Below are 534,786 nucleotides of genomic sequence, written 5' to 3' on the forward strand. Positions count from 1 at the left end.
AAAACGTGCTCAGAAGAAAACCAAATCAAAAGGAAAGCAAAAAATGAAGAGGTTAAGTGATTTATTAAAATCCTCTATATAATCTTATTGGCTCACTCAATTTCCTTGAGCTACTTGGAGCAGTATTTTGCTCAAGGATTTTTAGTATCGCCTTATTGTACTCTTCATAAAAGAAAACCAATCCCAACCATTACTTTAATATAATCATTATGTTTATTTAAGTGATTCTGCAATATCAACATCTTGGGCTAATGCATGCACACTGACACATCCTTCTTCTGCCAATGATAATTCCTTGTAACCCACAATTAGACTAACAAACCAAATAAAAGCTTCAATAGACCATTAAAAAGAAAGAGAGTGTTGTAGGAGGAACAATCTCTAATTTAGGGTGGACTTGGCACTAGTTAACCGCCATCAGCGATCCTTGAAAAATAAAAGCCACGTTAAAAGTTTTAAATAAATGTGCACCATGTACAACCTAGTCTTTGGTGGAAAGCTAACCTTGTATAAGTCCTTTAATAATATAATTAAGAATTCAACATTGCCACTGTATGTAATTCACAGTTCCAAAATGTCTACAACTCTGATTTTGACCTTTCAAAACCCCATTAAGCTATGTAAATACAGAGCAAAGGAATGTGTACTGTGCATAAACAGTTTGCTAATGTCAACTAGACAGGACACACTGCCTCCTTCTTATCCCTGGGGTTTAGGAGAGCAGTGCTTGGGCATTAACGCGGCTTTTTTATTGATTTGCCTATGACAGATCTACCATGAAACTCATGTTGTGGTCTTTTTGGTTCAGTGTGAAGATGGAGCATGAACCTTTCGTGTGGTTTTCCGAAATCTGAGGCAAGGGTTCTAAAATAGGAGGGAAACAGAGCAAAAGAGAGATCAACATTTTAAAAGATGAGAAAGAAGAAAAAGGTCAAAACCCCACAAAAAGAACTCCATGCTTTTTGATACAGACTACATCCTATTTACTTTTTTTAAATATTATTTCCCTCCAAATCCAACAAGCATTTATTAAGTATATACAACATGTAAAGCACCAAATTGGGCATTCAAAAATGGCTCCTGTTTTCCAAGAGTTTACATTCTACTAGTAAATTCAATACTTAAACATGGTTGCCTGAAGTTTTAAAGTGCTTCCTTTTCTACACTAGCATTTTATTTTCAAAACAACCCTGTGAGGAAGTCAGATTAAGTAGTGATCTACACATTTTATAGGTTTTGGGTTGTTTTTTTGTTTGTTTTTGTTTTGTTTTGTTTTTTGCAATTTTTTTGAAGCCTAAAGGCAAACATATTAACTCTGATATTATTTTGTCATTTTAGTTCTCTTCAAGCTCAAAGGATAAAGAACAACAGTGTGGTGCAACTTGTACTAAAAGTAAGATCTTTTGTTTTCCAGTACTACCTGATCTTTCCAAATTCACAATTGTTTGTAGTCCTGTGAGATAATATATTTCAAGCACTTTGTAAATTTTTGAATGACAACCATCATTACTATTAGAGAAATTATGAGATGCAATAAATAGACTGCCAGGCCCAGAGTCAAGAAAATCTGAGTTAAAATCTGGCCTAAAACACTTACCAACATGGGCAAGTCATTTAACCCCATTTACTTCAACTTTTTCACCTATAAAATGAACTGGAAGAGAAATGACAATTATTCCAATGTCTTTACCCTGAAACCCCCATATGGAGTCATTTATTACTAAACAAGTCATTATTGTTAGTTCATATCACGTATCTATAGTATTATTTTAAATTGTATATGAATATGATCAAAAATATAATATTTGTAAATTGCTTAAACTGGTGCCTAGAATATAGTAGTTATTATATAAATGCTTATTCCTTTCACAACCCCAACTATCCTCATTGTCAATAGTATCTACCCAGGGTAGTCTACTTAACTGTCCCCTGGAAATAACCCTTCTGTGTACATCATCTTAAATACACAATTAGTAGATATGGATCAGCTTAAGTTGTTCATGGTGTTTGAAAATAACATTCTTGCTCAAGTGTGGCCTTCACTAGCTCAGTTTTGTTTTGCTCCAAAGCTGTTAGGATATGATAAATGGTTATTAATTAGAACTTCCTAAACCTATTTGGACTATATGCCTGGATAGTACCACAGTCTCTGTGATTTTACAAATTTGACTTTGTATGTATAATAATCTGATTTGCAATACCTGCTTACATCCATCATGGGCCTTTCCATTTTAGGAAATTTCTTTCTTTGGATTGCTTTTAAAAGGCAATCATCACATGCCACAATTCAGGAATTAATTTATTATACTGTTGAATGGCAGTTTTCAGAAAATGATGGGGAGAGCTAGAGCATCAGTCTTGGAGTCAGACTGAATTAAAATCCAGTCTCAGACACTTGAAACTTACTAGCTGTATGAATCTGGCAAGTCACTTAACCCCTCACCACCAAATAAAAATAGAAAAATGTTAATAATACAAATTAACTATAAGTGTATCCTGTACATAAATAGATATATACACATCTATCTATCTATCTATATTACATATATATTGATATATTTATTTTTCTACATATATGGACATGTGTGTATCTATATCTATATATCTATTTATATCTGTATTTATAGATAGATACATATATGGGGGGGGTGCTTCATAGAATTGGTTGAGTTAAACATTTACCAGAACACACTTATATTTAGATGATCCTTAACTTTAATTCTTCAGGGACTGTGACCAATCACTCAGTGAGCATTTATTAAGTATTTATTATTTAAAATACACTGTCCTAAGAGTTGGAGATACAAAGAAAGACAAAAGATAGCCCCTTCTTTCAAGTTTATTATTTAATGGAGAAAGATAATACATAAAAAGGATTATAAGGAAATAAGCATTTATATAGCTCATAATACCTGTTAAATGCTGAACCATATACCTTACAAATATAATCTTCTTTGATGTTTACAAAACCCTCTATGAGGTAGGTGCTTTTATTACCCTCATTTTTCAGTTGAGAAAAATAAGACAAACAGTGATTAAGCGACATGTCCATACTCACACAACTAGTAAATATCTGAGGCTAGATTTGAATTCTGGTCTTCATTTACTACAGGATTCCAAGGTGCTCCAAGCAGGAACTGGAAGGGAAAAGATATCCAGTGCAGTATCCAGTGATAGAGGCCATTGGTAGTGTGAATTAATGCCAAGAATAATCAGTTGTTAAGGGAGAAAATTTGTCAAAACCGTACTTACAACTCTTATCACCTCCTCTTCCTTCTCCTTTCATCTCTTTTCTGCCCTCCATCCTTACCTTTACTTTTGTCTTCTAATATTTCTCTCCCTCCCTCCACTTGAAAAATTATATACAAAGCTTAAATGATCAATTCATAAAATGTAGGTACCAAGTGGGAACCAAGTTTTTGATTTTTTGGACTTTTTTTTCAGCCTGGTACCTGTAATGGCATATATCCTTCCCATGATTTCAATGAGTCATTTCAATTCTCTTTGAAATAGACCATAAAATCACGGATTTTTTTTCCCTTTCTTAGATAAGTATCAAAAAATACTTACTATGCAACATATAGTATGTAATAGTATATAACAATTATATAATGTTATTTTTGTGTTATATGTAGTACATTTTGTGATTAATATATAATATAATTAGAGCATACAGGTAATAATTATGACAGTGTATAATCATATATAATCATTTCAGGGACTTTGATGTCAAAAATTTACATTTTTACAGATAATTTACCAAAAGTTTGAAAATTTGCTTTTTTTTTAATCATGTCTTTATGACTTGAAATAACACTATAGAGATCATCTAGCCCAGTTCTCATTTTATAGCTGAATAACTTGCCAAGGTCATGCTATTAAGTAATTATAAAGCCACAGCAAATTTTATTTATACTTTGAAGATAAACACACACACACACACACACACACACGAAGAGAGATACATACAAACACAAGAATATCATAACATTTGAATCCCCTTATGAATGTAACCTTCAAAGCAGATTATTTATTGTAATTCCAGCTCAAAAAATCATGAATGTCAATAATTCGAGGAGACCAGATTTTAACAGATAAGATCATAGGTATATTTGAATATTTTTGAGCTCAAAAACAAACAGGGAAATGAATTTTCCACTGTTCAATAGGACAAAAACTTTTTTTATTTTTAGGGACTCAATTAAATTCCAATTTATCTCTAACCACAAGTGTGCAATTGTTATTTAGTTTACATTCAAATGCAAGTCCAAAATATAATTTGGCTTCATTTACAATACTTACAAAACTACAAATTGTTTGTATGAGAGTAGAGAATATGGAACTTCAGAGCATATTATTTTTAGGTGACTTTGAAAAGATGAGAAAAATGCAGAGAAGATTGTTGTTATCAGGTAAGAAGACAACAAAGGCCTTTCTCATCTCATCTTAAGGCTGCAAGAGCTAAAGGTGTGGTCAGAGTGATGATGTTTAAGGCCATCTAAGAAACAGTAATGCATTAATTGAAGGGACTATTCAATCAGGTAACTATTCATTGTGGTCTGGTGGTTAAAACACTCCATTGATAATTCTCAGCAGGAAAGTGATGGTACTGAGACACACTTTAATGACAATAGGAGAATGAGACTTGATACTGTAAAGAATACTCCTCCAAAATGCTGTTGCGTGGGGGAAATTAGGATGGATCATTTTAGGGTTGAGTCAATAGTAACAGTGAACAGCCTGAAATAGACACAGATTTTTTTTAACTATCTTGGCAAAATAAAAATAAAAAGAATTCAGACTAAAATCAACTTTAAAAGAAGTTCTGGACAGGAAAAGGAGTCACAGCATTTTAACATTAATCTGAAGGATGTGTGATGGGAGATGTGACAGTTCCAACCTGTTTTGTCTCAGAGATATGCTCTGTGCCAGTGAGGAGCTGCTACAAATTAGTCATCTGAATGTGTCTGTATGAGCCTTTGAAAGATTTTAGCTCTAGGTAGCAAAGCTCTCTCCCTTCTTCTTCACTCAATGCCCAAATTCAAGTATCTCAAGATTTCTGGATTTTCAATACCCAATAACATGATTTGATTTAGAGATATTACTAATAACTAGAGAGTAAATTACATTATTTCTAAGGTTGAATAACTCAACATGCTCTGGAGCTCAAGTTTTTTAAGGTAAAATAATTAAATTTGCACAAGATTAGCAAAACATTTTCCTAAATAAATTCAATAAAATTTCTAAATCACCTACTAACTATATAACAATGGAAAGAGTCCCAGCTTTAGAAGGGAGAGGATCTGAATTCATATCCTATATCTTACATTAGCTATTAACTTTAGGCAGGTCATGTTCTCCCAGAATCACAGAATTTTCACTTATAAAATGAAGAAAGCATCTGAAATTGTTAGGATCTTATGTGAATATACTTGATCAAAAGAAAGGAAATTATTATTATATCTCTGATTATTATATCTTTACTAGAAAAGTAATATGACAGAGTAGTGGGATGAGACACTGAGCTTGGAATTAGGTAGACCTGGATTCAAATTCCTCCTCAAATATTTACTGCCAGTGTGATCTTTACATTCATCACTTTATTGATCCTCAGGTGATAAGTGGGATAATAATAGCACCTATCTCCCAGAATTATGATTTGACCAATGAGATAATATAGGGAAAGAATTTTGCAAATCTAAAGGTTCAAAATGAATGTTAATTGGGACTTATTCCTTTTTACTTAAAAATCTTAACATTCTTTTCTTTTTAAATATATATATATATATATTTTAAATATTTACCAATTATATGTAATTTTATACCAATCATTTTTTAAATTCGGAATTCTTAACTTTCTTTCTTCCTCCTGCACTTCCCCCATCTTTTTGAAGACAGGGAATTTAATGGTGATTATTCATATAAAATGATTCTATATTAGCCATGTTTTGGGAGAAAATAGGCAAAAATAAAGAAAAAGGAAGAAAGAAATTTTAAATTATTCTTAAATGTGTATTCAGAGTTCATTAGTTCTCTCTCTAGAGATGAATAATATTTTTTCATTATGGGTCCTTTAGAATTGTCTTGGATCATTGTCCTGATAAGACTAGCTAAGTCTTCATAGTTAATGATCCTTATAACATTGCTGCTATTGTGTATAGTATTCTCCTGTTAAAAAAAAATTTCCCAAATTTTCTGCTTTCCTTCTAATTTTGGCTGCATTAGGTTATTTTGTGCAAAAGCTTCTTAATTTCATGCAATCAACATTATCTACTTTACTTTCTCATAATCTTTATCATTTTTTTTGGCCATAAACTCTGCCTTCCAGCAAGCCATCAATCTATTTTTTTTTAGCCAGAATCAAACTGTTTTTACACTTAACATTTTGTAATGGAGTTTTAAATCTAGAATAGCTAAACCATCTTCCTTCATATTTTGTTGCATTAATTTCCTTGAAATAGGATAAGAAAAGAATCAGGTCAAAGTTATCCTGCATATTAACAATAGGTAGGCCTATAAGTGTTTACCATGCTTCCAGCTTAGATGAGACTTTTATTTTAAAGAAATAAAATAAGCCATATGGAGAGCCTTGAATTCATGAATGATAAACTTACATTCTAACAAATAAATAATATGAAGTAGTTATATCCCTCCCCTCAAAAGTACCTTCCATTTGCTCTATATATTAATATATGTAATATAGTAATGTCTTCCCCTTTAGAATGTAAACTCTTGATAAGATTGCTTCTGCATTTTTATTTATTGTTGGTGCTTAACACATGGCAGAACATAGTAAACACATTTAATAACTAGGTACTGATAAATACAAAGCCATTCTAGATTCTTGAAGAAAGAAGTCAAACAAAAATGCTAAATACCTTCTGTTCATTAATTAATTAATCAAGGTAGTTCTATCAGCTGGACAAACTAAAGCTAAAATTGGAATCAAGGAGAAGTGTTTAAGTGTCTGGATAGCAAATGAGGACATGGGTTAGGGGGTAAATGAAAAAGGGAAATTTAAGAGATAACTTGAAACATCTATATGTTTTATTGGTTAATGGGATATGAAAGGAACTGATAGAGAAAGAAATTAAAATAAACTCAGTGACATTGCTGATAAGATGGAAAGTTTGAAAAGATACCATTTTTAGTTGAAAACTAAGTAAACTTAGTCAGAAACATAGCAAGATGTCTTTGTCAAGGCCTCCAGACAGATTACCTCCAATTAGGACTAAATTTTGCTTTGAAGAGAGAACGAACAAGAAGAGAGAAATTGAAAGCTTTTTTCTGATTCATTCCCTGTTGGGAATTAGAGGTAGTCATCTTCTGATATGAAAAGGAAGAAATAAATTGAATCATTCATTTCTGATACAAGTGAAGGGTAAAACTCCTTCAGATTCTGGCTTGCTAATAGTAGCATAAATATTTAAAATTAGCATTTCTGAGAGTCGTCAATGGCCTAAATAATTATTATAATTAACCATGCATCTGTCTATTTTTGCATGTCTATTGTATATATTTTAGTCCATTTGGTTTTCATCATAGAACTATTTTCCGCAAGTAAAGGATCTTGTGAATATGTTGATTTTTGCACTCAATTTATTAAATGAAGTAATTTTAAAAGTCTTAGTAACATATTTAACCCTATTCACCTTCCCTGGTCCACTCAGAACTCTGGCTTTGTCTATTAGATTGTGAGTATTTTGAGGATAAGGGTTACCTTTTGCCTTTCTTTGTAAGCCTTTACACAAAATCTGGCACATAGAAGGTGGTTGCTTAATTTACTGTGGATTGAGTGTAAAAAAAGTAGTTTCCTAGAGACTACTTCCCAAACATTCAATATCTATCACAATTTATAGAAAATTAGCCTTTTGTGATGACACCTCACCATAATGATCTTGTATTACTTGAAAAAAATTATTGTTTTAGGTAATATTAATCATCTTACTCGACAGTAATCTTAGAATAAAATGTAATAATTTTGCCAGATTACATTGCCTCAGGAGGACTCTCCTGCCTCAGAGCTAGTGGCTCTTGTCCATTATAAGAATAATAGGAAAGTTATTCCCTATTTGTCCAAAAGCATAAAGAATATGAACAATGCTGTGAAAGTACATTGCTCATGAAAGTATTCGTTGTTATCTATATTAATAAACACGAAAATATATGATTCTCTTTTGCTACCAGAAAATGTCAAGAACAGCAACAGCAATTTCTGAATGATCTACTAAATTTTTTTCTCCTCTATTAGATTTTGATATTCTTGAAGGTAGGACTGTCTTTTATAGATTTCTTTTTAAATATCCCTAGCATTTATCATAGTGTCTTGCACATAGTAGGTACTTTATAAGTGTTTACTGAATGATAACCATCACCTAAAGAAGGGTAGTTCAACTTGTACAAGGAACAAAAAAATCAATTAAAAAATAATTGTCATATCTCCATAAGTTTTTTAAAAGTCATTAGAACATCAAAATGTTTAAAGGGCTAAACTATAAATTGACAAATTTTCTTTTATTTTTTTCTGAGAAAACTTTTAATTTTGAGTTAGAATGCAAACAAAAAACATTGAAAAGTCTATGGCATAATGCTAATAATAGAGCACTTACCATTATCATAAATAATAAAATCATTTAGAAATGAGGCAATTGAGGAAGTTGGTGCTATTTCTACCTTCTTGATTTAAGTTACTGAAAATGGGATTTACCTAAAAAATATGACCAACCAGGCTATGTTGAGGCCCTTTGGTCAGTCAGAAGGTGTCGAATTTCATCACTGATGAAGAAACTTGGTTTCTAACAACACTGACTCATCAGCCTTCCTAAAATTGAAATTTGCAGTTTATTTCATATGCAAAAAGCTCATTTAAAACACATTTCAGCTAGTACCATTTAATAATAATAGGGCTGAGTTTTAAATCATCTTTTAAGGAGTGGATTTTGGTGGTATTCTATTTAAGTCTTTTCCAAAGTAGAAGAAATAGTAACACAAAATCGAAGAAACTCAGAATAAGAAGGGAGCAAAGGCACTATTTAGTCCAGTCCTTCCCTGAACAATAGTCTCCTCTACCACATAGCCATCAGTTAGTCATCTGGAAGAGGGATTCTTAAACTTTTTCCACTTGTAACCTTTGCAACTGAGTAACTTTTTACATGATTCCGGGTATGTGAAATGGATATACAAATCAAACAGTAATAATAAATCATAATTTCACAATTCCCACATCAAATTATAAAACCCCATATAATGGCCCACACTTTAAGAAGGCAGGATACAGACCATATATGATGATCTCTAGTAAATGAAACTGAATACCTCTTCCCAAAAAGTTTCCATTTTTGTATAACCCTAGGTTATTTATTTATTTATTTATTTTTAATTTGAAAAGCATATGCATGGGTAATTTTTCCAACAATGACCTTTGCAAAATCTTTTGTTCCAAATTTCCCCCTCCTTCCTCCAACTCATCCCCAGCTGGCATGTAGTCCAATACATATAACCCTATATTTTTATCCAAAAATTTTCCTGATATCAAGCCTAGATGTCTTCCTTTGCTGGGAACTTTTGAGTCTGAACAAATCTGATCCTTTCTTCATTTGATAAACGATCAAATACTTGAAGATTGCAATCATGCTATCATTAAATCTCCTCTTATTATTTGCTGCTCTGTAGTTATGCATAGGTTTTGTTCCCTTCCCAACAGGGCCAGATCAGCCTATTAACTCTGTCAGAAAAGGGGAAAAATGAACCTAATATGTCCTATTGCTAATGAAACCCTTCTAGTTCTTGGTTATCATTGTTTCCTTTGAGAGATGTTTCCTGACCTTTAAAGAATATAATATGGAATTTTGCCAAAAAACAGTGAAACTTATTGGCCTAAAATCTTCAAAATCTATTCTCTTCTCTGCTTTTTTTCATTTTTGGAAAATCAGAACATCTGCACTTTTCCAATTCAGTTCATTAGCTTTCAAAGATCATTTACAATGCCCCAAAGAATTGGCAGGGGTGATTATTAAGTACCTGAGGATTTAATTCATTTGGGAGGGGTGACAAACTCATCAAGGACAGCTAGGTGCTGCCTTATCTTTTTGATTATCTCCCTATTAGCCATTTTTTGCTCTGTCCTTTTCAATCCAAAGATCATTATCCTGGGTAGATAAAAGCAAAACAAAATAACAGTTAAAGACCCTGTTTCTCTCTCCTCTCTGCTAGTACTACACATCCACTTCAACTAGTGGTTTTGTCTCATCTTTGATGCTCTTTTCCCCATATGGTTAAATTAAACATTTAAATGAATTTTTAAATGTCTTTTTAAATCATCCTTAGCACTTTTAGTCAGTCTTAGTTATTTCTTAGCTTTATTACAAGATCTTAAAATATTTTCTATTCATCTTCTACTGTTGATTTCTGCTTTCTTCTTCTGATAACATTCTTTTCTAATCCCATTCATCCTTCAACCAGCTCCTCAACTACCTCTTCTTCAACAAGCTTTAGATCCAGAACACGGAGACAAGAATTTTAACCACCTACTGTACTATATGTCTGGTTTGGGGCATATAAAGACAAAACTCTCTCTATATATATATACATATACATATATATACACATATGCTGTGTGTACATACATACAAAATGAATACAATATAATTGAGAATTGGGTTGGGTTTGGGGGGATTCATTGTGAACTAACAAGTAGAAGGATCAGCTTTGCTGTTATACCCTAAAAATATGTGCTTTTCCCTGTGACTTGTAGATGAAATTTTTTGAATGTGCTCACTCCAGCCCCCCACTGTAGAATGTAATCTATTGAGTAAAGTCTGTATTTCTATTCTATTTGTAATCACAAAACTTAACACAGTACTTAGAACATAGTAAGCACTTAATAAATATTTTATTTATCTATTTATTCATCCATTCATTCACTAATTCATTCAGTCATTCATTTAGATGTGCTATGTTACAGTTGGAATTTGAACTGTACTTTCTATAGGACTTTGGATTTTAAAATGTGGAGGTAAGGATAGAAAGTATTCTAGATATTGGGGATAGTATGATCAAAGGTATAGACTGAGAGATTAAATTATGTAAAGGCCATAGGAAATAGTTGAGGTATAGTACAGAATGCATGTCAGAAAGTCTTGTGAAATCAGTCTGGAAAGATAAATTGGGGAAAGATTATGAATTTTGATGACAAACCCACAAGAACTGGTAACTGATTAAGTAGAAAAGAAGTGGAAAAGGGAAGAGTTAAGAATTATTCTGGGATTATGAATCTGTAATTGGACAAAATGCAGAGGTTTGGAACAATTTAAGCAGGAAGATAAATGAGTTGCATTTTGGACACACTTAGATTTGAAAGATAAAATTATCACTAACTAGAAATAACTGGTTATTCTTCTGGTAGAGAAACCAGGAAGGAAGGAAAGAAGGAAGGGAGGAAGAAAGAGAGGGAAGGAGGAAGGAAAGGAAGTAGGGAAGGATGTGGGAAAAAAGAGAGGGAGGGAGAAAAGAAAGAAGGGAGGAAGGGACAAAGGGAGGGAAGAGGGAAGGGAGAGAGGAAAGAAAGAAGAGAGAGAGCAAGGAAGGGAGGGAAGAAACCTTTATTAAGTGTTTACCATATGTCACACCCTGTGCTAAGCATAGCAACATAAATATAAACAAAAAGAAAGTCTATCAAGGAACTTATATACTAATGGAGGGAAGAAAATATGCATTTTTATGGCATGGAACTGTATGTGCCAATAGTACATAATCATAAAATTGCAAACAGATTTTATCACTCATAAGCAATAGTATTTAGTATGTTTAGCTCTAAGTGATATAACAAGTATTACCAACTAGTGAAGGACAATTGTGAGCATTATCTTCATCTCTAAGTCTAGATTAGAAGAAGTACAAGAATAAAATAAGAGATCAAAACTGAAGAACCTAAAACCACTGAGAAATTTCACTTAATACAAATCCAAAAGTCATAATTAATAATAAAACAGATGACAAGAATACAACCAATCTTTCCCCAAAAAATGAGAGAAAGATGAATAGGAGATGGACACACTTGGATTGGAATTCTGAAAAGTCCTTTATGTAAATTTGTTGGTATTAATTTAACCCCAATTATATCAAAAGACATATCTGCTGTAACCATTTTGCATTAATTCATTATTTTCCAGATTTTAACAGGAAACGTACATTAAATAAATAAATCTGAAGATAAGCACATAACACTATATGCATACATTATTGCCTAGTTAAGAAGCAAAAGAAGAAAGGGAGTGCTAAAATTATAGATATCAAAGACTCTTCATGGTAGATATAACACGAATGTAAGATTTTACTACAGAGACTTGAGAAGGAAAGAAATCAGAAGAAAGCAAAAGAATGTGGGAAATGTCTGTTATTTTATGGTTCAAGAAATCCTAAACAATTACAATGTAAACTGGCTCAAATGAGAACAGATATTATTTTTCCCATATTTCAAACGTACTATATCGTATCTACTTTGATGGATAGATGCCCAGTTTTTTCCATCCTATTTCCATTTAAGTTCAAACTCCTTTTGATTAGATTTGTAGGCCTCTAGGAAAATGAAAACCCTAACCAGTGCTTCTTAGGTACTCCCTTGGCAGCAGTCTGTCATGCCTGTATTTTTCAGTTGTGGCCTAGAAATGCAAAACCCAGTCTCAGACCCGATGGACTGAGCCAATTATTATCTTTCCAAATCTGCCTTTATTTTCTAAACCCTTTGCCCTTAATATACAGCTACAATAAAAACACCACTTGAATCTTTCCAATTTTTTGCCCATGAGTTCATAATCTCAAACATACGTGTTTGTTATTGTTGTTGCTGTTTTTACATGTCTTCTGGTAATCTATTCATGATCCCATGAATCACTAGAAGTAGTTAACAAATGCCCAATTTGGTAAGTTTTGGGAACTTCTTTCTGTGATATCTTAGATACATGCTCCCAAAAGTTGTCAAATTTCCACATTAGTATCAGGTGGAAAAAGCATGGAGGCGGTGTTTCTCAGCACAGAGTTACCATCTATCTCTATTTTTCTATTCTTCCTCTTATACTGACTATTTCTCAGCTGATATCACCTGTGGACCAACAACATGATTCCCTAGAAGACAAGTAGTTGCTTCCTCTTCTGTGTCCAGCTCTACTGTCTTTGGAAAGAGCCTCAAATCTATTTTTCTACTCCAATTAACCATTGCTACATCTATCCTCCCATGCTTGTACATCCTAACACAAATCAATATATTCCCTTCTAATACTTAAAATCTTTTTGTTCGGTTTTCAAAATGAAACCCTTCTTCTATTTTTAGTTTTGGTTTTAGGTATCTCATCATTCTCTCTGAAGAGCAGAAGAGAATTCCTTTGGTCTTTATATCTTTTATTTGAGGGGGAGAATGCACTTTTCACAGTGCCTGGTACATACTTCAATAAATATTTGTTGATTGACTGCACTCTCAATATTGATAGCAGTTATTTAGCCAGAGCAAAAGCAGCAGCATTGTACATTCAATAAAAGTCATATTAAAATCCACCCTCCTCTCCAAATTCATTGGCCATGGGAACTTTTTTTTTCCTTTCTTGCTAGTAACTCTCATGCAGAATTACTTTGAAAATTCATCTGAGAGATACAGGTTGGCATGTCACTTCCAGAGTCAAGTTGTAAGTAAAATGAAAGCTTTCATGTTTTGGGGTTTAACTCATTTCAATATGACAAAAATTTATTTAACCTCTACTATATTAAAGATACTGTTTGAGGCACTAAAGATATAAAGAGGAGGGAAATGAAAAAGGAAGTTATAGAGATATTCTATTGAAAACTATGGAATAGATGCTTAATAAATGTTTATTGAATAAAATACAATTGTGGGTCAGAAAAAGTCTCACAAGATGCCATAATTAGATAAAGATTCCTATTTTGCTTTTCAGTGGGATCATCGGATCATAGATCCAGAGCTCAAAGGAATGTTAGAGGTCACCTAATTTGAATCATCATTACAAATCTGAAAATTTATTTTTGTAAATGAATGTCCTTGGCATAATAATCAATCACAGCAGTAGTTGCAGGATGTCCCCAATCCCTCATTCCCCATTCATAAGGGCATCATGACATCATATAGACAGGTTATTGGAAGTCGTCAAACATGAAAGATCTTAAAATTCTAAGGAAAAACTGCCAGCCCATTTGTACGGGTGAGCAGTTCCAGGTGAAAGTGATAAATTGTGCTTGGGTTAACTCTCCCCATATTCCCATGTCTAATGTTTAATACCCTTTTGTTGTTCTAAGAACAAATTTGATATGCTAAGTATCCCTAGTGAGGAGGCTAGTCAGCAATTGTACAAATAAACCATTAGACTGAGAACAGCAGTGTCAACCAGACATAGTCTACTAATTTTCTGATCATTGATGGACATTAACCATTTCTAGAAGCAGTTCTAACATGAGTCTCATCGTGTCTTTAAAAGCCCAATTTTGTGTTGTGGTTTTTTTCAGGATTACTATGGTCATAAACACTCTAGTAATGAAGTAGTCAGAAACTTCACCTTCAGATCGGATTACTTTGCTATACTCTGTGAATGGGACACTTTGGGAAAAAGCTGCTTTTCCCTAATTTAAGGTAAAGATCCCCCCACACACATATTTGGCAGCCACCACTAAACCTAAGATCATCATTGCGGGCTAATGTGGGGCGCCTCCCTGCTGATACAATCTTGGATTGTAACAATATCCTGGCCTTGGGTTGAATTCAATTGCTTATAAATTAAAACATATGGTACTTGAGAACCTGGCTCAAACACACAATATGTGTTCAGACATCTTACAGATCATGGAGGAAAAAGTATCAGGTAAGGAAGAACTGTCTTTCTGGACATTTCTTAGACTAACACCAAGAGAATGAAATAAAAGCAAGCCCTGGACTTATTTACTTTTAATCCTTTCCTCTGATTTATTATGTAGGACACCAGACACTCCCCAGAAAGCCAGGCTTCTGGACTATAGAGTATTCAACACTTCCCTTTATTCATTTAAACTTATGGTTCTGAACTTCCCATTTCTGAGATTACAACAAAGTTCTCACAATCTCAGAGAGTTCACTACATGAATATTCCACTGTATGGTACTTCTGCTGCAGAGAACCCCGCTTTCCATGGAGAAATGTCAGTAACAACTTAATTTCCTTCTGTTTTGAAAGCATCTTTTATCAACAAAGTGTTCACAGTAATCACATCTTTTCTGCTGAAGGCTACCTTGGCTCCTTGAGGGCTGAGAGGATGAACATAAACTAAGTGATCACAAAAGCAAAAGGTATTGAAAAAAATAAAGAATAGTGTGATAAAGAGAGCTCTTTAACTACCAGCTGAGTATGAAAATGAAAAATGTGCAGATTAACAGTTCTGATACCATTTCTATTAGCTTCATTTATTAAAGTTATAGCAAACTGTTTACCCTGCTGGTTAGTTCAAGCAAAATTGACTCTGATCTCATGATTTTCGGCAGTTGCACTCCAGGTTTACTCAGCTTTCAGCACAGATACCTTTCTTGTCTATCCTTTCAAAACCAAAGCAAAGAAAGATAGAAAAGGAAAAACATCCAGTGGGAGATTACAACATCCCTGGCAGGGGATCGCTCCAGAGCTCTGGTGAATGCAAGGAAAGACTCAAAACGGACTCAGTATGCCATCAACCATTCTGAATAGGCCTGGAGCATTCTGTTCAAGGTGAGCCAAAGGTCTATTTGATGTCAAGAGGCAATAAAATGACCCATACTTAGAATCTCCAGCAAAAGCCTCATTAATTCTTTCCTTGGTACAGGAAAGTCTATTCCTAAGAACTTATCCAGTGTCCAAAAATTCACCAAAATATCAGATAACTGCTCAGACAGATGACATTTTGTTACTTTTAAAATAACAGTTAACAACAATAATAAATATATTTATATAGTACTATAATGATTCATTCTTCCAACACCTCTGTGAAGGAAAAATCATAAGTTAATAAAACTATCTTATTCCCATTTTTTGCAGACAAGAATATTAATTTTCATAAATATTAATTAACTTGCCAATGGTCATGCAACTTGAAAATGTCAAAGACTGTATTCAGATCTAAGTCTGTGCTGATTCCTAAACTTAAAACTAAAGGTAGAGTCTTGCCCCAACAAGAAAGATATAGACCTAATCTAGTGTACTTTGGAGGTTAAGGTAATTCTTGATTTGCCTAAAAGGTTTAAAGAGTCTAATTCAATTCCTTTTAGAATTTGTACACTCTAAGTCCACTTAGATAAGGCCTGATCCCCTATTCCCTATATCCACTCTCAATTACCTTTTATTTCCCAGGAACTACTTGGAAATGTGATGATATAAAGTTTAGCTAGACTCCTGAGGCTGCCTCAGATGAGAATATATCCCCAAGTCCATCCTAGACCTTCTTCTATTAAAGGAGGTCAGATTAAGATCAGCTGAGGGAATTGTAGAGAGGAGAAAAAGAATTCAGGAACATGCTTCTTTGGTCATTTGCCTAGTCACTGGTTTCTCTGAGGGAATTCTAAATTATCTAATCATTATTAATTCTAAAATATCAGATTCCTTGCTAAAGTTTATTTCATTATATTTAAGTGGCTAGTAGGTATATACACCTGGGAGAGAGAACGAGTGAGTGTGTGTAAACCAGTGAGAAAGTGAGAGGGATTGGGGCAGGGAAAGAGTAAGAAGGACAGAACCAGAACAAGAGGGACAGAGCATGAGAACGAAATCGAGAGAAAGAAAGAGACACAGAGAGACAGAGACAGACAGAGATAGAGTTAATCAATTGTTTGCATAGATGCCTAAAAATTAAAATATTTTGGCCTACCCTAACATGATGGTCACATTTGTTCTATAATTTGAAAATGTAAACATGGATAACTAAAAAAATCTGGTAACATGAATTTAATTATGAAGCCTCTTTCCCTTTCCTCCTGATTTAACAAGTCAATCAAAATCTGGATATGGTTTAAAAAAAGACTGCAAATGAAAGGGTAATGCTCACTGCTACTTTGGCAGCTTTGTGTTTATTTAGAAACAGCTTTGTTGTAGAAGGGGAGGTGACAATTTCATTTTTATCTCTCTCTCTCTCTCTCTCTCTCTCTCTCTCTATATATATATATATATATACACACACACACACACACACATACACATATATATGCTACAAAATGCCACTTATTTTTAGACTTTTTATACGTAATATGGGAGTTTTTTTTTTAATGTACTTGTTCACCTAGCTATTAGATTGTACCACTGGAAAATTTAGAATTTGGTTCTTTAGCTTATTTTTTCTATCCATATTGAGTTTGTCAGTCCTGGACAGATTCCCCAGAAAATGGGTCATTTCAAAAGTACTGCACTTGTACATGACTGTGTCTTGCATAGAGATGAATATCAAAAATTTAAAGAGTCTATGCCTCAAAGAGAATTTGGATAACCTTCGATTGAATTAAATAAGCAAATTTTAAGCACCTATTTATTGTGTGTCAGTCACTGTTCTAGGTATTAGGTATACAAAGAAAAATATAATATTCTTGTCTTCAGTGATCTTATATTCTCTTCAGGAGTGATAGAGGAACAAGGTATATAGATGATTGATAAAAATCTAGAGTATGATAATATTCTTTTCTGATTAGACTGAGTTGGTTTATTCCAAGAACAAGACCTTGGAGAAGCAAATCAATCAAGCAAGAGAATGGGGAACCAAAAATATCCTCCCAAAATTATATTTATTCTATGTATTGTGTATACATGTATGTGTCTCTATTGTTCCCTAGTCCCTAGTTATGAATTTCTGGAGGGCAGGAGTTCTTTTATTTTTGACCACCTAGCACAATGCATGAAACATAATGAGCATTTAATAAATGTTTATTTATTTGTTTGAATTGAATTGAAGACTAGTTCTGGAGGCAATATAGAATAATGGGATGAGCAATGTACCTGGATTAAAGGAAGCACTGGAATTGAATTCTGCTTCTGGTGCCTAGATCCATATGATTATACAGACAAGTCAATTAAGCCAATTATGGCCTCAGTCTCCTAGGCTGTAAAATGGGGATAGTAAAGCACCTACCATAAATAATTAGCATGAGACTCAGTTCAACTAATGTATGCAAACCCTAATTCTGGACGATATGAAAAAAAAAAAAAAAAAAAAAAAAAAGACCTGTCAAAGTGAAAGGAAGTTTCAAAGGCTGAGCCCAATATCCTAGTGGGAATGAAATAGGGGTGAAGACCAGCCTGGAGATGAATTGTCTGGAAATGATTTAAAAGTGAGGTAAAGGCCTACATTAGGGCAATATAGGACCATGTGAAAAAAGTGAGGCAGACAAAATAATATTTGGCTAATTCTTCAGAGCAAATCTATACAGATAATGGAAGTAATTCAGTAGTTTGTTTTTTTTTTCCCTTGTCATTTGACATCCAGATATTTAAAGTAAATAAAGATTCTGTCCAAATTATCTGAATTAAGGACTTGTGCTACCTCAGTTGTAAAAACATAGAAGAGATAATGTCATGTTTCAAAATAAAATTAAGTCTGTAATGATTATTATTGATTGTGAGTGTGGGTATCTAGCTTTTTCTGAATCATGTGATACTGTAAAAGAATAAATACATGTTTAAAAATCCTCACTGGCCCAATACATGTTGTAGAATTGCATATAACATCATCAGTTTAGGCAAACCTGTTATTATATTTGTGTTTTTCCACATGAAAATAAGTATGTTTAATATTTCTTCTCTTTCCCTTCAGAAATGAGAGTTAAATGTTGAACTGATTTTTTTAATGTACAATAGAATGCAAAGTTTATAAAAAATGAATGTGATAAATTCATGAAATCCTTAAAAATCATAAAAGTGATAAATTCTAGGAAAAATATTTTTTAATTACATATTTTACAGGTACTTCCTGGAATCCCCTGTTTCAACTAGCAATTAAAAAACAAGATAGTTAATAGTAGCAAAATTATTTTCCATTTCATTTCATAATTTGAAATTATATAATTCAATAATAATTCAACAAATTTGACAAATCAAAATGTCCTTGCTTTCACTCTTATATTGACCATATTTCCATGTTTACTTTTTTTAGCCAGTTTCTCAAGTTTCCTTAGGATTTTCAAAATAACAATATAATTTTCTTAATTTAAGGACATTTTCCTTTTTTTTTTCAAAATTAAATAAAACTAAATAAAAATAAGAAAAAAGTACATTAGAAAAAGAAAGCTAGAAAAGGAAAATTGAAAAACAAAAAACAAAAAAAATTATCAAGTGTTCAGTAGAACATCAAGAAGGATTCAAAATATGCAATAATAAATTTTCATTTCAAGAAAACATATATAATAAGAGATAGTATATTCATGATTATCCATCTTTTTCTTTGCTTCTTTGTAGGTTATTCCTTTGTTTCCTGCTGTGCATACTTTTTATTTTATTCTCTTTTCTTCCTTTCATTCTACCTCCCTTCTTCCAAAAAGGCTACAGTAATATATGTATATATATTTATTCATATGTATGTATAGATATATATGTTTATATACACATGTATTTATAGATATAATTTATATATATAGATATATGTATGTGTGTGTGTATATATATATATATGTCCTTTTGTGTAAGTGTGTATGTTTACATGTATGTATAATTTTTCTTCAATCTCTCTCATTTGATTTTTTGAAGGCTTTTTTTGACTTCTATAAATTCTTTTTGGGCAGGGAGTCATTTTATGTTACTCTTTGGGTAAAAGAGGATAGATATATAGATATATAGATATAGATATATTGCTTCATTATCCTTCTCTGAGGATGAACCTCTGTCTTCCCTATTTCCCTTCCCCATTCCTATTTCTATGTTTGGATTCTTTTTTTTTTTTTTTTTTTGGTTCATTTTGTTTGTTTTTTTTAAAGAAATATTAATGTAAACAACAACAAGATTATACAATGATCAATTCTGATGAACATGGCTCTTTCCAACAATGAGATGATTCAGGCAGTTCCAATTGTCTTGTGATAGAGAGAGCCATCTGCACCCAGAGAGAGGACTGTGGGGGGTTTTGAGTGTGGATCACAATATAATAGTTTCACCTTGCTGTTGTTTGCTTGCTTTTACTTTTATTTCTCTTTTTTTTTTCTTTTTTGATCTGGTTTTTCTTGTGCAGCATAATGATTATGGAACTGTGCATGGAAGAATTACACATGTTTAACCTACATCAGATTACTTGCTATTTAGAGGAGAGGCTGAGGGGAAAGAAGGGGGAGAAAATTTGAACTACAGGGGTTGGCGGTGGTGGATACTGAAAACTAGCTTTGCAGTGTTTTGAAAACAAAAAGCTTTTTTTTTTTTTTTTTAAACAAGACATATTTGTGTAAATATTTCTAGTCATGGGGTGGATGGGGTGATACCTCTAACTTCACTTCAGTTCTCCTCTCTAACCTGGAATCCCAAACCAAAAGCCCCACTACCTCTGCACTCCTGGTGTGCTGGTTCCTTCTTGCTCAGGGACACAGCTCAACAGCACAGCTGGGCCTGGTGTTCCTAATCAACTGAGGTTCCTTCAGTCTGCCTAGACTCAGACACCTCACATAAACACACTTGAAGAGGTAAAAGTTTCTATGGTTAGGTTCTTTCTTCTTTGCCTATCTATTATAAATATTATCCTTTTAAAATAAGAACTATTAGTGTAAGCACCTCTAATCCTGTTGGGAAGAATTGATGATATCCCTAGCTTCACTTCAGCTCACCCCTTTTACCTGGAACCCCTAAACAAGAGCTTCCCTAAGTGTGGGCAGTCAGCAGTGACCCTGCCCCCCAACTCCTGCTCTCCCAGAGTGCTGATTCCTTCTCATGCAGCAGCAGCTGAATTTCCCTCTGCCTTCCGAGCTCAAACCCAGACTCTGAACCCTCTCTGGAGGTGAAAGTTCCTATGGTTCCTGCTGGGGCTCCAGCCACACTCAGCACACACTTATTCCCTACTTGGTCTTTGTTCTGAGCTAGTTGAGGGATGTTTCCACTTCATACTGGCTAATCCTTGGCCTGGGGGGGTTTATTCTGGTTTTCTCAGGTTTGGAGTTGTTCCAGGAGAACCCCTATTCTGCCCCAAGTCTTCTTTGTTTTCACCCAGTCCATATTGATACTGAGGTATACAATTTTATTCTGTTTGTGGGGAAAATCTGGAGAACGTTGAATTTTCTGGCCTACTCTGCCCTATTCCCAAAATCCTCCCATTTAAGGAAATTTTCAAAGGATAAATGTACATGTTTAAAATAATTATACCTAATGGATATTGATTAAGTGAAATATGGAATAATAATAATAAAACAGATACAAAAATATATTAGACCAAAGTCTCACGTCTTATGGAAGTAGATCTAATAGGGGGAGCAGTCAAATGAATCTATTTAAATTTCTGCTTAGAAAGAACTCTAAATATTGATTACAAGCTATTTATGGTAAATAGATTGATCTTATCAGTCAGAATCATTGAATTTGAGATTTGGAAGGGATCACCAGGCCATTTCGTTCAACAGACACATACATATTCATATATATGTGTGTGTGTGTAGAAGTATGTATATTATATATGTGCACATTATATATATTACATTCAATTCATTATGTATGTATGTGATACATATGTGTGAATTCCATTATAATATATAAAGAGGTTCTTGTTCAGCTTTTGCTGGTAGATCAAGAGAAAAGTTACCAACCCATTAACTTTGGGACATCTCTAATGGGAAGTTTTATTTTGTTTTATTTTCCTGACATTCAGCCTTTCTTCCATATCTCCCGTGCTCCTGGTTGTATCTTCTGTGAATCAGACTGTGAATCAGTTAACAAATATATATTAAAGGCTTAAAATAAAAAAAAAAAAAAAACTATTTTTTCCTGCATGTGAAAGCCCTTAAATAGTTGAATACCATTATCTTTTCTATCCCCACTCCTTCCCTAGTCTCTTCTTCTGGTTAAATGTTCCTGATTTATTCAATTATTTCTCATTGTCATAAATTCACAACTCTTAACCATACTGATTTTCCTCCTCTGGAAACTTTTCAAGTTACATAGAAACTTATTAATCACTACATAATCTATGAAACTATTCTTTTTAATGTACTCAGTTTCACTATTACAGCTTTTTTCTTGAATATTTACTTTTTCAAACAAATACAACCAATATAGACATTAGTGGTGGATAATGAAGTAAGAGACATTGGATGGTTACATCAGTGGAAAAGATTATATTATAAGCACATACATCAAAGAGTAAGTAAATGTGGAAGGGTATTCAAAATGCAAATATGAACAGGATAGACTTTGAAATCAAAATCAGAATGTTCCTCTCCTGTTAGTAATGAAATGGGAGAATATAACTTAGAATATGAAATACAAAGATGCCCATCCTTGAACTAAAAATATAACCAAGAGCAAGAACATTCCATCCTGTAAATAGTTTCTTGTTGTAAAGAACAGATATCTCTTCTTGAAAAAGAAAACTCCTATTTTTTATGTTGTGTCTGCAAAAGGATATATAAGGTTCAAAATAAAAGTATTAATGGAATTTGAAATGCAAAATATTCAAAGCAAAACATTTAAGAATGAATTGTTTAAAATACAACAAGAAAGTGTCACACCACATTAATCACATCACCAAAATTACAAAAATCACATTACAAATAGTAATGCTAAATACAAAAGATGAGAACTCTGCTTAAGAGTTACAAGATAAGAGGAAACACATAGAATCTTTTTCAGTCCCTTACTGAGTGAAGCACAAGTGTGTATACAGATCCAGATTTTTAAAAGCCTGAAGAAATTAATCTTCTGAGTTTCTTTGGTAATTAGGTAGGAGAAATAATAGGCAAACTGAAATAAAACCAAGAAAGATAGGAGAGGCCATGATGTGGCACATTTCTGAGAACAATTAAGAAAATTAACAAGAATAAGGGAGACCGAGGTAGTCAACTAGTCAATAAACATTTCTTAGAAGCCTATTATGTAGCACACACTAATGGAAGATGCTGGAATTCCAAAAATCCAAAGAAACTTTTCCAGTGACATCAGCTTCTGCTTTTCAGAATGGGGCACTTTTAAAACCTATTTATGTCTGATGAATAAAACACTATCAATGTCATGGAATATAGCTTAGTAATATGAAAGAATGAATGTACTTTCAAAATTTTCTTGACTTTCTCTTCAATGTAAACAGAAGTATTAAAATTAAACCAATTATTAAACTTTACAGAACTATTTTTAAAAGAACTATTTAACAATAACCCTTGATATTGAGAAGCTACTCATCCTATCTCATTTAGGGTTTGTATCTTTAAAGTCCAAACAAAAATCAATTGGAAGTTTAGTCCTTAAGCTAAATCTCATATGACAATAATGTATCTCAAACCCACCAAACCAGACATTTGAATTGCGGTATGACAAAAGTTTTGGGGTTATCCACTCCAAGTGTAATAATCTCATTTGAGCAATGGTCTTATAAGGCTGCCTAGGAAGGTATTAACCAGCTTTAGTAGAAAAAATATTTCCTCTATTGTTGGCCAAGAGTGGGTTTAATACAAGTAATCTATGCACTTTCAGTGTGAGTAGGAAAAAAAGTAAGCTGAGGAAGAAAAGGAGGAATATATGGCTCAAAAGCATTTTTTTATAATATAACCCTGTGGTATCCCATAGTACAGGAAGCTGAAGCATTTCCTCTCAAATAAAAAAATAACAAATAATGAAAATAAATTAGATTATCCTCTCCTATAATTCTACACTTCCTAAAAAACAACTATTCTAAATATTTTAAATTCTAAGTATTTTAAATGTGATGAAAATTGTCTTTTAAACAGAATTGTACATTATCAAAAGATATTCCTTTCAGGAAGTTTGTAATGAATTTCTGGGGATAGAGACAAGATGGTGGAGCAAAGCCAGGAAGTTGCTCTAGCTCTCCTAGTTTCCCCTAAAACTACATGAGTCCAAGCTTCTGAACAGAATCTGATGGAATGAAATCACTGTATAGCTTAAGATAGATTGGAAAAACTTCAAGAAAGGTCAGTCTCACTGGATTGAAAGAGATGTTCAACCCAATTCAGGTAGAATATAGGAAAGGCAGTGGGAACGTGTTAATCACAGCAGATCAGCAACTGAGACTCCATGTCTTGGCTTAGTGTCATAGCAAACTAGTAGGACTGTCTCCAGTCCCAACTCAGAAAGCAAATTCTGGGAAACCTGACTGTTTCCTAGAAAGAACAGATAAAGATACCCACTGGAAAACAAGGGCCCCCTGTGCTCAAGGCTCAGACCTGCACAAGAACTTTGGGATAGTGCTCCCTTGACCCCAGAAGCAGAGTTTGATCTTAAAAAGTAAAAGGAAAAAAGAGGAAATACAAAAATAAATGGAAAGAAAATGAGCAAGAAACAGAAAGGAACTATGGTGACAGAGAAGACCAAAACACCAACTCAGTCAAGGACAAAATGTCCACAGAGGAAATCTCAAAGAGTGATTGTGAATTAGTCTCAACCCCAATAAGGCTTATTGGAAGTGCTTATAAAAGATTTTAAAAGGCAAATAAGAGAGGTAGAAGAAAAAAAGTGAGAAAAGAAATGAGACATATGCAAAAGAGAGTCAGCAGCTTGGAAAAGGAAGACAATTCCTTAAAAAATTCAATTGGTCAAATGCAAAAAGAAAAAAAATCCACTGAAGAAATTAAAACTTTAAAAAGTTGAAGTTCAAAAGTTCCTAACCAAATGGTAAAAGAGATACAAAAGCTAACTGAAGGCAATCACACATTCAAAATTAAAATGGGAAAATGGAAGTGAATGACTATAAGAGACATCAATATTCAGTCAAACAAAATAAAAAGAATAAAAGAATGGAAGAAAAATACCTCACTGGAAAAACAGCTTACCTGCAAAATATATCCAGGAGAGAGAATTTTAAAATTACTGATCCACTTAAAGGCATGACCAAAAGAAAGAACCTGAATAGCATTCTTCAAGCACTCATCAAGGAAAATTTCCCAAATATTCTTGAAAACAGAGGGTGAAATACTTATTGAAAGAATCCATTGATCACCTTTGGAAAGAGATCCCACAAGGAAAATCTCAAAACTCCAGAACTACAATCTCAAGGAAAAAATACTACAAATTGCCAGACAAAAACCACTCAAATATCAAGAAGCAACAGTCAGTATTCGTTAGGATCCGACAGCTTCTACAATAAAGGATAGAAGAGCCTGGAATACCATATTCCAAAAGGTAAAGGAGCAAACATTAACTAGCCAGTGAGAATGAGTATCATCTTTTAGGGGAGAAGATGGATCTTCAATGAAGTAAGAGACTTCAATCATTTCTATTGAAAAAAGAAGAACTAAAAAGAAAATTTAATCTTCAAACACAGGACTCTAATGTAATATTCTCTTTAAAATGCAATGTTCTCTGTTGAGGTTTTCTTGGAGTCTCTGGAGGCAGCCTTCATTTCGGTTCAGTAATCACCACACGAATAGCCAGGGGTTAAAGTCCAAATCCTTTAGACTCTTTCAAAGTCTTGTCTCTTTTTCTGGGGTTTCTGCCAGCTTTCTTGGAGGCCTTCTGTAGTCTTGGTTCCTAGAGCCCAAGCTTCTGCCTCCTTCTCTGGCCTCTGAATCTCTCCAAATTCCAAGGGTTTGTGCTTCAGCCTCCAGCCACAACAAAGGTGAAAGATGGAATGAATCTGCCTCAGTCTCCGAGAGCTTCTAGTGCACTTGTATCTTCTGGACCTGAGAGCTTCTTGTTTATATTCAAGAATCATTGAGTACAAACCAATCATTATATCACTAGGAAACCATTATTTGTTGTAGGATTAATTGCTAAACTAACCATTGTCTCCTCAATTCCACTTAGTACTTTGTTTCAAGTCACAACTTAACATCTCCTTGTAGGATTAAACCAATCATACTGAACCATGGTAAATTAGATAACTATTGTCTCTATCAATTACACTGACTTAGTACCTTGTAAGAATCCTTTGTTTCAAATTCAGAGTTCTGGCCCATAACACTCAAGAGTAATATAGAAAGCTAAAAATGGGGGAAATATATATTATTTAAAGGTTACATCCCTAGATGGGAAAATGATATCTGTAACTCTTGAGAACTGTATCTGTTCCTGGAGCAGACAGAAGGAAGGATCACTTGGATGGAGGGTGTTGGTTGGTTATGAATGGACACTGATGTGATGTATTAAAGAAAAAAGACAATAAGGAGTACAAAAAAGACTGTACTTGGAGAAGGAGAGAAGAAAAGAGGAATAATGTCACAAAATAGATCACATGAAAAGGCACATAGACTTATTTCAATGGAGGAAAAGAAGGGAGGGAAATGAGCATTGTCTGAGCTTGATTTCATCAGTTTTAGCTCTAAGGGGGAATAACTTAATCATTCAGTTGGGTATAAAAATGTATCTAACCCTATAAAGAAGTAGGAGGATTAAGAGGAAAGAAAATGGAGGGACTGGAATGAAGGGAGGGCAGAAACACTAGGAAAAAGAGGTAAGAGAATGGGAAGGAGTGGTAGAAGATAAGGTAGTGGGTGGGGTGGATTAAAACAAAGGAAACACTATTAGGGACAGGATGGAGAGAACAAAAGTATATATAGAGGAGAAAATAGAATGTAGAGAAATTCAAAGTTGATAATTATAACTATGAATGTGAATGGGAGGAACTCTCCCATAAAACATAAGTCAATGAAAAGATATTAAAACAAAATTAGGAGTTATTGTGTCCAACTGTATTGGTAGCTAATTTGACATCCAACCTAAATGGATAAATATTTACAAAAACATAACTTACACAGATTAACAGAAGAGGAAATAAATTACTTAAATAGTTTCTTTTTGGAAAAAATAGTAATAGAACAAGTCCCTAAGAAAAAATCTCCAGGGACAGATGGCTTTCCAAATGAATTCTTCCAAATATTTAAAGAACAACTAATTCCAATATTGTGTAAATTATTTGGAAAAATAGGTCAAAAAGGAGTCCTGCCAAATTCCTTCTATGAAAGAAATATGATTCTGATATCTAAACAAGGAAGAGCCAAAACAGAGAAAGAAAATTACAGACCAATCTTTTTAGAGAATATTGAAGCAAAATTTTTAGATAAAATATTAGCAAAAAAAGTATAGCAATTTTTCAGAAAGATAATACACTAGGCTCAAGTGGGATATATACCAGGAATGAAAAGCTGATTCAATATCAGGAAAGTTATTACCATAACCAGCCATATCAATAACAAAACCAAATGAAATCATGATAATCTCAATAGATGCAGAAAAAGCTTTTGGCAAAATACAGCGCCCATTCCTATTAAAACCACTAGAGAATAGGAATAAAGAGAACTTTTCTTAAAAGTTAAAAAAAATAGTAAGCAATATTTGTAATGGAAAGAAGCTGGATGCCTTCCCAATAACATCAAGGGTGAAATAAGGATGCTCATTTTCACTATTATTTTTTAACATTGTACTAGAAATGTTGCCTTTAGCAATAAAAAAGAAAAAAGAATTAGCATAGGCAATGAAGAAATAAAATTATCATTCTTTGCAGATGATATGAAGATATACTTAGGGAATCCTAGAAAACCATCCAAAAACATACTGGAAACAATTAGTAGCTTTAGCAAAGTTGCAGGATGTAAAATAAACTGACACAACTGATCATCATTTCTATATATTACTGGCAAAGCCCAGCAGCAATAGATAGGAAGATAAATTATATTAAAAAGTATTATAAACAAAATAAAATATTTGAATATTTACCTGTCAAGACAAACTCAGGAACTATATGAACACAATTAGAAAACACTTCTCACACAAATAAAGTCAAATTAAAACAATTGGGAAATATCAATTACTTGTGGGTACACCAAGCTAATATAATAAAAATGACAATTCTGTCTACATTGGCCTACTTGTTCAATGCCATACCAATCAAACATCAAAAATTACTTTATAGATCTAGAAAAATAATAGCAAAATTCATCTGGAAGAATAAAAGGTCAATAATATCAAGGGAATAATTGAAAAAAATACAAAGGATGCTGGCTTGGTAGTACTAGACCTAAAACTCTATTATAAAATGGCAGTCATAAAAACCATTTGGTACTGGCTTAGAAATAGAGTGGTGGATCAGTGGAATGGATTGAATACCCACAACAAAATAATCAATGCCTATAGTAATCTAGTATTTTATAAACCACCAAACTCCAACTTCTGGAAGAAGAACCCACTATTTGACAAAAATGAATGGGAAAACTGGAAAATAGCAGGTCAGAAACTTGGCATAGAACTACATCTCACACCCCATACCAAAATAAGATCAAAATGGGTACATGACTTGGGCATAAAGGATGATATCATAAGCAAATCAGAAGAACAGGGGATAATTTATCTATTAGAGCTTTGGAGAAGGGAAGAATGTATTACCAAATAAGAACTAGAAAACATTATAAAAGGCAAAATGGACAACTTTTATTACATTTAATTAAAAAGGGGTTTGGGTTTTTTTTTGTTTGTTTGTTTGTTTTTGCACAAACAATACCAACAGAAATAAGATCAAAAGGCAAGCACAAAGCTGGAGGAAAAAAAGTTTATAACCAGAGTTTCTGATAAAGGTCTCATTCAAACATATATAAAGACCAATGTCAAATTATAAAAATAAAAGTCATTACCCAATTGATAAATGCTGAAAGGATATGAACAATTTTCAGATAATGAAATTAACACTCTAGTCATATGAAAAAAAATGTGCTAAATCACTATTGGTAAGAGAAATTACCAATTTATGCAAATTAAATGAAAATGCAAATTAAAATAATTCTCAGGTACCATCTTACATCTCTCAGATTGGCTAAGATGACAGGAAAAGATAATGATAAATGTTGGAGGAATTTTGTGGGGGAAAGGGGGCATTAATGCATCATTGGTGGAGTTGAGAAATGATCCAATCATTCTAGAGAACAATTTGGAACTATAACCAAAGGGCTATAAAACTGTGTATACCCTTTGACACAGCAGTGACATCACAGGGTCTATACCAAGCAAATCATAAAAAAAGGAAAAGCACCCATATATGCAAAAGAAAATTATAGCACGTCTTTTTGTGGTAGCAAAGAATTGGAAAATGAGTGGATGTCCATCAACTGGAGCATGAGTTGAACAGCACCCATTTCTATTAAAAACAATAGAGCACGAAGATAATGGAATATTATTGTTTTATGAAAAATAATGATTTTGGAAAGGCCTGGAAGGATTTACAACAACAGATGCTAAGTGAAAGAAGCAGAATTAGGAATACATTGCACTCAATAACAAGAATGTGTGATGATCAACTATGAAAGACTTGGTTCTTCTCAGTGGTTCAGTGATCCAAAGCAATCACAGTAGACTTTGGAATAAAAATTTCATCTGCATCCAGAAAAAGAATCATGGAAGTTGAGTGTAAATCAATACAAATTATTTCACTTCTTTTTTTTGTCCCATGGTTTTCATCTTTTGTTCTGATTTTTCTCTCCCAGCATGATTTATAAAGCAATGTATATTAAAAATAAATAAATAATGGACAGACGAAACAAAACAAAAAGAAGTTTGTAATAAACTCAACAAAAGCATATATTTAAAGTAATATACTTTGGGCAGGATTAAGCATCATTGCAATTGGTATTGTCAATAAATAAATGCATGTATTCCCAAATGACAAAAGTCACAGCAGAACAGCTGAGCAATGTGCAAAATGTTAAGAAACATGAGTACCTATCATAGTTAAAAGGGCCCTTGGCAAATATTGCTATACATCTACCCTGTTGTAATTCTTAACTTATTCAGTCCCTTTAGGCTTCTATAAAAGCACAGTTAACATGTTTGTGGACCAATTACTGACAGCGGATGGGAATTCAAGCTCTTTATGATACTTCAACTTGAAAATCTTTCTTTTTCAATTTTACTTTTAAAATCTTGTCATATAAACTTGTAACATTTTCTTATACTGATAGTGTTTTTCTTCTGGAAAATGAACAAAATATGTGTGTATGATTTCATCATTACATTTAATGGTAATATTCAACCTTTGTGAGACTTAGAAGCTAAGTAGTGTCATAAAGTGTGTGAGTGTGTGTATAGGGGTGTCTTACAAGGATTAAATGATCTAAAGTTAGTAAGACTATATGGAATGATTTATTCACTTGGGAAGAACAGTCTCTGAGAAATTACACTTGTGTAAAGCTGGCTTCCAATTTTATAAGAAAGAAGTCCTCACAATGGAAATATTTTAAAAATATTGTTGTTTTGTTGGTTTTGGTTTCTCTATGGTTTAATTATTATGGTACACCCTTAGGGAGAAAATTCCATTTCCAATTCAGATTAGTAGCCAGCCTATATACTTCAGTCTTATTGAGTTACTCATAATCACAAAAGTATTCTGCTTCACGGGTGGGACTTGACCCTTTGTCTTCCTAACTCTGAGTTCAGCTTTTTATATACCTTGCTGTACTGTAAAGAATTCTTTTGCAGGGAAAATGAAAGTAACTGTCTACCTTTCTCTGTTTAATAAAAAAGAGCAGAAATTGAATCCATTGGAAACAGTTCATTGCACAAAATGATAATGACTCATCCTTTCCCACATTTATCAGTCTGATCATAGAAAACACTTAAACCCAACCTAAAGAAGTATACTAGAGATAATATTTGCAGAATGTTTAAATTCTTCTATAACTTCGTTTTAAGCATAGACTAATCCACTTCTGGCTTTAATTTGCTGGATTAAATTTTTGTTATCATGGTTGTATGAACTTTCTTTTAATCACAAGATTTAGAGAAAAATCTGTATATAATTTAATTTTGTATCTGGTCTCATCAAAGTAAGCTTGTGGAATCACAAAATCACAGATTTGAGACTTGCAAGATTTTATAGAGATCTAAATGCATTAGTTTTAGAGATTTTTTTTTTAAATTAAAGTCCCAAATGATCAAGTGATTTTTGCCTGTCAAGCAGATAGGAAACAGCAGAGCTGACATTAAAACTTAAGTTACCTGAATCCAAATAAAATATGCTTTGGACTATCACTATCTGATATGCCGGGTTTTCCAAAAGATCCTAGTAGAATTTTAAGCTATTAAACCTTAAGGCATTCCTAGATATGTGTATGTATTTGTGAAATTTCAGTTTTTATGTGGAGAATAACAATACAATAACCACTTATTAAATACCTAATATGTCAAATTAGCACATATGTTAGATACTGGCAAATAATAAGGTCTTAATAGTTTTTTCCTCTCTTCTCTCTCTTTCAAACCTATTACAGTGATATCATAAGATTGCAAAATATTGAAAAAAGCTGTGAGTTATCCAAAGAGCAATTAAGAGACACATGGTGAACATGAATAGTCTGCAGTGTACAATGACATATATGCAGTTACTGACTTAAAGTATAGTATTCAAGAAGTATATGTTTGGAAATTATGTCTTCTGATAATGTAGTAGGGAGAAAGAATGACAGAGATGTTGAGTGCTGCGCAAGTGTTGTTCAGTCTTTAGTCATGTCTGATTCTTCATGGCCCCATCTATGATTTTCTTGGCAAAAAAATCACCAGAGTAATGTTTCCATTTCCTTCTTCAGCTCATTTTATGGATTAGGAAACTGAGGCAAAAATTTAAATGATTTGTGCAGGGTCACACAGTTATTAAGTATCTGAGGCCAAATTTGAACTGAGATAAGACTTTCTCAGTCCAAACTTGGCATTTTATCCACTGTGCCATATTATATATATATATATATATACATATATATATATATATATATATATGTATATATATATATATATATATATATGAATGTATATATATATATGTATATATGTATATCCATCCACTGTGCCATATATATATATATATATATATATATATATATATATAATACATACACACACACACACACATCCATAAAATGCTGATTTATTGGGGATGCCCAATTTTTTGGGAATAATAAGAGTTTTGGGTATATGAATACAATGCAATAATGTTATACCACAATAAATGATAAAAGGGATTCTTTAGGGGCAACATGAGAAATACTATATGAACTTATACAGAATAAAGCAAGTAGAATCAGGAGAACAATTTTTATCTTAACAATAACAATATTGAAAGATTTAAAAACTTTAATCAACACAATAATCAACTATGATTCCAAATAACCAGTAATGAAAAATGTTATCTACCTACTGACAGAAAGGAGATGTATTCAGTGTGAAGAAGAAGAATACACTGATTTTTGGATTTGGCCAATGTGGTAATTTGTTTTGCCTGACGAATCATATTTACAAGGTATTTTTGTTTGTTTTGTTTTTGTAATTGGTTAAAAAAAAAGAGAGAGGGGGAAATGCTTATTAATTGAAAAAAATCAACTACATCAATTTTTAAAACAGTTATTTATTCAGGCAAATTAAATAGGAAGTCTGTAGTATCTTCATTTATCAGATAAAATAACTAAGAATTAGAAATGTATGTTGACTAAGGTTACTTAGTCATAACTTTGTGTTGTCATCTGATGCCTCTGACTCTCTCTTCCTTCATCTCTACCTCCCCCTCCTTCTTTCTTTTATTCTCCCTTCTTAATCTACACATACAAATAATGTCATTATAGATAGTTTATGGATGTGTATATATACATATATATGTATTTATACCTTTTATAGTCTTATCACATATATCATATTTATTTTTATAAACTCTTGACTTTCAAATGTGGCTCTTTTCCCTCCCCTCCCTAGATAGGTTTATAGTAAAGAAAAGGATTAGGGACAGCAGTTCCACAAAATCGTCCCAACACATTAACTAGTCTACCTGACTGCATGTGTACTCTCAATATTTTGAGCTCTCACCAGTATAAAGAAGTAAGGGAGATATATTTTTTCCTCTCTTCTTTAGGCTCAGTTTTGATACCTGGAATTATATACTTTGGGTAACTGCAAAATTCAAGGATTCCCTTAATGAATCAATCAACAAGTATTTACAAAGCACCTTCTTTGCTCTAGTCACTATTACAATCACTGGGGAAACAATACAAAGAATGAAACATCATATTGGTAGTGAGTTGCATTCTTTTTTATTTTATATGTTAGTTAATTTATTCTTAAGAAATAAAACAAGTATTTATATAACTTAATAAAATGGGTGGGAAGATAGTTGCACATGAAACTGGATACTTATAACATACAACTTGCTATTTATTTCAACTCTATTATGAAATTATCGCAACTTTCATTCTTTCCCTTTTTTTTCTATTCTCCCCTCATTGAATTCTAATAGGGGAGATAGTATTTTTAAAAATATAAACAGCACAAATATAAAGTTATCAATGCAAAAATAAAGTGGATCAATTCATACTTGCTGGGGGAGAGACCTCCGCAACAATTGGAGGAATCAGAAAAAGCTGTAGAAGATGGTGCTTAAGCCGCCTTAAAGAAAGGGACTTTATAAAACAAACAACAAAGAGGATATGTGTGTGTTTACACATAAATATATACATATATAATTAATTCATTATGTTATATGTAATATTATATATACCTATGTATTATTCCAGTAATGTGGGCTATCTAATCCAAAACCATGGAAACATGAGATGAAGCATCATGTGGGATGGATAATGTACAATGGAACTGAAAACATTGGTAGAAGCTAGGTTATAAGTAGCTTTAAAATCCAAACAGTTAAAATATTTTCTTTGATTTCAGATGCAATATTTATGCCCCAGAAGGGAATAGAAATAGACAAGGTAGTGTACCCAGGATCCCTGAGTCTATGATTAAGTATGTCTATAGCAATCTCTGGCAAATGATTCCTCTTTCACTTGTATTCATTATTTCCCATCACAAAACCATTAGCTAAATTGGTACAGCAAACCCAACTTTAGCCAATAAAAAAATGAAGGTACAACAGAGCGCTCTACTCTCCCAAGTTCACAAAGCAGGTCAATGACAGAACTGGCATTGAAATTCACAGAGCTCAAATCTCCCACCTGCTCTCACTGAATTCTCTGTACAACTAGCTCCAATCAGTACTTAATATTTCTGGTATTATGCTGATATATAACCACAAGTTGAATCTGAGTGCTTGAGCTATGTGGTTTTAAGTTCTCAAATACCAGGCAGGATCAAAAACTTCCCTTTTTTATTCTTCTGATCTGCTAGCCCCACTTAAAGAAAGCAACTCAGACTGTTCTTGTTTCTAGTCATCACATATAGTAGTACAGCTTGTTCTGTGCCTGAATCCTGGGTCTATGATGTTAAATGAATTATTATTTATAAAAAAGTGAAAATCCTTCTCTAATAGGGGTCAAACTCAAATGAGGGGAAAAGTTTGTAAACCTGACAAGCCAATGAAACAAACATAATTACTATCTTAGGCACTGAGTCTTCTATAATGTGAAAGTTTTTTTTTTTTCAGTTTGAATAGGCCCTTATTTATACTACAGGGGGAAATAATGACTCCCTCTCAGCTTCCAAGATCCATGAAGCTGTTACCAAATATTGTTTAGAGATCTCTGCTGATTATGAAATTATTTCCATGGAAGAAGCTAAATGTATACTGCACCAAAGACTAAGAGAGCATAAAACATGTAATATTGCAGTTACAAGGCACATAAAATCTTATTGGATCAGTGATAAATATTTGCACTTCAGCAATTTTAATATTTTACAGACTAACTTCCTCATGGGATGTTTACACAATACACAGACACCTTATTTATTGGGCTTAGAACAGAGAGATTCTCAAATCTGATGCTACTGCAATGCCTCTGTTTTGAAAAGTTCTTAGTTAATGGCACAATTTGCTATTCAAAAATCATTTCCCCTTTAAAAGAGTATCATTTATGAGATCCATAAAGAGAAGTAGCCTATAATCTTACCCAAATAAAGTTGCATTTGTTAAAAATACTTTGCTTGTGTTATTAATTGCATTTTAATTACTTAAATGGATATTTTAAATATTAGGCATCAAAATTTTATTGTTTATTAAGTCAGTTAAATCTCTGTCCTTTGAGATAAAGAAAGTAGATTGCCTCTACTTCATTTCTAGTCCAGGTCATTTTCTGTTTCTGAAACTCTTGGGAGAAATGGAGCTATTTATGTTTTTCAAACTTTCTTAAGTTATGGGAAGCAGAGAGATGAGAGGAAGGATCTACATCTGTGGGTTTTCTTGTATAAGGAATTCAGCCCCCTGAAATGGAATAAAACTAAGGAATTGCCTAGGGCACAAAGAAGTTCAATAACTCATGGGTGATAGCATAACCAAGAGGTTTAAGAGACAGAACTATAGCCCAAACAACTTCAAGAGCATCTTTCTTTTCACTAGATCGTCCATCATAGAACTCCCTGTTAAATAGTTCATTGAAAACATTTGTATCTGATACCTGTTTTGAAATTGATTCTGTAGAAGAAAAGAGTGGTCCCAAATATAAGCAAATATTAATTGGGGGGAAGTCAGATATAAGAAGTAATCTGGACATAAATATGTTATCTCTATTGCCCTAAGAGAACATACTAGTAATGAAAACACTATCCAGTTAGCTGGACTTCAAAGAATTGGATATAAGTCATCTATGCATCGTAAGTATCTCCCCCAGAAACCACAAGCATATTGTGGCCACTCACAAATCTTGCTTTTCTCAAACCTTGGAATTGTTACCAAGATCCCTTTTTTTGATCAGAATTACCTGGATATGCAATCTATCAACTGTCCCTTTGTGATCAAGCTCTAAACAATCACACTTGAAAGGTGCATTCTAATTCCCAAACTTACATTTCGTAATCAAATGAACTTCAAATATGGGTAAATATAAAAGTTTTCTCCTATAATCTCTTCCTTATTGCTAAAATAGATGGAAAGATACCTGGGAATTTCCTATGATCAGGCTCTGCTCGCCTGAATCAATTTCTCAAATAGGAGAATCTTAAAACTACAAAAGACTTTAGAGATGATTTAGTCTAATAGTCTTATTTATCTAGCACAGTGGCATGTTTGGCATCATTGAGCCTCCCGAAGCTTCCATGGGATTGCCTTTAATGCAAGAAAAAGCCTAAAATTTCCCCAAAGTCGGGGCTTTAAAGGCATAGTACCACATTTATATTTGAGGAAGCTTAAACCTGGAGGGGTTAAATAATATGAAAGATCACAGACAGAATTGGTTCCAGAACTGATATTTGAACTTAATCTCCTGACACCCGGTCTATCCATTTTCTAACCATTTCTTTGTGCTCCCTGTTAACCTAGAATTTTAAACATTGTTTCTGGAAGCTTTTAGGGCAAACTCTGAAACAGAGTCAATTTGATGATCAATTCCTGTTCCATTTCAAATGAGTTCTGAAATGCTATGTACTTTGGAAGTACAGAGAAAAGGCCATTTTTCATCACTTCTTTACATGTTGCACATACTTGATTGTGACAATGGTTATGATTTATTATCTTCACATAGGCATGACTAAAATGAACAACATTTGACCAACAGCCTGAGTCTCTCTACTGACCTATAATGCCCAATTACTACCTGCCTTTTAGACATTTGTTCTGTATATATCTATGATGTTCACTTTTAAAATATTTTTATGAAACTTTTATTCTTGGAGTGGTGGTGGTAGTAGTAGTGGTAGTAGGAGTAGCAGCAGCAGCAGCAGCAACAGTAGTATTCATATTAGTAATGATAGGGATGGTGGTGATATTGGTAAGTAGTAGTAGTGGTGATGGTAGTAATGATGATGATGATGATGATGATGATATGGGAATAATAGGGTAAAGCGCTTTAAGATTTGCAAAACAATTTATATTTATTTCTTCATTTGATTCTCACAATGACCCTATGAGCTAAACAATAGTATCCCCATTTTATAGCTGAAGAACTGAGGCTATAAGATGTAGATAGTCCCAAATTTCTGATATAGCATTCAGACTCAAGTCTTTCTTAATCCATCATTATCTCTGACATGTGATCAGTTTCCTTTACCCTAATTTAGTTCACATCACAGCATATTTGAGGCCCCTGACAGTAGCTAGTTAGCTTTACTAGAATTACAAACTAACCTGTAGTTCTGGAACATTAGGACATACAATATTTTACCCTCAAAAAAACCTGCTACCCTTTACAAATAAACCAGCCTAGAACTAAATTGATTTAAGGTACCTTTGGTTATGGTAATAGTGGGTAAAATTTATCAAGATTTGTATAGGGCTTTATAAAATTTTTAAGTGCCATAAAGTTTTATATATATATATATATATATATATATATATATATATATATATATATATATATATATATGTATATATGTGAGAGTTACACTGGCTATTTTTGCTCATGTAATCCTCTGTTCCCCCAGATTGTCTCAACATGTGAAGTTAGTTTAGTTTATAATTTTATTGACCATTTGTAGAATCCATCACTGTTAATGGGTTTCCTCATTCTGCGGAATGTAAAATGCCTCTGCTCAAAAAAGTTAACCCATTCTCTGATCTACAAAAGTTAAATTGGTGCTATTATCTTAGTAGGTCACAGCTATAATGCATTGTTTGAAGTTGTATTTCACAAGGCACAGATTAATGAAGAGAATGCTAAACTTAGATTCAGGGGAGTCCACAGTTAAAATTGTTTCTTTCAATTAATTGGGTCAGAATACACATATCTCTTGACTTCTCTGAGCCACACAACAGTCTCACCTACAAAAAGGGAATAGTTCCTACAATGATCTGGCTGAAACACAGATCTGACCATGTGACATCCCTCCTTCCCATTCAATAAACTCAAGTGGTTTCCAATTACCTCCAGGAGCCAATATCAATTCCTCCCTTTAGCATTCAAGAACTTACATACACTGTTCCTGGAGGGGCCAATAAAGAGACATCAGATTGGAAGCCCCCTTTCCTTTCCAATGACACAGCTAGTGCTGGGACAAGGAAGAATGGCTGTAAACAGGCCCAAAAGAACAAAGGGACCACTCATGCATTTCTGAATCATACCAGGCACTGAGCCACCACATAGCTAGAAGCAGCCAGGAAGTCCATCAGACCCAGAGGGCCCAAGCGCAGTGTCATTGTGTAGTTGGGGTCCCCTGAAGCTTCCAGGGACCACTTTAGGATTCTCTACACAATTCTATGTTGATTAAATGTTGCCTTCCCCTTAACCCCTCACCCCCTCAAAAAAAAAAAATTGTTTTCTTCCTGTAGTTTTAAATGTTTACCATCAATATAACAATGAACAGCCTGTTTCCCAACATTATTTAGTGGCCACTTTAAATTTTGTATAGGCAAAATGTATTTTATCTTCTGTAAGACATACATATTTTTCAAAAACACCTTAAGATTTCCCAAAAACTGGATACAACTAAAATAGTTGTATTTCATTCAAATATAGTTGAATGCTATTCATTCAATGAATGAATATTTAATTCATTGTGGTTGAAGTTATGTTATGTTAGGAAAACTGGGGTGGGGGGAAACAATCTTTATCCTACATATTCTCATTACATGGGTAGCTATGTTCATCCATCATATTTGAATTCCATTTCTGTTGAAAGTGAATTGCTATTATATTTACGGTATGGATGAAAAAGAATTACCGAATAGTTGAGCTTCAGGAATCATGGAGCTGAACATATTAGTTTTACAAATGAGGAAAGGGGGTCCTCCAAAGGTTGTTAAAATCCCGAGGTCACAAAGGTAGTTAGTGGAAGATGAAGCTTACAGATCGATTTCATAGCTCTCAGGCCAATGCTGCCAAGAACATACAAGTCTCCTTTCAGTGTTCACAGGTCTACGGAACAACAGTAAGAGACAGTGTTAACCAATGGAAAGAGAACTATTCCTGTAATCAGAAGATCTGGATACAAGCTTTGTTCTGTTACTTACTAGCTGTGATCTCTTAGGTAAGTAAGTATGTAACAGATTCATTTTGTTCTTTCATTCCCTATACTTAACAAAGTATCTGGCAAGCTACGGGCACCTGGATGGCACAGTGAAACAGGTGCCGTGTCTAAAGTCAAGAAGACTCTTCCTCCTGGGGTCAAATCTGCCCTTATATCCTAGCTGTGTCATCCTAGGCAAGTCCCTTAATCCTGTTTATAACCTTCAGTTTATTTATCTTTAAAATGAGCTGGAGAAGGAAATGAAAAAAAAAAAAAAAGTACTCCCGTATCTTTGCCCAAGAAAAGATCAAATGTGGTCACAAAGAGAGGGACATGGCTGAAATGACTAAATGACAATAGTAATAAAGTCACTGGGACACATAGTGGGAACTTAATAAATACCTATTGATGAATTGACTTACTGTTGAATTTTCCTTTCTGATGTATAACAATGAGATGGTAATACTTGGATTGTTGAGATTACCAAATACAATAATGCAATTTCCTTCACAGTAGAGTCTATTCCTATTTTTAGCTTTGCCCATTTGATCGCACAAATCCTGGCACATATGAGTTACATAATGAAAATTCTATTGATAAGTTAAACAAAGCACATTATAACTAGAAAGTGTAAGCTTTCCAAATGTCTCCTACTAAATAATTACTTTCTTATTCCATAGTTAACATTTATAAAAAGAGCGCATTGACTGTGACCCCAATAGATTGCACATGTGTACATGTACCCACATGTGTGTGTTTAATGGGCTCTCTAATGCCAACAACAGTGAGACATGTTTAAATTCAAATACAGTAGTAGATCTTTCTATTCCTGTCTGTCTAGACATGGACTCATTTGTAAGGATGAAATGGAGAAGAACATGTGCCAAGGGAACACGTTACTTTTTCAGATTTCAGAGGGTGATATGTCTCCTGACAACTAAGAGTTAGTTGTTAGAAGTGGTTCTCCCTGAGCCCATAACCTCTAACTATTTTCTAGAATCCAAGGTGGCTTTTAAAATTATAAAAGCATCTGCATCCTCATATCTGCTTACCTATCAGTGGGAGAGAAGGGAAAAAAAACAGAAGGGAGCGTGCCCCGCTTTCCATGATTGTTGCAGAATGGGTGGGTGTTTGCGTGTATGTTCGTGCTTTCATTTTCTTCGTGATCATGCAGTGTAGTGATCCTGCTGGCCTGTGGAGGTGTGGGTGTTATGCCATGTGGCATTATTAGTATGTTTGTGGGAAGAGAAACCGTGGGAGGCCAGTGTTACGTATGCAGAACATGCATCTGTGTGTGAGTATATTATGAGTCAAGTGTGTAGCTAACAAACTCTAGCATTTTTACATGCTTCCAAATGGTGTAAAATTCATTCTGACTGTGCTTTCTAGCAGATCAAAGGGGGAAAAATCAAAGGAATCAGTTCCAATTGTGTCCTTACAATTAGATGTGGGCAAAGGGCAACCACATTATTACCAAGGAAGTCAACTTTCAAAGCTGCTTTTCAATCTCTTTTCTACAGATTTGGAGGGAGAAAGAGACAAGGCAAGAGATTAGGGGAATAAAGTTCCAGTGTATTTCAAATTTCCAATTTGGGACACTATGTAGCTTAAATGTGAACCCCCCCACCAAAGTAATCATTTCTTAAAAAGATGAAAGAGCCAAATGTAAGTAGTAATGAATGGAAAAGTCTGATTTTCCTATAGAACCAGGAGAAGGAAAAGTTGTTTGTAGAAGTTCTCCTCTAGGAAAGAATCTACAATTTGTGGGTTGAAAAAAATTGAAAAAAAATATTAATCACTCATCGGTGACAAAACTGTTTTTATACCACTACATGTTTCTTTTAAGAACATTTCACTCTGAGTCAAAGTAGTAGGACAGTATAGCCCACCCAGAGAGACAGCATGAAGCAGGGGGAAAAAAATCACTTGAGTTGAAGCCAAAAGAACAGGGTGCCTAGTAGCGATTCTACCACTTGCTATGTGATCCTCAACAAGTGACGTGGTCTCTGTCTTTTTATTTATAAAATAGAATAGCATTGAAAATATGATTTCAATGTCATAGGATATCCCCAAAGACAAAACTTCCTATACTAAAGTAAGTCACACCTTCCCTTTAATTTTTAGTCTAGAAAGATATCCAGAGCACTAAGAAGTTAAGAAGTTAAGCCCAGGAGTCATGCATCTATTATATGTCAGAAACAGGATATCCTTCTGATTTACAAAACTACCTTTTTAAATATTTCTCTCTAAGATATTAAATCTAAATTCAGGAGGCAGTTTTTTTAAATTTTACTCTTTTTTCTGAAATATAAAAATGAAGTAAGCATTTACATAACATAATAGAATAGAAAAAAGATAATTGTATACAAAACTGCAAATCTATTATGTCCAACTTACTATTCCTTTTTAAATTTTTTTATTTTATTTTTAAAATTTCTTTTAGTTTATACATGTACATTTATATTTTAAATATTTCCATATGATTCAATTCAAAATTAGAACATAAGGGGAAAACCATGAGAAAGAAAAAATTGTTTTTAAAGGTAAAAATAACATGCTTCATCCACATTGTCTCCATAGATCTCTTCCCGGATAAGGATGATGTTTTCCCAACCAAAGTTTATTTGGATTGCCTTGGATCACTTAAATGCTGAGAAGAACCAAGTCTATTACAGGTGTTCATCACACAGTCTTGCTGTGTACAATGTTTGCCTGGTTTCTCTTGCTTCACTCAATAGATTTTTTTTTAAATATTCAATTGGATTAAGTGGCTTGCCAGAATTCACACAGCTAGTAAGTGTTAAATATCAGAGGTCACATTTGAACTCAATTTCTCCTGACCTCAGGGCCACTACTCTGTCTACTGCACCATCTACCTGCCCTTTGCTATTTATTCCTTTTGAAAATAGAATATAGCTTTTTTCTTCTTTTTTGTCCCCTCGCCCTGAGATAGCTACCACTAGACACACAGTGTGTGTGTGTGTGTGTGTGTGTGTGTGTGTGTGTAAAACTATTCTTTATATACTTCTATTTATTAGTTCTTTCTCTGCATATAGATGGTGTCTTTCTTCATAGGTCCTTTGGTTCTGCTCATTTCACTTTTCATATTATTTCTTTTCATTTTTTCTAAAATCATTGAGATCATTATTTCTTATAACATGTTAGGATTTCATCACCATTATATATCATTCTATAAAACGAAGCACTTTTAAAAGTTTGGCATAGTGGATACAAAATAGGACTCAAAGACAAGAAGACGTGAATTTGAATCCTGCCTCAAATGCTGGGTAAGTATTGGGTTCTTGGAAAATCATTAACCTTTCTCAATCTCAATTTCATCAACTGTAAATGAGGATAATGAGAGCCTCTATTTAGTGGAGCTGTTCAGAGAATTAAAAGAGAGAATAAAAGTAAAACACTTTGCAAATATTAAAGGGATATATTTCAACTATCTTAAATGTGAATCATAATAACAGCACTTGGTGTTTATTGTGAAAATAAAATGGAATAATTTAGGGGGATGACCAGTGAGACTAGTCTAAATGAATATGTGCAAAACTGAGTGATGTAATCCTCATTTGAGCTTTGGAGAATACACAAAGTTTTCATCTCTTGTTCTGGTCAGCTCCACAAGTGATGAAGAACTTCTCTGACTGGCTGCATAGCCAGGGATGTGATACATTCAGAATCAAGGAATCTTCCCTTCTCTTAGTCTGACCTCTTTCTTTCTGACCGTATTCAAGTGAAAAAAATAGGCACTATATTATAAAGGAAAGAGGTTTTGGACCCTATCCATCTGAGGTCAACATGTGACTCTTAAATATGAATATTGGTTCTTTGCTTTTACACTTGTTCTTTTCATTTGGATGAAGGGAATTGGAAATAGTTTTGTGGCCAATCCAGCATCAGTGTCCCAGAAAGCAAAGATCTGTCTTTGGGACACCACCAATTTACCTAGCAGTGGTGTCTGATATGAATTTTAATGTGAGCAATGCTATGGAAACAGTACCTTAAGTCTGAGCCCACTCTCCCCAGAAATCTATGTGATATAATGAAGAATGTTTCCTCTCAGTACTTTAGTGGGAAATATTTGTGCTTCTGCTCTTATTATATGTTTGAAGTAAATATCTATTTAATTTGATATTAATTTGCTAAATGGAACTGGGAAATTAGTCACTATGACTAAAAAATTCACTGGAATATGGGCTTAAGGCATTAGAATAAAAGAAAAAATATGATATCATGACCTCTTAGGGCTATTCCTAAATCTCTGAAAGAGAAATGTAAGCCAGCCTTTTTCTAGGACAAAAAACCCAGAAAAGATTGCTATACATGTTCATTGTATAAGTCAGAATTACTCACATTTTTACAGATAATAAATAACTTTTGAGTCTTTCCAGAAACATTATAATATTGTCACTTAATAATTCTATTTCCTACTTTTGTTAACAGCAAGCAAACATCCAAAAATAGATGAAATCATAGATTTACTGTTGAAATGGACATTAAACAGCAGAGCTTGGATCAAACTCTGACTTAAAATTTTCCTCTAAACTGGTACCTGCTGACACTACTAGGAGAGGGTGTTCCTGGGAGGTGACTGATGCTGTTTAAAGATGGTCATTTTTTATATATCAATACTGCTAGCAGTGGAGAGATTTGTCCAATTTATTAGGGGCTGGAAGGAAATCTGACCTCAAGTGGCTGGGCATAACAACATGCCCATACCTGCAGAAAACAGATCATGATAAATTCTCTTCTCTCTTTGTGGAATTTTTCTTCCAGTATTCTATCTTTCAGTCTGACTCACAAGGACTAGATGACTCCTAATTTCCCCTTTTGCATTCAAACTATGAACTAATGATCTCTAGCTTGTCTTGACTCTCTGTTAGGATGCCAAGGCTAATTCTTATTTCCTTCTGCCTCTCCTCACTTTTTTCTGCCTCCCTCTACCTTATCGTTGTTTAGTTCGTCATTTTCTTTCTCCTATTCTGCATGACTGAGATATGTTTTCTGGCTTCTCCTTAAGAGGGAATGTTCTGACCACAGGTTTTTCTCATGCCTCAGCCACTGAAGACTTCAGATCCAACACAGGGCAAATCCTAGGGGGAACTGGCAAATCAAAAAAGAAAAAAAAAAAGGCAGGGACTACTTTTTGTAATGTCAGTGAAAGATATATCCATGGCCACTTCCATAACCAGCAAAAGCAGCAGCAGCAGCAGTATTATTTGCAGGAATGGAAAAGGTGCTTTAAATTATCAGTGTAGGGGTTTTCTAAGAACAATGTAGTCTATTTGATGACTTTTTACTGTTGCAATGAGAGAAATCACTAACTGGAGAAAGATGATCACTAGGTCTCAGAAGAAATGCAAAAAAAAAAAAATTTGAGAATACTATTAATATAGAGAACTTTAGAAACTATTGAACTAAAACCGAATTTGAGAAACAGACAGGTAAAGTGAATTACCCTAGAACAAACATAGACAGGACTAATTCCTGTTCGGGAATAGTATGCATAATAACAAATTAATTTCTGTGACTAATTCAAAGTTACTGCTTTGGGGGGAATACATATGTATATTTATGAATGTGTATGTTTTAAGCAATTGAAATGTCATAGAAAACTGTTGTGATTTTTCTTAAAGGAAAAGTTTTGGACTTACAGCGTGTTCCAGAAGAGACTCACTTCACAATGGATAGAGAGAACTGGTCTTATCTCTAAAATAATTCAAAACATTAAATGGAGAATACTTGACAAGAATAATCAGAAATTTAAAATTTGCATTTAACAGTTGAAATCAGGCTATCAAAGCTTTGTTAAGTAGGACTTCTTAAGTAATTTCTTTTAAATAACAGTTGTAAGTTATTTATAATCAGGATATCCATTGTTTGTAAGCAATGGTTGTTCTAAAGTAAGTGCACTTTGAAAGATTTTTGTCTCTTGAATAATTAAGCATTAATCATAAAACTTTTCATTAAATTTATTAATTCTCAGCAATTGGAGGCATCCATACTTTGATTATACAAGTGAAAATTTAAATAACATCAGTATGTTTATTTAGCATTTTTCTCACCAGTTGTATAGAAGAAAATTCTCAATATTAAGGTTGTATATCCTATGGAAGATATGTGACAGGTAACCCATAAAGCTGGAATACTTTATACAGACATGAATAGGTTAAGATTAATGCTAGTGGAAGGATAGAACTTGAAATTGCATTTGAGCATTTAGGTAATGCTTTAAGATATCACCAAGCAGTTTTCATCACAGTAATCTTGGGAGAGGCATAGCACAAGTATTATTATCCTATTTTCTAGCAAGAAAACTGAAGTTTAGAGAGGAAGAAGGATTTGACCAGAATGATAGAGGCAGTGTCTGTGCTAAAACCCAAGTCTTCTGACTGCAAAATAAGGTTACTTTATGCTCTATCATGTGGCTCCTCATTATCATACAACCCGCCCTGAAGAAAAATACATATTTATAATACATATTTTAGAGCAAAGGGTATTTATATGACAAGAGTTAGTATATAGAAATAGAAAATTGATTCAATCAATACAACAGTTGATTTTAATTTTCTAACATGGAGTGAAACATCTAACATCTTACTAGTATAAGATGGTTACCAATATTGGGATGAATTATTCCCTGTTCTATATATCCAGTGCTAATCTCTCTTCTGAGCTACAGTCCTATGTCACTAATTGCCTGTCAGGCATTTCAAATTGAATTCTTAAAGGCATTTCAAGATCAATATTTTCAAAGCAGAAACCATTATCATTCTTCCCAAATATCCCCACCCCCTCCAACTTTTCAATTACTGTTGAGGGTGCGACCATCACTCATGACCCTGATGTCATCCTAAATTCTTCATTCAAGCAACCATATAAATTCAATCCATTGTTAAATATTGCTTCTGCCTTCACAACATTTCTTGTCTATTTTTATTTCTCTTTATTGATATAGTCATCACCCCAACACAGGAAATGAGGATCTTACAATCGGCTTCTAAAATTGCTCTTTCTATCTCCCTCAAGCAGTCTACTAAAACCCCTAGATTTCTAGTTCTTTGGTTTCTAAAATTGCTCTCTCTTTCTCCCTCAAGGAGTCTACTAAAACCCCTAGATTTCTAGTCCTCTGTGCAAAGCATTACTGTGGTGCTGAGGAAACAAAGACAAAATGAAAAATAACTTCTGTCATCAGAGAAACTTGTCTTCCACTATGAAATATATTTCATTCAACACATACTTACATCCACCCAGATGAATACATACAAAATAAGTTGAGGATCGGAAAGAATATTAATAACTCCAAGGATAAGAAAGGGCTTTTCATAGAAGACGTCACCTGAACTGAGCATTGAAGGAAATGAAAACTTGTAAGAAGAAGAGGTAAGATGCTACTCCTGATATGAAATGCAAAGGTACAGGTGTAGCAGATAGAATGCTGGTTGGAATATAAAGAGTATATTCAATATGAAGTCATTATGAAAAAAAAAGATAAGTAGCAAATAATAGACAGCTTGAAATGGTGAATTAAGGAATTAAATAGAGGAGGGTATGGGGAGCCACAGAAGATTCTAGGGTGATTCTGTAACATGTTCATATGTGCTTTCAGGATATTATTTTGGCAGTTTTATAGAGAATAGACTATATGGAGGGCCTATGGACATAGCCTCCTTAATTTGTAGTCACATTATCAAAGAAGATAAAATGGGTTTTAGACTCTCAAATCAAGATGGTTGGTTTCTTCTCAGTAACAGGCAGAGATATGAAACAGAGCCAGGATCATTTTCACTGAATACAGATGTCTAGAAAGCAGCAATTTTATCCTGTAAAGTTGCCAAGGCAATGCCAACTGCCTATGACAGCATGTGGGGGTAGAGGAGAACTCAAAAACAGGCTCAGTGATTTCATAAGCCTTCTTTATGAGACCAAACTAAAAATAAAAGTTTTCATCAAGATTATATTTTATTGCATAAAAATAGCCTGCTCTGCCAGGCTGTGGGCAGTAGTTGCAGAACCATTTCTGGCAGTATAAAATGGCAATGTGCATTTAATAGAAGATCCAATTTCTTTTTGCCTAATACCACGGATGAAAATACCACACTTGTACCTTTAGGTGACTAAACAGAAATCAACAGAAAGAAGGAGGAATGAAGTAAGAATGTTTTATCATCCTCTTAGTGATTTCTTCCTCCTAAATTTGATTTATATTTATGTGTGTTACCTACCTCCTATCCCCTCACCAAGTAGAATATAAGTTCCTTGAGGCTACAGTCTTTCATTTTTAACTGTATATCCCTACTACTTAGCACAATACCTGCCACATAATAGATATTATGTTTATCAAATTAAATTGAACTGGCCCCCTTGGTAATAGCTCAGATCAACAATAAAAAATCAAAATCAAAGACCTTACTTTAGTCAATTAAATTCAAATATATGTATATATATATATATATATATATATGTGTGTGTGTGTGTGTGTGTGTGTGTATATGTATGCACATGTGTATATTCATATATGTATATATATATACATATATATATGTGTGTATATATATATATATATATATACACACTAGCGTTTTCTGGTAATAAATAGGCTCTAATGACCACAAGACATTTATATGTTACCTCCTAAAATCAATAAAAGAACTAAAGTAACTGAATAATTTGTTTTTTTTCTTTTTCATTTTGTGCTTTGCTCTTTATCTTCCTTTTGGCAAAAAGCTCTCTCTTATACCTTCATGACACAACTCAGGTATTTGAGAATGTCGTAGAAACAGAATTATCCATTAGGCTAACCAAGAGACTGACAAGAACTTATTCAGAAGTTATTGGTGTCAAAGCAAATTGGGGGTTAAGGCAATTAAGGTCAGTCTAAGTCACTAGTGGAAATTTCCTATTAATGACTCTATACTGACTTTACTCCCTCATATTTCTCTCACTTTCTTGTCTTCAATATTACTACTGCTTTAATCACAGCCCGACACACTTCCTATTTAAAATTCAAGACCATACATGCTGAAAAACTCAACTATACAGATCAAGGTAAAAATGAGCTCTTACATAGAAATAACAAAAATATATCCAACATGTGAAGGAAGGTATTGGATTTTTAGAGGAAAAATTATCAGTTTTACTAATGAACTTTTAGCTGATCTTTCATATTCAAAAGCAGAGATAATACACTCATCAAGAGAATTTAATCTGGTGGTGAGAAGTGTGGACCTATAACCTTAGATTTTAATTGTATTCTGCTCTGGGTTTATAACTTTTGAGGTAATTCAATCTTGTCAATTCAAAATATTATATAGATTTGAATAATAGGATTACTTTTCTGGAATCATTTAGTTAATTGGAGAATGTTCATCCACTAAAGTTTTACTTCAGTGTTTCATTCCAATATGAAGGTGATCATAGGATTCCAAAGACTATGTGAGCAGAATATAAACTTTGAAAGGTCAGACCATAATTCAAAGGTTTCAAGCTTAGTCCCAGCAATGGGACTAGTTAGCTGTTGTCCAAGGAGCAGGAGAACTAAAATTTTATGGCAGTTCATAAGCTACAGCAACTTATAGATATTATTTATTAAGGCACAGAGGAAATATCCAAACTGATGAAATCATAAATACTCAAAGCATTTAAGCAAACAATGGCATCTTACTTTTTTATTCTATGAATCATGTGAAGTTAGTTCATTTTATATATCATTTCAATATACATCAATACAGGTAAAAGAGGGGACTTTTGTAATGAGCTCGGGTGAACTAGTCATTGAAAATATGAACATATTTCATAAGAAACAATCACAGGTGATGAAATTTTGAGGTGTTAACAAGGTTTTAACACATTATTATCCCCAGAATATAATGGATCAGAAGGAATTACTTTGAATGAGTCAAAAGGAGTAATTCCACTGGCCTAAATTGAAATTTGCTACAGTCCTGAGTGACTTTAAATAAACAGTCATAATGTAAAAAAAAAAATACAGTTTGAATGTGTGAAGTCCAGGCTCTGAGGAGTTGTTGAGTATGACCTCTGTGATGTCCTGATCAACCAAAAGTCATTAAAATGAGGAGATTTTCTTTCTTTCTTGTGCTTTTCTCCTATTGATAATGCAGTGTTTTGAAATAGAGTTATTTAAACAATAGGACACATCCCAGTCAGCAGCTGAAAACTCAGTTATACAGAAAATGAGACCTATTCTCTATATTCTGTTTTTTTTCTGTTTGTTTTTCTGAGTGTTTGTGTCTCTCTCTTTCTCTGTCTGTCTCTGTGTTTCTCTATGTGTGTCTCTCTCTGCCTTTCACTTGCTCTCTCAGATTTGCAATTTTTAAAATATAATATAATTAAATTCACGCATTTTTATCATATGTTGTCCTCTTTATCATTTGTTTAGTCACGAACTCTGGCTCTCTCCAATTTTGTCTTTTCCTAAAACCATACAAACAAAACAGTGAATCTCAATATTTTAACCTCTCTTTGTAACATGTAAAAAAAAACAAGATTCTAAGAAAGCATTTATTTCTTATCATCTGTTAACTTGCAAAGAATTTATTCCTACATATTTGTTTTCAATTGAACCAATATATGTATCTTTCTATGTTTCTTTCAGTTCATGTTTTTTCATTGGGAATGCTCAGGACAGAGCCAAGATGGCAGAAAGTAGACAAGACATTGCCCGAGTTCTCTTCAGCTTCCCTCAAAATTAACACTAGCCTCTGAAAAGATTTTGGAGTGACAGAATCCATAAAGATTCCGAGTACAATAATTCTCTAGCCTAAGATATCTTGGAAGGACTCAGGAAAAGTTTATCTCCATTGGGCAGGAGGGAATATAATCCAGCGCAGGCAGTGCACCAGAGTCCAGGTGCAGAGAGCCCAGCACAAGGAGGCTTTTAGCCAAAATACAGCATTTGAGCTATTTTGTCCCAGTTCAGAAGATCAGTGGATTAGCAGAACAGCTGTGAGATCGTCAACGCAGCTACAGAAGGCAAATTGTGAGCCCCTGAACCCCAGCATGAAATAAAGTAATGAGGACTGGAATAAAGGATTAGAGAGTATACTTTCTAAAGTCAGAAAGACCTGTGTGTCAAGTATTACCATCCACTTCCTATCTGAATGATTTTGGACAAGTCAAATCACATCCCCAATATTTGATTTCCACATCTGTAAAATGGAGGTAAAAATCCCCATTCTTCCTCTGTCACAGGGTTGTTGTCAGGACACTCAAATGAGAACCCCAGACAAATGTAAAGGATGATTTAAATGAGTACTCTGGACCAACAACAGATCATCATCAAGTGTGCCATTAATATGGGGAAGGCATAATCCTTTTCCTATTAAGCAAAGTTACTGGTTGCTGAAAAAGGGCATCTCAGGGCAGGGATTTGGCTGAGAAATAGAAGTGGATGAGTACTAATAAAGCTGTCAGTCCTGCCTTCTCTCTCTGACAGCAATTTCCTCAATGAAGTTTCTCTGTTAAAAAATCTCCAGGTTTCCTGGACATAGTGTTATCTTTGTAGAAACTATAAACTTGTTTACTTTGTAGGAGATTAAGTTAGGGGGGAGAAACTATTAAACAAATTGCTCCATTATTTTTTAAAACATATAATGAGATCTATATCAAGCACATTGTAGATGTTTCCATGATTGTTGATTTATTTCTTTATCAAATAAATATTTGTAAACATAGACACTAAGTGAACAATAATGCATCTGCTGTGGGGCTCTATCATTCAGATTTCTCAATGCTGTTGTCCAAATGCCTAAATTCAGGGTCAGGAATAAAGGTCACAGAGGGAATTGGTGCATTGATAAAGAATCCAGGTAGGGACAAAATACTAAAATAATGGTACTTCATTTCCAACCTGGTTCAGTGCAGCCTTATCTCAGATCAGAAGGTGCAAGATGTCTAGCCATATGAAAAGATTCTCCAAGTCATTATTAATCAGAGAAATGCAAATTAAGACAACACTGAGATACCACTACACACCTGTCAGATTGGCTAGAATGACAGGGAAAGATAATGTGGAATATTGGAGGGGATGTGGGAAACCAGGGACACTAAATACACTGTTGATAGAATTGTGAATACATCCAGCCATTCTGGAGAGTAATTTGGAACTATGCTCAAAAAATTATCAAACTGTGCATATCCTTTGATCCAGCAGTGTTACTACTGGGCTTATATCCCAAAGAGATCATAAAGAAGGGAAAGGGACCTGTATGTGCCAAAATGTTTGTGGCAACCCTGTTTGTAGTGGCTAGAAACTGGAAAATGAATGGATGCCCTTCAATTGGAGAATGGTTGGGTAAATTGTGGTATATGAATGTTATGGAATATTATTGTTCTGTAAGAAATGACCAGCAGGATGAATACAGAGAGGCTTGGAGAGACTTTCATGAACTGATGCTGAGTGAAATGAGCAGAACCAGGAGATCATTACAAACTTCAACAAAGATACTGTATGAGGATGTATTCTGATAGAAGTGGATTTCTTCGACAAAAGAGATCTAACTCGGTTTCAATTGATCAATGAACAGAAGCAGCTACACCCAAAAAAAGAACACTGGGGAAATGAATGTAAACTGTTTGCATTTTTGTTTTTCTTCCCAGGTTATTTTTACCTTCTGAATCCAATTCTTCCTGAGCAACAAGAGAACTGTTCGGTTCTGCACACATATATTATATCTAGGATATACTGTGACATATTTAACATGTATAGGACTGCTTGCCATCTGGGGAGGGGGTGGAGGGAGGGAGGGGAAAAATTGGAACAGAAGTGAGTGCAAGGGATCATGTTGTAAAAAAATTACCCAGGCATGGGTTCTGTCAATAAAAAGTTATAATTATGAAAAAAAGATGCAGGATTTTCATAATGTTAAATAAGAATACCAATAGTTCATCCACACTCAGATAAAATTTTAGGAGGAAAAAGGAAAGATCAAGAATATCAAGGGAATTAATGAAAAAAATTAATAAAAAATGAAGGTGATTAAGCAATATCAGATTTCAAATTATATTACAAAGAGTAATTATCAGAATAATCTGGTTATGGCTAAATAATAGTGTCATAAGATCAGTGACATAGATTATATATATATATATAACATAATAGTAAATGGTCATCTAGCGTTTAATAAGGGGCAAGCTTTAGGCTTTTCAATTTGGCTTTGCCCTTTAGGGGCAAGATTTGACTTTCTGACAAAAATTCCTGGAAAACTGAAAAAATTGACAGAAACTAGACAGATCAATATCTTACTTCATACATTATGATAAGGTCAAAATAGGTGATATCATAAGCAAATTAGCAAAATGTGGAAAACTTTACCTGTCAGATATATGGATAAGATAAGAGTTTATGACCAAACAAGTGATAGATAGGATTACAGGATAAATAATTTTGGTTATAAGAAATTAAAAATTTCTGCAAAAACAAAGCCAATGCAGCCCAAACTAGAAAGAATGCAGAAAAATGAGAGGAAATTTCAGAGTAACTTTCTCTTATGACAGTCCTATTTCTCAAATATATAGGGAATTGGGTCAATTCCTTTTTATTTAAAAAAATAAAAGTCATGCAATTGATATATGGTTAAAAGAATATAAACATATAATTTTCAGAAGAAGAAATTGCAGCTATCAATAGTCACATAAAAAATGTTCTAAATCTCTACTAATTAGTAAAACACAAACAAGTCTGAGGTTCCACTTCAGATTTGTCAGATTTGCTAATGTGACAGAAAATTAAAAGAGCAAATGTTAAAAGGGATGTGAAAAAATAGGGAAACTAATGCACTGTTAATGGATTTATAATTTTATCCAATCATTCTGGAGAATAATTTGGAACTTTGACCAAAGAACTATGAAATTGTCCATACTCTTTGATTTAGCAATTCCACTAGTAAGTCTTTATCCTAAAGAAATCAAACAAAAATTAAAAGAACCTATACTTATAAAAATATTAGTAGAAATTCTTTTTTGTAGAATTAGAAATCGAGAAGATGCTCATCAACTAGGGAGTGATTGAACCCATTGTTGTATACAGTTGTAATGGAAAACTGTTTTGTTATAAGAAATGATGAGGGGGGAAATCTAGGAAAGTCTAAATGAACTGATGCAAAGCATGGGGAAAAAGCAGAACCAAAATGTCATTGCCCACAATAATAGCAATGTTGTAATGATCAGCTATGAAATATTTAGGTACTCTTATAATGCAATGATCTAAGACAATTCCAATGCACTCTTAATAAAAAATGGCATCAACATCCAGAGAGAGAAAGCATGAATTCTGAGTGTAATTTTTTGCCTTTTTTTGTGCAATATAGATATGTGATTTTTTTAGGATTTCACATTTTTAGGTGAAATATTGCTGAGTGGGAGATGGACTTAAGTAAGGACTGTACACACACACACACATACACAGCCACAGAAACACACACACATACACAGCCACAGAAACACACACATATATACATATATAATATAATATATATTTTTACTTGTGTACATATTGTTTTGCTTGATAAAATACAAACATCACAGTAATGAACTAATTTGTTTTGCTTTTTAAAATCTTTTTATCTTATCCTACAAAGCTCTTGATACATAGGAGATACTTAATAAATCTTAATTGATCAACTGATCTTTGATATAGAGTTTTTAGAGAGTTATTATTTGATTATAGAGAGTTTACCAAGATTTCATGCTTGCTCCCACAGAGGACAGATTTCCTGAGCTTTTAAAGAAACACCAAGGAAACTAGTCTTTCCCATTTTTCTGTTCAATGTCGTGCTAATAGATTGCATCAGGATCCAGTTTTACTAATTTAAAGTCCAGTATTCCTTTTTCTCTGGAATTATACCCTTCATATTACCCATTTTTTTTGTCAAATTGTTTGACAGTCACTGCTGATCAATGAAGAAGAAAGGAGACTCTTTGTTGTAGAAACCAGCAAGATGATAGACATGCAAGGATGTAATAATTATTACCTTTTTTTACATTAACAGAAAGAAAAGGGGAAAAAAGCCTAAGTACTTAGATTTGTTATTATTGTTTTTAATGATGTGGTTATAATGAGTGATTTTATAAAACTACTTTCTGACATATTCCTTTCTTCAAAATTAATGATTCTAAAGTAACAGGCTGCAATGTATTAAGATATTCAACCATCAAAAACCCATTGACATATGTATACTGTTTGTTTAAAAAAAAAGGCTGAAGAGGGTACTTTATTTGTATGACTCTTGTGCCTTATAAAAGAATTAGACTTTCATAGATGAAAATAAGGATTTGGTGGCAGTTGTAATGAATAAGAGGAAACATTAGTACAACCTAATAAATAGAAAGCTGGCCCTCAAGATAGCAAGTTCCAAGATATTTATTGGGAGTCATTGATTTTCCCTGGAATTTAACTCACTTATCTACAAAATAGGAATCATAATTAATATAGGTAATAATAATAATAATAGGTAGGTACTACCTTACTGGATTATTGTGAGGTACAAATGAGATAATATAACTAAATAAATGCCACTTGTTATTATCTGCAGTAGGAATATGCAAGTAAAAATTATCAGCCATAGAATAAACATATCTAGTTCTCTAATACTGAATAAAGTAGGGAGGGGGAAGCTTTAAAGAAAACTGCTATACAGATGAATGACAGATATTTTGTTTTTCGGCATAGATGTCTCTGGTGATGACTATCAACACACATTAAATATCTCCTAAAAAACTTTCCTGTTCAACTGACTAAAGAGCATTATCTATATTCCTTTAATTTAAATAGGACAAACCAAAGTAAGAGAAGAGATAAATAGATGGAGAAAGAAACTGTCAGATCCACCCATTTTTCAGAGAAGACCTTAGTTTGAAATCAACTGAAAGAAGAAGCTGCCTCAACCACTAAAGAGAAAAGGATAGGCCCTCCTTAATCAGGGTTGACATAAAATCAAGACATTTCAGGGCACTACCTGCAATAAAAGAGAAGTATTCTGACAATGTCAGTGTCTGCAAACATCTCCTAATGCCACCAGGTAAGAAATAATCACCATCAGCAATATCTGATGCTTACTGGGCTGTGCATGTACCCAGATGACCCTTTCTCAGAATTGTGCTGCAGGACTTGGTGAAGGAGGGGTAGATGGAGAGCAGTAGGGGATGGGAAAGAAATAGAATGAAGTGAAATAAAACATTGAAGCAAAAACCCATAATCAGATGTTAAGGAGTGAAGGTACTCAGTTAAGGAGCCACCTTGAGAATACTGGAAGAAAGGTAATTTGTAACACTGACTTTTGATTTTACAAGTTTATAGGTTTTGGAACTGGAAAGGGAGGTTCAGGGTAGTTTAGAAGTTTACTCCAAAGCACACAGTAAATATGAACTGTATCTAGTTAGTCCTCATTGCACTCACATTAGAAGTCTGTAAATAAATAAAATAAATAAATAAAAGAGGGAAATCAGGACCCACATGTGCAAAAATGTTTGCAGCAGCTCCTTTTGTGGAGCAAGGAATTGGAAAAGGAGCAGATGCCCATCAATTGGGGGAATGACTGAGCAAGGTGCGGTACATGAAGACAGTGGAATATTATTGTTCTGTAAAAAATGATGAATAAGCTGATTTGAGAAAGACCTGGAAAGATTTACGTGAACTGATGCTAAGCGAAACAAGCAGAACCAGGATTACATTGTGGTGATCAGCTATGAAAGGCTTGGTTCTTCTCAGTGGTTCAGTGATCTAAGGTAATCCCAATAAACTTTGCATAGAAAACACTATCTGCATCCAAAAAAAAAAAAAAAAAAGGAACTATGGAGACTGAATGTAAATCAACACAAAAAACATACTATGTTCATATTTTTAAAAAATATTTGTCTTCTATTTATTTTCTTCTCATGGTGTTTCCCTTTGTTCTGATTTTTTCTTCCAGTATGATTCATAAGGAAATATGTAAAAAAAAAATGAATGTCTATGTATAACTCCCCAAAATGTTTTTATATGTAACTGGGGAAAATAAAAATTAAAAAAACAAGTGGTGAAAATATTTTCACTGGAGAAGAGAAACTGAGATATAACAAATGATTTGTTTGAGGTTATGCTAATTTTTTTTTGCAAGGATAGTGAAGTCAGAATTGAAAAATAGGCCTCATAACAAGTTTGATGGAAGTAAAATTTATATCCCTTTAAAAAAGACAACCTTGACTTTTTGTTAAGCCTCTTTTCTCCTGAAATGACAGGTTCCAATTATATTTTTGTAAGTAGAAAACTAGACTTAAGCAAAAGAGAATACAGCTTAGTATACAGAAGTCCACAAATACCAACTTTGGTCCTGTTTTCTCATCTTGACCTTTATGAGAGCCTGTTTTTCTTTTTGTCTTGTTACGCTAATGGTCTGGCTTGCTGCCTGATACATAGTAGGCCTTAATAAATTTTTTGTTGGATTGTATTGGACATTAATATTGAACAATTATTTTCAAACATTAAGAGGCATTTTTAATGTTATTGCAAATAATTCATTAAACCTGTCAATAAATCATTGTATTCTAGCCTGAAATATCACACTTCATTATGCTGATATAGATTTGCATTACTATAGAGTCAAAGGAAAACAATTCAATCTCCTTTTTAAACTCCATATATGCATGATGAAGCATTCATTCCTAATAATTAAATTTATTATTCTTCCTATTTGATCAAATTAAATTTATTAAGGATATTATTTTCCTTATATATTTCCTCTGTCTGGAACTGAGATTCCATGATTATGGACACCATCTGGTATGGAAATTCTCTTCACTGGTATATAAAGGCAACTCCTCTGAAATTTATAGTCAGTGGGATTTGCCTGGGACATTGGGAGTTTAAGTAACTTTCCCATAGTCTCAAACCTAGTATGTTTCAAAAGAAAGGATTATAACTCATGACTTTCTACCTTCTTCCTCTTTTATTTCTAGCATAAAGGAGAGTATATTAATGGCTATATAGTTGGTAGTGCCAGAAGCAGAATCCAACCACTTCTCCATCTCCAGCCCCAATACAATCAATTGAAGGTCTTGATTGTGGGCAGGAAATGGTGTCCCTTTCTGTAGTGCCTTCAAGAACTGTGTGTGGTTTCATTCATTTTATTCTTGTCTTGTTCAGTTTCTTTTAAGCTATGTCTGACTCTTTGTGGTCCCTTTTAGGATTTTTTTTCTGGACAGAGATTCTGGAATGGTTTGTCATTTCCTTCTCCAGATAATTTAACAGATGAGAAACTCAAGGTAACAGTTAAATGATTGTTCAAAGTGACACAGCTAATAAATGTCCATCATCAGGTCTCCTTACTCTAAATTGTGTGCTCTATTTACTGTATCACCTAGCTGCCCTACTTTATTTACCCCTACCCCATTATTCTACTCTTGTTTCCATGACAACTGACCAGAAATCCACAGCATCCTCACTAGACTATATATCTATCTATGCAATGGGGAAGGAATAAGCATCTACTTCCATTACATTCCCTAAGCTTGGGATCTCCCTGTCTCCAAGAATGTTTTTGAGAATAGTCTTTTAGAAACATCAGAATTAAAAATAAATTAATTGTCCTTATTATTACATCATAAGCTGAGGGCAGAATCTATGACTTATGTCTTAGCATCTTTTCTATTTCCTTGAACAGTGGATATTCAGAGGCTAGCTTTTGTATTTTGTACAAGTATAGACCTCTCTTTCTGTTTCCTCAATTATAAAAATGGGGCATCCTAGGGTTATTGTAAGGTTCAGATAAAATATTTTAAAAGTACTTTCACAGAATATTATCCACATAGGTATTTGTTCCCTTCCCTTTCTTTGCCTCATCTTAGTAAACATTTGTGTTGCTTTTCATCTCAGACCCTTCCAGTAGAGCACACTGCTTAATATGAGGTCCTTCCCACTCTTTTTCTTTCTCGATCCCAAATAACTCTCCTCCTCCTTGAAATCATCCCTGTTCTTCCTTTTATATATTCATTAGAGGTGATATCAGATTTTTTCATCAGCACAAGTAGAAGTTATGTGTGGAAAGTACTACTTCTTTTGCTATTTCTGAGATGCTAAAATTCCATTTAGCAGTTAATGTTTTTACTTTATTGGCTACCAGAAGTTTACAATCTGCTCAGAAACCTTATGCCTATAATCAAGTATTATTTCTTAAGTATCTACTATGCACCACATTCCAAGCCAGTTCTTGCCTACAAGAACTTACGATGTATCACCGGAAAGCAATTTGCAAATTGCTATATACAACTCAAACTAGATATGGGATAAACAGGAAATAATTAAGAGAAGAAAAGTATTAGAATTAAGAATGGCTAGAAAACATTTTCTGTAGAAGATGGGATTTTAGTTGGAACTTAAAGGAAGCCAGGCAGGTCAGTAAGGAGAGGATGAGGAAGAGTATTGTGAGCTCAGAAGACAATTGGATTTAAGAGTTCTTGTCAACTAATACATTTTTGGTAGAGTTGTGAACTGATCCAACCATTCTGGAGAGCAATTTGGAACTATGCCCAAAGAGCTATCAAACTGTCCACAAAGTTTTCTTGGAAAATATACTGGAGTAGTGGGCCAATTCCTTCTCCAATGTATTAAACATTTAAACATAAGTTAAGTGACTTGCCCAGGGTCAATCTAGCAATGTTACTACTGGGATACATCCCAAAGAGACCTTAAAGGAGGGGGAAAGGATCCATATGTGCAAAAAATGTTTGTGGCAGCCCTCTTTGTAGTGGTTAAGAAACTGGAAACTGAGTGGATGCCCATCAGTTGGAGAATGGCTGAATGAGTTATGATATATGAATATTATGGAATATTATTGTTCTGTAAGAAATGACCAGCAGGATGATTTCAGAGAGGCTGGAGAGACTTACATGAACTGGATGCTAAGTGAAATGAGCAGAACCAAGAGATCATTATACAAGGCAATAACACTATATGATGATCAATTCTGATGGACATGGCTCTCTTCAACAATGAGATGATTCAGGCCACTTTTAATGTCCTTGTGATGAAGAGAGCCATCTACACCCAGAAAGAGGACTGTGGAAACTGAGTGTGGATCACAACATAGCATTTTCATGCTTTTTTGGGTTGTTTTTTGTTTGCATTTTATTTTATTTCTCTTTTTTCCCTTTTTGATTGGGTTTTTCTTGTGCAACAAGATAATTGGATAAATGTATATGCATACATTGGATTTCACATTTTTTTTACCATGTTCAACATATATTGAATTACATCGAGGGGAGAAAGGGGAGGGAATGGGGAGAAAAATTGGAACACAATGTTTTCAAGGGTTAATGTTGAAAAATTATTCATTCATATATTTTGAAAATAAAAGCTTTAATAATAATTTTAAAAAAGAGTTTGTGTCAGGAATTAACTATAAGAAGGTTGAAAAGGTAGGGTGGAACTAAGTTATGAAAGGCTTTTAATTTGTTCCTGGGTGCAATAAGAAGCCCCTGGAGCTCCTCTAGTAGGAGACAGGAAGGAAGGCAGTGTGACATGATTAGTTCTCAGTTTTAGGAAAATCACCTTAGTAGTTGAATAGAGAATGGATCTGCATTAGAGTAATGGCAGCCTCAGAAGAAAGAAGGATATACATGGGAGAAATGTTGAAAAGGTGAAATAAGCAGACTTTGGCAATAGCTTGAATATAGAAGGGGTAAGAGATAGTGAGGACTCTGCGATAATTCCTAGATCTTACCCTGAGGAACTGGGAGGATAGTGTTGCTCTCCTACCTTTTGGAAGGTAGAAAGGGGAAGGATTTAGTGAAAAAAAAAAGAGCATGGTTTAGATATATTGTGTTTAAGATGCCTATTGTACATTCAATCATTTTCTAGGTAGAGAGGCTAGGTACTACAGCAGATAAAATATACATATGGACTTGTAATCAGGAAGAGCTGGATTCAAATATTACTTTGGACAACTTACAAGCCTTGTGACTCTAGGCAAGTCATTAACTCTCTGTAGATAATCCTTGTCTCTTCTCAAACGTTCCATAGATTTTTCATAGTCTCTTGAAAACTTCTAGACCAGATAAAAAGAAATATACACTTAACACTCTGGACAAGCCTTCTGTAAGTTTTACATAGTTCCTTGCAAAATTCTAGACCAGATAAAGAAATATATAGTCATTTATTTTTGGTTTCCTTTATCTCTGTTCCTTCTAGGAGCATGTGGGAAAAAATGTTCTGAATTACGATTAAATAAATGCAAATTGAAATCAGTCTTTGCTATGTCACATTCATTAGAATGGCAAAGATGAAAAAAATAGAAATTTTGTTAGAAGAGCAGTGGGTAAAGAAGCGCATTAATGCGCTCTTGGGGAAATGGCAAATTAATAGTCATTCTGAAAAGGAATTTGAAACTAAGCCCTAAAAATGATTAGTCATAATTCAAACAGTTTGAAGTTGATGTATACCACTTGCATTTCAGCAGAAAAGTGGTAAATAATAAAAAGGCCATTATATTAATTGTCTTGATTCTACTTACTTGTTACAAGGTTGGATAGTACTTCAGGAGGAAAATTACTGGAAAGTGACTATATATATATATATATATATATATATATATACATACATAAACAAAACATTTTAAAAGAGGAAAAAAGAAATATATATGTGTATGTTTATAGATAGATGGATGAATGGATGGATAGATAGATAGATAGATAGATAGATAGAAAGAAAGAAATCATCCTGGATGAGATTTTGATAGATTGTGATTTGTATGGATGAGATTCTTACAGGCCCATAGAAGGGCTAAAAAAGAAACCACCTGAGTGATGAACATCTGAAGACACTTATCTGAAACATTTGGAACTTTTATCAACCATAGCTATTGAAAAAACTGACATTTCTCAACAAGTGACAGATAGGCAATTATTTTCTCTTTTGGCATTTTGTCAATATACTAGTCAGACATACTTGGTACCTGCTTTATCACTTAAGGACTATAGAGCACAACTGTATAGAGGAACTAATATATTTTTATTTAAGTGGTTTCCCCTGGTAAGTGCTAATTTGGAAATGCTGGCCCTTTAATTTCCTCCTGTTAAGTCTTCCCCAGTGTGATAGAATCTGATTTATCAGGAAATCTATCACTCCATATGTTATGAATCTCTACCACCAAACAAGGTGGAAAGATAGAAAAAAATGAGCCAGACCAATATGCTAGCAGATTCTCTAAGAATATTTCACTGTAATTTCTAAAATCATGAAGAGCTAATAAACATGATTGACCTAAAATTATTAATTTTGGAAGGAAAGAAAAAAAGAAAGAAGGGAAGGAAGGAAGGAAGGAAGGAAGGAAGGAAGGAAGGAAGGAAGGAAGGAAAGAAGGAAGGAAGGAAGGAAGGAAGGAAGGGAGGAAGAGAGGAAGGGAATGAGGGAGGGAGGAAGGAAGGGAGAGAGGAGGAAGGGAGAAAGGACAGAAGGGAGGGAAGAAGGAGGGAGGAAAGGAGGAAGGAGTAAGGGAAGGAGGAAGGAGGGAGGGAAGGAGGAAGGAGGGAGCAAGAGAGGAATGAAAAAAGTAGGGAGGGGGAGAAAGAGGGAGAGAGGAAGACAGAAAACAGAAGATACTCCTGTTCCCTAAAACAAGGAAGAGGGAAAAAATTGGTGTTGGTCTTCAGTAGATCTATGCTTTCATGAAGTATCATGAATGAAACCTTCCATTCATTCAGAAAATATTATTAAGCATCAATTTGGTGCCAGTTGGTATGACAAGGGCAAAAAAACCCAAAATGAAATAGCTTGTAATCTCGCAGAGTTTGTATTCTAAGGTAGAGAAACAATATATGTGCAGATAAGTAAATATATAGAAGGTAAAATATGTGACATTATAAAAAATGTAATAGGAATGGTGAGATTAGACAAAGTCCTTATGTAGGAAAAATAGTCTGAACTAAACTTTATAGACAATTGTAACCTGAGAGAGAATTCCAGGCATGGGCTCAAATTGTGCAAAACCACAAAGATGGGGAGATGGGATGTCATAGATAAAGGGCACACATATTTCAATATTTCTCTTTTATTTGTAATTATTTATTTGTCAATCCCTTCATGAATTATTTAAATATTTATTCTATTAACTTTTTATTTTTTCATTTATTTTAATTAGTATTTATTTCTATAATAAATATTTTGATCAAATTAATAAGTCTTTCTCATATTTATTTTTCTAGTACATAAGTGATGTATAACATTGAGCAATTTTTTACTTACAAAACTTCTTTACCATAGTGATATCCATATAGACATATATATGTATATGCTTAAATACTTTGATTTGTCTATAATCTCACCAAAGTCAGCATTCCCTCCATTAGTCCCAATTGTAAAAAGTACATACTAAACCATTATATGCAACAAATTTTTCACTCATAAATCCTCCCTAAGGAGTCTAGACAACATGTTGGGACCTTTCTCTAGATATCTTGATATGGCATATATATTGATGGAATAAATATCTTGTCTTTTTCCCCCCTCATCATTTATCTCTATGGTGACACATTTTGTTCATATCTCTTGTACAATTCTGATCCATTCCACATTGTAACCAGCTCACAATTCCCTCATGTGTCTCCATTGTCTTTAAGATTGCCTTTAACTTGAATTCTATCTGTTTGGTTTAATTAACCAAGCATTTATTTCCTCTACTTCCTGTGCTCTCCTTTCTACCTTCTCCAAAATTGATAAAAAAAAGAAAATCCTCAGGACAAATATGCATAGTTAAGCAAAGCAAATTTTCCCATTCACCATGTCCAAAAACAGCCACTAGGTATCTTGTCATTGCCATGCCTCTGACAGGAGATAGGTAGCATATCTTATATTGGGTCTTTTGACATCATGGATTATTGTTTGCATTAATCAAGATCCCCAAGTCTTTCAAACTTTAAATTTGAATGTGTGTGTCCCCAGCACAATGTGTGAATGAGTGTGATCCCAGCACAATAATTCATAGCCATACAGCTTTAATAAAATAGCACATGGACTACATGTACAATCAAAGCACCTGAAACCCAATTACATATATAAAATGACATATAAAATGAGTAATTTGTCATTACATAGTTATACATATAGTTAAAGAAGAAAACTTTTGAATCACTAGGCTAGAGCCTAATTTTTGTCTATCTTCTCAATAAGAAGGCCAAAAAAATCACTTTCTAATCAAACCATGCATGAATACTTTGCAATCCGATTGAATTCGGAACAAAATAGATTTCCCTTAGTAATCCTTAAATAATTTGAGTCTGATATCCCTGGATTTAATGCTGGATGAATTCATGACTGCTGGGATTAAAATTGAGGGAAAAAATCTGTTTAGAATGGGAAAGTAAATTGAGCAATTTTGATTTCAAGATTATTTAGCTTGACTTCAGAAGAGAGGGCAGTTCATAAGAAGCATCTAACATTAGTGCCTTATGTCCTTTTTCTCCAAGAAACACTAAAGAATCAGCCAACTATAATATGATTGCTTTTAAATACCACATTGTTTATTTTTGACAATATGACTATTGGTCATAAATTTTAGGTTTGAACAACATACTTTCAATAAAATACTTCACTGCTTTTTTTCAGCTAGTAATATCTTAAGGTTGAAAAAAGTTAGAGATATTATTTGGATTCATATATTTTTACAATAAAAACAATAATGAACTGACAAAGATAAATATCTATTGATCAAATAAAAAGGTATCTGCTTTTTAATCTAATAAACTGCTCTTTTAATAAGGATTATTAGAAGACTTGCAAAATGGTAGGATTTTATGTTTCTGTTCTAAGATTCATACACTGTATCTTCCTTAAATTTAAATTCATGGATTTTCTTTTTCTTTATTGAGCAGCATAGTTCAATGAAAACACCTACTGAGGAATTAAAGAGCTAAATCTCATCTCTGTGTTGATTTTGAATACCAACTCTCCTTTTAAGAATCTTTAGATACTCATTGTTTTACCCATTTATAAAATGTAGACTTTACTATTTAAGAAGATGATGGCACTGGCATTTTCCTAATTTGCCTTATGTGATCACTACACTTTTTAATAAATCACACTAAAATGTTAGAGAAAAATAGAATTTTTAAAGAAGTTAAAATTTTGGGTTATTTAGCCTGGAAAAGATTGTAAGCTGGAACATTGTCTTTAAATATGCAAAAGTCTTTTCCATAATGGAAATAATTCTAACATAATAGCAACCTCAACAATAATAATAATGCACATCTCTATAGGCTTTCATATCTATATAATAATTTTCTAATAAGAAACATGGAAGATAGGTAGAGGAAACGAGTCTCAAAATGTTCCAATTACTTGCCCAGAATCATACAGTGTCAAAGCTGAGTTATAAACATAGGATCGCTGACACAAGTTTAACTATTTTGCCATGCCATATGATTGTACCTATAATTCTAGAAATGGCAAAGCACTCACAAAAGAAAAATTAATCTGCTCCCTATTCCTTATATCAGTGGCCTATAAATCTTCAGGAAAAATTGTTTTGTTCTGTTGTTGTTTTGTAATTTTTGTAGTGTTTATTTATTCATTTATTTCAACTAAATACAAAATAGGAAGATAAAATATTGCCATCTACACAGCAGAACATGAGTGGATTCAAAATACAAAGCAATAAATTTCCATTTCAAGAAAGCCTATATAATAAGTACTACATATTTTGTTCAGAAGCTGTCCATCTTTTCTTTGCTTCTCTGTAAGTTTTCTTTTATTGTCTGCTGTTCTCTTCTTACTTAATTCTTTTTTCACCTCCCCCTCCAAGAACATTACAATTAAGTATATACACACACACATAGATACACACACATACACAAACATGCATGTTATTATATGTATACACATGCAAACATATGCATGTGTGTATACATGCATAAACATGAATACACATTCATATATATAGATATAATCATACATGGTTAATTATTTTATACTTGTGTGTATGTGTGTAATGATGTACTTTGCTTGTTCTCTATTTCTTTGAAGGTGGATAACATCATCCTTCATAAATTCAAGGATTTCCACTTTTTTAACTCTACCAACTAAACATTTCCTATACCATAGCAATATCCCAGTCTTATATTATCTAGTTATTTTAAATAGTCTAAATCAATATTGACTGATATGATTGACATATAGTATAATTTCCCTATTTCTCTCTTTTTATGAAATCTGTTTTGATTATATTGATGAGATAGTTTTAAGAAAGTGTCTTTAACATTATTCAACTTTCCCTCTTAACATGACTCTCACAAATTAGAATGTCCTCCCTTAGGTGCCTATTGCTCTTACACTACCAATGATCCGATTAGAGTCCAAATTATGTTGCCACAAGCAAATCTATTTACTCTGGATGATGCCTTGTGTTCTAGACCTCTGCCTTCATCCTTCTAGTAATTAAAACATTCCTGTGTTCTCTATCTTCTCATCTGTTGTTTGATAAGTTGATAATAAATATGGCATTATTGATTGTTTTATCCTAATGTGGAGAAAACTGAAACGCTCTTTGTATTTAGAAACTCATGCTGCATCCAGAGGTTGGACTGTGATCAAAATTTAAAAATAAGTAGAATGAGATTGAGTCAAGAAAGGAAGTAAAATTAGGTTTAGTCTGAAACTGACAAATTTAAAATAAAGAGGAAGGTGTAAAATAGGGATGCTTAATTGAATAGAGAAAAGGAATAAAAGCAGTTGAAAGAATATAGCAGCAGCCAGTTGTCATGGCAACACAGGTAAACTGATCCTGAGCAAAATGCCAGGGGATTGGACTCAGCTTACATAAACCGTAGAAAAAATATTCTTTATATCAATTTTCTTAATACTGTTTCTTCTGTTTTGAGAGAAATATATATATATATATATATATATATATATATATATATATATATATTATATGTATAGTATGCATGTATATATATCCTGTCCCCCCCCCACCATCCTACAAGAAGTTCCTTTGACACAGATGTGTAATGTGTGGAACTCCTGTTGGTAATCCTATGTGGTATTTCTGAATCTGAAAGACAATCCCAAAAGTAATAGCAGTCCTTCCTTTAGGAGCACATACAAGAAATGAATCTTCTGATCTCATGGAAGAATGTGTAAGCAGTGTACAAAGCACAAGGCTCAGAATAGAAACCATTTTCTTCATTATTTAAGGAAATCAGGTAAGGTTCATCAGACTCTATAAAAAATAATTAGACCTACCTGAGAGCAACTCTCCTCATACTAAGTCAAAATTATTCTCCCTATAACCCTCATCCTCTATTCTTTGGAATTCTGGAGCAACACAGACTAACCTAATTCTTCAATCAATCAATTAATAAACATTTATTAATTGTCTACTACATTCAGATATGGTGCTAGGTGCTCAGGATACAAATGTTATAGAGATGGAGAAAGAGAGAGAGAGAGAGAGAGAGAGAGAGAGAGAGAGAGAGAGAGAGAGAGAGAGGGAGGGAGAGGGGGGAAGACAACAGACTGACAAAGATTATTTATATAATCTGTCTTTCTTTATTTCTAATCTCTCTCTCTCTCTCTCTCTCTCTCTCTCTCTCTCTCTCTCTCTCTCTCTCTCTCTCATTTATACCTCTATTCCAGGTGTTTCTAATGGGGAGAAGATATGCATACATAAACATATGTGAAATAAATGAAGTCATTAAATACAAAGTAGTTAAGGATGTAGGACATTACAGTCAGTAGTATAAAACAAATTTATATAACTGAAAAATCCATCAAATGTTCAAAGATTGAATGACAAAATCTTATTATTGGAATGGACCTTAGACTTCTTCTATTTTAATCCATATGGGAAAAAGAAAACCTTCCCTGTCCCCAATAAATATTCAGTCAAACTTTTCTAGAGGATTATTGAAAAGGAAGGGTCCACTAAAACCTTTCATGAAATAGTCCATTCTGCTCTTATATAGTTCTAATTGTTGGAGAGTAGCTAGGTGGCACACTGGGTAAAGCACTAGGCTTGCAATAACAAAGACTCATCTTCATGAATTCAAACCAGGGCTTCTGATACAGCAACAGTGTGACCTTGGCCAAACCATTTAATCCAATTTGCCTTAGTTCCTCATCTATAACAAGACCTAGAGAAAGAAATGGCAAACCATTCAAGTATATTTATCAAGAAAACCCTAAATAGGAACTATGATTAAAATAACTCAACAATTGTTAGTAAGCTTCTCCTTACATCAGATTAAAGTCTATATCACTGCAACTTAGACCTAGTGATCCTAGTTCTCTGCTAAATATACCTTTTTGTAAATATATAAAAACTATATAAAATATTATACATTAAAATAAATCTAAAGTAAGAATTTGACTAAATGAGCTCTCAAATGTTGATGAACCTTCTCTGTTTTGATATTTTTACTCATATTTATAAGACCTAGTGAAGAAGACTCCAAATCATGTTGAGTTTTATTCCAGTTTTATCTAATCTTTGAATATATTTCCCTTCTTATTTTTTGTCACTTCTTTATTCATAAGATAACCACTTTTTATCATTTTTGATTTGATTGTACAACAGATGCAGATTAAAAACAGCAGCAGTGATTCAGAAGCTCCTGAAAACAAAATTCCAAGGTTGTAAAACACACTGCATGTGCTTCGTAAACATTTTCATTTTATAATTGTCTCAATAAAGAACTAAGATGCTTGAGTCACATTTGAGGTTCAGAGAATTCAGCGGGCTTTAAATTGCTTTTCTCTTTGCTTTTTAAATCTTAAACTTACCATCATCTTATCTTTTTTGTTTGTTTTTGGTAAAAACCTATAATGAAGATTAAAATAACATAATAAATACAGCAATACAGAAAATACCGTCCAAAACCCAGAGGCCAAATTCATTTTTAGGATAATCTGGGAATAAGTCTTTTCATAATTTGTTTTCATGGAGACAGATATTCCTCTTTCTGGTGAGGGAAAAGAGGCTTATTTCTCCTGTCTAATGTTGAGGTTCAAACATCATTACCTAGTATTCTGATGTTAAACACACACCATGGAAGCAGCAGTAATATTATACAATCTTGAATCACACCTCAGTTTTCAATACTTTATTTTAAAAGCCCAGACTATGTTTAATGGAAGAATGCCATGTGCACTGCTGGTGACAAACAGATGAGAGGAGACATACTGCTTTAGCATTTGATTGAAGTTAAGAAGATTGGGTTCTGCTTACAACTCATCTTAACGATTCATGTTTTCAAACAGGACCAAAGCATTTCCTTTATTAGCGCCAGAGTTCCTTTATATAAAAAGTGGGAGAAGAGTTATTGTGTCACCATCATAGGAACATCGCAAGGACTCGTTGCCTTGAAGCAATTTTGAATAATTTTGTGATCAATGAATATTAGAGAGTGCAATTATAGTGTACATGGCAGACCCAAGTGTTCTAGTCCCTAAATCTAATGTAGATTCTCTGAGTGATGACTTATGACAAACACACTCTGGGAGTGTATTTCAGGGAAAAAAAATCAAACAGTTATGAGGGAAGTGTTTTCACACTAGTTCCCCATCACCAATGAAATCATTCCTTTAGACCTTCTCTCTCCTCCTTTGAATGAATTCAAATTGTACCAGTGTGAACAAGTAATTGACCTATGGTATACAAAGTATTGTGCCATATTGTAAGAATGTAAAGCCAAAGTAAAAATTAGTCTCTTTCTTCAAGGAACTTGCATTGTGAGAATTATAAGATTTCTGTGGGAAAATTATAAAGAAAAGGAAAACATAGTCCCACTGCCTTCAAGCTTTTCATTCATTTGAGAATTTTAAAACAAATAAAAATCAAATTTAATACCCTTCAGGGCTATTCAGCTATCTTCAAAGTTTGGAAGACTAACACTAAATTCAAGGTACTCTTCTAAAACCACAGTAGTTCAAAAGCCCCTACAACATGAACAATTAGTTCAAGGGGTATTTACTAAGATGGAACTATATGATCAATAATAACAAAAAAATCTAAACAAACATAAAACATACTTTCCCACAAATAAACACATGGTATAAAATAGATAATCACATACTGAGGGAATTCAATGCTACCAGATATTGACATCTTTTCTCTTCTTACTTTTCTCTTTACTCTAGATATGGTATCACTTCTGAATAAGTCACTCACCAGACCTGTTTCTCTCTAACACATATTCTAATTCTAAAGGGCAAGCCAACTATTTCTTAAGTCACAAAGCTCTTCTGACTACGTGCCTTGAATGACTGGCCTGCAGCCCATTGAGTGTGGTATTATCTACTGGGTAAATAGTGATGGAAAACAAAACAAAAATAGACAAACAAACAAAAAAAACATCCCTGGTTAGGGAGTAAGAGAAATGATTATGAATAACCAGTTATATAGAGAAATTCACTTTGCTTTTTTTATTATATTCTCATTGTAAGACCTCAGTCTCAGAAGATTTTGTTAATCTTCTCTATCCAGATCTTATTCAAGTGGAGAAGCCATTGTGTACTACTTAGGTTTGGATGGGAATAAATTATTTTAAAATATTGTGGAACTATGCTCAAAAAGTTGTCAAACTGTGCATATTCTTTGATCCAGCAGTGTTACTACTGGGCTTATATCGCAAAGAGAACATAAAGAAGGGAAAGGGACCTGTATGTGCAAGAATGTTTGTGGCAGCCATGTTTGTAGTGGCCAGAAACTAGAAACTGAGTGGATGCCCATCAGTTGGAGAATGGCTGAATAAATTGTGGTGTATGGATATTATGGAATATTATTGTTCTGTAAGAAATGACCAGCAGGATGATTTTGGAAAGGTCTGGAGAGACTTACACAAACTGATGCTGAGTGAAATGAGCAGGGCCAGGAGATCATTATATACTTCAACAACAACACTATATGATGATCAATTGTGATGGACGTGGCCCTCTTCAACAATGAGATGAACCAAATCAGTTCCAAAAGAGCAGTAATTATTTGAACCAGCTATACCCAGTGAAAGAACTCTGGGAAATGAGTGTGACTTACTACATAGAATTCCCAATCCCTCTATTTTTGCCCACCTGCATTTTTGATTTTCTTCACCAGTTAATTGTATATTATTTCAAAGTCCGATTCTTCTTGTGCAACAAAATAACTGTATGGACATGTATACATATATTGTATTTAACATATACTTTAACATATTTAACATGTATTGTTTACCTGCCATCTGGGGAGGGAGTGAAGGAAAGAAGGGGAAAAAATGGAACAAAACGTTTTGCAATTATCAATGCTGAAAAATTACCCATACATATATCTTGTAAATAAAAAAACTATAATAAAAAAATTAAAAATAAAATATTGTGGGGTAAGCAAAGGGATAATAGAAGTAAATGGCATAAAGCTCATTTGAAAAGGTTCAAGTTCTCATTGTAATATTCATTCTCTCATTAATTGTTAACCAATCAGATTAACCAATACCTTTTGGAACACCCCTTTTCCTCTGAGCACATAAGTTATGAGTCTGCTACCATAATCATGTTTGATCTAAGAGAGAGAGGCCAAATGACTATCCTTTTAGTAAAATTCTGGCATTGTTAATAAAATGAATACATTACCCAGAAATTATGCTTCTCCATTCATTTTAAATGGCACATAACTGGGAAGAAACCAAAATCACTCCCCTATCAAAGAATAAACTGTTTCAGTATGTATCTTCTTCCATAGCTTTCCTTTCTACTTTCAGATGTATAATGAGATTCCTCATTGTTTTCTTGCCATTATTCATTTCTTTTCTAGTATGTATTGCTTTAAAATAACCACCAAAGATATGACTAATCTTTAGCCAGCCAATGGTTAGAAACCTAAAACCATCAAGATTGACTCCAGAACTTCCCCACACAAAGGGCAAATGTCTATATAATATAGACTTCTTTGTATTCCACTTAAGATGTCAATAACTTGTTATCTTGTTTATATGGCCCTTTAATAATTTTATCACCTGGGTCTTGGGGAAATCAACTGATCGATTTTCATCAATTCCTGCCTCACCCCTCAACACCACACAAACAGAAACAAATTCAGAAGCAGAAAAATGGACTTTCACGGGTCATTGGTTCCACCACAATAAAGCATTTGCATTTAGGGGCCGACATCAGAACTGCAGAAGCTGAAGCACTGCGAAGTTATAACTAGCCAGAGGCCAACAATGTGATGAAGAACTGAAAAGAATATACACACCTTTTCTTTCAATCAGACATCAAGAAAAGCTTCAAATACTACAAGGTTCTGTGATGTGTGATAGGGATATTTCTCATGAATCCTTAAATAATTTTAAAATAAGAAATAGTTGAATGTTAGAACTGCAAGGGACCTAAAAGATCATCTAGGCAAAATCTTTCATTTTATAGAGAATTAGTTAGAACACAGAACAGGATCAACTTCCCTAGAGGAATAGATGTGCTAGTGGCAAAGCCAAAACCAAAATCTTATTATATCACGTAGTTCAGTGCAATATTTTTTGTTTCGATCATAAAGAGCAAAATATCTATTCTTGAGGGTTTAGCTAAATTTTAATGAGAAAACTATCGCCATGTTGACTCTCACATTATTTTACTTGATACAATTTGAGTTGTGTATATAGATTAGAGAATTCTTTTTTGTCTTTTCTTCAACCTTCCCCCAACTCCATCCCACCAGCCCCACCAAGTATTTCACTTATGAGACTATTATCAACCAATCCCATAACTAAGGATTCCAAATTGGAAATTATTTTGATGGTTATTTTTTTTCTGTTATCCTCAACCCCAGGTCCAAGATGAAGTTAAAGACAGGTTTAGGAATTTATTTCTTTCCTTTATTTCCTTCCCAAAAGCTCTTAGAGCATATGACCTCTTCCTCATTTGTTGCTATAAAGTTGAAGTTTGAAAGTTGGCCCTGGGATCCCAAAATGAGCCAAGGAAATGCAGAGCCAATCTCTGCTTTTCTCTGCTTGTGGTCCCAGAGTGCCCTTTATCATTCTCTTTCAAACAAAAGAGCCTTGTCATTCATATGAAAGAGAATGAGTTTCCTCCCCATTTTCTAATTAATTGAAGGTATTGATGGAATGGTTGATTAGGTTCAAGCAAGCAATTATTTCCCACTCATTGGTTAAGGATATGGTGAAAGATAAACCCCTTAAATATTCACTGAAGGTTTTTTTTAACCTCCTGGTTTTTTATATGAAAATATTATCATGATTTTTATATTTCCACAGTCCTTAAAGTTGAAAATCTCATAATTAGAGGAAGTCTTTTGGACTACATTTCTCAAAAGGGTACTTATAACCTTCTTTGATTCCCTTACTTCTAGGTCACTAGAACCCAGACTATTGAAAGGACATAGAATTCATAAACATACTTCTTCCTATACATATACAGGCATGTATATGTATGTGTGTATGAGTGTTTATATATATATATATATATATATATATATATATATATATATACGTATATGAAAAACAATATTCAATTTCTGAAATAGTTAACTCACTTCATGTAAGGTTAAGTGAAGTCAATAAATGGAGATAGAAGCAAATCCCAGTTTCTAAATTTATCTTAAACCCTTATATATGATCCATCCAAAGATGAGGGAAAAAAGGAAAAGATTGAAGATTTTCCAAGCCAGTGATCTTTATCTGTTTTGTACCCTAGACTACTCCTCTAAATGCAAAATAAAATATATAGTATTATAAAAGAAACCAATTATAATGTAATTATCAAAATACAGGATGTTCCCATTCATCATGCACACGCACACCTGTGTATACATATATAGTATATACACATGTGTGTATATATGTAAATGTATGTTGTAAATTTAGGGTACATACCTTTATCAGACATACATGTATGTATATATCTTTGATTTAAATAAAAGTAATGTACTTTTTATTTTTAAAACCTGAATTAAAAACCTCTGGTTTAAATAAAAATAAGGTATTTTTTATCTTAGGAAATAGAAACTGGACCAGTAATATTTTTTAGTTCACAGAGTTTCAAAAAAAGAATTTTCTCTACCAATATAGGTAGATACCTTCTCTGAAATTTATAGTCTTACAGAGTTACATAATTTGTTCTGAGTCATACAGCCTTCATATGTCATGGGTGGAATTGGAATATAGTCTTCCTGGCTCTGACCTAGTGCTCTAGCAATTATACCATGATTTACTTTAATAAAAATTAATAAATAAATTTAAAAGATAAGTATTCACCACAAACATTTCCAAGGAATAATATCTTGTGTACATATACTGTATTCTGACTTTAAAGTTCTGCTTCTCCCTCACTCTGGCAATTCCCGTTATGCAGGAACAGTCTTTTCACATTAAAGAAAAGTTACATCAGATTCCATTTTTCAATTCTTTTCGTTATTATCGATATATTAAACATAATTGTTTTCTCTTAAATATATTTTGACCTGGAGTCATTTTAAAGAGAATAAGTTCTCTCTCACCCCACTAATTCAAATCGCCACTACTTCTTCCTAGCCATCCTGCTAATCTTTGACAAGCTACAGCAGAAAGAAGGAAAAGCAGTTTCAACCTCCTGTATCAGTTAGTTTCTACTATAAAAGGGTTGTAAAAGGTCTCCATTTAAATCCCAGTAATTAAAAAGGAAATAAGCACCATTTCACCATTATTATCCTCCATTGGTTTTCTTTTCCTTTATAATTTTAATTCAAGACTCTGCACGTTGGGAGTCATAGGAGAAGTTGAGGGGAGGGTATTCCTTCATTTTATTTTCTCTCTGTTTTATATCTAAGACCATCATCTTATTTATTTATAGGTACTTTTTAATCTTTAAAAATAAAAAAAAATACCAGAGAGTATAGAAATAAATGGATTTTTCTTTAAAATACTTAAGGAAATGTAGCATCTATTTAAAACCATCAGTAAGCATCATATGTAATAGTGATAAAATGGAACCATTCCCAATAAAATCAGGAGTGAAACAAGGTTACCCATTTTCACCATTACTATTCAATATTGTATTAGAAATGCTAGCTTCAGCAATAAGAGTTGAGAAAGAGATTAAAGGAATTAGAGTAGCTAATGAGGAAACCAAATTATCACTCTTTGTAGATGATATGATCTGGGGATATGATATGGACCCTGGGGTCCAAACCCCAGGGATTCTACTAAAAAGCTATTAGAAATAATCCACAACTTTAGCAAAGTTACAGGATACAAAATAAACCCACATAAATGATCAGGATTCTTATGTATCACTAACAAAATCCAACAGTTAGAGATACAAAGAGAAATTCTATTTAAAATAACTGTCGATAGTATAAATATATTTGGGAATCTATCTGCTAAGGGAAAGTCAGGCACTATAGGAGCAAAACTACAAAATACTTTCCACACAAATAAAGTCAGATCTAAACAACTGGAAAAAATATTAAGTGCTCTTGGATAGGCCAAGTGAATATAATAAACTAATCTATTTATTTAGTGCTATACTAATCAGACTCCCAAGAAACTATTTTAATGACCTAGAAAAAATAACAACAAAATTCATCTGGAAGAACAAAAAGGTCAAGAACTTCAAGGGACCTAATGAAAAAAAATATCAAATGAAAGCAGCCTAGCTGTACCTGATTTAAAACTATATTATAAAGCAGAGGTCACCAAAACCATTTGGTATTGGCTAAGACTTAGGGTAGCTGATCAGTGGAATAGGTTAAGTTCACAGGACAAAAGAGTCAATTAACTATAGCAATCTAGTGTTTGACAAACTCAAAGACCCCAACTTTTGGATAAGAATTCACCATTTGACAAAAACTTCTGGGGAAACTGGAAATCAATATGGCAGAAACTGGGTATAGACCCACACTCCACACCGTATACCAAGAAAAGGTCAAAATGGGTTCATTATTTAGGCATAAAGAATGATATTATAAATAAATTAGAAGAGCATAGGATAGTTTACCTCTCAGACCTATGGAGGAGGAAGGAATTTGTGACCAAAGAAGAACTAGAGCTCATTATTGATCACAAAAATAGAAAATTTTGATTATATCAAGTTCAAAAGCTTTTGTACAAACAAAACTAATGCAGACAAGATTAGAAGGGAAGCAATAAATTGGGAAAATATTTTTACAGTTAAAGGTTTTGATAAAAACCTCACTTCCAAAATATATAGAGAATTGACTCTAATTTATAAGAAATTAAGCCATTCTCCAATTGATAAATGGTCAAAGGATATGAACAATTTTAAGATGATGAAATTGAAACTATTTTTATTAATATGAAAAGATGTTCTAAATCATTATTGATCAGAGAAATGAAAATTAAGACAACTCTGAAAAACCACCACAAACCTGTCAGATTGGCTAGGATGACAGGAAAAGATAATGCTGAATGTTGGAGGGGATGTGGGAAAACTGGGACACTGATTCATTGTTGGTGGAATTGTAAACAGAATCATTCTGGAGAGCAATTTGGAACTATACTCAAAAAGTTATCAAACTGTGCTTAACCTTTGATTCAGAAGTGTTACTACTGGACTTATATCCCAAAGAGATCTTAAAGGAGGGAATGGACCCACATGTGCAAAAATGTTTGTGGCAGCTCTTTTTGCTGAAACTGAGTGGATGCCCATCAATTGGAGAATGGCTGAGTAAATTATGGTATATGAATGTTGTGGAATATTATTGTTCTGTAAGAAACAACCAGCAGGATAAATACCGAAAGGCTTGGAGAGACTTACATGAACTGATGCTAAGTGAAATGAGCAGAACCAGGAAATCATTATACACTTCAACAACAATAATATATGAGGATCAATTCTGATGGACGTGGCTTTCTTCAACAGTGAGAGGATTCACATCATTTCCAATTGATCAGTGATGAACAGAACCAGTTATACCCAGCAAAAGAACACTGGGAAATGAGTGTGGACCACAACATAGCATTTACACTTTTTCTGTTGTTGTTGGCTAGAATTTTTGTTTTTCTTCCCAGATTATTTTTGCCTTTCTAAATCCGATTTTTCTTGTGCAACAAGAGAACTGTATAACTATGTACACATATATTGTATTTAAGATATACTTTAACATGTTTTTAAAAATTAAAAAACTTCTGGCTTCAATAAAAATAAGGTATTTTTTATCTTGAAAAAAAACCAATATCATATAGTAAGATCCAAAAAAAAGTGTATCTGAATCCTAAAACTAAGTTTCTCAAATTTGACTAGCAACTTAGCTTTTATAGGTTCTTCACAAACAATTCCCAACATTTCTATTTCTGCATCCAGGAAGAAAGGATGGCAGCATCATGAGAGGAGCCACTGGGTTTCTAGGCTTCAAAAGTTGGATTTTTAAAATAATCTTGGCAGTAGAAGAGGTTGGGGGAGAAATAATCAATTGGATGTAGGAAGAAAAATGACATTTTTAAGTCTGCCTTTAGTAATTTATGCTATGCAGTAAAATATGTGTAATACAGAATTTTATGTTATATAAGAAAACTTATTTTCCCTATTCAGGAATAAAATTAGATGGAAGCTGGTTTGGAGTTGAAGTCATGGGAAAGGTAGAGCCCACCAGATATAGAAAGGTAGGAAAGTCTAGTTGATGTATATGAAGAAAACCTAAACCACATATGTGAGGTCCTACCAATAGAATTAGTGAAAGACTATAAAGTACCAGGAATTATATTTTGAAGCTGATGTCTCTAGAAAGCTCTATTAAGTGCAAATATATTAACTAGGATGCTCATTGCTCACTTCTTCCATCTTTTCCATTAGTCCATTTTTCTATAAATGTTTATTAAGGATCTTCTATGGTCAAGGCACTGTGTTGAGTTGTAGAACTAGAGAGACAGAAAATGATAGAAATTCTTTGCTCAAAGAATTTAGAAGCTACCACTGGATACTCAATATGTGCATAAATCAAAGGGATGAACAGAGACAGCTAGGCAAGTTGTGATATATGATTGTGATGGAATACTACTGTGCTATAAGAAATGGTGAGCTCAATGATTTTAGAAAAACATTGAAAGATTTGCACAAAATAATGAAAAGCAATATGTGCACAACTAAGAGAACATTGTATACAGTAAGAGAAATATTATTTTAAGAAACTTTAAGTGAATAAGTTATTTCGACTCTTATTAATACCCAAATTATTCATAAAAGATATATGAAAAAAGACAGGATATACATCTACAGAATAATTTTACTTATATATGAATTTGTGTCTAATGATAATTATCTATAAGGTGGGGAAAGAGAGAGGAAGAAAAAGTTATAAAATAATTTGGTTATATAAGTGAAACAAATACTAAATTGTACATAATAGATTTGTGATTTCCTCTGCAATCATCTTTTTATTGTACTATGTTATGGAAATGTTTCATTTACTCTATAAATTAAAAATATTTTTAATGCTTCTGAAGATACAAAGAAAAAAATGTTGGAAAAAGTATCCTTCATCTAGGGACATCAGGCAATACTTTATAAAGAAGTTGACTTCTAAGCAGAACTTTGACCAATTTCAATGGAAAAAGATACCAAATAGTTTCCCTAATTAGATTATTAAAACACTTTATAAATTGAATCAATCTACCTTTCCAAATTGTTTATGCATTATTCAATCCAAGACAAACTTTTCTTGTTGGTCCTCATACTATGTCTGATATGATCAACCGCCTTCATTCTACCAACTGTCCTCCCTGGTCTACTTTATGTTCCTTCTTTAAAATACCTCCTTTTTTTATTGGAAACCTTCTCCTTTCCTTCTTCATTCCAGTACCTTCCCTCTGTTAATTATTTCCTATTTCTCCTGTATATAGCTTTTTTGTTATATATTTGTTTGCTTGTTGCCTCCATTAAATTGTAAGATCCTTAAGGGCAAGAACTTGCTCTTGTTTTGTTATATCCCCAATGCTTAGCACAGTGCTTGAAACATAAAAGACACTTAAAATATGTGTTGGTATTTTATTTCCTCTGTATGTCTCTCTCTGTCTCTGTCTGTCTGTCTCTCTCTCTCTCTCTCTGTTTCTCTGTGTGTGTGTGAGTGTGTATGTGTGTATATACATATACATATATATAATTACCCTGCATGCCTGAGTGATTCCCAACCACACCTCTTAGAATCCCTCATTTCCATGAAAACTCTACTCAAATAATACATTCTACACTAAGCCTTTTCTGATCTACCACCCCCAAAACTAGAGTCCTCCTTTTTTAAAATACCTTGTTTTGTTCTGTATATATTTTGTCTATTTATGTGTTCTCTCCCTAGTCATATACTTTACATTCGTCTACTTCTTCTCATCTTTTCTATTTTGTCCAAATCAATGTCACAGATATTTTATCAACTTGTTGGAATTCTTCTTCTAGATTTTTGATACTGTATAGATTTCAGTGGAATATGAAAGTTTTCTATCAGTTATCCCTTGCTCTTATTCACAAGCAATCTACCTCCTTTCTAATCATACATCATTCTACCAGTGTTTCTTACAATACTTCTTCTATGCCATTTCTGGTAATATACCATGGATATAAGTGAAACAAAATATGACATAAAGAATCAAACCAAAAATACTTGAATTTAAAATCCTCACTCAATCCTTTGTTTTACCTAGAGCAGACTACCATTATGTCACAAAGGAATTTCTGGTTCCAATTTTTTTTCACCCAATCCCTCTGTATGATTGATTCTAACATGCTCCAATTCCAATACTTTGTCTCTTGTTTATTGGCCTCAAAATCCAATACTCATTCTAGACATTTTAAAGATATCATGACCTCAATATATTTGGAAATGTAATAAAAATGCAGTGCAAAGTCAAAGAGGCCCATGAGTACTTGTTTTATATTCCAATTGATAAAGTATCATAGCCAAAAAATATGAGCAAGACAGTTCCTAATTCAAAAGTTGAACCTTTCATGTCAACTGTCCAGTTCCACATTGGGCTAGAATTGCACCTTCAGGCATGTCATGATGCAAAGTCATGTATTTACGTATGAAATGGATGAGTCATGACATGATCAATCTGTTCATTTCGGTCATAGGAACAGTTGATAGAGAAAGTTCATTCAATTTGGTTGTGGCTGTCTATATCAATCATGAAGATGACAAAAATGAAGTGCCATATCATCAATGTTTGGGTATCATGGCCAAATATTACAGCTAAACCTAGTTTAATTGAGATATTGTTCAGTGCCACTATATAAACAGGCTAAACAGGAAAGCCAACTGCCAATCTGTTCTATTCAGCTTTCATATATGAACTTGCCAGGACTAGAAGGGAGAGAGAGCGTGAGAAGTGAAAAGCAACTGATACAGGACTTTGCCAGTATACACTAAGTCACACACATACACACTCACACACACACACACATTCTCTTCATATACACAAACACATGCATATATAGAACAAACTCTTTCTGCTAGAATTATGGTGACTAACTACTAAATGTGACTAGAAAAAATGTTGGAACCTTCAAGCAATCCTCTAAAAAATCTTGGAGAACATAGTAGGGTACAGAACATTTAATAGTATTACCAGCCCTATGATTTGTTTTAATCCTACACTTTTAAGATTCTTGATAAAAGATGATTTGGAACATAGGAGTGGACATGAAGTGGAATTACTGAAGAAATATTATATACATTATATATAAAATTCAGCCTCATCAGAAGAGATATTACTTGGAAGACTATTAAAAATCTCAATAAAGTTCTTTTGGAGCTTATTTCTAATATCTACTATTTAAATCAAATGCATGAGGATTTTTTAAAAATTGAAAAATTAAACTTAAAAATCAAAATTGAGTTCTAGTTTACTTTGCAGAGTAGATTTTTATTAAACACAAACAAGAAGAACTACTAAAATGCTAAGTCTGAAATGCTTATAACTAGAGAGTTTTTGTTGTTGTTGTTGTTGTTTTTGTTAATTCAAAACTTATATGAAACTTCCTTAAGATACTATTTTCATGACAATACACTTTTAAAGAGAGACAGAAGAGTCAATTCAGATACAAGGAGTCTCTAATTTAGTGGTGTTTTCAATGGCTCTTAGCCAGTAGAGGGCATGCATGGAGCACTGTCCTTTGTACTTAACCAGTGACACCCAAATAATGCACATTTTAAAGTATTTCAAAAGGCTCCACAATTTTTTCCACCTCCATTTGGCATCATCAACTTAGTATCTGTGTGACCTCTACAGGTTGAACTAGTTGTACAGAATAGTCCTTTATTTTTCCGTTAGCTTAGAGAGTTTCCATTTACATTAAAAAAATCAATTTGAAATGAATTATAAAAATTTTGTGTAAATTGAATGCATATTCACAGTTGGTGATTGAGAAATTGAACAGCAAAAGAAAAGAGAGCAAATAACTACTGTCTCATCTAATATTACCTTGAACAATTTATGCGAATATAATGAAAAGAGCTTTTAAGACGTGTTGGCTCAAAATATAATAATACCTTATTTTAACTAATATATCACTTTCTTTTTCTAAGGAACTTGAAAAGTACCACACAAATCCTATTTATCTTTAACATTACTACCCTTTTTACTGAAGGAAGGCAGATATCTGGAGATGAAATAGCTGTTTTTACATGAAATAGTAGTAGGTGCTATTCAATGGTCAAAGTGCCTGAAGCTGGCCTCAAGGTGGAGAACTAGTGGACTACCAGCCATTATTTCCCCCCACTGCTCTGATCTCCAGAGCAATCTTATTTTTAGAAGAAAGATTTTCTACAACTTTCCGTTTTCTACAACCCTCACTGGCCAAGTGCATACTTTGTAAATTTCCCATCATTTTTACAATGTAAAGAAATTGCCCAAGGTCCTTACAAAGCTCAAAGGAATGCTTTAAAAAGACTGGTTTTCTCAACTTCTGTTTAGTACCCAGCTACGCTGACACAAAAAGTCCCCATTTAAGAGAATGTCAAAGTTTCATATAGAAGATGAAATGGAGAGTGGAGAAAGACAACAATAATAACTGAGGTGGGGAATAGAAGAAAGGTGCCTGATCTGTAGACATGTATATGTTTATATAATTGTTATGGTTTTCTCTGTCCTATTGTACTTTGTCCTTCTCTTCCGGATCCAAGACTCCTAGGACAAGAAATGTCTAGCAAGTTCATCAGTATATTACAGAGTGGAAAAAATGTGGGTAAATATTACATATATCTAGAAATTTAAATATAGATGGTATAATAATATCTATACTCTATAAGATATAAAGTAGATAAAACAATATAATCATATAGAATGTATTACACATAATTTATAATGCTATATCACAACATTATAGTATTATGTCTTATATATGCAAAGAGACATACATAGACACAAGACAGATGGATAAAGAGGAGAGAAGAGTTAGAGATAGATGAAATCCCTGTGCCAACCAAATAAACCCAAGAAGCATTCAGTAACTCTGATTACGTACTAGAAATGTTGCAAATACAAAGAAGAGCAAAAATAGCCCCTTGCATCAAGACACTTACATTTTGATAAGGGAGATAATATATATTTAAATGTGTGCATAGATATAAAGTAGATACATTGACAATGTGGAAAATATGCCTTCAATGAAACTGAAGGAAAGTCAAGCTAGTAACCCCTTCCATTTTTTACAGATAAGGAAACTAAGAACAATATGGTAAAGTAACTCTTTCATCATCACAAAGGGAAAAAGTAGGTAGCAAAGGAAATAGAGCACTGGGCTTAGAACAGGATGACTCATCTTCCAGAGTTCAAATCCAAGGCTCACACATTTACTAGTAGTGTGACCCAAAGCATGTCACTTAACTCTGGTTTCCTGTTTCCACTTCTATAAAAAGAGCTAGAGAAGGAAATGGCAAACAATTCTAATATCTTTACCAGAAAACCCCCCAAATGAGTCATACACACAACTGAAGCAACTCAACTACAACAAAAGTAAAACTATAAATTGTGACAGTGGTATGTAATAGCATCAGTGCATGATTAATATGCAACTAATTATTCTATGTGATATTATATTTGTTGTGCTGGTGTGACCCTGGTTAGTCATGGTCATACCATTAATTGCAAAATGTATTTTTTGTATGTGTGTGTGTATGTTCATGTGTTCATTTGAGATAAAGTAGAAGGCATAACAAAATCTGTATAAATGTGGATATCTATAAATAAGAATGGGGATGTTTCTTAAAGGATCAGAGGGAGGCTCAAGATTAATCTCTGACCCTTTGTAGGTGGGTCATTGGCAAGTTACTGAATTTCTCTCAGCCTCGGGTTCCACATCTAAAAAGTAACGATAATAAAATTAAAAAACTATCTGCCTCACAGTATCTTTGTGAAGCAAGTGTTTTTGTAAAGCTTAAAATGCTATATTAATGTTATTTGCTATAATAAATATACTCTATCTCTGGATATATATGTTTTGGGAGATGGAGTCCACAGAGAAATTCTTCCAAAAAAACAGTGTCTTTTAGTCCAAAGCATTGAGACATGCAAGACACGATATGTTCCTTTATATTGCTATTATGACAGAAATCTGAGAGGAAGATATAATACTTTTGGGTATCAGAATCTACAAAGAATTTGGCAGAATAAAATGATGGCTCGAATTTAATAAGATAACATTTAACATAGATAAATGTAGAGTTTCACACATGGCTTCCAAAATTCAAATTTCAAGCACATATTGAGGGAAATTTTGATAGACAATAGCTTGTATAAAAACAAATAAAAAACTTGGGGATTTTAGTGTACCACCAACTCAATATAATTATCACTGTGATATGGAAATCATTCATTCATTCAAAAAGATTTATTATCTACCAGGTATCAAATACAATGTTAAGTGCTAGGAAGAGAAAGAGAAAAAAAAATAGTCCTTTACCTAAAAGGACTTACTTTCAATTGAGTAGAAGCAATATGAACACGGATTTATAAGTAGAAAATACAGGGAATTTCAAAAATATTAATGTTTTAAGCTTTAACAATTTGGGTGTGTGAGAGATAAAGAGACAGACAGAAACAGAAACAGAGACACAGGCAGATAGACGGACAGATTAAAAGAAAGAAGAAAGGGCAGGGACCCACTTGTTTGTAACTTCTTCACTTTTATCTCTCTCCCCTTTTCTCACCCTCCACTTCAATAACCACTTCCTGGATTCATAGGAAATGAGCAAGAAAGGTGACATTAATTGAAGAGGTACACTGATACATAAATTCTTCATAATGGCCTGGCTTACATATCATAGAAACTCAGGGACCTTGCTAAAAATGACTTTTTGAGTTTGTGGGACTCTGTCCTATCACTCTGAGGAGCCAAGGTATTTTTGGTTCAAATCTTAAATAAAACCCGAATGCAACCAGTATATTTGAAGGAAAGATCATACATACCTCAATAGGATATTGATGACTTCATGTGGTTCAATTGGAACAGCAAATCTATGGGGAAAGGGAGGTCAAATACCCAATTACAGACTGGCTTCTCTTCAGAAAGCATCCTCTGTACCAGTGAGAAGGGCATCTCTGCTGAGTGAAATGAGCAGGACCAGGAGATCATTATATACTTCAACAACAATACTATATGATGACCAGTTCTGATGGACCAGGCCATCCTCAGCAAGGAGATCAACCAAATCATTTCTAATGGAGCAGTAATGAACTGAATTAGCTATGCCCAGAAAAAGAACTCTGGGAGATGACTAAAAACCATTACATTGAATTCCCAATCCCTATATTTATGCCCACCTGCATTTTTGATTTCCTTCACAAGCTAATCGTACAATATTTCAGAGTCTGATTCTTTTTGTACAGCAAAATAACATTTTGGTCATGTATACTTATTGTGTATCTAATTTATATTTTAATATATTTAACATCTACTGGTCATCCTGCTATCTAGGGGAGGGGGTGGGGGGGTAAGAGGTGAAAAATTGGAACAAGAGGTTTGGCAATTGTTAATGCTGTAAAGTTACCCATGTATATATCCTGTAAATAAAAGGCTATTAAATAAAAATAAATTAATTAATTAATTAAAAAAAAAAAGAGAGAAGGCATCTCTGCCTTTGGGATGAGTTCAGATTCCAGCTCTGAGTCAGAGATAGAAAATTTTCAAAGCAAAAAGATATACTACATGGAGGTCAGCTGAACAAGGCAAGCCAACAACAAAAATTTGTCTCCCCCATCACTGTTTAGTATATAGCATATATCTCATTCTGGGTAGAGTGTTGGACCTAGAGCTCTAATTTAAACTCAGAGATTCCTACAAGTATAACCATGAACAAATCATTTAAATTCTCTTTGTCTCATTTTTCTCAACTATAAAATGGATATAACGGTAGCATCTACTTCACAGGTTTATTGTAAAGACCAAATAAAATAATGTTTATAAAGTACTTAGTATGAGTGTCTGTGTACAGAGTAGGCACTTTATAAATGTTTATTTCCTCCCTGCTTTTCTCTGACAGTTTATCACTAGAACCCTTTAAAGATTTAATAATTTAAATCTTCTCTGATACATTCGGAACACTTTGTATACATCAAATAATTTCCAGAGGACAGTATTCTAGTCTAGAGGAATCAGAATAAGTCTTGTATGGGAGATTGCATTTGAAGTGAGCCTTAAAGAAAGTTAAGGATTCATGGTACAAATGAAAAGGAAGCTCATTCCAGTCCGAGGGAAGTCTACACAAGGACATGGAGACCTGCGAATGGAATATTGGGTATAAAGAATAAACAGTAAACACCACTGGTCATTAAATAGGATCTTAGGTTGTCTTAACAAAAGAATACTGTTAAGAATAATGAAATAATCTTATTGCATTCTGCTCTGCTTAGGGCACATCTGGAACATTTTATTCATTTCTAAGCATTATATTTTAGAGTAGGGTAATTACAAATTGGAATGCAATCAAGGGATATCATCCAGGATGGTCAGTAGACTTGAAATATGCCATGTGAAGATTAGTAGAGAGGACACAGAAATATTTAATTAGGATAGGAAAAGGGGTACTGTGGAGATATGGGAGACATTTTAGTGGAAGAACACTGAATTTGTTGTCAGAGAACATGAGTTCTGTACCTATCACAATTTCCCTAATCTTTGGCAAATGATAACCTGCCTGAATATGTTTTCCCATGTATAAAATGAATAATTTAGATGAGATGATCCTCAAGGCAACTTCCAGATCTATTATCCTACTGCTGTCTTCAAATATTTGAAAAATATTCACAAGGAAGGGACATTACACTCATTCTGTATGGCCATAGAGAACTGACTGAGAAACAAATGGGGAACAAAACATAGCAGCTGAATATAAACAAAACTTCCTAACCTTTATAACTGTTAAAAATGGAATATTCTGCATTGGATTATGGAAGGTTCCTTGTCACTAGAAATCTTCACGCAGCAGCGAAATGACTATTAAGAAAGAGGACTAGGCTACTCAGGAAAAAATTAGACTAGATGGATCTTTTTAACTCAGATTCTATCCACACATTTAGATGGTTTATATATGGCAGAATTTTGTATTTATTTCCTACATAGGATATAACAAAGACATTCAGGATGACTGATATGAACAGTATAATTCTAGTTCATTGTTCTTTTTTCTTTTAGTTGGGTGATAGCTTTAAAATTTTTAATCAATATGAAAATATATGCATATATATTTATATAGTATATTTTCATATTAAAGTTAAAACCTAAATTATTTAAAATTTAAATATATGTATAAATATTATATATAATGTATGTGTATATAAATATATATTCACATACACACATTTATATATATGTATATATATATTAATCAGATAGGTTTGAAATGGTAAATCATACAGTTTTCTATTCTTGTTTTTCCTGGGCCCTCTTCTCCTCTCTCTCTATGCTGATGATTCTCAAATCTACCTATTCCTGCCCTAACCTCTCTGCTAACTTCTGAGCTCATATTTCCTATTTTCTTTCAGATATATCAAATTAGATGTTCAGAAGACATCTTAAGTTCAACGTGTTCTAAGATTGAACATATCATCTTTCCACCTAAACTCCCACCTCTCTAATGTTCCTATTACTATCAAAAACATCATCACCATTCTAGACTCCAGGTAGCCTAGTAAACTCAGGACCCAGATAAAATAGGTACCCTCAAGTCCCTCAATATCTCTCACTGCCTGTGTCCAGTCTGTTGCCAGAGCCTGTCAGTTTCAATTTCAGTACCCCATTCTAACACAGCTATGGTACAGACCCTCATCATTTCATATCTGAACTATAGCTGTTAGTGGGTCTGCCTGCCTCAAGTCTCTCTCCCCACTTCAATCTAGACATTCTCTGCTCAACTATTAAAATGATTTTCCTATAGCAGAAGTCCAACCAAATTCCTTCCTTCTCAATAAATTCTAGTGTCTCCTTATCACCTCAAAAATCACATGAAAAATATTCTGGAATCCAAAGGTCTCTATAGCCTATTCTCCCCTCCTTGCTCCCTATACATACAAACTCTTTTTTTTAGTCCATGTATATCTTACTTCTCATCAAATACTCTGTGACCCAATGACACTGGCCTCTTCTCTATTGCACAAAAAATAAACTCCATCTCTTGGTTCTAGGAACCCTTTCCCAGAACAAATTTTTTTTTATTTATAGCATTTTTCCTCTCTTTATTATTCGTTATTTATCCTATATCAAGCTTGTATGTACATATTTGTTTGGCTGGATCCACTAGCTTGTAAGCTTCTTGAGAACAAGGACTGTCTTTTGCTTTGCTTTGCTTTTTTTTTTTGTATCACCAGCACTTAACACTGTAATGGTACAAAATAGGCACTTAATAAATGATTATTGACTGACTATTTGAAACTGTTAATTGCAATTTACCATTTTAGAGGAAGTGGGATGGCACAGTATATAGAGCAGTAGTCCTGAAGGCTAAGTTCAAATTTGACTTCTCACACTTATGAGCTATGTGATACTGGATAAGTCACTTCAATTGCTTTTCACAATCCCTTCAATAACAACAACAACAACAAAAACTATGAATAGTATCATGTGAGGATAAGAAAATAGAATATTTATAAAGCACGTGGATGTGTCTAGCATATAGGCGGTACTTACAAATATTTATTTCTTTTCTTGTTTCCTTCTTAATAACAATCCTCTGAAATCTGTTTTAGAGGCAAGAACTTAAGTGATAAATAAATATAAATTTTAATTTTAAATCAATAATCTGGCCTAGTCTTTTATTAAACCTTTCTTTAAGAAATAACCTCTCTTTAAAAAAGAAGTTCCTGTCCTCCCTATTTCAATTTGGAGCAATGTCAGAAATATATTTTTCTTGAGAAGGGATTTTCACACTATTTTATTATCCTCTTCTACCTTCTATTTCATGTGTGTGTGTGTGTGTGTGTGTGTGTGTGTGTGTGTGTGTTGGGAGTAGGAGTATGATTGATTTTTATTCTTTTCCTTTTTTCTTCATCTACCACCTGCCTTACTTGCTTCTTATCATATCCTTTAACAAGCTATATTTACTTGTCCTTACTGTGTTTATTCCCAACTTCATTGTCTTTCTGTGATTTCATTTTTTTTAAATCCAGATGCCAATCTCACCTGCTTTAAAACCAGTCAAATATAATATTAGTCCCTTCCTGTCTCTGGTCCTTTAGTTCCTATAAGGAAATAGGTTTCACAGAAGTTGGCAGTTCAATATATTAAAAGTAAGGTTTATACTGACAGCATCTAAGGGGTAGTTTCTTTTTCCATCTTCAAAAAAAAAGCAGTTCCAGGGAAGACAACTAGGAAATTACAACAAGATGAGAAAGAAAAGGGTGAGAGAGAAAGAAAATGAAAGAGACAGAGACAGAGAAACAGAGAAAGACAGAGAGAGAGAAAGGGAGATCTATATACATCTTGCTAGAAAGGATCAGAAATTGTAAAATATAAAATGACAATGACTCAATAGAAAGAGGCTATTAAAAGAAAAAAAAAAAAGAACCTAACACTGATAATGATAACCAGGAGTGGCAAATGAAAATTGTTTCGGGAGAGCAATCAATTAGAAAAATAACATTATACTAATATATCATAATAGAATATATTGGTTTGTAACATGCAACAACCATGATAAGACAGCTATCATGGATTACAAAGTTATGCCATTTATGTTTTATTATAATTATTATTTTTATGATGATGATGATTGTGATTATAATTAACAAGAAGAAAGGTGAGTTCCTCAGTGTAACTCACCATTAACCAGGAAGAAGGAGCCATTAGGGGAAAGATGCTAGGTGGAATGTATCTTATAGTTAGTTTAGTCCTAAAAGGGATTCATCAAAGGTCTTAGTCATAGGCCCATCTTTCATAGGGAAATTATAATGGGGGAGTTTCAGGGGAGATGGGGAAGTGCTAGGAAAGAGTTGAAGAAATAAAGGATGGGTATTGATTTATTGAGACCTTCTTAAAGATATTCTGGAAAAATATGGTTCCCACTGAGGCTTAATAAAATAGTCTGGGAAGTTCCTATCATTGATATATTAAAAATGCCATTCAAGGCAGTCTGGGCATATTATGGTTACTTTAGCTATGGTAATAAGACCATCTGGGAAACTAAGTTCCCAGGATCAGCATTTTAACATTTTCTGACTAGAGGAGAGTTTCAGAATTCATATCAATACCACAATACCTAAGTAACAATACAAAGTAGTAGAACCAAAAGTTATTCAATATTCATCAACCCTTATAGATCTAGATTTCATACTAGTCTAGATCTATAGTATCTATACTATAGAGGATCTAATGAGATCTAAGGAAGATGAATAATAATTTTTGTCTTTAGCGTCTCCCATCTTCAATATCTGACATTTCTTCCCCCTGGGTAGTCCTCACTGACCCCTCAGTTGTCTTAAATTGCTCATTGAGGCACTTGATCCAAGCATTGTTTGCAATCCAAAATTATCCATGCCTATTCCTAAAACCTTAATGTTTCCATTTCCTCAAGGACGATAACTCAAATATCTGATGATCTACTTCAGCTTAGGTCTCTTTACAAAGAGAAGGATTTTAAGAGCAGATGATAATGAGTTAAAACCTGTCACACATTTCTTACACATGTGATCTAAGTTTAAGCCTACTTCTCCCACAGATGTTGTGTATACATGTGGGAAAGAGTGAACCACATTCTTGGGAGTAGGTGTTGAATCAACTGTCTTTACAATGTTATCTGAGAGTAGTTGTCACTGCCCTCTGGGGTCCCAATCTGCCAAATCAAATAGAAGTTGGGAAATCAGTATTAACCTTATCTTCTTCCTCCTAGATCTGTTATTATTTTTTCTTTTTGTTTTTCTAAAAACCTGGGATGATTTACTTTTGTTCTGTACAGTTTTAATTTTTGATTTCTTGAAATATAGCTCTGAAAAAGCAGGTTTTTAAAAAGCCCATTGTGTTTTAAGTGGAGCTACTTGACAACACCTAAATACAAGTCATTCTGGCTTCCTTTGAGTTGTCAAAAATGGTTCCAGCTCATGTCTCTGTGGCTCATTGTTTAAGTTGTGATGACTTTGAGTGTAAATAGCAATTGTTTTCTTTTCTGGGCAGAAACCCTGAGGGCCTCCGTATATATGTATATATATATATATATGTGTGTGTGTGTGTGTGTATATACATGTATATGTATATGTGTGTATATATATATATGTATACATATATATATATATATATATATATGTATGTATATATGAGACCTATGAGACCTATGAAACCTGGGGAAAACCTTAATTTAGGGAGCCCACTCATCCCATCCTGGATCATTCCAATCACCTAAATCTTTGTCTTGCCACCAAACTCTGATAATTTAGAAGTGGAGAAGGGGTTGCCAACTTTGTACAATCAGTTAAGCCTCACTAAAATCCAGTTCAGTGCAAGATATCTTTGGTCCTCTTTGAGAACAAAGGACAAACAACAATACTTCACTGTGGAAGGAAAAGTATTTCTATTTTAAAACTGAAAGCCTGAAAAGATGTGCCTTAACCTAAAGGCACACAAAGAGAGAGAGAGAGAGAGAGAGAGAGAGAGAGAGAGAGAGAGAGATGGAGTGATAATTACTTATCTTGCCCAACGCTTATGATGTCATATGAGGGGGAATCATTTTAAAATATTAATTAGTACATGTGTGTATGTATTTGTATATGTGTGTATACACATGTATGAATACATGTATAATAAATGTTTATGTGACAAAGTCCTGAGTAACTAGGTGGGACTGACAGAGAAACACTGAACTGATGATAAGATTACTCCCTGAAGCAAGCAGGTAAGGGCATTGATGGGGAGCAGTTCAACCTCCTAGTCCCATCCTCTGTGGATGTCATGGGTAGCCTCACCTTTCTGTTTCCAGTCAAATATCCAAGTTATGTCAGCTCCCCATCCAGGTTAAATTTTCTGCATAAATCTGTCTATGGCTTACACCACTGCTACTGAATCCCTTCTAACTAATTTTCATGAGTTTCATAGACAAAAACTCTGATTTATAGAGATCTTTAAAGTTTGCAAAACTATGGTTGATATATGTGAATATACATATATATATATGTAGGCATGCTATTATTGAAATATATTCCAAAATAATTATGTATGTATATATGTATGTATGCATGAGTATGTGTGGATATGTATGTGGATATATATATACATACGTATGTATGTATGTGTGTGTATGTGTATATATATATATATATGCCTGAGTATGTATATAGGTAGGTAGGTAGATAGGTAATTATATGTGTGTATTGTTTTAGGAAAATGTGAAGACAGGAAATGTGTGTGTGTACATGCGTGTGTTGAAGAACCAGTGACAGAAAGGGAATAGTATTACATTTCACTGGTTTTAAACTAAGTGAGATTGGCAGCTGAGTTAAAAAAAGAAATCACAGAAAGACAATGAAGTCAGGAATAAACACAGTAAGGAGAAGTAAATAGAACCTAGTAAAAATATAATAGGTAAGGCAGGTGGCAGGTGAAAAAGAAGGAAAATTTGAAATAACAGAGAGAGAGAAGAATTCCTAGGCAAATACAATGGACATACACGTACATGTACATGTACTGACACTAATTCACATATGTATGTATGTATCTTGCACATGCCTTTATTTGTGGGCACTTTTTATTATCTCTTTATTTTATCAGAGGAGTAATCTCCCATCATTTGGTTATGATGGACATAGCAATTCATCAAACATTAAGGGGCAAGGAAAACATGTGACTAATAAGGAAAACCAAAGCAAAGGTCCATTTAACCTTTTTACTAAAACACTGTATAAATACCAGTCCACCTATTTGCATAGCTGAAGACACACATTATGAAGCAATATTTCCCCTTTATAATTTTATGTTTCATTTTGAGTTACTATGTTATCCTCAGGATATCTTAACCTCCAAATTATTTCAAAAGTAATTTTTGTGGGAATCTTGGTATTGCAAAACCAAATACGTATATATATGCATATATATGATTTATATTGTCTATATTTTCCATATATATGCATATGCTATATATGCATGCATATACATATATATATAGAGAGAGAGACAAAGAGAGTACCATATATGGTTATAAATAGACATATACACATGTATGTGTATATATGTGTTATGTACATTATGCATTTTATTTATGTATGTATATGTAGTTAGATAGTGCTGTCAAAAGCCATATATACTGACTGCCTTTTTTCCAGATGAGAGAGAGAATAAACTTTTATAAAGTGCCTACTCCATTTGGGGGATGTTCAGGAGGGACTAGCACCTCTGGTGTGAGGGCTAAACCAGGTTGAGGGTAACTGACAGTCCCCCAGGGGGTAGCTGACAAGCCTCCAACCCATCAATGAGTTAGAGGGATGTCTCCCCCAAGCATGTGAAGACTTCCCCAGGTGTAATAGCAGGATGAGAACAAGTTGTCCCAAAGACCATGGAAGTGGCTAACACAGGCACTTACTGCCTCCTGGATTATCCCAGTCATATTAACTTTTGTCCTGCCACCAGGCTTCAGTGACTCAGGAAGAGAGAATGAGGCTGATGATTTTGCACTACCCTGCCTCACATGCAAATCAAGATGTCCCTATTAGTCCTCTTCAAAAAACAAACAAGAAGAACAACAACAACTATATGCTGGGCATTGACTTAATTTTCTCATTTGATTTTCATAGTAGCTCTGGGAGGTAGATGCTATTGTGATCCCATTTTTCAATTAAAGAAAATGAGACAAGCCAAGTTAAAAATCTTACCTGGGGTCACAAAACTTAATAAGTTTTTGAGGCTACATTTTAATGCAGATCTTCCTGACTCCAGAAACAGCACTGTATTAACTGTGTTCCCTAGTTTTTTCATGACAAGGAAATGGTAGTCAATGAAGATTATAAGCAACTTGTTTGGCCAAGGTCACACAGGCGGTAAATGGAAAAGCTGGGATTTGAACTTAGATCCTCTGATTAAAGAGCCAGTGTATTTTTTTCTCTTATAGCAGACTGTCCCTCTTTTTCATTTAATATAATGGACTACAAGTATTTTTGACATTCTTTTTCCCCTACACATAAAATACCGGGACTGATATAATTTCTTTATATTATGTGAACTAGTTCACATAAAAAAGTGAAAATAAAGTTATGAGCATTTCTTAAATTATCAAACACCCATGTACTATTCAAAGTACTGTCTGCAATGTGATCACCCCATGCTCACTGTACATCCCCAGGATAGCTCTTTAGAAGGCTGACTTTATGTCTCCTCGATGGCGTCTCGTGAGTGGATTCCATGCATTATGGTTCAGCACAGCACACTGAAGGGATTAAAACAATCACCATATTGGGCTGCTCTTACAGTCATGCTTGGCTTGACTCATGCTGTTTTCAGTGGAGGAGCTATACTGCTAAATTAAAAGGCTATATACTCACAGCAAGGGGCTTCTGATGACCTGAATGGTTGGAGCTCGAGTAATTTGCAATGCCATCTGAACTCTAAGGGTACACATAGCAGGGACTGTTCACGGGGCACAGCACGTGGTGAAAGATTACGTTTGTTTCTGGGAGATGTGCACAAACATAGACAACATTTCTATGCTGTGTGGTCAGTCATTTTAACTTAAAATAATTAATAGGAAAAAGATGTTGTTCTAAAGGTCACTAATGCCCTGTTCACTGATGTGACCACAAAAACCCTGCAATGTCTTTGGAACTTGAAAGCCTGTCAATTGTGGATTCAGAATGTGCAATGCCAGTTGGGAGAATGTACAATGTCAGGATTGCTCGAGCCAATCTGCTGCTTAGAGTTGTAGGTGTGAAAACGTCAATAGCTTATTTTCCTTTTGAAGAGATTGTTTGCTGTGATTTCAAAGCCAATCATTTATTTATGCTAGTGGGAAGTAGAAAAGAGACAGGGTGATGTGAGACACCAAAGTAGTGGGATTTTTACTACATGGGAACAATTGGAGGGCAGATTACAGACGATTGTAGGTCAGATCCTGCTCTTTGTAAGTCCAAACCTCACTGCCTGCTCTGGGAGTTGTACATGGACATCCCTCTGAAGGCTGGATCTGGCCCTGGCTGTGATGAGAACAACGCGTTCTTACACTTGTGACAACAGACACCTGTTATTTACCCAATTTGGAAATTCTACTAACGGGAAAAAACAAAACCCTCAGTGCTAGCACGTCACTATTCACAGCTGCTTCTAACCAATACTAATCACTGCAAAGCAGACACACATCTCCAAATGAGCTGGTGAATATAAATGCAAATGAAAGCCTTCAATGAGGCATTTCAATAGGATCCCAGACTACTGTAGATGGTAATGTTAGGCACGCAGGAAGTTTAAAAATATAGAACAAAACAAAGACAAATAAAGGCAAGGACCTATCAAGGGATAATCGTCCAATAGACTAAAAATTCCAGTTTTAATAGTTTCTGTAAATGTGCATAAAAATTAATTTAATTCTAGCAAGCATTTATTAAGTATCCATTCTGTTTCTGACTGGTACCATGTTAGATGCTGAAGAAACAAAAACAGAAATGAAGGAGTTACTGCTCTGAAGTAGCTTATATTTTATTGGGGGAGGAAGAAAAGAAATATGTCCATAAATCCATAAATAAATAAATGAATGAATAAAAATACATACAAATTAAATATAAAATAATTTCAGAAGAGAATGGTAAAAGCTGGGAAAATCAAGAAATAAATGTAAATGATAGTATTTCATCTCAGACTTAAAAGAAAGTTGAGGAATCCAAGAAGTGGAAGTGAGAAAGACATGGGCAAATGTATAGAGGTGGGAGATCAAATATCCTGTATAAAGAACAACAAGCGGTCTGATTTGGCTAAAACTATCATGTGTGAGAGAGGAAAATGAAAAAGTCTGGAAAGCAAGGCTGGAGCCAGATTTTGTAGTGGTTTAAATGCTAAATGGAGAAGTTTGCAATTAACCTAAGAGGAAATCAGGAGACCTTGTAGCTATTTAAGAAAGGAGAGAAGAACTCAGACCTCTGCTAAGAAGAATATCAATTTGGCAGCTGTGGATGATAAGTTGAAGAGGGAAATCACTCAGAGGCTATTATAGTAATCCACAAGTGGGTTAGGAGGGGTCATCAAATCTTAATGTGAAAATTATTAAATAAATTATTTAATTATTTGGAAGTAGATGCAGAAAGTATGCAGTCCATGGAGTTTGAAGTTTTTTGAGCAGAGGGGTAGCATGGTCAGAGGCTCAGACTTATACTTTAGAAATATCTCTGTCAACTATGTAGAAGATGAACATTTTATACATGTGCGTATGGATGGTTGTTTATGTATGTATGATTCTCCTTCATTTCCAAAGATGTTCCAAGTAATCTTTTGTGGAATAAAAGTATCTTACATAGAGCCAATATTGAAAATATCAGCTCTGGGGTTGTCACAATTTTGAAGGACTGTCAACAAGCCAAAATTATTGGGGAGAAAATCACAGATTTGATTATCATTTTAAAAAGCCAAATGAGAAGATTCATATGCTTGCTTTCTCTGCTTTACAAAACTTTTCTTTATGAATTATGAGAATGGTCTTCACCACCTCAGCAGTCATTTTGTCTACTTGAGGATGCCTCCATATCTAAAAGCAATTCTCTTGATTAGTAAATTTCTGTTGAGGATTATCATTTCATGAGAAGACCTACCATCCTCACTTCACAGAAAAATCAGTTTGCTCTCCTGGCTGCTTTATCTCTTCACTACCAACCTTGCCTGCCCTGGAATAGTTCTTCCCCTCTGCTTATCATTAAGAAAGAAAGCTCTCTCCAAGTAACTGAAGGACTGTCATGTAGAAGAGTAATTATTCTATTTATCACCAAAAGCAGAATTAGGAACAGTGAGGGAAAGTTTTCAAGGGGTGAATTTAGATGTGATTTTTAAAAATACTAACAAATATAGATCTCCAATGGAAGAAAGTGTGTGTGTAGGAGTGTAAGGTTAGAAATAGAATGAACATTTATAAAGCTCCTACGAGGTAGCTAGGTGGTGTGATGGGTAATGTGCTAGAGTTGCAGTCCAGTAAACTCATCTTCCCAAATTCAAATTCATTGAAGATTAATTTATTATCTGTCATCTGAACAAAGCACTTAATGGTTTGCCTTCATTTTCTCATGTATAAAATGAGCTGGAGAAGGAAATGGAAAACCATTTAATCCTCAAAAGGGTCCTAAAAAGTTAGACGCAACAAAAAATGACTAAGGAATAATAAAATAGCTCCTACTATGTGCCAGACAATTTGTTACGTCATTTGATTCTCATAACAACCCTTCAAGGTAGGTGCTGTTGTTGTCCCCATGTTACAGATGAGGAAACTGAGGCAAGCAGAGATTAACTGATTTGGACAGTATTTAAGGCAAGATTCGAACTATTCATTAGGCTCAGTGTTCCATTCAATGAGTAAGCCAACTTCTGGAATAGGCTACTTTCCCATAATTGGAGATCTTAAGCAGTTTGGATAATCACTTGTCAGATATGTTATAGTATGGCTTTTTTTACCAGTATGAATTGGACTGGAACCCCACTAAGATTCTTTCCAATTTTCAAATTCAATGATTCCATCAAGCTACAGCATCTCTTCAATGAAACATGTGATCGTTTGAAAGAAATTATCCTTACAATTTAACAAGAAAAACAATATGGTTTAAGGAATGCTTATTGTACAAACTGTATCCACAGTTGGATATACTCATCATCCCTTAAGCTAGGCCCACAATTAAAGTGAAGAGAGGTTTGTATTGCATTTGGGAGATGATGTACCATTTTCAATAATCGCAAGATGCTCTTAACATAAAAACTCATCTTTAAAACACCATTATCCTTCTGGAAATTCTACACACAACTGAATAGACACCTCACTCACTAAAGAAATAAACTTGCAGAGGATACAACAAGAACTGGAGGACTGGATGCTATATAACACATTACTTACTAGTGAAGATTTTCTCACATGAAGCAGCCAGAAAGATATTATCCAGGAAATGTATGATGAGAAAAGGAAGCTGTCATGGAATAAGGCTGAAAGATATAAAGAAGATAGCTTGATTGACACACTGTGACCTAATTTTCCAAAGGAATGCCTCTGCTATATTGGGAAGATCCTCCAAATTGCATTTATGGGAATATACAAACACAAATCACAAAGCTTGAGAAGATGGGAATGTTTTGCAATATGGCTTGATGGATAGAATACTCAAACCCATGATATCATGGTTCCATTAAAATAAAGCATTTAAGGTAAAGGTAGGGAATCCAGATAATAAGAATGTTTTGGAAGTAGTGGTTGTAAAATTAGGAAAGAGGCCAGAACTGGAAATAGAAGTCATCTAAATAAAAGTAATTGTTAAAATGATGAGAATTCATGAGATTGTCAAGGGAAAAAATAAAAAGAGGAAAATAGAGAAATTTTATTCCCAGGAAAACTCATCAAGTGAAAAGACAGAAGAATCAGCAAAGGAAGGAGAGAGAAGGATGTAGGGAAATAATCAGGAAGAGTGTGATGTCTGAAATCAAGGAGGACCATGTAATCAATAGTCTCAAACACTATAGAAAAATGAAGAATAAACACTGCCTAAGGCAATAAAGTGATTAATAATTAATTCCGGGACAAGTCTTAAAATAATAGTACTAGATTCCATTTTACAATGATTGAGGAGAGAGTGATCTGGGAAGTGAAGTTTTCAGCCATAAATTACTTTTTTTCAAAAAGCCTGACAATCATGAGGAGAAAAATAGATGATACTTCAATTAGATGGGGTGAAAGGGATGAAAGGAAGGTTTTTTTTTAAGAATTGGGGGTATCTAAGCATAACTGTAAACATTTAGGGAGTAAGTCAATAAGCAATTTTTAAATGGTTACCATGTGTCACACACTGTTATTTGCTGGGATTAAAAAAATACTCCAAAAAACTTTTAGCGCTCAGAGAATTTAACAGCCAAGTAAGAGAGACAGCATGCAAAGTACAGTGTGCAAACAAGATATATACACAATAATCTGAAAATGATCAGCAGAAGAAAGGCACTAACATTAAGCAAGATTAGCATCACCAGCTTGTAAGAATCTGGGATTTTCTCTGGGACTTGAAGGAAATTACACATGCCAGGAGAAAGGAAAGAGAAAATCATAAACATGAGAGACAGCTAGTGAAAATGCCCAGAGCTGATAGACAGAGTATGCTAAGAGATGGAAAGAGATGGAAATTTAGGAGGGAATAGGGTCATGAAGGGCTTTGAATGTGATACAGAAAATATTATATTTGATTCTGGAGGTGGGAGGGAGTCCTATATTGAATATGGAGGAATTTTATATGTAATTCTGGAAGTGAGAGGGAGTTTCACATTGAATGGTAAAGGGAGGTGACATGGTTATAGCCATGATTTAGAAAGAACAATTTGATAACTGAATGTAGTATAGGCTGGAGTGAAAGAATAGTCAGGAGAATAGCCAAAAAGCTCTTGAAATAATTCAGACAGGAAATGAAAGGTGTCTACCCCAGGATGGCCACAATATCAGAGGAGACAAGGGAACCTATATGCCAGATTCTTCAAAGAGAGAAGAAACAGGATTTTGCATGTGATTGTATGAGACATGAGAGAGGGTGAGAAGTCAAGAATGACATTTAAGTAGTGACCCTGAATGACTGATAGGATGATGATTCTCTCAAGAGTAACAGGAAAGTTAAGTAGAAAGAGAAGTGGGGCGTGAAATTTATGATCAACAAATAAACATTTGTTAAGGATTCATTATATACCAAGCATTATGCTAAGTATTGTGGATAAAAAGGCTAATGACCATCCTTCCTCTCAAGGAGTTTAAGTAGATGAGAGAGAGCTGGAAGCCTGTCTGTACTGAAGTCTGTAATTCAAAGTTCCCAAATCAATCAGATTACATATCCAATAAAATGTTAACTATAGGTGGGATGTTCAACTAAAAATTTCCAGTAGACTAGAGATAATGGGATCAAAGGACAAGTGAATGGCCACGGCAAATGGGAAGGAGTAAGTATTCTGCTTCTACATAGAAGGAAAAAAAAATATGTGAAGACATTGAAAAAGTGAAGTAGGGAACCGAGGGAGTTTAGGCCAGAGGGTTTCAGTTTTCTTGGCAATATAGCAGACAAAAGCATATTCTATAAATTGGGCAGAGGGAAAATAGAAATAGGAAAAGATCTGAAGCAATTATTTGCTATTGTAAGGAAGGATAAAATAACATTAGAGGTTAGTTCTTACAATTTCAGTTTCTGATATAATATAGGTAGAGTACAGGATTTGAAGCCAGAAGACTTAAGTTCAAATTCAACATAAGTTCTCTGCTACTACCTGAATGATGTTGGGCATATCACCTTACTTTATTAAGCCTCAGTTCCCTCATTTGTAAAATAAAGGCCATGGACTAGATGAGCTCTAAAGTGTTCTAACTCTCAGGCTTACAAGCATAGAAAGTCAGTGATACAAAACTTTACTATTTTTTTTCTTTGGATTTAAGTTTGTACTCTTTAGAGACACTCAAACACAAAATAGCTAAAGATTACCCCAGAAGGATGAAAAGACAAAACAAAAATTTGTTTTTACCCATTAATGAATCATATAGTAATCCCAGAATAGAGAAAGCAGGAAACATGAAATCAAAATGGAAGAAGTTTGGATATAAGGGAAGGGAAAAAATTTCATTTTTATATTTGCAATTCATATTGTTGTTTACACAACAACTTTATAGATTTTTAAAGTGTAAATATCAAATAAATAGGTATTTCTTTCCCCTTGCATTTTTACATGTAATCTTTAAATTTTGCTAATGCAATTGGATAGTTTGTTCTGTTCTTTAACTGAGGGCTGTTCAGGGAATATGTCATTATGTGTCCAGCAATATTTGTTATTCTCATAGTTTCATATTCAAGATGATAGAGGTAAAGTAAATGCTATTGAACTTTTTTTCTTTTTGGTTATTAAACAGTAAATAAATTTATTCTTGATGATTATCCTAGCTTATAATCCAGCAAGGGGAAATCAAACATGTATATAAATAATTACAGAATAAAACAAGAAGATAAAGTAAAGGAGGCAAGATGTCTTTTGTAGCTACAGTAATCCAGAAAAGCTTCAGAGAACAAATAGCATTTGAACTTTACCTTTAACAGATGACTAAAGTGAATTAATGAATGAATGAAAATGCATTAAGTACTTTTTATGTGCTAAGCAATAGTCCAGATGAGGAGTGAAAAGGCACTGAATTTAGATGGTGATGATGTGAATACAGATACACAACAGATGATGTGTAATGTAAATTGAGTAGATAATTGATGTTACAAGGTTGGCCATGTTAGGTGAGAAAGAGTGAAGACTCAACATGGAGAGAGAGAGAGAGAGAGAGAGAGAGAGAGAGAGAGAGAGAGAGAGAGAGAGAGAGAGAGAGAGAGAGAGAGAGAGAGAAGGGAAAGGAAAGAGGGATGATATTTGCAAGGGAAAAAATAGTTTATTTTGAAAATATTAAATTACACCTTCTAAATCTTCTTTGCTATATTATCCACAATGTCCTGTCCCTTATTTCTTGCTATTTGCTAACTCCAGATACCCAACCCTCATCTCTTTCCAGAACTTTAATCCACATCTTGAGCCTCCTAATAAACCATTTGGATGACCCATAGAAGCCTCAAAACCAAGATTCTCCATTCTCCCTTATCCTCCAAATACAATCCATATCAAAATCTTCCAAATCTTCTCACAGCTCTGTCTTCTGCCTATTTTCATAGCCACCACCCTACATGAAGGCCATATTACCTTTGGCAACTAGAGTACAAGAGAAGTCTCCTAGTTAACCTCCCTGTTTCCAGTCCCTCTACTCTGTAATTCAGCCTTGACAGAGCTCCCCAACTGATAGTTCTGGAGTTCAGATCTAACCCTCTAATCCTGTTCATACTCCTAAGCAGTTTCAAGCACTTCCTAATATCTCTAAAATTAAATACAGAAAGGCCTGGAAAGATTTGCATGAAGTGATGCTGAGCAAAACAAGAAGAACCAGGAATACATTTAATACAATAACAGCAATGGTTATCAGTGGATCGGTGAAACAAAACAATGTCATTGGACTTTGGACAGAAAATACCATCTGCATCCAGAAAAAGAACTAAGGAAACTGACTGTTAATCAACACATGCTATGCTCCTTCCTTTTTTTTTCTGTTTTTTTAATCACTCCCATGGTTTTTCCCTTTTACTCTGATTTTTCTCTCCTAACATGATTCATAAAGCCATGTGTATTAAAAATAAATAAATTTACTAAAAATAAATAAACATAAAATACAGCATCTTCTGATTGTCACTAAAGACTTTAAAAATCACTCCCACCCTATCTTTTCAATCTGGGTTACCCAACTGTCCTTGACATTCTCTGGTCATCTTAAGTTTTGAAATGTTAGTATGACAATAATTCTTACCATCCCTTTTATAATGTAAGTTCATTAGGGGTAGGAATCCCACCTTGATTTTTTTTTAAATCTCCTTCAGTATGTAGTAGTCCAGGCCTTTCACAAAGATGCTTAACCGATATTAATGTGTACCCGATTGATTATACTGAATAAAATTAGTTTATTAAGCCCCTACTACTATGTAAGATAGATTAGAAGAAAGGGGAAAATGGATGCATAAATACTAACACATCAAAGAAGCACTTGTAGCAATCTTGTGAGAATGGAGGGTGAAAAAAAAGAAGAATGAGGGTAATTTCAGAGTAAACGGCAGGCTAAGTAGCAGATAAGATATAGGAGAAAAAGAAAGCATCACAAATGATGGCAAGTTCCCTAGCCTGAAATATTGGAAAAATTGCAATCCCAGTAACTAATATTATAGTACAAACCACATTCAATGAATACTGGTTAAAAATTACTACCACTTCATTTTATACCAAAGGAAAATGAGTAACTGAACTTTAAGATGACAGAATTCTAAACCAAAGCCCTGACAAAATTCAGATAATTTCTAATGCAGTCCAGGGGTCCTGTCCCATAGAAACTAGGGTTCTTCATTATGAGTCTAAATTTCAGACCTGTGCAAATATTTGAGAAAGGGTCACCTTGCTCATTGTTGAATGCAAATTTTTAAAGATCTATGGCAGGGAAGGTTTCCACTGCAGTGCCAGACCTGGGTAGACTCTATTTAAATCTATATTTTTAATATAAACTAAAAGTAAATGGATCATCACACTCATAAACATTGGCATCATGTCTTAAAGGTTTGCAAAGAGCTTTCATCATAATTGTGTAAGGGTTTTTCTCTGAAAATTCTATTCTAAAGAAAAGACTACAGTAAGGGAAAGACTTTTACATTCAGAAATTCATTTGAATTTTCAGTTTTTAGACTTATAAGTAAAAGCATATTTCTCTTCTCTTTCTTTACCATTGCCCAACTTCCACATCCCAAGACCCTTTTCACTTAAGATGAAAAAATATTTTCCTTTTTTCTTGTCCAGGAACAATGGTTTAACTTTAAATTTAGGGATCAACATAGAAATCTGTGATACAGTTGTGTCAGGCATAATTAATTCCTCATTTTCTCCTCCCCTTCAACTAAGCTTCATAAAATGCCCTCTAACCATTATTTTAACAATGTGATGACAGCTTAATTAGATCAAGACTCCAGCAAAAAGAACCATGTTGGAATCAAAGACAGTTATGGATTAGAGAATCTCAGATTAGCTACCTTACTTTCCATAAATCTTTTTGCTATATGAAAGAACTACCTCAAAAAATGTCAATTCCTTATGATAAAGTTATGGAAAGAAGGAAGGAAGGAAGGAAGGAAGGAAGGAAGGAAGGAAGGAAGGAAGGAAGGAAGGAAGGAAGGAAGGAAGGAAGGAAGGATGGAAGGAAGGAAGGAAAGAAGGATGGAAGGAAGGAAGGGATAAGTTTGGTGTGAGGGTGGGCCCTAGGAATAGAATAGTTGTGATAGCGTTTATAGCAATGATATTTGCATACTCTGCTAGGAAAAATATAGCGAAAGGACCAGCAGCGTATTCTACATTAAAGCCAGATACTAGTTCCGATTCTCCTTTGGTTAGATCAAAAGGTGCTCGACTTGTTTCGAAGGAAGGAAGGAAGGAAGGAAAGAAGGAAGAAAGGAAGGAAGGAAAAGGGAAGGAAGGAAAAGGGAAGGAGCTAAAAGGAGGGAGGGAGAAAGGAAGAGAAATTTTTCATGGCCCCTATGAAATTAATATTCTTTATGATAACTATTTCAATCAGGAAAGTTATTTTTAAGGTTTCCTAAGAACTATTTATCCCCCTAACAAGAAGGTGAGTTTAATATCTTGCACAACATTCCAACTACTGTCTCTGAGTCTTTGCCTTGGTTATCCTTGTGCGCTTCTCATTTCTCCCTCTTAGAATCCTTAGTTTTCTTCATACCTGACATTAAGCATAATCTTTTGCACAAAGACTTTCCTGGTTCCTCTCCACTCCGAACCGCATATAAAAATGCTTTCCCTTTTTAAATTACTGTATTAATTTATGGGTTTTCTCTATATAGAATGTAAACTCCCTGAGGGCAGGGATTATTTATTTTTAGTCTTTGATCAACTGCTTTCAGGTCTGTGGATTACCCTCAATTTGGCTTGATTTGTAAATCTTGAGAGTTTTCCTCAGTTGTGATCACTGTTCATCCTTATTTCCTGGAGCCAAAGGTGAAGGTTGGGATATATGGAATATTCAGGAACTACTGGCTCCTGTGGCCAGAGAGCTTACCCAATCCTTTTCAGACCTGCTCATCCACCTTTGGTGTCCACCTTTCATCCCCTAATATGTCACCGTGCTTACTCCAACAACATCTTACCCATTCTGTACCCAACTCAACAACCAGTCCTATGGCATCTGCTCAGCATAGTACAGCCAGAGAGTCAAAGCAAGTACTCCCTATTGCAACATTTTTGCCACTTAATCATCTGATAACCGGCATTGTTCAACTGGTTCCTCTTTCTTAATAGGTACTATCACTCCTAGATACTCCTGCCATTACATTTATCATCACATATCCTTTCCTCCTAGCTCTTCCTGCTTTCTTCCAATCAGCTCTTGTGTCTTGGATGTACAGCATTATTGTATAGCTAATACAGTGAGCTGTTGGCTACATAGTCTAAATACCAAAAAGATAATATAAAACATAACATGGAAATTTTAATATTAGGATGTTTATAACAAAGCATGCTGCATTTTATTAAAACAAAATAATAATAATGTAACAATAATAGTAACAAAATAATAAATATTTATAACATTTATATGGATCTAAAAAGGACTTCCTCAAAACCATCCTATGAAGTAGTATAAGTATTACTATTTCCATTTTAGAGAAAAGGAAAAGGAAACCTTAATAATTTAAATTACTTTCCCAGGGCCATGCAGTATGTATTTGAAACAGGATTTAAAAACAGGTCTTTTGCCTCAATAGTCTGGTATTATTTTAGACATTTCTAAAGGCTGTACCTCAATTTTAAAGTCAAGAATTAAGAAGCCAGTAGGATTGTTCAGAACCTGTAGCTATTATGCTATTATTTTAATTTAGATAATTATCTTTTTTAAAGTTTATGGGCATGTATTTTCCCTTCCCTCATATGATGTAGAAGATACAGATATTATTCCTCAAAAATTATCATTTTATGATCTTTGCATAATATGTTCTTTTGGTAGGAGTCCCTAAACATTTATATTTCCCTTTACGAAAAGAGAAAATCATATTTTAATTGAGCTTTGAACTCAGTTACAGGCCTATAAGAGTTCATAGAAAAGGTGCCTGTCTGTTTTATTTTCTCCTTTTTTACCATTTTATAACCACTAATTTCCCATTTATTCCTACATTTTATGGTTAAACTAATTTGTTCCTAGAATCTCAAGGTATTCATAAAGATGTAGAAATTGAGCAACATGAAACAAATGTAGTATTTTCCTCTCTGATGAAACTTAAACTATAGCAATTGAATTAAATTTAATTGTAAATGACTGTTTTTAAAGCTTTCCTAGACTTGTTGAAGAACAGACAAACAAGAAACATCCTATTTCTTGTGGGTTTGCTATTAGGGCTTTTAAGACAATTAAAAAATAGTCAATTAAGGACTACATGTAATTTGTAATGGCAGTTGAATATTGCTGTCATGGAGGTCAGTCAAGATAGATTTTCATTCAATTACCTGCCCATCTTGCCTCCCCAAGGATTCTTGGAAGAGTCATCTATACCACAGTGTTCAATGACTTTGAACTTGGAAGTTCATTAGCTCAGTGGCAGATTAATGCACTGCACTTGTAAGAAACTCAAGTGTCATCTTACAAGTTACTTTTTAAAATCTACTAAAGCATCCTTACCCATTGGAGTTAAATTAAATCATTTAAGTCAATTTTTTACTTCTCTACAGAAATGTCTTTCCTTTCCCCACTGGGCTGCAAGCCTTCCAGAAGATGTGTTAATCATGCCATTTGTTACCATGAATATAAGGGTTTGTTTTTATTCAATCAGCTATCTTCTCCATCATCATTTTTTTCCCAAGCCAGAATTTCACACTGCATGAATTACTTAGTAAGAGTAAGTTATGTGCATTTGAAAGCATTTTAACAACCAATCTCTAAGTATTTTTTAGAGTGCATATCTTTTCTAAAAGTATGAAACAATTCTGTCCTCAAATAGCTTATAATCTTTCTGAGGAGGCAGGGTTAATATTAATGAAGGGGAATAGGGAGGAAAGAAAGAACAGATTTATGACTTTATTTTTATAGGGAACTCCAAGTGAGAAAACTTGTTCAACCAATTGTATCTTAGCACTATGAGAGTAGCTTTATTTGTAGAAACTTGACCCAGATACTGAGATGTTAAGTTACTTGTCCAAGGAAATATCAGAAAGAAAACTTGAAGCCTGGTCTTTTTGTCCATGAGACTAGTCTTTGCTCCAATCTATCACTCTACTTCTCAAAAAAAATGTATATACAAAACAAAGCTAAATACAAATTAATAACATTTAGTATTAATTTCTGAATTCCCACTTTAAAAACCACTGAATTATCCCCCCCCCAAAAAAAAAGAATGATCAAGCTCAAACTGGACCCTCCAAAGTTACAAAGGCCAAGAAACATTAATGGATATAGGATATGTTTAGTACACAAGAAAACCAAGCTGGACAGAGTGGAAGATTCATCTTGGATTGCAAAAGATAGAATTGAAAAGATTAGAAAGGAATAATATTGCTTACAGGTGAATGTAGATTGCACAGTGGGTAGAGCAATGGGCTTAGAATCAGGAGCACTCATCTTCCCAAGTTCAAATCCAGTCTAAGACACTTACTATATCTGTAACTCTGGGCAATCACTTAACCCTATTTGCCTCAGTTTCCTTAACTGTAAAAATGACTTGGAGAAAAAAATGACAAACCACTCCGGGATCTTTGTCAAGAAAACCCCATATGGAGTCATGAAAAACCCTACATCCCTGAAAAAAACATTGAATAAAAACAAACACTGGTTACATGACATGAACATTAGGTCATACTATAGGCAGATCAAATGTATATTGGAAATGCTATATCTCTTATTTCAAAGAATTTATATTTGTAAAATGTAGACACCTTTCTAGAAAGACATATCCTTATTTTTAAAGTTTTTTCCACTTAATAAAATAGATGAGCAAAATGAAAAAAGTATTGAATCTAGTCACAAGACATTTGATTTTGAACACACACTTGACACTAGCTAAGAAATGTGACTCTGGAAAGTTTTGAATTTATGTGAGTCTTGGTTTTCTTACTTATAACAGGAAGACATTACTAGGTTGTTGAGATTAAGTGAGATAATGTATGCAAAGCACTCTTAAAACATTAAAATGTCATATGTATGATATAATAATCCAAAGCAATGTGGTTAAGATTAAAAGCAGAAATAATCCATATTTATGATCTGTTTAGTCAATGAAATGAAAAAATTCACTCATCCAAAATATCTTCATTCACATATATATCAGTAATTAGTGTCTCTAACCTCATTGTCACAAATAATACACTCTGTAAAACTATCTAATTTTGAACTATTATTTGCCTGATTTTTATAAAAATATGTATGCTATATACATGTGTGTTTATGTGTATATGCATATGTATAATCATGATTGTGGCTTTTAGGTAGTTTAGTGATTCTTAAATTATCTCTTTTTGATTTTGTCTTCTAGGTTGTTTTATATATGAAATGCCTTACATTTTCTTCAATGCTTTACATTCATTTGACTTTGTTTACTATTTTTTTATGAAGTAATTAACTTGTTGTTTCCATTTTAATTTTCAGAAAATCTATTACTTATGCAACATTTTGTAACTCTTATAAGTTGTTAATTCTCTTTCCAAATGTTTTCACTAAAGTTCTACTTTTCTAATTATTGCCTTTATCCTTTTCATTTCATTTATTTATTTTTCATTATTTCTTCTAAGTAGTCTTAGAATAGAATCTTATGATCAAGCTGTGCTTTTCTTTAAGGTTTTGCTTATAGATATCTTAGGAATGATTCTGTTCTTCTAAGTTGGTATCTTTGTTATTCCTTTTTATGGCATGTGTAGCAGTTTTGTGTGTGTGTGGTGTGTGTGATTATTCATTTTTCCAGTTTTCTTAAATTGAAACTTAGTATCAGATCTCTGTGGGAATAGCCAGGATTTATTTCATCTTGATTCATATGCCCCGGAGTACCTAATGCTGATTTTTCAAGTTATTCCACATCATAATATTTCAAAAAGCTCAGTCTGGATACCTGCAATTTTTGAATATGCCTTAAATAGTCTGATCTAGCATAAATCTGATCACTGGCCTATTGGTATGAGCTTTATAAATTCCCAACCTATGTTTGATTTAAGTCATACAATTAGTGACTTGCCCTTTATTAGACCTCCCATGGAAAATTGCTGATCCCAGACCCTGTCAGTTAATGAGAAAGTTCTACAGGTTCAGAGAAACAGAATTGTATGTTACACCCTTGATCTCAGGTCCCTCCCTGAGGAGTTCAGCCTATGCCAACAGAATAAAGCCGAGGAAGGATCAGGGTGACAAAATTGATTTTACCTCTGTTCCTGACCATTTGACCAATGGAACTGTAGAGAAAGTGCTGAACCTGAAGTCAAGAAGACAGAAATTCATATATAGCCTAAGATGGCAATCTTTCTGTGTCTCATAGATGAAATGTGAATAGTAATTGTACCTACCTTTTAAAGTTGCTATCAAGATAAAATGAGATAATATTTGTAAAGTACTATAAAAATCATTATTAATTACTACTACTACTACTACTACTACTACTACTACTACTACTACTACTGCCACTACTACTCTAACTACTGCCACTACTACTGCTACTACTACTATTACTACTGCTGCTGCTGCTATAACTACTACTACTACTGCTATTGCTACTATTGCAACTACTACTACTACTATCACTATTTCTAATACTACTACTACTATCACAACTGCTACTACTAGTATCACTATTACTACTAGTAGTATCACTATTACTACTACTGCTGCTGCTGCTACTATTATCACTACTGCTACTGCTACTATTACTATTATTGCTACTACTATTATCACTACTATTGCTGCTGCTGCTGTTACTACTACTAATGCTGCTACTACTACTACTACTACTATGCTGCTGCTGCTATTACTACGACTACTACTACTATTATTACTACTACTATTACTATTACTACTACTACTACTATTGTGCTGCTGCTGCTGCTACTACTACGACTACTACTACTATTATTACTACTACTATTACTATTACTACTACTACTACTATTGTGCTGCTGCTACTACTACTACTACTACTACTACTACTACTACTACTGCTACTACTACTACTACTACTATTACTACCACCACTACGCTACTACTGATACCTCAGAACAGTTCTAAACCAACATATATATCCATAGACATAAAAGTTCAAGCTATAACTCTACTTTTGGCCCTACAATCCCTAACTTGGGTCCCCTCAACTTCAAGGTTAGAGAAACAGAGCAACCAGTTCCACACCTCTTCGCTCCTGGATCCACAATTACTCCTCACCTTAATATGTATGGATGAGATCTTACTGGCAAGACTTTCCCAGTTCTCACGGATTGTAAGCTATGCTGCTCTAGGCTGGGGGGAGCAGGGTATGACTCCTCAAAGTTTTTTCTTGAATTTCCCCATCACTGTTTGTTTTGTTGCTCTGTCTAGACCTTCCCTAGATTAGTTATCTAGTTAGGTTATACTTCCTTCTCCTATTCTGCAGTCTTCGCCAATGTCCCCCCAAACTATTGGTTTCCATTCATGCTAAATGCTAGAATAACAAGCTGTTATTTAGTTTTGTAGGATCTTCGAGCAATCACCAAATTAAAATTCAATTATTATCTTTCCTAAAGGGTTAGCTAGCATTGTATTAAGATCATGATCAACAGCTTACCTTAGAGTGGGTAGGTAACCTCAGAACAGCATTTTTGAAGGTCATAGAAAATATAGTGAACCTTGTACAAGAGGAAGCATAAACTGTAGCATGCTGAATAGGAAGGCAGTGCAGACACAAAGAATGATCCAGAAAAAGGCCCACTGTCAGGTTAAAAGTGGACTGAAAAGTCTGAGGTCAAAGGAATTGGACAATTCGGAAGAAGTAGAAAGATTACATAGAAAGAAAAAAATAGGCATGGGACCTTGAAAATGAATTGTGAAAAGCATTGCCTAACTGCTAGTGTATTCCATAATAAAATAACTTGTATTTATCTAGTTTGTACTTATTAAATATAACATGCATGTGTGAATCATAATAAATATGCATATATATGTATGTATGGTACATAGTATACCTACATAGAAAAATAATAAATACAAATATATATGCACACACATAAAATTAATAAATATCCCTGGGTATATTTACATATATATGTACATGTTACATACATATGTAAAAAGAAAATAAACACAAATATATACACATGCACACATAACGTTAATAAATATATGTGTGTATATGTACATGTATATATTAAAACACTGTATATATACATAGAATATGTATATATACATATATACATAGAAAAACAATGCAAATACATACACAAATATATATATGTACACATCTACAGTTAATAAAATGTATATATGTATATGTACATTACACATATGCATAAAAAATACATACATGTATATGTACATAAACATAAAGTTAATATATGTATGTACATTATATATACACATAGAAAACTAATAAATACAACATACACATACACATATAAAGTTGATAAATATACAAGCATAAATGTTCAAATATATATGAGTTCCTTATATATATACATTGAAAGATCATATATACAAAGCTATATACACACACACATATATATATGCATAATTGTGCATGCATTTGTATAATTTGTCTCTCCTCCATTCAAACGTAAGCTTTGTGAATGAGAACTGGTTCATTCTTTGTATCCTCAATTTATATCTTCAGTATTTTTTATACTGGATACTTCAGTGCCTGCACATAAAATATATTTATAGGAACCAAAATCAGGTAGATAGCATAATGGAAGGAGTATTTGTACTTATATTGAAGACCTGAGTTCAAATATGGCCTCTATTAGTAATCCTGGACAAGTCACATAAACTCTCAGGATCATTTTTCCACCTATAAAAAGGATTTTAGTATTTATTTCATAGGCTTATAAATCATTTTGCAAACCTTTACATACCATATAAATTTTAGGTATTTCTATTTAATAAATTATTTTTGATTGAAAAACTGATAGAGACTGAGATTTTTTTTAAAGATATGAAGCAAGAAATATTTTTTTTAAGTACAGAAGTCTGTGGTAGGGAGAAGAAGGCCTTTAAGAAATTGGTTTTGGAAATTCCGGCATGAAATCATTAGGACTTAGATGATTAAGTAGCTGAATTTTTCCAAAAACATCACTAAGTGTAAAAAGCCAAAGGATGATCTCCAGCTGGCAGGTAGGGGAAAAATTGTGTCTACCTCTTGCCCTAACACAGCTGCATTCTATTTAAAATGGCCATTCTGCACCACCCACTGAAAGGTGGTGGCCCATTTAGAGCATCAAAGAGATAGCTGCAGAGAGAGTTCTGCATATCAACTCAAAAGGTCACAGATGCTACCAGGTAGTGGGATACAACAAATCATGGAACACTCTTTGCCACTCTTCTTGGCTTCTTCTTTTCGCCTGCTGTGTTTCCTGTCGTGCTGATTTACTGCTTTTGCTCCCGTTTCTAATTTTCATCTCTTCTCCTGGGTATCATTGCTGCCCAGCTCTGTGACCCTCTTCACAAATCCGTTTCATCTTATGCAAACATAATATTTTGCCAATGGTCCTTCCATATTCTTCTGGCTAACCTTGTGCCAACCGTTTCACTATAGACAAACACTAGCTTCTATCTCATAACCTGCCATCAATTCGATGGCTCTGGGCATGAATATATCTCACCATATATCCCCCAAAAGACATTCCATGCATTCATTCCTAACCTTGGCTTATTAATTCAGTGTCCATTCTCGGCTTTACACCACATTAGAAAACATCAAGCACATATCTGTGCTTTTTATCTTGCATATCTGAAAGATAATCTATGTTTATATGCATGAAGATTTATTTAGGAAACATAGCATAAATAGACAAAATACATGACATAAATCCACAGGGAAAAATCAATATGAACTAGAACCACTAGACAAGGCCTTAGGGAAGAGATAGGACTTAAGATATTCACCTCCTTGTAATTTCACTCAACAGCAATACAAGCCACCCAGAGGTTTTTCTGGAATTAGTGAAAGGTTAGAGAAGGAATAGAGCAGAAGTATTAAAGACACAGCCTATGGGATGTATGCGATTCATAGTACTTCAAAATAAGGCCAAATAAAGTTAAATTATAATTGAGAAAATTTAACAAAATAAATAAAAATGTATAATAAAAATCAATTACATAATATATGATTTTCAAAGACAATATGTGTTTTACATAGATCCTTATATAGAATTTAAAGGGTAATGGTTTTGTTTGGTATCACTAGAATAATATACTACATCAGAAAACCATTAGAAATGTGTATAAGAGGAAATCAGTATCTGGGATTCCTTGAAGTGTGATTTGGTGACTAATATAGGAGATGTATCTTGTTAAGGAGAGAGACTCTGGATAAGTTGAGTTGTGAGAAAGCATATGGGTTTTAGAAGATAATTAAATGTTTGGAAGTAGATATGGAACTTATAGAAAACCTTATTCTAAGAGCCAAACGTTTTGAAAGTGTGGGATTTTAGGACAGATACAAATTACTAGCCAAAGTCTAAAAGGAATTGAGAGATAGGACTCCACTGATTATAAGAACCAATTGAAGTCAAATATAAAGGGTATACCTGGTCACAAAAAGAAAAGGATATTGTTCCATCAGCTATGGAAAAGTAAGTAGCTTGGCCTTGAAGAACAAGCAATGGAGAAAAAGTGGAAGGAATCACCAAAGTATAGAGTAAGGCAGAACCAAAAACCAAGATGTGAGTCAAGTTGAAATGGGAAAAATAAAGTCAAATCACAGGTTCAATAGATGACAGACTGGAGAGATAGAAGTCTATAGTCAGGAAAGCAAGAGAGAATGTGAGTATATCCGTTTCCTCTTGATTGAAAGTCTGAAGTATACTGCTTATTGCACTTTCTTTCCCTTATCCCTCCACAAACTCTTTGCATTTTAAGGAATTAATTCAATGAATCTGTATTTAGCACTATACTAAGTACAGAGAATACATGAGAAAGGGAAAGTTTCTTCCCTCAAAAGCCTTATATTTAAATTAGGGAAATAATATGTACATACACATATATGCTAAATACCTCTCTAGTACAATGACTAAGTCACTACTCAGAGAAGTCATAGGGGCAAGTGATCTTGACATTTACCTGTTCTAATGCTTTGAACTGCCTTTACTGCCTTAAGGTTGTCTTTATTTTCAATAGGTAAATTAGAGATCCCATTTTTAATATCCATTGCCTTTATACCCCAACTTTAACAACTCCAAGAAAAGATGCTTTAATGGAGTAACCATTATGGAAATAGCTGTAGGCTTGAAGACAAAAATTTTTCCATATCAACTGATGATTTTTTTAAATCAATGTACAATGTATACTTATATTGTATTTAATTTATACTTTAACATATTTAACATGTATTGGTCAACCTGCCATATGGGGGAGGGGATGGGGGGCAGGAGGGGAAAAATTGGAACAAAAGGTTTGGCAATTGTCAATGCTGTAAAATTACCCATGCATATAACTTGTAAATAAAAAGCTATAATAAAAAAATAAATCAATGTATACTTAAGAATCATGTGTGGAACAGGTGGTTTATTCTCAGGAAGAAAAGGAAATGTGAAACCCAGTTAGCTGAGTCCACACTCCATTTGGGGGTGGGATGGAGAAGAAACATGCCTTTTTGAATCTAATATCTGGAGCATCAGCTCGTCTTGTCAAAAAAAAAAAAAAAAAAAAAAACTGCCTCCAAAATTCTTTAGCCAAAGGCTGCCTTTTCTATTAGTTACTGCATCTTGATTCATTAGCTTTTTCCAGCTCAGCAACTGATCCAGGGAACTCAATCCAGCCATGAGTCATATATAGACAGAAACTAACAGTGAGTATCTGTCCAAGCTTAGGTTTCTATGTAGACCACCAGGGGTAGTCGGAAGGTATCTGCTAATGCTCCAAGGTAGAGAGAGGGCTTAAAGGCAGGAAGCGAGAGGGAGAAATCTGCTACATTTATAAAATAAACATAAGCTAGTTTAGAAGGAAGAGTGAGGAGGGAATAAATGACGACATGCAATTTTAATTTAAACAGGGCCTTTTAAAAATATTTAAAGAACTTTTCTTACTTTTTTATATGAAATAACAGTATTTCTGTATAGAGACTTTCAAAATGTTAATGGCCTGTGCAACCTTTACTCAAGAATGAACAAATGAATGCTTGGCACACTACTTCTGAGAAACTGCTGACTCCTAATGTAAACAGCCCAAGAGTCACTTCAGTAGAAAAGAAAAATGAAACCCATTGTTTGTCTAGACTAACTGGTCAATTCAGTCCAAACTGAATATCTGGATGCCCCACATTAAAAAAAAAATAGCCTTCAACTCTCTGTTGATAACAAAGCATGAATGTGATTAATCATTAGGTTTCTTCCACAAGACATGCACAGTTCCCTTCCCTTTGGCCAATACACTGGTGGGAACTGAGAGGAGAATATAGACTATTTCTTGTTCTCACTGGATGCTGCTTATTTCACAGTGTTCCCCATTCATGACCAATTTTATTGTTACACTTGGAAGTATCTACAGTATGTACACCTACATAAATGACACCTATAGAAAGCCAGAAATAAGAATTCCATTTTTTGTGAGGTCAAGGAAGAGCTAAAGGAGCGTCCAAGTGTCCTAGATTTTTGCTTCCTTTTTGTATTGTTGATAAGAGAGTAGTGCTATTTAAACCTCTAGGAAAAAGTAGATGTTTCATATTTTGCAGCAAAAGTAAAAAATGATGAAACAGTGACTTCAGTGGCTTGTATTGTATGTTAAATTCAATCCCCCATTTTACCCAAAGAAAAGGTTCCTATTTAGAGACTTAACCATAATCAGGTTATAGTAGAGTCTACCATATTCTTATTGAATTAATCAGATTGCTACCAACTGGTACTTTGTTGCCGTTTTAATTAATGGTGATAGCTATCAATAGAAATGTAATTTTAAGTCAGAAAAAATGGAAATATTTCTGCAAAGTCAGTCTAGAAATATTAGGCTCTTCTAGCTGGAAAAGAAACCAAGGTTAAACACAATGTTAAAAATACATAAAGAGGAAAACCCAAGCTGAATATGCTGGAGGAAAAAATGCCTTTTGAAATCTGAATTTGAACGCAAAGGTTGGCAATCACATACAAGATTGAAAAATCAAAGCTATCAACCAAGAAAAAAGCTTTCAGTTTAGAGATAATGCTTCTATGTGTAAGAGACTTTAAAAGAGCACTTTCAAGATTGTTAGGCCATTTTTGTAAGGCCATCTCAAGAGCTGTGATATTGCAAGACCTTTTTCCTAAAGAAATGCAGGTATTTCTTTCCCAATTTATTCTTACAGGTGCCAGAGTAGAAAAGTTCAGATTGTCCTGCAATTTTCCTCCAAACAAGCCATTTTTCAGCTTCAAAATAGAAAGATCTAAAATCTATGTATTATTTTATTTATTTATTTTAAAATTGTTAAACATTATTACTTAGTTTTGAAGTTTTTAAAGTATTTAAGTTCTACCCCCTTCTCTCTCCTTGGGAAGATAAGCAATCAAATATAGGTTACACATGTTGCAGTTATGTAAAACATTTCCATATCAGTCATTTTGTACAAAAAGAAAATTTTAAAATAATGGAAGAATATGAAAAATAGCATATTTCAGCCTATATTCAAATAATATCAGTATACCATTCCTTTGAATCCTAGCAGTAATTCTTCTCTTAATTAGCAGTATGACATTGGGTAAGTCACTTAACCTTATCTGTTATGTCCTCTGAGACTTAAGCCACTTCCTCACACTATCCCCTACCTTTACCCCAGAGTCCATTTACAGTAATTAAAACTCAGGATCTATTAAACACTCACTAAGATCTTTCCCAATTGTGACATGACATGTTAATGATACTATTCCACTACAGTGAATTCTTCATAAAGTATTTTTCAAGGTATCAGCTTCTGTACTTAAAATTTATTACCAGAGAAAACTTTCTCATACAGAAAATGGAAAAGGTTTGGATAGAACTTAGAAAGAGAAATCATATTGGAAAACTGTTAATATGCATTTCAAGGTTGGCTTGGTCATCTCTAGGCTCAAATTAAATTTGATATTTAGTGAATATGAATGTGAAATTATCATAGGCCTAAAACAAACACTTAAGTATTAGAATATTAGAATCAATCTAATGGATTCATTATAGAGGATGGAAATGGAACTTCCCTCTTTTAAGCTTGGGACTTGTATTTTTCATTGACCAGGAACTTTTATCAATTCATTTTACCAACCACTTTACAATTTATAGCCTCAGGCACTGAGAGATTAAATAATGAAATCTGGTTCCTAGAACAATCAATATGTATCAGAAGCAGAACTTCAATCTGTTTTTTCTTACTCCATCTTACATCTGTGTCTACTGTGCCCATGATGTTGCTCACTTACCACACTACTACTCCTATTAAAAAAATAGATAATATTAAGCTGGATGGTATTTTAAATAGATGCTTTAAAAAAACAAAGAAACATGAAGCAGAATATAATAACTATACTTTCCTTAAGAAAAAAAAAAGGAGGATTTGCTGTTCCTAAGACACGTTTAGATGTATCCCAAGAGTTTCATGAATTTAGGTATCTTTTTTCCTCTGGCTACAATGTGTGTCTTGGCAGATGGCATCCAATAACTAACACTCACATAAAGGCATTCTTTGAAAACAGGAGTGTGAATTTATTAAACATAGAGAATTATAGTATATATTGATTACATGGGAGAGAGAGATTGAGAGGCTCTCCACTGCAAAGCCACGTGCATGAAAAGAGAAAACAAAGCTGGGTCCCTCTAGCCTTTTTTCCAAGCTATACTTCAAGGGAGTGAGCCCTGTCCAAGCTCTGTGTCCAGCCATCCTTCAGGGACCAGAGCAAACACCTCAAGTCCTTTCTTAGTAAACCAGTTCCATTTTTCGCCATCAGTTTAAATTCCCCTCTAGATGCAACACAAAATTATATTACTGGCACTTTTTTCCCATCACAACCATGAATTCATTGTTCTTTGTCTCACTATTTTTTTTTCTGTTCCTATCCATTATTATGACCTTGCAAACAATCCTATATCTCTGTTCATTATAGACTCCCTTATTCAAAATCCCTTCAGACTGCATGTTTGATGACTTGTAAAGCTCCCACTTAGTTTGTTTTGTTTTTTTTTTTTTTTTCCCTCTCCATCTTGAGAAGCAAACCAGGGATGATTCAGGAGCAGAACTGTATGAGGAAGGTGGGAAGGAAGCCTCTTGTGGCTTCTGACAAATTCTATCCTAAAAACTAAAGTAGAGACAGTCTTGCTTAGATTTGCTACTTTGCATCTCTTTTCTTATTCTAGGTATATACAGAGAAATGTAAACTCTCTAATAAGTATTATGGCTTAATAGTTTACACTGTATTCTTTTTACTCCTAACTAAACTAACTAAAGAGTTGAACAATCAGAACTATGGTTTACCAGATAGAAGGACTTCTCAAGGAAAGTAAAACAGTAAGATTTTCAGAGAAACGATCATTTATTTGATCAGGTCACTTCTCCGATCCTTTCCAAAGTTCTTAGATAAAGACCTGAGTATTTCAATTGTCAGACAAATCCCATTTTAAAAATAATTTGAAGGTTTTCCATGATCACCTCTATCAGCAGCATACTACATGTGCAAGGAGACATTATTGTTCTGAATTTAATTCTGATACAACTTAGAAATGTAGAATTCCATAGAACGTAAATGCATTTTAAGAAAACTGCACTAAAAATGTTCAGGCTACTAGTGATAAGATAGAAAGACTGTCATGGTGATAGTTGGTATTTTAAATATGTAATTTCACAGAACCCAAGTGCTTATTGTAAGGCTTTGAAAATATCTGTTGATGCAAAATACAAATAACAGAGGTCAGTCATTTAGATAGCACATTGAATACATAGAAACCTGTGTATGTGAGAGAGAGAGAGAGAGAGAGAGAGAGAGAGAGAGAGAGAGAGAGAGAGAGAGAAACAGATGGACATAGTGGGAAAAAAAGCAAACATAGAAACAGACAGAGGAGAAAAACAAATTATATTAATCTGAAATTGCCTTTCTATTGTTCCAATAAACAATATGTTTCAAAATCTACACAAAAATATTGACCTTATATTTCTTTCATCCAAATTGTAAAGTGTTTCTGTATAGGATACATTCACCATTCACTCTTCTGTACTTCTTCACACATATATATAACTTTAGGTTTAAAGCACTGAATTTCCCTTTCCTATTCATTTCATTTTAAATAATATTTCATAATGTTTCACCCCCTAAAATATTCCATGTCTGAAAACTTTCTACCTCCCTTTTAAATCATTTCCTCTTTTTTTACTTATCATTTACATAAACACTTGCCTTAAGATACTGAACTTTCTCCAAAAATTACTCCATCCAAAAGAGTAAAGAGATCACTTAACTTTTTTGAGTGCTATCTATTTCTATTGTTCCATAGATGAACAACGAAATGCATGACTAGATAAAAATATAGGCCAATAAGATAATAAAAGAAGGGAGAAGTACTGGCAATTTCTCATGGTCAGATGGTATATGTGCAATACCATGATATCTGAAGAAATGTCATTTGGACTTTGGATAGGCTCCCTATCATGCATTTATAAGAAAATACAAACAAGAATTTCTCAGGATAGGGATAAGTACAATTAGGTTCAAATCTACATTACTGGAGGGAGCATTCATATCTATGAGATCACCAAATCAGTCAAATAATCTAGATTGTTCCTAGCACTTTGCCTAATATAATAAATATTTCTGAATGAATAATAAATGAATAAAATTTCTACGATACTCAGTACATAGAAGAACAAAGAGAAAATTTTGCATTTGTTCCACTTTACAAATAAATCATTACAAGTGTATAAGATCTTTCAGGTACTTGGGACCCACCCAAAAAGGCTGTGCTATTGACAAATATTTTACTATCCCAACATATTCTTACTCTTCAGTACTTTAAAGACCATGAATTTCTCTATAAACATAAATCATAATTCAATTCAATCCAAATTTATAAGCTCTCATTAAATACATACCCACTGCTTCAAGACCTATCAGCTTAACACTTGGTAAATGATTCTCAATTTCCTCATCAGTAAAAAGAGCTGCAGAAAAACATTCTGGTGTCTTTACCAAGAAAACCCCTAAAAGGGTGATGAAGAGTTGGATGTAATTTTAAAATAACTCACAAAAAAGCAAGATGGTCCATGTTATAAGCAACATTTTCATGATTTGTCTGTGGCTTATTTTGTGAGAAGTCTCTCAGACACGAGGGAAGCTGGATCTTGAGAACAGACACCCAGTTTATCATTGAACTCATGCTGAAAGTTCTTTGAGCTTGGTAGGATCTGCCAGAAACTGCATTTAGCAAAGAGAGCCTTTAAGAATCAAGAGTCACTTTATATCTAAGATTTTAATGAATGTTGGAGGAGGATTTTTAGTGGAGGTTTTCATATCTTATTATAAAAAGGACAAATCCTAAGGAGCCAAAAGATAACTACATTTATACCAAGTATTTAAATAGAATTTTCTTTTAAACCAGCAGTGCCTCTTGGCAAGGGCCTTTACTCTAATGAGCAAACAGATTCATAAGAGTTGATTATTCTATTGCATCAGCTGGTTTGTGACTTACCACAGAGGAGTCCAAAGTGCAAACTCTTGAAGATATTCTGTATTTTTAACACCACTGTAAGCTACTTCTGTGTTCCTAATTTGTTTGCTGAAGTGGGATGCTCCAGATTGGGGCTGCAAGCAAGTGTTTGTTTCGTACAGACATACTGACTTGCTGTGAGCAAGCTGAAGTTCCCATTACAAGGGTCCGCTGAAATGCACTGATTGGCACTCCACTGACTAACTGATCCTAAGCACAGCCAGCAGAAGCCTGATTATAATTATTCTCTTTCCTGTTCTTTCTATATGCATCAGGTGCAACAAAGCTCCCAGGGTTGCGGTGTTGAGTGGCAAGACCCAGAAGAGCTACAAGGCTCTCCTTGCCTATCCACCATTGAGACAAGAAATGACGTTAGCTACCGTTAAGTTTCTCCTTATCCACATCCCAGAGAACAGAGACACTAGCAGGTTTCATAATCACACAGAGGTGTCAATTATATCATTCATGGGTCTCCATTTGAGAAGCTATCTTCTCCCTAAAATGAGGATGACAGTTTTATTGAGTGTGAATGCCAGCAAGAAAACATGAAGGTAAGCGACTATCTAGAAACTTTCTTAATGGAATTTCAGTCTGAATTATCTTGATAATTGCTTAATCTACCAGCTTCTGGATGAGGATATTAGATGATGTCAGAGTGAAGGAGTTTGTATTAGAGTCACTGCAAAATGAGAGGGATTCTTTTAGGGTTTTCAGCCATAGATAGAGCAGCAAAGGAGAGTTCTCTGGCTCTGCTGGGTCTGGATGCTCACCCCCACAGGGTCGGGAGCTCTGCTGCACCTGATCCATACAGAAAGAGCAGGAAGGAGAATACTTTGCTGTCAGCATTGGGGCTTGCAACTTGCAGCACTTGTATGCCCAGCTGAACCACATTAAAATGTAACTGAGAAATGTTTAATAAAATCCAGTAGCTAATGTCATATCTTGTCTCAACGGTGAATGGGCAAAGAGAGCTCTGTGGCTCTGCTGGGTCTTGATACTCCACACACAACCCTGGGAGCTCTGTTATACCTGATGCATACAGAAAGAACAGGAAGGACAATAATTAGAATCATTAAAGAAAAATACAGTAGAATATAGACAATGTTAATATGTGGTTTTCTTGGTCAATATGCAGCCTGAAGGGATCCTTTCATAAGGTTTAATGGCCCAACTTCTACTTAAATTTGACATGATTGTTGTTTGTTCTCAAAGAAAACTGATGACATTGGAAGGCAACGCCATGGCAAACAAGTGGATTAGATTTAAGTGAGGGAGGGCTGTGCAAAGTCGCCAGCCTTATTTCCTCCTCCAGAGCCATCTGGGTCCAGTGGCCAAATATAGATCAGGATGACTGGAGATGGCTCTGGAAAGTAGTTTCTGTGGCCACAATAATCTAAAACTCCATCTAGTACTAGATCAGACAAAGTGGGGTAGAACAGAGCTTTTTCTACTCATGACCCTTTTTCACCTGAGAAATTTTTACATGACCCCAAGTATATAAGTATGTGAAATAGGTATAAAACTCAAACATTTACTGATAATAAATCATAATTTCATGAGCCCCATATTTAATTATAAGACCCTATATGGGATCACGAGTCACAGTTTAAGAAGCTGGGGGGGAGGGTAGAGGATAGATTCTAAAAGGTCATCTTATAGGATGTAGATTGTTAAATGAATTGATAGAACTCTTATGTCCTGAGGGCATAAAATAGGATACTTAATCATCTTGGTTATATCTGACTCTTCCTGACCCTATTTGGCATTTTCTTGGCAAAGATACTGACATAATTTGCCATTTCCTTCTCCAGTTCCTTTTACCAATGAAGAATAGAGAAAAATAGGGTTAAGTGACTTGGCCAGGTTCACTCAGCTAGTAACTGTTTGAAGACAGATTTGAACTCAGGAAGTCAAGTCTTTCTGGCTATAGGCCCTGCACTCTATGCATTATGATGCTACCTTTTGGCCCTGATATAGCTTAAACTGTAAATAGTTGGGGAAAGGAGACTCAAGTGAAATCATGGCAGAAATTGAAAAAAAATTAAGCCTAAGAGGGAAAATTGGGTTGTTTAGTATAATATGAAAAGAGAATCACAGAAACTAGTAAATAGCATTTATTTTAAAATTTTAAAATTCATATTTTAAACATTTTCCTAGGGCCTAGTCTAAGTACTGACAAGAGACACTCTGGGAATTTGAAGACCAAAATTCCCCTGATATTACTTTTTTTTTTTTTTTTTTTATGATGTCCACCCTAAGTAATGATATCCAGTGCAAATAGCACCACAGTTATTTACAACTCTAAAACCCAGAAGCACTCCCAAAGTCTCTATCATGCTACGCATCTCACCCTTTCTAAGCCTTCTTTCTTTTTTTTTAGATGTTAAATATATTAAAATATAAATTAGATACACAATAAGTATAGATGACCAAACCATTATTTTGCTGTACAAAAAGAATCGGACTCTGAAATATTGTACAATTAGCCTGTGAAGGAAATCCAAAATACAGGTGGGCAAAAATATAGGGATTGGGAATTCAATGTAATGGTTTTTAGTCATTTCCCAGAGTTCTTTCACTGGGCGTAGCTGGTTCAGTTCATTACTGCTCCATTGGAAATGATTTGGTTGATCGCATTGCTGAGGATGGCCAAGTCCATCAGAATTGGTCATCATATAGTATTGTTGTTGAAGTATATAATGATATCTTGGCCCTGCTCATGTAAGTCTCTCCAGGCCTTTCTAAAATCATCCTGTTGGTCATTTCTTACAACAATAATATTCCATAATATTCATATACCACAATTTATTCAGCCATTCTCCAATTGATGGGCATCCACTCAGTTTCCAGTTTCTAGCCACTACAAAGAGGGCTGCCACAAATATTTGTTAAGCCTTCTTTCACCTCCATTTCTTTTATATATACCAAAAATACCCCCAAAATAAATAAATGAACTTTTATTCTCAGTATCTTTATACTATCAAAAGTTATTGAGGATCTATGCAAAGAGTTTTTGTTTATATGAATTATATTTATAGATATTAGTCCTATTAGAAATAAAAACTAATTTTGAATTTGTAGACCCTCTAAAAGGGTTTCAAAGGCCCCTAAAATTGTCTGGACCACACTTTATAAACCACTGTTCTATACTGACATTCTATTCTACTGACTCAATTCAAATGTCTTTAAAGATCTGAAATGTAATTGCCGGACTTGACCCAAAACCATGAAAAGAGCTGTTTCCTCTAACAACTTCCTCCCTCTACTATTCAAAGCTAAATTGTCATTGACATTACTTCCTATCAGTTTGCAGGTAGCTGAAAAGATCAATGAATGACTCATTGTCCTTACTGAACTGATTATTTGATTTAAATCTAATGATCTATGAATTCCTCTAGATGGATCTCAGTTGCTTTCATGGGGGCAGGACCATTAAAGTTTTCCTACCCACCCTCCTGGCCAAGTTCTGATAAACTTTCCAATAAATCTTTTTAATTGCATAGTTACATATACCTTTCTATAAATGGAAGAGGTAAATTCTATGCAGTGTAAACAAAAAAAGAAACAAACACATAATGTGCGCTGAGCAATGTATTAAAAGCAAACTGCCCTTTATAGATAATGGATCTCTTCTCTCCTCCATGCATGAGTGCAATTCTCATTAACACTAATGGAAGTTACGCATGAACATCAAAGAAATATACCTGGTAAAGCGGATTTTCAAAATGGGTAATGGCATCAAATCTATTCCTGGCATTGTTGCATTTTATACTGCCCAACAAAAACTCTCTTAAAATTCCTGGGGGGAAAAAAGGCATTGAAGTACTGACTAGCTCTCACTATAGTCCCAGTACTCTTTCATTTCACTTTTGACACATGCAATTTCATATAATCAGGTCAACTCTTATCTCATGGCAACAAAATCATTTAAAATAAAATTTTATTAATATATTTTTTTTACATTTCCCAAATTTCTCCTATGATCTGTCCCCCTCACATGAGGAATTCCATATAATAAAGAATAGTTTTTAAAAAGAAAATATCAGCAAAATTTATCAATATATTGAAAAAGTATAAAAATATATGCAATATTTTTCACCAAGCCTTCCTTATCTGTTCAAGGAGTGAGGTAAAAGAATCTCATATTTCTTCTTTGGAGACACACTTGTTCTTAGTAATTTTTTTAACATTAATATGTTTGATGATAGTTATTTTATATTGTTTAACTTATTTTATATATTATTTCCTTGACTCTATTTCCTTCACTCTGCATTTTTTCTAAGTCTTTCCATACTTCTTCACATTTATCACATTCATCATTTTTATACCACAATAGTTTTTCATTACTTTCATGCACTGCAGTTTACATGATCATTCTCTAATCTAATCTGTGGAAACAAAATTAGTTTTTAATGAATTTAGAACAATGGGCCCCCTTAAAATTAAGGAAGACAGTCTAGAATCCAGAGGGACAAAGGAGCAATAGAGGAGGATGAGCAAGAAGAAATGTGTTAGGGTAGCAGAAAGAATATCTTTGTTTTTGAAACAAAATTTAGTCTTAAGTTACTACTGCCATTTACTAGCTGTGATATTAAGCAAGATAACAGTTAATCTCTGTGGACCTAAATTTCTTTACCTGTAAAATGAGATAGTTGGACCAGATGATGTCTAGGGTACCTTTGCTCTAAAACTCCTGTGAAATTAAGTTACTGGGGCTGGCTCATATTTAGGGAATTTGGAGTGTTTACAAAGAGCTTAAGCTACTCATTGTTATAGAAATCTATCTCTTTAACAACAATCATGTTATATTACTGTGATTCAGAGAATACCATGATGGGAAAAATCACAATTTCAGATGATCCAAAAACACAAGGGAAAGAATATAGCAAGTATAACGATACTGCAGCACAGTCATAATAATACTTTGTATGCAAGACTCGGACAAGATATTGTCAAGAACAAGTATGACTAAAAACAGGAGTAGACATGTGAACCAGTCATGTACAAAGAATGAGATGCTAAGCTTGTTTTCAAAGAAATTCAAAAAACTTTTTTTAATTGAAAGAAAAAGAGAAATTATTTTTTTAATTATTGGTAAAATTTTAATTTAATAACTTGTAAAGTACTTCTTAATTGAGACCAAAAATCAGTGCATACTCAGAATGGTTTTCAAGCAAATAGGAGATATATCTATCTATCCAAAGGTAAATATATAGATATAACCTTTAAATATTTTCTTGAAACATGTGCTTTGATCCTTATCGGAACTATAGAGGTAACCTAAAATAAAACTACTTCTCTTGTTTAGGAGCATTTTGTGACCATAAATTTCTATATGACAATCTGTCCCTGCTCCCAACTATCACTGTGGAATATCAATACTTGCCTTGAAATCAGCTGCTTCAAGAATTACTATTTCCCTTTTCATTTAGCTAATTAATTACCCAGGTTACCTAAATGATGTGTTCTCAATCATTTGGGATATTGATGCTATCGTCATCATCTCTGGCTCCTTGTAGCATCCTTTTCCAATCATACTAATAGCTCACATTTACATAGTGCTGTATGGTTTTTAGATGTCCTTTACATATATTATAGAAAAGCTCATAGCACTGGACACTCACAACAAATTTGTATAGACCATGAATATTATATACCTCTATGCTTCTTCACTTAGGGATGTCTATATCTTTCAATTACCCATAACCCATGTATTTTACTTCCATATTCAAGACTTTGGAATTCCTTAACTCTACCTTATTCATCCTAAAACTATACTTGATCCTTAACCCAACATTCACTCTCTTTTTTTAGGATGAATAAGTTTTAGGATGAATAAGGTAGAGGGAAAGATAGATTGAAGGAAGAATCTAATTAAGCCAAGGAATTGAGTTCTTTTCCAGGCTACATGTCTCTAGTTACATTCTCTTCCCTTCTCAATCTGACTTTAGTGAATATCAACTTTGCACTGGCCTGAACTCTAATCCTTCTTTCTTTGTTCTCTTTGAGTTCATTTCTTGCCAAAGACCAACCAGGGATTAATCTCAGCATCTGACTCCTCCAATCCCATTTAAGTGCTATTGAAGGGTACTGGATAAAGTCATGCAGTTGATTTATTCATTGATTTTGTAAAGGAGATACATCATTTATACCCATTTTTAAGCTGAGAAAAGTTATGATTTGTCCAAGTCATACATTTAATACATGTCCAAGATGTGATTTGAATTGAGTTCTTCCTGACTTCAAATCTTGTTTTCTATATACTAAACCAAGCTAATTTCATTCACTGAAGCAAGGCATTTTTTTAATGCTTCCTAACTGATTCTCTAGATTGATGGTTCTCAAAGTCTATTGCAGGGTATCCCTGAGGGTTCCAGAATAGGATCAAAACTATTTGCAATAGTGGGCCATTTAAATTTCTATATATAGAACTTACATAAACATATAACTTACATAAACAAAATTCTTGGGGGTTCTCAATAATGAAAGGATCCTAAGATGAAAAAGTTTGAGAACCACTGCTTCAGATCACTCATCACAACAATTCCAGATGTTCCCGTTTCTCCTCAGGACACTCAAAATGTCCTACCTCCCATCCTTAGTTAAGGACCTTAACTCATAATTTGCTAAGAAAAACTGAAGCTCTACCTCATGAATCCCCTTCTCTTGTTTTACATAACTTGGCATCAATCTTCACTCTATCCATTTTTAATCTAGCCATCATACTGGCAAAGGTTTCTTCCAGTGTCTCATCCCTACTTCTCTAATCTTTGCACTCGACCTACCAACTACCTCCTTCCCCACCCCCCACAACCTAAAATAATGCGCAACTCTGCATCACTTAAAACACATAACAAACAACAAAAATCTGTCATCGGATTCTACCATTCCTCCCCTACACATACACACACACACACACACACACACACGCACACACTTTTTCCTATATTTCTACTCCTTTTCTCAAATTCTTTGAGCAAATAATCTGCAATTGGGGTCTCCAGTTTCTGCCCTCTCTCTCTTAATCGGCATCCTCTGCAATCCAGTCTTCACAAAGCCATCAAAGTACTTTTCCTAAATTATCATCCTGAACTCATCCCATTACTACTGCACTAAACTCCAATGACTTCAAATTATAAAGTCTAAGTCTTCTGTTAGACATTTACATTTCTTTACAATCTGTTCCCTTGTTATTTTTCTAGATTTCTTTCACATTGCTCCCCTCCACCAACTCTGAGATCCAACCATACTAGCCTACTAGTTGTTCAGTACACACATTGTATCTTCTGTCTTCCTACCTTTGTACTGGATGTTCCCCATGCTTTGCATTTACTCTCCTCACCTCTTCACAATCTGTCCCCTTGTTATCTTTCTAAATTTCTTACACATTGCTCCCCTCCACCAACTCTGGGATCCAACCATACTAGCCTACTAGCTGTTCAGTACACACATTGTATCTTCTATCTTCCTACATGTCATTCCCACATGTCCCCCATGCTTTGCGTTCACTCTCTCCACACCTCCATATCTATTTTGCTTTTAGTTAGTTTAAGCAGTACTTATTCTACATAAAACTTTTCCTGATACCCAAGTCTTTGTGTGTTCCCTCCACAAAATATTTTGTATTATTGCCTTTATATATATTTTGCAAATACTTAGGAATCAGTAAATTGTCTCTCAATTAGAAAATAAATTCCTTGAGATAGAGAGTATTATCCCTTTGTCTTTATTTTACTAGAGATTATCACAGTATCTGGTCCAGGGCAGGTATTCACCAAGTTCTTAGTTATTGATTTTTATTCTCATTTTATCTAGGAGGAAACTGAGCTTAAAAATAGTTGTGATCGAGACAAAGTCACATAGCAAATTGTCAGGATTTCAGGCTCCTCTGATCCCAGAGCCAGCGTTCTGGCTATAATTTCAATTCAAATCAAAATCATTGAGTAAACATTGACTATACACAAGGCAACAGGAATATAAAGACTAAGGCAAAACAAATCCCTGCCCTGAAGAATTTAAATTATTCTGAGGGGAAACAAAAAAAGTACACAGATAAGACCATCCAAAATATACATGCAATTAATTTGGATGGGGAGCATTAACTACTGGGAAAGAGATGTGGATAAACGGAGACATTTCACAGGAGACAGCATCCCCACTGATCCTTGAAGAAAGCTAATGTTTCCAAGAGGAGAAGGGAAGAAAGGAGAGTATTTCTTGCATGAAAGACTTAGCAAAGGGTTAGAGATGGGAGATAAAGCATCCTATGCAAGGAGATATTGAGTAATTCAGTTTGAAAGAAATGTATATTTTTTGAGAAGGGGGATGATGTTCGATCAGCATCTAAAGATGGGCTGCAGCCATACTGTGAATGCATTAGTTTCCAACTGAAATAAACTCATAAATTCCCCAGAGGTGATTGTGTCCTCATCCCCTTTGATCAAGTGTATCTTTTACCCAATGAAAGGAAAATTGGGCAGAGATTGGGTACATTAACTAATTCACGGTTAACCTAAAATTCTGATTCTTCCATTGCTTCTTTCTGATCTTTTTTTCCTCCCACCCAACTTTGGACTCATATTAACAAATGATCATCTCTCCTTTCTTAGAAGATGATAAGCAGAGTATATTGCCAAGAAGTAGAACTGACTTCTTGTAGATTAAAAACCTCTTTACTTCTTTATTACTTATGGCATAATAACAAGTTTTCAGTATATAACAATAGCACTGCCCCCTTCCTTGTCAACTAGTATTTATTAAGTCCCTACTACATACTAGGTATCTACCATACTAAACCACTACAGTAAGCTGCATTTCTTTGCTAGTTTTGAATTCTGAAATGCTAATATAAATTATTATATAGACTCCACTGGCTATAATTATTCTATAGATATATACATATACATATATTTGTATATATGTATATGTATACAAGTATATACATTATTTGTATGCATTTATGTATTACCAGACAGGTATATGCATATATATATATATATATACACACACATATTTCTGTTATGCATGCACATATAAATATTGATTTACCATCTATTCAGAAGTGTTTGAACAGGTTGAAGTCTCAAACCTGTTGGTGAGAAGAGGGGGAGGTATCTGTTCCAAACATGTGAAGACTTTCCTTGGTAGAGTGGGAGGATGAGAACAATGTATTCTGATAGTCCTGAAGGTGGCTAAAACCCTGTGAAACACTTAGAGCTTGCTCAGACATCCAAGATACCAAGGTCATCCAGTTAATCCTGGGATATTGCTAGTCTCTTGACTTTTGCCTTCCATAGGACTTTATTCACTCAGGAAGAGAGATTGAGGCTGACCACTTTATGCAACTTTGCCTCACTTAAATCCAATTCACAAGCAAATCAAGAAATCAACTATGATGTCATTGATCTTCTGCAAAATGAAGCACTAACAACATTATATACAAATTTCCTATTCATTCTCTTTTCATTTCTGTTTAAGATATATATACATATATGTATATATACATGTTTATAAGTATATGTATATATACTATTATTTATGTATGTTTAATATTCCTTATTAGATTATTAATTATAAAGCTATCAAGTGCTGTATCTCATATATACATATACACACACTTCACATACACATAATATATATGTATATACATATATATTTTTGTGTTTATATATATGCATATACTGCTTATATGTATATATAAGTATAATGCATATGAATATAATATATATATATATATGCACATAGGTATATATATGTCATTTGTGTCTATATATATGTATATAATGTATACATACATACTACATATAGATAGATAGATAGCATATATACTGCTTTACAGCACAATTAGGGAGACAGTGAATAAAAATATTTGTATAGTCAAAAATATGTTTACATAAAGAACAGAACTATTTGTATTATGTATATTTCATAAAATATATACATATATATTCATAAGTATCATATAGAAACAAAACATATATACATACATTTAAATATGCTTAGATACATATCTGTCCATGTGTTCATATATATGTATACACATAAATATTTTTATATACAAATATATATATATACACATGCATATATAAAAATTGTGTGTATATGCACATATCAGATACTTCAATACTACAGGAATTTGTGATTTTGTTTTTATGGGAATTCTCTATATTAATATAGATGACATCATGTTATGTTTTCATGAATTGTTGTACTCAAAAATATTCTTCATTTTTCTTTACAATCTTAGTTTGTGCTTTTCTATCACCTTAATTTTGTCACCTCAATTTCTGCCTTTTATCAGAACATCCCCTATAGCAAAAGGGAAAAAAAGACAAAATAGTTCAGAAAAATTAATCAGTCTATCACTAGACTCAGTCAGAATACTCAGTGTCTGACATCGATCATCTCCCATCTCTTCAAATAGAGAAAAATACATTAAGAGCTCAACTAGGGAATTTATAACTACACAATACTCAATTTCTTCTTTTTTGTTAATTTTGTTCACAATATGATCACTGTGCATGTTGTTTTCTGGTTCTGCCAACTTCACCTAGCATAAGTTTACAAAACTTGTGAAAATTCTCTGAACTCTTTATAGGGCTTATAAGTTTCTTATGTTGTAGTAATAATATTTTTCTTTTGTTTTGTTTTGGGAAATTTTGTTTCAGGGTATCCCAATCAATGGACATCCATTTTACTTTAAAATGCTGTTATAAGTACTTTTGGTATAGATCAGATCTTCTGTGTTTGACTTCTCAGTATTGGGATCTCTGGGTTATGCATATTTTCATCACTTTCTTAGAATAACATCAAGCTACTTTTCAGACTGGTTATACTGGTTGACAATTCCACCAACAATCTTAATGCACTATTTTCCTATAATAATATTGATTATTCCCATGGTTTGTGATTGTTGTCAAACTATTGTGTATGGGGCAAAGCCTCGGGATTATTTAGGCTTCATTTATTTTTAAGGATTTAGAACAATCTTTAATAAGGCAGTTAAATTTTATATTTCTTTTGAAATAAGTTTTATATTCTTTCACTATTCTTTGGAGAATGGTTCTTGAAGGTCTTAAATATTTGTTTTACTTCCCGGTATCTTATGAATACTAGATTCCTATCATAGATATTGAATGCCAGAGGTTTTTGGCATTCACAAGCAATAGCTTCCTTTATTATCATTTGTGCATTGACTTTGCTCATGGCAGTCAATCTCTTAATGAGACAAAATATGTGATCTATGAGAAAGTCTACTCTTAATTCATTCCCAGGTGAATGGTTTCCATTTTGTGGGGGGGTTTTGTTGTTGTAGTTGTTGTTCAGCAGACTTTCTGTTCTTTTGCCAAGATCTTCTAGAATCTAGCTCACTTTCATTTCAAAATGAAATAGCAATCAGAATAAGGACTTAGTGGCTTCTGTTTTTTAATTGCAAAGTGAAGGTGTGATAAGAATAGACTTTTTTATCTTTAAGCACCATATTTGGTTTTAACCAACTAACTTTTAGAATTTTTGACAGATGTATTTAAACATAATTGGCTCAATCTTTAATTTTACATATTATATTTTATTCATTTAAAAATCTTCTACAACGGAGTCCATATTCTTCTTCTGACATCAAAATATACCCATAATATTTAAAAAAAGAGCTCTAGCTCTTTTGATACTGTGCTTTACACTTAAGTTCCTGAAGGGACAGGAATAGTTTTGTATATATACTGTGTTCTTAGTACTAAATGATACAACATTCAAGACACACAGATATATCAAATAAATGCTTTTTGAATGTTGAATTGAATTTCTGTTTCAAAAAAGAGTTTGGGTCAACTGCAATGTTGCTCACCATAAAATATACTAAAAATTATTATTAAAATGCATCCACCATTTAAAAATGAATAATCATACATTGTAGGATATACTATTTGGACAGAAAGTACTGATCTTAGAAAAAAAAATGTTAAGTGCAATGTTGCTTTAGTGTTTCTAGCTTGCCAGTTTGAGCCTTTCTCCCTTCTCTCTATATCAACATTTATTTTTAAGAAGGAATCTTTAACTCATTCACTCTAAAGTATAAATGACAGTTGAAAGCTGAAAGTAGTACTTCTGCCAGGGGATTTGCATTTTAACAGGTATTAAAGCCTTAAACTAAAGGAATGAAACTTGTATAGTGGTATTTAGGGCATCAGCAAACAGATGGCTTTTCCTTCCCCAAAATATCTTTGCATAGGGGTTGCTTTCTCAGTGGACCAGACTCTTCCATTTACAGATGGAAGATCCTTAGCTATACTTGCAGAGGAGTACAGGAAGAATCAATAAGCATCCTCCTAACCTGGGAGATTTTCTCCAGCACATTCATCCATATGAATGATTTCATGAGAATGGAGGATGTAGCAGTTCACACAATGCTAACCCTTTGGCTGAAGAATGTGGTTACACAAATAAAACCACACACTTACATAGAACACAATCAAATGTCATCCTTTGACAGGTGAGATTCCTCAGTGACCAGAGAGCTGGCCATAAAGTCAGGAAGACCAGGATTAAAGTTTTGCCTGTGGTGCAAACTGACTGTGTCATCCTGGGTAAGTAACTCACTTTCCCAGTGGCCTAGGATGGATAAGTCACACCGGTACATTGGTACAGGGATTTTTCTCATCTGAGAGTTTCCTATATCCAGGGATTTGCTGAAACCAGAGAGAGAGCCAATTATTAAATTTTCAGGATATATATTTGCACTTTAGAAATAGGCAAATGCTATAAATCACAGCATAATTGATTTATCTGTTGACTAATTAAACTTGGCTAAGTAAAGAAATTTGTTAATAGTAAAGATCAAATTTTTAAAATTTGTCTAACATGTTTTCCCCCACTCTAGAGACAGTTCTTAAATATTCCCCAGCATGCACTCTTATACAAATAAAATTACATGACCAGTCCCTTTATATATAGTTTTCACAATCTTACAGGTGATGAAACTGAGACTCATAAAGGCAAAATAACTACCCTGTTACATCTACAACTAGTAAATGTTAGAGCTATAATTTGCATTCAGATGTCTTATACCATTGCATATATAATTGTACTAGCTGTAATAATTGTTTTCTAACACAATTCTCTCTTAATCTGTATCAGGCCATTTTGTTGGGTATAGATACCCTAAATTATAAGGTCTTCCATTTCATCCAGTCCTCCTGATCTATATTAGATCACTGGACCCAGAAGGCTCTGGAAGGGAAAGTAAGGCAGGTGACCCTGCACAACCCTCCCATGCTTAAATCCAACTCACTTGCATGCCATGACATCCCCTTCCTGATGTCATGATCCTCTTCTAGAATGGACAAACAACAGACTCTGTTCCTATATAAGTAAGTTCATGTTTCTTTAAAATGTAGTGTTTGGAAAATTGTGGCAAGCCTTGAGGGTGATACAACAATAAGATACAGTCCTTGCCCCCTTAAAACTTCTTCTTGAGAGGGATGTAAAATAAACAATAAAATAAGAAAACAAAACATATGTGATAAGTGTATAATGGATGGGATAATATTATAGAGTAAGACAACTCTACTTTATGAGTATATTTATGTATCTTTAGAAAGATAAGGGAGCATAATAAAAGGAAGAGAGAGGATACAATATTAAAATTAACAAGAACACATACCAGAACTAAAACTTTAAAAAAGAGATTAAGTTTTAAAAAAGCATAAAGTCCTAGAGCATCAAAACAAAACAAAAAAAAAATAGAGTTATATTAAAATAAGTAAAATCTGTAAGTCAAATTTAAGTAAGTCTCCAAGAAATCGAATAAAATTAGAGCTTTCTGGCCATTAAGAATAGATAGCATTATTCAGCTAAGAATGCTTAAGTTGTTTTAATAAAGTAAAATAATGTTTAAAATATTAAAGGAGAAACACTATAAAAACTAAATATTGTTACTATAGCAACAAAAACCTTTCAACTAGTCCTAAACACTAGGAAAAGTGGAAATGACTTCTTGTTCCAGAGGAAAGAATATGAAAGAAGAATATGCACTAAAATAAAATATTTCTGTTTGGATAAATGTTCTCATAGTACGTCAAAGCATTTTTCTTTTAGACTTGTTATTTTTTCAGTATCTGGAGAAAATTCAACTTTGGGAAGGTGGTGAGTGACGGGACACGGGGCTGTTATAGTGAACACTCCCATGGGGCCATCAAATGAAGAAAAAGAGACATACAGAGAGCAAGAGGTCATTCTGCCCACTATGTAATTCCTGCAGGCAGACAGAACAATTAGAAAGGAAGACAATACATGTGATAGCTCTCTACAGCAGCCCAACACCTCTCCAGAGCAGCAACTAAAATTGGTCATTTGTGATTAAGCAAACAAAAAGTCAGGGAAAATATTATTTTTGGCAATTGTGGTAAGTAGATGTATCATTTCCGCTGTTATTCCACCCAGGAGCTAGAGGTCAATGTAGAAGAGAGGAGCTATAAGCTTCTTTATGGCATAGAATATCTTTTCCTTCAAGTCCTTTTCAGTTTTCCTCAAAAGAGTGGGATCTGCCTGCAGGTCTCCACATGTGTGTGTGTGTTTCTCTGTGTTTATCTACTATGTGCTGAGTGCTGGCATGCAGAGTTACTTTTATCAAAGAGCCTATATTCTAGCAAGGGAGATTTTATGTGTGTGTATATATATATATATATATATATATATATATATATATATATATATATTTATGGAGAGAGTATTGATAATGCATACGTGTGTGTGTGTGTGTACATATATAGGTGAATATATGTGTGTGTGTGTGTGTGTTTGTCAGGAGGAAGGGAGAGAGAGAGAGAGAGCTAGACAGATAGATGGATGAATGAATAGCAATTCATTTGACACTACTATGTTAAGCCTATGGACAAGTGACGGTGGTTTTTAAGGATTTAATTTACCTAAGAGGTGGCCACAAATAATGAATGATTTTATTCTTTCATCAAGAGTTTATAACATTCTTTAAAATTCTGAAGGTGATAGGGGATAAATGTTAATGGGTGATATTTAGTATGCATTACCTTTTTTAATTTAAGTAGAAACATTGAAAGGCCAATAAGAGTCCAAAAGCCTATCCATATCTTGTCTATCCATTTATTACAGCAAATCTCCTCATTTCAGCAAGGTATAAAAAGTATTATAAATATTTAATTGTTTATCCAAACTACTCAAGGAAGAGATTGGGTTTTATGGAAACATGTGCATTAGGTTGAAATATAGAAGCAGTGGCTTATTCAATTCAATTAGAACCAGAAAGCAGAAACTCCTTGCAATGGTTAAGTGATTAACATGTTTCAGTACCTGTATTCTTATTTTAAATCTGATGCATACCTTTGTCAACTTCTTTAACTTTAATGGAATGGAAGTTCTCTCTCACATAAGGTCAAAAAGAGAACTAATGAAAATATAATGGTACCAAATTATAAACTAGTCTTTTACTCTACAATTTTTATTCTCAGTACCAAATACAAGATAATTTCCCTTTAGTGGTATCAAAATACACCTTTAGAAAATGAAAGTTCTCAATCATAATCCTAAAAATAAAAACAATTATAAAGAAAAATGACAAAACCAGTGGAATCGATTATTTTACATTTAAGATTGTATATACAGGGTGTATCAAAAATCTTGGTGCATCTTTAAACTGTTAAAACTCAAAACTGCACTCAAAATTTTGAAATAAGGTGTATGTGCATGCATGTGTATATGTAGAAAATATAAAGTACTGTAACAAATTCCCAGCACACATATTAAAAAGAGAAATTCTTTAGTAATTACTTCATATTCCTACAGCCTCTCTGGAGAGATTCCCCACAATTCATATTCACAACCTAGATGCACCAAAACAATGACTACTTCCTCAAATTCTAAAGGTAATCTATGGATCTATACCTCCCCCAAATTGTCATTCATGATAACTCACTACTATGAGCTTACTTTTAAATTTTGAGTCAGTAGAAATATTTAGCTCAAACGAAACATGCTAACAAAGCATAGTTAAGAATGATAGCTACAAAATATCCTCCCTTATATACTTGCATCTAGCACTTCAGTTTATTTTTCTTCTCATGAAATTTTTGAATGTCCCTCACCCAGGTATAATGTCTTCGCTGGGCAAGTTGTTCAGGTAGCTCTCCTGAGCCTATTCCTCTCCACAGGTCAGTTTCAAAGTGTCAGATTTGAATCTCCCTTGAATATTCAGTTAGCTCTCTACTCTACAGTTAGGGACCAAAATCCTTATTGCTGCTTTCTATCTTGACTAATGCCTCCCTGTGTCTGTGTCTGCACTTGTCTGAAGAGTATGTGTTTCCATTTCTTTTACCAAATTCCTTAAATCTTTAAAGTGTTCTGTCCTGGGTACAGTATTGCTTATTGGTTGAATTGTGCTTCCAGATCCCATGGCCAATGGAGAGGGAGGGAAAAACAATCTTCTCCCTAAATTCCCTTATGTTGAAATAGCAAGGATTATAGTGCACAGAGTTGCTTCACACCTGGAATACCACAAACTCTTTAATTGTGTCCTGGATTTAATAGACTTCATTTTACAATGGCCTCCAAGGGAAAATCAAGATATCTTTCCAAATCAATCAGAAAACTCCTTCATATTTTAAACATTCCATAAACATCCTATATGTTTATCTCTGTTTTCTTCCCCTTTCTTCTCTAATTATAGCTAGCTAATGTGGAGAGGAGGAGGCAACACTTCCCATTATAGATTCTGGGAAACTGTAATCTTGTATATGTGGAAATTTCTTCCAATGAGGCACAAAACTCAAGCAGTAATGCCTATTGACCTTAATTCCCTTTATACGTATAAGTAGTCTATTTTGTATGCTTTTAAAATCATGAGAATATCAATAGCATTGCTTCATAATTTTGGGAAAATGAGTTTGATTTTGGTGCTATTATTTTTAAATGTCATTATTTAATTGAAAGTAACATGGTAGAATACATACATTGAGCTAGGAAGATTTCTGCTTTAATTTGGGCTCTTGCATATTTTCTCTGAAGTACCAACTCATTCCTATCAGATTGATCCAAGACAATTCCAAAATACTCTTGATAGAAAATGATAGAAAATGTTATTCACATCAAAGACAGAAACTTGGAGACTGAATGCAGATTAAAGAATGCTATTTTCAGGGTTTTTTTTGGTTTTCTGTTTTATTTGTCAGGGATTTTCCTTTTGTTCTGATTCTTTTTAACAACATGACATATGGAAATATGATTAACATGATTGCACATAGATAATCTATAGCAGATTACTTGTCGTAGGAAGGAAGAGGAAAAGAAGGGATAGAGAAAAATTTGAAATTCAAAATCTTATAAAAATGAATAATGAAAACTAGCTATACATTTAATTGAAAAATAAAATACTATTAAGTGGAGGGCAGGCAAAGACTGTGTATAAATATTTCTCTGTACCAGTGAAATCAGAGACCAGGTCCATTCTTTCTCCCATTCTTAAAATTGGAAACAAAGGACTACACAGCCAAACCTTTTGTACAAAACAAACATACAAATCTTTTGGAATAATTGCTATTCAGGGGTCCTCAAACTATGGCCCATGCCAGATGTGGCAGCTGAGGACGATTATCCCCCTCACCCAGGGTTATGAAGTTTCTTTATTTAAAGGCCCACAAAACAAAGTTTTTGTTTTTACTATAGTCCAGCCCTCCAACAATCTGAGGGACAGTGAACTGGCCCCCTATTTTAAAAGTTTGAGGACCCCTGAATCGAATTCTCAATCCATGTCAAGCCAACAAGCACTTTTAAAGTAATAGTTGAATTAGGCACTCAAGTACTGAAGATGCAAAGAAAGGAAAAAAAAAACAGTTTAATCATTCAAGGATTTCACATCCTAAATTGGGGCAACATTAATGAAATCTATATAGGGTACTTTAAAAGTAACATCAGAGGGACAGCATTAGAAGAGGCTAGAAGCATGGGAGTAGAGCGGTGGCAGGGACAGAGAACACAACTTGGAGAATCTGCCACAGAAGGTAGAATTTCAGCTGAGTCTTGAAGGAAGCCAAAGAAACCAGGAGATGGAAATGAGAAGAGAAAGCATTCCATGGATGAGCAAAAGCCATTGTAAAGATACAGAGCTGGGAGATAAAATATAGTGTGCATGGAATAATAAGGAATTCAGTGTCACTAAATTAGATCACATTACAAGAGAAGTTCAAGAAATCTAGAAATGCAAGAAGAGTTCCATTTATGAATGGCTTTAAAGTGCCAGGGGATTTTATATTTGATCCTAAATGTAATAGGAAACCACTGGAGTTTACTGAATGGAAGTGTGATGTGATCAGACCTGCCCCTAGAAAGAATTTATCCTTCACATGAATTATTAGTTCTGTGTCTCTTAAGGTCACATGGATGTGGTGGCCTTGAAGTTTGCCCTAATGTCTCTAAGAGAAAATGCAATCTCCGACATTTGTCTTTTAAAGACTTCAATCTACATTTTAAACTGCTCTCATGCTAATTCCTTTCACATTCTCAAAGTTCCAGTCAAAGTGGATCATTTGCTCTTTTTAATACACAACATTCATTCTAACATCCCTTTGAATCTTTGAACAAGCCGTTTCCCATAACTAGAACATACTCTTTTTTTCACCTGTCTCTTAGAATTACCATATTCTTTCAAAGTTCATTTTAAGTGCCTTTTCCTAGTAATATCATCCCTGGAGACCCCTTCCAGAGGCTAGCATTCCTCATTTGGAGTAGATGGGGTATTCATGAAGGATTAGTTCCTCTGGTGTGGGAGTTTATTGAGTCTTCTTCATCTGTTCATGTACCTTTTGTTAACCTTTCACACAACTTCCATTTTTGGATCCAAGAAACGTTAGCATATGGTACAGCTACAATCTGGTAAATACTCTCGCCAAAGGTTAGTCTCACAGACTAAACCAGATTGGTAACCATTAGGCTTCATATCCATCCAGAGTTAAGGAAATATCTACTCCAAACACGTGAAGACTTTCCCCCTTGGAATGGATGGATGAGAATAATTTATTCCAACTGCTGTGAAGGTGTTCCTGAAGCAGGTACTGTGGAATTCTGAGAACCTCGTCAGACATTGACAACACCAAGGTCTTCCATTGAATCAGGGATCGTGGCCAACTGTTTTGACTTTTGTCTTGCCTTTAGACTTGCAGGATACTGGAAGAAAAAGTGAAGTTGATTACTTTGTTCAACTTTATTTCACTTAAATCTAGATTTAGGTTAAATTAATAAAATTTTGTTTTAACATAATAAAATTATTAAATTAATAAACCAATGTTATTGGTCCTCTTCAAAAATGAAGGATTAGCACTACCTCAATTATCTTGTATTATATATTACTTTCATATGTACATTTCCCCTCTCTCAATAGAACATAATGTCCATGAAGGAAAGGACTGTTTCACATTTGTTGTGTCCTCCATGTCAAACAGAGCAACAGCCATACAGGAAACACATATTATTTATTTAATCAATAGATAAGTGAATAGATTTATAAATTAGAACAAAACTATTCTTTAACAATATGGAGAGCTATTGAAAGAGCATCTCTGCAACAATATTGGATGCAAGCAAATAGATAAAATGTTTTAGCATAAAGGTGCATTTTTTTATGTGAAATTTGCTTCCTGAATCATTTTCTTCAGCACTCTCCTATAATCCCGAGAAAGTCTTTTGAAGATGACAATGTCTGTTTCCCCCATTTATAAAAAGGAGGGGAAACTATTCTGAACGACCTTGCATCTCTATTTGTGGGAAAGGGCTTAGGCAGCTACAAAAAATAATGTATTCTAAAGTGCTATTTGTTCAAGTAGCAGAATGGTTTGCCAAAATGTTCAAAATGACAGTTCTATTGCAAGTTGTTCACAAATCCATTTTTCACTTAAAATAGCTAGTCAACAAAAAAGCATCATTTATACGGCCCATTAAATTGTAGATTTTATTAATGTAAGAGTGTATTTGTAAAACAAAGGAAGATAAGCTTTCTCCCAAGGACTACTGACTTGATTGATTACTGTATCTTGTTAATTGCTTTTTCCCTGTCCAGTTCTAGGACCTAAGTGAAGACTGAAGAAAGACAGGTGTGACAGTAAGATTTGGTCCATTTCTTCAAAATAGACTGCAGAAAGTAAGGCTAGGAATAGGCAAAAAGGAATAATCCTAGCTTAAATCTCTTTTTAGTAGGTAAAGCACAATTTTACGTCAACTATAGAGAGATCTTGGTTATAGAAATAATAATAATAACAACATAGAATTTAGGTGTGGCAGACACAGTGCTACGTACTATACAATTATGATCACATTTGATCTTCACAGGAACCCTGAGAGGTAGGTGATATTATTATTATTATTATTAATTATAACAATAATAATTAGAAGTGACTTGCATAGGATCATACTCCCAATAAATATATGAGGTTGGATTTGAACCAAAGTTTTCCTGACTGAAGTCCTGGTGCTCTATTCCACTGTACTAACTCACTCCCTACATACACTGATACGAACAACTTTTATTTCTATAGCTCTTAATGATTTACTAAGTCCTTTGCTCATAACAAGATGATAACTAATGGGTCAAATATTATCATCCACATTTTGTAAATGACATATTAGGAGTGGGACTAATAGGAGCATTCCTTTTTTCAGGGCTGAATATGGAATCCAACAGTCATTGAACAATTAACCAAAGGAAATTTACTTTGATCTAACATAACAAGGATTTGTATTAAGGATCCTGGGGCACTTAGCCTTTCTGAATGTGCCTCAACTGATTAGCAAGGAAGGATGAAGTAACACAAATGGTTTTCAGACAGCCACCAAATGAACGTCTACAAATTCATGCATATGGAGCTTTTTTATTCACTTAGGTTAGGTTAGTTGCATCAAAGGAAACAGACACCTATCAGCTCCCAAAGACACCTCTGGTTTTTAAGGGAATCTTTTTTGCAGAAGAACTGGTCTTATCATATGAGAAAACTGAGACTCAGAAAGTTTGAACACTGTGGAAACTTTTAAATAGTGAACAGTCTGCACTGAAACCAATGCTTCTGACCTCAAGTCTGCTACTCTTATTATAATGCCAATCTGTCTCTCCATTTATTAACCAACTACCATGAAATCAGTGCTAATTGATATGTATTGGTATGTACCAAATTTTAGAAGTATTATATCAATTACCTGGATTTTTGATCATTAAAATGTGATAAGGAAGTTATTCTTTTTCCTAGATGTTTTGTCTGAATTTCATTGCTTAAAATAAAAGATAAAGAAAAAGCTGCCTATATATTGGCTAATGAAGCTCTCCAAACTACATTACTAGAGAGATTTGAAAAATGACTAAAAAGAATACTTCCAGCAACTATGGTGGTCAGGAAAGGATTTGTAATGGGTTTCTGTTTCTGCCACAGCCAACTGACTACTCTTTGCAGTCAATGTGTAGGGTAGCCTCCTGTATAGCAAAGAGGCTAAAAATCTTTGAAGAACCCTTTGACACTCTCCTACTTCTTAGGAATGATGAAGTGTTGCTTAAAAATTAAAAATAAGTAAATAAAAATTTAAAAGGCTTTGATGTGAGAACAAAAAAGACAAGAAGATCTCAAGAGGCTAAATGGAAACCAGACATATCAGAAAGTTGGAGGATGGAAGAATTGACCAAGAGGAGAAAATGAAGCAAAAGGGCTGTGGAATACTGTAGGCTAAGTCATACATAAATTGCTCTTCTTGAAGAGGAAAGAGCTGAACCCATTGAAAAGGAAGGAGCTACTGATTCTTTAAGGAATTATGATATGGATCCATAGGACTGTCAAGTAAGACATAATTTAGTAAGAGAAAAAGGAGGAAGAGAAGTAATGATTATTAGTTACCCTTTACTGATGGATACTAAGGCAGCTATTGTTGATCTGATAACAGAAAGGTCTACTGTCTTATTAGGATACACATTCAAGAGTATATCTGAAGATTTTTTTACATCATATTATATTTACCCTTTTCTAGTAATTATAGAAAGCTTTCTTCTTGATCACTCCAATTAGGGAAACAATTGTTTCAATTATTGATTTTTTTTCATTGAAGCTGTCATGAAAAAAAAAAAAAGGTCAATTTGGAAAGTTAAAAAACTGTTTGGGATTTGAATTCTGGAGTATGACCTAAAATATAGGAATAGCAGCCTCATGGAGACAACTTACTAATATATGATAAGAAGGCATTTGCCTGGAAACTTACACACCAAATAAAAAAGGAAAAAATACTTATTTATATTTACCAAGAAAGATATCATAGCAAGATTATTCTAATATGGGAATAAAGACAGCAGTAAAGACCTCCAAAAATTCATCATTTAAAGAAAATGTTCTACAATAAAACCTATGGTATCAGAAGTTTAAATACAAAAAGCGAAAACATAAAAACTAGCAAGACAAACAATAGATTATAACCCAAGGAAGCAGATTTGGCCTCATGGGCATTTCTGAGACTTAGTGAAGTGAAACACATGATTATATCTGTTATATATGCATGCACACATATGACTATGGATGTGGATATGTGTAACAGATATATATGTATATATATATATATATATATATATATATATATATATATAATATGATATCTATTGAGAAGGAACAAGATAAAGGATGGAGTAAAAGTTAGAAGTGGAGAATAGTATTACATTAAGATATACTTATGAAAGTAAGTCCAGGAAACAGAGAAGGGAAGTATGATGGAGGTCATTCATATCAATATCAACACAGAAGAAAATAAAGCTATTTTTCTATAGGAAAATACTAAAGATTAACCTGGACAGGAGAGGAAATAAATAAGAAGTCTGGGAAATGAATCAGAAGCCTAGCATATGGGTCAGGATCTCATAGTACGAGAGAACTTCAATGACCCAAACATCTTCTAGAACTCTCTCTTTCCCTCAAGTAGGATCACTAATTTTTTCTTAGTTTTCCTTAACAATAATTTTAACCTTAGAAAAAAGAGTAACTTATGGGGTTAACATATCTTGTGATGCTGATTCTCACCAATAAGAAGCAATTCTTTGCTGAGGGTAATGTGAAACTTGGGATAAAGTGATTAGTGAATCTCAGAATTTATGATAAAGAAATTAAAATAGATTTATATATTCCCTATGTCTTTGAAAAACAAATTTCAAAGATGTTGAAGAGAAAGATAAGTTCTTATCCCAAGAACTAAAATTACATAGAAATTACCCTAGGAAGTTCTTAAAGTTAATATTCTAAAGACATAAATATAAATGATTATAATAAGAAGTAAAAGTAGAAATGTTTAAAGAGACTAATGTAGAGCATGAAGAGAACTCCCCAACCAACTTGGATTTCTTTTAAAAATATGTAGACAGAAGATGGTACAATGGCATTAAATGAAGCATGAATATAAAAGCACAGCACTGTCCAGTAAAAATAATGCCAGGAATGCCAGAGCTCACAATGGTTTGAGACTGGTGTGGATAGATGAAGACAATGAAAAAGAATGTTCTTTGTTTAGGTTTGGTTTTTAGCTAAATTAGAAAATGGTGAGGATCACAGAAGGAGCAGAACATTGTTCAGATGTGAGAGGACAAATATAATGAATGGTGGAGTGAAAGATGTCTACACTTATTTTGCTTATCTTTTCTCTTTCAAGCAAATTATTCTATAGATTGTACAAAAATGGCTAATGAATAGGGATGAAAGTATTACCTACATGTTTTTGATTAAATTCTGGTCACCAGGACTAAATGAGCTGCATTTGAGGTCACTAAAATCACTGGTGGAAATGAAAGCTGAGACACAGTTGTTGATCTTTGAAAAAGAGAAAACTTTCTATAGTAGTTAATACTGGAAACAAAATAGTCCATCTTTTGGAGAATAGCTTAACTAACTGTGATATACAAATGTAACGAAATATTATCATACAATAAAAATAATGTGTAGGAATAATACAGAGAAGGATGGAAAAACATTATTTCATGCAAAGTGAAGTAAACAACAAAAATAAGATATGTACAATGACTCCAACAATGTCCATGGAAAGAACAATTATAAAAGAAACTGAATGCTATGTAATTTAATGAAATGCTTGACCTTAAAGTAGAGATGATACAATGCACCTTCTCTTCTTCCCAGTATTGGAGACATAGGGAATGTGGGTTTGGTCAATTGTATGTAATCAGATTCTAATTTTGTTAGTCACTTTTCCAGGACAGTTTTCATTTTTCCTGTCTTTTATTATTCTTCCTAAAAAGAGATAGTTCACTAGATAGGAGAGGGAAATTAATGTATTTGGAAATTAAAATAATATAAAAAATAACAGATAAAATAATGTTTTTATAAAGAAGGATGGGGATTATAGGAGAGATCCTATAGGACTGAAGCAAAAAAAAAAATTACTATTTGGAGAGAAAAAGGAAAATAATGATATCTAAAAATGAGAGGCTTGTGAGACTGATTTTAACTCCAGGTAAAATTATCAAACTTTTTTTTAGATATAATGTAATATAAAGAGTGCTGAGCCTGGATTGGTGTCAAAGGCATGAGTTTAAATTCTAGTTCTATAAGTTCTTACCTTTGGGGAAAATAACATAGCTTCTCTAGGGCTCAGTTTCCTCATCTGTAAAATGAGAGGATGAACCAGATGACCCATATGAACTTTCCTGTTATAGGTCTGATTCTTTGAACAATTGTCATCAATCTAGAAAAAGAAAAGGTGATCACAAAAATGATTAAGCTTATTTATGCCCACCTCAGTTCGTCTTTTGACAAAGATAATAGACTGATAGGTCAGAAAACTATTGATAGAGTTTATCTTGATTTTGACACATCATTTAACAAGGATGCCTATACTGTTCTTGTGAATAACATAAAGAGATTTGGGATGACTGATGACACTCTAGTGGAATAGAAACTAATGAATGGCTCTACCCAAAGAGCCAAGATATACAAGATATAGTTGGTTAATAGCTCAGGGTGAATTCAGCAGTGTTCTTTATGTATTACAGTGTAGAACCAATATGTCTATTTTTTAAACATTTATATTGAGAAAAATCTATTGGCTTGGGCAACAATAAATATAGAATGTTTATCAAATTTGCAGGTGACTTAAAAGTTGGAAGGTCTGGCTAATATTTTGAATCAGTGAGTCAAAAATTTTTAAAAATCCCTTCTTTGACAGTTTGAAACATTGAGCCAACCTAAAAGAAGTTTAATAGGCATAAATGTAAATCCTTATCTTTGGTGTCCAAGAACCAGTATCAAAAATATAAGATGAAAGAGGCTTGGTTGAGGATGAATTTGTCTAATAAGACATTTGGAGTTTTAAGAGCATTGAAAACTCAACCATTTAATTGTGAAACAGGACTCAAAGGTAAGGCAAGCTATTTAATACTTTCATAGTATTCTGCCCTATTGAGACCACTGTAATCAGCATTTCTATATGCCACATTTTTAGAAACACATTGATAAAATGTAGAATATCTTTTGCTGTTGTTCAGCTCAGTCCTACCTTACTCTTGATAACCCCATTTAGGATTTTGTTAGCAGAAATACTGGAGTGATTTCCCATATCCTTCTCCAGCTCATTTTATAGATGAGGAAACAGAAACACGTTAAAGCAACTTGTGCAGACTCCTACAGCTAATAAGTGCCTAAGGCAGATATGAATTTGGGATATATATTCCTGACACCAGGCTTAGCCCTCTCTCCACTGCACCAAACTAGCTATAGTAGAGTACCTAATAGGTGGCAATCAGAAGCTCAAAATCATGCCATAGGAGGACAAGTTAGAAGAATTTAGGATATTTAATAGTATTTATTTAGATAATATTCAGGTACGACATAATAATTGTGTTCAAATATTTAGAAACTTCTGTGTTGAGATGTGGGACTAGAAGAACATAATCAAAGACTATAGAGGTTCTAGACTTGCTTTGCTTGTCTCTTGAATACAGAACTAATAATGGTTATGTTGTTCTAGACTTGCCACTTCCAATTTACAAATTTAGAATTGATAAATGGGGATGGGAATTCCTAATATTTAGAGCTATTCAAAAGTGGGAAGGGCCCTCTCAAGGGTTGATTTCCTCAGTAGAGATCTTGTAGAAAATATTAGGTGCTTATCTATTAAGTATATTATAGAAAACATCTTTGTTCAGTTTTGGTACAGATTAGTATTCTAATCTTCTTCCAATTTTGAGTTTCCATGATTCTTCATTTTATGGAGAAGCATGAGGCTTATCTGTTATAAATGTAAAAAAGGAAAAATGGAGTAAGAGAAATGAATTGAATATTTAATTCTGCGTGCTTATTGTCAGTTTCTCAAATCTAATGTTTAATATGGTAAATCCATCAAAATCCATCAGTACAATAAAAATTGTATTTTTCACTTTAGGAAAAAATGTGGGGACTCATTCTAATAGACTAGTAGTTGGCAAAAAGATTCACTGGGAAATTTGGTTTTTATAAATAAATTGTTAAAGTATTCAGTACTCTTGCTTTACAATGCTGTTCTATTCATCAAGTATGGATTATAAGAGCTATCACATCGAATTACCCAAGAAAAAGCTGTCCTATAATTTATATACTGAGAAAGGCATAGTCATTAGAGAACCAATCTTAGAATCAGGAGGATGTTGTTTTATGTCCTATGTGTGATACATATGATCTATATGACCTTCAGTATATCATTCAACTTTTTTAGTGCCCAAAGTAATTCTTCAAAAATATAAATGACAGATAAACTGCTTGCCAGCTTCAGTGAAAAGAATTTCCATTTTATCATTTTCTACACAAACAAAATCATCAACATTTCCACAAATTCTATTTCATATCTGGGAATCAGGATCAGTAAATATATAAAGTAGGAGATCAAATGACCTTCATTCACTCCTCTGGGTTTTATAACTGTCCCCGATATGAAACACCTGTGTTTAGCTCAGCTGGGTAGAAGGACTCTTCTATCTCCATAGGTGAAAGGTAGCAATGATACTGAGCACTGGGATAGGGCTCTAGAAATATGGCTGGTCAATCAGGCTGGCTTGAGAATCAGAAAGGCAAAAAAGTTGTCACATAATCTGCTTACTCTTAGGAAGGAGATGTTTTAAAGACTGCTTTAACAACTCTACCTGTACATCCCTTATATAACCAATGATCTATGCTTCCCTCCTTGAGTTTAGAGATTTTTCATTTTTTGTCTTTATTTCCCATAAGACTTACAGAGTGCCATAGCATAATAAGAGTTTAATAAATACTGAATTGAATTATTTCTTTTAAATCCTTTTTTCTTTAAAAGGGAATTGGAATTCATTCATAGAAAAGTGTAAATGGTTGATAACCAGCTTAAAATCATAAATCCTTGAAGGGAATATTTGCATTTTGACAAGTGTAAGACTTTTAACACTAGAAATACCAGACTTATCAATGCAAAATATTAAAAATTTAAATATATATATATACATATACAGCCATACTATATATTACATACTAAAGTATTTCTATACATGTATACATACATGTGCATATGCATACATATATATGCATGTGTATACACATATATAAATGTAATTTAAAGAAATATTTTTATCCTATCCCTATTTTTTAGGTCTTATAACAAAAGAAAAAAAATGAAAGAAAATACACTACATCAATTGACACAGCTTTTTTTTTAGATGTTTTCAATGCTCATTGTTGTTTAAGCACTAGTAAAAAAAAACTTCTGATATTATTCAAATAGGTATTATACATTAGGTTTAGGAGAGGTATCAAGACTAGTTCTTTAAGCACTAGTAAAACTTCTGGAATCATTCAAGTAGGTATTGTACATTCGGTGTGAGAGAGGTATCAAGGGTGCCTTCCAAATGATTGCAAATAGTTAATCATCTACCATTTCAACTTAAAAGATTAATGTTAGTGAGAAGATGCTATAAGTGTGAGCCAAAGTTCCTACACACACACACACACACACACACACACACATACACACACACACACACAATGTTTCCGAGTCCCTTTTCTGTCCTCTTTCTCAAAACCTTTTCTCTAACGAGATAGGGGAGTAGAACCAAAGACTAAAGCACTGAACAGCTTCTTAAACTGTGATCTCTTAACTGAATATGGGGATCATACAATTATAATTTATTATCAATAAATGTTTGATTTGCATATCTATTTTATTAACTCATATTTACCCAGCATCACATAAAAATTTCTTGGGCACAAAGGGACAGCAAGTGGAAAAAGTTTTAGAACTCCTTGTTTAGAATAGAGAGACATTTCAAAACTTCCAACCATCTATTTACTTATTGTGTCCACATGTGTCCTTCCTCTCTCTCTCCAATTCTTTTTCTACTTAATCACAATGTTGTGGAAGCTTTCTCAGCCTAAGTTCTTGAGGACTCCCCCACTGGCAGGTCCACAAGTCAGGAGTCAAATAATATGAGTTGCCAAATTGAAAAGAAAAGAAGTTTATTAGCGTGCTGAGGAATATTGTTTGGACAAACAGCAGCCTCTACTTCCTAGATCATAGATTAGATTTATAGAATTTTTTCAAACCTGCTTAGAATACAGAACAAATCAGCAATATTCTGTAGTATTTGAATGGACCGGTGGGGACAAGTCTGACTTTATAGTTGATGTAGAAAGTCCCTGAGTGCTAGGTGCAATATTCATAAGATTATCTGCTGCTAGAGTGCCAGATGTAGCAGTTTGGGATATTCAGCTTAAGAAGATAGAGGCAATTAAAGAAACAGCTCTGGGTTAGGAATAGAAGTACTATATAAATATTATTATGTGATATATAATAATGATGATGATGATTGTTGTACTTTTATTTAATAAGTATTCTTTTGTCAGGTAGGAGAAGAAATTCTGTCAAATATCATAATCGTATAACAGAATGGTTGTTTTTCCTCCATACCACAATACCTTCCATCTCTGTTAAAAAGTGAGACTTAGAAAAACAGAATCAAGAACTTTAGAAAGGAGCAGCAGTTTCAAGAAAAACATAAAGGATAAAATATGATTAGAGGTATACAAAGTAAGTCAAGAAAATGAGAAGTTAAAAGCTACTTAATCAACTTTCAAGTTAGGTGGGAAGGATTCTTCTCCAACCTGTAACACAGGAAAATAGGATTCTATCTGTCCACATGGATGAAAGGGAGGGGAACTTATGTACGTCACATCCTCCGTTATTCATCTAACAACATGGCCAAAAATAGATAAATGAACAACTATCAAGCAGATACAAAAGAGTCACAAAGCTCACTAAGGGGAAAATCTCACGTTTGTAATCAGCATAATTGCTTCTATGACCATACACACATGCTCCCTCTTAAGAACTCTCTAACTCCAACTACTGGCTCAGGGCCAAATTTGTCAGCTGAATTCCAGCTGCATAATTCTTACTTTTATAACTGCATGAGAGGGACAGGGAGCACAGCCTCATTTCCAAGACCTAAGTTGAGGTGACAGTGCTACCTGGGAAATAATAATATTTTAATATCTAAAACTAGGTAGAAATCAATGAAACAGAATAAATATGGAACCAGGTGATAGCATTTTTTCAGTCCCTGCTCAGACCCTAGCCACAGCTGGAAGAGGCTAACAGTGTTGCAGAAATAATCTTTCCTGCTGACAAACAGATAATACATTTAGCTGTCTAAAATAATCTTCCCGAGGCTGATATATATTAAACATTTACAAATTTTTGTAATATAAGTATAGTTTTTAAGGTCAAAATGCTTTTTTTTAGGTCAGGGATTAGAATTGAATGATTTAAATTTTCTCTTTACACCTGTGACTTAATATTACTCTTTTAAAAAATGAAAAATATACTACAAAATAGTAACCACAACTATATTTTCCCATGAGGCTGCCATGTGAGAATGGTAATTTGCTATCATTACATTTATAGGTGCAATCCTGGACTAAAAGATGAGACTTTTTTTCAAGTCATATAATAAGTAACTAAAAGTAAAAGAAAACAAATACAAAAACAATGCCCCACTTTTCTTTAATCAAATAATATAGTTGCTTGACATTTAGATGTGTAAAAGTAAAAAAAAAAAAGTCACTTTTAAACATATGTGTACATCAAGGATAACAATTCAAATACACAGAATACATTAAAGAACACAGAATCCAAATCTAGAACTGGAATAGAACTCAGAGATTATTTAATTCAACTCTCTCATTTTAGTCCACAAAATACTTTTTTCCACCAATTTATGTAGGGAAAGTATTATTCTCCCCATTCTCTACTTTTAATAGCAGAGAAACTTAGATTGTGAGAAGTTCAGTAATGAGTTCATGGTCACCCAGCAAAGCAAATGGCCAAAATGAGATTTAATCCATTTGGAATTTAATTCCATGTCCCAACATTCTTTCTATCATTATGCCATGCTGCTTTTCAATACCCTTGTCTGCTTAGTATTAGGTTTTGATCGAGAAAACAATCAAAAGTCATAAAGGCGCTTCCCATTCAGATACAAAATGGGAAAAGATGTTTATAATTTGTGCCATTGCATCACAGCTCAGTACATAAAAGTCTACCTAAATATATAAGGCAGTATTTATGATGAAGTTTTACCCCGTGTGCCCTTTATATTAATGTAAACTCTTGAACAGTGACCAAAAGTCATTACCGCTTAATGGCTGTTAGGAGGCCAGAGTGAAATGAATTGGTTTCCATCCAATGCCTCGTGGACAAGTGTCTAAATCACAAAAACACTACCACAATTAACATTACTTTAGTTAATAGTTTTAAGCACTTGAGGTCAAGGATAGAATGAATAATAAAAACCAAACTAACCTTACATCCAAAGTTGTACTTCCTTCCAAAAAGAGGTTGAATAAGTTATGGCAATCTCTTGCTAGCTAATGAATTCACAAGGAAGCGGTGGGTGTCAATGAGGCTGACTAGCCAAACAGTTATATATATTTTATGAGGTATAAAATAAAGATATTTGCACATTTATTTGAATGTCTTAGGTACTTTCCTTTAATCAAAGTCATATTTTTGATCACAAGGCTAAAAAATATTCATGAACATATAAATCTCTGCCAAAGTCTATAGGAGACTGTAATCAACTAAGATTTACTAAGTATAGGCTTGAAACTTGAGATGCTCAAGAATTATTTTCATTTTCAAGTCATCTTACAGATGGCTAGATCCTTTATGGAAGTAAAGGGAAACCTAAATGATCCCTGGAGTATCCCAGATAGCCAATGGAAATACCATATGTATCTCAACCCAGTACATAAAAACATATTAAAATAGAGCAACTGAAGACAACTACCATTTTAAGGAACTTGTAAAGATTTCAAAGCATTTTCAAAGTCCTTAGCACTATAAGTACTGGAATAAAAGTATATGTGTGTGTATGTATACAGATACATAGTATGCAAGTATGTATTATATGCATATACATATATAAAAGTGTATGTTACATATACAATATATTTCCATATACTATATACACAAACACATATACAAACATATATGTATGTATATATGCATATATTCATACATAGCCATATACTACACATATATTGCATATGCATACATATCTATACAATGTATGTATATGTGTATATGTATATATTGTATACATTTTAATAGATTTACATATACTATATATACCTGTAAGTATGTGTGTGTGTGTGTGTGTGTGTGTGTGTGTGTGTGTGTGTTATGTAATAGAAGGGTGTCAGTGTGACAAAATGGAAAGAATAATGGTTATGGAATCAGAGGATAAGAGTTCAAATTCAGCTTTAATGCATATTCCCTGTCTAATTTTGGATGATCACTTAACCACTTTTTTATTTGTTTATCTGTAATATGTTGGGGTCTAAATAGAAAAACACTGGACTTCCTCCAAAATCCATGATCTCAAAGGGAATTATATATTATTTATACTTCTATGTCTGTCATCCCAAAAGCAGCCAAACTAGATTCAAGAGCATTGTAAAAGGGGTGAACAAAAAGGCTATAAGTTCTGTTATCCATTAGTGTAAAGGAAGGCTGGTGACCTTACACACAGCCTCCCTCCCTCAAATCCAATTCACTTGCATGTCATGGCATCATCTCCCTGATGTCATGGTCCTCATCCAGACCAAGGACAAGCAGCAACAACAAAATTTATTCATCCAAATCAAATGAACCACTATCCAAAAAGTTTATGGTTTTGCTAATGGAAGTCATATTCAAAATGATACATTATCATTAGAATGTAAATTCATTGTTAGTAGGAATAATTTCATGCTTTTTCCTGGTGCTCCCAGCATTGCATAGTACCTGACACATAGTGGAAACTTAATAAATAGTTGTTGACTGGCACATTTGTTTTGTCATTGCTTGCTAAGGACCATAGGACCTTTCTATCAGACGTTCAGCTAAAACTTTCCTAAATATGTTTATTAGAAAGTGAGCTCCCTGAAAACAATCTACAATGCTTTTGCATCTATATATCCCTAGTGCTTTGTCCATTGTAAGGTCTACATGAATGATTTTTCATTCATTCTTAATTGCATTCAGTAAATATTCATTAAGTGACTACTATGTGTCTGTTTTAGTTGCAAGAGTTAGTGTAGTAATTTATTTTCTGATGCACCATCGATATGGGCACTCCCTCCAACAATGCAACTAGAAGACCACCCACACTTTCACATTTTCTGTGGCTCTTTTCAATGTCCTTCCATATATCTGCCACCCACAATTCTCTTAGTGAACTAAGAACTACATTCAGATCTGGACTCAGACACTGGCTATATGATTATGGATAAGTCATCTAATTTTGGTTTGCCTTAGTTGCCTCAAGTGTAAAAAATGGATAATAGCATTTATATCCCAGGATTGTTGTGAGGATCACATGAGGTAATATTTGCAAAGTGTTTTCCACAATGCTTGACACATAGTAGGTATTTTATGGTTGCTTATTCCTTTTCCTTTCCCCGGGTGTTAACTTCCACTGGATCCTTTGAAATTGCAAAGACACTTATAGAGAAGGCATCCTATCCATCAGTTCTCCTTCACTCTAGCTAGGTACCCTGTCATTTTTTCACCCGTAATTTCTTTGATGACATCCTTTATAATGTCCCATTAATAATGAGTCACAGCCTGCTCACTTTTACCATGTTTTTATCCAGTGACTTTTGGGTGATGTTCAATTTCAGTTCTTCAAGGATGTCATATTCCACACTTTCCAATCAAACAATATGGGAAAACATTAGGCTTTAAAAATGTCCTCGTCAAGTGGAGAATTGCTAAACAAATTGTGGTATATGATGTAATAAAATATTACTGAGTGATAAGCAAGAATGATTAGGCAGGACTCAGACAAGCATGGGAAGGACTGTTTCATCTGTTCTGTTCAGTTACAGTTCTGAAGTAATAAGAAAAAGAAAAATACATATACAAGGACTACAACAATGTAAATAGAAAGAGAAACAGCAACAAATAAGAAACTAAACACTGTATCATTTTAATAACCAATCTTGTCCTCAAAGGAAAAATTAAGCAAATGCACCTCTCTTCCTTCTTTACAGAAGTGGAAGACAAGTGGTACTTTACTTTGTATATTCAATCAAACTCAGTGATGTGTTGTTGGGGGAGTGTTAATTGCCTTTTAAGCTCCTTTTTTATTCTTTGGTTTAAGGCATTACTGTTTGGGGAGAGAAGGAAGAAGGGACATATTCAGAAATGGAGGTTATATGAAAATATGTCTAAAATTAGCAATAAAAAAGAAAAGTAAAATTTGGACTTTGAGGTTTTTTTTTTTAAATCCTGCATTTTCAAAGCTGTAATCCAGTGATCTCTCCTTAGTTAACTTGTTTAGTAAATAACTAACAAGCATTTATTAAGTGGTTAGTTTGTATCCGATATTGGCCTAATCTCTGGTTGTGCTAGGAAACATAAAAAGAAACCCTCCCTTTAAGGAGATCACATTCTAAGTGGAGGAGACTAGATTACTTTAATCTCTCTCTCTCTCTCTCTCTCTCTCTCTCTCTCTGTCTCTGTCTCTCTGTTATATGGATACTCTCATAGGACAAGACAATAGCAGCTAGTGGAGGGGTGTCTGGGAAAGACCTGGAGAAGGTGAATTTTAACTTTTCATACAGGAAGCCAAAGAATCTGAGAGCAGAAGATAAAATAGGAGAATTTCTTGGGATGAGAAATAATCAATGTAAAGGCAGGTGGGATGTGAGATGAAATGGCATATGTCAACCAATCAGTGTAATTGGATTAGAGTGCATGTGGGAGTAAAGAGGAGTAAAATTGAGACTGGAAATGTAAGAGGCCCTGTAGCAAATAATTTTAAATACTAAAAGAAAAGACTTTTTGTTTAATTCTGGAGGTAATAGGGAGCCACTAAAGTTAATTGAGTGATGACAAGAGAAGACCTTAATGTTTAGCAGTCTTAAATCTCTCAAAGTTGTTTTCTTTAATATTTTAACCACTGTTAAAAATGTTCTAGTTTTCCTCACTTCATGCTATATCAGTTCATACAGATCATCCTAGATTTCTCTGAATCTGTCTCATCACTTCTAAAGGAACAATACTATTTTCACTAAAATATATAACTATAATGTATTCCCATTTCCAACTGACAAGCATCCACTTGTTTTTTTTTTGTTGTTGTTGTTGCTGTTGTTGTTGTTTGTTTGTTTGTTGTTTTTTTGCTGAGGCAATTGGGGTTAAATGGCTTCCCCAGGATCACACAGCTAGGAAGTATTAAGTGTCTGAGGTCATATTTGAACTCAAATTCTACTGATTTCAGGGCTGCTGCTCTATCCATTGCACTAATCAGCTGCCTCTGGTTTCCACTTTTTTGTTACAACAGAGCACTAATAAAATATCTTTGTACAAATAGGTCTTTTCACTCTCTTTTTGATTTCTTTGAATATATGCCTATTTTTGATGTTACTAGACTGAAGAATCTGTGAAATTTACTTACGTTTTTGTAACTCCTTTCTTTTATAAATATGAAAAATAAGACCCAGTAAGTTAAAAGAATTTACACATAATTTATAGAAGCAGAGTTGCTATTTTAACACAAATCTGAGTCCAAATAAAATCATTTTTGTTTGTATTTTCCTTATGGATCTCCCTGCATGGCCTGCTGCTTGCTAGTCTCCCTGGGACACAGAGTTTTCTGATAGATGCTGCTCCACTGGATGACAATCTACTGGACAAATAGGTCCCACCCTATGCTCCCCAGCATAACTCCATTGGGCATATGACAGAGTTTCTCTCTGCTTCTGCTTCAATTATTACCTTCAGCTACAATGCTCTCTTTTCTTCTTGGGCTGTGCTATGTTATTTTAGTTCAAAGTCAGAAGCTTTTATTTATATTTTATTTATTTATTTCTTTTAAATAACAACTAAATAAATAAATAATAAAATAATAAAAGAGCCACCATTGCATTTCATCACATTTTTTTTATTACAATTAGTATCTCAGAAGCTATCTAGTCCAACCCATATTTAAACAAGACTCCCTTCTATAATATCCCAAAGAAATGATTATTCTGTCTTCACTGAACGATCTCTATCAATGGGAATCCCTTTTGTTAGGAACATTAAATTGTTAGGAAGTTTTTTTTCTTACAACAATGTGGGAAACTTGCCTTATATATATATATATATATCATTGCTTTTATTTCTAAGTTTAGGGGCCAAATATTGGCTACCATAAATTTTTTCAAATATTTTCAATCATTGTAGCACCCAGCACCTCAAACTTTCAGAATATATTCTTGTTTGTCCTTTGTCCCCAGAGAGGATCATGATAGTAGGGAGATGATGCCATGAAAAGTAGGTGAACTGAATTTAAGTGAGAGAGGGCTGGGCAAGGTCACCTGCCTGTCACTTTCCCCTCCAGAGCCATCTAGATGCCTGACCCAGAGCCAGATCTAGATGGCTTTGGATCAATGGGAGACTTTGACCTTTTTAAGTTAAGATCTTCTACAGGTTGTAGTTTGACTGAAGCCACATCTATTCATTGATTAAGGCTAGGCACCCAGAAGTATCGTCAGTTGGTAGTAGATGAATCCCCAGATGAAGTTATCCTAGTTTCGAAGCACTTTATGTTCTAGGTACAATAAAATCATTACAGTACACTGAACATGTGCCAATTATAGAACCATTACATCACCACAGCACACTTTGCAAGTGCTAGCTATAAGCACGCTGCTATTGATATATAAATGCCTCTATTTACTGTAAGTATCCCTTGCTTCAAGTAGAACACAGGTGTTTATGCCCTCCTTGACTTCTCAAGAAGGGAGGTGAGAACACCTAAGGGAGGTGGGCAGCCAAACCAGACATTGTCAGCAGATTCCCTCTGGGCTGAAAGGTCTTACACCTTACCCAGAGTTCCCCCACTATCTGCAGCCCTCTACAACTTTCCTCTGGATTCTTCAGCATACACCATTTTGCACACCTCTATTAGATCAGAAGGTACAAGAAGCAGAGCTACATTTTTTGATCTCCCCAATAAATAAAAGGTACATTTAAGACTCTGTTTCTGTCTTTCTGTCTCTTTGTGTCTATCTACATATATATATATATGCATATGTATGTATATGTATGTACATAAACACATATATGTATATATGTAGGTAGGTATATATATATATATATATATATACACATATACACACACATATAAACAATATGTTTATATTTTTTACTTTTATATTATTATATTTTATATACATATATGCATATATGTATACATATATACTATATAGTATATACACATTATATACTTATAGTTTAAATGTATGCATACTATATAAACTATATATTCATATTTTGTAAATGATATATATGTGCATAATATATACACATATGGACACATACATGTCTGTCTGTCTGTCTCCCTCCCCTCTTCTCTCTCTGTGTGTCTTTCTTTATACAAATATTATATATACATATATATTATATAAACTATATATGTAGTATATAAACTATATGTGTGCATGCTATATTAATTATATATCTATACTATGTGGATTATGTACTTATACATAATGTATACCCAGACACAGATATATTTGAATTGAATTTTTAGCATTTATTTTGTCAAGTGCCTATCTATAAAATCCCACGGAATCTTGATGCTCAAAATGTGTTGAATTTCATTGCAGCAAAATTTTTCAAAATAGAAGGCCTAAAGAATATTTCTATTTTTTTAATCTCTAAATTATAGCTTTGCTCCTAATATACATATTTTACAACAGAAGGAACCCATCAATGTTTACAAAATAGAAGTATCATTAATTAGAACTAACTCTGCAGTTTAACTCTAAAGCTTGGTCAGCTTTCTTGATATTCTTTAATGTAGCTGACTTTCTACAAACATTGAATAGGTTCCCTTGCCATTTGTCTATGTATTTAAGCAAATAGACTATTACAAGAACAAAGACCTTCTTGGTATTTCCAATTCAACAGAAGGATAAAAGAAGCCTTTTTAAGGCTTTATTTTATTTCGAATCTCATTTAACACAAGCATATATCCACTTCTACTTTGTGGGATCTGTGAATATGTTAACAGGCTCATTATGGGCTCCCACTTATAATGAGCAGTTAGACCTAGATTTTCTATCTCCTAAAAATGATCTCCAGCTTGTTTTACATCATTATTTTGATTCATAATCGTGTTCTCTTTCAACATTTTTTTTGGTTCCCTTCTGAACATGTTTTCTATTGTGGTGTGTTCATCTTGCTTTTGAACAACTCACACTGTGGGGGAGAGATTGAAGAGTGATGGGTTGGGGAGGGGGAGTTGATGTATGCCAGAGGGAAAGGAGGATGGCTGGAGTGTGAGGAAAAGAATCTGGGAAAAAGGAAGAGATGTTCTAATTTAAGATCCAAGAGAGTAAACAGAAAGCCAGGCAGAGGTCAAAACCAAGAGTTCACAAAAGCAACAAATCTAAATGCCTGGACAGAATTCATGAGCTGATCTGAGGGTAAATAGGTTTAAAACTGGGAGGACATATACATAAGACAGGGTCAAGGAAACACCATATGTGAGGGAGGGGTGTCAACAGCTGACAGTTTATCTAACACAAAGAATCATCTCAAGACAGTATACATTTATGTCAGCAGCATGCCAGTCTTATCCTCCTCCTTATTCAACTGTGGCCACACGGCCAGGGGCACAGACAATTATTTATAGGAGCCTCTATTATTTGTCTGCACTGCTAAGCCGTCCACTGACCTCCAGGCAGCTCCTTTCCTTTCCCTGCACCATTTTCTCGGAAGATAAATAAATATATTTCTATTTTCTATCAGGCAGACAAAAAGCTTAGACTTTGTTGCATTCCCATTCTTTCTCTCCTTCCCAAATAGCTGTAACATTGACTGATCTCAGAAAATTATATCCTATGGGTGAATCATTGCGAAAAGACTTTTGCTTTGACATCATGGAGAATTGAAGAAGTATCCTTCTATTGATGTCATTGCCTTTGACAGCTCTGCAATGCCCTACTGTCGCTACGATAAGAAAGGCTGGCAGCCTTCTACTCTGTCCAAGCCAGCCTATAGCCTCTGTCTTCTAGCTAGCTCTTGCTCACATTTGCTTTTCCTTTATGCCGAATGATCCCATTGCATGTATTGTCAAACTCCACTGACTTGTTATTGAGTTTTGTAGATCTGCTTTTCTCTTTCTTTTCCTGATCTTTTTTTTACTTGGAATAGCTAGACGTGTAAGGGACAGGAGAGCAAAACTTTTGAAAATTAAGATGATAATAAAATTAATGATAGCCATTTTGAAAAATAAGACTGATTTTCTATTTTTTTTTCTCCAATCACCACTGTCTTTGGATAAAGCTAAAATTATAATATAGAAATAGAAGACAATATATATCCATGTACTTAGATTCTAGGCTTCAGTAATTTCCTTACCATATCTTTTTTCTATATTATTGGTGTGCCAAATCTATACAAATTTATCTTCTGGGTATGATAAATGCCTCCCTGTAGCAATTCCTCCCTCTGCAAGCCCTATGATGGCCCCAATCAGAGAAAAGCAAATTATATTCCCATTTCTAGTTGGGAGGTTAAGAGATACTTCTTGCATGGTCAAGATTTGGCCTCCACTCAAGCCCGCTCTTGTTTCTTGGTCACTGTGAATACTTTTGTTTTCTATATCGCTTACCTATTCTTGATCCATTAACTCCATGTAGACTTATGGCTACTTCGCGATCCTACTTTTGCCTCAACTCCACTGGCTCCTGACCCATTTGCTTGGCTCAGAACAGCCATCTCACCCTGCTTTTCAGCATAGTTCCTGAATGTTGACTTATCTTGGACTTTCTCCTTGAATCTAATGAGAGACTTCATCTTTCTCTGAAGTCCCATTCCCTAAGTTTACTTTTAATTTGTAGCAAAACACATTGACCTTTGAAGTTCTGTTATCCAATCTTGTTGAAGGTCACATTTTGTAAGACATAGCAGAATGAACATGGTGTCATGAAGGCCTGAGTTTCGGTTCTGTTTCTGATTCTTAATAAGTAGTAATGTAAGATGGAGATACTTAATAGTTGTAAGTTATATCTCATTGATTGCCTACAGAACTAAATGTAAAATCAAGTAATGGCAAAAACAAATTTCAAAATTCAAATGCATGCAAAGTACTGCTCTGACTTTAAAATTATTGATATAACTTATTACTATTAATATACTACTGTTTCACATAAAGGCAAAGAACTATGCGTTATAATTTTCTTTAAATTTCAGCTATCAAAACTTAAACATTTTCCCACAATCCTTATTTAATTCACAATTTTGATTTCTCTTTCCCCTTTTTTGACATTTTATATTTTCAAAGCAAATTCAGGTTCTGGTCATTGTTTTATTAAAATTTAATATAATATATATGAATATATGACAATTATTTAAAATATATTTGCCATTGTCTTCATTACCATAATCAATATCCTCATCATCATCATCACCATTTAACTAACATATATATAACACCTGTTATAGGTTAGAAACCATCTTAAGTTCTTTATAAATATTATATTAGAGTTTTACAATAACACTGCAAGATATGTGCTACAATTATTTCATTTTTGCAGATGAGGAAACTGAGACAAACAGAAGTTTAGCAATTTTTCATGGTCACACAGTAATTTCTGAGGCCAGATTTGATATTACAAAGAGAAGTATTCTTGACTACAGGCCCAGAACTCTGTCTCCTGACCATTTATTGATCCTAATGATTTTATTATTAATAATATACTTATGTATCACTTTAGGACTTGCAAAATACTCTACATATATTAGCTCATTCAGTACTCACAATAAGACCATAAAATAGGTACTGTTATTATCCCCATTTTATAGATGCAGAAACTGGGATGTTGAGTTAAGTGAGTTATCCAGAGTCACACAGTTATAAAACATCTGAGCTAGGATGTCTCCCTGACTCTTAGCCCCATACTCTACCCACTGTGACAGAGAAAGAAATTTTTCTTTCTAAGCATCAGTAGTCTCCTAGTAGTTGTGGATGCTGAAAATAAAGCTTATATTCCTTTCATATTATGTCATGAAATCACTATGATATATATATAACATAATGCTCCCTGTTTGTACTCAATACATAATCAAGGAGTATGATATTTCCATGACATTTGAAGGAGCTCTGTATTCTAGCAACCAAAAGTGCTGGGGGTCTAAAAGGGAATGTCTTACAATTCTAGACAAGTTTTTAATTTGTTTTGCTTTGTTTTAGAAGCAATTGAGGTTAAATAACTTGCCACCATCTAGCAAAAAATTTAAACTCAGGTCCTCCTGAGTTCAGGGCTGCTGATCTATTTACTATCCCACTACCTGAACCAATCCTAAAAGTTTTCCGTGTACAATATATGGAGTAAATTAATGTTAAGTGAGGTAAATTATCAATTGACTTGAAAAGAGCTTTGCAATTAGTTCTAATAAGTGTAGGAACAGATAGAGAAAGAAAGAATACAGAAAGTAAGTCCAGACTAATTTCAAAACTCAAGACATAAATGTCAAATGGTCATCTACAAGGGATGATCATTTACTGTATCACCTCACCTTGGATTACCACTTCCTGGACTCCATTATGGAATCAGAGATTTTGAACTGGAAAGAACCTTAGAAATCTAGTCTAAATGGAAGTTATATGATATACCCACAATCACAATGGTAATAAGCATTAGAGAAATGGTTTGAATTTAGATCATTCAACAAAAGAATCAGAGTTCTTCCCCTAGTACCATTCTCTAGATTCTAAGAGACAATGGAGGATTGGGGAGGGCAGATGGAGGAACCCAGCGAATCCTAAAAAACAAAAAGAATTGATGGTAACAAAGATATTGTGAATAAGACAGCTATGCATAGGAGCAAGATCTTAGTCACAGGAGCAAGAAGAAATAGGAAAAGGTCAATGTATGAAGATGTCTCTGGGCAGCCACTTGGAAGTTTCAACTTGTTTTGGAAAGAAAATAAGACTTTCACAGATCATCCAACAATAAACAAAAGGAAATTTTATTTAGACACATGAGGAGAAGCATATTCAATAATGATAGTCACTGAGGACACTCCAAGTTGATTGACTTGATCAGACCTTTAATCCCCTGCACTAAACAGGTCTTGATGATGACCTCATTGTCTTTTAAGGGAAAAACAGCTTCACTTTCATGGGAACAAAGGTTAATATTTCTACCACAAAAGGATAGGGCATACATACAACTGCCATTGTTATATGTAGAGATAGAATTTTACATCTTCAGTTGTTTTCAACATAACATCTTTCTGAACAAAAATGAAGAAAATATTATTGGTTAATAAAAAAATTCTGAATTAAAAGACTAGTTTTCAAGGTCAGGTGAGTTGTAGTTTCCTATTACAGTGCAAATACTACAGTAGTTCAAGTACTACTTGAAACTAAAAAGTAAGCTGGAATTTTGAGGATATGATTTAGGAAGAACAAAATCTCAAAGTTTTAGGTATCTGACTTTTTAAAATTGTAGATAATTTCCCAATGTTTAGGAGTCTTCATCAGTTTATTCTTAATACTAGGATGGGAAAGGCAGAAAGTTGACCTTCAAGTTCACTAGTATAGACAGCTTTCCTATACCATCCATCAATGTATCTCATTGGCTGTTTTGCAGCTGAAGGTCTCTCTAAGTGATTTTCCCGGGCTCACTCAGTCATGTGTCAAAACTATTAAAATTTCAGACCATATATCACATTGTGACTCACTTTTTTATTTCACTTTATTAAATATTCTCCATTGATGTATTTTTTAACTCTTATAAAATTAAAAGTTTACCATATTTTTCCTGTAAATGTAAGTGGTTATCATTTTGGTAAATTTTCCATTAGTGTTCATATTGTGTCAGAAGTGGTTTAAACCTAAAATATGTCAAATAAAGTGCTCAAAGCATAATATTCCTTTACTGTTTGAAAGCTAATCATGACTAAAGCAGAAGAAGGTTCTTTTTCCCACCCTAAAACCATTATCACCTATGGAAACATAATACAATCAAAGACTGAGAGAAAAAACAGGGATAATTATTAGCAATATAAATAAAATTTTGGAGAATGTAAATATTGAAATTTCATCTTTTATTCTAATCATTAAATGTTACCATCATTTTTTTTAGCATTTTCTCACTTCTTAAATTAATTTATATCTACTTATATTCATAGATAAATATTTCCCAGCAGAATGTAGCCTTCTTGAGGATTGGAGTTTATAAAAAAAATCAAAAGGGGAAGATCATCAAGAGGTTTATTGTAAAGTTCAAGATACAGATGATAATGCTCTGAACTAGGCTAATATCTATGTGAGTGAAAATAAGATGACCTTTATGAGAGACGCTGTGCAGGTAGAAATAAACAAATTTGAAAAGCGATTGTCTAAGTGGAACCAAGGAGAGTGTGGAATTGAAGGTGACATAGAGGTTGTGATGGAAGGATATCATTGCCCTACTTAATAATGGGGAAGGTCTAAATGGTGTTTGGGGAGAAAAATAATGTAATTAGATCTGTGATGTAGATAATAACCAAACCACACCTGCTTATCATGTCTAATTCAAAACAAAAACAGGAAGGGGATACTACTTATTCACTGGTTACTCCACCAGAATCTACCTATTATAACATGAAGTAATGGAGTTGGGAAGGGCGGTTCCCAAAGATACCTAAGTAGCTCTTGTTTGGGTTCTCATTAGTGGTTAACTTGTAATGGCTCTGTGAAATCAAAGCCTGGTTCTAAAATGGGGAAGTCCATAGCTTGCATAATTGGGGAAGGGGAGAGAGTGAGGGAATACCAAGGAATAAGGGTAGGTATAATTGTGTTAGGGAGGAACTCAACAATGGGCTGATTATCACTGGCACAGTAAAATTCAATGCATCTTCCCATCTTCTGACTGGTTTGATTTATATACCTCTTGGGAGCAAGGAACAACACCTCAGGGGACCAAATTTGGCCCCCAGTTTAGGGACCATTGCTTTAGAAGACATGTGACAATTGTTATCATTGGAGATTAATTTTTAAATATATGATTTACATTAAAAATATTTTAATTGGTCTATATTCTCAATGATGTAGCTAACTCCTCTTACAATGAACATATTAGCTTCTCATCTTATGTGACTCTCTGCTGTGACCACCCATAAATCTTCTAAAGTGGGACCTTCTGAGGACCTCCCTTTGGACATCTTGACATTTTGGAGACATGAATGGAGCATATACCCTATCTCTCAATTGCCCTTGCTGTTAAAATAAGATCTTTTTACTTCTTTTCCAGTCATTTGTACTAGAACACTAGACCTAGAGTTGGGGAAACTTGCCTCTGACTTTTATTAGCTGAGACAAGTCACTTAACATCTGATTCTTTTTCTTTAACTGCAAAATAAAAATGATAATAGCACCTACCACCCAAGGTTGTTTTGAGAATAAAAATGAGATTATATTTTTAAAGCACTTAGCACAGTACCTACAACATAATAGGTGCTATAAACATGTTAGATACGTATTATTATTTCTATTATCCTTTTACTTAGGAGATAATTTATGTCATTTTTTCCCAAACTAAAAAATATAATATTTTTATGTAATTGGTTACAATAGTCATTTACAGAGAGCATTCAAAATGGACATCCTTTTTGTGTGTCGTGTCTAAATAACTATTGTCACTAGAGTTTTCTAATTTGGGCAAATAAAAAAGCACATATTCTCCACTATGCAAAGGATCAGCAAAATTTACGTGGTATTTTGATGTTGCATCAGCCAGGCAATAATTGCCTCCAATTAGACCTCCCAGAAGTGGTAACATTAGTGAATAGCTGAAATGTATTCAAAGATGTGAAAAAAAAATGTTTTCAAATTGGTAAACATTGTAAAAATGACTTTTAGTGTGATCCTATCTATTGAATAGTAAGGGTCAGTATAAGTGGGGAATAACTCTCAGTACCAATAAAACAATGGCTTTTGGGAAATACTAACTATTATGAAACAGAAGAATCATTGCTAATTTTTAGTAAAAAAAAAATACCCCTGTATTTATTTGCATATTTATCTAATGATATACACTCAAGTACATATATAATACAGAGTAGTGACAATTGCCTATTTCAGCTACCCATTATAAGGGGCATGTAACTAAATATTAAAAATCAACATGGTCTAAAATTAAAGACAAGGATGATACTGGACAAAACTATGGGGTAAAAAAAGATGGTCTTTAATTTTCTCTTTCACATAGAATTAGAATTTTGGACCTAGAAGATACATTAGAAGCTATTAAGTTTTTGGGTTTCAGAGATGACAAAACTGAGGGCCAGAGAAGAAAATCCAACTGAGAGAATGAGGCTAGATCACAGATCTCCTGGCTTCCCACTAAGGCTTACCATAGAGTTTCTTTTATCACACATTTACCTTTATACAGTAGCTGCCATTTTACCCAGGGTGTCCCAATGTAGTAATAATCTCTTCTAGAGAGTAGTCTATTCTCCAGATTATTGCTTCAAGTAACAAAAAATGGGGAAAAGAAGAGGACTAATATGAAGAAACTACTCTGGACAAACTATGCAGTGCATATGATATGTCATATCATCAGTGCATATTATATTGGTTTATAAGGGTAGAGAAACAGAGGGTTGTATTGTTTACTTTTTCCAAAATTCAATTCCAAAAGTACCTTCTACATGAGGTCTCACCACTTCCCCACTCTACCCTTTGCCCAAGTTGCCTTACATTTATTATTTACATATTTGCTTATATATTTATAGTTGTACACATTGTTAATCCCTAACGCATTTAAGATTTTTGATAGCAGGAACTGTTTTATTTTTGTCTTTGTATTTCCAGTCCAGTATATAGGTGTTTGGGATCACTAATACCTCTGATGAAAGGGATTTTGAGCCCTTTTTTGGACTGCTAATTTATCTTTGGTGACCACCTGATTCACCCAACTCTCACCTGTGCCTCCAAGATCCACCCAGTAAACCCTCTCAGCTAAATAGGGTTGAGGGTCACTGAAAAGCTTCAGAGCTATTGGTAGGTTAGGAGGAGCTCTATTTCAAATATGTGAAGACTACCCTTACAAAATGAGAAGATAAGAATAATTTGTTCCAGTGACCATAAAGGCAGCTAAAGCAGGCAATATGGAGCACTTAGAGATTGGTCAGACATCAAAGACACCAAATTCATCCCAATCACCCTCAGTTTTGTCTTACTATTGTACTTCAATAACCCTGGAATAGAGAGAAAGGTTCACTGCACAATTCTATCTCACTTAAATCCAATTCACTAGTAAGACAAGACACTAGGCAATCTTGTCACTGGTCCTTTTCAGAAACAAAGACAGACAAATATTGTGATCTCTACATCCCTCACTAAATAGTTTACTTGAGTAGGTGTGGTCAAAATAGTTCATATTTTATTAGTAAATCATCCAAGCTTAGTTAGATTGGTCCTCAGATAATAAACATATTGTCACTATGCTTAAGATTTTCTATCTTGGGAAGAACTATCAGAGATCTTATTTTATAAACATAAGACTTTTAGAATCATTAGGCACCTGCAGCTTTCTTTGATGAATTCTTATTCTGGAACTTTATTATGCCTATCTATAAGCTTTGGAAAAGTTTACTAGAGCAAGCTTCCTATGTTTTAATTTTACATAGTTCAATTTTTTTAAACTCTAGATATAGATAATAATAATATATAGAGAGAGAAATAATATAGAAATAAATAATAGATGATAACAGATATAACTAATAAAACAACAAAACTCTAGAGTACGTCATATAAAGAAAATTATATGTACAAGTCTCACCTGTACAAGTGTACCTTGTACAAGTCTAACATCCTTCCTTAATCCATAATCACATTCATTATGTCCCCATCTCTTTTCTCTGATCCAAATTATGTCACAGCACTCAACACTCCTGAATTTCCTGTTCCTCTGTCTCTCTCTGTCTCTCTCTGTCTCTCTCTCTCTCTCTCTCTCTCTCTCTCTCTCTATATATATATATATATATATATATATATATATATATATATATATTTGGTTAAGTAGTACATGAAAGTTGACAACTTTTCTCTGGTTGTCTACAGTGTGCCTACATTTTAAACAAGCTATATAGGACCTTAGAAGCTTTGTTTTTCTAAAAAGAATCTAACTCCCATATTTAGTCACTAACAACTACACAGATATAGATGCCTTTCTTATTAAGAAATACTGATAAATTCTCCCTTCTTTATTTACCTTCTTTTTCCTAGCCATCATTGTTTTTATTCATCTTCAAACCTTACCATATGACTAACATCAAATGATATATAATGAAACAAGTAGAATCAGGAAAACAAATAATACAATGACTGAAATAATTGAAAGGAAAACAGTAGTTTTTTTTTATTATTATTTAATAGCCTTTTATTTACAGGATATATGCATGGGTAACTTTACAGCATTAACAATTGCCAAACCTCTTGTTCCAATTTTTCACCTCTTACCCTCCCACCCCCTCCCCTAGATGGCAGGATGACCAGTAGATGTTAAATATATTAAAATATAAATTAGATACACAATAAGTATACCTGACCAAAACGTTATTTTGCTGTACAAAAAGAATCAGACTCTGAAATATTTTACAATTAGCTTGTGAAGGAAATCAAAAATGCAGGTGTGCATAAATATAGGGATTGGGAATCCAATGTAATGGTTTTTAGTCATCTCCCAGAGTTCTTTTTCTGGGCATAGCTGGTTCAGTTCATTACTGCTCCATTGGAAATGATTTGGTTGATCTCGTTGCTGAGGATGGCCTGGTCCATCAGAACTGGTTATCATATAGTATTGTTGTTGAAGTATATAATGATCTCCTGGTCCTGCTCATTTCACTCAGCATTAGTTCGTGTAAGTCTCTCCAGGCCTTTCTGAAATTATCCTGTTGGTCATTTCTTACAGAACAGTAATATTCCATAATATTCATATACCACAATTTATTCAGCCATTCTCCAACTGATGGACATCCATTCAGTTTCCAGTTTTTAGCCACTACAAAAAGGGCTGCCACAAACATTCGTGCACATACAGGTCCCTTTCCCTTCTTTATAATCTCTTTGGGATATAGTCCCAGTAGTAACACTGGTGGGTCAAAGGGTATGCACAGTTTGATAACTTTTTGAGCATAGTTCCAAACTACTCTCCAAAATGGTTGGATTCGTTCACAACTCCACCAACAATGCATCAATGTCCCAGTTTTCCCGCATCCCCTCCAACAATCATGATTATTTTTTCCTGTCATCTTAGCCAATCTGACAGGTGTGTAGTGATATCTTAGAGTTGTCTTAATTTGCATTTCTCTGATTAATAATGACTTGGAGCATCTTTTCATATGACTAGAAATAGTTTCAATTTCTTCATCTGAGAATTGTCTGTTCATATCGAAAGGAAAACAGTAGTAATCAAATGAAGTCAAACACTGAATAATCAAAATAGCGAAACTTGGACCTCAACAAGAGTTGATAAGATGTACTTCTTTCCCCTCCTTGTAAAAGCATATTTATGGAATATTATTGCATATAATATAGGACAGTTATTCTCAAAGAGCAATCCAAAAAATCCTGGGAGAGTCTCTGAAACAAATCAAAATTTAGTTTTTATTTCTAATATGGTAAATATCTATAAAACAAGACCTACATAAAAAATTATTTGGACAGATCTTCAGTAATTTTAGTAGTATAAAGGGATATTGAAAACAAAAATTTGAGAACCATGGCTGTATTGTTTGACTGATATGTTCTTAATTCTTTTGATTTTTTTTCTTTTTCATATTTTTTCTAAGGGAAGAATCAATGAATAAAGGAGAAGAAATGATATATTTGGCAATGAATTAATGTATAAATGTAAATAATAGCCAAAAAGCTATGTGCAAAGGTTAAATATTGTTATTTAAAGTTGATGTAATTGTTTATTTAAAAAACTCAGCAAAGAAAATGAGTTCATAAAAGTTCTAGAATACAAGAATGACTCACAAAAATTACTGGCATTCTTATTTACTATTTCTAAAAACCAAAGAAACACAATAAAAAGGCAATCCCTTTCATGTAACAATAGAAACAGCAACATATTTTGGAACTAGTCTAACCCAAAAATACATGTTTAGAAAAATATAGAGCAATTATAAAATAATGGTAGCCAAAGTAAAGACCTCTACAACTAGAGCAACATTTGATGTTCATGGAGGGATAAGATTAATGCAATAAAAATAATAAAAATCTCCAAACTAATTCATATGTTTCCTACAATACCAATCAAAATACTAAGAAGCTTTTGACAAAAATACCTTTAAATATGTAGAAAAAGACAAGTAGAAAAGAACATCAAGGGAAGAAATAAATGTCGATTAATGTAATCTTATATTCCCAAACTTTAAATTGCATTATAAGCCATTGTCATCAAAATTATATAGGAAAGGATTAGTTGTTGGGAGAGGTTTGGATAAAGAAATAGATTAAGCAGAACATATTTCCCAGATATTCAGTCAAAAGATTAGCTTATACTACATACAACATAAAAATTCAGATACTGATTTCACAGACTTGTTTTCAGTTCCTGAGGTAATTCTTGCCCCTTGTTCTCCTCAGTTGAGCTGTGTCTTTCACCTGCTTTCATTAAGGCCGTATTCTCATGATTCTGGTAACTTACTCTTCTTTGTAGTATTCTCTCACCCTTCTTGAAACTATTTTTCTTTTTCTACTTTGAACTGCCTTTTTCTTTCAAATATCTGTGACAACTTGTTGACCTATTCTCAAAGGCTGCTAAACTAACCAGCCTGCTGCATAGTTGTTTTTTTTTTTTTATCAAATGGGTATTCAAATCCCTTTATACTGTGGCTCTTGGGCACTTAATCTCCTTTCTCCAAGGACACATATCTACTCTATATATTAAGTACTTCAAAGTAGATTATCATTCCTCTTTCTCCCCAATATAAAACTTTGATCCCTACCATGAGATCATTACTAACTTTTAAACATTTCCTTACAAGAGAAATTTTAACAACTAACATCTCCCAAATTCTTCCCCCACAACACACACAACCAACTCCTAACAAGTGAGCAACTGACCAAGTTCCATCCTGAATACAATTTAAAGATGTTGCACGTCGATCCCTTTCTTCATGTTGACTAGCTGGATTCATGAAGTAATATAGCTTTACCTAGAATTATCTCAATACTTTATTGTCACACATAGCTATGGTTAAAGCAATGGGGAACAAAATTACTGACTTGGATAACTCAAGTTCCCTGTACTCTCCAGATATAATATCATATATTCAGAAGGCCTATTACAACTTCTGGTTTTTAATCTATAAAGCCTTAGTCCAAACACAGGAGGCTATGTTCATTAAATACAGAGAAGAGAATTATCTTTCTGATGCATATAGGTATCTCTAGCCTATCCTTCTGTGATTATTATATCCTTCAGTACAGATATACATCCTCTCCACATGGTCAGACATAATATTAGAACCAATATCATTTTCTCTATTTGGCTAAAAGACTTTCAGTTATTGTCCTTTGGCATATTCATAAATAATAGGCAGAATGATAATTATTTTTTCACTCAGTGAGATTTAGAAAGATCAAGTTACTCATTTATTCTAAGTCACACAGTTAGAAGACCTGAGGTTCAATCTTTGTTCTAATATTTACTAAGTCCAATTCTAATGTCTGTTTGTTTATTTTTCCTACTTAATACTTTTGTTGTTGTCTGATCATCCTTGAAAGAATGCTTCCAAAATTGGTAAACAGAGATAATGCACATGAGCTCATCAAACTGACAGAGAATGAAAAGAGAGATAGGCAGAGAGACAGAAAGAGACAGAGATAGTGAGACATAGAGAAAGAAACACACAGAGGAAGGGAGAGAGGAAATGAGGAAAGGAAAAAAAGGGAGGGAGACAGAGACAGAGAGTAAGCACAATGTCAATATATTTGTGCCCTCACTTATTCTTGCCATGTCTACCTGTCCTTTGTGGTTCTTGTCCATGTCTTCCCAAAAATTCACCCCAGAATATCAATACAACATGCTAAGTAGTTTCCCTGAATTCTCTTGACACCAATGGAACATGAAGTCTATCTGCTGGCTATCCTTTTAAGTACATGACCAACTCATCTTTTTTTTTTTTTTAATTCAATCAAACCTCTCTTTCATACTACTACTGCATGTTTCATGATTTTTAAAGTATTGCAGCCTGTTTGTGTTGTGTCCTTCAAAATAGACACAGATTATTGATCAATGATTCTTGGTCCCTTTCTTTGGAAAATTATCTGTCTTTGATTGTTATACCAAGTAGTCTGCATGTGCTAGTCTTTAATACTCTTTTCAACATCAGAAGCAATTCCAGGGCACCAGACATAATTTTTAGTCAATGATTTCATGTGAACAGTTCCCAGATGTAGTATATATGGTATGGCCAAGATAACATTATGAATACCTTATGGAGTAGCAAACTTATTTCTCCATTAAAAAAAAAAAACAACACATCCCTTAAGAACAGATAACTCAAGTTGACAGTTCATGAATAGCTTCAATTCATCTAAATCCCAATGCCAAAACAGGTGGAGAGAATCCATGGACAGGTGGATAGTATTGTTTCATCAGCACTTGTTTCTAAAGACTATGGGATGTTAGACATGCAAACCAGCAGGGCTAGCTTGATAGTTGGACTCTGTTTTTATACTCTAGCTTTACTGACATGTTGCACTCACTCTCTGCCTCTGTCTCTGTTTCTCTCTGTCTCTCTCTATTTCTTTCTCTTTTTTTCTCTCTGCCTTTCTCTTTCTCTTTCTTTCCCCTTCTTTCTCTTCATTTCTGTCTCTTTCTCTCTCCCTTACAATCACACCCAATCCTTCACTTTCCCTCCAGATAAATTATTGAGTCTTAGGAGTAGAGATTTAGAAATAGAAGAAAACTTAGAGTTTGTAAACTAACCTTGTTATTTTTCAAATATGAAACTAAAGTATGTATGTGTATATATATATATATATATACATATATATGTATGTATATATATATATATATATATATATATAATGTTCAAGATTACACACAAGGTAAATGTAAAAGTGAAGGCTTGAATTCAGGTCTTGCTGATCAAAAATGCACTGTCAGTGTTGTCTTTCCTCCTCACTTGACCAATAGAAATTCACCTCCCTTGACTCATTCTAAAGACTGTTACAATTAAAATTATCCAAAAATGGAATGGACTTATAGAAAACAGTTTCCCCTACTTAGAGGTCAAGTAGAAGGAAGTATATCGAGTAGGGGATATACTTCAAGGATAAGGTATGGGGTAACCTGCAGGATGGATTATAAAAGAGATTTTTTGCTTACTCAAGGTCTGAATTAGCCGGACTTAATATCACTTCCAACTCTAAGGTTGTGATTAACAGACCCTCTCTGAAAATTTGCCAAAATGCTATAATCATAACTGTACAAGTTTACAACATATTGAATAATCCCAAAAGAGATAAAGATATAGATAGGTACATAAACTTGCATATATATATATATATGCACATACATATACACATATAATATATATTACATCTTGAAAACCCTGGGATATGACTGGAATTGTTATCCTTGTATTACATGAGAAAACTAAGAAATAGAAACTAAGTGAACTGCCCAGGATCACACAAGTAATATCTGCAGCACAATTTTGAATCAGATCTTTTGTATCCTAATCCCTGCCCTCTATTCATCATATAATATAGCTACCTAGCGCAAAATAACCAACCCGTGATGGGAATATATTCCAAATGTCTCTGAAGTCATTCTCTTTCTTCCTGTATTGTCTAGCTGAGATCTGAAGCTTAGGGGTTCCTGTTAAGAAAATGTATAGTTGAGACTGGAGTTGGACATTTCCTACTTGCAATGTCCCAAGAAAGATCCACTGTAGGCTCTCCTGGAAGTTATCTTTCCAAGGAGATGATATCCAGGCCATGATTGCCAACAGACATCCTAGAATTTAAGAAGCAGGAAGCATCAGTAAACTATCACAACAATTTTCCCAGACAGTGAGTATTTCCCTTAGAATGAGGTAGATTTAATTCAAGAAAGATGGCTAGAGGGTAGATATTTGAATCAGGGTTGATCTTTGAATCAGGAAGAGCTAGATTCAGTTTTTTGTCTGACAAATTCTGTATATTCCCACGGTTAACACTTAATTAGTACTTGATTGTAATCCTTAGCAATTTTTCTTCATATCCCAGTTAACTCTATAAGACTATGAGAAGATGAGACATAGACCACAATAGAAAGAATTCTGGTTTTGGAGTTGGTGGTCTTGGGTTCAAATTTGCCTCTGTCACTTATTACCACATTACCTCTATTGATCCTAGTTGTGCATCTATAAAATGTGTATTGGACTAGACCAACTTTAAGATCCCTTCTGAGTCTGATTGTATGAGCTATGACAACAAATTGCAGAAAAACAGCAAGATTAATTTTTCTCATGTACAAACTATGCTATCACTTTTCTGCTCCTTTGTTTCTCTGCAACTTTTCTCCATGTTCTTGTGTTTTCCCTCAAGGCCATGTAGAAAAAAGTTTATTCCCTCTTCCATATGACACCCTCCAAAGAAAGGTGAAGACAACTCCTATCTTCCTTTTAAGTCTTATAGCTAAAGATCCCCATTTCCTTCAGTTCATGTAACTGGGGCAGGATCTCCATTTTCCCCTTCACATTTTATTTGATCTCCTGTAGATGTTTGTCAATGTCCTTCCTATAGGAATTTAACACAATACTGTAGATGTGATCTAACCAAAGCATAATATTTCTCTCATTTTTGACATCTCTCCTAATGCTGCCTCAGATTAAGCTGACTTTTTATAGCTCCTGGCTCTCACTGTCGATTTAAATTAAGTTTACAATCCACAAATGGAAGCCCTCTATTTTTTTAATCCTGCATGGTTACATAGCCACTCATTCTCCATTATATACTTAGGCAATTGAGTCCAAGTATAGAACTTTATGTTTATCACTATGAAAATTAATCTTATATTCAACCCACCACTATATCTGTCAATGCTTTTTGTATGTGATCATCTGTGCCATTTGCATATTGATTAAGCATGCTTTTGCTGCCTTCAATTCAGACACTGATAAAAATATTAGATAGAACAAGAGTCACAGAAAGTCAATTCCTAAGACCCTCAGCTAGGGACCTTGTTCTTAATGATATCATGCTTTGATTATGCTTTGAGTTTCATCATTCAGGGAGTTTCAAATTCACTAATTACACTGTGTTAATCTAGCCTATATCTCTCCATCTTGTCCCTAAGGATATCATAAAATCTTTGTCAATATTTCTACTGAAATACAAATTTGCTAAGTTTATTTCGACTCCTGGGTCTACTAGTCTAGTAACCCTTTCTAAAGAATAAATGAGAGCAATCTAATATAATCTGTTTTCTTTCAATATTTCCTCACCAACTGAAAAAATTTCCAACCAAGTTCCTGCCATTCTGATTAATGATTTACCTTTTCCAAATACGTATTTCAGGAAAATCTTTGCCATGCTTTAATTCACTCCATACTCTTTGACCATGTATTCACTAACTCATACCTATTTCTCTTCCCCCTTCCCAAACAAGGACCATGATTAAATTTGATTTATTCCACAATGTTCTCTATTCTCATATATCTGTAATCATAATCCTTGTAAATTCCTGGACCAAAGTTTTTTCTCTTTGGCCACCACACTGCTTTTTTAAAATGTGATTTACTCTGTTAGAATACATGTTCCTTGAGGGCAGCTAGATGGAGTAGTGGATAGAGCATCGACCCAGAACTCCAGCCTCAGACATATATATATATATATATACACATACATACATACACACACACACACACACACATATAACAGCAAGATCTCTGATCTCCTTGCTGCCTCCTTGCACTATGGCAGACAGACACAAATATTTTGCAACCAAGGATACACTTTATTCTCAAATGTACAAGAAATAATTCTAATTCCATTTAAATTTTAAAAGTTATAGTATACTACATTTCTACCTCATTAATAACCCCTACTTATTTCCATTAAGCAGTATGAAGGATACATAGTATATCTCAGAAGTTTTGTATTTTTTATTTGTATATTTTTATTTATTAATTTAGTTTATATTTTATATTTTATTATATTATATATTTTATATTATTTACTAACTTTATTATTTATTTATATATTTTAATTTAATTTAAAACTGCAGAAGGACATTTGGGATGTTTCATATTTCTTGAAAATGTGTATAGGATTTAGTTTGAAATAGACAGTGTACATATAAAAAAATTATGGGAACCAAATGATAAGAGTATCAGAAAAAAATACAATTGAGCTCCCCACCTCAAAAACGAACAAAACAACCAATCTTCCTCCAGACATATCTAGAAAATGTGACAGATTGCTTCTGTTGAAGGTCACAGTGTTCCAGTATGAGTCTGGGATTTCCACTTGCTCTGAATCATAGCTTCTTCCTGGAATAGAGTGCTCCCCAAGATATACTTTTTGTCAGATACCACTCCCAGTGTCCATATACCCCTCTCTCTCTCTCTCTCTCACACACACACACACACACATACACACACACACACACACTGTAATTTTGTCTTGAATTTCCTAACAAAGATTCGGTCTGATTCATTTTCTTGATCTTGTTTTAATGCTTCTTTTATAGAAAGTTACTTCTTTGGATATTATTTAATTATCCATAGCAATTATCCCTAGCTTTCTCTACATGGCCATCTTCTTTTTTCCAGGCATCCATATCATGTCAAGTCACCTTTTTCCCACTTCTTGCATAAAAATCACCACTGGTCACATTCTGCAGTCTATTTACACCCACTGTATGCTTCTTCTTTGAGTCACATGTAGCTTTGACAGCAAATTGTAGCCCTATAAAATGTCAGAAGAATTTCACTTTTGAATTGAAAAGATAGGTTACAGAATAGAAAATGCCATACAGTTTTTCAAATGCAATTCATTCCTTCTGAATTATGGATCCAGTTCATTGTCCATCTTTAGTGCCTGCCAAATACAGTATTTCGTTGATATTGTTGATAACCACTTGGATCAGGCTGCCTATCTAATTGCATGCAAAAATCTGAATAAATGTTCTTATCTGTCTGGTTTTTATCTATCTTAAAGGGCAGTGGATATCATCACAAATGCCCGAGAGTATTCCAGAGTTTATCAGCAACACACTATCTTCAGCAAACAAGAGAACCTGGAAAACGTCATTATAGGGAATCCCTCCCACATTTGAATTCTCCACACTAGATCCTCCTTGGCACTCTTGTGAACCACATGGCTACTTATTTTGTGCTGAAATTTATATGGCTACTTAAAGGATTATTAAAGACAATTGTCTAGTATCTTGTTGGTCTATCAAAAATCACTTATAAGCTAATAATAAGAGTTTTTAAGGTTCCACTTTACTTTAACAAATTTTGCCATCTTCTTTCCCTTTTTGATAATCAACTGCCAAAATCTGAAAGGTATGTCATCACTTCAAGTATTAGTGAGTCAAGTAAATGCAAAAGTGTATTGTTCTTTGAAAAATCACCTCCTAAGCTTGTTCCCCCTCCCTTCCACCATGTGTAGGGCTAAATATAATATAGAACTGGCCAGCCTGCATTTGTCTAAATGGTTTCTCGACCAACATAGCTCTGGCTATTAATGATATGATGCAAGCTCAGAGCTCATCACATAGCTAAATTCCCATAGATGTTTACATTCACTAATGCATATTCTTTCCATCTCATGAGTCTTTTAGATATCATTCATCCCTCATTATTCCCAAATTTCTGTCAAACAAAAATCTAGCCCAATCTATTAATGTGTTTTTTTTTCACCTTCATTATAAAAGGAGCATACTCATTCTGTACTCAGTCTAAGGTTTGGGAAGCAGGTTCATTTTTTTGCATAGTCTTTCTCTTCTTGACCCCAGATTCTCTTGACCAATTTCCAAAAGTGTGGCTTTCCTCTTGAAATTGATGTTGAGGACTTGGAAGGAAAGAATTTTTTTTTTTGACTTGACTCTTGCTACCTTCTACTATTTGTTATCTGCAACCTTCTTTGATATGCTACTGTTTCTTCCCCACAATGTATTCCTTCAAGATATCTTCTGAGTCCTGTCTAGATGTATTTCTATAAGTGATAAAGTTGGCAAATGGGTCAAGATTTGTTGATGTCTTCCCAGGTGTCTTTTTTTTTAGTTTGGAGATAAATGTACAGTCCTTAGGAATCTTCTCTTCCTTAAGAAATCTTGAGAGTTCCTCTGTACTCTTTGTTGTGTTGTCAATCTGTACTGTAGTCTATCTTTATATATGCTCCTTCATAATATTTTTGTAAATTAACTTCTCTAAAAAGGTACTTCTTTGGTTCATGTATTTTTCCACTTGACAATGCAATCAAGTATATATTGACTGAGGTAGTCTGGGGGCATTTTGGCTCTCTCATTTTGATGACTATTTTATCTCACTTAAGCCTCTTTCATAGTTGTCAACTTGTTTCTTGACTTCAATCTATTTTCCATTTTAAAGTCAATATCTTATATAAATAGGTAAGTTAGAGGTATTTTAATTGCATAAAGTTACTTTTCATCTTAAACCTTTCCTTAGATTTTATCTTTGCTCCTATTGGCTAAATTCTCTGTTAATATGACTTTATTTTCCATTGAACAAAATATTCATATTTAGATTATGTAAAGTTTAACTTATTATTTAGTGATGACCTAAAACCTGTGTGATTCTTAGCATTTTCATCCTCCCCTCTTTTATTGTCACTTCACTGTCTTCATTGTAGAAGGAAGAAAGGATTTCACAGGACTTAGTGCCAGCCTGAATTTTTGTTTGTTTCATGTGCTTCCAAAGCACAAAATTTCATCACAGTTTTTAATTAATTCATTATGTGTCCCTCTACATTAAACTAGGTTGGTTTTCAAATAGAAAATAGTCAATGGGTCCGTACTCTAAACCTTTCCAGCTAGGTAGTAGCTTGTATTCTCTAATTATAACCTTTGATATCCAAGGATCACTTCCCATTTCACACTGAGGCAATGGAGATGGACTTTTATGGAGGTAACATAACATAATTTGGGATTCACAGTGACATGAGACCCAAAGCATCAAATTCAACATAACTCTTCCAAGCTTATAAATCAGAGTGAAATCCTAAATACTTATCAAAAGGGCTAATGAAGCATAAGATATATGGTAATATATTAAAAGGCATAGTCTTATCTTTAGAAAAGTGCCCAATAAGAGGCTTTTCATGAAAGAAAAGTCTTAGAAAGATTGGTATGAAGCATCTTGACTACTACAATTACAACTAGGATTTCTTTGTCCATTTTTTGCATGACAGTTCTGTTCTGCAGAATATATTGTTCTCAAGCAATAAGCAATAAGTACCAGAGTACCATCTGGCAATCTGTAACTAAACACAGATCCAATACCATAAGGCAAAGCATCAGTGGTGAGAACCAGAGGTTTTTATGTGCATTGAGATCCACAAACACAAAACTCAGAAGTCAATAACCATTTGGCATTATGGAAAGCCCCACCTCCTGCTAGAAAGCCCAACATCATTGAAGACTCCCTTCCTCTCTCCCTCAGCAGATAATAGAATGGCTCACTTTTGTGGAAAAGAAATGTGATAGAAAATGAAAATCCACAGGAGGGCTTGAGCCTCATGCTTTGTTCTTGGGCAAGATGCATCATGGATTGCATAGCATGATGAGTTTACTGTGCTGATGTTTTAATTTTACCTTTCTCTTTGTAATCAGTGAGTTAAAATCATCTGTATGTCTGTAACTTTATTGTCTGTCACTCCCATGAGCAGGATACTATTAAAGTATTTTAATACCCTAGAAATCTGAGAAGATACAGTCTCTGTGATGCCTTAGAAATTCCTGTAGTAAATGAAATGATGAACTGAAAGTGCTGAAATCAGAATACCTCTTGATGAACAATTCATGTTTGGGTGAATGCAGTAGTGTCATTGAGGATCCGTTGCTGATCACTTTAGGAAAGGCTTGGTTTTAAAAAAAAATTCTTTCCTTTATTCTCCTAGATTGATGGAAGCAACTTATGAATTGAGAAGGTAATAAATGAATAAAAGGGATATACATCAGAGACTACCAAAAACCCTAAAACCATCACACTGTCACATTTGCCTGACAGACAAGGTCACAAAGGAATTTTTTGCATGATTGGTTATAGGAATGACTTAAGTCCCTTATGAACGCTCTAGGCAAGTCTTACATAAAGTTTCAGCTTCAAATTAGGCTTTAATAGCAATGCAATTTGTGTGCATGTGTGTATATGTATACATTTTCAGGAATGTTATTTGATTTTGAGTCTCAAAAGCACCTTCATTATTTGCTTGTTTTCCCGTAGAGTCAATGTTTCCAATGAGCTCTTCCTTTTAAATACCCAGTGTATCAGAAAAGATCTCGGGAAACTGGTTTATAACTTCCTTTAGTTGAACAATTCAGAGCTATAGGGATAATTTATACCATGACTCATAATGGTATAAATTTATTCCTTTCCTTTCTAAAGAGGCTTTTTTAATGTCTTCCCTTTTTTGATGATGAGTGGAACTTTTTCATAGGTGGTTGAGTTTTTATTCTAGTAAAGTATAATTTTTTTCCTTGATGGGAGAGAAAGATCAAGAGTGTGCAAGTAAATATTTATTTACTAGATGGGGGTTGGGGAAAATGTATTGAACTTCACACATTTAAGATTAATCTCCATTTTTAATATCTTCTATATCACTTCTTTAAGTGTAAACAATTAACAAAAATAAATCAAATCTTGGCTTGTACTTTGTTGATTTCTGAAATGCAAATGCTACAGTGAAAATTTAACTATGAGATTTTTCAAGAGCTAGTATCTGTTGAATCTACATGCCCTTAGGTGGGACTGTGACTTTTTAAAAGATCTTTTTATCCTTAATTCTTACTAAATTATATAACTCACAGCAGACACATTTTTATTTAATTAAATTAAATGAACTAGATTGCCCAGTCTTAGTAATTTCCAACAATATCAATATTCAATCAATTCAATCTTGAAATAAACATGGGCACCCAATGGTATCATAGAATTTATCTTTTTTTCAAATATTCCTATGTTAAAGCTGGAAATGGATTCTACCTTGTATTCATAACCATTTGTGAATCGTGGTGGATGTACTTTAGTATCCTCAAGCATCTTGATACTGATCCTATCTACAAAACCCTAGTAGTTTGCTATTCTATGGATGATCCAAATCTTTGGACGCCAACTGCTTTAATGATGATTCCAAATCCTTGTATCTGTAAGCAGAATTGCAGTGCAGTGTCACCCTCCATCCCTGATCTGTGGGTTTTCTGAAGTATTCATTCACTATATCTGGTAACAAGAACTTGCTGTAGTAGAGATCCCTATATTCCTATATTGGTTATGTCTCACTATTAGAATGTGAGTTTCTTCAGAGGAAGGATTGTTTTGGTTTTTTATTTTTATCTATAGTAAATACTAATACATATAGCTTTGCATGAGATAAGTGTTTATTTTTTTGTTCATTCATTTATTCATTTATTTTCTATCATCAGTCTGCTACAAGATTGAGTGCTGCATTTTGAGTCAGGAGAAGCTGAGTTGGAATCCTTCCTCAGACACTCACTCAGACACAGTGACTAGACCTGTAATGTTTCAGAGTTTCAGTTAATTGACCTGTAAAATGAGAGCATTGCTTGCAATGAGTTCTAATGTCCCTTCCAACTCCAAACCTATGATCCAGTGATCAATCATGTGGAGTGTATCAATATCATACATACTCAAGTCAAAATTGCTATTGAAGATTTTTTTGATGAAGTCCACCAATCAGATGACTTCACATTTCAACTAAGATAATTTAAAATGTACAGAAATAGATAGCAGTTCTGCAGTATAAACAAGAACTTTCTCTTTAGGTTGTTGATGTAATTTCTGAAATGTAAGTTTCTGAATAATGAATAATAGTGAGAGTGAGAATTAGACTTCCAATTATCCCATAAATTAATAAAAAATATGAGTATTAGGGAAAGCATAGGAAATGGAAGGTTTCAGTATGAGATATGTGGGGCCCTATAAACTATAAGGACAACAATTTGATTGCTTCAGTGAAGAAGTTTCCCAACATAAGAATCACAAAGCACCATGTAATATCAGTCTTTCCAATATTCCCCAAAGGTAGTTTTAAGCTCAGTGTCTCTTCAGATTTCAGGGTGTTAACTGTACAAGAAGGAATGAAAGGAACCTGACCTGTGGGAGTCTACATGACCTTAGAAGATCTGATGAAGGTGATAAAAGGGTAGACTGAATAGCTGTGAACACTACAGGGGGCTGTTATGTAGTTTGCTGCACCACAGGGGAACCCTATACATGTTACCATGGTGATGCTATCAGGACCTCTATATACTGATGTGTTGCTATTACACATGTCCATCTCTGTGACCTAATCTACATGTAAGGATGGAGGATATGGTTTGTATTTTATGGTCTCAAAAAGTAACCTTGTCTTAATAAATTCTAAGAGTAATAGCCCTGAAGAGTTCTAGACCATGTTATTCCATTCCTAAAGTCATCCACACCTCTTGTAGAGAAATGCTTACTTTTCAAAGGGGGTAAAAAGCAAACAGACAAGAACAACAACAAAATTTTTAAAAAGAGGATTCTATGAGTCAGAAAAAAGGAGGAAGTGAATTCCAGGCATGAGTAATATTTAATGCAAAGCCCTAGTGGGAGGAACTAAGAGAAAGCGAATTTAGCTAATTCTTATCATGGGAAGGGGACTGATGTGCGATTAGATTAAAAAGGGTTAGAACAAAATTCCAAACTTTTAAAAGCTAAACAGAGCAGTTTATTGTTAGTTAGATCTGGCTCTTAGTAACCCCATTTTGGAGTTTTCTTGGCAAAGATAATAAAATGGTTTGCCGTTTGCGTCTCCAAATTACTTTACAGATGAGGAAATTGAGGTAAACAAGGTGAAGTGACTGGCCTAGAGTCGCACAGCTAGGAAGTATTTGAGGACAGATTAGAACTTTCAAAAAATGAGTCTTCCGGATTCTCAGCCTAGTGCTCTGTCCATTGTACCACCTAAATTTCCAGAGTATTTTATAGGTGATTTTAAAGGCAAGAGGGAGCTACTGGATTTCAGTTTTTTGAGCAGAAACATGACATAGTCAGATCTGCAATTAAGGAAAATTATTTTGGAATCAATGCCAAGAATATACTGAAATTGGAGATACTTGAGATATGGAACTCAAATAGAAAACTATTTCAATAATACAAACAAAGACCTGAAATAAGGTGGAAGCACTATGAGATCATAGAAGAACCAGCAAGATTTGACAATTCATTGGATTTTATTCATTAGAATGAAAAAAGAATGAAAAGTCAAGAATAACACTAAGAAAAATAATGATACCTACTACAGACAGAGAGTTTGGGAAGAACAATGGACTTGGGGGAAAAAAAGATATTTTTTTAATATGTTAGATTTGTAGCATCTCCAGGAAATCTAATTTGAAATGCTCAATAGGCAAGTGAGTATTTGGGCTCCAAGAGGAAACTGAAGCTGAATATCTGACAATGAGACTCAATGGTATAAAGAAAATAATTAAATCGGTGGGTGCTGATAAGGTCACCATAAGAAAAAATGCAGAAAAGAAGTGGCCTAAGAGAACCTTTTACAACACCCACAATCGTGAGAGTATGATCTGCATGATGAATCAGCAGAATATAGTAAAAAGGGTGGGTAAGAGAAGAAGGAGAGGGAACAGTAATGAGGAGCAAAGGGTGGTCAGCAGGATCAAATGCAGCATATAGGACCAAAAAAAATGAGAAATACATAAATGACCATCTCTTTTAGCAATGGAAAGATCACTGATAATCTCAAAGCAAAGAGTGTTATTGAAATGATGAGATCAGAAGCAAGATTGCAAAGCACTAAGGAATAAATGAGAGGAGCAATGAATATAAACAGCACGTTCTGAGAGTTTGGTTTAAAAATGGAGAAGAGATAAACAATAGCTTGAGGAAATGTTAGGGTTTCATGAAATGGTTATAGTTTTTTTGTTTTTTGTTTTTTTTATTTTCAGGTTAGGGAACACATGGACATGTATAGTATATAGAGGAGAGGTTCAGAGAGAGATAGATAGAAAAGGAGAAAAAGAAAAGAGAAAGGAGATAAAGATGCAAGAGAATATTATGGAAAAGAAGGAGAGAGAGAGGGAGAGGAGAAGGAAAGAATATTTGAAGTTGCATGATTACACTTAGAATTGTATTGGGATTATAAAGGAGGGCCTTGTGGGATGATAGGTTGGTGGGTAATGTTAACAATTAAACATGTATGTGCATGACTATTTGTATATGAAAATAAATATGTAAATATATGTAATTAAAATATATTATAACAAAATATATTATGTTAAAATATATATTACATATATAGTATATATATGCTATATAATATAAATTATATATATATATATTTACATGTAAAATATACATATTTGTGTGCCTTATAGTATATTAAAAACAATATATACATATATATATAATAAATACTATATAAATATGTATGTAAAGTGCATAGTACATCTTTTAATTACCTCCTCAAGAAAGTCTTTATTTGGTGGTCATGGAAAAACAGACAGATACCAATTCTGATTACAGAAGTTGGAAGATGGAGTTGTTAACACCAAAGTAGCTAGGTGAGAAAAGTGCTAGAGATACAAATGCAAAAGTAAGGAAGTTCCTACTTTCTTTTTTTAATAGTAGTTTCTTTCCAATTATATAGAAAAGACATTTTTAGCATTCATTTTTACAAGATTTTGATTTCCAAATTTTTTCTTCCTTCCCTCTCTTCCTCTCTTTAAAAAGTGGTAGGCAATTTGATATGATTATATATGTGTAATCATGTAAAACACATTTCCATATTAGTCACAGTTGTGAAAGAAGAAACACACCAAAGGAAAAAAAGACTGTGAAAAAATATAAGTAAAAATAGTATACTTTGATCTACATTCAGAGTCCATCTGGATGTGGACAGCATTTTTCGTCACAAGTCTTTGGTCTTTGTCTTGGATCATCGTATTGCTGAGAAGAACTAAGCCATTCATAGTTGATCATCATACATTTTTATAGTTACTATGTACAATGTTTTCTTTGTTCTTCTCAGACAGTCCCTACTTTCAAGGAGTTTATATTTGAGGAAGAAAATATAAAAAATGGAGGTGGCCAGGTGGTGCAGTGGATAGAGCACTAGTCCTGAAGTCAGGAGGACCTGAGTTCAAATATGATCTCAGACACTTAATACTTCTTAGCTGTGTGACCCTGGGCAAATCATTTAACCCCAGTTGCCTCACCAAATAATTAATTAATATATATATATATATATATATATATATATATATATATATATATATATAATGTTAGAAAATGGTGGCCAAATCAAAGAATTTGGGTATTTGCAGTGCAAAGGATTATAAATAGAACCATTGGTTTATTCTTTCTAGGGCAATGATGGTGTTGATCTGATTATTGTTCACAGCAGGAGAATAAGAGGTAGGATGAGAAAGAATTATGCAAAAGACTGGTGACAAGGGCCTGTAGGCCCTGGTGTGCTGATGAGTGATTTAGATGGGAAATATAGCATATAAACAAGGCCTATGAGGAAGTATTTGGGTTCAACTCCTAATTCTAGCTGTGCAACTCCTTAAATGTGTTCAAGACATTTAACTCTTGTGACCTTATTTTTCTCTCAGGTACTTAAGTAGCAATAAAAATATTTTCAGTATCTACATCACAAGATTATTGATCCAAAAAGGTAATAAATATAAAATACTTTGCAAACCCTAAATTTCAGGGGATTTTTTGTTGTTGTTAGTTTGAGACAGTTTAGTAAATTTGGAAACTCCATGTTCGACTTTGGGTATATTTCTCTCATTCATTATTGATTATCTCTAACCACATGGTAACATATGAATTTATTTATGTATTTTCCCTTGAAAATCAAATGGAAGAAAGATTATTCTCTTGACTACAACCTATCTTTTCAAACTTTATTTACCCTAGATGGACTCTGTCTTTCAGCCAAATTGTACCATTCACCCATTTACTGTCAAGGTTTTCTACCTCTTTACTCTCCTTACCCTCTCTGCCCATGCATTTCTTATAAGATATTACAAGGTACGACAGCTCTTTTATACATGGTTTATCTCCTTCCTTACTTCCTATCCCATTCATTATATACACACACAAGTAGTGGGATTTAATTTTAATTTAAAGCTTAAATCCTGAGAACCTAAGAGCCAGGCCTGAGTTTTATTCCTTTTTACATCCTTAAAGGACCCAATACATTGTTTTATTTTATGTCAGTGAATAATTATTAAGCAATCATGATATCCTACCTGCTCAATAAACCCTTGATTTATAAACTTATGAATACTTTTATCATCAATAGAATATGCCATTATTATAGACCTATAGTATACTGAATTTTATAGTTTTATCATTTAAATTATGATCTTTCTTTTCTTTTCTTTTTTTTTTTTTTTGGTTTAAATTCTGGTATGTTTTTAGCAGATATTTCCCCACAAATCAAGTCTGAGATACTAATGCTTTTTGATACTTGAAGGCTTTGGTCTCAGATTTCATATAAGACATAGCTTTATCTCTAATTCTAGCACTTGTGGAGATGTCATATTCCACTGAAAAGAAGGATGAAATCACCCAAATGACTTCATTTTAAAGTTAGGTTTAAAAGCATGTGAATAACTAGTACTAAAAAACATTTGCTGTATCAGAAGAAACCTTTTTTCCAGACCTACACATTTTCCAAATTTGTCAGGATAAACTTCTGGAAATGAAGCAATGGTGATACATGGCAAAGATTGAACAGCTGTTCTTATAGCAGTTAGTAACACTACACAACAGTTTAGGAAATAAAAGAAGGCAGATTTAACTAAAATAATTCCATACAAATAAATATGAATTATGTAGCTGAAAAACAATATATTATAATGTCAAGATCACTGAACTCAACACTCAAAAGTCATATGTTGGCTATTAGTTCTTTGAATTTGCCTTAGTCAAAAATTCTCAGTTCCACTTTGGTAAAATGGACATAATAAATGTCCTATCTATATGACAAAATGGTCATTGAATTATTGAATGACATCTTGTCCATTAAGCACTTTAAAACCTTAAGACTTTGTAGAAATTATAGATGTTTAAATCTATTATACTGTAAGTTCCTTTTGAACGGGATCATATTGGGAGTTCAGCACCTAGCCCATTGTCTGAGATATAGTTGTCCCTTAACAAATTTTTGTTGATGAATTGATCACTATTAATTTCATCTGATATTCTTTCAGATCAAATGCAGTAATGAACAATAAGGCATGGCTTTCATATTAGGATTACCACAAGAGTGATAAGAAAGTTTAAGGAAATCTTAATAAGAGCAATAGGAGCCACTTATTTCTTCATCCTTTACAAACAAAATAGCTTTCAAAATCAATCTTCAATCAAGAACCAGTAATTAAAAGTTAGGTATAAAATAAAGTAAAGAAAATATACTGAATAGAAGGTAAATGGAAAAGGCTACAATTTTCTCATTGAAAAAAGAGAAAGTTGAATCAGAAGGCCAGTGAGATACCTTTAACTATTTATCTGAGACCATACCATAATGGCCTATAAGTATACTTCTGGTATTAATGAAGGTAAGTTTTATTAAAATTCTTTCTTTTCTCCATAATATGATTTCACTGGTGAAATAAACTGCTTTAAAATAATTATACTTTATTTATTTATTTTAACATTTTTATTTGATTCCAAATTCTGTCCCTTCCAACACCCACTGAGATGGTGAGCATTATGGTATCAATTATACACGTGATATAAATTATATTACTATCTTAGCCATGTTGCAAAAAAAGAAAATCGAAAAAAAAAAAGGAAAATTCCAAAGGACATGATTTAGATCATTGTACTGAGTAGAATAGTCATAAGGTATTCCCAGGTTGATCATCCTAACAATGCTGCTATTGCTATGTATGTTGTTCTCCTTGTTCTGCTCACTTTGCATCAGTTCATGTAACTCCAGTTTTTCCTGAAACTGCCCTATTCATAGCACAATAGTATTCCATCATAATCATGTACCACAATTTGTTCTGCCATTTTCCAATTGAAAGGCACTTCTCTTAAACTGAAATTTTGTGCAATCAAAAAGGAGTTGCAATAAGTATTTTTATATAAATAGGCCTTTTTATAATTCTCTTTGATCTCTTGGGATCAGAATTTAGTAGGGGCATTTTAGGGTTAAAAGGTCTACACAGTTTTATTGCCATTTGGTCTTAGCTCCAAATTGTTTAAGAAAATACTAGTGAAGAAACTATTCAGAGTAACTCACCTCTTTTTACAATTTGTCTACAGGAGTTGCCAGCTTTTAAAAGTTAGGGGACTGGTCCAAGGTGAAAAAGCCAGTTGTGTCAGAGGGAAGATTTAACTTAAACCTTGGTTTTTCAGCACTTAAACCATAATGCAATTAAAAAGAGGAGGAAAATTAAACAGAACAAACCTCTTAAAAACCAAACCAAATGCTTTTTTATGAGAAACAGAAACAGAAAGCTTCCTATAAGCAATCCTCTTCCAAAGGCCTACAAAAATTCCAGAAATTCACAGTGCAGAATATAGGATGGCAGAGTTCCTTGTAGGATCAGCTGGTATCAATCAGGAAACTTAGCTACTACCACAATTCCATTTTCCATTCACCTCTATTACAATCCTCTCTTGTAGGGACCAAAGAAAGCCCTAAATAGCTTTCTGTCTTTTAGCCCCTCGAGGCCAAAAACTCCTTAGTGAGGCAGACAAAGATGGAGTCTTTGGATGTGGGTGATAGAATAATAGCTCTGTAAGTACCTCACAGCTCTAGTGATAAAGTATTAGACTAAGGACTTTCTTTTTTCATAACTGTTCCCTCTTGTCATTTGTCTGACCTGCCTCTAGCTACGCAGTAAATTGTCTAGGTCTAGGAACCTTGATTTTCTACAGCAGAGTTATCAAACTCATAGCCCTGCAAAACTCCCAAGTGCCTGCTGAACCAGATTAAAATGTATTTGGGAAGTGTTTAATGAAATAAAAATTTTAAAATACAACACAACATAGATAATGTTAATTTGTAATTTTCTAAATCAATATGCAGCCCACAGGAATCCATTTCTCATTGAATCTAAGCTACTATTTTTACAACTTCAGCAGTATCCCATCATAACTTCTTGAGGTCCTTGCCTTATGTAATTCATGAGAACTGCCTCTCCATTCAAGGGAAGAGTCCTTAATTGCTTAGGATTTATCTAGCCACCCCCATTTCCTTCCTAACTAATTTTTAGGAACTTCTCATGGGTGGGAATTATTGGAATCTTTATTAGGCTATGAAGAATCTTTACCAGTGCCTTTTAAAGAAAGCATTTATAGCATTTTAAATTTCTATAGCAATTTTACATACGTTATCTTATTTGTTCATTACAACAATCCTATAAAGAAGGTAATACTGGTATAAATGTTAGCACCATTTTGTACCTGAAGAATCTGAGTTCCAGTTCAAGTAGTAAAGGAAGGGTGTTTCTAAACTAGGCAGCTGACAGTATTTGAAATTCTAGATTATGAAATTATGATTACATGACTGGGAATAACATACACAAAGTCTCAGAGTAACTTCTGAAACTTTCCTTTTATCTGACTGAAGGCTTCAGACAGATTAATTTGCTCAGACAAAACTTCCCATTTCTAGTCAAAGAAATTTCTATTCTGTGGCTTCTGCCCTTCAAAAATGACAGACTTGAGGGTTCCAGTTATTTGATTGCTGATTAACTGAAGTTTTACTTTATGTTCCACATTTTTATATTGATGGCTTGAACTTTCCTCAATGTGATCTCTACCCACAGATTGTCCAAATTACCATGTGCTTCAGCAGGCACTTAAATGTAAAGTTATGAGCTTTCTTAGCTTTGGGTAGCAACAGATCATATATATTGAAAATTTCAATAAAAAGGCAGATGTCAAAATGAAGGTGATCATTTGGATGGTTAGCATTTTGAGACTTTTTCCTTTTATTTCAGAAACTATATATTTGAGCTTTCCCATTTTGGAAGAAGAAAAGGGTAGTCGACTTCCAAAGTTCTAACTACACTATTTGTGTGTAGAAGTATATTAACAGAAAATCCAAGAGAACAGTTGCCTGAAATCTTCTAATTTGAAGGACTCCAGAGTTCTGTTTTTGCATTACAAATAACAATAACTAGCATTTACATAGAGATTAAGGTTTGCAAAGCATTTTACATATATTTTCTATATAAGTAATATATATGATTTTTTTTATGTTAGCTGACTTTGTTCAGTCCTTCCTTATTCCCCAACTATAACCTGTGTAAGGGAAGTGGGGGACTGAAAGGAGGAAAATTAAGTAAAACTTCACCCCCCTTTTGTGCTAGCTAGTCAGTCAATAAATAAGCATTTAAAGAACCCGCTATGTGCAAGAAAGGTATGGATATAGTAGTACCAGCTAGTAACAAACAGGACATTTAACTATTAACTCAAGCTCTTTCTCCAACCACCTGGGATAGATAGTTCCCTTTTTATGTATGAGTCCCTTGTGTAGCACTCTCTTATTCACATAATTGTCTTTTAATCTCTTGAAAGCCAAAAACTTCTTTGTGAAGCAAAAAAAAATTGTCTTTGAATTGATCTTCCTCTGCCTTCCATGAATTCAAAGTTGGTTGTAAAGGATAATCTCCAAATAATTACGTACAAACAAGATATATTCAGAATTAACTGGACATAATCTTAGATAGTAGGCAAGACTTTAAAAAGACAGGAAAATCAGAAGGTAGAAGTGATAAGATGGAGAAGTGAGGTTTGGGGGACAACCGGTAAAAATGCCTGCAGTTGGAGATATGCAAGAAATAGCAAAGAAGCACCAGTGTCACTGAAGTAAGGTTTAAAAAAGATCAGAAAGCCAGAAAGATGTCAACACAATTGTAAATTATATTCTAAATAATGACATCTTTATGGGTGTGGGGAGCTATATTGTTCCAGAGTTTCTCCTGTTCTGAATCACAAGTCAAGAGTTAATATTAATATTAAGGTCAGAGAATCTGAGATTTTTAATGCTAGAAAGGATCTTGGAGATTCAACCACTTTATTTTATATGTGAGGAAAATAAGACCAACCGAGATTAGACAAGAAAGTTGACTAAATCACATGGTGGGTAATTATTCTAGAACTTTGGTCTCCTGGTTCTCCAACCAGTTCTTGTTTCTCAACACTTTCTAATTGTTTAGATTGTTAAATTTCTTCTCACAATCCATCACATCAGAAGGTTGATTGTTTTTTTTTTTTTTTTTTTTTTGTCTGTATTTTTTTTTTTTTTTTGGAAGTTGACCAATGACAACCTTCTTGGCCATTGAAATAAATTGTTCTCATTTGCCCATTCCACTGAAGGAAATCTTCATATGCTTGGGGTAAAACCCCCCTCCAACTCACTGATGGGTTTGTGGATGAGTTATGACTGATAGGTTACTCTCAATCTCGCTTTACCTGTCTACCTAGAAGGTTTTACCAGATGTGACTGCTGTACATGCTATTGCTTCTTGGAGACACAGATGAGAGTTGAGTGCCAGGTGGACACCAAAGCCCTCACAGAAAAGGGGTTAGACCTTCTTGTAACTCATATACTCCAGGTTGGTTATACACTGGTTGTGATATGATATTGATTTTTTTTTTGCTTTTTTTTTCAATAGGTTTGGGGAAATTTCCAAAATAAGTTGATGCCAATAAGCAGAGGCTAAAAAAAAAGAAATTAAAGCCTCCCAGAAGAGATTTTTATTTTAAAATGCTACAAGATATGATATTTGTGGAAATATATATAGAATTGCACATGCTTAACATATATTGGATTACATGCCATCTCAGGGAGGGGCTTGGGAGGAAGGGAGGGAAAAAATCTGGAGCACAAGGTTTTTCAAGAGTGAATGTTGAAAATTATCCATCCATATGTAAAAAGCTTTAATTTAACAAATAAATAACTAATAAAAATTCTATAATATCTCAATAATTTTTCATTATAAAATTTCAAAAGTAGAAGCTTCTAATAGACATCATAAAGATCATGATTAAATTCAGAAAGTTAGTTTTCAAAAAAAAGAGGGAATATACACATACACATATGTATTAAGGATGTGTGTATGTGTAGATATACACACATATCGTCAGAATATGTACTGGAATAATAATACAAATTATTCTGAGAAACTGTCAATATAATAATTAATATAGACTTTTATGAAAAAACATTTAAAATGCTGCCAAATATTTAAAATGCCAAATACAGAATTCCTTTTTACTTTATTCAAAATTGGATTAATTAGCTTTCTTTTGGGAGGTTAGTATATTGATAGATTAAAGGGAAATAGTAGATATCTGTATTTTAGCAAAATTTTTTTACACATTTTTTCATGTTATCCCATGTACAAGATGAATCAATATAAGCAAGACATAATAATGACTAAGATGGATTTGGAAATATTTGAATGACCAGATGGAAAGAATATTAATTTCACATGGTATGCCCACCTGTACATATGACTATGCATATAGGTTTTGACAGAGGGTCTTACCTTCAGTTCTATTCCCTTAATTTTTTATCAATAAATTAGATGAAGACACAAATTAGATGAAGAGTTAGCAGATAAAGTCTGTCTTTCAGGATATAAAAAGGTGCCAAGAGGCTGAAATAATTGGCTAAATGTTTTTTAAAAAGTGAAGAAGTGTAAGAATAAATAAAAAACCTACTTTTAGTTTCAAAGTAGTCTGCTGAGATAGTGGTAAGGAGATGTGGAAGGGATGAGATTTAGAAGATTAAAATGATTCAGAAGGGTCAGATGACTATCAAAACAAATACACAAACCCTAAAGTAATCCTAGGCTACTAGAACTCACCATCCAAAACAAAGGATAATAGCTCCATTTTACTTTGTGGTAATCTGATGATTTGTAGTTTTGTATTCACTTAGTTTCCTACTTTTAAAAGGTTGATGATGAATTAGAGAACTTGCAGAGAAGGAAAACCAGCATTTGAGTGTCCTAGAAACCATACTATTTTTCCCTTTCCAGTAGAAATTACTATCAGAGGACTAAGCACAGCTAAAAGTAATAATAACAATAATAATAATATAAACATTTATATAGCACTTACTCTGCATCAGGAATTATGCTAAATGTTTTACAGTTATCTCAGATCCACAAAACATGCCTTGAAAGTAGGTACTATTACCTCCATTTTACAGATGAATTTACAGAGGCAAACCCGGTTAAGTGACTTTACTAGATGACACATCTATTAAGTATCTGAGGCCAGATTTTTAACTCAGATCTTCCTGACTCTATCCAGTGCTTTATCCACTATGCTATCTTGTGAAACCTTATGGGTCATAGCCATTATCTATCCCTGAGTCTTCATTGTTTTACAGGAGTCCTTATCTTCATTAAATTCAAGTAATCAGACATTCATTAAGCATTTATCATGGGAAGTATAGGTGCAGGATACAAGGATAAACAAGTTCAGAGTGGGGTGGGATGTAGATACACAAATAACTATGATAAGATAAACTGAAAGGAATGGTCCAGGCAATGGCTACATGAAGCTAGAGAAGGAAAAGCTCACTTTTACCTTGCAAGGGAAAAGGAACTTAAGGAAAAATTTCATGGACAAATATATGGCATTTGAATTGGGTCTTTAAAAGGGGAGACACTTCAACATCTGATAATAGAATAAGGGAGTATACAATATGAGGATGAGAAATCATTAAGAGACTCCATAGCATAGCAGAAAGGTTGAGGAATTAGGTGTTGGTTATATTGAATTTCCTGCATCAAACATTTTTGCCTACTAATCACTTAATCTCTGAGAGGCTCAATCCCTCATCTATAAAATACAGTTACACTATCTGCTTTGTGAATCGGGAGAAATCTGTCAGCAATGGCACAAAAAAGGAAGAAGGAAAATAGCTTTAGCTTACTTTAGGATCATAGATTTAGGGATAGTTTAATATTATCGATTTAAAGGGGATCTTGGACAGCTTCCTTAATTTTCTACATGAGGAACTGAGGCCCTCAAAAGATAAATGACTTATCTAAGATTGCACGTGTAGTAAGTGGAAGACAGCATATTTTAATCCAGATCTTCCTGAAATGGAGCCCAGTATATCATATGATAATATAATATCCTGGCCAGGATTAAATATATACATTGCTTTTGTTCATGCACTCTATGGTCCAGGTAATGTTTTGTCACCTATATCTATATCTTGGTATAATCTGCCCCCCCATTTTATATGAAATACATATTCTCCTCACCTCCACCTCCACCTCTTAGAATATCTAATTTCTTTTAAAACTCAGCTGAAATTCTACTTTCTATATGAGTCCTTACCTTATATATCAAGTTAATAATGCATACTCCAAAAGAAGACTTTCCATTTAACATGTATAATATATGTGTGTATAATATATATAATTATATATAAATATATGTACATATTATAGATTCATATATTTTATATGTGTACAATGATTTATGTGTACATATATGTATCTATATATATTTATAGATTTCTTATTTTTATTTATATATTCATATATTATCTTTAACTGAATTCTGTATGTAACAATTAGGATCCAGATCTTCTAACTTTAAATGATGATGATGATGATGATGATAGGGATGATGATAATAATAATGGCTAACATTTATTTAGAGTTTACTAATGTTCAAGCAAGTATGCTAAGCATTTTAAAACTATTATCTCATTTGATGTTCACAAGAATCCTGGGAGGGAGTTGCTATTAAATGCTATTATTATCCCCATTTTACATGTAATGAAACTGAGGTAAATAGAGGATTAAGTGATTTGTCCAAGAATATACTAGCTAGTAAGTATTTGAGGTTGAATCTGAACTCATATCTTCCTTACTCTGGACCCAGTACTCCATTCAGTGACAATTAAATATAGTGCTCTTTCTTTTATACCAAAAATTGAGAGTAGTTTATTTATGGTTAGAACATAGAACATTTGAAAGGACATTAGTATGAGATATAATTGAATTGATAGTTAAAAACTGATGATGGAAAATTTTAAATGATAACTGCAGAAATTTTAAATCTCATTCAATAGACAAAGGGGAAACCATTCCAGGTTTTTGAGAGAAGAAATAACATGATCATAATGATATGTTAAGATTATTTACTTGACCAGCAGGGTGGAAAATGGGTTGGAGAATGAGTAGATTAAAGTGAGAAAGACCATTTAAGGGATTATCTTGGAACTCTCAATAAAAGAAGAGGAGTTATTAACATAGGGCTGTTACAGAGGGAAGACATGAAGACTGAAATAACAGCATATGGTAACTGATTGGTTGTAATGGTTGAGAAGACAAGAATCCAAGAAAAATTAATTTAGCAAGTTTGGGAGACTTGGGTAGTACCATTAACAGAGATATAGAAGGGAAGAGGAAGGGGGATGATAGATTCTTAGACATGTTGAGTTTAAGAACTGTACATCTAAGTGGAGTTATCCAAAAGGCAGCTGGAAACCTGAGAAGCTGAGAGTTCAGGATTTCTCTGAACAAAAGCGATAATTAAAGTCATTGAAATGAATGAGATGGTCAAGAAAGGAAAAAGGAGCTTGACTCTGGAGGCTTCTTTTTTTTTTTTTACTAGGAAGAACTTTTAAGTCAAAGAACCTGGGTTCAAATTCTGCTTCTGACACTTACTCTTTATATGAGATTGAAAAAGTCACATAATCTCCCTGGACTTCATCTGTTAAATAAGAGTTTTTCAAGCTCCAGATCTAGGATTCTATGACTCCCCATTGAGATTCCCACAATTGCTATATCTTAACCTCTACTCTCTTCTCAAATCCTCAACCCTGCTGCCAATCTACTCTACTCATTTCTCAATAGATAATTTTGATTGTCATGTCACTTAAAAGGTGGGAATTATCATCATGAATTCCTGAATCTCCCACTCTTTTCATTTAAAAAACTCTCACCAATCATCTTTTTCCCCAGAAAAGGAAGTGGCTATTATTCTTTTTTTTTTTTTTTTTTTTTTTTACAGTAAATAAATCTTTATTTTTTTCTCTGTTCATCCTAGATTGACATTGCCAACAGTCACAGATCAGCATATGATACAGTTATGTATTAACTATTTACAATTTACAATATTTTTTCCTGGAAAATATAAGTACAAAAGCGAAATAAACAAATGAGGTACTGCCATTTGGATTCATCAGAAGCAAAAGCTTAAAGAACTAGTCTTTAGCAAAAAAAAAAAAAAAAAAAATCAACAAATCATATCTAGATAATAATATAGTTAAATCTCTCTAATTCATCAGGAAAAAAATTTTATCAAATTCCACCTCAAAATGTATTGCACGAGTCATTTAAACTAAAACAGAACCCCATTTCACCCCAGAAAAAAAATCACCCTAAAATAAATAAACCCAAGAGGCAAACCATCAAGTTCAAATCCTAAAACGAAGGAGAAAAAAGGGGCAAAAACCACCACTCCCGGGATCATCTCATTCATTCCAATCAGTACTCCAGCCCCTCCCAGTGCCGTTCCCTCCTCCCAGCCAAATATGGCGGCTTAGCCTTGGGGGACAGCTTCGGCTATCTGCGTGGATCCCCTCCGCACTGCCTCTCCAGGGACTGCTTCTCAGGGCTATTATTCTTGCCAAAACTCACCCTTCCCTTGACTTTTGTCTTTTATCCCATACACTCCCATCTTCTCTATGTTTCTGATCCATCTATAATTCTCCCTAATTTTCAATATTACCCTTTTTCTCCCTTTCCTACAAAAATACACAGTCTTTCTAATTAGAAACTCCTCTACTTTCACTGTTGTATCTATCATTTTATGCCTTAAATTCCAAAATCATATTTCCAATTGTCTTTTGGACATATCCAGTGGTATGCCACATTGACACCCCAAAATCAATATGGTCAAACCTGAATTTATCAACTTTTATAGATAGATAGATGAAACTTGTCTCTTTCTTTTATTTTCATTTATAATAAACTCTTGTTTATGGTACTCTCATACTCCCAATTTCCCAAATCCAAAACCTTATTCATCTTTTTATTCTACTTTTCTCAGACCTAAATCCAATCAGTTTCTGGAGTTTATTCATTCTTTCTTTTCAATGTTTCTTCTTTTCATTGTCTCTTCTTCATTCACTTCTCTACTTTATTCTCTACCTCTCTCATCTATTATATCAGCACCCTAAGGGCCTCTAATCTCTCTCCTTTCTGATACGTCCTTGAGAAACCTGACAAAACTATAATCCCAATGCAGTTTTGGCCATATTATCCCTCTCCTTAAAAACATTCAGTGGTTTTCTATTCCTTGTAGTATAAAATAAAAACTCCTCAATCCTGTCATTTAAGACCCACTGCAATCTGGCTCCAACCTACCATTTCAGCATTATTTCACACTACACCCCTTCACAAATTCTATGTTGCAGCCAAATTGGACCACTTGCTGTTTGAAGAATCACAAAAGAAATCAAATCATAGAATCTCAATACTGTCTAGTCCAACCTTTTACCAGAATAAGAATCCCTACTTTAACATCACTGACAAGTGGTCATCCAGCCTCCACTTGAAGACTTGTGCTGACAGAGAGGCAGCATGATATTGTAAATAGAACTCTGGTGGTAGAGTTAAAAAACAGGAGTTGAAATCCACCCTTTTAACACATACTGCGAATGTGGCCTTGGGTAAATAATTCAATTTTGATAGATCTTATTTTATTTTTCTATCATTAGTCTACATCTCTGGGATCTCTTTTAGTTCATAAGACCTGAACAAAATAGCCAATTTTTCTTTTGAAGTGCATGAATTAATTTTTAGGAAGTTTTTCCTTACATCAAACTTAAATCTGCCTGTGAAATATTTACTCCTTCCTCCTTCTTGTGCTTTCTTTTAGAAATCACTAGCATTGACTCAGCAATAACATCTGCTAATCCTTTCAGGATTTTAAAGTGTTGTCCTTGGGTCCTAGGGATTTGAATTGATCAAATGAAGTTATGTGTTCTCTTGCCACATTACCTCCATCATTATCTTGGCTATCAAAAATCATTTTTGTTCTATCATTCCTAATATAAATATGTTCTTCCTGGAAGAGAAAATGGAAAAAAAATATGGAGTGAACTTCATTTCTCTTCATCCCTAATCACCATTTCTCCACTTACCCAAACAGTGATACTAAAAACACACAAAACCTTCTTTTCCCCTTTGGCTTTCCTTGCTAGCTTTACTTCATTTTGAAGTTCCTAAAACCATTTTACAAGATTACATCATTGTTTTGTATTTGTCTTCTGTTATCTTTCCTTGTTTTCTCCTTCTCTTTTAAAAATCTAATTTGTTTTCAAGCTTCTTGTACATTCACATTGGTTTCTTTGGACACTTCCCACTAGTTTTCATTGGAACTATTTCTCTTTAAGCTTCCATAATTTCATCTTTAGAATTGTCTTTCTTTACTAGGTTGACTTCCCCTATAGAATTTTGATACATAGGATAAAAAAGTCATTCTAAAAGTAAGACATAGATTCAAGTCTTGCCTTTAAGATGGCATCCTTGAGTGACTCTGGACAAATCACTTAATGGCTAATTGACTCCAGGCAAATATAAAACTCTCTAAATTGCAGTCAAGGTGCAGATCTGAATTGGCAAATGGAAGGATTCATCACTGGGATATCTTGATGCTCATGAAAGCAGCTGTTGGGTGTCCCTTCCCCAAAAGAGAGCCAAAAAGTATGAGACAATAGAGAGAAAAGGGAAATTCTAAAGTATATCTTATTGTTGCCTATATGTATTAGACATAGAGTAGACTGAGTTGGTGTTTTTTGGGGGGAGGGAACATATTATTTTTATAGTACTTAATTTTCCCCCTATTACATGTTAAAACTTATTTTTTTACTATTTGTATCCTTTTTAACTTTTGAGTCCAAAATTCTATCCCTTTCTTCTTCGTTCCCTCCCTGAGATAGTACACATGTGGAATAATGTAAAACATTTCCTTATTAGTAATTTTGTACAAGAAGACTCAATTTTTTTAAAAAAAGAATGAAAGTGAAAAATAGCGGCTTCAAACTGTATAATATATATTGTACATAATTTTATCTATTAATATGTATATGTATACAAAGGCATACATATACACACAAATATATGATCTGTATTATAACATATATAATCTGTGTAATATAAGTTCTTTCCCTGCAGTTCAATAGTATGCTTCATCCTTTGGGATTTTCTTAGATAATTTTATGACTGAGAATAGCTAAAACACAACTTCATCGTACAGTATAACTGTTACCATGTACAAAATTCTGGTTCTTCTCATTTTACTTTGCATCAGTTCATATAAGTCTTTCCAGGTTTTTCTGAAATCATCCTGCTTGTCATTTCTTATAGAACAATAATATTCTATCATTATCATACACTACAGCTTATTTAGCCATTCCCCAATTAAGAGAAATCTCTTCTATTTCCAATTTTAGCCACCACAAAAAAGATCTGCTATAAATTTTTTTGTACAAATACGTCCTGTCCCTTTTTTTCTTCTGATATCATTGAGATATCGATCCAGCAGGGGTACTGGCTGGATGAAAAAGTATGCAAATAATATTTTACAGCCCTTTGGGCACCGTTTCAAATTGCTCTCTAGAATGTTTTTGTCAGGCCACAAGAGTTGGTATCTTTTTTGTATCTGAAAATATTTAAGAACCTCTTAAAATTTATTTAAGATTTGATTGTGTTTCAGTGTATACAAGGTCTTCAAAAGTCAAGAGTTCCTACAAAATGTAAATGGAAATGAGAACTGGCAAAATTTGCTGTCAGCTCCTGTGACTGACAGCTTTTTTGCATCACTTAGGGTGATGAGCTTCAATGCTCTTGAGTAGGATAGTCATGTTTGATTGATAATGTGTAGTCAAAGGACATGTCTGAAAAAACAACTGCTTTGTTCACAATACTGTTAATATGCCAGTAATGTGTTTGCTTGATAGTTAATGTTGAGTGTTGACAGTATGCTCCATGCAGTATAATGCTCCAAGGACCATAGAATCCCTGCTTTACTCGATTATGATGTAAATAAGAAAAACAACACATCATAAGCATAAAAATTCTGGATAAAAAAAGGATTCTGGTTTCCATTGCTGTAGAGAAGAGATTTTTTAAATTACATCAGTCATTTTCTTTTTCTGAATTGCCATCTACTGTCTTTTCTTCTTACTTAGAGAATTTTAATAAGAAATAGGTTATTTTTTTGGTATTCTTAATGTAAGAATTTATTTCTGAAGAGGAATTTTTAAAGTGAAGCTTATTGAAGTTCTTAGCATAGGAAAAAAATTTCCAAATATTGGGCAACCATAAATAGGGAAACAGTTAACAAAGAATAAGATCAGAAGTGTGAAAAGAAAAAATGCATATTATAAGCTAACTGTGATCCGCCTTATGCCAAAAAAAACATCCTTGGAAATGACAAATCAAATTTTGAATCATAACAAAACAGAATCATAGTTTAAATCTATTGGGAGGACTTTTTCAAAGAACTTTACAATGAATGCTTTATTTATTATTTTATTTTAAAGTTAAATACCAAATAAAATGAGTATTCTTACATACAAAGTATAACAAAAAGAGCATTATACATGATACTATTATGCCCAGATAGCTTTCCCTTTTAAATATATGGTAAATTCAAAATGCAACTTTCAGAGCTCTCCTCTATGTCTGATTTCCTTCTCATCTGACCTCTGTTTTCTCCTGTGCATTAAAAAAATTCTTCAATGAACATTTTTCTTTTTTTTCTTTTTAGCAATTATCACTAATTCTCATTTTTTCCCATTTTCTCCCTTTCCTTCTACTAAAGATAAAAGAAAAGCAAAACCCTGGTGACAAATATGAATTTATAAAAATATGAACATGTCAAAACATACATGTATATATACGTATGTTTGTGTGTGTGCACATGTATATGTGCAATATATGTATGTAATGTATGTTTCCTTATGTGCTGTTAATCCATTAACTCTATGTTAAGACAGGAATAAATAAGCACACTTCATCACCAATTCTCTAGAATTACCATGGGTAATTGTATTGGATTAAAGTTTTTTAGCCTTTCAAAACTGTTCTTTATAATGACATCATTGTACAATTTATCCCCTAATTCTGTTCAGTTCATTCTGCAATGGTCTCATAAATCTTTCTACATTTCTCTGAAACTATCCTCTTCCTTATTTCATATAGGATAATAATGTTCCAGTATATACCATGATTTGTTTAGCCTTCCCAAGTGAAGAATAGCCCCTTAGTTTCTAGCTCTTTGCCACCATTAAAGAAACACAAAACTGTTTCTGTACACAGGAGTGCTTTTCCTTGTTCTTTAATCTTTGGAGAGTATAAACCTAATAATAGAATGGCTAAGTCAAAGTGCAAATGAACAGTTTAGTGACTTTCTGGGTATAAGTGCTTTCCAGAGTGGCTAAACCAAATTCACAGCTCCATCAACCAGTATATTCATCCTTGGGCCCATTTTCCTGTGGTCTCTCCAACAATTATTAATTTTATTTTTAAAATCATATTTGCCATAACCTGGTAGGTATGTCAAAGTTGTTTTAATTTACATTTTTAAGCACAAATCTAATTATTTGGAACATTTTTCATATGGCTATTGATAGCTGATAAGAACAGCTTCTCTATATTCATTGACCATCTATCTGTTGAAGAATGATTCCTAATCCAAAAAAAATAATAATAATAAAGGAAAATTATTAAATTATCCATTATTATCCAGGATCCCAGATTATGAATTTTAAAGAAATAAGATTCTATTGAAGTTAGAATCAGGAGATGGGAAAAAAAATCCCAAAATAGCTAAAGGGAATATACATATTGTTCTGAATGTAGTTTAGGGAGATTTTTCCTTTTTTTTCTTCATATTCTCTCTACGCTTTAGTACAGTTTCTAGAACATAGTAATAATACTTAATAAATGCTTGTTGATCGATTGTTTGAGATTAAAGTTAAAATAGTACCAAATAATTTAGGGAAATAATAGATATAAATGTAGACATAGACATAGTATATATAATAAAGAATTGTAAGCCAAATTTGCTTGAAAATTTAGAAAAAAAGGGAGGCTTTTGTAAAATGAGAATTATAGAAGTAGAGAGGAAGAATTGATACTAAATGTGAAATAGAGAAAAGAATAAAATATGACAAGAAATAAAAACTACAATTGTATAGGTAGAGGAAAATTATCCTGGCTAAGCCTTCAAGGAAGGTACATTAAAAATAAAAAGAGAAAGCAGCTAATCAGGCATTCAGCTAGATTCCAAGATGTGAAGAAAGAAGTCATGGAATGTTATTTGAAAGAATAGCCTTAGACATTAAAATATGATGTTAGCATATCCTATATTTATTTCCTATTACACTGGTCAGGCCATAGGCATTGGGGGGCAGAAAGAAAACTATTTTTAGTGCTGTTTAGTGACAAAATTTGATTAATTTGAACTTTCTAAAAGTCAAATTGCATTTTTGAAGCACTGTAAAGATACTGTCATCTAAAAATGCTATCTCTAAAATGAGAAAATCCAAACACTACATAATATATGGCATATCTTGTGGACAGGTTTAACCTGTAACAATTTTTAATATCCTATGACATTTCTCGTCAATGCACATGGTTGGAAAATCATAACAATAATTTTCCAATTGATAATGAAATAAATCAAATACAACAAATATTTGTTGTCAATAGTGTGCAAAGCAGTATGCTATATAGTTGTGGGGTGGGGGAAGAATTAGAAAGTTAAACTAATGTACTGTACCTATCCCAAGGAACTACACTCTAATAAAGGGATAAGGCACCAGCCTAAATAGCTATAATGAAAACTCTTATATGAGAAGCATTTAATATAATTGACAAATAAAATACTAGGTAAAGTCTGAGGTGAAAGATTTTTGCCAAATTGGAGGAATAAGTGAAGGCTTCCTAGGGAAGGTGACATTTGAAATGGGCTTTCAGCAATATTCCAGTTACAAGAGTCTATTTTTTTAACTTAGTAAAATTCATATTAATCCAAGGCTTCTTTTTTCCATTCAATTTAGCCTGATTCTCTACCATTAAGTTAATAGGCCTTACATAGCATATTTTTGTAACATTAAACTAAGGACCAATTATGGAAATATCGATCAAAAATTTTCTGTCCTCTGTTTTCAGAAGATCAATTCTCTACTTATAATAATAATTAAAAAAACTAAATGAAGAGCAAACTTTTAATGAATCCCCCCAAATCCAGTTAAGTCAATCATACCTCAAGTCACCTGTTCTGTCTGTCCTTTGAGGATCATATTCCTCCCTTATGAAGGGGGACTTAATCATCCTAATTTGTCTTTTTTTTTTAAACTCTATGTGAAATGACACATAAGATTGAAAAAATAAATTCTGCTTTTGGCCTCTAATCTGGCAAGGGCATGCATTAAAACATTGCTTTCATTCAAACTCTGAGCTCTGAGCACTGTACACTGAAAATTCGGATATACTCACGTACTCATATTATGATGGGCATATCTCAAAAACCAAAGAAATAAGTAAGAAAAGAAAGGATATTGACTTTTAAAATGCTTACACCATTCTTTCATTAGAGGAAAGTACTGGCTTTATCTCTTAAAGTTATATGAAAGCATATTTCTGTGTCCATCATCCTTCATTATGATATTGATTCCCATCTGCTTGAGATTTTCTCCCATTGGATATCTAAATTTATATTTAGCCTATTATTATAATTCACACTTTAAATTTCTCTTGGAAGATGTATATGTTTAATGCAAAGTTTCCCACATTGAGGAATCTCATTAAATGTTTACTTTTTGCAAATAAATAAATTAAAAACCTACAGCCATCTGTGAAATATAGGCTTCTATGCTCAAACATTCCAATTTCCCTAGTTAAGTCAAAGCCCAATTAAATAATGTTTTTATATATACGTGATAATATAACGAATACATCCTTGCTTTGGATATATGATTTAGCTAATTGTAATTTGTTGGTTATTGTAGCATTAATTGAGGAAAAAGACAAGTCCCAGAACAAACTAAGGATGTAGAAAGCAGTTCTCATTTCCTAGTTCTTAGAGAACTTTATAGCTTTGATATAATATTGATATTTCTTCTTGAACACCTACATGAAGGTAACTATTCAAGCTACTACCATCAATGTCCTAGAACAAAGCCAGCACTCTGAAACAGGCCTTATCATGGCAGAGAGATGAGGTTTGAATTGTGGCCTTTGAGAAAAAGCTCAGAAGCACAGAGGTAGAGGTAAGGTTCCAGCAGTGATAGGATCTGGGACAATCCGTTCAGGAGAATTTCAAATATTTTAGCAGAAAAAGAACTGTTCTAATTTACATTGACTTTCCTGAGAAAGCCACTGCCCACCTAAGCATTAAAATTCTATTAAATAAAAAATAACAATCAAAAAAAAATTTCAGGGATCTAAAAATGATTTTGGGAAAAATTACTATTAATATTAGTATCTCTCATTTTTATCACATTTATTTTTGAGAAAATCAGATACAATTTATACATTGAAGATTAGAAAAAGTTAAATGCCAGATTAATGGAAAATGAACTTATAAACAAAATTTGGCTACTTTATTAATACACAGGATATCAAAATAAGATTATTATGCTAGTTAAGAATCTGAGACAGATAATAATTAAGACAATTCTTTGCATTTATAATTACAAAAAGTGTTTACAAAGTGGTTGTTGCTGTTGTGGTTGTTATTCAATGACCCTATTTGGAGTTTTCCTAGACAAAAAAAAAAATCAATAACAGTAGTTTGCCATCTCCTTTTCTGCTGGGAAAAGTTACATAGAGTTTAAGTTATTTGTTCAGGGTCACATATCAGGTCTTCCTGATTCCAGACCTGGCCTCTGTACCACCTAGCTGCCTCACAACTAAGTCAGAAGTAGTCCCTATCATATAAGAATATAAGACAGGTGTGCGGATTGTTAAAGCGTAAAGCTCATGGTTTACAAGGACTAATATGGTATAAGGTCTAGCTCACCTTTGCGATGAATAAAAGGGTCCTACCTGTATTGCCAGCATGGGGGTGATGAACAGATGGAAGGGGAAAGCATTGCAGAAGAATTGGTCTAGAGTTAGATCTATCTCCCACCTCCACTACCAATTATTGTTGGTCTATACAAAAGATAATTTGAAAACCAGTCACTCCCTGATTCCTCTTAAGGGAGAAGATAGTATAAGCTTACTTTACACTAGTGAATATGATGGGTTCTGATCAGCCACAGTCAGACACACTTTCATTTTTGTCATCTTCCAAAATAAATCCACCATTTTAGACTAGATTGGCTAACTCCTCCCCACAAAGCACTAATCCCACAAAAGAGATCATCTAGCAATCCTTAAGTTAAACCCATCTGTCCCAGCAAAATACAAAAGAGAAATGTGATAAATTGTACAGATTAGAATATACCAGTGAATATTTAAGAATAAATAAGCTCTTCAGATGGAAGTGAAAAAGATCTGAATTTAAAACAAGAGACAGAGAATGAATTTACTTAAGGAAGTCTTCTCTTGCTGTAGAATGACAGAATCTAGAAGTCAAGGGGCAAGATGGGGCCAGTATTACCATATGTGACCATGATTCAAAAGATTTCAGTACACTATTCAAAGTCTTTCTCAATAGTCTTCCAGAAGTTATTTATTCTTTCATTCCCCAAAGAGTGTCTAAAAATCAATGGAAAAAGTCCATTACCTAGTAATATCCAGGTATACTCATCCTTCTTTCACACAATCAGGAGTTATGTCATAAATTCCCAGAGAGGAAGTTAAAGTTTGTAGAAATGGTTTTTTTCCATGATGTCACAGGGAGTAACCATCACCAGGACTCAAATACAGGAGTTAAGAAACTACAAATAAATCGACATTTAAAAAACAAAATCTAGCAAAAGAAATCATACGATTAGAATTAAGAGAGAGAAGCGAATTCTCTCCCTTCTTTCTCTCTCCCCTTCCTGAGATGATAGTTAGTCTGATGTAGATTATATATATGCAGTCATGTAAATATTTCATTTTGTGGAATAAAAGTCGTATCAAAAAGAAAGTGAAAAAATAAAGGAGCATATATTTAAAGAATAAAATCAATACACATTCAATTGTGTACTATGAAGCAAATACAAGTACATTTATGTAAATGAGTAGACGCCAATGTTAAAGAAAAACTTTGAACTATAAAGGACATCAAGGTAGTACAAGGAGTTCTGGTCCTGGAATCAGGAGTTCAAATCCAGCCTCAGACACTTACTGGCTGTGTGACCCTGGACAAGCCATTTAACCCTGCTTCCCTCAGTTCCTCATCTGTAAAATAAATTGGAGAAGGAAATGGCAAACCATTCTAGTATTTTTGCCAAAAAAAAAAATTCCAAATGGAGTCATGAAGAATTAGACATGACTAAAAATATGACTGAACAACAACATGGGTAAGAAGAGATACTATGCTATAATGGATAAAAATTCATCATGAAAATCAAGGATGAAGAAGGTCAAGTATTATCACTGATTCATATTGCTATCTGACCCTGGGCAAGGTAGATAACTTCCCAGCAAAGTCACTAAGATTGTAAGAAGATTCCATACTGTAATAATAGAAGGAATTCTTTAGAATACTGAAACCCCAGGTCAAATGAAGAAAAAAGAAAAGAAAAAGACACTTTTAAAAATAAAAAGAAATGGCCAAATCTATTGCATGTGGATGTTTGCTTTCATTATCTGTTGGCTGGTGATAAAATCTAGCAAATATTACAAGAAAAAATTTCATCACTGAACTTATAAGACCTTTTATTGAGCATCTCTCTTTTGCATTTAGCAGAGCCCATTTTTTTAATTATTATTAGCTCAATGGAGTCTGTTGATGTTGCTTTTTTGTTAAAAACTTACTTAAAATACTATCAATTTCCAGGAAAAAAACTTGACTTTTCAAATGTTTACTTGGTTCTTAAAAGTATTTTTATTTCTTCTTAAAATCATTTCCATTGCCTCATGGGTGGGCATCTTTTTTATAGTGCAAATAAATTGGATGTTTATAACTTTGTCCTTCCATAATTTTTCAGGATGATACTCATATCTCAATTGACAGCTAAATAAAATCAGATAATCATAAAAAAGGTAACAGCTAAAATAGATATTAAAGATTATCAAATTAAAGTTATGTGAGCCGTTGTCTTCCTTCCACAAAGGGACCATATTGGGAACACGAGTACTACACTTTGGAAATAATATAAATTGGAAACCAACCAGAAGAAATCAACCAGTAGGGTGAAGGGCCTCAAGATTATGTAACTGAAGGCACAAATGTAGAAGAATGGCGATGTTTCACCTAAAGAAAACTCAGAAGAACAGAATAGCTACTTTCAATTAATTAAAAGGCTATCATATTGAAGAGTAATTAAACTTCTGCTAGCCCAGAGGGGCCAGGAGTTGGATAAATGGATGAAAGTTACATAAAGTGGCAAACCTGAGTTTAATGGAAAAAAAATCTTTGTAACAATTATAAAGCTCCAAAAATGTATGGGACTTCCTCTGGAAATACGGGTTCCTACTCACTACAAGTTTGCAAGCAAAGTCAGGATAAAGATTTTCTGGTTATCTGATAGAGGAAAAGTCTGCTTTGGCTACAGATTGGACTTAAATTGAATCTCAACTCCCTTCTGCCCCTGGGATTGTATGACTTCATTAAAAACTGCAATTCTTAAAGACATTGAAACTTGAAATACAGAATAAGTAAAAAGTTAGTATACAGTGGAAAAACAACATAGCACTAAGTTCAGTTCATGTGTGAAGTTTAAAGAATTTGTTTTATGTTTCAGTTTCTTTTTATTTATAAAAGTAACTTTAAGGTGACTTTTGTCTCACCCTGAACAATATTCCCACTGAAAGCAGATTTGAAGGTCACACCCATCCAAAGAAAATCTATAAATACTATGATTCTACAGTACAAAATGAACAGTCTTTATACTAGTGTAACTTTAAAGATAACCACAGTTCTCTTGAATCAAATTGAAGTCTGATCTCTCCTTTTCTAATAAATACAAATCTAATTTAGTCATTCTCTTGTCTTTGCCCTGCCACCTGAGACCCACTAGTGTTCAAATAGTTCTTTTTTATCTTTTTTTTCAATTTAAAAAAATCACCCTGAAATATGGCAATCATACTAGTAGAGTTCTATACAATTCTTTTTTAAGTTTTTTCCCCCAAATTATTTTGTTATGAAGCAGATTTCTCCATTTAATATGCTGATACATTTTATAAAATGCATCAATAAAATAATTTTCCTTAGTTCACTTAAGAGATTTCAAGGTTGTTATGAGTATTAATTTATCACAAGCTACAGAAATTTCTAAGAGATAAACAATGAAGGTACAATGTTATTTATATATAGGTAACAACCGGTTAGGTTGGAACTTGGAATGTATTTTTTTCCATTGAAAGAATGATACCAATAGTAATTAGATTCCTAGGCCAGCTCCATAAAGCTTTTTTATGTTTGCTGTGCCAAAGAGGCAGACTTGGTTTCTTGTGTCTGAGTCCTTTCTCTATTTTTTTTCTCTGCTCTCCTTATAACCATCCTTACCTCAGTGGATGCAAAAGATCTTCCTCTTTCTCTTGCCTTCCCATGTCCTTATTCTTCACTCTCTTTTCTTTGCCAATAACATTTATACATATCTAATGCCTTATGATTCACATGTCTATTATAGTAAGATGTGCTAATCCAAAATCTATTAATTCAAAATATGCTATAATTGAAACATATGTTGAAATTTATTCAGGCTCTTTGGGGAGAAAAAGTAAAATAAATTTAAATTGCAGACAAGAAAAATACTGTTTCTACCATTTAATATATTTGTAACCTCTAAGGTCAACCACTTTCTCTCCCTGGGCCTCAGTTGCTTCATACTCAAAACAAAAGGATTTGGATAAATGACCTTTAAGATCACTTATAAGTATAAATCCATAATCTTATGATTACTTATTGGTAAAGGTCAAAAAACTATATTCAAATATTTATAAATTAGCATTAGCTAAATAATTTGTGAGTAGATAAAATATTAACTTCAAATTAATTTTTTCCATTTTAGGTCTTTTAAATACAATAATAACAATAACTATGGCTCCCAATTAGAAAAACTTCAGGGTTTCCTAAGTATTTTTCCCAATTCAGCCTTATTACTCCCAAGAAATCATTTTATACCCCCCCCAATTAATCATTGTCCTACTCACTACCGTGACTTTTCCAAACCTTTTAATTTTCATATTTCATGTACTTAATTTCCTACCCCTAACCCTCACAGTTAAGAACTTTGCCTCATAATTTACTAAAAGAAAATTGAGGACATTCAGAACTCCCTCTTTTCTCTTTGTCTTCATCTCACATCAATCAAATGTCTTCAACACTATCTCCTTTTTCACCCCTGTCTCATTGATGATGTTCCTCTTCTCTTTACCAAGATGAACCCCTCTACATTTACAAATGATTCCATTCCCTCCCACCTTCTCCAGCAGATTGTTCCACCTGTCATCTCACTTCCTCATTTATTTTCAATCTATCCCTCTATTTTGGCTTCTTTTGTACAGTCTATAGACACGACTGTTTTCCCATCCTCGATAAACCTTCATTTGATCTGTCTAGTTTTGCTAGCAATCACCTTATATTGCTCCTCCCTTTTGTAACTAATCTCCTACAGCAGATTAGCCAATTGGTTCTTCTGCTTCCTTTTCTCTTCTTTTATCTCTCTATGGATAGTTTTTCCTCATAAAGATGCTAAATCTTACTCTCTATAACTTTCACCCATTGTTCCTTGTTTTATTTTCTGAAGCAAAATAAAACACAAATAATCATCCTTCCTCTGCTTTATCCTTAAAATACTTAAAGGCTATTTCCCTTTTCTTGCCTAAACTCTTCCAGTTCCTTCAAATGATCATTCTAGGGACTGATTGGTATGAAATATGAGTCTTCTGCACTGATCCTCTTCTTCCTGAATTGTAGCTATTATTGTCTACATTGTCTGAGTGGTATAGATTAAAAGACACTTTTCTCTCTCCCAACTATTTCTAGTTTAAAGCCCTCTTGATCAGATTCCCAAGGCTCAAAATTTTTATTTTTATTTTATTTTATTTTTATTTGACAATCTACATTTTGACTAGTCATTGCAATGATTGAGGATTGCTGGTTGGAACATTGGTTAAAATACTAAGAGTTGGAGTCAGAAAAGCCAAACCCTGCTTCATGTAAGGCTAAACTCCTAAACTCTCAGCTGTAAAATGGATATAATAAAAGCATGGCTATAATAATATATAATATATAATATAAAAGCAAGGATATAATAAAACCCCATGGGTTTCTTATGAAGGTGATGTTATAATATATCTAAAATACTTTGCAAATCTTCAAAATTTATGTGAATGCTAAATATAATGATGATCGATTCATATATTTTAAGCAATGAGATGGCTTATGTGAATGCTAGATACGATGATGATAAATCTATCATTCGTATATTTTAAGTTATGGTACAAAAATCCAAACTTTATTTTCAGAAGGCATTTTCTTAGGAAGCTATTAACTTCCAAAATTTGCTTTTCTCTACTTCAACTGGCAGAAGCAAAGAAGGCACAACATTTGTTCCTAAGTATCTTTTCTGGGAATTCATCATTCTTAGGAATGATTTTTTGGATTCCTCCTGGCAGTATCAATTATCCCCAGATGAATTACCAAGAATGAGGTTTTCACAGGTGACAGTCTCAGAGGATATCTATCCTGTTAGGAATATAGACTTTGAGAAGAATGCAGACATCTTTATTATTCATGTCAGATTGACAAACAGCTACAGGGCAGTGGAGGTGAGCTGGGGGAGACTGGAAGGCAGGAGCTACTGCTAATGGTCATAAAGAAAGATTCAGTATTTCTCTGTACTGGAGCTACAGTCAATACATAACATCTAGAACAAGGGCTTCTTTGCTGGTGTTTATAAACTGACCTTTTCTACTCCTGTTTACAGTGAGTTGTGTTTGAAAGAGGAAGACGGAGAAAAAAGGTAAAGAAAGACAAAGGAAACTTCTCCATGGTGGTGCCCTACCTTTTATTTAGTTTTCTATGTACATATGCATTGATGGTCCCTTACATTAGATACAACCTTAAAGTTAGTTATACTGAATTATGCAAGGTTTACACTGACACGTTTACTAGTGGCTAGTATAAGGTTAGTAACAACTGTATCCTTAACTTCTTTTGAGTTATTTGTTCTTCTCACGGGAATATCTGTAACCAAAATTGTTGGACTTAGTCAAGTGACTCTAAGCTAATATCTAGATTTTTCAAAATCCTGACGTCTGAGTAACTTGAAGTCATTTAGAAATATTAATTTATCTTTTCACTTGTCTTTGGTCCCAGTTACATCTTTAATCACACTTACCTTTCTGAAAATCCTTCTCCTTGACACAAAATCATGATAATATTTCTTCTATTGGTCATCTGTTAATATTTCATCTGATTCAAGTAATGGGCCAATTTTTCTTTCCTTTTTATTGTTCCTAATTCAGAACAATAAACAGTTCAGTTATTTAAAACATAACTTTACAGCTATTGTATCAATGTTACCATAGTTGAACACATTTGGGGGAATTCCTCATCGTAACTATTTTCAGGACCAATTATGAGTCATGGGAAAAAAGTCAGTGTCATAAAAGTGCAATAATACTTATGTTTGAACTCTAAATTGTATTATTCAACTTGATTTTTCAAAATCTTATTTATAATGCTTATCTTAAAATGACCTTTGGCTATTTGTCACAAGAAGGGATATTCCAAAGAATGCATAGGAAGACCTTGAGGATAATTCCAATAGATTTCTAAAACTGTTTGAATAGCAGTATTATAACAAGTATATAGTTTTCTACTCTGTCCATTATGTTATAGTGAAATGGTCATGGCATTTTAAAAATAGAATTATCTTACTCTATAGCAGGGCTTCTTAAATTTTTTTCCCCTCATGATCTCTTTTCATCTGAGAAATTTTTATACAACCCCCAGGTATATAGGTATACAAATGAAATATTTACTGATAAAAAAATCATAATTTCATCACCCCACATTCAGTTACATGACCCCATATGACTCTCTCCTTCTCTCTCTCTCTCAATCTCTCTCTCTCTCTCTCTCTCTCTCTCTCTCTCTCTCTCTCTCTCTCTTTCTCTCTCTCAGAGCCCTTAATTGTTAAATCAGAGCCCTTAATTGTTGGGGAGGGAGTTGTCTCAAGTTTATATCTCTGGCCCTCTTCACTTCTCCCTCTATATTACTCTTCCTGATGCTGTCATCAACTCTCATGAGTTTACTTACCTGTTATATGCAAATGATTCTCGGATCTTTCTATATACAATCCTACTCTTTCTCATCTCAAGGTAACTAGATGATTAAGAGAATAAAATACCAGATCTAGAATCAGAAAGATTTCTCTTCTTGAGTTCCAATCCAGCCTCAGACACTTATTAGCTGTGTGATCCTGGGAAAATCACTTAACCCTGCTTGTCTCAGTTTCTCATCAACAAAATAAGTTGGAGAAGGAAATGGCAAACCATTATAGTATGTATCTCTGCCAAGAAATTTCAAAATGGGGTTATGAAGAGTCAAAGACTGACATGACCACTTTTGGTTTTCTAGTTGCCTTTTGAATATTCCAAACTGGCTATACCTCAAACAGCACATCCAAAACAGAACTTATCTTTTCTTTCAAAATTCTCCTCTCTTCTCAACTTTCCTATTACTACTTAGGGCCCCACTATTGTACCAAACAAGCTCACAAATTTGATGTCACTATTAACTTACTCACATTCACTCACCCCATACATCAAATTACTTGTCAAATCAATTTCTATCTTCAAAACTACCATTGTATATCTCTTGTTCTGTCCCCTTACTCAGCTACTACCCTAGTTTAGGTCATCATGTCCTTTCATTTAAACTATCATCATGGCCTTCTAAGTGATCTTCCTGCCTCAAGTCTTTCTCCATTCTATTTTATCTTCCAATTAGCTACCAGAGATTTTCCAAAAGCTTAGGTCATTCCACTATCCAAAAATATAAATAAATAAATAAAAATGAAAAAGGCTTCAGTTGCTCCTTATTACCTTAAAAGTCCAAGGTTAATTCCTATCTTTGGCCTTTAAAGTCTTTTATAACTTTGTTCTTTCTAACTTTTCAGTCTTCTTAAACTTCACTCCCTTTCAATAAATTCTGTGCTCTCTCTACACTAGCCCTTTGTTTTTTTTTTCCATATAACATGCCATCTTCCTATTCCATACCTTTACATTAACTATTCCTTATACCTAAAAGGACCTTCCTCCATACTTCCAACTCTTAGTTTGCCTCCTTTCCTTCAAGACTCAACTCAAATCTCAATCCAAAAGAAGTCTTTCTTTTCCTTGTTTCTCCTCTTTGACATTATTTTCCATTTATATTGTATACATCTTGTATATATATATATATATATATATAGTGATTTGCATGCCATAGCTCCTATTTGAATGTCAGTGAGCTCCTTGAGGAGAGGGACCTTGTTTTTGCTTTTCTTTAAATTTCTAGTCCTTAGCAAAGTGCCTGGCACATAATAATGACTTAATTTTGTTGACTAATTTAGCAGCTTATAATGCTGACTTGCATTCTCTATCTTTTTCTTTTTGTTTTTAAATTATATTTTGTAATATTTGTATATTTTGTAAGAACTTGGTGGGATATATTATTGAAGCAGATGCAAGGGATCTGAAAATTTGCTAGGTGAGAGTAATCTGGTTGTCATTTTTTAAAGAGGAATATAATATGTTCCATGAGTGCAGTATGTAATCTAAAGGGTAGCCTAATTCTCCCAGATGTCAGCATAACAATGTTGTATCCATAGAAATATTTCCCCATATTCATCTATCTTAGATCTTAGGCCATGGGCAGCAAGAGTTTGTCATCACTAATAGTACATTTTATGCTATTACCTATTTCCAAGGTTCTTACAATGACTCCAATGAAATCTAAGTTATATATGGTCAACATAAAAGTCTCAAGACAGTTTTGTGGATTTCTCAATCTGCAGGAAGTGAATCAGTTTCATTTAATGTACCTAGTTCTCCCAAAGTGATGTGTTAGAATATGCAACAGAAAAAAAATGGTGAACAGTATAAGGTCATAAGACTGACAGAGCCCCCATCTTCCCATAGAAAGGAAGAAAATATACCACAAGCAACTGTAGCTTCAAATGTGAATGGAATGAATTTACCCATAAAACAGAAACAGATGGCATATTAAAAATCTGAATTTGACATAAATTCACATTGAAAAGAGGCTACAAGGTGGAAAGAAAATGTACAACATTGCTCTGGATGTACAAGATTCAATAAACTCCACAAAATATACTAAGAAGTTACTAATTCATAGTCATGATTTGCAGGTTCTACAAGACATAATTCTCTTTCCTGCATTGAAAAAAGTGCTAGCGATAAAGACTAGGAAGCAAAATTTTTTGGAAGACAATGTGGTTGGAGGCTTTAGTTGTGGCTTAAAAGTAGAGAGAAAAGTTCTAGGTTGGGCCCTGGACAGAGCTCAGAAACTAATAATAAAAACCTGAGATTTGGAACATCATTTCCCATATCTTAGGATAACAAGTAGATCACATTAATAAATATTGAAAACAAAATAACACTAAATAAATAAAAATGAGTAAGCAAAAAAGAAAGGCTAGGGTAGAAAGGGCATAGAATTTATGAAAGGGAGTGAAGTTTAAGAAGATTAGACATGTAGACTGTTCCTGTGGGGATAGAAAAGATCTGAGTTCATATTCAGATAAAGATAAAAGCTAAAAAAAAAATTCTTTTTCAATGAGAAACATCAAATAGTCTCAAGTACAAAAAGAGTTCTAGGAAGAACTTTAAATACCAAAAAAAGAGAAAGATCAAGGGAAAAATCAGTAAGAGCAATCCAAGAAAAACAAGAAAGTTATTAAAAGAAAATCAACTAATTAGAAATAAAGATCAAAAACTTAAGAAAATAATTCCTTGAAAACTAGAATTAGGAAAGGGAAATGTTAATGACATTCTAAGGTACCAACAAAATCAAAAGAATGAAAAAACTAAAAGAGAAAGTAAAACATCTATCAGACAAACAATGGATCTGGAGAACAGGTCAAGAAAAAATAATATAAGAATAGGAAAAAGGAAAATACACACAAGCAACTGTACCTTAAAATGTGAATGGGATGAATTTACCTATAAAATATAAACAGATAGTAGATTAGAAATTTTAATTCAATACGAATTTATTTTGACCATTATAAAAATAAGAAATATACACAAACATAAAATAAAGGACAGGGATAGTATTTGGTAAGAAAAAAAAGCAGGGATAGTAATTATGATCTCAGACAAAGTTAAAATTAAAATAGATTTAATCAAAAGTGAAAAGTAGAGAAACTATACTATATGGCAGCTTATTATTCAATGTTGTTTTAGACCATATAAAATACCTAAACACTGTAGCATACCTGAGCATATACCTGGCAAAACAGGCACATGAACTATATGATCATAAACTTAAAACACTTTTTATACAAATAAACTCAGATTTAAATAAAGCCAATATAATTTTAAATGGCAATGTAACCTAATCTATTTATTCAATATTATCCCAATTAAATTACTAAAATATATATTTCACTGAGTTAAAAAAATAATAACAAAGTTCATTTGGAAGAACAAGAGGTCACGGCCTTCAACAAATAGGAAAATAAATGTAAAGTAAGTAGATTCAGAATTATCAGATTTTAAATTATATAAGGTGAGAGAATTGTTGAAGTTTTAAAAGGATAATTTCAATTATCCTTTAAGCTAAATTTTTCCTTGTGTAAATAGAACCTATGTAGGCAAAAATAAAAGGAATGTAGAAAATTGGGGCGGGGATCCTTCATGGAACATCTCTCTGATAGGATGTTTGCTATTCTGTTAGGAATGATGAGCTGATTGATTTAGAAAAAACAAAAACATGAAAAGATTTGGATGTGTGAAGGAAGATGCTATCCACATTCAGAAAAACAGATGATAGGAGAAATTTAGCATGGTATAATCTTACATCTATGTGTGTATGAGTGTATATGTGTAAGTGTGGTTGTGTGTGTATACTATATTTTTGTATATATATTGTCAACCAGACCATAACCAATTTCAAACCTGTGGGTGGATGGAACTGAACAAAACAGGCTAGGAAAATTTTTTGAAATGAAATGCAGGAAAAATTTTTGAAATTGGGTATTTTTTTGTCATTTAAAAAGAAATTTAAACAAATACAAAATGAAAAAAAGACAGTAAGAGAGAATTCAATATAAAACATAAAACAAAAAATTTCAATTTCAAAAAATCTATATGATAAATACTACATATTGTTTTCAAAGCTGCTCAGCTTTTTTTTGTTTGTTGTTGTTCTTTATTGGTTTTCTTTTCTTTTCTTTTCTATACTTTTTTACTTTATTTTTTCTTCTCCCTCCCATCTCCTCCCAAAAGAATTAATTGAGGATATATATGTGCATGTGTGTGTGTGTGTGTGTGTGTGTGTTTATGTATGTGTATATATGTGTGTATCAATCAAATAGAAATTAAATGTCAAAGTGAGGAAAGTGGCTTACAAGCAAGGACACGAGTACCAGAGCTCCTTGCTTTAGTGTGGGGCAAGGAGCTTTAGTGTGGGGAGATCTCATTTCTTATACTAATGGCTTCGAAGTAGGTTGCAATCCTGACAATTAGGGGGTACAGCAACAATATGAGGGTTAGTTCCTTAGAGACAATCTAGTGGATATGTCTAAGACATTATTTGCTTGCAAGTAAAAGAGAGAATGGGAGCCATGAGAAAGAGAGAGAAAATGCAAATACATGCTTGATTCAGGGATTTGATGATTGGGTACATAACCAAAGAGGAAGAGGAAAAAAAAAACCTAGAACAGTATATGTCCTCATCCAGAATCTTTGGATAGCTATCACTCTTGGATCTCAACTCTTTCTAGGTCCATACTGGATGAACCTTACAGTCTCTGGAGGTCTGCCATCCATTCAGGAGCAGGAGCTTTCTTTAGATGATCCAGGAATCCACACCCACAAGTTCAGTAGCTATGGGAGAAGTCAAAAGGACCTGGTAGGGGCCCTTAAGAAAAAAATTCCTTGCATCAATCTTTGAATTTGAGTTTCTGGTCAAAATAGAATAGGTCCTTAGTTAAGAGTCCCTGAACAGCACATAGAAACAATTCAGTTTCCCAGTCATATGGGGCTAGTTACAAGCAATGCAATAAAGTTTTTTTCTTACAATTCCCATAATTTCATAATTACATTAACTCAGATACCAATCAAACTACCTAGAGGTCTCATAATGAAGTAGTTTTGAGAAGGAAGATTTACATGTAACCAAGAAAACCATGCAAATGAATGCAGTTATCACCAATGTTAGCTAACATCAAGTATCCTTATATCCTAGTAGCCCATTCTCAATATACATTTATTTAATCAACCCATTTGCAGTCCCAGATGCCTCATGCAGTTATATGGTCCCAAGATATCTTTTCTTGAATAATATGACTATTTTCAAAACAGTTCTAAAGGGGACTCTGCTTCTCTGGTTCCATATCTAGATGTTAGTATGACCATTTAACTTTTATTCTCCAATTCTGAAACTTCAGAGAATTTTATTTTATATAACACTTGTTCTTTCTACCCTTACCTAAATCCTGTACTGATGTAAGAATCTTTTTTTTTTATTATGAGCTACTATTCTATTTCTTAGCCAGTACCAGATAGTTTTGATAATTACTGGCTTAAAATATAAATTAAGATCTGATGCTGCTAAACCTTTATGTTTTTTTATTAATTCCTTTGCTAATCTTGATTTTTGTGTCCTTCATTTTTTAATATACTGGCCCTGAATACTCACAAATAGTTCATATTTCTCCAATTATTTAAATCTGATGTAGTTTCTAGGTTTATTTTGGCAAATGCAATTCCAGATATTTTATACTGTCTAGAGTTATTTTAAATGGGCTATCTTTTTGTGGGGTTTTGTTTGTGATGCATGTATCATATTGTCTGCAAAAAAAAACAGAGTTCTGTTACCTTGATACCTATTTTGGTTTCTTCTATTTCTTTTTCTTCTCTTATTGCTATAACTAGGATTCCCAGTATAATATTGAATAATACTGATGACAGTGGGCATACTTATTTCATACCTGATCTTACTAGGAAGACTTCTAGCTTATTCTCATTACAAATTATGCTAGCTGATGATTTTAGATTAATGCTTTTTATTAGTTTAAAGGGGACAATCCATTTATACCTATATTTTTCAACCATTTTAATAGAAATTGCTGTTATACTTTGTCAAAATCTTGATCTTATTAATATAATAATATAATCTTATTATTTTGTTATTATTTATGCAATCAATTATGTTAATAGTTTTAAACTATCCCTGAATTCCTTCTATTTGGTAAGAGTGTATAATATGTGTTTGTAGTGTTTTAGATAGCATTTTATTTAGGATTTTTGCATATATATTCATTAATTACATGGGCCTATAATTGTCTTTCTCTGTTTTGGTTCTTTCTGGTTTCAGATATCAGTATTATATTTACTTCATAAAAGGAGTATATGTCTCTTAGAGAAAAACAGTCTAATCCTGTTGCTTTCTCAAAATTTATCATTCATTTTATTAGGAATTTTTTTACATTACATTTTTTCTTATTTCTAAACATGTCTACCAGAGGAGAGTATCACTCCTATATTATAATTTGGTCACAAATATAGGTTAAAACTGTCATGGTTGCATTCTATTATAATAGTTGCATGGTTGCATTCTATTATAATAATTGATTGATACTGGCAACTACTGCTGACTACTCTTGCTACTGACTACTACTACTAACTCTTCACTACTGTTGATTGCTGACTACTGCTGACTATTGTTGAGGGCTGACTGCTGACTACTGCTGTGGTTTGCTGTTGTCCTGCTGTTTCTGACTACTTGTGACTTTTCTGGCTGACTACTGCTGCTGACTGCTGCTGCTGGCTGCTTCTTGACTACTTGTGACTATTCCTGCTGAATACTACTGCTGCTGACTGTTGGCATTTTTACAGGATTTTTTCAGTACTATTGTTTCAATACTGTTCAGATCCCTGAATCTAATCAGGGATGGGAGGAGTTAATGGGAAGATGGGTCTCTGAATTAGGGAAGTTGTAAGAGTCATTCTGGTTTAAGCAATCTTTTCTCTTTTTTTGACAGTAGTCAGAAATGTCAAAATGGCTTTAAGATGCAAACCCTTTATCTATTTTTTTCACTCTGGAATTACTTCCAAACTAACTATCTTTCTTCATTGCCCTTGAACAATAAAGCTATTATTCTTGTCATTTACTTTTAAAACTTTTCTAAAATTTAATCCTTATTTTTCCTTAAAACAAATTCTGATTACTAAGATATTTCAGAAGGCAGTGAGTTCCTGGTATCACCCAAAGTTTTGGGATTAATCTTCAAAATCCTTAATATGCTAAAATGTTTCAAGTAACACAAAGTTTGATCACCTGACTTTATTTTTAAAATTACAATATAGCCAAAGCTGAAATGAAAGGAAAAAGTATGTTACAATTTTTTTCTCTTTTTTATAACTTAATTTCTTTCAAAAAGTATAAAGCAGGGATTAGTTCTGAGTACTAGGACAATCACTTCAACTATAATAGCTCATTAATCTTTTCCACTATTCTAAACTTTCTGGAATCTCTTAGAAGTTGTGTTGTTGTTTTTCTAGCTGGCTGTATTTTATATATTTCAAGATAACAGAATCTAGTTTTCTATTTTACAGATGCAGATATTTTACAAAAATAGAAACACAAAGAAAATGACAAGGCAGATACCAACAAAACTGATTTAGCTGAGGCACACAAGTTACCAAGCAATTTTACAGAGACGTAAATTTTAAGAGAGTTGTGCATCCTTATTTGGGTGACTGGAAATGAACTAGGTTTGAGTATGGGCTCTAGAGTTTTCCTCTCTGAAAATTCCCAGCTCAATCAACTTGGAGCTTTGAATACTGAAGCAAGAACTAAGGGTGATGGACTCACCAGACATGCTGAGTTTGCACTCTGGGAAAATCTCCAGTGGGACCTAGTCTGTTCCCACTGGGACTGGAGAGTCCAATGACCTGTTCAGTCCCACTTCTGACACTAATTTAAATGTCAACTAGACCATAAACAGTCTCTAACCTGTGGGTGGTCAAAGATAAACAAAAAAGACTAGAAACATAATAGTCAGGAATTACATCAAAGTTTAATTTTGAAGTCAGTAAAATGGCTTTCAAGCAAGGATGCTTGTTCCAGAAGATGGCTTCATGTTAGTGTTGGGGGATCTAAATACTTATATCAGTAACCAGTGAGGTGTAGCCCTGATAATGAGGATACCATCAACAGTGTAAGAAATTTGATTCATAGTAGAGCTTCATGACCAGAATTTTGGGATTTTTCTGTGGCTGAGATCATCTAGAGGGTAAGCAAAAAGGACTGTTTTTATACCAAACTTAGGACACAATTTGTTAAATCTTAGCTCTGAAAAACATGATATTTCCTAATATCTTGACATATATATATATACACATATGTGAATGTATATTTTTATGTGTTTCTATAGATACAGATAGATATATACATAAACACACACACACATACACATATCCTTGATTAACCATAGCCTTCTTTTGGGAAGAGATGGCAGGGAGAAGAAAAAATATAAAGCAAAGAAGTATAGAGCAGAAAATAAAAGAAAACCAACAAGGATGCAAAAAAAAAAAAAAAGCTGCGCAGCTTTGAAAACAATATGTAATATTCATAATATAAGGTTTCTTGAAATGGAAATTTGTTGTTTTATACTGAATCCTCTCTTATTGTCTGTGATGTACATGACAATGTTTTTTTAAATTTCGTATTTGTTTAAATTTGTTTTTAAATGACCAAAAAAATCCAATAAGCTGCATTTTAAAAAAAGAAAGTGCAAAAAATGAGGATTATCCTTGCAATTGCCAAGAAAATACAGCTCTCACTCAGGGTTGTTCAATCCTAATGAGAATTTTTATTTCTTATTTGTTCTTCTGGGGAAATTCTTACTATTGAACTATATCTTCATCTATCATTCCTATGAAGCTTGGAAGACCAGGGGAACACAATACCAAAATATTTATAAATATTCATTCAGTTGCCAGGCTTGTGATGAGAATAGGGATTTTCACATAGTTTATAAAGTAGCATCATAGAGTTTCCTATGAGAGGAGAAGTGAGGAAAGCTGTGAGCGTGGTGTTATTAAGTAGAAATAGAAATTCAAATTCCTCCCCCTCCTGTAGATAACTGGATTCCTTTTTTTTTTCTTTCTCCCTGATTTTTCAAGATATGTGAATAATCAGAAGGACTGCATCTGATTGATCAGGATACTTTCACGAGCAGCATTCAAGCAAGTTAAAAGTTATAGGAAAGGACAGGAAAGTCAGGGTAGAAAGAGTTTTGAATCTCATGCAGATTTCTGGAAGCAAAAAAGTGGTATATTTAAAGAAATGATGGATTGCTATGAAGAATGGACATTTAAAAATAGCTAATATATAATTATCAGTATTTAGAGTAAATGGCTATAAATATTAAATATTGAATACAGGATTTCAAGTTGAGACATACAATTTAATTTTGGTATGAAAGATACAGTAGCAGAGAGAGCTACAGAAAAATCCTTATCACTGTTGCATAGATTCACCAAAGTATTACATTTACATGCACCAAGATTTGAAAGATTAGTATAAGGAGTTTTAAGTGTGAAGAGAGAAGGCTTCTTAAAAATTGGTGAACATCTAACCAGGAACTGTGGCAAATTATTGATTGGGTGGGGGCCTTGTCACTAAATTAAAATGTGTTTTCAAAAGTGTATTCCCATCATTAAAAACACAGAACATATGAAATATTTGTATTATTATCAAAGAATTAAGCAGAATGATTTCAAAGCAGAGGATAATACTTAATACCTCATGACTAGGATAAAACTCTCAAGATGTGAGTTAGTCATGCTAACCAAAACTATAGACCAGGCTCTTGACAACTGAGTTCCTATTTATTTTCAGTATTAGAATGCTTGGGGAGGAAATGGCATAGTTCTTGGTTGTCTGTAAAGCCATTTACATTCCAGTATTATACTAGTGGAGGGATGAAGAATAGCAAAAACCTTTTACTCTCAAAGACCACTGGATTTTATGTCCAAAGGCCATGGAATGAGTTTTGGCTCTACTATTGCTAACTTTGTGAGTCTGTAGCAACTTAAACTCACTTTGCTTTCCTCATCAGTGAAATGAGGAAACAATATGGAACTAATATTGAATCATTTCTTGCATTACATACTACAGAAGGGGGGTCTTGTGGGGAATAAATGAAATAGTATGCACCTTGTATATAGAAAGTATTGTACCATTACTTCATGGCCCAGAATATTAAGAATTTGATTAGAATATTCTATACCCTGCTTGAATTGAATTTTCTGGTGTATTTGGAGGAAAAAAAACCTGTGTTGGTGACTGAAGATTTTGCATAGCTTTTAGAGCTGCATTAGCACTGTACATCAATCCCCTCACTTAACAGATAGGGAAACTAAGGCCTCAGACGTAAAGTCACTGAAGCCATACCTTTAAGAAGTGGAATAAGAAACCAGATTGTTTGACTCCAAAGTCACCCTTCTTTCAGCACTGTCACTACTTTCATTTATGTAGCCATATGGTGGGGGCTGTCCCTAAAGGCTTATTTCAGTATTTCGGATTCCTGGGGATTTACATCTAGTTTTAAAAGGAAAAAGAAGGTCATCTTGTGAAAAGCTGGCATTGCTTAAGATACTCATTACTTAGATGTTAAGCAATATATGACTTAGCTATTTCTTTTTTAGCTCATGCACTTATGGTTTGTGATTATGTAGGATTAGCAGTAGTAGCTTTATATATGAAGCCCTTGATATATAACTGCAGAGAGATACTACTTTTGACCTATGTGGTCCAGGCCAATTAGATAAATATACCTCATATAGACTGTTGTTGATTTTTTCATCCTCAGCATCTAACACAGTATCTTGCATATAGTAGGTGCTCATTAGAATGTTTTCTTAATTGGAACTATAAAAGACAGCAAGAGCAAAATTGAGACTAATTTTCTTTACAAGTTGCCATACATCTTCTATACCCCTATACGCATCATTTTAAGTCCATAATTTCTTTTTTGTATTGGCAAAAGCACGTCTGTTCATTCCAAATAACAAAACAAACTAACAAATAAGGATTTGAGAGAATATGGTGTTTTATAGCTGGCACAGTTGATTAACTATGGAAATGGGGAATTGAAAATGTTAGGGTCTGAAAAAAAACCCTCAAATGCCCTTGTGATGAGTGCTATTCCCCTAAATAGGTGAAACTTAATGGGTTTTTTGTTTGTTTGTTTGTTTTGCCTGTGTAGAAGGATCATTTTAGAGATGCCTAAATCCCTTTACTTGGTCTATTTTATGGCCTGTGTTAATTGTTCATTAACTTAAAAAGAATCAATCAACATGTATGCTTTGAATTCCTTCTATCTCTCTCTCCTGCAAGGTGCTAGGTATTATGGAGGTAGGAAGATACATAAATGTTTAACCAGGATCATAAATATAGTAATATATTTAATAGGGGATTTTAGTGGGGAAAGGACTTGAGTGATGAATACTTTTTATGAGAAGTTCCAGACCAGAGTAATTTTTAAAGTTAGTCCACTTTTCTTAGGATGAGAAATCATTGGTTTGTCATTTCATGTAGTTTATTTTTCATGCAACATTTTATTTTTTAATATCATATTTTCTTGAGAAAGTAAACTTTTTCCTTGGTTCTATTTTGTCCTTTTCCATTAGGTAAAATATTGATCTTTTTTTTTCTTCATCTATTTCAATAGAGTTAAAGCTAACAAGGCCATCTCTCTCTCTCTCTCTTTCTCTTTTTTTCCCCCAAAAAACCACTTCAGCTAGTACAGAGCTGCCTTGTACATTAGCATCTGTGCTCAAACATCATCAGATGCAATCTGGTCTCTGAGAAGAATGTGTTAAATATAGCTTGTGGAGCAAAAAGGCCATGGGACTTTATTTTATTTTTTGGAAGGTTCACCTTAGAAAAAAATATTGGCAGAAGTTGAAGATTTCCTGGCAATAGGGCGAAGCCTTATATCTTAAATCAAACGTTAAGGACTGTGCCCATCAGATTAAAACTATTTTGGAAGCTTGAAGTTCTTAGTTTACTTAGAACATGGTTAACTGTCATTTTAATGTTATTATGACATTTGATATTTCCAAATAATTAATTCATTCTCTTCCTTCCCTCTTTTCCTTTAACCTTTATTTTTCATCTTTTAAAATTTTTTTTTCTTTTGATTACATTCCTTTCCATAACACTTAATAATTTTTCTTATCTGTTGCTAATTTATCTTTGACAAGTCCTCTTGCTTATGGTCAAGATAATAAACCTATTACAAAGGTTTTGAAAAATATCACTTTAAGTGTTTCTCCTGGCCTATGATATCATGATGTTATGTTAGAGCTGATTTTGATTATTATCAAGCAATATGCACTTGTGCTAGACTCTTGGAATACAAGCACAATGAATGAAGCAAGCTCTATTTAAGGGTTGGTCTCTCTCAGAAGCTATTCATGGGCCTGATCTGCTCAAGGTGCTGTGACCTCCTCAATGACTCCTGGCAAAGTCCTCCTTAAGCAGTCTGGTCTCTAGCCTCTTCCTGAGGGTTGACTATATTAATGTTTAACTTAGTGAAGACATACACATAGTGGATCATAGTTCATTGCTACTTATGACCCCAGAGTTCTAGAAATATCCTGAACAAAGCCTTCTCTGTATCTGGGAAATACAGGCATGCACAATCACCAACCATACTGTGTTAAATATTCTTTATTTAAATATTAATTTAATTTAAATGATTAAATTTATTTAAATATTAAATAGACCTAATAATCTAATGTATAACATTCTGATTTTTAAAATTTTTGTTTCAACTACTTCCACAAGTAATATTTAGTATCTAATTAGCATTTTTCAAAGTTCGATTTAAAATACTGTTTAATATTTTTAAATCCATTGGATATTTGATAAACTGATAATATAATAATAGCAATATTTATATAAAACTTTTAGGTTTACAAAGTAAATTGACATATATGTGTGTGTGTATGTATCTATATCTATCCATATTTCTATCTATAAAATCTTACTTGATGATTACTATAACACCAAGAGTTAATTGATCTTATTATTCTCATATTATATATGGGAAATATAAGGCAGAAAGAAATTAGTGACTTGATTATAATCATACAGCTAGAAAATCATTAAGACAGGATCAGTTGTTTCCAAATTTAAGTTTAATGCTCGATCCACTATATTACCTAAGTACTTTATTTTATGAGTTTTAAAATTAAGGCCCAGAAAAATTTAAGGGACACTATGATTCACAGAAACAGTGTGAATTAGTAGACTAATGGCTTCTAGAAAACCAGGATTCAGTTCTACCTTTGACACATATTGGCTTTGTTGTCCCTAAACAAATCTCTTTCCTTTCCCCTCCACCAACCAAACCTCCAGCAATTTTGTGCCTCTAAATTGCAGAACAGTTGCTAATTTGTTTTGGTTAAAAAAAAAAAAAAAAAAAAAGGTGGTGGTGGGGGTATTAAGAATCCTCTGCTCCAGTAAAACCACAGGTTCCATTCAAAAAAAGAAAATAAGTATGAGTAATTTTTGACTTCACCTTCAGTGTAAACTTTTTTGTCTACACTGACAGTAGTAAAATGTTCCCACGAGTTTGTCTGCCAAAAAAAGCATAATAGATTTTATGAATATTTTCTAAAAGTATAAACTTCTACCAATACTTAGTTGAATGCGGACTGTTTAGATCCACAGAATTCACCATTGGGTCTAATGAGACTTTTTAGAGATATGAGACTTACTGGCTTTTTAACTAGAAATGATCTTAGAGATGGTGCAGTCCAAACTCCTCTTCCTACAAATAAGAAAGAACACTTAGGCCCAGTGGGATGGAGTTGCTTGCCTAAAGTCACAGCAAGCAAGAGAAATCAGTCTAAAAACCATCTTCTCAATCCAAGTCTACTGCTTTTCCCACATGGGTTTTGGTTATCTGTAAACAATTATTATACGTTGCTCTAAGAGCATGTGAAAATCATTCCATCTGAAAAGCTTAAGGAGGGAACGAAGGTGGGTTAGGTCCAAAATCAAGTAACTCAGAATCCTCCTTTAGATCTGTAGAGAAATCAGTGCTTGCATAGGCCTTTTACTCGCAGACTGGGTGAGATGGGGAAAGTTAGTCATTTTAAAAAATGGCATGGCATGAATTTGGGGGATCTGACTAACCTGCCTATCAGTTGAATACAAAGCAGTTCTATTGATCTCATATATCAATATGTCTACTTCCTGTAGAAAGCAACTTTTTGACAACTTGGAATTAAGTAGAATTTTAGAAAGAGAAGAGACCTTACAGGTCATTTAGATCCCACCTTCTTAAACTGTGGTTTGTAACTGACTGTCAGGTATCGCTAAATTACAATTTGTCATCATTAAAAACTTGATTTGTATTCCTATTTTATATCCCAGTATACCCAGAGTCAAGTAAAAATTTATTGCATGAAAAAGGGCTTATGAATGGAAAAAGTTTAAGAAGCCCTGATTTGGTCTACTCTATTTTACAAATGTAGAAAGTGAGACACCGAGCTAACAGAAAACGTCTCTTTGGATTTTTGCTTTTAACTTAGGGGGAAAAAAAATCTCTTAAATATAACTCTGAACCAAGCCCCTGAAATTAAAACTATTTCCACCTCCTTTCTCTAATTTATTAAAAATAATATTTAAGATTTTCCTGCCCACCCATACTGTGGCAAACAGCTTATCCTTAAACAAAGTTTCTTGAAAAATGGTCCAGATTCAGGCAGCAGGCAGAATGAGACACCAGGATGGAGCAGAACCGTAAAGATGAACACCTGACTATTGGGAAGAACTAGATCCCCTTCCAGTTTTCACGGTCTGCTACTCCAGGACTCTTCACCATCAAACCTCCCGTAGTGGTAGGGTGGGGAGGGCCAGGAAAGGCAGGGAGCCCTTATTATGCAAGAGAGAAAAGGAGGGGAGCTGCTGGAGTTACTATTTCTCTTTCCCCCTTCTCTTCCGAGCTCCCCTCTTGTTCCCCACCTCAATGCGTTTGCAGAGCTGCTAGGTGGAGCCCGCGTCCGTAGAGCCAGCTGATGGTCCAGATCCGGGTTTTCTCTGCTTCCTCTGCTTCTCCCTCCCTCCCTCCCCTTCCCCCTAAATCGACCCCCCCCCCCTCCCCTGATTTCTCTGCGCTCTCCGCTCGCTGGCTAGCTCCGGGCTCATTCTGCTTGGGCTCCGGCAGCCTTCGCCTCCGTCGGGCTGCGCAGTCCCAGCGCTTTCACGGAATAGCCTGGCACCCGGTGAGGTGCCCCCCTCGCCTGCTCATCCCTCTCAGCGCTTCTTCTCCCAGGACCGGGGATGCAGCTGCTGCCGCTGGTCCTAGAGGGGGCTGCCTCTGGCTTTTCGCGGACTGCTTGCCTGCTCTGCTCCGGCAGCTGCTGCTGGCTTTGAATCGCCCCCCTCCCCGCTCTCCCTCCCTACCCCCTTTCTCTTCCTCCGTGAGTGTGTGAGCGTGTGTTGCACGGTTTGATTTGGCAGGAGCTCGCTGTGTGTGTGTGTGTGTATGTGTATGTGTGTGCGCGTGTGCGTGTGTGTATGTGTGTGAGTGTGTGATCCTCGCTCGCTCTCGGTGAGTGGAAGAAGGGAAGGAGAAGGAGGAGGTGGAAGAGGAGGAGGAGGAGGAGAAGGAGGAGGAGGAGGAGGAGGAAGAGGAGGAGGAGGAGAAGGCGGCGGCGGTGGCTGGGAGAAGGGGGGTCGGGCAATGAAGCTCCCACATGCCCGCAGCTCCCTGGATCAGCCCGCAAGCTAAACAGCTCCAGCCCCCGGGCTCAGTCCTTTGCTCCGCCCGGAGCTTCAGCACCTCGGCCGCTGCTGGGTCTGCGCTCCGACGCTCTGCACCGGGGAAGGACTTTGCGTGCTCCTCTCCCCCATTCTCTGGGCAGGTTACAGGCAGGAGGGAGAAACCTTCGCTGGGAAAGAACAACAGGAGGAGGTGGTGGCTCCGGGGGAGCAGCAGTCCTCCCTGCCCCCCTTGGCTCTCCCTACCTATTTCATCTCTTTCACTCCAAACCGAAAAGAGGAAGACGAGGAAGAAAAAGAAAAAGAAAAGAGAAAAGGGGGGTGGAGTGCGTGGAGGGGGGGAACTGGCTCTAAAGATCAGCTGGGGGGATGGTGGAAGATTTTTGGTGTCTTCAGCACGGTCTTCTCCTGAGCAGCAGCAGCAGCGGCAGCGGCGGCAAGAGGAGGAGGAGGAGAAGCCTCAGCAGCAGCAGCAGCAGCAGCAGCAGCGGTGGTGGCGGCGGCGGCAGCGGCGGCGGCAGCAGCAGCAGCAGCAGCAGCAGCTCAGGCAATGACTGCCGCATATTAATAGCCAACGATTTGGTGTGGGCGCTGCTGCTGGAGACATAACCTTACTCTGAAGTTGGGCAACTGCCTAGGAAATACATTTTTTTTCCTTTGCTCCTTTCCCCTCTCCCTCTTGGTGTGTATATCAGTAAGGAAACAAAAAGGAAGAAAAGCCTTTTTCCCCCCTCTTCTCCCTTCCCCCCTTGGTGGAGGTGGCTATGTAGCAGAACAAGAAGAGGGGGAAGGAGACACTTTTTTTTTTCTCTTATCCTGGCCTGGGTTCTCCACCCTTCTGCTATCCGCTCTCGAGCTTCGATTATTATTTTTGTTTTAGGGGGAGGAGGTTGTCTTTACTGTGGCAGGTCCATCTTTCCCCCCCTGGGTTCCATGGCTGGATTGTGGGAGCAGCTCCTGGCTACAGGCTGTTGAGCAACTGATGGGACTATCTCAGGAACCGGAGGTTACAAAAGGTAATTTATTCTTCACACTCATCGTAATAGTCATCGTAATGGATGAGGGCAGCCTGATGCGTTCGTCCCTCTTGCCCTGGCATCGGGGGCTGGCGGCGGCGGCCGCGATGGTGCGGGGCATTCACACACGCACAGTATGATAATGTGGAGAGGGAGGGCTGCCCTCCCGAAGGCTCAGTGCAAGATGCTGATACTGGGCGGCTCAGGATAATTGCAACAATTCGGTGTTTTGAAGTAGGAGCGGGGCTTAAGGGAATAAGGGAGAAAAGAGTGCTGGCGGTTGCACACCCTTGAAAATATGGACGTTTTCCATAATCCCCCCCCCCTTCATACTTACAGCCCTCTCTGCTGGGTTGAAACAAGGCGACGGCTTCTCTGTGCTTGGGGCTTGTCCGGCTGAAGGAGGGTTTAGGGTAGCGGTTGGAGGAGGAAGGTTAGGGGAGGGTGATCAAGGTCTGAGAGGACAGATTTGTTGAGCTTCCTTTGTATCCTCCTCCCTCGAGGTCAAGAGCATCCATGCTGGCCCCATTTGGCTACTTCAGGACCTGCTTTGGGTAGATCCCCCTCCCCCGCCCACTCCTAGGCAATTGTTCCCAGACCTCTTCATACCTCTAGGTTTGACTAAGTCACCCTCCCTCCGGTGCCCTCCAGCCTAGGTTCTGCCCGGCAAGCGTGAGAAAGGGAGTCACTTTCGTGGGTGGTATCCGCAAAGGGCTGGGGAGAAGTGCTGGCAGGAACTGGGGCCACCAGTGATGGCGGGGAGGAGTTGGAAAGGTGAAGTGCGAAGGTGACTGGAACATGCTGGGTTACAGGTAGGTGAGTAGGCACCTCTTCACGCTGGGAGAAGGGAAGGCTAGGGACATTCTTTCGTCTTTTAGCCTTTTTTCCCCCTTCTATCTTTTTTTTCCTATTCATGGGCTAGTAGCTACATCGAGGGCTAGCTTTTGTTGCCCAGGGAGTTACACCGGGTCCCCCAGAGGTTTAAGCAGCCCTCAGAGGTCGGACGCGCACTTGAGAATGAGCTGGGGGTGTTTGATAGGAAGATGGAAAAGCTGCTGCTACTTAAGCTGAGCTGTTTTATCGAAATCGTCTCTGTTCGGTTTAACTGGAAAATCTGGTTTGAGGAGGAAGAAGGAGGGCGCGGGGGATGAGAGGGTTGATTGAGTCCAGCGGGCTCTCACCTTCTAGAGTTCTCCCCAAACCAGTAAGCAGTCAGGGGCGATGTGCGCTGCTTCTCCAAGCAGAGCTGCTGGTGCTGCGCTGGAGACAGTTACCTAATTTTCCTTGATGAAAGGATAGTCTCGCCCGTAGATTTAAATAACCGAAACGAGCCTGTCCCTCCCTGGTTCTATTGATTCTCCTCCCCGCTTCCTTAGACCCCCCTCTACGCCTCCCATCCTCAGTAAGCTGGAGCGGATTTGCTTTTATTCATTCGGAGAGAAACCTTGAAAACTGTTCTCAGAACTCTTGGTGTGTGAGTAACCTCCGGGGTACTCTGTCTCCATCCCTGCCAGAGATGCGTGCCAGTTGTACTTAACGCACATTGTAAACAACAGTGCGTGCGTGCTTCAGTGTAACAATTGCAGTTACAGCCAAAACCGAGGTCTATTGTGTTGATTTTCCCTTTCGCCTTATTCATTAGAAAGCATTAGCATTCTTGTTCTTCTGGCTTGCCTTTCCGGCAGACAGCTTTTTATTTATTTTTTTTTGGGGGGGGGACGGAGTGGAGACTAGGGAGAAAGGAGCAATTCCTTCTGTGTTCCTCTGAAGTTACTATGTAACAGACTAGTTGTAGTTTCTTCTTTACTCTCCCTAACTTGGTTCAAGAAATTCACTGTGAAATGCTCAGATTTGGCAACTGCTCTTGGAATGCTTTGTTTTTGAGTCATTTTCACATGCAGTGTAGAAAGAGTTTAGCCAACTTTCGCCTAGTATCTTTCCAATCAGCGGTGAATGGGGTGGTCCTGTGACTCCCACTCTTTTGGAATTGCCTCAGGATTTGGGATAGAATGGATTTCTTGATTCTTTTTATAAGTGTCACCCAAAAGAGTCTTCTAGAGAATGCATGAAGTTAAAAGGGATCTGTTTTAAGCATTCAACCTTTATAAAGAGATCCATTGTCTTTTTTTTTTTTTTTTTTAAGTAAATGCTGTAGGAAAGGCACAAAGACTTGAAAACGCAAGATAAATACTCTATTATAAACTGTTACTTTTCTCTAAGTAAAAGTCCTTAAATTCTTGTACCTGAGAGAGCTGCAAAATTCCTTTGTTGTGGTTATACTCAGGCTTCTCTGGGGTTTGTTGCAAGTATCCTTCTATTTAGAACTGAAAGTACAATACTGTTCTGTGTGAGGGTATTTGGTTTCTAAGATACTAAAAAGGAGAGGATCCCAGATTGGATTTGCATATAGCTCTCTCTCACTTTCTAAAAGAGCTAAGATTGCAAAAAGGGAAATATTGAATGAATGGAAGCCAAATTTGATTAAATGATGTGTCCTTTTAGTTATTAAAAGGACAACATGAAGGAATTCTTTTGATAGATAGTTGAGAGAGCTATAATTATTGGAAGATAACTGAGAAATGAGTCTTTGTAGGAAGGTTTTATTTCCACAGCATATGTGATAAGGCTGTCCAGTTTGCTGTCAAGTTTGAACCTCAATCAGGGCTTTAATTCCCTATCTAGAAGATTGATCCTAGTCATTCCCAGGCCTTACATTAGAAAGATTTGATCAGATCTCTTCTTTGTTTCCCAGCAGCATGTTTCCTAGCAGTCATACATTCCACAGGTTCTGATGTCATGAGAGCTGTGTCCATCTGTATTGTGCAGTCTTTAGTGGAAGGTGAATATGTCAGAAGTGCTTGAATCACATTCCTTAGCACCCCATAATTGTCAAGTAATATATTCCCCCTTTTCCCATTTATATGGTTGATGGAATTATTTCCATGTAGTTCGGGAAGGGAAAATGATTCACTGGCAAGTGCAATATGAAAATTAGAAATTTTAGAGATATCACTATAAGATAGCATCAGGAATCCATTCACTGAAGATTGATTTATCAGCATGTAATCTGCAGATATCTAAATGCTTCTGATGTCTCATTCCTGAATTAGTTTGTGTATTTATCATTCTAATTTGCAACTTGAGAAGTGAAAGAGGGGTCTTTTAAAAGTATTCAGATGGTATCTTTAAGTATTATACATGTAAATGTTTACCTCTTTTCCTAGAGGATAAAAATAACATGAGACTTCTCTAGCTCCTGCTGCTGAGAGTGTGCATAGCATTGTTTTTAGTAATTGAGAAAGGCAAAGAGTCTTTAATGGGACTTTATTTAGCATATGCTTCTTTGTGAGCCTTTTGCTGAGGACATCACAAAGAAAAGAGAAAAATATTAGAAAATCCCAAGAATTTAAGTTTAGCAAAATCATCTGTCAGATAATCCAGTGGGAAACTGAGGAGATTCAATTCAGACTAGTTAATAGTGGTTCCAAATTCTGGTGTTTTAGTTGAAAAAGAAGTCTGTGCAGAAGTGATGATTGCTGTTAGAAACCGACCACCTTGACCCCTGTGCTTTTTTGTACATCCCAGCAAGAAAGCTGTATTTGATTTCAAACTCATAGTTAAACTGGCCTCATCAACAGAGGTTGTTCTGCAGTTTTAATCCAGTATGGAGCTGTTGGAGTTATAGGGAAAGAAGCCTTGTTCTCTCAGTTTTACAGCTGGAAATTTTCTTCTTTGATTTCTCAGATTTGCATTGCATTGCAAATGTGAATTTGTGTATACAGGGAGAGCCCTAACAGAAGATGAGATTTACTTATAATTTAGCATTCAAATAAGTTGAGAGAGGGGGTTAAATTTGAATTACTATTGTTTGGTACCTCCTGTTTTTCTAAGTTTTCTTTATTTTTTTCTCTCTCCATATTACAATAAAACATGCAAATATAAACTTTGTGCCCTGTTGTTTTTCTTAGTTTCTTGTGTAATGGAGTTATTGTATAGTGAGATGAAAATGTAAATTCTTTCACTCCCTAAGAGTTGTTGATGTAGGTTTTGATTTTAATGTTGATGTTTATTGGCCTGCTTGACAAAGTAGTGTAATTTATATTGCATATATGTCCTAAGGGGCTCAGTATTCTTGTTTTTATTCATAGACCTTTCTACTAGCTATGACACTTCATTGTAGACAAAGTGATCCCTGTATAATCAAAAAAAACTAACTATTATTGTTTGAATAATTAACTAAAATTCATATATGTGTATGTATACATATACATATAAATGTATATGTAGAGTGAGAATATTCCTTAAAAGTCAAGTTCATAAAAATTGTGTTTTGTTTTTTTTTTCTCTATAGCTGATCATGTAGGTCTGTATCAAACTACAGTTTAGGAAGGAAAAAAAACAAACCCTCCAAAACTTACTATTTCCAGATATGGCATCTTGGTCTCTTCACCGCCCTGGGCTCAAACTAAGTAATACTTTTAGTGATAATTGGTTTTATCTCAAGGTGCTGACATATATACATTTTAAAAGAATTTAGCATTCAGTTTATAATATTCTGGCATTTACGAAGGGATACTATTTATAGTAATCTTATTTGTTTGGAAAGCTCCCTCTAGGAGAGAAAATAATATAATTTGCTTGATTGCCCAGTGTACTCTATTGAAACACCTGTGTGAAAAAAGATTGGGGGGGGGGGTTGAGAGGAAATGCTGTAGCATAATCTGACTCCTCATCAATAAAATCTTTTGCCATTCATTTTCTTTTCCAATCTGAATACGATTCTTGAAGACTAGAACTTATTGAATGAATGGGTCCAAAGTACAGTAGTTAGGGCTTCTTAAGACTTTTTTCCACTTGTGACCTTTTTTTGCCTGAGACATTTTTATGTGATCTCAGGTATATATGTATGTAAAATAGGTATACAAATCAAACATTTACAGATAATAAATCATAATTTTGTGACCCCCCCCACATCAGTTACAAGACCCCATATGGGATCATGAACAACAGTTTAAGAAGCTGGGCAGTAGAATATGTGTATATATATATATATATGTTTTAATGCCTTTGGGATATCACATCTAGTGAAGATTCATGATGTTTGAAATTAAACTCAACTTCAGGATTCAGAGCATACTAAGTATTATCAAAGTTTTTGAAAGTGAAAATGATTAGTATTTAGTTTTCTACCATTTAAGAATCATAAGAATTCAACCTACTTTAAGGGAAGTTTGTAGAACGCCAGAGGAGATGTGATCTGTTTGACTACTTTCTACCTTATGTGACTTTGGATAAATAATTCCAACTCTTTGGTCCTCAGTTTTCTCATCTGTTCAATGAGAACATGTAACCAGAAGGGACCAAAGGTCCCATGCAGCTCTGAATCCAATGAGCTTATATGGTACTAAAAATGATACTTTTCTTACTAGATGTAAAATAAAAACTATAAAATACTATCTTAACTGGTATTATTATGGGACAGCTAAGAGAATAGTGATATAATCTTTGAGAAAACTTTGAGAAAACAAGTATTAACATCCTAGGAGAAGGCAGATTTGTTATTGTCTTTACTCCCCCACCCCTTCACCCAACAGCTGTTTTTAGTGAGCTGCTCAAAGGAATGACTTCAGTTTTCTAAGTTGCTGTTCAATGGGTGAAAACATGGAACTTAAAATATATTATTAAAGCATTATTGAATGTAATCCAGAAGAAAGCCTTTATACTGCCATAGCATTTTAAGGCTTATAAAGGAATGGTATTTGTGATAGAAAGAAATGAATCATTCAGCCAACAATCATATTTTGAATAGGTTCTATGTGCCAAGATCTGTGTTATGTGCCAGAAGCAGGAGCAGGAGCAGGAGCAAGATGAGAAGGGGGGGGGGGGGAAGAGCAATTCTTCTGAGGCTGGGCATATTGTATTGAGTAAGTTGCAATTTTATATCAATACCTAATGAAGACTAGCTTTCAGAATATATAATTGAATATTTATATACCTGAGAAGCAAACCAGAAGACCTCCTGAACTTTTAATCTTTTAACAAGTATCTGAACAGTTCAGCTGGTCATTCTCATTAGAAGGAAAATCGAATAATTATTTTAATTAAAATGCCAGAAAATCAGTGGTTTTAAACTCTAATGTCTAATGTGGTGTGATATTCACTGTGGAAATAAGTATTGCTATAACTGGGTAATTTTACTTGATGCCAAACTTGAGTGTGCATTTTTACTACTTTGATAACTCTTTGAGGCTGTACTCTAGAGTCCTGATATTCACATTCATCCCTTGTACCAATTTCCTTTGTCTAATACATAGCTACATTTTACTTCTGGCCTAAGTCTTTTATGATAAAGTCAAGAGTTGAAATTCATCTTTTCTAGTAACTTCTTTGGTTAATCAAGCTTTATGTCCCAGACATTTTATCATAAAGTAGTTCTCCCAAATCAGGTATTGTTTTGCATTATAATGCCTACAAAATGTCAGCAAATGGCAATTATAAAGAACAAAATCTGCTAATTTTTTAGTTATAAACTCCTAGGTTTTAGAAAGAATTCAAATAAATTTTAGAGTTTAGAATTGGAGGGGCCTTAGAGGCCAATTGGATCCCACCTTCTCATCATAAATAAGGTAACTGATTTAAGATTACACAGTAATTAAACTGACCTTAGATCTTTCTGACACGTCTTAATGTCTTATCTTTCATATTAGGCTTCCTCTCACTTGATGCCTCATAGAAATCACAAATATTTCTATAAAAGATTAAGGAATGTTGTGTGTGTGCACACACATGCATCTGATATGTATGCTTTTTTTAACCTCTGCAGGAAATTCGCATTTTTATTTTGGAGACATAATATTCTGCTGTTAATAGTCATCCTGATCTGAAAATATTTGTGACAACTGCCAAACATCAGGTCTAAAGACTGATTTTTGCAATGGGATATGAAATTCAAGGAACAATTTAGAAAAATATTTTACATTCAATTCATCAAAATTTTCACACATGAAATTATCAGTTATAGATGTCTTATCTCAGAATTTTATAATATAGATATGTAAGTACATACATATACACACACACACACATACACACACACACATATATACATATATATATAAACATTTATATATAAAGCCATAATGACCCTTTAAAGGACTTCATACTTTAAGATTCATAGCTCCCACACTTGCATGATTGTTGAAAATGCAGATGAGATCTTGCCATTTAAATTCTCAAGATGTTTTAAGACTGATGCTGAAGGGGACAAAAATAATCAGTCCTTTCAAATATGGCAATAGCAATATCAGTGAAAATAATGAGTGGTAGGATAATAGACACAAAAATAAGTAACTTTTATTTGAATGATAGATAAAACATTTAGCTTGAAGAAGCAGCAGCTTAGGCCCAATGACACGGTAGAGATTTGTAAAAATGAATTGCGTGTTAACACCAGAATATAGGTGGAATCTTTGAGTAGCTGACTGGAAAATATTCAAGATTTGATGTTTTAGAAGATACCACAAGAAGTAAGCCAAAAAGAAACTACACTATTCTTTTTAATCAGTTTGTATTGGTGTTTACAAGTCCTGCAGAGGCAGAGTGTGTTACTATTCAGTGCAGCTTCAGAAGCTCAGCATTAGCTTAAGCCTATGAGAATAGGGGAAGGACTCAAGCCCAGTTTTTGATGTTCTGCATGGGTGGGTAACCTGAATACTAAAATGCATTCCATTGACAGCTGACCCTGTAAGAGGTTTTTCAATGGTCCCCTGTTTTTTCCTTTTCCTTTCCTCAAAGATCTTCTAAGTACTGAGTGGGGGAATGTGTGTGTGTGTGTGTGGGGGGGGGGGATGAGGCAGGGGAAGAAATGGGAAAAACCCCACATCAAGCCAATATCCCAGATCCTATTATTTTTGACCATCTTTTTAAATACGTATCATTGACAGGACAGAACTCAAAGTTTTCTTAGATCCTGTTAACTTCTTTTCACAATGTTTAGTACAGTTGGTGTATCAATGATTAGTACTTACCATTTCCAACATAATTTAGAATTCCACACCATTACATGGAATATTAAAATGAATATGTTGTGATATAACTAACTTTTATATCAAACATCAGGGACATGAATATATGTGTGCTTTTCCCTTTCATAAAGATTTTAAACATTCTGATTGCATTATTCTAATGGCTTTTATGGCAAAGTACTAAGCTATGATTGCATGGCACTTGGAAGACTACCCATGGTAAGTATCCAGTTTCCTTTCAGGAGAAAAATAGACAAATCAGGATTTGAGTGTGAAATTCTGCAGGTGTCACTTTCATAATCATTAATAAATATATTTAACAGTAAAATGATTCTTTTATATTTTCATTCAAGATGGCATCTTTCCTGAATTCAGAGTCAACATCAATAAGGATTTACATTACAAGTGCACATTTTTACATTGTCATTTGTTGCTTATAACAAAAAAAAGTATCGAGTCAAGAAAATAGTATGCTTATAAAAGCAATGAAATGGTCTCCTGAGAAAATACATCTTTCCTCCTTAGAATTAGAGGTGAGGAACACTATGGGTGAATGTTGCAGGTAGATATTTCAGAGATAGCCTCATGAGGATATATTTGGCAATGTATTTGTTATGAAAACAAAAGGTGTGGTTGAAGGGGAAGGTATTGTGCCTGCATCTGTGATTTCATTAGTATGGGGAGCTCTAGATAAAGAAACTCCCTCTACTATGTCAACACTCACTGCAACTTAAAATCAGAGAATTGCCTAAGACATGATCAAGTGACTCAGCTAGGATCATAAAGCCACTATGAATGGTAGAACTTAAACTCATGTCTGACTGTTTTCTAAGACTTATTTCTATCCATGAGACTAATTTACAATAAGATAAAAATAGTTTTAAATAAGGATATATATTCAAAGGGCTGTGTTCATCTAACTTATGTACATTAAATACTTTGTTCTTGCTAATGTCCATCTTAAAAATGCAGAGTAGGCTTTTTGACAGATATACCTTCATTCTGGTAGTTTCCATCTTAGGGAGACCCCTAGGAATCTTGGTGGTTAGATATGTTTTGGTTAATTTTTTTAAACATAAAAGACCTGGATAAAGTCATAGATGAATGCTTATCAAATTTGCAAATGACACAAAGCTGAGAGGGATCAAAAACCCAATGGATACCAGAAGTGATGTAAAAGAAAATTCTCCAAAGACCAAAGTATTGGGTTGAATCAAATAAAAGGAAATTCAGTGTAAACTTAAAGTCTTACACTTAGAGTTTAAAACAACTACTTCATAGTTATAAGATGAGCTAAGAGTCATTAAAGTCAAGTTTTTATAGTAAAGGTCAGGTTTGGGTTTTTTTTTTTTTTTGCTTTTGTCTGTTTGGGCTACAGTTTATCATAAATTAGTAGTATAATGTAAACCCTAAAAACTAATGCTATCAAGGTCCTCTATTAGAGCACCATAACTTCCAGGAATAAAGAGGTACTTTTGTAATCTACCTTGGTTGGGCAATATTGATTATTGTGTTCAATTTGAAGTATTACAGTTTAGGAAGGATATTGATAAGCTGGGGAATGTCTAACATGGTGTAACAAAGCCTTGAGTTGGTTTTATATAAAGATGAGTAGGAAAAATTAAGACTATTTAGCCTCAGGATTAGAAGACTGAGGTATGATAGCTGTACCCTCTTTAAGTATTTAGGGGCTGACATATGGGAAAGCTATTAGATTTATTCTGTTTCATCCCAGAAAGCAAAGCTGGAAGAAATAATGGGTGGATGTTGCAGAGAGATCCATTTAAGATGTTATAGAAAACTGTACCATCTTCAAGTATTTAGGGCTTGCATATGGAAAAGCTATTACATTTATTCTGTTTCATCCCAGAAGGCAAAGGTGGGAAAAATAATAGGTGGATGTTATAGAGAGACCCATTTAAGCTTGGGATCAGAAAAACTTCCCAACAACTATATTTATGCAAAAGTTTAATGAACTACCTTGGCACCAGGTTTCTTCCCCATTAGAAGTCTACCAGCAAAGGCCAGTTAGTGATTCTTTAGTCATGTTATGCTAGGGATGCCTTTTTAAGTATGGAATTGCTGGGATCCCTTCCAATGGGAAAAAGTATATATATGATTCTAAACTTTAAGAATGTTCGATGTGTCTATTACTGTAGAAGAGATTTTGAAGATCACTTAATCCATGGACATTTTTGTGTCATGGATACAAAATAAATGCAGTGCTTAGCTCAGATCCTGGCATATGTTAGGCAGTTGATTAAGTCAACTGATCTGGGCAGTCTGGTTCCTTCAAATAATGTTTTAAAATGCATAGAATTAAAAAGGAAACCAAAAAATAAAAATATTGTTTTCTTCTATCCACATTCATGTGCCTCCTCAAATCCATCCACAGACCCTGATTGAGAACCCCTAATCTAATCCAGACTCCTTAATTTTCAGGAAGGAAAACTGAAAACAGGGGAGATTAAGTGAATTGTCTCAGATTGCACAAAGAGTAAGGAAGAAGATTAGAATGTACCTATGACTGTAAATTTAGTGCCCTTTCTTTTAGATACTTTGATACAGATAATTTTATAGGATTTTGTCATTATATATTTGAGATCATTTCACATTCAAGCATCAGTTGTAGCTTCCTTATGAGAACTTCAAGATAGCAGTTAAATCTACTTAATATTAATAATATTGTACAAAAGAACTATATCCAGGATGCATATACATGCAGGGCCTTCTAAATTTTTTTTTCTTCCACTTGCACATGATATTGATAGTTGGTGTGTTGGAAGAATATGGTCTCTTTGTTCTACAAACTAGTGAAATATCTTTAACTTGTAAACTCTGCCATGTAGAGTATGATTTTCTGTTAACTGCATTTGAGATGAAAAGCCATATTGACAGTAACAGTTCTATTTAAGTTTTAGGTACCAAATCCATGTAAATAGATTTGAAGACAGCTTGGAAGAGTAATGGATAACAGACTCCCTAATTAGCAGAACTCCTAAGTGCAGTTGACCTTGCCCTTTGATATAAATCCTTGAAGAAAGAATACTAAAAATTAGTATGCTGTCAACATTGCATTTTTATTATTTGACATTATTAAGCCAACTTAGAGTATATATTTTTTTCTCTTTTTTTTGGAGCATTTGATTAAATGTATGATCTTATCTTGGTGAAATAGCCTGCTGGGCTGCAGACAGTAGTGTTCAGAAATGAAATTTGTTTAGAGACTCTGAACAGACATTTATTCAATGAGACCTTTCTTGAATAATAGATGATAGTGAGATAGAAATGCAGTGTACTGTCTGTGTCTTTTTTCTGTTCACAAAGCGGGTATTGAGATTGAGGAAGAGTAAAGATAATTTAAGTGCAAGAGCAAAAGTGTATAATGCTCGTGCAAAGAAATTGGCCTGTTGGTAGTAGGAAAATAAGTTGTTTTATGCTCCCCTGTTTGTTCTGCTTTGGTATGGTTTTAAGAGATTCTATGCTAGTGGTTCACAAACTCTGATATGTCCCAGGGGACAGACAATGGTGTGATGATCTTGTTATTTGCTGTTTGTCTCTTTATCCTCTTCTGCTGTCTGAGACCAACGTCAATGATTATGCAATCCTAAACACTTTTGAACCGGATTTTACCACTTGTGCTATATCTTTATCCTTCTTTGCTTCTTCAGGGATGACTCTGGAAGCATTCCCACTCCTTCCACCCGAGGAGGCTGCAAATGTTGATTCAAGATATCTGATGGCAGCCTCCATTAATGCCACACATTTCTTGGTAGCCCTCTTTTGCTCCTTAATCCCAGTAACTGGAGTTATCAAGATTTGCTTCAAGTTCCAATGCACCAGTTCTATATTGTTTTTTGTTTATTTTTTTACAACTTGGTTTACAAAGAGCCAGATTCTGATGGCATCTTATAGATTTAGAGAAATGCATCTTTCAAAATTCATGAACTCCTAAGAGCCCCCTTTTATAATGATTTTTGAAGGTTTATAAAATCACTTCTATTAATTTGTTTGAACAATACTGTAGCTAATTTAGCTAAGCATGTTGTAATTTGAAAACATCTATTAAAACTGTACTCAAATGCCTTATCATGGCTTGGGAGTGACTCTCAAAGCCTACGCCAACAGCACATGCTAAGGCATATCCCAGATAAATCTGGGATGTTTTAAAGTATGGGCCCTCAGATGAGCTACGTATTTTTGTCTGCAGATAAGTCTACAAGAGCTATGAGAAGTTCCTCACCAGAGAATTACCCATTTAATGATGACTGTTTGGAGCAACTCAATAAGCTCTCTGCTCAAGTGTAGAGGAAATTTCAGATTCATTGTGAATCTGTACAAGAAGTATCCATGCAGATGGAACCAAGATCTCTTCAGCATTACATATGTAAATGAGGCTTCTTTGGCTTCTTCAGGACAATGAATAAATGAAGAAATAAACTCACAGAATTTGAGCTGGAAAGCATCTTACAGATTTTTCTGAATATTTACTTGTTTTGTCACATTCCACCAATAGAACTATTGTGCCATCTAGTCCAGGGCTTCTTAAACTTTTTCCACTTATGACTCCTATTCACCCAAGAAAAATTTATTGGACCCTACACATATGTGTCATTTACTGCTCATACATCACAATTTTGTGACCCCACGTTCAATTTTGAGATCCCCATATGGTGTTGCAACCCACAGTTTAAGAAGCCTTCATCTTGTCAAATATCTATTACTTCTGTCCTTGTAGCTCATCTTCTCTAGTACTGTTTTCTAGAAGTGTTTTGGACAAGTCCTATTTTTGTATATACCATTTCTCTTACTGTTTACAGTAGTTATTCTTTAAATAGAGTCAGAAGCTGAGATGGATAATACATGTCCAGCTGACCTCAAACTATTTACAAAAGCTACTTGATTTTGTAGTTTCTCTTTGTACTTACATTTGAATATAGGTTTATCTTATATTATGGGGTTGCAATTCAAATTATTTTTAAAAAGAAACAATAGGACTGCATGTGGTGGCATACACCTGTAATCCAGTTTCTGGGGAGGCTGAGTCTAGTGGATTTCTTGTGCTTAGGATTTGTTAGTTGCAAAAAACAACTCATCTGCTATACTAATTCCATTACTGATATGATGAGCTCCAGGGGCCAACAAGCTTCTCAAAAGGGGGCAAAATGTGGCCTTGCTTGAAAATGAGTGAGTCAATCAACTTCTGTGTTGATCAGAGGGAGGGAGGGATAGAGAGGGGGAAAAGAGAAGAATGAAGAGGAAGAAAAGAAGGGAGGGAGGGAGGGAGAAAGGAAGGAAGGGAAAAAGGAAATAGATGAAAGTGAGAAATGAGATTGAAAGTAAGACGACTCTGAAGAAAATGGTCAATATTTAAATTTCCCCTTCATGCTCCTCTAAATGTATTTCAGCTTTGCATTCTGTTGTTGAAGATACAAGAGGAGCTTGTCAAGTAAGTTGATTCAAAGGGCTAACCTAAAGACAATCTAGTTTCTTTCAAACTTATTATAGGTCAAAGGAATGATTCATCAGTTAGCCTTCCTTTGTAGGAAAAAAAGAATATAAAGTAAAAAATAGAGATATCTAGGTGCCAATAATTAAACAAATAATTAAAACGGGTACTAGCAATAAAGAGAAATGACAAAACAAATAACTCAAGTAGACCGATGCATATTTGAATATTGTTAATATATTTGAAAGCAAGATTTGCTGAGAATAAACTAGTCACTCATAACATTTGCTCTAGATGAATGAATGACATTTCTTAATGGCACTAAGTAGAAATTTATTCTTAATTTTCTTTCTCTTTGTACATATCCACTAGGGTATAATGCTCATATATTTAATGCTTGTTGAATAAATGATTGAATGAATATGATTTTAGAAAGAACCAACCAGTGGAAAATAGTTTTAAAAGTTGTTTTATTTTGAACTTTATTTGGATTTGAAAATTGCCCCATATTTGATGAAATGTCAAAATTGGAAAATATAAATGATGCTACCACCATTCTGTCTTCCCATTATAGAGATGAGAGAATTGAGGCTCATCCTCAGATTTAATAATTTACTCAAGGCCTTTTAATTAGTAGTTTAACATGATTCATATTAACTCACTTTTGAGTCTGATCAGAAAAGTAGTATTTATATTTATAATATCCAAATGGAAAGTCAAGAGAAAAAATTAAATTTAAATTATCACTAAATGAGACTTACTTCTCACTTACTCTCATCCTGAAATACTTGGCTTAATTAAATGCATGTAAGATAACATTGTGATAGACCTTTCTGGTGAAAACTTAGGAGAAAAAAAGCTATCTTTTTACATAAGAAATAAGAGATATTGGCTATTACCTCTCTTTTCTTATCCTTAGGTAAAATAGAATTGATTTAAGTTTATGTTCTCATTTCTCTTTGGAAATCAAGCCTAAATTTAGTTATGGAAGAAAGCAGATTCAAGATATAGAACATTTACTTTGTGTTCACAACACTGCTGCTTTCATATCATAATTAGGCTACCCTGAACATGTCTCAGCATGAATAGAGTAGACAGGTTCAAACTGAATAACCTGAAGTAATAGGGAATGTTCACCCATCTCTCTTTCCGCTTTAGTCAGTAAGGGGAGCCCTCCAGACTCTTTTCCTAGTTTCTATCATTCCAAAAAGCACCTTTGAAAGAGTGTTGCCTCATTGTAACCTTAGATTTATTGTGTTAATGGAAGGAAATTGAAAAGAATTGCGAAGTCATGTTGACATTTTTCCAATATAAACAACAAACCTCAATTTTTCAGGTTGGACATGTTTGGTGGACATGTAGAGAAATAGTTACCATCTGTTTGTGTGTGTGTGTGTGTGTGTGTGTGTGTGTGTGTGTGTTTTCCCTAGTATTATTATCAATGTCCACCATTGAATCCTCAGATCAAATCTAAGGGGACTCAAACTACCCTCTGATCAATAAGTATAGTATTTAGAAACGTTGCACATTTCAGGAAAGGACAGCTCTCAGTATTGGGGTTGGCATTGAAATAGCTGGATGCTTGGATGTGAGAGATGGGACAGTAGGAATAAGTAGATTGGCAATTCTTGAAACCTTATTTTCTTTGATACTGAGTGTATTCCTTCCTACTACACCCTGATACCTTCCTTTGATTTACCTTAAAACATTGAATCCAAGATGTCCTGTGACCTGAAAGAACCCTGCTTGTAGCATAGAAAGTTTCACCTTAGCAACATGAAATTAATTTTCTTAAAACCATGTCGCTTCTGTACTAAAAAAAAAAAAATCTTTGGTGGCCTCCTCCTGTGTCTAGAATGAAGAACAAAATCCTCAGTCTGGCATTTAATGACCTTTCCCAATACCTATCTTTCAGGTATTATTTTATATTAGTCCTTGGTTCGTGTCCTTTGCTACTAGTCAAAATGGCTTTTTTTTTGGAATCATTCTCCATGCCTTTTCAGAAGTAGTGCCTCCTTTCTCCTGTCTACCTTTTAGAATCCCTATTTGTTTAAAAGTACAAATCTAATATTATCTCCTACAGAAACATCTTTTTTCATTCTGTCCCCTTCCCTAGTAGTTAATGTTGTCTCAGTCTTCAAATTCCTTTAAAAGCTTTTTAAATGTACTATAAATTAATAGGTACCCTACCCTACTTCCCTTCTCTCTTCATTCCCCTTGCCTTCTCCCCATAGCCTCACGTGTCTTGCCCATCCTCGACTTGTAATAGCCACTCAGGAGTCTTATCCTACCACTGATCAGCACAGGCTCTTGACCTATCTGTTTCACTTTCAGTCTGGCCCTATTCATTCTTCCTTAGTCAATCTAGGAGTGCCACCTGTCCCCTTCTCCCAGAGGCTTACCATCATAATGCCAAATAGTATAAAGTGTAGCTCACCTGAGCTCAAAAGATCTGCCAGCCTTCCCACCTGGAATTACAAGCCTGTGATGCCTCTCCCTGCTCCCAATAATCCCCTGGCCTTTTTGGCTAGAAAACTGCTTTTATTAATTACTATGTGCCTTTCACTGTGCTAAGCTGTGGGAATACAAATGCAGAAGAGAGTCTCTTTCCCTAAAGAGCTGAAGTTCTAATAGGGAAATATAATACTGATGTGAGAGTGGCAGCTAGAGCAAAAAACATGTGGGGAGTCCCAAGGCTGACTAGTTGATTCCCAGAGAAACCAGTACAGAAGATACTTCTGTAGGAAATAACGTTTGACTTGTACTTTTAAACAAATTAGGGATTCTAAAAGGTAGACAAGAGAGAGGAGGCGCTACTTTTGAAAAGGCATGGGGGATAGAGGCTGAATGAGTCATAAAAATTCATTTTGACTAGTAGCAAAGAGCATGAATCAAGAAGGAAAAATGGTAGTATAGTAGTATTGATTGATCAACTTGGTCCTAGAACAAGAGGTAGCAGAAGGTAGGGGAGGGTGGGACCCAAGAGACAGGACAAATGGCAAGGTGTCTGGGGTGAATATTTTGATAGAATATAAAGCATGGGCTGCTCTGGTTGTCTGTGGCTGTCTAAATGTAGTGAGTCAGATGAGGACACTCATTGACTCACTGATTAAGATGTTTCTGTTGAGAATGGAAGTTTTAAAGTTCAGGTCTTGAGGGAATCCCCTCCCCATTATCTTATTACAGGTGTCCTAAAAATCAGGGAAGGGGCAGGGTGGGTGACAAGATATCCAGAGTACACAAATGGAAGCGATTTGAAGTGTGGTCTTAGATTTATTAATATTTTATATTTACTTCTTGCTATGCTTATTGTATCTTCCCCTCCAATATATAAGTTCTTTGAGGGTAAGAACTGTAGCAAATTTTGTGTTCCTAAGACTAAGAACTGTGCCTTTCCCATATTGAATGTTTTATATAAATGTACATGGAATTGAAGTACACTGAACTGAAGTGTTATGGCCTTAAGGGGATGTCAGTGAACAGGGATACACTAATTCCTCTAGACAAAACAGTTCTATTTAAGGTGCTGTCATTTGTCAAGTGCAAAGTAACTTTTTTGCATGTACTACGAATATCAAAACTAATCATTTAAATTATCTTATACTTCTCAAAGTATACAATTTTATAATAACCCACACTTTATTTTAATGTGAAATCAAGTATTTGAAATAAACAAAGTAATGGTCATTTTAATTTTGTTACAGAAGGAAATTTACCTCAGTTTAATCTAGCATGAAAAATCATAAAAGATAAAGAGGAATGGTAATTAGTGGGTTGACATGATCTTGACAGGATGTCATATATAAATCTATTTATTTTTATTTTAATGAAAGTTTGTTGAACTTGCAGTAAAAATGAATTGAATTAAGAAATGGACTCTGGTAAAACTGTTCCCATTGTAGTGCTATGAGCTCTGTAGCAAAATCAGTTTTATACTTGGAAGGTATCATACCATTCTCTAGGGGCCAGCAATGCACTTCTAATTTTCTATTTTATCTGTGTGATAAGTTTGTACTACATGCCACATAAAATTCAGACAGCTTTTGAAAATTCTCTCAGATCTTTTAAAATGGTTGTGACCTTTCACCTTTGACCAGTCTGTTATTTACAACTATAGATTGCTGATTTCAAATTCAAAAGGACTTATATTTTAAATGTGCAATAAAAAAGACAATGATCATTTTTTTCTGTTAACATTATGACACTGTGTATGTGTGTGTATATATATATATATATATATATATATATATGTGTGTGTGTGTGTGTGTGTATGTGTTAAATGAAAAATGCAGAAAGTCCCATGGTGTTTTATTTATGTTTGACAGCTCAAGATGTATTTTTTTTACTTCTATGCCTTCCTTTAGTCTTTTGAATATTTCATTTTCTCCCACAATGCCTAATTTTAATATAGGAATATTTAAAATTTAAAAACATGAGAAACATTGAAAATTTAACACTTCATGCATTGTGTATACATTTTAACACAGCATTTAAAAATAGTTATATCAAAAGCTTTTGTAATCAGAAAAAATGATTTAGTACATCATATTTAAATGATTGTCCTTTATTTCATGGGCCTCCAATAATTCTGCTTTAGTGAGAAGTAGTAGATAAAGGCTTTCCACAACATGGGCATTTTTTCTTGGCACTCCAGAAGTATCTTCTGCTGTGGCTATATATTCATAGACTTTATGGAACTGGAAGATGCTTTAGGAAACTGCTATGCTAGTACTTTCGCTTTACAGATGAGAAAAGTTAAGGGGGGGGAATAAAAGTCAGTTATTCAATCATTCATCAAACCTTCAGCAAGTATATAATGTTCCAGACACTATGCTAAGCATTGGTGATACAAAGAAACCCCCCCCCAAAAAAATGTACTTTCCCTCAAAGATTTAACATTCTAATGCAGGTGAAACTATGCTAGTAATTGTATACACAAGATATATAAAGAGGGAAGTAGTTTGCCCACACTTACATAACTAGTACTGAAACCAAATTATTTTGAATTTAAATCCAGGACTCTTTCTATCACATCACATTTCCACTCTTTTCCCTCTACCCTCGGATTTTCCTAACATTTACATGATTGCTTTAACTTTTCTTCTGTAGATTGCTTTCATTCTGCCATTAATTCTTACTTCATAAACACCATTGCTATCTCTTACATCTCTGGCTCACAATGAAAGAAATGATTAGTTAGCAATTTGTGCAACAATAAAGATATGAACACTGGCATGCATTGTCAGATTTGAATGTTTACAGAGTATTTTCTTTTTAACTTAAGCTGAGCCTATAAATCTATAAAACATTTCAAATTTAACTATTTTCAAGCCATGATCTCCTTTAAGTATTTGATTCTGAAGCCTCCCATTTTTCATTTCTGAAGTACTGAATTCTCTCAATACAATCTTTAGCATTTGGATGAAAATTATTCCCTTAAAAGGAATGTAAATAAATATTGTGGCTGTCACAAGAGGAATGTTGTAAAATGGGAAGGGGAAATTTTGAACTAAGAGTCAGAGTCTGTGATCATTTCTGATGTGTATATGCATATGTGTACATATATGTATATATGTACACATATATACATAGTATATATACATATATACTATGTATATATATACATATTATATATATATATATATGTATGTATGTTTGGATACACACATACACATGCCCACACACACACACATTAGTCAACTGAATGATTGTATGAGCTAGGTCCAGTTTTGGAAACACTTGTAAAAATGTATGATAATCAAGAATATTGAACTGATTGCAGTATGTGGTGAAGAAAACCACAATATGAATGATTGTGCAGAAGAAAGACAATATATGGGTTGTTGTTCAATTTTTCAGTTGTGCCCAACTCTTGTTGCCCCGCTTTGGGTTTTATTTGCAAAGATAACGGTTTGCCACTGAGGCAGTCACACAGCTAGTAAATATATGAGGTTGGATTTGAACTCATGAACATGAGTCTTCCTGATTCCAAGCCCAGTGCTCTATCCACTACCAAAAATAAAATTAAATAAAGTACAGTATTTTCCCAGCAGGAACAGATGTTCCATTTAAGTCTTGATCATCCCTATAATAGGCCTGTTCATACTTGCTTTTCAAAAGTATTCTTTAATGTGAGATCAGTGTTTGTGTCTTCTCTGTTAACTGCCATTTTCATTATAATATGTTTTCCATTCTTTTAATTATCGTATGCATTATATAGAAACTTTTGGCTTTTTAAAATTAAAAATGCACATTTATGTTCTGTATAAGTAATGCTATATAGCTGAACTACCCATTTAATCAGCAAACATTTGTTAAATACCTGCTCCGTGCAGTTCCTGGTGCTCAAAACTGGGAATTAGAAAGATATTGAAGATACAGTTCCTACCTTCAAGATACAATCTAATGGTGTAAATATAAATTAGAAGCCTTTTTATTAAATAAATGCTTTATTCTCATCTCAAATGATGACTTAATTACAATATTTTATATAAAAGGAAAAGTTTGTATACATCTAGTTATCTTTTAAATATGAGAATTGTTCAAAAGAATTGTTAAAATATAGCATGACAGTTGGATGGAGTTTAAATCCCTCATTCTGGTTAATTTTAGGTGTATGTTGTAGCAAAGCAGATGTCACTTAGTTTTTGTTTAATCAGAGATTAAATATTCACAATTCAGTTTTAAATTGTCATAACTGTCAGCTTGGATAAATGAATAAGGCTTACCCAGCATATTCCTAGAGGGAAATGGGAAAATTATAATTGTATTTCTTAGCAATTTTTGAATAAATCTGATATAGAATACTTAATACACTATATGTATATGTGTGTGTGTGTATGTGTGTATAGGTGTATAGGTGTAGGTGTATATATAAATTTGTATATATGTGTAAACATATATACACATACATATATCTCCATCTATGTATTTATGTAGATATTCAAATGTATAGGGGGAGATACAGAGAAAAAGAGAGAGAATTCTGACTGTATTATTACCAATCTTATAGAAATGATGAATTAGAATTCTTTCTTTTTTCTCTTTCTTTCTCCTTTACTCCCTTAGAGTGTGTTAATCTTAAAGTCAGGAAATGTACCATCGATATATATATATATATATATACAGAAATAATCAAGCAAACAAAACCTATATTTTCCCCAGAACTTAACTGTAAGTTAGGAATAAGAATACAAATAGAGATGTGAGCCAGCCCCTGCTTTTAGATCTTAGACGCTGCTAATCAAGATACTTAATTAACTCCTTAGAGGTTCAGTTTCCTCAACTGTAAAATGGGAATAATAATCTTTAACTCTCAGGGACAGTGTGATAAAAACATTTAACAAACCTTAAAACTTTTTTGAAAAGTGAATTAATTAGCCTTCCTATCTCAAAGTAAAATAGCATTTCCCCAAAAGCACATCGTCTACATTTAGGTTCTAAGTTTGATGGGGAAATAATGGATTTAGTTATGCTGGTCTTGGATCACTCCTGGGTAGTTTGCTCTCCAAATATATATTTAAAAAAACTGTAACCTGGTCAATATTTTTTTTCTTCTGGAACATAAACTTCAATCTTTCTCTTTCATCTAAATGTGTTGTATTCCTTGGGAGAAGCTTAAATATTAATATTTTATGCGTTCCTTGTTCCCCCTGGTTCTATAGCAGCAGTTAAGACAAACTGCTCCCGAAGCTCTGCTGACTTCTCTAATATGGTGCATAAAGTAAAACACCGAGGAAAAAAACAAAGCTCAAACCAGAAAAAAGCATGTTAATTTCAAGCTCCATTAGAAATGCCAGTGAAAAGAATGGCAAGGACCTCTCCATAGGTAAAGGGACCAAATTGGGAAGGAGTGAGATTCCATTTTCCAGCCTTCTAATTATGGACTGAAGAAAAGGGAAAATGAAAAATCTGCTTTGTAAAGTAAATCATTTCTTACCAGAGCAGAGGCAGTCCCCTTACTTTCTAGGGTCAGTAAGAATTTTATTTTAAATCCATAGTTCTGTGATATGGAGAGCTGTATTTCAGTGATGGTTTGGTTATGCCATGAATAGTCAAACTGGATTGCAGATGTTGATTTTTGTCAAATATCTGGAAAGTCTCTAAGGAAAATTGTTTACATAGTAGAAAATGACTGTCACCCTGAAGCTGTAATAATTAGAAGAGCTAACTGGTTGTTCCAGTTTATATGGGTATTTGTCTAAGCTGTTTTTCGAGGAAATTGTGGAGTAATTGAGGGTGGGATGTTGCATTCCATCTTTCTGAGAGTGATTTGATGAGTGTGAAATTGTTCTGTCAGAGAAGAGTATCTCTCTGGAAGGTCTCAGTCCTACTCAACTTAGTTTCTTTCACCATCTTTACAGAAAGTGTGTATTGAAGGTTTTGTTCCTCTTTGGAACATAGAAAACTGGTTCAAGTACTTACAATTGCTCTTTGTGGCAGGCAGAAATCAAAATGCAAGAGGAGGTAACTCTGGGTATTATTTTACCAACTGCATTTTTATGGCACATAAAAGAGGGAGCTGGGTCTGCTAATGAGATATTTGTGGCTTATGATATGCTTTCTATAGAAAAGCCAATAAAAACATAGAACACAGACAATGGAACTGTCGCTTTTTACTGTTACTTTTTTACTGTTTTTAGTTTCTGGCATTTGTAACCTGAGAAGGGAAAACTGAAACAATACTAACAGCTTCTCTTTCTCTGTGGTTTTGCCTGTAGGTGTGGAACCAGGTCTTTGAATGCTGTTGTCAGTCTAAAGCCCACAGCTTCTGTGTGTAAACATAGTGGGAGTTTTTTTTTTTTTTTCCACACCTTGTGTGGTAACTTTTTTAAATCAATGTGATGAGGGTGTGTGTTTCTGGAAGCATACATGTCTCAGCGATTGCCTTGTACAGTGCATTGTTTTGATGTTAGTTTATGTCTACTTCTTTAAGTCTGTTGTAATGCAGGAATAGAGAATGTTTCAGAAGAATCAAGAGACTTCAAGGATGAGAAGTGAACAGATTCCAAAGTAGAGCTAAATGGATCAACTTATGGATAATTCCTAAAATTTTCCATAGAAATATGTATTCTTAGGATATAAATTCCTTTGGGACTCAGATGTTTTATTTTTGTATTTGTATCTTCAGTGTATTTTTCAAGGCCAGGAACACAGTAGATGCGAGGTAAATACTTGTTAGCTGATTGGGTGATTATTCCTAAAAAAGGGAGGAATTCTGTTTGGGTGAATTTGTGGATCAAAATCTGATTATGTTGTTTGTTTCCTTTAAGGCATATTCAATTCAATTTAATAAACATTTATCAAGTGTCAGACACTGTGCTAAGCCCTAGGGACTAAAATAAGAAAAAAAATTCCTTGCCTTCAAAGAACTTACAATTTAATGGGAGAAGACAACATTCAAAAAGAAGCTGAAAAGTTGACAGGAGCATCAGCATATAATGTGGGTTAGGACATAATGTTCAAGAGTCAAAACCAAGCAGAGCTGCTGATGAAGAATAAAAAGTTATATGGAAAGTTCTGACCCCTGTATAAAAGAAGGTTTTAGGAAGGGTTTATTGCTCTGCCTTCTAACTCTTTGGTACAAGGAGAGATGCTACTGAGGTAGCTGAGGGGTTGAAATCAATTTGCATGTCAGGGAGATTTCTGGTTATCAGCTTATACTGGGGGAGGCAAGGCTTACTAGGAGTTGAAACCAAGCAGAGCTATTGTTGAAAAATGAATGTTGTGTTCTCTCTCTGCCTGTGTGTGTCTCTCTCTGTCTCTTGTCTTTTCTTTTTGTCTCCATCTCTCTTTCTCTCAGTCTCTATATCACTCTCTTCCTCTCCCTCTCTCCTTATCCCTCTCCTTTTCTCCCTCCCCCTCTATCCTTCTCTTTCCCTCTCTTCCCTCCCTCCCTCTCCCTCTCCATCCTTTCCTCCCCCCCCCTCTCTCTCTCTCTCTTTCTCTCTCTCTCTCGATTTATTGAGATTTTTTTTCTCAATATGTTTTTGAAATAGTTTTGGTTTTATTTCTATTTTTGAATTATACATATACAATTACTTAGGGCCACAGATTTTAACTGAAAGGAAATAAAGACATCACCTAGACCAATCCTCTTATTTAATTAGATGGAGAATTTGACCCTCAACAAGATTGAGCAATTTGTCTCAGGTCACATGGTAAGTAGAAGAGCTGAGATTTGGAGAAAGAAGAATGACATGGATAATACCTTCACTTCTTGATTCTGTTTTCATTTTTGATTTTAGAACTAGAATAAGACCCCAGGAGTAATTAATTTATTAAAATTTCACAAAAATGCAGACATCTTATTTTGGAAAGGACATTAATAAATGAAAAGAAATCTCATTTGTTTGAAGACCCATTAGTGAAAATGGACCCTAGATTAAAGACTGAAATTTGAAAAAACAGCATTATATAGCAACTATGCTATGTATCTCCATCTCAAAGCACAACAAATACTACTCTTCCAGAATCTTTTTTTTCTTTTCCATCATGAAAAATCATGTAGTAGAATCCCATAATTAAAAAGCTTGTTAGTCATTTTTGATTTGTGAGTAACTTCACTGCTACAGCCCAAAGTAATAGTATTCCTTCCACATTATGCCTCTTAGGCATTCTGTCCATCTTTTCAGTTTCTATCATATCTCTCTTCCCCTCTAGATTGGTCTGACATTGCATGTACAAATTTATTTATCCCAAGTACAAAAACGTATAACTTTTGGTAACTTATATTTAAGATGTAGCTATAAAATAAAACCACAGATTCTACTATCTGTCCTTAACTACCATGACCAGTTTTCATAGATATAATTACTACAACATATATAATCTGTGCTATCCAGTTGAGCTTGATACTTGATAACAATCCTTTCTAGGTCAGCTAGTTAATTCGCCCAAAATTCTCCCTCCCTTTTTCTCCATCCACTCTATTCCTAGAACTAGTTTTATTTTTTTCTTTTTTAATTTTATGGGGTCCCCGAGGAAGCAAAGTCATTTCTGCTTGGTCTGGCATCCACCCCTTGGTTCCAGTTCAGAATTGTTCTTCCTGCTGCCACCAAATCCCTGCCTCAGCAGCTTCACTGGATTTCATTCCTAGTCACAGAAATCTCCTGAACTAGTCTTTCTGTGTTTTGGCAGTCAGCCTAAGACAAATATCCAGGAATTTTTTTTTGCCCTCCCTTACTCAACTCCTTCTTTTTCCTGCTTCCTAACCTATTTCATGTGCCTTGAACTTTAAATCATTTCCCATTCACTCTTTCTCCTTTTTTCCCTCTAATAGGGTAGAATGGTTTTTCATAATACTATTCAGGATAAATTATAGAGAGACAAATAAGAGAGATAGAGAGATAGATGTAAATGAAATATGGATTGAATTTCAATACTGTTTTCTGTATTTTGTGATTTTTTTAAAAATATATTTTAAAACATTACTTTGAGAAGGGCTCCTTAGGCTTCATCAAGCTGCCAAAAGGTTCCATAACTCAAAAATGTTAAGAAGTCCTGCTCCATGTCTTTGTTGAGCTCATATCTTAGATGTTTCATCTCTGGATTACATGGGAATTATCTATATGAGGCATATATAGCCTAATAACATTTTATATGTATATATATATTAATTATACACACACAAAAACTTCTTTTTACTTTAAATTTTAATCTATCTAAAATATAATTCCATCTTAATATTTAGCTTTTAGTTATCCAAGGACCAAAGGGGAAATAGGTTATTCACATGTATTATTGAGGAGGGTTTCTTACTTTATTTTTATTTTTTGGCCATACATCTGGTCATGGACTGCAATCTTAGTGCCTTGGCTTCAGAATATGAGGTTATGTGGTTTTTTTCTCTTTAAGAATTGTTCTAGAAAATTTGAAGTTTATACAAAATCTTTAATGAATAAGATTCTAACAAAAAAAATCTTCTAGAATAAATAGGGAAGAAAAGTAAAATTATTTCTCTAGATATTCTGTTATTTTCTACTATTTGTCTTTTATATAAGGATTAATCTACATTCAAAGATGTCTTCTTCCCACTTCTCCTCACATCCAGTTAATCTTTCATAGAATGAATATGTGGGTATTGGATGAAGCCTTGAACCTTAGGTGAAATACTAAGTACTGTTGCCCCATAAGGGATACCTGAAGTGTAAAGTGGGTATGAATTTGACTTTTTTTTTTTTTACTATGTGAGACGTTGGGGGATGTGAAGGCCCCCCTAGAGGTTTGTACTTCTGAGTCTGCCTGCCTAGCAACGTGCCACTAGTTTGCCTCAGGTAAGGGATTTGGTACTGAGATGTTATTTCACCCCACTCTAGAGACAATCAATGTAAACTCCAGAATTTGATCCAGACATCCTCGAGCAAACTGGTAGAAACTGACAACTCCATCATCCTCAAAATTCAACTTTGTTATATATTTTCAGAATAAACACAATTCACAAAATCTGCAATCTCTCTGAATTGAAATTTTTGAAACTGAACTGACATTAAAGAATTAATTGGAAAGACCTGTTAACTGCAGGGTGAATATTTGATACCATTCCCTATAAACAACATATATAATATCTATAAACAATAATAAGAGACAACTAAATAACTCAGTGGATGGAGTACTGAGCGTTAAGTCAGGAATATCTGAATTCAGATTTGATCCCAGACGCTCATTAGGTGTGGACTCTGGGGAAGTCAAATTCTATGTGCCTTAATCCACTAGAGAAGGAAACAGCAAACTAACCCCATATCTGCCAAGAAAATCCCATATGGTATCATGAAGTATTGGACACAACAGAACAAAAAAACAACACAAAAATATGAATATAGTTGTTATATTGGCATTGTGTGGGTTCCTATATTAAACTATCTTTGGAAAGATAGTTTAAATGAGCACAAAAGACTTTCAACTATATTTTTTAGAAACAAACATTTTATACAAAGCTACGTTTTTATTTCAAAAAAAGGTGATTGCAAAAAAAAAGCCATTTGGGATCTTTTAAAAATTTTAGTACTTTTTTCCATCACTTCTCAATGTTTATCTCTAGGAAATTCTATTGAAGTTATAATGGAAGTTATAAATCCATCCTTAAAGTGTAACTATGCTGTTATGTAATTTTGTATGCAGAGATATCAAATGTTTTTTCTTAACATGTTAAGAAGGAGCACATAATTTTTCTTTAACTTTAAATTTATATGATTATTTGTGTGACTGTTCTTTTGTAAGAAAGAGAAATAAAGAAAAAAGAGAGGGAAGAAAGGAAGGAGGAAAGGGGGGGAAGGAAGATAAAATTATTTAGCTTTAATTATTAGGCCTAGACAGAAAATAAAACCCCCTGAAAGGCTGAACTTTGTATGTGCTTCCAAAATGGAAAGTAACTATGACTTGTATATTAAACAGGGCTAAGAAAAAGTTTGGCATAGTAGGGTATAGAAAAAGCACCCAAGGATGAATATAAAAGGTGAAGTTGTTAGATTGGAGATAATGTCATTATTAATGTAAATGAATATTTTAGTTGTTAGGAATAACCATAAACTTTTATTTCCAATAACTCTTTCTAACCTTCAGCCTTAAAATTATAAAAAGGGGTTCCTTTTTTCCTACTTGACATAGAGCATTTTAACCTTCATTGTTATGTTAGAATACTTTTTTTTCCATGTAACCAAGTGAGGAAAATATATGATTTTCTATTTTGAGGAAATTGCCAAATGTATTTAATATTATAGTTAATTTGAATCAAAATTTTCTTTCTAGGTCTTTTAGCATAGTATATTCTCTACATTATGAAATAGCTTTCTGAAAAATATCAAAACAAACAAAAAAGCATTGCTGTTACTTATGGATCTATAGTACCTCGAAGTCATTATGTCTCATGAATCTTTGTTTTAAAAGTTCATATTTTTCAAAGTTTTTTCTTTATTTTGTTCTTCAGGACCCAAAGATTTTGAGAAACATACAGTTCAAATATACAGTCCCAAAGAAAGTTGGCATGGCAAACAAACACATACCCAAACTCAGCTTGCTTTGATGGCTCTGTGATCTTATGGAAGAGTGTATGCATTCAGGCAATACGGAGAAAAGAAAGATTATTAGAAGTTGTTTGGTTATATAAGTAGAATGGGGATATTTGAAGGAATAAGAAAGCACATATATTAATAAAACAACACTCTAATGATAAACTAACCCCTCCCCCATAAATATCTTTGATAATAGCAGAATTTACTAAATTTCCCTCAACCTAGTTTACCAAGAAGATACTAGCTATGGTCTGTGTCGACAGAATGTCAAACATGTTCAATTTTAAGAGCTGATTGATTCATAATAGTGATTATGATCATATATGACCATATAATGATAATAAGGATAATAATTATGATTCAACATAAACTCATATTAATTAGGTGCCTGAAATTTCTGGGATGTTAGACAGGAACTAAAAAAAAAAAAAAAAAGAAAACTCATAAAGAAAAAAAGATCTAAGGCATGTTCCCTGCCCTACCCAGTTCATCATGTATGATTGCAGGGCACCTTATTAAAAAGAGATAAAGTATCAGGTTTTGTCAAATGAGCCATCTAGACTAATGGGTACGAAAGCACCAAAATGAGAGCCAACACCATGGTCTAATCCCAAGGGTGTTAAGTGAACAAACAGAGAGTGGGAAAATCAGTTATATTTTACTATCACCAAAATAGCCAATTGTGTGGTTTGTCTTCCACATGTTACTTTCTCTTCAATTTACTCCGACTCTGTACCCCTCCCTTCTGCTGCAGAGTTCTTCAGTCTCTTCACTGAGTTGTAACAGCAACTACAGAAGGACTTAAAGCATCGGTGGACTTTAGTACCATTAGAAATTTCATTCAAATGTATCCTAATGAAGTTATTTATGCTTCAAACCACTTGGGGGTTTTCCCTGGGCTCCTTCTGAGAGTAGCCTGTGGTTCTTGAATAGTGACCAATAAGTAAGATTTCTTCTCTAGTCTCTATTCCCTTTTCCTTTTGGATGAGATAAAGTGAGTCACATAGAATGATGAAGCATGGATGGATTGTGATATACGTCACCAGTGTCTAAATTTTCTTCCTTTTTCACCAAATTCACTTCATTTCCCAACTTAACTGTTTATCTTGAGGGCATTATAATCCTTCCATTTACTTGTCTTACAAATTTTCGTTTTCCTTTGACTTTGCCCCAATATTCAGTCAGTTGTTAAATCTTGGAAGTTCTATCTCTGTAGCATTTCTTGCATTTTTTAACCTTCGTTTTCCTCATTAACGCCCCCCCCCGGCACCTCCTTCCAGGTTGCCTCAAGTCTCTGCCCTCTCTAATCATTCATATAGCTGACAAAGTAATTTCTTAATATGCATGTCTGACCATGTGAAATAAACTCCATTACCTCCTACTTGACTCTACTCAAGTATTCTAATCTTATTTTCTAAAAAGTCTATTTCAATTTATAAGATTCATAATTTATGTAATTATTGCTATAGCACTTGATGCACATAACTTATAAATAAGTAAATACGAACATTGGGAATTTATGCTCATTTTTTAAAAATAGATGTGGTACGCAAAAGAACTCTGGGAGATGACTAAGAACCATTACATTGAATTCCCAATTCCTATATTTTTTCCTGCCGGCATTTTGGATTTCCTACACAAGCTAATTGTACAATATTTCAGAGTCCGATTCTTTTTGTACAGCAAAATAACGGTTTGGACATGTATACCTATTTTGTATTTAATTTATACTTTAATATATTTAACATCTACTGGTCATCCTGCCATCTAGGGAAGGGGGTGGGAAGAAGGAGGGGAAAAATTGGAACAAAAGGTTTGGCAATTGTTAATGCTGTAAAATTACCCATGCATATAACTTGTAAATAAAAAGCCATTTTAAAAAGCCAAATAAATAAATAGATGTGGTGCATGATCAAAAAATGTGACTAATTTGACAAATTTACCATCATTTGAAACATGCTTTACTATGCTATGACCATTTTTATTTTGCTATATTTAAAAAATGAGACCTACTTACTTATTGCTAATTTGTCTGTTTTATGAAGCTTTCTCTTAAGATTTTCTTACTCTTATGTGAAAGCATGTCAATATGCTTCAAGGCAAATTGTCTTAATATAGTACCTGTTTTAGAATTTTTTTTGAAATCTTTTCTCACCACATTTTTGTATTTATTTTGTGAAGTTGGTTATATGAATTCAGCAGATTGAGGTTAAATGATCCCTCCCTTCCTACATTTAGAAGGTGGGTGCTGATCTGTGATTTCCCTGCTGTGGAGCATTACTGATATGAGAACCACAGCAAGAGGTCTGGTACTTGAAGAGAGATAGCTCACATTCACCTAACTTGCCCATATTCACCCAGCTCCTCTATGATCAAGGTGACACTAAAGTCAGGTTTACTTTGACTGCAAGGGTAAGCCCCCTATGAGATGTGTTATATTGCTTCTCTTCCCCTTTCACCCCCAAATCATTTAAAAAACATATTGTACCCAATGTAGTACTCCCTTAAAAAATTATCAATATTGTTCCTGTATCAACAGCAAAGTAAATGTTACCTAGCTTTGTTCATGAGATGCACAATATAAGTGTCTTATTATTGATATAAAGTTATATAGATATCCAGAGAAGGGATACCACTTTTTAGTCTGTCTGATCACGGAGGAGATAACATGAGTTTGACAGAGATAAAGGCTTCTTCCCAGACAGTATAGTAAAAATATAGATAGAATTTAAGTTATATTTTCCAAAGAGAGGCTCAATATTGTTGTGACTAGAATATACGATTTGTACAGAGAGATAGATTTGGGAAGAAAGCTTGAAAATAGACAGTCAATGATTTTGAACATCAGGATAAATGGGCAATATTAACAACCATAACAAATGGGTCTATGTAGCATTCTAAGATTTGCAAAGCTCTTTGTATTCATTACCTTTAGTCTTAAAACTCCCTGTGAGGTAGGTACTGAATATTTATATTTTTCCCCAACTTACAGCCAAGGATACTTAGGGTTAAAAAGGTTAAGTTAGTTGTCAGTAGTCACACAACTTGTAATTTCATATAAGAAATGGGATTTTTATTCCACATCTTCCTCACTTCAAATCCAGAACTCTGGCATCCATTACAGATATTTCTATAGGGGAATAATACTAAGCTTTAAACTGCATTAAGAATTTTGGACACTGTAAAATCAAAGAATTAAAGAAAAGGGAGCTGAGAGAACATGTCAGCAAGGTAGAAACCCACATTTCATATAATACCTAATAATAACTCTTTAATCTAGTAATGGACTTGTTGGACTACTCTGGATTTGTTAGACATTTATTTACTGTACTTTACAATAAACAAAAAATGAAGCTCATTAGAAATATTTGTGAGAACCTAGGGACTAAGCTTTGGTAAATTAGTAACTGGTTGAACTAATTCTGTTTGAAGGAAGAATTTATCTTCCTTCTTCTCCCTACCCCCTTATTTTTTTGTGTGGAACTGTGATTTAATTGGTATATAGGGAACTTCCAGGGAGGAAACTCACTCTACCAAAGTATATTAACTGCTGCTCAGCAATTTATAGTTTTTGAAAGTGGGCAGAGGGCACTGAGAGGTTAAGGACCTTGGCCAGGGTCAGGCTACCATATACGCTTCTTCCTCTTTCTGAGCTCAATTGTTTTCATTCTTTCACTTTGCTTCTTATCTAAAATTCTACCTAATGTTAAAAAATGTTAAAAGTAAATATGATAGTTTCAGTTACTTTACATACAACATACAAATTTGGTGCTGTTATTCATTAAATTTTGATATATTGTATTATTACATTAACTTTACCTTTAGATCAAACCATGCAGTCTTGTCTGACTTGGAGCTGTGGTCAGCTCCACAGCTACTTCCAGGCTTGTGCAGATGGTGCAGATATAGATGAAGAATCATGACTGATTGGTTCTACTAAAATTGATGATTGGATCCATTCTGTAATTGTTCGACTGCCAAGTCTGGAGCCATAGCCTCAAAGTTCTTGTTCTTGTTTGAGTAATCATTACTGAAAGTCATCACCAAGAAGCATATTTGGCACTTATTTGAATGTTAGTTCATATTTAAAATCATTTCATATTGCCATTAATAATAGTAATAATAATAATAATATGACATCTTGGAATTGAGAATGCTTAATGTATTTTGAAATCCTTCCTCAAATATAGCAGTAATAGGTTATGTTATTTATTGAAGATTCAGTCTTTGAGGCAGGATAACTTGAAATGGGATAATATTATAGCTCTTGGGGGGTTATTTTATTTTAATTTTATATTGATATTCCTTGTTTTTTTATCACCTTGATTTCCGAATGTATCCTTCTCTCTTTCTCTCCCAATAAATTTTCATTTATAGCAAAGAATCAAAAAGGAGGGGGGGAGGAGAGAGAGAGAGAGAGAGAGAGAGAGAGAGAGAGAGAGAGAGAGAGAAAGAAGAAAGCCATTCAGAAAAAACTAACCATATAATTGAGTCTGACAGTGCATGCAGTTTTCCATACAAATAAGCTACAAAAAAGAAATGGAGTTGTATTTTCTCTATTCTCCTCTGGATGGAGACTTCCTTTCCATTAAATCTTTTTCAGTTCTCTATTATTTCTATTTCTTTTTTTGTCCCCTAATCTTGCCACATTTTCTTCCTTTTTCTTCTCCTTTCGGTTTTTCATCTTCTTTTTCTCTTCCAAAGGCAATGCTGTTTTACTTGGTACAGTTATATTTACTTTTCTCATTTTAGGACTACTTTAACATTTGAGTTGCTAAGGGATTTGGGTGTTCACAGAATCAACACTATTGTTTTCTTGCAGGCTCCACACTTTGCCATCTCAGAGACTTTGGTAGAACTTTGTTCAAGACTGGCGAAGTGAGAAGCTAAAACTCTCAGGTGTCTAAAGATAAGCACTGAAGGATCCCTATAATATTTGTATCCAAAGAGGGTCTTGGTAAAGCTAGGTGACAATTAAAATGGACTCATCTATATAGTATCAGAATATTTTAATTAATTTTGACCAAGAAAAATAGGTTTAAAGTATCTCAACAAGGTGAAGGAAGAGTCTGAACACATTTTACGGGAGGTATAATGCTGTAGAGAAAACAATTTGGAATCAGATAAACTTAGATTCAAAACTTTCCTTTGCCACTTAATATTAATTTTACTTAAGGCAAGCCATTTCACCCTTCTTGGTTTCAGTTTCATCACAGATAACTAATAGAGAATCACTGAAGTCCTTTTCAACTCAAATATTTGACATTATTCTAATATGATCATGTGTCCCTCGGGTTCTATGATTCCATCAGTATGGGTGCCCGCTCTAAAATAGAGATTATAACCCATTCTGAAGGATTCTCTGTGTTGGTCCAGAAATCTGCAGATGGCTCATAAAATGTGAGGGACTTTGACTTCTAAACTATGGAAAGTTTCTTGTTATTTACCTTTTATTCTCACCATAAGATTATTATTGTCTCTCTGGTAATGTCATTTATATCAGTTCTTGCATATACACTTTAAATATATTTTTAAGTAGTGGAAATATTAAACTATTTTCCAAATCCTTTAAAGAATACTGGAAATATGTTTTAGTTTTGGCTCTACCATTAAATATTTTTGTGACCTTGGTCAAAGCACAATCTCCCTGTATCACAATTAATCTGTAAAATGTGAGGATTGGATCAGAAGAACTATGAACCTTTTCCATCTTCTGGATTCTAAGTAAATTATGAAATCAAACAAACTTAGTTAGAGATGGTATAATTCAATAATGAAGAAATATATTATCTTTACTCACATCAATAAACATTGTTTGAATAATTTTTAAGGTTAACATTCTTATAAAGATTGTGATATGAATAGTCCTCCAACAAATATGTTGATGGCTTATATTAAATTACCAATTTTTATTTCTGATTAAAGTTTTTTAATTTTACATTTAGAGACCTTTGTTTTAGATCACAGAATTATTGACTATTGATTAACCAGCAAGGAAGCATTTAATATGTATCTACTGTGTGCCAGACACCATGTTAGGTATTAGAGAAGTAAATACAAAAGTCAGAATGTCTCTCCTCCAAAGGAGTTTACATCCTAGCAGGAAGATAAAATATGTTAATAGACAGGTACGTGCAGTTTTTTTTTTTTACAAAATAAATCCATAGTGATTTGGGTTGGGAAGCACTAACAACTAAAAAGTCAGTGAAGATCTTTTGAAAGAGGTAGAATGTGATCTGAACTTGCCAGGAGTTCATGATTCCAAGAAGCAAACAAGAGGAAAGAAAGGAGGAAGGGGGACAATGTATATAAAGTCATGGAGATAATGGTGGAATATTATCTATGGGAGGAAAAGTAGGCCATTTTTTCTGGAATAGAGAGTGTGGTAGAGAGTGAGATATATTTTTCCTTGAATGATAACATAGAAGGAGAGTGTAAAGGACTTTATATTCCAAATAAATTAATTTGTATTTTATCCTGTTGACCATAGGGAGACATTGTTGACCGAGGGAGATGATATGGTCAGATGCCATTTTCACTTACAAGTACTTTGCTATGTATGCAAGAGTTGGATTGAGAGAAAGAGTGATAGCTATGATGCTGACAGAGCAATTAGGAAGCTACTATTGACCCACAGGCATTTATTAAGCACCTACTTTAATGACTAACATGTTAGTCATTAAAGACTGAAATATATAATCATTTATTGATTAATGCATATATCTATTTACACATAAAATAAATGCAATTTAGTTGAAGAATAAGAGCAAAAATTTTCCCCAAGTCCTTGTTTAGAGTTAGAACTTTTCCAAGGAAAATCTAAATCTTATACTAGAAGGCTGTAAAAAGATTTGCAAGATACTTTTTATCTTTAGCATTGTGAAATATTTATCATTATTCTTGTCAAATATTACATTGTGCATTTTTACAGAAAATGAAAGTATAAGTCTTGGTGTAATGTGGGAGCTGTATTAAAAATGATTTAAGTAGAGCAACCATCTAGTCAATCAAAAATCATTTAAGTTAAGAGAAAAGAAACAGACAAAAACAAAGGAAAGACGTGAAGGAATCACAAAAAAATCAGGAAAGCTTTTAAAATTACATGTTTAATATGTTAGACATTTAAAAAGAAAAGTAGACCGTATATAAAAGAGATCTGCAGAGTTCTGTATAATCCTCTTGTCATATTCTTGCCTATGTGGAAATACCTATTTTATTTGTTAAGTTCAGAATTTTAAAAAATCAGAGATAGAGAATTTATTATACTTATTACAATGGATATAGAAGTCCTAGAATACTGGGAGAATTATGGTTTGGTAAAATGGAAATGCATCATTACCCCAACTGTACTCATTCAACTGAGAGTTCAAATGACTTTTTGAAACTTTATGTGAAATAATGAGTAATTCCGATTTTTATGTTTCAAGTAAGAATTTATTGTCTCCTTTATGAATTTATTATAATTATTTGCTTTCAGTTGTACATAGCTATATCAATCATTTTTAATTCATATGCCAGTCTTTTAAGAAATATGCTCTTAAAGACAAAATTAGCACCATTTTTTTGTAGTTACCATACTTTTAAATAATAAGTTAGAAAGGAATGGCAGTTAAATTCTAAATGTATTCATATTCTTTTGCTTTTTCAGACATCTGTATTTGGTAGCAGGAGATTGAAAATTACACATATATCAATTTTATAAATATAAGTAAATTAAAACAAAACTGAATATATTTGTAATTTTCCAGTTGGGGCATAGGAAAGACTTCTCATGTCTATTTGCTATATGTGTTTCATTCAACCAGAACATATTCTATGCAAGGTACTATTTCTAGGCATTATGAAAGTGTTTGAGACTAGCTATTGATGCAGTTAACTGTATTCAACTATTGTAATTGAGGGATAACAGAGATAGAATGTTAAGGTGTAAGAGTCATGGAACTAGTATTGTATAGAGCAAATCACAACTCAAATTGCTGGTTACTGTGTCTCTTTGAGTTTGAAACCTGAATAGAATGGCTTTGATTCTTACTTCTCTATTTATGGCATAACTTCTGAGGGTCACCCCAAAATGCACTTCGGATTTCTATAGAATGAAAAAAATCAAAATAATTCCCATCAATCAGATTTTTGGGGGAAACAGCTGCAAAACTATTAACACAGCTGTGTTATCTCCAGTTGATAATATTCTGGATATGTTCCATTAAGTTCTATTAGTTTTTTTTTCAGAACTGTGCACCATTTCTTTTTTTATAATTCTAGTCAATGTTCACATCTCTAGATTACATTAATTGTGGAACAAGATTTCTTTTTAGGAAGTGGATGATGCATTTAGAAATAAAAAAGATGAGTAGATTGGAGAAAAAAATATTAAAAAGAAATACTGGAATACAAAAAGAAATGGAAAGACAGTTAACTGTTTCAACAATGGAAATCTGTTACTAAGACAAATGTAAGTTGGCACTTGTATTTTTGCTCTCCTGATTTAGCTCTTTGATATGAATTGAATGGAGGGCTAAAACTTCCTGCTTTCAACTGATTGATTTTGAATTTTTCAAACTGATTAATGTTTTCATTTGAATAGTAATGCTGACTTTGCAGAAGATGTGATCTTTTAATTAGCAGATGCTGAGATTAGCATTAGGGCTGAGCTGTAATTAGCATTTGCACTTGTATTACAAGAACACAAACTAAGTCCTGGAGCAAATAGAGCTATAAAAGTGTTTCCCATTGCTTCTTTGGATCTTTTTTGTGTGTGTAGTTTAAAAATATATATACATATTAAAATACTTGATCATTATAAAATTCAAAACATACAGCAAGAAAGTCTCACTTATGATAAAGATATTCTTTAAATGTCAAATTTATGGATAATTAGATATTTGCTCACAATTTTCTGAGTTGCTCTGTCATTTATATAATAATGAATTTTTTAGACTATTAGCTAAATTAATTTGCGAGTGGTAAACTATTGGAGTACCCAATGCTCTATCTGTACATTTCTCCTGTAACTTGCCTCCCAAATAATAGAATATGCTTATGTTTCTGATTATAATTTGAGAATCATTCATATTGAAATTAGGAAATATGATTCCCACCCATTGTCAACATTATTTAGGGGTTTTGATGATCTTTTTCTGCTAATAATGGATGCCTCTACTTCTTTTTCTCTCACTATCTTCTTTAACTCTCTAGTCTGACTCTCCACCTCAGTTATTCAACTAAAGTTGCTTTCCTCATAGTTACTAATAATGACCTCTTAACTGCCACATCAAATAATTTTTTCTCAAATCTCCTCCTTCTTGACAACTGAATCCTTTGCTACTGTTAATCACTCTCTTCTCCTTGATACTGTTTTCCTCATGGTTTCACGACAGTACTTTTTCCCGATTCTCCTTTACTGAACAGAGCTTTCTGTTGTCTCTTGTTGAATCTTCATACAGGGATAGCTACTATTACTATGTTTCTATAAGTGTCTCATAGGGCTCTGTCCTGGGCAGTCTTCTTGGCTTTCTTTATACAATTTATTCTTAATGATCTCATCAGCTTCCACGAATTCAATTATCATCTCATCCCTGATGATTCTTAGATATGCATGTCTAGCTCTAACTTCTCTCCTAATCCCATTCTGTCCTTAACTATCTATTTGATATCTTGAAATGTATTTTACAAATGTCTGGAACTCAACATATTCAAAACAAAACTCATTCTTTTCTCTCTACTCTCCCCACTCAAATCCTCCTTTCTTTCTAACTCTCTTATTACTTTTAAAGGTACATAACCATCCTCTCAGTCACCAAAGTCCAAAATCTAGGTGTCAGTCTCAATTTATCATCTCTTTCACCCCTCCACATCTAATTTCTTGCCAAGTCCTATTGATTTTACCTTTGCAACATATAGGAAAGTCCTCTCTTCTGACATTGTTCCCATCCTAGTACAGGATCTCCTTATCTCAGTCTGAACTATTTCAATAGCCTAATTTTCCTGTTACAAGTCTACTGCAAACCATACTCCACGTGGTTATCAAACTGATCTAAGATATATCTGACCATATTATTTTCCTGTTCAATAAAATCTAAGGAATATCACCAAAGAATCAAATATGAAATCCTCTATTTGGGATTCAGAGCCTTTGATAACTTAATATCCCACCCTGTACTTTTCCTTTGGGTTAGTGATAATGACTTCCTTGCTGTTCCTCATTGAAATTTTTCTTCATTTCCTGACCCTAAATATTTCACTGATAATTCTCCATGCCTGAAATTATCTTCTTCATTTCCCCCTCTTGGTTTCTCTGGGTTCTTTTAAGTTCTAGCTAAAATCCAACTTTCTACAGAAAGCTTTTCACAATGTCCCTTAATCCTACTGTTGTCTCTGTGTTCATTATCTCTGGTTTGCCCTGATATTTAGTTTGTTCTAAATATAATTGTTTGCATGTTGTTTCTTCCCATCAAACTGTAAATCCTTTGAATGCAGGGACTGTCTAATGTGTTTCTATTCTTAGGGGATAACATAGTGTGTGACACATAATAGTCACTTAACAAAGTTTAGTGACAATTTATTAAATGACTATAACTAGCTGAAAATTTAAAACAACATTTAAATATGTAATTGTTTTTCTTTTAAAAATTATATTTATTTCTGGAGTATTTAACTATTCTAAACTCATTTGTTTCATTTTTGTTTAACTTTAGACATTCCAGTTTTTCCATACCATTTTTACATCATAGACAGCCTTTAATTCCTATAAATTTTTCCTTTAATTCATTCACAATTCTCTTTCATTTCTCTCTTTATATTGGAAACATTTCCAGATAGGTTGAGTGAAGATTTTTTTGTCTTTTCCAAATTTCTGCTTACCAGCAATAACCTGCCAGGTATCCTACCTTGAGAAAAGCCAACATGTAAAGTAAAATCAGATATGACACAACTTTTTCCATGTATTTATTTGTATGATGATTGTGTGTACCTCAAATAATTTTCCATTTCTTCTTCTTTGGCATCTTTAAAACCATATTCTCATGATTTTTTTATTTCATAGTTTCCTTGAATGGATTCCCATTTTCCTCCAGATTTTTAAACTTGAATGTTTTCCCCCAGATTCTCTCCTTGCCCCTGTTGCTTCAATCTTTACACTTTTCACTTGATGATTCCAACCCCTCTTGAGCCTCTAATTACCATCTGTTTCTGTTCATAGCATTACCATCTTCTTACTTGATTAAGCTTAAATCCCTCAGAGTAATCTTTGAGTCTTCCCTTCTTTCCTCTTTTATTTCCCATATGCAGTAATTTGCCTTGATGACAATATTTTTCACATTACTTCATTCCTTTCCATTCCTGCCATGTACCCATCTAGTTTGGGCCTTCATTCTCCCTCACCTGAGTTACTATATAATAGCCTCTTAACTTGTCTTCCTGCAGTTTAAAAAGCCCAAGGTCTCCCACTGCATTAAAGACCGTTTCCAGTTATCCTGATCTGTATCTTGCCTTTGGACCCAGATGGCTCCAGAGGAGAGAGTAAGCTCGGTGACTTTGACACAGCTCTGTCTCACTTAAAATCAATTCTTTTGCATGTCATGACATCACTCCCTGATGAGAACAAAGGACAAACAGCAATAACAATCTAGACTATCCTAAGTAATATTACTTCCCGAGTAATATTTCTAATTTATGGCTTGTATCATGGCATTCTGATATTATTTTTTAAAAACTTAATCTCAGTTGCCTGCTAAATAAAAATATGAACTGCTGGTTTGTTTTGGAATTGAGTTCTCCAATTCTTTTACAGCCTTCCATTTTAATTTTATAATATCCATTCTAAACAAACTAAATTACTTTTGACTCTCTAGTCTCACCTTAAATATTCCTATTTGTACTTCTGCCCATGCTGTCTCAAATTCTTGGGTCTCTCTCACCACCAATAAATATTCATGCAAGGGGCTTTATATTTTTATAGTATTAGCAGTTTCTATGGACTCCAAATAAGTACTTTCACATTCATCACTAAGGATGTTGCACTCTGACTGGAGATGACAGACATAACACTTAATCTCTCACTTAGTTATAAAAGGATGTGAAGTCTAAACCAATGGACTTTGCCTACTTCCTTTCTACCATCCTAAAGAGGAAGCAAAAAGAGACAGGAAAATTCAAGAAAAAACAAAGAAGGGGAAACAAAATCTATACTTTACTTCGATGAGAGGGTTTAAGAGGTACTTGAGTGTAATGAATTTTTAACATGAACCAAAAAGATGGATTTTCTTTCAATGAATATAAAATATCACTTTCATTCAGAATAGGTAGAAAGTAATATGATCATAAAGTAAAAGGAATTCTTGCTTAAGAATTAGAAAAATAGTTAAGGAACATAATAGTGTTGAATAAAATATGGCAGAGGAAGTAACTTCCAACTCTCCAAGCCAAAGTACATTTTAAAAAGATTTAATTCAGTGTATGGAAGTGAATAGCATTTACTTATTTGGCTTAGTTCCATGACTTCATTTTTTAGTTTTGCCTTCATTATTTGGATGAATCCCCATATGACCTTTCAAGTTTTCAGAGAGGGAAAATAAACACTTATGCTTATCATGAGTTTGTATATAAAAATAACATAAAATAAAAATTTACTTTCCAATTAATAGGATACATTTGAAACCATACCTAAGAGCAGAAATAGGTATCTTCCTCTGCAACGTTTCTTTACCTGGCCCTTTGAACTTAAAGTATATTTCATTAAAACAAATTGGAGGATATTAATTTAGCTAAATTCACATTTTCTTTTAAGACATGATCTTGATCTTCAAATTAGATAATAATATTCATTATTAAACTTACAGAAAAAATATAAGAAGTTATATCAAACACTAGACCTGGCTCTACATGACTACAAGTATAACTGGAGGCCCAGAATCTCAGGCTCTGTATTTAATTGCAGCAAGATCAGTCTTGGAGACTTCTCACATTATCAATTTTTTTGTCTTGAATTCTCTAAGCTGAAGTTTTCAAGGCTTCATCTAAATTTAGTTCTTGTCTGGTCTTCAAAAGAAAATATAAATAGGTCTTTGTTCCGATGTAAGCTCTTAAGCTACCAATATATTGAATATAGGATAGTCTTTATTTAACCCAGTAAAGGACCATAAGTAAGCACAGAATCATCCCACTTTTCCCCAAGAATCTATATGTTTCTTTAGACTTATATGCCATCTTGAACTGAAGACCCTCTACTAGAGAAAAGTACTCATGGATAACAGGGATGGAGCTATCCTCCCTTAGTCCTACTATTTCATGGTACTAATGAAGGACAAAATTCAGATTTATACAAAAGTCCTTTCTCCTTATTACTGCAGTGGATTGCTTATCTGTATGACCTAGAGAAAATCATCTAACTTCTTCTAGCCTCAGTTTACTCAACTGTACAATGGGGATAATAGTAATGTCTATCTTTCTGAATTGTTTTGAGGATCAAATGATATATATGTATAGTTCATATACACACAGAGAGACCTGTCACATATATATATACACATACATATATGTATATAATAATACATATATAATAGATACATATCTAATATATGTATATAATAATAATATATATAATAGATAAATATATAATATATATGTTTAATATATACACATTTTATAAATGTGACTGATAATTATAATTAGATGTTTTTGTTAATTTATGAGTTGGACGAGATCAGAGCCAGCTCTTTCCACTCTTAACCCCTATTTGTCTGAGAAATCTTTACATGTCCCTAGGTAATAGCTATATAAAATAAGTATACAAATCAAACATTTACTGATAATAAATAATTTTGCGACCTCCACATTCACTAACAAAACCCCATATGGGGTATTCAGTACTAGATGACCAAACCACTATGGTTCCTTCCTGCATTGAAATTTTGTAATTAGCTAATTCTGTAATGTAGTATAAAATATGCAAAGAATTAACCACTGTGCAGGATATTGATTAATTATCAAAAAACTAGCTTTGTTAAATACCTTGTTGAAAAAACACTAAGGGTTTAAGGAAAGCCATACTAATTTCCTCCTGAACATCCCTTCTATGGAAGCAAAATTTTCCTGGTATATATAAGTGAGGGCAATTGTATCTCTGCAGCAGAGGTAGCTGAAATGTCTAAACCAAATCAGCATAATGAATTAACATGTTTGTTTTGTATTATTCTCATTTATGTTGATAAGGGCACTCCACAAAAACCACATTTCTATGCTTCTTCTTCTTGTGGAAAAGCCTCAGGCCTTCAGAAGCTTTGTAGGTTTTCTCTAACTGGAAAAGCTTTGAATACAACTGTCCAAAGACTAGCCTAGCTAAGTACACAGCTTGTTGGGAGAAAGTCAAATGCTAGGTGATGATTTAAAAAAAAATTACTATTGTTATCCATGAATCAGATTAAAATCCAAGACAATGTTAAGTTATATTTCTTTCTCTTAATGGTGGTAGCAGAATAAGCAGATAAGAAAGCCAAGTGCTCTCAGCATCATTAAGTTCTTAGACTACTTCCTAACACTAATTTAACCATTGTTACTGTAAAGGAGCAGTCTTTGTTCAGTAGCCACTGAGTTGACACACTGCCAGAAATATGGAATCACATCCATGTTGACATTTCTCGATACAAATTAAACTAGAAAAAAAAAAAGGATAAAGAAATCGCAGCTAAATGAAAGGATGATTCACCATCTCTTTGGAGAGGTATATAAAGGAACTGGTGGTATTGATTTTATTAAGTTAAATGATGTAATACATGTTTAATGATAAAATTCTATCATGTATACAGTACTTCAAATTTTGCAAAGCATTTAAAAATATTAAATTTTGTAAAGCATTTTACAAATATCTCATTTTATCCTCAGAACAACTTTAGAAAGTAAGTGATATTATTATCTCCATTTTTTCAGAGGAGAAAGTAAATCAGAGGTTAAATTAGGTGCCCAGAGTCACATAACTAGGAAGTGAATGAGGAAGGTTTTGAATTCAGGGCTTCCTGACTCCAGGTGAAGCATTTTATATATTGTGTGACCTAGCTGCCATGTCACTTCATATTAGTGCTAAATAATGGCATAAATTAGTTCTTATATCGACTACTTGGCAGAACAGAAAGTTTCCAGCTAAATTTGATCGGTTTACCAGGTAAAACAAAGTATGCAATTGATGATAGTATGAGGTGTATGATGAATCATTTACAAACCTCTACTACTGGTGGGAAACATTCTCAAGTTAATGTTCTACCTATTAAATCTCTTTGGCTTGTCTTTCCTTCACATGTTTATCAAAGCAAACTCTCAAATCCACAAATCTGACAAAGCAGACTCTTTGTTTAGAAATATTTCATAGTCCCCTAATGCTATTTAGGAGAAATTTCTTTGACATTTAAGGGCTATTCTTCCGGTCTTATTTCACTCTATTTCCTTATTTTCCATCCAAATTGGATTACTAATCTCTTCCCTTTTTTTTTAATCCCTAAATGTAGGTAGGTCATCCCTCAGGCCTGAAATCCACTCCTTCTATACCTTCACTCTTGAAATTCTTTTCTGCCTTCAAAACTCAGCTCATTTGACACCTCCTTCATGAAGTGTTTTCTGGTTCCTCAACTGAAAATGATCTCCCTTTCCAAGAAATTCACAAAGAAGTTTGTCTAGCCCTCTACTTTATGCTTATCACATTCAGTGTTATATCATGTTTATTTGCATTATTTGTCTCATTCCTACATCCAGTCTCTACGTTATATTATGGTAAATCAGTCAATAAGCTAGCAATAGTTAATATAATAAATACTGCTGTTATACTACTATATACTGCTGTTAAAATGGAGAAAGAGAGAGAGAGAGAGAGAGAGAGAGAGAGAGAAAGGAAGAAGGATTGAAGGAAAGGAAGAAAGGATAGAAGGGAAGGAAGGAAGAAAAGAAGGAAGGAAGGAAAAAAGCAATGCTCTCTCCAAAAGAAATCCCAAACTAAACTTAAACAAAATAAAAGATGTCCTGCCCTTAAAAAGTTCATTCAATGGATGATTTAAAAAACAATGTTTTCTCTGTCTTTAAGCTGTAGTAGAGTATCTCACTTAAAATGGACATTTAATGAATGTTGCAAATGTTATAAAGTATATTCTAGCACTATAATTACAATTAATATTTTCAGAATTGAGATCCTCCCTTTCCCTCCCCATCTTTTGTTAAAGCTGGCATTGTAAAGGGAAACATTTATTATTTTTTAATTATTTTTTCCAAGCCTGACTTATAACTTATTTAATTAAAATCTTGAATTTTAGCTTAAAGTGAGACTGACTACACATGTTTAATAAAAAGAACATATGGTGAATAGATTTGGAAATTAAAAACAAAAGGAATTTTAAAAATGAAAAATAATACACATTATATAAAGTTTGGGGGTTTTTTGTAAGTGAGGACTTAGATTATCAAGCATTTCTTAAGTATTACTATTTTTTAATACATAAATTTTCTACCAATAAGGACAAATGCATTTTCCAAACCTAAATTTATTTTTTTACATATTCTGTTGACTAATTACAGTTTGTATATCATGTGCTAGGATTCAGAGAAGTTACAAATAAATGTGAAAACTGAAATACTAAACATATCCATTAAGACTATAATACAATAAACATGAAGTAATGAAGAATAAAGAAGGCAGAGTATTTATCCTGCTGATGTAAGGGATATAGCAACAAATGACACAGAAGAACTTTGGGCTGTGTTTGGATGGGTTGATGATGCTTATTCAGTATGTAATGGAAATTCTATAAGTTCTGCTTACTACAGTGATCATGTGTAATCAGATTCATAAGTTGATGGAACTTTGGAGTAAAGATTAGGTTTATTGCACTTTAACTGCTTGCCCTTTGATATATTTCTTATATCACAATACTTGCTATTTTATGTAAATTTTTTCATTAAAATCCAACAGCACATAATTAATAGTAAAAATGCTCAATCTTTTCCAAGGGAAATCCAAAATAGTAATGTGTATTAAGAGCATTATTATAATTTGAACAAAAAGCTGAGTGGATTCTAGAATACTATTAATAGTTTGGGGGCACATGTTATAAACGACAATGATATAAATAAAGACAGCAAAATAAATTGACAAAAAATTCAAGAAAAAAATGAACGGTATTGGTACACATTTCCAAAAGATATGACCTTCCTCCTAATAACTATTATTTAATTACAAAATTGGAATTCATAGTACTGTTGGTAGCAATCATATTATTGTAAAGCAATATTGTTTTTAAAGAATGTATTTTATAGGGTAAGTTGGATGTTTGCTAGGCTTTTTTGTTAGTTGAGAGCACACTATATCAGAAACAAACAAAAAGTTATATTTGGCAAGTTTATTTTATATAGCTATGTCTTAACTCAATTTAGCTCATTTTTATGAACAAGTTCCTATATGTAAAATGGTAAGGGCCTGAACTAGGATGCTGGTCAGGTTACTGGAGAGAAGAGAGTAGGTCCTGTGGCTAAGGAGGTAGAATCATGAGCATTGAGTTGATGCTGAAAGTATTAGTGAGTGAACAGTAAGAAAATGCTCCTGAGAATGTGGAGCTTCTTGACAAGACATTTGGGGAGTCTGAAGGTGATCTCTAACTAAGAAGGATGTGCTTTATTAAAATAAAATAACACCCGGGATGATATTTGCCATAAGGCATATACATTTCAACCTTTAAAAAGAGCTATGAAATGTAAATCTCTACCTTTTCCTATTTACTCTATTATCTCTCAGATATTGACTCATATTGGAATGGAAAGACATTGAAATTGCTTTAAAACCAAATGTTCTTTTTTTTTTCTTTTTTAGGTAAGCCCAGTTTAGGGGAAAAATTGGAAGAACTAGGAAAACTCACAGCTTTAGTAGAGCAGTGATGAGTTTCCTGATGAGACACTTACATGCATTTTTCATGAACAGTAAAACCAGCAAGGCAGAAAACATGTAGAAATTCCTAGTGCATAAGTGATCATTGCCCAAAGGTTTTTAGCTTATTGCTTTTAACCAATTGTTTAGGAATATATTCTTATTTGGGGGATAAAGAGAGTCTGTGTGATGACTTATTTTTATAGGTCTTCACATGTTTAAAGTGCTTATCTTAATTAAAAATAGTATAAAGAATTATATGATCTTTAAAATCAGTCTTTAAATCAATAGATAATCTCTAATCAATATGTAATCAAAATCAGTATATTTTTTTCTTTTTAATTTATATATTACCCTAATAGAAAATAAGAAAAAGCAGGAGAAAAAAAAGGAAATTAAAAAAATAATAATATTGTCACATGTCCATCAGGTTTCAGGGAGGATTCAAAAAATATAACAATAAATTTCCTTTTCAAGAAAGCATATATATAATATAATATAATAACAGAAGAAATTATATTCATAAATATCCATCTTTTCTTTGCCTTCTTATTCTTTTGTTCTTTGCTGTGCACTGTTTCTTTATTATAAACTTTAAAATCAAAGTCAATAAAATGAGCACAAAATGCATACAAAATCAGCTTATATTTTAAATAGGTATAAATATCCATCTTGAGCAATTATTTCTAGCATATAAGGAGTTAACCAAGGTACACACCTCCCTATCCCCAAATAAGCTAGAGAGGAACAAGAGTTGGGGACAGGAGCTTGAGGAATGTGCATTCCCAGGCAGCTGCCAGGAAGGAAGAAAACAAATATTTATTAACTGTCTGCTCTGTGTCAGTCTCTATGCTAAGTGCATTACAAATATCTCATTTAATCCTCTCCAAAACCCCAGATTGATATGAACTCTCTATCCATTTTATAGTTGAGGGGATTGAGATAGAGGTTAAATGACTTGTTCAGAGTGACACAGTTAGTGTCTAAGGTCAGATTTGATATCAGAGCAATATAATTCTAGGACTAACACTCTCCACTGAATCATTTATCCCCTTCCCCCATGTCTGCCACTGCTGGGAAGTACTGGTGATAGACACTCTCTTTCCCTAACTCAAAAAAGACAGTTAAGCTAGAATCAGTTCAATAGGCCCAAAAGATAAATATATGGCATTATTGCTTTAATGTCTTGTTCCTTACTACTTAATCATTTATTTAAATTATATGATGGTATAGATACTTGCATAAGGCAATACAATTGGAAACCTAAAGGAGAGATTTAGACTGGTTTATACTTAAAAGTCATAAATGCTAGAACCTAGTAGAACGCTCAAGAACAAGCATTTTTTTTTTCAATTTTTCTTGTTCGTGGGGCAAAGGGTGCTAATAAAAGTAGACTCTATCCCTGTATACAGATTGCACAATAGGTTAGGAAGGTGATGACTCTAGGTCATATTATTGGGTATTTGTGGTAATTTTATCAGGAAAAAAATGTGCTTGTTCTAAGCCCTTGTAATAAAACCTGAGAATCTTCCCTTCCCAGATGCATTCATTCATTCATTCATTTAGATTTTTTTGGAATAGATGAAAAGGGAGAATCTTTGTCTCAATTACTACCTAGCCTTAATCACTGAATATGTATTGCCTCAGTCAAACTAAAACCTCTTGAAGACTTTAGCTTAAAAAGGCTGAGGTCTTCCACTGCATCCAAGGCCATCTCCATCATCCTGATCTGTATCTGGCCACTGGACCCTGATGACTCTGGAAGGGAAAGTGAGGCAGGTGACCTTGTTCTGCCCTTCCTCACTTCGTCCAATTCATTTGTATATCATAGCATCCCCTTCCTGATGTCCTGGTCCTTTTAGAGATCGAAGGACAGACAATAACCACAACCCGTAATAGATTAATGATCAACAAACTCTTAAATCTATTGGTCTTCTTTCTGTTCCAAGAGCTAGACTCTCCATCTTTTTGCTCCATAAATTCTCTTTGGCTGTTCCCTGTGCTTAGAATGTTCTCTGTCCTCTGTTCTTATTCTTGATCTCCTTAGCTTCTTTAAAGTCCCCAAATAAAAAAAAATTATTAAATGCCTTCCTCACATCCTCTTAATTCTAGTCACCAGTCTTACTTTCTCCTTAAATCTAATTAACTTGCAAGTCAAGACTTCTTTCTTGATGCTATTGGTACTTTTAAAACACAAAGGACAAACAGCAGTGTGTAATTCTGTTGCCTTCCCAATGTTATTTCCTAATTGCCTTGTATTTACCTTGTTTTTGCATGTATTTGTTTGCATGTTGTTTCCTTCTTTAGATTGTAAACTCTTTGAGAGAAAAGATAGTCTTCTGGTTCATTTTACTAAGCACAATACCTAGCACACAGTAGGTTCTTAAAAAAAGTTTATTGATTGTTGTTTAGCTATGATGTAGAGGGCTCCCTTTCCTGGGCCCTGGGGTCTGACCAGTCTTTTTTGTAATGTACAATTGATTGGGTCTTTTGAAACTCTTTTTAGGCTCTCTGGAAGTATTGTCTATTTTTGAAGGGAAAATGATACTCTATTCAAAGTCCTTTCCTTTTAAAAGATAATGACCTTTCAAGAGAAATCATGCTTATATTAGTGGAAACATTTGAGAGATCATTTGGTAAATAATATTAAAAGGCTATCATGTTTGATTTGTAATATGAAAAGCAATAATATAACATCTTGTCTGCTTACTAAATAAATGAAATTCATGGTTGAGTTTAATACCATGATCATAAAATAATTGAAATGACATTATTTTGCCATGCTAGCCAATAAAACTAACCACACTAGTTGAAATTATTGATTTAAATTCAGTTTAACATCATATTATAAAATATTTTGATAAAATCATGTCCATTAAGTTATTATTATTATTAATGTTCTTCTTTCAACAGTTGAGAGAACTTTCTGCTATTAATCTTAACCATTTCATTCCAACGGGGGGAAGGCAAAAGAAATAGTATTTTTCTGTTTTAATCTGATGAATCTTCCATCTTGTCATACTACTATCTTTTACTGAGCAAATATTTGTGGCTTATGCTTCTCAGTTTGAGACCTTTGGCCATGAGGAAATAGTACTGTCCATGAAAGTTTATTAGCTAACTCCCCATTACACTGATTTATGCAGTAGTAAATGTGATTAAAGGGAAGGAATAGTATTCTAGTGGTCAGAGTAACAGACTGGGAATTGGAGTTGTATTTCAGGTCACCCACTTGAAATACAAAACTCTGCAATCTTTTCTCATAAAGGATGTGGTAATTATTGGGATGTTCATTTTAATAGAATTTAAATAAATGCATACTCAGGCAACACTTCTACCATGAAATTAGCCTAACTTGTCCTCAGAGACTGCTAGTCAACTATATATGTATGTAATGTTAGACACAAGCCTGAGATACATACAGAGAGAGAGAGAGAGAGAAGGAGGAGGAGGGAGGGAAGGAGGGAGAGGGAAAGAGAAAGAGAGAGAAAGAGAGAGAGAAGGAGGAGGAAGGAGGAAAGGAAGGAGAGGGAAAGAGAAAGAGAGAGAGAGAGAGAAAGAGAGAGAGAGAAGGAGGAGGAGGGAAGGAGAAAGGGGGGAGGGAGACGGAGAGAGAGACATACACGTGTATATGTATACATGTACATATGCAGGTGTGTGTAGTATATATAACTGTGTTCATATATATGTGTATAATGTATATATGAATATATTTATATAGTGTACATATGAATAAGTGTATACATATATAGGTGTAGCTGCATTATGGGTACCCATTCATGCTTCTGACTTTAAATCTAATTCTTTCCACCTAACCACTTGATAGAGCTAAACAAAGATATAGTTAAAGCAATAAGGTTTTTTACTGACTTAGGTCTTACCCTGTTCCCTCATTGTGAGTGGAAGACCACTCTCCACAGGTAAAGTAAATGTTCAGTCAATTCCCACTGAGCTAGAAGCATCTCTTTGTAAAGGAAAGAATGATAGACTTTACATTCATAAAGCTTGGATCTGAATTACAAAAATCTGCTAACTAAATTAAATGCACTTTCGGTCTCAGTGTCCTCACCTACATTGGGTTTTAGTGAGGGACCAGCATCACTTTGTCCTCCTGAGCCATCTGGTCTGGTAGCAAATTATAGATCAGAACCATTGGAGATAGTCATGGATGCAGTGGGAGATCTGGGCTGATGTCATGTTCCCATTTGAGGATGAAGGGCAAACAACAGCAACAACCTCCTCTGGAAAATGGAAGGGACTAGGTCTTTTCAGTTCTGTCTTACATTCGACTTTTTGATCAGTCTAGTTCAGTTTACAGAAACTATCAATGAATGTTTCAGGTGAGAGAAATTCATGAATGCTACCAATTAAGTTCCCACATAGGGACTGTGATCTGTGTTAATGATTGGAATACTGATGAAATAATGGATCCTTGAAGAATTCACTCAAAAAATATTTTTAAGCACTAACTCTGTGCCAGACACTGTGCCAAGCATTAGGGATACAAAGAAAGGCATAAGTCTGCCCATACCTCAAGGAGTGGACATTTTAAATGGAGGAAGAAAGAAATAAAAAGAAGCTGAAAAGAGGGTGGGATATGTGTATGTGTTTTTTTTTTTTGTTTGTTTGTTTTTTGGTGTGTGTGTGTGAATGTGGGAGCACAATGAAGTCTTGCTGCCTGTGATGAGAAATGATCTAAGAAGGTGAAAGTTTCAGAGCTGATTTTATCTTGGAGAATGATGAGTTCTTAAAATAATGAAGTTCAGGAAAATAGCTGGGTGGGAAATGATGAGAATTCCCTGGGTGCCCTCCCTAAATTGAAGTATATCTACATGATATAAAATCATATTAATTTAATTCAGTTCAAAATAGAAACATTGATATTTGTTTAGGTTCTTCTTTATATCCTTTATAGCCATTAGCAAATGACAGATAGGCTCACAAAATATAGTGAAGTGAAATTCATCTTTGAAATGGGAGACATACATAATGGCTCACCTGTCAAGACTATGGGAACAAATTTGCTCACTGTACCACAAATCAGTCAACAAGCATTTATTAAGCACTTTCTTTGGGCCAAGCACTCAGCTAAGTACAAGCAGAATTCAAGCAAAATAAATGCAAGCAGGAACAAAGGCAGTGCTTTCCTACAAGGGGCTTACCTTTCAATAAAAGAAGACAACAATTAAAATGGAAACTGAAAGGTAATTTTGGGGTGTTTTGTGTGGGGTATAATAAAGTCCAGCATGCAGTCTGGAGGTTAATGAAAACAAGACTAATTTGGACACCTTTCTCAGAAAAAGTCTGCAAAACTGCAGGATGCTTCTGATGTGTGAATTTCATGCCTGGAGTGAGATTCAATGAAGAAGAAATTTCTGAGCCATGGTAAGAGAAAGATGGGAGTACAGCCTGGAGAGGAATGAAGATAAATAAATGTGGTCCCTAGTGAGCAAGCAATCTGACACACTGACAGAAGAGTTTGAGAGCTTGTAGCAGCCTAAATGTTCATAAAAGAGTATAGTAGTTGTGATCCCAGTGAATTTTTCTTCCTACTTCTGAATGGATTAGATTCTGCTTAGTAGAGTAGAAATTGTAGGAAACAAACAAATAAACAAAAAATCTGGTGAATAGAGTAGTCTGGAATCATGGCATGCAATCCAAAGGCACCAAACTTTAGGGGAGCGTGAAATACTCCTAAAATCCTATCCAGATTAAAATGTAATTGAGAAGTTTAAGAGAAAAATAAAAATAATAATTTACATAGATGATGTTAGTACAGGGTCTTCTAAGCCAATATGGAGCCTTCTCTGAATTGTTTATATTTGAATTTGACACCATTGGAATATACTATATTCTAATCATCTTTGCTTTTTCTTTCTTCTCTCTCAGAATCTACTGATGTTTTCTGCCCTCTCATTTGTTTTTGAAACTTTTCCCACTCTACCTCCTCCATGGTTCTTTCTCAAATCCTGCTATTCCTCTTTTTCTCAGTATCAATTCCATTGATCCTGCTCCAGTCTATACAAGCTTAAGAAAAGTGGAGGTCTCCCACTAAATCTAAAGTTGTATCAATGTTCTTGATCCATATCTTGCCACTGGATCCGGATGGCTCTGGAGAAGAAACTGAGGCTAGTGACTTTGCAGTAACTCTCATTTAAATCCAATTCACTTATAAATCTTGACATCTTCCTGATATCCTGGTCCTTTTCTAAACCAATATCTATCTCATTATAAATTACAAAAAGAATTCATTTTACTCTATGTTGGACTTTAGTCTTTATTTTCTTCCTAATGTGAATTCATCTCTATGTAAGTTAGTACCTATGTCTTTGAAAAGTACACTCAATAGAGCTGGGGTGGTGTTTTTGATAGAATTCCATGTCTGCAACTGCTTTTAGATTCCTATTAGATGGGATGTATAATTAGTAATAATGCAATTAATATTACCAGTATTGATGAATAACAATAAATATTAAATAATTTCTACACTGGAAAGAATAAGCAATCATTTATCTGAATATTCCCTTACATCTGAGTGAAAAAATATTTAATTGTCTAAGACATATGTTTGTCTGTGCTTTTCTTAAAGAGACCTGAGGATAAGGATCCATTTGCTTATTTCAGAATTTAGTGTGAAAGTCATTAGTGGTTTATGCCACAATTTATTACAGCCTATCCCTTTACCCTGTGACCAACTTGATTTTATTACTTCATTCCTGAGCAATTCCTTTTGCTTCTTAATTATACAGTTTCCTATTTTGTGGATTCTTATTTGGACTCCTTTTCACAATTCACTAGCTAGTTAACTGATGAAATTATATATATATATATATATATATATATATATATATATATATATATACGACATAGGTATGGTCTTAATTCACATCTGCTAACCCTTTTGTCTATAGCCATTTTTGTTACTCATCAAGCTTAGGCCAGTCCTGTGCCAAATTCTCCCAGTATGTTAAAAAAAAAAAAAAAAGCATTTGCTGACCCACTCCCAATAGGTTTATAAGCAGACTCTATATGTAGCCTTGAGTGGAGAGTAGTTCTTTGGAGTACAGCCAGACTTGAAGTTAGCTGGGTGGTGTCTGACAGGTGGGAATACTTATTTCCTTTTGGAAGGTTTATTTTAAAGTCTATATGAGGCTACTTGCTAGCAGAGTTTGCCAATCTTTATGACCATGAGAAAAAAAAGGTTTGTTTTTAATTAGCAAAAATTTTATTTTCTCTCCTATTCCCTCATTAGAAGTAACAACAATAAACTTGTGCATAGTGAGACAAAAAAATCCCCTCATTGTCCAAGTCCAAAAATTATATGTCATATTTGAAGGCCTCAGTGTTACCTCTGTGTCAAGAGGGAATAACATGAGTCCTCATCGAGAGGATAACTTTTTAATATTAAAAAAAAGTCTCGGGCCAATATTAAAAAAAAAGTCTCAGGCCCATCCACTAAAGAATATTTATTTTTAAGGACATTATAAAAATCCAACAATGCTTTTAAATTAACTTATATGTTTTATTAATAAAAATGGCATCTATATAAATTAGAAAATATTAATATATTTGTGTGAGGAATATTATTCAACCTACAGAAAGCATGTTTGCTTATTGTACTGAGTCATGCTGAATATTTTGTTAGAGCTAAATAAAGATGAAAATGATAGTGCTTCGTGTGCATGTGGAGTCACAGACCCTTGGCAATAATTTTAGGATTTTCCAGAGGTTCTCAGCCACAGGCTGCAAAATAACTGGGTTAGAGGGTACATTGGAGCAATATACAGTCAGCAAATGGTTGGGATGTTGTTTAGCAGACGACCAAAGCAATTAGGTATAATACAGTTCTAAACTTAAATATAGCAATGCAGTTTAAAATAGCACTTTCTAGAAAATGATAAATGTTGGAGGGGATGTGGGAAAACTGGGACACTAATGCCCTATTGGTGGAGTTGTGAACTGATCCAACTATTCTGAAGAGCAATTTGAACCTATGCCCAAAGGGCAATCAAACTGTACTTATCATTTGACTCAGCAATATCACTAGTAGGTCTGTATCCCAAGGACATTATTTTTAAAAATAGGGAAAAAAGAACCTATTTGTGCAAAAATATTTATAGCAGCTTTTTTGGTGGTTAAAAATTGTAATTGAGGAGATGCCCATCATTTGGGGAAAGGTTCGTGGTTCATGACTATAGTGAGATATTATTGTCCTATAAGAAATGACTAGCAGGATGATTTCAGAAAAACCTGGAAAGACTTTTACATACATTGAAAAAGAGTGAAGTGAGCAGAACCGTGAGAATATTGTGCATGGCAAGAGCAGTATTGTACAATGAACAATTATTAATATTAAGCTTTTCTCAAAATACAATTATACAAGACAAATATCAAAGGACTTATAATGAAAAATGCCACCTTCAGAGAAATTCCAACTGAATACAGATGGAAGCATACTATGTTTCTCTTCTTTCTTGTTTTCTTCTATAAAATAAATAATCTGGAAATGGTTTACATGATTGCATATTTATAACCCATATCTGACTGCTTACCATTTGGAGAAGGAAAAAAGGATACAATGTGGATTTCAAAACTTTAAAAAACAACATTAAAATTATTTTATATGTAAAAAGAAAAAAGAAAATAGCATTTTCTAACATTATATGAAAAAAATAATAGTAATAGCTGACAATTATGGGGCAGTAAGTTGTTTGGAGTCAGGAACGTTCTTTTTTGTGAATCCAAATTTGGCTTCAAACATTTATCACCTGTGGTCATGACCTTGGATGAGACCTTAATTCCATTTGCCTCAATTTCCTCATCTGTAAAAAGAGCAGGAAAACCCAAGAAAATCTGAAATGGGATCATAAAGAGTCTGGCATGACTCACAAATGATTGAAGCAAAGTTGACATTTATAAGAGGCAACTAGAGGTTCAGTGGATAGAGGACCAGACTTAGAGCAAAGGAGATCTGAATTTAATTCTTACTTCACACACTGTCTAGCTGTATGACCTTTGGCAAGTCATTTAATTCTGCTTGCCTCAGTTTCTTCACCTGTAAAATGAGCTGGCGAAGGAAATTACAGACTACCTTAGTATCTCTGTCAAGAAAACCCCAAGTAAGTTCACAAAAAAATCAGACATGATTGACAATGTCTGGACAATAAAACTGACATTTATATAGTGCATTGTTTTTTAATCTCTTTATAAATATTGCTTCATTTAGTCCTCACAACAAGGAAAGGTTTATACTCTAGGTATGTTATTATCTTCATTTTATAGATGAAGTACCTAAGGTAGGATTCAAATCTAGTTCTTCCTGACTAAAATTAAAATTGTTATATTGTTTTATTCTATGCCATAACTTTTGATCCATTATCTAAGTTAATCAAATCAAATATGTAGTTAATTCTCTCTCTCTCTCTCTCTCTCTCTCATATACACACATCTTCTTGTGTAGTTTATGACTATTATGTAAATATTCTGTCTAAAGAATGTGAAAGCAGATATTTGTGGCTAGAATATAGTGCCAGTAGCTGTAGAAAGATTTCTTTTGACTCAGTCTCTATAGCATTTTAATGAAAAATGAGGTTTTAGTTATTTTTTTCTGAAAGGAGATATGATAAAGATACATGTCCCTGCATATGTTAATGTAGATTATTGACTACACTGACAGAAAGTTTTATCAAATAGCTGTGGCAAAAAGTATGTTATATTAAATTCACAAAAGTAAGAAAATTCAGAAGATGAATAATGTCCAGAATCTCATGCAAATATTAGTAGAATTATCTAATAATATGAAACTGACCCTTTCAGAAGACATAGCAAAAGCTGTCACTTGCTTCTGTGCCACATATTTCAGTTGCACTGATGTGGTTGCAGTAAATTGGCTTCTGTATTCAGCAAAAGGCCATTTCTTCTCCATGAACTCATGTAAGTCACAAGTCATTCAAGTCATTTATGGTACTATAGAAATTCCACATATGCAGTTTCTCTGTAAGTATCCCAAGATTTTATATGATAGGTTGATCATTTTGAACCTATAAATTTCTCCTTTTTATATCTATTGTTCTTTATTAAATCCATAGGAAATTCATTTTTGAATGTATGTTACATTGAGTTCTTCAAAAGGAAGCATGAAATTTGGAAAGATTAAAAATGAAATTTTCTTATTTCTTTGGAAGAGAAACAAACTCTTTTTTTTTTTTTTCCATTTTGTGATTCTGGAATATTCTTGACAGTTCCAGACCGAGTAAGTCCTCAAGGAAGATTAGTGAAATGGTATAAACAAAAGAGACTTTGGAGATCATGTAATCCATTTTCCTTTTTCTATAGACTAGGAAAGTGAGGCATACAGGGCTGAAGGGATTTGTTGAGCATCATTCATAGCTGGTCAGTAATATCTGGGATTCAAACTAAGGTATTCTGATTCCCCAGTCCATTATTTTTTCCCCCTCCTCATGTATGGCATATTCACTGTTCCCATCCTTGGTTTAAGCACGCCTATTTCAGTGTCAGAGAAAATCTTGTTCTTACCTTTCAATTAATATAGCCTTTATATTTTCAAAGTACTTTATTAAGTAATAGTTTATTTGATTCTCATGTTTCCCTTTCTGCAAAGTAAGACAGACACTATTACCTCTTTTTTAGCAGATTTAAAACAATGAGATTCAGTGTAATTAAACCAATTAAATGTCAATGTCACTTATTGCAAAGCCAGAACTAGTCTTTTGACTGTTGCTTTTTCCAATAAACAATGCTGCTTAACACATTTGTGTTTGTCTTTTAATTCTGTATTGCTTTTCATAAACATCGAATAATTTAAAACAAAAACAAATCCTGTTTTCATAGAAAGAAATTTTATTATATAAATTATTGTTATAACTAACTAAAACCTCATTTTTCATTAAAATGCTATAGAGAATGAGTCCAAAGAAATCCCTCTACTGGTACTGGCACTATATTCTAGCCACAATATTATATTTTATTATATTCATAGTTGAAAAATAAACAAACTACATGTGAAATACATTTAAAATTATAAGTTAAACTATGTTAACTTGATGATCGAAAGTTAGATACTCATGATTCTTTAAATAGATTAAGTGCTTTGATATATTTTACTCTATAGATTTTCAGATTATCTTCTAAAACAAAGTTATGACCAGTTGTTGAGATGCTTTATTTCAGAAAATTACCAAACACATTTTAAATTAAAGAAGTAAGTTCAATTACTGTTTCCGTAACACTTCTTTCAAAGTATTGAGTTCATTTTCCATTATTCACCCAGTAACCCATATGAATATTCTTGTTTCCATGCTTTTGTGTTGGATGATTTAAGAAAACAAATTACTCACCATTATTATTTTTCTCATTTGCTTGGTCAAAACTATAAATACTAGGTTAATGAAATATTCTTGGTAATGATGTTGTATCTTTTAGAATTCACTACATTTTTTATTTACTTGGATTATTTGATTTCCAGACTGAATGTGGCAGGGCTGAAATAGTTAATGACTGAAGCATCTAGGCAAAATCTTTAATGGATTTAAAATTAGCTATCTTATATTTGTCTAAAATGCTCTTTATTCTTTGAGGCACAAACCAATTTTTCTTTCCGCAGCACATCTAATCAATTTCAAAGTGAAGAAAAATAAAGCCTGAGCCAGTTTTGAAAATTATTCCTCCTTGAAATGTTCTGAGTGCTGGAATTTATTTTACAGTTCCAGCTAAGGAGGCTTCTGGACTGAAAAGAAGGGAATGAATAGTGTCTAAATCTGCTTTAGGAGAGAGGTTGTTTATCGAGCTACACCTCATTTTGTTTTATCTGTCATTGCGTAAATAATAGGTAGATTTTCTTGGTTGGCTGTACTGTACGTGCGCGGCATATAGCTTAGTCAACCAACTGGAGCAGTTCTGATTCTTTTCCAAGATATCTTTTTTTCCCAGTAAACTATTTTCCCTACCCCAAAACATGAGCCAAAAAGAATGATCAAGTCTGGATATTCATGTTTTCAGTGACTACCTTTTTTATTTTTAAATTTAACTTCCAAATGAAGTGTAAGGCCATTGGCAATATTAAGTAGGAATTATAGAGAAATGGAATGTTTGGGATAAATGGACTTTAGGCATATTCTACTTATGTTCGGCTGCATTCTTTTTCTATCTATGAGACCAGTGAATTGTCATAAGGCCTTATGGGCCATTAAATGAAAGAATCACATTAGACAGTAAACTGTTTTCATGAAGAGGCTATATGTACTATTTTCTTTGCTGGTGGTATATACGCCACATTATAAGTGCCCCACGGTGGATGCTCAACAAGTGTCTCCTACTGATTTAAGTGTTTCTTCTCAACAGCTGGGTCCTGAACAAAATACAAATATCTGAGTGCAAAGTAGCCAGGTGACACTGATATTGATAGATTTTTGTCACGTTTTCCTTTTGGAAAGTGTGGATATATTGAATGGGGACAAAAATTAGCTATCCATTACTTAGGATTTTGTGTTCAATAGGTAGTCTATGGACTAGTCTATTTTTTTATTTTTAAAGTCTATTTGTATATTTAAGATGAGTATGTTATGAGTCACTCTTCCTGATTGTTGCAAATATCTCAAATATTGGATAGGTGGGAAATCTATTACCCAGTATTATCTGAATGTTTTAGGTCATTGAATGAGAACGTAGACTAAATATTATCTAGTTTAATACCCACAATCAGCAGATGAGGAAGCTGAAGTTTGGAGAAGTTAAATTACTTTATGAAGACTTGGTTGGTATCTGGACTTTTTTATCTTTGTCTCCTCACCCTAGATCAATATTCTTTCTGTTATCTGCTACTTTGCTTGAGTGTTCTTGCAAGACTGAGGCATTACTAACTGCCATTTGCATTTTACCAAACTGCATTTCTTCATTTTCATTAATATCAGGAAACTCCAGAAGGCTGTCTAAAATATATCGTCTTTACGGTATAGAATAAAATCATTTTCACTAACCAACCATTTAATGCTGATAGTTACTGACAGTTGTATATTGCATTGGAAAATTACAAAAGACTTATTGTTATAACACTTAAAAATTTACTAAATACTTTCCATGTAACATCTTCATTTGATTCTTACAATATCCCTCTAATATCATCTCAAATGTCATCATCTCAAGTTTATCTATGTGAAACTAAGGCTGAGGAAGTTTAAATAACAACCATGGTAAGCCAACTAGTAAGTTTTGAAGGTAGGATTAGAATTTAGGTCATTAAATTTAAAATTGAATTTTTTCTCTATTAATCTATATTAATCTCTCTCTATATTAATCATTGGAGTGTCCTGAAGAAATAATTCTTTAGTAATTAATGATTATGACTAAATTATAGTATTTTATTTTAAGGGAAATTTTGCTAAATATGAGTTGTATTTTTTCCTTCATTTTAATATAAAAAATATGTATAGATGAAATATTGTTAATTTGAAAATAGGAAGTGTCTGATTGAGGTCCAAAGAGAAGCTCAGGCAGGGTTATGTTTTCATTTTTCAGAGGTGGTTAAGTATATTGCCTAAGGTCACACACCTGCTACACAATAGTATTGAATTATGATTCCACACCCTCTGACTCAATATAATTTTCCCTATTCTACTTTGCTGACTATTTGAACCATCCCTTTACCAAAGAGATATATTGATCAGATGGTTCAGATCATCATTCATCCGCACTTTCTCATATAGATAATTCTTGTCCATGATCTACAAATATCTTCCAAAGATGATCTAATCAATATGTGGGAGATCTTCCTCTCAATTTTTGTATGTTTCATGGATACCAATGCAACTAGCAAGCTATTCACCTGATATCCCTCATTCTTGTTATGTGACTAGCTCCATTCTTCTTCTGATCATACATTTATTGATATTATTTTTGATTCTTTTTGTACAACATCACTATATGCTTTGGAGATAGTTATGTTCTAAAATTTACAACAACAAAGGGTCAGGAGGAAGATGGCTTTAAAATATATTTTGCTTTAGTAGGAATATGGTATGGTAAAAAGAATTTTGCAGTTTCCCAAATGTACAGTCTGCTTTCTGCCCTTTCTTCCATTCTGGGCCCAAATAATTATCCATTTGTAGTACTAATAATATGCATACATATTACACATGTGTAAATATTTGTCCAAACTTTGACAAGTAGTAAGATAAACAGTCCATTAGCTAGTTCACTGAGTTGTGTTTGTATGCTGACTTTGCACAACTTTGCCTCTTTCAAATCCGATTCATGTACAGGTCAAAACATCCGCTGATATCATTAGTCCTTTTTGAAAATAAAGGACAAACAACAGCATTAATAATATATATGAATGTGCATATTAATATATATTACATATGCATGTACCATAATACACAGTGTTACATATTGTAGAATATGGACATATGTATAATTTATATTTTATATGTATGTGCATGAATATATATTCATATACACATGAAAACACATAACTGTATGGATTGTACTAACTCAAGGGACTGTTGTACAATGTGTCAGTGAAACATTAGGCATTTTTTCAAATACTTGGAGTTTCCTATATGGATTCTTAGACCACTTTACTTTGGATAATCAAGCCCCTTTTAAAGAAACTTTGCAGTATTCTGATGCTGATACAGTCAGCACAATCTCTTCTAGAAACAGAAGCATTTGAAGGACTTCATCCTCTTAATTCTCTCTTCTACTAGACCCTATATGAGACATCATCCATGCCTTTAAGTAACACTTTGGCAAAGAAAGATATGTCTTCCCAGTTTATGTATCACTTGATGTCAAATCACAGGGTCATACATATGATTGGAAGTTTATTTGTGTGTGTGTGTGTGTTTGTATGTATGTATATGTGGGTATTCATTTTTGAGCTTGCATTTATTGAGGAATTTTGTATGATATTAATATATGCACAGGAAACTTCTTGTAAGAGAAGAAATTTAAAATTACTTTTTGCTCAAAAGAGGCAATTTAAAAAATTAACAAATAGCAAACCCCATGATATTGTGTATTATTTTCCCCTTTTAGTCAATTTTGTTAATCTAATGATGTAGTGAGGATCGGGGATAATCATAATAGTAGCAGCAGTTTCATATATATGAAGATTTTGTATAGAGACATAAGTATCAGTGTTGTGTAGAGTAATCACAAAAAAAAAATTCATTTTTCGCCATTGCTTACCCTGATCTATGTGTATCAACTTTGATGCCCAATATTCAATATATATACACATACATATATACAGCTATTATATATACACATTCAATTTTACAAATTTGAAATATTAAGCATCATAATTTGTGTGTATCTACATAAACTTTTAGATGTTCATTTATTATATATGCATATCTATATGCATTTATCTCTAGATATAATTATGCGTATATAATATTGCATATACACATAATTATATCTAGAGATAAATGTCTCTCTCTCTTTCTCTCCCTCCTTCCTTTCTCTCCCTCAATTCAGAAGATTTAAAACTAGAAGACAATTTAAGTTCATCTAGAACAGCTATTTTAACCTGGAATCCTTTAATACTTTTACTTCTTTTAAAATATTTTGATGAATATATTTAATATAATAACATGATTTTCTTTGTAACTTTATGCCTTTTAGTTTATGCATTAAAGCGTGTTGGTTCATAGGCTTTACTAGGCTCTTAAAATGGTCCATGACCCAAAACAGATTTAGAACTCTTCATTTAGAATAACCCCTCACTTTATAGATAATTATGAGAAGGCACATTTTCTCAAATCAGCAAACACTATAATTATATAGCATTCATCTTTACTTTATTATTATTTTCATTTATAATACTGTCCATATTGTTTTCCTGCTGCTGCTCCCCTTTTTCTCTGTCATCACAAAAAATTTTGCCATGAATTTTTGGTGGAAATAATGTTAATAATGGTATTATAGATTTCTTTTTTCTCCTAACTCCTTAAAAAAAAAAAACCTCTTTCATGTACAGTTGTATACTTTTAAAAATTTCATTCTAATAATACCTGTGCCTTTTCAGCAACACTTCTACCTTTAGCATGAAGTAGCAAATTTTTATTTTACTCAAACTTTAAGTTCCTGTATAAAAATGGTAAAATAGTTCTTTCAACTATAAAGAAATTATTTTTAAATTTCTATAAAAACTAATTAAGCTAAGTAATTGTAATACAATTACTGTAAAAGTAGATACTTATAATTTTTCTTTCTAAAATTAATTGAAATTTAAGTATATTAGACTTAGTCTTAAGTAGCAGTGACTAAATATATTACTATGACTTTAAGGAAGGCTATAATTGTAGTTTAAAATTAATATTTAGGGGGCAGCTCAGTGGCGCAGTATATAAAGCATTTGCCCTGAAGTCAGGAGGACCAGAGTTCAAATTGGTCTCAGATACTTAACACTTCCTCACTATGTGACCCTGGGCAAGTCACTTAACCTCAATTGCCCAACAAAAATAAAAAAAAATAATATTTATACACTTATTTAATTTTAGATTTTTGTTTGATTTCTTTTATATAAGAGAACTCATACAATTTTTTGTAAAGAGAAGTGCTAGATTTATTAATATAATCCTTTTAGCTACCCATATTCACATTCTTCAAATCACCTTCAATTAATTACCTTTTTTTTTCCTTCCAACTCTTATTTCCATTCAGCTGCTAAGAACAATTGCAACAACCTCTGAATTGATCTTTTGGCTTGTTTTACCCTTACCCAGTTCATTCTTACTGCTATCAAATTTATATGATGTAATCATTATACTTTCCCATTACAAATCTTTAGTTGTTCCTTCTTGCCTGTAGGACAAAACTGAGTGCTTTCTCAGTCAGAATCTAACCTCCCTTACCATACTTTTTATTCAGTCTTTCAATAATATCCTATTTTTGATTACTCTATAAACCACAGCATGCTATTCTGCTATCTCTCAAAGTCTGTCCAAACATTTCTATTGCTTCCATAACAGTATCTATCCATTTCATCCTCTGCCATTCTCTTTTCCTTTTGCCTTCAGTATTTCTCTACATCAGGGTCTTTTCTAATGAGCCCTTTCTTCTCACTATGGCGGCCAAAATATTTAAGATTTGGGTTCAGTATTTGATGTTCCAGTGAGTACCCTGAATTAGTTTATGTAGTGACTGATTTGATTTCCTTGATAGGCAACAGACTCTTTAAGTCTTCTTCAGTACCCTAATTCAAAACCATCAATTCTGCATCTCCCACCTTTCTTTCTAGTTCAACTCTCACAGTGGTTCATTGGCACTGGGAAGGGGGGGAAGTTATAGTTTTGATTATATGGACTTTTGTTAGCAAGGGGATAACTTTTTTTTAAAATATACTTTCAGATTTGCCATAACTTTCCTTCCAAGGATCAAATATCTTTAAATTTAATGGCTGCAGTCTCTTTCTACAATGATCTTTAAGTCCGAAAATATAAAATCTCACAATTCTTCCATTTCTTTTTTTCACTTTTTGCCAGGAAGTGATGAGACCAGTGGAATATTATCTTAGTCTTTTTTTCAGTGTTAAGCTTCGTCAACTTTTTCACTCTCATCTTTCACTTTCATTAAAAGGCTTCTTAATTCCTCTTCACTTTCCACCATCAAAATGGGATTATTTGCATATTTGAGATTGTTGCTGTTTCTCCCAGCAACCTTAATTCTTGGCTTTTGATTTGTCTAGCCTGGCATTTCATGTGATATACTCTGTATATAAATTAAATAAATAAGGTGACAATACGCATCCTTGTCCTACTCCTTTTCCAATCTTAAACCAAGCAATTGTTCAATGATTGGTCCACTGTTGCTTTTTGACCCACATATAGGTTTCTCGGGAGACAAATTAGATGATCTAGTATTTTGGTCTCTTTAAGGACTTGCTGCATTTTATTGTGATCCATATAGTCAAAGTCTTTAGTGTAGTCAATGAAGCAAAAATAGATTTGTTTTTTTTTCTCTTTCTTTCTGGAATTTCTTTACTTTCTCCATAATCCAATGGAAGTTGGCAATTTGGTCTCTAGTTCCTCTGTTTCTTTGAAAACCAATCTATACTTCTGGTAATTCTTGGATCTCAAATTGCTGAAGCCTGGCTTCCAGTATAACTTTGCTGACATAGAAATGACCACAATTTGGTAATTTCAACACTTTTTGGCATTGCCCTACTTTGGGATTGGGTCATAAAATGATCTTTTACAAAATACAGTGGTGACTTGAGTTTTCCAAATTTGCTAAAATATTGAGTGCAGAACTTTAACAGAATCATTTTTTTTTTTTTTTAGGATTTTAAAGGGCTCAACTGAAGTTGTTTCCTTCCTTAGCCTTTTTGTGAGCAAGGCCCTTTTTTCTTCCTTTTCCTTGATGTTTGCTTCTAGATCAGTAACCACACCATTATGTTAATATCTTTCTTGTATAATTCTTCCATATATTGTTAATATCTCTCCTTAATTTCTTGTTAAGCCCCTAATATTTTTGTCTTTTATCACGTGTATTTTTTGCATGAAACATTCCCTTGGTATCTCTAATTTTCCTGAGGACATCTCTTCAGAAAGAAGTGGCGTACCTCTCCAGTATCTTTGCAAAGAAAACCCCAGGGTTAATATTAAAACAATAAATGAAGCCCCTCGGATTGGAAGATGTCCAAAACTCTAATAGGAAAGCACACAGGACAATTGAACCAAAGCCAAAAGGAAGCTCAGCTATGTATATGTCTGTGATGAAAGAAAAGACTGATGCTGTAAAGATCAATATTTCATAGGAACCCGAAATGTAAGATCTGTGAACCAAGGGAGACTGAATATGGTCAGAAAGGAGGTGGAAACAGTGAATTTAAATGGACAGGAATCGATAAATTGAATTCAGATGATTAAATATAAAAATATAAAATATAGTACTATGGGTAAGTATCCCTTAGAAGCAATGGAGTAACCCTCATAGTCATTAAAAGTGTAAGAAATGCAGTAGTGAGTTATAATCTCAAAAATGCTCAAATGAAATCTATTCAAATCCAAGGTAAACAATTTACCATCATAGTAATACAAGTCTATGTTCCAACCACTGATTCAGAACGTGTGGTACAGCATTTAATAAAAAAAGCTGGAGAGATATCTAGAAGCAAAGCGAAGTTTATTATACGTTCTCGAGAATCCGGCATCCCGCCCATCCAGCAGACAATCGAAGGGAGGAAGCACCATAGGGGGCAGGGTCAACACTTTTTATCCCTAACGCAAATACCCCCTCCCACCACTGACCCTCATCCTTATTGGCTGAGGATCTTACATTCTAAACGCGGGAACTACCCAAGAAATTGAACTTGACCAATAAGTACATAGTTGCCCATATTTGACCTAACAGAAAGACACTGATGTCATAGGAGGATAACAAGGGGATTTAAGTATGCCCTTAGGGGATAGCAGGAAGGGAATTTAAGTATGTCCTTGACTTGATGCTTAAAGTCCTTCAGGCCTACTCAAACTTTGAAATAGATGGAAGCCTTACTCAATTTTCACAACTGTCTTGAAAGATCTCACCTCATCTCGTTCAAGAAGAAGCCAGTATTGACTAGTTCTTTAAAAAATAACTTCTCCTCATCCTCCCCCTCAAAAAAATTCACATTCATTTTATAAGGGACTGGAATGTTTAAAAAATGGAAATTTCTTACTCAATTTTCACAACTGTCTTGAAAGATCTCACCTCATCTCGTTCAAGAAGAAGCCAGTATTGACTAGTTCTTTAAAAAATAACATCTCCTCATCCTCCCCCTCAAAAAAATTCACATTCATTTTATAAGGGACTGGAATGTTTAAAAAATGGAAATTAAAAAAAAAAAAGCTGGAATAATAGATAAATTTGGCCTTGGAGTGCAAAATGAAACAGGGCAGAGACTTAGAGAGCTAAGTCAAGATTGATGCTGGTTCTAGCAAGCTTTTTCACAGCCCAAAAGATGGCTCAATGTATGGACATCACCAGATGGTCAATAGAGAAATCAGATTGATTATATGTTTTGCAGCTTAAGATGGAACTCCTCTATATAGTCAGCTAGAAAAAGACATACAGATAACTATGGCTCAGGTCATGAAATTCCTATTGCAAAATTCAGATTTAACTTGAACAATAGGAAAAACCACCAGACCATATAAGTATGATCTAAATAACATCCTTTATGAATATGAAGCAGAAGTGAAAAATAGATTTAAGGGATTAGATTTGGTACATAAAGTGCCTGAAGAACTACAGACTGAGTTTCATAATACTGTAGAGAAGGCAGCAGCAACAACAACAGTAAATTTCCAAATGAAAAGAAGAGAAAGAAAGTAAAATGGCTGTCTGATGAGGCTTTACAAATAGTTGAGGAAAGAAGGAAAGTGAAAGTGAAAAATATACTGCACTGACTACTTAATTCCAGAGATTCGGAAGAGGAGATAAGATTTTCTAAAATAAGTAATACAAAGAAATAGGGAAAAAAAGCCATAGAAAAGGAAAAACCTCACTTAGTTCAAATGATTACCCTTCACATAGACTCTTTAACTCAGTCCTTGAATTTTGTTTTCCATTACTTGGCCTCTTTATTTTGCAAAACCTGTCTCCCATTCCTTTAATATAATTCTTCTTCATCTCTACCAGGTGGCCCTTCCGAGCTTAAGCCTTACTTGATCTTCACAGCCTTAGTGCTTTCTCCTTTCTTTAATTATCTTGGCTGTCTACAAGGTGTATCCCCCAAGTAGCCTGCTTGCTCCTGAAGGATAACTTGTTTTGTTTCTTGTTTCCTTGGTGCCTATCATAGAGCTTCTGATATAATTGGTGAGTAATTAACATAGAATTCAATTGAATTCAACACAAATAATTTCAAATGTTCTTTGAACATGACACATAGGAAAATATTTTCAGTCACTTTCTTTTGTTAGAAAATTAGCATTGGGGTTCTCCTCTGTACCATTTACACTTTGTAGCAGAGTTTAGGCTTTTAAAAAAAAAGGCAAACACATAATCAGCCTTGAGACAGTGTTTCAGCAAACTGGGAAAAGTTCTAACAGCTATAAACCAGTTTTCATCTATTCTGTATTCTCATTGATAGTTTTGCTGAAGGCTTAGTGATAATTAGAAGTCTGCAGCTTCATTCTTAGTTTTATGAGCTCTTTCCTTTAGCATTTTCAAACTTAAAAAAAAAGATTTTACCTTGTTTTTTTTTTTTTTTAATATGATTTATATAGTTTCTAGAGATTTGGTGAAGTCATCCGTATCTTTCACTTTCCCATTTTTATCTTACAAGAGAAGAAAGGGTGTCGGCTCTGCTAGTGTTTTATAGTAATGATAACTCACATTTATATAGTGCTTTCAGGTTCCCTCTAAACAACCCTGTGAGGTAGGTAGTGCAAGTGATATTATCCCCAGGAGTGCTGATTGTAAATCCTTTTAAACCCACATAAAAGGCAATAGTCATTCATACAAAATAAGATCTCCTTCTACCAGCTTACTGACATCTAACTGCTCTCCTTTAACCAAAAGATTTGCAAAATTAAACATACTTTTGCAAAATTTGTGGAATAAGTCTAAATTAGGAAGGAACAAAGAAACCATTGTTTCTAATACTTGAATGCTAGAGGAATGGATGCTTTTTAACTTCTCACTGTGTATAGCTGCATCTCAGATTCAAACATCTCATTAATTTGTCTAAACTAGTTCTGCTAATGTACTTAAAGAAAAGTCACATTGCTATGCTGACATTACAGTTAAAAAATGCTAGAAAAGCTGAAAGTTTAAGAGTATCTTTTTCCCCCCTTAGGTGTTCAGTTTAAATAGCCCTCCTCATCTAAGTTATTCTTTAGGAAGCCAGAGATAATAGCTTACTGGGACTAATGACCCTACACTAAGCCTATTGTGTGCTAGAAAGGAAACTGATTTACATGAAAATTACTACACTCCCGCTACATTACAGATTCTGTTACTTAACTTTTACTCATGATGACCTCATAGGAAAACTATGTGGTTTAGGAAGTACCAAAACCACTATTCTTTCCCTTCAAAAGGTTAGACTTTGAATAGCTCTTCACAGAAGCTCTGCCTATCTATTCTTGATGTCTGCCTCCTACTGTATGAAATAAATGATGATGAAGTGAAACTGTAGCTTGCATTTCCCCCTAGTTACTTGCTTCCAAACAAAGAGTGGTTATGTGAATAAAACTCTTGATGAGTATGTAAATCACTCAGCCATGGGGCTTGAATCTCCTAGCATACCTGTGCCCATTGGCAGGTGTCTGCTTGTAATCTTTTCCAGATGTTTTACTGAAGGAAACTATTGAAAATTGGTGGGGGTGTTGGGGGGGAGGGAAGGTTGAAAGTTTCCTGGCTTTTTAGTTTTTAACCTTCTGGAGCTTTGCAGATCCAGCAAAGTCATGTCAGTGATGAAGTCTTATGACTAGACCTCTTCTGTTAGTCTGATCCTGTGTTTTCCCTCTACTCAGCATTTATCATTTTGTAATTTGCTTTTGTGTTTGTGCTATGAATAGCACATGAGTTATCCTCCTGTTTGACTGTGTCAGATCTCTAGGGTGTTGACTTGATTATCTATTGGAGGCATGTAACCCGAGTTCTTCTGTGGTATGAGTGTAGTTTAGTTCCTCATTAGTTGGGGGAAAGTAGAGGGAAGTGTTTGAATCACGGATTCAGCTCCTAGGAGGATCGGCGTCTGATTCCCAAATAAGCTAGGGAATAAATTCCGCTAAAGGATCACCTTGGGCATTCATTAAAAGCTTCTGCATATGTCACTGGGGAAGGGGGGTGGGGTCCAAGAGAAAGCTGGGGGAAGTAGTCTGTGTCACACATACAATTTTGTTTATTTAATTTCAGCTATATGTGTAGTCACATGTAGCTTTTATATGTATATTATATTTATATTATACACACACACATGCGTATAGCTTTTGTTTGGGCAGCCATTAAACCGATGCCTTTGTTTTGCTTCATTATCAACCACCACTTGCTTTATGAAATGCTAAGTTTACTTATATTATTATGCGTGTGGTAATGAAAATTAAATTCAGAAGCTTAAAAATAATCCTTATTTTAATATCTATTTGATAGGGTTGTGCTGTGTCCCCTCTGATTTCTTTTCCAGATTTAAAGTTCTGTAGTTCTATGATCCTGTTTCATTTTAGAAATTGTCTTCATTATGTTTACTTTACCATAATTTCACATGTATATAATCTTTAGTGAACATTCTAGGGAAACTACTAAGTAGTGTTGTCAAAATTAATAGAGTAGAAAATAGTAGCTTGACCCTCCCTTCTTATTCTCTTGCTACTTAATTCTTTAAAAAATCCTAGGACACCCCTTATTTATAATGGTTATAGTATTCCCAAAATTGTGCTCAAAAATTCTCTAAGAAGTTAATAAACCAGGAACATCTTATCTCGTACTCAAATAGTATTTATCAGATAATGTTGAAAATTTGAAAATGTTGATCATTCTGAATGTCATCATTTAATATCCTGTAGATCATGATATCTTTGCTATAGAATAAAATTTATGATTCTCCATCCAGAGCGACATAAAAATTATCTCATTAAAAGATTATATTACCTAAAGGTAGAAAGAAATATCCTACATACCGTGGATATAATATGGGAAAAGTCCAGTGTACTGTTATTGATGATTAGCATGTAACCTTATTGTTGTAGTGAGATAATTAGGAATGGCATTTTCTGAGCAAAAATTTTCTTATAATACCTTGACCAACTTTTAACAATTATTTGCATCTAAAACTTCCTTGGATTCTTCATGCATCTGTGATGTTATAATGGTAAAAATGTGAGCTTCCTCAAATCAGGAAATGTCTTACATTTGTATTTATATTACCAATACCTACAACCTAATGGATTCTCAATCTGCCTTTATTACTTGCCTTTTAGAATTATTACGTCCAAGAAATTCATTACATTAGGACTAAGCAGGTCACTAGTGACCTTTCTTTAACTTAAGTAAGCTTTTCTAAGATCACTGATATACAGTTTGTGACTGGGCCTTGAATTACCATATACTTTTAATTCTTTATTTTATTTTTGCAGTAAAAATTTTTGTGTGAAAAATGAAAAAAATATATAGGTGTTAGGTTAATATATCAATAAAGACAGGCATTTAGAAAGTTACTGATACTTTCCATTATATAGTTTGCCAATATAATGTCAAAATGTAGAGAAGAAAGCTGAAAAATTCAATTTATCATTTGCATGTTTTGATTTCCTAGCACTACATACTTGGATATATGAAAAACAAATCTGGCACTCTGCATTTTATTGCTTATGGATTTAAATAACATTTAAAAATGTGTTTGAATAGTTTGGCATGGGACATACGTACAACTATTGTATAGACTTTAATTGAAATTTAGAGATAAAGCTGAAAGTATCTTTGTGTAAAGTGAGAATAATAATTTTTACAAAAAAACAAAACAAAACAAAACAAAAAACAGTTGGCCTGCTTATTGGTTCCCCAATTAAAAGATTAGTCACTGGAAAGAAGAATGTGTATGTGTGTATCTGTTTGTCTAACCTGGGATATTCATGGTTTTCATAATAAAGATCTCCTGGGTGAACATAGAGTGCTGAGTCTGGAGTCAGAAAAATCTGATTTCAGATCTGGTTTCTAGCACTTACTAGCTCTGTGATCCTGAAAAACTCATTTAATTTCTATCTTAATTCACTGGAGAAACTGGTTCAGTTTCCTTGCCAAGAAAATCCCATTGACCATACTGAGTATAAAGAGTGGGACAGGACTGAGGGTTTGAACAACAGCACAGATGATCTTATTGTGGTTGGATGGAGAGTTTAGATGTATCAAAGTCAGGAAGCAAGTTTGTTAAGACTTTATCAGTGATTCATAGGAATGCCTTCATTTTGTCACCATGCCTATGTTAAAAGCTTTTCCAGATCTCTAGCAATTAATCAGAAAGCATTTAAGTGGCTGCTACCTGCCAAGCATTGAGGTAGGACCCTTCACAGCTTGAAATCTGCTGGCATAGCAGTCAGAGATCTAGGGATAGTTCACTGCCAAATCAAGGTATTGCAAAAAGCTTTTAGTTTTAAAAACACGGAGAGAGAGAGGGAAAGAGACTATGTATTATACCATAAAAATCACAATACAGAAGATTATCAGTAATTGAGGATACTGAAAATATCTTCACAAGAACCTTTTCCTCAACCCCTTTCCCCTCAGAAAGAGTATAAACACTTTTTATCTTTATCTATTTTACTCATTACTTCAAAGAGATTGAAATGACACTCCCATTAGGTCCAATTTTGAACTATATCTTTGTTTCTTCACCAGTCAAGGGAAAAACCAAACCATTAATTAACTGCCTACTATGTGAATTATTTACTCTGGGTATCATAGGTACAAATATCTCTACTGCCAAATGACAATAATAATATCTGTAATATCCATTTTACATTGTTATTGTAAAGCTCAAATGATAAAATGTACATAAATCATAAAGCACCATATAAATGCCGGTTATTTTAAAATGTTAAACTACTTAGCAAAATGATAAAATGTTCCCAAAATCTTAAATTGGGGTTAAAAATACTCATGTGCATGTTTTCTGCAGTGCACTTTAATAGAAATAATGTACAAGAAGTTAGACTATATCATAAAAATAAATAATTGCAGTGGGATTCAGGAAATGTATAGGATTGTTTAGTATAAATTGGATTTGATGATAAAAATTCCCCTTAGCTGTGGAAAGGTATCTTATGAATATATTTTACTTCATTTTTGTATTTTGTATCTAACTGCCATGTTCTCTGAAGAAAAAGCTGGTGTTGATTAGCATTCAGACTCTTTAATCCTTAAGCCGGATCTCTGACATAAATTGTAAAGCCATGGTCATTATTTAGTTACAATTCAATTATAAAAGAACTCTCCATATCTGAAAACATCCTGCTTCTTTCTATATCTTCCTTACACTTTATTTGACAAGAAGAGTAAACATTTCTGCATTTTTTCCTGTTTGGGCAGAGTGAGTGGATTTTCTTCAGTGTGGTGCCAGAAAAAAAGAAAAAGAAAAAGCTTTAAATGATACGTGACGTGCCTCTAGTCACCTACCAAGATGCTCACAGCAAAGTGGTTAGTTCTCTGTTACTGTGTCATTTGATGGATATAACTTCAAAACCATAGTCACTCTGCTTCTCAAAGAAATGAGAAAAGGCCAAATGCTAGTGAGGGATGAGGGGTACAAGAAATAGCAACTCTACTGGAAACATGAAGCTGCTGGGAAGTGGCACACAGGCCACAAAGGTTCATGCTTGTGCATAAACTAAGTTATAGTTATTTTCCCATTTAGAGAGCATTTTCTCATTCATTACAGATTAATCTTAGTTTCAAAAAAAAAAAAAAAATGAAAGGACTCCATTTTATGAGATTAGCCAGTATACTTGGACATCACAAAAACGGGGCACTGATGGAGATGGCATTGTAATGGGAAAAGAAAATTAAGATCTTGAGGAAGTGTTTATAATGACCTACACATAAACACATATCATGACCAATGTGGATAGCTGCTGCTCCATAAATAATTGTAGCTGGTTGCTAACTTTGATTTTATTCAGTCTAAAACCAAGAATTGCTCCATAGATAATTGTTGACAGTTGCAGACGCTCATTTCATTCAATTAAGTTGGTAACCTTTTTAGGGAACTGTTTGGGAGAAAGCCAGGGATTCCAGTCAATTGAATTCTAGAAGAACTGAATTATAATTGTGTTCGTATAGAAAAATCTAAACTATAGTTTGTGGCAGTGATAACTGTTTTTTTGTGTTTGTGTGGTTTAGTTTTTTTTTTTTTTTTTTAATCTCTCTATACAGTTTTAAGTATCCAAGTGGACAGAAAAGAGGGAAATTACATTCTCAAGATGAATATTTGTCTAACTTGATCATAAATGGGAAAGATTGGAAAGATCTACACACATACACACACACAAAGTTAATGGAAGCCTGGAAGTCATTGTTGCAAGGAAATGTGCCTAGGAGAGGCACCTAGTTCAAAGACTGGTCCAGGTAATGAACTATATACTAAGACTTGAGAGGCTCATCCCCAGATGATTGACTTGTTTTTGGACAAAGTCTATAACCTTTCTTCTTAGTTTTTATTAGTAGATCACCCTCATAGATGCGAACTCAGATATTTGGCGAAGTATTGAAGGAGATAGTTGAGTTACATGTACATGCTAAAGGTAAGAGAAAAAGAGACTATTCTCAAGATACATTCACTTAGAGGAAAATCCTGGTTAGTGGAATGGATTATATCCTAGAATTCCAATTTCACTCAAACGTGTTCCCCAATTGTACTTTATGTAGATGAAGGAATGGGGATGTGATATTTGACCTATAGTATTCCAACTATGATTTTGTTTTTCTTTTAGGTAAAACTTATGGACAAATAATATGAAATTGATTTTTTGAAATGCTTCTTTTTATACACATATCCTTTATAGTGCCACACCGATGGAGAAAAGGCCATATGTTTAATTTTCCTCCCTGCCAACTTTAGATATAGTCAACTATATAGGAGTAGACTAAATACCTAAATCAGTTTTAGCAAGACTCCTTAAAAATCTTTTGTTAGTCATAATGGAAAAGACTCTGGATGTTGTGGGTCGATCAATACATATCCTATACTCTTTGGAAAATGGAACTTAAAGCGTATACCCAATTTACAGTGACTCAGGAGGGTCTTTGTGAGAGACTTAGTTTGACTCTTCAGGTTGGATCGTGATCTACAGAGACAAGTATATCTACCTCTACCTCACAGGATCATGAAGGATAAAATCACACACAATTTAATATTAATCATATTTAACTGATTTTTAAAAGAGGGGACAGTGCAAGGGTAGAAGGAGAACCTGGAAAGGAAACACTGAAGAAATTCAAAGAAAGAAATTGTATTTAAATCTGGAAAGCTAAACATGTTTCTGTGTTTCTCTTATATGTTGTTTCTTTTACAATGGAGTATCTGTTACATCATAATTCTGAATGGATCAAAGATATGATAGTAGCAAAGGGGTATTACTGGGTATAGGATATTCAATAAAAAAAACTCTCATGACACAAATCACATTTTACAAAAAAAAAAAAAGAAAAGAAAAGAAAACAGCTATTAGAGGCTGTCAGCCAATATTTAACCATTGTCCTTTTACTGAGATTTGCATTTTTTCCCCTTTTTGGGGGTATGTCCCCCCCATATGGGGGTAGGAATTGAGCAAAAAGAGTTGATTGGAATATAAATCAAAATGCAGAGGTTTTGAAACAAGGTAGCCTGCATAATAATGTATAACTAAAAGTGCTGAACGTAACTGACTTTTTGTATAAAGGCAATATAATATGCCAAGGGGTCAGTTAGCTTCCAGTAAATGAGAGACCCTGACACAGTAAGTTGATGTGAAAAATTAGTTTTAATCTAAGATTTCTGACCTTCCCAACAATTTTCTTAAAAGTTGAATGAGATTAATTATAAAAGAAATTCTCTGTAGCATTTAATTTCTGAATTTCTTTTCATTAGTCTTGTAATAAACATAAGCACATCAATTTGTGTATGTTTTAGGAGAATGTTCACTGGTGCTATGAATTAGATTTGGATTATTGCTGGCGTTTTTATTTTTATCTTTATATAATGTAAGTCATTATATTCTGAAATTTTAACTATAAGAAGTTATCAACTTTTAGCAATTTCATTTCCCCTGAGAGTACCCTACAATTTATATTCTTGTGATTACTTAGGACATTTAAAGCAGATAGACTTCTATTGTGTTCCTATACAGAAACCCTTATTGCTTTTTCAAAAATCCAGCTGGTCTTTTCCCCCAAGAAAATGTTTAGCTTTCCAGATTTAAGTACAGTTCCTTTCTTTGGATTTTCCACTATTTCCTTTCCAAGTTATCCTTCCACCGTTGCACTGTCCCCTCTTCGAAAAATCAGTTAAATATGATTAATATTAAATTGTGTGTGATTTTATCCTGCATGATCCTGTGAGGTAGAGGTAGATATACTTTTAAAAACTCTGTTCTGTCTAAAATGAAGGCATATAATTTAGTAGGTTTTATATTTGTGGTTGGTTCTTCATCAGACTCCCAGAACTGAACTTTTTAAAATGACATTTTTCCTATGGGAAAATCACATTCATCCTAATTTTGTTTTGATTTACAGTACTGTTTCTGGAAACTTAATCCTCTGTAACTTTAAACACGGCTTATATAAATGGATGCAATCACATTGGTTGCAATAATGAGGCACTTGGTATACATTATTTCATGGAACAGTATATTCATATATGAATATGATTTTTTCAGCTAGTAATTTTTTTCTGGTCTGTTAATTCAGAATTTAATCTTCTCATAGAATTGAAAACATTTTGTATGAATGAACATAATCTGATCACCAAGAACCATTTATGCTTAAAATAAATATCATCTTGTGACTTCATTTAAAATGTCTTAGGTGTCATCACTTTCTAACAATAAGCTTACTGAAATATAAGATATTACAGTGTCAGTTTTTTAGACTGTTATATAATGAAATTCATTCCTATTTCTAATGATTGTTTTAATTTGATTTGTATTAGTCTACTTCCATCCATTCTTATTCTCTGCTTAGTTTTGAAAGTAATGGAAAATGCTATTTCAATGACTATAGGAATAGTAAAATCTTTTCAATTGGTGTGATAATTTTGGCTAATCAATAACTTTTTAAAAATGTTTTTTAAAGGTGAATCAGTCTATGAAAAAGATTACTTTCCCAAACCAGTGTAGTTGTATTTTGAATTAAATATATAATGAAGTACTTTTCAATTCTCTTTTCATATATTTATTTTCTTTTTTTTGAAAATAAAATAATAAGTTATCATAATGAATCATTGATGTTATGGAGTACTTCAACTGTTGCATTTCTTATATTTTGTGAATATGTACTGCTCAGGATGAATAGAGAGGGGCTTCCAACTGCAAAAAAGATTTTCATGTTTTAACCAAATATAAATAGTACATACAGAGGATATACTATTATAACATTTACCCCATTACTGGTCACAGAGAGAGATTTTCAAAACATTCAATGTCAGACCTGCAGTCAACTTTCCATTTTTCCACCAACAGATTATCCCCAGGGAGTCTGGAAAGCTCGAAAGTGATTCAACTACTCTGTTGATTTTCTTATGTTCTATGTTGACTTTTCTACCTGTAAGAACTAAGGTCTGTATCCCTGAAGGATCTAGAAAAGATATTTAGTGGGAACTGATATTGCTGCTCAGTAAATAAAAGTGTTTCTCTCTTCAAACCTTGAATTAAAAATTAAGGGAAAAATGAAAATACCCAATTATCTTTTAATTTTCTTCTTCCCTACCTGCCCAAGTAAAATTTATGTTAATATAGTTGTTAAATAGGAAATTAGAGCCTCTTTAAGACTGGTCTTTTTATGTTAACAGTTATATCATCAATTCCTTATAGAATCAATAATATTAATTATGCATCTACTATGTGTCAGTCACCATATGAGGCACAGTACACACACTAACAAAGAACCAGCCTCTGAATAAACTTAAATCTTGTTGGTGGAAGCAACATCTTGAAGAATAGACAAATGCAAAATATTTACGGAGGATGGAATAGAGAAAGGAGAGATGAAGCAAAAAAGAACAATTAGGAGACTCATATTTTTAAAGAGAAATGATAAAGACCTCAACTAAGGGAGTGATTGTTTATGTGGAGAGAAAGGCACAAGTGAAGAAAAGATGAGGTACCCCTACTTATGTCTTCACATCCTGGCTTCCATATTTGGAAAGAAGCCTTTAATGTCTAGTCTAAGTCCAAAAGTAATGGAGATTATAACTCCCTCACAATAGTAAAAATAATGAATAGTTGCCTCTTCTGATTCGCCATATAAATTCACTACAAAGTTATGAAGCTTCTCCATACAAAGCCTTGTGATGGGTGTTGAGGGAGATAAGAGATATAGTGATGAATAAAATATGGTTTCTTTTATTAAGGAGCTTTCTAGTAGATATCTTTGTAGCATAAAATGTTAGATATTAGAAATCACTTCATCTTATTTTCATTTCACAAATAATGAGCTAATTCCAGAGAGGTCCCAGGCCTCTGAACTTGGACTCTAGTCCATTACTATTTACCATGCTGTGTTTTATATTCCATACTCTCCCTAAGGTCAGAAGCTCAGGGATGTCTTCATCTAAGTTGGACTTTGTGCATGTTTGTGCATGATTATTTTTGACTGAATATGAAATTTATATAAGAAAAAGAAGAAAAAGTTGTTGTAGTAGTTATTCAGTTGTGTCTATCTCTTTGTGATATCATGGACCATAGCATGCCAGTAATGTCCACAGGATTTTCTTGGCAAAGATACTGGAGTGAATTTTCCTTCTCCATTGATTAAGGAGAACAAAGATTAAGTAACTTTTGCCCATGGTCACACAGAAGTATGTGTCTGAGGCCAGATTTGAATTAATTACTTCTTGATTCCAGGTCCTGCTTTCTATCCATCAGGTTCCTTATACTTTTTTTAACTGGTTAACTTCAAAAGCACAGTTTTGGATCACAGATCTAAAACCAGAAGACATCTGAGAGGACATTGAGCCCAATTATTTTATAGATGAAGAATCTGAGTTACCTCTCCACCTCCACTCCCAGATGACACAAGGTAGCAACTCAATTTGGAATTGGCCTGTGGAAAATGAAATTTCTGCCACTGAACCAAATGGATATAAATATTGTTAACTTTGGCTTACTGTGTTTGGAATTATCAAAAAGGCCAACCTACTGTTGGATCTTGTTTGGATTGAAAACTAATTGGTAAATGATAATTTGTCATTAGAAAATGTATCATAGTCACCTCTGGAATTATGCATGTGGTTCTGAATGCTGAAGATCAAGAAAACATGAAGCTGGAGAAAGCACAGAAGAGAACAGATTAAATGAACAAAGAGATGGAGGAATTCGTAATAGGAAAAGACATTTTTTGAAGCTATAACGTTATCTATTTACTGACATTCAGCTTTTTTTAGTATATGACAAACTCATCGCATTAGCCCGAAAGCTCTCCTGATCTGAACTTTTTGTACACTTATGTGTATTTTAAAAAGATGTTTCATCATATCCTCTTCATTTTTTTTGGACATAATTATGGACATAATTAACAGCTTCCCTTCCTTTTTATCTCTTCTCAAAAACACCCCAGTCTACGAACCAACCAATCCCAAGAATCTTCCTTGTTACAAATGACCATACTCAAGCTTCTGTTGCACTTCTAAATCACTACCTCTCGAGCAAGAGGTCATCAGCAAATGTCATTATTGGTTTTCTGGAATTGTTGTTCATTGGTTTGATCAAAGCTCAAGAAGAGATATTTAAAAATAGGACTTTCCAATGTGAAAAGATAGAAGTTAAAGTGGGCGGCAGCATATTTGAGAAATGTACTATAGGCTATAGATAGTCAGAACATGAAATTATTCACTAAGTATTGGATCAGGAAACACTTTTTAAGTTTAAAAGAGAATTATATGACAAATAAAAGGATGTACTACTTTGCATAGCACAGAATAAACTTATGCAACTTATAATATGAGGAGGTGGTAGTGGTTGAAAACGGATTCAAGAAAATGACTTCACAGAAAATAATAGGTTATTTAAGAAAGCCAAGGATGACCAAATTCATAATTAAAATGGAAGAAAATACCATGGAGAGGAAGACACAATGTGATTTTGTACTTTCACTGGAATTGGGTCTTGGCTGAATTTATCAATGGTTAGTTTAGCATGAGGCAGCTAGTTGGTACAGAGGAATTAGGAGAGTTCAAAACAAGCTTTAGACACTTACTAACTGTGTAACCCTGGACAAACAATTTAATTAATTAATTAGTTAAATTTGATTTCTATTCCCTTGTCTATAAAATGAGCTGGAGAAGGAAATGGCAAAGCGCTTCAATATCTTTGCCTAAAAGGGGTCACAAAGAGTTGGGCCTGACTGAATAACAACAACAAGATTTAGTGTAATAGTTCTTGGTTTTAGATAATCAGAGTAAGATAAGATAAAAGAGTTCACAACATTCTATAAGGGAATGGGAGTCTTATGATTAGTGACTTGGTATAATTGATGTTATGCTAATATTTTACTACGCCTTCTGTTCACTCTGACTTTGAGTAGGCCACATTTTTACAGTGCTCATGTTTTATTTAGTGGTAATTATTGATTTTCCATCCTCAATTAATTTTTAGTTACTTTTCATATAAAAAAGAACAAATTCTTCAAGTCATCACTAAAGATAATCCTTTGTTAATCAAGTCAATTTCATCTGCATCATTCTCCAAAAAGTTGAATTTGAACTTATATTAATAATAGCAATCATAGCTTAAATTTATATAGTGTTTTAATGTTTGCAAAGTACTCTTAAAATATTCTCCTATTTAATTCTCAAAAGAAACCTAGGAGGGAGATGTTGCATTATGCTTTTTATAGAAGAAATTGATGCTCAGAATTGTTGTTATTTGGACAGGTCATATAGCTAGAAAGTATCTTTGAATTTGAACTCAGATCTTCCTGACTCTAAGAAATTTTCTTTCCTACGTACCATTGTGGTACATAATAAAGCTTAGAATCATCATTTCTTATAAGAACTAATGTCAAATACCTCTTACTGTGTTGAATAGCATTGATAATATTCAAAATAAGATATGCTCCTTTTAGAGGAAGTATCTTTCATATTTTCAACTTCCTCTGAGATGTTATTTGAATGTACATAACATCTATATATGGTGTTTCCTCCTGATGAACTATTGACCAAAGTATTTTTTAAAGCTTCCTTCTTGATTTTCTTCCAAGTTCTTGCACATTAAAAAAAAAAAAAAAAAAACAACTGAGATGCTAATGTACATTCTTGGAAATATATATTATATAAAACAAATATTAAATACATATTATATTATATTAAATGCATCATTTGCATTGGTCAACTCATTTTAAGAGTAAATGATCTTGCTCTTCTGGGAGGGAGGAATTATATTGTTAAAGAATTGAATATATTAACAGCTGTGGGACAGTTATTTGGAGTGTACTGTAGGAAAAAATGTGGAATTCTGCAACATATTTATTACTCAGTGCAGTGAAATTTTTATGAACCGACAACAAATGATAGAATAGCCACAGTTCCTTAAGCATTCAGAGAGTTACTTGCTCAATTAAAAATTCTTGTTAAGTAGGACATAATGGATTCTTGTTGTTACTTTAGTATTTATTCAATAGAATGGATCAATACTTTTGGACCCAAGGGAGCTACACTGATAAGAGCAACTGTAGTAAGTCTATCTGTTATAAAGCTTTGGGCTGACAGGTGTAGTCTGTTCTATGGCTAATTTTAATTAGGCTATCAAGGTGGGATCTCTTTTGTATTGCATGTGCTATTTAGATGCATTTTTAAAGGAAAAATGAGAACAATAGCCCTGATTTTGAGAAATTTAGCTATTATGTATGAGCACTCTTTGCAGAGCCCATTTGTTTTAAGTTTGAATAGAATAAATCTTTTCACTATAGACTGCAGATTCATTGTGTTAGATAGGCAGGAGAATGATCATCCTTCATTATAATGTTTTTTTTTTTTTTTTAACAAAGTTTTGTTTCAATCCACGTTTGAATTTAATGAAGTGGATTTGTGATTTTTCTCAAACTTGATATTAAATAATATTATGACAAAATTGGGTGGGAGGAGGAGGGCATTCTACCAGTATTTTTGAAATGTCACATAATCGATTGTTCATTTCATCAAGGAATAATATAATTTACAGAATAGACTGTCAGATTCAAATATTTTTAAACTTGGATAGACTCTTCACTTTTTTTTAAATAAACCTTAGAAGTTGAGGGGAAATGCTTTTTCAGATTTTACTCAGGCAAAAATTTATTGAGCTTAGTTAATATGATCATAGTGGAGAGAAAATTTTCAAGTTTTCTAAAATAAACCATCCCTGAGCACAGATCTCCTGTACAATAACCCTGAGAAATAATTACCCACTCTCTGATTGAATACCTTCAATAATGAGGAATTATATCCTGGAAAAGTATATTTTCAGAAGGGCTATTTTATATTCTTTTTTCCCCAAAAACCCAGACCTGTGATTTTATTAGCAGAGGAAATACCCAGGTAAGGAAACTCCCTTTTGTCAAAGTATATTAGCAACTATTTTTCAATTACTGGAATACTGAGAAGTTAAAGTGACTTAAATTTATGTCTATAAAATAGACATATATATTCCATACACATGACATATATACATATATATATCTACACATATATCTCAAATCTTTCTTTTAAATAGCTTGTTTAAAAAAACAATTATTTCAATGTGTTCTGCATGTCTTTTTCTAAACTTAATTCGGTTCTATTCTCCATTTCCCATTTGACTCATCTTGTCTTTCAGTGGTGTTCAGTAACTCATTTTTTCCCCAAGATTAACTCTGAAAGTCATACTTCTTTCATAATGAAGGTCTCCTTTCTCCTCCACTTCTGAATGGATAAAGGGTGGATATTGGGGAGCTCCTCCCATATCTCCATTTAAGGAAGAAGCCTAGTTCAACCACCCATCATTTCCCAAAAGCATCATCCTTACCACTGCTCTTGCCCCCCACCATTTTCAGCTTTCAGCTTCTTTTATGTATTTTCTCCACTCTTAGATTGTGAGCTGTTTGTGGATGAGGACTCTTTTTTTTTTTTTTTTTTTTAAATTTTTTTTTGAGGACTCTTTTTAAAGCTTTCTTTGTATCCTCAGATGGCAACTAAAAGATGCTTAATTCTTCTGTGTATATGAAAATGAAAATTTTAGTACTTGCCCCATCACTAGAAAAATTGACTTATTTCTGATAAATAAATAAAGTTTAGCAAAGCAAATTTTCACATTGTCCATATTAAAAAACATATCACATTTTGATTCTTGTCTATCACCTTTCTCTAAGAAGTGAGTAATGTCCTTCATTGTGTTTCTGGAATCTTGGTTGGTCATTGTAGTGATCAGAACTCTTTAAGTATTTCAAAGTTTTTCCTTAACAGTGTTATAGAATCATTTTACATTTTGTTCTGCTAGTTCTGCCCCATTCCTTTTGCCTGAATCATAGAAACTTTGCCACATTTTTCTGAATCCATTTTAATAAATTATTTCTTATGACATGGTAAAATTGAACAGCTAGGTGGTATAGTTATTAGAGATTCAAAAAGACAGGAAGATCTGAGTTTAAATTCACTCTCTTGGGTAACCCTGGGCAAGTCAATATTAACCTCTGTCTATCTTAGTTTTCCCATTAGTAAAATGGGGATGATAATAATAGCAATCACCTCCCAGGGTTGTTATGAAAATCAAAGAAATAATAATTGTAAAGTGATCAGCAGAGTACTTGACACACTTTAAGTTCTACATAATTGTTACTTATTATTGATAATTGGTGTTGATAACTCCTTCTTTCCTTCCTCTCAAAAGGTGCTACTATACATATTGTACATATGGATCTTTTCCCTTTGGGATCTCTTTGAGGCACAGGAATGATATCTTTGGGTTTAAAAGTATCAAGAGTTTAGTGACTTTCTGGATGCAGTTTGAAATTGTTTTCCAGAATAGCTGGACCAATATACCACAAATGCTTGTCCTACCAGATCCTCTTCAAAAATTGGCAGTATTCTCTCCTTTTCATCTATGCAAATTTAATGGGTATGAGGTTGAATTTGCATGTCTCATATTATGGAAGATTTGCAGTCTTTTTCCCTTATGGTTCCTGATATTTTGAGTTCCTTCTTTTGATACCTGACTATTCATATTCTTTGACCCTGAATGTACTCCCTTATCACCTTAAATCAGGTTAGCATTAAAGGAAAATGTCATATAACTAACTTAAGTTTTGTGCATATATACTTTTAGATCATGAAGAAGACATGATATCTGAGAGCTATTTTTTTTCAACATAAAATGCACTAGTATTTTCTATACTTATACAATATTATTTGTCACGTTGTTGCAAATCAGTCTTTGATATGAAAATAAAGACCTCTGTCTCTATCTCTGTGATTCAAATCTTTTAGATATCCATATGATCATGATGGTTCATTTACAATAGGAAAATGTTAGTTTTTATATTAATTCATTTATAAATCAGATCAGGTTTTGTAGATTATATTGATACCATGTACCAAGAAACTTGATATTGAACTCCAGATATTGTGCAAAATGCAACATTTCTAGGAAACTTTGTGAGTTCTTCAAAGGTTATATTTTATATACACAAACACACAGATATGTATATATATCCAATTTGAAAAATATAATAGCTTAAATTTATATTGTGCATAAAGGGTTATAAAGTACGTTTCTCATGAAAACCTTACAAAATAGATAGTAAAACCCCAGTCCAGATTTGTAGGGATTAAATGATGTGACAACTACAACAGCTAAAGAGTGTTAACACCAGAATAAGGACCAAGTATTTTTTTAGTATTTTGTAATATTAAAACACTATTTAAATATAAATTATTGATCATATCGTTTCCACTATGGTATAAATGATATTGAATCCTTCTTGACTTTAGTTTTGTCAACTACCGGGCTTCTGGCATGGGATCTCTAATACATTAATTGAGGACAGTCAATGCCTAGATAAACTCTAAATATTGTTTTACAATTCTAGCCCGTCATCAAAGAAAAGAGATGAGTCTTGAATTACTCTTATTCTTTAAATAATATAAACCAAACTCTTTCTTTGCTTGAGATACCTGAATTTTTGATGTCTCTTTCTTTTAATAAGAGTTACAGAAAAGTCTTTTCAAGATTTTACAGGTCAGTAATTTCCTTTTGCATGCTTAAATAATTATGTGATTTTGGAATAGCTATTCTGTTAAATGCAGAAATGCTGTGCTTTTGCCATTATTCAAAAATTAAGAAGCAATGAATATTTTTCTTCTTTTCCTTTACACCCCATCTTTCCCTTGGTTGTGCTTGTTATCCTTTATAAATGAAATTGCCATGTAGCTGTTGCTGCCTAAATTCCATAGTCATACATTATCCTTTTGCATGCTATAATATAAAATGAGTGGACAAATGATTTATTGTAAAAGAAATCTCTTCGATTTACTTTTCACATATGGGTATAATGTTTCAACATGCAATAAATAAGTCATTCGTAGATTGCTATATTTACATTTTTAAAAAGTTAATTATAGAAAGCAAATAGGCTATTACATAGCACAATGGCTAGATCACTGGATTTGGAGTCAGGATCTGAAATTCTGGATCAGAAATATCTAAATTCCAATCCTTATTAGCTGTGTGACCTCAGAGAATTTACTTGACCTCTATTTGCCTGTTATATCATCTGCAAAATGGCCACAATAATAACAATTATCTATCAGGGGTATTGTAAGGATAAATTGAGTAAATATTTGTAAAATGCTTTGTAAACTGAAGGTGTTATACAAATGCCATTTATCCTTTTATTAATAGTAATCAACTGGTAAGGACATCCACAGGAGGCATGCCTCCTGAATTCTCTTTGAAGAAGGCGCTTGCTTCCCTGAATTGACTAATTTATGACAAGGATGTCACTACTTTAAGTGTTGGATTATTCAGCTACTATATTCATCACCATCGAAGAATCACTGTCTTACTAACTTTTTCTCAGAATAGATTGGAAAAACAAAATATATCACTGGAAGTATTTTTCTCAAATGAAACCCTGGTGAATTTTTAGAGTTAATGATCCTGAATGGGGCCTTTTTTGAGTTAAATGTTAGCATCGGTTCTTTTCATAGATGTTTTTCCTCATTAGAGGATGAATGGATGATATATTGTTGCAACTAATTCTCCAGATCCATGTTTTTTCATGCGTATGATATTTACTGCAAAGTAAGAAGGAAGGAAATGATGCCCCTGGATAACAAAGTACCTTTCAAGATATGGCAAAGTAACCACTGGAGAAAAATTGTGTTCCAGTGTTATTTCTGTGAAGTGTAAAGATAACTGAACAAACCTACAATATGTTTCATGCAATTTGGACATAGTGGAAATTTCTCAAGCTATTGTTCACTTACTCAGTGATCTTAGTCAATGGGTAACTAAGGCACCAAGATTAATCTTGAGAAAACAAGGTCATGTTTAAGCAAAAGCAGTATTTGAGCAGGGTTTGTGAAAATCGTGATCCTGGGATTCTTAATTCTACATTTCTTTCTTTAGTCCTTAATGTGGAAGCATTTTAGTCTACCCTCTGTACTGGGACTTACCAGACAGACTGTTCAGCTGTTATGGTTGGATCTTTTACAAAATAATGACTTTCTATGATGAACTTTTTTTTTTTTTTAGCATCATACATATAAATTGATGGTCTAGGAAAGGAGGGGAGTGGATGTATTATGAATTATTTATACTTTTACATTGAACCTTACACTGACCGAACTTTTTCTTTTAGCTCATTCACTAATGTAAATTACTATGTAAGTCTTGACTGTAGGTATGTTTATATAACAGCAGGAAATATAGGATTATTTTCAGATCATAGTTTCCTCAGTATTTTTTAAATGCTAAAATAATTCAGTGATTTTGGTTAACTGAAATTTGCCTCCGCTTATATTACCCTAGAGAATATTTGATAATAAGATTATTGTCACACTCTTTCTGCCACACCATTCCTGCCACAAACTACTCACAAATGCTCTCTGTGTGTGTCTTTGTGTGTCTCTGTGTGTGTCTCTCTATCTCTCTCTGTCTCTCTGTGTGTGTTTGTGTATGTGGTTGTCTCTGTGTGTGTGTGTCTGTGTATGTCTCTGTCTCTCTCTCTTTCTCTCTCTCTCTCTCTCTCTCTTTCTCTCTTTCTCTCTCCTCCTTCCCTCCCTCCACCCCTCTCTCATTGCCACTCAGTTATGAGATACTCTTTTTTTTTTTTCTTAAAAAGAAATGGATAATAGATGGACAAGGCAGAAAAAAAGAAATTTGGCAAATGCTTTGCTGTTATAACCTTGTTCCAAATCCTAAAGTTAGAATTTCTTAGCAGACTTCTTAAAACAAAATTTGAAACAAATTCGTCTTTATGCTGAACTTCCTACAAGGAGCTTCACTATTGCTTTGATAAAGATTTCTCAAATTGGCATTTCCAGAGATTAATCTTAATTAAATTATGAAATTGTGATATTATGAATTTAGGATTTAAAGCTGGGGTAATGGAAGATGTAGTGGTTTGGAAATGGCATCAATTAAAGTGTTTGGCTTTTTAGATTTTTTTTTCCTTTTAATATGGAAATATGGTATATTGATAACAGCACTGGCCTTGGGAATGAAGAGGGGTTTAGATTTGACATCTACCAGTGAAGTTTACTTGAATAACAATAATCCAGTTTCTAAATCTCAGTTTTGTCACCTGGAAAATGGGGATAATAATTCCTGTAGAATGTGACAGACAATATTATGGTCAAATGAAACAATGTTTACGAAACACCTGGTAAACCTTAAAGTAGCATATTAAAAAACCCTCTCATTTTTATGAGAATGACCTTTAACTTCATTAACTCTTAAGTCACAGACTAAAGCCACAACAGCTATAGCTGCTTCAGTTGCTCTTTGGTTTTCGTAGACAACTAACTTTTGCAAATCTTAATACCACTAGGGCATACAGGACATTCGCAGTTGTAAAACTTGTAGCATTGTGAAAAGGAAGAATATTTTAAAAATTCACTCCAATTTCTGCTGATTCTCAATGGTGGCTTTTTAAGAACAAAAGCAGAGCTACAAATCAATCTGTTTTCAACTATTTTTCCCACCTCATTTTTATAGCACAGAGGTCAAAGCCACATTTTACCTCACATTTTTACATTATAAATGTCAGGTTTTTATAATTACAAACCATTAGGCCAGAGGAAATAAGGTATAATAATATACTGAAGATTGGAGTGGGGGAGGGATTATTATTTTTTTTTTCTGCACAGGAATATTTGAGTCAGACTTTTTTTCCCATAACAATGAAACGGAGAGTTGGAAATAATACTACAGAATCTAGGGCCTCTTCGCAATCGGTGAAGGGTGTTTTGCAAATCATTGCTGCCTTCCTTCCACCTTCTGGGAAACTAGAAAGCCAGCATAATGTTCTGGATCTGATATGAATGGCAAAATCTTCCTAATCGTAGTGCCTTCCCTTTGAAATTATGCTCGATTTATCCTCTAGCATTTCTTCTGTACATACTTTGTTTGCATTTTTTTTCCTTTATTACATTGTGAAGTCCTGGAGAGCCGTGAATATTTTTTTGGCGGGAGGAGACATATCTTTATCTTTTGTACTTAGCACATAGTAGGTGCTTAATAAATGTGTGTTGACAAACTGGCTGTATACAAAACATTCTCCAGTGTTGTAGAAGGCCTAGCCTTCCCAGAAAATCTACTTATAAAGGCTCTGTGGCATGTTGTGTGACATTGCAAAGCTACCATCTGTTCTTCAGCTGATGTGAAAAACACTCAAGCAAGCATTAAAAATGGCAATGTGCTTTCATAAAAAAAAAATGTGCCTTCTTCCCCACATTCAGGGAGGGGAAACAGGAATGGCTTTAGCCACCAGCTATTTCAATCCCCCCTGGCTTCACAGCTGCTTATAGTAGAAAAACTCTTGGGCTTCAGTGAACACTTTTTGCCATTAATAGCCAACATGGGCTTTATTATTCACCAAAATTATGCCCTACAATTCTCAATGGCATTTAATTTGGATTGCTTTACAGATTTTATTTTTATTTATTTATTTTTTTACAAATTGCTCTCCTTGGGGTAGACACTACAGTTTGATCTTAGCCAGAGAATCAGAATGTTACTTTAAAAAGAATAAAAGTAGCCTGCATCTTCTATTTTAGAAAATCTCAATCTTCAGTCATATTTATTAGCTGCAACATTCTGACTTGTTAAAAAGATGAATCAAGCAAGAGTCGCTTTAGTTTGTGGGAAAATAAGTACATAAGAAAATGGAAACATGGGCCCAGGATTGAGATACTCTCACTTCAAAATACGTGTGGAAGGGTGCTGTAGGAAGAAGCACTGGAACCTGAGTAGCTTTGGCAAGAACCAGTTAGCTCAACTGTGGAAGCCAGAGAAATATTTGATGACAGAGTTCTGGCATGAACAACTTTTTGCACCTTTCATCATGAAAAATTCCTAGCAGCTTAATGAGCAAATATAAAAATGATATATACTAATATTACTATATCAACCACAAGGATACTGCCATCTCTGGGTGAAATCAAATCGCTCATAAATAGTATAATACTAATGGAGAACATGAAGAGAAGAATATTTTATGAACTTTAAACTAGAGTTTGAATCCAAGTTAGAAAAATAAAATCCTATGAATTAGTTACCAAGGTATGATCAGAATGCTGAGTGTAGATTTTAGTGAGAGAGTTGTGTTTATGTGTTTTAATGATGTACCCAGATGCAATAATAGTTACTAGGAGAATCTGGCTGAATGTGTGAGCTGTAACTTTAGGGTATATATTATTATTGCCTTTGATTTGTTCTTTATGATGATCAGCCTAATTTTTAGTGAGGTGAAAGATCTGGTTCTCCCCGAGTTCTTAAAGTTTCTCACTCCCAGACATCTAGCTATTCATCAAGTAAGATAAATGTCTCATGGCTGGGGGGGGGGGGTCTGCTTTATTTAAAAGCATTATGAGGTAAGTAGCCATAGTGTGATGACTTGTATGGTTTTGAAAATGGAAATAGGAAATTGAGTAAAGAAGGGGATAGCCAGCACTGTTAATTTTGCTTTGTACCTAGAACCTTGTCCCCCAATTTAGGACCTTAATAAATTTGTCAGTTTTCAAGGAAAGAACAAAATTAAGGAGAGGAACAACAACGATGTCTGTAATGAATTTCATTTCAATAGTATTTTCTTAAATATTAATGATAATAGCCAACATTAATGTATAACTTTCTTTTGTTTGATTTATGTGTCATTTTATTATGTTCTCAAATGAGATATTATTATCCACGTTTTACAGATAAGGAAATTAAAGCAGATTGAATAATTTGGAAGAGAGAAAGAAAAAAATATTTAGATATGACCCTCTTGCTGCTTTAAAGGGTTTATCATCTAATAGGAGAAAAAGCATGTATATAGATTGTAATAGTTAAACAGTTTTATCTGCTAAAGGCCTTAAAGCAGCAAAAAAAAAAAAAAATAGATTGCAGTTTAAGTCTGAGGGGAGAATGATTTCTTTATAAGAAAAATCAGGTGAAATTTCATGGAGGAATGACATTTGAGTTGGGATTTAAGGGAATTTAGTAGACAAAGGAGAGAAAAAGGAGTTTATTTCAGTCATAGAGAATAATAGGAGAAAAGTACAGAGATTGGAAAACACAGTTTGGGTGACAATATTTCATCCTGACTGGAACGGATGGTGATTGGAGGGTAGTGATGTGAGATGAACCTGGGAAGATAAGGCAGATCTGATAGGAAGCTATTATATTAACTCAGTTGGGTGGTGCTGAGGTTTTTATACATGGGCTACTTTAGCGAGAATAGAAGGACATTATGGATGGAGTCAGATATCGGTCAGGTAAAGTCAAAAAGAACTTGGGTACCTGGATATGAGAGATGAGAGAATGAAAGATGTTGTGAAAGTTTTGAGTATGTTAAATTGAATGAATGGAGTTACGATAACTGCAAATGGCCGTATTGGCCGTCTATATAAATAAACAGTAGAAAAAAAGCAGTTTTTTAGGGGAAAGGATGATAAGCTTTTTTTTTTTTTTTTTTTTTTTAACAAATTTTGTTGCAGAGAGTGATAGAATATCCATGTACAATAACCAATAATTAGGCACTTCGAAATGTGTATGGAATCCAAGAAGGAAGGCAAAGCTTTAATAAGAAATTTGAGAATTACCTGCATACGTGATCCAAGGCAATTTGAACAGACTTGGGATGGAAAATGCCTTCCACATGCAAAGAGAGAATTATGGAGACTAAACATGGATCAAAGTATAATATTTTCATCTTTTTGTTGTCATTTTTATTTACTCATTTTTTTTCTTGTGGCTTTTTTCCCTTTTGGTCTGATTTTTCTTGTACAACATGACAAATATGGAAATGTTTAAAAGGATTTCCCAGAGGTGATTCAGGCCAGTTCCAATAGACTTGTAGTGGAAAAAGCCATCTGCCCTCAGAGAAAGGACTGTGGGAACTGAGTGTGGCTCACAACATAGCATTTTCTCCTTTTTATTGTTGTTCTCCTTTTTATTTTTTTCTCATTTTTTTTTTGATTTGATTTTTCTTGTGCAGGATGAAAATTGTGGAATTATGAGTAGAAGAGCTGCACATGTTTAATATATATGTATTAGATTGCTTGCCATTTAGGGGAGGGAGTGGGGGCAGGAAGAGAAGAAATTTTGGAACACAGGGTTTTGCAAGGGTGAATGTTGAAAATTATGCATATTTCTAAAAATAAAAAAGCTTTAATAAAAAATTTACCCAGAAAAAAAGAATTGCCCATATTTAGCCTATATCAGATTGCTTTTGTCTTGGAAAAGGGGGAGGTAAGGGAGAAAAATTGGAAGACAAAGTTTCACAAAAATAAATGTTGAAAACTATATATGTTTTTGGAAAAATACAATACTATTGGAAAAAATTATCTTCAATTTCTTCATAGAGATAATAGATTAAACAAGGCTAGTAAATGAGATGGGCTAAGAATCATGGGGAATCCTCATAGGAATTTAGAAAACAAAGGTTGAAAGCCAACAAAATAGTCATTAGTAGAGAATGCATTAAGAGGGTCAAGAGGAAAACCATAAGAACATGGCATCTGAATTTGAGTAAAGAGTGTCCAGTTTTGATGGAGCCTATCAGTTTACAAACTGAAGTCAAGCTCTAAGATCATTAATGCTCCTTTGAAAATACTCAGAGGGAGATAAGTAAATATGATCAAGTCAAGTAATTAAGGATCATATAGAATATGGGAGAAAGCCCTGTTGCTAGACACATTTCCATTACTTCTCTTTTCTCTTCTCTCATAGCTAAGTAGAAAGTCATATTTGTAATTAGTGCATTGACATTTCTGTCCATACCCAATGACATGTACATGGACTTTCTTTTCTTTTTTGGAATTATTGCGTTAGTAAAATTTAAAAAAAAACAACAAGCTTTATGGATGTAGTTCTGTTATTTGAAGTGTGATGGTAAAAGTTACATGCCATGATAATGTGATTTGGTACCTGGTGAGTTGTCAATCCCAGGAGGCAGCACTTAGCCACTACTTTAAGTTATATCCCTTTATTATTAGGATTCATGATTATATGTTACCAAAAAAAAGTGTTGAATGCTAGAATGAAGAATGGCAGGTCAGTCCCAAGGATAAGGACAAATTCAAGGAAGGAAGAAATCAAACCAGAACTAGAAAGTAAACAAAGTAAAAGTAACATGAACACAATTAGAATAAAAGCCTAGGAAACATAAGTTTATTGCCTCATTAGATAAATGATTTTCCCTGCTCAGTATTTTACATGTGGCATCAATGATAATAATGGTAATGATAGTTCACAATTAAACATTTCTTAAAGGTTTATAAAGTGTTTTCCTTTGAACTTCTTGATGTAGATAGGAAAGAATTACTGGAGAATTTTTTCTTCTTGTTGTTAATTTATATTCTCATAAGATACGTCAGATAGGAACCAAAATCTTTTTGGACCATTATATAAACATGAACCAATAATAAACTTTAATAGAGTTAGTTCTGTTTTTAATGCCCACTATGTAGAATATGGCTTTTTTTATGTGAGAGTTTTTTGTTGCCATTGTTGCTTTTTGTTTTATTTTGTTTTGGATTTTCTTTCTTTTTTTTTTTGTCTATTTACTTTTTTCACATTTCATGAGGGCTTCCCTAATTTTAGTATATGAAGATGCTAACTAAATATAGGGATAAATGAGTTGAATAATCTTTACATATCAGGGAGAATGTATTTGGGTTAGAAAGGACAGAAGAAACATGGCTAATAGATAATTGATGCCTAAAATAAATAAAATAATATTAAAGGATTCTAACTTTGTTGATTTCAAGAAACCTGTGCTAGCTGAACTATTCAGAGTACTGAAAGAACTGGCAGTTGTCATTGCTGAGACTCTGTCAGTGATGTTTAAAAGATCTTAGAGTGCTTGAAATAGGATTCATTGTCATGAATTTTAAAAAAGGGAATAGAATGGAGGCTTCAGATTTCAAGCCAGTAAGCTTAATTTGATTCTTAGAAAAATTCTTCAATATATTATTAAACAATTGGTTAGTGAATATCCCCAAAAGGAAGTGTGATAACAAAAATCCAGCATACTTTTGTCAATAACAGAGAGTGATAGAAAAATCTAATTTCCTTTTCTGATGAGGAACCAGACTGGATAGGTGAAAAGAACATTGTAGATATGATTTACCTTGATTTTAGCAAAGCATTTGATAAAGTCTCTCATGGAAAATATGGAGATGTATCATTATATTAAATTATCTTTAGGTGGATATGGACTAGGAGGAATGGTCATACCTAAAAAAAAATCATTAATACATCCATGGCCAGTTTGAAAGGAAGTCTTCATGAAGAGTCCTCTGCTCTGTGGTATTAAACATTTTCATCAGTCACTTGGAAAAAGGCATAGAAAGAAGTGCAATGATCAGTTTTGTAAATTACAGAAAATTGAAAGGGTTAGGTACTATGACTGATGGCAGGATCAGGATCTAAAAGGATCTCAACAGACTTGACAATTGACCACATTTAATAAGGTGAAAATTAACAGTGATATAAATTTATGAAATCTTAAAGCTGGGTTGAAAAAATCCACTTCATGAATAGGGATGCTAGGGAAGCGCAGCTAAACAGCATTTCATCTGAAAAAAAGGTCAAAATGAGTCATCTTTGTGATTTGACAATGAAATGTGATGTAACTGCAATTTAGAATACTTTAAAGGAACCACAGTATTTTAGATAATGAAAATGATTTTCTTCTTCTCCTGTGGCTTGCACAATTCACATTTAGACTATTTAGTGTTCAGTGTAATTTAAAGAAATGATACTAATAAAATAAAATCTATCCAAATGAAGACAACTGGGATGATGGATTACCCCAAAATCAGCACAATAAATATTAGATAACTAAGTGAGGATTCTTGCTTTGGAGAAGAGAAGGTTGAGGAATTGAAACAATAGTTGTGTTAAATATTTGAAAAATTGTCAAGGGATTAGATTTGCTGTTTTTTGATGACTGATGGTTGTCAGCAATGATACATTAAAAAAAAGAAGTAAATTTACATTTAATGTCAGGAAAATAAATAAAACTTCCTAAGAAATAGAGTTGTACAACAGGGGATGGAAAACATACCTTTTGTATTATATATGTATATATGTGTGTGTGTGTGTATGTGTGTATATATATATATGTGTATGTGTGTATATATATATGTGTGTGTGTATGTGTATATATATATATATGTGTGTGTGTATGTGTGTATATATATGTGTGTGTATGTATATGTGTGTATGTGTGTGTATGTATATATATGTGTGTGTATATGTGTGTGTGTGTATATGTGTGTGTATATATATATGTGTGTGTGTATATATGTGTGCGTGTGTGGGTATATATGTGTGTATATATATGTGTGTGTGTATATATATTTGTAATACATATGTATATATGTGTGTATATGTATGTTTCTCCTTTCCCCTACCATGGAGAATGTAATGTCCTCACTGGGAGGGAGTTTTTTTTTCCTTCCATCTGTGTGTCCTCAGATCCTAGCAGAGTACCTGACACATAGCACTTAAAAAAAAATGACTGATTGACTGAATAAACTTCTGCACACCCCTAGGTGGGAAAAAAAAAAAAAAAAAAAAAAAAAAAAACTAGGCAGAATATGTGGGATTTGCAGAGAAGCACATTTAGTTTTGAGGTAAAGAAAAAACTGTAAGTGATATTGACAAGTAATATGGACTGCTGTGGGGAGGTAATGGGCTTCCTCTTCCTGGCAGTTTTTAAGCATTTTCCCCCCAGATATATTGGAGCAGGGATTTTTATTCAAGCAGGTTGTACATGATGGCTTTTAAGAGCCTTTCCATCTCTGAGACACTGTGATTTTAGTTTAATGAACAATAATAGCTTACATTAATATAGTACTTTATGGTTTATAAATAAAGCACTTTACATATATGAAAATCAAACACTTTACATACATTATCTCATCTGATGAATGAGTCTATGACTACTCCATGCATCCTGTTCATTAACTTTATAGACTTGGGTCATCTTGCCTTCACCTTTCTATGATCAGAAGAACTATATCGTCAAGGGAGTCTCCTTTTGAATTTTTAAAAATAAAATTAGTTAAAAGAGCTACTTTTTAGCAGGTCTGTGAACCAGATTCCTCAGATTTTCTGATTGTTTTTTGGCCATCTAAATTTGAGAATACACCTGACCACTCACACTACTTTGTAGTTTTAATGGACTGAAAGAAGGACTAAGTCCCATGCTCCAAAGAGACAGTGAAGTCAGGAAAGACTTTTATACACTTTCTGAATGCCAAATATGAGTCAAATTACAAGTTCCTCAGTGGCTGGATATGGAGCCAAGAGAACAGATTAATATAAAATTGTGTATTTTAGACAACTAGAGCTAGGCATTCTAAAAAACTGGACCAAAATACAAGTGGATTTATCATGTTTATTTTTCAAAACTAGTTAGTTGCATATAGATGTGGAATGAGTCATTTGCAGTCTTTAAAAAAACAAACAAACCCTTTTTAGGTCCTTGCTCTCCATGACACTGCTGAGCTTTAAAACCAATGTTTTTTTTTTCAAGAGAATTTTATTCTCAGATTGAGTCCCTTGAAAGTAGAGCAAAGGTAAGAAATGGACGCATTACAAATCTTACTTGATCTTTTCTCTTGAATATTAAACTATTTCTTACAGCATTTCTTTTATGACTTCAGAATTAGAGATAAGATATAGGATGCAAAACTTATTGAATATCTTGGGAGATACTGCTTATCTATTTCAAAGTTTTTTGGTGGAGAATCGCCTTATGCAGCAGTGAGTACATTGGAATAATATGATGCAGAACCAAAGCCTTAATACTATAATGCATTTATCATACAGAACTCCTTTGGCAATCAAATCCTAATGTTTGCTACATTTCTGGTACCATTCACATCTTGTCCGATGTTGTTCACAGTCATTAAATAAAACATTTCAGATGCTAGCATCTTCTGTCTGGCTAGACTGGTTTCAGAACAGGGGTTGTATTACAAAATGAATGACACTATAGTATTTCAGCAAAGGAAGTTTACACTTGTAAAATTTTAATATTTTTATGGTCTTTCTAAAATCCAAAAGGCAATATCTATGAAATGCATTTTATTTTTATTAAACTGGCCCTGGATCTCCTATTAGACTTGCCTGTATTTGCAAAGCATAAGGATTTGACTTCACTTTTTTTCTGCACACTAAAGGGAAAATATAATTTCCCTAGGTGTTGTAATGGTTAGGTGATTAAGATTCAAGGTAGCCTGCTCTTGATTATTCATGGACTGGTTATCCAATTGGGAGATTATCTTTGTTTACTGTTTCTTTTTTTTTTTCCCGTCTTTCTTGCAATGAAGAGAGAACTGGACTCTAGAGATGGAATCTTCCCCCCTCCCCGCCCCTTCTCTCCTCTCTTCTCTAGTGTATTCTTCCTATTCAGTGTAGAAAATGTTAATACCATTTTCTGCAATATTCTTCTCTAAAACGTAATGTTCTCTGGGAGCAGGTTTCTTGGGGGGCTTTTGGGAGCAGCTTTCAGAGTAATCACCCCAAATGCAGCCAGGAGTTAAAAGTCCAAATCCTTTATTATCTCTTTCAAAGTCTTGCCTCCTTCACATGGGGCTTGGCTAGTTTTCTGGAGGCCTTATGTAGTATTGGTTCCAAGAGTTTAAGCTGCCTTCTCAGGCTTCTGAATCTGTTCCACTGAATCCTGGTTGAGTCTGAGAGCTTTTAGTGGGCTTGTCCTTTCTGGCCCTGACAGTTCCTCCTTATATATCCCACACTGAGTATACACCAATCATTATATCACTAGGAAACTATTATTTGTTGTAGGATTAAATCAATGCTAAAGTAGATTTAACCATTGTCTCCCTTACTTAACACTTTGTTTCAAGTTCTGGCCCATAACAATTTTCCCCAGAAATTATGTAAAATTGGAAGTTCTTTGGACACCATTTGCAAGGCTTTCTTTCTTCATGATCTTGAATAAGTCATTTCATTTGTTAAATAATAAATAAGCCTCCTTATCCAGAGGTACAGGACTGCTAATATTTGTCTCATCTGATAGGGTTTTTGTGTGATTCAAACAAATATGAAAATAGAGAACGAAATATATATATATATTTGTGTGTATATAGATATATGTATATATGTTTATGTATTTACAATGAGTGTGTGTGTGTGTGTGTGTGTGTGTGTGTATACACTCGTATATGATTGTAATACAATAATACAAGGTGGGCAGAAAAAATCAAAGAAGGCAAAGCTTAAGCCAATCAATCTTTCTATTTAACAAGTGGATTTAATGACTTCTTAGAAGAGTGGGATTAAGTAAATGATTAAAATGAGGTTTTTGGATTATCTGCGTCTTTTTTTAATGTTCTCCTGTGTCCATAAATGCTGATGAATTCAGAGCTATATGTAGTTAAATTAGAATTCCAAAGCCACTTTTCCAGCTTTATGAAGTATCTGAGATGCTTCTTTCTTTGTAAATTTCATTTCTTGAATGCTTTGTTTTAAATACTATTATCATTTGACATGATCAGTTATAATTTATTTATTAGAAACTTGTGCCCTGTTAGGAATTTTTAACTCAAATAATCAAAATAGTTTTCTTTCTTAAGCACTAATCAGTTTTTGGCAAATCAAAATCGAGAGTTTGATTATATCCATTGCTGTTATAATATTACACATTAACTGTGTAAAAGAATTTTGCTTCCCTTTGTTAGAGAGTTTTGCAAAATTTCTCCCACCTGAACTTTGGCCTCCAAAATAGTAAAATGTCTTGCACCTGAAGGCATAATGAGGAGCAAAAACTAGTAAGAGAACTGAAATTTCTGCAGTTAGCTGCATCCACATTCTTGGAATGGAAATTGTTAGTAGTTAAATGTGTTAACTTGAGTCGTGGGGGGTTGGGGGGGGGTCTTGTTAATACCAGGTGCTTTTCCTACCCTTTGATTCCCTTTTTAAAACCTCCTGAACCAGGGATAGAGACTAGAAAGAGGTTTTAACTTCAAGGCTACTGACAAGCATTGGTGGTTAGTGTGGTTTTGGTTGAGATAATCTCTCCAACAGTAAGTATCTCATTTCTAAGAATTGGCAGCCCATTCACAATGATTTAGAACTGTGGGAGGATTGGCTTAAAAATAATATGCTTTTGAAGGGGTTGGTCCTGACTAGGGTTTCTTTTTTAAACATCTTTTTCAGTTCATAATGATAGAGAAAAATTCTTGTTTCAGTAAACTACTCCATGACTATATCTTCTAAACACCCAAAGTCTGCATTGTCTCTCCAATTTGTTTCTGTGTTCTAATTATACTGTTGGCCCTCAATTTCTAAATCTTCCAACCATATAATTATTACTCTTATAACTTTCCTCCATTTTTTTCCTATTCATTCTGCCACTATAATTCCCCTTGGATAATTTGTTTCTTGATTAATTTTTACTCCTTCTTGTTCACAGCCAAAGCTTGTAGGATTTAGAGTTCTAGGGACCTTGGGTTTCATTTGGTCTAAGGTCATATTTTACTGATAAACTGAAGTCTAAATATGTGAAGTGACTTGATTAAGATCACACAGCTGGTAAACAGAGTTGGGGTTCAAACTCTGATCTGAATTTAAATGTAGGGCTCTTTTTTTCACACTATGATCCTCATCCGATGTGGAAAGGTACAGCTCAGCCTGATAGATTGCCTTTTTCTGGGAAAACTTGGACCCATTTAACTTTGATCCTTCAGGGACATTACTACATTGAATATGAATTTCCCAAACTATAACTTTTCAAGATGAGGCTCTTAATTAGCATATCTGCCCAGTGGTTTGATTCAAGACTTCTTAAAGATATTTTCTTTGGGTGGGGTCTCTCAGTTCATGAAAATTTTAAATTCCCAATTCCTAGCATATTTGTGTTATTTTCATCTCCTCAACCATAGGAGTAAGGATCAATATTGTATGCTGGAGTTTTTCACGGCATTTAAAAGTTTGTGGTGTAGCTGCTGAATTGGTCCTTTGCATTAGTGGACTTTTCATTTTATTAGGTATGTTTATGTGTGTGTGCATGGATGTTCGGTTTTTGTGGCTAGAAGATACGGAAGTTCGACCAGGAAATTGGAATAGCTCTTGCCCAAATCCTACCACCAACTAATAATGTTTCCTGGGCATTTATTTGATTTCTCTGGGCCTCAATCTTGGCCAATTATAAAATTATAAAGTCATACAATTTTAGATCTGGAAGATTCAATGCTTTCATTTTTTCAGAGGGAGAAACTGAGTCACAGAAAATTAAAGTAATAGATATACCCAGGATTACAAAACAGATTCAGCCAGCAAAGGGCCTCTGAGTGTTGTACAGCAATTTATTTCATTCTGGTTTTCAGATCTGAATGAACCTAACTAAGGACAAGGCGCTCTTAATTTTTCAGAAATTTAACAAATTCCTTGGAGTTTTATTTTGTGATGATTGGAAACTACCTCTCATGAATCATGTTGAAACTATTTTTTTCCAGTCCTGTGCTACTACTACTATTACAGCACATTTGTGTATGTCTTTATATTCAATAATGTACTTTTATAATCTTAAAGGATTGGTAATAAGGTCATATTGTCCCCATTTTTTTTGAGCAGAATCAGCGGAAAATCAGAAGTCTGTGAATTTAGAAGTAGAAAGGGATTAGAGGCCATAGCACAATCCCCATTCCCATTTCATAGATGAAGTCACTGAGGTTCAGAGAGATTAAATAACTTGCCTTCTATTAGCCAGGAACTGAACCAAAATCTTTTGAGTAAAGACCAATACTTTTTCATCTGTTACTGAATTATCTTATCTCACAGCATGGCATGGAAAGGAGAACAATGAACTTGATTCTTGGTTCTGCAACTTATTACTTGGATGACTTTGAACAAAAGTAACATTTCTCCTGGAGCTCAGTTACTTTTTCTCCAAAATGTGAAGGTTTTTCTAAACAAATTTCTAAGGGTTCTAAATTATAGAAGTCTATGGTCTACCATCAAGGACTGCATCATGCTTACTTTTATCCCTCATGGTCCCTATCAGAAGGTATTGAACACATTGGAATGATTGATGTTAATGAGGAAGATGACAATGACAAGGTATCATGGCAGTGATGTTTGAATAATTGTTATAAGTTTCTTTGACAGCAATAATTATTTGGAATAAAGATAGCTCTGAGGGACTTTGATGAAAAATGCTATCCATACCAAGATAGAACTGGTGGTGTCTGAATACATATTGAAGCATACTTTTTTTTCTTTCAAAAATATTATTTGGAATTACCCATTATTTGAAAGATTTTTATATTTGAGAGATATTACACTAATTATATATATATATATATATATATATTATTTATATACTAATAGTATATATTAAAATAATTTTTAATTCAATGGGTGGGCTGTATGAGTTTTATAAGTTTAGGGATTAGACCTGTGATTTTCTTACTATGGGGAATTCATAGATGTAGAAACTGTCTTTATCAATGCAAGGTAGCACCTTTTCTTCTACTTATGGTCTTACAGAGATAGTTAGATCACTGATAATTTAAGTGATTTTCCTATAGTTATTCAATAAATGTCAGAAATAGGATTTAAATTCATATTTCCCTGACTTTTAAGATGAGAGTTTTGTCTATTAAATGACATGATTTCTTTTACAAAGACTGTATAGAAATAGCATGCCAAAAATTAAGTTATCCTAACTGTTAATGTCACTTGTTACCAATATTATATAATATAAAAAGGAGATATAATATGTTCTTATTAACCTGAAGTGATCAAAATTAAATGCTTAGTGGTTATACTCCTCTTTAAAGATTTTATATCTTCTTCTTAGTAAGATGTGTAGTGACTACAATTAATAATTTCAATTTCATGTTAAATATTAATGTTTAATACGTCAGTTGGTCTCTAATCCATATTGTCCTTTGTTAGATAAATATCATTTTTTTCTTTCCCTCTTTATGCAAAAAGAAAATTATATTCAAAATAAAGTCAAAAGAATGAAAATGGAAGGCTTTCCTTAGTTGAATTTAAATAGTATGTACTCCAAAGGTTGGTGGGATCACAAATAATGGCACAGATAATTTAATCACCCTGAGGCTTTTGTGAATAGGAAAGGCAAAAGCATCTCTCTGAGTTCCCTATTCATGTTTGCTTAGCAATCAATTGACCCGTCATTTAAGAAATGGGCATGAATGGAGTCCCCAGAGTTGAATCCTTTTTAAAAACCATTTTCAGAAAAGACAGGAAGTGAGATCTAGAAAAAATGTATGGAGACTCATTCAACCTTATGGACTTGAAGGAATTTAATATGGCTAAAACAATTTAAGGGGAAGACATTGTATTAATGACACAATTTGAATAACTTTGACATTTAGCATTTTAACTTTGGGAAATTTAAATTTTAACTTTGAGGAAATTGGTTCTTTTAGTGACAAACAAATGCCACAGCTCATCATCAGATGAAAGTTTTAAAAATCTTATCATTGGTTTGCTTATTTAGTGTAAATCAAGTGTGTACCTTAAAAGCATCAGATATTTCAAAACTAACTTTAAAAAGTCAACATCATTATAAGATTATTAATCTTGGAAATCAAATAGTAATAACCATCTTTCTAGTTTAGAGAATTTACCTAAATGACACCAAAATTATATACATATAGTTTTCCCTTTTTTTAATGCTTCAATACTTTTGTAGTTTGTGAAATTTGGTTATGTATAATGAGCTGGAAATTAATTTGGAGGTCATCTAGTCTAATTTGATTTTACAGATAAGGAAACTGATATCTAGAGAAATGAAATTATTTACCTAACATCATGCAATGAGTAAACAAAATGTGGAAATCTTGGGGGGCAAACACTGCTTCTTTTTTCCCCCCATTTTCTTGATTCAGAACCAGGAGACTGGATAAATATAAATGACCCTGACAAAATAAACACTTTCATTGGAATTTCTTATCCAGAAAAAAACAAAGGTTGAAAACTTGGCTGAATTACCACAATGCTAAAGATATCAAATTACTTATTGACTTAACACTGTGAAAATGAGGTCACTTGTCCTAGTTAATCCTTAATTGCTTTGTTCTTACTTTCAAATCCTTTTCCAAACCATCAAGCTTCAACCCACTGCTAAATGTAAGCCTTATCTCAAACCATGTCAATTTGGTGAATGGTAGAATTAGGTGGGAAGTCTCCATTTCTGCCTTCCCCACTTCCTTTATGGAAAGGTTATCAGAGATGCATCTAGGCTAAAAATCCCTCCATGATAGTGCTGAGTAGACTTTGCTTGACTATCTCCAGTAAGGAAAAATCCAGTGTCCTCCTGAGGTGACTCCACACTTCACTGTGAGGAAGCTCTAATTATTAGGAAGCTTTTCCTTTTAAGAAACTAAATTTGATTTTCTGATACTTATACCCAGCGATCTATTTTAGTAATGTGGGGTCCAGCATAAGAAGCCTTTTCCATGTGACATCCTTCCAATAGAGGAAGACTTCCAACCTAAAGCAAGTAAAGTTAAACACACTTATTTGGCATTCAAGGTCTTTTGCAATCTGGTACCATCAGTATTTTCTATCTTATTTTTTTTTCAAAGTATTCCTTGTGATCACAGATCTAGTGAGATAACTGATTAGGACTAAAGGGATAGCTTCATCGTTTTGACTACAGTTTACATTTGGAGATGGGCAGTTCACCCATCAGGCAAGAGGAAATATGAAAAATAATATGACTATGGAGTTCAGTTTTAGTCAATGGTAGCAGAGGACTACCCCCAAAGTGCCCTATTAGGGGCTGAGATTGGGGCTACCTGTGATTTCATTGATCTAGGGAACTTCCAAATGAAGGAATTCCTTCTGCCATTGAAAGTTTAGCACTTTTCACTAATCTGTAGTCTTAGAGTTGCCTAGAGCAGAAATTTATTTATTGTTTTCTCATCATCCCTATAAGTGACAGAATTGTAGAATGATATTTATTACTCACAGAAGCATTTTAAAAATTAAACAATCATTATTACATCTGGACTTATTACACAATTAATCCTGCCTGTGGTTAGGTGGTTGTGCTGTCTTGGCACAAAGAAAGTATATATATTTTAAAAGGCCATACTTTGAAATTTGATTTAATTTGATTACAGTGTTTGTCTCCTTGGAATGTGTCATATTGACAGATGATACCTGTGTCACTGCACTGTCAAAAAAAACTAAAATGATTAATGATTCTTGATTTTGGAATATGGAATTATTTATTAGATATTTCCTTACAATTTGTTCTTACTCTATTGCTAACTATCTGCCTTTATTAATGCATTTACAGAAGAAAATTATTACTTCTTAAGAATTTTTTTCTACTTCTTTAGAAGCAAAGTTTTAAATGATTCATGGAATATTTTAAAGCAGTTGAGAAGATGACAAATGTCATTAAGAAAGAACAAGATAAATTCACAGAGATACCAAAGGTGGTATCCATACAACCAAAGCAAATTAATGAATTATACAATTACACTTTGCATTGGTGAACTATGCAAATAGTTATATTTAATAATTCATGTTAAGGTGGTTCCCCAGAAACCTCCAAATTGGCTGTTTGGACAATTCCTGTTTAGTCTAGGAATTGCTTCACATTGTCCTTGTGGGTACTTGAGAGATCGTGATTATGGCAGCAATGGAAAAAAAAATACTTATGCTTCCTACTAGACTTTGAATGGTGATAAGGATTTCTCATCCTTAAAGTCTGAAACCTATTGTGCACTCTTAACAATAAAAAAGTTAATAATTACCTATTGTACACTCCATTTTTTCTTTGATTTTTTTATCATATTTTATTGTTTGTACTTAACAAAATTTCTCACTGAATTTTTAAAATAGTGAGTAGTTACATGTAATAATTTTTTTTAAAGAAATAAAAGATTACCTCTCTATAGGTACAATAATCTCTATTATTGAAAATGTGCTGAACAACAGAAGGTTTTCTCCATAGGAGTGATGGTATTTGGAGTTTTTATATGGCTGCACTTGCTCCAGTGTTTTGGTCCATGAGGTATTTTGAACTTAACTTAAAATAGGAATAATTCAAGTGTGAAATGTTAATACTTAGTTTAGCTTTTAATTCTAAGTGATTGCCTCAAAACTTGTTACCACAGAAATAGTAAGTTACCTACTTTTTTTGTTACTTTGCTACATTTTCAGGATTTTAATAAGTTGTCTATAAATGATGTCATCCTACCTACTGTGGTTTTTTCTTTGAAGATTGTAAAGGAAAATTTTAATGTGCACTTGAAACATAAAAATTATCTCAAACAGAAAAGTTCTATATTCTAAGAAATGAGAAGTAAAGAGAATAGTCTCCTTTATTTCTTAGGAGGTAGAGGATGAGTTGGTGAGGTTACAGCCATATTTGAACAAATCCTGTTATATTTTAATGCCTTTGGTAGCCTATGAATGAATTAGCTATGATATTATCTAACCTGCCAATCATCACATATAAAATTTTAATCTTAAATGATATAATATTAGAATCGGGAAAACCTCTGATCAGATTTCAACTGACATTTATTCACGGGTCAACCATATACAAATCACTTAGCTGTTCTAAGTCCAAGTTTTCTCACTTTTGAAATGGAGATAAGAACCCACCCCATTAAATTGCTATGGAGAGGAAATGAGGTAACCTATGTGAAATGTTATTTATAATTATGGTGCCATTACTGTTTTTTTATCCTTCATTTTTTAAGAGTTGAGAAATAAATTATTGGTTGGTTTGTATCTTTGAAAATAAATTTACATGTTTGAAAATTTTAGAAAAACCAAATCAACTGTAAGAATAATGTGTTGTAAACCTTAATAAACCATATTTAGTTAATAAGTAAGCTAGAAATGAAAATATTTAGCAAAAAGCATTTTAAAATTTTGCTTAGTTTAGATAATTAGAACAGGTATACTTATTTTTCCTCAAAATTTAACAATTTATGTGGCTATTTAGAATCTTTATTAGACCAATTAAACAGTTATTTTTATGTTTGCTTATGGAATGTTTAAGTAAGTCAACACTGTGAAGCCAATTTCACTAGTGAAAAGGATTGAGATGCTTCCAAGATGCTTCCAAACTGACTTGCACTTTTTCATAAGGCAGAAAAGTCTAAAACCCAAAGTTAGGGTTTCTATAAACTGATTCTAAATGAGGTACCTGCTCTGTGAAATCTTCCTGAAGTATTCCATCTGAAGCAATTATAGGAGAAATAACATAGTTCAGTGAGGAGTGTGAGGGGTGAGAGGTAAAAAAAAGGAGGAGATAGGGGAATTATTCAACACATGGTCCAAAAGACGTATAGATGATATGACACAGCTGTGGAATTCTGGGATTTCTCAATAGACATACCCTTCATTATTCACTGTTTCTCTCTAATTATTCTTGCACCAAAAAATATATTAATTGCCTAGTAAAGTTTGTACAGTTGAAAAATAAAGATTATGTTAAGATCCAGGAGCCCAAAGGAATGCAATATTAATCTGATCTCCTTCTTTACCCTCACTAGATGTTTTACTTATCCTTTTATTTTTACTGTTTTACTCTATTATTTTCTACTGATGGGGCACTTTTATGGATGTAATTATCCTTGACTTTTTTTTTTCATTAATAAAGTATAATATGAGAAGATGATAATAAATCATAAATGAATTATTAAACTACATAATGAAAGGAGATGAAAATATATGTAAATAAAAAGAAAAGAGATGAATGAAATTTAAAGGAGGACAGGACAAGGTACTTTTAATGGCAATATGTTAAAATTAATACTTAAAAAACCCAACAAACTTTACATGATAGAAATCTATCATTTCAAATATATAAAGAGATAAATATCCATGAAAGAAACAAATGATTAATTGATAACATAAAGAAGCATTTGTTTATAATTAAGACCTGAAATGGTACTTTTAAATATATAAAGCTCTCTGGAATTTCTGACTTGGATTTGCCCCCAATCTAGAAGTGGAAAGGTCCTTTTAGTATCTGGGTAACACAAGGAATTTCTTGTGTTATTATCTAACTTTTTTTTTTTTTGAAAAATCCATGGAAGAAAGATTCATCATTTTATTTTCTTGAGAAGAAATTATTCTTTGTCAATTATTCATTTTAAGAAGAATTTATTAATTTCCTTTTATTTGTCAATAATTATTCTAGATCCAGAGGATTCAAAGACAAAATATTGCTCCAGTATTTTCTGATAATTGATCTTGATTTAATGTGCAAATAAATTTGTAAAATAAAAATTATGTTTAGATCTTTGGATTTGCATTAATATTTCACAGCTTTACAACAGCCATATGCTGTTGTGGAAATAGCCATTGATTCATATTTAAATTGCAACTGTTGTCTATCTTGAACAAGCTGCTTAACTCTTTTGGCTCTCAGTTGATTCAGATATAAAATGAAGTGGCTGATCTAGATAATGAGTTTCTTAATCTTTATTATTATTATCATTATTAATAGCTTATATCACTGCCATTTTGGTGAAGTTTATGGACCATTTTTCAGAACAGTGTTTTTAAATGCATAATATAAACAAATTAGATTACAAATGAATCCAATTATATTGAAATGTTGTCATTATCATCAATTCATGAACCTCAGCCTAATAATTCTTACTTTAGATGGTCTTTTGTAGCTCTTAAATCCTGTGATGCTCCTCTTTGATCTATTAATTTTACCTTCTATAATGAAGGCATTTAGCCTCCTCACCTAATTTCTTTGTCTCCTTTCCTGAATTATCTCCTACTTCACATGCCCTAACTATTGATAACCCAGATTTGACCATGTAATTCTACTGTTTGGCAAATTTAACAGGCTCCCTCTGGTAACCAGAATAAAATGGAAACCTTTCTGCTGGATATTTTGAATCTTTTACAAGTTTTGCTCCAACTTACCTTTCTAGTTTTAATTGCCATTAGGATTCTTTGCATACATTCTATGCTAGCCAAACAGGTTTTCTTCTTATTCTTCATTCATGATATTCCCAATGCTTTTGCACTGACAGTTCCCACACTGGCTTCTTATAATTCCTAGTTTACTTTAAGATTGAATTCATAGACTTCTAGATCTGGAGTTTCCAAAAACTTCCAGAAATGATATAATCCAATCCCTTCTTTTTAAGGATAAAAATATTGAGGCCTTCCACCTTATTTGCTAAGGTGCCGTTGATCTCCCAAATGCCTGGGTCTTAGCCCAGAAATTACATCTATTTGGTAGAAACATACATAAATATACATCACTGTAAGCAGCTTGAGGCTAGGAATATTTTCACTTTCATATTTGTATCCAATCTCCTCACACTGTATTCTGGTCAATAGTAAGAACCTAAGAAATGCTTGTAGATTGATTTATTGATTGACTTAGAATCAATATTGACTATTAGCATTGGAGCCAGAAGACCCAAGGACATATTCTAATTCTTAGCTTCAGTAACTCTGATGTTGGAGAAGTCATTTAAATTCTCCAAGCTTCAGGTTCCTCATTTGTAAACTAAGGATATTAAGGAGATTTCTACTACCCACCCTTAAAGTACATATGGATTGAGAAAAAAGCTTCATGGTCTCTAAAGTGATATATGAATGTATAATTGTAAGACACTGAGGACTTGTGGGCTATATACACTCATATTGTCTTGCAAAAATGTAACTAATTTCAGTTTAATTCTTTAAAAATCAATTGATTCAAATCCAGGAATATCAACTTTGTAGCCTTCTGCTGGATGATTGAATTTATTTGATCAGTGGATAAAAGTATCCTTGGTCTGCTTGTTCATATTTCTAGTTCTTTGAATATAATTTGTAAAAGTGAAATTTGATAGCTATTGTTTTTTCTTAGATGAGATTTTGAGAATTTTAATTTTTCAATGAAATGTTAAGCATTATAATGTCATTAGAATTGGGAATTACTAAGTTTTAATTTTCAGTGCTTGAAAAAAATTTCTTATTAATTTAATATTTATTGCCACTTATGTCTGATGATAAAATACCAGCAATCTGTTTTCTTTATCATGTTAATTTTCTCAGTGAAACTAGTAATAGATTAAAAAATATTCTCCATGTCATGGCAGATAAATTGTTCAATAATCATATTGTTGGTTACCTTTTAACAGAAAAAACTGAAATGTGACCAGTATCATTTAAAAACTTTTACAATTATCAAGCATATTTAAGCATTAATTTACTATATTTTTGTTAATGCGCATTAACAAAAATATAGCAAATTAATGCTTAAAACTGGAACAAGGTACATTATGAAGATAGTGATCAATTTCAAATTAGTTTAGAAATGAAATATTATCCTTTCCAAAACTATAATCTGCTCTCATAAAATTAGGATTTCATAAATTATGATATATTTATACTTATGTTCTGTTGGAAGAGCCAGCACTTTATGTGGAGAGAACCATTTGGGGGGACAGATTTTTTTTCCCTTTTCCTTCTTTTTTTCTATCTTTTGGTTTTATAGACATAGTTATGCTTAGCAGGCCATGCAACTAACAGTGGAGGAAACAAATATTGCACTTGTAAAGAGATCAAATCACTTACTGAGGAAAAAAAGATTTTTAAGTAGCTCATAGACTGTCATAAAGAATTAGCATTTATTATATGTAGGGAAAATGACCCATCTACTAAATCAATAAAGTCAGTATGAACAGCAAAATGGACCACATGAAACCTTGCAGTACAGCCCTGAAAGCCCCTCATAATTAAAGCTCTATTAGGTCTCTGTGTAACCACCTCATTTTTCATCATCATTGTGCCATAAAACATCACTCCAGGAAGAGAGGGGGGGGCGGGGAAACTACACAATCAATTTTACTTTTCTTATTTGTTCCCATAGTCCCCAATTCGATTACAAATTTTAAAACAGTTTAATTTAGTTTTAGTTAAAATGTAAAATATTCTCTCTTAGTATGTTTGAAACTATACAAAAGCTAACAACTTTTTATTTGACAACAGGAATGCCAGTTAGTGGCTATAACCTGTTGTGACATTTATGCTTTTAAAGTGTATCATTACTATTGCTCATTTGTAGAGAAATATATTTATTCATTGGAATTCCTGTTAGCCTATTTTTGATTGCCTTTGTAGAGTAGATAATACATATTATATTCCTGTGAGCCACAATAGTAGAATTTGAATTCCAGAGACAAAAGAATCATAGATATAAATCACAATGTGGAAAGTCCAAGTGTGGATAATAGGAAATTTGTTGTGTGATAACTTCAGAGAATCACTGAATTGAAAGAGGTCATCTAATCCAATTGGTACCTGAAAAAAAAATATCCCATACACATAGTCATCTAGACTTCAGTGATGGAGTACTAGTACCTCCTTAAGCATCTCATTTCATTTTTATATAGTTTTAATTATTAGGCAGGACTCATTTTTTAACTCCTTTTTCATTATCATGACAAATAATAACAAATATCATTTTATATACAAAACAACATAAAGAATGTTGAATATAAACCTATGAATATTTTTGAACTTCCTTCTTCTTTCTTGTCTCCTTCTTCTAATTGATTGAAGTTCTTTTATTTTTTTATTTCATCATTACAAAATTCCTGAATCTCAATTTATTATTTTAATTTTAATATTTACATAACTATTTTGTTCTTCTACAGAAAGAAAAAAAGAAATAAAAAATATTTCTTATAATAAATAATTACAAATGGGCAAAATAAATACACATGCTGGATGAAAATGAATGCAACAATCTGTCTTTCTAGTAGATGCATTTCTCTATCAAGAGGTAAAAATCATGACTCCTTGGTTTTTGGATTCATTGTTGTTCCATTAGTCTTAGTTTATCAAGTCTTTCACAGTGGTTTTCAGCTTTGGTTTTGTTTTTTTTTTTTAAGTTATGCTTCTTGTAGAAATTATCCTATAGCTTTTGTACAGTTCACTTTATGTGAGTTCACACAAATCTCAGATTTCTCTGAATATATTAATTTTTATGATATAAAAATTAGGTTAAATAGTCATAGGCTATTGGCATAGAAAAACCATGAGTAATTGTTATATTTGTAATTATTTAAGTATGTCATTTCTTGAAAGTGTTTTGTGATTGAGTTGAAATACTTTTTTATGTGTCTTTGTTGTTGCATGTATATGTGTGTGTGTGTGTGTGTGTGTAGCAGTGTTGTCAAAATCAAATAGAAGCAGAATCTGCTAATTTGTTTTTGAATTTTTTTTTCCTTTTTAAAATTTATTTTTAGCATACATTGCTTTATGAATCATGTTGGGAGAGGAAAATTAGAGTAAAAGGGAAAAACAATGAGAGAAATGAAAAAAAAAAAGTGAGCCTAGCATGTGTTGATTTACATTCAGCATCTTTAGATCTTTTTCTGGATGCAGATGGTGTTTTTTGTCCAAAGCCTATTGGATTGCTTTGGATCACTGAACCACTAAGAAGAACCAAATTTTTCGTAGTTGATCATTGCACATTCTTGCTGTAATCATGTATAATGTATTCCTGGTTCTGCCTATTTCCCTCAGCATCAGTTCATATAAATCTTTCCAGGTCTTTCTAAAATCATCTTGTTCATCATTTTTTATGGAACAATATTATTCCATTATTTTAATGTACCACAACTTGTTCAACCACATTTTCCAGTTTTTTGCTATCACAAAAACAGCTGCTAAAAATATTTTTGCCCACAAACATATGGATCTTTTTCCCTCTTTTATAATTTTCTTGGGATACAAACCCAGTAATGGCACTGGTATGTTAAAGGGTATGCACAGTTTTTTAGCCCTTTGGGCATAGTTACAAATTGCTCTCCAGAATGGTTGAATCAATTCCCAACTCCACCAGCAATGCATTATTATTCCAGTTTTCCCATATCCCCTCAAACATTTATTATTGTCTTTTCCTGTCATCTTATCCAACGGGAGAGGTGTGAATGGGTATCTCAAAGCTGTTTGAATTTGCATTTCTCTAATCAATAGTGATTTAGAAGATTTTTTTTTCATATAACTATAGATGATTTTAATTTCTTCATCTGAAAGTTGTCTGTTCATACCCTTTGACCACTTATCAATTGAGGAATGACTTTAATTCTTATAAATTTGACACAACTCTTTTTATATTTCAGAAATGAGACCTTTAGTAGAAATACTGGTTGTAAAGATTTTCCCCCAGCTTTATATTTTTAAACTTGTTTCTGTTGGATTTGTTTATGAAAAAAAAAAAAAAAAACCTTTTAATTTAATGTAATTAAACTTGTCCATTTTACCTTTCATAATATTCTCTAGTTCTTCTTTGCTTAAGAGCCCACTAATTTGTATATTAGGATGCATGCTACATATAGTCTTAGCTTTAAAAAGTAGTGTTGGGGCAACTAGGTAGTACAGTAGATAGAATACCAGCCCTGGAGTAAGGAGGATCTGAATTCAAACTAGCCTCAGATACTTAATAGTTCCTAGTATTAAACTTGCCTAGTAAAACTTCCCATGTGACTCTGGGCAAATTATTCCCAATTGCCTTCCCCTTTATCCTCCTCCAACATATATGTAGTTATTTTTTATTTATTTTGTTAAATATGTCTCATTTGCTTTTTTAATGTGGTTCTATCACACTTAGGGTTATTACAGGCCATTTTTGACATATATATGTGTATATGTGTGTGTGTGTGTGTGTGTGTCTGTGTGTGTGTGTGTGTGTGTGTATAGAGAGAGAGAGGGGGGGAGGGGAGGGAGGGGGAGGGAAGGAGGGGGGAGGGGGAGAAGGGCAGGTGGTTTATATGGGTTTGGTTTAAATCCATATATTTTGCTTAATTTACTAATTATTTCACTTATTTTAATTTAATCTTTAGAATATATATGTTTCTTTTAGATTTCTTTTAAGTATGATTGATAATGGGCATTTTCGGTATTACATGAAAGCCATGACGATTTTTCAAGTTTTATATTCAATTTATATTCACTTCTCATGAGATCAGACACAATATTTTCCCTTAAAGGGAATATATAAAGCAGCTGTAATTTTTATTTAAACTTTAAAGATTTTTTTTTCTATATAACATATCTGCATTCTATTGAATATGATGTTTGTTAATGAAGAAACTCCATCTACAGATTACAATTTGGTTAATTAGTCAGGGATTATCAGCTTCAAAAGAGCATTTACTGGGTTTTGTGTATATTAACTTAGTCTTTAAGATTAATCATGGTGGGAAAAGGGATTAATAATGTATTTAGGTTGTTGTAAAGAGGTATATAGAGTTCCTTGAGAGGCATACTTGTAAGTAACAAACATTACCTTGCTATTTTCAACTTTAGACATATTTAACTAATTTCGGGCTATAATTAGAATAGATTTTAAAACTTCTTTTTCAGAGGTGTCAAATGGTCAAATTGTGGGTTGAAGTACTTCAAGGGCCTCTGGAACCTGATTATAATGTAATGAGGAAATATCTCACAAAAAACAAATCAGGCTATAATAGAACATATGTAATGTTAATATGTAATTTTATCAGTCAATGTATGGAATGAAGGCATCTTTATGCACATCTGAGTGGAGCCTCTTTTCTATTTGCATGATACCACTAATCAAAGTGACCTACATACAGAAGAAGCTTTTAAATCATCTATGGCTTAACACCCCACTCTGGGCTACCTAGCCCTGTAACCCAGGAGCGTACCTGAACTTCTCACTTGGTTTACAAACCAATCTAAACTATTAGGAGTACTCTAGATGTATTTTTATTGCTTTGCACATCTGATGGTGTACCAGAAAAAAAAAATGCTACCTTACAGGAGTAATTGTTAGCAGTTAAGAGGAAGAAAGATATGGGATTTCATCTGTTTAAGGATGTTTGCCCAATGTAGAATTTCCCTGACCAGTATTTAGATCTAATTTTGTGTTTTGTACACAAACGGAAATGTTGTTAGCATTTCAAAATGCTGGTCTGATTTTACCTAGTGTGTAATAATGCATGGATGCTGGAAACAAGGGATACTAGTTTCCGTATATCAGTGTTCCCAAAAGGTAGGTTAAATAGAGAGCACTTGTTTAGCTTAATTTATATGTTATAGATCTTTAGAGAAATATAAAGTGAAAAGTTCCCCAAATTTGCATTCCCCCCCAAATCAAAACATTTCACTCTGGTTGCATTTCCATGCATTGCCTAATTTTTATTATTTATTTAGTCTCTGAAAGGTTAATGATACTAGAATTTTATTCATTTCACATTTCACTAAGCTGCCTATGAAATGATTGATAGGATTTATGCATCTTAAGAAAAAGCTTGAAAAATAGGATTCCATTATGACATGGATAGTGCACAATTTTAAGGCATCTAACAGATATCTTAAAAAGTGAATTATCTGTAGTAGGAGTTTTACTAAAGATTAATTTATAGGGGCTTATAACTAACACATGTACATTGTTGTAAAGATATCATATTGAATATTTTCCTTCTGGTACAAAGCAAAAAAGGAAGGCTTGTTTCATTCCTCTCTTCACCTTCCTTGTTATGGAAAAGGGTGGGGCTCACTCTGGAGACTTCTGTCAGAATGCAATGATGACAAATCAGAAGGAGATCATTACTGGTTGGGAGGCACAGGAAATGAAACAGAAGGTAGAATGACCCCTCCACTTAGAACTGGTCTCTCAGGTTAACTCAGAGGTCTAAGAAAGAACAAAGGCAAGTTCATTGTCTATTCATGGTAAATGTTTTGCAAATGTTTTGAAATGTAGGATGAGAAAGCCATGGAGGCCCCAAAGTGCCTTTCAACAGATTTGTAAATTCTGTATATATGAGAAATAAACCCCTTCAGTTAAAAGGCAACACCATGCCCTATATTTTGATATATAAACTGAGAAGGGATAACACGGACATTATAGTATGTATGGATGATAACTATTAGACTAGAATGAATGCTTTTGTTGAGATATCTTTTCTCACTGAGGTAATATTGCCTGGTAAAAAATAGCATCCTGAGTAAATGTAACCAGAAAAGGTTTTACTTTGAAACTTTAGTATTGGTGAACTAGGAGTATCATGTTTCCATAGTTTAATATCATTATCAGACATAGAGCTATATTGCCATATTTGTGGCTGAAAAGGTAAGTATTTAAATAAACTGTTCCTGAATGAAAAACAGGTGTTGAACTATCACTTTCTAAAGTAAAAGTGCAAACTTTTGTGATGCTGTATATATCAGTTATCAGACTGATATCTATAAGATAACTCTGGATACTGTGTCATATTATATTAGAAATAAAATTTGTATATGCAGCTTCTATTCCCTTTATTTCTCTGCTCCATACAACTCCTACCTCCAAAAAAATTTTATCCAGTAAACATTGCAACAGTATCCCTAATGATGAGAGTTATGTAACACGATGGTAACACTTCTAGATTATTTTTAATAAAACTTTCTGCCTGTTCTTAATTTTTAGGCTATAATTTATTTCCAAATAGGCATCTATTGTTTCTTTATGATAAAAAGTAAATTTTTTAAACTCTGGATAGAAATACTGAAGTTCATTATTTCTGCAACATAATAATGAGTAAAAAGTAGCCAAAAATTTGCTTTAAGTCTAAAGTCTAGAACTCTTTGAAACTATTAATGAAAACTTTACAGTTATTTATATTAATTACTTGGAGATTCTTTCACAATCAAGTTAGGGGGTGTTATATAGTAGATTAGGTGTATCTGATGCTTTGCACTCCCATTTGGAGTTGTCTTGGCAAAGATACTGGAGTAGTTTGCCATTTCTTTCCCAGCTCATTTTACAAAGGAGGAAACTGAGGCACACAGGATCACAAGCTAGTTAACTGTCTGACTAGATATGAACCCTTGGTCCTCCTGAGTCCAGGGCTGATACTCTATCCATTGTACCACCTACTCCATCTAATGTTGAATAATCTCATCTTATTTTTGTAATGCCGGAGAAACTGAGTCAAGATAGAGATTAGAGAGTATTTAATAATTTATTAAATGGGAGAGATTTACTGGGACCAAATCCATGGTTTGGTCCCAAGGCTGAATGAGACTATTGTCTCCAAGAATTCAGCAAACAATGTGAGTTCTCAATGACCTATATACACATGGCTCAGAGTCAGGAGGTATATGAGGCAGGGGCAGTGTCAGAGTACTGAGAGCAGGAATGGGACTCTGATAGGGTGGGGTGAGTGGGGGATGACATAATGGGAGGAGGCACCCTGGACATGGGGGCAGGCATCAATCTTGATAAGAGGGTATCTGAAATTATGATAGCTTGAGATGGGGAGAGGCATTATGATATTCTAAAAGATAAGATCTTTTATCCTTATCAAATATTCTGATGAAGAGGGAGAGGAGGTTTTGCAGGACTGAGCTTTGAGCTGATAAACTGATGCAGGAAACTGAGTCAGGACTGGGTCAGGATAATTAGGGAGACTGAATAAGGACAATAAAAGAGAACTTTGACATAACAATTTTTAGCTAAAATTTCTTTTTTAAAAAGTTGATATTAAGTATCTTCAATTTTTTAAGTTTTAAGTAAAATTCATAGAACTGTTTCATTATATTTCCTTTCTATTTCCTCTTTCTAACTCTGTCTCTCACATACATATACAAACACACATACACATATATATAGTTTACCCTATATTATTCAATATTGCTTCTCAAAAATTTATCCTCTAACTTTAGTGACAGAGAAGTAGAAAGTTCTTAAAAACTCTATATATGTCTCCAAATTCATTTTCCCAAATTGGGTAAATCAACCATTTCTTTACTGCCTCTACTTCTTCACAAATTAGCACAGAGTTTGTATATAGATACAAACTTTTGGTTCTGTGTGTATATGGTGTGTGTGTGTGTGTGTGTGTGTGTGTGTGTGTGTGTGTGTGTATGGCTTTTCTTTCTCAAATTATTTCTAACTACCCGGTATTTTTCCTATTATTTCCACCATGGTGTTATATATTTTCCATCCTTTCACTTTCTTTTAAGCATTAAAAAAACACTAATTCATGCTAAGGAATAAATGACTAACATGAAATTCTTATTATTCTTATGAGTTTTTATACTTTTTAAAGAAAGAAGACAAAGTCCTTAAACTTAAAGATTGTTTCTAATTATTGATTTTAATTTATCAGTGAGAAAATTGAAACAATAATTTGGGATCTTTTTTATTCCCCCCCAAATCATACTTTGTAGTACACAATTATTCTGTCTAAAAATAAAGTTCCACATATTCTTGCACTATGGGATTTTGAGGAATTTCTTAATCCTGGGTATTGGAGAAACCAAGAAGAATTATATCCTCCAGTGTTCTAAAGTCTAAAGTTTTGGAGCTCACTCTAACCAGCTCTTGAAAGCTGATTATTAACTTTCCAGTGTTACATGTCAGAAATTGGCAAACATTACAAATCGAAGATTGACTTATTGTTTTATTGAATCTTCCAGAATTAAGAAAGGGATGAAGAAAATGTTAATAATGCCGATTAAACTTGAAAGTGTGGTGTTGACACTTCCCCACTTTCCCCCAACTCCTGAAGAGCTCATAGTAAAACTTTTACGAGGATGCACTAACCGCAGGTCAAATTACATGAGTAACCAAACTGAAAGAATAAGAGATTTATTAACAAGGAGGAAGAAAGCTCGATGAAAGCAGGCAAATTCAACCTCTAAGTCTTCATTCACTCTTGATTTATATAGATGTTTAGGATCACTTAAAGTACACAGCCAGTCAGTCCCCAGTATCCAATAGGTCAGTGATATAAACTTGTTGCTCAGGAGAGATAGTAGGGATTGAAAAATAGATCTGGGAGTCATCTTGTATACAGCTGATAACTGAACTCATTGAAATTAGTGAGAAAGTATGGGGAGAAGAGAAGAAGGTCCAGGACACAGCTTTTTTGGATTCTCACAATCTGATACTATGACATGGATTATAATCCAATATAAGGGATTTAGAAAGAGAGCAGTTTCGGGAGAGGTTTGTTAACAGAGGCATATTGAGGGAAAGATGCTTATTCTTGATTGATGGAAATCCTTTCTTTTTGTTGTGATGAGCTGTGAGTCATTATTTATTCATAAACTGAACTTTGGCATATTGCTTAATAACTTGCCCTTGTAAAGCTATTATAAGGAATCTACATTTTTTGGTAATTTTTCTTTTTTGGAGAATATGAAGATATGGAAAAGGCTATGATGAAAATATCATTATAACATCAGAAATACACTAATCAGATTACTTCCATTTAGACTATGTTAACTAGAATACGTTCGTGGTCTTTTCTACTTGGGGACACAAGCTGCTTGCTGTATTATGTTGGTAGAGATAATGGGTAATTCCTTTGGTATCCTGTTTTGGAATCATTTTATTAGACAAAGGCCTTTGAAACTTCCTTTGTTGCTGAGAACAAATGCTTAGATTTTCAGAACTGTAGCTACTTTTGTTATTCACAAATACCAGAGCCTTTCAAAATTCATCATCACTCACATTCTCAGCTTTGCCACACAATCAGTCATTATGTCAGCAGCTGTCCAGGGAGCCTCACTTCAACTCATTCAGCTAAGTAAAAATCATGAGGACAATCATTTTTTTTAATTATTATTAATAATAATAACATTAATAATAATCTTAAATCCTCAGAGAGATTAGCAAGGTTTTACCTTGAGTTGGCCTTCATTTCTTTTGTATAGAGGTAATTACATAAATTCAACAGAACTTTTCACTATCCTTTTGACAGGTGGTATGGAAAAGTAATATCAGCCCTGCAAATTAAATTCATCCCAATGACATGTTTTAATAATAGAAAAGGTTACCTTTCCCCTCAAAAGTTTCCCTTTCTAAACAAAGTACTTCAGATGATTTATTTTGAGGTAGCATAACTTAAAAATCTTTTTTAGTTTTAAATCTGGTGACAGTTTGAATGATGAAAATGCTATGTTTTTCATGTAAATATTAATAAAGGTTTCCAATATAATAAGCATTAAATGGAAAAAGTGTTATTATGCCACTTTGGGCTATATTAACATGCATAAATAGCTGAAAAGATTGACATCTAGTGACCTGGAGTTAATTTGCTTAGAATGCCAGGTGCATTAACCTTAGACTAGATTGCCCAATTACTCTACAAAATCATTACTTTACAATTACTTTATTGGATAATGTATACATCCATATTAGTGTGTATATGGATACACATACCTTTAAGGCACATGTATGCATAAGCACTTGCATATATGTGTGTGTGTATGTGTGGGTGTGTATAGTTATATAAATTACATATTATTTATATATATATATTATACATATATATATGTATTTGAATTTTTTTGTCCTTAGTATTTGTTATACAGGTCCGTCTTCTAACTTCAAGATTTAGACATTTCAGTGTCATGTCACACATAACTCACATACCATTTTATATCTTTGTATCACCTTGGAGATTTTAGTATTCATTCAGTTAGCACCCTTTTGAGATAATAACCTTGAAATCATGGGAGTCAACAGGTCTTGGGGTAAACTATTTTTCATCAATCCTAAATTAGAACTATTCAACTGTTCTGCAGTCCTAAAGTCAGAAGAATTCTTTCACATCCTCATACTGAGGATTCTTAAAAAAAAAAAAAAGTAGTTAAGATTTCATACTGACTGATACACAGCTATATTATCTATTTATCTATCTATCTATCTATCTATCTAATCTATCTATCTGGATTTGGATGCACCGGTCAGTGTATAATGTTGCCAATCTTAGGCTGAGTACTTTAAATTCTTTGAAAAGATCTTTTCCATTGGAGGCCTTCACATCAACAGGGGCACATTGAATGGGGTAAAGTTCATTTTTTTTTAGTGTAGAAATAGATACTTATATTTCAAGGTTTTTACAGCAGATAATAAAAAGAAAATTTTGTTTCTCTACAAAATAGCTGATGGGGAATACTTTAAGAAATAGTTTCCTGTATCTCTCCCCAAAGCTCAGACTGGATTCTAGGCCGCTTCTCATTTATGTTTGGAGGAGCTGCTAATGATCTGTGAATCTATACAGCCCATTAGTAAATCTGAAAGTAATAGAAATGCTATTTAACAGGATATTGAAGATTCCATTTTTCAGAACAGAAAACATTTTCTCTTTGGGGGTATTTTTTTTTCATTTTATCACCATTAGGTTAATGAATTTAATCTTATTTTGTGATGAGTTCTGATTTCCTATGAGAAGATACATACAACCTTATCTATTATGTGCTGTTTATTTTTATTAGCCTTAGAAAATATTATCATTGAATCTAATTTAAACATTTCTAACTTTTAGCTTGTGGATTATCCTAAAACATTTATACCAATGAATTGAAGCAGTACATTTGAGAGTTAGGAACTTCATAAAAGAAAAGTTTACTTGTCTAATATCTTGAGCATTTCATCTGTCTTTTGGGGGGAGGGGAGGAATCTTTATTTTCCAGACTGATTGGTTTCATACTATGTCGATAAGATAAATATCCCATGCTTAGGACACTCAGTTTTAGGAATATTACTGTGATTTTTGAAAATTACTTTTAAATGTGCATATTCACAATACATGTTCAAAACATAAATCTTCTGAACAGAAGGATTAAAATGTGACTAGAATGGACCAGATTAATAAATGCTTCTCTTAATATATAGTCTATTTTTGAATGTTACATAGGAAAAATTGCAGTGTGTAAATTACATAGCTGTCATAAATTAGATTATTGAGTGTATATATATACACACACACACAGAAGAGTGTTATAGAGACCACTACATGCTTGAAAGTGACAAGAAAAAAACACAGCTTATGTGAATGAAAAACACCAATTAAAGAAAGGAAAAGCTTATGAAATTATTTGAGAACTTGAGCAGGAAAATTACTTATCCCTGGGCAGCTGTACTTTATGCAGATTACATGGATGCATTATATATCTTTGGCAGATTCAAACTGTGTGACTTTCTGCTCTAGCTTAAAGTACATGAGCTGTTTTGAATAAAAATTGCCCTCATGCATAAAAATGCATTTTTCAAACCCCAGGAATGTGCACTATCGTTAAAATCTTGTTATCTTAAATTCTTAATAAGGGAACTTGAGTTTATCAAGTTAGCTGATCCCTTTCTCTAATTCATTGGGATTCCCAATTGAATTACACACACACACACACACACACACACACATTTGTTTTTGTGCTTCCTGGAAATCTTTATAAACTTGTTTATATTCTCCCTTCAGATTTTCTATCTTCCACAGGAAGCTTTTCCCAGTCCCTTTTAAATCTAATGTCTCCCCTCTCTTACTTAGTTTCCATTTATACAGCCTTTTTGTAAATGTTTGTTGGTCTCTCTTCCTCCATTAGATTGTAAGCAGACAGTCTCTTAACTCTTTTTGCATACACTTATAATAGTTAGCAGATAGTAGGTGCTTAATAAATTTTTCTTGACTGACTAACTGAATTCCTCAGTTTACAGATTATACCATTTATATGATTCCTACTCTGTCACTATGCTTTTTTGCTACATTGAGTAAGTAAAGTTCTAGTCAAACAACAAAAACTTTTACAAAAAGAAGGCTCTCTCAAAAGCCTACAGTGGAAAACCAAAGATTATATTGGAAGTGCAAATATTTTAAAAGACTTTTCAAAGACATTTCTTAACTAACAGGAAGTTTTTTTGAACAAAAATAAACTTTTGAGATGTCCTAACTGTCCACATGTTTCAGTACATGCTTTCAACAAGCAGCTGCAGAAATCGTGAGAGTTTCTGCCAGTAACATATATTGAAGGCTGAACATGAACTACAGACAGAATATATAAATGTCTCATATGGGCTTGTTCCATCTTAAGTACTATAACATTTTAGTCTTACTGAAAAAAAGGCATATGAAGTCTTTAATCTAGTCAAAGAAAGAAAAAATGCACTTCCCTATATTAACATAAATATATATATATATATATATATATTCATCACATTTCAATATATGTTTTATCTTGAAAATTTTGGTAATATTTCAGAGGAAAAACTGACTTTTCAGTGGTTTCAAAGAGAAATCTATTTCTGGGAACTTGATAGCAAATTCTGTTAACCTGCTGCACAGGGATAGTGGTAGTTAGGAGGAAAACAAACTCCAAAGGGGTTAAAAGTATCTTTTGTAAAATGTTCTTAATCCTTTAAGAACACTTCCAACCCTAAATGTAATATACTGTGACAGATTGCTATGTCTTCTTGTCCAAATGAAACCATCAAAACAGCACCCTACCGGTCTGCTACTCACCTCCTATCTATGGAGTTAACACTTTTTCTTATCTATTTCCCATGATCACTAGATATAGTGATAGATTACTGAAAAGGAGAAGAATTTCCATTATAATTGAATGATTCAGGATTGATAATCCATGATAGAAGTTTATTCAGAGCATGTTTCCAACTTTTGAGGAATGTCACTGACCAACATACTGCTGCAATTTTTATTGAAAGTGATAATGTTGGCATTATCTTTACAAATGAATAATTATTTAATGAGGTCTTGACACATTTTATATTTCAGGTAGCATTTTTGTCAGGGTCTGAAAAGGTGAAATTTTTTTGAGGTCAAAATAATGGAATCTCAGTACAATTAAATATATGCTGTTAAAGAGAGATGGCTGGTGCTAGAAATAGTTTGTATATAGCATATTATAGTATTTTAAAATGGAAGAGAAATGATCCATTTTAATTGTATTGTCTATGAATTATGTAGATAATAAATATCTGAAATCTTTTCCTGAAATAAGTGAGATTGTTTTGGGTAGAAGTGTGATTTCATTAATGTAGGGAGCGATATGAGTAAAAAAAGTATAAGAAATGGGAAAAAAACTCATTAAAGAAAAGAATTGGGTTATAATGGAGCATATTACACGAACAGGGTCTAATGTTTAGTATATTATCTCATAGCAGATATCTTGCTTTTTGTTTTGTTTTGTTTTCTGTTTTGTTTTTTGTTTTTTTCCAAGGGTGAGATCAGCTTCTTTCACTGACTAGGGTAGCAGCTGTGACTGCTGTGCACAGATGCAAGACACTCCAGGTAAACGAGAAATGCTATGTTGTTTGTGTAGCAACTGCTGATGATTGTAGAATATTTGTGCAGTAGCCTTCCCACTTTGCTTTACTGCAATCTGAGGGGTAAAGATGTAAGTTGTGTGAATTGAATTTTGCTTCAGGTAACTGATTTGGCCCTTGTTTCTCATTTTGTAGTGAAATGTGTTTGATTTAAATCCAACAGTTCTTGCAGCTCTCAAGACAATGCCCATTGTACATGAAACAGCTCCCTGTGCACTACAGGATAGGAGTCATTTACCTTCCTTGTTTATTTTACTGGGTACTGTGACTAACACCACACCCATCTGGGGGTGATGCTGCAAAAAACAAGCTTTGGGATATCAGTTGGCGAGGAAGAAACATTTTTCACCTTGACACAGGAGTCTTTGTAGTTTATTGGGAATAAATCAATGTATAATGGAATTTTTTTTTAAGCTTCTGAGTGCTGAGAATTTTTTGCCTAAGCTTTTAAAAAAATTTTTAAATTTATTTTTTTCTTCAATTATTCACCATACTTCTTTTCTCTTCCTCCTCCACATTGTCCCTTTAGGATGAAAAGTACACAGTTCAACAGGTGAAAAAGAGGAGGAAGAAAACTTATAGAATTTTTGGAACTATGTCTCCATATATGTTTAAATATATCAATAGCAATAGTGTTTATAAATAGGCAATATAAAGAACACAAAAGTACTTATACTTTGTGTTTTGCTTAGGTAACTTCTTCCTTTAACTCGGAGCTTTTCCCTCTAAGATCACCTTGGACCTACTTTATATGTTTTGTTTCACTATTTATATACCTGTTCTACCATTTGACTCTTTTAGGCCAGAGATTGTCTCTCTAGTCCCAAGGCCTAAAATTGTGCCTTTTGAATGAAATGTGTAGCTGATTAATTGATTCATTGAATAAAACTTATTGACAAGTTAATTCTCAAATGCTATTGTCTACAATATTACCACTACTATATTACCACCACCACCGATATTTCTTCTACTACTACTACTACTACTACTACTACTACTACTACTACTACTACTACTACTACTACTACTGCTACTGCTACTGCTATTATTTCTACTACTGCTGCTGCTACTACTGCTACTATTACAGTGAGTGAATGCATAGTTAAAACCAGTATTATTATGGGTCATAATGTCATCATCAAACCAATTGTCTGTGACAATCATAAAATGATCCAATCAACCCCAATGGTGTCTTTCTTAGATCCTTTTTGTCACTGGATTCTAGAGCTATTGCTTCCTCAAAGAGAAGAGGATTATAACTTGAATTCATTAAAATAAGCAACTAATATTTATTATAAAATATCAGTGATTTATTTTTTAAAAATTATAGGAAATACAGAAATAGTTAAATGACGGGTAGCCCTGTGTAGTAGAAAAAAATTAACTTTCCAAGCAAGTACAAATTCAAACTTTGTTAGTAATTGTTTGTAACCATTGGATGGATAGACATTCATTTTATCTTCATGTATGCATTTCTTCAATCTTATAATGAGAAAGGTGGAGTTGAGTTTCTCAAGTCCTTCCCATATTTAAATGTAATTCCATACAGAGCCCAAACTAAAAATGGTTTTGGAGATATAAAGTTGATAAAGTATGCATTTTTTCATAGATTTAAATAAATAAATTTATAGTTCAAATAAATGTTACACCTACACAGACACACACAATATTCCATATTAAAATTCAAACTAACTTTAATTTAGGAGCCATAGATTTTCTTTTAAGAAAAAAAAATGTGTCTATTATTTAGGAACTACAAAAGTAAGGCATATGTAGGAGGCATATGTAAACCCTAAGATAAGAAAAGGAATAGTATAAGGGAAATGAATTTTAAAACAAAAGTCGATTATCCAAATATTTTAATTTTGAGGAAAACAAAAAGAGCAGTTTCAATGGAAGTTAAAAAAATATTGTGTGCTGTGCTGAGGATGGAATTTAAGTATTTCAAGATGGCTAATTACACAATTTAGTCATTGGACAAATCGGTGGACCTATCTGGCCTTATTTTTTTTTTAAATATCATTGCTTAGGTTCTGCTCTGTCCTTTGATTATTTTGCCTGTAGTTTCCATACACACAGAATTTTTTATTCTTGAATGACATGGGAGTGTTTGCATATTCATAAATTCATCATTTTAAGACTTCCTTTTGGGACTTTATCTGTGCCATCCATTTCAGTCTTAGCTGTTAGAGGGTTGTTTTTTGTATTTTTTTTAACTTGATATAACAAATGCCTCTGAATTTCACTATGAAATAAAGCAGTAGTGAGAGGAGGCTTTATGTATGTAAGAATGGGCATTCAAAATGGCAGCAGTTTAATTGACTCATAAAATAAGATTATGAAATATAAAAACAAAATGGTGAGTGAGAAGATTTCTCTTATGTGTCCTAACATGTTCATGGCTTTGGGCTGGACACCATCAGCCTCCTCTGACTTTCAGTCTGTGAGTTTAAAGGGAATTCACAGAACTTCAACATGGATATTGTTTTCCTGTAATATTGCACATTGATTAAAAAATTAAATCCTTCTGGAAACAAGATACAAAACTTTCTCTTGTTATTTTTCACAAGGAGAGAGATAGTGTGGGATAATAGATAGAAAGCTGGCTTTGAAATCAAGACAAACTGGTTTAAAGTACTACCTCTGATATATTTCGGTTCCCTGGGCACTAGAGACCAAAGGCTACCTCTAAGATATTGTTTGTCCTTCATTCTCGAAGACAACCTTGATGTCAGGAATAACTCCATGACATGTAAGTGAATTAGATTTTAAGTGAGGGAGGGCTGGGCAAAGTCACCTGTCTCACTTTCCCCTCCAGAGCCATCTGGTCTACTGGCCAGATGCTGATTAAGAATGGAGATGGCTCTGGATGTAGTGAGAGACTTTAGACTTTTTAAGTTAAGATCTTCAATAGGTGTCACTGTGACTGAGGTAGCAGTTGAGACAAAAAAATTTCCATTAAGTAACAACTTCTTTTGAAGGTTATTCTTTAATCCTGACTTCCCCATGCCTGTGAAATTAGAGTATCAGTCTCCATTGCCTTAATAAAATATGATATCAAACTTAATTTCTGACAGATTCGCACAAAATTATAGCTTCTAATAATTTAATTTTAAAAATTGCCTCTCATATGTTTTACACTTACATTTTACAAGTGATTCTGATCAGAGATTTTTCAAGATAGCAACTCCTAAATGAATTTTAAAGAATCAGGACTTATTTTGGGTGGTGGTTAATGGATAAATCTAAAACAATATTTATCTTTAATTGGTTTTGTACACTGAGTGATGTACTAGGCGAAGTCTGTATCTGCAGAGAACTTTTTTTAAAGTTCTTGATTTTAGCTCAGTAATGAGAGGTAGCCTCATCACTAGATGGACAGATACCTGAGGTCAGGAACTCTCTGTTCTAAATTTGGCTCTCTTTCTGATTTATTGTGAAATGTTGGACAACATCAATTAACTTGTTTTGGCTTGGAATTTTTCTTCCTGTCTCCACCATGCTCCAGTTAACCTCAAAAGGTTTTCCCATGTGGAAAGGATATAGAGAGAGTGGAGTGCAAAGCTGAAGTCTCAGGTCCCACCTCAATGGTATGGCAATGTTGAGCAGTCACATGGTATAGTTTTTGGTTTATATTCCACAGGCATAGAACTTTTGAAGTAGTCCATTTACAGAATAACAGTAGTTTGCACATAAAAGTAGTGTAGACTATTGCTTATGGAAAAAAAGGTTTTTGTTGCTTTGTCATTGGCCCAGGATTTGGACAGATTTGATTCGCCTTTTTTCCCAGTGAATGAATACACATGGTTCTTACAGGCTAGCTGGACATGCTCAGAAGAAGGATGGGTTTTCCTTGTAATACACCGTGCCCAACAAATCCTTTTCCAAGAAAGAGAGCTGTTTTTACCCTAGGATGGCAGATGGAGCAGCTGACTACCAGTGGGGGTCCCAGCTTTTCCCTTCTAGGGATTTTGAGGAATGAAGAGGTGATGCTAGTTTATCTACATTTTAGCCTATTCAAGGAGCTTTACAAATCCCGAGAAACTCAATTATTCATTTGAGGGCAAAAACATTTAATTTTATAGCAATCCTCAATAGCAATGGCCTTGTAGTTGTATCTATAATGTTGAGCGCCAAGAAAATTGTTAGCATTTAATACATATTAAAAAAATAAACATTGACAAGATACTACTGTTCAAGGGCCAGACTTGAAAAAATAATTGGCAAACAGACCTAGGCTCCTTTTTCTCTCCAGATGAGGTGAATGAAAAACAAAACAAAAACCCTCACTGTATTCATGAAATCCCATGATGATAGAGCCAAAAGGGAAAGCTGAACTCTTCGACTCTAATGAAGAGAAAAGTGAATTCCAAAATGTTATTTCAAATTAATCAGTCAATCAGCAAGCTTTTATTCTGTGTTTACTCTGTGCCAGGTATTGTGCTAATTATTGGCAATAGCAAGAAGGCCAGAAGATTAATACTTAGAATGGTTACCAAATTTACTTAATTAGTAGAGTGTGATACTATTTCACATATACTTTTCTCATAATCTGATTTTAAAATCTGTTCAAATATTGTCTGGTAGAACTGGGTGTTTCTCAGTAGAATCTCTGAGTCAGGGAAGGGCCACACCTGCAGTGAACCAAGGAAACCTGGGGCACAGGTGTGGCCAAGTGTGCAGTCAGTCCATCAGGGTATATAACTAGAGCTAGAGCTTTGCTACCAGGAGCAGGATGTTTTGCTACAATTAGTGGTTTTTCTCATGCAGTCAGACTAAATTGCAGGAACAAATCCAAACCCTTGGAGGTTTTTAGAATAAAAGCACTCTCTGAAAACAATGGGTATCCTCATTATTTTTATCTTTGAAGAAACACTTTTTTTTCCATACCCTGCAGGATCAGCTATTTTTCAAGACATTTTTGTTCCCTTTGTTTGGGAGAGCATAATTTAAGTATCTCTGGCTACAAAATCTTAATCCTACATGGTCAGGTCCTCAAATACAATTGTGGTTGTTCTTTGAGTTCAGTCATGTCTTATTTCTTCCATGACCCCATTTGGGGTTTTCTTGGCAGTTACTGAAGTGGTTTTCCATTTCTTTCTCCAGCTCATTTTACAGATCAGGAAACTGAGACAAGCAGAGTTAAATCTAAGCTTGACTCTATCTATTGTACCATCCAGTAGCTTAAAGGAAGTAGAAAAAGTGGGAAAAAAAGAAAAAGAAAAAAAGATGTAAACGTACCTGTGCCCTGGAATGGAATTGGGCTATTCGTTGATTCCTCCGATTTAAATAAGATCAGTACTTGCTGAAATTTCAAACAGTATCTTGTTCACATATTTGCTAAAACAAGAATAAACTCAAGGTTTGGGTAGGGAAGAAAACTCTAACAGCGTTTCATAACACCTCCTTTCTTTTGTTTCCACAACTTACAGTACTTTTCCCAAGGGGGGAGAAAGACCTCAAATCTAAAACAGATAGTTATAATTCAGGAAGCTGGGATTTAGGCTCACACTTAGCCATTCTCGGGATGGAGGCCTTCCACGAGCAAGGGAGGTATCAGTGGAGCTCTGCTGTTTATGATTAGTGAGCAATGAACCCATGTTAAGGGAAGAAGAGGGTATTCTGGGGGAAAAAAAGGAAGCAGAAAGTATAATGATCCTTAGAAATCTGAGCAAAATGAAAAGTAAGGTAGAAATGATTGCACCCTGAAAATAAAAAAAAAACCTGAATAAGTTTTGTTTCTGAATCATTTTTAACTTAGTTCCTTCTCAACTTAGGGCCTTTATGAACTCAAATTAATACCCTCCAAGATGATTACATTTGGGTTCCTGGAACCTGAATTTCAGTTTTTTTTTAATTTGTTTGTTTTCTTTTTTTTTTTTTTTGTGGAGAGAGGTTTTCAGTTTTCAGTGGCTAGTACCCACAGAGTCAATTGAAATGAATTGACAAGCCTCTATTGAGGGTAAGGCTCCATCACCCTAATACTTCATTGCAACTCACTTTAAAAAGAAAACAAAACATAAATACTCTTTATTCATGATACTATTTTCCATATTTTGGAAGTTACTTGAAGTTTAGTAATGAGGTGGGAATGATTTTTTAATAACAAAAATATTCTCATAATCATGAGACATGTCTTTTCTAATGTAATGTTCTTCATGTTGATCAATTGAATTGATACCAATCATTACTGAAAGGTAAGCCTTAGTAAAGCCAGATGCTGTTCTCAAATTGGATTATTTTAAAAAAGGTTTAAAATGCAAACCACATCAAAAATTCTAAATACACTCTGCAAAGCTGTTACATCTTTAGGATAATGCTTGAAGGTATTTATGAATAATCAAACCAATAATAAGCTAGCTTCTTCCCTTAAGGGAGGTTGCAAAGGTTTTATGTTTGTTTGAAATCCTGAACAATTTTTCAGTTGATAATAATCAAGGGGAAATAAAGAAGTAAAAACATATTCAATTTATTAATGGTCTTGTTATGTGGCTTTGCTAGGTAGCCTTTTAGGAGGCTTAATATAAACAGAATTTTAAAAACCTTTTAAAAGTTTTTTTTAATATTTTAGGATCATTTTCTTTTTTTTAGTTTTCATTCTTTTCAATGTTAAAGACAAAAAAAGGTGGAAACTGACATTTTCTGGGTATCTTTAGATACCTACTTAATACAGAGGTTTAAAATCTCAGAAAGATTGTGTCTGGGAATGGAACCAGACAACTAGGCAAGCCTCTAAAAATCCCTGCCGCTTCTAGAGGATTAAAGAGTATGTTTTAAAAGATAATTTGTGTGAGCTTTTGACTTGTCCTGGTAATAAGACTTATTCTACCTATAACAGTTGCATTTCAAGTTAAAAGAAGAAATCTTTCATAAGTGGAGATACTTGAAGGGGTTTTGGTTATTCAGCTTTTATCTTATCATAAGCTTAAGGTAGACATTCAAATTTGTGTATATGACTCTTAGATATACAGGGTAAAGCTTTTTGATTTTGAGCAAGACTAATTTTTCCCAGGTTTCAGCTAGTGCTAGTTGGTATGAAATGAGAAGGAAACTGGCAGTTGTGGACCTAGTTTTGTTGGTATGATGAAAAAAAAGTCCCAGATAAAATCAGCAAAACATCATCTTAATACCAAATTTTAAAATCATATCAGAATATGGTATTATGACACTAGGGCCTAGGATATCAGTAGGTGAATTATACCTAATATTTGTATTTGTATTTCAACTTGCACTTGGAAACTAAAATACTTGTTAATTTTATTAGATTTTGCTATATCAAAGATTCTAAACAAAAAGTCACAGAGGAAATGAATTGAAGAAAAGAGAATCTTTTGATTACATTATAGAAGATAGACGACTGAATCTTACTGGCTCAATCTAGATAAAGACTTGTAAAGACTTAGTGTTTCAATTTATTAACTTGAATTGCTATCTTCTGTAAGAAGTCAAAGGAAATTTCAAAGCAAATGCAACCTTCATATTTTAGTAATTCAAATTTGTAATATTACATGTTACAAAATAATCTAAAAACATGTCATATAGATTATTTTACTTAACATAATTAAGAAAGGGTATTTTGGATAGAGAATTAACCTTGAAGCCTCTAAAAAGCCTAGTTTTAACCCCAGATTCATAAGTCATTTTCTCTTTGACCTAGGAAAATCACTTAACATATCACTTTCAGATCACTTTAAAAATATAAGATATAGAAAAAGTGATAGATAACCTGCATTGGGAGAGGGAATCCCTCACCTGGGAGTTCTTCATACTACTATAATCACAGATTCAATGATATTCCAACACTTATAAAGGATTATATTTTTAAGATTTCAATAAATATATTATTTTTTTACCATAATTGGTAGTTCAGTATTTACATATTAGCATATAGAATGTCTATCTGATAAAGAAAGTGAAGATGGAGATCTGTTGGGGTTGTCATACATATTGCTTTTCCTTTTTTGTTTATTCATGTTACATCAATATATGTAGGTCTTCCCAGACTTCTCTGAATTCTTTATATTTGTAATTCTTTATGAGAAAATAAAATTTCATTTTAGTTAGTTATTCTTTAATCAAATATCTCCAAACCCCATGTTTTTAATTACCACTAAAAGTGCTCCTGTGAATATTTTTGTATGTTTTGGGTCTTTCTAGCCTGGATTGCATTGGGTAATTGTGTCCAATAGTATACTTGCTGGGTAGAAGTGATATTTCTAGGAGAACTCTAACTTGTTTTCCAGAATTGTTGGACTAATTCATAATTCTATCAAAAGTACATTAGTGGACTGATCTTTATAACATTGATCTTTTATCATTTTTGTCAATTGGCTGAATGTGAGGAGAAATAGTATTTTAATTTGCATTTATCTTAGTGATTTAAATCATTTTTCAAGAATTGGTTCGTAATTCACAGTTTTTAAGTGTTTGTTTTGTGTGAGATATTTTTCTAAGCAGTAGGGATTGAAAGAACACACTGAAAAAGTCTCTGTCTTAAAAAATCTTGGGGAGAGATATGTACATACATCTGTATGCATAAAATATTTGCAAATTGAATGCAATGTACTTTTGGAAGAGATATAACTATGGAAGAGATGGGGGAGATACATGTTCAGCATAAGGTACTTGATCTTATTCTTGAAGGGAATTAGGGATTTGAAGAGACCAAATCAAAGGGATGCACATGGACAGCCAGGTCAAGGAGTGGGTATACTGAAAATTAGTGAGCAATGAACCCCTGTTAAGGGAAGAAGAGGGTATTCTGGGGGAAAAAAAGGAAGCAGAAAGTATAATGATCCTTAGAAATCTGAGCAACATGAAAAGTAAGGTAGAAATGATTGCACCCTGAAAATAAAAAAAAACCTGAATAAGTTTTGTTTCTGAATCATTTTTTAACTTAGTTCCTTCTCAACTTAGGGCCTTTATGAACTCAAAATAGAAATCTGAGAAATAGAAATGCTACTGCATGATCACATAGGTCACTGTGACTAGATTGCAGAATTTGAGAGGCTAATGATAAGAAGAGAGGATAGGCAGGAAGGGAATGGTTGAAGCAATTTAAATACCTTGCAGAAACATTTATAATTGATCTTAGAGTTAATAAAGAGCCAGTAGAGTTATTTGAGCAAGAGGAGGTTAAACTTGAACTTCAGGAAAATCCTTTTGACGGCTCTGTGGAGGATGGATGGGCGTAGAGAGAGCCTTGAGGCAATGAGACTAAATAGAAGTTATTGTAATAGCCAAAAGGGACCCTAAAATGAAGTGATGGCCATGTTAATAGAGAAGTAAGGACATTAGAGAAAGATAACATGGAGATAAAAACACAAAAATCAGCAACTGATTAGATATGTGAAATAAAGTAGAAGAAAAGTTTGTGAACCTGAATGGGACTGAGAGAATGATAGCACCTTTGACAATAATAGAAAAACTCTTAAAAGGGATGGGCTGGTGGGGAAGAGAATTACTCATATCCTTTCACTACACCTTTCAAAGTAAGGTCATCATATTTTTGATAAACATGTGTATTTGATAAATAATATGCACATATATACACACAAGTGTATGTATAAATATACATAAAACACGTGTTTATAAATATATACAGATATATATTCTGACCTTAAATCATATCAAAAAAGTTGATATAAAGTGTTTTTTCCTCTTGTGATATCCTTTAGAAGTAAGTATATTTAGGAGGTAGATCAATATTTCACTGAAGAACTGATACTTAAATTCATATTATTTAATGGCACTGGTGCTTTTTTGTTTTATTTGCTGAATTCTTTTACTTTTTAATCTTTCTAGTTTATGTTATTGATCTGTTGATCATTTGATAAATAATTAGAAACCGATAAAGAGTTAATTGAAATACATAATATAAGCATAGTTTCACAACAATAGAATTGAGTAAATCAGGATGAAAGAGAGGAAAGAATCAGCCAGTCATCAAATATTAATTGAGCATCCATAGGATATACAAATAGTAGAGCTTTTATTTTTAAAAAATAATAGAAAAGATAAACAAAAAACATTTTTCCATTTAAAAATTTAAAAAGGGGAATAGTGAGAGGGTATTTCTGTAGTTGAAGAATTTACTTTTCTACTACAACAAGCCACTGAATCTAGAAAGGACACTTAATCAAAGAACTATTATCCCATATTCTAAAAAATGGAAGAATTGCACGAATTTAGGGTTAGAAGTGCTCATCCTTTGAGGGACTTTAAACTAACACTCACTCTCTCTCTCTCTCTCTCATCAGTATTTAATTTTTAAAATTCATTTTGTAACTAAAAATTTTAAATAAGAAATCAACTTTTATAATCTGAAGCAAATCTCAGAGAGAAGACGAGATATATTTTCTTTGGATTATAATCATTTACTAATTTATTTTTCTGGAGCAGTCTGATATTTTATCATTGGAACTTAATTTTTAAGTGGATCCTTGTCTTTTTTATATCACTAACTATGAATATGAATTATGAGAAAAGACATTGTGAGAATAAATATCTTATTTTCCACATATTCTATATGATAAACTTTTTGATCTCAGAATGCTAAAGTAGTTAATCTATTTTTATGAGAAGTCATCATATGATATGCTTCTGTCTTTTAAAATATTTTATTTCTTATTATTTTAAGATAACTTAGAAGTAAGAAACTTTCCCTGTAACAAATAACTTAAAATTAATTGACATTAATTTTGTATTACTATGTAATAGTAACCTATTTTTCAATGAAGCCTTGAAATAGAAATATATGAGTTTAGCATTAATGGAGAGAACCTCACTTAACATTAATGGAGAGAACTACCATTACAAATTTTTTAAAAATGGTATGTTTAAATATTTAAAGTGTGCCTGGAAGGAGGGAACATTCATTAAATCAGAAGCTAATAACTTTTCTTGTTTATTTCTAGTGTTTTTAAAGTATATTAAATAGATTGTCTGTCTCTGGTCTCTGTCTCTCTGTCTCTCTCTGTCTCTTTCTCTGTGTGTGTCTCTGTCTGTCTGTCTCTGTCTCTCTCTCTCCCCCCTACCTGTGTTCCTCTCATATTTCAGAATAAAGTATCTCAGCTTATGAAGGGGTGTATTTGGAATTGGATGGATTTAACCTTACCTTTAAATTTCTTTTCTTGGGGGTGGTTTCACACAGATGCAATGGGGTAAATTTTTAGCACAGTGTGTGTTAAGATTGAGCCATGCAACTCCCGTTGACGTTAATGGGAATCTCTCAGCTAAATCCTCACATGCTGTGTTGAAAATGTACCCCCTAATGTTTGAATAGTTTTTAGGCTATCATAGACTCTAAACCAGAGCTATTATGGTCCACGGTATAAATACATATTTAGACGAATTTAAAAACATTGATTTGCTAGGAAGAAATGTGAACAGTTACTTAGATTGTGAACTTAATACATTGACCTCTTAATGTATAAACTGGGAGTTTGGACTGTCGGCTTGCTTCAAAAGAGATGGAATTACTTAGCTTCATTTTTTGATAATTGCCAGCTTTCTGAAAAGAAACTATAACACAAAATGAAAATGCCCTAGTAAACCCCCTGACAAAGCATGATATTTTCTAAAAGGAATCTACTCAGTCCTCTCCTGTTTTTTTTTTTTTCTCAGTCTTTATTTTTAAATTTAAGTACTTGCTAAGTCTCAGTGCTCATCCAGTAAAGTGAGGTACATGTTGTATTTTGCTCATTTTTGTGTATTTTTGTTCATTTGTGCTTTGTTGAAAAAATCTTGAGTTCAGATTCTAAAACTTTTTAGAATTCTGAAATAACTAGTTTAAATTTTATGGAAAATGTTTATGCTGATAAATCTAGTGGCTGCATTAAGACATCTAAGCTATATTTTATAGTTTTTAATAGATATCTTAAAGTATGTTATTGATATTATTCAATGCATACAAAGGGCAACAAAAAAAGTGGCAAGATCTCATGAAGGAATGTGTGCGCTTAGGGATAGTTATCCAGTGGAGAATACTTTTATCGATGCATATATTTTAGTTCAAGAAAATTTTGTTGGTTCAACTTGTCTATTGGATAGTAAGAAAGGACCCAAAGCACATTTGCTAAATTTTCACTTAAATATATCTATAGTATTCCATGTTTTTGTTTGTTTTTTAGATATTAGCATAACAAACAATGGTATAGTAGATAAAGCCCCTTATAATAAGGATCCAGTCAATTTTCTTCAAGTTAAATAGATTATATGTGTGTGTATACATACACATACATGGACATATATATGTACACACATAGATGTAGACATATATGAACATATATGTATGTGTGTGTATATTAAACCAACTGAATTCTAGTCATTTTGAAAGTTTTATATTCCATTTTCATCTGTATGATTTTTGGGCAGTTCTCCTTTAAGTCTGCAATGACCTCCCTTTTTATTTATGCTTCCTAAAATTATTCAACATGCATTTTAGATACTATATCCTATATAAAACTTTTACTGATCTATTCCAAATGTTAATGCATTAATGTACTTTTCTCCGTATATATTGTATCCTCTTCCTCTCTACATTCCCTCCCCCTACAACTGGCAAATATAAATTTTATTTTTATATTATATATATTTTATTTTGCTTTATTTTAAATTTTGTTTTCTTGTGCTTAAGTCAATGTTTTGCAAACAGTCAGCATTTCAAATGTTTGTATATTTTTAATCTCCCTCTATCATCTCTTAAAAATTACTTTTTATGTTTCAGAGAAATTAAGCCTATGAGCTGGTTTTGTAGGTAGCAAGCAAGAACTGGATTTGAACTTAGGCTTTTTTGACTCCTAGTTTTAGTACTTTATTACTCTATACTTACACATAGTAGTTACTCGATAAATTTGTTATATTAAATCAAAGGGGCACTGGACTTGAACTCAGCATTAAGTCCTGAGATTTATCCTAATCCTTGCCATATATTTATCATGTCATCTTAGGTAAGTCTGTGAATTTGTCTCATTTGTTAGAAATGTTTGGACTATCCACATCACAGAATTGTCCTGAGAATCAAATGAGAGAACTCATGGCTAGCACTTTACAAATTCTAGCTCAATTTACCATGTTTTATTCTTAGGTTTTGGTCTTTTCATGTCTAGCCCTATTGCCTGCAAATAGCAGTTGCTTAATTATTAAAATGTTTAATGGCATAAAGAAGGTATGACTACAGATTAATATGAGCTAAAATTAGTTCTTTTTTTAAAATATTTTAAACACAACATGTCTTACGGGAAGATAACCCTGTGCTTTTGGAAAACATTAGCCTTCTAAACCCACAAAGACTATATACCTTTTGTGCTGTGCTAGAAGCATTTTTAGCTTTATTTTTCTTATAATAGTAGGCGTTTCATGAAGTAGAAAACAGGAAAAATTGCTTTCTGACTTGTTAATAATTTGTTTCCACATATAGAAGCTCTTTATCACTTGGTATCAATAGAAATATGTGAAGTGTAACAACATAGGATTGCTTCTATACTTAATTCTGTGGGAGGCAACATGATTGTAATAAGTAAATTAAGGAACAAACCAATAAAAAGAAATTTAAAAAAATCCCACTGGTCTAAGGTCAGAGGACCAAGGTTCAAACTTCACCTCCAATATTTACTATCCTGAGCAAGTCATTTAACCTCATGCTTGAATTTCCTTATCTGCAAAATGAGGGCATTGAATTAATTGTTCTCTGAGGCCCATTTTAGCTCTAAATCTCTGATCCTATGAATAGCATGAGGGTATAGAACATATTTCAAAATAGAGAGGAAGCAAAGCTACCACTGAAGAAAAGAATGTGGGCATTACCCAATAGCATCATTCCCTACAGTGTAATCCTTCTCCAAGGAAAGATTACCCATGCAGCAAAGAGTCACACTGGGGAAAAGCAAGCGTGGTACGCAGTGTTCCTTCCAACAGAGTAGTTCTAAAAGAGTTATGCATTTTTTTTTTATTTAAAAGCACTGTAGATTTTCAGAGGAGAATTCGAGTATAATATCAGAATTAGATGAAGCTTAATTTAGCAGATGACTAAGGGAAGGTTTCCTTTCCTCTCTTTCCCCCTCCCCCCCAAAAAAAAAGAAAAACTGAACATGTCAATAAATGATATGCTGATGATGCTGGGATGGGAACTGCCCTTTTTAAAAATTTAGTCTCTCATTTGAATGGTTGGTTACACTATTGAATTCTTCTGCTTCTAAATCAGCTTTCTTGTTTTCCATTGTACTTTAGCTAAAAATTGATGTCCAGTCAATAGTATTCAGGGATTCAACCTATTACATAATCAACATCATTTTGTGAATGAAATTTTTTCTGGAAGGCTTGATGACCTCTTTGTTTATAACTGACCTGATAGAAAACTACCTGAAATTTGTATCCTTTAGAGTTTGCCCTAGGAATTTCTTTACTCTTTGAAAATTTAAATTGTATAGAGATGAAGCCCTGATTTCTTTCTGTTTGTTTCTTTCCCTCCCCTCCCCTCCCCTTCCTCTCCTCCTTTTTCTTCCCTCTCCTCCTTCCCTGTCGTCCCTCCTCTCCCTCCCATCCCTTCCCTCTCTCCCTCCTTCCTCTCCCTCCTTCTCTCCCTTCTTCTCTTCCTCCCTTCCTCCTTTCCTTCCTCTCTTCCTTGTTCCCTCTCTTTCTTCCTTCCCCTATTTTACTTGACTCAGGATGTTCTAAGTATTTGAATATGCCAGAAGATTTCCTTTACAATTCAAGATTTCTATTTGTTGAAAAATATGATTGGCAAAACACCATTAAATAGAGTATTTAAATATTTAATCTGTAACAAAGAAATTCTGTTATAGAAAATATATTGGAAGGCAATTTAATTATCATGATTAAAGTGTATTCATTCAAAGTGGAATCAATTGTTTCTTCTGTAGTAAGCAATAGTCTTTGAATACCCCTTTGACTCCAGATGGCAAAGTACTGTGACAATAGGTGAATGAACCATCACAGAGTTTTAGTGTGTGTGTGTGTTTAATTGGCACGCAAGATTGAACATTTCTTCTTAAATATCTTTTTCATTCCTATTGTGGTACATTTGAACGATGTAACTGTCACTGCTATTTTAAAAAGTGAAGTGGGGATGGAATTCCATAGCCTAATTTACCTGAAGCTCCCAGTGATAGACAACAGCTTTTGAGTGGAAGCTTCTACATATTCGAAGTTCATCATTGTCATTATTTACTTGGTGTAAATTTTACTCACTCTTTTGTATCATGATACTTAAATTTCCTAAGAGAATGATTGAAATCTTCAATCTTAAGAGGAGTTTGGGAAAAATTATTTCAAGCCATTCCCTTCAAAAATAGAAGGCAATTTCCTCCATATTCTTTTCACAGAACCTTTCCTATTTTGTTTAATTCTGTTCCTCTAAAAAGGTCCAGTTAGAGGCTCCAAATGAATTACAAAATTTATGAATATATGATGATTCAAGTTTATGATAAATATAAATTAATACCTTGATATTTTTCCCAACATAATTCTAGAATTATTCTAGAACATATTATTAAAACGATGGTTGGTGAAAATCTTAAAAAATAAAAGGTTACAAGGAAGCAAAATGACTTCATTCACAAGGTCATGTTATAGAGGCATGGGATTAATAGGGCAGAATGTTATATGCCTCATGAGGATATAGCTACTGCTTGAATTACTTTTCTTTCTTATTGTTTTTAATTTATGACAAGGAAGGATTCACTCTATCCAAAGGGAATATTAGCAAAACATTTGATAAATCGTGTTTTACTTTTGTGGCAAGGATAAAAAAGTTATGTATACAATTAGATATATTTGGCACTTTTTGAATTGTTGTACTGGTGTCATTAGTTGTTGCATTGCCTTTTAAGTGAAAGTAAGTCTTCCCAAGAATATGTTCAAGAATGTATGCAGTTGGCTAAGGCAGATCACAGTGGCACTTGTATTTCCCATTAAGTCACTAATTATCTATCAATGCAGATTAATAGCTTGTTAGCTTACAAAAAATGACTATTCTGTAGTTCACACTGCTGAATATTGAATTTACAGCCTACTAGACCCCATCCCATATCTTTTCCAAATTAACTTTAACCATATCCCACTTAGTCTGTATTTATGTAATTGATTTCTGCACAAGGACCTCCCAATTATCCCTAAAAGATTGTATTTAATTAGTTTTTACCCATTTGTTTTCTATACTGAAGCCTATTTGAATTTCAGACTGTTATTCAACATATTGACTCTCCCACCAAGCTTAATGTCATTTGTAAATTTAATAAGCATACTTTCTTTGCCTTCTGGTCATTGATTAAAAATGTTGAATAGGATGGGATGAAGGACAGAGATCTGTTTCAGGTTATTAGACACCTTCCTGCAAGTAGATGTGACTCTATAATGGCTCCATCAAACATGACTGTTTAGGATCAGCAGATCAATTACTTCTAAATTCACTTCCCTAAACCATCAGCCACTTGGCCTTTCTCATTTTCAAGGGCTTTGTGAGAAACTCCATTAAATGACTTTTAAAATCAAAGCATGCTAACTTTGTGGTGTAAATGGTAGACTCTCAAGTAACTCATATTACTTAGTCTCAATTTATTTGGCAAAATTGGAATAATCAAAATAGATTGCAATGATAGTATTACCCACATTATTGTCAAGAAGCACCTTGTAAACCACATAATATGAATTATGATTTCTTTAATTGCCTTAGTTAACATTGGCAAAAAATGGAAAAGATGTTAGTCTGATATTATTTCTTAAAGAACTCTTGCTCCCTCTTAGTGACAATGACCCTTTCCAAGTACATGCATTTGTTATCATGTTATTTTTTGGAAGTGTACCAGGACATTTTCTAGCACATAATTAATGCTTAATGATTGTTTGTTGAATAAATCCTTTTTGACCAGGAATTAAAGGAAGGGTTATTGACACATCTTGACTGATCCAAAGTCACACAACTAGGAAGGATTAGGACTAAGAATTAAGCGTGAGATTCTTGACTTCCTTTTTGTGTAACAGGCTACAACACCAAGCAACATCTGGTCTTTCTTATCCATATTTGTATCCTACAATTGAAAGAAGTAGGATACTTGGGCAAGGATGGGTTTGTGGGAAAGACAATGAAATTGGAGGACCAATGTTTAAATCTTAACTCTGCCTTTTAGTTTTATACCTTTGACTATAGAGATATACTTCTACTTTTATAAGTCTTAGTTTCCTTACCAGTAGACTGAGAGGGTTGGGTCAGTTGGTTGGTAGAGAACTTAGTAGGTTTTTTGTTTTTGCTTTTTACTTTACATCTTTTTTTGTTATTGTTGTTTTTGTTGTTCACTTCATTTTTTTCCCTAGAATATTCTTGGCAGTACTTTGATAATAGTAGTTATTCCTACACTGTTTTTGTTGTTGTCGTTGTTGTTGTTTTAACCAAAGACAGCACCATGTTTCTAGATAATGTTACATCCTCTTTGGATTATGAAAGATTAAGATTAAGTTACTTGTAATATTATGAATGCAACTTAATTGTGAAGACATAATATTCAGGAAACCTGATTGCTGTCACCTCTTGCCATCCTTTCATGAAATTCATATCCAAGTAAGTGTTTATTTTGTTCCATGGTATTTGAAAATCTTCCCAAAATATATTAAGTACTCTAATACCATCGTAAAAAATAACTTTTTTATTATTTAGAGTCTTATGATTCCTTGGGGTTCATCCATCTAAATAAAAATTCTCATTATGCCGTACCATATATAATTTGCCTGGAGGCATAATCAGTTGAAAGCATACCCTGGAAGTTTATTTTTGTTGTTTGAAGATCAATTCATGGTGCAAATTTGTTTTTTGTTCATTTGTCTTTTACTCATAAAAGTGAATAGAAAAAAAGAAAATAAAGATGCCCTACTAATATGGTTTAATTAAAATTTTACAGCACTTGTGAAATTCAAACACTTTTCCAATAAGAATTAATGGTCAAAATGAACTCAAGAAACCTCATTTCAAATAAATTATTTGAATTTTATAATAAAAGTACAAACTTAATTCAATGCAATGAATTTTCTAATAGTTATTCCCTCCTCATGGGAAGTCACAGAGCAATCTGCTATATTGATAAATATGATCTAACATCCTATTAAATAAGGAGAATGCTGTTATGATTGTGTTTTCCTATGTGAAGCATTTAGAGATTATGTAATACAGAGTGCTGAATAATATCAATGGAATAGGAGAATCAGCAGTTTGAGCTTTGAAGATTGTAGTCTCTAGAAAGTACTTTTTCATGCTTTTCTTCAAGGTGTAAAGGATTTATTGCATTGGAAGGCTGAAACAATTGGGTTGTTGGCATATACTCTATAGTGTAAGATTCTGTATTCCACTAATGGGTGAACTCCTCACCCATGCAATAAATAGTATACTTTCCAAAGAAGTGAAATGACAGGATTTATTTCCTTTGCTGAGGCTATATGAGACAAGCTTTATTGTTGAAGTTTTGAGTTTTAAAAATCTGTTTTACAATATGCAGCAAAGTAAAAAAAAGTAATTTTTTTGTTCTAAATATTAAGGATGTTTCAAGCATAACAAAGTCTCTTATTATCATAATCTTTTTACTTTTGAAAATGCCATAAATAAATGAATGTGCATATATATGTATATATGTATATAATTGCATATATGTTATATATGTATGTATACATATATGTGTTATGTGTGAGTGTGTGTATGTACTGCTGTAGTACTCTATATTTGAAATAAGAAGAATGAGGTTACTAATCTTGTGAACTTATTTGTGTCAACCTCTTCTAGGCTTCAACTTCCTACTTCATAAAATGAGCTAGAATGGATTGGATGTTCTCTAAAATCCTTTCTCATTCTAAGTCTGTCAACCTAATGTTAGTCATTATAATTATGAGGATATTAATTTAAAAAATAAAAAAAATCTATGGTATGTGGAAATTCTGTGTCATTATAATAAGGTGTGTAAGTAATAATGAAATTCTATGCATTTAATGTTTTAGTCAAGGCTCAAGGAAGAGAATTTTCAAATGTCTAAAAAACTTTTAGAAACTTATTTAAACATGATCACTGCTTAGACTTATTTTACACGGAATTTATATATTTAAAAGTTTTTAAAATACTTGAATTATGTTAATACTCAAATGGACTTTTAAAAATAAAAATAATTCACTGCTTGTTCTTTTTCTTGGTAGTATTTCTCCATGATATATGAAAAATTTAAAATTATTGTTATAAGTTTCAAAAATATTTTAATGAAATTTTAATGGAGGGAGTTTGTACAAGAAAAGGTCATGAAGAGATCTTTGGAAGTAGGTGAGTATGGAATTACTTCCCAGAAGTTGTCTTGATCATTATGCCCTGAAAAGAGAACTGTATGGATTTGGCATATGGTGGTGAGACAGTTATTTCTGTGATAATAACAAGATCCTGTCTGATTTTTAAAAAATCACACTTAGTAGTTCAGTGATTGCTATGCATTTTTGGATACGGAGTATAAAAGACTCTTCCAAGAAGTCCCTGGAATAAACTTTTCTGCTATAAATCAGCATCTGTTTCTTGGGACACTGAAGATAATGATTAAAAGCAGCAGTTCTTTAACTATTTAGGAGTCTCTAGATAAATTAATTATAGGTAGGCTGGCTTTCAGCTACCTATCTATCCATTTATTTCTTCCTTCCTTAGGAGTGGATATAATGAGGGCATATGGTGATCGAGATGTAGTCCAACTACTCAGTTTTACAAAGAAACCTGAGGATCAGAACTATTTCAGTGACTTATCCAAAGCCATGCAGAAACCTGCAGCAGGACCAGAAATTGAACCTAAGTGTACTGCAAATGTAGTCCTTTTTGCTTTGCCCTGAATCACCATTCCTATATGGTTACATTATTTTATGCTATTATAGACCTTATTTTCAACCTCATATATTATGTGTAGTGAAGACAGTAAAGTATATCCACTTGGGAAATAATTTTGGTTATCTTTTCCATTGCAAATTTTTGATCAAGATGATTTTTCCCAAAATATTATTCATTAGGAAATTTATGAATACTGATGTGAATGATCTTCACAGTAGGATCATTGTTACTTAAAATGACTTGAGCATTTGTATTAAGCCCACTGGGTGAACCTAGGATTTGATCATTTAAATGTTGGAGAGAGCTTTAAAAATGTTGCGTATTTGAAAAATATTTTATAATAAGAATCTCTGGGAATGTTCTACTTTGGAAGGAGTTGACAGCTTCTTCATTATGAGGGAAAAATAGTCCTCTTGGGAACTTGTATTTCTGAAAGAAGTAAAATTCAGGTGATATGTAGTCAAAATGGTAATATTTTAATTATGAATTGGGATATTTATGAAGCTGTTCTCTTTCAATCTCATTTTAAAAAATTGTCACACATGTCTAGCATATTTCAATATGTCTACACGCCACAGTTTTATCTATGTGAAACATTTTTTCTACCAGTTTTGGTCACCATGATTATGTGACTTAGAGAATATTCTTAGTAAGGTAATAAACCTAGTGATAATGAGCCATTTTATATGACTTTCTAATGACAGATTCACACTATCACAGCATCAGTCTTTTTTATTTAAATAGCTTTTTATTTACAAGTTATATGCATGGGTAATTTTACAGCATTGATAATTGCCAAACCTTTTGTTCCAATTTTTCCCCTCCTTCTCCCCCGCCCCATCCTCTCCCCCAGATGGCAGGTTGACCAATACATGTTAAATATGTTAAAGTATAAATTAAATACAATATAAGCATACATGTCCAAACAGTTATTTTGCTGTACAAAAAGAATCGGACTCTGAAATATTGTACTATTAGCCTGTGAAGGAAATCAAAAATGCAGGCAGGCAAAAATATAGGGATTGGGAATTCTATGTAATGGTTCTTAGTCATCTCCCAGAGTTCTTTCTCTGGGCGTAGCTGGTTCAGTTCATTACTGCTCCATTGGAAATGATTTGGTTGATCTCATTACTGAGGATGGCCAGGTCCATCAGAACTGGTCATCCTATAGTATTGTTGTTGAAGTATATAATGATCTCCTGGCCCTGCTTATTTCACTTGGCATTAGTTCCTGTAAGTCTCTCCAGACCCTTCTGAAATCATCCTGTTGGTCATTTCTTACAGAACAATAATATTCCATAATATTCATATACCACAGTTTATTCAGCCATTCTCCAATTGATGGGGATCTACTCAGTTTCCAGTTTCTGGCCACTACAAACAGGGCCGCCACAAACATTCTTGTACATACAGGTCCCTTCCCCTCCTTTAAGATCTCTTTGTGATATAAGCCCAGTAGGAACACTGCTGGATCAAAGGGTGTGCACAGTTTGATAACTTTTTGAGCGTAGTTCCAAATTGCTCTCCAGAATGGCTGGATGTATTCACAGTTCCACTAACAATGTATCAGTGTCCCTGTTTTCCCACATCCCCTCCAACATTCTGCATTATCTTTCCCTGTCATTCTAGCCAATCTGACAGATGTATAGTGGTATCTCAGAGTTGTTTTAATTTGCATTTCTCTGATTAATAATGACTTGGAGCATCTTTTCATATGGCTAGAAATAGTTTCAATTTCTTAGTCTGACAATTATCTGTTCATATTCTTTGACTATTCATGAATTGGAGAATGGCTTGAAGATTTCTTATAAATTAGAGTCAATTCTCTATATATTTTAGAAATGAGGCCTTTATCAGAACCTTTGACTGTAAAAATGTTTTACCAGTTTATTGCTTCCCTTCTAATCTTGTCTGCATTAGTTTTGTTTGTACAAAAACTTTTCAATTTGATATAATCGAAATTTTCTATTTTGTGATCAGTAATGATCTCTAGTTCTTCTTTGGTCATAAATTCCGTCCTCTTCCACAGGTCTGAGAGGTAAACTATCCTGTGTTCCTCTAATTTATTTGTAATCTCATTCTTTATGCCCAGGTCATGAACCCATTTTGACCTTATCTTGGTGTACGGTGTTAAGTGTGGATCAATGCCTAGTTTCTGCCACACTACTTTCCAATTTTCCCAGCAATTTTTGTCAAACAGTGAGTTCTTATCCCAAAAGCTGGGGTCTTTGGGTTTCTCAAACACTAGAGTATTAAAGTTATTGACTGTTTTGTCCTTTGAACCTAACCTATTCCACTGATCAACTAATCTATTTCTTAGCCAATACCAAATGGTTTTGCTAACTGCTACTTTATAATATAATTTTAGATCTGGTACAGCTAGGCCACCTTCATTTGATTTTTTTTCCATTAATTCCCTTGAAATTCTTGACCTTTTGTTTTTCCATATGAACTTTGTTGTTATTTTTTCTAGGTCATTAAAACAGTTTTTTGGGAGTCTTATTGGTATAGTGCTAAATAAATAGATTGGTTTAGGTAGTATTGATATTATTATATTTGCTCACCCTATCCAAGAGCATTTAATATTTTTCCAATTGATTAGATCAGACTTAATTTGTGTGGAAAGTGTTTTGTAGTTTTCACAGCATCAATCTTTAGAGACTTTCTAACCTGATGGGAAGCCTGATAAAGCTTATATACTGCCCCCCCCTTCTCTGTAGTATTTTATTTTTCCAACTATATCTGAAGATAGTTTTCAACATTTGCTTTTGTAAGATTTTTTTTCTCCCTTCCTCCCTTACCTCCCCCTTAGTAAGAGAGCAAGCCAATCTGATATAGATTATACATGTACAATACTTTTAAACAAATATTTCCATATTTGTCATGTGTAAAAAAAAATTGGGCCAAAAGAAAAAAAAAAGCATGAGAAAGGGGAAAAAAAGCAAACAGATAAATGAACAAATGTGAAAATACTATATTTAGATCTTCATTCAGTCTCTATAGTTCTCTCTATGGATGCTGATAGTATTTTCCAGCATTTTTCATCCCAGGTCTATTGGAAGGAATTGTATTACTGGAAAGAGCTAAATCCATCAGAGTTGATCATCACCTAACAGCTACTGTATACAATGTTCTCCTGGTTCTTTTTACTTCACTTAACATCAGTTCATGTAGGTCTTTCCAGGTTGATTAAGAAAAGTCTGTTGACACAGTCTTTGAGAAAATAGTCACCATTATGGCAAGATGAAGCCTTTGAGAATGCTCTACTTTTGTAGAAGAACCACTTAACTGTGAATTGCAAATGATTTGTAATCACTGGTTGCAGTGAGCAAAACCAAGCACATTTTTAAACGTGAACAAAAGACATTGCTTGGAGTTATTGTAGATGAAAATGGTCCAAGAAGCTTTAGATGTTCTCAGTTATTAGGCAGGGGAAAAGAAGTAAGATGGCCCTTAAGAAAGGAGTGGTTATTTCTAGCTTTCTAGGGATGCTTTGGTTAAGTTCCCTGAATCACTTGATCTTAGGTTTAGAACTAGAAGATACCTAGAGGCCTTCTAGTATAATCCCTGGTCATTTTGATAGATGAGAAAATTAAGGTACAAGGAAGAAAAGTGCCTTCAAAAGATCATTCTGAAAAGTGCCAGAGTGAATACTTGAACAGTAATTAAACCCAGATTCTGAACTGAACTCTTTTTTCCCCTCTTTACTGTTCTATTTTCCCCATTTTTCCCCTGTCCAAAGTTATTTTTTTTTTAAAAAAAGTACAATATCAGTCAGATTTTAGCAGGGAATACAGGACCAAATAAATCAAAGGTTACAGAGCAGTCTATTGGTTTTACCCAAACACCTGACAAGATTTCATAAAGCCTTATCTTCATTGTTTGTATGTAGTGCAGAAAATTTGTTGCCAAATTGTTTTCCTAATTTCCTGTAGGAATTAACCAACTTAGGCACCATTCAATCTAAATATTTTAGCTACAGTTCACTCATATTGAAGTTTCTGATACAAAGTCTTCTTTTTTCCTGAATCAGTTTGCTCTGATTGGATAATTAATTATAAAAACAGCTTTTGGGTTTGTTTGCTAACAATACAGTCTTGTTTCCTTTTTTTCCTGTGAAATTTTTATCCTTGCAAAAAGTGGAAATCAAGAAAACAGCTCTTTACTTTTGCTTGTAATGAGGAGAAAAAAAACACCTTAAATATTTAAAGCTTGCCAAAATGCTTCTCTGACTCATGAAATTGGTTTTCAGAAAGAAATATTTTTCCTCATAAGAATCAGTCAAAAGCATTTTTAACATTGGGTGCTCATAAATGTATATTTTGACATTGCCTCCGAAGCCCTCCGCAGATGTCACATCATTGCATGCAGGTCATTCAAGACTGCAAAAGGCTATGCCAGTAAAAATTTCTGGTAGAACTGACTCGAGCTCAGTAATAGCCTGTGTGCCTGTCTCTCAAGGACCAGCCTGGCTAAATTTAGAAACAGATATCACCAGATTGACTGCAGGGTTATGAGTTTTTCATCCATAACAACTCTTGAAGAAATTTGCTACCAAAGATATGTTGCAATCTGCATAGTAAATAATAGCTCCCATTTACATAGCAAGCTCACACAGCTTTTTACATGATCTCATTTGATCTTCCCAGCAACTCAGTGTGATTATAAATATTTTCAGATGATTAAACTGAGGCTTTTAAATGACTTGCTCAAGGTCAAAGAGGTGATCAAGTTTGGGGTATGTGATTTCAACCCTCATCTGTTTGACTCCAAGTCTAGAGTCTGCATCACAGTTACTCTTCAGCTGCAATCACAGAGTACTCACAGTGATGAAATCACAGGTCATTGGTGTATTGAAGTATCATTATTCTCTGTTAATGGTTATTATAGCTAGATAATTGATTGAGAAATCAAGGCATAAGAGAAAACAAATTGATTTCCCAATCTCAGGTGTTGATTTGGAAATAGAACATTAGCTTACCTTTAAGTGTTATGTAAACTCTTATGTAAAACCATCGATCAATTGCTTTACACTTTTCTTTGGAACTGGAGACAAGGTGTTCATAGTCTCTAATGAAAATCCAACATTTATTATCAAGGCTGCTTATGTTTTCCCAATTCATAAATAAAGTTATTTGCCACTGTGAAATCTTTTTTGGAGAAAAAGAAAAGCACTTCACATGAGGTTCCGTGATTCCAGAATAGATTATGGAATGGACAATTTATGAACACTTAAAGAGGAAAGATAATGTATACCAGGATTAGCAAAGACTCATTATGAATAAAGTCCAAGCAACTTTGCTTCCCTTTTAGGCAGTTATGCAATTAGCAATTAAGGAGAAGGTTACTGATAAAGTATCTCTGAATTTCAATGAGATATTTGAAAATGATTCACAAATCTTTTTTTCTTTTTCTTTATTTTGAAAAATCTGAAATCTGGACTGGTTACTAGTATTAGGAATTATATAAATGAATGACCCTAATCCCAAATTATGGACTAATGATTAAAGTGAAACTAGAGAAATCTTTTCCCAGTGTCAGACTATTCAAAAATGATTTTTTACCTTGTTCTGTTCCTTTTTCAAAAAGAATTTGCTTCTTTTTATTTTTACTTTAACACTAATTTTTAAAAAAATTTTTCATATATAATAGGACATATAAAAGATGGTTATATAGAAATCAACATATTTTGCCACCTTTGTTTTATATATGTAGTGAAGTCAGTGTTTTCTATTACATGTTGCCCTGCTACTCTATTTCTTGTTCTTTTTTATATAATTTCAAAAGGTTTCAGTGATCATTTTTTCTTTCTTAGTAACATTATTACTAGCTGTCCTTCATTGCTAACCCACCCTTATTTTAAAAGAGGGAGGAAATCATGTAACAAATAAGTCTGACCACACAAACCAAATCACACTAATCAAGTCGAAATGTATTTTTCCTTCTGTATCTTGGATCCATAACTTCTCTGTGAAGATATAAATATTCCCTCTTTTTTTTAACATTTTTATTAATACTATTAATGGAAGAGAATAATATTAGAGTGAAATTAAAACACTAAAGAAAAAAATAAAGTAGAAAAAATACTCATTATAGTTTAGCCTAGTCATGTGAAATGTATTAGAAATAATAACATTTAATATTGTGCTAAAATATTTTTGCACAACGATGGAATGAAGAATGAAAAGGACATTAACAGCAATTTATAATGGAAGGGAAGCCTGAAGGTGATAGCTGAATATAAGCACAATATAAATAGGGAGTGTCATGTAGCTGCTAAAAATGACCTTTGGATGAATTAATAGAGACCAGTAGTCCAAAATGAGGAAGATGGCAATTTCATTTAAAATGTTACTCAGCCCATATGTGCAATATCGCATTCAGTTCTAGGAGCTATATATTTTTTTAATTTTTAATTTTTATTTTTTTATTATTTTTTAATTTTTTTATTTAATAGCCTTTTATTTACAGGTTATATGCATGGGTAACTTTACAGCATTAACAATTGCCAAACCTCTTCTTCCAATTTTTCACCTCTTACCCCTCACCCTCTCCCCCAGATGGCAGGATGACCAATAGATGTTAAAAATATTAAAATATAAATTAGATACACAATAAGTATAACATGACCAAACCGTTATTTTGCTGTACAAAAAGAATCAGACTCTGAAATATTGTACATATTCATCTCCCAGAGTTCTTTCTCTGGGTGTAGCTGGTTCAGTTCATTACTGCTCCATTGAAATGATTTGATTGATCTCATTGCTGAGGATGGCCAGGTTCATCAGAACTGGTCATCATATAGTATTGTTGTTGAAATATATAATGATCTAGGAGCTATATTTTTTAAGAGAAACTTTGGTCAAGGTGGATCGTTTTCAGAGAACAGCTGATGTTTTCTTGCCCTTTAAGTCTCCTCAATATGGTGATTGCTACAGATTATTTTATTTTATATAGGAAATAGTAATAATGATTGATAGTTTGGATTTCTTCTCCATTTTTCTACTTTATGGCATCAATAGCTTGTGTAAAAATTTGAGTTTCTCCTTCCTTACCTTGTTTCTTAGAACCATTTGACTTCTCACTGAGAATCATTCTACATATTCATCCATATTCTAAATTATACTTCAACAACACCTTTCATATCTCACCATCCCCATAACTTTTCATCTAGATTATTATTACAATATTCTAACTGTTCTTCCTGCCTCCAGTTTTTCCTTCACTTTCATAATCCATTTTCCACATTTCTGCGAAAGTGATTTTCCTTAAACACAGTTCTGACTTTATCATTCCTATACTCAATAAATCTCACTTGCTCCCTATTACCTCAAGAATCAAATGCAAATTTCTCTGTTGATCTTTTAAAACCCTTTACAACCTGATCTCTACCTATCTTTCCACCTTCATTGGATCTCACTCACCTTATTACTCACCTTCTTGTAATCATAATAGGATCTAGGTAAACCTTCAAACTGTTCTTTACTCATTGCACTCTTTATCCTACTTCTTTGCCTTTGTATTGGTTGTTCTGTTGTTTGAATGTGCTACCTTCTCAACTTCAACTCTTGGAACCTTTTTTCCCTATTTAAGATACAGCTCAAGCATTTCCTTCTATATAATCTTTATCCATCTTGTTCAACTACTAGAGGCTGATTACCATTATTCTTATTAGCATTTACTTTCTGCATACTTATATGTCTTTGTTATTTCTACATTAGAATTCAAGTCCCTTTGTTAATAGTAATTATTTGATTAATCACATTTTTTTATTTCAAGTACCTAGCAAACTGTGTGACACGGAATTTAATATTCACTAATTATTCTTATTCTTTTCTTTATTTATGATAGATTATAGAGGTGGCTCTTTCTCAAATCCAAACTCTTTACACGTACCCTGTATCTACTCTGGCAGTTTGCCCCTGTGGTCATCTGCTGCCATCCCCATCTTTGATTTCTCTGAATTGGTATTTTTGTATTTGGCTTGATAATCCCTTCAAGATTTCATTTATTCTGTCTTTCACAACTGAAACTCCTTTTTAAAAAAATTGCCTACAATCATTCTTTCTACTTATCTTCTTTTTACTTACTTTATATCAACCTATTGTGGTCTGGTGAATAACTGAAGAAAAACTTTTTGGGGTTACCAATGACCTTTTAGTTTCCAATGAAGCCTTGTCCTCTATCTTTCTTCAACATTTGATACCACAGATCAGTCTCTCCTCATTAGTGAGTATCACCTACCTGATGAAAATAGATGAACAGTCTTGCTTTTTTTCCTTGCATCAAGTTTTTGGGTTATACACACATGGCACAAGAGAGATAATACTTCTCTAAATAAAATAAGAAGTTTCCTTTTCATAAGTAGGAGTATATCCTATATGAACCCAGGGATGTGTTTTGTGATAAGATGTATAAACTTTGTCTAAATCTGGTGAGAAGAAGCATATGTTGAATAATAGACAATCTGTACTACCTTTTTGACTTCCATAAAACAGATGCATGATGGATAAAGGACACCATGGTCAAAAAGACAATATTTAGGAGAACGAAGGATAAATAAGAGTGCTCCTTATTTAAGTGAATAATGTGGGTATAATAACTATGCCCATTAGCTGAGAGCAATTTTTGTTTTAAAATTGGTTCCTGACACACTGTTGAACTAAGGAAAGACCTCCTGGATTCTGGCAGTGAATAACATGCTTCATCCATTATTATACAAGAAAAGATGCTTTCCACATGTCTATATTTATCTTACATTAACAACTCTTCCTTACCCAAGTATATCCAGAACTTTTTGTTTGGGGCAAAAAAGGGGCAGGAGTATAACATCAATTATCTAGGAAATTTTGAACAAATAAATAAATTTGATGTGAACATGTTCTTCTAAGTGACTGATTTTAACCAAAACAAGCAAACAAAAAGGACAAAAATTACCCCAAAACATTTAGAACAATTCTGTACATTTTCATAATGTTGAAATTAGTGGATAGATCACTGAACATGGAGTCAAGATAAACTGAGTTTGAATTCAAGATTCAGATAATTATTACTCATGTAACCTTAAAAAGGGAACTCACTAACTTTTTTCATCCTCAATTTTCCTTCTTTTAAAATGGGTATCTATGGTAACAGGGTTGTTATGTGGATCCATAGAAATAGCATATGTAAAACTCTTTGTAAGCTTGAAGATCTCGGTAGATGTAGCTTTTATACACACCATATGCATAGACTAGCTTCATGTAAAATGTTTAAAGAAAGCTTGAGAAATTAAGTTAATGTAAAATTTGACCTTTTTATTTTACAAAGAGATTTTCCTATTTTTGTTCTATTCCTGGAATTGTCTTTTTGATTACCAATTAGTGTTATCCCAGTAATAAAAAATCCCAACTTACATATTTTTAAATAATTCTACTCTACTTTTTCTCTTCTACTTGTTAGTTCAATTACAAATATATAAGATGAATAATTGGTCATTCATACAAAATTTCATCAGAACTTTTTTTCCTGCTGTTTATTTATCAATAAATATCCCGAAATGTTGAATACTCCTTTTGTGGGAGGTGGGAGGTAATAGAAGGTGAAGAGAGGGAGTAATGAATCAGTTTCTTTCTTAGCTGTAAAGAGCAGTTATAGCTAACACAAAAGGGAAGACCTTTCAGTGGTAATATAAGTTGGAGCAAGAATTGAGCAAAGATTTGAGAATATGAAAAGTTTTATTTAAATAAAAGCAAAGCCAGAAAATCACAAGAAAGATAAGTATTTGGAGGAAAAAAACAGCTTAGATGAAAGGGAGATAGATTTACAAAGTTGCAAACTCAACTTAGCATATTTAAAATTCAATCAAGGAAAAGGAAAAAAGCTTACAAAGATGACAGTAGGTATTTTAGACCCATGTTACCCAATTCTTAGATTCCATTAAAAAAATGATTCATTCAGTATGTATAATGTGTATATATAACCATGTAGCACTTCAAAAAAATCTCTCTCAATTGTATTGCCATCCAGTCTTTACTTCTGTTAGACAAAGGGGGAGATGTCAATTTTCTGCTGGTTAGTTATTTTCTTCCATGAAATTTGATAATATGAAATCATGGAAGTTTATAATATAAATAAAATGCAAACATCTTTGAAACAAAAATTTTCATTGTGTTGGTAATAAGATATTGCTTGAATATTTGCTTTATATATTTATTTGAGTCTCCCAACAATCCACAAAAAGACATTATGGTAATAATTTTCAGATACAGAACTGAAGTATACTTCTCCATGATCCCCATCAGTAAGTGTTAAAAGATTTTTAAACATATAACTTCTGACTTCAAGTTCAGTACACTTTCCACCATGTTATAGTACATGTGTGAATGTGTGTACATTCATATATGTCTAAGAGTTTTAAGATGCAAGATGAAGAGTTGTGTTTGGAGAAGATGATGTTTTCATTTATCATTTTTTAAGTTAGTTGCATTTGGAGAATTATTTGGCTGTTCTCACTTCCTATCTAGTTTTGAAAGCTCTTTTAATATGCTTATTATGGGGAGAAGTAAAGTAAAATCATGTTTACTGAACATATTCTGAATCTGCTAAGTTCTTCACTTCCTTACACTACACTAGATTAGGCAAATACATTGTGCTATTTTGGGAATATGATGAGATCTTGATTGTATTTGTTTATCCAAAAATTAAGCAAAAATGCATTAAAGTTATTTTTCATTACTGGGGACCTTTTTGCCCCATGTTGTGTGCAAATGATATTTTGGGATAGGAATCAAGGGAATCATTCAGTTTATATTTCTGTCAGTGTGCCAGCCTTATCAATGGGTATAGTTGTGCTTTAGATAATCTTTTCAACAATAATAATAGTGGCTTCATTCAGTATGTACCCCATGTGCTACATAGATCCATTACTACTTAGCAATATATGCAAAGATGCATGACAAATATACAAGATAGATCATAGACCATTTTTTTTTATTTAATAGCCTTTTATTTACAGGATATATGCATGGGTAACTTTACAGCATTAACAATTGCCAAACCTCTTGTTCCAATTTTTCACCTCTTACCTCCCCACCCCCTCCCCCAGATGACAGGATGACCAGTAGATGTTAAATACATTAAAATATAAATTAGATACACAATAAGTATATATGACCAAAACGTTATTTTGCTGTACAAAAAGAATCAGACTCTGAAATATTGTACAAGTAGCTTGTGAAGGAAATCAAAAATGCAGGTGGGCATAAATATAGGGATTGGGAATTCAATGTAATGGTTTTTAGTCATCTCCCAGAGATCTTTTTCTGGGCATAGCTGGTTCAGTTCATTACTGCTCCATTGGAAATGATTTGGTTGATCTCGTTGCTGAGGATGGCCTGGTCCATCAGAACTGGCATAGACCATTTTTTAAAATCTTAATATCTTCCAAGGGGACATTTATTATTTTTTAAAATTGGTAATAAGAAAATTATTTGCTGAAGATGGAATTATAAGTATTCTACTTTTAAAATTTCTCCCATATTTATTTTCATAATATGGAACTATTTGCACATTTATATTACATTTATTGGCATTACTTGGCAGAGAAAAAAACAACACTTCAAACTTCAACATGATTAGTCCTCATGAACAAAAAGTACTCAAGTTTAGCCTAATTCCCTACCTGAAGGGCTGTGAACCATTTAGCTTGTTTTTCATTGCAGTTAAGTTGATAAATGGCCAAATTCTGTATTCTTGATAGTTGGTATTTTAGAAATGTCTTTGATCCTGCTATGTCCAGGGTAGCAGTTCCGTTCTTGACTACAAACTTCTTCTTTTGTCAAAGAAATGTATTTCTTCTGATTCTGTTTCCCTTTTCTGTTTATGTATATTCTCTTGGTGGCGGTAGTAATAATGTAGACTTGTTCCTTCTCAATAATAATTTTGATGCTAATTTAGAATGTATTTGTTGAAAAGATCCAAACTCATAGTAATGTAGATTTGTTTACTTCAATTATCCTTTCCCAGAATACCCTAAACATTGCATTTTAATTTGGAGCATTAAAGGAAAGCAGTAGACTTAAACTGTAGTATCCTAGGGAATGTGAGTGGAAAAGAGCTTTGTATCACTTTTCTATTCTCACATTTGGACTCCTTCCTGCCTTCCCTTCTTCCTCTAACAAATTCCAACCTCTCAGTTCTCCAGGCAACTCTCTAATATGATAAAGTACAGAGAAGGCGTCAAGTTACATCTGTTTATCTGTTGGAAAAGGTGATTTATTTTTGACCTGAAAATTGTATAAACAAAGGAGCTTTGAAAGACCCACAGTCATTTATGTTGATCATGGTTTCTTTAAGTACATATCACTACAATGTACCCACATGTGGCTATGGCAGAACGTCGTAAAGATGTTCCTTAGAAGTTTATTGTCTCTAGAAGAGTTAAAAGACACAGAGTTAACAACATTTTTAGGAAATAGTCTCAACCATGAAATTATCCTATAACAAAGGTTCCAGCTTGCTTGCAGTATACATTTTTGGAACTCTTGAGATTTTTCTTTTATAAGCTGGATGACCTGTAGAAAGCTCTGTGACTCTAACAGAGCTTTATAGAGAATTAGGAGTCAATAACCTGGGCTCACTTTCTTACTGCTGTTTGCTGGCAGTCATACTGCTATCTTAGGCAGCTGAAAGAATGATTCTAGAAAAAAAAAAAACAGTTAAGCTTTTTTTAATCCTATAATGTAGTGTTATGGTTAGCTTTCTGGAAGTCTCAGGACTAGCCTTGGTCTCAGTAGAATAATCACCATGAGAATAGTCAGGGATAAAGTCCAAAGTCTTTATTATCTCCTTCACAGTCTGTCTCCTTTGCTTGAGGCCGGGCTAGCTTTTTGGGGACCTTCAGATGGGCCTTAGTCTCAGTGGAAAAATTCAGAAGGCAGGAAAACCACCAGAAACTGGTCAAGTCTTCTCTAACCCTGGCTGAGTTTGTCCCCAGTTTCTATCCTCTAGTACAATTACATCATTATAGTATACTGAGTATAAAACAATCATTATATCACGAGGAAACCATTACTTGTAAGATTAAATCAGTCATACTGAGCTAGAATCACCATGCTAAACTGGATAACCATTGCCTTATCAGTTCCACTGAGTTAAGACCTTTCTCCAGAGTTCTGGCCCATTTCTCTATAGCTCAACTGTGAATCAATCTGATAAAAGAATATGCCTTAAAATCAAAAAGACCTGTATTCTAGTTCTGAATTTCATGGAACTGCCTTAGAAATTCTGAATAACTCAGATTACCTTTTGGTATCACAGACAATTCTCTACGACTGGAACTTGCAGAAAAGTTTCTAATTGAGTAAGCTCCTCTTTGGGAGCTACTACCAATGAAATTACAGTATTCATCCACAAAAAAAAAAAAAAATAACTAGATTTTGAGGTGAGTTCTGGGTATGAAAACACAATTTTGAATGTTTCTCTATTTACACTCACATGTAGTAACTTTATCTTTCCTGAAAAGCATGCTCTTTGACGTCTATGAATTGTGTCCTAATACTGACATTAATTCTCATCATCAGAAGAAATCAAATTCTGCTCTGGATTGCTATAATTTCATACTTCCATATGATGTACTTCATCTAGAGATGCTTATAAAATGACTCTTTACATGTCCCCATTCCAGAAATATCCCTCAATGGCAATGAAGATGTCCACAAACTGCAGCATTTGAGTGACATCATGGGTCAGTTCCCATAAGACTATGAGCAACTAGTTCATCAACAGCAATGACAAATAGCTTTTTAGGATTCATAAAAATTGTAGTTGATCCCCCCAAAATATGAAGATTTCTCATGGAGATGGTGGGAGCAGTGTCGAGTTACCAGTAAGGGCAAGTGGTAGTAACAACATTCATGCTTTTTTGGAGACCAAAGGAATACTCTATGACTGATTCTACACTTTTTTGTTTGATGTTAGAAGTCCAGTTTTGGAAGCTAAAGTTCAAAAGCTCAACAGCCCTTCTTTAATATTGTACATCTGAGGCTCTGGATATAGCCAACTTAGGTATAAACTAAAAAAATCCTTGACTGCTAAGTACTGGGTATCACCAATTAGAACGTAGAATATCAGCACACCACTGATTATACCTTGACTGTATACTGATAACTGGCAAAGTCGAAAACTTGTCAAGTTCCACCTTGTAGGCTCATGGGGTGGATAGATATGTAAATCACAAAATGGATATTCATGCCAAGTTAGGCTTATGACTTAATATTTGGACTAGCCTCAAGATTGACTCCAGATCTACTTTGAACAAGAGCATTCTTTTTTTCCCCTGTTATATTATAGATGTACTATTATTCCCTGCCAGTTTTTTTTTATTTATTTCAAGAAATATCTGAATAATTTTGTCTTTAGCCACTGAGGTACAGGAGAAAGTGTTGATCCAGAGCCAGGCTCATGGTTCATATCCCAGTTCTCAACTTCCTTATATGTAAAATGAAGTAAGTCAATTTAATTAAATGACATATTTAAATCAATGATCACCTGATATCTACTCATTCAGTTAAATATATACACATGTATGTATATGTATATATATACATGCATACATATATACACATGTATGTATATATAAATATATACATAAGCATATGTATATACATATATGCATGTATGCTTGTTTTAAATATATATTCATATATATTCACATTTTCAATTTGATAATATTATTTCTTGACATAATTCTTTCCCCATTAGAACACTTATTTGCAATGGAAAAACAATTAAGTAGAACTTATTGACAAAAGCATCCACATTTTTCTGTTTATAGAAAATCTTTATATCTCTTATTTCTGCCTCTCCCTTCTACTGAGAGAAAGGATGTGTGTTTAATCTTTTGTTATCTGGAACCAGATTGTTCTTTGCAATTACTTTGAATTTAACTGCCTTTTAATATTGGTTTCATTTGCATTCTTGTAATCATTTTGTTCATTTCTCTCTTTTTATATATAAAATCATTTTACTCACATCTACTATCTTTCTCTGAATTTGTCATATTTGTCATTTCTCATGGCCCAATAGTATTTACTTATAGTCATATTCCCATATTTGATCAGGTTTTCTTTACCTATTTTATAGGTGTTTTTTTTTCTACCACAAAGAGTATCATTATAAGTGTGTGTGTGTGTGTGTGTGTGTGTGTGTGTTAGACCTTTCTTTCAATGACCTCCTTAGAGAATGCTCTTACTAGTTTTTATGCTGGGTCAAAAAATGTGAGCATTTAGTGACTTTTCTCCCAAAATTTCACATTGCTCTCCGGAGCTCTAAGGCCACTTCATAGCTCTGATGATAGTGTATTCATGTGTCTGTCTTCCCACAGCCTTATATCCATCTGTTGTTAACTCTAGCAATTTTGATGGTAAAGCCTCAGAACTGTTTGGATTTGCATTTCCCTTATTAATGATTTGGAACATGAATCAGTTTTCTTTTTTTTTTTGTTAGTTTTTTTTTTTTTTTTTGTAATTCTGCCATCTGGGTTGGATTGAATTTGATGTTTCAGACCCATGTCATGGCCAAGTATAGTAAATTACAAGTACATTGATAATTTCATTATTTTAAACAAATTCCACAGTTTCATTGGATAAGATACTCATTTTGAGCAACGTTCCCTATAGTAAAATGACCACATAAGATAGTTTATACCTTCCATGGAGATTACTTGTAATGGTATTTGACCAATATATGTTGTTTTAGAGTGAATTCATTCTGTCTTAAATAAAAACCTTCAATTAATTACAGAACACATTGATTAAAATCATTTGTCATAACTAGTCTGACTTTCTAAACACAGTGTTGTTCTCATCATTTCTTGTCAATTTTCCTATGATCATAAATGTAGCAATGGCTTTCACAAAGGTAAAGAATGTTTAAAATGTTTTTTGTTATTTTGTTTTTCTTCCAGTTATTAACTTATTGGTTACGTGACATCCATACCTTACTATATTGGTTCTAAGAAAATTGTCAATCTATAGAGCTTTTTTGACATGAGAATGCACTAGAGGTTATTATTACAAGAGGTTACTCTTGTCACATAACTTGCTAGCATATGTATCCACCCTGCCATAAAGAATCATCTGAGCAAGTCCTTTTGAAGATACCTTGCAATCATAAGGACAGAAAAATACATTACAGGGTTTTTCTGAATGTCCTTTCCATTTTAAAATATTTTAAACAGGTGTGTTGTTATCATGGTGCATTTTTTTCTGTTATATTACATTAGTTCCACTAATGTCTTACATGTTGCAAGACTGTTTACACAGTCTCCTAACAGAAATGATCTTACCATCTGTATATTGGTATATTAACATTAATTGGTAAAGATGACTCTGTAGTTTGGCAGTAGTAGTGTTCTGCATGATGAAGTGCAGCTAGGGGAAACCCCGGAGAATAATCTTAAGCCTCTGGTTCCTTGAGTTTGTGTAGCTCAGGTGTTTTCAGTGCTTTGTCTGCTGCCAGTTGACTTATTCTCAAAGGTCCTTAGTCACTAACTCTTCAGGAAGAAAGTAACAGTCATTGTGTTAATGACTTGAGGATGGGGAGAGAATGTAGGGATAAAGAAAAAACCCTAGAGTTGGTTGGAACAATTCATCATGATGAATCCTGTTGATGTGTGCTTGGCTATGGTGAATTGAGGAGTAAAAAAAGTCTTATTTGATGACTATGGAGTTCATCCATTTCCTTCTCCTGTGAAACATTTAATTTAGAAATAGTTTTATTTTGGCAAGCCTTTATTGGTCTATTTTTCTTTGGTTTTATACTAAACTTGAATAGGGTCAATGTCTCTTATTGCACAGTGTTGATAACTACTACTGTTAAAGCATTTGATTAAGTCTTTGTATAAACTCTAATATAGAGGTTGAGTATATGTAACGAAGAAATTAAAGGTAAGCCCTATTTATAGATCTTACAAATAGTAAATAATAGTACCAAGAACCAAAGGTGCTTATTATTAAGGGTGTTATTATTAAGAGTGTTTTCTGGTGAAACCCTCTCTCCCTGTATCTCTCTGTCTCTTCCTGTCTCTGTGTCTGTCTGTTTCTCTCTGTCTCTCTCTCTCTCTGTCTCCTGTATCTATCCATATTTGTGTATGACAGGTGATAGAAGATAGGCATAAAACAAATTTGAGGCAGATTATAACTTTACAGAGAAAATACTTACTTTAAAATGTTTGTGTGTTAAGCCCTTAATAAATATTTTAGTGAAAAATTGTGACAGTAAAACTTTAAAAATTAAATTATGATAAAATAGTTTGACATATGTATATATTTGTCCTAAATTGTGAGCTGTTCATTTATGAAAAACAATTTAAGGCAATCTTTAATGACTAGGTAACTGATAAAATTTTATCTTTTTTATATTCTAGAGTTTCAAAACCATCTCCAGGGAATTATATAATTTTCTTTGAATAAATTATTATTAACTGATAAAACATTCTCCCCTTTGTTATCCAATTCAAGTCTAAATCTTCCATGCCCTGTTTATCCTGATTGTTTGAAAGATGGGTTCCTGCTGCTACAGAATTTTTGTAATCACTGGGAGACTGTAATTCTATAAACATATCCATTAATTAAAATGCTTTCCCCTCTCTGTCCTAAACATAGCTGTGCAACTTGATCACAGTTGTGAATAGTTAGCTATGTGTATTAGCTGTTTAATGCTTGGCTTGGCGTCAAGACATTAGTTTTGAGGGGCTATTCATTAGTGCAAACCTCTTCCAGAATGACAGAATGTAGGAACTAAAACTGTAGAGATATCTAGTTCAACATCCTTTCCTAAAATTTGAAAAGATGAGAAATTGAAGACAAGAGGAATAAAATGATTTTTCCAAAGTCACATACAGTGAGTTCGGAAAATCAAGATTCTAACAAAAGGAACAATGCACTTTTATATGGTGTTTTAAACATTATAAAGCCTCATAGCCCCATTACATAGGTATTTAACTCTCTATCCCCGTGTTGTAAAGAAGAAAATGAAATTAGGTGAATTACTTGCAGGATTTGAATTTGTTTTATTTCAGATTTTTTTCAATGTCTTCTACAAGTGTAATTTTAAAACCTTTTGATCAGATCAACAATTCTGTTTATTACTACCTTGTGACCATTAGCAAGTCACTTGACTCTCAATTTCTTTATCTGCTGCTAAATGAAAAGCTGGCTTTGAAGGTCCCATCATCTGCAAATCTATGAACCTCATTTTTAATATGAAGAAGTTTGACCAGATATCTCACTTCTATATCTAATCAAACCAAAGTCTCCATAGGGAAAATATTTAGTGCTCATGTCTTTGAAAGTTACTGAGAAGAATTGCCTCCTACCACAGCAAGTACTGGGGCGGAGCAGAGGAGGAGGGGGGGATTTAGACCTGTAGGATAGAAGCAGATTATACAAATCCTTAAAATACTCAAAGTGAAATTTAGACTTGCTGGTGAAGGAAAATAGGGAGCCTTTAAACATTCTTGAGTAACATAGTATCTGGCCTTCTAAGAAAGGAGACTGAATGTAAACTAACACATGCTATATTCATTACTTTTTTCTGTTTGTTTTTTTTTTTCTCTCTCTCTCATGGTTTTTCCCTTTTGCTCAGATTTTTCTCTCTCAATGTGATTCATAAAGTAATGTTTATTAAATATAATTTACTAGGAAAAAATAAAAAGCAGATCGTATTCCTATTTGGTAAACCCCACTAGATTTCTATTGCCTCAAATCTTTTATCTTCATTTCAATCTTTAATTTTGTTTTTGTTTTTTGCAAGTTTATGCATGTTTTATCATGTAAATTGTGAATAGTCCAGTGGTACATATATTTTTATGAAAAGGTAAATTTTAAATATTTTGGTTTTTTTCCCATAAAAAAATTGATAGGAGTGCTCCATCAGAAAAATTTGGATATTGCTAGACTAATAATTATTGGAGTGCTAGATCTGAAGGGAAGAAAGATATGGATTTAAATGAGATACTAATTATATGATCTTGAATAGTCAGTTAAAGTCACTAGACCTTTGTTACTTATTTGCAAAATTGAGGTTATTGGGCTTCATCTCTAAATCTGTGATATTATACATGATATCTTTTGTTAACCATAGCATGAGTTTTCAATAACAGTGCTGTCATCTACTTTGAAACCAGAATTGTTTTCACTGAACTTTTTAATCAATAAAACTTCAATTTAGTTCCTATCTTTTATTGGGAGCATAAGAAGAAGCTGAATATACTTTTGTTGTCATTTAAACAAAACTAAAGTATGTTTTCGTGTTTCTACAAAGTCACAAAAATGACCAATTATAAGCTTAGTTGAAGACAATGATAATATGATACTCTGAGGAGATATAAATAGCAGATGTGCCAACTGTTGCTTTTATAATTTTCTGATTTTGATCATTTAATGTATGTAGGTAAAAAAGATATAAGTGAGTAAAATATGGTATATCTTAAAGAAAATGCAAATATTATAAACAGAAAGCATCATCACAAAATTAATTGTAATTTTGAAGTATATGAATAATTGTGAAATGTCTCTTTTTAATGGCCACTTAAAAAACCTACTTACTGTTACCAAGAAGAGAATTTTCAAATTTATAAATTTTTATATATATATATATATATATTTATTTATATTTATATAATTATATATAATATATTTATATGTTATATAAATATATTTATATATATTTATATTTCTGACAGAAGTGAAATAAGAGTTTTGTTTTTCTCATTGGAAATTGCTTTGAAGATGCTCATGTTGAAGACATTCCAGTCAATATAATAATATTTATTGAGGGCCTCTTATGCACTGTACTGTGGAGACTATCTCTCAAGGAACTTACAGTGTAATGGGATGGGGGTGGAGGAATAACCTAGGCTTTGGAATAGAAGCCAAGCAGTGATGCTGATAGAAAACAGTTTGTATCACTATCATTATTTTAACACATACACTTTTAAAAAATAATTTAGTTTTGAGGGAGAAATGACCAAACTGGCAAAATCCTCTCATTCCCTCAGATACTCAATGAAAAGGACATTTTGAAGAACAAAAGATTATTCAACAAGAAAGTTTAAGAAGATGATAAAATAGTTAACTCTAGATACATTTAAAAATAACGAAATTAATTTAATCCTAGAGAATTAGATTGGGTATTGTCTTTATAAATATGATTTTGTTATTTTTAGTGCTGTTTCCTAGATTGTATAGTTTGTGAAGTATATACATTACTATTTATGGAGGGGTTTTTTTGGTTTAAATTTCATGTAAAACATTCATAAAACCTCTAAGTGTTGCCATTTCATAGACTTATTAAACTCCATTATTATTTGACATTGATAGAACAGACCTCCTGAAATATCAGAACTGACTAATTTTTGCTTGCCATTTTATTCCTGTCCAACAGTTGAACTATGGCTCACCCCAGTTTGTTTTTTGGCATCTGACTTGGCTATTTATGGTGTAATAGGATCCAGAATGTAAAGAGAGTAGTCCATCTGTTGTCTATCATCTTTGCTATATAATCTCTCTAAGGTCTCTGAAAATAGTGAAAATTCACTAATTTGCAGAAAGTTTCTAAGTCTCCATTTTCTCCAGAAAGTTAAGATTTTTAAAGACAATGCTGTTTATTAGTTACATATTTTAATATAATTGAATTAGCTGTATTCTAAATAGTAGGATATCATTTCCTAAGAAAAGTAGAAGTAATGAATTAAATAGTTTTTCTAACCGTAATGATTAAATAATTGCTTTAATAATATAATTTTTCTACTCTGCATATTTAATGATATTAAGCAATTAAATCCTGTTTACTTTAGCTAACTTATGATTAAATGATTGTTGTGTTATTTTTAAAATATTAATTGTTTTAATGCAATATACTAGACACTTAATTGATTTTCATTTTATAAGAAAAAGTCCAAATTCAAGTAATTCCTATTAACTTAATAATAGAGTATAGATTGAAACACTTTTATTTTTAAAAAATACATTATTAAACATTTTTGTATTTACATTGCTATTGTTTCTCACCTAATCTTCTCCAAATTGCACCCTCCTTTGTGCCAAATAAAAAAAATAATTGAGCAAAAGCATTAGATGTGGATAACATATCAGATAACATATGCAGTACTCTGTCTCCCTTTCTCTTCCCCCCATCATTTTCCTGTGAGGAAGGAAATCTTTTTCATTCATTATCTCTTTTATAAAACATTCATCAGTTTTTCTGTCACTCAGGAGATCATGTTCCCATTAAAAAGTGAATTCCTTTAGAAAAGGGATTCTCCTTTGCCTTTTTTTTTTTGTATCCTCACCTAGCATTTAGCAAAAATGCCTGGCATATAGCAGCTCCTTCTAAAATGCTTGCTGAAAAAAAAAAAAGGAAAAAAATTCTTGCTGGCTGACTGAAAATTCCTTTTCTTTATCTTTTCAGTTGTACTATTGTCATATATATGTTTTTTTTTAATTTATCTTATTTTGTTCTATATCTCTTTATACAAACATTGCCACATTTCTCTTAATTATTCTTATTTATCATTTCTCATTGCAAAATGCTCTAATTTATATGTCTTTTTGTCATTCTCGAGTCAATGAACTATCCATATTGTTTATAATTTATTTCTAACACAAATAATATTGCTATGAATATTTTAGTTCATTTATTTTGGTCAGTTACCTTCTTGGGTTATATGCCTAGTTAAGCGTCTTTGCTGAAATGCGGGTTTAAAAGGATTGCTATATGTATATCAGTTGCTCTCCCTTAATTTCATGAGTTGAAAGTACAGAAATATTTCTGACATTGGCTGTATTTTTTAATCATTCTAAATTCGAATTAATACAATTTCTGATGAATTTTACCACCTTGACAAGTACTTCGTCAATCTAGATGAACCTTTGCTCCAAGGTCTTACTCTCTTGATTAGTGACTTTTCTGTTCTTTTTTAAAATTCTTTAAAAACAACATTCTGACCTTGAGAAATAAATTATCTCCAATAACATAGTAGAATAGGGAAAAATGAAATTTCAAAATTATCATGTTCAATCTGCTATAACTTTTAAATATACCATAAAGTTATCATGGGACTTTTTTTCTTTTTTTTCTTCCCTCCCTTAGAGATATTATTGGTGACTTTTCTCATCTGGATGGCCATTTCAGGAGGGGGCTCAGCCATTTGTACACTCTTTAATAGCTAGCTAGAAATACAGGCTGTGTCACCATACCTGTTTACCATTGCCTTGTCTGAATTCAAATTCATAAGCTTGGCTTTTAAAACCTTAAATAATATGACCCCAAACAACTTTTCTGGTTTTATATCACTTTGCATCCCTTTTTATATCTTATTGAAATATCTCATTTCTAAGAGATAGCATGTTGTGTGGGCCAGAAAAACACTTTCAAGTCCATCATAGAGAGGAACACATTTTGTGACCTTGGCCAGCTTAACTTCTAAGTATTGTTGGTAACTCTGTAAGAGACCCAGTTGCAGAGAAAGGTGTTGATTTGTATTAGTATGAATTCTTCACTCTGGTAATCCCGGTGCTAATGAAATCACAAGTCTAAGACATTTTTGTCCTCATATCCTATAGTCTATTTTTTCCATTTTAGAATAAAATATAACATTATTAAAATGCATTTGATATTTCTTCTTAACCATAAAGATAGGATAAATTTTGCTTTTATCATTGTTTCAGTATAAATGTAATTTTTATCATTGTTTCTTATCAGATCCATTTTCTCTTGATCAAGGAAAATTTTAGAAAATTCTTCCTCATTTTCCAAATTCAAAGAGAAAAGACAATGCACATGTATATAATGGATAGAATATGGGGACATGCGATTTAGGAAAATTTAGATTCAAGTCTTTCCTCTAACTACCTCTGAAACTTTCTGTGTCTCATCTAGTAAATCAAAGTAAGGTTGCAATCTGCTCTGTTAAAAGAAGATTTAATGCAAATTCCCTGTGCTGAAGAAATCACAGATCTTTTCAGATATATGCATCTCCTGAAGAGTACTCTGATTTCTGTGACTTGTGAACAGAAAGAAAGTGGAGTTCATCCACTTTAGAGTATTCCTCAGACATTCTGGAGAGAGCAAGGACAATATCAGATGATTTATGATAACCTACAACTCTGATATGTCAAATGAGATTCACAGTTCTGGTATAAAGATTAGTTGAACTTTTCAAAAAACACATTTTCACAGCGATATTCTTATACGTAAATACAGTACAAATAACATACAAAAGTAGAAACCATTGATGATCAAATAGCGCTCATCAAAGGATCCTGTGAAATAAACTGTCAGATAGCAGAGATGATAGGCCCTGTTTCTCATTTTATACCACACAATAAACAGATCCAACATGTGTTCACCTTGAAATCTCTAGTAGAATGGCATTTGACTTAGCTGCTGTGGATTGGGGAAAGCTGAGAAATTATTATTTTTCTTGTTACTCTATCTCCCTCTGTTCTAATGCAGTAAAATATCTTTTTAGATTACTCCTGTTATGTAGCCTGAGAATTTCAGATCCAAGGGACCAAGTAACCTTTTACTTTCAAAGAAAGCTAGTGATTTGAATTTTTAAAAATAAATTAAAAGTTATAAATTAAACAAACCTGATTTATAAGCCTTCAGAGAAAGTCACTATTAACTCTTTTTAGAAAGAAAAATTTGCAGAATGCAGATATTATTTATATTTTACCAAGATTATCCAAATCCCAATGAATACTGCTGTGAATTACATCATGATTCTTCTCATTTTGGGTAATTTGGGGAGGAAAGAAAAAGGAAAACCCATGAATATAGAGCTTAGTTGGTGCCAGCCATCATGCTGTAAGTATTTTATGCCTATTACCTCATTTGATAGGTCCTGGGAGAATATGACTTGTTGAGTGATAGAGCTTATATTGAAAATGAGAACAATAAGGAAGCTGGGTATTGTTGACAAATTTTCTGGCCTACCCTTCATTTGTAAGAACAGGTAGCATTCTAGCATAACAGTTGCTGACTCTTAGAAATTGTTAACAATTATTATCCCCATTTTAGATAATTGAGGCAAATGGTGATTACAATGACTTGCTCAGGGTTCCACTGCCAGTAAGGATCTGAAACTAGATTTGAATGTAGCTCAGACAGACTCCAGCTGCAAAATTCTATCTAGCTGATTGAATTTTCCCATTTTTACCATTGACTTTAGGTTCAATTCAGTCTTCCTCATTTTTGCCTTTGTTAGTGAAAGTAGGTAATAAATAGGTTATTATTTCAAATATCATTAGCAATACAGTTCAAATGTTCTTGAAAGAGTTAATGTAGTTTCCATGGTACTAAACTTTTTTTTTTTTTTTTTTTTTTTTTTTTTTTTTTTTGCTAGGAAGAGATTATGCACTGGGTGAATCCACTTAGGTATAGGTAACTTGCATTGAATTGTTAATTAAGAGAGTTGTTTTAAACCTTTTATGTCCCTTTCATTATAAGAAAGTGAATATTTCCAGCTCCAGGCCAAAGAAAAGAAATGGAGTCTTGTATTTCATTTTTCAACTCCCAACTGTGGAGGTATATTAAACCCAATTCTCCCCAGTGGCTGTCACTTCCTATAGCTATGTAGGAAGGTGCATTAGCCCTTTCAGGCCAGCAGGTACTATTTAATGCATTACTTCCATAATAGAGCCCATTGTGTTATTAACACACAATTCTGGTGTTCAATATATAACCCACAACCAGTTAGAATGATGTTTTGAGCTATGGTCCATTTATTGTAATACTTGAATTCACTAAATTAAAGATAGCTAATATGAGGTATGCTTACATTAATCCTCTCAACAAGTTTTAAGGGAACAGCTCTAACAATGACTCCTTTCAAATGCGTGAAACTGTCAAGGATGTCTTGGTAGGCACTAGGAGAATGCGACTTGTTCAGTGATAGAAATGTGAAGTTGTAGTTTATATGGAAAATGAGAATTAAAAGGAGAAGCTGTTGGATATTATTGACATATTTTTCTGGCCTAGCCTTCATTTGTGAGAATATGTCGCATTCTAGCATAATAATTACTGACTTTTGCAAAACTATTCAAAGTAGTTATTTGATATAACTATGCATACCTTTAAAAGTATTATAAATTGATAGGTGTCTGTTACATTCAAAGTTCTTTCTCCCAGTCAACATGCATTAATTAAGAACTTAGTATGGTCCTGGCATTAAACGCTAGAGACTAAGTTTCTGGCTTTGATTCTGACATGACTTGACTGTATGTCACCTCTTGTTCAATCTTTTTTAAAGCCTTTCAAACACTGAGCTGCTCCCTTTTGATTTTAATACTTTTCTAAAACTAGAAAATACCTTTTGAGGGTTCAAGAGAACAGAAACAAATGTAGTCTATTTATGCTGCCCAAGGAAAGATACAGCCATTTATTGCAAAGCACCAGGAGCTAGAAAGGGTATTTTCTTTTAAGGGGAAAAAAAAGAAATAGGTAAAATATATAGGTAATGATCATTCATTGTGTTTTTTTTTAATTTTCCTTTTTTTTCAATTTCATATCTTTTGCATTTGCCAATATAGTCTTCCTCAATAAAATTAGGATTGTTTTAATGATGTAAAAATAATTAGTACTGTCAGACTTTTTCAGGAAAAGTTTGATAATGTTGAACTGTTTTTTTTATTAACAAGATTTTTTTCCTGAGAATTTCTGATATAATTGTTTCTCTATTGTTTCATGTCAACCTCTACAAAGAAGGGGAAGATATCTGCCCATATCTCTTCTTTAGAATCATGCTTGTTCATTATAATCACACTGAGTTTCATTTTTTCCAAAACTTTTGTGGTCAATTTATACATTTAATCCTCATAATTTGTGCGTTTAACTTTTATAACTTGAAGAATTCTCATGATTTTATTAGAAAATTTACTTTCAGTTTGTGGAGAACTACCTATTTTCAGCTCTATGCAGCAAAGAAAAAAAAAAGATAGGTATCCTTTGAGCAATTATGTGGACTGACAAGTAGCCTTAGTGCTACACTGGTCTTGTTCATTGTACCATTCATTATACCATTGTAAAGAGTCCCTTGTGCATTTGTTGCTTATTTTCATTGTTTACCTTTGAAACTCAAATTTTGTGTTGCAGTTATGTTCCCAGAGCATAGTTGGTCCTTTGAGTTGTAAGTCCAATCATATAAAGTTAGTAATGAAGATTAGTGAGAAAATGAAGGCATTAGATAAACTTCATTCCAGAATTTCTGCAGTTATTGTTGACCCGGAGACCTATAAGAAAGTCAAACAATCCACAAAGCAGACATGGGGTTATTTTAATTTGGTGATTCCTTCCTGGTCTCCATTGCCATTCACCAGCTGTGAAGGAGAGAGTCAAAGGTGATGTTGAGATCTTGCCAGCCTCAGAATATTTTCTAGTAGCATCAACTGAAGTCTTTCTCCTTTCGTTTTCAGAGGGTGGCCAAAGGGATAAGGATAGGGGAAGGAAGGGATACCAAATTTGCTGTAGCATAATATAGAGTTCAGTGCCCTCACATCCCCATCTGAGACAGTTGAAGTTAATATTTAGAATTCAAGACATATGAAGAAAGATACTATCTGCATCTTTTTCTGGCTTGATCTTTTGGTATTACAATTAGCTCCATGTACATGGAACTTAAAATATATTTTAAAAGTAGTATGTTTTCAAGAACTTTTAAAAATAGGAACAAAATCTTAAATTATTGGTCCAAATTCAGATTTTGTAAGGATATAAAAGAGGCAAAAAAACACATAACAAATGAAATAAAAAACTAGCCCAAAGCACTTTGATACTCATCTTGTGGGATTTATGATATTCTGACATATTTATTTGTTCCTGTTTGATCTCCTTTTGTCCCTTTATACTTTTTAAAAGCATTTTATAAGCTTTTAGTGATTCAATAAACATCTTTATGCAGACTTCTAGATTTATGTATTCTGCCCTAGTCTATCAATTTGCCTACATCTCCCTGCCCCTGTTACAAATCAACAACTTCTTTTAGTTATCTCTAATTGCATGTTTTATAGCATCTCAGACTGATTGCATCCCTAAATCCTTTTGAGGACACCTATATCTTTCCATTATTCAAGTCCACAAGCACAACATTATGCTTGACTTTTTTTCTTTTTTTTCTTTTTTCTGCCTCATGCACTAATAGCATTCAGTGTATTCCTAATATATAATCATTTGAAAAGTTTTGCCAGTTCTACATCTACTTCTCTCATCTGTCTCTTCTTCCATTAACATGGCCATTATCATAGACAAAATCTTCATTATTTTTTCTCTCACGTGTAGTATCACTGAACTTAAAGTAACATGGAGTTGTCCTCTCTCTCTCTCTCTCTCTCTCTCTCTCTTTCTCTTTCTCTCTGATTCACAGTCCATATGATTGCCATTTTAAACTCTGTCAAACACTATTTGAGCTTATCACTTTCCTTGTTCATGTATCTTCAATGGCTCCCTCTTGTCCATAGGAAAACAATAAAAAAAATTCAACTATCTTCTATCAGCCTCTTACAAGGCACAGATTATGTGCTAATTTATGCCAGTATTTGTTTAAATGTACTCTACATATTACCATAATGTAAGCTCTTTGAAGGGAAGGAAGGAACTATTTTTGTATAATCATTGTATTCATAGGACTCCCAGCACCTTAGCATAGGGCTTACTACATAGTCCATGTTTGATCAATGATTACTGGATTGTATGATAAATTCTTGACAAAGTATATTATAAGATTTTAATAACCATAGTTCTTACCATATCGCATTGCATATACATAGTTGGCACTTGAATATTAAATTATAAATAGCTATTTTTATTATTATTTACTGTAAAATTGAGTCTTTAAATAACAAGTTCTGTTTCTTATACTTATTCCTATCCCAAAACATAGTTATTAGTCAACTTTGGTGAAAAACCATAGGCTGTACAAGGAGACTATTAGTCATACTAGATTAGATGTACATTCTGAAGAATATAAAGTGATTTTGAATCCTTTCCTAAAGCACAGCTATCAAATTAAATTTTTATAAGGAGTTAATAAAATTATTTCATATTTGAAAGTAAATTAGTATTAAAGGGAAAACCTGTAAATGTGTTGAATAGGCTTCAAATAAAATATGAAATATGCTAGATATAACAGTGAATTTAAATACCTTGGTAAATTCTGGATGTTCCATTTTGTTAGGTATTTCATTAATTGTAAAAATTCTGACAGTCAAATAAATCTGTCCTTTCAAAGTTAGTGGGTTCTTGGGGGTTTTTTGAGAGTAGAGTTTAAATAATTTCTTTCTCTACGTTATTATCTCACTTAGTAAAACATCATTTCTCCAACTTGTTGCACTTGTCCAACAGGAGCAATGCTAGTGTGAGGGCCCTAAAGCCACCAACAGCTGTGAAACAATCAAATGAAAGCTGTAGCCCCAGCCATGAACTTCTTCAAGTTCAACATTCCATCAAGTATGTTTTATAAACATCCTTCAAGGTTTGGAAAAACAGCTTTAGAAACACACTGAGTCTGGATTTTATCTTAAGTGACTTTTCTTATTTAAATGTTAAAGAACTGTAATAATAATTTTACATGGGACACTGGGAAATTAAGCTACCACAGCAATCATATGATCTTACTAGACCTAGAGATTGACTATTGGAATTCAGGTTACTGGTGGCTAGCCATAAGCCCAGGTGCTAAATTATAGCAGTTTATTGGTACATGTTCTTCACATAAAGATGAAAAGTCATCATTAAAATAGAAATGTTACCTAAGACACATTTGGAAAATTTTACTACCTACAGGTGGCTGCTTTTTTTTCTTTCCCAGCTCTTATTGCATAAATTATCTCTTTATTTTTCTTAGTATTTGCCTAAATGGCTTGTGAAAGGAAGTTCATATTTCACAAAGAACACCCTAGTTGCAACCAATTCTTACCTTTACCCTTTAGTGGCCATGTAAAGGTGAACAAGTCACTGACCTTAGTTTCCTCATTTCACAGTATTGTTTTGAGAATCAACGGAGCTAATGTAATGTGATTTGTAAACTGTAAATCTCTGCAAGTCATTGTTATAGCATATAAGAGCTTCCAAAAAGTACAATGTATTTTTCTATCCCAAATAAGAATGAATGATTCTGAGGAGGAAGCATTTTGGTTAGAAAAGTTGACCATCATCCACATTTTCTGTTGGAATATTTGAATATCATATAATAAAAAGTGTGAAGAGATACTTTACCAAAAATAATACAAAAGCCAGAATTTTATCTTGAATTTCTGAGTAATGGATTATTAGCAATCAGAATATATATTTTTAATTTATTGACACCATTTTAGATGCTCTTTCATGAAATGCAATGATTATGGTCTGGCACTTGTAAGGATTTCTTAAGATATCTTTCTTTCCTTAGCTATTCTTTCTTTGATAGTATAAATATGTATCTTCCTTTTTCCATAATATAGGAAAAATTGCTTTGAAAAGCCTTACTGCTACTTATTTAGACTATTTGTCAACTGATATTCCCATTGGCATACGATAAAGATATTTGCATGAGTTACACTAATATAAAGACCTCAATTGTAGAGATTTTGGTATCTCATTTTTAAATTATTTAGGACCTTAGCAGAATCACTGGGTATGGGTACATCATCGAGAAAAAAAAAAAAAACTTTTTTTCCTTATGAAAAAAGTATATTTTCCAAAAACTTTCTAAGGTATAGATTGAATATATTCTGAAAATGAAAAAGTTCAAATGAAGGAATAATTACCAATTATGAAGCATTGCATTTGGTTATTAGTCATGTTCCTCATTTAAACAATGCTATTTGGATATTTCCCTTTTTTATGTTTTGTATTTAATACTTTAGCATTAATAATTTTAATATCTATTCCAAATAATTTATATAGAGTTTACCTAGGTTTTTGCAGCTTAAAAAATGGCATCTATTTTTCTCTCACATCCTGTTGCTTAGTTTCATTTTGGAATAAAAAATAAATGCTGAAGTTTTCCTTTCAGTTAGTCAATATAAACAAAATGTCTTGCAAATGTATGCTATTGTTTTTCATAGAGAGGAGGAAGATGTGTTGTAATAACTAGCTAAAATAACCATAACCAAAACATCCTGCTGCAGAAAGGTTGAACTTTTCATATAATGGACATGATCAAATGCCAGACTGTTTTTTTTTTTTTTTTTTTTTTTTTGGTAGGGAGGGTAGGTGATGAAAGGCAAGAGGAATAGGGATTGCATTTCAGGATGCCTGGCCATTCATGCCATTTACTTCTGTTCAGCAACTTGCTAACTGGCATTTGACTAACAAAACACAGCCCCGTGTATATTTTTTTGCAATAACATGGTGATCACATTCAATGCGTAGAGATGATAGATACATTAGTCAGTTAAGATGGAATATATTTTAAATTCTGCACTCAACTATCCTGTTCATTTTCTATTGTCCTTAGTCTGAAATTTAAATTTTTAAATGTTGATCAAGAAAAAGAAATGTTAGTTTTCTTCAAATAATTTGGCTTTTATGGTTATATACATAAATATATATATGTAACTATTATATATGTGTATATATATACATATATATGTATGTTTCTGTGCTATAGCCATAAATATTCTTCTTGGCATATTAAAGTTATAAAGAGGAGTAAGTGAATACAAATTTATTATATGCCTATTATGTCAATCCATAGATTTCAATGTGGGTAGAAGGATGTCCAGGGTGTTTTAATTAATGAATTAAAAAAGGAAAACAAGTTCATTTTTTCACAGATTAGCGCTTTCTTTTCATTATGGAATGAAACTAATAAGTCTTAGGCTTTAATTGTACTCAGATACTCTAATGAATCAATGGCAATCAAGGCAATGTCCATGCATCTGTCTCATCCCATTCAAATCTATTGGCTGATGTCCAGAAATTCAGCACATGGGATCTACCTATCTTTTTTGAGGTCCTTTATGATTTTCTCTTACACTCTGAAGATACCAATGGAACAAATGAGCTGCTTATTGGTTTTGTTTCATTTTTACCCAGGGACCCACCTGTATTTTTTGTCTATCATGCATATCCTTTATAACACCTTTTATTTTTGTTCTTCTTTGTATGTTCTTTATTTGATATATATGTATTAGGGACTTTTCTCATAATTATCATATACATCTCTGTTGTCCTTTGAATGATATTTTAAAAACTACAGGATGTCATTATTACATCCATAAAAAAATTCTTCAAAACTTAACAATGTGAGTCGAATGATAAAGTTAAATCAAGAAACCACTTCAGCAAGTGCTTATTAATGCCTTATTAGGAGCAAAGTTTTTTTAGAAAATGCTGAGAAAATTAGCTAAATAAGGGCTAGTCTCTGTTCTTCAAGATCCTTCCATTTAGAAAAGCAGTTAAGTGTTAAAGAAAGCACTGTCTTAAGATTTGTGAATAGTCAAAATGAATCTGTTTTCTGAATGAGTTGGAATTTCCCTCTAATGACTGAAAATTGAAATCAGTTTATGCTAGTCCATCCCTTTTTGACTCTAGGGAGATGTCCTTCCATGATTTTACTACAGACAGTGCATCCAACATACCTGAGGTCTTACTGACTTTCTCCTGATATGATAAAAGTAGCAGTAGAAGCATACTGGCTGGCTGTCATCCTTCACTACCTCATGAGTTCATCTTTTCTTCATAATTGCAATTCCCTGATGGTAGTCTTCACTCCTGCTCTACTTTTGAGATAACTCAATTAATATATTTTACAACCTGTTCACTTCTTCATTACCTTAATGTGAAACTCACTTTTAATTTTTTAGGGATGGTTGTTTTCTATTCTTCGTTGCTATGCAGAAAGTCTCCAGTTTCCACTAGAAGTTTGAGATCATTAAAAAGCTTTGCCATTTCCAGAAGGTAATACAGTCTGTTCCCTTCCTTCTTCTGAAAGCTGAGCTCAGCTCATGTATCTGTACTATCTGTCTCAAATATACATACTGCTCCACATGCTCTGTAATTTTTTTCCATATGCATCTTGTAATTTGGATAATAAACATTCTTTATCCACTTGATCTTTCATATATGAATTGTCAGCTAAATATATGTGTGTGTAGTTATATATTTAGTCATTATAGTTCTCTTACAGAAAGTTCTGCAGTATACCAGGACTTTATGTAATCAGTACAATGTAATCCACATTTAGAATAATATAAAAGACCTGCACCATTTCCCTCTAACTGGTACTTGGTATTAAATCTTCCATCATAGTCGCAAGCACCTTTGGCAAACATATAGATTTCCATTTTTATGCTTCATCTGGTGTTTATTATCAAAAAGATGTTAAACAGAATAATTTTTGTTAAATTGCTCAAGGAATCTTGATTTTGTTTAATGTATTCTTGGGATAGCTTAGATGAGAAAGCATCTAAAGTGATGTTCTGCTTTACTAAATCAAATGCTATTTCATAATCACTCCAAAAGTATAATGGGATCATATCTATATGTTTATTTTCTATATCCGTCAATGAATTGTGACATGATAGTTTTGATCCATTATTCAATGTTGTTTGCAAAATCTTACTTGTCTCCTGCTAACACCTTCTTATAGGCTGTCTTTAATCATTGTATAGGTGACTCTCATGAAGAATTTCTATAGGTTGCTGAATAGACAGACATTAAGTAGTAATTGACATTTTCTGTTATATTTTTCTCTCATTATAATGAGTTCTTTTTCTTTCTCCTTATTGTTTTGGTATCTTCTTCTCCAAATACCTGAAACATTTATTTCTAAAAATTTTACTGCCAGTCTAAGTAACATTCTCTTGTTCATACTTGGCCCCATTTGGCTTATTTCCCCTTTTTCATTCTATTTAATGCTATTTCTACATCTAGTCCTCTGATACTAAGGTTTGAGTATGATATTTCCATTGACACTGATGGAGAAAACAGGTTGCTAAAATGATTTTTTTCTATCTTTTCCAATTTTCTTCACTTTGTTGTTTTTATCCTTTGGGATGACTTTGCTCATTCCAAATTTTACATGTAGATATTTTGCCAGTATTTCTTAAAGCTAGCCCTTAACTTCTTATCTTTGCTTTATTAAATGGTGCTGCTCAAACATGTCCTATCGACCTCTTTTAAAATTTTATAAATGAATTTATATTCTAATTTGGTTTTGCCTTTGACAAGCCATCTCTTTCTATTTGGCAAATAAGTCAGATGGTTGCTGATTAAAGCATTTTGGGGGCTCTTTTGGTCTTCTTGTTGAGACAATCAATTTACATATATTAAATTTTTGAATAAAATTGTAATCAGTATTGATGTCATTTAGTTCAGGTTTTCTATTTCACATCTTTCTGGCTTTTTTTTTAAACTCATTCTGATTTGGTTTTGACAAATGAATAATCTGATTATATGAAAAAGCTGATTATTGAAGTTACCACATCAATAACAGTGTTTTTTGGCATGTTAAATATAACCGTGTGTGTGTGTGTGTGTGTGTGTGTGTGTGTGTGTGTGTGTGTGGTGTGAGATTGTATTTGCTGTTTGTGATATTTATCTCTTACCAGTAATTTTCTCAAAAAATGTGTTAATCATATAAGGGCAACACTTCTGTGTAATCTAGAAATGTGTAGCCATTCTCCTTCTCACTTTCTGAACCTGTTGTACTTTTTATTTCTCATCCTTACTTTTCTACATCTTTACACTAAATTCACTAAGTGGGGAAACAAAGTAGCAACAGCCATTCTTTATAAAGTTATAAAACTATTCCAGAAACTTTTTGGAAACTTGGAATAAGTCTAAAGTCATTAATAGTATCTTGGTTGCTTAGCTAGGGCAAGAGAAATCAGGAATGCCTCTGGCTCGACAAATGCTTCTGATTAGCCTGGCACCATGGCAAAAGGCTGGAAAGCTACACCCAGCTGCTTAAATGCTATATCACTGTTGAATATTATTTCCATGTCATTATTAAGCAAATTGCCTTTTGTTAACTGTCTTTTGTCAGATGGTCTACTAGTGTCTTACTCCCCCCCTATTCCCAATCTTAAACTTTTGGATTTTCCTCAAAGCCCTAGCCCAAAAGATTAAGGATCAAAATGCATATTAATAAAATAAAATTAATAAAATCTTAGCAATGTCTTCAACTTCTTGACCTTTTCATCTTTAACAGTGCAGTTGCATGTTACCATTATTTATTCTTATGATTTGGGGGGATAGATATTGAGAAATATTAAATGTCCCATGAAATATCTTTTTGTTGACTTTTGACATACAATAGAACTTGCTCTCCTGCCCATTCTTTGCCTTATCAAGAAGTACTTGTCAATCATTCTTCTATCGAGCAACAATTTCCTTCTTTTTATATATTTGCTTATGGTAAGAATGGCCAGGTAGAAATAATATAGCTATGTTATCGTTATGTCCACTTAGTGGTTATTGTATCAAGATACAATATAACTGAAATTAAGTTTTATAGATGCTCTAAAAACTGTGTGATACTATATCAGTACATTTTTTTAAATCGGTGCATCTGTCCATTGTTAAGTGCTGAAAAGATAAGGGCAGGTCTGACCAAGTCACAGAAGGGCTTCAATGGCTCCTTATTAACTCCAAGATCGAATCTAAACTTCTCTGTCATTTACAATCTTCTTATGTTTCTCTTCCCCATGCAATCTACAATTCAGCTGTTCCTTACACACACACACACACACACACTACTCTCTCTCTTCCGATTCCATGCATTTCCATATGTTTTTCCTCTTCCTCCTCCTTGTCACCCATGTTCCCTGGATTCCTTTGGGACAGCTCAAATCCTCCTTATTTAAAAAAGCTTTCATTACCACCTTTGCCCACTCATTGGTGAGATAACCTACTCTCTTTATATTTTAAATATACTTAGCTTTTTACATATTGTCTTCCCCCATTAGAATGTGAGTTTCTTGAGGGAAGCCACTGTTTACCTTGTATCCCTAGAAAAAAACATCTGAAGAAAAGTAGCCCTTACTAAATGCTTGTTGATTCATAAATAATTAATTAGCACCCATTTTCTGCCACTCTAATAAGAAACAAAAGGTAGCTAAGCAGAATTGAGGTTTTTTTTTCTTTCAAGAGTGTGCTGGAGCCAGATCTAACTGGCTCTCGGGGCTTGATTTATTGTTTAATTGCTGGTCTAGACTTAAGAAAGTGTTAATAGTACAGGTTAAATTTAAATGTGTATATTCATTCTAACCCACCCCAACCCCTGCTTTGCCCTCCCCTTACTCCTAGCTTGTTAAACATTTATCAGCATAGCCCCATATTGCTCTATAAACATAGTGTGAGCTAGGCAAGAGTGCTGTGTAAGGATCTAGGAATGAAATCACCACCAGAATAGAGTTAGGGGATGCTAAGTTACTGATGCTGCTGTCATTTGAATAGTACTTTAAGGCTTACAGAGTACCTTATATCTGTTATTTCATTTGAGTTTAACAATGCCCCTGGCCATTTTGTATTTTTCTCTGATTGCTTATATCATGATATTCTGCATACAGAGACAAAACTAAAAAAGTACAAGAGCTTTCTTATCTCACTATGAAACTCCTTTTCTAGCTCACTTTTGAACCCTGTTACTTAGAGAACACACCAAAAAATCTGAATATAGAGAATAGATTTCAAACATGACTGAAATATCAAAAAATAAGATCTATGAGAAAACTGCCAAATGACTGAAAATATTGCATCTCAGGGTGGGGGGCAACTTTAAATATAAAAAAATATGCTTCATATTTTAAAAAGGAAATAAAAAATAAGCTTTAACTAGAGAATTAACGGTATTTAGTTTAGGTGAAAGAATAAATGACCATTATTAAACATAAGAATGAGCACTGATATAATGTGAAGTTATAAATTTGTTGAGAGTTCAGGCCATGTATTTTTTAACCTGTCTTTGTTTCAATCATAATATTCTGTATATTGTTAAGTGCTGAGAAAATAATTCATTGCATTTTAATCCAAATGTTCATTGAATACCTTTTCAAATAGGATGGGCTTATTTTTTTAAAATGAAGTTTTAATGGTCTTACAAGAAAGTAGATGGGGAGGTTCAACAAGGACTTCTTGAAAAAATATAGTGTAGTTTTTTGTGCTTTATGAAGTACAAGAAGATTTGTCCAAGTCGTATGCTTTTCTATAATACTGTTTTTGTAATACCATAACAGCTAAACTAAAAATTGTTTTTATGAATTGAGATGTTGCAATGTAGTCTGAGAAACACACAAAGTTTTGCTGTTTTATAGGAAATATAAAAGTATAAAACAGATGTGACCATAAAAATTGAGCAAAAAAAAAAAACCCACTCTTTGTTCAGGAAGGCTGTTTCTAAAAAGAGTGGAGTTGTATAAATACATTCATATTACACAACTATATGAACTGTATTAAAAATGTTTTCTTGTACTCAAATTATTTTAAATGCACACACCCCTATTCAACTAAAGCACAAAACATAAAAATATGTTTTCAAAATTCATGTATGATGTGAAGTATCTTTTGTAAAAAAAAAAAAAAATGACTATGATCTGTTCCCTTTAGGCATAACCACATATTCCATTGTTAATTTGTTTTGCAACCTGTAAGGCAATACCCCAATGGGAACCTCAACTCCCTATATATTGTGCAGAGGGAATAAACATTGAAATATGCATCCTATGGAAACTTGAATACTTGAATAATATTTAACTTCTCTGGCTCTAAGACCCTAATATTTATATAAAGGCTAGGAGGGCGAAGTATTTAAATGTTGTTTCCAGAACTCTCTATGGGATGTTGTGTCCATGGTCTTGGAATGGCCACTTAGCTGTTTCAGTCATTGGAATGAGAAATAGGTCCAGCTCGAATGTCACCTGCAGTTTAATGTAGACTTCTCCCAGGTATTTTCCTAGAGATGCATTTTCTTGCACTCTTGTTGCTTGAGTTTTCTATCACAATTTTAACTAGATCTATGTCTCAAACTTTCCCAGAGCAAGAACAGACTCTGGCTTCTTTTTATAAATAAATTACAAATTCTCTATGCAATTCTACTGGCAATCCCTTTATCATATACTCCAGATAATATTTTGATGAAAATTTTATTTTCAAATCTTTTGGGGTAAAATCTTGTAACATAAACCATTGCTATTTAATTGAACAGTCTCAAAAGGGTTAGCCTTTAAAACTTAGGGGGAAGCTTTCTATTATTTATTTTGAGATCTAGCTTTAAAATTGAATATTGAAGTAGAATCTTGCTGAATATTTCCCTGGTGACTTGAAAGAGTTAAGGCAAATTCATGAGGCACCAACTTTTCAACTAGAGTAGCTTAAAGCAAGTGATATTGGGCTAAATGTTCCTTTCTTCTTTTTCTATAAGCACTTGTTTTACTTAACTATCTTAATATCCAATGATGACTCCCACCTACACAAATAACACTGATTCAGTAAAACTTGTGGACATTTGTTGTGAATTCATCATTTAGCTAGTATTTATTGATCATCTACCATATACATTAATGCTACTGTGCCAGATAATACAAAAGAAACATATAACCTGGCATTGACTTCTAGAAGTTGCCATGATCATGGGGAAGGTAAGACTTCACACATTAAAGAAATATTTGTTATTAGCAGTAGAATAATAAAAATGCCAATACGACATAGTAATTGACAGTCATTAACATTTGTATAATACCTGCTATATTCCAAGTACTGTGCTAAGTGCTTTCCAATATCTCATTTGATCCTCACAAAAATCCCTGAAAGATATTATTTATTATCTTCTTTTTTACAGATAGAAAGTAAAGAAAGCAGTTAAAGTAACTTGTTCAGAATCACATAGCAAATGTATGGCACCAGATTTGAATTTAGGTTTTCCTGGCTCTAGTCTGGGTGATGCTTTAAGATTTGCAAAGTCCTTTAATTATTGGTTCTCACAACTCTGGGAGGAAGGTGTGCCAGTATTTTTACAAATAAGGAAACTGAGTCTAAGAGAGGGTAAGTGTCTGAAGCTGGCTTTGAACATAGGTCATTCTTATTCACTATGCATTTAGTCATCTAGCTACCTTTTTATTGCTGCTTTTTTCCTACTCTCTTTCCCTCTGGAAAGTGAATCTGTCTCAGCCCTTTTAAAGTTAAACCACGGGGTTGTGACAGGTATAGCCATATTCTAGAAAGCATGGATTTAGAAAGGAACATGGGATGTTTGAAAGATTACAAGAAGACCAGATATTTAGTAAAAATATTAAAAAAACAAACAAAAACTTCATCTGCCAAAATAAAAGTGCACGAACTAAATGTTAGTTAGAACAAATTCCTGCAATTGTATGATAACAATAGACTGCTTTTAAGGTATCAGATGTCTTAATGATAGTTTTGTTGCCAGAGATGTGGTTGTTATCCATAATTGCCTTTTCAGCTTTTTTCTCAGGCTCCTATGACAAAAGGTCATATATACTCATATATGTGATTTGTATGTAAATTTTATAAGCATATATAAATCATATGTACACATGATTATATAAATATACGTATATTCAAATACAGAATGTTCTACTGTCAAAATTTTTTTTCTAAATATTAATCTCAGAATAGGGGTTTCTATAACTGCAGAAAAATTTTTTAAGACTTTGAAAGCAGAACAATTGTATTCTTATAGGATCTGGTTATACTATAAGTATGAGATGCATTAATAATGATGTTTGAACAACTTTTCCTCTTGTTAAAGGACACACTAAAACATTGCGAATAAAATTATCAACATCCTAGTTAATTTAAAGAAAGCATGAAATAGTAGCAAGAATGTTTTGTTATAGTCATTGAGATTTCTGACACCTTAGAAGCAGCTTATTGCTATCATGCACATTGCTAGATCCTGCTCTAATTTACATTTTCATTTTAAACCTTAAATGAAGGTATTGTTTTTAATACTAAATGAGCTTAAAACATTGGATACGGAACCCACCAATTCTAATAATGGATAGTTTAAAAGTTGGTACCTGAATATATGGGACAAAATACATTGCCCAGAAATATACCTTACCTTTAAGAAAAAATGCCATCAAATTAATTCCAATGCCATTAAAGAATGATAAGTAGGAAATGATATAAAATGGATACGTGGCAGGGCTAAAAGCAGGGGAAAAAAATATATATATATATTCCTTTCAATAGGAAAAGCCATCTAAGGGCAGCTAGATAATACAAAAGATAGAACACTGGCCTTGGAGTCAGAAATTCCTGAGTTTAAATATGGCCTCAGATACTTGACACTTACTAGCTGTGTAATTCTAGGCAAGTCATTTAAACTTCTGTTTGACTCATTTTTCTCATCTGTAAAATAGGAATGTTAATAATAATAGAACTTTCCTCCCAGGACTGTTTTTAAGATCAAAGGAGGTAATAATTGCAGTGCACTTAGCACAGTTTTTTTTTATCATCATCATCAATCACAATGATGTATCTTCTCACCCTTCTTTTAAAAGTAGCACAAAGAAGTTGATTGCTAAATTAAGCCAAGAATCGCAGAGGCAGTATTATAGCACATTTTGGCAGTAGCTACAAAGCCCAGTCCTGATCCAATGACATGTTAGGTGTAGGAACATCTGGTACTCCACCCATTATTGAAAAGTTCTAATCACTGGAAAAATGTCAAGGATCTATAATTGTATTTGTGTGGGAACGCATCATCAATGAAGATGACAATTTGTCTCTAAATTAGAGAGTTAGAAGCTTGGAGAGGTTAAATAACTTGATTTTGGTGGTCAATGGATAGAGTGTCAGGCTTACAGTCATGGAGACTTATTTTCTTGAGTTCAAATCTGGTCTCAGACATTTACTAGCTGTGTGACTGAATAAGTCACTTAAGCCTATTTGCTTCAGCTTCCTTATCTGTAAAATGAACTGGAGAAGGAACTGGCAAACCAATCCGATATCTTTAATAAGAAAATCCTAAATGGGGTCATGAAGAGTCAAACCTGAATGAAATGACTCAAAAAGGACAACGCACAACTAATACTTATTAGAACTGAGATATGAACCAAATGCTTCATACTGACTTGAGTACCTCCTATCTAATTGTCATTCTTCCAGGATAGAATGGTTAAAAAGCTTTGTTTAAAAAACAAGAAAAATAATTTTTAAAAATTAAGGTGAAGACAATTAGTATCTTTGAAAGCCATAGCACAATAATGAAGAAAAAGAAATCCATCCATTCTCTTAAAAGGAAAAAAAAAAGGGGGGGCAGAAAAAAAAGAAAATATTCTACATTGTTCCTCTCTTACTTGTTTCAAATGCAAACTTCTTTTGGTTAGAGTTTTATAAAATTGTATAAACCTACTATTTCCTAAAAGTCTAGTAAATAATAAATGGTAATAATGAAGGAGAAAAGTAGATTCCTAATCCTCTGAACAATTTAGCTTTTATGTCAAACTCATTCTTTCAACAAAAATTTGAGTGTTTACTGTGCTGCTGATAAATGAAAGCACTCATAACTTTTCTTGTTATACAGATTGAAAAAGATATTTTAAAAAACTTAAACCATTTATTTGTATTTTTTGTCATTTCCTGGAAAATAATTACATAATTATCGAAAGCTTTGTGCATGTGTGTTTGTATGTGTGATATATGTATAATCTCTAAGATTGGTGATAAGGGTCTATATTTTTATAAAGCCACATATTTTATGTAACATTTAAGTGGCTATAATTCGGCTAGCTTTACCATCAGCAGGCATTAACGTCAGTCTATTGACACATTATAAAGGCACAAATGGAATGTAGGCTGGCGTACTGGTACTAGTGTTGAGATTTAATAGTACATCTGTATCATTTATCCCAGAGGGAAATAATACAGGATGTTGTCTTGTAATTTTTTACTACTGTATAATAAAATATAACCATAATAAATAGCATCTAAGCAAATAACAAAGCAGATTTGGACTGTATCCATTTATCTTTACCATGAAGTTTTTAGCTCAAGCTTTTAAGTAGTCCTATATTTTAAATTACTTTAATTGGTTACAAGTTACATTTAACTTTCTTGGTGTATTAGCAAAGAGAAATATCCTTTGTATTTATTTGCTGTTTACTCTTCAGCTAAAGTATGCCATAAAATTACTTATGCTCTACATTGGATTGACTATATATTATTCCAATATTGTGACCTAATAATAGGCATCCTTTGGAGAATTGGTATCTAGGCCATTTCTGTTTATTATTGCAGTTGTTTTCATTGTTATTACTATTACTTATAACAATCAAAGTACTTGCTTAGAATAAGGGATGTTGATCATTATGCAATATTTTACACACCAGAATTAATTTTTAATAATTTTTAATGTGATGTTTCAATTAGCACATTTTAAACCCAAATTTAAAATGTATGGCATTTGCAGATTTTTTTTTTTCATCTAGAAGGCTTGTTATATAACAAGGAATAGAGAAATGTTCAACTACTTGTATTAACAGTGGTATAAATAGGAATAAACCCTGATGCCTGATGCAGTTTTTTCCTTCCACTATGTCATACTTAATCCCCTTTCCATACCTACTTTTTCCTTCAACCCCATATTAAGAACTCATTGCTACAAGTCTGTATTATAACTGATTTCTGATTTTCAAATTTCTATCCTTTCATATTCATCCTGAACACAAACATCAAAAATATACTTATCTATCCACCTCCCCCAAAACAAAAAAAGCAGACCCGCCCAGATGATTTATGACATAAGTCCGTCTTACCTATGACATTCTGACTTTTCATTCAGTGTCAAGTGGCTACTCTTGAGGTATTTTCAAGGCTTTTTATAGATTTTTTTTAATTCCTTTATCTCTTTTCCCTTCTTTTTCTCTTTCTTCAAGGTCCAACTCAAATCCTACTTTCTTTATGAAACTTTTCTGGGAAAATTGATCTCTTTTGACTTAACTCCCATAATACTTTGTACTTTTTCCTTGCTTCCTTCCTTGCTTCTTTTGGAAGCTTGGCAGTTAGTCAGATATTATCAGTTATTGATAAATGATGGTTTCATGTGTATTTGGCTCTTCCCAGAGAAATACTTTTAAGGGCATAAAGCATGTCTTAATATGTGTGTGTTTAAGAGAGCGAGATGAAGGAGTTAGAATTAGAGGGTACCTAGCAAAGAATTAGACATATAGTAGTATGTAATATATACTTATTAAATAGAAAAGAACCAAAAACATTTAAAAAATCCATGAATCTGCTCCATCAGTCCTCATATAGCCAAATACTATGTGTATTTCCTTATTAAAAAAAATAACAAAAACAAATTAGAAAAGAGAGGAAAAATGACAACACAAGGATCAATCATTCCCAATACATGTAATAAGCAGCTTCTGGGTACTTCTGCTATTGTCACTTACCAGCTTATTTCAATGCTCCTATCAATGTGTTGGGCCTTTTTGCCATTCTAAGGATTAAGCTATAGGGACACTAGGAAACTTCTAATTCCTACTAGTGATGTCTTATACTTTATAGGTTGGCAAGGAAGGTTAACTCTCTGATTCTTACTTCTCCCATTTGCCTGCTGCTTCCTTTTTGCCTCTACTTATTAATGTATAAGAGACAAAAGATAAATTTTACTTGGTATTTTAATGCCTTTTAATATCAGAGAAAATATATGAAGGTATTGATTAGACTTCTTAGTTATTAAGAAAAGCTTGGGATTGGAAATGTTAGTTCTTAGAAAGTAATGATGTCTGTGGATGTTTGTTATGTAACTTCTGAGGAGGAAGAGAAGAAAGTACATTAGCAATAATTCTGATTCAGGAACAGTTCTTTTGTAGGTGGGCCAACACCTGCACTCTTGATAGCTATTCACATAGTTTTGTAATAGCCTAGTTACTCGAAAGTATGGAAAATACTGTCTCAAACACCTGTCATTTATATGCTTTTCTCTTTTGCCTCCCAGATTGTATGACAGAAGGTAAGATTGACTTGGAATTGAAACTCCATGGGGGCTAATGCAAGAAGTGAGTAAATCAAGGATAGTGGCAGGAGTTATGATTGGGGTTTGCAAAAGTAGGTCAGCAATTAGGTGGTCAAGGGATTCAAGGAACAACAATCTAAAAATTAAGATATGAGAAGTCTACGTTCAGATGGGTTAAATGTACCCCATTTACCAGTGTTATTTGATGTTCTGGTCTGTTATATTAGCCAACAAACTTCATCTGTAGATAATATCTGGCAACTGTCAATATTTTCCATATGGAGAAATAGTCATATATAAATGGGGCAGGTTGTTCTCTAGGACAATTATTTCTTGTTTATTCTAAAAGGAAAAAAAAGTAAGTGAAAATGCCTTCATTTATAACTTAACTAAGTTACATGTAAGGAAGGCCATATGATACTATTTTCCCACTCTTCATTTTTAATAAGTTGTCATAAAGGAAATATAGAACAGTTGATATATAAACTTTGACATTAATTTCATTTGATTATAGTTTGATATTATTTTAAATATTTTGTGTTTCTTAGGTTTCCCTCATAAGAAAAAAAAGTAAACTTAGTGACAAGAGATGGTATCTGGTATCAAAAAATAGATGGAGCACTGGTTTTGAAGTCAGGAAAATGGGAATACACATTAGAAGTCTAAGTCATGATTAACTCTACAATCATGGGCAAGTCATTGAGTGTTTCTAAACCCCAGTTTCCTCATCTATAAAAATGGGAATGATACTTATAGCACTTGCCAAACAGTGTTGCCGAAAATTAGATTAGTCAATAAGCATTTATTAAGCACCCACTTTTTGTCAGGTACTGCGCTAAGTGCTGAGGATACAAAGAAAAGGAAGACAGTCCTTGTTCATGAAGAATTCACTAACTATTGAGAAAGGCAACAAGCAAGGAAGGATAGTGAGAGAAGTTGGTTGTGAAGGGCTCTGAATATCAAATTGAGGTTTTTATATTTGCTCCCATTAGTGATAAGGAATAAGTAGAATTATTTCATATATATTTACTCAATATATTTAAGATATACTTATAAGTATAAATAATAATAATAGGCAGAAAAATACTTTAGAAAAATCATTATGGTAGTTGAATGGAGAGTGGACTGGAGTGTGGAGCATTGAGACCAGCTACTCATAAAAAGTCCATCCTTGAGAAGAGCTTTTAACTGGATGGTAACAGTATCAGAGAACAAAAGGGAGCATATCTGAGAGATATTACAAAGAGTATATCTACAAGTGTTGGCAACAGAATGGATGTGAGATGCTATTTGTAAATTTTAAAGAATTACAATTCTCTAAATCATTTACAGAAAAAGAATTTTGAAAGGGGAAAAACTTGCCATCAAAGAAAAATTTGGGTAGCACAAAAATTTAATCTTCCTGTTTTGTTTAAACATTAATAGAAATTGATTTATATATCTATATGTACATATTACATATATATAATATATATAGACGGATTATATCTCTAAATTAAGAATTCTCTTTGGAATAGTAGTAAATTGGATATTGGCCAATAAACAAGAATAATATATAGAAAAATCAAAATCATGAAATGTAGTCATGAAATTCTCAAAGCAGCATTAAAAATAACTCATTGTATAAGCTTCTATGTACAGACTACATATTTTACATAACAAAAATTAATAGTATTTCAAATGAAATACCAGCACAAATCTTTAAACCTATTTGCATATAACCTCAAGTCAAAGCCCTGATTCTTGAGTACTATTTTTATAGTCAGGTCCTGTGATTTAATAGAAAGTTTCCTGGACTTGAAAAAGGCAGTCTTCAGATACTGGATCTGTCATTTACAGACTGGCATGAGCATTGACAAGTTATTTTGACCCTCAGTTTTCTTATTTGTCAAATGGAACTATTAAGTTTCATAATTTCTTTCAAACGGTTTATTTGAGGAACAAATGAGATCTCCTTAATGTGATCTGTTTTTATAATTGAAACTTCTTGAAAGAACTTTGAGAGAGGTGACTTCTTGAGGAGCATTTGAAATTTGAGATAGCATATATTTATAGATTTCATTTCTTTTTTTTTTAAATTACTATAATGATGAAATGTTTTGGGGGGAGAAACAAACTTTTTCTTTGACTCAAAATCTGGTCTGGCACACCAAGTATTTTAAGCCCTGGGAATACTTCTTTAGAAGCTACTCCACAAAAGTGGGAAAGTCTGATATATTAGATTTTTTTAAAAATTGAATTGTGTTTTCAGAATGTGGCCTCACAAGGAATAGAGAATATCTTAGCTGAGAAATTTCAAAGCTATGAAAAAGGATGTCTTCAATAACTTCTTTGTTCTTGAATCAGTTCAATGAGGGGGAGAGACAGAAGCAGGGACAGAAGCAGAGACAGAGGCAGAGACAAAAGCAGGACAAAGGCAGGGACAGAGACAGGCAGACGTAGGGACAGACAGAGACAGACATACAGACACAGACACACACAGAATGTGAATGAGCGTAAGAGGAAGTTAGTACATTTTTGTCTTGGAAATTTTTTTTTTAAATCTGCATAAGAAAAGACTAGTTTAAGAATCTGAGGTACAAATGTTAGAATATGCAGAACTCTTCTGAAAAACAATTCTGGTACTATAGGCAAAAATAATAGGCTGTCACTTATAGAACATGTTCAAAGAGCCTTTAGTCAGCTTTTTAATGTGATGAGTCAAAAAACGACTTGAAGGGTGATTGTGAAGATATTACAAGTTTGTTTGCTTTTTTATTTTCAAGAAAGTAAATGCAGATAAGTGAAATCTTATGGACTGTCTCCCAAATTTTCTTAGGGTTAGGGAAGCAGGCTGCTGAGTACTGCAGAAATGTTAGAAGGCCACAGTAATCCTTAATCAGTCATGTCTGTACTGGATCTTGGCCATCGAACTATATCACTTCCCAGTCTTCTTCCATTGGCCTTAAGCAGTGAGTTGGTTTTATTTCTTTTTTCTTGCTGTTACTGCTCCCCCTTAAGTAGATTTTCCCTTTGATTTCTATGTTAGAACTACAGAACTCGGGCCAATAAAATGAATGAGGGACCTGAAGAAGCTGGTGTGATTTTTCTGGATGCCCTAGCTCTGGCTGCATGCATTTCTAGGTACCAAGGCTCCCCCACAGCTGCTCATCCCATGAATCAGTAAGCTCTGATGGGTAGTTATGTCAAGCTTAAACTGTGTCTTCAAGAAGTTAGAGGAAGATGTATTAGATTAATGAAAAGTGCCCATACTGTGCGCCCAGCTGTAGTGGTTCCAGCCATGTTTCTTCCTCCACTCCCATTTAGCCCAACAGAGTCATTTTATATCTCTGATATCATCACAGTATTGCCTTTTTTCAGAGGAGGAAGAGAAATATTTATTTCGGTTCCTTTGATGTGAAGGAAAGAAGGAAGGAATTGGGCCTAATTCAATAGTGTTGTTTTTAATCAGAAGCTCAATATAGCAATGAAACAACTTCCCTTTCCTATCACCTGTTCAGGAAATGTTTAATATATGTTTGAACAGAAGGAAGAAAGACAAATAAAATGTTATAAAAGGCTATTTAAAGTGTTTAAGAATTAACTATCTAGATCATTCTTCCTTCCTCTTCTATTAAGATGGATAATCGAGAGATAATTTCTTTATATATATATATATTTAATTAATTAATATCTACAATTTTAATAGCCTTTCAAGGTTTGCAAAGTATTTTATATGTAGTTTCAATTAAGTTTCACAACAATCCTGTAAGTTAGGTCTTTTTATTATTATCTTCATTTTAAAGATGAGAGAAATGAGTTGGCTACATGTTAAATCACTTGCTCCTGATTATACAGTAATTCAATGTCTAAAGCAGAATTTGAATTTGTGTCTATTCTGAGTTACCAAGTTCAATATTGTATCTACTATGTCTTCTTGCTCCTCCAAAGTACAGCATGATAAATAACTATTTTCAATATGCCCAAATCCGTGCTATTTATTTTGAGGTCATATGAAGGATTCCAGGAATCTCCAAAGTGGAATAGGATTTTCAAATCATTTAATTTAGTTTTATGGATAAAGAACAGCAATATCCATAAAGCATTAGACTTTCAAAAGATAAAGAAGTTTATGCCAAATTGAAACCAGGATACAGATTTCTTCACCTCCAGGCCAATCCTCTCTCTTATTATGTGGTAGTACAAAAAAATGATGTTTTTGCTTTTAGGAGAAGTGTGCTCCCGTCCTGTCCCTACCAGTAAACAATTGGATGATTCTGAGACTCGGTTCCATTATCTACAAAACAATTATATTGGCTCAAATGATCTCTGGACAGGCTCCTTCCACATCTTTAAGGCTGATCATTTTAAGTGCTTTTTTTTTTTTGGTATTTCCAAGGAGCAGGAAAGGAAATACTAAACTGTGGTGAATGAAAGAATAATTGAAATTCAAAGATTAGTTTGGCCCAGAAGATAAAAGGTCTTCTGAAGAACATGAACTGTTCTGGATCATGAAGGGGAAAAAAGGATAAATTAGAGAGGAAGGTAGATTCATATTAAGTTGAGGAAATGTATATAGAATCAAAAATGACCATACCCTCTCTGTGGGTGTGTGTGTGTGTGTGGGGGGGGGGGTGATGGGAGATGACATTAATGGGTGGGGGATGATGAGGGCTCTAGGCAAATCTCCTATATGGCTTCCAAAACCCTTTACTTCTAAGTCTCTTCCAAACTTTTGGGCTTTCTTTCACAATCTAGCCTTTTTGAAACTTGTACATGAAACATATATTTCTACTTCAGTCACTTTCATTGGCTGTTCCCCATGCCAGTAACATGTTTCCTTTTCACTTAGCTTCTTAGTCATTCTTAGATTTTGGCTAAATTATACTTTCTGAGATGAACCTTTCTCAGTCTTTAAACTTAATGTCTTTCCTTTGAAAAAAACCCAAATTTGTCATTCATATAGTTTGTGAATAATGGTTAAACTTTGCATATATTTGTGATATTTTTTAATCTAGTCCATTCATTTGTCCATCCATCCATCGACCCACCCATCTATCCGTCCATCTGTCTGTCTATCTATCTCTTTTCTTCCCCATTAGAGTGAGCAGGAACTTGAGAGCAGGAACTATATTTCTTTATCTCTTTCTTGTTTTGCCTTTCTTTATATACCCAGCACTCATCCCAGTGTTTGGTACCTAGCTAAATGCTAGTTGATTGAATGACTACAAATAGTAGTCAAAGTGCAGACTTATATGGTAGAAGGAACTCCTGGGAGTTCTTATACCAGTAAAATCACAAATTCAGTTCTTATCCTATTAAATGTCACAAAAATTAGTTTTTAATTTATTCTATTACAATTTAACTTTGGAAAGTAAATTCATCAAAAGAAGCTTTCCTTATTACATTATGATAATTCTTACATTAATCAGAAAACATTCTCCTTGGAATATTCTGGCCCCAGATTGGCTCAACACTCATTTTTCCCTATTGAGTTTAAGGTATATGCAAAACATTTGAGGCACATACTAACCTGAGCTCACAAAACAAACATTTGTAGCTCTCTTTCTACAAAAGCCTGCACCCCATAGTTCCTTTAAATACTGAGCTTCCTTAGTGCACTTAAAATTTTATTTAAATTGTTTCCCACAGGACTATTCCATTGTGCAAACTCAGTTGCATATGTATCTTTCCTATTATCATGTATATCTTTTTTTTAAGGTAAACTTTCAATAAACACAGCTGCAAGGTAGGAGCAGAAATTGAGGTCACTTAGCTACAGGTATATTATGAAAATAATGTGCAATTTATAAAGCAATTGTAGTTCTCTGAATCCAAAGCTCAAGAGAGACTGCATATTTCTTTCCTAGCTTCATCTTCCTTTTTCTGTTCCTATTTTCTTTATTTAGAGGGGAATGAATTAGGTATTCTGCACAAGTGATTATTTTAGGAAAATGAAGGTACCAACTGTAAGGGCCCAAGCTAGCTTATATTTTAAAATTTTTGATAGAAATATTTTTCACATACATTGCTTGGTTTTGACAGAAAATAGTAAATATCATTTAAATTATTTTCGATTGATCCAGGTAGCTTATCAACATCTCTTATTATACTATTTATGTAAGCATGTAAACACACACACACAAATACATTCAAGTAGCTTATGAACCTCAGGTATTATATTATGTGTAATATCACCCTCATAAACCTATAAACCTTTCAGGTATATAGGACTTGTTTGCCCTTATGCTAAAGCACTCCAGGACTACTTAAGCCCATCAAATTCTTATATGGAATTTTTTCACTGGTTTTTTTTTTTTGTGTGTGTGTGTGTGTTATGTTTCTTTTTTGTCAATTGTAACTTATTAGTTTATTAACATTTCTGCCTCTATTTCCATCACGTGTATAATTCTCTGATCCTTGTTTACTTTAGACTTAGAAGCCAGAAAGTGAAGCTTATTTGTACCATTTATAAAGTCAAAATAAACTAATTGGTTCAGCAGACATCCATTAAGTGATTATTAGATGACAAGTACTGTGCAGTCCTAATGTCATCAAGATAGTTATATTCTATTGATTTCTGCATGAGGGGCTAAGAGGAATTTTTTGCAAATAGTATATATGATAGAGTTAAAATACTCTGACATCTCATGATGCTAAAAGTTGTTATTGTTGGGGTTTTTGTTTGTTTCTTTGCTTTTATTATCTTTTTATTTTAATTTTTTGCTTTCTAATTTTCATGTATTTTAAAAGAGTTATCTTCCAATAAATGATGGGTTGGGTTTATTGTCTTGTTAATTTATTAATTAGTAAGTTATAAAATGGTCAATCCAATGCAATTTAAGTGAGGGGTCTATAATCAATCAAGTTATGTAAGTGACTCCTACAGAATATGATTTAAGATAGATCTAAAAATACTATTGGATATTTTGGTTGGAGGTGGGAGGGATGTCATAGGTCTAAGTTTTGAAGGGATCTCATGTACACATGCCTAATTCCCTTTATTTTACAACTAAACAGAAGTGACAATAAAGGCATATAAATAAATTAACTGAGATCAGACAGGAAAAAAAAAATGGCATTAGAATTTGGATGTAAGTGCTCTGATTTCAGAACCAGTTCTCTTTCTAACCTGTCTGTCTTCTTGTTGTTGTTCATTTATGTCTGACTCTTCATAACACCATTTGGGGTTTTATTAGTAAAGTCACTGGAGTGGTTTGTCATTTCCTTTTTCAGCTTATTTTATAGATGAGAAAACTGAGCAAGCAGGGGTAAGTGACTTGCCCAGGACCATATGACTATTAAATATCTGAGACTGAATTTGAACTTGGATATTCCCTGACCCTAGACCCCCTGATATTCTATTGACTGTTCCAAGCAGCTACCTACCCTGCTATCTTACACATTTATTCTAAATGATTGTGTTAGAGTGATTAATTTAGGTGATTGACAAATTGGATGATGAGACAAAGGGTAATTATATTTCACAAGGTAGAAATATTCTAGCATAAAACCTTGAGTAGGAGTGAGAAATAAGAGCATTAGGACTAGATGCACGGTTAGTGCATTACCCAGGGCCTATCTTTCTTGCTTTTGTTACTATGGTTTTAAACTGATATTCTCTCGTCTTTTCCAAAACTGGGACCTGTGACATCCCTATCTTCTGGGGACCTCGATAGAACACTTCTCCCTTTCAAGTCCTGGCCTATGATAGGTCCAGAAGCCCCTCTGCTTAAATTCCTTTTTAATGAACTTGCTAACTTGAATATTTGAACGTCCTAATATGGGTCTCCTTTGTATTTGAAAACATATGTGTATAACTTTCAGGCTTTAAGCAATTATGATAAAATTTGCATAAATGATAGTACGTTATTCTACAATTACTGAAATTTGCTTAGCTAACTTATTTGGCAAACTCAAAATTATTTTTAAGGGAGGAATGTAAAAATAAAATATGTTTTATTTGACAGTTGACATCAATACTAGATCATCAATATAGGCTTGTTTGTTAATGTTTACACTCAGGTCTAGGAATTTTCCGAAGTTCTCACATTGCTGGATTATTTCAAATCATTTCCTGTCAGATAGCTACTGATGTGTAAGTACTCTTTGGGGAGAGCTAATACATTTCTATTTTTTTTTAATTGTACTGATTTCACTTTGATAAAAAATTCATTAAACTTCATTATTTCCCTAGATAATATTTAGGCTGATCCTATGCATTCTGCTAGGCTAAATTCCAAACTCAACTTTAATATAATGACTGGGTTCCAGGAGAATTTATTTTAATGAGGAAAGACAGCATTGCAGTGTCTTTACTAGAGGGATGATAGTCCCTTATGAACAGTTAAGAATGAAGCAATTAAAGTGGGGGAGGGAGTGGCCTTTCCACAAATGGTAAAAGAAAACTTATAATTAATATGGTTTCTGTGCTTGTCTAGAAGTTGCAATTATACTTTGGACATGGTGTATCTATTAAGTCTTTTTTTTATTCAATGGTATCAAACCTTTCATTTTTTCAGAGCACTTTAATGTGCATGTGAAAAATCTTCAATTCCCATTTTTTTGAATGAACAAATTGGGCTTTAGTAGTAATGTGATTACTATTATTGTGTCTTTCTTTACAGTTTTTTTTTTTGTTTTTAAAGAAAAATAAATGCACAAGTCATAAGTGACCGGGAGTGTATTAAATATGTTTATGTTTCTAAGTTAACTATAGAGTATGATTAATTATATCATGGAAAAGTGATTGGCATTGCCTTTCAGAAGGCATATATTATGTGCTGATTTTTTAAAATACACACTGCTAAAATCCATCATAGTGAATTTATTACTCTTTTGCAATGTAACTGGTTTCCTTTGTAATCTTTTATATTTTATATATTTAAAACTTTATTCTGAAGGAACCATGACCCTTGAATTGCAGTATTTCTGCAAGTTGGCTTGTTTTTTGAGAGTTATAGTGACCTGGTTAGGATCATAGAACCAGAACATGTCATATCCAGTTTATAACACTCTACATACTATTTATATAAATATAAACAGTAACTAATAGCATATAGTTTTTTTTAAAGTTCATTTAGCACTTGGATCACAACAATCCTTTTAAATATAATTTTAAAATTCCCACTTTATAGTTTATGAAAATAAGCCTGAGAGAATCTAGTGATTATGCCATAAACACATAGCTCAAAAGTATTGGAGGTATATTTTGAGATTAATTGTGGTGGGAGTTCTATTGATTTTATCTAGATTGTAAGTTGGGCGCTGGAGGTGTTGTTAGGAACAAGCAATGTTCAATTCCTTTTTTGATGATAGAGTTTGTGTCTCTTTGATTGGACTCCTTCTCTCTCCTCTCCTTTGTATTCCTCCCATCATCCATCCTCTTTTTTTGAGCAAATCCACCCACAAGTTACTTTAGCATTAATTTGATCCCTTAAGAAAAGATTTGATTCCTTCCCATCCCCTCACTGCTTTAAGTTAAAGTTATAAAACAATTGTAAGCTATAATTATTTAAAGCAAATTTTAGACTGTTAGAAAGTTGTCAACTATTAAAGCTTAAAACTGCATTATATGTATATGCAATATTTTATAAAGGGAAGCTTAGATTAAAAGGGAAATGGTTCAGAAGTCTCACCTTAGTAACCTGATTGTCTTTCTCTTTTGACTTGGGGAGTTTAGTATTATATTTTAATGATTTTTTTCCTTTGAAAGTGTGTGTGTCTGTGTTGTGTGTGTGTCTCTGTGTCTGTGTGTCTGCGTGTTCAAGTCTTACATATCGAAGTGTTTTAGGGGATTTTGCAATCCAAATATTCTTTATATTTTTAAATTAAAATTTTTTAAATTTTTAAATTTTTAAAATTAAAACCGGAACTTCCTAGTCCTACAATATCATTTAGTTAAGACAGAAGTAAGATTTAAATGTTATTTGAAGCTTTGAGTCTGAGTGACTCAAGGATGGAAATAGAGGGGAAGTTAGGAGATGTGACTTATTGGAAGAAAGTGAAATTCAGTTTGAGAAATGGAAAGTTTGAAATGAAGATGTCCAGCCTGAAGTTAGGAACACGGCACTTAACTCTTAGAAGGTTAGTGACCTGCCTAGAGATAATAAATCTTTGGAGTAGATGAGATAGCCAGAAAGTTTGAGTATAGCAAGTGAAGAAGACCAATTCCACTGAGAATTAAATGATCCAGTCTAAGTTATATAACTAGTTAGTGGTCTAGGTCTCAGGGCTCCCAAGTCAATGTTTTTTCTTTTAAGGAATATGATATCTTTATTTAGAACCAAAGCACATTTTTGTCTCTGTCACAGGAATGAGAAATATTTAGGAGAAAAATAACATTTATCTTTTTTTGCTTGACTATTGTTTCCTGCTATTCCAGGCTATAATGAATTCTCTCTCTAATTCGAGATTTTTGCTATAGACAAGAATAAATCCTTAGAGTGAAAAGTGATGTTGAACTCAGGTGTGTGAGGATGAGGAATGAGTCAGATGTGTGAAAAAAAAAACACAACAGGATAAAATGAAGAGTATGGGGGAGGGAGAATATATTAGATTGATGATTTTCTTTTCTTTTTTTTTGAAAAGCTTGTTGCAGAAGATTTTTAAATGCAAGAATCCTGAAGAAAAGATTTGCCAATTAAAATGTCTCTTTTGCTTTTTCACATTGTGGCTTTGCCTCAATTAGTGGTTTGTGACTGGTGAACTATCTGAAATCTGCCCCTTAAGTCCAGAAAAAATTAATGAAGGAGACTAAGGACCTGCCCTATAGAATTTTTAAGTTGCCCAACTAAGAAATGACTAAGGTTCAGCAAAAGATGTGATAACAAAAGCTGTGTATCAGTGTGTATCAGTAATTCAATTCCCTGTGGATGTGCATTTGTGTATATACACAAATATGTGTATACAAATATGTATACACATATATAAATATACATAGACATATATATACATATACGTCTATACACACATATATGTGTGTATCTATATATATGTATATAGATACACACACACACACACACACATATATATATATATGAGTTTGTGCCTCCCAAGTTTCCATCATCTGTTAAAGTAATTTCTTTTGTTCCATTAAAGCTATCACACACACTTGCAGTGGCTCAGAGTTGAGAAAGAAAAACGGAAAAATATAAATCAGCACAAAAACAGTCCCCAAGTTGTAGTCTAAACATAATCCTTCTCTTTAGGCACTTAAGTGAAGGGATAGAAATGATGATTCAAATCAGAAAATGTAACTTCCTGTGGTTTGCAAGGTGAAAATACTAAGTCTGGTCAGTGCTAGAGTTTTCTTTTTTCATTTTTTTAATCACATAGGACTTAGAATAATAATAGCTAGCATTTTAATTGTACTTTAAAATGTGCAAAATGTTAACTTTTTTTAAAAAATTTTTCCCCAATTATATGTAAAGATAGTTTTCAACATTCATTTTTTTTTAAGATTTTGAGTTCCAAATCCTGCCTCTTCTTCCTTCATCCCTTCCCAAGATTGCAAGTTATACAAGCACAATCATTTTAAATGTGTTTCCATATTAGTTATATTGTAAAAGAAAAATCAAGACAAAATGGAAAAATCATGAGAAAGAAAATAAATGAACAAAAAATGAAAATAGTATGCTTTGGTCTGAATTCAGATTCCATAATTCTTTCTCTGGATAGGGACGGCATTTTCCATCACATGTCTATTGGAATTGTCTTGCATCAACATTTACATATTATAATGATGTTTAGCATTTAGATAATTTTAAAACATGCAAAAATTTTGCCTATAATCATAATGACTAGCTTTTCTATTGTTCTTTTGCAAAGTAGTTAAAAATGTTCACCCATTTGATTCTCACAACAATCTTGTGAGGTGGATGCTATTCTATTATATTCCCATTTTACAGATGAGAAATCTGATACTGTGAAAGGTGAATTAATTTGTTTATCTGATTCTCCTTTTCTTCCTCAGGACTTACTATGTTAAAACCTAATGAGATAGATGTCCTATGGGATTTAGTCCAACTTTTTTTGGAGAATTCCAGAATTCAGCCTTTATCACTAGCCTCTATCTCTCTACGCATTGAGATTATGGGCATGTATCACAATATCTGGCTGTATATCTCTGTAGGGCTGTTAGTTTACAAAATATTCTACATGTATAATCTGATATAACCAGTGGTATCTGTACACTAGGCCTAAGTGATTCTTCAGTCTTTCCTGTTTTCTTTTTCAATGTATTATGGTCTGATGATATTATTTTTGCTGTTTCTTCTTTTATAATTCTTTGTTGGTCATGTATTGCATATCCCCCAAGTGTCTCTTTATTCTTTTTTAAGTCACTTTCAATTTGAACCCTTTAGAAAGATTGCATATTCCAAGATTCTTAGCCATACAGTGTCCACAACCTCTGAAGTAGTCTGTTCCTTTTTTGAATAGTTTTTCTTATTAGAAAGTACTTTTTTCTGTTAAACTGAAATCTATTCCCATGTAATATGCAGAGAAGGATATTTTAGTCTAATCTAATTATATTCTAGAGATACACTATGATTTTATACACCTGCTTTTTACCTTTAAATGCAGTTCTAGAGATGGAGAATATTAGAGCTGGGGGGCTGAGAAGCTAGTTAACATCTTTTATGTTACTCTGGGGTGGCCATTATCATATATAATGAATATATCTTGGTAATATAAACTTTGGGGGGTGGTCTATGCATATGTTATATCCAGTGACTGAACAAAAATGAGTAATGGCATTATTATAATATTTTCTACATGTCCCTCTGTGCAGAGGCCTACATAAATGTATATTTGGGAATTCTGTTTGGTGTGATTTAAATATTTATTTTTATCTCTCAGAGATCAGAACTATATCCTTCAACTTGAATTCTGTAGTTCCTTGAAGAACTAGATGTTTAATAAATGATTTTGATGATTATGGTGATGACTTTTCTCTCTTGTACCATGACTTTTTGAGGCAAATAAAAACCATCATGATAATCATTGGCTTTCTACAGTAGTAGTAGTAGTACCATGATTAGTCAGCAGTGTGACAACAGAATCGGATACTTAATCCAATATGGCTTCAGACAACTTAATATTGTGCCTTTTATTCTTGGCATGAAAATAAATCACAGTAATATAATACATTCTGCTCATTATAATTTGAAACAATGGTTATTTGAATATGAATGGTAGATTAAAATGACTTGTCTGTTTTTCATGGTCATTTTTTTGTCTTTTATTTTTCTCTGTCATAGTTATATATCTCTTTACCCTTCCTCCTTTTCCTTTCTCTGTCAACTCTCTTAACTCTCCCCTGAAGCAACAATAGCAAACGTGTAAATAAAATTATAGCAGCATAATAGGTCAGTACATGGAACATTCTATATCCATGGCCCACCCCTAGACTGTTCCTTTCATCCTACCCCCCTTTCTATACTGAACAGAGTCAAAGATGTTTTATTAGTGATTCCCATTTGCCTCTATGATAGAATACAAATTCTTTTGTCTGACATTTAAGGGAATTTATAATTGGGCTTTGGTCTATCCTTCCTGACTGATTTCCCTTAACTCTAAATTATAGTCAAACTAGTAGACTTGTTCCTTCTAGTTTTACTTCAATTATTTAGAATCTCTTGTTCAACTCAAATGTTGCTTCCTAAAAGAGGCATTTACTAATTGCTGTTATTGCTGGGTTTTCCCCAGTAATTTATGTGATTTCCCCACCCAACCTTCAAGTTTCTTTATGTTTATTTAGTTATGTTTCCATATCTTTCTCAGTGCATATTTCTCCCAGTAGAATGTAAGCTCCTTAAGGGCATGAGATGTTTGTTATTATTAGTAGTAGTAGTATTACTATAAGGTTTAGGACGCACACACACATACAACTTTTATAAAAAAGTGAAAGAAAACAAAAAAAAAAGTCTTGATGATTATAGGATATTATATTCCTAGAAAGGCATAATACCTGACATGATTAAACTGATTAAATTCATTTTTTTCCCATTAACATTTTGTTATAAGAGGAAATTTTCTTTTTGACCAGATTCTGGAAAGGTGCCCTGAATAAGTTTGAGAGGAGAAGCCTTAAATTTGAAAAATTGTATTACTTATACCCTTAGGTCTACAGGAAGTTTTGAACTATGATTATTGAAGGCAAGAGAAAAAGTCTGATCACCATTATGACTAGATCTTTCTGGCATCAAAACATACACATTTCTTCAAAATAATATTTAAAAGTATGCCTTATTTCATCCTTATGTGTGTGAGTTATTTTTCATTGATTTCTTACTTTATCCTCTGTATTTGACTAAGTAAAGAACTGATGTCCAATTATAAAAGAAGATTTACCATTAAAACCATATTTCTTTGACTAGAAATATTATATTGACACTCTTTTATATGTAAACTTTCTAAAGTGTTTAAAAATCAATTAAACAGAGCAGTGTAATTACAAATCACTTGAAGTATTTAATATTATATAGGATAATAGACTATTGAAGAGAAAAAGTTCTTTACACATAATTTCTGCTTTATTTTCATTACAGTAAGCCAAATGGAATGTTTCTACCTCAGCTGTAATAATTCTATATGAAGCTACACAGTAATTGAGAAAAATCTCTCTCTAGAAGACAACTATGAGAAATTATTTTATTTTAAACCCAGAAAGATTGTCCTGTGTAACTTAGTCTTCTTTCTTTTAGTTTTCATCTTTTATATTTCTCAACTTGTTTACTCAATATTCCAAAAATCATCTAATCACAAATTATTTCAGATAGGGTGATGTCGATGTCTCTCTGGTACAGAGTTTTACTCAGTGGTCAAATCTTGGTGAAATAGCCATTGGAAATAAACACAATGGTATCCCTCTTGAATTTCTTTGAGGTTTTTGTTTTTTGTTTTGTTTTCAAATAAGTTTACTGAACACCCAGAGATTCTGCAAGGAAGATTTTTTAACAAATATTCTTATAGAAGTCATTTCTTCTCACTCCCATATTTTAAGTCAGTTTGATTGCTAATTCTAGTAGTAAGGATGATTTTGTAAAGTAAAATTTGTTTATACACTTAACTTCCTTTCTTGCATTCATTTTGTTTATAAGTTATTTAGAGAATTTCAGGGGAGAGAGGGAAATATTAGGTATAAATTCCAATAGAAGATAGACTTCTTGAGGAAAGAAAGTGTTCCATTTGCTTTTATGTCTTCTGTAAGCAGCCTGGGTTTTTTTTTTCCTGTAATTGTATCACCAGCATTTAACATATAGTTAATGACACAAAGTAGGCACTTAATAAATACCAATGACTTGACTTTTTGTCCAGTAGTCACTTAATGAATACTATTTGACATTAGGATAAGATATCAGTATGAGGAATGGTCACTTTTTTCTGTAGTTTACCTGTTCACTAAAATTGAATCTTGTACCCTGAAGTATAGCAAGAGGTAATGAAGATTCTCTTGAGACACTCAGTTGTGTGGCATATGCCAGTGTGGTTGATGAGTTTCATTCTATTGAAGTGACTTAAGTGGGATTTAGAACAAAATTCAAAGTAAAATTATGATCTTTGGATTTCTGTTCCTTCGTTTTTTGAGATGGAACAATGGATTTATCATCTGATTGATACACAACATTAACAATGAAAAATGATTTAAACAAGAAGGCGTTGATGATATGAAATGGAATAGAAGCATGGAGGTATAAAAATTGCATGGTGGAATCAGAGAAATATGCCAATTGCTATCTGCATAATTTTTGGCAAGTAACAACTCCATACCTCCATCTATTAAATGAGGGGAATGGGATTTATGAACTCAAATGTCCTGGTGTTAAATTTACAAACCTATTATTTCAAAATATTTCATTATAAGGAAAGTTATTGTTACCTAAATCCCCCCTCTACAATTTTAATTGCTCAAAAGGTTGACTGAGTTTGTCCTGATTAGGACTAGAACTTTTTCTTGTAAGTCCCATGAAGGACCCTCCATTTTCTTCCATTCCCATTATATTATTTACTATCTATGTAATCATGAAAAAAGTCATTTATTTTTCTCAATTTTAGTTTCACCTATAAAATTTCAATATTACAATTCTCGTCTATAAAGTAATAGAAATTATACCCATAGACATAGCTCACAGAATTGTTGAGAGACCCAAATGAGAGCTCAATGAAAATCTTAAAGAAAAACACTTTATAAGTTATAGCACTTGTTGGTTTTATTTTAATCTGTTAGATACCTATAAATTTAGGACCCTGTTCTCAATTGTGAATAGGCAATGGATTTTCACTTAATGAGATAAATTAATCCCTGTTCACATGTTGGCTTTCTTGTGTGCTGTCTGTTGCAGATAACATAATTCCTGAGCTCAGTTAAAAAGCATGTCTCCAGAAGGCCCTCAAGGAGTGACTCTAATTATAGAGATTTTAGACACTAGGATACTTTTATTCTAAGATATATTTGCTCAGCCAAGCCCTTTGGAACCCCTTAAATTATTGTCAGTTCTCATTTTCTTCACTACTTATAAGTACAGCTAGCCCCATATTTATGGGCCTTTCAGTCTAAGAAATTTATGTCCTATTGATTCATTGCCATTGTTCAAATTTCCCATTGCTTTCTCCATCTTTCTCCATGTTGTTATTCATTTGCCTGGTTATCTTCATACAGATGATAGAATTCTCATTATAATGCTAAATATTTCTTTACTAATGCCAGATCCTCCTCCTTTTCTAATTTTAGTGTCTCTCTTATCCAGTTTGATATATTTTGTGCTAGATTCATTCCTTGGGATATTGTTAGTTTTTTTTTTTTTATTCCTTCTTTCTAATGACATCTTACGAATTTTTTAATCCTTAACTTTATTAATCACATTATAGTTGTATTTTTGGGGGGTGGGACTTGTTCAATGTTTTTACTTTAGTGGATACTTTCTTTTGAGATCTTTTGATTACTCTTCCCCCTTTTTTCCCTATTTCTTTTCATCTATTCCTATTAGAACCCGTAAGGACCAGTTATTCCCTTTTCTTATTAAGATTATACTTTTAGATTTCTAATTTATAGAGGTCTGTTGTCTTTTTTTTTTTAAAGATAACACTTTTGAAGTGATTATAGCAAACCAACTAATGAAGTTCAATAGCCTTAAATTACTGCATTATGATAGAAGCCTTTGGCAGTGACTCACTTAATTCATTATCATAGGTCCACAAATAGGTGGGACAGGTATTTTTGGTGGATCAAAAATGTCTATATTTCTTAAGATTTTCTTTTCCTAAAAGATATTTTTTCTAAGTGGTTATTTATATGAACATAATAAATCAATGTGGCATTATTTCATATTTTAAACAACTATCATTTGATTTGTGGAAGTCTATTAACTACATGAGTCTATCAAGCCATATAAAATAAAATTAAAAATGCTGATAATGAAAGTATGATGGAATTCATATGATTTATTTTTTGACATTCTATTGGATCAATCTTTAGTCCTATTGACTTGGATGTTCCTCTGTACATACTGTAAATCATCTATTCTTTCTTATACTGAATAAATCTTTTGTACTATTTTCCCTATATTATGTGGTCCATGTAATATGTTGAACACCTTATTCTTTTTATATTATAGCTTTTTATATGCAAAACACATGCATGGGTAATTTTTCAACATTAACCCTTGCAAAAACTTCTGTTTCAACTTTTCCTCTCCTTCCCTAGACCCCCTCCCCTAGGTGGCAGGTAGTCCCATTCATGTTAAATGTATTAATGTATATGTTAAATACAATATGTGTATACGTATTTATACAGTTATCTTGTTGTACAAGAAAGATCAGATATAGAAAGAGGGTAAAAATAACCTGAGAAGAAAAAACAAAAATTCAGGCCAACAATAATAGAGAGAGTGGAAATGTTATGTTGTGGCCCATACTCATTTCCCAGTGTTCTTTCTCTGGGTGTAGCTGGTTCTATTCATTACAAATCAATTGGAACTGATTTGGTTCATCTCGTTGAAGAGGGCCATGTCCATCAGAACTGATCATCATATAGTATTGTTGTTCATGTGTATGATGATCTCCTGATCCCGTTCATTTCACTCAGCATCAGTTCATGTAAACCTCTCCAGGCCTTTCTGAAATCCTCCTGCTGGTCATTTCTTATAGAACAATAATGTTCCATAACATTCATATACGACAACTTATTTAGCCATTCCCCAATTAATGAGCATCCACTCAATTTCAAGTTTATTACCATTACAAAAAGGACTGCCACAAACATTTTTGCACATGTGGATTCCTTTCCCTTCTTTAAGATCTCTTTGGGGTATAAGCCTAGTAATAACACTGCTGGGTCAAAGGGTATGCACAGTTTGATAACTTTTTGAGTATAGTTCCAAATTGCTCTCCAGAATGGTTGGATCCATTCACAACTTCGCCAACAATGCATCAGGAACACCTTATTCTTGATTAGGGTTTCTTAAATAAGGACTATGAACTTTCTTTTCTTTTAAAAGATCTTTTGATAATGATTTTATCATATGAAACTTATTTTACGCATTAAAATATTCTGAAAAGGGGTCCACTTGTTTTACCAGATTGTCCAAAGGAACAATTAAAACTTGTTTTAAATAATTTCCTATTTTTTGGTTATTAGTGTAACATACGTGTTTCCTATACCTTTACCTTTGCTTTAGCCCTCCAAATTGGCCACTTAATCTTCAAATATATTATTGTTCAGTTGTTTTCAGTTGCATTTGACTTTTTATGGCCCCATTTGGGATTTTCTTGGCAAAGATACCGAAGTGGATTGCCATTTCCTTCTCCAACTCATTTTACAGATGAGGAACTGAGGCAAAGAGAGTGAAGTGATATTTGGATCGTGTTTAAAACTGCCATACAATGGAATACAATTTTCATTCCTCAAAAATAGCTGTGTTCTAATAGTCACAAATGTGCAGCAGCATTGACTGGAGTGCATTTGTGTTAAAAGCAAAACCAAAAAAAAAAAAAAAAAAAAAATCTTGGGCTTTAGCAGCCTGGGATTGTTATACACACTGTAACTTGCTCCATAAGCAATCTAGCCCATTCTTTTCCTCCCATTCAACTGTGGGATAAACTCCTTTCTTTACTGCTGTGTCTATCTTCAATACATACACTGACATACAAATACAATAGACTGGCCAGCTAACAGTACGTCATAGCCTGGAGAGTTGGCGTTTTTCATCCATTTAGTTTTCCAATATGAAATGTTACCTTGAGATCTTTTGAGTAAATAAACGGATCCAACTGAGTATTGTCTCATTTAAAGTAAGCATTTTGGAAAGATAGAGATGTGTTTTAGTAACATGGCCATTGTTAGAAATGGTTTTTTAAAGCTATTCCTTTGGAACTTTCTTCACATTCTGCGCCACATTCTTTTGAATGCCCACGAGTAAATACATCTTTGTCCTTTAGGGCAGAGTTGAAATTTTGAAGCTACTCCAAATAATGGAAGTCTACTGAGGCGAATAAACATGGGTTTAAAAGGAAAAATGACTTGTAAACTGATTCTGAACACCATTCTAAAAGGGATAAAATATTTTTATATGTCACAAAAATGTTTGTAGCCTTCCATGATGAAATTCTTTTGGAAGTCAATTTCTGTTTGTGTGTGTGTGTGTGTGTGATATATATTGATATATATATATATATATATATATATATATATATATATGTGAATATATACATGCATACATGTGTGTTTTAAAGCTTATCTTTATCACTAATTTTATTGTAGTAAAATCATCACTAAAATAGATATTTACCATGCTACCATTAATATTGTTTGCTTTAAATGTAAATTAAATTGTACCTTTTAGTTGTATAATTTAATCTTAATTTATTATTTCCTATTTTTTCACAGAAATGTTGATTGCTGTGATCTGCAAAAAAAAAAATATGGATTTTTAGCAACTGAAGAGCAAGTCAAGGTAACTATTTAATCCCTGATAACTATGTTTAGTTCATTTAAGAATTCATGAAGACATAGTAGATACTATTTAAATTAAAACACCACCACCTTTTATTAGACTTCAGCTATGTTCATATCACAGCCTAAGTGTTAGGAATAACAGAATGATTTACAAAAATGAAATGGTATCCATCATAAAAAAGTTTGCAGTACTAAAGTTTCATCTTTAGTTATACCTAGTATGTTAGTAGTATACTTTTATGAATTTTCATAAGTAATTTGAAAGTCAGATTGTAATTCCTTTGTCTTGGTTTTTCTCTTTTAAGAAAGAAGCAGAGCACCTAGATTATGGAAGACTTTGGCTTTTACAAAAATAACAAAAAAAGTTTTTCCTTTTAAAAAAAAGCATGGAGTGGATAGTCTAAAAATCACGTACAAATAAATTTTACCCAAGAGATGGAAAAGCTAACTTGTAAGTTAGATGAGTGTATCTGGTTATTTAACAGCATTAAATTTTCAACTGCCCAGTGGTATCTGTTATATTCCCAAATTATTAATATTAACAAATATAGCAGATAAATAGCCAAAAGCAAATGCATATTGTGAAAAAAAAGTTTTTAAACTTCATTTCCCCATCCTGAAGTATAACTAATTATCCATTTAGATTAGATTTTTTTATTATTTGTGGATTACATCTGAAAGTAGCTTGTTCTAAACTGACAGACTTTTAAAAATAAAGTATGAACACTTAAAAAAATACCTATCATGAAGAAGGATCAAAATGTAGTTAGTAGTAGAATAGCTCTGAAGCTTATTATGCTTTGTTGATTTTATTTTTGGTCACATTCATTGATTTTTGAATTTAGATTGTAGAATCTTGGTTCCAAATACCTTTTTTTGAATTATCCTTTTCCCTTTTGAACGTGTTATTTTCTATCTGAGTTTAAAATTATAATATCAAACCCAAAGGAACATATAGCATTTATTAACCTATTAAGAGTAGAAATAAAAATAAAATTCACTGAAAGTTTAAATTATTTTGACTCGAGAATTTTTCACATTTGTGAATTTAGAAAGCTCATCAGAGAATAGAGAGATCTCTGGTCCTTGAGAAATAAGAGTAAATTTTCAAAGGAATTAATTGGTGAAGATAATATTTTTATATAAACTTGTAATTAAAAAGGATTGTAAGTAAACCCTATGTGAAACACTGTGGATTTCACTGTTTGAACATGATTTTTTAATCACCTAGCACAAAAATATGTGTCCATGTACATATGTTTATAACTCTATGTAGTCGGGTTTTTTTTTTATATTTAATAATCTATGTATCCACACATACTGGTAAGGTAAGTAAGTGGGCTTGGAATCAGGAAGACTCATCTTTCTGAGTTTATTTGGTCTCAGACATTTATTAGTGGGGTATCTCTGGGTATGTATCTTAACCCCGTTTGCCTCAGTTCCTCATCTATAAAAATAAGCTGAACAATGAAATTCCAAACCACTACAGTATATTTGTCAATAAAGCCCCCAAATAGGATCATGAAGCATCAGACAAAATTGGAAAACAATTGAGCAACAATGACATTCACACATATATACATATTATGTGTATGTATGTATATGTGCACTGTACACACACACACAGATTTTCATGAATAATAATTTAAAAGTAATTTAAAACTGGAATATAAGTTCCTTGAGGGTAAATATCATATGTCATTTATCTTTGTAGTTTTCTTGGTGCTAAACTCTATATATTCATTACAGATGTTTGTGAAAACAATGAAATAATCCTAACATTTTGTTCTAGCAAAAAAAAAAAAAAAAGGGTGTGTGTGTGTGTGTGTGTGTGTGTGTGTGTAATATATAATGACAAATGAATGAGACAGAGCATGAGACTGCAATATTTTGATAAGTGGGTTAATAGAGAACTTCTTTTCATCTATAGTCTCATTTAAGGAAAATCTTGTTCATATGAAGTCAAAAGAGAGTGAATTTAAGATAAGTTTAATTTTCTTAAACAGGTTTTATTTGGTTTGTTCTAATGTATATTATTGTTAATGTTAGTATTAAATGTTTTATATAATTAGAACTTCTTTAAAGATATTTTCATTCTAGTTTGAAACTTTGCATCATATTTAGCAGATATATTAGCAAACTTGCATATATAGGTAAATTTTATATATATGTTTGCATGTATGTATATATATATATATATATATATATATATTCAGAACAATCATATTTATGTTTTGAAAGTATCTTGTTCATTAAGGGTATGAAATTCCATGTTACATATTCCATTTCCGCCCCCTCTATGGGCTGAAAGCTGTCATTTCTTCCCCCAATATTTTTTACTTTCCCTTTCATACACAGAAATCAACTTTTGTTTTATAGAACAAAATTAAAGTAAGTAATTTTCAATTTTGAAAAAACTTTTTTGTAGTATCTTCCAATTCTTAAAAACACATTCTTCAATAAATTTGTGGATTTTCAAGAAGGTACACATCTTTTGTGAAGGTTATCATCTCATGATATGACAAAAACTTGGGCTTTTTGATAAGTCTGATTATTTAAAACTAAAATAAAGTTTTAACTTTTAGTCTTTCATGGAGTAAATTAGACAAAGTCAAGACTTGAACTATGAAAGTTACTAAGTATATGACTTCTCTATATTCATTATCATTGCTGTTTAAAAAATTTTTTTTGGTTTACCATGGTATTAGCATTTCTAATTAATTTAGAAACCACAGGCACTTGAAGTGAATGAATGATATAATAATTGGGCCATGGGGCCAACTTAAAATGCTCAATTATTTTGGCCATCAATCCCATCCCATTTTTTTCCATTCTGGGTGATATCCTTGCTGTCAGAATGTGTCAGCTATATAGTGGGTGCCCTTCAAATTAACATGCATAAGCAGTGGCCTTCAGAAAGCTACAAGAAGATAATTCTCACTGCTAGGGAGCTGAGCTGAATGGGAGCTAATAATATTAGCTACTGGTGAGCTGAGCTGAATGTGAGCTGTCTGTCTACAATTATGTAACATAAGATGATTCAGAATAGAAAACAATGACCATGAGTTAGTGTATATAATAAACATCTTCTCATAAAATCTTATTTCAGGACACAAGAGAATTATTTGTATGATCACCTAGAATTAATGTTAATATGTATATTTTTGCGTCAAATGTGGTCCTTAGAAAATGTCAAAAAACACTCCCCCAAGGCCCTAAAACTTTTTTTAATGCATTTGATTACTACTATTTGGAGAATTGTGTTTTTATGTTCAAAGAAGATTTATTTTGAAAAATAAGTAAACATTCACTGGAAACCACGTCTCATAAATTAAAATTGTTTATATAACATAAGATTTTATCCAGAAATTAGCTCAGAATATAAGGAAAGAGTGCTTTGGAACAACTAAAATAGATGATATAAAAATCCACACAGTAAAGCCACTTAGAGGAAAGTCCTTTAGCCCCTTCCTTACCCACAGAACCTCCTAAGTTTAATTTATACCTAAGATTGGCCATCTGTTTACCATATTCACCTCCTATTTCTCAGGCCTTGAGAAGCAGAAAATCATAAGTAATGAACAACTAGAGACAGATTGGCAGCAGTAAAAAGTAACAGCTGACAGGTTCACAAAGGCTGAAAACTATTCAAAGCAAGCACAAGAATGACAAGTTTCAACAGGTCATTTACTGTAGGGGCAAATAGCCTGATATACCATAATGGATCTGTTGTATAGTGCCCTGTAAAGTAACTTACATTGATAATAATTGGAATCATTAAGAAAATATTATATTCAGTTTACAGTTTAAGAAAACTTAAAAATATGTAATGAATTTTGGAAGATATGTGTCCTAAAAGTATTTACTGGTTTTTTGTTTTTTTTTTTTTTGGCATAAAAGGAAATATCTGACTTTTTTTTTTTGGCTATCTGCTATAATCCTTATAATTCCTATAGCCATTTTGACTGCTACGTTAGATTTACCTAAAGTTTAGGAAATCTCTTTGGGAAGATGCATTATGTAATATCTTTAGTATTTAGTCATTAAAAAGAATTTTTTATTTCCTTAAATCTTTAGCTTTGAGATTACAAAAGTCTATGAAAGTTTTAGTCTATAATGGATTTCTTCCTTTGAAATTCAGAGTAAATGGTAGTGTTTTCAAGATATGCTTTTAGGAGTGTTCAATAAATGGCTGGTAATTATTTAAAAAAAAAGTAAACTACTGTTCTTGTTAGTTGTAATTTCATATAAATTTTACTAGCTTTTGATTGATTAGACCAGGACTTCTTAAACTTTTTCTTTTTGTGACCCCTTTTTGTCTGAGAAATTTTATATGACACTAAATATATAGTCATATAAACTTATAGAAATATAGAAATCAAACATTTACTGGTAATAAATCATCATTTTATGACCCTCACATTCAGTTATGAGATCCTATATGGGGATGCAAACCACAATTTAAGAAGCTGAGCATTTGAAAACATGACTTCTGTGAATTGAGGAACTAAAAATGAAACATTTTCATTTTAGTAATATTTTAAAATAACTATATTGTTACACATATTTATATATATGTGTATACATATACATGTGTATGTGTGCATGCACATGCATATATGCATAGATATATACTCACATACATACTGTTGTATAGTACAGTATACTTATACTACTGTACAGTAGCTTATATTGATAATAATCAGAATCATTAAGAAAATATTATATTCAGTTTACAGTTTAAGAAAAGTTAAAAATATGTAATGAATTTTGGAAGATATGTGTCCCAAAAGTATTTACTGTTCTAAATGTTTTTCTGATAGGTATGTTTTCATAGAAAGAAATAGAAGATATATTGAGATCATTTGAGATCATGACTTTGAGAAGCTCATTTTTTATTCATTGTAGTGGTTAATAAGAAGGCTGTGAAGAAGAGTATCAGTAGCCTCCTAGGTGTTTAAAATGAAATTTATTTATTAGTCCATTTCAAAAGTTTTATTCTTATTTATAAAAATGTCTAAAATCCTTTTAGAAGAAATCCAAATATTTTTAAACTAAGGAAAAAGTACATTAGTCATATCTGTATTTTATCTTGATTTCTAAAATGGGTCAACTGAGGACAATGTGAATGTTCAAAAAAAGAAAAGAAAAGAAACGAGATTCCTTGGATGGATGCTTTGGCTAACTGCTGCCTTCAGTGTTCTCAGAACAATAATGCAATTAGCTAAAATGTTTATCTACAAAATTTAATTCCTGGGGAATATCTTCTCAAATTGCCTCTTACAAGTGTAATGGAAGCAAGCAGTTGTTTGCTGGTTTTGTTGCCAAGAATTGTGAATGGACAGATTTTTATAAAACTTGGTGGTAATGCATGTATAATCATGTAAACATTCTATTGTAAATCTGAATGGAGAAAACAAATTCTGTAGACAAACATTTTCAGTTAAATTCTGCCTCAGTGTTATTGACAGTAAATAAAGAATTCCTGAGTGCTGTTAATTATTGTCTTTTAAGTTTATATAAGATTTTCTTTAATTTCTGTTGAAACTTCACCATTGATTAGAATAATATTAATCAGTGTTCTGGATTATAAAGGTCTTAATCTTCTCCTGCCAAAATAGGTCGGAAGTGATGCCTTGGTATTTATACTAGAAGGAATGCTAATTTCCAAAGGAAGTTGAGGTTGCTGTCATTATAGTTAAATAAACAACTAAAGGTATCATAGGATTCAGTAAATGTTTTAGGTGAGTATCTTAAAGTAACCATATTCAAAAGAACTTCAAAAGATCCCAGAATAGATCATTGTAAATTCTTAGCTTTGTAGTTTCTTAAGAATGGCAATCCCTGAACAAGATACTTCCAAGATTACTATGTATTTATTTTTAGCCAGTGAAAGATTTTTTCTAATGTTCTTTAAATTCTATTTCCTCAGTTTCTAGCTAGCTTTAATTCCTATTACCTAATATATAGAAACCTATCCAATAAATAATAGTAATAATAACGATAAATTAGAGTTCTATGAGGACATTGAACAAAAAAAATCAGGCTAATCAAAGCTGTATTTATTAAAATAGCTAGATGCGCACCATTTGAATTAAAATAGGATGGCTGAATACCTGTATTAGATTTCAGTGGGATGCCAGAGAATACATTTTAATTCAAAATATACTCTCGAAAAGCATTGCTGTAAACGAAACCTTCATCGGAGTTGGAAGTAGTAATACTTGTTCCTCTGTCTTATGAGAGTTCTCCTTGTGCTCACAGACAAATGGGGAATAATGAAATAATGGTGTCTCTATAACCCTCAAGCAATACATTTTTGAAGTTATTAGACCATAACTGAAGATTAGTTTCAAATTGCCTTTCATGCAGGCGTATGGCCTACTTTGACTAAAGAAGAAAAGGTTTTAAATTACTTAATTTTTGAAACTCTAGACAGAAGGGAATATTTGACTGAGAGCTTTTATCTGAATAGTTTAAAAAAAAAAGATTTAGTGCACATGATTTACAATTACATAATTCTTACAGATAGTGAAGTTTCTGACATTATTACAAATCATAATATTTCATATTTACATATATTATAATAAATTAACAAAATTTTTCTCATTATATATTGAGTCAGATATATAGTATAAGAATTATTCCCATTTTATAGGTGGGGCAACAGAATTTAAAAGCTAAAATGACTTGCCCTTGGCCATACCAATAGGGAGAAAATATTAGTATTGGGGCTTGAACCTACATTTGTCCTTTTTCTTAAGCCATTTTCCACCTTAAGGATTATTAGCTGCTACTAAAACCCATTGTAATAGCTTTTGGCTGATGTTGGCTTTCATATATGTTTGTTTCTGATATACTTGGGCTGAAGGTCTAATTTCAAAGTTGGCGTGATTCTACAAAGTTGACCCTGAAACCCTTCATTTAAAGATGGCAAAAAACCATTAATACTAATGCTTCCATTTACATTTGAAGCATTGCCTAATGTATTAGCTATCTTTCTATAAAAGACTTCTCTCTGTCTTAAAGAGAATTAAATGTCTTATTCTTCAAAAGATATGTGACTTAATTGTCCCAGATCCTTTGGGTGTGAATGCCAGTCAAAGCTTCTCCATTTCTCAGAAGTTCATGAGTTATTCTGGACATAACATTCATCTACTGATGGTCTTTTTGATAGTGAGCTTTTCTAAACATCTTGAGGCAGATGTTCACCTTTATAGTAATCGGTTCCATTTTTCAGTAAAGATAACTGTTTTGACTATTTCTATAAAAGATAGATTCTAATTTCTATTCTCAACACCATGGAATACTCCAAGTTCTTGTATAAAATACCACCCAGACATACCTGTTTTTTCTATGTAATCCTTGCCCTTTGTCTTTCCATAAATAATCTGTAGCACTTTGTGACTTTAAACAAGTGACTTAACTAACTCTTGAGATCCTTACCTTTTTATTTGCAAGATGGAGAAATTAGATGAGATGACCTTGATGGTCTCCGAGTTCAAATTAGTGACCCTTTCATGCTCTGATTCTGTAATTCAAATCATATTCTGAAGACCTTCCTCTACAGATAGCTTTTATTTAAATTGAGAACGTTTTTCTTTTTGGTTTTTCCCCAACCAACTTGGTTTAAAGGCATTTATACTTTAAGTGGAGTTTGGCAGCATCTCTGATGAAAATATATTGAATAAAATGGCCAGCACTTGTGTCCTAGACACTATCCTTTTAGCTCATACTCTCATCTTGGAAAGAATTCTTCATGTGATGTATAGTTGCAAACTGATTTATTCAACAATTGATATAGCGGAAAATTTTTAATATAGTATGAGGACTGTTATATGTATTATGTCCAGGCAGTACTTTTTTTAAAAAAAGTTTTTTTTAAAAAACAGACTTTTTTTTTCCTAACAGCTTCTTCTTTTTGATTGGGTTATTGCTAAATTTGCATTCTGCTTTTCAAAAGTTTTTGACAACTCACGGTACAGGGGAAAGAGTACATAATGCCTTGATTTTGCTTCTTATTTTCTATGTGACCTTGGATAAGGTAACAGCCTTTGAGCCTAAGTTTGCTCATCTATAAAATGAAGTAGTAAGACTAACTAGATCTTTATCATTTCTTCTAACTCTAATTCTGTGGAACTTAAATCTTTTTCCTTGACAAGTTTCACTGTAATCCTACTGTAAGGCACGTTTCTGTGATGATTCTTCTTTTATAGGTGAGGAATTTAGAACTAATATGTATCTAATTTAAGCTGAGCTATGGAGCATTCCTACTTTGATTATGACATTTTTGAAGCTGTTCCCTTCTACTATGGAATCCTTATATAATTCATAATACATTTCCAACTCTGAAGTTTTGTTTTTTTTTTATTTTTCTAACACATAGTGTCTTTGTTTCCTACCTCCTTAGCCATTAAAACCTGTATTTGCAAGGTGCTGCTTGGAAATGTATTGTCTTTTGCTTATGTTTTCCAGGATATCTCACCTTGGAAATTTTGATCACCACAGTGATGATTAATTCTTTCAAACCAAGAGATGGCAATGGCTTTTCTTATTAGTCTTCTGAATGGTACATTTTATCTCCCATCAAAAGGATCTTATTTATTCCCCCATCTTCCCTCTTCCCCAAGGATTTGGAGTATTTGACTGAAACTAGACTAGTATGGATGAAAAATAAAAAGCAACGAGGGTGTTGAGGGTCCTTGTCCATTGTGTGTGTCCTGCACTACTCTGCTTTGAACTTCCAAAGGCTCTAAACAGAAGCTTATTGAAATTAATGGAGAGAATCATTGTTTATACTTAGGAAATCTTTATCAAAACTTGCAGTGTAGCCAAAAAACTGAATGATGAAAAAGATCATCATTTTGAGATAGATTGTCATACAAATAATATACAGTAATATAATTTTCAATAAAAATAAAGTCTTGAAAAAAATATATGTTCTTTATGAAACTCAGTCACCTTTTTTCCAACTGCTACTAAACTGCTTCTTTCAAAGCGGCATTGAAGTATATTAGCTCTTTTGTTGGTATGTATTACTGAAGAAAACACGGGTTGCATGTTTAATACAGACATGGGTCTGTTAACTTTGTGAATCCATTACCATTAATTGAACCCTTGTTTCCAGCCAACCGTCTCTAAATTGCATGCCATTGGTCATGAGGGGTGCTAGGGATGAGTCTTGGGAATATTTAAGCACCAATCCATGAATACTATTAGAAAAGCAACTGAAAACACAAGACTTTCTGATATCCTGTAGTATAATTTCATTCCTGATTTTGTCCCAGACTTAAAATTAAGGAATCTTTGGAGACTTAGAAACAATTATAATAATTGTGATTAGAAAAGTATTTAAAATCTTTTAAACCACTCATTTTAGCTTTGCCTCCTGACTCTTGTTCCTTTTAGTAAATCTATTCAAGAAATTACACATTTTAATATATCGCCAAATTTCTTCTAAAAATGAAGATGAGATTTCTGTGTACAGATTGAAAAATGCCCAATTGTGTAATTTAGCTTCAAAACATGCAATAAAACTTTATCCATTGGTTTAAAAATATCACTACAATAATTGTTAACCCTTTCATTGTGTTTTTATTTTTTATCAATAGGGAAGTTTGTATTCTACTATATTTTATTAACTCTACACACTCATTCATAGATAGTATTTTCTTTTTTAATATTCTGTGATAATAAAGTTGATTAAGCATTATTTTCATATGAACATTTATCCTTTTTTATAATATATGCACAATGAAAAATCACGTCTGTCTGTATAAGGGTGGCTAGTCCTCAAGTCTAAAAAGATAATCTAATTTTACCCAGAAATTAAAAGATTTTAATCTAGAAGTATGTAGGTTGTTCTTAGAAATTTAAGCTTTATTCATTTATTTATTAGCATAGGACTAGCTTACACTAGAACTAATTGAACTTATATTCACACTAATAGCAGACTAAGCTCCTGAACAGACTGTTATAGGATAGGACAGATACTCATTTATAGAGAAGGGAGGGTGAGGAAATGGAAATCTTTCCCAGTGTCAGGCTTTATTAAAACTGTTGTTTGTTTAAGTGTCAAAGCCATTCCTGAAGTAGAAAATATTTAATCAGATCAAGACACAGAACTGCATTTGAAGATGGAAAGCATTTCGATGAACTCTGTGAAACTCTTAGAAATGCAGATGGCTTTTGAGTGCATTTTTTATAAGAATTTAGTATTCATTAGGAAACAACACTGCTGACAGGATCTTATACTAGCTTTGTAAGTATGTGTTGTGAATGAAAATGCCATCTTGAGAAGATTTCAAAATGGTCTTTGTAAAGTCTAAATCGGGATGGGTAGTGAAAGTAACTTTGCAAGCTTTGCTTCCTAAACAAATTGTACACACTAAAAACAGTGGAGTTCCATTTAGTTTCATTTCTTCCCATGGTCCATCCTTCCTTTTTATGGATAGGTTATTAGTTCCACTGAACAAATGGAATTAACTTCCCGACCTTTTTCACAAATACTGCATTGCATAGGCATGAAGGATGAAGCAAGGTCTTCTAGAAATAGTAATGGTCCATGAGAATACCATGGCATAGTGAAAAGAGCATTGAGCTAGAAAAATAGAAATCTCAGAAGACCATGTCTCTAATCTCTGCTCTGTTCCTGTGAAACTAGATCCAGACGTCTAGATTTTTAGTTTCTATCTCATTTTGTTTTATTTTTATTTATTTATTTTTGCAAGGCAGTCAGGACTAAGTGACTTGCCCGGGATCACATAGCTAGTAAGTGTCAAATATCTGAGGGTGAATTTGAACTCAGTTTCTCCTGACTTCAGAGCTGGTACTGTATTTACCGTGCCATTATCTGCCTCTCTATACCACCTAGTAGTTCCTCATTTGATCTTACAATAACTTTGGAGGTAAGTACTGTTTTTATCCCCATTTTATAGTTGAGAAAACTGAAGCAAATGGAAATTAATTAAGTGTCTGAGGTGAGATTTGAACTTGGGTCTTTCTGATACCATGCTCAATTCTCTATCCATTGTGATGTTTAACTGCCTCGAGTTGGAAAGAATGCTTGGTTCAGAGTCAGGAATTCAAATACAGTTTATTGGGCTTTTTGACCCTAAACAAGTGTTACATTCTATTTGCCTCTTTTTCCTCATGAGTAAAATGGAAATTAATAACAGAATATGCCACCCATGGTTATTGTGAAGTTCAAATGAGATAATATTGTATAAAGCGTTTACCGTAGTGCTTGACATAGAATAGGCACTTGATAAATGCTAGTTTATTTTCTTTTCTTTGCTACTATCTTGGTGATTTGGAAAAATCATAAACTTCTTGCTTCACATCTTTCATTGGTCAACTCTTCAGGCTAGACCAGTAATCTGTAAGTGATCTCTTAAAAAGAAACATCACTCTGCTCCTAAATAAAATAACTTTGAGTATTATCTTTCTTCATTATAAATAAAATAAAATAGTTAGAAGACTATATAATGGAAACAACTTCAACAGTTTAAGAATTATAGAAAAATCATGTAATAAATCCAAATGGAATGGTAAAATTAATATGTCACAGATGGCAATTTTTTGCTGTACTCCATTAATCAAGACTTAAGAGTACATGGTTTGGAGGAGAACATTGTACATAGCAACATTGTGAATGATCAACTTTGGTAGACTTTGTTCTTCTCAGCAATGTTGTGATCTAAGACAATTCTAAAAGACTTATGTTGGAAAATGCTATTCACATCTGGAGAAAGAGCTAGGAGTCAAAATGTAGATCAAAGCATATGGTTTTTGCTTTTTTATGTTTTTTTGTGTTCTCATTTTTCTTTCACAACATACCTAATGTGGAAATGCATTCAATGTGATTGTATTTTTATGACCTATATTGGATTAACTGCCATCTTGGGGAAGGGGGAGGAGGGAGACAAAGGAACAAAAAAAGGCAGATCAATATATTATAAAAGTAAATGTTAAAAACAAACTTAAAAAAGAAAGTTTTCTTTTTAAAGAGTATATCTTTGAGGGTCTTCAGTTTCCTCATTTGTGATGTGAAGGATTAAGATTTCTTTACTTTTCTAAATCTATGATCTTTGATGGTTCCATTCTCTGTGCTTCAGTTTAATGAATGGAACAAATACACATTTAGTTTGCTCATTTGTTTATTTTAATATGTTGCTAGAAGAAAAGCATTGGGGTTTATGTTCCATGCATTCTGACTTTGAGAGAGTGAAAATGGCTGAGAAGTAATCCCCTTTTGCTTCTGTTCATAGCAGATACTTGAACATAGAGGCCCATCACTACAAGTTTTCTGTGAGGCTTCCAGTGAATAAATAGCAATATTGATGCTTCTGAGTGTCAGGATAGGAGGCAGGACTGGTTATTCATATCCACCCAGTGATTGTGTAGCTAATTAGAATTGTATATTGGCAGTAGTTGTTGTGGTAGAGAAAGCCTATCAATGTTACTTTGTGTAAAATTTTAATCACACAAGTTAGGACATTCAGAATTATGGTTTCCATAGTGACCACAACACTGAGTGCTGTGTAAAGCATTACAGTAAGGGTCTTTGATTATGAGAAAGCTAACCAGAAGTGAAACAAAATGATCCATATGTGCAGCTAAAGTTTAAAAAAAAGTCCCATTCCCTTGTATTTTATGTTATTGGGTTACTCTGTGTCACGTGGCTCAGCCTTAAACTGAAAGGACTATTGTTGTGCTCATATGGATGCCCTACTTAAATTGGGATGAAGATTTTAAAATGAGATTTTCAAAATGTCTTTTGCAAACATTAAACACATTTCCCCCCCGCCCCCTGCCCTTCTTTGCTTGTCATTTTCCAATACCACTCCATATAAGATATATACCATATCAGGCAGATTTGATGAAGAGTTTTTTTTTTCTTTACTCCTGCCTTTCTTTTCTTACATGGAAGGAATTGTTGATAATTCTCTATTACTAAATGTCCATGGGCATTATATATTCAGGAGATAGAACTCTGGTACTGAAGGTTTTGCTAAATATCCCTCATTTCGTCATGTATGCCTAAAAAACTGTTTCAAGTTCCATTTACCCACATTAATTTTATCACTGACATGAAAAGAATTCCAAGAGATAGAATTGCTGATTCAGAATACCTACAGAATAGAGTGAGAGAAAATTGTAGATAGAGGAATGAAGAATGTCCCAAAACAAAAGATGTTGAGGTGACAATCTGGCTTTCACATTGATGGATGGAGAGTACTTATTGGTAGCCCAGTTGTGAATTGATGACCTTAATGGAGCCCTTGTTACAAAATATAGTGTTGATTAGAGAAAGAAAGCCATAAATCCTTTTCCGTCACTGGGCAACGTTAGTTAACATGACAGGGCTGCCTGATAGCATTAAAAAAAAATCCTGAGCCACAAATTCCTTTGTTTATTTCTTTTTATTATTCCTTTTTTTCTATCTGTCTATCTATCTATCTGTCTGTCTGTCTATCTGTCTAATAGATTAGTTATTTCAGGGATACTAAAGCACATTCGTATTCATGTGTTCTGGCTTCTCCTCACTCTATTTAATCTTACCATTCCATCTTCTGTGTCATTGTCTTTGTACCTTCCATGTTCCATTCCTTGAATGAACCACCTTCTCTTCACCTCATTAATGTCATTAACTTCTTTCAAGACTTAGCAAAGATCATACTTCCTACAAGGTAGTCCCTTGGTTGTTTGTGTTTTTTCCTTCCTCAAATTATCCTGTATTCACCTATCTGTTTATATGTTATATTCCCAGTAGAAACTAGTATCCATCATGTATCCGCTAGGGTTTTGCTCTGTTTTGTTTTATACTTTGTATTCCTACAACTAAATTTAATACCTTACTCTCTTCCTTTAAAATGCATTTTAAATGCCATCTTCTGCATGAAGCCTTCACTATACTGTCCCACTGCTTGTGTCCTCCCTCCCAAACTATTATACATTTGAACACACACACACACACATACATACATACATACATACATAGCTCCTTGTTGTCTCCCCATTAGAATGTAAGGTCCATGCAGGTGGGGATTGTTTTATTCCTTGTACTTTGTGTTCTAGGTGCCTAACAGTGCTTGTTACATAATAGATGTTTAATAGATATTTGTCACTTGGTTGATTAAATGTTCATTAAATTGAGTAATATGAGTTAAACTACTGGAAAAGTCCTTTTTTGCCTTAAGTCCATCTCAAAATTAATTCCTTGAATTGAATAAGGTTTTGAATCATACATTCCAGATGCTTTTAAGATTTTTGTACTATTATATGAAAATTTGATTTCATTATTGTGGAAACTCCTTTTTCAAGAGAGACTATAGTTTTTTTTTTTTTTTTTTTAATCTTGGATGTTTTCTAGCACGGTTACCTAAAAAATATTGATCATCTGGTATCCAATTTTGGGATAGCGATTTAGAAATGAGGGTCTAGGATTCCTCAGATTTAAAAGAAACATAACTACCAGCAAAACAGACTCGGTCATTGCACTTGTAACCAAAACCTTTCCATCTTGATTTTCCTGTTTACCTTTATATTATACTGCACTACACTGTGCGATGCTATGCTACTACACACCTCCTCCCCCCTCTCTCTCATACATACATACACACATACCACACACACTCAATTATGTTGAGAAGGAAATGATTTTCTCTCTTTGAGATTGTTGATTTTTCTAACATGCATTGCAAAAAACCCTGATTTTTAGCTTTGAATCCATGCACCTTTTTAGACAGTATAGAATAGTGAATAGAGTGATGATCTCTAGTTAAGAAGGACTTAGGTTGAAGTATTGCCTCTGTAATATATATATAATGTGTGTGTGTGTGTGTGTGTTCACTTGGTAACTTTCAGCAGAGTCTCATCTCCCTCTGTGAAAGGAGTTTTTTTTTACATAGTTTACTATGCAAATAAATATTAAACCCAGACTAAAAACAAAAGTATAGTACACATTTTTTTTGTATAAAATTATGTTATGTTTTTATCCATTGATAAAACATACTGTTTAGTATTTGTCCTGAGCAGGTTAGGGCTGTGTGTGTGTGTGTGTGTGTGTGTGCGCGTGATATTTAGAAGTCAGTCCATTGGAAAATAACTGAGGAAAATATCTGTATTTGATGAAGATAAAGGGCCCTGTCCTTTTGAAGGAGATGCTTCCCTTAAGTGGAGGTAGAAGGGTTTCTCTAACTAGCAATTATGGCATATTGCTGAGTGCCTCAGATGTACTTCTGAGTGATATGGTTGCTACTGTTGCTTAACAGGAAAATGTGGTACAGATGGGAAGTCATTTTTTTCCTTGAATCCTTTCTTCCTTCCAATTATTCATTTTCATATATTTGCAATGCAGGGCCATGGCATGCAAGCATCAAAATATTAAAAGATTCTTTCATAAAATCATAATTTTAAGGACTAAAAATCCCTATATGAAACTATAGAGAATAAATTTTAAACCTGGTTTAAAGCAAGATACTTTTAGATAAATTTTAATAATGGGAGAGAAAGCTTTCTTCTCAGGTATTTTATGCTTTTTCTATACAACTGATTTTGCTTACAGTGGCAGAAGATAGGACAACAACACTTTTTAGTTTGAATTTTAAAACATACAATCTTAATAGTCCGTAAAAAAGTCTGTTAAAGAATAATCCCTCAAAAGGATTATATAGTAGACACTTGAATGTATATTAATATGGGAGGACATCAGTTTATGAGTGTAGTTTTGATAGGATAGGCAAGAGACATACTCAGAATGGAGGAGCAATCTCCTATTTGTCTATATTCTCTTAGTTATCTTTGTTATACTTTTCATAATGTCATATGATATTAAAATTGACATTATCATAATTTTGATAAAGGAACATATGTAGTACAGAGAATGCTGAATTTAGTCAAGAAGACACATGACCTGTGTGCCCTTGGGAAAGCGATTCACTTTGCTGAAATGCAGCTTCCTTATTTGTAAAATAGGTACATCTGTAGTATTTACTTTTGAGTGCTGTTAAAAGAACGTAGCAAGATGATGGATTAATGGTGCTTTGGAAATGTTAAAGAAATATGCAAACTAATTATTTCTACCTCAACAAAAGCTATATATGGAAGAGTTTGAGTAATTGAAATTCCATATAAGCATTGAAAGATATATTTTAGAAAGCTATATAGATTTGCAGAAAGGTCGAGTTGAACTCCTGGCTCTGTCTTAGAAAGATTTCATTTTATTAAAGTTGATATTCTAAAAGTTTGTATTGAGAACTCATTGTGTCAAGTATCATGTCAGCATTAGTTATATGTAAAAGAACAGTCCATTCAGCTCAGATTTAAATGGAGAAAATGTATGTTCTGTTTTATTTTTATATTGTCTTTTCATGCCCCATTCATTCCTCTTAGTTGTTGCTTTCTGAATCATTTATAATTGACAGTTTAATCCAATAATAAGTTTTAAGAAATAAAAAGGCAGTTCCATATGAAAGTGAAAGCTTCATTTCTTAGATATTAATAATGTTATTTCAAGGTTCCTCAATTTATTAGAGTATTGTTAATAGTTTGTTTATCATCATCAACATACATTATTGTACTGATGATCCTCAGGAATGATGGGGTTTGAAGGACTGTTTCCCAAAGTGGGGAAAAAATCCCAAATGGTAGTGCTTTCATTTCAGTGTCATTTGTATCCTATTTATGGTTTCCTCCTGCCCTAGGTGCTTAGAATATTCTGCCTATTTTCCTTTTAGAAAGAGATTGAATTGAGGTTGGCAACAGGGAAAAAGATAAAATTTAAACAATCCCTTCCTTTCTTCCTCCTTTCTTTCTTCTTCCTCCTTCCCTCCCTCTCTCCTTCCTTCCCTCCTTCCCTCTTTTCTTCCCTCCTTCCCTCCCTCCCTCCTTTCTTTTTTCCTCTCCTTCCCTTCCTATTCACTATACAATTTTGCTTCTAATTTCTAAATTATACTTAAAACATTAAGTGAGCTCTTTCTTGAGCATGAGTTCCCTCTTCTTTATAGTAAAGTATTGTGATGATTTCATGACAGCTGTTTTCCTCATTGTCCAGATTCTTTTTTTGTTGCCTCTAGGTTCATTCAGGGATATGTTCCAGAAGGTTTAAGTTGCAGGATGTCTGACAAATGAATAAGGGGATGTGGATATAGTTTAATATCTATGAATTCTTGCTACCTCAAATAGTGTAGGCTGCCCCACTTTTTGATTATCTTATGCTTCCTCTTCAGCTATATTTTCTCTTCTATCTGAAATAACAATCTGTAAAGTCATTTCAGGATGTTTAACCAAATTGAAGGAAAACATAAGTTTCACCTGCCAAATTTCCTAAATACTCTAAAACTTCTCAAAACTCTGAAAGGTTATTTAATTTAGTGCAAATTCCATACAAAATTTCATAAAAATAGAATTCTTTTTGACCTAAAAAATGCCCCCCTGAATATTTATAAAGCCTTTAAATATATACTTCCAGAACTCTTTTATCTGACCTACTTATCAGTGAATAGTTAAACATGATTGCAAAAACAAAACCAAACACTGCCTCCCAAAAACAAACAAGATTTTAAAATTTAAATATCATTGTTTTACAATATCTTGTTGGAAATTTTAAAATTACATATAAAATTGTGAATTAAAGATTAAAATATTATTTTTAAAGATTTCTTTCTTTTTCCTGCTATTTGGTAGCAAATAATAATGATTGATAGCCATACAGTAAATTTAGGAAAAATATAATTTATTACAAAACTCTTCTTTAAAATACGGTAATGTTTCATTGCATTGTTTATTAAAAGGGAATTTATTTAAGGAGAGTAATGAATACTATCTACTGTCTTGTTGTCTAAATCTATTGTCCAATTGTATTTCCTCAGAGGATGCTACTTTCAAAACCATCATTGGCTTTAAGATGATATTTCATCTGTTATTTTGCCTGTGGCAGAAATCCTTGAGTACTAAAGAGGTTAAGAGTTTAGATTATGATTTTTTCATTCAATTATAATAGCACACTTGTCAGTCTGAACCAACCCTTTAGTACATTTGCTTTTTCTAATATGTTACTCACCTGCTTTATATACAACAAAGACCAACTATCAAAATATCCTTTGTGTATCATTATAACAAACAATCAAAATTAATGTAAATATAGAATCATATTATCTCAGTGTTGGAAATCAGTAGCTCAGAGGGGATTGAATCCAAACAGAACATGACTGGGAATTTTCCCTGTAACACTCGTGATCAGTAGATATCTGACCTTGAGGATTTCTGATGTTTTAGACCTTGGAAACTTTCATGACCCCATTCCACTTTTTTTGGATAGTTCTTTTTATAATTACGGTTTGTTTCTCATATTAAGTTAAAATCTGCCTTGTAACTTCAAACCATCAATTGTCCTTCTGTCCTTGGGGAAGGAGAACAAGTTAATTTCTTTTTCACTTGTCAGTCCTTCAAGTACTTTTAAGTCAGCTGTCAAGACACCTCTAACAAGTCTTTTCTTCCCCTGGCTATATAGCTTCACTTCCTCCAACTAATCATTCAGCTCTTTTATGATGCTTATCCTCTAAATACTTTATAGTTTGCTGATGTCCTTCCAGGTGTCACCCAGAAATGAACAGAACACTCTAGATGTCTGATAAGGGTAGAATGCAGACAGACTATCATCCACTTCATTCTGAAAACTATGTCTTTTAAAATGTAGGTTTAAAGAAAAGGCAGAACTCCCAAGTGTTATGCACTTACAAACTATATTTTAATTAATATACAGTTGGCTGCAAATTATAGGGATTAGGAGATGGTGCTGCATTTGTTTATTATTTGTTGATAAAGTTTTTTTTAACCATGTAAACACCATCAAATCTCTTCTCCAAGAAAGCATTTCCTCAGTATCTATCAAAATTATATGTGATTACTTGAAAGAAATGCATAGAAACTTTGTACAGAAATCCTAGGATTTATTAATGTCCAATGAGTCATAAACAGGGATATATCTGTATATCAAAGATATTTTCCATCATTATTGAGGATATCTAATGCAATTTTCAAATTGAAAGAGAATTTTCTTTTTGATGGTGGGAACTTTCAATTTCCCTTATTTGAAAAAAGTCATTGCTCTGACTGCACCAAGCTTAGAAGAGGGGCAATACTTCCCAAATGAGATATTTAGTCATGCAAAAGTTCTTTGCAACTATTTAGACAAGAAAACCAAATGGATCAATAATACTTCTTGTATATACTATGAAATAAAAATGGAAAGAAGACCCATGGGCGATAAAATCCATCAGTACAAGTTGTTTAGGTAGATTGTGTTGTTGGAAATTGAATGGAACTTAGAATTGGAGTGGTGGTGGTTGGAACTACCTTTGCTAAATTGTGCAGTGCTTATAATGACTATAGGCTTATTTCTGAAACAAAAGCCTGTCTTTGTGATGGCAGTATTGAGTTATGACACTATGAACATGTGTTAAGTGTAACGTTCTATGAATTAGTGTTTCTTTCTTCTTTAGAATGTATTAAGCACTTAGCATGTGTTAGACACATTGCTAAATTCTAGGATTAAAAAATTCCAGTAAGCAAGAATTTCTCTTCTCAAGGAGTTTGTGTTCTGTTAGGAAAATATATCAGATATAAGGAAGAAATTATATGGATGGGCAAATTAGAATAATGGGTGCAGTGACAGGACATTTGATTAACATCATTATTGGGAATGATAACGTTCGCTACTATTCTGAGAGCAATAGTTGAAAAGGGTAGAGAGCACCATGGAATAATAATGCATGAGAAATAATCTGGAAAACATTATATTTTAAAATAAGGGTAAATGATTATTAATCAGAGCCCATACTAACAGCATTAGGACTTTCAGTGCTATAGAGAGGTGGAAGCTTGAATGTAGGAAACACGTCATGGACATAATGAGGAAGAAAAAAAAAGAAAAAGAAATGTTCCCAAAGTCTTCAGAGGTAGAAAAGGATTCGACCAGTTATGTGGCAAAATCAGTGAATAGTGCACATACTCATTGGTTTCCACACAGTATCAGGATATTTAGAATAAAGTTTCTTACATGTTGATGAATCTTGTTACTCAGTAGTTTCATTCATGTCCAGCTCTTCATCACTCCATTTTGGGTTATGTTTGCAAACTGTTGACACTTTAATATTGTCATCCACTAAAACAAGTTTTGACCCATTTCACTTAAAACTAGATGGTTTTTCACACAACTGGTTGCCCAGTCTCAATCTTTCACTTATAAAATGAATTTCCAGAATCCTAGTGTCACCCTCTCTAATTTTTTTTTTTGATAATGGATTTCATCTCATTAGATTTTTGTATCATCATTCTAGCTAACTGCAAAAAAAGGTTTTGAATTCTGATTCTATCCTTTGGCATAACTTTGAGTTCTGATCTTCTATGTATTTTAGAATCACATAGTTCATTTGAATTATTGAATAAAAATTATTCCTCCCCAACATGGTTAAGCACGGATTCCAGCAATATTTGGCTAGATACATCTTCTTCAGTTGACATCAGTTCAAATGGTAATTTTTTGGGAGAAGATAATTCAACCTGTTCTGAATCTACTTATTTATGATTACATAGTTCACAACTTTTCTAAATTATCTACAAATACATTATGGGAAATGTATGTTTTTAGATGCCTTGTTCAGTTTGAGAAATGAAGAAAGATGAAACAAAATGTCTGTGGTATCTTCTAGATGGATACATCTAATTCATCAGTGTGTATAATATTCTTGATGTAATTAACAGTCTCAGAAATCATTTATACCTTTATTGTTATATTCTATATGAAGCTCTGAATCTTGATTAAACATGTAAGATTGACTATATTTGATATTTTAAAATTTGTTATTAATTTAGAATAAATTATTTGTATGATATATGAATCAGAAATAATCCTGAAAGTTTCATTTTCTTCCACAGTTTGAATTTGAAGTATTCTGTGTGGTCCTTGGTGTTCAAATATTTTTGGGAAAAGTGCAATAGTGAAATGTAAGTTTTCCTGAAAATGACTTAATTTGTAAATAGGATACTTTCCTTATTCAATATAAAATGACTCATTTAAAAATATATATTTGCTTTGCCTAAAAAGGAAGTTTGTGTTTAATAAAAAGAAGAAAAGTACTTCAAATTTAGATTTGTTTCTTGCTTGAGTTTCCATTGCTGATTACTATATTCCTTGTTAGTAGTAAGAACAGCAAGAGCTTTCAAAGGATTTCAACTTTTCTTATTCTTCTTAAGAAATTAATATTTTATAGGTGTATAAGTAGTGTAACTTAAGTCAATACTGTACTGACATTTGACCTTTGCAAAAAATGAATATTGAAGTTATGACATGAGAGAAAAATTGATTCCTGTCATCAAGAATCAAGTTACACAGTGCCTTCATCACAAAGAGATATGAAAGAAAGAAATAGGAGGGACCTAAGATTTACCCTTTTTTAAACATTTGAGCCATGTTAGCAGTGTGAAAACAGCAATTAGTCAAACTTGCCAATGATTACATAAACGAATTGAACATCTAAATGTAGATTACAGAGACAGCTGTAGCATATCAGTAGACACATGGCAGAGATGTAAATAATTGTCTGATTTTTACTGACAACCTTTAATGTTGAATATAAATTTTGGAGATGAAGACAAGAATATGTCTATATTGTTTTTCTCTATTGGCCAAAAATCCTTCTTTGAAACAAATTGAACTCGGTGAAATTTTACAAACATTTTTTGAATACCTACAATATTCAAGGCACTGTTGGATATGCACAAATGAATAAAATATGCTTTCTATCCTAATAAAGAATATAAAGCATTCACAGATAAATATTTTTCAGGGAGAGAGGAGAAAGGGCGAAGGAGGGAGGGAAAAGCATAATATAGAAAGAGAATAGAGAGAATGGGAAAGAAAATAGAAAGAATGGATAGACTTTCTCCATCTAGTTTATTAAAGAAGGTTTATTCTTCAAATAGGTGTATTTAACCTAAATTTTGAAGACTGTGCTAAACTGAGGTGGAAGAGGTCATTATACTAGAAAAAAATGGCCTGAACATTAGAATAGAGAAAGAATAGGTGTTGTTTATTTTGAGAATAAGAATACTATAGTTTCACTATAGTGTGGGGTGCTAAAAAGGGGAGTAATAGCAGGAGGTAAATTGGAATGATGAATTAAGCTCAGATCATAGAAATGCTACACTAACATTCTTCAGACCATGAGGAAAAGGGGTAGTAACTGAAAGTTTTTCAGTTAATTTTGAAAATACACAAGTTACTATGACAATATCTTGATGGAATTATGAGGAATAAGGGGAAGATAAGTTGTGGGGAGGGGGACCAATGAGGAAGATATCTAATCCAATAAACATTTATTAAGTGTTTACTTCATGCCAAGTTTTCTCCTAAGTCAAGGGTATTGAAATAATTGTTTGGAAATGAAATAATAATACCATTAGTATTGTAGGTAGTATGAATTGACAGAGGATGAAAGGGAGAGAAATTTAAATGATAGACCTTTAGGTCATCCAATAGAGTAGATTTTTTGTGGTGAAGGAAGGAGAGTGATTAATCATCAAAGATGCTTCAAAGTGCTTTTTGTGCCTGGCACTATGCAGAATACTAGCAAAATGAAGAGCTAATTAAAACATTCCTATCTTCATCAAGCTTTTCTTATCTATTGGGAGGCAATATCAGTCACTTAGTAGAAAGTATATTAAGGATTATTGATATTAGACACTGTCCTAGGCACTGGGTATTCAAAAAAAGACAAAAAGTTCCTGTCTTCTAAAAGGTTAAAATGTAATACGCACACACACACACAAACATATACATATATGCTCACAGACACATATATACACATGCATAAATATGTATATATAGCATACATATACTAAATATATACATGTAAAATAAATACAGTATAAAAAAGAAGAAGGTAACTGGGGAGATCATAAAGGTATCGTGTAGGAGGTGTCATTTGAACTGAACTTTGCAGAAAATAGCAGGAAATAGTGAATAAAAAGTACATTTCTGGCATGTGGTTTATAGCCTCTGTGCGGAGGAAGAGACTAGGAAATAGAATGTCACAATCGAGGAATAAACAGCATCACCAGCAGTGATGCTGGAACACAGAGTGTGGGAAGAAAAGAAATATATAATGAGTAAAAGTAGAGAGGTAGGTTGGACATAGGTTGTGAAAGTCTTTGAATACCAAATAGAAGAGTTTGAATTTTATCCTTGAGGTCATTACCTCAAATGGCATGGTCAGATGTATGCTTTAGGAATATCACATTGGCAGTTGTATGAAGTCTGTGGAAAGTCACTCAAGGGAGGGAAAACAATTAGGAGACTCTTGCCATAGTCCAGGTTAAAGGCTAGGTCCTGGACTAAATGACTGAGATTTATTTCCAGAATGATTAATGAAGAATTATACCATTGAAAATATTAGACAAACTGGGAAGAGGAATTGAGTCAACAGGTAGAGAGAGAAAAGACAAAGATTTTATATTTGAACATATTCAAATATATATATATATATATATATATATATATATATATATAATGTTTGTGTGTGATTTGCTTAACAGGGCATTTAGGTAGAACTATGAGTCTGAAGCTTGAATCTAGACCAATAGATATGAGAATTATGTGTATAAAAATGATAATTGAAGTCATTAGAGTGGATTAGATAACAAAGGAAGAAAAAGAAGAGAAATGGACCATGGGTTAGAGTCGGAGGAAACCTTCATTTGATGAGAGAAAAGAGTGGAGGGAGAGAGTCAGAGGAGACAAAGAATTAGTAGCTCTAGGGAAAAGAGATAGATTATTCTAAAGGTATTGAATTAATTTATTACTGATGATTGAAGACCTTTGTAATTTTTATTAATATTTTGCAGGGGAGAGGAGATTGATTGGATAGAATGAATAGCAATAAAGAAATATAACCAAAATATAGAACTATAGACTGCCTTTCAATAAGTTAAGAAGTAAAAGGTGCAGTAGTTTGAGATAATAGAAGAATTGAGAGGGATTTAAGGCAGATGGGTCTTGAATAGGATTATAGTCCAAGGGGAAGAAGGCAGTGAATAAAGTAGTGATTGAATATGAAGAAGGAGGAAAAAATGGAATGGAATGAAATAGGAGAAAATAAGATACAGAATTTTTAGAGATGGTAGAAGGAATCGAGAACAAAGTCATCTTGCCCTTTAAGAATCAGGAAATTGTTCATACAAGTTATACTTCTCCCAAGTTTTTTTTTAAATAATAAGACTTCTATCTTGTTTATTAATGACAGGAAGATTTCAATAGGGGTATTGAAGAAATTGCTATATAGTTATGGACAAGAGTTTAAAAATTAGATTCTTAAAGATATAAACTAATTTTGCAAAAAAAGAATCAGAACAAATAAACAATAATTTTGTAATATCTCCCTTCTAATACTTTCCTCTTAGATCAGTATCTCAATTTCAATTAAGATTAACATGATTATACATAATTTTTATTATCATATAGGTGTTTTGCCCTTTTATAAAATGGGGGGGGCTGTAGACAAGAAAAAAGACAATGAACATCACTATATTACATAACCTGAATATGTTATTAATTTATATTTCTTCTGTATTGGTGGACGCCTTGTAGCAATTGGACATTGATGAATTCTGATGCTATATACTTTCCATTCAAGATATCCAAACAACTATAAACTACTAATTTGTTAAATCCTAAACTGAAGGTAATTTTTTTTTCCAACTCTTACATTACAACTCTTATTGTATTTCAGGACTCATGCTAGGTACTACGGATATGACAGCAACATATTTTAAAATCTTAAAACAAACAAAAAAGCTAGTAAATGATTGATATAGATCCAAAGCTTTGTTTTTTTTTTCCTAAAAGCATTAAACCAGAAAACAAAACCCTGGAATATCAAAATGTTTTCACATGCTAATCTGAATCAAATCAATATGTCATTTGGTTCATTATTGACATTGTAAGTCCATCATCATATTAATTTTATAATGTGAGCATTGAAATTCTTTGCTGAACACTAATATTTAATATAAATGTATATGTGAAAGCTAGACTTTTTCACTTGGGACCCCATATACCTTGCTTTTAGACTGAGATAGTTTGTTGTTGTCTTTTGTTTAAATGTTATATTCAGATTTTTTCACATTCAGTATAAACCATATTTATCACACTGTCAAGTGCCAAAGTTTCAAAATAATTAACATTATTTAGTCAGTGGTCAGTCGCAAGCAAAAAAAAAAAAGGGGTTTTGATCAATCTAATGCAACATATGGTTGTCACTAGGATGTTAAGCCTAGCAGGAATACTTTTTCCAGATGTGGCTCACAATTTGTGCTATATCATTTTTTTTGGGCTCGTACAAATGCATTTGTAATGGAGATAAAGATTTTACAAGGAATAAACAAACTTGAAATGATTTACACATTAAATCATTGCAATGATAATTCGCTAGTATTACATGGGCATTGAATATCATCATTTACCTCAAATGTTTTGTGAGTTAACAAAATACATCTTGGTCAAATAATTTAATTCTTCAAATACCCATTAAGGGATTCATTCTCCTTTTAGGAATTGCTAATACACATTATAATATAATGTTGTGTATTTTATCTGAGACTGTTCACTGTCATTCACTGATGAGAGCTTTTGTGCCTTTTATTTTTTTTAACCAGGATCCAGGAAAGTTAAAGGAATTTTTAAAAAGTATCCACATATTTATAGTGTAGACAGCTTTTACATGGCCATTTTAAAAATGGGGAAAAACTGTTTCTCATTCTGTTATGATTTCCAAGTAGCTCATTGAGACTATTTTCTTCACTCATTTTTCAAATGTAACAGACTGGAAAATGAAACTGAAACTTTACCAAATTTAACTTGCTGTCATATTTGGTATAACTGTATATTTCTGTATGTGTGTGGAGAGAGATATATTGAAGAGCTGGACAGTGAGATATTTTTTTTTTAAAGAAATCATTTAGCCTGAATTTTTTTTCTAAAAATGCAACTTTTATACAACTTTAACCTAACACATGCTAGGTTAGTAAAAAGGCAAAACACTGTAAGCATTGTTCTTTAATAGGTGAGCTTATCTTCTCTAATAGCTAAATGATGTCATTGGAATTTCCTTATGCTAATAACAGCAAACTATATACCACAAATCATTCCCTAGATTCAACTGTCATAAAATATATAGGCTAAGGTTTTATATTACACCTAAATATTCAAAATAACAAAGCTAAGCTTTAAGTTAAAGATTATTTTATCTGAATAAGTTGCTTTAAATGACTCTGAAATTTTAAATTGAGGCATTCCTTGAAAGAGTTTTTTTTCCCTTCAGTTTTCTTAACTTTTCTGATGCAGTCAAAATTAACATCTCAAGTATCATGTCTCTAAACTGTTACTTGAAAGATTTTCTGAAAGATAACAACAATAGAAAATTTTATTGAACACCCCTCTAGCTATTAACATTAATCAAAGCAAAAAAAAATGTATGTTTGACAAAGGAATTTGTTGCTGTTACAGAAAATGTCTAGTGCTGAGTTCAAATTGAAATGAATGGTGAGATCTTTGCAGTGGTTCCTGTTTACAGATGGCATTGTTAACTACATTGCTTGTTGATTAGATATTTTAAAAAGTATTTAATTCTATAGAGAAAAAACTGCTTAAAACTCTCTTCTCCAACAAAATGCATCCCCTGCATACATCAAAATAATTTAGAATTCCTTGAAAGATGTGAACAAAGGACTTTTGTTCAACAATCTTCTGATTTATTCAAATCAGGTGAAGTGTAAATCAAAACATAGATAAGTAAAAGGTATTGGACGTTGTCAGTAAGTTTGTCCAGCTCTGAGGCTCCTTCAGATTCACTTGTTTGGATTTGACATTATGCTTATTTGAACCCTGAAACACTGAAGTTTCCCCTAGATTAGATTCATAATCAATAAAAGGTTTGAATTGTCTCCTCCTCCTCCTCCTTCCTCCCAAGTTCTCTTCCTCCTCCTCCCTCCCAAGTTCTCTCTTCCTCCTCCTCTTTTTCTCTCTCCTTACAAAAGACCCCATATAGAGTGAATAATACCTACACTTTGTAAGACAATTGAATAAACAACTCATAGAGCTTGCCCAACAGAACATATATTTTGAGTAGACATTTGTTTGACAGTTACCTGGATCCAGATTTGAAAAGAAACGGGGGGAAGTAGGCTGAGTTGTTTGGGGGAAATTCTGTAATGCTTCTCTCTGAAAAGAATGTAAACTTTTAAAATGGAAATGTTCTTTCAATGATGTTTAATAGTCAAGGAGAAATTAATATTTCTACTCATAGGAAAAAGGGGATGTGCATAATGAAAATGAACAGGTTTCAAAGTATTACTAGCAAAGAATAGCACAACTCTCAAGTTTAAAAGTATCAACAGAAAGTTCTATGAGCAAAAAAAAAAGTTAACTATTGGACAGTCTTCATATACTATTACCCTTGTGTGTCAATAAGCTTAGAAGAAGGTCCTCTGCATTTTGGGTGGACCCCTCCTATAGAATATATTGAAGCACACAGGCAAGAGGATAGGAAATTATGGATTTATTGTGCTAAAATGTGATCACATGAAATATGATCAATCAGATCATTTGCATTATTGAGTTATTATTACTTTATACATAAAAATGCATTAGCATGGAGCTGTTTGGGGAAAAAATATGACATGGCATAATTAGATCTTAAAGTATGTTCCTTTGAGTAACTTTTCTCCTTCAATCTAATAGATGTTAGTTTTTTTAATATGTTTGATTATTGACCTTAATAATCTTTTTGACCTCTTCCATTATGGTTCATTATATGAAAAAAAATTATTTCCTTATGTTTTAGAGGCATGAGCAGAATCTGTGTGTATATGTTAAATCATGTTAACTATATACTAATTTTTCCTTATGTATTATAAATAATCTTTTCATATACATTTAACATATTTTTCACTCTTTGGGCCACCACCAAGTTTTATTCTTTAGAGACTCTAATGTTTTATAATCGAGAACAATGTAGCATCTCTGGAAAATAGTACATTTTAAATGATAGATTTTTGTTTGAAGATGTTTTTAGCAAGTTGTACCACCTACTTCCTTAAAAGAATCCCACCTTTTTATTTCCCTTTTGTAACACTAGGGCAGCTCATTATTCTTATATAGTGTCTGCCTATAATTTGGGTTCTTTTATTCTAATTCATCTATTCAGCTGTACATCATAGTCTAGACAATAGGCATTCTTCACCTTCTTGATTTTTTTCTTGTAGATTGATAGGTCAAAATCTCTTGAGTATATATCCAGTTAAAGAGATTTCATGCTGTTATGTCACTTCATATGATGAACTTGATAGGATACTGCTATCTACAGACAGAAGTATCTGTAATGGCTTTATCACTTACAGTCATTTATTTCCATTTGAACTGTTTTCTGAGTGCCATCTGTGACAGTGATGAGAAAAAGCTAGCATAAACCTCCCTGTTTTATGTCTCCCTTGATGATGATGATGATGATGATGATGATGATGACGACTAGAAGGCCATTGACCAAAGTTATCTCTGTTGTTGATTTATGTAGGATTTTTTAGAGGCTTGAATATATGGACAGATGATAACTTGTTGAAGATCTTATTCTGTTTAGGAAGTTCCATGAAAGTTATAATTTGGAAAATGTGTAATTAGAAAAAGATTATCACTGTGGTGATAGAATACAATAACAAATGGATAGGCTGGTACAATATTGTGCTATTACAAGCCCCTAAAAGGAGGAATCTCACATCTTAGATTTTCTAAGAATCTGTTATATTTTGATATATCTAGGTAGAATTTGGTTGATGGAGAACATGTCCAGAAGTCACACAAAATAATGAATATATAGTTTATGACCTATAAAATTATGAAAAAATGCAGGTCTTCTGGACCTACGGATTGAAGGATATACTAGTATGTACTGTAGGTTTTATTATTCACCATTTTTCTCCCATAATGTTTGAATAATATAACTTAGTTCTATGTCAAATCAAAAAGAAAACAAAAATATTTCAGTAAGATTCATATAGGCTCCCATTGTCTCTCAGTAGTTAAGAGGGATAAGAAGAAGGCTGGACAGATGAAATTCTCTGGAAAAGGTAAAATCTGGAATAAGCCATAATCGGTGAAAACATTCTGCCATTGATTTCACCAAACACTGATTGAATCTTTCATAGTTTCTGTCTCTATCAACTTTCTAAACTTTTCTATAAATTCACCTCCTATTCATAAATGACTCTTTTTATAATATTCTAGATCAAAGTCTCAACTTACTATATTTACTTAGAAGAATTTTTTAAAAAACTATCTGAATTTCAACATCATAGAAGGCAAAACCAATATGCAATATATTTGGTTTTAGAATTGATGGGACATAAAAGCATCTTTTGAAAGTAGAGGTTATAGTTTAGTGAAGAGTGTGGAATATGATTTAATGAAAATATAGCTGAATGCTGTCATTTACTACTGTGGACAAATCATTCTAGTTTTGTGGGTTTTAGTCTTCTTTTCCGAAAAGTACCATTGTTAGACTAGATATCACTAAATATAATTCTATCTAAAATATGACAAAGGAATGTCATAAAAATATTAAAAACCAGAAAGAGGTGTTTTGTGTTAAAATGCTTGAGTCACTTCTGTGCAATCTGTTTTTCTTCATATTTTTTCTTCTCTTTTCTCTCAATGACTTCCAAATGTATCATGCTTATTAGCACAGCCCCTTAACTTTCTTGATGGTCCCCAGTTGGCAATGAGAAGGCTATTTTAAACTGCTGACCCTGCACCTGGGTATTTGTTGCCCTTGGGGCATAAACTGTAATCCATTTTCCCCAGCTATGTTGCTTGTAAAGACATGCCTCTTTGCTGGATATGCGGAGATTAATGTGGTCATTCTCTGCTTGTGGGAGAAGGTGGTTGATGATCTCCAGTTGCCAAGAATTTTATCATAATTTCCTAGCTCTCCTTGATGTGAAAGACTAAGTAAGGGCTGCAGCTCTGCTTCTGTCTAAAGTCGCAGTTCTTAACTTTTTTCTTTTTTTTTTTTTTTAAATGCCATGGACTTTTCTTTTTTGACAGTCTTGTGATCCTTATGAATTCTTTCTCAGAGTAGTATTTTTAAATAAATAAATACACAGCATTACAGAGCAAATCTTGAAATATTGTCATTTTTTAGAAAAATGAACAAGTTTACAAACCTTGTCTTAAAGCTTCATGAAATTTTGGTGCTTCAAGATTGAGTTTTGATGGTCTTCGTAAATATTTAAAGTTTTTTTCCATCTTCCCTCTATTATCTAAATCTCTAAAAAAATAAAATGCTAAAGTAGGCTGATGTTTATTTTCTTCCTTTTGAGATAATAGTTTTGTTATTTTGAGTTAGAAGAAATATTATCTTTTATTTTTCATTTACTGAAGGTGTTTTCTTTTGAGGAATCCATCTAGAGGTACTTTGTGTTGAAAATAGTGGATCCATGATCATTCAGATATAAATTTTCAGGCTTCTAGTGTCACTTCTATTGGCAGAAATAACAGACTTTGTGTCAGCTGCTCTTTGTATTGTTCTAAGAGCAAAAAAAGCATGTATAGGTTGAGGAATTTTGTCTTATCAAACAATGATGTCCTATGCTAAAGAGCAGCATTTGACAAACTTCAAAAGCAAGCTTGTCTAATTCTCTTCATCTGGATTGATATAGTCTCCCATATGGGATCCAGAAAATAAAAGAAATAAAATGGGATTTGGATTTTAGACAAAGATGAAGTCAAGGAGATTCTTCAGAATTGATAAGCATTTTAGTGTGGGAGGCTTAAAACAACTTGCTTTGAACCATAGCCTTTTCTCTTTAATTGAAAGGAAAAATGAAGTCAACTGTATTGTAGTTGCCATATCTTGGGAGTAAATGACACATGTGTTTTTAGGCTCAGAATCAAGTCTCATTATGGAAGAAACCTGCTTTTTCTTTCCTTGGGAATTGATTGCATAAGGCACCAAATCATATAGGCTAGTAGATACTATAGTATAATCAATGTTATTGAAATTAATTCTTTTAAAAATATTTAATTTTATTTTTTAAAATTTATTTAATATACATTACTTTATGAATTTATGAAATTTTAAAATTTATATATTTTACTATTTTATTTTATTTTTAGTAGTAAGTTTATTTTTAATACACATGGGCTTTATGAATCATGTTGGGAGAGAAAAATCAGAGCCAAAGGGGAAAACCATGGGAGAGAAAAAAAAGATAAAAAGAAGTGAAACTAGCATGTGTTGATTTACATTCAATCTCCAGAGTTCTTTTTCTGATAGCAAATGGCATTTTTTGTCCCAAGTCTATTAGGATTCCTTTTGGTCACTCTACTGAGAACCAAGTTTTCCATAGTTGACCATTGCACATTCTTACTATTACTGTATACAAATTCCTGGTTCTGCTTGTTTTGCTCAACATCAGTTCATGTAATTCTTTACAGGCCTTTCTAAAATCAACTTGTTCATCATTTTTATACACATTATCTTCATATAATACAAGTTATTCAGCCATTTCCCAATTGATGAACATCTACTCTTTTTTATTGGAATTAATTCTAAATGTGTTGATAGTCTGACCACATTCTGCTTAGAAATCATAATTTTATGGATTAAGATTGAAAAGAACTAGGTCATCCAGTCCAAAGTTCTCATTTTATAGATTAGGAACCTGAATTTGAAAGATGGGAACTGACCTAAGGTTATAAAGTTAGTAAGTCTAAAGCAAGTTTGAAACTATTCCTATCTGATTTCCAATTCCAAGAGCTTTTTCTATTATAATATGCTGCACAGACAGCAGTTAGAGGTTTGTTAATATGATAACTTCTCTATGAACCCTTTTCTTTAAATTGTCTCCTTATTCTGGAGCGGTTTATTCTTGTCAGTATCAAAGGTATCTCTTTACTTTGTTCACGCAGAATATCTTGTTGGGATAAAATGAGAAATGTATTATCCATTAAATTATGAACATAGTTTGTTTTTGGCAAGTTGGGAGGTGGGGATTAAGAAGAAATCTTCCAGATTCTTGCTGGAAAGTACATAGAGATCTTAAGGTTTCTTTGAATTCTTTGTGCTTAAGTAAAAAGTAGTCATTTCAAAAAGGTAAATACATGAAATTTAAATTATATAAACAATATAAATCATATGTAAAGACTAATAAATATTATTTGAATTATGTGAATGTCTTATTAGTTTCATTTACCTATAAAAAGATGTAAATTATTCTACAGAACAGTAAAATTTTTTCATTGTTCTTCAAGGACTCAGTTGTTCTATCTGAGACATGAATCATCATTGAATGTTTTTTTTTTTTTTGTTTTTTGGTTTTTTTAAGAAATTTCTGGTGCAGATAGGTGGTGCAGTAGATAGAGGAAGTCAGGAGGACCTGAGTTCAAATGTGGTCTCAGACACTTAACACTAATTAACTGTGTGACTCTAGGAAAGAGGAAAAAAGAAATTTCTACAAATTAACTTTTTTATATTGTGTACAATCTTTCATGATACATATCAATTTAGATTCCTTGAAATATTTACCTTAAAGAGCTCAATTAATAATCTAGGTTTCTTGTTTTAGATTCATGGTATTCTTTCCATCTACAATTTCAGTTGACTGCTTCTTAGTATTTAATATAAGTCTATCATATGCCAGATTCAATGAAGGAATTCCCATTTATTTATAGGAGAATCAGGGAAGACTTCACAGAGTTACTTCTCCTAAGTATGTTAATTATCTATTTCAAAGGGTACTGTAACACATACATTAATATTGATGGTCAGTTTAAAAACCTCTTCTTTGAAGCATTAGTCATTTAAATTTCTGCAGATATCAAAGTATTTCTTCTTAATACTCTCTTTTTCTCACACAAAAATTACTTTTCCATTTTATGTATTTTGATTTTTAAATCCTGTCTCTCGAGATCAGAATCAGATTTTAAATGCATCTGAGCTATATCATTATCTCTGGCTCTTCTTTAAAAAAAAAAAAAGTTAAAACATGATTGTTTATACAGCCCTCATCATGACTAAGAAATTTTGAGCTTAGTGATACTTAACTAAATTGTTTCCACTTTTTATGCATCACTATTGCCATTGCCTGCATCATATTGCAGTTGATATTTAGGTCTTTTCATTCCCACTGATGTTTTAGTCCCCTGTTTTATCATGCACATGTCCTATGTTTGTAAAGCCTGAAACAATGGAATGGAAGCTCTGGTAGGTCCTACCTACCAAGCTGGAAAAGCATTGCATATTGTTCCAATTATGGAATTTGTTTCTGATATCAGAAAGAGACTGGGAGAGTTCAGAGGAACTCACTCCATCATTGGCTTCAAGATGATGGAATTGTGTGTGTGTGTGTGTGTGTGTGTGTGTGTGTGTGTGTGTGTGGCTATAATCTCTCTTAAAAATTCATCTACCTACCAAGTTTTAGCAGAATTTTAATGTGCTTTGTGGGGCAGTATACTCATACTCAGTGATGTCAAGGATCCTTAACATTTTTTTATATGACTTCATGTAAATTTAATTATTCATATAATAAAAGTCAGAAAATGGGTTTTAAGATAAATTAACAATTGTGCAACATGATGTAAAACTTCTTTTTTTGGAGGATGGGGATTGCATATTTTATAAAATAAAATATGTCATTTCTTACAGTGCATCATCTCTTAGATAGAGATGACCAGTATCTATCAAGCAATTCATCATCCTGAATCAACATAATTAACAAAGAAATTATCTTTCTTTTATTGAGCTCTTGAGCTTATTCTTTCAGTTTCTTTGTTTCCCCCACACTGTGTATATATAATGAATGTAGGATGAAGAGAGTAACTTGCTGGACATAACATATTTTATAAGATAACATGTATTTAAAGTTTTATCTAAATGGTTTCTTTATACACTCATGTACGCACATAAACCCACATATATTATTTTGACAGTTTCTTATATTTTTTGGATACCAACAATATGCTATAGATTAAGCTAAGTAGAAATTGCCATGTAGTGGATAAACCACAGGATTAAGCATACCATGAAATGAGATAATTGCTTGAATGTATGAGACATACCAGAAGAATCCTAATATTTAACTTAATCATATTAAAACACCAACTCTTTAAACAAAACAGTACTTTTTTCACCCACTGCTCTACTTTTCATTTAAAGATGAAAAATCTACTCTGTGGTATTGCACAGGATGATAGCTTGACCTATTTCTGTTTTCAAAATTGTTTTTCTACTTATCTTTAAGTAAGATCTAAGGACATTTTAAATTAAAGTGAGAATAATACCTTAAGAAAGGAAATGGGGATTTTTTTTCAGAGACTACTATTATATCTCAATAACTTGCCAAAGTTTTTGACTTTTGCCTATCGTCAAATATGATGCATGGTCTGAGAATATGGTTACTTAAAACAATCAAGATCCCTTTTGCCACTGAATATTGGTGAGTAATGTAATTTATCCCATGATAATTGGTAAGGAATTTTTCATTTATATAAACCAGCATTGTGTGAACTTTTCTGATTGATATTGTTACAACTTCTAAAGTATAAATCTATATTAAATTTATATGCTGCATAAATTAATATTTTGTCTTAGATTACTTGCAGGGGTAAAGTACAGAACCATATTGAATGATTCTTTAACTTCAAGCTGTTTAACAATTTAGGGATGATAAATAGAAGAAAACTTTAAGGGATAGCAGTAAAAACTTGGTGGTGCTATCATACATATAAGAAATATATATGTGATACATATATGTATATAATTATATATATATACACATGTGTACATATTATGTATATAATACATTTTGTGTATATATTATATTATAATATATATGTATATATAATACATATTATGTATATAATATATACAAATCAAGAAAGGTATGCAAAATTATAGCTCAAATATTTTGTTTTTAATTCTGCATTATTTTTTTTAAAAAAAGTTATACATTTGAATAACAAAGCAAGTAAAAACCAAGTGTTAGCTTTGACTTTTGTAGCTCAGTGATTTGGGACCATTTTATTAAAAGCATACTTTTGTCAAATAACCCCTTTTCTCTCTGGCACTTGTAAAGACTATTCTCCTGAAGTTTCTTATGAATGTTTATGTCCAAACTTGCAAAAGGCCTGTTTCTCATCTTGCTTCATGCCCTGCAGTGCTGGCTGGAATTTATCATCTCTGTGGGGCACAGGGTAAGACAGGAAATTATCTCAAAGTTACTATGAACATGTCACAGAAATTTGTGAGAGACTGGCATTGTGGCAGAGAGACCAGAGAACAGTATCACCTGGAAAATCGGGATAAAAACATGAGCCCCTTGCCTACCTTCGGGAGGCTATGACTAGTATTTGGATAGATTCTACAGCCTGCTGTGAACTCTTCAGAAATTGAGCCTTACTTCATAAATGCAAGGCATTATTATTGTGGCTCTTCATAAAATATTTCAGTGAGGATGCCAGAAAATATATTTCTTCTATGAAAGTCTTAAATGTTTGGAACTGCTGAGTTGGCATTCTGATGGCTTATTACTTTTATTTTTCATTACAAGGGTACATCACAACTACAGTAGATTGTCCCAGCAAGAGGAAAATTATACTGGCCTTGGCTTTTTTCAGATATATCTCTGATAACAAAGATAAAAATGAATATTTCCAAAATTTTGGAAAATTTTGGCTGGTGGTTTATACATGGGCTGGAAATCTTTAGTCACCAAATAGTATTATTCTTTCTTGTGTAGGATATGGGGGAAAGAGATGGAGTGAGGAAATACAATAATATAGATATTTCTTCTATCATTTTGATCAAATGATCATATTTATGGTTCTTTAGTCTTGATATTTTCCCTTTATTGTGACCTGAGTCAAATTTTGTTTTGGCTGATCAAAGGCTCTTTTATATAAAATTAGTTTTCTGTCACTCTCTGGTAAAAAGAAATAAAATAAATGACATTTTATCCCAAAAGTTTTAAAATTTGATATGTTTGACCAAATCAAGATATTAATTTAGATACCTATATCATTCTCTTAGCTTAAAAACTGCTATTATGGATACATTAATATATGTTTCTGTGCATATGCATATATGCACATCTAGATGTGTGTGTACACATACAGAGAGTTTTCAGCATATTATGTAATTTGAGCTCCAGTCAATTTAGTGATAGCTGTGCTTTTTGATTAGTAGGGCAGGGGAATCCTTGATGTTTCCTGTTAATGGGGGATACAACATTAAAACAACTTTCTCTGTATGTGTATCTGTGTGTATACGTGTTTATATACACCCATACACATACAGACACAAAAATTTTACAATGTGAATCAGAGGTAATAAAATGAAAGAGAAATATATCAGTCATGCCATATTTTTCTCAACATGAGAGAAGTAAATAAAATCTGAAATATTTTATTTTCAGCCTCTATCTTTTTTCTCCTTTGATAATTCATTTTAAGTTTGCTACCTATATTTAGACTCTAAAAGTATATATTTTAAAAGCTTCTAATTCTTCTTTGAGAGTACTTCATTAGAAGTGTATGAAACTTAAAAGGAATGAATTCCTTCACTAAAATAGGATTATTTCCTTTTTAAAATAATAGCTTTTTATTTTCAAAATATATGCAAATATAGTTTTCAATATTCATCCTTGCAAAATCGTGTGTTTCAAATTTTTCTCCCTCCCTTCCTCATCCCCTCCCCTATTTTTAACATAATCTAATTTATGTTAAACATGTGCAGTTCTTCTATACATATTTCCACATTTATCATGCTACACAAGAAAAATCAGATGAAAAAAGAAAAAAAAATGAGAGGGGGGTTGGGAAAGCAAGCAAACAACAAAAAGGTGAAAATATTATGTTGTCCTCCGCATTCAGTGCCCATAGTCTTCTCTCTGGGTGCAGATGATTCTCTCTACCTCAGGTCTATTGAAGTTGGTCTGAATCACCTCATTGTTGAACAGAGCCACAAATATAGGACTATATCTAATTCACCAATATCCATTAGGACTACCTCAAGAAAAATAATAAGTAATGAACTCATTGTAGCACTAGATTTAGGTTTTCATTTTCCTTTTTTGATCATTTTCCAGTTACCTTTGTATTCTTTATATATTTCATCTAATTTTATTGAGAAAAGGGGTTGCTATTGATTTGTTTTGTCTAAGACATCTGGTCTTCTAGAGGGAAAAAAAAAGATTGATGAATACCATAGGAGGAAACAATCCTTTAAAATAGGAAAAAAAATGTCTATTCAGTTTTGAGAATTCTCAATAGGGATAGTATCTTTCTCTTTCTCATATCTTACTAAAACTGTATTTTTGATCGATTGTTTATGTGGGTTAGTGAAATGAGTATATTGTTTCATTTGAATTTTATTAACTTTATTGATGATGCATGGTTCTGTGAAAGGCACCAGTGCTGATTGGTGGTCTCATTACCTATGCTGTACTTGTGGCTGTTAAAAAAAAAAAAAATTAAAATGTCACTTTTCCTAACTTTTACATGTATATACACACTCATCATAAATGAAATATTCATTAAGCACAAAACAAAGAAAAATATCCTCAAGATCCCATTGGAAAATAGTATGTGAATTTATTATATTATCATCTTCCTCTGTCACTTTATTCTTGAAATGAATCAATATTTAATCCATAAGACTGACTCTAAGTGGCTCCCATATGAATGGTCTAGCAAGATTTACTTGCTTTTAAGGGGGGAGTGGGCATTGTAGTTTCGGGAAACCTAGGAAGCCTAGTGGACAGAACACTGTTTGAAGTAAGGAAGTTTCATCTTTATGAGTTCAAATCTGGCTTCAGACTTACTAGATGTGTGATCTTGCACAAGTTATTTATCCTATTTATTTCAGTTTCCTTATATGTAAAATGAATTGGAAAAGCAAATGGCAAACTATTTCAGTATCTTTAACAAGAAAATTCCTAATGGGGTCAGGAAGAATCCAACTCAACTTAAAAACGACTGAAATTATGATTTCAATGAATCTAAATTATTCAAATCTTAATTATTCAAATTAACAGCCACACTAAGGGCAAAATGCTGATAAAACACGTATTGAAATTCCATATACCTGTGGGTAATTAAAATTCTTGCGACCCTCATATGAAATGACAATGTTCATTTAGGCACCTTCCTGTTTATAAAGTCACAGATTTGTTCAATGACATCAAATAATGCTTATATTTTAAAATGTCTGTGCAATATTCTCTTAAATTCAGTTTCTGCACATTGATGTCTATTTGTTGCTTATAAATCTTCACAGTAAAATTGAAAGGTTTATGGACAAATTTCCCAAAGAAAATGCCACTAATACCAGGCTTTTGAAAATGTTAGACCTTAGCAGTACCAGATCTAAAACTATATATAAATCAGCAGTCATCAAAACCAATTGGTACTGGCTAAGAAATAGAGTGATATATCAGTGAAATAGGTTAGATACACATGACACAATAATCAATGACTATAGATATCTTATATTTGATAAAACCCCAAATAACAGCTTTTGGGATAAAAACTCACAATTTCACAAAAAAAATTGGTGGGAAAACTGGAAAATAGTAATTTAGAAACTCAGCATAGACCTATATCTCACACTCCATATCAAAATAAAGTTAAAATAGGTACATGATTTGAGTATAAAGGGTGATACCATAAGCAAATTAGGAGGAAATTTATCTTTCAGATCTTTGGAGAAGGGAGAAAGTTATGACCAAAGAAGAATGAGAGAACATTATGGAATACAAAATGAACAATTTGATTACATTAAATTAAAAAAAAAAAGTTTTGCACAAAGCACAAAGAAGACTAAAAAGACTAAAAAGACTAAAAAGGGAAGTACAAAGCTGGGGAAAAAATTTTACAGTCAGTGTTTCTGACAAAGGCCTCACTTCTAAAACATATAAAGAACAGTATCAAATTCATAAGGATACAAGTCATTCCTCAATTGACAAAAATTCAAAGGATATGAATAGACAATTTTCAAATGATGAAATTAAAATCATATATAGTTATATGAAAAAATGCTCTAAATTTTTAGATTAGAGAAATGCATATTAAAACTCTGAAGTACCATTTCACATATCTTAGATTGGCTAAGATGACAGGAAAGTATAATGAAATTTGTTGGAGGGGATGTGGGGAAACTGGGACACTAGTGAATTGTTGGTGGATTTGTGAAATGATTCAACCATTCTGGAGTGGAATCTGGAACTATGCCCCAAGGTCTATAGAACTGTGATTCAGTTTGATTCAGCAGTATCCTTACTGGGTCTCTATCCCAAGAAAATCATAAAGGAGGGAAAAGGACCCACATGTTCAAAAATGTTTGTAGCAGCTCTTTTTGTGGTAGCAAAGAACTGGAAAATGTGTAGATGCCCATCAATTGGGGAATGGTTGATTAAGTTGTGGTATATGAAGGTAATGGAATATTATTATTCTATGAAAATGATGAACAGTATGACTTTAGAAAGGCCTGGAAAGATTTACATGAACTGATGCTGAGTGAAACAAGCAATTGTACACAAGAACAACAAAAATGTGCTATGATCTACTATGAATGACTTGGTTCTTCTCAGTGGTTCAGTGATCCAAAGCAAACTCAATAGACTTTGCACAGAACATCACATCTGCATCCAGAAAAAGAACTAAGGAAACTGAGTGTAAATCAGCACATGCTATGTGTTCTTTTTTTCTTGTTTTTTTTTTATCTCTCTTATGATTTTTCCCTTTTGTTCTGATTTTTCTCTCCCAATATGATTCATTAAGCAATGTGTGTTAAAAATAAACTAATTAAGAAAAGAATATTGAATGTAAAATGAGAAGACCTGGATTTATAATTTGTCTCCAATTGTATTTGTCTTCATTTGTAACTCTGGGCTTTAGTTTCCTCATCTACAAAATGAAGAAGTTGGATCATCTTTTGAGGTCCTTTTTAAGTCAAAAAATATGATTGAATGAATTTTTAGTTAGGACTCATATTTAATGAAACAATATACCCATTAACCATGAAATGATTATGGTCCAACTCCAAAATAATCTATTAAATTAATTGCATAAAAAAGAAAAATGTTAATGCATATGTATATAACCAGAAAAATAACAATAAAAAGGAAAATATTAGGCCTAAAAAGTAAAGGACTTAGAGAATGTTCCCTCCTTGTGCAATTACTTTTAAATGATTTCTTAAGATGATTGTTATTATAAATATTCCTTAACCAGAGGGTTGTCATTTGACTACTTTTTCATGGGAAGCAGACAAGTAAATATAAACAACTCATAAACTCCAATATAAATTAAAGGAAAAGATCTTTTTTTCCAACAATTGTATTTTACAGATGAGGATATTGAATTTGAGTGTTCTAATTGTTTTTTTCCAAGTAAACATAGATAGCATGGTATTGTTACATTCTACCTCTATATAATGTAGTATAGAAGTACAGGATAAAACTCACAAGGCTGTTTTGAGCAAAGTGCTTTGTTAAACATAAGGTTTGGGGTAAATGAGAGCTATCATTAGCCAGAATTTCATTTGGTATCATTAAGATTTGTGAGTCCCAAAGACAAACAAATCAACTAATTATTAAGAAAGGTCAAAGGGAACAAAGACAGTCTCCAGGAAGACCCAGGGATTGGGTTGCATACATTTAGATACTTTTTTCTCTTCATTTGTTATTTGTTTTTTCATGTTAGCCTGAGACAACTGAAAATTATTTTGAAGGTAAGTACCACAAGATGGACAATCAAACAATTGATAATAATAATTATAATAATAATTGAAGGAACTAAAGAAAGAGCAAGTGAAATCATAGAAAATAATTTTAGCAGGGATTATTTTAATAGAAAAAAGTCTCTTAATATATTAAATACTTAAATATTCAATTGAACAACTGGGAGTGAAGGCTCTTTAAAAAAAATTTATACTCTTTGAAAGTAGGAATAATATCTTTAAGCTCAGTGCTCTTCCACAGTCCTTATTACAGAGTGAATACTTAATAGATATTTGTTCTATTAATTTATCTATCAAAGTAGGTCTAAGAAGGGTCTTATTGTTAGTCATTCAATCTTGTCTGACTTTTTATGATTTCTGGTCCTTCTACCTACTACTGTGTCTCAGAGTCTGTCCCAAGTTCATGTTGCTTGTTTCCATGACACTTTCTATCCATCACATTTTCTGCTGTCCCCTTTTCCTTTTGGCTTCAATCTTTCCCAACTTTGAGGTCTTTTTCAATGAGTCCCATTTTCTCGTTAAGTGGCCAAAGTATTTGAGCTTCAACTTCAGTATTTGACCTTCTTGTGAATAGCCTGAATTAATTTCTTTATGTATTGACTGATCTGATTTCCTTGCTTGCCAAGATTCTCTCAAAAGTCTCCAGCATTGCAATTCAAAAGCATTGATTGTGGAGTACTCAGTTTTACTTATACTTCGACTCTCAGCCATATATTGGAATTGAAAGAATCTTTGCTTTGGCTATACAGAGCTTTGTCGGTAAGGTGATGTCTTTGCTTTTTAACCCTGTCCAGATTTGGTATGCAAAGTAGTTATTTGGCTTAAGAATTTAAGCTCCATTTTGTAGGCAATATGATAAAAAGTTGGAGTAGTGGCTTGGCTAAGAATTAGCTTTTACAAGAACCTCAAATTATTACAAACAATTACAAACAATATCCTCAGGGATATGCATGGGAAATAGCCATTTTAATTAGGAAGAAACACTTGGAAATGAAGTTTTAAGGTAATTTCTTTTGTGAGTGCTTTACTGACCAGTGGAATTTATTTACCGCACAGACCTGCTATAAAATAGGTATTTATGGGTTAGTTTTTAATTAGAAATAATGGCTTGTAGAGTTGAAGTGATGAATTGTTTTATCCATATATTGGCTCCAGCAGTCTTAGTGAAAGATGATCCCATTGACAGTTTTGAATGTAGCCTGACTAAATGCTTTGTCTCCTAAAAACAACAGAGATTTTGTCCTATTTTGGAGGAGGCCTATGTGCAAAAGCTCTAGACCAATGTTGTAATACAAATAAAAATAATGATGCTACTTTTAACACCCTCTTTGGAGATAAAGAGATAATTTTACCTTAAACAAAGACAACATGAAAAACAAATTATATTATGACATTTTAAAATGCAAATAGAATTGGAAAGAATTCAACTGGCCTTGTCAAATGTATGACTATGTAATGTAGTCTGTTTGATGAAATTGGCTGAGCAGGTATAGAGAAGATGTCATTCAGAAGGACACATTGATTTCAGCCTAGGATAGGTTTTTCCCCTTGTTAGCTTCTAATTATAATCCAGAAAATTAGTATAGAAACTAACTTATTTTTCAGCCCCAACTTCTTATTTAGAAACATACTTAAATGACATATTACTTGAGAGTAAAATCTTCACTTGGAGACTAAAGATTTGTATATGTGATTTACTTAAACTTCAAAGAATTTGTACATACATTTACTCCCATTTCATTTTATATTCTCTTTAGTTATAATAGATGTGAGTATGTATCTATTGAATATCAGTAGAATTGAATATGAATTGGTCATATGACAAATCATTTAAGTCCTTTAGAAAAATTAAAAGGTAACAACAGTAGCAATAAAAATAATTTTATATCCAGCATCTTCTTCAGATAAACATATTTTTGAATTATTCTTTTTAAAATATTTGCCTCTATTGAGCCTTTATCTGTTAACCTTTCACAAAGTACAGCATAAATACCAACTTAATCTTAAATCTATCTAACAAAACTAATAATAATTTGACAGATATTTTAAAAATGCTCTTGTGATGTTTTTAGTGACAGTTTAAATATGATAATTCTGAAAACATAGCACTGAAACAAAAAATCTCACTTTTTATTAATGAAAACAGATACATGATAGAGACGAGACTGACAGATAGATAGATAGAGCTAGGATGAAGTTTACACGGTCTCTCAAGATGCCTCTTTCATACTAACCAAATTTTTAGTGTATTTCTCTATCATGTCTTACTAATCATTCAGTAGCTCGTAATTTGAAACAGGCTATATATTACATTTAAAAAAATTGTGGCTACCATGCCTTATTTGTTGATAAAAATTAATATAACTATCTTAGCTTCTGTCTCCAATTTTATTGCTATACAAACTGGCCTAGAAATAGGCAGCTTGTAAAACCTAACAACTTATATTGTGGTTCTAGAAAAGAATAATGAGAATAAGGAGAGAAAAAATGAACAATGTGTTGAATTCTTATTTCATTCTCTGGATAACTCCTATGACAAAACTGAAGAAGAAAGTTGGAAAATTAATATTAATCCCCACTTTATAGAGAAGGAAACTGATATATAGAAGGAAAAATAACTTATCCAAGATCAACATTAAAAGAGTAACTGAATTGGATTTTTCATATAATCCTTTAACCTCAGTTCCAGATAAATTACAGAGATTAAATCTAGGATTAAGTTAGAGTGAAAAATTTTTCCATAACTTTCTGTTTCCAGTATAGTCTTTGCCCTGTATCCCATTGCCTTTTGGCTCATATCTTTGTATACTTTTTGGACATGGAGCAGTATTTCATTGATAAAATTGTCTACAGTATCACAAATGATATTTTAAAATCTATCTGCTGCTATTTTTGACTATGAATGATTCACTTAAAATCTAGAGCATTCCACTTTATTTTGTAGAATCCAATAAGAATCACAAGGCTTAATATTCTGATATGCAGGATTTTTCCCCCTATAATTAAGAGTAATGGGATAATGGATGCACATAGAAAAATTTCTTTCATTTTAATCGTGGTAGGCCTTATTATTATTCTGATTCCCACTGGTTTTTGTTAAACTGCGCTCAAATCTAAGTTATAAGACTTTTGTCTCAAGCAGTACCCTTAGTAACACAGTATCTAATAGTTTTTATTTTTACAGTCCTATTATTCACTGGGTGATTTTTGAAAATTATTCTTTTTCCTAGAGACAATTTTCTACTACAATGGAATTTAAAATGTTATTCAGTTTGGTGGAATGGATATAACTCACAAAAAGCTGCACTATCAAAATTGATAATTTACATAACATCACTCATTTTTTAGACAAAATTATCTTTACAAATGATGTTTTAATTTTCCCTTATAAAACTGATTTAGAGTGTAGTGTGATCAACTGAGATTCCTGATATGGAATCATTGGTTTTATTGGAGTTGTTACTCAGACATTTAGCTGCAGTACTGATAATATTCTGCTCCAACCATAGAACTTACATTTATATTTGATAATGTGGAATAAGAGTAAATCCTCAGTATCACTTCTCTTTAAGTCAGAGAACCTCAGAGATTAATAGTGGTTCATTCAACTTGCCATGCAGATATTATTTGATAATAAGTAGCATTGAATATATTGAATTTAAATAAATTGAAAATAAATAAATATAGAACTTGTTCATAAGGATTATATTAAGAAGTGGTAGAGATAGGAACTGTTTTAGGAAACTGTCTCTACCAATACAATGGAGATGGTAGAGCACATTCTAGGAATTCGGAGGGGACAGAGCAAATTCATAGAGATGGGAGAAGTCTGATGAAGTAAAAGAACATTTACATATCTTGTTTGTGTGGAATAAAGAACATATGAGTAGAAATGGTGTTAATCAAAAATCAAGTGGGTACGAGATTAAGGGGTTAATGGGAAGTTGTGATCCTAAAATAATAAAATTAGCAATGTCTATATAAATAAATTAAAAGAAAAAGAGTTTTTATTATATAATAATACATTTGGGAATAAATTTATTTAAAAATATGAAATAGTTTATATGTATCTTGCCTGTCCACTCATTAGTGAGTAACCCATTGGTCAAAGATTTGATTCTTAAGTAATTTACCAGAGTTTTGCTTGATGTCACACTGTAAAATTCTCTGTAGATGAAGTGTTAACAGAGAACAATGACACTTTAGACTGTGATTTCACAATTGGCCTTGCCCTTTTTTCCAATTAAAACTATTTTTGAAGATATATATTCTTTTGTTTTGGTACATCAAACATATTTCTTCCATGTGTTTTAATTTAAGTCCTTTTGCAATATACACTTTTGCAATTCCAAATATTTTAAGTGGAAAATTAATTAAACTACATCAGTAGAGTAGTAAAAGAGAGTATGCATTTTTACAATAATCCAGAACAGAAAATGCCTTCACTTCTTTGTTTTGTTTTCCTTTTAGTTATGTAGTTATACAATTGTTGCCCATGAATATATAGCACCACAAAATTGTCTTCTTTAGTGTGCCCAAATCCCTTTTTATGATTTAGCCAATTATTCTCAGTAGCAGCCCATGGTAATTATGTCTTTTCAAATAAAAAAAAAGTTTATATTAGTCCTCCTATAGTTAGTCTAGTATCTTCCCATTTGCTCCAATGGTTGAAAGAATAGATTTTTTAACCTTTTGGTTAAAAGATATCAGTAGATACAAACATAAACTTTATCTTTTATTGGATGAGAATCTGTGTGATCAAAATGTAATTAATGAAATTGTAAATGAAAGAAGGAAATCCTGCTATTTTCTTAATCAAGGAATTAAAGTGTTATGAGATGTTTGAGACTGGATTAGTTTGGAATGGCGGGTAAAAATGAATGTTTAAAATTATTGACTTTCTATGCTGACCTCATCCTTTTAAAAAAAATTCAAATTCTTTTCTAATACTCCTTCCTTTACCTATTGACAAATCAAATATGTTGATCTTGTCTTGTGAATGAAAGATCTCTGGATAACTTTTTGCCCAGTAGAGAAGATTACACGTCCCACCTTCATTCTTATGTACACTTTCAAGAAAAAGATTACACTTATAGGTAATATTCATATTTCCTTTTGGATGTGTTTATACTACTGCTTATCCTATTTTTGTACATATTTAAATATACTAAAATATGTACTTTATTTTTTAGCATTATGTGTAAAAGAGGTTCTAAATCATAAATATGTCATGCATTTTTTGAAAAAACAAATTTATGCACCTAACATAAAGAACTCCTTTTCTAAATAAATCAGAAGGATTGTTGATTAGATACATGGAAAATAATCTGTTTTACTTCACAGAAATGTCAAGTTGGACAAGAAGAAAAATACCCAAAATGTGTTTGTTTGTTTTGAATTTATTTTAATTACATCCACATTTGAAAGGAATTCATATTTATTATTCTAATCAAAATTAAGATAGAAACATACTAGGTCAATGATTTTATTCCTTTTTATTGTGTTGTCTTTTTGTAAAGCATGTCAGTATTACTAATGGAACAATCAGTATATACTGTATTTTCAGGTGTTCTTTTGTTTTTACTTTTTTTTTCCTTTTGGGGAAGAGTTTATAATCTGCAATCACTTGTCATCATCATTTTTGTATAGTATATTAGAAAGTGATGTGCATCTTTGCTGATTTTTATGAATATAATGATGATTGGTGATATCCCCATGCAAATAAAACATGGCAGTTGGACCTGAATAAGTATGGAGTGTACTAATTTCTTTTTTTTTTCTTTCTTATTACAATTTTAAATTGTATTTTATTTCCCCCTATTATACATTAATGTGTTTTAAAACATTTTTCTTTTATTAAAGCTTTTTATTTTCAAAACATATGCATGGATAATTTTTCAACATTAACCCTTGCAAAAGCTTGTGTTCCAATTTCCCCCCTTTCCTCCCACCCCCTCCCCTAGATGGCAAGTAATCCAATATGTGTTAAACATGATAAAAATATGTTAAATCCAATATAGGCATGCATATTTATATAATTATCTTACAGCACAAGAAAAATAAAATCAAAAAATAATAAAATGAAAAAGAAAATAAAATGCAAGCAAACAACAACAAAAAGAGTGGAGATGCTATGTTGTGATACACACTCAGTTCCCACAGACCTCTCAATGGGTGTAGATGGCTCTTTTGATCACAAGATCATTGGAACTGGCCTGAATCATCTCATTGTTGAAAAGACTCGCGTCCATCAGAATTGATCATTATATAATCTTGTTGTTGCCATTGCCAATGATCTCCTGGTTCTTCTCATCTCACTTAGCATCAGTTCATACAAATCTCTCCAAGCCTCTCTGAAATCACCCTATTGATCTTTTCTTATAGAACAATAATATTCCATAACACTCATATACCATAACTCATCGAGCCATTCTCTAACTGATGGGCATCCACTTAGTAAAACATTTTAAATTTAACATATTATGTTCCAAATTCCTCTTCCTCTATTCCCCCTCTTCTCTTCCTCACCCTGAGATGGCAAAGAATCAGGTATAGATTATACATGTGAAATCATGTAAAACATTTCCATGGCCATTTTGTTTTTAGAGATATATACATGCTTTTAAAAATTAATGTCATGATCGATTTTTCATAATGGTACATTTTCCATGATTTCACCTTTATTTTTCCTCTCTCTTCCCCTATTTCAACTCCACACACACACACACACACACACACACACACACACACACACATACACACACACAAATTTTTCCTTAAGTAATTTGTCATGTATATTGGAAAAACAACTAGAGAAGAGAAAATTTCAGTCCTCAAAGTTCTAAATATATGATAAAAATATAGAACTTTACTTAATAACTATTAGCAAAAATAACTTTTTGTAAATTCCTTTTCCATTCTCCAAATTAAATTAAGTATGTAAATGTTTTCAGTTCTAGTCTACTAAAAGCAAATTCATTAGTATGAGCATGACAATGTGAATTAATTTTACTTTACATATAATCAACACTCAGAATTTATCAGTAATGATTAAAGAATGTGACATAAATTGCTAGATGCTCCTGCAACATATTTGTGTGTGTGTGTGTGTGTAACTGATTTGGATTTTTACATTTTGAATGTTATATTTAATTTTTTCCAGAAAAAAAACTACTACAGGGCTACCAATCAATCAAATCCAGGCATGGATGGTATTGCTCAGATATGTATTTCCATGCCATTAGAGACAAGCTCTAGTGAGCAGTGTGCTTGCCATTGATGGGAAAATAATGATCAGCTAAATGAACTCTAGCTTCATAAATAAAGCCATGACTGCTTAGCTCCTATACCTTTAATTTGTAATAAGTGAAGAATTAAGGAAGATGGGGTATGAGGGATATTTTAAACTATTTTTACATTTTCATATTTGGCATTTATTTCTCTTCATTTTTTAAATTTCATAATTGTATTTTTGCATTTATGCACATTGTAAGGTCACAATTGCTTTTGGATGATTAGCTCATTAGATCAAAGCTAATTAGATCAAGGCAACTTTTTTTTGGGGGGGACTGTTTTCTGTTATGACAGGCTTTATATAGTAATTCACTTCATTTCATCTCATATACACACGTACAAGCACATATACACACATATTGATAGCATCACAGAGCAGAAAGACTGGTATAGATGCTTGTGTATTTATATGTGCATGTTTATGTATATATGTGTAACTAATAGAAAATCTCATGTTTAAGGTTCATAATGGTTGTTTTTGCTTTTGTTTTTAATTATATATTTTGAACAACCTATTAGATATTTCTACTTGGATACTGAGTTGACCCTGAATTCTCAAAGAATCTTTTCAGGGAATACAGGTTTTCACCAGTACTACCTGGGTGGAAAGGACTCAAATATGAGCTCACTGATACATAAATGATATCATCATTGCCCTGTTTGGGGAGGGAGTCTGGCATGGAATATAATTTCTTTTTAGATATGTTCTTGTAAAGTGAGATCATGATATCTTTGCATATTTAATCTCCCAAGAATATAACTTCCATTTATAATTTGATGTCATTATCCAGTTAAGTATATTGGTGGGTTATATAGCTACATTTATACAGATTTAGTATAGCTGTATGTGTGTGTGTACATATGGCTGAATGTATATGTATATACACATACATACAGTATATATATATATATATATATATATATATATATATATATATATATATATATAAAATATGGAGAATTCTTGCTTCATATAAATTTGCAGTATATAAATTTGATTTTTACATGAAGAATTATGAAAGAATTCCACATTTCAAAAAAACCCCATAAAACTACCTATATTTAGTCTATTGTACTTTATTGTGCTTTTTCCCCAGTCCCATGCTCACCTCTCCATGAAAAAAAGTTTAAAAAAGAATTCCTTTAAGTGAAAGCAGAAGAAGGGATAGACTTAGAAACTCCTACAGAATTGCAACCTTGGCTTGCAGCCTCTGGCTGAAAGAGGGGACTTTTGTCTCACTCTACCAACTGCTCAGGTATCTGTCTTTCATCCATCTGCACTTACTAACCATGGCCCTTGCCTGTCTGTAATCCTCTCCTCCCTTTGTCCTGACCCCACATATTTTCCCCCTCCTACTTCCTCTCCCAATTTGGCTGCCATATGACTGGCCTCTTGTCTTCATGAACTGCTGGCTCCCTTCCTACTTCCATTCCTCCCTTTCCCAAGTCATGGGCAAATTTGCTTCCAGCTAAATTACTTTATTTAGAGAATTGCAGAAGGTCCCCTTATATAAAGTGAGTATTGTCTGTGTGTGTATGTGTATTATGTGTATGTATTCTCATATCTGTGAACACAATACACCATCTAAATATATTATAGTACATATGTGTGTATCCATATATACATACATATAAAGATATACATCTTTTAACTTGTCATATATAATACATACAAGTCTTTATCACAGGTGACAAAAAGTACAGTAAGTGATATCATTGAAGAGAATTTGAAAAATTGTGCTGCCCAAGAGCTATCTCTAAGTGGTTATTACGATAAAACAGGTGATTCAGAGCCTAATTGTAAAGTACCATCCGCTGACTCACAGGAACCCTTAGGACCAACAGTCATGCCAGTAAATTCTCTGTAGTTTATTCAGTGGTGGTAGAGAATATCTTGTTTGAAAACACTTTTATTAGAGCCTAAAATCTGGAAATGGAAAGAGATTGGTGATAGTGGTTGAAAAGTAAGACATCTAAAATACATATGTTTTGTCACAATATGTGGTTTACCTATGCTTATCTGTTTGCTACAAGGTTCCAATATCCTCAGGATTATTTATTTGTATTTGTTTTTATAGGTGATAGTTAAAAGAGAAAAACAGAAAATATATAGTCAGGAATTGATTAGTGTTGTGAATTTTAATTTCAATCAGCAACCATCCTATGTCATTGGGTCTAATAATCACTTTCTTATTCAAAATGTTGCCCCCAAATATATAAATATACACATATGCATAGGAATAATGCACATATATACTTCTATATATACATATACACTTACACACTAGATATTGCTAAATGTGGGATTCTGTAATTCTGTTTCACTATCAGTTCTACTATTTAGTGGTAGTGTGATCTTAGATGACTTAACATCTCTGATCCTCAGTTTCTCTCCTCTGTAAAAAATGAGGAAGTTGACCTAAATATTTTTTAACATCCCTTCTGATTCTTGGTTTATGATCTTATGATTTGTATTTAATTCCTGCACATTCCCTTGGGCTCCTCTGTTTATCAGAAGTTGCCCAAGATCACATCAGTATTGAGGGACAGAGCCAAGGATTTGAATACAATTCATGGGATCAGTCATAAATCTAAAGCTAGACGATTTAAACAGCATTAGGAGTGATGTTGGATGCCCACATTGCAGGATTCCACATTCAGCTCTTTATTCAGTATTGTGATGCCTTTCAACATTTGCTATCATCCAATATACAGTCTGAATCTTGAAAATATACTACATCCTAGATTTGAATTGATTATAGAATATAGAGCCATTTGCTCCTCTGATATACAATCTGAATCTTGAAAATATACTACATCTTAGATTCGAGTTGACTATAGAATTCATCATTATTTGTAAAGTATTATTATAATGCAAAAACAAGACTGACAGTTTTAAATTTATATATTTTTTTTAACTTAAAAGGACATTAGTTTGCTTCTTTGAGCCAGAAAATTCTGTTCTTTCCTTTAAAACTTCATTCAGATTTCTAGGATATATCAATACTTCAATCCTATGGTCAATTACATCCAGACATTGCTTTTATGTTTCCTGAATGAATAGCAATAAGAAAGCCCTTGTTTTTATGGTTTTCTCTCTTATTTTCGTTCTCCTTACCAGACTTGGCAAGAGCGAATTGAAGAGGCAGGTTATGTTCGGGGTGGATAAAAAAGGCATGTATACTATTTCTGGTCAGACTCTTGAATACTGTGAAAGATTACATTTTTTGCATGTGTGTCATTTCTGTTTTGTACTATGGCTGATAAACATAAAAGGCATGAAAAGTTCAAGATACAGGGTAGCATTTTGAACACAACTTACAAAGATTCACATACAAAGCTATTTTGTTCTAAATATGTTACACCATCTCTGACCCCTTCTTGGGAAGGCCTCTACATTTGGTATCAAAGAGTCAATTAATTATGTTGCAAGTACAAGCAATCCAGCTATGAATCTGAGACAACAAAACCTGTTTGCCCGTTGGTGCAGAATTACATGGTGTTTGATATTTTCAAAGTCTAAAGAATTTGGTTTAATTTTTAATGCTTAATCAAAATTGAAAAAAATCTTCTATCAAATATATTTTATCTATATGCATTTTATTTTTATCCAGTATTTTCTATAATATTATATGTCCTCTTTCTTAAAAGAGGGGTTATTTTTCTTAGTCATAAAATACTTCAAAAAGAAATCTGTTCTTTTATATCTCCACTCTCAATTTCCCTTTATTTGAAGATATTCACTGATCATATGTGGTACTTAAGCTCTAGAAGGTCATTAAAGTTTTTTTTTTTCCTTCAGGGCAAATGGAAGTAGGAGAGAAATATAGGAGAGCCAAATGTCTCCTGCCTAAATGAACAAGTAGTTTAAAATAGAGTTTTATCTTAGTTTCTGAGGGAGAATCAGGATGAATATAGGCTGCAGATAGCTTCAAATGTCAAAACCTCTTTCCTTCATTATTATTCAGTGCAGGTGTCAGTGGATACAGGGGCAAGTTCCACTGTCAATTATATGTGATTTACATGAAAAGCTCATTAATTCACTAACACTGGATTTAGATGCTTTGATTTCCACAGAATATAATTTTAAATACAAAGTCCAAATATATTTGATTCTAGGTGCTAAAACAATATATTTAATCAGATTGAAAAAAAGGAAGTGAATTGATTTTATTTTTTACTTTCTTCTTTAAAACATTAAAAACACAAAACATTTAAAAGCCCCAACAGCGTTTCTCTCGGTCTCTGTCTTTCATCTGTCTCTCTCTGTCTCTGCCTCTGTCTCATAGACACATTTTGGTAAAAGTACACTATACCCAAATAAAATTCAGTAGACTAAGTGGAAATATTTTACTATTTAAAAATGGATATATTCATATTGTTTTTAGTTAATATGTTTTAAGGTTTTGAAAAATGTCATTCCTTATTCTTAGTTAGCACTTCCTTACTTTTCTTTATAAGCCATATCTATTCTGGGGTTGATTAATTGATAATTTGATGCATCCTTCAGTTTTTATATGATGATTACTGCTGCTAAGTTATTAGGCTCGCTTCTTTTAGTCAACCAATTTCTATTATAAAAGATGTATTTAAAATACAAATGTCTTAAAAAGGTCCACTGTGTCGATTGTATTTGTTTAGCTGTACTTCAGTATTCCAAAAGAAGATTCAGGAGAAGAGAAATATTGGGTAAACATCGATAAAATGTGCTTGTGTGTATATATTTGTGTATATACATAAAAGAATATCTTAAGTAGAAAGGTGGCATTTCAGGGATCATGGCAAGTTTTGGAAAAGAGAGTCTTTTAGTGTTCCTCATGGCATGTTAATGCCTTCTTAATCCACCTATTCATGGGGCTTGTGTGTGTATTAAAGACTGAACAGTTCAGCAAACTCAAGTTCTAATGGATTAGGAGAGGAGACCTCCAAATCATAAAGAAAGTTCTATGGAAAACTTGATTTTATTCTCCAAGTTTCCTCTGAGCTCACCATACTCAGCTGATTTTCCCTTCCAGCCAAATACCTCACACCCATTGAAAATTCAGAGATCAAGCCCATTCAGGGTGGGATTGAAGGGGGAAAGACAGAACAAGTTTATTACATAAAGTCGCAGTATTGTCCAAGAAGTACAAAGGCTCACTGCTTAGGAATCAGAAGAAATTTCTTGGCAATTATTTTATGATTCTTTGTGCCTAATATGGTATACTGCAGTGCCTCTTAGACTAAAATAACTATGGCAAGAACCCCAAGTAAAACTTTTCTTAGAAGACGTATTTTTTTTTAAATCCCCTTCACCCTAGATAGCCATAGTCTAGGAAAGGAGAGAAATGTCAGTTGAGCATTACTAACAAATGGCAGGTGAACACATGAAAATCAATCAAGAAAGTTTAAAAATACACACAATATTTTATTCCTGTGGACTCCTTCTGCAAAAGAGGAATCTCCTATTTCTTCTTTGGGACTATGCTTGTTCTTTATTATTTGTAACATTCACTTCCTAATGTTTTGTTATGTTTTTTCCATTTATATTGTTTAGACACACATATGTAAGTATGTCTGTATTTTTATTTTTTTCTTAGCTCAGCATTTATGCATTTATGACTTCCTATGCTTCTGTGTTACTTTGTTATATTCTTAATTTCTTATAGCTCAGTATTATTTAGTTACATTTTATTCACCATAACTTCTTTAGCCATTTCCCAGTTGGTGGACATTTATCTTTGTTTCCAATAGTCTGCTACTTCAAAATAAATACCATAAATATTTCTTACTAGAAACTTCCTTGAAGTATGTTATTAATAGTTGATCTCTGGATTAAAGGCTGTGAACATTTTCGATGGGACATTAGTGACATAATTCAAAAGTGCTTCCTAAAATGGCTGTTTTGATTGTACAGTTGTCAACACTAATATAATGTTTTTATTTTCCCACAACTCCTCCAATATTACCTATTGTCCTCTTTGTTTTCTTTACCAATTTACTAAATTTGTAGTGAAACCTAGATATTGTTTTGATTTGAATTTTTCTTATTTATACTCATTTGGAGCTTTTAAACTAACTTAGTCCTCATTTTGTAAATATACCCCTTCTCTATAGCTATAAAAGGTATATGATCAATTTCTTTCTAACTTTTTCTTTTGGTATTATTTTAAAAATTGAGGGCATATATATATATTGAATTCATTATAGGAATATGGTGTAAAATATTATACCAAGCTTAATTTTTCTACAGGACTTCCTAATGTTCCCAGCAGTTTTTATCAAATAGGAAATTATTGCCTAAAAATATGTTTTTTGAGTATTCAATATTGGGATATATATATATATATATATATATATATATACATATATATATAAACATATATATGTACATATATATGCTTTATTATAGTTTGAACTATGAAAATGTCATTCCTGTGTTCGTAACTTTAATCTTTTTAAAATTTCCTTCTCCAAATGAATTGATCCAGAAGCAACATGTACATAAGTAACCAGACATAAGAAAAATATTAAATGGGTACAAAGTTATGTGTTTATTGTGATGGACACTAGGCTTTGTACAAAAGGAACTGCTTGAAATGAGAATTGAAAGAAAGTTAATATTCTTTGAGATATGGAAGGAGTACATGCCAGATTTGAAGGATAGCCAGCACAAACATATGAACAGAGGAAATGTAGAGTTGTGAATGAAGTCAATTTCACCTAATGAGAGAGAATGTGAAGGTGAGTAAAATGTATGAAGTCTGGAAAGATATAGGGTTCTATAATTTTATTGGTGTGCTTCCCCTATTCTTTCAAATCCAAACCTTTTCATGTCTTTTTAGGTTAGGAGTAATTAAATATTCTTGTGAATGTTCAAATGATGATGATATTAATACTAGCTATAAAATAGGCCAATAATAATGATTGTGGATTAGGATGAGGAGATCTCATGTGAAGGTTGACAAACCTTTCCTTAAAGGAATTTAAGGAAATTCCTTTAATTGTTTTATTATAACAATTTTATTATATATTAATATTTATATTAATTATGTCACATATTAATGTGTTGTATTGACATGTAAATATCTGTTATTAATAACTTATTATAGCTAATATTCCCATAGCACTTTAAGTTTGCAAAGCACTTTACAAATATCATTTCATTTTATCCTCATAACAATTCTTAATATAATAAATGTTGGAGGAATGTGAAAAAACTGGGACATTAATACATTATTGGTGGAGTTGTGAAATTATCCAACCATTCTGGAAAACAATCTGGAACTATGCCCCAAGGGATATAAAACTGCATACCCTTTGACACTACCGGGTCTGTCCCAAGGAAATCTTAAAGGAGGGGAAAGGACCCACATGTGCAAAAATGCTTGTAGCAGCTCTTTTCATGGTAGAAAAGAAGTGGAAAAGGAATGGATGCCCATCAATTGGGGAATGGCTGAACAAGTTGTGGTATACGAAGATAATGGGCTATTATTGTTCTACAAACATGATGAACAACCTGATTTTAGAAAGGCCTGGAAAGATTTACATGAACTGATGTTGAGCAAAACAAGTAGAACCAGGAATACATTGTACAAAATAACAGCAAGATTGGGCAATGACAACTATGAAAGATTTGGTTCTTCTCAGTGGTTCAGTTACACAAAGCAAACCCAATAGACTTTGGACAGAAAATGTAATCTACATCTAGCAAATGAACTATAGAGATTAAATGTAAATAAACACATACTGTGTTCACTTCGTTGTTCTGTTTTGTTTTGTTTTTTTTTTTTTTATCTCTTCCATGATTTTTCCTTTTTGCTCTGATTTTTCTCTCTCAATATGATGTAAAGGACTGAAACTCTGAATTGATGCACTGGAATCAGACAAGAAAGCACTTAAGGCTAATTACCGATTGGACAATACTCTATTAGGATATGCTTGAAAAATGACCCTTCCCACTATTCTGTGCTCACTCTCTCTTTTGGTGTATACAGAGAATTGTAGGAGGGATTAGGGGGTAGAGTGAGACAAGGCAGAGTCACTTTGGCAATAGACAAGGAGAAGGGAGGTCATGGAGATTCTGTATCCATCCAATTCACTAAAGACCAAGGACTTTTAATTATCCTGACTCTAGCTGATTCTAAGATATCCAAGGTGCTAACTCGGTCTTCACAATAAAACAATGTGTATTAAAAATAAACAACACAATAAAAGAAACAATTCTTAATATAAATAAATGCTACTCTTGTTTGCATTGTTTTTTGTATAAAAACTTTTTGACTTAATATAATCAAAATTATCTATTTTGTGATAAATAATGATCTCTAGCTCTTCTGTTGCCACAAATTCCTTCCTTCTCCACAGATCTGAGAGGTAAACTATTCTTTGTTCTAATTTGCTTATAATATCACTCTTTATGTCTAAATCATGAATCCATTTTGATCTTATCTTGATATAGGATGTTAGGTGTGGGTCAATGACTTTCTGCTATATTATTTTTTAATTTTCCAGGGATTATTTTGTCAAATAGTGAGTTCTTATCCCAGAAGCTGGGGTCTTTGAGTTTATCAAACACTAGGTCACTATAGTCATTGACTATTGTGGCTTGTGAACCTAACCTATTCCATTGATCAATTACTCTATTTCTTAGTGCCAGAGGGTTTTGATGACTGCTGCTTTATAATATAGATCTGGTATAGCTAGATCACCTGGTAGATATTATTAGCCTTATATGACTTGGGAACAAAATTAATATTCTCTTGCTCTCCCTTTACTCATCAATAAAATGAATATAATGTCTTTTGTGTCTTTTTGCTCCAAATTCTATGACATGTTCTACTATAGCAAGTTGTCTACATGTTCTCATCTCAGCTTTTATACGAATACCTATTCTTAGTGTGTTGAATACATTATTCTCATAGAGATGAGACAATTGACATATGGAGTGATGTGTCAAAAGACAGTTTCTTAAACCTGAAATTTCAAGTTTGAAGAAGCTTGATGATCCCCATCTTCCCTCTTAGTTCATTTTAAATAAATCTATTCTCCACTGTAAACTCAGGATGAAGAATATACATTAAGCTAATTGGATTTATCAAACCATCTCTCCTCCATAACTACTATATTGCGAGTTCTCTGATAGGAACGGTAGAAAGAGGAAAAAGTTTTGATAAAGCAAACTTCTTGCCCTCAAATTCTTTCCATTTTCTTAAGGCATTTCATTCTTTAATCAACTGATCGTTGTCAAATCTGCAGCAATGGAAAATTGTGATCCAGATATCATTTGTATTTGCCAATACATGTGTATATTTTAAATATATACATATGTATATAAAGTATGTATTACCTCATTAAGTAAACATGATCTGTGGAAATTAAATTCAATCACTAATTGAAAAACACTATGCTTTCGATATAATCTTAATCACCTTATTTTTCATCTTTGTGTAGGTGAGCCATTTTTTTCCAATAAAGCCACTTAGGAGGCTGACTTGTTGCCACTGAAATGACCAGATCTCCAGTATGGATTTTATTTTTTATTTCATTTCAATCTGTAGTCAAGAATTTAGGAGGCAGGTAGAGATGTATTGAGTTAATTTATCTTATTCCAGACTTCTAACATAATCATGCTTTATTCTTCACATCCCTTTTGATGATTGCCTGGGAAAGAAAGTCTATAACTTATCATTATATTATTCTATTTATGTATCTGTTTCTCAAATAATTAAGAAGTTGGGCTTGATATTTCTCTCTTTATAATTTGGAGATGATTTCAATAATAACTCTTTATCCCTTAATCACCACACACTAACTTTCAGGCCATGCCTTCCTACTTATCAACTTTTTGTATATTTTTTGAACTTTCTTCAACTGAATACTAAAAATTATGAGATTTTTGTGATTTTATATAACGATCTAACATTGACTCAAGAAAAAATAATAATGAAATTTAATACTTAATGCCCAATTTATTCTACCTTATCATTTCAAAGCTTTCAAAATCTTTTTTAAGATTAGTGGAGTGAGGAGGGTTATTTTAAAAATTAGGAAAAATACAATAAGTAATATAATTACTTCACATCTTAGAAAAATATCATTTAGGTGTGTTTTTTTTGTTTTGTTTTGTTTTTGCCACTGTTGAATCATCAGTCCTTTTAAGTATCTAAAGGCAATGTGATACACTGGAAAGAGTCGTGTATTTAGAAACTCTAAGTCCTGGATCTCTCCTTGTGATCTATTTAGCTTTCTGACACTGGACACGTCACTTAAATTCTGTTATCCCTCATTTCATTACCTCTTTAAGAAATATAAACAATAATTTCTGCCTTATGTCCCTCTGAGATCTCTGTCACAAGAACCAGAGGATAATCATTTTTAAATTCTAATTTTTTTATTTTTATTCTTAATGTAGATTTACAAAATATAACGCTCTTTTTAGTCATCGAGTTCAAGAAATTAAGAATTTCACTGTACCTGTTGCTGGGCTTTTATGCTGAATATTCCCTTTACTTGTCATCATACTTGGAAATGAGTATGTTATAGACAACTCCTAGTGAGAAAATCTATTTATATATGTGTAAAAATGATGGATAAGGGGGAGGGGGTGTTACTTTAACAAATTAAATAGCGTTAAATTTAAACATCAAGAGAACTGACTATGAATACCTTAAAAGTTTTTCTTAATTATGTAGTCAGACAGGATTAGGATTCAAATAACTAGGAAAAATGTAATGTAAGAACTAAATTTACTAGGAAGGCAGCCAGATTAATTAAGAAAGATATTTTCTAAGCCAAAGTATACTGAGGTAGTAGAGAAAAAGGAAGAAAGAAACTTTTCTTCTTCTATAATTTCTGCTTCTCCATCTTATCCTTTAGAAACATCAACTAAGAAAAAGAAAGAAACTCCAGTCTTTGGATGAAGACTATTCCTTCATAAGTTATTTTTTCCCCATTATTCTTGGAGTTGTGCCTCTTTCTGTTTCTAACTATCCTGTTTATTAACATGATTAACATGATTTGGCTTCAAGGACAGGAACTAGGTACTTGCTTTTAGTTATAAGCTGAACTTATTCTGAGCTTTGAACCAGGTGAATCAGTTAGGAGGAAAAGATTTACAAGTTTGCTTTTCTAGCAACAGCCCTTTCATTTGGTATTTGTCATTTTCTTATCTGGGATAGGTGGGATTCTTTTAAATTTTGTCTTTATCCCTAAATGGCAAGTACTTCCAGAATTGCACTATGTTCCAAATAATGAAAAGAAATGCATTATCTCGGAAAATAAGAGAAGGAAGAAAGGTCAGGATCCTGGTAAATAGTTTTATAAAATGAATTTTTACATGTGTGTTTCTGTTTAAAAATAAAAATCTTCAACATAAAGTTTTGAGAATGAGACATTTTTGAAATGTTGATTTTCTAATCTGACATGAAATGCAACTCCATCTTTCATTTCAAGAGAAAGGCAATATAGTTAATAGATAGAATTCAGAATTAAGAGATGGAGAGTATGAGATTTGCCATTGCTATTTAATTGAGCACATTTTTGCTTCATGCCTTTCCATTTTGCCACCCATTAAGATATAGTTGGCATTCTAATTTTTTATAGTTGAACTTTTCTCAATTATTTAAATATCATCTGTATGATTAAACAATTAAGTGACCTATCTACATATAAAACATCTCTTTTAAGCCTCACATAGACATAAAACACTCAAGAAAATAGGCAGACTTTTTTGGAATAACAGGGACAGGAAAGTTATCCATTCCTTTTTTACAGGAAGAAAATAGAAAACACACTTAAGTTGTGTACGGGGCAAACAAGTCAGGGATGAAAGCATTTACTCAGCAGTGATTTCATAGAATCATTAAACTGGAAATTGTTTTTTAAGGCTTTTTCATCAGGCACATATGTAACAATTGATGATTGTCAATGCAGTTTTAATAGCTTATCAAGACTAATGGCTCCAAACAACAATGTTTGTGGGCATTACAGTATTTTTTAATTGACTTTCAATCAATGAATGTGTTTCTTAAACAAAAAATCTTTCTTACTATCTCTTATGTCCATTTTCTTTTAGTTCTCTGTGGAAATGTGAAATGTAGAATGATTGGTTAGCATTTTCTTCATGTGTCTGCAGACAGTTATTAAATCATCCTGAGCCTTTAGGCCTTCAGAATAAACTACTTAACTGCTTTCACACTTCTTTATAGATCTTATTTTCCATCCCTTAAATTGTTTTGGCTTCTGTTTCCTGCTTCCTATCTGCTGTCTTCACATCTCTTATATAAAAAGTGAACACTTACATAAAAACAGCACTAATCCTAATCGGTTTTGTTTTTAATTGATCTGAGCCAGGCTGTGTATGACTGAAATACAGCTTTTGAGTCTTTGAGTGTTCAGTTCTTTTCAATTAAAGACTTTTAAATGTCTATTATATATAAGATCCAGAATTGTGTGCTGGGGATACCAGGTTGAAAACTCACTTAATCTCTTAAGTAATGAACAATCTAAAGGGGATACCATTAAATAGAAAATAATTATAAGACAAAATGTGCTTATTGCAAAAGAGATATCCAGACAAAGTACTATGAAAAATCTAAATGGAGACACATCACTTATAGCGTAGAACATGAAAAGACTTCTTGGAGGAAGGAGTACACTTTTGCAAAGAGGTGGAAATAATGAGGATAAATTTCATTTAAGTGAGGAACATCAAACATGTGAAGGAGGAATTATATACATAACTGTTATGGTTATAATTTAACTACCAGGTGGCAATGATAGCCACTCACTAGGGAACCCATACTCAGCATTACTGGTTTGTATATGTGCCCATGGGGTAAAAGTGCTAAATGCCATTTTCTATCTGATTAAGAGAGAGCAAGAGATTCTAGTCCTTAGATCTGCATTTCTCTCTAGTAAAAGTAGTTATGATATAGTAGGTTTAATCTTTTTATGACGGCTATGTATCCCTTCCTCTTAATGTTTTAAAATGAATAAAATAAAATATATTAATGTATAAAAAGTCCATTCTATTGAAACACAATTATCAAAATACTTTATAAAAATCCATTTGTGTTTCTATGCTACAACAAAAACATTTCCTTGTAAAATTTTGAGAACAAGGCACTTTGAAAGTCTTGATTTCCAGTCAGATTTGAAATCCATTCCCATATTTCATTTCAAAGGAGTAGCAGTACAGTCAATGAATAAAACTCAGAATTTTGGAGAGGTAGATTACAGGATCTATCATTAGTGCTTGAGTATATCTTTATTTCATTCATTTCCATTTATTTATACATTAAGATGTGATTGGCATTCATTTTTTATAGTTTCACTTTACATAACTGTTTAAATATGGTCTGTATGACTAAACTAGATTCCATCTACAGGGATCTAGAACACCTATTCGATACCTCATATGGACATAATGACTTAAGGGAATAAACAGAGTTTTGAATGGGCTATATTTAAATGATGATCAAATAATCCTTGCAGGATAGAGTTGGTCCAAGGAAAGACATAGGTGTTAAGATACTACATATGATATTTTTACTTCTATATAGCATCAATAACTGAATAAGCAGTACTTAATAAGACAATGAATACTTTAAAAAAAAAAAAAAGGAAACCTCTAAAGAACCTCAAGTTGGTTCTCAAAGGAAAGACATAAGTGTTAAGGTACTACATACATGTTTACTCCTACCATAATATCAATAACTAAATAAGCAATACTTAATAGGACAATGAATACCTTTAAAAAAAAAAAAAGGGAAACCTCTGAAGAACCTCAAGTTGGCTACTTCTCTTAAGTATTGGAAGTTTCTCAGACATAAAATTAGATTAGTTGCAGAGGTACTAGTATAATTATAATCTTCCTTCCCATGAGCTGTTTTGAAGATGTTCCAGTCACAATTCCCATAAGACCAATCATCAGAGGTTAAGGTCTTGGCTCATTCATCATGAGAACAGGCCATGTCAGATACAATATAAAGTGGAACTCCAGAAGGATTGTAGTTGAGCTACTTGATGGACGTGATATCTGACCTCATCTGATTGCAGCTGTCCTACCACAGAATAAGAGTAGTGGAACTAATAGCCAGACCAGGAACAAAGTCGAGCCAGCCTTATTTTTGCATCCCTTTTTTCCTTAATTGTAGCTCAATGTCTTTCTGTCTTTCTCTGTTCCTTTCTTCCTCAATTTTTATTGTGATGTACCCCTTCAACCACACCCCAGATTTAATAGCTAACACTCCAGACAGGTTAATGGAGGGGCAATAGAATTAAAGGTGTGTTACAAGAATATTTTTTTGTAAATTATAGAATAATTATGGAGATATAGACACATGCACATATACATGTTCTTGCATATAAAATTTGTTATTAAATGTCATTTTGCATCTTCTAGTACTAAAGTTGAGGTTGGCCATACCTTATGTTATATAAGCTTCACAGGGTCAGATATTTGGAGCTGGAAGAGAACTTGGAGGTCAAATAGCCCTGTTCCTCTCAAATATGGAGGTGGACACTGAGTCTGAGACAGGTTAAATGGCATTGGTGAAATGACAAACATTGTACCTGGGATTCACACACTGAGGTCCTCATTACTGTTTCTATTATACATGAGAAAATAAATTAGCTTTTTAAAGGAAATAACAGATTAAAAGAAATTTTGGTATTAAAGTAAAGAAGAATTGCTAATATTTTTAGAAGGACCTCTGTGGACTGCAACTGACAATGTTTAGTGAGACATTCAACTGGGATAAGTAGGTAAGGAACTTTAAAGGTAGCTGAGGAACTTTATTAATTATCAGCTTTACATTTTATTCAAAAAATTAAAATGATATGGATTTGCCTGGTGATTGATTTCTTAGTATAATAAACTCCCAGGAAAACTACTTTTACTAGTTTAGATCAGAACCTTCACTGTAATTTATATTCTAATGGCCTAGAGCAGTGGAATCAAATACAACTAGAAATGAGGATTACTGATCCATATATAAGGATCCCTCTGGGCCTAGTATTGATTTAGTTTTAAAACATAGTGTTACCTATGTTTTATTGTATTTTATTTATGTCGTTAAATATTTCCCAATTATATATTAATCTGGATTGGGAAGCACTCTGGGGAACCGTGCGTTTTATTCTTCTGATCTAAAGGACTGAGAAATTAAGTTTGATCAACATCGAACAACTGGGATAGGTTAGAGATTGAAATTGAACTTGAGTTTTTCTGGTTTTGAGACTAAATGTCTGTCCACTTTGACTCAATGACTCTATTTTAAAGTAGGGATGCTTATCTCTACTTCTGATGGATAATGTCTTTATTTGTCTTGAAAGAGTTTTCAGTTTGAATTCAGACAACTGTCATCCTAACTAGCCATAATATCTCAACCATAATCTATCTGGTCATAATCTCTCAAGCCAAAATATCTAGGAGTCTCAATTTTCACATTTATAAAATGGCACCAATAATCACACCTATAGCAATCATTTTTAAAGGATTATTGTATCAGTCAAATGAGACAGGTATGTAAAGCATTTTGTAAGTGGTGAAATAATAAATATAAGCTTTTAATTATTAGTAAAAATGCTAACAAGTTTGTTATCTTCTATACCAACTTAGGTTATTCGTCAGGGTAATTACCTTGCTTTTATTTCTATTACCTAGAGTATTTATTGCTTTTCATTTTCATTTTGTTTTTTTAAATTAATTTTGGCTGCATGGTAAATACTGTGGAAAGCCATTTTCTAGGTTCTCCTAGGTTGCTGTGTAGAATCAACAAACTTTTTTAAATGTGACCCTTTAGCCAATTGGGCATTCAAGTAACCATAGTCCAGACCTTATCATTCTTACTTTGTTGAGAATGGTATGTGAGATGGAATGGAAAGCCTCATTGCATTCCAAATAGATTAGATCTATTGCTTTCCCCTTATCTACATTGCCTGCACCTTTATCATAGGAGGAAATTAAATTGATCTGGCATTATTTATACTTCACAAAGCCAAGTTGGTTACTACTCAGTACCTTGCGTTCTTGTAGGTAATTGAAAATTGATTGGGTGTTGAATTCCCAGGTATTGGTCTGTAATCATAACTATTATCCTCTTTACCTTTCTTGTGGAGAGGCACTATATTTACCCTTTAACAACATTCAAAAAATATCTCGTAGCATCACAATAGTATGTATTAATTGCTTAAATATCTAAGAATGTTTTGATGTTCATATTATTAACAAAAACACACATGTTTCTACTTACACATATGTATATACATATTTGTATTTATGTTTATGTGTACATTTATGCATAATTTAAAAAAATATAATGACAGTTAATTTTCAATTATCCATATTAATGTTGAAACTTGTTTGGGTAATGCAAATAGTAGATATTCCTTAAGAAAATCATATGTATTTAGCTTCAGGATATGATTATATACTTCATCTGATTATGAGTTTGTCTAATGTGCTCAATAAATACTTGTGGACTTATTGATTTAATAATAATAAACGCCCACTGTGAAGATTTGACTCATGAAGAGAGAGAAAGCTATCAGACTTCCTGAGGCTGCTTACCTGCTAAGAACTCTTCTCTTCAATTTTTTTTTTCTTTAGGAACCTGGTAAGAAAATTTCCTTTAGGCAGAGGCAAAGTACTTGCCCAAAGCAGCAGGTTTTATCCTGTTTATTCCTAGGTGGTAATTAAATGTTTATATTTAAGAGCTACTGGGTTAATGTAAACAGTGGTCCTTTTATGTGAATAGAAGGCTCATTTAAGAGGAGTATAGTAACACTATTAAGAACTTGAAAGGAGATAAAGTACAGTGCAGATAATAAGGATGATGGGTAATTCTCTTCCCCAATTCAATTTGACTTCCTTATTGTCCTACTACTAATTAGAGTCACAGTTCTAATTACTGACCACAGACAGACTTTTCACTAAAAATAAATGAAATATTAAATGTCTCCTCAATTCTTTTTCTAATCATTTCTTTTTTTTCCCATTTTCCCACTTTTCCAATTAAGATCCACTATTGTTTTTAACCATTATTTTGGGGAGGTTATTTTTTTTCCCTAATAGGGTGTCAGCAGAGTAGAAATTATGCTGGGTTATTATTATTATTTTATTATTGTTGTTGTTATTATTGTTATTATTCAGATTCTACTTGGTTTTACTACTTAAATGACTTTGGATAAATCAGTTTACCAGCTACGATTGAGCTTGTCCATCCCATCAATTTTACAGATAAAACAATCTGTAAGGACCCTTTCCTAATTTAAATCTATGATCTTATTGTCTTTCATTTGGAATTTTCCATAGAGCTGTGCTATTTCTAAGGCATTTTAAATTGATGAGTTGGTTCAATGTATTTCCCTCTATAAACCTGGAAGCTTTTCAGAACTCTTTGAAGAAAGGTACTATAGTCTAGAGGATCAGTGAGGATACAAGAGCAGGACACAAAGTGGCTAAACCAAAATTCATAAATCATGAATGTAAAGGAGTCATTCTCCATAGGGATTATTAATGAAAGTTGTATATAATGTGATATTAGATATTTCCCATTTTTTATTGTCATAAAATTTGTGATCACTCTTAACTTTCATTACTCTTAATAGACATTCCATTTATCATGCTTATTAATTTCTATTCTAAAAGAGTATTAAGAAAATGCAAAACATTAGGAACTAATGTATAATAGTTTGGCTATTCTTAATCTTTACTTGTTCAGAATAATTTTTGAGTGTGAATATAAACATTTTTAAACCCTATGATCTTTATATGAATTTATATATATTACTCTGACATTTATATGAATGAATATTATATATTCCAGAGTTGAAGGTATAGTTAATGAAATCCAAAAAAGAAAATATTATTTCAACATACCAGATGGTCATCGAGTTTCTACTTGAAGACCTTAAGCTGCTAGGAAAACTATTGCATTCTACTTTTGAATGGCTTTCATTGTGATTAGATTGTATTTCCCTACATCAAATCTAAATTACTCTCCCTAACTCAGCACCCTCAAGCTGTATCTTTTTTTCTGATCTCTAAAATAAAAAGTTTAACTAAAAAGACCAAGTTTAATCTCTTTCACGTAACAATCTTTCTGAAATTTGCTGACTGATATCATGTTCCTCTGATGCTTGGTTCCCCAGGTATAAAATTTCTAGTTTCTTCCACTAATTCTTATATCCAAATTTGATATATGTATATATACATATATATGTATATGTACATAAAGTCTAGATTTCTCTTGGAAGAATAGTAGCAAGAATAATAAGAAACACTAAAAAATATGAATTATTTGAAGTTATTTTTATTCTCTAGGGCCCAGGACAAAGCTTCCCCCAAATATATTTCTGATAAGAGTCCACCTAGGCATCTTAAGTTTGAGGCAGAAGGAGCTGGACTCAAACACAATAATTATTAGCTGTGTGATCCTGGGATAATCATTTAATAAAAATTGCCCCATAACAACAACAAATTGAAAGTGAATAGAGCACCAGGTGTGGTCTGAAGGGCCAGAATTCAAATTTGGCCTCAGGTACTTAATACTTACTAGCTGTGTGATCCTGGGCAAGTCCCTTAACCCCCGTAATCAGGAATGAAGGAAGGGGAAAAAAAGGAAGGAAGGAAAGAAGGAAGGAAGGAAGGAAAAAAGAAAGGAAGGAAGGAGAAAAAGAAGGAAAAAAGGAAGGAAGAAAAAAATAAGGAAGCAAGGAAGGAGAAAAGGGAAGTAAGGAATAAAGGGAAAAAAGGAAGGAAGGAAAAAGGAAGCAAAGAAGGAAAGGAAAGAAGGAAAGGAGGGAGAAAAGAGGGAAGGAAGCAGAGAGGAAGAAAAAAGAAGGAAGGAACAAAAAAAGAAGGAAGGAAAGGAAAACAGAAAGGAAGGAAAAAACAGAAGGAAGGAAGAGGCTGATAAGGCAGGAATTTATGTCCATTTCTTCTTTTTTGTTTTAGGGGGGGTGCTCCATGAAAACAAAGGAAAATTGTTAATTAGGATCTTTCTAGCATAACAGTCTCTGGAGTTGGTTAGTGTAAAAACATACTATTTGCACAGGGAAGACAGAGGAGAGATGGCTCTTCTAGTAGCTGCCTCGTTTAATAATTGTCTGGACATGTAGTACTTATGCCAGGCAAATAGTTGTAGATTAATAAATATTTGTGTTTCTCTAGTTTTTTCACAACCTTAATCTGGGGTAAAAAAAAAAAAAAAAAAAAAAAACTGTCAAAGAGAAAGTTGGACTAGTTGAAAAATAAAGGAAAACATTCTCCTAGATTAGTCCTTTTAATTTCACTTTCATGAGAAATATTATATAATAAAATTGTATTTCCATGAAATGGTCTTTTTCAAAGACCTAGGGAACAGTATAGTATGCCCAAAATGGTACTTTCTGGCTTTGATTCAGCAGATCTGAGTGTTAATTCTACTTTTCCTTGACTACATGTGTAACTTTGAAGCAGTCATTTAAATATCCTTGGTCTATGATGCTTCATCTTTAAAATGATGGATCTGGACTAAGTGGCTTCTGTGCTCCAAATTTGTGGTCCTATGAGAATGACCTTTAGAAAATAAAATTCTAAAAGAACTGCCTCTTTATTATGTAACCTGCTTGTTCTTAGGAAGAAGAAAAGATTCCTTAAAAGAGAGAGAGAAAAGAGAAGCAGCTTTTGATGGATTTATTTTGCCTTTGGCCTGATTTTTAGATTTCCTTTCTTTTGGAATAATATTCAGATAACTTATTACATGACACAAATGTTTTGCATTTTAAATTTACCTTGAAATAAAGATTTATTTTAAAAACAAAACAATGTGAATGTATGCAAATAGGATGTTGTTTTGTGAAAGCTGTGATATATTATTACAGAGTACTGGTGTGTGGAGAGCTTGATTTATAATACTGAATAGTTAATATGAATAAGTCATAAATTACAATATTAAACTTCTGAGTTTACTATTACCTTGACTTTAAATGGAGTCATTGTGGATTAGGCTGAAGAAGTGGTGTCTATTTGGCTATTTGCATGCTTACTTAGGTCCCACCTTTTTCAAAAGATACAAATATTTTTCTTTGTCTTATAACAGACATTGAGATAAATATCTTAGATGTTAGAGTGGAGGAAAAATATTTTTTCTTACTTAAAATAATTTATTATATAATTATAATTACAAAATAATTATAACATAAAATAATTTATACAGTAAAATAATTTATATACTCATGATAAATGTGCACAATCCAGCCAATTCCCATTTTGATCCAGCACAAATATGTATGTCTCATTCTGAATTTTAAGTTCATCTCTCTGAGATGTTTCATCTCCAGTTCTCTGTATTTGTGATTTATCATTGCATTGACTAATTCTAAAGTCTTCCAAAATTGTTTTTCTTTACAATGTTTTGTCATTGTGTAAGTTGGCCTCCTATTATCTCACTTGTCATTTTCCCAATTTCTTCCAAAACAGAATTTTGTAAGAAATGAAAATAAAGAGAAGTAATAGTCTTAAATAGTTTTTAATGATATATTTAATCAATTTTAATGAATTTTCTATATACTGGACTTCCAATTTAAAATTTTTGCTTAAGAACTACTAGACTATAGATCTAGGATTTGGAGGTAATAAGAGTTGTCAACAAGATAAACTTCTTGTAATATAAGTAAATCTCAAATCAATTGTTTATTTATTACTTAATGAAGGATTTATTGATAAAATCTTAGTTTATCATTTTGTTAAGTACATTTAGTCTTTATGTTAAGTACATTATTAAAGGTAACCAGTCAAAATATAGACTTTATTATGAGATACAATGAGCTTCAAATCTCTTCAGAGTTGATTATTTTTCTTAATTAATCACAGTTTATTGAGCCATTTACAAATGCATGAAGATCATAATTGATGGTAATAGCTAGATTTTGGAGATTACTGAAATTATTATCTCCATCATAGCCTTTTTAACCTTAGAAATGATTATATGCATATATGTATGCCTGCATGCATGAATACATGTATGAATGTGATTATACCTGTATAAATACATATATAGAAAAATACATAGGTATGTATACATGTATATGGGGGTTGAATGTCAGGTTGATAGATATTCTTATTAGATATTCTAAATATCTGCTCCTAAAAAAAGTTATGATAATCCCAGGGGAAAAACAAACCAAAGATCTTATCTTCTCTAATGAGGTTATTTGAAAATCATTTTTATTCAGAATAAGAGATGGAAAGCAAAACATTTCTTCAGTAATCTTAAAATAGGACATGTTTGTTCAATTACTAGAAAAATAATCACTCTGTGGTCCAAAGGCTCCAGTATTCTTTTGCATATAACATTTTTCTATGTTTTAAAATATGTATATGTGTGTATGTGTGTGTGTGTGTATATATATACACACACACATGTATATATATTTAATGATTACAGTAATGAATCTAACCTAGTCATTTATTTTGTTTAGAGGGTATTTTTTTTAATTGCAATTTCTCAGCTGTAGTAATAATTTGGACACATATAATATGTTACTTTGGCACACCTACTGTCAAACTATATAGCTCCTCTGGTCTCAATGTGTCTTTTCTGGTTATTGATGGTATAAAAACCAAAATCCTCTTGTAAAACATTGTTATATGAAACAGCAACCTCAATGGTAATATCAAGGTAAGAAATTATTTGGAATATTAGCCTTTACTGGTGCCTTCCTAATAATATGTATCCAGGTAATATAGAGTATCAGCATATTAAGATACTGAAATCAAAATCTCTCACATAATATAGAGGCTTTGATTGATATCTTCTAATAGGAATAATTTGAATTTTCATTTTATTAGGCAACTGCTGTTTGATAAGTATTAGTTTTCTGATAAGTATCAGTTTTCTGAGTAATAGAATAAAATATCAACAACTTAGGTCACCTCATGATATTGTGTTATTACAATATATACTTTGAGCTTTATTCTAGCAAAACAATACAAACTGGCAGGCTTAAGATTTTAAGTTGTTTTGTTTTTGTTTTAAAAAGCTCCCGGTTTAACTGAACCTTATTATCAGGAAACTCAGATTCTACAGAAAAAAAAATCTGAATTATAAGGTAAAAATAACAATGTAAATTTAGACTTGATGAAAACTTTTCTAATAACACTTTCTCAATTAGGAATTGGCTCCTAGGAACATTGTGTTCCTTCATTCTAAGCTTTCAAGAAAAGCCTTGTTCTGTTTTTTGAGATGATTTTTGGTAAAGCATGATTTGAACTGAACTTTGAGGTCTTTTTCAACTCTAAGAATCGGTGGTTTTCTTTTCCATTTTGACCTACCTGTATATTTCTTTAATTTCTTATATTTTGTGTCCTCTATAAAGCCCAGTTTTATTACCACCTTAATAAATGAATTATATATATATATATATGTAAACTAAAGTAAAGAAGGCTTCCATAAAGATTATCCATAGAGGACTTATGGGAAGATGGAGGCAAAAATCAAAACAGGTGAGAGAGAATGTGTAAGTAATTATCTTATTGGTAAAAGTGGTACCTATATCAGGAAAATCATAAATACATAAAAATATTAATAAATAGCCTTTTAGAATTTGGTTATATAACATGTAGAATAAATTTCCACTTAAAGTCCCAAATCCATTCTTATACATTGCTATTTAGAGTTTACTTCACCATTTAGCTTATCAGGCATGCAGGAATTATTGTGTATTTTGGAAAACACAACTATTTAATTTGCATAAACAAGTACTAGAACTAATTCTTACAAGATATTTGTTTAGCATTTTGTCTGTTCCCAAATATCAGGAAAGGATCTCACATAAAAATGAAGTTTGTTGACAAGAAGTATGGTCTCTAAGATTACATAATGGAAGAAACTTTCATTTGAAAATTCACAATTTTACTTGTTTCGAATATATTTTCAACATTTAAGGCACTGCCTGACAGATAAAACAAGTGTGTATATTTATTCTTATATATTATTAACTAGCCTCCCTTTATGATAAAATAGAGCCTTGAAATCACTCTATAATATTAGAAATTTTTTTTCCTGTAAGGACATGAATCCCAATCTAAAAATATAGAGAAATGATTAATCAACCTATTCTTATTTAGGACTCTCTGTGTTATATTACATCATGGGTCGATGAAAAAGTATCCTATACAAACATACACATACAAACACACACATTGCTTTTTCTTCATTTTTTCTTTTGCTCAATGCTGATTCTACCCTTACCTCCAACCTCCAGGTAGAGAACTAACAGGTTCTTTGCACTATCAAAATATAAATACCCTTGGGGAAGACTAAAGGCATTTACCTCTTTTTTATATTAATGTATCTTTTTCTGAGCTATAAGGGTAGAAGACAAAGTCCAGATTCCTTACCATTTCCTGGGTCTCTTGGACACCAGGAGCAATCCACAGTTCTTGGGGCCAAAGCTAAGAGTTTGCATCTTCTGAGTCAACCTGAGTTGAACTTTTTGAATTGTGGGTAGAAATTCTTTTTATTTTTGTGTTTAACGCTGGATCTCCCAATTTCTCTTAGGTAGGGGTCACTTATAGACTAGATCCATTGCATGGAAACATCAGACTGATTTGTCTTTTCTTAGGAAATTTTGCTGGCCTTGTTTTTTTAAGGATTTATCTTGTTGGTTGCTAGACTTAGTTCAGATATCCAACAGGGTTTACCTCACTACACCTCAGAACTCCAGCATACAAGTAATCTACCAGCTTTTACCTGAGTAACAGGGTTGACAGAACTCTCCTGATTTGGGTAAAAATTCAGAAATAAACAAACAAAAAACAAAGAAAAGGCAGGACCAGGGCAAGAGATAATAATGTATGACTGTAGATAGCAAGGTATATGATTTTGGTCAAATCTCTTCTTATTTCTGAATTTTAGTTTTCTTTTATTTATTAAATAAGAGAAACTAAACTAGTTTGACTCTAATGTCTTTTCTGCTCTGGTGGCCAATGATTCTATTGTTTATACGTTACTACATATGAGCTAATAATTAAATTTGTTAAAGGAGAGAGCAGATGACATTCCATACCTAGTTATATAAGGTCCTACTAAGGAGACAAGAAAGAGTAAAGCAAGGTTTCTGGTGAGACTTTGCATAATTTTCAAATTGTTTATGGATATCTTTTTTTTTTCTTTTTTTAAAATATATTTTATTAAGATTTTCTCCATCATTTTCTTAAGTCTAGACAATCAACAAAACAATAAACCAAGCTACAATTTGTAGGTTTTGCTGATTTTTCTTATTGAACTTTATAAAAATAGTATTTTTTTCAAATACATGTAAAGAGAGTTTTTTGCAAAACTGTGTTCCAATTTTTTTCTCCCAACCTTCCTTATTTCCTCCATCCCCAATACAACAAGCAATGTGATATAGGTTTAATATGTGCAATTCTTTAAAACACATTTCCATATTTGTCATGTATTGCCAAAACAAATATCAGATTAAAAGGGAAAAAACCACGAGAGAAAAAGAAAAAAAAAACAAACAACAACAAGAAAAGGTGAAAATACTATGTTTTAATCCACATTTTGTCTCCATAGTTCTCTCTCTGGATGTGGATAGTATTTACGGCCATTTTTTCTTTCATAAATTAGCGCACAATGAATCCTGTGATCATTCTGTATTCAGTTAAAAAAATAGATGTTATAAAGAAATTGATGTTCTTTTAAAGTTTCCTCTTCTATTTTCTGGAAGCCTCACAGACATTGAGGATAGCGTGAGTAATTGAAACTAGTATTTTATTTAAATACCCGTTGCCCTTTTCCCCTGTAAAAAAAAAAGGCACATAAGAATATATTCAGAGCTAATTGTCAGTACTTGGCAGTAAATGTCTGACCAAACCAGGTTAAGCAATTGTTGTACAGTGACACATGATGAATAGCTATTATTTATTGGTATAATGGTCTACAGTACCTGGTTTTCTACAGTAAATAAAGTGCCAAATTGAAGAATACAATCCTTGTTTTGAAGAGATAAAAATTCTAAGTTACATATGGGAACAATTAATGTGGTTCCAATGACTCTTGGCCCAAAGATGGGCATCATGCTACTTATTGAAATCCAAGGAAAGGAATAGAGCCCAGAGCTATCCCCAGGGACTGGAGATTTTCTACCATCTCCAGGGCATTTGTAGGAAGAGTCTGTAAAATTGGGAGGCCTCAAATGCCCCAATTTTACATTTTTATACAGCTGAGGAAGAATTATAATGAAAATGTAAGTTGCTGAGTAGTAAGTAGCATGGAACTGAAGGATCTGAATAGAAATAAGAAATAGAAATTATACCTTTGAAGAATTCTTCTTCTATTTTTTTTTAAAGAATGAAAGACTTGACTCATTTTTCTTGTGATGAATAGGATGAGAACTTAGGGACTTTTTTTTTTTTTTTTAGCATCAATTGCACTAACCAATTCCTTTCTTCCTGATTACCTAAAAGGGGATCTACTGAGCATGATTTGCTACCACACATGATACACTTAAGATTGCATTAATGAGGAAAAGAAAAGAAAGTGTAATATAAATCTCTGAACTATGATTCAAAATTTATAAAAATGTAGAGGCTGTCACAAATCATCTTAACCTCTTTTCTTGCTTCTTCCTTTTATTTTCTTCATTCTCCCTTGATAGTGTAGACTTCTTCTAATTTGTCACTGATTATTTTTTAGTTAGATTGAAAACTTTCCCTATTGGATTTTTTCCTCTAATAAAATTGGTTTCTCTAAGGTTACTGGTGAAATCTTATTGTTAAATTCAGGAGCCTTTTCTAAGGAATCATCCTTTGTTTCTGAAACATTTGGCCCTTTTCATTGCCCTTTTCTTTTGGATATTATCTGTTCTCTAGGTTTCATAATATTTTTCTATTTTTGCTCCTACTTGTGAAACTTGTCCTTCTCTTTATCTTAACGGACTAATCAGCCCACTAATTCAGTTGTCATTTGTATGTAGATAATTCCCTATGCTGTGTATCCAGCCTTCATCTTTCTTCTCAACTCCATCTATCTGAACATTTTCTACCTGATTGCTGAACATTTCTACCTGAATATTCTATAGTCACCTCAAAACATGCCCCAAATTGAATTCATTATCTTTTCTGTGCCTAAACCTATCCCTCACCTTAACTTCCATATTTATGTCAAAGGTACCACCATCCTTCAACCCAAATGTCATTCCCAGTTATTCACTCTTCTTCAACCTCATACCTACCATATCAATTAATTTTTAATTGTAATTCTACATCACTTTCCCTATCTATAACTTTTACTACTTCTTCTCTTGACTATAACTCCTAAAAGGTTTCCCAGTTTACATTTTCTCACCTCTCTGATCATTCTTCCACATCTCCCAATGTACGTTCTACAACTCCCCAATGTATTTCTCTCTCAATGTATATCTCCCCAAACATATGTCTCTCCTAACGTATGCCTCCTCCACAACATACGCCTTTCCCCAATGTACATCTCCCCTCTCTACATATGTCTCCCCCCATCTCCCAACGTACGTCATCGACCAATGTACATCTCATCTTTCAACATCTCTTAATATTCTGATCATGTCACTCCCCAACTCAAGGAGATGCAGTATCTTTATATTATTTCTAAAATCAAAAAGAAACCCCATTGTTTAACATTCAAAACCTTTCACATTGAACTTCTGACCAATCTTTTCTGACTGATTTAATGTGAATTTGCTTCGTTTTCTATGTCTTAACCAAACTTCTTGCTCTTCTTTGTCTATGATATTTCATCTTTCCCTTTGAATTTTTCCATGGTTGGATGTAGTTGCCTGAATTCTTATATTTACTTAGCATCTTATCTAAAAATTTAAGACTTATCTTCAATCCCACTCAATGCAAAGCTTTTCTTGATTATCCTATGTCTTATTCCAGTTTTCTGTTAATTGATATTTATGTTGTATCAATGCTGCATTTACTTATGTACTTATTTTCTCTCTCCACAGAAGGTAAAATCTTTGAGGGAAGAAACTATTTTGCTTGTTTATTTTACTATATATAAATCCATAGGTTTTGCCATGCTTCCAGAACTAAAGTTCTTTTGTTCTTTATTTTTCTTCTCAATTTAACATGAATCTCTAATATTCTTTTCTTGCCTTTGTTAGGGTAAACTTATTTCTTAACTTTATTGAATGGTTTTCTCCACCTAGAGACCTATTATAATTTTTATAATTGTGACTTTGAATTATCTTCTTTAAAAAAATGTTAAAGGTCTTCTTCGATTGTTCCAAAATAGTATCTGAGCCCACTTACTCATAATAGCATAATTAGATAGAGTTAAGCGCTTTATAAAACAATTTCCTTATATCAATCTTGTGAGGTCCTGTATGAAAATTATTAGCCACATATTTTAGAAAGTGAAATAAGGGATCAGGAAGTAAAAGGGACTAAGTCCCACAAGGTATAATTAACAGTTAAAATTCAAACCCAGTACTTAGAACTAACTATAAATCCATAGCCCTTTCGGCTATATTATAACTTCTGTTACTTACTGGGGCCCACACCACCAGTAGCTATCTCCCTGTTGGGCCTCCCACCATGTTTCTCTTTTCAGGACATTTCCATTTCCCAGATATTTCAGAGAACTGGTATAGCAGACATATACCATGGGACTAATGAACATTTCATATGTTTCCATGAACTAACTGCCAGTGTTCCCCATTTCCATGCATTCTCAAGTTAATGATAGTTATAGTACCCTCCCTTAGGTTTTCTAGACTAAAATCAAAATACAAAAGTACATATTTTCCCATTTAATTTTTTAATTAATAAAAAGCAGGAATATTTCTTCTCACCTCTTTCTCTACTCCTTCAGCAATGTCAAGGTACTTGTACTACAAGCTCTGAAAACAACTCAAAAAACATGTTTAAGAAAGAAATTATTTACCTTGTAATATGATCTTACTTGAAGCAATCCTCTTTCTTCTGTGGATTCCTATCACTCATAATCCTGTCAACTAATAACCCCAACAGGTCTATCTTAGGTCTCATAAAACCAAACCAAAACATAAATGAATCCCATGTATGCATTCATTGCAACATGAATAAGCAAACTACTTTTAAAATAAGCAAATATAAAATTATTTTAAAGCTGCCATTGAATACTTAAAATAAATTCCAGATAACTGAGTCTTTTTATTCTCATTCCAATGTTGTTCAGTACATCCTCTGATTGTTCAAAATATAGCCTTGGGGGAGATTGTCAACTCTCAAATTTAGGATGAAAAGCATTTCTGCTCAGCATGGCTTTGTCTATTCTCTAGGAACCACTTATAGAGGATTTTCTCACTCAGGCCCATGAGTTTTCATCGTTGTTCAGAAGATTTGGTTTTGATATAATTTAGTTATACTAGATATATAGCATTTCAAAGCCATTCTTTACTTGAGCTTCTCACTGAATTCTCTCCTCTAGGAATTAAATAATCCTTTTCCATTACAAACACTTTTTGGAATAGATTTCTGATGTTTTAGGTATTCTGGTCTGCATTTGTTCAACTAGATTACATTTACTTTAAGATAAAGAAAGAGTGGTTTGTTAGGTGAGCACCTTTTTATCATCTTACTAAGGGGAAGCTAGACTATATTTGTTGTAACCTATATAAATATGTAGTAAATCTTTTTTCAATCAACAAGAATTTATTAAATGCCTACTGTGTTTCAGGAGCTGTGCTCAGAATTGGGGTTACAAAGACTAATAACAAAATAAATAGAAATGAGTAATAGTAACCGTTCTCTGAAGAAGCTTACATTCTATTTAGAAAGACAAGTACACATACATTTAAATAAAAGAAAGGGGAGGTCACTAGCAGCTGATGGAATCAGAAAAGGTTTCAAGTAGGAGGTAATGTTTGAGGTATAATTTGTGAGATTTTGTGACACAGAGATGAGGAAAGATGATGGGAAGTTACCACAGTAAAGGCACCTTAGTGGGCAATTGAGTGCCAGGTGAGAAGAAAACATTAACTTGGCAGAAATGAATAGTGGATATAAGGAGTATACTATTTTAATAGAGCAATTTTTGTTTGTTTTTTTTTAAAAGAGAGTGGAAATCCCTGAGAGCATATTGAGTTGGGGAGTGATAGTGTTTAAATCTGTGCTTAAAGAATATCATTTTGCCAAAAAGACCAATGAGAAAGCCATTGCAATAATCTCCATTTAGACCCTTAGTCTTACTGGATCCCTGTTGGACCCCCACAAAGAATATAAATAAAGACTTTTTTAATGTAGCCATTTTACAGATAAAGAAACTGAGACCCAGAGAAGCCAAGTAGCATTGTCCTACAAAGACACAATTGATATTAGAACAGAATAATTAAATTTCTATTTGTAAATTAGAAATACTAGCATTTTGGGTACCTGTATCAGCTTACAAACACACACAAAGATACGTATACACACATACAAATTATAAAAGAAGAATCACTTATGGATACTTACTTAAAACTTTTCTGAATGCTGGAAGGAATAAAAGGGTCATTGTGTGATTACAATTCTAGTCATGAACTTGTCCAGTTTCCAGGACAAAATATGTACAACATTAAAAACAGATTATTCATATATAATGTCTTACTCAACAATGTAAGGAAAAATGAAAATTAACATGTTTTCCCCAGATGTTTGTAATAATAAATCCATGTGTGGCTAGAATTACCAAAAGATCTCCCACTCCTAACATCTTGATTTTCATACATTTTAGTTCTGCAATATTTTGCCCAAAAATCTTACCTGATTTTCAACAAGACAAAAATTATTTAAGAAAGATGAATATTTGACAATTTCCCATTAATGCTTTAAATGTAATATTTTTTATAATTATATATTTGTATCCAAAAACCTAGCATATTCATTGTAATTATATTTTGAAATATCAAAATTTATTCATTTAAATATGTGTAGGAAGAAATGATTATATGAATGGAAAAACAAAATGACAGGGTTGAGGTAAGGTATTGCAATTAGTAAACTAGTTATTTTTGGTAATCTAACTATAGTATGAAAGTCAGTTAACTATGCAGTCATATCATAATATAATATAAACCCCTAAAATGCTATTATTTTATGTCATATGTTTTCTGGGGGAAAATGCAGTGTTTTTTTGTGAATTTATTGTACTTGTTTCAGATGAGAATATAATTCAAGCACATATATTTCTCTGTGAGATGCCCCAGCTATAGTTTAGCACTTATTTCTGCTGCTACTTTGAAAAGAAGTTGTTTTCTTTTCAGATTAAATAATATTTAACATTTAATATTTGATTGTCTTAGGTGTCAATGGACTTACAAAAGGGAGGATAAAACGTCTCTAATTTGTAGAATGCTTTTTTTCTTCTTATATTTTGTTTTTTATGCATAGAATTAGATTAGAAGTAAACAAAGAGAAGTATTGATATATTTCATGAAATTATATTTAATCTGTAAGAGTCTAATTGAAGAGTGTCTTTCCCCACTGCTAAAAAGCAACCCCCAAATCAGTACACACTCAAGTATTTATTACTCAAGTATTTATTACTGCAGTTTTCATACAAAGACACTATGGTTATCTGAAGAAAAGAATGCACATCTATCTCATTTAATTAAACCAATGTCTTTTGGCCATTTATCCTGTCCTGAGTCTGGTGGATATATTTCATGATGTCATGTTTAGCTATGGAAAAGCAAATTGAGTATTTAGGTCTGGTGCCTAATCCGATGGCAAACCTTTCCTGATAGTTCCCTAATTCTAATTGTTACTCCTCTATCCTTCCTCAAATTTTTGAGCATTACTTATTTTTTTGTATATTACATCTTCTGACTAGAATATATGCTTCCTGAGAGCAGGCTCTATCTTTTTTGACTGTGTCCTAGTTGTGTACCTCCTCCATTCTCTATTTATTTTACATGAAATGACCTTTTAATAAATGTTTATTGAGTCGGGCAAAAATAAAGGAAATTGAGATATGAAAGAGAGAGCCATAGCATAACATGAATGTTCAGTATGTTATATATTCAACATTTAGTATACATTTTTTAAACATCTACTTTATGTGAAATTCTATACTGGCTACTGACTTTAAGAATATTTTTGTGTATTGTAGAGAGTTCAGAACATTTTAATTAATGAAGGACATTTGAATTTGATTTAAATGAGTGGATATTAGTGAACCAAATCCTCATAAAATATTTTAGATTTTTATTTTGGAAAAAATATTTCTCTTTAATTTTTACTCAGAAGGTTGAACTCAAATGAGTAGTTAGGGTAATACTTTTATTTTTTTCTCTGAGTTGAATGTGTTTGCAACAAGTACATTTGAGCAAAGCAACCGTTAATATAGATATTTATTCTTTTTTAAAATAACTTTTTTCATGTTAATGCATAATTAAAAATTCCCCCTGTATCTTTGCCCCCAAGCTCCAAGAAAACCATTCCTTGCAAGAGGTAATTTCCAAACCAGAGTTTGAATTCAAACTCCCAGTGTTGAAACCCATTCTAATAATTCTAAAAGACAGTTGTTAGTTGGAAAAGTATTTTCTTGGAAAACTAAGAACTTATTAAAATTCTTCCCTACCCAGTTATAGACAACTAGTAGTTATCAAGGACATGACTTGAACTTACTGACAATAAGGCTGATGCATGTTCTATCTCCTCATATTTATTTATCCATCACATATTTAATATCCATAAAATGATGAAGCTTGATTGATTCATCTTAGAAAACTTAGAAAATAACATTTAACATTTGGAAGTGACCTGAGAAGAACAAATATTTACTTGTTTCTTCCTAGGAAAGAATGCCTAGTAATAGGAAACTTTTTATTTTATTATTTTATCTAATTTTTATTGGTCATCATAATTATCAATTAATCCTGGGAACATAGACAAATGTAAACCAGTACCGTGTAATGTGAACATTAAAACAAGAGAGCAGTCTAGATCTCACATTAAGAATCACTGTGATGAAAAAACTCTACATACTTATACATAGTATAAGTTGCACCACATGGAAAAAGTAATCAATTTCCTACAATATTGCTGGGGAAAAGGAAAAGGGAAAGCAAAGCTTTTTTTATTGTAGGGTGATCTCTCATTCTAAATAATACACAATTGAAATTCTCTTTTATCTGGATATTTTATAATCTGATACAAATTGTAAGAAATCATTAAAACTCTATCCCAGTGGCTAAGAATGTTTTGAAAAACTACCTCTCAGACTGACCTCTGCCTATTTAAGTTATTAAGAAACTTCCATGAAGTATCATCATTGATTGCTTAATTAAATTTCCCTGGCATGTCCATTTCTTGATTAAAATGGCCCAACTATGTTTTATTCTAGAGCAAAAACTAGGGAATTCATTGGAAAAAAAATTTAATGGAATGGAATGGCATATAGCCATTATTTCTGTTTACATATTGGAATGTGAGATTGCTATCCATATTTTAGATGTGAAATAATATTATTGATATTTAATTATGGACATTTAATTTTTTACTAGTGGGGTTTGTTTGCCTTTGTAGCATTCCTTAGATCTCTAGGTTATGTTCAACGATTGATTTAAAAATTCTTGTGATTGGTTTTTGTTGTCCCTACTGGGACTGTCTGGAACTATTCTAAATTGATTTCTCCCTTATCTCTCTGAGCACTTGGCAATAGTTTCTTAGGAAAGATTTATTTCAGAGTCACTTGCCTTGTTTCCCAATTTCAGATATTAACATTTTACTAACAGACCTATTTCAGTGTTATTTGGGAAGCTTTTAAGGATTTCAGTATTATTTAAGATTAGATGAATAAAATGTTATTAAATTAATTTCTTAACAGAACAAAAGGGTTTTAAGAATATTGTATTAATTGAGAATTTCTTTTCTTGGTGATACATCATGACGATAATTTGTTATATTTTCATATTATTGCTTTGAGTTTTGATGTGTTGTTTTTAAAAATATTTTGACATGATTAAAATGCCTTATCATCTTCAAACTATTTTCAGATTTAAGATGTTTGTTAACTATTATTGCCTTAGGGCTCTATTTAAAACAGTATTTTAGGATACTGAGAAATAAAAGCCCAATCTGATCAAATTATTTTTCTTTATTTTCCTTTGTTATCTATCACATTTTCACAGTGAAATATGATTTATTGAGGGCACACATATTCATGTTTCTGTATGGAGTATAAAATAAATTGTTAAGAGGGGAAGTTCAGAAGCTCATATGTGGATATGTCTATATATATATATATAATTTTACTATAATATAAACAGAATGAAGGGGAGGTGATTATAGCTAATAAAATCATTAGTACAAGTTCCTTATAATTTATTTATCTTTAGTAATGTCACCCTATGCAAATTATCCAGGCTTAAATAATGTTAAAATCTTCAGTTAAAATATCTAGAATTTTCACATTTTAATATTTACAAAGTATTTCTTAATAGATTAATTCATTTGATCTTTGTTCCAAAGTCTTATGAGTTTGGAGATATTATTATCATCTCTATTTTACCAGTGGAGAACTTGAATCACAGAAAGATTATGTGAGTTGACCAGAATCACACAGGTATTAATCATGATCCTGACAAAATCATTGTTGTTGTTGTCTGTCCTTTGTTCTTGAAGAGGACCATGACATCAGGGAGGTGGTACCATCACATGCAGGTGAATTGGATTTAAGTGAGGGAGGGCTGTGCTTGAAACTGCTATTTGTATGAACCAATTGTCTAATACTTTTAAAAGGATACTTAAATGTGTGTGTGTGTGTGTATGTGTGTGCATGTGAGAGAGAGAGAGAGACAGATGAACCCCCCATTAATGTCTGCTAAAGGCTGTACTAGATGTACAAAGTATTATTATCTTTCTCAAAATAATGATTTTTAAATGTAGAAAATAAAATATATATATATATATATGTGTGTATATCTATATCTATATAATCTATATGTATACATACATAAACTCATTTGAAATAAAAATATAATCATTTCCCTAACTTTGCATACCTGATGAAATGTTTCCTGAAATGTGTCTGTAGTTCTGAGATTAAGTACTCTTGTTTTGCAAGCTCTTTGACAAATTTTGTTTACATAGAAGAAGGTGTTTTTCTTTTATTTTTTAATTTAGTGAGCTTATTCAGTCACTTCAAATCAGATGGTATATCATATTATTAATTATTTTTAAAATCTATTATTAAAAATATATGATTCTTTGAGGGAAAATACAATTGAGAAAATAAATTTGAAAACCTATAGAGTTTATAAGTATAATATACATACTTATAGAAAATGCTATTTAGCATTAATCATCCAAAATGTAGTTTTTCTATTCTGCCTTCTGCTGGTACCCTGAGATTATGTTACAGATAACACATACGTCCTATGTCTACATTGAAACCCAAAGCAAGGAAATCCTTAATATTCTAATATTATTAATTGTAATGGAGAATTTATAGGAAACCAAAGAGTTAAGGGATTATTATCAAAGGATAGACTTAGAACTTGGGCTCCTGTTGTCTCGTATAGACGAAGAAATGAGAACATTGCACTTACGAGGAAACTTAAGAGTCAGCCAAAGGTCAAGTGGAAAGATAAATTATCGAGGGTGGGTATGAGTTCTGTGGAAGAGAACAGAAGCCCCGATCGCTTAAAAGGAAGTCATTCGCACGTAAAAACAATGAATAGTTTTTCCAGTAGTGATCATGTGTGTCTGCTAAGCTGTCCACATATTCTTTATTTGCCCCTTTCATGACCAATCCACTGAATTGTCAAGGGAGTAACTCATCATCCTGGTGAGGAAGAGAATCTCTTTGGTGAGAAGAGTATATAAAAATAAAACTAAAAAGAAAGAGCACTGGAGATGAAAGGCTTCATTCTTCCTTGGGATGTTCACAGTAGTCTAAGAACCCATGAAAACGCTTCCCTCTAACTGTGAAAGACCACTTTGTTCAACTTACACCAGTCCTCCGAGCTCGTTCTTTCTGTAGCCCTCCCTCTGACTAAGGATGGCTTTTTATTAGCACCTACATTCACTTTCCTGATTATGTGGGAAGAACTTTTAATTTACAAAAGTTCACTAATGTGGATACTACAGTTTCCCAGTCTGCCTTCTAGGTCTTAGATTGTACGGTACTTGGGATTGAAAGAAAAAAAAAAAAAAAAGAAGTGGGGTGGCTTATGAATTTTGCTATTTGGAATACTAGAAAACAATTTGTAGTCAGTCATGAATCTTTTAAATAAGCTGAAAATCAGCCACCTAATTTAATTCTCTTCAAGGAAAAAATAGTATGACCTATTACCTATCCTTCTTTAATCTTCAGTGGAGCAGCTAGGAGGCACAGTGGATAGAATATTGAAAGGGTTAACGATGACCCAAGTTTTATGCTGCCTCAGATTCTTATTAACTATAAAAATCTATGTAAGTCACTTAGTTTCTCATGCTCAGGTAATGCTTTTTATCTCAGCACTGTTGCATGGATTAAATGAAATACTATATGTAGAAGTATTTTGCAATCCTTAAAGTACCATAGAAATAGTTGCTATAAAAATTATCATTTTATGATTGCCATTTTAATTGGAATGATAAAGTTGTGTTTTACTCCCATATTCAGTTGTTATAAGTTTGTAAGTATATAATCTACCAGAGTTAATTATCTAGTTTGTGAAATAAATATATTCTAACTCAATCTTAACTTTTTTTATCCTCCTAGTGTTTACTTATAGATGAGCTTTATACTTTTCAGCAAGACCCTCCTTTGTTTTCCCTTGTTCCTACTCAGTATTGACCCAATACCCAGACTCATTAATAATGTGTTATTTTAATGTGTTATCCTTAAATTCTTTGTCCTCTTGACATTACACTGTTCTCACTATGCTTATGCTAAACTCTGGGTATTTCCCACCTTTAATTTCTGTGACTCTTACCACTGAGCTGTCAAACACTTAGAGAAAAATAACAAAATTGAGCTAAATGGGTTCACTGAAAATTGATATTATTTAACTTCAACTGCACATAACCAATTCTTTTGTTAATATATCTTCTTATTTTTCCTCTGACAATAACTGTTCTAAACCTCTTCTGATTTCTTTTCCCCAGCCCAATATAATTCTTCTTCCTTACTCTTAGAAGATGACTAGGCCTGCATCTTTATATAGATTTAGACTTTCTAGGAGTTCACTGAAATGCTTCCTTTAGTTTTCTTACCCTCTCTCACTATCTTCATCCTTTTTTTTCCTTTCTATCTAATCTTAGAGAATGAGATGGCTTTTTTACAAAAGGTAGTCTTACTACATGTATCTATAATCTCATAATTTTTCCCATTCTACATGACCATTTTTCATTAATCATAGAAATCCCTTAAAATAGCTTCACTGTCTCCCACTTTTGAACTTCTTTTCCCTTAGCCTAGAAACTTGATCAGATCTTTCCTGTTCAGGAAAAAAAAAAACTTCCTCAAGGTCATCCTATCTTATTTTCCCCTTTCACTAGTTTAAAGACAAAAGGTACTCATTATATTTAGACTTCCCCTTTTTTTGCCATCTCTCATTCCTCACCTTCTTGTGGTTATGGGTTTTTGTGCAGCCATTTTACAGAAACAGTTCTCTCTAAGATCCCCGATAAGCTTTCTTACTGTCAAGTTCAATGGGTTCTTTTTCTTTTTACCACTTTCCTTGACTTCTCTGTGACGTCTAACATCATAGAACTCTCTCTTTTATATCTTCTCTCTTGGTTAGATTCCTATTACATTCTAATAGAAGTTCTCTTAGTTCTTTAACTGAACTTTGTACATTCATAGCTAGCTTCTAATACTTGAATCTTATTGTTCTTCCAGGTTTCATCTTTGGATCTACTTTTTTCCTGTTCATTTGGTCTTTTTATCCATTCCTATGGTTTACTTGAATGAAATTGTGATGTTTAGTCTAAAAAAGAGAAGACACAATCTAGAAGTGAAAGCTTTTTTCAAGTTCAAGTACTTGAAGTTCAGTCTAATGGAAGAGATAATGGAATATTTTTTCTTTGATTTCCTTGATCACAAAGGCAGAACTAGGATTAAAGGGTAAAAGTTGCAAAGCAGCAAATTCAGGTTTAATATCAGGGGAAATATCTAACAGTTTGAGCAACTCAAACCTGGAATGAGTTGTAGTGATCTCATTCACATTGGATATCTTTAGTAAGATGAGTACCTGCCATATGTGTAATAAGATTTAAGGTCACTTAGATGTCTCTAGAATTTACTGACAAGCCACAAATTCTGGTGTATGATTCTTCCCTCTTTATCTCCTACATCCAAATATTTCTCAGTTATTTTTTATTCTCTTTTATCAGTATCTGAGTAGTCAGCCCTTCTCAACTCATTCAACTCAAAGGTGTAAGCACCCTTGGTCAGGCCTTCATCTCTTCTCATTAAGGCAGTTTTATAGTCTCCTAGCCAATTCTTTTTTTTTTTTTTACTTTATTCTATCTATCCTAAATACTTCTGTTCAAATAATGATGCTAATGTATGGTACTTCTAATCATGTCTCTTTTCTAAAAGCTCTTGGAGATTGTCATTGCCTAGTGAAAAACAGTACTAAACTACTGATTCTTTCTAGCTTTTATCTTCAATAGTACTCTACATTATAATGAAAATGAGACTTTGATGATTGCTCTGTTTTACCCTTTTCCATTTGAACCAAGGTACTTTAATACCAGTCAGTACTTTTTTTGACTGTAAAATTTTAAACTGCAATAGGTTATTGTCTGTACCTGCAGTAGTAAAGTCATATCAAGATTTGAAATTTTATCAGAATGCAAAATAATAAAAAAATTTAATATAGTAAAATGCAGTGATTAGTCCAGTGTTACTTATATTTGCTGGGTGAAAATTTTAAATTTATTTATAACTTTTGGACATAAAACATATAAACCAGTTGATCACCATATGTCTCTTGTGCTTTTAATATTTCCATCAGTTCTTTCTAGAATCTAATAAATAATAATCTTCTCCAATAATTAAATTTCTGTAATTGTAAGATAAACTAATGTTTGTCCTCAGCTATCCAAATTCTCTTTCAAACTCTGCAATTTTTACAGACTAAAAAGTATCAAAGACAACCAGCATTGGTAAACCCATTTTCTTTACTATTGAGAAATGTTGAATTATAGTTTAATCAAATAATGTATGCCATTAGGCAAAACATTGAGTTCCAAAGCAGTCAGCTAAATTTGGCTGATTTTTTTTTGTGAAATAAGAAATTTCTTGAATTTCATTTGACGATGATTTGACTTAGATTATATTTCTTATAGCCATTTGTCCCTGCTCGTGTCACACAAGTGACACATGTTATCCATTTTTGCCCAGGAGCTTTGCCATCAGTAGTTAGGCCTAGATAAATTATTCATCCTAACCCAAGTGGCACAAAATAATCAATGCAGGATTCACAAAGGAAAGGCCATAGGTTATAATCATGGTCTGTGCTGATAAATGGCTAACAATCAGATCTTTAGGAAGGAAAGAAATGTAAATAGCATACACTTTTAAGTTTAATCTATACACTTAATATTTTTTCCTCCACTGCTTTCTTAAGCTTAGACAATGATCACAACAATAAATCAATCCCTTACTTGTAGCTATTTGCCAAGGTATAAATTCTCATATTGATAATTTAACAATCAGTTCAAGATGGCTCCAGTACCCTCTTGGGTATAATGTTTTTTTGAATATATGTGTGATTATATAGGCTTATGGATTTAGAGTTGGGAGGGATCTTAGAAATTATCTGGTTCAATTCCTTCACTTTACAGACTAGCAAACTGAAACTCAAGAGAAGTTAAATTGTCTGAAGTCTCAAAGTTTGTATGAAGCAGAGCTTGAATTTCAACCCAAATTTTGTGACTATAAATTCAGATATTTTTCCTACTCTTATCACATTGTTTCTTAGTTCTGTTCTCTGGACATCCCTAATTACATCCATCTTTATCATCTGATGTCATTGCAGAGTTTGAAAGAGAATTTGGATAGCTGAGGACAAATTTATCACTACTACTAAAGAAACAATCAGAAAGAATTGAAAAGGTCATCCTTACTGATAACAAGTTAGAAACTGATAACAAGTTAGGAACTTTTTATATGTGAAGGATGGTACTTTTTTAAAGCTGGACTTCATGTAAAATAAAGATAGACCATGAGAAAATTAGCTTAAATGGTAGTAGGAGAGATTTAGATTAAATAAAAAGAAATTTGTGTCCACTTGTTCACAAATGGAAGAAATTATTCAGGGAAGCTTTAGAGCCTCTTTTCTCCTGAGGTAATTAAGTAGGTCAGACATTTTGACCCTGATATTTGGGAGTATGATGGGACCATGATTTGATTCATTTGAATCTTCCTCTACCTTCCCTACCTTCTTATCTTCTGTGGTTCTTGTTCATGTTTCATTGTAAAATAAGCCCTCCAAATAAAATCCACCCAACATTTTAAAGTCCTTGTTTGTTCTTTTGTTCTCTCTAATGTTGACTTTCTATTAAGACTGTTCTAATTCTTGCAGAAAGTACTTTCATTTTTCATATTTTCTTAGTTTTTTATTCATTTTTTCTACATTATTCATGTTAACGTATTTACTTATGTTTGTATATGTGGTTTTTCATAGAAGAATATACACTCTTGGACAGTAAGGATTATCTTTATTTTATCCTTGTATCCTCAGAGCTTTTCCTATACTAGTTGCTTGATAAATGCTAGCTGGTTGCTTGATTGTCATAATTTGTGTACAAAGAAGAGACCTTCTAAGAGGTCATATATTTCTAGAGAACCATAACCTCTCAGGGACTTAGCTTCTGCATCTATAAAATGAAGGATTTGAACAAAATGATCTTTAAGGTTCCTTCCAACTGGTTGATTATCTGTTTAGCTGGATAGAGCAAAGCTTCTTACTTTGTGGGTGAGGTAACTGAATGTGGGGATCACAAAAAATGGATAGCAATAAAACATTTCTGAATTAATTCAAAATCAAATATTTAATGAATTTGAGGTGTTATTGGCAATATGTTTCATCCCACAACTTCACTGCAGTCTTGGTTCTAAACACATAACGTTTGCATTTTGCACTGTGCATGCAAGAACACTGTCAGCAACAGCTTGGCTCAGATTTGAGATGGGTAAAAATTTCATGGGCAAAAAGAAGTCATAGTGGAAAAAGTTTAAAAATCTCTGAGATGGATTACTTGGAATCATGAAAACACGAATTCTTTCTCTGCCTCAGTCTTACTAGCTGTGACCAAGTCACTTAACTTTCTCCTGCTTCAGTTTCCTTCTCTATAAAATAGATATAATAATAACACATACTTTCCAGGACTATTTGAAATGATATTCCCCTATTTTTTTCCATGCAAGAAAGGTTATCAATGAATTTACCTCATTTAATCCTCACAACCACCCAGAGGGATAGATGCTATTATTATCCACATTTACAGTTAAGACAACCGAGGCAGATAGTGATTAATTGACTTGCCTTCCATTTGAAGGCTGAAATATTGAATCAGAATTTAAAAATAAGGTTTGGGTTAGTCCTGGAAGATATTGTTTCTAGTATGAGCGTAACCTTGCTGGATTGGAAGGAAATAACAGTAAATTGCCTTCATCCCAATGCAGCTTCTGATTTGCTGGGTTTACCTAATTAACAGTCCAAAGCTTTTCTCTAAAAGTTGGCTGTCAGAATACTGTCTTATGCCTATCTTAGCAATTCTATGAAAGATGTTTTGAAGCTCCTTTTAAAAGTCCCTAACGAGTTGGTAATTGTTTTTATGGCTTTCCAATGAAGTGTGAAGTGCTCCCAATAGCTGTGTCAAAGAGAGTAAGTTAACACCACTTACTGTTGCTTGGTGGTCTTTATTTGCTGGTTCTAAACACAGTTTTGAACAAACTCCAGAGGAAGGAGGAAGTGGAAGGGAGAAATAGCATTTTATTCTTTCATACCTAGAAGAAACCTTAGAAATCATCTAGTTCTTTCCCTACAGTTATAGATTTAAAAAATAGAGGCCTAAAGAACTCAAGTGATTTGAAAACAACCACACAATTTGTAAGCTTCAGAGTTGCGACTAACCTCACATTTCCTAGTATCCACTATGCTATTTTCTGCTATCTTATACAAAATTTCACTGGAATTTTTTAAAGTATTTTTATCATCATGTACAAAAACCTATATTTCTCAAAGTATAGTTTTTAAGTCAGAAACTTGATTTTGAAAGTTCACTTAGTTATCTTTGTAAAAGAAATTCTTACCAATTCAGTTGTCTTCCTTCAAAAGAATTTCTAAATTGTTGGACAAATAAAATTATTTGAATTAACTACCTAATTAACATTTGCCATAGTAAACATCTTATTTGTTATTCAGGTTTGTAATAGAATGCACAATTCATGTATGCAGTTATTCTACAACTCATGAGCTGAGATCCTAATTTAATTATTCAGGACAGTTATGGGGTTGGTTTTTAACTTTTTTTGTCTCTTCCTTTTATGATACCTCATTAGTCATAATTATAATTTATTTGATGCAGAATTCTTAGGAGTACACCTTCCAATTAAACATTATTTTTAGAGGAAAATAGAATCTGTTTTATGATCATCTATTTTAGGATACAATTTCCAGGAATGCATTGTGACAAAAAAAAAAAAAGTATAAATTGTCTAGAAAAATCATTCTGCCTGAAGTAGCATAACGAGAGGAAACTGTTATTCCGTCATATACTTATGTTCAACTCTGCCTTACTCTGTGGACCATCCTGTCTAGGGGGTTTTCTTGGCAAGAATATTAGAGTAGTTTGTCATTTCTTTCTCCAGTGAATTAAGGCAAACAGAGATTAAGTGATATGTTCACCAATGGAGGTTAGGCTGAAAATACAGATATTGAAGTTGTTCACACTTTAAAGGAGATGATTGAAGTCAGGAAGGTGGGTTAAAACTCCTTCAGAGAGATAGTAGAATAGAAGAAATAGCATAACTGAGTATCGAACTTTGAGAGAAAAAGACATGGATGGAGAAGACAGAAAAGGAACATAGGCACGTAGGATAATCAAAAGAGAGAAGTCATAGAAGACATAGTTCAAAAGAAAATGATTAATAATAGTGTAAAACCGCATGGAGACAGAAAAAACCCATTGAGGTTTGCAAATTAAAAGATTGACTTAGATTTTAAAGTGGATTGAACTTTTAAGGTCATCTATTCTCATCTCCTCACTTTATAGATTAGGTAATTCAGACCCAAAGAGGTAAGTGACTTGACTAAGATCATTATAGGTAGCAAATCATAGAGATGGGAATCACTTTATTTTCTGCCAATGACCTTAAAGATAATAGAATTTAGTAGGGAAAAACAAAAGTCAGATTACTTGGGAGTAAGTAGTCACAGAGGGTGATGAGGAGCACAGAAATAATAGCTATAGACTAGTTATCAGAAACACAGAAATGATTGTTATAGACTAATAGACAAAAATTAACAAAAAAAAGGATTATAACTAAAGGGGAGAATTGGTCCAAGCACAATAGAAGACCTGTGCATGTTGGTAGGAATATTAAAACTATTTTAGCTTGGTGTTTAAAGCATATTGTATTGTCATGCAGGTTTAATAGATTACGGTTTATTTTAATTATTTCTATATATGTCTTATCTTCTCAAATGACACATTTTTCCCCTAACCCTTATGATACAAAGAATAAATAGTAGGTAACCAATAGCCTTACTAGTTATAAAAAGTTTTTTTTTTCAATAATTTCTTTACCGTAGTGAAATATTTGTTTTCTCCCTAGCATTGAGCACTATATTGAGCAGTAAACTAAATATAATACCTCTCTTAATAGAACTAACATTTTGGTGGATAGAAAAAAATTATAATAGTAAACATTTAACTGAAATAAACAATAGAAAAAAAACAAATTAAGGAATGCTTCGTATTATATTTCATAATGTTTCCCCCACCCCTCTGTTTCTTTCTGGTCTGTTGCATGATACAGACTATCTTAGAAGAAACTTAATATATTACCTTCATCTGCAGGCATGATAGATTTTATTAATGAGGGAAATCATACAGATATCAAGCCATGAGCAATAAAAAATGACCAAATTTTCTAGGACCTATGGGATAAATATATCTCACTTGAACTCCATTATCTTCCACCTATTTATCCAAATGTAGTATACCTCCTCCAAAGATAGATCATGTCATTTTTCTCCCCACAAGATTGGGAAGTTGCTTGTTAAACTCATATAAATTACTGTCTAAGACTCCCATTAAATCACTACTTGGCCAATCAGACAAAGTTATATTTTAAATTCTAAATGATAAATTTCCCTTTATGATTCCCACAAAAGAATGTGTGCACCTCATAAAAATCAAATTAAAATGTTTTAAAAGACAGAAGGAAAATGTGAAATAAATATCCTCCCTCTGTACCACTTACTTGAATGTTGAAATCCAAGTTTCCCAAACCAAGAATCAGCTTGAGGTTCCTTTGTATACCACTGCTTAGGTTTGTAGTATTTATTACAGGTTGCATGCTATATGATAACTTTATTCTGTTTCACTAAAAATGTGTTTGAATCATGAGATTTTAAGCACAAATCATTAGCACAGAAAGAAGATAAAATAAATTGGAGGAACCATTAACAATAGTGATTAAAATTTATCACAGCAGTACTATAATTGTCACTTCAGTTGAGAGTGAAGAAGAAAAGTAATCCAAGCTAGTTGTAATAAGAGTTCATTTCTGAAAGCCTGACAGAGATGTATGGTTTCTTTTCTATAAGTCCCATTTAGTCCCCAAGACAGTACATCACCCTTGATGTACCTAAGAAATGGGTGGTGTTAATGGCGAGACATTTTCTATAAAGGAGGCAGTTAGAAGTTGAATTGGGAAAATGTTATCAAGCTTCTCTAACTACTTTCTTGGCAGTGATAAATTAAGCCTAGCAAGTGTATATCTCAATTGATACTCATTATTTTTTTTTAACATTTTCCTTACTATGTCCAAATACTTGCCAAATCTCATGTTATCTCATATGATTATACATATTTCTTTGGTACCTTGATAAGAGTTTAAGAATTTAAACTTCAAATAGGATTAGAATATTAAAACAAAGGAGATGAAACATTCACATTCTATTACTCCAAAAATATTACTGAGAAATTGGTTTGGGTGCTAAAACTACATAGATGTCACCTTTGTTATTGCATAGTAAATTGAGGTCATATGACTGATTAAAAAACTAAAACAAAAAACAAAGGAAAGGTTAAGTAATTCCTTCAGTATATACATGTCCTCTTGCTAATTATGTATAACATTTTTGTATTTTAAAGATAGAAGTATTGTAGAAGTTATAGTTAAACATTTGATTTTAGGACATTTTTTCATTCTGTCTTTTTGAATCCTAACAAATTAAGGGTTTCTCCCTATAGATATGGGATAGCATATCTACTACACAGTAATCAAAGTTTCCACTTGAGCCATATACCAAAAAACCTGACATTTTTTTCTGAGTCCATACTTTTTTCTTCTGTAGTTATTCATTCATATTATATATTAAGTTTTTCCTTTGTATCAGTTATATATTCTCTTGTCCTTGTGTTTTCTTAATATAGAAGCAAAATAAATGAAACTGAATCATCTGGAAATACTGAAAAAGTTAACAAAAATTTTGAAATCATGAAGAAATGTACTTTCTATAGAGGGGGAATAAGAACAAGAGTGTTAGGTTTGACTTATTTATAGTTCAGAAAGTTTTTATCTTTATAGCATCTCATTGGTAGGTAGATGTTAATCGTCTCCTAGTTATCTAGGAACAATTACATGTTGTTTGATAGAAGAACTGAATATACTTAAATAGGGCAAAAAAAGACCTGAGATAGAAGGAAATTATGAAAAGAGTGAGCAAATACTATGCTAGAATCCTAAGGAAAAAAAAATAGATGAAGTAGTAATGGGCCTTTTCTCCCCAATCCATCATTACCTGTCTTCAATGTCAATGAGTGAATCAGTCTGTGATTATTAAAATCACCTAGTTTAGTGAGCCTACTATGTATTTGTTGTTTTACTTGGAAAGATTCATACACTGATTCTCACTCTACTACTCTATATCCTGGCACGAGATTGTGATATTATTTTTTTATTATTATTATTATTATTTAATAGCCTTTTATTTACAGGTATATGCATGGGTAACTTTACAGCATTAACAATTGCCAAATCTCTTGTTCCAATTTTTCACCTCTTACCTCCCACCCCCTCCCCCAGATGGCAGGATGACCAGTAGATGTTAAATATATTAAAATATAAATTAGATACACAATAAGTATACCTGACCAAAACGTTATTTTGCTGTACAAAAAGAATCAGACTCTGAAATATTGTACAATTAGCTTGTGAAGGAAATCAAAAAGAGATTGTGATATTCTTTTGCCTATTATCATACGGTATTCATCACAATCCATTATTTCAGAAACCTAAATGCTGGCCTCCAAATGTATAGTAGATGTTAAAATATAATAGACATTAATTTCATATATAACATATAAAATAGTTATCCAAGAATAAAATACCTAGTTTCATATGCCCTATATTTTAAATTGCCTTAAGATTTAAAAATATGTAATTTATTTAAAACATATAAAGTTAGTAGAAGTAGCCCTTGAATTTTTTTTTTCATGATACTATTTCATTTTGAATGAATAGTAATTCAAGGAATCAAGTAAAACATTCATCTACATTCTAGATAAATTTTGTTCTATTGTTTTGAAATGAATTTTACTAAAGGTCTAAATAGTATGAATTAATTTAAACTTCATGTAAGATTTACAAAGGAAATTACACATATTACTTCCCGATGACCCTCTGAGGTAAGTGCTAGTATCATAGTCGTTTTACAGAAGAAATAGAATTGTTGAGAGGTTAAGTGATTTATCACTTGTCACACAATTATTGTTATGTGATGAGATTAAAACCTTAGTTTTAATGACTAGAAATCCAGCATACTATACTGTAGAATACATTGCCTCTTCCTTCCTTTTACAATTAAACCTCTTCATTTCTGAGACATAAACAATCCCATTGAAATACTTATTTATTTGTGTAAAAGCATCTTCAATGATGTCAGGATAATTCTGGGAATAGTTTTAGTGAAACTTTGCTTTCTTGGCTGGAGCAATATGCATCAACTAAGCAGAAGAGGTTAAAAAAAGGCATGGCAGGGTCACGTCTGAGTGTAGCTAATGGATGCTTTTGGTTTAATGATGTCTGAAATGTATTTTTTAATGCTGTATAGAACAAAGAAACTTTTCCATTAGATTAACTATTTTAATCACTAGAAACACTGACATTTTTCAGACTGACCATCACATTTCTTTTTTGACCTATGTATATGTATTCACATCCATATCTCCAAAGATTGGGAGAATTCAATATTGGAATATTTGGTATTTTCTATGTGAGACAAAGCATGAAAGCAAGATCTAATTCTTGGATCTGAGTATTGGAGATGTTTCTGAATTTGATGTTTACTGGCAGTGCTTGGTACATCTGCCTTTAATTGCTGATTTGTAGAGAGGGGTCTATTCTGTTTCATAAGAGCTTGGAAGAACAAGGCTTAGAAACCTATTGAACCAGCTCTGGAAAATGCACCTGGTCAAAATGAAAGATTATCTTGCAAAGGGATGGAAGAAATGTCTGTTCTACCTCCCTTGCAGTCACAGATAACTAACTACATCTCTTGATATCCCTTTCTCCACTTGAAGCGCCATATTCTTATATGTGGAGGTTCTGTCTATAAGAATATAAATTTGTTTGCTTATACATTTATTTCTAAAAGCTGAAAAAAATTACTTTTTGTCTTATTCAATTTTCATTTGAATTTCTTGAAATATAGCTCTGAAAAAATAAGGCTTTCAAAAATGATTTTTAAAAGAGTCCAGTGATTCTTTGGACAAAGCCCATTGTGTTTCAAATGGAACTACTTGACTTAATGATTTTGGCTTTCAGTGAATGACCAAAACTAACCCTAGTCCAAGTCTCTATGACTCACAGTTTCATTTCAGTGGTTTATATGTGTGTGTATGTGTGTGTATGTACACACATACACACAACACACACACACACACACACACACATATATATATTTAGAGAGAGGTAGATGTAGATATAGATATAATAAGATAATAGACATACACACATACATATATATATTTATATATATGAATGATGACGAACCTCTCTGAAACTGTCCAGACCTCAGATTAAGATAAAGTCTATTATAAAGCTCACTCATAAAGATTTTGAAGTAATATTTCTAATGCTTTGCTACCAGGGTTATCTTATGGTTACTAGATTAGAGCATTCATAGAAGATCTCTTTGATTGTGGGGAGTGTAAGTGGGAAAGTTTTTGTTAAATTTATTTAGTCTGACTAAATTTTATCTTGGTACTTTCAAGATAAAAAGTGGGTTGAAGCTTACTGGTTTTCAGAATTGTTCAATACACTGAATTTATCATTTAAGATGTGCTCAATAAATGTTTATGGTTTGATTGATCTACAGTAGAAGAAACACCCACATTCATTGGCAAGAATTTACTAGGAGAGGACTTCTTAAACTGCTCAAGTGTGTGTGTGTGTGTGTGTGTGTGTGTGTGTGTGTGTGTGTCTGTGTGAGAGAGAGAGAGAGAGAGAGAGAAAGAACATGGATTATGGATTCATTTGGAAGTCTGGTGAAGGCTATAGTCCTCTCAAAAATAGCATTTTAAAATGCATAAAATAAAATATGTAGGATCACAAAGGAAACCTATTATGTTTAAATATTGTTATCTTAATATTTTAAAACTGAGTTAATGGACTTTCTATTAAGAACCCTTGCTTTAGAGCCACAAGGTTAATGAAAATAATCATAATGGAATTGTGAAGCAAAATTTATCATTGATGGCCCTCACTTCCCTTTCTGAATCCTTCAGGTGGCCAACACATTCACCATTGGCCTTCTTTCTATTCACTCTCCTTTTTTTGAACTATCAGAGAATTTTGTTTTTTTTCTTAATGAACTTTCACCTCTGAACTATGGTATTTTTTTGGAGTACATGTTTTATATGCCTTCCTAGACTGTGGAATTCTTCCAAGTAAGGAATTTCTATCTTTTCTTTTTTCAGTCCCTAAAACACAGTTTTTTGCATATAATAGAAATACAGTAAATATTTATTGAATTAATTAGTTACAAAGCAGATCTGATAAACCGTCAAATACAAATTGATTTAATAAGTTTTACTTTCAGGAAGATTTTTGAAAATATTTTGGAAAAAGAAAGGATATGAACCTGTTATTTCACTGAAGCAGGAACTTCCATGGGAGAAATATCCCTCCTCCAGCCTTCTTTGTCATCTTTCCTGGAAACTTAGATGTAGAGTTCTCTAGGATGCTGGAAGTTTACATGATTTACCCATAATCACTTAGCCACTTAAAGGTAAACTTGAATCCAGGTCTTTCTTCTTTTGAAGGTAGTTCTCTCTCCAGTATGGTATGCTGCATCTCAGTCAATAAAACAAAAGGAATACTACTCTAATGATGAAATTTAACAATGTAACATATGAGTGAGGGAGGATTGAATTCACACCATATGAGTGACCAACTTATTCTGTTTGCCTTTAAGAGTTATCCTGCTAAAAATAAAGTGTGCATTTCTGAATATTTATATTAGTGTGAAGTAATAAATGTAAATAAATAAATACCACAAAGTCTAAAATTGGTAACATAATTTATAGTAGTAGGGGGTGAGTTTTTTTTGTCATAGTTCTTTTCATTAAATTTACATCAATGCTTTTAAAAATATTGATCATATTTTCCATAGTGTTACAATATACTACACACTATCAGTAGGTTATTATAAGATCATATGTTTTTATCCCAAAGATTTAGGATTCACATTTCTAACATATTTGGAAAGTCCAAATCGCTAAAGATATTTCTAGATCATAGAGTTTTTATAAAATTAAAATATATGTAACAAATTTCTATCCTGAACATTGGTGAATAATTAATTATTCAAATAGTTGTATGATAGGACAGGTAGTACAATGGATGGACTAGAGGCCCTGGAGTCATCAAGAACTGAGTAAAATCTGGCCTCAGATATTTATTAGCTGTGTGATTGTGGGAAGTTATTTAATCCTGTTTGCCTCAATTTCCTCAACTGTAAAATGTTTTGGAGAATGAAATGGCACACCAGCCTGTTCTCTTTATCAAGAAAACCACACATGGGGTCATGAAGCATTAGACACAACTGAAATAACTGAACAACAACAAAAGATATGAGATGAACATAAAAGATGGTAGTGATGATGATAAAATGAAACATAGCCAATTTGCACTACTGATAAATATGAATCATCATAGTAGAGTGAAAGTAGTGAATCAAAAATCTGGATGTAAACCTATCTTTAATTTTGATTTATCTCATGAATTTAAGCTAATCATTTAAATTTTCCTAGCCTTATTATTCTTATCAGAAAATTGTGAAATTTGAAATCTATCCTTTAGAGCTATGAATTTCCAGTGTTTCTTCCCGGTTCAAATTTTTGTTCTTTTTAAACACAAAATACAAGTAAATCAGATAAGCATTTATTAAGCACCTACTAAAATGCATACAAAGTACCATTGCAGGCATTAAGGATTCAAAATAAAAGCAAAACAAATTCAAGGATAGCCACATGAAAGTATCATTCATAGATACTTCTGTTTATTAAACTTTATAGGAAAACTAGTTAAAAATGGAAAGTAAAAGAAATGAGGAAGTTGTATTCAAAGGTAATTATTTGGATTGCTACTGGATATTATTGAGATTACTCATATCTTAAATGTAGAATTAGATTGTAAGTACACCCTGAGAAACTCTCTTTTAACTTTAGTTTCTGATACGGAATTACCGCTTCATTTGGAGTCACAGAAGAACTGGATTCAAATTATGGCTTTAATGATAATTGTGATTCCTTGAACAAGCCATAAACTCCTTGAAATCCATCCTCCTCATTTTTTAAAATGGGCATAATAATACTTACAACTGTCTCCCTCAGGATTATTGTGATAAAAACATTGTGAATTGTAAAGCAGTGATGTTAGTTGTTATTACTTATCCTCCAAAGTTATGTGCATCAAATTAAATAATCTTTTGAAATATCTTAGCCAAAAAATACTTTATTAATGGTGGCTATAATTATTCTCTCTGTGTCTCTGTCTCTGTCTCTCACCCTCTCCTTCTTTCTCTCTCTCTCCCTTCCCCCGCTTCCTTCTCCCTCTCTCCACCCTCCTCTTTCCCTTTCTCCCTCCCTTCTCCTCTCCCTTTCTCCCTCTCCCCCTCACCCTCTCTATCTTCCCCTCTCCCCCTCACCCTCCCTCTCTCTGTCCCTCTCTCTCTCTCCCTCTGTCTCTGTCTTTCTCCTCCACATACACACATATCTCTCTTTAAGAACAAGCAGAGCACAAAATCCATGACAGATAAGAAGTAAAATATACTGTAAAGTAATGAGAAATGATATTTTATAAAATCCTTACATTCTTGTTGGAATTTTTTTTTACTTTTCCAATTGTGGGCAACTACACAGTTGTGGCTACAGTATCTTCCTAGAACTCCCCACTTTTTTTTCCTCTTCTACCTGGAGTAAGTTTGGTGGAATTAACCTAAAGAGTCTTTGACCTTTTTTTTTCTTGACCTTCGGCCAAGTCCTTAGTTTCCTAAGAAATGTTACCAAGTCTAAAAGCCACAAGAAAAAAAAAAGTTATCCTCAGCCCACAAACTCCCCAAATCTGGTCTTTCAGGAAAAAAAGCTGGGGAGGAGTGTGTAACCTTATCTTTGTAGCTCTTTGGATTTTATAATCCATGACTTACATCAAAGTTCTGTTTTCTAGCCTTTTAATGACTGTTGCTGAGTAGGAAGACATGAAATAGGTTGACATTCCCCTCCATTCTAATCCACAGATCCAAGGGAAGAAGTGTGTTCCATATCCTCTCAGTATTTCCTTATTTCTTTAGGGTTTATCTGAAATAATTTTTCCATCTGCTGTATTTCTTTGGTGACTCTTTCCCTTTACTTTATTTTCCTTTTATATTCATTCTTGATGCCCTCTAGCCCCTCCCTGAGAATGTCACAATCACAGAATTTCATAATTCAGAGTCTTTAGTAGATAATCATATCTAATCTATATCCCCCCCAAAGCTTCTCTTCTGTAGCATACTTGACAAATGGTGGTTTATTTTTGGCTTTGAAGACCCTTAGTGAGATAGCAGCTAGAGCACTGGACTCCAGTCCAATACCTGGCTTCAGACATCTCCCCAGACCCTGATTAGCTGTGTGACCCTGAGTCCCTGACACTGGGGGATAAGAAGTATGGAGATCGTAAAATATACTGACTAGTATTCTCTGTCTTCAATATAATAAATCATATTTCCCAAGAGTTCAGGTTGATCTTATTGCTCTTTAACCTATAAAAATGAATTTCTGACCTTTCCCTTTTAATCTTCAGAGAAAGAGAGAGAAACCCCTCAATCACATATCAGTGTTTCACATTGGAATATTATCCATTATTCATAAAACCAGCATTACACTTTTTTTTTAATGTGAGGTAAAGTTGGATATTTGGCTGTGCTTATAAATGTCTAAAAGGAAAAAGGAACTGGTAATGTGAGCGTGTGTTTAAACTTCAGTAATTTATCAGGCATTGATTGCCAGATGCAAAAGTAGACAGCTCTGGATGCAAACCAAAACCCAAACAAACAACAACAAAAATTGAACAATTGACTGGCTCTGTAAAAAGGGGATATTTCTGGCTTGTCTGAAGGCTGAATTTGTCAGTGATAACTCAGAGAAGCATATTTTAGGAACTATAATCTCCTTTGAATAAAATAAAATAAAGTAAGAATGTTTTCTCTAAAGTATTTGAAATTTAGTTTTCAATTGGAGGAATTATTTGTTTTGATTATTTTTATTTGGCATCACTGTAAAAGGAATCAAGAGAACATTTAGGTGAAATGTTGGGTAAAAAGGGATGAGATATCACATTTACAGTAATCTGTTAGCTCAGTTGCATTTGATGGATTTTCCATCACAGTCAATCTGTGTTCCCTTGCTCTATTCCTAGCTGGAGCCAAGTGCTAAACAATGACACTATATATCTTTCTGCACAATTTGCCAATTTTGGTTACTTTAGAACATTGGTGCTTCTGAATTGTCCATGTGAATCATCACTGTCATAAGAAGAGCAGGACCAAAGAAATGATTTATTCAATAAAACATTAGTATTTTTTGGAAACAATATAGCACACACAAAAAAACTAAAGGATATAATTTGTTAAGCCCCCCAAAGCAAGTTTTATAGTTTTGGTGATTATTACTCATTAGTCCATTTTAAAAGATATTCTGATAATCAAGAAAATATTATTTGGATAAAAGCAGATGTTTTCAATCTTAGATCTACTAATCATATATATCTTTTATTTTTTGAAATATATGTCCTTTTTCATTCTTTTTTCCTCCATTTCAATTTATTTCTCTTTTTTTACTCTCTGTGAATAAATATAATTTAGAATTGTTGCCATTTCTCCTGTGTTTCCTTTAAGCATCCCATGAAGTTAATTGTATTTATTTTCTATTAAGGATAAGGGAATTAACTTCTGAGTTATTCTAAGTATTATTTGAAATGCTGCAGAGAATAGGAGGTATCTTATGTAAGACAAGAGAAGACTAAATGTCTGCGTTTTCACAACAGGAAATATGATGGTGTCTGCCAACCACAGGCCAGATGGAATTTTTTCCTGGTAGAATTTTAGAACAAATTATTAAGTGGTTAGTTTGGGGATGTATAGAAAATTAAATAATGATTCCCTGAGTTAGTATGATGTCATCAAGAAAAACTCACCCAAGATTAACCTCGTTTTCTGTAAGGAGGTTCAGGGGCAAGAAGTTAGTAGACTGTGATAGGGCATGTATTTTACCTTCATTGCATTAAAGTATTTGGCAAAAATTCCTGCTTTTCTGATGGACTAAATGAAAAAGTATGGTTATGTAATGACATAAGTAGGTGGATTTGGAAATGATTTAATTAACATAGTCAAAGAAAAATCATTAATGAATCATTTTCAAATTGGTGGGAGGTTTCTATATTTTCTTGGCTTTGTGCTGGTTGAAATTTTTATTAATTATTTTGACAAAGACACAGATGACAATTTATTAGCTTTTCCTATAGTGCAAATGTGAAAGAGAATGGATGATAAAGTCAAATTTCAAAACTATTGTGGGAGGCTAACATGTTAGGGTGAATCTAATAAGATGAAGTTTAATAAAAATCAAGTCCTTCACTTAGATCCAAAAAACCCTCAAATAGACAAAAGGGAACATGAGCAAGATCCTAAGGCCTCAGTGGACAATAACTTCCACATGAGTCAGTTATCAAGAATGTGATAATAATTTCTGGAGATATGCTTTCTATAATATGGAAAGTTAAAGTAACATTGTAACTGTCAACAGACTACATTTGGTATTCTTAAGAAAATTTGTGATTATTATATTTAAAGAAATTTTTGACAAATACAAAGACAGAGGAAAGTATCATGGGTAGTAAATATCCTAGAGACAATATCACATATTAAATGATTGAAAGGATTGTACTACTTAGTTCAGACTTAGTCAACTAGTGTTTAATAACCCTTTTTTTCTGTCAAATATTACACTGAGCTTCAAAGATATAAAGAAAGAGCAAAACAAAATCCAAAAAAATATGTTTCTAAGGAACTCACAATCTACCTAGGAGACATGTAAGCAATTATGCAAAGACATACTCTATATAGGATAAATTAGTAGTAATTTCAGAATGAAGTCTCTTAGATAAACAAAAATAGGAATGGCTTCTTGAAGAAAGTGAAACTTTAGCTGAAACTTGAAGTCAAGGAAGATAAAAAAGCAGATGAGGAGGAATTTTACTGGTGGGTAGGACAGTGAAAGTTTGCTACCAAAAAAGAGAATGGTAAATGGAACGTCAGGTGTGCGGTACAATAGGGAGGCTATATTGAAGAGTACGTGAAGGACAGTAAGAAATAAAAATCCTGGAAGTTTAGGAAAGGGACCTTTTATTACTTTTAAAACCAACAAGGCATTTTATATTTGTTCTTGTAGGTGATAGGGAGCCACTAGGGATTGTTGAATAAAGGATTACATATGATCAGATTTGCATTTCAGGTAGATAAATTTGACAGTTGAGTGGAAGATGAAGTGGGAATATGGAAATAAGAGGAGAAGATTTCTGGGGAGGTCATAATTATCTTCAAATATTCAAAACACTGTGATGGAAAGAAGCCAGTAGACTTGTGCTTATGGGCACCAGAAGGAATAACAAGGAACAATGAATCAAAGTTATAGGAAATTTAGGCTCCATACAAAGAAAAACAAAGCTTAATAATCAGTACTTTCCCATAGTGCAAAAATGGACTGCTTAGGAGGCAGATATTTTGTTAGTATTGTTTTTTTGTTTATTTTTTTTTTAGTGAGGGTAGATGGATTCTTGTTGGATATTCTAATACTTTCTTCTTTAGTAATCTAATTATTTAAATATCATGGGCAACGGTAGCTAGCACTTCCGTCTTTGAATAATTGTATGACCGTACTACATTTAGTACTATTTATAATTTTAAGTATCTTTGCACTTCTCCCTTCTTCGCTGCCAATTTTTCACATAACTGATTTGGCCAATCTATTTGGCATTCTTTCTTGACTTAATTGAACAACTGGATTATTATTATTTTAAATACTGAAAGTTTTCATTATCTAGTGATGTATCAAATAAAAAAAACTATATTTGAACAATAAGCATTATAATACATTTTTTTTCTACAAAAGTGCATGAGCTTGACATCTATTTTAAGAGGTGAAAACAATTTTGTATAGACATGATTCCCATAAAAACATATAAAAAGATTTTTTAAAACAAAATGCAATATTGGACTCAAGTCTTTTTTCTAAAATATCACTGATGCCTCAGCTTAACATGAAGGTGATAATGGGTTCACAAAGGCTATGTTAGTGGAATATGGATCTTGCAGTAACTGCAGGCTGGGAAACTCTGAGGATGCCCTTGTATTTTTAATATCCCAAAGGAATGAGATGAGCTTGTGAGGCTTAAAAAAAAGAAAGTTAGCTCTGGGGTGATGAATTATTTAGTTACTGCAACATATGAAGAAACGATATAAAAGTAGTAGAAAGAATACTCACATTAATAGAATTATTGATCTTTTAAACAATTAGTGAAGTAATGAATAGTTAAAGTAGAGAACTGTGTGACTTCATAGTATTAACTTGTAGTCATATGATGTTCAGCAGACTAACAGAAATTATATTGATATTTAAAAATTCTAGTTGAAATTTTATTGTGTAAGTAAATGGTTGTTGTCAAATTCATCTGTGTTTATATATCCATTTATATATATATATATATGTTTAGGAGCAAATGACTAGATGTAAAATTATGTGATGCTCTAAGAATATTAACTGAAAATTTAATTAATAGATATATAATTTATGCATACAAATATAATTAATATAAACATTAATTATAATTATAATATTTAATATAAATTTGCAAAACTTGAATGGGAAAATTACAACAAAATATAGAGTCCTATATGAATACTTCGAATTTGGGACTTGGGGTTATTTTAAATTTTATGGTGATGGTAATTTATCTTAGAGTTTTTTAAATGTATGACATATGAAAGAAAGACAGGAAGAAAGGAGTAATATAAGATCATACTATGATCTTGCAGAAAAAGTGTCAAGAATGCTAAAACTCATCTGACAAGGGAATATGAGGACAACAAAAAGGACTTTCCCCCCACTGCTATATAGAGTAAAGAGAGAATCAAAAAAGAACCTTTGCTATCTTTTTTTGGATAAAGTGATGACAATTGATAAAAGAGACAAGGCAGAATTGTTCTTTTCTGAGTTTGATTCTATTTATTCTGACAAAGAGAAAGATCTTTGCATTAGGAATGACAGGACAAAAATGATTACCTGAAATTTATACCCAAGATAAGTAAGTAGATAGTAAGAAAATCCTTAGGTACTCTTTCTGAATTTGTCATTTTGCACCCCTAAATTATAGCTCCAAGCCCTGAGACAGTGGGCATTGACCAAACCATTGTCAGTGACATCTGAAAAATCAAGGAAA

The 534,786-nt window shown here is 33.0% G+C and overlaps 1 long non-coding RNA gene across 1 annotated transcript; it reads left to right on the forward strand.

Annotated features, from left to right (window-relative positions):
* The first annotated feature begins 226,378 nt into the window (after positions 1-226,378).
* On the forward strand, positions 226,379-479,722 carry LOC116420164. The gene is made up of 3 exons (XR_004230445.1): positions 226,379-226,892; positions 430,383-430,449; positions 479,692-479,722. It is a non-coding gene; the product is annotated as an uncharacterized LOC116420164 (long non-coding RNA).
* Positions 479,723-534,786: the final 55,064 nt, after the last annotated feature.

This window comes from Sarcophilus harrisii, chromosome 6 (genome assembly GCF_902635505.1).
Source record: "Sarcophilus harrisii chromosome 6, mSarHar1.11, whole genome shotgun sequence".
In the NCBI taxonomy this organism is placed as follows: domain Eukaryota; kingdom Metazoa; phylum Chordata; class Mammalia; order Dasyuromorphia; family Dasyuridae; genus Sarcophilus; species Sarcophilus harrisii.